This window comes from Homo sapiens, chromosome 3 (assembly GCF_000001405.40).
Source record: "Homo sapiens chromosome 3, GRCh38.p14 Primary Assembly".
Taxonomy (NCBI): Eukaryota; Metazoa; Chordata; class Mammalia; order Primates; family Hominidae; genus Homo; species Homo sapiens.
Window position 1 is genome coordinate 195,551,967 of NC_000003.12, and position 490,476 is coordinate 196,042,442.

Genomic DNA, 490,476 nt, shown 5'->3' on the forward strand with positions numbered 1-490,476 from the left:
TACCGGGTGTTACCCCTTTAGTTTTCGGGCTCACTGGGGAGCCCCAGGGGTGGTCACGAGATGGGGAACATTCTGGAGACTTAAAAAAGAGTGGCCGTGCACAGAGTAGAACTGCTGTGTGTTGGTACACATCCGCCTGTCACATCAGCCTGTCTGAGACCCCAGATACCTTCCCAGAATGTTGCCTGCACTCCTCACCTTAACAGAAGGCTGGGTTTTCTGTCCCAGGCAACTCACAAATAGTGGCCGGCAGTTCTGTGCCATGGAGCCCAGCGCTGGGCAGGAGTTAGGATTCTGCTTGACTCCCAAGACGGCTGCTGCTGTTATCATCATTTCCTCCATTCTGACCCATGGCCCAGGGTAAAAATTTCTTGAGGCTCATGTCAATGACATCCCCCTGTGTGTGCCTTCCAGTGGCTGCCATCTAGTAAGCTCTTGCTGATCTCTAAATGGCATCAAGAACTTTGGTCCATATTTTTTCTCATTTAAGAAATATTTCTTAAGCATTCACTGTGCCAGACAACTTGCTGTATGTCCAGAGATGTATAAAACATGATTCTTGTCCTTAAAGGTAAGCTAACCTTTTTTTTTTTTTTTTTGAGATGGAGTCTTGCTCTGTCGCCCACGCTGGAGTGCAATGGTGTAATCTCGGCTCACCACAAACTCTGCCTCCCAGGTTCCAGTGATTCTCCTGTCTCAGCCTCCTGAGTAGCTGGGATCACAGGCGCATGCCACCATGCCCAGCTCATTTTTGTATTTTTAGTAGAGACGGGGTTTCACCATGTTGGCCAGGCTGGTCTCAAACTCCTGACCTCAGGTGATCTGCCCGTCTTGGCCTCCCAAAGTGCTGGGATTACAGGCGTGAGCCACCGCACCCAGATGTAAGCTCATAGTTTAATAAGGAAATATAAAACAAAGAATGACCAGACTAGGTGGTAAATGCCTAAGTGGACACAGTGTTTACAAACATAGAAACATGGACACGTGGAAATGATGATGTACTGGTTTCCTGTGGCTTAAAACAACAGAAATGTATATTCTCCCACAGTTCTGGAGGCTAGACATCTGAAATCAAGGTGTCAGCAGGGCCATCCTCCCTCTGAGACTCCAGGTAGGATCTTTTCCTGCCTTCTCCTAGCTTCCAGTCCTGGTCAGCGATCCTCAGTGCTCCCTGCTCTCTGCTGCATCACTCCAGTCTCTGCTGTCGGCCTGTGTTCTCCCATGTGTTTCTGTCTTCATGTGGTATCTTCCTTTTCTTATGAGGATATTAGTCGTATTGTATTAGGGCCTACCCTAATGAGCTCATCTTAATTCAATATGCAAAGACCCTATTTCCAAATAAGGTCACATTCCCAGGTACTGGGAGTTAGGACCTCAACATATCTTTTTGGGGGACACAGTTCAACCCATAACAGTGGGATAGTCAGGAGAGCAGGGGAAGGACCAGAGAAGGCTGGCCAGACAGGCTCGGCGAGCTGGTAAACAGGAGTCAGCAGGGCAGGGAGAATGGTGTTGTGTTGTCTGGAATGATGTATATAAACAGACTGGGGCCCGAGAGGGTGACACCTTTGGAAACTGCAAGGTGTTCAGTCTGACAGGCATAAAGGATCTATGCTCGGTAGTGGCAAAAGATAATCCTACAAGTTAGCAGGAGCCAAGTCATGAATCTCATCGTCTCCCCACACGAACGTGCCTGCACTCCTTTACTCCCCTTTTCTGGCTGACAGTAATCAGTCATCTCAAACCCCTACTTCCCCCTCACTTCCCACACGCAGTTGATCCCTCAGATCACTTGATTCTGCCTCCTAAAAATCTCCTAAATCAGGCTGGGCATGGTGGCCCATGCCTGTAATCCCAGCACTTTGGGAGGCTGAGGTGGGTGGATCACCTGAGGTTAGGAGTTCGAGACCAGCCTGGCCAACATGGTGAAACCCCATCTCTACTAAAAATACAAAAATTAGGCTGGGCGTGGTGGCCCATGCCTGTACTCCCAGCACTTTGGGAGGCTGAGGTGGGTGGATCACCTGAGGTTAGGAGTTCGAGACCAGCCTGGCCTACATGGTGAAACCCCATCTCTACTAAAAATACAAAAATTAGGCTGGGCGTGGTGGCTCACGCCTGTAATCCTAGCACTTTGGGAGGCTGAGGCGGGTGGAGCATGAGGTCAAGAGATCGAGACCATCCTGGCCAACATGGTGAAACTCCATCCCTACTAAAAAAAAAATGCAAAAATTAGCTGGGTGTGGTGGTGCACACCTGTAGTCTCAGCTACTCTGGAGGCTGAGGCAGAAGAATCGCTTGAACCTGGGAGGCGGAGGTTGCAGTGAGCCGAGATCGCGCCACTGCACTCCAGCCTGGCAACAGAGCAAGACTCCATCTCATAAAACAAACAAACAAACAAACAAACAAAACCAACAACAAAATCAAAAGTTAGCTTGGCCTGGTGGTGGGTGCCTGTAATCCCAGCTACTCCAGAGGCTGAGGTAGGGAGGATCTCTTGAACCTGGCGGTGGAGGTTGCAGTGAGCCGAGATCACACCTCAGTACTCCAGCCTGGGCGACAAGAGCAAAACTAAACACCATCTCAAAAAATAATAATAATAGTTCTCTTTGCCATCATTTCTCTTCCCGTGGAGCCGCTGCCATGAAGGTTGACCTGTGCAGTTTCAGCAGGTACAAGATCTACCCCGGACACGGGAGGCGCCACGCCAGGACCGACGGGAGGGTTTTCCAGTTTCTTAATTCAAAATGCAAGTTGGCGTTCCTTTCCAAGAGGAATCCTCCGCAGATAAACTGGACTGTCCTCTACAGAAGGAAGCACAAAAAGGGGCAGTCGGAGTAAATTCAAAAGAAAAGAACCCACCGAGCAGTCAAATTCCAGAAGACCATTACGGTGTATCTCTTGCTGCTATAATGGCCAAGAGGAATCAGAAACCCGAAGTTAGAAAGGCTCAAAGAGAACAAGCTATCAGGGCTGCTAAGGAAGCAAAAAATGGCTAAGCAAGCATCTAAAAAGACTGCAAGGGCTGCTGCTACGGCACCTACAAAGGCAGCACCTGAGCAAAAGATTGTGAAGCCTGTGGAAGTTTCAGCTCCCCGAGTTGGTGGAAAACACTAAACTGGCAGATTAGATTTTTAAATAAAGATTGGATTATAACTCTAATAATAAGAAGAAAATAAAAATCTCCTAAATCTGCCTTCGCCTTTCTACTTCCACTTTCTAGTTCAGGCCCTCGTCATGACACAGTGGAGCACTGGCCATCTCACAGGTCCTCCTGCTGTCAGGCCCGTGCATCCCCTCTCCATTCCCCTCTGCTGCTAGAGCCATCACTCAGTGCTGCGGACGGTACCCCTCCCAGGGCAGGAGGTAGGTGGATCCCCATAGCGTCATGAATGACTCTGCTTTAGTCAGCTGCCTGGGCTTTACCAGCCCCTTCCTCATCAGATCCTGGCATTCTCTGTAGCCAACCTGAAGACAGAGCATTTGCTTTTAGAGAACTCCAGCCTCGATTTGTTCTTTAGTGACTTTTTTCCTACCGTGAATTAACAAGTTGGTATTTGGATTTCATTTTTAAGATGTAAGTTAAATTGTTTCCTAGAATTGAGTCCTTGAATCAATTCACCTTCAGATTGTAATCTGAGCTCCATGTCATGGTTTACAAAGCTGTCAGTGATCTGGCCTTTGGCCACCTGTTCTACTTCTCCTCTGCAGGGTCCCGGACCCTAGGTGCTACAGAATTGAGTTCCTACTTGGTGGCAGTCTTTCCTCTGCCTGGGATACCACCTCCTCCCCCTTCTATTTCTTTTCTTTCTTTCTTTTTTTTTTTGAGATGGAGTCTCGCTTTGTCGCTCAGGCTGGAGTGCAGTGGCGCGATCTTAGCTCACTGCAACCTCCACCTCCTGGGTTCCAGCGATTCTTCTGCCTCAGCCTCCCGAGTAGCTGGGATTATAGGTGCACACCACCATGCCCGGCTAATTTTTGTATTTTTAGTAGAGACGGGGTTTCACCATGTTGGCCAGGCTGGTCGCAAACTCCTGACCTCGTGATCTGCCCGCGTCAGCCTCCCGAAGTGCTGGGATTACAGGTATCAGTCACCGCGCCCGGCCTCCCCCTTCAATTTTTGACTACCTCCAGCTCGTTTATTCCAAACGCAGCTCAGGATTTGCTCTGGAATGAAGCCTTCTCCACCTCTTCAGGGCAGCATCAGGTGGCCCTCCTCTGTTCTCCCAGAATCCCTCATTCTACCCTCTATTACAGCCTCTCGTCTTATTTGATCTCCACATCTACATGGCTGGTTTTCTTGTTTATCTTTCCCTGTAGACTCTGAGCAACTCCAGCAGGCTCCAGGTCAGTTCTCCCCAACACACTGTACCTAAATCATTTCTCTTTTGGCACCTATTGGGAGTATCCTGTGCTTTTTTCTTTTCTTTTTGCCTGATTTTTGGCATTTTAATTTTGCTTTTTCTTGATAGAATTGCTAGATTTCTATAGACGTTAGCTGTGGACTCTAAGGCAGTCCTCTCCAAAGGCATAGTGTTTGTACTACGATGGATGCGGAGCCACGAAGACTGAGTTGGGGATGGAGCCATCAGCAGGCAGCTGGGGGCGCTGCTGTGGATGAGACGCTGAGCTGACACGTGGAGACTCTTAACGATGATCGTTTCTGGGTGGATCCCAGCTGTAAATGCTTGAGACAACTTGCTTGCAGTCACCTGTAATGTTTGGTACAAATCAGGATTTGTAATTTATAGGTTCTATAATTAATATTTCAGAATTCAATATATTATTTTGCGATTTTTGAGATCTTGATTAATAATAGCAGAATAGTAACAGCCCCAAGGGAACTAAACAACACCATCATTCATAAAATGTTGTGAATCTGTTACGAGCTAATTTGAAATACGGAGCCTAAGGTGTTTTTGGTAAAAAAAAAAAAAAAAAATTTTTTTTTTTTTCTTGAGACAGAGTCTCACTCTGTTGCCCAGGCTGGAGTGCAGGGATGCAATCATGGCTCATTGCAGCCTCAAGTCCCCAGGCTCGAGAGATCCTCTCACCTCAGCAGCCCCCTGAGTGCCTGGGACTATAGGCACACCACCACACCTGGCTCATTTTATTTTTTGCAGATACGGAGTCTCCTTATGTTGCCCAGGCTGGTCTCAAACTCCTGTCCTCAAGTGATTCAAAGTACTGGGATTACAGACGTGAGCCACCGCGCCTGGCCTTAAAAATATTTTTAAACTTCCTTAAAATGCCGAAAAGATAGGAACAATGAAATACTCAAAAGAGGATTGATTTTTAAGCCTGGCTCCACACCAATTTTTGGTAACTTCATTTCTCTGTACTAGAAGTGAGGAATACAAAGATGAATGAGACAGGGTTCCTGTCACCATCTAGTGGGAGAGACAGGCTGGCAAACCAACAGTTAATCAAGGAGGTAATTTAGGTAAATGATTTTGAGCTGACATATTGGATTTATCTTTGGAGGCAGTAATTCCAAGGACAAGAACTAACTGCCTTTCTGCCAGAGCGCACATGTGAGGGTCAGAGTTCTTAGGCATAAATCAAACAATGAGTTGAACCAGTCCTCAGAGGAGATAACTGCAAACATAGGTTTGCTTAGGTTACCAACCATTGTCCCGCAGGCAGAAATCCACCATACTATTTCTTGCTGGTATTGAATTTGGTGGCCGTGTATGCAATATTTTCTGGGATGTCCTACGAATTCTGTTTCTAGAGACTTGCTTTACTACCTGAATAGTTTCCTTTGAATTTTCTTTTATTATTCTAATTATTCTTCATTATAAGTTGCTTTGCTTTGTCCTTTTTTTTTTTTTTTCAGTTTTTTTGTTAAACATTATTGGTGTGGAAAATTGTCCCTTAGGAAGCCATCCATCATTTGCTTTTTATGATTTTCAAGGAGATGCTTTTCTATGAGATGGTAGTGGAAGTGGTTGCTACGATACTAGACATAGGGCCGGGTGCGGTGGCTCACGCCTGTAATCCCAGCACTTTGGGAGGTTGAGGCAGGTGGATCACAAGTTCAGGAGTTCGAGACCAGCCTCGCTGACATGGTGAAACCCCATCTCTACGAAAAATACAAAAATTGGCTGGGTGTGGTGGTGGGCACCTATAATCCCAGCTACTTGGGAGGCTGAGGCAGAAGAGTTGCTTGAACCCGGGAGGCAGAGGTTGCGGTGAGCTGAGATGGTGCCACTGCACTCCGGCCTGGGCGACAGAGCAAGACTCCATCTCAGGGAAAAAAAAAACAAAAAACCACAATACTAGACATAGTTAATGAATAATATTAGTTAACAAAGAGGTTTGAGAACTAGGAAAGATTCTCTAAGGTTATTCTTTGATAAATCACTCGTTTTCACAGAGTTACTGCTTACTGTGGGTAATTTGTTTGCTGTTGGTTGACAATGAACCTACTTAGGAGAAGATATGATCCTTCAGGACTTTTATTTGTTCGAAATGAAAAAATTATTTCTCCTTTCAATAACAGACAGTGGTGCTTTTCTGTTATAATTCAAAACAGGTTTCGGAACACATGTCATTTTCAGGGAGAAGGAAAGGATGAATGAATGAGCTGGAGTACACTTTCTAGAACATATAAAGGGGATATGGGAACTGGATGCAGGTAAATCTTTCATGCTTATTAAGAACATTTTAATGTTTCTCAGTTGATGTATGAAGTACTTGTATTCGGCATTTGCTTCTTCAATCACAAGGAGGCAGCATAGTCTCATGGGAGGAGGGGAAGTGAGTCTATTCAAAACACCTGTTCTTCCTGCTGCCTGTGCTGTTCTTGTCCAGAAGGCCCCCTGGAGCTGGGAGTGTCTCATGGAGTCATTCAGTTCCCTGCTTCCTGGTAGAGTTGCCCCTTAACCATATGAAACAATATCTCCCACATGCTAAAAATAGCCAGGGTCTGAGTCCAGGACTTTCATGTTGACGGTCTCATGTACCTGGTGGCCCTGGGAGCGGGATGTCCTCATCTCACTCATCTCTGTTACTGTGAGTCCTACCAAGCCTGGCCAAAGTTGCCTCCTTAATAATTAGTCCTTGAATAGAATCCCCTAGGTAGTGGTTATTGACTTGCAAAATATAACACTGACTTTATACCATGTTTTTTTGTCTCATGGGGACAAAAACACTTCTCTCATAGAATATGTTTTGTTTGTGGGGAAATGAACAAAATGAGGTAAAAAACCCCAATCATCCTATGAGTAAGTTATTTTTCTGATAGAAGAGAGGGTCCAAGTTCAAGTTATAAGTGTAACTAGCCACATAGTTTCACTTAAGTCATTTCATTTTGCTGGGCTTCAGTCTCCCCATTTGGAAAATGAATGAATGTGCCTATGATATTCCAGTGTAAGTTGTGGGAACATGCCAGATATAGCAAACTGGGAAGCAATTGTAGCCAGATATGTTGAGGCACATGAATATAAGACATTTTTATCTGGGTCCTGTTTTCCCTTCTGTGACTGATTCTTTCTGGGCCCTGGGACATTTATATTCAGCCTCTGCATTTGTACATTCATTTGTTCATTCACCCACTCATTTATTCAATAAATATTTATTGAGTACTTAAATATGTGCCAGGAACTGTTCTAGGTCTCAGGATATAAGAGGGTACCAAAAAAGCAGGATCTTTTTTTTTTTTTTCAGAGAGCCTACCTTCCAGTGGGAGAGATGGACCACAAATACATAAGCAAATACATATACAAAATCATTGCAGATTATGAAAAATGGTAAGAAAGAGATAAAAAGTGTGACCGGATGGAAGGTAACTGGGGCAATCACTTTTAGGCAGATGCCTCTGAGATGCCATCTGAGCTGAGACTTGACAGATGAAGTGCCAACAATCTCAGCCTCTAAGCCTGCCAAGCTTGAGATGTTATTTGTATTAGTAATTTGCAGGTGCAAATGACCCACCTAGACTGTTTCTAGTGCACAGTATGCTTTGTTGACAAAATGCCCTGAAGCAAAATGCCACAGATGTCAGCTTCAGTTTTGTGGATTTTCATAGCATCTTCCCGTAAGGTTGGTCATTGTCGTTCCCAACCACTCCCCGGTTTGGGGGAAAGGACACAGGGTGTCCTCTGACTCTGGTGCACACAGGGTGTCCTCTGACTCTGGTGCACACATGAGCTCTCACCAGTCCTGCTGGGACCAGGCTGCAGGCAAAGAACAAACACCTACTTAATGAACTGTGATGACAGAGGAGTGGCCATTTGCTTCCTCCAGTGCTGTCCATGCCAGCTCCTGAGCCCATTTGTCACTTCCTGGGGACACAGCTGACTCATAGAGCACTGGCAGTAATCTTGGCCTGGGAGAGGTGGGAAACAGAAGGCTTGGATAAAAGCAGGTGGAGCTGGTGGCTGCCTAGGTAATATGATGGGAATTTTTGTCCACTGACCTGTCCACAATTCTTGGAATTCTGCTAGAACTCAGTATCCAATCCACTTGGTTCTGAAAGGTTTTTTTTGATTTTTGACCTTCAGCTCGCTCACTAATGTGAATGTTTGGAGGAGGATACCACTGTTTAGAAACATAATTTAGCATATTAAAAAAGACTCACAAAAAATCTCAAAATGGCAAAATCAGGTTATAGGTGTTAGGCCCTGGATCTCATTTTATCCAGAATTGTTCCATCTCTGAAATGACAAATTCATACACTCTAGAGCATGACACATAGTCTTCTAACCTTCCCACTGAGTTACCCATATTACACTGCCCTTCAGCCTCCTGGAGACCTCTTTTTCTTTTTAAAAAAAACTTTTATTTTGGGTTCAGGGGTATGGAGATCTCTTTTTCTATGAAAGGATCACAGTCTGTATCTGCCTTAAGATATAGTCATAGACAACCGTTATTCAAAGTAAGGGGCCATAAGTTTGGACGCCATGGCTCATGCTTGTAATCCCAGCACTTTGGGAGGCCGAGGCAGGTGGATTGCTGGAGCCCAGGAGTTCAAGACCAGCCTGGGCAACATGGCGAAATACAGAAAACTTCAAAAATTAGCTGGGCATGGTGGCACACATCTATGGTCCCAGCTACTCAGAAGACCGAGGTGGGAGAATCACTTGACCCCAGGAGGCAGAAGATGCAGTGAGCTATGATCGCACCACTACACACCAGCCTGGGCAATAGAATGAGAACCCATCTCAAAAAAAAGGTAAAGGGCCATGATTGTATGTCTATTTGTGTGTGTATGATTTTATCACTTTATTTGACAATCAGTGGTTGGCTCTCACCCACATTGACTGTCTATAGATGTTTGAAAGTGGTCACAGGTACATAGTTAAACCAAAGTATAGAGTTTGTTTGCTGAACCTTCACCCTCATTATGTTTTCTGCACGATAAACATGGATGTGGTACGGCCCTTCCTTTCACCCAGACATTTGTTGAGCCTAGTATTAGTGCGTACATCTGGAGTCCCCATCTCCATCATGGCAGATTTCTGGATCTCTCTTGAGTGCCTGAGGGGTATTCTTCTTGAAGCCCACTCCATGGATGCACCTGTGAATGTTGATGGTGTATCCTCAGGTCACTGCCTCATTGATGGCAGAATGACCCCCCTTTTTCTGGCTACCCTTTTTGCAGGAGTCATTCTGCTGGGCCCAAGTGGGAAGCCATTATATCCTCTATTACCTACCTTTCAGTTTAAGAAAATATTACTGTGATAGGCTGAAAAATGCTCTTCCAAAGCTACCAGGTCCTCATCTCTGAAGCCTGGAAATGTTCAGTTTGGAAAAAATGTCATAGCAGATATGATTGAGTTAAGGCTTTTTTTTTTCCTTTGTGACAGAGTCTCACTCTGATGCCCAGGCTGGAGTGCAGTGGTGCAGTGATGCAGTGGCTCACTGCAACCTCCGCCTCCTGGGTTCAAGCAATTCTCCTGCCTCAGCCTCCTGAGTAGCTGGGATTACAGGCGCGTGCCACCAAGCCCAGCTAATTTTTGTATTTTTAGTAGAGATGGGGTTTCGCAATGTTGGCCAGGCTGGTCTCAAACTTCTGACCTCAAGTGATCCACCTGCCTCAGACTCCTAAAGTTCTGGGATTACAGGCGTGAGCCACCGCACACAGCCGAGTTAGACTTTTGAAGTAGGGAGATTATCCTGGATTATCCAGGTGGGCCCTAAATGTAATTACATGTATTCTTTTGGAGACAGGCAGAAGATTTCACACTTGACACACACACAAACACACACACACACACACACACACACACACACACAGGCCCTGTGAAGACAAGCAGATTTGAAGATTGGAGTGTTGTGGCCACAAACCAAGGAATGCCAGCAGCCACCAAAATACCAAAAGTTGGAAGAGGTAAGGAACAGATTCTCCCCTAGAGCCTTCACAGCCCTGCCCACACCTTCATTTCGGCCCAGTGATACTGATTTTGGACTTCTGGCCTCCAGAACTATGAGAGAATACATTTCAGGTGCTTTAAACCACTGAGTTTGTGGTCATTTGCTACAGCAGCCACAGAAACTAATGCAGTTACCCATGCAATGAAAGCCACTGGTGTTCCTCTACTGAAATGCCGCCCTCTCTCTCCACTCTCCGGAGGGAACCAGGACCTTGAATTTGGTGTTTATTATTTCCTGCATTTCATTTTACTTTATTGCATATTTATGTATTCTGAAATAATGTCGTTTTATATATTTCATACTGTATCCTGTATATTGCTTTTTGCCCAACGTATTTTATAGATTATATATGTTGATACATGTAGCTCTAATTTTCTCTGTAGCATAGTATTCCATGGTGTGTATGCGTACCTGCACATATGTGTGCATGCTACAATTTTTTTTTTTTGAGACAGAGTTTCCCTCTGTCGCCCAGGCTGGAGTGCAGTGGCGCCATCTTGGCTCACTGCAAACTCCACCTCCCAGATTCCAGTGATTCTCGTGCCTCAGCCTCCCAAGTAGCTGGGATTACAGGTGTGCGCCACCATGCCCAGCTAATTTTTGTATTTTTAGTAGAGACGGGGTTTCACCATGTTGGCCAGGCTGGTCTCAAACTCCTGGCCTCAAGTAAACTGCCCACCTCGGCCTCTCAAAGTGCTGGGATTATAGGCGTGAGCCACTGTACCCAGCCCACAATTTTTAAATCAGTTCTTCTGTTAATGAACATTTAGGTTGTTTTTGGTTTTTCTGTCTTTCAAACAGTGCTGCAGTGAACATTTCCGTATGTATCTTCTTGTGCTTATGTGCAGAAGTGTTTCTAGGATATTTACCAGAGAAGAGAATTACTAGGTCATCCTCAGCTTTACTAGTTTTTGCCAAATTGCTCTGCGAAAGAGCAGATGTGGGTTGGATTTTGGCAGCAGGACATTTCAACAAAAGGAGTGATGTGTACTAAAGGTACAGACAGGGGAGGCATGGGAAGTGGTCATTAGTTTTCTTTGAAAAAGCAGTGGTTCTCAGTCAAGTCAGGGAAGCAGGTTTGAATCACCCTGGAGAATGTTTTGCAACCTTTTGCCCTCTGTCTCCCCATCCTGGGATGTCTTCCCAAGGAACCAATATATTTCCCCCCCGGGTAATTGCGACATGCTTTGGTTGAAAACCAAAAATGGCTGCCTGAGAAGGAGCCACGGGAGAAGAGGCAGGCAAGTTGGGTGGCGAGGACTGAGATACCCAGCCAGGAGGATGCATGTCAATCAGGGGTCACAGAGAGTCTCTAAGCAGAAGCTGAGCACCTTCCCCTCTACAGATACCCAGAGGCAGCATTAGGGCTACAGCACCCGTAGACCAAGAGCTCTGGGGTAGAGTTTAACCACATGTATTACGCTCAGCTTTGATAGCTCTTTTCTCAAGTCTTCCAACCTTGTTCACTGAGAGAGTCACTTTATAATGCAATGAGCTGTTGTTCCTCCTGGATCTCTGGGTGTACTGAAGATGCTGAAGGTTGGCTTTTTAATATTTTAATTATAATTAGCATACTAGGAAAACTCCGGGGAATAAAATACAGTACTTTCTTGCATTTATAGACTATAATATGGAATATGAGTAAAATATACATATCCCCAAGGAACCAGATATACATCAAAATAATTAAGTGGGGGCATAGCTTGGGGGTAGAACATTTGACTGCAAAATAACATATACATTGGTAAGGTTTAGAAAGACACAAAACAATCTACAGGGTTGGTCTTATAAATAAGTCTGTGGCTTATTGTCCCTAAAAATGATATAAGACTCCCTCTTTGTCAGCAAAATCTCACCTTATTTGTCATATACAAAACTATAAGACTAAATGTTTGACCTAGAAGAGTTGTTAGAGAGATCTGGTGGAGTGAGTGGCTAATGAGTGGGGTCAGGGCTAGCGCTGGGCCCACTCTCAGTACCTCCCACCACACTGCTCCTTAGCATTATCCAATGATTAGTTCAGATCGCCTTATTCTGCTGGAAGTGTTAGGGAACTCTTGAGTCTATTTGAATGTTGTGTTTACTCGAAACATTGATTGTAGCATGAAAGTTGACCATATTTAACAAATATAAAAAATTGTAGTAGTTTCTCACTACCAAGGTGAAAATGATTGCTTTTGGGGTGGAAACCTGTTATAAAATAAAACAATGTTTAGACAACTACAAAAATAAAAACTTTCAGCCAAGCACAGTGGCTCACATCTGTAATCCCAGCACTTTGGGAGGCTGAGGCAGGTGGGTCACCTGAGGTCAGGAGTTCGAGATCAGCCTGGCCAACATGGTGAAACCCCGTCTCTACTAAAAATACAAAAATTAGCTGGGCATGGTAGCGCACGCCTGTAATCCCAGCTACTCCGGATGCTGAAGCAGGAGAATCGCTTGAACCCGGGAGGCGGAGGTTGCAGTGAGCCGAGATCACGCCGCTGCACTCCAGCCTGGGCTTAACAAGAGTGAAACTCCGTCTCAAAAAAATAAATAAATAAGTGAATAAAATAAATAAAAATAAAAATAAAAACTTTCTAAATTACTTGATATCTTTCTTAATGTCTCCTAGAAAAGTGTATAGAGAACCTTTTTGGTAGTAAATAAAGATCACTTTAATAGAGAAATTTTAAACTACAACACATCCTATATTCACAAACTAGTACATCTCAGCTGTTCCGTGGATGTGGTGGGATAGGATAATAGTCCAGAAAGGTCTCAAAGTCTGAGGTAGTTGCTGGAAGAAGAAGCCTATTTCTTTGGACACCTGACTTACGAGAGGGTCAGGCTGAACTAGAAGGAGGTTTTACGGTCTGAAGTTTTAGGGCCTCCACTGTAAGTAGCAGCCGCAAAACTATAAGAGGGGGAGAAATTACCCATAATTCCACCACGCTAACACATTAATTGCCTTCATTTCCTCTGTTCACTTTTAGTTCTTAATTTTATGCCATCATTTCATGAGGCTATAAATACAGCATAGTTAAAATGCAGCATTCTTTCACTCAACATTATATTGTGAACGCTTTTGTCTGAGGACTATTCTGGTTGCAAGGAAGATTTACTCAGTCAAGTTAAATTGTCTCAGAAAATAGTTGTGTGTACGTGCCTAATCTTAGAGAAACCAAGGACAGGCGCCTAAGCTGGCTAAGCTCCCCAGGAATTGGTGCTAGGGCAGGGAGAGCCAACAGCTACTGAAGCTGCTGTCGGGGGCCTTGGGTGGGCGGGGGGATCTCTGCTTACCCTGCGTTTCTGTTCCGCACACATCACTTCAGTAGTGCATGGCCGGTAGTGGCCACTACAAGCCACATGACCTTGCAGTACCAGAGCTTTCAATGATCCTCTTTCCAGACTGCTTAAAGTCAAACTCTTATTTGATTGTCTCAGTTTATCATTTCCATCCAGCGAGGCCATAGAAGTCAGAGGTTTCTGTTCAGCCTGTGGATTGGCTGTTGCTAGCTCAGGTGGACACATATTGGTCCAATCAGGGGTGGCTGGGGAGGTAGAGCCACATGCTTTAGATTCTAGCTCTGCAGGGCAGTGAGGCCGTGCGCTGGGACCCCCCTACCTCCCCCGGCAGTGAGTGTGGCTTCGTAGTTCTTACAACTACAAATGTTCATGAACACATGACATCACATCAAGTGGCTGTTTCATGATTTATGACCCTTCCTCTGCTGTTAGCTTTAGTTTATCGCCCCTTTCAGCTTGGGGACGGCTACAATAAAACTATGAACATTTTTGGGCATACTTCTTCCTTTTCATCTTCCAGATTATATAAAATAATCTTTAAATTCCATAGATTACATTCTCTGAGCACCTCCAGAACAGAAAACATAACCTTGCAATTTTTTCTTGTTGTCTAAAAAGGGTCTGTATTTGCTAGAGATTTCTACTGAAGTCGCTATGGGCAAAATAATAGGATGTGATACGTGGGATCTGCTTCAAAGCACTTTAGGAAAAAAGTTAGGGGGTGCTGAAAGCTGAAGCAAGATTGATGAAATCTCTAGCAAATACACTTTTTAAACAACAACAAAAAATTGCAAGGTTATGTTTTCTGTCCTGGAGGTGCTCAGAGAATGTAATCTCTCTGGAATTTAAGATGATTTTATATTTTATATATACTGCTGGAGCTGATGATGGGTGCGTGAGATTTATGATACACTTTGCCTCTGTTTTGTGGTTTATGTCCTACTTCCTTTCTCTTTCTCTCCCCTCTGGATTTTTTTGTTGTTAGTCCCCATGTTTCCTCTAGACATTTGGTACTCACATACTGCCCTGTGATTCCCCCAAATTTTTCTCAGGTTCGGTTACCCCTGACACCTGCCTCATAAATTCCTTTTCCTTCCTTACCAAAAACTCCAGTCCATTTGTCTATCTACCTATTCAGTAATTCATTCACATAAAAAAAAATGAACCTATGTGTTGGTCAAGACATGAAAAATGTTGCAAAATATAGTGACATTCATTGTTTTAGATGTTACTAGACAGCTATGAAGAGGAACGAAATCACAACTTATTTTGTAGCCTGAGATAAAAGCCAGCTCCCCAGAGCAACACTCAGGAATAACTGTCTTTCAGCAGAGGAGCCAAATGCCCTCTGGCGGGGGGCGGTGGGGCCAGTGTGTCAGAGTGTAGGGTGTGGCCGCAGGCAGAGCCCAGGAGAGGCCCTCCTCCCTCCATGCCCACCTCCTCCTCACTGCCTTTTTGCTAACGGCTTTCAGCCTTTTGGGATTTAGAATTGGAAGCTATATTCTGAGGTCGTATTTATTTAGTTAAATGAAAATTGTATATATTAAAATCCTTGGGATTTTTGTAATCATTAAAGCATCAAAGAGACTCGAGTGCTCCAGAAAATGAACATTTCATATTCATGCTAAGAAAGCAAAAATCTAATGAAATGGCTGAATTTTCTATTCATTTCCCAAAACATTAGTAAATTGTCAGTTATGTGAGCTAAGTTAAATTACAGGGCGATCATTCTGAGGTCTTTCTGGTTTTACAAGTCACAATGTTAAAAAACAAACTCAAGGAGGTTTTTTTTGTTTTTGAAATGGAGTCTCGCTCTGTCATCCATGCTGGAGTGCAGTGGCGCAATCTCGGCTCACTGCAACCTCCGCCTCCCGGGTTCAAGCGATTCTCCTGCCTCGGCCTTCTGAGTAGCTGGGACTAAAGGCGCCCGCCACCACACCTGGCTAAGTTTTGTATTTTTAGTTGAGACAGGGTTTCACCATGTTGGGCAGGCTGGTCTTGAACTCCTGACCTCAGGTGATCCACCCGCCTTGGCCTCCCAAAGTGCTGGTATTACAGGCATGAGCCACCGCGCCCGGCCACAAAGACGTTCTTGAGACCTGTTGGTCCTGGGAAATTGGAGTGCTCATAGGTGTAGCTGCACAACCCTACTGCCCACCTGTGTCTGGCAGGGGTTGGGACTTTCCTGGAGCTCCCTGGCACCCTCTGTGTGCCTCTGCCTTTGCATTCTTCACCTTGGATTATAACGGCATCTTTATTTGTTTCTCCCTCACTAGACTGTGAGCTTCTGTGGGAGGACAGGGATTCTGTATTTTTCAATGCCTGGAATGCGATTGGGCTTCCGTAAATATCAGTTGAATGAAAGACAACATATATATATGTATTTTTTTCCTTAAAAGAAACTCCCTATGTTCTTCCTCATAGATTCTCCTCTTCCTTACATAAACCCCTAGATGGGTTCATTCTTCAGCCTGGCTCTGAAGACCCGAGGAGAAAGTAAACACTTCAAAGAAACTGCCCCACAGGGACTCCGAACGCCCAAGTAATTCACCCTGAAAGCAGCATCTACTCCAGAACGGGGGCATCTGGATTCAGGTCACCCAGAATACGCCTTTGCCATCAGCTTCCCCCACTCCAGAAACAGGATTGTTACCTTTAAATGAGGACAATTCAGTGCTTGGTTTTTTTCAACATAACTGCTTAAGGATTTTTTTTTCTGTTTTTCTTTTTAGAGGCAGGGTCTTGCTCTGTTGCCCAGGCTGGAGTGCAGTGGTGCCATCATAGCTCACTGTACCCTCGAATTCTTGGGCTCAAGTCATCCTCCTGCCACCACCTCCTGAGTAGCTAGCACGGGTGTGCACCACCATACCCAGCTAATTTTAAAAACATTTTTGTAGAGATGAGGTCTTGCTATGTTGCCCAGACTGGTCTTGAACTCCCGGCCTCAGGTGATCCTCCTGCCTCAGCCTCCCAAAGTGCTGGGATTACAGGCATGAGGCACCACAACCAGCCTGTTTAAGGATTTCTAAGCATAAGCTTATAATGAAAAACCCACAATAATTAATCCAACTTGGAATCTACTGCGAGCACAGCAGGTCAGCAACAAGTTTATTTTGCAGCTAGCAAGGTAACAGGGTAGGGCATGGTTACATGTTCAGGTCAACTTCCTTTGTCGTGGTTGATTGGTTTGTCTTTATGGGGGGGGGGTAGGGGAAAGCGAAGCAGAAGTAACATGGAGTGGGTGCAGCCTCCCTGTAGAACCTGGTTACGAGAGCTTGGGGCAGTTCACCTGGTCTGTGACCGTCATTTTCTTGACATCAATGTTATTAGAAGTCAGGATATTTTTTAGAGAGTCCACTGTTTCTGGAGGGAGATTAGGGTTTCTTGCCAAGATCCAAGCAAAATCCACGTGAAAAAGTTGGATGATGCAGGTACAGGAATACACGAGGGCATAGTTCTCATAGTCGGTGGCCAGGATCCAGTACGGTGCCGATGGCATAACTGAGAACCAGAGAGAGGCAGCATTATTGGAGGGAGAGGGCAAGAGAAATCTCAGGACAACACAAGAAGGCTGGCCCAGACAACCACCCACCAAGCCCCCCACCTCTGATTTTGTTTATCAATCCAGAAACAGAAAGACCCTGGAAAGAAGTTTGGACGAAAGCCTAGACTGAGTGTTTCTGACTTACCCTTTCTAGCACTGTTGGTGCCCTGCCTGCCTGCCTGCCTCACTCACCCAGAGAGAGAGACAGAGAGAGAGAGAGAGACAGCGTTATAGTCATCACCCATCTGCACATTTCAGCTGCTCTGTGTATTCCCAGGTGGACTGAGAACTCTTAAGCCCAGAGTGATTTTGCAAAAATCTGTCTCCCACCTCTGCCAGCAGCGGCATCATGGCCCACCTGCACTCACCCAGGCTGGCACATTCTGCCTTCCTCTCGTGGTCCAGTTCCGAAGAATAAATTTACCCAGATACAATACAGAAAACTTCACATGTCTCTCCTTATTTGAAAACTTTGACAGTCTCCTATTGTTTATGGAAGAAACTTCAAGCCTTTTAATGTGGCATTCAAGGCCCTTCCTAACCTCATGCCCCTCTTCATGTACACTCCCAGGCTCTAGGCCTCTTTATTCAGGCCTTCTTCTTCTTCGTTTTTTTTTTTTTTTTTTTTTTTTTTTTTTGAGATGGAGTTTCACTCTTGTCGCCCAGGCTGGAGTGCAATGGCGCGATCTCAGCTCACTGCAACCTCCACCTCCTGGGTTCAAGCGATTCTCCTGCCTCAGCATCCTGAGTAGCTGGGATTACAGGCACACGCCACCATGCCCAGCTAATTTTTTGTATCTTTAGTAGAGACAGGGTTTCACCATGTCGGCCAGGCTGGTCTTGAACTCCTGACTTCGTGATATGCCTGTATTCAGGCCTTCTTCTATGTTCCAGTTCCCTTCACTTGGAAATCCTTTTCCATAATCTCCCATAATCCTACAAGGCCTAACGCAAACATCTAATCCTTGTTATGCATGTAATAGTTAGCTTTCACTCCAATCCCCGTCCCTGATCCCTATGGGAAAAATACTCAGTTGAGAGTTTGGAGACCTAGGTTTAGGTCCCAACTCTACTTCTAATGAGTTCAGTGATGGCCTGCGTCACTCAGCCCACCTGCACTTTAGCTCCCTTCTTGATAAAAATAACAAGAGAAACTGTGTATAAAGCCCTTTACAGTTTACAGAGCGTGTGTATCTGGTTTATTTTCACGACACTGGGCAGTTATTTCTGGCTTGTACATGTGAAGTTAGTTGTCCATATTCATAGTGTGAGAAGAACTGTTTTCTCCTCCCAGCATTCCTTTCTTGGTCTATAAAATTAGAACTTCCTCTCCTCCCCGCTCTAGGCACTTGACTGGTGTGGGGTGGAGGAGTGGCAGAGATGAGAAGTAGGAAGTGCAGGGAGTAACTTTTGTAGCTGATGACTTCAGTGTCTACCCTGCAGGTGGGAAAGGGGCTTTCAAGCACTCTTCGTGTTAGAAAGCCTCACAGTTCTGGGTTGAACTCTCTAGTGTATCTTCGTCGGAAATAAAACTAATATTTGGTGCTTTCTCTATTGCCTGTGTCCCTTCCTCAGTTAGCTCAGAACCCAGAGGCAAATGCCTGTCATTAGGTATCTCACAGGATCCCCAACAATGTGACTGGAAAGTGGCAGAAGCAGGATTCAAACTTGCCGTCACTCTTGTCATCTCTTGCTTCCTAGTTTCTGCGCCGTGCAGGTTGTTCTGCTAATATCTGCTAATGTTTCGGGCCCCAGTTTCCTTTGGGAAACAAGACTGGGTTGTGTCTTCTGCAGCCCACACCCGGTGTGCACCTACTTGTGTTTCACCTGTTGAAACGCTAGCTAGTTATAGTAAATTGCGGGGTCACGTGTCAGTATCCACACTGGGATGTGAGCTCCATAAGTACCAAGGCCAGCTCTGTCCGGCTCATCATGGCAACCCTAGTGCGTGACATGTAGTAAGTGTTTGACAGATAATTATGTGCTGAGTGATTATAGATGACACTCAGGTGTCTCAGGAATTCTCCAAGCCGGGGCGCTAGCCTTCAGTTTGCATATTTCCTGTCCCTGAATCCTCCTGGGAAAAGTGGATACTTACACCAGGAAAACTTAACTTCCAGCTTGGCAGGCTCTGTGAGGTTAACTGGGGTGGCTTCACCTTCGATTTGATTCACAGTTCCATCAGCTCTGCAGTGAGTTAAAAAAAGAAAAAATACAAAAAACGAAAAGAGAAAAGAAAAACAACTCATTGAAAGCCAATAAGCAACGAAAGGCAAGATTTGTGCCACTAAGGACCGTGGCAGCCAACACCGTGATTTCTGGTAAGAGAGGCTCTCAAAGGCAGGCTAGACCCTAGCTCCATGGCCTGGCCTTTCCCTTGTGACTGTCTCTGAGGCCAAGCAGGGGAAGAGAGCAGCGGGGTGATAAGAAGCCGCAATTGACAAGCTCCAGGATGGGACAGTATGTTAGGCCCTTGCACTTCAACACTATCTCTGACTATCTTCTATGGCCTGAAAGACCAATTCCTGCTCCCAGTCTCCAAAGAAAGGGAGAAAAGAGAATGGAAAAACAAACAAAACAACCCAACACACAAAGAAGATTCACTTTTTTTTTTTTTTGGAGATGGAGTCTTGCTCTGTCCCCCAGGCTGGAGTGCAGTGGTGCGATCTCGGCTTACTGCAACCTCTGCCTCCCCGGTTCAAGCAATTCTCCTCCCTCAGCCTCCCCAGGAGCTGAGATTACAGGCATGCACCACCACGCCTGGCTAATTTTTTGTATCTTTAGTAGAGACGGGGTTTCACCATGTTAGCCAGGCTGGTCTCAAACTCCTGACCTCAGGCAATCTACCTGCCTCAGCCTCCCAAAGTGCTGGGATTACAGGCGTGAGCCGCCGTGCCTGGCAGATTCACTTCTTTTTAAAACGAGAAGGGCCAAAGGTACAGATGAGGATGGACTTGATCACTGAAAATAATTCAAAACAAGGAGACATAAAAGCGTTCCCCTTCTTTGGGCCTCAGTGATATCATGTGACATCGCCTGTCCCATCAAGGGGCCTGAGTCCAGAGACTCCCTCTAGTTCAGCAAGCCTCTGAGTGAGTGTGGGGGATTTCAATGTAGGCCAAGTAAAAGGAGGCAGTGAAGAAACATTTACTTTATCTCAGTGATTCTCAGGTATGCCCAGATTTCAGAGACATTAAATGTGAAGAAATGCATATCTCACAATTGATGTCACCTGACAATTAGCAGTGTCATTCCTTTCTTAGTGGCATATAACGCAGTGGTGTGTCTTAAAAGCTGGGGGCTTAGATTGGATGCAATACTTTCACCTCTTTGAATGAGCCTGCTTTCTAGATGACTCCCAATGGCCCCATGAACTTGGGAGAAGGGGAAAGGTGTGGAGATGGAGGCACCAAAGGGAGGGTGCTAAGGCATCAGGGTGCTCTTCCTAGGAAGCCAACAGAGGAGAGGATGTCTGTTTATCAATCCTCAAGGCAGAGCAGGGAGGCCAACTGAAATTAGAGCAGTCGTATGTGTTAGAAAGTCAGTAGGTTGGCCGGGCGTGGTGGCTCACGCCTGTAATCCCAGCACTTTGGGAGGCCAAGGGGGGGCGGATCACAAGGTCAGGAGATCAAGACCAGCCTGGCCAACACAGTGAAACCCCGTCTCTACTAAAATACAATTAAAAAAAAAAAAGAAAGTCAGTAGGTTAATGCTATGGTTAGTGGTGACGGATGTCCTAGAAACAGGACAATGAGCAACAGGCCAGGGATTCTGGGAACTGTGCTCTGATGTTCCCAAGTACTTTCTCTGTTTATCACCATGTAAAGCTGGAGACCGTGCCCTCCTCTCTCATCTGGATCTCAGACAGCTGGGGAAGATGGTCTGTTTCTATCTGCATACGTTAACTTAGCAACAAACCAGTCTCCTCCCAGCAGATTCTGCCCTTTTCACCGTCAATTGCATTTTGCTCTAGAACGGTTTTCAGGACACCAGTCTCTGACCATGAAGTCACAACATGTTCATGGAAAAACTGCATTTGTATTTTCAAGAGTGGAAGGTGGGTAGGAAGGAGCTCTTCCTGGGGCTCTTTTTAAGTTTATAGTTGCTTTCCAAAGCGTAGCTTTTTGGATTAATTATTGTGTTAGAAGCCCTCAGTAATAGAAATGTACACTTCTAAAGGATATCCTGTTTACATAACCTAGAGTGTGAATGTTGTGTATGTGATTCTTGCTTAATAAGAAAAGGAGCTTTCTGATAGATTAAGCTGCCCAGAGATGGGATGAACTGTCCTGGAAGGCGATGAGCTCCCAGTTCCTGGAAGTGTTTGAACAAAGCTGGATGCTTCTGTCAGCAGATGGTGTCGAAGCGGCTTCTCTCCCAGACTGGAGGTCAGAAGAGATGGTCTTGATGTTCTTTGCTACCAGAGTATCTATTTTGCAGTGAGTGCAGGAACCCTGTCAGTTTGTGCCCCGCAGGTGGTCATGGAAATGCATAAGTGGATCCTAGTCCTTGCCATCCTTGCCTGCCAAACGCTTTCCTCTCAATTCCTGCTAGGAGCAGGCAGTCCCGATCCAGCAAGGTTCCCATCCTCCCTGACCCAGGCTGCCGGACACCCAGTCACTCTGCATCAGCACTCCGCAGGCCTGGCCCCGGACGCCCACAGCCACTCACCTCAACTCCTGGTTTAACACTTTGATCTTTCCGTTTTCCATTAGTGAGTAGTTGGCCTGGATGCAGCGTCCATTCTCAAAGGTTGTTGGGATCTTCTCAATTTCGTACCATCTTCCGAGATACTGCAGAGACAACAAGCAGAGCAAAACCCTGTGGTTCTCTGGGGACCTGCAACTTCTTCCCCATTGTCGTGCAGACGCAGAGCCCTGTCCTGGGGAAGCCAGACAAAATGGGCCTCATTGTTCCCAGTGGCAACTGGGCAAGAGATTGATTGCAATGAGAATCTGTGACTAGGATGGGATGTGCGGGCAGGGGGTGAATGCTGAGTAAAGGGCTCTTCTCAGGGCCCACTTCAGCCAAAATCGCTGTGACATTCTAGACTCTGTAAAAAAAGGGGATGATGGGAAATACCTTTCATCTGAAACAGTGCACAATTCTACAAGTCATCTTTGAATCCTGTGCAAAGTCAGATGTGTTCGCTGTGGGGAGCTAGGACTCCAGAGCGCACGGAACTTTCCTCATCTGACCCTGAGGAGGGATTTAGTCATCAAGGCTTTGGAGAGGTGGTGGGGATTTGAAAGGTCTGTATCATGCTTTCTCTAGGGGCCTGCGCTCAGTCCAGACTTCAGGTGTATACAGTTAGCTTTAAAGGAAGCTGCCACTGTGTGGGGAAGGTCGAGGGAACCAGGCCCTCCTAGGCTGCCTGGCACGCGTTGCAGGGAGACCATACCAGTTTACAACCTCTGCGGAGGGCAGTTTGGCAATATCTAGCAAAGCTAAAAATACATATTATACTCTTTGGCCCAGCAATTTCACTTCTGGGAATGCATCCTCCTGATATAAGAAATGATGTATGTGTAAAGTTATTCATTACAGTACCGTTTGTAATAATACAAGATAGGAAACAGCCTATGTGAGCATTAGTAGGGGGCTGGGTGAGTAAACGATGGCATATCCAGACAATGGAATTTTACTTCCTCTTTCAAAAGAGTGGTATGCAGTGATTTCTAATATTTAATGACAAAAGAGTCAGGTACAAAATAGTGTATCTATTAAGGCACCTTTTGTGTAAAAATGGAGAAAATGTTTATTACGTTGGTTTTCTGTTGCTGCTATAATAAATTAGCACAAGCTTCAAACAGCACAGATTTATTATCTTGCAGTTGTGTAAGTCAGAAGTCTGACAGGTCTCACTGGGCTGAACTCAAAGTGTTGGCTGTGTTTCCCTCTGGGAGCTCTAGGGGAGGATCAGTTTCCTTGCCTTTTCCAAGTTCTACAGGCCGCCTACATTCCTTGGCTTGAGGCTTCCTCTATTTTCAAAGCCAGCAAAAGGAAGTCAGATCCTTCTCACATTGCATCTCTCTGACTCTTATGCCATCATCAAACCTCTCTCTCTTATCACAGCTGGGAAAGATTCTCTGCTTTTAAGGATTTATGTGATTAGATTGAGTTCCCCTGGATAATCAAGGCTAATCTGGCCATCTCAAGGCTCATAACTTCGATCACATTTGCAAAAGCCCTTTTCCCATGCAAAGTAACATTCACAAGGTTAGGGCGTGGACACCTTTGGAAGCCACTCTTCTGCTTACCACAGTTATTAAGTATTTGCTTGTATATGTATATATTATCTGTAAAATTACATAATACATGGTTTTTACTAGTTGCTACTGGGGAGGGAAACTGAGGTACAGAGGTGGGAGGGAAACTTTATGTGGTGTATTCTTTTACACCTTTAGGATTTTGAACAATGTAAATATATTTATCTAGTTAAAATACTAATTAGAATTTTGTTTTTTTGAGATGGAGTCTCACTATGTCACCAGAGTGGAGTGCAGTAGTGCAATCTGGGCTCACTGCAACCTCTGCCTCCCGGGTGCAAGTGATTCTCCTGCTTCAGCCTCCCGAGTAGCTGGGATTACAGGCACGTGCCACCATGCCCGGCTAATTTTTGTATTTTTACTGGAGAAGGGGTTTCACCATGTTGGCCAGGATGGTCTCAATCTCCTGACCTAGTGATCCCCCTGCCTCGGCCTCCCAAAGTGCTGGGATTACAGGCGTGAGCCACCGCGCCTGGCCTATTCTAGAAATTTAAAAACAAAAAGAGATGCGCTCACCTTCAGAGTCAGAACTTGAAAAGAGAGGATGCTGCACACAGGTGAGTATTGCTTCAGCCACGGCTTTCCGCTCAAATGTATGCCACATTCATGACCATAAAGTTCTACTCACTTATTAAAGCACAGCTTTCAATTAAAGCCACTGAACTTAACATTCATTTAAAGTACCAAAGAATAAGGTTAGAGGTTAACTGGTTTCATAGACATTCTCGGAAGAAGCTCCATTTTCTATGGTGCATTCAAATCTGTTCTATTTCTGTTAAAGTGAGTTTAGTGCCCCATAGTAAAAACCAAGGAAGCATGATTTTTCAGAAAAGAGGAAACTCAGAGCTTCCTTATGATCTCATATTATTTTTGCAAAGGCTTCTTAATCTTTTCAGATCTCTGGTCAGTATTGAAAAATAATCCTAGAAAAGAAGAGGTAAAACTCTATCTGTTTGCAGATGACATATAAAATATCCTAAGAAATCTAAAACAGAGACAAAACCAAAAACTATTGGATCTAATGAGTTAAGCAAGGTTACAAGATACAAGATTAATATTCAAAAATCAAATATATTTCTCAGCCAGACGCAGTGGCTCATGCCTGTAATCCCAGGACTTTGGGAGGCCGAGGCGGGTGGATCACTTGAGGTCAGGAGTTCAAGACCAGCATAGCCAACATGGCGAGGCCCCATCTCTATAAAAAATTTAAAAATTAGCCGGGCATGGTGGCACGCAACTGTAATACCAGCTACTCGGGAGGCTGAGGCAGGATAATCTCTTGAACCTGGGAGGCAGAGGTTGCAGTGAGCTGAGATGGTGCCACTACACTCCAGCCTGGGTGACAGAGCAAGACTCTGTCACACACACACAAAAATATATACATATATAAACATATTTCTCTACTTGCAATGAACAATTTGCAGATGAAATTAAGAAAATTCCATTTAAAAGGCCGGGCACGGTGGCTTGCTCACACCTGTAATCCTAGCACTATGGGAGGCCGAGGCGGATGGATTGCCTGAGCTCAGGAGTTCGAGACCAGCCTGGGCAACATGGTGAAACCCCGTCTTTACTAAAATACAAAAAAACTTTGCTGGGTGTGGTGGCGTGTACCTGTAGTCCCAGCTACTTGGGAGGCTGAGGCAGGAGAATTGCTTGAACCCGGGAGGCGGAGGTTGCAGTGAGCCAAGATGGTGATGCTGCACTCCACCCTGGGTGACAAAGTGAGACTCCGTCTCAAAAAAAAAAAGAAAAGAAAAGAAAAAGAAGAAAATTCCATTTACAATAACATCAAAAGAATAAAATATTTGGGAATAAATTTAACCAAAGAAACATAAAACTTATACTCTGAAAACTACAAAGTATTGTTGAAAGAAATTAAAGATGACCTAATTCAATGGAAAGATACACTATGTTGACAAGTTAGAAGACTTAATATTGTTAAGATGGCAGTACTCCCCAAATTGATCTTCAGATTTAATGCAATCTGTATCAAATTCCAATTGGATTATTTGCAGAAATTGACACGCTGATCCTAAAATTCATATAAAAATGTAAGGGACACGGAATAACCAGAAGAACAAAGTTGGAGGACACATGTGTTCTTATTTCAAAGCTTACCTCAAGGCTTTGATTACTACAAAGCTATAGTAATCAACACTGTGTGGTACTGGCATAAGTATAGACATATAGATCAATAGAACTGAGAGTGCAAAAATAAACTCTCACATATACAGTCAATTGATTTCCTATAACGATTTCCTACAAGAATATTATTTGGCAATAAAAGGGGATATAGTATTGATACATGCTACAACGTGGATGAACCTTGAAAACGTTCAGTAAACCAGTCACAAAAGACCACATATAGTATGATTTCATTTTTATCAAATATGCAGAATAGGCAAATTCGGAGACAGAAAGTAGATTAGTGGTTGCCTGGGGCTGGAAGGGTTGGAGGGGAGATGGAGACTCCGTGAATGGGTATGAGGTTCCTTTTCGGAACAGTGAAATGTTCTAAATCGATGGTGGTGGTGATGGTTGCGTAACTCTGTGATGATACTAACAACAATGGAAAGTGAAAAGCTACTTTAAACAAGTGAATTACGTGCTATACAAATTATATCTCAATAAAGCTGCTATTTTTTAAATCCTGCTTTAATTCTCAAAGGACTTCTATAAATACAGATCAGTTATCATTTCCAAAGTGCTTTGGGATTTGTATCCAAAAGCGAAAGTATAACTCAGATTCCTTGGATGTTTTCTTTAAAGCCTCTCTGTGGTCTATCAGAGTTACCTGAATAAAGGGATCAGCCTGTAAGTGGAGCAAGTCAGTGTAGACGTTAGTGTACTCTATGGCCTCTTCCTACCACACCTGTATCTCCTGATCCCATGGATGGTGCTCCTTCTCCCACCCAGCGTCCCCTCAGAGGTCCCAACACTCATTCACCTTGAGGTGCGAGTGTATGATAACAACTTCGATGTTACTGTTGCCATTCTTAAAAGAGATCCAAACCTTCTCCTAAGGAGAGGAAGTCTTAAGGGTGAGATTCCAGGCTTGAGTAGCAACAGTGGGAGCCTGTGAGTCCTGTCCTCCAATAGCTGCCTCTTTCTGCCGCCCTCTTCCTTCCCCTCCCGCTAAACCCCAGGAAGAAAGACCATCTATGGAGGAGCTCGTTGTATTGATGACATTTTGGTGCAGATACCAAGAAAGCCCCCTGGAGAATTTTGGGCTTTCCTGAGCCCTGTTTGAGTGACCTTTGGGTGCCCTGCACTGCTGAGAAGCCTGGTTTTGAATCCTACTTGCATTTACCAGCTGCGTGAGCTGGGGAGGGAGATTCCGATGCTGCATCTGTAGAACAAGGATAATAGCTCTGTAGCAGCTACTATGGTTCCCTGGTCCTGTTCCCCTCAGCCCACCTCTGAGTTCACCGCAGCCACGGTAGGCAATTCCCAGACACTGCCAGCCTCCCACCTGAGACCCTGTGTCTCTCCTCTGCCAGGGGGCTCAGCTAGAGCCACGGATGCTCCCATGACCTGCTGGCAGCAGCTGTGGGACAATCGGAGGGGCATGCTCCACGTGTCCTCAGAGGGTGCCCAGTGTGACTGACCCTGACGGCCCAGGGCGACAGCTCAGGAACGCACCCTTTATTGCTTCTGTGCTGTCTCCGACTCACCTTCCCACCTGCTCTCGTGCGTCCCGGGATCATCCCAAACCTCTCTGCCTGCAGTCTTTATCTCAGCAGATGTCTGCTTTGGGGAAACCCCAAATAAGATAAATACTTGTCCCAAGGTGTGCAGTGGAAATTAAAGCAGCATAATTACATTGAACCTTGTAGAACGCTTATTCACAGCGGAGGCAGCAAAACAAACGGGAGGTTCGCCTTTTACCTTATTCACGTCAAAATTCTCCTGCACCGGAGGATTGGGGCACTTCCCAAGATGAAATGCTTGTCCCTCTGCCGCACCGAAGAGGCCAGCCAGTGCGGAAAGCAGCAGCAGCAGCATCACCATCTTGGGGCTGGGTGGCTGGAGAAGGGACCTGGAGCTGCGGGAACGCAAAGCAGCTGGGGTTGTCATTCTGAGCCTTCTAAGGCCACACAATCATGAAGTAAGAGTGCTGTGCCCATGGTCCCCTCTGTGGGCGGTCCCTCCTCTTCTCTCCCCAGCCCATGTGAACCCTCATCCTGCAGGGGAACACCTGCCTGTCCTTGTTGCTGTGAGGCCTTCCTCAGAGCCTCTGCACCTCCACGAGGGCGCTCTCTGCCTGGTATTCTGGTTTGTTGGATTGATTTTCACCCCTGTCCCACCTAATTATGCATCTCCCAGGATGGGCACTGTGTCTAGTTCTCCTCAGAATCACCCACGGACCTCAAAGTGTCGGCTCAGTAGATACTTGTCAAATGAACAGAAACAGCGTGGAGAGGGCTATGTAAAGTGGGGGATTAAAGCCTCCAAGTGAACCACGAAAGACACGAAACCAAACCAAATGTTGCCCAACACTTAGTGTCCTCTGAGATTCTTCAGGGAGATGCCTCTCTGACACCATCCCTCCCCCTGCCCTCGTCTTGCTGGCTGTTCTACCAGCCCAAGAGTGCGCTTGGAAACCTTAACAGGGAGCGGCCTGCTGGGGGCTCCAGGGTCACCCCAGCCAGGTTCAAATTGTGACTCTGCCCCATACTAAGTATAACTGTGTCCAATTTATGCCTTAGCTTCTTTGTCTAGTAAATGGGAATAATTATCATTCCTAGCTCATGAATTTTTGTGAGAATTAAATGAGATAATATACAGAGAGTACTTAGAGGAGTGTCTGATACAGAGTAAATGCTCAATAAATGCTAGTTATTGTTATTATCAAAAGCAGAAAGATGATGGTATTTCCCAGGTTTCTTCTTTCTTTTCTTTTCTTCTTTCTTTCTTCTTTTTTTTTTTTTGACATTCTGTTGAGGGTTTTTGTTTTGTTTTGTTTTGTTTTGAGATGGAGTCTCACTCTGTCACCCAGGCTGGAGTGCAGTGGCACAATCTCGGCTCACTGCAACCTCTGTCTCCCGGGTTCAAGTGATTCTCCTGCCTCAGACTCCTGAGTAGCTGGGATTACAGGTGTCCACCACAACTCCCGGCTAATTTTGGTATTTTTAGTAGAGACAGGGTTTCACCATGTTGGCCATGCTGGTCTCAAACTCCTGACCTCAGGGGATCCACCCGCCTTGGCCTCCCAAAGTGCTGGGATTACAGGCCTGAGCCACCGCACCCGGCCTGTTGAGGGTATTTTTCATAGATGAAGTTCATTAAATCAGAGAAGGACTGTCAGCTGATGTGTAACTGTGCAACAAGCATTTCAACCCCAAGAGTCCTTTGGCAGCAGAAGCTGGCTTTGAAGCGGGGCAGCAAGGCAGGGAGACAGAGGCTGCAGGACTGTGTGCAGGTTCTGGGCATTGGAAGCTCCCCTGTTTCCTTCACTGACTCGCTGTCAATTTGCTCCTTTCCTTGTGACTCCTTGCCTGTAGCTTGCACACGAGCTATTTCCAGCTCTCTGCATTTCTCCCTGTAATGATGATGACTGATGCAATGCAAGCAAAATGTTCTCAGATCTGAGCATTTCGAAGGATGTGTCATTACAGGAATAATTATAACTGCTTTATTGTGAGTCTCTAAACCTCTAAATACCCTTTAATAATCAATAGCTTTTTTTCCCCTGGAGGTTTTGTTGCCTGGTTTTCCAAAGAACAGTTATGTAAGGAGTGGCAGCTTGCCAGCTGGGGTTGCTGCAGGGGGAGATGGTTGCTGAGGCCCCTTTGAGCAAGTCTGCCACAGGGCCACTTTCCCTGGTCTCTGAGGTTCCGTTTCTCATCGGCTCCACCACTGTATAAACAAAACCTGTCTTTTAACCTTTTGGGGGATGATGAATTTATAGAAATGCAGCCTAAACCCACACAAATTTGCATCCATTTTAAAGAGATCTTGAATTCTACTTAGTAGGCCCAAGCTGAAAGCCTGGCCCAGAGGATCAAACCTCAAAGACTGGCCACACACTATGCACATTCCACAAGGTCCCCACACTGGATAGGACCTTAGAGGTCATCTTTCTAGCTCTACTTCCAAGGTGTACAGATGGGGAAGCTGGGGCCTGGAAGGGGCAGAGAGCTGGGACTCGAGCTCCATCTCCCCCTCTCCTGTCTGCAGCACCCCGAATCTGCTTCTTCTGTGCACCGCCATAGGGCCTTTCAATAACCCCCCACCTCTGTGACCTGATGAGTCTCACCACCACATGACACTGCAACAAAAGTCAGTTCTACATCTTACTCTGACAAAATGCTCTCTTGTGAGCTGAAACAGATTCTTTACCTCAGTAGGAGGATTTCAGAACAACCCCTTTGACTGACCCTCTTCCAAAGATGCCTCTTGGTTACATTAGTTTTATTCCTGTGGTTAAAACTCCTTGTGATGCCAGGTGCGGTGGCTCAAGCCTGTAATCCCATGGGAGGCCGAGGCAGGTGGAGCACCTGAGGTTGGGAGTTCAAGACCAGCCTGACCAACATGGAGAAACCCTATCTCTACTAAAAATAAAAAAATTAGCTGGGCATGGTGGTGCATGCCTGTAATCCCATGCTGCCTGTAATTACATGCATGCCTGTAATCGGGAGGCTGAGGCAGGAGAATTGCTTGAACCCGGGAGGTGGAGGTTGTGGTGAGCTGAGATTGCATCATTGCACTCCAGCCTGGGCAACAAGAGCAAAACTCCGTCTCAAAACAAGCAAACAAACAACAACAACAAAAAAACTCCTTGTGAGAGAAAGGGCGGACAGCATCCATTATAGTTTTCAATGTCCTTTCATTCTAATTTACTCATTACTTATTGAGCATGTTATTAATGTGTACTTAAGACTTTGGGTAACATATGGATTATATACGACATATATTTTTGCATCTTCTTCTGATATCAATAGGAAGATTGTTCTTATGAGGAGTTTAAATACTTTACAAAATAAGTATAATTTAAATATTATTTTTGGCCGGGCATGATGGCTAATGCCTGTAATCCCAACACTTTGGGAGGCCGAGGTGGGCAGATCACTTGAGGTTAGGAGTTTGAGACCAGCCTGGCCAACATGGCGAAACCCCGTCTCTACTAAAAATACAAAAAATTAGCCAGGTGTGGTGGCAAGTACCTGTAATCACAGCTACTCGGGAGGCTGATGCAGGATAATTGCTTGAACATGGGAGGCAGAGGTTGCAGTAAGCCAAGATCACACCATTGCACTCTAGCTTGGGCAACAGAGCAAAAACTCCATCTCAAAAAAACAAAACAAAAACAAACAAACAAAAAATACAAAAATTAGCTGGGCATGGTGGTGCAGTCCTGTAATCCCAGCTACTTGGGAGGCTGAGGCACAAGAATGGCTTGAACCTGGGAGGCGGAGGCTGTAGTGAGCCGAGATCGCGCCACTGCACTCCAGCCTGGGTGACAGAGTGAGACTCCGTCTCAAAAAAAAAAAAAAAGAAATATGATTTTTAACAGAATATGAGGTAATTAAAAAGCAATCCAACTAAGGTGACAGTGCATCCACCTTGGGCCTGGCACTAGCTGGAAATCACTGCTCCACTTGCATTAAGCTTACCCGTGGAGAAGCCCTGGTCCCAGGATTTTAAGGGTGCTATGCGCTCAGTCTCCACAGCACCTCCTCTGGAGGCGACCTCTGCTGACACTCTCTTCATACCAACGAGGTGAATTTGCCCGGGTTACTTCCTGGTAAACTACGAAGCCACAGTGTAAGCCTAGGCCTGGGGACAGGCTAGAATGTAAGCCTAGGTCTCCCACAAGCCCGCGCTCTTAGTGCCTGGGGACACAGCCCCTGACCTCAAAGATCTGCAGAACGTGAAGGACTAGATTTTGAAATTTCACCTCATAAAATAAAATAGGTTCCAATAAGTCATTAGGTCTCAAAGACTCATTTAGCCATTAAATATAACAAGACACGTATCTCCCAAACACAATATTTTATGCCATATTGTCAAATGCATTTTCTAGTCACACCATTAATTCCAGTTTCCAGATTATTTTACTGCGATGCACCGTTGGACAGCTTGCTGAGAATTCACCTAGGACGGTGTTTGTGCATGGAAACACCTCGTTGTCCAGTTTGGAGGGGTAAGCAAAAGACGCTGGGATGAGTTCACACTGGGTTTGGTTTTATCTTAGGCATGTTGCTAGTGTATCTGAACCTCAGCTTTATCACTGGAAAAATGGCTCTGATGATACCTACCTTGTACATTTGTTTGAGGAAAAATGAGAACAAGTCTAAAGCTACCGGCACAAGCTCTCAATCAGTGGTAGTTATATGTAGCTGAAATGGGGCAATGGAGAGTCTAGACTGTTTCTATTTTAGACATTATTATCATAAATGAAAAGCTTAAAACTACAGTACATACCTTTTCTTTCAAGATGAAGGCAGTTTCCAGATGCAGAATCAGCCGATTTGAGATGCCTGTCTTGGTGACTGGCCTCTCCCAAGCTATTTTATAAGCTTCTTCAGGTCTCTGATGTTTACTTTTCATGCATGCCACGCCCGCCGCCCCCATCCAGTCAGGAGGGTTGGCCTAAAAGCTTAGTCTGTATCGAAACACAAAGATGGGATGTTGTGTCCATCCTCCTCCCCCGATTTCCTTCACAGCTGCTCCCTGAAGAAGAAATGAGATATTGTTTTCGCGCGCGCGTGTGTGTGTGTGTGTGTGTGTGTGGGTATGTGTGCGAGAGAGAGAGAGAGTATGTGTGAGAGAAAGATAAAGTATATTTTCATCCAAAACATTTTTTTTTTTGCTATGTGGATTTTCTAATTTAATTTTTTTGGTCAGAATGCACTTTTAAGTTCCAGCAGGACGTGTTGCAACATGTTTTCAAACATCTGGTATTTATTTTTCATTTTTGTGTAAATGAAAAATCAACAAGCTCATTTCCTGAAGTGGAACATGGAGTTCCTGACTCCACTAATGGGAGTCAGGTAATGGCGCGAGGGTTATGAGTCAAAGCTGGCTTTCTCCAGGATCCTGGGCAGCCCCCTAACTTCTCTGAGCCACAGTCTCCTCGTTGTAAGTAGGGGCTGTCATTCTTTCTCCACCAGAGCCAGACGTGTAGGGGAGATACCAGTTCTCTAACAACTGGGGCTAAAAGTTGAGAATGCAGAAGACATCTTCTGTCGCTCTGTTCTCTGTCCCTTTTATGACCCTTGCAGCGAGAAGTTCAAGACAGTCTGTCACTGCTTGGGGGTGGGGGCCGGGGTGGTGGGGAGTGTGGACTTAAACCCAGGGGTGCTTTTGGTCCAGCCTTATCTCTCCTGGTGGAATGAACAACTTTGACTCTTGTGAGTGAGATTCTATGTCTTTGTGATAGGCAGGAGGTATGTTTAGAGACATTTAGATAAGGCAGTGCCTTCGTAGTAGACTTAGACTCCTAAATGAAATTCATTCTAAAATATGTAAGCAACAGAGATACATTTACAGCACTGAGTCTATAAACATGAAAACAACAACACAGATCCGTAACATCCCAAACGTTGTGAGCGCTTTCTTTAAGATGTTCTTTGCCTTTTCAGAAACATAAGAAATTCCTACTACCACCCAGGGCCTGCCTCTCGCTGACCTCCTGTGCTGCCCTCCCCTAAGAGCTCTGTGTAGCTCCCTTCCCCACTCCAGGTCCCTGATCAGATGACACTTTTCCCTAAAAAGCTTCCTGACCTTTCAAAAATAGCACTCTTGTCACTGTCCCTTTCCCTGCTTCATTATATCTTTACCTGAAATTCTCTCCTTTATTTATACATTATCCTGCTTAGTATGTTTTCCCCAGGAGGATAGGAGCTTGAGGCGTGCCAGGAGTTTGTCTCTTTGACTCTGTGTTGTGCCCCAGTGGCTAAGCACATACTAAGTGCTCAGTAAATACTTATAAATTAAATGGATGCTATCCAAAGAACTTAATGAGTTTCTAAGATATACAAAAGGCCCCAGAGGTAATATTCACGCGATTTTGATTTCAATTGTATTTCTGGAGAAGCACTAGCCTGTATGTTTCTGTCTTCTTCACCTGTATCACATTTGCCACCAAGAATTGCCTGTCATTGAAGAAATACACAGTTAGCCTCTTTTCAGCCTATTACAAAAAATTCTCTCTCCTCTAAGCAGTTGCACAGTTTTCCACAAAGCACTGTTGCCTAAGTTTCCAAATATGTATGTTGGAGTTGGAGATATCTATGTATTTTAGCCCTCAGCACTGAAGTCGGCAACCATGGAGCTGAAGGTCCAGGTCTAGGAGTCACAGCGGGAGAAAAGCCACACGATCTTCCTAGGTCTCAGTTCATTTTTTCTGTAAATATTGGTAAGTGATATATTCCTTAGGGAAATCCTCTCTTCACATGTTTCTGGAATGTATAGCCAGTAACAAATTCTTAAGCAGCATAAAACAAATCAGACCTATCTTCTAAGCAAGTGTTTATTTTTAAGTCCCAAAATAAATACACATTTGTTCAAAACAATTAAAATAGCACCAAAATGCAGGACTCAGGAAATGTAAGCACCTCATAATCCCACACCTCAGAGATAAGCATTATTTTGTTTGTAATTATTCCTCTAGATCTTTCTATACAGATCCCTATGTAATAATAACAATATTCAATGTTCTGAAACTTTTTTTTTTTTTTGAGACCGACCTTCACTCACTCTGTCACCCAGGCTGGAGTGCAGTGGTGCAATCTTGGTTCACTGCAACCTCAGCCTCCCTGGTTCAAGTGATTCTCCTGCCTCTGCCTCCCGAGTAGCTGGGATTACAGGCGCCCGCCACCACACCCAAGTGATTTTTGTATTTTTAGTAGAGACGGAGTTTCACCATGTTGGCCAGACTGGTCTCAAACTCCTGACCTCAGGTGATCCACCCGCCTCGGCCTCCCAAAGTGTTGGGATTACAGGCATGAGCCACCGCCACTGCGCCCAGCCAAGAAACTTGTTTTTTAATGTAACAATGTATCTATCTTTCTATATCAGTACACATAGATCTACCTCATTCTTTCACCTGCTGCAAAATCTTGCTTTTACCTGAGAGCACATTTCTTTTTTTCCTTTCTTTTTTTTTTTTTGAGACAGAATCTCGCTCTCGCCCAGGCTGGAGTGGTGCAGTGGCCGGATCTCGGCTCACTGCAAACTCTGCCTCCCAGGTTCATGCCATTCTCCTGCCTCAGCCTCCTGAGTAGCTGGGACTACGGGGGCCTGCCACCATGCCCGGCTAATTTTTTTTTTTTTTTAGTAGAGACGGGGTTTCACCGTGTTATCCAGGATGGTCTCGATCTCCTGACCTCGTGATCTGCCCGCCTCGGCCTCCCAAAGTGCTGGATTACAGGCGACAGCGCATTTCTTGAAGAGACAGTCTGTGGTCTGTGGTTTTTCCGGAAAGCAGTTCTTTGTTGGGTGATGATCTTTCATCATGGAGGTGATTGCCTCAGTGGTTTCACTCTCAGACCCGCAGGGAAGATGCAGTTATTTGAATGGACTCTTTGTGGCAAGAAATAGAGAACTATCTCATCTCCTAAAAAAACATGTTTCTGGATGAAGAATTCTTTATTTCTTAATAAGTGGTTCTTTCAACTACCAGAGTCATCCTGTATGCCTTTCTAAAGTGATTTTTCTTTTGTCAGTTAGAATAAAGGGGACGCACAAATGTACTTTTCGTGTGAAAATGCAGACTGAGAGGTTTCAGTAGTGCACCTTCACTCTTTAAGACTCGGCTCAAATGTCCCCCTCCCTGGGTCATCTTCTGGATTCCTAGCCCACCCCACGCAGCGTTCTCCCATCTGCTTTGTGTTTTCATGGCACATGTCACCCTGTCCTCACTCATTACACTATGCTTATGCCTCCATCTCCTTCTGGAGACGGTCAGATCCACCCAAGTAGGATTGTCTTTTTATCCCTGGCACCTTACATGATGCCTGACACGTAAGTGTTTACTAAATATTCCGTGAATGATGGAATGAATAATAGAATATGCTAGATTCTCAGTCCTTGCTGGGCTTGTTATAGACCTCATTATTCATTCAGAGGCCCTCTTTCCTCTCCCTCCTGTGCCCTGGTGGCCATTTCCCTTCTCACTGGGCTCTGGAACTAGTTGAAAGTTTAATGGTGCCAAGCATCTGGTCAACAGGAAGACAGCAATCAAACTGGTGAAAACAGCAGCTTGATATGGCATGCAGGGAAGAACACTGGACTGGGGGCAGGAGGCCTGGGTTCTGGTCCTAGCTCTGTTACTAATTTATTTATCCATTCATTCACGCATTCAACAACATATAGCAACACTACGTTGCTGTATGTATACACACACACACACACACACACACACACACACACACACACGGGGGTGCGGGGCACTGTTCTGAGTCCTGCAGATATAGTGGTAAAGAAGAAAGACAATGTCTCAGCCCTTGTGGGACTTACCTCCCAGAGGCGAGATAGACAGACAGACAGGAAAAATACCTAATTAGAGTGGGTTGAGGAGGGAGAGTACCTATTTTTCCTGTCTATCTGTGTGACTCTCCTCTGGGAGGTTAGAAAAGAGAATAGGATGACGTGATAGGAAGTGAAGGGTGCCCACTTCGGTCTGGTGGTCAGGAAGAGTCTCTTTGAATACTGACATTTCAGCTGAGATGTGAGTGATGAATGGGAACCAGTCATTCAAACACCAAAGGAAGAGTGTTCCAGGAAGAACTGCCAGTGCAGGGGTCCTAAGGTGGGAACAGACATTAAGTTTTTAAGAAATGGAGAGACCAGTTTGGCTGGAGCAGAGGTGAGGAGGAAGTGAGTGTGGAGAGGTAGACAGAAACCAGAATCTATCTTGCTTTGAGGACCTTGAATTTTATTTCAAGTACAGTAGGAGTCATGGGAAGGTTTTAGGCAAGAGCATGACATGGTTATTTGGGCTTGACTATCAAGAATGGAGAATAAAATGGTTACAGATGGATCAGCTGAGGAGCCCCTGTGGTCATTTGGGAAATAGTTTGATGGTGGTTTGGGCTAGAGTGATTAGCATACAGATGGAGAGAAGTGGGCAAATTTGGAATGTGCTTTGGAGATAAAGTGGACAAGACTTGCTGATGGGCCGCAGGTGGAAGATGAGGAAAGCCGGGAATCGAGACTGGCTCTTAGATGTAAAGGTTGAAAAATCAGGTGAACGCACCTGCCAGCTGCTACAGATGGGAAGCCTGGAGGGTGAGTCTGGGAGAAGAACTCAAGTTCTTTATGGATAAGCTATGTTTGAGTTGCCCCATCAGACATCTAAGTGAAAATGTTAAGAAAGCAATTAGATATTCAAGTGAAGTTTGGGGGAAAATCAGGGCTGGAGATAGAGATTGGGAAGTCATCAGAACATACATGGTCTTCAAAGCCATGAGACTGGATGGGAACACTAAGGGAGGACATTTAGAAATGGAAAAAAAGGATGCCCAGGACAGATCCCTGGTACCCTCTAACCTTCAGAGACTGAGCAGAGAAGAAGGAGCCAAGAAAAGAGGCAGGGGGAGCAGGGAGGGCAGAAGTCCAGTTGGAGTGGGTTGAGGAGGGAAAGAGGAGGCAGCAATGCTCTTTACCTGTGAAGGAAAGTAGAGAAATAGTAGTTGAACAGAGACCTGCAGGTTAAGGGAGATGCTTAGAGCATGCACAGAGGGACGATCTAGTAGAGGAAAAATCTGCAGGAGAGAGGGGAGGGATCCAGAGTGCAGGTGGAGGTGCTGGCTTTGGAGAGAAAGGAAGGTTCTGTGTCTGTAGAAACAAGAGGAAGGCAGAGAGTAAACACCCAGATGAAGGAGCTGTGTAGATCAGGAAGAAGCTGAGACAGGATTTTCTCTTTGTGTGACTGTGGTCAAGTCATGTACTTTGCTGAGATGTGTGGGAGAAATAGGTCTGCTCTGATGATGGTGGAGGGTCTTTTCTGAACACATCCACTTGGCTAACAACACCTGCCTTAGCACCTGCTTTATTTGTAAGGGACACAGTGTGGTATCGGGGGAACCCGCCCCCAATATTTCAATGCAGGTTCTTTCTATTTTCCATAAGTGTCAGCCAGCTGAGAAATAAAGAGAAAGAGTACAAAGAGAGGAATTTTACAGCTGGGCTGCTGGGGGTGACATCACATATCAGTAGGAACGTGATGCCCACCCGAGCCTCAAACCAGCAAGTTTTTTATTAAGGGTTTCAAAAGGGGAGGGGATGTAAAGCAGGGAGTAGGTACAAAGATCACATGCTTCAAAAGGCAAAAAGCAGAACTACTAATAAGGGTCTAACAAAGATCACATGCCTCTGAGGGAACAGGACAAAGGGCAAAAGCAGAACCACAGATAAGGGTCTATGTTCAGCAGTGCACATATTGTCTTGATAAACATCTTAAACAACAGAAAACAGGGTTCAAGAGCAGAGAACCAGTCTGACCACAAATTTACCAAGGCAGAGCTTTTCCCCACCCTAATAAGCCTGAGGGTACTGCAGGAGACCAGGGCATATCTCAGTCCTTATCTCAACCGCATAAGACAGACATTCCCATAGCGGCTGTTTATAGATCTCCCCCCAGGAATGCATTCCTTTCCCAGGGTATTAATATTAATATTCCTTGCTAGGAAAAGAATTCAGCGATATCTTTCTTACTTGCACGTCCATTTATAGGCTCTCTGCAAGACGAAAAATGTGGCTCTTTTTGCCCAACCCCGCAGGCAGTCAGACCTTATGGTTGTCTTCCCTTGTTCCCTAAAAATCACTGTTATTCTGTTCTTTTTCAAGGTGCACTGATTTCATATTTTTCAAACACACATGTTTTACAATCAATTTGTACAGTTAACACAATTATCACAGTGGTCCTGAGGTGACGTATATCCTCAGCTTATGAAGATAACAGGATTAAGAGATTAAAGTAAAGACAGGCATAAGAAATTAGAAAAGTATTATTTGGGAACTGATAAATGTCCATGAAATCTTCACAATTTATGTTCCTCTGCTGCAGCTCCAGCTGGTCCCTCCATTCAGGGTCCCTGACTTCCCACAACAGTGTGGAAGGTGCAACCCAGAGCTTATTAGAATAATGACTCCTAACCACAGAATGCAGAATGCAACACATCAGGTCCTGTGTAGGTGCTTTCTGTACCTTAGCTCTAATTGTTGCTACACCCTAAAAGGCAGGCATGACTACTATTCCCATTAGAGGGATAAAAACACAGAGAGGGCCAGGTGCAGTGGCTCACGCCTATAATCCCAGCACTTTGGGAGGCGGAGGCAGGTGGATCACTTGAGGTCAGGAGTTCCAGACCAGCCTGGCCAACATGATGAAACTCCGTCTCTACTAAAAATACAAAAATTAGCAGGGGGTGGTGGCGGGCGCCTGTAATCCCAGCTCCTCGGGAGGCTGAGGCAGGAGAATCACTTGAACCCGGGAGGCGGAGGTTGCAGTGAGCCGAGATGGTGCCACTGTACTCCAGCCTGAGTGACAGAGTGAGACTCCAGTTCAAAAAACAAACAAACAAACAGAGGGGAGGGGGAGATGGCCATGCAACTTTTCTGAAGCGATGAAGTGAGAATTTAAACCCTGACCAAACTCATGCTTTTATCCATTACATTCTCTTACCCCAGCAGGGAGAGAAAGGAGTGAAAGGGCTCAGCTGGGAGATGGGCCAGGGGTTAATGCTCTCAGGTTAAATACCTGCCAGTCTTCCCAGCAGAACAAGGGGGCACCAACTGCTCACTAATTCCTAACAAGAGTTGAGGGCCGAGACGTCGGTAGCAGGCTCAGAGGCCAGTGTTCCAGACTCCCTGACCCTGACCTCCTGAAAGCAGAGGAATTGACCCATCTACTCAGTCCACAATCCAACAGTGCTGCCCACCACGTTTAGGAGTTGGGCGTCTCAACCAGTCACCAGTGCCCTGGCCAAATCCTCCACCAATTTACTGTGACCCTAAGCTTTTCCAGATGTTTACCGAGAAATAATATTTGCCTGGTGTTGCAATCCTGGATAAAGCAAGGTCAGTTCTTATGAATACTCTGAGGGCCAGCAGGGTTTCCTCCACACCTTCCCACATGGATGAAATTCAGTTTTCAAAGCAGAGGCAGCAAGATTTCTGTTTTGTTTTTCTTAGTTTCCTGAAATATTAAATTAGTAAAAAACACAAAAGCACAGGTGCAGGAATAAGGAGATGGGGTTCCTGTCCAAGGCCTCTCACTTCTTCGCTGAGTGACCTTGGAGAGTTTCCTAAGTTTTCAGCAAGAGGTTTGGCTGTCAGGTGTTGATCATCTGAAATCCATGGATGTCCATAGGAAGTTGGGTAGAATTGTTTTTCAAGATAATTGAATTCCTTTGTGATCTCATGTCTTTTATTTTATGTATTTATGGATATTTTTTTGCCAAGCTGTCAAAGGGGCACACGGCACAGAAAGGGTTGAAATGCTGCCAGAAGATCTGTGGGGTCCCAGCTTGACTCAACATTCTGTCATTTCCATTAGTGTCCCTTCTGGGATTGGGATTCTCTTAACCAAGTCCATCTGGGTGTGGAGGAATTAAGGGAAGTTTCTCAATGCTGGGTCAGAGGGGTCAATAAACAAGAGGCAATGGAACCATCGCAAGTGGGCTGGGGCCCAGGCCCCTGGAGGGAGACACCCAGGCTCTTGGGCCTCACATGCTGTCATCATCTGGGTAGCAGGGCTGTCACATCCACACACTCATAAGTGGAGTTGGGGACCACTCCTGAGAGGCAGGAGCAGGCTGCAGCCTGAGATGTCTTGGAAGCCATGTGCTGCCTCGAGAGAGAAAGGAGAAGGAGGGAGGGAGAGGATGGGAGCAGGAGAGGAACTGTGACCTGGACCATCCTCCTGTCTCTCACGTCATTTCCACTCCTACAACACGGTTTCTGATCAAAAAGTGTGACGTTAGGATAAGTTCTGGTTCAGAGAGGTATCACTGAGTGATCAGCCAGTATCAGATGTGGACACTCATTGTGCTAGGCAGTTTATGTGTGTTTCTCTCTTGTACCAGTAGAAACCATGTAAGGTACGTATGATGATAGCCATCTTCTGGGGGAGATAACAGGCTCACAGAGGTCAACGAGCTTGCTCCACATGGCATAGTGAGTGGCCTAACCGAGATTCACACCTGGATCTGTCTGGCTCCAAAAGATGTGTTTCTTGGTTTGTTAGACACTGACAAAGCTCTTCTGCACGCACTGTCTGTGAATGGGAGCTACTGGCCAGCCTCTCAGCCCAGTGTCAGCAATCCCTCTCCCTCTTGGACTGAGCCATGTCCAAATGTGAAGAACAGGATTTCTATGTCTTCACTGAAGTCTGTAAGAAAATGACCATGTTTTATGTATGTATGTCTGTATGTATTCACGATCTACTTTGTCAAAAGTGGTATTGTACTGTGTCTAGAGTTTGTGTGTGGCCTGGAAGGCTTCTTTTAAGTTTTCTGGAATTAGTATTTACCAGTGGCTCCTCATCAGGGCTATGTAAAGAGTATTACCAGGTTTGAGAATCACAGCGCCCTCCATTAAGAATGGCAAGGGTTTTTCACGGGCTACATCTCTTAGAGGGGCAAGTGGGTGGGTACAAGGAAGAGGAGGTGACTAAGAACCACAGATTTCACTGCTTTCCAGATTTGGAGGGGGGCTAAGAAATACAGTGGACCCACTACGTATTCTAGAATAGAGCAGTGCACCCCTGGATCCCATAGACCTTGTCTAGGGACTGAGAGCCCATTTCCAGAATTATTGGTTGAGTGAGATATTAATAGTAATCTTTGTGCTTTTCTTTTCCACACTTGTGTTAGTGACCCCTCCTCAGACCAGTGGTCCTTTACTCTGGCTACAAATACTTAACATTAAATGATAAACTTAGGCACATGAACATTTTAAAGAGTTTACTTGAGCAGACAGTGATTCATGAATCGAACAATAACACAACAAGTGGTTCAGGGCTCCAGCAAAGGGGTGCAAGGGAAAATCTTTTATAAGGTGCTCATGGAAGCAAGACAAAGAAAATATTTGATTGGTTAATGTGCAAAGTCCCTCGTTAGAGGTTAGTTTGTGGTTCCTAATTGGTTAATCTTAAATTTTGTTTTCCTAGGTTAAAACCATTCCTTCTGAGTTGGGTTTCAGTTGGTTACATAGGAACTCAAGGCCCTGGAGCCATCTCAGCCTAGTGGCCTCTCAATTAATTCTCTTAACAGTACTGATTCTAGGGCCGGGCATGATGGCTTACATCTGTAATCCCAGCACTTTGGGAGGCCGAGGTGGGCGGATCACGAGGTCAGGAGTTCAAGACCAGCCTGGCCAATATAGTGAAACCCTGTCTCTACTAAAAATACAAAAATTAGCCAGGCATGGTGGCACATGCCTGTAATCCCAGTTACTTGGGAGGCTGAGGCAGGAGAATCTCTTGAACCCAGAATGCGGAGTTTGCAGTGAGCCGAGATTGCACCACTGCACTCCAGCCTGGCGACAGAGTGAGACTCTGTCACAAAAAAAAAAAAAAAAAATTAGCCAGGCATGGTGGTGCATGCCTGTAAACCCTGCTACTCGGGAGACTGGGGCAGGAGAATTGCTTGAACCCAGGAGGTGGAGGTTGCAGTGAGCGGAGATCACACCACTGCACTCCAGCCTGGGCGACAAAGCAAGACTCCATCTCAAAAAAAAAAAGAACTTACAGGCCGGGCGCGGTGGCTCACGCCTGTAATCCCAGCACTTTGGGAGGCCAAGGCAGGCGGATCACAAGGTCAGATGGAGACCATCCTGGCCAACATGGTGAAACCCCGTCTCTACTAAAAAATACAAAAATTAGCCAGGCTTGGTGGTGGGCGCCTGTAATCTCAGCTACTTGGGAGGCTGAGATAGGAGAATCACTTGGACCCGGGAGGTGGAGGTTGCAGTGAGCCGAGACTGCGCTATTGCACTCCAGCCTGGGTGACAGAGTAAGATGCCGTTGCCCCCCACCCCCAAAAAAAGAACCTACCGTATGGCATGAAGCACTGTGTGTTCATTTACTACTCCTTACAGCAACCCTGGGAAGAGGGTCGCCCTCTATTATGCCCATCTCTAATTCACTTCCTTCAGTACCCACATACTGTGAGTTTCCACATCCTGTCCATTCAGACTCCAATATTTCTACTCTGTCCCCTCTCTCCTGCCTCAGTGGCAATGCATGAGCTCAGGCTACCATCTAATTTGACATGAGGAGGTATGAGATCCACTAAGCTCACCACACATGTCACAGCCTTCAAGGGAGCCGCATTAGGACCTGGGTTTGGATTGAAGGGAATTTCTCTGTCGAGCCATAATTTTGAGACTGACTGAGATTCTCTGGATACTTCTTTCTGTGTCTCCCAACCCCAGGCCTAAATCTTTGACATGTTCTCAGAAAGTAATGTTTTATTAGTTTAACATTTACTGAGTACTTCCTGAGGACCAGGCATTTTTCTAGATACCCAGAAGATGTGGGGTACAAAATAATACCTTGTCCTTGTGGAGTTTGCTATTCTAGCTCCTTTTCCCTCTGAATAGTTGCTCCAGTCTCCTGCCTGTAGCCTCAGTAATGATCCCTCTTTCTCTGGGAGCAGGGGATTGCCAAGTAGTCTTTATACCAGAAGCTGGACATGGTCATTAACTAGACAAACTCCCCAAGAGTCAGGAATTCTGCATCCTGTCCTGACAGGGCCTGGGCAACTCTGTTCTGCCCATCCAGGGGCAGTAAGTGGTCTCTTATGTACCCCCCTCCTTTGGCCACCTCCACTCAAGAGAAGGGCAAGGTTAGGGACTCTTGGCGTCTTAGGTGCCCAGCTCAGCCATGCAGCATAGCACCCTGGGTACCTTGAGACCACAGAGGGACCCTGGTCTCCAGGACAAAAAGCCTATGGACTTAAGGTAGGACAGGGATCTTTCTGTTTTTGGTGTCATGAGAACTCAAGTAGACGTGACTTAGATTCATTTTGCCTTTAATGATCAAATGTCTGCTTCCCTGGTACATTCTGTTTCTTTGAACTGGGCTGCTTTGATATAGTTAGAAATAACAAAAATTTAGGAAATCAAACAAACTCAACTTTTAAAAGCAAAATATGTGACAGAAAGATTTGGCTCAGTGAATGTGCTTCAAATAGGAAAAGTTCGATCATAAATAGAAGGCTTACGATTTTAAGGGCCAAGAGGCTCATCTGAAGAATGGCTCCTGGGCCTTTCACAGCCCTAAGGAGTGAACACACACTTTGACATTTTTCTCCGTAATTTGGTCTGAGATGGTCATGTTGTCATAAATTCCAGGCTGAGAATTTCACTTTCTTGAAAGTTACCCTAACTCACTCAGAAGGACCCAGCTGATGAGTGGCCTGAAGATTTAGGTATCAACATAACCCACTCCCCAACACCCCCCCAGGCCTGTGTCTTCATTCTCCTATCCAAGGATCAGGGCTGTGGAAGTCCCCAGAGGCAGGTGCCTCCATGTGAGCGGAAGTGACTAGGTTTCCCAGAACCCTCTGCTGTAGGAGGGCTGTTTGGGAAGATGTCCATGGACTGCTTAGGGAATTATTACAAGTTCTGTTGCAGGGATGCGCTTGGGTGGGCTGGCTTCAGCTGAGGCTCTGAGGGACTTGGTTTGAAAAGGAGGAGAAGGAAAAGTAAAAAATAAACAAACCCAACCAAAAATTAAAAAAAAAAAACCACCCAAACAACGGTACAAAGGAAGCACTGTCCCTGTGAGCAGATGCAGATGGAGTGGTAGGGTCAGCCCAGCCCAGGTCACTGTCCCAGGCCCCCCAAAGCATTTGTGATGGGCTGGGAGGAAACACATCTCTGGTCCAGGGACAGCGTGGGACTAGGAAGAGGCCCAGGGGATAAATGACCACATTAGGACATCCTGCAGAACAGAGAGAGGGCCACAGGCTTTAGATTTGGAAATCGGAGGAGCAGAGGGTGCTTTCCACTTCTACTAATGGAACCCTGCCATGTAGACTGGCAAGTAGACTAATTCACGTGGCATAGTGAACATTCCAGCTGAAATTATATAGCTCAACTTCTGGCCGGGCGTGGTGGCTCACACCTGTAATCCCAGCACTTTGGAAGGCTGAGGCAGGCGGATCACGAGGTCAGGAGATTGAGACCATCCTGGCCAACATGGTGAAACTCCGTCTCTACTAAAATACAAAAAATTAGCCAGTCGTGGTGGCACATGCCTGAAGTCCCAGCTACTCAGGAGGCTGAGGCAGGGGAATCTCTTGAACCCCGGAGTCAGAGGTTGCAGTGAGCTGAGATCGTGCCACTGCACTCCAGCCTGGCAACACAGCAAGACTCCATCTCAAAAAAAAACAAAAAAATTTTACAGCTCAACTTCTAACTATATCAACCAACTGGACAACTGCCAAATCTCCCGGTCTCACTGGGATCCATGGACACAGCTGTAGGTTTCACTGTCAGGAGGCTGCCTGAGATCTGTGTCTACTTCTAACATATATGATCTCACTTGCACGTAGAGAGTTGGATAGACTACACGCTCTTTAAGGCCCTTTATGTTTCTAAGCATCTGTGATTTAATACAGATCCAGAGCTAAACACTATTAGGGACAAACCATGCTGTGAATGTCACTGGGTGGACAGCAGGGGAAGGAAGAACTCACAGACTAAACTCACCCTCTATGTTGCAAGACCCTACCCAGATCCTCTGAGACTCTTGGGAATGAGGCAGTTTGCAGGCTTCTCTTGACAATGTTATAACCAACTAAGATAGATCCTATTTTGTCTTATTTCACTTTTGGTATCTTGATAGGTCATTATTATCCACACCAAGAGACTGAATCTGTGAGAATCTCATAACAGTTCAGTTAAGGAATCCTCTTCAAGTCAGGGCTTATGGAAAGAGCACAGGTCTGTGAGCCAAGACATGAGGGTTCTAGGCCCAGCTTAAGTCATCAACTTGCCTCTGGCCTTGGCAATGCATCCCCTTTGCCAGGATCCAAGCTTTATCTCTTTCTCGCTACTTTCACATCCTGTAACTGTATTGCAGTACCAAGAACAGGAAAAGACAGGTCCCTAGCAAGGTCGAAGAAGAGATGGAGTCAGCATGGAAAGTTAGGGGAGGGTCATATTAGCCTGGGAACAATTCAAACCCTTGGACCCCTAATAACTCTGCTTGAATCTTTAAATGTTTGATGTCCACTGGCTGCTTTCCATCTTCCAAACCATCAGCTCTCACCAGGGCCTGAGGGCCTCCTGGAAGCACCAAGACTCACTGGGTCCCCATTTCTTTTCCGCATATGCACTCACCATTGGGAAGCAGAGCCAGAGAGACAGAGCATGGCATGAGGAAGGAGGCCACGTGCAGAGTGCAGTTGGGGAAGATGCTTCTATTTTGAAACTGCTGCAGGCCCCCAGCCTCAGTACCAGGGGAAGACCACACTCCTGGGTAAATAGCATCTGCTATTTTCCTTAGATGAAACTGCTTATCTGAAACAGGAAATGCAAAACACAGATTCTATTTTTCTGCACTATGTGTCTCTGATGGGAATAATAATAGTTGTGCAACCTAGAGTGTGATTATTAAACCTATCTTACGGTCACAAAGGAGCTGTAAGGAAGCCAAGAGGCACAGACCCCCGAGGGAGGATTTGGAGGTTTTACAAATTCCAAACGATTTTGCAGAGGAACTGGAGTAACCTACCACAGAGCAGAAGAGACGGACTCAAACTCCAAGTGCATCTGGTCTTCGTGGAGTTTGTCTTGAAACCAGAAGAATTTCCTCCGTGTGTTGTTCTCAGTCTTATCCATACAAGATTGTTCAACACTCAATCTAGAGGACATTTGTTGGATATAAATGTCTGTCTCCCTATAGCACAAAATAACTAGGACATTATTCCATGGAACATTCCATGCGTCCATAGAATAGTTTATTCCATGATCCAAATGGTCTGATTGATTCTTCCACCAAATTCCATAACTAATTACTCTCTGTGTGTGTGTGTGTGTGTGTGTGTGTGTGTGTGTGTGTGTGTGTGTTTGGGGGTGTGGTACTGATTAGCCAAGAGCTGAAGCCCTTGAGCTCCGGGAGAAAAGCACCCTTTTCTGAAAGCTTCTCATGGTGGGATCAGAGCCAGCCTTAGGATTTTAGTGACAGGTCTGAGACCAATATCAAGAGGGAAGAAAGAAGGGTCTGGATGATTTTGAAGCTATTTTTGTGGGAAAACGAGATGACTCTCTCATGCAGTACCAACCAGACCTGGAACTCAGGCACACACATACAGTGCTCCTATTATTCTTCCCTCAGAAGGAGGCTGGTCCTCTCTCCTCCACATGCTTCTAGTGCAGTGAGGGTCCATTCCTGACTCTCCCTCTGTCTCCACCCCTCACACCTCTCTCTGACACGGCCCTTGAGGCTCATTTCACCCATTTTTGCCTGGGTGAAAATAATGGAGGAGGGCAGTGATCCTGCCCCACACCTGACCCCCACCCATCAGCCCTTGCAGGGCTGAACAAGCTGAACTTGGGGATGAGATAAGAAAGAGTCCTGAGAAAAGAGGAGAAGCAGAGGAAGACCAGAGTTATAACTTGGGGACAAAAGTGACCTTGCCTCTTTTTTTTTTTTTAATTTTGTATTTTTATTTTATTTTATTTTATTTTTTTGCAAATAGTGGGATCATAATCTTTTTTGTTTGTTTGTTTGTTTGTTTGTTTTTTATTGATCATTCTTGGGTGTTTCTCGCAGAGGGGGATTTGGCAGGGTCATAGGACAATAATGGAGGGAAGGTCAGCAGATAAACAAGTGAACAAAGGTCTCTGGTTTTCCTAGACAGAGGACCCTGCGGCCTTCCGCAGTGTTTGTGTCCCTGGGTACTTGAGATTAGGGAGTGGTGATGACTCTTAACGAGCATGCTGCCTTCAAGCATCTGTTTAACAAAGCACATCTTGCACCGACCTTAATCCATTTAACCCTGAGTGGACACAGCACATGTTTCAGAGAGCACAGGGTTGGGGGCAAGGTCATAGATCAACAGCATCCCAAGGCAGAAGAATCTTTCTTAGTACAGAACAAAATGGAGTCTCCTATGTCTACCTCTTTCTACACAGACACAGCAACAGTCTGATTTCTCTATCTTTTCACCACATTTCCCCCTTTTCTATTCCACAAAACCGCCATCATCATCATGGCCTGTTCTCAGTGAGCTGTTAGGTACACCTCCCAGACGGGGTGGCGGCCTGGCAGAGGGGCTCCTCACTTCCCAGACAGGGCAGCCGGGCGGAGGCGCCCCCCACCTCCCTCCCGGACGGGGCGGCTGCCGGGCGGAGACGCTCCTCACTTCCCAGACGGGGCGGCTGCCGGGCGGAGGGGCTCCTCACTTCTCAGATGGGGCGGCTGGGCAGAGACGCTCCTCACCTCCCAGACGGGGTCGTGGCCGGGCAGAGGCGCTCCTCACATCCCAGATGGGGCGGCGGGGCAGAGGCGCTCCCCACATCTCAGACGATGGGCGGCCGGGAAGAGGCGCTCCTCACTTCCCAGACTGGGCAGCCGGGCAGAGGGGCTCCTCACATCCCAGACAATGGGCATCCAGGCAGAGACGCTCCTCACTTCCCAGACGGGGTGGCGGCCGGGCAGAGGCTGCAGTCTCGGCACTTTAGGAGGCCAAGGCAGGCGGCTGGGAGGTGGAGGTTGTAGCGAGCCGAGATCACGCCACTGCACTTCAGCCTGGGCAACATTGAGCACTGACTGAGCGAGACTCCATCTGCAATCCCGGCACCTCGGGAGGCCGAGGCTGGCAGATCACTCGTGGTTAGGAGCTGGAGTCCAGCCCGGCTAACACAGCGAAACCCCGTCTCCACCAAAAAAATACGAAAACCACTCAGGCGTGGCGGCGCGCGCCTGCAATCGCAGTCACTCGGCAAGCTGAGGCGGGAGAATCAGGCAGGGAGGTTGCAGTGAGCCGAGATGGCAGCAGTACAGTCCAGCTTCGGCTTGGCATTAGAGGGAGACCGTGGAAAGAGAGGGAGAGGGAGAGGGAGAGGGAGAGGGAGACCTTGGGGAGAGGGAGAGGAAGAGGGAGAGGGAGAGGAAGAGGGAGAGAGAGAGGGAGCGACCTTGCCTCTTGTTGATTCCACATTCCCTTCCTTTGGGAAGATTTACATTCTCTATTTTATAGTAATCTGCCCAGTCCATATGGTTGGATGAGACTGGCTGGCTTTATCCTCTACCACCACTGCAGGGGGCAGGTGCATTACCCAGCCTGGACCCTTAGAGCAATCCCTCAGGCAGGACCCTGCATCCAGAGTGGTCAATCTTCCCTCAGATGTTTGCTGAATCTTTCAGGGAATACTCTCTTTTTCTTCCTTCAGTCACTACCATGAAGGACCTTGTCCACCCAGAACTTCCAGGGACCACATTTCAGGTAAGAGCCTTTTTGAGAATAAAGCAAAACAGAGGAACCATGGATCTATCACGGAACCCTTGGATCCATCTGTCCCTCAGGCAGAACCACCAGTTACTAATACAGGTGCATAGAAAGGAGGAGATCAGCCTGAGCACGGTGGCTCACGCCTGTAATTCCAACACTTTGGGAGGCCGAGGCGGGTGGATCACCTGAGGTCAGGAGTTTGAGACCAGCCTGGCCAACATGGTGAAACCCTGTCTCTACTAAAAATGCAAAATTAGCTGGGTGTAGTGGTCCATGCCTGTAATCCCAGCTACTTGGGAGGCCGAGGCAGGAGAATCACTTGAACCCAGGAGGCGGAAGTTGCAGCAAGCTGAGATCCCACCACTGCACTCCAGCCTGGGTAACAGAGTGAGACTCTGTATCAAAAAAAACAAAACAAAACAAAACAAAAAAAAAAACTAGAAAGGAGGAGATCAGAGGTGAATGTCCTCATCTTCTGGTGATGCTGTGACCAAAACTCAAAAGGACACGATGGAGAACCAGGAAAACCAGTGCTGTAATTCATTCCAGGCCTAAAGGCCCAAGAACCAGGAGCTCTGATGTTGAAGGGCAGGGGAAGATGGGCATCCCAGCTCAAGAGGAGAGGCAGAATTCATCCTTCCTCCACCCTTTTGCTCCTTTGGGCCCTCCATGGATTGGGTGATGCCTGTCTACATTGGTAAGGGTGATTTTCTTTACTCAATCAAATGATTCAAATGCAAATCTTTTCCAGAAACACCCTCACAGACACGCCCAGAAATAAATTCTTAGCAGCAATCTGGGCATTTCCTAGCCCAAGTGTTACTGGAAAGGGGTCCCGATCCAGACCCCAAGAAAGGGCTCTTGGATCTCATGCAAGAAAGAATTCAAGGTGAATCCATAGAGTAAAGTAAAAGCAACCTTACTAAGAAAGTAAAGGCATAAAGAATGGCTATCCCATAGACAGAGTGGCCCCAAGGCCTGCTGGTTGGCTATTTTTATGATTATTTCTTGATTATATGCTAAACAAGGGGTGGATTATTCACGAGTTTTCTGGGAAAGGGGTGGGCAATTCCCAGAACTGAGGGTTTCTCTCCTTTTTAGACCATATAGGGTAACTTCCTGACATTGCCATGGCATTTGTAAACTGTCATGGTGCCTGTGGGAGTGTCTTTTAGCATGCTAATGCATTGTAATTAGCATACAATGAGCAGTGAGGATGACCAGAGGTCATATTTGTAGCCATCTTGGTTTTGTCGGCTTCTTTACCACAATCTGTTTTATCAGCAAGGTCTTTGTGACCTGTATCTGTGCTGACCTCCTATCTCATGATGTGACTTAGAATGCTTAACCTCCTGGGAATGCAGCCCAGTAGGTCTCAGCCTTGTTTTACTCAGCGCTTATTCTAGATGGAGTCGCTCTGGTTTAAACACCTCTGATACAAGTTCACACATAAAATTAATTATCATAGTGGTTATGGAAGATTGAGATCATTCTAGACTTTGGTGAACTAAATTTTATAAGTTTCCTCCAGCCCTAATTATTGGCAGAGGTGTAAAAAAGACTACTAATAAGGAGGGAAAATAATTAAGGAAAAGAAATGTTAGTTTTGTGAGATTGTACCTTTTTGGTTTGGCCTTGAATTTAGTGCTTCTTAAAAGAGTGTGGAAGAAAAGGAAAGACCCTTATCTGTATTGTGAAAGGAAAATAAATCTTGGGGCCCCAGAATCATGAAGCTAAAGGGAAAAGTCAAGCTGGGAACGGCTTAAGGCAAACCTGCCTCCCGTTCTATTCAAAGTCACCCCTCTGCTCACTGAGATAAATGCATATCTGATTGCCTCCTTTGGAGAGGCTCATCAGAAACTCAACAGAATGTAACCATTTGTCTCTCACCCACCTGTGACCTGGAAGCCCCCTCCCCACTTGAGTTGTCCCACCTTTCTGAATGGAACTGATGTGCATCTTACATATATTGACTGATGTCTCATGTCTCTCTCGAATGCATAAAACCAAGCTATGCCCTGACCACCTTGGGCATGTGTTGTCAGGACCTCCTGAGGCTGTGTTACGAGTGTGTGGCCTGTGGCCTCAACCTTTGCAAAATAAACTTTCTAAATTAACTGAGACCTGTCTCAGATATTTGGAGTTCACATTTTGGTAACCACAGAGGGATTCTGAGTGGAGGTGCTTCTGACCTTTGCCAAATCTCCAACTGGTGCTTGGTACCAGCTTGAGCTATCTTTATGGCTCAAATCAACAGGACAATTTGCTGAGGCCTGGAAGGACCCTCTCCAGAGAATTCCTGATTTCCCAAAATTCAGTCATGATCTAAAGTTTATTTTGCTGTACAAGTCCTTTTTTTTTTTTTTTTTTTGGAGTTTTACTTGCTTCCAACACAAGGAAGGTAAGTTTTTCCTGCTTCTATGAAGATGGAAGGCAGGTAACTCCTTTATGGAGTTTGAACTCGCTTCCAACAGGGAAAACAAATTTCAGATTTCTCCTGCTTCTAGGATGGAGAGCAGTCTTCAGCCTGAGTCCCATCCCTAGGTAAGTAACTGAATTGGGGTTTGTCTTGGCTAAAGTTAAGATTAACAACCAGCTGGTCTTAATTTCTCCTTACCATTAGAGCACTCAGTGATCATATAAGTTGTGCCATCATTTGTTTTGCTTAACTGGTTTTTCTGTTGTTGTTTTGTTTGTTTCTGTTTTTGTTGTTGTTTTGGTCTTTTCCCCATTGGGTTTGATCAACTCTATCTGACTTGGTCAAATCTGAAGGAAAGTTCCAAATTATGGGGAACAAGGCCTCTGAAGTGGCTAAATTCCCACAAGAAAAAAAAAAAAAAAGAAAGGCCAGGCACAGTGGTTCATGCCTGTAATCCCAGCACTTTGGGAGGCTAAGGTGGGCAGATCACGAGGTCAGGAGATGGAGACCATCCTGGCTAACATGGTGAAACCCCATCTCTACTAAAAATACGAAAAAAAATTAGCCAGGCGTGGTGGCAGGCACCTGTAGTCCTAGCTACTCAGGAGGCTGAGGCGGGAGAATGGCATGAACCTGGGAGGCTGAGCTTACAGTGAGCCGAGATCACGCCACTGCACTCCAGCCTGGGTGACAGAGCGAGACTCCATCTCAAAAAAAAAAAGAAAAAAGGTGGTGCGACGTGGGGAGAAAAATAGCCAGAAAAAGGAAAAAAACAAAAACCAAAAATAAAAACAGGAAAGATTTTTGACTACTCAAGGGGCTTTATTTACATAATGAAGCCCCTTTTTGCTAGCCAGGCCAAGCTGAAAGAGCAATGGCTGTTGCCCTGCACTGCAGTTCCATAGCAAAAGGTTCTACCTTCTTTTTCTCTATCACAACAGCCTGGGTTTGGTTCCTAAATCAAGCCCTTTCTGCTTTGGTACTTGTCACTTCTGAAAGAACAGCATTTTTTTTTTCTAGCTGAAATATGGTAATAGATTTTAAAAGATGTTTTAAAAGGAGCTCAATGGTTAAAAGTCAGCTTAATTAAAAGCCAGCATCCAAGATGTATGTGTGTTTGTGTGTGTGTGTGTGTTTATTTAAAAGGCCTTCATGTTGTTGTTGTTTTTTCTTTCTCCTAGGACCTTGTCTCTTTTTTTGAGCAAAAATGTTTTTCTTCTCAGTTGACTGAATTCTGTTTTCTTCATTTACTTCTCCTGTCTCTCCTTTCTCTTGCACACGCTACTGCATGACGGACCTAAAATAGTTTATAATAGCCTGGGGTTCCTTAAAGAAAATGGAGAAAGCACAAGACTCCCTTTGGGGCACAAACTTGTTTTTCCTTATGGAACCACAAGAGTGTAAACAGACAAGTTCATCTCAGCTCTTAAACTGCTTGCCTTTGTACTGTTACCTGATTTATTGACAAAAATAGTTACTGCAACATAGGCTGCTCTCGGGTTTTTAAGGAAGAGTGTAGTTTAGACACTATGAAATGTGTTTAGAAAAAGAGATGAAGTTTTGCACTTGTTACCCAGGCTGGAGCACAATGGCACGATCTCGGCTCACTGCAACCTCTGCCTCCTGGATTCAAGCAATTCTCCGGCCTCAGCCTCCCAAGTAGCTGGGATTACAGGTGCCCACCACCACACCCAGCTAATTTTTGTATATTTAGTAGAGATGTGGTTTCACCATGTTGACCAGGCTGGTCTTGAACTTCTGACCTCAGGTGATCTACCCTCCTCAGCCTCCCAAAGTGTTGGGATTACAGGCATGGGCCACCAGTCCTGGCCAAAAAAAATTTTTTTAAGTGCACTGTAAAAGTGTCATGTGGTCTAGCCTCATAATAATTCTGCCTTTTTGGAAACCCAGGGTTCAGTGTGTGCTCTGCCCAGGGCTCAGAGATCCAGTTAAAAGATAAGTAGTCCCTATCTAAATAAAATTGGTCTCCTCATACAATTCTATGATAGATTTGCATAATTTTATGTTTGATTTGGCATCCATCTTGAATATCCCTCCAGCAATACCAGGCTTTCTCTCTCTCTACTTTGAGAAGTAAATTTTGCTATCTGATTTTTCACCCAAGAGTTGTTTCCTTCAATTGCAAATTTAGGGCTAATTAGCTGAAATAGGTTATCAAGAGTTTGCAAGTCTATGATAGGAAAAAAGGTAGGTTTTAGGGATCTATAATATGTGCTTCTATTGGTATGCTTAATAAATCTATGTATTTATGTGTTGTGTACACAATGTTTCACTACTAAAAATATATAAAAGAGCTCTAATCAATTGGCTTAAAGAAAAATAAAAGCACTTAAACCAAGTATTTTATCAAAAAAAAGGAAAGACTAGTTAAATGCTTTTTCTAGTTTCTGTGACTTAAGTAAAATCTTTAATAAATAAGCTAGCTTTAAAAGTATTGGTAAAGTAATATTAAAAATGTCTTAAGAATTGCCAGCATACAGTTTTGTTTGCATTTATTGATCAAGCAATTTCAAACTTATCCCTGCCAAATGCTATAAGGTGTCAAAATTTGGCATAGGGGGTTACAAAACTATAAACCCAGCTCAAAACAGAATGATCTTTGCTTGTGTCACTTTTAAATAAGTAAGACATTGATATTGGTTTAATGAAGATAGCTACTTCTTGAATTATTTAGTAAAATTATGGTAACTTCTAATCTCATGGCTTTAGGCAGTCTTGTCCACAGGCAGTAAGGAAATTTGCTTTGGGAAAGGACAGTTATCAACTTTGTTTCAAAGTAAACTATAAACTAAGTTCCTCCAAAAGTCCCGGAATGAACAAGGACAGCTTGGAGGTTAGAAGCACGATGGAGTCAGTTAGAGCAAATCTTTTTTGTTGTCTTAGTTAGAATCTTGCAATGACGAGTTTTGTAACTTTAAATGATGACTATCACAGTTTTCATAAATAATCTAGGTAAATGATTAAAATAAAATAATTAGGTAAATGTCATGGGATAAATACCTATAGACAAACTTGTGATAATTTAGAATCTAAAGTTAAATTAAATAATAGATATTTCATTATTTGGGTTTTTCCAAAAAAAAAAATTGTAGGAAAACATTCTTTCTAAAAAAAATGGCCTTTGTAAAAAGGTGAACAATTTTTGTCTAATTCAAAGTTCATTTAAAGATTATGTATAAAACAAGATAAAAGGAACTGGGAAATAAGAGAGATGTAAAGAAAGTTATAGAAATAAGGAGGTATTTTTTTTGTAAGAAAGCTTAAAGAGAAATAATTTTATATGAGAAAGAATCTTGTATGGTAAATTTAGTCCTAGAATAAAATGACTGGTTGTTTCAGAAAGAAGGATGTTCAGGAAAAAACAGAAAGTCCAAGCATGTCATTAATGGTCTGTGTAAGTCACAGTAAGAGGATTTATTTAAAACAAACCAAAACTTTTTTTGAGACAGAGTCTCGCTCTGTCGCCCAGGCTGGAGTGCAGTGGCGCGATCTTGGCTCACTGCAAGCTCTGCCTCCCGGGTTCACGCCATTCTCCTGCCTCAGCCTCCTGAGTAGCTTGGACTATAGGTGCCCACCACCATGCCCGGCTAATTTTTTGTATTTTCTGTAGAGACGGGGTTTCACCGTGTGAGCCAGGATGGTCTCAATCTCCTAACCTCGTGATCCGCCCACCTTGGCCTCCCAAAGTGCTGGGATTACAGGCATGAGCCACTGTGCCTGGCCAACAAAACTTTTATATGATCGAGTTGTCTATAACTACAGAGAAATTACAATGTTATAGAGATTGGCTTTGATGTAAAAAATACACTTACACACTAAATAGTTGATTAGAGCAATAAAATTTTCTTAAGGGATTGATTTACTCTTAGTAAATTATAGGAGATTTTAATTTTTTTAAAACCAAAGTTCAACTTTTATTGCATCTTGCCGTTTTCAGTTTTCACTCCCCTTTGAAAAGGCATGAAATAGTAACGCTCTCCTTCAACTCATTTTCGGCTCATATAAGTTTTTTTTCCCTCAACTTCTTTCTGTTGTGGCCTGATGCTAACAATGTTTTCTTAAAAGTCTAAAGGAAATGTTTTCTTCCAACATAATATTCTGTGCACTGCAGAAGGTCTCTTCTTTTGTCTTTTGGTAACTGGCTTAACAGATTTTGTCTTTTATCAAAATAATCCCTATGCCATTATTGTTAAGTTTTGGTTTGCTTAGAAAATAACTGAGATTAAAACTTTTTTTTTAAATTAAGGTTATTACATCCATGTATCTTTTTATATGTGCTTTTAAAGTCCTTGTGATATAGAGTACAGGGCTTTGAGTCCTGGGTCTGAAAAGGACATGAAGTCCTGCTAACTCTTAAATACTGGCAGTAATTAAAGCCTCATCTTCAGGCTCAGTAAAAGAAGCCAATCAAAATAAACTGCATTTATTTGCATTTTATTTTGCAAACACAGGGCCAGAAATTAAAGCTGTTCAATTCCTCAAAGGCCAGGGACTATCAGAGAAGAGGTGTGTGTGAGATTGTAAGGGCCAATGTCGAGTGATAAAATAAGCTCAGTTTCTCTATAAATTAACCATTAATGTCAAAGGCACACTAAGGCAAGACCAGCATATGGGTGCCTGTGTCAGATTAACATTTTCTTGAAGCATTAACTGACTCCCAAATAAAGGCTATAAAGGTTATAAAAGGCCTATGGAAGTTACAGCTTATGGTCAAGATTAAAACTTTATAGATTGTTCATGAAATTTTGGAAGTCAAATTTGATTGGCTTCATGCTGTTTTTATTAGGGCTTATTGTTTGGAAAATTAAGTCTCCTCTCAAAGAATGAAGGTTTTCACCTTTTTTTGAAGTTCTTGAGTTATCACTCTGGTTAAATGAATGATTTATTTACAATAACCTGTGATCCTATTTTGTGATATCAAGTGTTTTAAACCTTTGATATTTGACAAACTTTCCAAAGTCAAATTATAAACTATGTCTTTTACTGACCTAGTTAATCCTGTAAGATATTAGATTCCTAGGGGGAAATGTGAAAGGAAAAGAAATCTTGGGGCCCCCAAAATCACTAAGCTAAACGGAAAAGTCAAGCTGGGAGTGGCTTAGGGCAAACCTGCCTCCCATTCTATGCAGTCATCCCTCCATTCACTGAGATAAATGCGTATCTAATTGCCTCCTTTGGAAAGGCTAATCAGAAACTCAAAAGAATGCAACCATTTGACTCTCACCTACCTGTGACCTGGAAGCTCCCTCTTTGCTTGAGTTGTCCTGCTTTTCTGGATGGAACCAATGTTCATCTTACATATATTGATTGATGTCTCATGTCTCCCTAAAATGTATAAAACCAAGCTGTGCCCTGACCACCTTGGGCACATGTCGTCAGGACCTCCTGAGGCTGTGCCACAGGCATGCAGCCTCAACCTTGGCAAAATAAACTTTCTAAATTAACTGAGACCAGTCTCAGATATTCAGCATTCACAGTATCCAAAAATCCAATCACATCTGAAACTGCCTTTGCAAAAATTATCACAGTGAGAAAAAAATGGCAGTGAAAGAGATCTGACCTGGCCAACCTCCCTCTTGCCTTTAGCCTTCAAGCTGCTTTTAATTATTCCTGGGTTTAAGCCAAGCTACATGTGGGAGTCATTTAGTTTATAGTTTAAATGATAGTAACCCTTCCCTCAAACTCAACCAGCCTTGTAACACTGAGAGACCACCAGGCTAGGAGGAGGAGATGAACCTAAATTCTGCTAAGGTGTAGACATAAACAACTGTGAGGCATTATTCCAGAAGCCACAAGATATGCAACTTCCTCAGTTACCCCTGCAGATAATGTTACTTTTGTAGAACCTAGGATTGGCCTTCTGAGATATCTTCTCAGGATTTTTTGCATGTCTGATGACCGATGGCTCCACCGGGACCAGCTAGTGGCTTCTGTTTCCCCACCCAGAAGCAACTCAGAGAAAGAGGACAGCTTTGACGCCCTATGATTTCATCTCTGACCCAATCAGCACTCCCCATACCCTAGCCCACTACCTACCAAATTACCTTTGAAAAATCCCTAACCTCCAAGACTTAGATGAGTTTGATTTGAGTAATAACTCTGCCTCCCACATGATGTGGCTGGCATCATATCAATTAACCTCTTTCTTTACCGCAATGCCATGGTCTCCATGAACTGATTTTTTTTGTGCAGTGGGCAGGAAGAACCCATGGGGCAGTTACACATCTTGAAAGAGAAGCTCTTCCTGTGAGGTACATCAACTGTGGTTAAGAATCTTACGTACTTATCATTTTTTGTTGTTGTGAGAACATTTAACATCTACTCTTTTCTTTTTCTTTTCTTTTTTCTTTTTTTTTGAGGTGGCGTCTTACTCTGTTGCCCAGGCTGGAGCGCAATGGCGTGATCTTGGCTCACCACTACTTGCTGGGTTCAAGTGATTCTCTTGCCTCAGCCTCCTGAGTAGCTGGGATTACAGGCATCTACCACTCTTTTAGCAATTTTATTTATTTATTTATATAATTTTTTAAAAAATATCTTTAACTTTTATTTTAGATTCAGGTGGTATATGTGCAGGCTTGCTATATGGGTATATTGCGTGATGCTGAGGTTTGTGGTATGAGTGATCCCATCAGCCAGACAGTGGGCATTGTACACAAGCAATATACATAATGGTGTGGTATGGTGGCACATACCTGTAATCCCAGCTACTTGGTAGGCTGAGGCAGGAGAATCATTTGAACCCAGGTGGCAGAGGTTGCAGTGCACTGAGATCATACCACTGCACTCCAGCCTGTGCAACAGAGTGAGACTCTGTCTCAAAAAAAAAAAAAAGAAGGTGGTTTTATAATCAGCTATAAAACTCTAAAAGGTGCTCTTGAATGCAGGTTTCTGCTAACTTTGGAGATTGTGACATTAGAATAGAGGAAAAACTTTCGGGACTCATGGAGAGCTGAAATGTTCATGAATATCAAGCAGAACAGGAATTAACTGCATGGACTGAAGTAATCTTTTTGACTTTTTGCTTAAAACGTTGTTGATCTTTTGTTTTGTTTTTTCAGAGTCAAGGAAACTTTTCTTTTGAGCTATTGACAGCTTTTAACAAGTTATTGTACTCCTATGAACAAAATTTGGAGCATATTCATTTCTCTCTACCTGATTTCTCCAGAATTTGGCAACTGTTTGTGAGTATCCTTATCACAATATAGTTATTTGCATAAGTGCAATAATAATCTGTCTTTATTTGTAACAGGACACAATTGGAGAAACTGGTTATTTTACCAGCACTTTGACTAGAATGATGTGCTTTCCTTTAAGGAATTAAACTTGTTTTATGGAGCCAGTAAAAGCCACATGCTCTGTCTACACAGTCGCTGAACAGGGTTCCTGCCCTGTGGTAAGTAAAGAATGTCACTTTCCGACAGGCCCAGGAGCCCCAAGTTTTACCTTGGACCCTCAAAAGGAGAGGAATTCATGCAACTCATAGGTATTTGATGGTACAAATCCATGGCAGGGCTCAGCTTTAAACAAGTCTTTTCTGAGATTCCTTCTATGGAACAAAGTTTCATCAAAGCCAATTTAAAAGCCTGTGTAAAAAAATAATTATTCTAGCTGCACTGTATACAAATAATCAGGCCAAGAATAATAAAGGAAATCAGTCCTACCATGATTTGTCTTTAGTAAAAATGAGAAACTGGAGAGAGAAAAACTATGTTTTAAGAACTATAGTACACCTGTTGTTAGATTCTAGTCTTGCCTAATGTTTTTCCATTTTTATTATTTTCTGCAGTTTGGACCAAATTCTAATTTTTCTTGGCTACAAGTCTTCAAAATAATGTTTTCCATTTTTTCCCTTTCTTTTTTCCCATTTTTCCTAATTTGGAGTTACTGAAAGCTAAGCTGTGCTTTTTGAAGCCCTGTGAACTGAAGCTAGACAACTTAAACTTCAGAAGAAAATAACAGCAGCCTATTTACATATATAAGCTACTTTCATACCTGCCTACTGACGTATGGACTTCAGAGTAATGTGGCCTATATCGATTTTCTAGGATCGTTATTTTGTTTGTTGTTTTTCTCCCTTCCTCCCCCTATTTTCTCTTCACAGGACATGAGGATTCTCAACCTGCTAATAATGAGCTACCTATCTAGGGTAGCTATTGGGACCTACCTATCTAGGAATAAACCATCCTAGCCATGAGAGACCCGATGAAACCTCAGACCAGAGACTCATTTTCTTCTAAAATGCTTTCTCCAAAAGATTTTTAAAAAGAAAAGGGGGAAATGTGAAAGGAAACTGTCTTGGGCCCCCCAAAATCATGAAGCTAAAGAGAAAAGTCAAGCTGGGAACGGCTTAGGGCAAACCTGTCTCCCGTTCTATTCAAAGTCACCCCTCTGCTTACTGAGATAGATGCATATCTAATTGCCTCCTTTGGAGAGGCTTATCAGAAACTCAAAAGAATGCAACCATTTGTCTCTCACCCACCTGTGACCTGGAAGCCCCCTCCCTGCTTGAGTTGTCCCACCTTACCAGACTGAACCAATGTTCGTCTTACATATGTTGATTGATGTCTCATGTCTCCCTCAAACGTGTAAAACCAAACTATGCTCTGACCACCTCGGCACATGTCACCAGGACCTTCTGAGGCTGTGTCATGGACGCGAGTCCTCAAACTTCGCAAAATAAACTCTCTAAATGAACTGAGACCTGTCTGAGATATTCGGGGTTCACAGTTTGCTGTCTCTCTTCACTAGGAGAGTTGTTCCGTGAAGGCCGGGATCTCTTTTACTGAGTGATGTATTCCAAGTGCCTGGAGCAATGTCTGGCATGTAGAAGGAATTCCGTACGTGCATTAAATTAATGAACTAGCCTCCTACGCTCATTCAAGGTGAGAGCTGAGTTTGGCTAAAATATGGCCCAGGAACTTTCTGCATAAGACTCTTATGGCCCCCAGGGCTAACAGTCATCTGCCCAGGCTTGTAAATTTCCCAAATACCGAGGAAAATGGTCCAAAATTCAGCAAACCCAGGGAAGCTCTCAGCCAGGCTTCCTTTCCAGGGATTCCTCACTTCCTCATCTGCAACAGGCTGGGGTGGACTCACTTGCTGCTGGAATGAGGAAGCCCCTATCCCTGCGGGGGCGGGGCTGGAGGAGGGCTGGGGTGGCTGAGAGGAGCTGCATTGGTGCTTAGTCTCTTCTCCATCTTCCCTTGGGCTAAGCCTCACAGTGGGTCGCAGCTACTAGATGGGGTCTAAGAGAATACAGTCCTTGCTGTGGCCCTGCCCTCCTCTCCCTACCTGACTCCTCCTGGGGGGAGTCCTTGTCTCATTTGATAAGCAAAGAGCTGGGGCTGAGTGGAGGATGGAAGGGGCTCAGCCTACAGATCAATGGTGTCCAAGATCCCCACCCCAAGTGCTGGGTTTTGTCCCCTATGGACCCCCCTCAGCCTCTTCTGGGGAGTCTTCCTCCTCCTATTCCCTCCCATTCCCTCCTTCTTCCCAGCAGCACAGCCCAGAGCAGAGTAAATTTCTGGAAGACAATGTCACGCCCAACGCAGAACCCCAGACCATGGGGCCAAAAGGACCCTGTAGATCATGTTGACGGAGGCCCAGAGAGGGCAGATAACTTGTATGTTCACACAGCTTCTTGGTCAGTGTTAAGAGTAAATTTCTGGAAGACAATGTCACACACCCAATGCAGAACCCCAGACCACAGGGCCAAAAGGACCTTGTAGATCATGTTGATGGAGGCCCAGAGAGGGCAGATAACTTGTACGTTCACACAGCTCCTGGGTCAGTGTTAAGGAGAGAGCTGGAAATGGAACCTGGACCTTCTGATTTTCTTTTCCTTTTCTTTTTTCAGACAGAGTCTTGCTCTGTTGCCCAGGCTGGAGTACAGTGGAGCAATCTTAGCTAACCGCAACCTTCACCTCCCAGGTTCAAGCAATTCTCCCACCTCAGCCTCCCGAGTAGCTGGGATTACAGGCGTGCACCACCACACCTGGCTAGTTTTTGTATTTTTAGTAGATATGGGGTTTTGCCATGTTGGTCAGGCTGGTGTCGAACTCCTGGCCTCAAGTGATCCCCCACTTTGGCCTCCCGAAGTGCTGGGATTACAGGCATGAGCCACCACACCTGGCTAGTTTTTGTATTTTTAGTAGAGATGGGGTTTCGCCATGTTGGTCAGGCTGGTGTCGAACTCCTGGCCTCAAGTGATCCACCCACTTTGGCCTCCCGAAGTGCTGGGGTTACAGGCGTGAGCCACTGCACCCGGCCTGGATTTAAAGTTCTTTCCAGCTCTGAGATGTTGTGATTCCCTGATGCGGATCCAGCAGGCTTTCTTCTACCCAAGAGCTGCCTTCATCAGCGCTCCTGCCCTGAAATTCCCAAGCTACCTTGTCTGGTCACTGGCCAGTGGCCATAACAGTTCACGTCCGTGGCACATGGAGGGAGTAAGATTCTTCTCTAGGGAGTTTGGAAATATATTTGGTAACTGCATGTCCCTTCTCATGGCTGAATCTCTAGCTTGGCTGAGTCATCACCCTCACGCGTCCTCTCTTCCTAGGCCTTGAGACCAGATGAGTGCACTCATCTTTTCCCTCTTCCCAGCTAGTCTCTTCTCCAGCCCCGTGCCTTCGGTCTGGCCAATGTTCCTGGCTTTGACTGGGATGCAGAATCACAGGATGATGAAGATGGAAGGATGTTAGCAATTAGAGTTGTCCCATACTGGGGAGCCGTCTCTTCTCCCCAACGCTTGAGGATCAGAATGGATGTCGGGGTTCTCGCTCATTTACTGAGCACCTAAGATGTATATATTTTTGATAAGCATCAGCTGTGTAGCAGGCACTGTGTAAGAGCTTTACTGTCGCATGTGATCCTCACGACAACAGCCCAGCGAGGTAGGTTTATCCATTTACAGAGCAGGAAGTGAAGGTTCAGCCTGGCTCTGAAATTTGCCCTTGGTGATAGAGCTAATCATGCCCAGGACCAGGAATGAAACCCAGGTCTGACTCAAAGCCCAAGCTCCAGGCACGGGAGGGGGTGATGGTGAAACGTGACCTCCTGTGGCCTTCCCAGCACAAGACTGAGGGGTCGATGAGGAAGTGATTTGGCTGGGCATGGTGGCTCACGCCTGTAATCCCAGCACTTTGGGAGGCCGAGGCAGGCAGATCACCTGAGGTCAGGAGTTCGAGACAAGCCTGGCCAACATGGTGACACCCCGTCTCTACAAAAAATACAAAAATTAGCCCGGCATGGTGGCACACGCCTGTAATCCCAGCTACTCGGGAGGCTGAGGCAGGAGAATTGCTTGATCCCAGGAGGAAGAGGTTTCAATGAGCCGAGATCTCACTACTGTACACTCCAGCCTGGGCAACAGAGAGAGACTCCATGTCAAAAAAAAAAGCTACTGATTCCACATCTTCAAATTAAATTTCAGTGGAGTGTTTACTGGGCAAGGAAGGCAGGGGGGTCATCTTGCTGACAGCCTCAGCCTGCACATTTGTGATCACTTGGCCACATCCTGGAAACTACTCAGTCACACACCTGGGCAGGAGGCTGCCCCTCCTCCCCGGTTTGAGGTAGCAGGAAAAGGTACCCGCGAGAGACAGCCAGCAGTTCTGTGGAGCAGCGGTGGCCGGCTAGGATGGGCTCTCTGGGGTCTGACTCTGCCCCTTTTCTTCTTCTGCTGGGAGGGTGGGGTCTCTAGGAGCTCTGCAGGTAAGGAGGCCTAGAAGGGCCTGGTGGGCCTCTCCCCTAGTAGGGCTCTGGGAGTGAATTTCAGTATGAGACACCCTTCATGGGCAAGGGCAGGCTCTCTCGGGTTGATTATAATGAACCACAGTGCTACCTGTGAAGTGCTATTATTGTTGATAAAGAGTGTGCAAATGACGGTGTGAGTGAGTGTAAGCGTGCATGGCGCTGCAGTACACACTAATCAACCATGACCATGAGTGTGAGTGTAAGCGTGCCTGGCGCTGCAGTACACACTAATCAACCATGACGCTGCCATCATAAGGGGTGGCTGAGAGTTTGTCTTTATGAACGTGGGACAGTAAGTGGGGCACGGAGCGGGGGTGCAGGGAGGTGCCAGCTGGTGATCATTGTGCAGAAAGCTGAAGAATGTGGCTTAACAAGATTCTGACTCCTCCCAGTTTATTACCTAGCATGGATTTCCTTCAAAATACAGATTTCGTGTGAAAAGTCCAACTGCCACAAACTGCTTGGGAAGGGTGGATGCTGACAGGCAGGGCTTTTGTGAAAGACGGGAATGAACCCTGACCTGTCGCTAATAGGAGTTGTGCCAAACTCATCACATACATTAAAAAATAGAAAAGGATTTATTATTTTTTTTTTTTAGAGCAGTTCTATGCTCGCTCTAAACCTCGAGTGGAGAGGCCGAGTGTGGTGGCTCACACCTGTAATCCCAGCATTTTGGGAGGCTGAGATGGGTGGATCACCTGAGGTCGGGAGTTCGAGACCAGCCTGACCAACATGGAGAAACCCCGTCTCTACTAAAAATACAAAATTAGCCGGGGTGGTAGCAGGTGCCTGTAATCCCAGCTACTCGGGAGGCTGAGGCAGGAGAATTGCTTGAACCTGGGAGGTGGAGTTTGCAGTGAGCTGAGATCGCACCGTGGCGCTCTGGCCTGGGCAACAGGAGTGAAACTATGTTTCAAAAAAAAAAAGCTGCAGTGGAGAGTCTGGAGTTCCCATCCCCACCACTCACAGCCTCCCCCATCATCAGCGTCCCCCACCAGAGTGGCACATTTGTTAGGACTGAGGAACCTACTTTGACGCATCATTATCATACATTGTATTTTTAATCCTCACAACGGCCCTGCAAGATCGGCCCTGTTCTTACCACCCCCCACCTCCACTGCTTTGAGGATGAGGCCACTGTGCTTCTGGGCATCCAGTAACAACTCCTCGGAGCCAGGATCTGACTCCTCACAGGCCTGAGCACTGCACCCCGTGGCCTCCTGCCTGTGCTCACCGTGGCCTGGTCTGCGCTGCACGTGTCCCGTTAGCTCCACCTTACAGGTGCGGAAATGCAGGCTTGGAGCTGAGAGACTTGGCCAGGGTCACAGGGCAGAGAGCAGATTCTCCAACTCAGGGTCCCAAGTCCACACGCTTTCCTCTCCACCAGATTTGAAGATTGTACCAGGAGAGCCGCAGTGTTCCAGAGCTACTGAGGGGCTGGGCCGGGATTTGCTGTATTCGAGAAGACCCCCTTGGACCCGAGAGGCTGTGGGCTTGGGGAGCATGAGGAGGTTTCACAGCAGAAAGGACACCCCGGGGCTCCTGGATAAGCCAGAAAATGTGCCAGGGGAAGTCGGGCTCCAAGGGCACCACTCTGGGCTTCCAGCTGTGTGGGCTGGACCAAGAAGGCTCAGAGAAATGATCTCAGGCTTGAAGTGGGGAGAAGAAACTGTATTATGAAGGCAGATGAACAGTTCCTGCAAAAGTGAGATTTGTGTGTGCAGCTGGGCCGCACCGGACCAGGGATGAGACTGGGTGCCCGGGACTCGCCTATACTGCCTGGGGGTGCAGCCCGCACTCCTCACTATAGTCAAATCGACTATGCGTGCTTTCCAGGGGCCTGGGAGAGGACTCCATGTGGAGGGATGCTTACCTTGTGGGCTTTGGAATATAAGCCCTTTCATCTTCTCCGCTGGTCCTCACCACGTTGGCAAGGCAGGTATTGTGACCCTGTTTTCTCAGGTGAGGACATGGAGGCTGAGAGGGGTCTAGAGACTGGCCTGGCTAGTAGGAGGCTGAGTCAGGATTTGAACCAGCAGATCATCTGACCCCGGAGCCAGTCGTGGGCAGCACAGCGGGAGCTGCAACCGAGGCTCTTGACTCCTGCCTCGTCATTCCCTGAGGTCCACAGGACAACCAGTTGGGGACCTGGGGCCCCATCCTGATGCCCTGGGGAGAGGTGCTAGGCCCCTTTTGGGTCTATGGGCTACTTTTGGGCCAGTGGAGCTGGGTAAAGACCATCTCAAACCCTGTGCCAGGGGAGGTCAGACTCCAAGAGCGCCACCTTTGGGCTTCCAGCTGTGTGGGCTGGACCAAGAAGGCTCAGAGAATTAGGGGGTTCGTATTTGATCCTTTTCCTTCCAAGACTGGGATTACCAGATAAAACACAGGGCATCCAGTTACATTTGAATTTCAGGTAACAATTTTTTTAAGTGTAAGTATGTAGCCAATATTGCATGAGAAATACTCATGCTAAAAAGTTATTCGTCGTTTATCTGAAATGCAAGTTCAAATTTAACCGAGTACCCTGTATTTTTATTTGCTAAATCTAGAAACCCTCTCCAAGAGGCTCCTTGGCCCACTCACAGGGAGAGCCCGATCTCCCTCTAGACAGGGGAGGCCCCCTTTCTCAGGCCAGAAAAGATCTTGTAGTAAACTACTCAAGAGGCTGAGGCAGGAGGATCGCTTGAGCCCAGGAATTCAAGACCTGCCTGGGCAACAGAGCAAGACCCTGTCTCTAGGGAAGATATCCTACCGTAGCCTCCCTCGGGGACTCCCATTCCTCCCACCTCAGGGCCAGTCAAGGGAACAGGCCTCTGCTCTGGGCAGAAGTGCCGGCAGCCGCTCTCTGAAAAGCTAGGTGTTGCCTCAGGGGCTCCCGGTGTCCTGTGGAAAATGCCTGGCCACGGTTTCCATGGTTCCCAGGCTCCAACCCTGCAGTTCTCGGCCCTCATTCAGGAGGGGCCTCGGCAGGGTGGGGGGTGCCGTCTTTCCCTTGCCGGAGCCCCAAGGACTCTGCCGGCTCCCTCGCTTTGGCAGCAGCACTGCCCACCCTGTCTCTGGAGGTTCCCCCGCCTCAATCCACCCAGCTACCCCGAAAGGCACAATCATAGGCCTTTCTCGTCTTTTAAGGGTTTTTACTTCCATGGGGAACTATGTGTTGGATGAGAAAAGTACCCGGGGAAGGCGACAGAGGTTCAGAAAGCTCTGCGAGTCCTGGACGCTGGTCTGCCTTCTTGGCTCACCCTGGAAGGTGGACGCTGGCCCCACACATCCCCTCTTAAAGACGCAGGCCGATAGCCAGCAGATCCTGGGGCTTGCTGGCCCCAAGTGAGTTGTCAGGGTTTCAGAGGACGCCAGTCATGGCAACCCCAGCTCCATGGCTGCCACACAGGCCTGGGCTTCCCAGGACTGCCTCCTTCTTGTTCGCTTATGTAGATGAAAAATGAGGTAACGGCACTCCCCTGCCCCACCCTCCTCCCAGAAGTGCCCAGGGTGTAAACGCAATAGCTTGTGTGAAGTCCACTGGAACCCAGGCTCACCAAGTCAGTCTTAACCAACACAGGCCCCAGCACCCGCAGAGCAGACACTGCGATGACAACGGACGACACAGAAGTGCCCGCTATGACTCTAGCACCGGGCCACGCCGCTCTGGAAACTCAAACGCTGAGCGCTGAGACCTCTTCTAGGGCCTCAACCCCAGCCGGCCCCATTCCAGAAGCAGAGACCAGGGGAGCCAAGAGAATTTCCCCTGCAAGAGAGACCAGGAGTTTCACAAAAACATCTCCCAACTTCATGGTGCTGATCGCCACCTCCGTGGAGACATCAGCCGCCAGTGGCAGCCCCGAGGGAGCTGGAATGACCACAGTTCAGACCATCACAGGCAGTGATCCCAGGGAAGCCATCTTTGACACCCTTTGCACCGATGACATCTCTGAAGAGGCAAAGACACTCACAATGGACATATTGACATTGGCTCACACCTCCACAGAAGCTAAGGGCCTGTCCTCAGAGAGCAGCGCCTCTTCCGACGGCCCCCATCCAGTCATCACCCCGTCACGGGCCTCAGAGAGCAGCGCCTCTTCCGACGGCCCCCATCCAGTCATCACCCCGTCACGGGCCTCAGAGAGCAGCGCCTCTTCCGACGGCCCCCATCCAGTCATCACCCCGTCACGGGCCTCAGAGAGCAGCGCCTCTTCCGACGGCCCCCATCCAGTCATCACCCCGTCACGGGCCTCAGAGAGCAGCGCCTCTTCCGACGGCCTCCATCCAGTCATCACCCCGTCACGGGCCTCAGAGAGCAGCGCCTCTTCCGACGGCCTCCATCCAGTCATCACCCCGTCACGGGCCTCAGAGAGCAGCGCCTCTTCCGACGGCCCCCATCCAGTCATCACCCCCTCATGGTCCCCGGGATCTGACGTCACTCTCCTCGCTGAAGCCCTGGTGACTGTCACAAACATCGAGGTTATTAATTGCAGCATCACAGAAATAGAAACAACGACTTCCAGCATCCCTGGGGCCTCAGACACAGATCTCATCCCCACGGAAGGGGTGAAGGCCTCGTCCACCTCCGATCCACCAGCTCTGCCTGACTCCACTAACACAAAACCACACATCACTGAGGTCACAGCCTCTGCCGAGACCCTGTCCACAGCCGGCACCACAGAGTCAGCTGCACCTGATGCCACGATTGGGACCCCACTCCCCACCAACAGCACCATAGAAAGAGAAGTGACAGCACCCGGGGCCACGACCCTCAGTGGAGCTCTGGCCACAGGGAATCCCCTGGAAGAAACCTCAGCCCTCTCTGTTGAGACACCAAGTTACGTCAAAGTCTCAGGAGCAGCTCCGGTCTCCATAGAGGCTGGGTCAGCAGTGGGCAAAACAACTTCCTTTGCTGGGAGCTCTGCTTCCTCCTACAGCCCCTTGGAAGCCGCCCTCAAGAACTTCACCCCTTCAGAGACACTGACCACGGACATCGCAACCAAGGGGCCCTTCCCCACCAGCAGGGCCCCTCTTCCTTCTGTCCCTCCGACTACAACCAACAGCAGCTGAAGGACGAACAGCATCTTAGCCAAGACCACAACCTCAGCGAAGACCACGATGAAGCCCCCAACAGCCACGCCCACCACTGCTCGGACGAGGCCGACCACAGACATGAGTGCAGGTAAGTGGCTCCTGCTGGTGATCTTCGGGGATTTGGGATGCGGAGTTTCCAGGACGTCTCCGCACTTGAGGAGTGGAGAGGAGGGAAGGATCTGGAGCCTACTCACAGCCTGCTCCTGCTGTTGCCTCTTCGTGATCTTCTAGTGGTTCTTGGCGAAATCAGGAAAAGGCAGATGGAGGGTTGTGTATGGAAAGGGGTGGGGATGGAAGTCCGGAGAAATGGTTTGCGGTCTTGGCTCTGCCTGTAACAACCCGAGTGACCTTGGGCAAGTCCCTGTCCCTCTCTGGGCCTCAGTTTCTCCACCTGTATTTGGAGAGGGTTGGAATGGGCACTGAAGTCCTGTCCAGCTCTGACCTTCTGTGAAGTGCACTGTTGAGCAGCTCTGGAAGCTTCTGTTCCAGCCATAGCCACACAGAGGAGCAGCAGGCAGGCATCAGGCCCAAACTGCTGCTCTCTGATGGGCTTGGACCCCATGAAAGTGGGGCCTGCTGGATGCATTTCCTGGGATTCTGTGGAAGCTGATCAGGTTGCTGGGGCAAGTGGAGGCAGGATAGAGGTGAAGGGCTGTGGGATGGAGAACCTCAGAAGACTCCATCTGGGGTCCGGGAAAGGACAGAGAGGGTATATGAGGGGTCGGGCCCTCCAGATCTAAGGGTGGGGTGGTGGCATGTTTCTTGAGTTGGTTCCTGGAAAGGGAGCTGAAATGGTTTAATCGCTCTTCCATGAAACGCAGGCGGTGAGGACAGCCACCAGACAGGTAAACACACTGTGCATTGATCCTTTTACGACTTTTGTGAAACTGATGGACAGGCAGGCAGGGAGGAGTCCTGGGAGAGAGTCTGGGGCACTCCATCTTGGGGTAACTCTTTTGCTCTCCTCCTTTAATTATAATTATTAAATAATTAAATAATAAATAATTAGAGAAGTGCACAGATACATATGCCCCTGGACGTTCAGATCAGCGTGGTGGATAATAGTAACGTTTCAGAAGTAGGGTCTGGTTAAATAAACTACTGCACATCTTTACCAAGGGATGGTGCTTCCTATGGAAAAAGTTTCCTAAGGAAAAAGGTTCCTGTGGAAAAAGGTTCCTGTGGAAAAAGGTTCCTATGGAAAATGCTTTCCTGAAGAGCACATGCTTTGAAGGTGGCCAGACTTGGGTGGAAACTGAAACTCTGCTAGTGACTAGATGTGTAATTCAGGGAACATTCCTTCACTCTTTCAGCTTCAGTTTCCTTATCTTTAAAAGGAAATGATCATAATAGCACTTATGCTGCTGTGAGATTTAAATGAGATAATGTGTCCACAGTACTCAGTACAGTGCCGGACACACAGTAAGCACTCAAACAATGGTAATGATTATTATAATGTATTTTAAAATATGACACTATATTCAAACATACCATTATAATATGTCAAATGGGAATGTGGACACAATATATGAGACAACCTGTTCACAACTGTTTAATGAGGAGGTTATCCAACATTAGGAATGATTTGATCCTTCAATAAAAAATCAATGTGTGAAGGTTCCTAGGCATGAAAGAAAGTTCAGAAGGATATGTACGAAATATTGTTGTCTCTCTGGGGATTGGGATTACAGGGATTTTTTCCTCTTTTCTTTTTGTTAAGTTTGTGTTTCCTAAAGTTTCTGCAATAAACGTACGATGCTTGTATAATAAAAATTATAGGTTTTCCTTAATTGCATAGTCAGGGCTTGCCTCCCTGCGCCTCCTACCCCAACTCCCCAACATACAGTAGTTCTGAGGGATTTCACCCCCTGCTCCGGGAGAGAGCGGGCTTAGCCTGGATTCTGGGAGAAGCTCTTGCTTGGTCCCAGACCCAAGTAAAACAGCAGTTCCTGTTGTGTTTGGGGTGTGGCCACTGCCCTGCCCTATACAGAAAATAGGATGCGTTGCGTTATTCCTTTGTTTCTCTGACAAGCTTGCCAACTTATTCCTGTTCCGGGAGAACCGGGGGCTGTCAGCACTGAAAGGGGGCTCAGAAATCCCATCTCATTTTCAGATGGGGGTGCTGAGGCCTGGCCTGGGGAAGGTGCTTGGAGGGTGTTGAGGCCTGGCCTGGGGAAGGTGCTTGGGGGTGTTGAGGCCTGGCCTGGGGAAGGTGCTTGGAGGGTGTTGAGGCCTGGCCTGGGGAAGGTGCTGGGGGGTGTTGAGGCCTGGCCTGGGGAAGGTGCTTGGAGGGTGTTGAGGCCTGGCCTGGGGAAGGTGCTTGGGGGTGTTGAGGCCTGGCCTGGGGAAGGTGCTTGGAGGGTGTTGAGGCCTGGCCTGGCCTGGGGAAGGTGCTTGGGGGCGTTGAGGCCTGGCCTGGACTGGGGAAGGTGCTTGGGGGCGTTGAGGCCTGGCCTGGCCTGGGGAAGGTGCTTGGGGGTGTTGAGGCCTGGCCTGGCCTGGGGAAGGTGCTGGGGGGTGTTGAGGCCTGGCCTGGCCTGGGGAAGGTGCTTGCACAGGGTGACATCATTTCAGGGAGTAGTTGCCTCTGTCCCTGGCCAGTCTCCAGTCTCCAGCTTCATATCCTCCCACTGGAGAGCAGAGACGATGGGGGTGTCCCTGTGTATGCTTAAGTGCAATGGCATTTTAAGAAAACTATTAGCAATTTTATGAAACTAAATTGCTGCTGTTTTATTAGCAGCCACAGTCAGCAAGGCCCTGGCTGGGTGCTTGCTCCGTGAAGCTGTATACGTGTGACTGCCTCAGCAGCGCTGGCTGCTCCTGCTCTTGAATCTAAAAAGCAGCTGGACAAAATGTTCACGTTTTCGCTCAAAACCAAACAAACAGAAAAACTCAATTAGCTTGTTTGTGTGGGCTGAAGCACCTCTGTTTGCCCGCCCCCCGCAGTGACCCCCATAGTGTCCCCGGAATGGACGGACTCACGGGCTGTCACATCGCGCACGTCTTCCCCGGAGAAGGGATGTGAATCTTGGTGGGGTGGGGGGCACTACCTGGCCCAGCACAGGGTGCAGGTGGGTGACCCGGGAGACTCTCCCCGCTCCAGACCTGTCATCATGTTGCCATCTGAGGCGGCACTCACAGGTTTGCGGGGCTGCACATCTTTGGGGGCCTCCACTCAGCCTGGCACAGTGTGTGCCCAGCAAGTAGACGACCGCATCCTCGCCAGCATACATGTGCTAGAAACTTCTGTCAGGAAACGCCGCTCTTCACAGCCAAGGGTGGAAACTACTGGATGCATTGCAGAGCTGACGCCCTCCCTCCGGCCTGGCTCCGAGCCATGCCTGGTGTGGTGGAGGGGTGGAGGCCACCCTCACCGGGCCCTGTGTGCTGCTCTGATGCCGCTGAGGGGGCCGGGGCCTGGGTGTGCCCTCAGCGCATCCACTGCAGAGGGGAGCCTGCGCCCACGTTTTGGCTCTGTGGGTAAAGGTGGCCACCCCCTGAGCTTGTAGAGGTGTGGGACACTTCCCGATGCTGCCTGCCATGATTTTACATGAAAAGCCAGGAAAAGGCACTGAGGAGCCACCTGACCCCACGGAATGCCATTTCCTGGGGTTGCTTGGCCAGAAGTCATTGACACAGCCCTGCCAGCCAGAAGCTGGGGCAGGGACGGGGTCCTGCCTTCTGGGACAGGTTCTGTGTGTGCGTGACCATGTCCCAGAGGTCTCTGCTCAGCCCTGGGGGCGGGTGGGGGTGGGGTTGGAGGGTGGATGGTGGGGGTGGGGCCAAGTTAGCCCGAGCGGTCTGTGAGGTGAGAAGGGCCGGGGTCTCTCCTCCTCTCCTCCGCACCCCACCCCGCCTTGCTCTGAATCTCTCCCTCTCTCTGTCTCTGTTGGTCTCTTTCCCTCTCTACTCCCCATTCTGGTGTCTTTGGAGCCCTGGGTAAGGTGTGTGCTGAGTCCGGTCTGGTTTGGGGTAGATGTTCTTTGATCTGTTACCACACCTGGAGGGAAAGCCCCTGGCCCGCCCCCCCTCCGTTCCTGCAGAGCCAGGCCCCCCAACCAGTCGGTGGGCAGGATGCCCACCAGTTGCCCCCATCTGGCCCAGGGGGACCTTTCCTCTGCTCTCCAGGGACCACTGCAGGTGGTGTGGCCCCTGAGGGGAGCATAAGGGTGCAGTGCCTGACTCAGGGGACACAGAAGCCCCGTCCATACGGCCTTTTACACAGCACAGCACCCAGCCCTCGGCAGCCCAGAGCAGGAACCAACAGGGTAGGTGCCCAGGGGCCCCAAAGGTCAGAGTTCCTCGCACAGCTGCCAGGGAGCACAGGGACCGCAGCACAGGGTCTTCTGCTCAGCACCGGGACCCCGCTCGCTGCAGCTAAAGAAACAGATACGTCCAAGGGCTCCACGGCCGGGGCCGGGCACCTGGAACAGGGTGGTCCTGGGGCGGCCACATCCACTCCTTCCAGGTGAGTTCCCGGTGACTCTCGGCCTGCAGTCGGCCTTGCTGAATTCTCTTAGGCCACCTGGCTGCCCCCTGCTACGCGTCCAGCTGTTGATCGCCCACTGACCTGTAGAAGACCTGGTCAGCCCCTCTGTCTTCCGTCACCCATGGAGGCGCCTGCAGGTGCTCCGCGCAGCCCGCCCGGCCCTGCACAGACCCGAGGCGGCACCAGGGGGCGCTGCCGGCCCGAGGACGCGGGCGCGGGGCGGAGGCTGCGGGGCAGGAGCCGCTGTGCGCGTTCAGGCAGCTGCCCGGGACCCCTGGCACCGACCGCAGCCCCCAGAGGCCCCCGGGGGGTTTCCGCCTGAGCCTAAACCGAAGACAGGGCATGTTTTCAGTCATCCCGACCCCACAGACTCAGCCCGTTAGTTCCCGCGCTGCCCGGCGCCCTAGTACCCAGAGCCGGTGGGGACTCCAGGCCACCAAAGGCAGGGGCGGGGCGGGCGGTTGAAGGAAGATTGGGACACGGAGAAGAGGGACAAGGCCTGGGGCCCGAGGGGTCAGGACGCTCTGCCAGCCTCACCACCCGCAACACCCAGGCACGGACGCACGCACACACTCCACACGTGTGAACACGCACGCATGGCTGCACACACGTGCACAGAGAGGCACAGCCCGCAGGAACACAGATGCACGCACACAGGCACAGGCACGCTCCCTCACTCACTCTCTCTCACACACCCCAGGTGCAGACACCCCCACCCAGAGGTTGCAGCTCGGATGGAGAAACAGGCTGGGTCACAAAAGCCCCGGGAGGCAGCCCCTGCTGTCTGGCGTCTTCTCTGGGGAAAGCTTTCCGGAGCCTGATGGAGGAAGACAGAGGAAAGAGACCTGTGTTCCCTGATGCACTGGCCAGCCGCTTCCCGGGGAGGAGGAGGCAGAAATACACAGTAACTGATTGTTGCCTTTGGTCTGTGAACTGTACTATGGAACACTGGAACTTACTCCTTCACCTGACTGCATGTTTGTGCCCCATAACCAGCCTCACTTTCTGTCTGCCTCTCACCCACACACCCTGCCTAGCCTCTGGGAACCACCAGCCAACTCTCTGCCTCTGTAAGAGCCACTCTTTCAGTGCCCACAAATGAGTGAGAACATGGTACATTTGTCTTTCTACCCCGGCTTACTTCCCTTAACATGACAGCCTTCAATTCCATCCATGTTGTTGTAAACGACATGATTTCATTCTTGTTTATGGCTGCGGAGTATTCCATTGCGTAAGATACCACGTGTTCTGTATCCATTCATCCATTGATAGGCACCCAGGTTGATTCCATTTGGCTTTTGAAAGTGTGTAGTTGGAGAATCCAATGTGCCCCCTCGGGTTTTCAAAATGTGGGCATCTTGAGTGCGGGAAAGGAAGTGCCTGCCGCTCCCCAGGGCACCCGGTGGCATCTGCAGAGGGGAGGCAGCCACAGCAGGCCTGCCGTGGTGACAGCAAATAGCCAGGCGGCCAGGGAGGCTCCTGCGGTGACAGCCCCGGGTCACAGGGTCAGAAGCAGCCCACCGGGGCCGGGGTGGCTTGCGTTAGTTTGGGAACATTTTAAGCCATTACCACTTTAAATACTGATTTTGCCTATTCTTTCTCTCCTTCCCAGAACTCCAGTTACTCACGTGTGGTGTCTTCTCATTGTGTCTGCTGTCTCTTCCCATCTCACTGGGGCAGTAGGGCTGCCATAAGCCAGCACCACAGACCAGGGGCTCCACAACCCTGGTGGCTGCAAGTTCAAGATCAACACAGGGACAGGGTTAGTCTAGTGAGGCCTCTCTTCCTGGCTTGTGGAGGGCCACCTGCTCCCTGTGTGCACAAGGCCTTTTCTCTGTGCACACGCATGTGCACGCGCACACACGTGCACACACATGCACACACGCGCACACACACGTGCACACACACGCACACATGCACACACACGCACGCAATCTGGTGTCTCTTCCTCTTCTCATAAGGACTCCAGTCCTATCGGATCAGGGCCCCACCCTGCTGGCTGCACTTCACCTTAATTACCTCCCTAATGTCTTCTCTCCAGACAGACTCTCCTTGGTGGGTGGGGCTTTGTGAGGGTTTGAATGTCCGTGTTCCCCGAAATTCATCTGTTGAAATCCTCACCCCCAAGGCGATGGTGTTAGGAGATGGGGCCTGTGGTAGGGACGGGGTCCTGAAGGTGGACCGCTGATCATGGGATCGGTGTCCTCATAAAAGAGGCCCCAGAGCGCCCCTCCCCCATCCCCCATGTGAGGACGCAGTGACACACCAGGGAAGCCGGTCCTCACCACACACGGAATCTGCCGGTACCTTGATCTGAGACTCCCCAGTCTTCAAAGCTGTGAGAAATGCATTGTTGTTTCTGAGCCCCCAGTCTATGGCATTTTGTTATGGCAGCCAGAACTAAGCCAGGCTTCCGCATGGGCATTCTGGGAGGACGCGGTTCAGTCCCTCACACTTGCTCTCTCTATTTTCCTCCTTATGCTTCTGTCCTTCATTCTGAGAATCTTCTTCTGACCTACTTTCTAGTTATTCATTATTGTTCAGTGATATCTAAACTGTTTTTAAACCCACTTACTGAGTTCTGAAACATCGCTTGTATTTTTTCCAGGCAATCATTTTTGTATTGCATTTACAAATAGGCATGGAAATAGAGACTGCAATGGGAAAATAGAGAACGCAATGAGAAAAGTTGGAGTTCTAGAAAGAAAGTGGAGGGAGAATAGGAAGAATACAATCAGCAAAGAAAAAAAAACAAATCTTTCCTTTTTGTGTAATTTTTATTTCTCCACTGAAGTTCTTGACCTTCTCTTTTTCTTCTCATGGACAATGTCTCCAGCGCTCTCTGCAGCCGGCGTCTGAGGGTGCTGCGTCTGCATTCTCGTGTAGACGTTTTCATTTGCTGGGTTTCTCACCGCTTATACTCACATTGCCATCTCTCCATGTGTGCCTGGCTCTTTCTTTCTTTGCCTGACATTCTGTTTGCAGTGTTTTGGAAGGAGAATCTGAGGCCAGAATGATGGCTCCTCCAGAGAGGGTGAGCCTGAGTGCCGGCAGCCTGGAGGGGCAGGGCGGTGGCTCTGGTGTCCTGCGGTTTGCGTGGGCTCTCTCTGCACTTACACTCACAAAAAGACAGTATCTCAGGCAGGAATTCTCGCAGGGTGCAGGCTTCTCTTTTGACAGTTTAATGTCACGCGTGGGTTCCTTTGTAAACATCAGATCAATAGCGGAGTTCCAAATTAAAACATTAGGATAAGAAGCCCATGTTGACTCATCCGTCCCTGGAATGGCCTAGAAGACGGGGCACTTGGTGTTCGGAGATGCGTCTGTCTCAGGCCGGCCTCCACGGGTCAGGTAGCCTAGGGTGGGAGGAGGAGGGCGGCGGGCAGCCCCACAGCCGAGATCCAGGAGAAAGGAAGAGCCACTCACTTTCTCTTCTTCACAAAGTCCTGGGAACGCAGGGAGGGGAGACGGGGTCTCGTTCTCAAAGGCAGCTTTGTAGCCAAACTGCTCCCTCCCGGCAGGAAGAGAATCCCCGCTCAGAAGAAAGGAGGACCACCCCCGATGACGGCAGGTGGCCCCAAGTGTTTGGATGCGGTGGGCCCCACTGGTTTGGGCCTAACCTCAAGCGGCTGCTAATGGTTCCATGACACTTTTCCCGCTAACACTTCACAGAGATGTCTGACTGATGTCCACTGCTCAGCTGCACCGCTGAGCTGGTGAGCATTCAGGCAGAGCACCCACCTCTACTTTTCTCACCCCGAAAATCAGAGACTGGTTCTCAGCTGGTGCAGCCACCGCCCCAGCGTGCCGGATGCAGGACTTTCCCTGCGAACACTGGACAGTCCCAGCAAAGCAGACGGTGGGTCGCTCTGTATCTCTGAAGAACAGCTGGGCCTGCGTGTGTCATTCTCAGGCATCTGGCGCAGGGCTTCTCCTCCAGGAAGGTGGCTGCTCAGCTCCGGGCACTGCCAGGGGCCACGGACCCCGCATCCTTTCCAGGCTGTTCCGCAGCATCTGCCCTCATACTCACAGCCACCGCTGCGTGTGTCCCAGGGATTCTCAGAATAGAATTCTGTGCCTCTCTCGCCTCTGGAAGTGACCGCGCTCTGTAGGAAAATATCACAGCACGCCGGCCTCGAAAGGCCACGACGTGGCCCTAAACTGTTCTAAGTATGTCAGTTACTTAGAACAATCAGAAAGGGGCAGAACAAGCTGGGGTGTGGAGTCAGGGGTCAGGGCACAGACAGCATCTCTTGTCTTGCAGAGAGAATGCTAGCAATTTGCAAGTTACTTGAAAAGGTTTGTGATTTTCCAACGCCCTGAGTAATTCTAGCCAAAATGCGTGACTCGCCTCACACTAGATGCTTGCTGTAATTGTGTCTCTGTATTAAACTGACCGTTCTTTGGAGCTTCAGAATGGACCAGGAGGAAAAGGTAAATACCAACCTCGCTACAACCTCAGAGGCATCAACGCCCTCCTGCTACAGACGCATCTGTTCTCGCCTGGCTCCTGCCGGCTGCCCTGGGAGAGGCCACAAAATGCCCTCCACGGAGACAAGGCCTGAGAACCTTCGGGACGCCCGCTGCCGCTCACTGTGTTGAAGAACTGCCCGTTCCGCACCCCGGGCCCTAGACACACGGCTCTGCAGAGGACGAGGAAGTGCCGTCAGGTGAGACTTCACCATGAAATATCTTCTGAGACACAACAATCTCCCTGAATTAAAACTACAGACTCTAATTTATAAAAACTGTGTGTTTCAAAAGCTCCAAGTGTTTACATTCTCCGATTCATCATTCCTTCTTCTAATTTATTTTAGGAAATAATGCAAAGTACTCACAAAAATTTATATAGAAAGATGTTCATTGCAGAATTCATTATAATAAAAACCTTTAAATGCTCTGAGTGCCCAGCGTCAGCATGGTGATAACATACATACGAGGGAATATTGTGCAGCTGCAGTTAGTTCTTATTACATTTCACAGGCATCTTAAATGCTTTGTGAACACCGGTGCATAGATTTTTTTGTTTGGTATAGATGGCAATGATTAGATGGGTGAAATAATAAAAAAAATGGACATATAATTTTAAAAATATTGAGTGACAGAAAAAAATGAAAAAATGTTAAAGAACTTTTTGGTTATGATATTATCACTAAAAGGCCGTGTCTCCTTGCTCCCTTCTTTGGGGACGGTTCTGGGCTTGCCTGGCCCGTGGGTGGGAATTGTGGTGCTCCAAGTGCCTTCAGCTGCTGCTGGGGTCCCAGGAGCCCAGCCTAGGTGTTCTTCCATCCTCACCACCCCATGGCCTCCATGGAGCCCCACGGCAGCCTCAGGAAGGAGGGCAGTATCGTCAGAACACAGTCCTCATGGACCCCCCAAGAGACCCTTGGGCAGAATGCCCCATCCCACCCAGGTCCAGCTTCACTCAGCACGTAAACAGGAACACGGCTGCAGGCAGGCTCCACGCACCCCGTCCCCAGGGAAGCCGCAGCCCTCGTCCCACGTATCCCGGGCAGGCATCTGTAACTGAGGGCTGCGTGGTCGGGTGAGCAGCGAGGCACATGCTGGCTGGGCGGGGAGGGGCGGCCCTGAGTGGTCGTCTTGCTCAGTGCTAGAGGGGCTCTGAGCCGAAGGTCTGAGGGTCCTGGAGCTGCCATGGCAGATCCCCACAGTCTCGGCAGCTCAAAACAACAGGGACTCATTCTCTCCCCGCTCAGCAGGGAGGGGTCTGAAATCGAGTCCATGGGCCGTGCTCCCTCCAGAGGCTCCAGGGGAGGACCCTGCCACCTCCACCAGCTTCTGTGGCTCCAGGCGTCCCTGGGCCGCGGCCACAATGCTGCACCTCTGCCTCGGTCTCCAGGCGACCTCCTCCTCTGTCTGCGTCTAACCTCCCTCTGCCTCTGTGTAAGGACACTTGCCGTGCATGTAGGGCCAACGAGTTAATCCAGAATGACCTCCTTATCTCAAGATCTTTAACTTAAACACAGCCACAAAGACCTGCCTCCTATTTGAAGAGAGGTTCTCTGCACAGTTCCAGGGTCAGGAGGTGAACACCAGGTGGCCCAGCCTCAGCCACCCCAGTGATGATGTGTGAGGTTTCAGAACAGCTGTGCTGCCCTGTTAGGAGCTATACACGCAGAAAGGCAACTCCGCCAGCGTCAGGGGTGCCGGATGCATGCAGGATCAGAAGGCGTCGGATTTCCCAGGGAAGCTGGGGAGCAAGGATCCTGCACCAAGGGAGGCAGGAGGCCGGAGACCAGCCCAGGCCCAGTCCAGGAGGAGCCTGGCCAGGAGTCCCACCAAAGCCACTGGAGCCTCCGTGACCCAGCCCTGGAGGGTCAGCACTGTCCCTCAAACGGATTCTTCACACACAGGTCTCTCTGTCTGTGGGGGCTGCAGGGCCAGTGCCTGAGGAGCCCGGACTTCACACAGGGGTCTCTCTGTCTGTGGGGGCTGCAGAGCCGGTGCCTGGGGAGCCCGGACTGCCGGAAACCTTTGCGGTGGGAGGCTGCAGATGGGACTTCTTGGCCTGTGTTTATGTGGAGCCCAGGCTGCGGGCACCACAGCCAGGCACAGGTCAGGGGTAAGTTGTGGGTGATGTAAGGACTAGAAGCGTAAGTAATGGCCTGACCCCCATGTCCTGGCTGTGCTGTGCGGTGGGAAAGACATGGGCTCCGGCGGCTGCTGGGGATGGCCTGGCTTGCACCTGCTGGGTCCCCCCCTGGCCACCAGCCTCACCCAAGGGCAGTTGGTGACTGCCTGCCTCACTCCTGCCAACCCTCAGGGGCCTAGGAGTCCTGCGTGGTGGGTCTAGGAACCATGCTGGAGGACAGGCCTGTGCCAGGGCCACCAGGATGTCTATGGCAGGAGCCGGTGCTGGCGAACCCCACACCTTGAGCCCCAGAGCCAGGATCCTCAGCCCAGGAAAGGGACCAGAGGCGGGAAAACCACACGGCAAAGGCTGTCCCGTGAGGTCACGGCTCCGTCACCGCTGCCCACACACGGAAGGCAGCCGCGGCTGGGTGAAGCCATCTTCACAGACATGCCGTCCTTGAGGCTCTCACACATGCACACAGACGCTCCGTCCTCTCCCACCCGCCCCCCCGCCACCCCGGGCAGGCCAGGAAGTCCCATCTGGGGCCTCCCACCCCGAGGGTTGCCGTCAGTCCGTGTGCCCAGGCATCGGGGCCTGAAGCCTCCACAGACAGCGAGACCTGTGTACGAAGCAGACTCTGTCCTAGGGACAGTGCTGACCCTACAAGGCTGGGTCACTGGAGGCTCCCCGGGTCCAGTGGCTTTGGTGGGACTCCTGGCCAGGCTCCTCCTGGGCCGGGCTGGTCTCCGGCCTCCTGCCTCCCTTGGTGGAGCACCCTTGCTCCCCAGCACCTCCCAGGTTCACACAGCTCCTCCCTGGGGCTGCGCACTGACCCAGGGGCAGGAGGTGGGCCATCCTCTCGGTGGACTGAAGACCTTGTCCGAAGGGAAAGCAGGGCCGGCCCAAGGCCTGGCTGGAAGAGTGGGTCTTGGTGGCAAAGGCGGCCCGTGGGGGCAGCCCACGCGAATGCTTCCCCGGCGCCCTGAGCCCCTGACCGCGGCTGAGCCTGCGGTACTCTGGCCCCTCTCGTGGAAAGATGACCTGGGTCTACCATGCTCAGTATCACCCAAAAATTCCTACAGAAGTCTCTCGGGACAAGAAAAGGCCTTCTTCCCTCCCTCCTCCTTTCCTCTTCCTTTCTTTCATCAGGGAACAGCTTCCGGCTGCCTGCACTGTTTGGGCGCCGTCATAAGGAGCCGTGACGGCCTTCACAGAGCTCCGGGGCTCACGGGTGTGGCTGACCTGCCACAAATGGGGCGACAGAGGAGAGGGAGGGTCGGGCACCGATGGCTCAGGAGGGAAGAGATCCCTTCTGTATGGGGAGACGGGGGCTTCCTGGAGGGCACTGGAGCGAGGGGCTCACCAGAGTGAGACATCCAAGGGATCTGGGGGACCGGCCATGGGACACTGCGGTCCCACGTGGCTCCTGGATGTGCTGTGTGTTTGCTGAGCTGGAGGGGACGGGGAGCCCATGTGTGGGAGAGGGAGAGGCCATGCACGCCCTGAGTCGGGCTTTACAAAAACCTTCTGGGGGCAGCAGGAGAGGAGCCACGCAGAGGCAGAGCCAGGGAGAGGCGGTGGGGTAGTGAGGGGGATGTCGGGGTGCACGGGTTAGGAGACCCCCGAGTCCTGGGACCTGCATGCTGATAGTCAAGGTTGCAGAGGCGGCTGCTGTGGTGACCACAGGGCAGGGAGAGGCAGTGGGGTAGTGAGGGAATGTCGGGGTGCACAGCACCAGACCCTCCCAGATCTTCTGATTCAGTCCTGGGGGGACCCTACCCCAGATCTTCCAATTCAGTCCTGGTTCGGCCTGAGAATTTGCATTTTTAACATGTCCAGGGACCACAGTTTGAAAACCTCCACGGCTGACATGTAATGGGATGACATGGTCCAATAAATGAAGGAAAAATAACAGGTGGCAACCTCAGGCAGCTTCATCCCAACCAGTAAGAAAGTAAATCCTTTTGTAAACTAAGAGGAAGTATTAATATGGGCGTTTGAGCAAACATTTAAGTGTTAGAACAAAGAATTAAAAACTAGCACAGGCACCCCTGAAGCATGATAGGATGGCAACAGAAGGGCTGATTTAGTTTCCAAGAAATAACTGACAGGCAGTGTTGTGCGTGTGTCTACTACTTAGGAACCCAAAACAAACCTTCAGACCGTTTTCATGAGTACTGAGACCAAGAAAACCACTGGGCAGTGGGTGGTCTGGAAATGTAAATGTTGATGGTACTCCAGTAATGAGTCATGGAACAATGTTTCATATTGAAAATGTTTTTGTAAATGTGGGTTTCAAGGTTTCAAAGTGAACCCGTATGTGTTAGGAGAAAGGACACACCAAAGAAGTAAAATAATTGGGTCAATATAAAAAGAAAGTAGAATACTGCCCAGAGAGAAGATGTGGATAATTCCTAACACGGATCAAAGGCACCAAAAAGGTGAGCTGTGAGTAAGATATTCAGACCTGCACCATCCCCTGCATTAGACACAGACAACATCTTGGTAGGCAACTGGGTGAAAATTCAGAGACAACCCTAGGAACTATGAGGATGAAAAAAGTTAGCATTCATGGAATGAGGCACTGACGAAACTGAAAAGCTGGAATAACCCCATGAAATAACGAGAATAATTGTAGTATTCTGAACCGGGGCACAGGACACAGGACTGGAGTGGAAGGCCGCATGAGACCACCCCGGGAAAGACCCAGGGATCACACTGGCCCAAAGGTGGGCACTTCCCAACTCCGGGATTTGTGATACAGGCACTCCAGGCTCCACCATAGAACTGTGTCCAGCACGAAGGCAGTGCTGTCTTGCGGGAGGCAGGGCTGCACCACCACAGGGGCGGGAAGGGGCCCGGCAGGGAGGCGCCCAGTGTTTCCAGCTGCACCGGTCGGGGACCGCGCTGATGCAGAGCGCGGGGGCGCAGGTTAAACCTAAAGGAGGGAAGCTTTTGGGGGCGGAACAGACAACGGAGAACGCTGCACACTGCCCTTCCCACGCGAATTGTGCTTTGCCTTTTTTTTTTTTTTTTTTTTTTTTGAGACGGAGTTTTGCTCTTGTTGCCCAGGCCTGGAGTGCAATGGCCTGATCTCGGCTCACTGCAACCTCCGCCTCCCGGGTTCAAGCAATTCTCCTGCCTCAGCGTCCCGAGTAGCTGGGATTACAGGCGTGCGCCACCACGCCCGGCTAATTTTGTATTTTTAGTAGATACTGGGTTTCTCCATATTGGCCAGGTTGGTCTCGAACTCCTGACTTCAGGTGATCCACCGGCCTCGGCCTCCCAAAGTGCTGGGATTACACGCGTCAGCCACCGCACCCGGCCTGCTTGCTTTTTTTTTTTTTTTTTTTGCAGAGTCTCGCTGTCCACCGGGCTGGAGCTGCAGTGATCTCGGCTCCCTGCGGCCTCGACCTCCCGGGCTCAGGCGATCCTCCCGCCTCAGCCCACGGAGTACATGGGACCACAGGAGCCCACCACGCCCGACTACTTGCTGTAATTTTTGTAGGGATGGGGTCTAGCCCCGCTGCCCAGGCTGGTCCGCACTGCTGGGCTCAAGAGCTCCGCCCGCCTCCGCCTCACAAAGCGCAGGGATCCCAGGTGTGAGCTACCGCGCCCCGCCCAGAGTTTCCGACTGTTAGCGTGAATCATATTCACGTCAAAACTTCTTTTTATACAAGAACTAAAAGGCAAACGAAATCCCTGCTCCATCACTGCCTGTCCCGGGTCGCGGCGCGGGACATTTCCTCCAAGCGCCTTCCCGGCCCCGCGCGCAGGTGGCCTGCGCCGGAGGATCCCGGACAACGCGCATTTCCTGCGCCCCCGGAAGCGGCGGTAACGCCTGGCCCTGCCCCCGGCAGAGGCGGAAGCACAGTCGCTCTGAGGTCGCCCGTGGCCGCAGGTGCCTCAGCCCAGCCGCGCGCCTTGGCCCTTGGCCGCCTACTCCTACCGCCCCGGCCTTGGGCGGCCCTGGGCCTGCTGCGGGCGCGGCGCTGCCCGACCAGAGCTTCCTGTGGAACGTCTTCCAGAGCTGCCACCTGGCACCGCCCCGGCACCTCCCGCCTCCCCCGCAGCTGCCCCGGACCCGTGTCCCGACCCCCGCGGCCAACCCCGTTCCCTGCCGGTTGCCCCGCGGCCTCCCCCGTCACCTGCCGGGTCCCCAGCGGCCTCCCCCGTCCCCTGCCCCGACCTCCGCCGTCTCCCCCGCCCCTGCCCGGACCCCCGCGGGCGCCCCCGAACCCTACCCCGACCGACGCGGCCGCCCCCATCCCCTGCCCCGACCCCCGCGGCCGCCCCCATCCCCTTCCGGGTCCCCCGCGGTCTCCCCCGTCCGCTGCCCGGTCTCCTGGGGCCGCCCCTGCCTCCTGCCCGGTCCCTGTCCTGTGCGTCGGGCGCTTCCCAAGGTGCAGAGGGCGCCACTGCAGACCCGAGGTCGCGGCCACCGGCTCCTGGGCCAGGCCCCGTTTCTCGCCTCGAGCCGTCGGGGGAGGGTCTCCAGGGTGCTTGTTTGGGGAAAGCGGAAACAGACTGTCTGGGCCGCTGTTAAAATGTCAGCAGCCAAGGAAGAAGCAGCGACCTGGCGTCTGCTCGGGCCAGGTGACCTTTATGGCGGCGCCTTCTGTCCCTGGTCGCTTTTCCACTGAATGAATGACCGAAACTGTAGTAACTCATGGCCAGGGAATGGCTTAGTTATCTGAGGGAATCTTGTCTTGTCTGTGAAAAAGGGAAACTGGTGCAAATGGGAATTCAGACAGGTCAGGAGGGGAAGGAAGGGAAGGATTGAGGTGGGAAAAGAGAGAGAAAGATGATTGTCCTCTTAGGGGAAGAACACACTTGGACGTGGCTCCTGGGGCACTTCCTTGATTCCGCTGTACTCCTCAGCGGGACCGGAGAGGCGGAGGTTCCAGGAGGGAGCCTTCCAGAGTCGGTGCAGGGTTGACAGGAGACGTTTGTTTTGCTTTTCCTGAACTTTCGATCGCCAGCTTGTTTGGTCTTCTTGATGTTATAGGGTTGATAGAGAGGAGTGGAGTGATATCGGACACCCAGCTTCAGCAAGCTCTCTCCAAGGGTGAGTGGGCCAGTGGGACCTGGGTCTCCGGACCAAGAAGCCGCGAGCCTGCCCTGCTCACAGTGGATAACTTTCTTTCTGAAGTTGATTTTCCAAGGACAAAGGAATCATTAGGACAAATTATTACTGCTTCATGGTGGAGATGCTTCTGGTTTATTTTGTGGCTACCGCTGTTACTGCTTGGAGTGCCTCACCGAGCCAGCTAACAACGGCGTGCGTGAGCGCAGGGAAAGGCTTCTTGAGAAATGAAAACTAGGTTGTAGGTTTAGGAGGGGAATAGGAAGGTTAGCTCTGTCCAGCCGAAAGCCTTTTGGTAAGTTGGGGGTCCTTGAATTTCCTGGGTGACTGCATCTTGGTGACTTCTCTGAATAGACCTTCGAGGGCACTGGGGGGTGATTGTTGGAGGGCTTGGGGAGCTCAGGCAGCACTTGTGTGGGAACGTGGCTGTTACAGGAACTGCAGAAACTGGGACTGGGTTCCTGGGGAAAGGATTGGGGGTGTTGGAGGCGCTGGCAGGGGAGTTATGGGGAGGCGTTCTTATCAGTGTGCGAATATTGGGCGTTCAGGCAGCGGGAAATCTGGGTCCTTGGCGTGTTGTGAGCTCCCTGGAGTTACGTTCTTGCCAGTTTCAGCTCAATTGATCCCCCTCCCCTGAGCTATCATTGGATACATTTTACTTCATTGAACACCTGACTGCTGCTTTTTCTGTAATCCCTCAGGGGCAGTCATCTTTTCTGATTCTGTGTATAGTTTGCCTTTCCAGATCCGTGCCATTTAAGCTAGAAAAGGGGTCAGTTTTGAGATGTTGTGAAAATGTTGAAAGGCTCCTCGTTATTAGTGGGAAGTATCTGATGTTGCCAGAGACTGAACTGGGGCGCGGGGAGCACTACGGCTGCTAGACACTGCCTCACTGCGCTGTGGGTGGTGGGGGGGGAGGTGCTGGATTCAGTCTTACTGCCTAATGATTTGTGAGGATTTGTGTTTTCAGAGTAACATGTTTACCTTATGTTATCAGTTCCTAATATGTGACGTATGGGCCACAGATGCTGGTGTATTATTTCACATGCATTTATATAGATTGTTTTCAGGGAATTCAGAAATTCTGTTATCTCTACACTAGTGATTGTGCTTTCTTGATTTTTCTCTTTTCATTATTCTTAAATCCTCCTTTTTTTATTTGCATCTCAGTTTATTTATACTCGGGAAGTGCAAGACATGGCGACTAGAAAGAGATGTCAAGAGAACCCGGAATCCAGTAGGCTACAATTTGGCAAATCTTAGCTTAAAACTTCCTAAATGTTGACCACAGTGGATGCAAATGGCTCTGTGCATCGTCTGTTCAATATGGTCAGGTGACCACCCAGGTTCACGTGGTTTGTCACCAGGGTGATACGAGCCACACGGAGTGCCCTCCTCAGAGGCCATGTCTCAGAGACGTTTATTTTGAGTGGTTTTCCAGCGAGTGATGCAAGATTTATGATCCATTTTAACAGCTGCTTTTTATGCATTTGCTCAAATTTTTAGATTTTAAGTTTAGTTTTAGGTTTTCTGTTAATTTGCTCAACTAGGAGTGGTGGTCAAATACTGGACCTCATTAGCATGGTAGCCTGCCCTCCTTGGCAGGCTCCACTGGAGTGCCTTGGGGCCTGCCTGGATTCCAGTCCTGGCTCTACCAGTTTTGTGTCCTCGCCGTTACTGGGAGGGAGTATTGAGGAAATGCATGCGAGGTGCCTCCGTGATTCCTGGCACGGAGCAAGTGCTCAGTAATTGTCAGCTGTGAGTATTAGTAGTAGCTAATACACTACTACTATTCTTGGCTAACAAGCCAGCTCAAAGCTTTGATGGTTTTCCATTACCTGATGATGGTGATGATGGTTTCCACTTCCTGAACACTCACACCCCTGGGCTAGGCACTTAACCCAAATCCAAGGTCAGCGTTATTGTTTGGAGGTGGGGGAGACACCTCCTGCTCTGACTCGTGTGTTTGGGTTCCCGTATTTTCACCAGAGGGTGTTAGTCCTGCCCCAGTTCAGCTGGTCCTCAAAGCGTATATAGCTCTTTAACCCTCAGCAAGTGTCAGTCAGAACATAATCTTGATTTCAGCTGCTACTAAATATCTACCAGGAGCCTGCTTGAGAGAGAGAATTGCCTGACAGGTGCTGAGTCCACCATTCCTGAGATACTTTGAAATCAGTGTCTGGCTTAACCCAAGCTGTGTATGGGGACCCTCTCACCGTGGTCCCAATGGAGTCGCTTTTGTTAGGCGCCCCCCTTTACCTTGGGCTCTGAGCTTCCTCTGCCTTTCATCTCTGCAGGATGAAGCCCCACTCGCCCTTCAGGATGCAAAGCCCTCCTCTATAAAGTGCATGCGGGGCCAGATGCAGTGGCTCACGTCTGACCTCCCAACACTTTGGGAGGCCGAGGCAGGGGGATCGTTTGAGACCAGCCTGGACAACATTGTGAGACCCTGTTCCTTGAATTGCCCTGGGAGATTTCCTCAGCTTGTACTGGAGGTGTGTGGCCCCATGAAGCCCATAGTCACCGTTCACCCTGAGAGACGCTGGCTTTGGGGCTGACACACCTGCTGCGGGGCAGCCCCAGGAGATGGCCACCCTGTTTCTCCTGGAGCTGGAGCTGCGCGTCTTCTCAGAAACTGTGGTGGCTGTCCTGTTTTGTTTGCATCTTATAAACCTTTACCTGATTACATTTTCCTCTTCAATTTAGCTGCTAGAAAACTTAAAGTCAGATTGGTGGCTCACCAGTAATGAGAGTTTAGAGTAGAGGTAAACTTTATGACATAGTCTTAGACTCTTCACTTTCTCCTCAGCCAACATGATTCACATTTACTTTATTTTGCTGTACTGTGAGTGTCTTTGTGTTTCCTGAATTCCTTCTGGAATAAGGCAGGTTGTTAGTAAGCACAGGTTTCTGGTCCATCTCATAGCCTCAGGCAGTGGGCGGTGCTGTCCGTGCTCCCTTTCTGGGTTACCTGTGGTAGCTCTGAAGTTGCAGGGCTGCGATTTGAAGCCTGATTTAGTACACCGTGTTTCTGTTGTGTTCTGTGGTGGTTTGCTCCTCACATGTGAGCATTCACCCTGTGGCCCTGTGTTTTTCCACCACACCTCTGCCTGGTGGCATCCTACTGGATGTCTCAGCTGAGCCACTCTGTTCTGAAGATGCCCTTGTCCTCCACCCCTTTGCTTTGGGCTCTGAGCTTCTTCTGCCTTTCATCTCTGTAGGATGAAGCCCCACCCGCCCTTCAGGATGCCAGCCTTGGCAACATTGTGAGACCCTGTTTCTACAAAAAGTAAACGTGTAGTGGTGCACGCCTGTAGTTCCAGCTACTTGGGAGGCTGAGATGGGAAGATCACTTGAGCCTGGGAGGTTGAGGCTGCATTGAGCTGAGATCAAGCCACGGCACTCCAGCCTGGGAGACAGAGCGAAACCCCATCTCAAAAAAACAAAGAAAGTGGATGCGCGCTGCTCCTGCCATTGGATCATCGCAGCATTTTTCTTTTCTCTGATATGCGCCTTTTTCCTCATCGTGGGGGCTCATGTTTTCGTACTTTTCTCTCGCTACTAGATTGTGAGCTGCGTGAAGGAAGGTTCATAGTCGTGTTGTATGTACAGGCACACAAAATTTGTGCTTGGATAGACACATATCAATCCGCTTCCTTCTCCTCTCTGAGTTTCTTTATTTAAAAAAAAAATTAGAGATGGAGTCTCACTGTCTTGCCCAGGCTGGTCTCAAACTCCTAGGCTCAAGCGATCCTCCCGCCTCTACTAATATGAATTATTAGCCTATACTAATATGAATTCCTATACTAATATGATTGAAATTAGTTTGACTTGTATAATAATTGTTCTCCCAGATTGGGCTTCTGTTTTGATAGTAGAACTAAATTATTAGGCTATTTCAAGAAATTAATATATTACTGGTAGAAAAACTGAAGCTACAAAATGGCCTGGTTTCTCACTTCAGTTAAATTTGTGCTTCTGAGTGCTTGTATTGTAGGTGAAACCGCACTGAGAAGGTATTTGTGGCCCGTATGCTGATTGATTGATGAGACTTCTTTGCACAGGAGAGCTGCTAAAAATTATTACGGTGAACAGGTATGAAGAAGACTGTTCTCTGCCCTTCTTTTTGCAATAAAATGTTACAAACTATCTTGAGATTGATCCCTTTTCGGGTGTTTGGGTTTTTTTTAACATTCACATATTTCTTGGAATTATAAGAAATTAACTTTGTGCTTCTGAAGTGGGTTTCCCTTAATATAACACTGATGTATTTGTAAGGGGCATTTTTAAAGTTGTACTTTAAAAAATAATAATTCTTACATTCGTTTGAAGGTTTTTTGTTTGTTTGTTTGTTTGTTTTTGAGATGAAGGCTTGCCCTGTCACCCAGGCTGGAGTGCAGTGGCATTGATCTTGGCTCACTGCAACCTCTGCATCTGGAGTTCAAGCAATTCTCCTGCCTCAGCCTCCTGAGTAGCTGGGACTACAGGCACCTGCCACCACGCCCAGCTAATTTTTTGTATTTTTAATAGAGATGGGGTTTCACCGTGTTAGCCAGGATGGTCTCAATCTCCTGACCTCATGATCCACCCACCTCGGCCTCCCAAAGTGCTGGGATTACAGGCGTGAGCCGGGGGCCAACATGGTGAAACTCTATCTCTACTAAAAATACAAAATTAGCCGGGAATGGTGGTGTGCGCCTGTAATCCCAGCTACTCGGGAGGCTGAGGCATGAGAATCACTTGAACCTGGGAGGCAGAGGTTGCAGTGAGCTGAGATAGCGCCACTACAGTCCAGCCTGGGGGACAGTGAGACTCCATCTCAAAAAAAAAAAACAAAAAAAGAATAGAATAACTCTTGTTTAGGTGTTACAAAATCCAGGCCAGACCAATCTAAACTTTAATCTCATACCCAGTTCCTAGATGAGTCCCTTCTCCAGCTCAGGTTCGGCCTAAGCCTCAGGGTTCCTTGCTTGGTGGGCACCACCTGCTCCCTTCCCCGCCTTTGTTCCTCTTTTTCCTCTGCTGGCTCCTCCGGGGTTGGGTGTGTTCAGAGGCAGAGACAGGCTAAAGGTCTTTGGCTTTTAGGTTCTGTTGATGGGTGAGTTCCAGATATAGCTTTCTCTTGTAGGATATTTCATTTATTTATCTATTAAAAATATTTATTTAGAACACACCATTCATGTGCCAGACCCTGTTCCAGGAACTGGGGAGAGGGTGATAAATGAGATCAACAAAAATACCTGCCCACATTAAGCTCCTGTTCTAGGGAAGACAAAAAAGAAAGAAAATACACGTGTCCTTAGTACATTAGAAGGTTCCAAGTACTGTAGAGAAAAATAAAGTAGGTTGGACTCGGTGGCTCATGCCTGTAATCCCAGCACTTTGCGAGGCTGAGGTGGGAGGATTACTTGAGCTCAGGAATTTGAGACCAGCCTGGGCAACATGGCAAATCCTGTCTCTACCAAAATAAAAAAAAAAAAATTAGCTGGATATGGTGGCGTGCACCTGTAGTCCCAGCCACTGGGGAGGCTGAGGAGGGAGAATTGCTTCAGCCCAGGAGGTGAAGGTTGCAGTAAGCTGAGATCGTGCCATTGCACTCCAGCCTGAGTGACAGAGCCAAACCCTGTCTCAAAAACAAGGAAAGAAAGAAAATGAAAAAAAGAAAGCAGAGATGGGGCAAGCAGGGGAGAGGGCTGGTGCTGGGGTCACAGCGGAGGGGCTGGGGATGCACGGGAGGGGCTGGGGATGTGAGCTTTCCTGAGTTCCCACAGTTCTCTGCCCCTCTCCTGTCTCATGGCACAAGGGCCTCCTGGGGCTTGCGGTGGTTTTGCGCCAAGCTAATATCTTGTTCTTCCCAACAGACGGAGGCCCATTGAGGCTTCTGTGTCCTCCACGGGGACCAGCATTGGGCTAAACCTGCAGACACCATTGCAAAGGGAATTCAGGCAAACCCGCTGGTGAAAAATGATTCCAGCGTGGGGACAGAGGCTGACATTTCTCGCGTGGGTGATTTAATGTTGGGCCTCAATTTTTCACTCCCCCCGTAAGAGTATGACATAGCCACAACCTTGCCAGGGCCCGAGGGAGGGTGGATGGACTTATCCGTCCCATAGGTGTTGCTCGTGGCTGGGTGACTTGCTTCTGCCAACGAGATTTTCACAGACACGGCACAAGCAGAAGCCTGGAATGTGTGGGCACTGCCAGGCCTGCCGTCTAAGGCTCTTGATTTTCCCCATGAGATGCACGTGCCCCAGGGAACGGCGGCTCTGGCTGTGGGATGAGAGGCGTGTGGAGCAGTCATGGTTCCCATCCTTAGCCTGGAGTCAAGGCCAGACTAGATCAGCCTAAGCCCAGCCACGCCACGGGTGCAGGAGTGAAGAGCAAATGCTAACTGTCCATGGAATTGACTTTCAAAGGGGCGTGTCATGTGCCTCATCCCAGCAACAGGGAAGGCATTTCTCTATCAGTCAGTTGGTAAATGATTATTGACAAACAATGTGCTGGGAAGGTGGAGTGATTTGAGTAGATTTGGCCTCTATTCTCATGGAGCTTCCTTTCTAGAGGGGAAGGCAGATGATGGATGGATAAATATAAATGATTCTAATAGGTTGGTGCAGCAGTCATTAAAAGTAATGGCGAAAAAAAAAACAAAAGAAACGGGGAGGAGCCGTTGCTGCCGTTCATTAATAGTAATGGCAAAACCCGCGATGACTTGTGCGCCAACCTAACCCAGTAACCACGGGTGTGCAAATGTGGCAATGGGCAAGTTCCGAGTGCTAGGAGAGCATCTAGCTTCCCGGAGTCAGGAGACGGGGGTTGGCAACCTAACCAAGGTTAAGTCCAAGTGAGGGGGGTGGGCAGGGAGCGATATTTCAGTGGAGACTCCAAGGATGAATGGTATTTAGAGAGTAAACCCCGATAGGGTGTTTGTCTGGCACAGAGAAGAGCCTGTGCAAAAGCTGGTGGGGTGAGAGGACACCGTGTATTCATCCACCTGAGGGGCGACCAGCAGGCTGGAGCTCAGTGGGTTGAGAGGAGGATGCAGAGCCCGGGAAAGGCACCCTAGGCAGAGGGCACAGAAGCGCAAAGGCCTGGAGTGAGGCCTGAGCCTGTGTGGTTTGAGGAACGGACAGAGGCCTGTCCGTCAGGAAGGGAACGGCACCGGGGAGAGACCTTAGGCCACAGCAGAGGGCAGGGCAGAGGGCAGGGCCGTGCTGGGCACTGTGGGCTGTGGATGGTGCTGGCATTTAAGAGGGGAGACCATAGACCAGGGCAGAGGGCAGGGCCGTGCTGGGCACTTCGGGCTGTGGATGGGAGCTGGCATTTATGCTCAGGTGATGGGAATGTGTTAAAAGATTTTAAGGAGGGGAGTAACAGTTGGGATTAATGTGTATTCTGGGAATCTCAACAAAGTAAATTCATAGTTTGAATTTTCATAAGACTTCTGCACAGGCAGAGAGAAATAAGATCATGTCTACAGCTGTGTGATGATTTTATTGAAAAACATTACTAAGTTTTTAAACGTGATTTCAAATGGTGTGTTTCTGTTTCACCTTGGACATAAGTAGATTGCAAGGCTAATGGAAAGTAGAAAAGTTAATTCATGAACATAAAAGAGATATCAATTTGAAAACAAAACGTTTATTCATTTACTTCCGCTGCAGATTTCTTGACTGCTGAATTTCATGAGAAGGGATTGTTCAGGGAGGGACATGGGGCTGAAGACCTGGAGAGGAGGTGGTGCTACCGCTGTTCAAATCTGAGGGTGGTGGAGATGGAGCCTTGGGGAGGAGCAGGTGCTGCCTTTTAAGTCTATGAGAGTCGTTGAGCTGGAGGTCCAGGGAGGAGCCAGTGCTCCCACTGATGTCTTAGGTTGTGGAGCTGAAGACAATGAAGGAGCCAGTGTGGCTGTTCTGTGAGACTCGTGGAGCTGGAGATCCAGGTGGGAGAGGTGTTTTAGCTCGGGGAAGAGCTGATGTTCTACCTTGAGGGTCGTGCAGCTGCAGACCCGGGGAGGAGCTGATGTTCTAGATTGAGGGTCGTGCAGCTGCAGACCCGGGGAGGAGCTGATGTTCTAGATTGAGGGTCGTGCAGCTGCAGACCCGGGGAGGAGCTGATGTTCTAGATTGAGGGTCGTGCAGCTGCAGACCCGGGGAGGAGCTGATGTTCTAGATTGAGGGTCGTGCAGCTGCAGACCCGGGGAGGAGCTGATGTTCTAGATTGAGGGTCGTGCAGCTGCAGACCCGGGGAGGAGCTGATGTTCTAGATTGAGGGTCGTGCAGCTGCAGACCCGGGGAGGAGCTGATGTTCTAGATTGAGGGTCGTGCAGCTGCAGACCCGGGGAGGAGCTGATGTTCTAGATTGAGGGTCGTGCAGCTGCAGACCCGGGGAGGAGCTGATGTTCTAGATTGAGGGTCGTGCAGCTGCAGACCCGGGGAGGAGCTGATGTTCTAGATAGAGGGTCATGCAGCTGAAGACTCGGGGAGGAGCTGATGTTGTAGTTTGAGGGTCATGCAGTTGAGGACTTTGGGAGGAGCTGATGTTGTTCGTGTTGAGGGTCTTTCAGCTGGGGACTCAGGGAGGAGCTGATAATCTTGATTAAGGGTCATGGAGCTGGAGACCCAGACAGGAGCTGATGTTCTAGTTAGTGGATCTTCCAGCTACAGAGTCAGAGAGGAGCTGATGTTCTAGATTGAGGGTCATGCAGCTGAATACTCGGGGAGGAGCTGATGTTGTAGTTTGAGGGTCATGCAGTTGAGGACTTCGGGAGGAGCTGATGTTGTTCACGTTGAGGGTCTTTCAGCTGGGGACTCAGAGAGGAGCTGATAATCTTGATTGAGGGTCATGGAGCTGGAAACCTAGACAGGAGTTGATGTTCTAGTTAGTGGATCTTCCAGCTGCAGACCCAGGGAGGAGCTGATGTTCTAGTTTGAGGGTCGTGCAGCTGAAGACCCGGGGAGGAGCTGATGTTCTAGATTGAGGGTCGTGGAGCTGCAGACGCGGAGAGGAGCTGATGTTCTAGTTTGAGGGTCGTGCAGCTGGAGACCTGGAGAGGAGCTGATGTTCTAGTTTGAGGTTCTTGCAGCTGCAGACCTGGAGAGGAGCTGATGTTCTAGATTGAGGGTCGTGCAGCTGCACACTTGGAGAGGAGCTGATGTTCTAGATTGAGGGTCTTGCAGCTGCAGACCTGGAGAGGAGCTGATGTTCTAGTTTGAGGATCTTGCAGCTGCAGACCCGGAGAGGAGCTGATGTTCTACTTTGAGGGTCGTGCAGCTGGAGACCTGGAGAGGAGCTGATGTTCTAGTTTGAGGGTCATGCAGGTGAAGACTCGGGGAGGAGCTGATGTTCTAGTTTGAAGGTCTTGCAGCTGCAGACCTGGAGAGGAGCTGATGTTCTAGTTTGAAGGTCTTGCAGCTGCAGACCTGGAGAGGAGCTGATGTTCTAGATTGAGGGTCGTGCAGCTGAAGACTCGGGGAGGAGCTGATGTTCTAGATTAAGGGTCATGCAGCTGAAGACTCAGGGAGGAGCTGAGGTTCTAGTTTGAGGGTCGTGCAGCTGAAGACTTGGGAGGAGCTGAGATTCTAGTTTGAGGGTCGTGCAGCAGAAGACTCAGGGAGGAGCTGATGTTCTAGATTGAGGGCCCTACAGCTGCAGACCTGAAGAGGTGCTGATGTTCGAGATTGAGGGTCGTGCAGCTGAATACTCGGAGAGGAGCTGATGTTATAGTTTGAGGGCCCTACAGCTGAAGACCCGGAGAGTATCTGATCTTCGAGATTGAGGGTCATGCAGCTGAAGACTCCGGGAGGAGCTGAGTTGCTAATTTGAGGGTCTTGCAGCTGCTGACTTGGGGAGGAGCTGATGTTCTAGTTTGAGGGCCCTACAGTTGGAAATCTGTACAGGAGCTGATGTTCTAGTTTGAGGGTCATGCAGGTGAAAAATCGGGGAGGAGCTGATATTCTAGTTTGAGGGCCCTGCAGCTAGAGATGCAGACAGGAGCTGATGTTGTAGTTTGAGGGTCGTACAGCTGAAGATTCAGGGAGGAGCTGCTCGTGTATTTTTAGGGTCATGCAGCTGCAGACCCGGAGAGGAGCTGATGTTAAAGATTGAGGGTCATGCAGCTGAAGACTCTGGGAGGAGCTGACGTTCTAATTTGAGGTCCCTACAGGTGGACACCGAGAGAGGAGCTTATGTTCTAGATTGAGGGTCATGCAGCAGAAGACTCGGGGAAGAGCTGAGGTTGTAGTTTGAGGGTCGTGCAGCTGGAGAACCAGACAGGAGCTGATGTTGTAGATTGAGCGTCGTGCAGCTGAAGACTCAGGGAGGAGCTGATGTTGTTCGTTTTGAGGGTGTTTCAGCTGGAGACTCAGGGAGGAGCTGACGTTCTAGATTGAGGGTCTTGCAGCTGCAGACCTGTAGAGGAACTGATGTTCTAGATTGAGGGTCACGCAGCTGAAGACTTGGGGAGAAGCTGATGTTCTAACTTGAGGGTCGTGCAGCTGAGGACTCGGGGAGGAGCTGATGTTGACAGCTGTGCAGCTGGAGATCCGGCGGGGAGCTGATGTTCCGGTTTGAGGGCCGGGGAGCTGATGTTCCAGTTTGATGGCCGTGCACCTGGAGACCCAGGGAGGAACATCAAACTGGAACATCTGCTCCCCGCAGTGCCTCCAGCTGCATGGCTCCCAAACTGGAACATCGGTTCCCACCCGGGTCTCCAGCTGCACGGCCCTCAAACTGCAACATCGGCTATCCCCGAGTCTCCAGCTGCACGGCCCTCAAACTGGAACATCAGCTTCTCCCCAAGTCTTTCAGCTGAATGGCCCTCAAACTGGAACTTCAGCTCCCCACCGGGTATCCAGCTGCATGGCCCTCAAACTGGAAGTTCAGCTCCCCACCGGGTCTCCAGCTGCACGGCCCTCAGACTGGAACATCAGCTCCCCACTGGGTCTCCAGCTGCACGGCCCTCAGACTGGAACATCAGCTCCCCACCGGGTCTCCAGCTTCACGGCCCTCAAACTGGAACTTCAGCTCCCCAACGGGTCTCCAGCTTCACGGCCCTCAAACTGGAACTTCAGCTCCCCACCGGGTATCCAGCTGCATGGCCCTCAAACCGGAAGTTCGGCTCCCCCGCGGGTCTCCAGCTGCACGGCCCTCAGACTGGAACATCAGCTCCCCGCCGGGTCTCCAGCTGCACGGCCCTCAAACTGGAATAGTTTGAACTCAGCGGGGAGCTGATGTTCCAGTTTGAGGGCTGTGCAGCTGGAGACCCGGCAGGGAGCTGATGTTCCGGTTGTAGGGCTGTGCAGCCGGAGACCCAGGGGGAAGCTGATGTTCCAGTTGTAGGGCCGTGCTACTGGAGACCCAGGGGTGGAGCTGATGTTCCAGTTTGAGGGCCATGCAGTTGATGACCCGGCGGGGAGCTGATGTTCAAGTTTGAGGTCTGTGCAGCTGGAGACCCGCGGGGGAGCTGATGTTCCAGTTTGATGGCCATGCAGCTGGAGGCTCTGATGGGAGCTGATGTTGCAATTTGAGGGCCATGCAGCTGGAGACCTGGCGGGGAGGTGATGTTCCAGTTTGAGGGCCATGCAGCTGGTGACCTGGCAGGGAGCTGATGTTCCAGTTTGAGGACCGTGCTCCTGGAGACCTAGCGGGGAGCTGATGTTCCAGTTTAAGGCCATGCAGCTGTATGCCCGGGGGGAACTGATGTTGCAGTTTGAGGGCCGTGCATCGGGAGACCCGGTGGGGAGCCAGTGTTGCAGGTTGAGGGCCGTGCAGCTGGAGACCCTGTGGGGAGCTGATGTTCTTGTTTGAGAGCCGTGCAGCTGGAGACCCTGTGGGGAGCTGATGTTCCTGTTTGAGAGCTGTGCAGCTGGAGATCTGGTGGGGAGCTGATGTTCCAGTATGAGGGCCGTGCGGCTGGAGACCTGGTGGGGAGCTGATGTTCCAGTTTGAGGGCCGTGCACCTGGAGACCCGGCAGGGAGCTGATGTTCCAGTTTGAGGGCTGTGCAGCTGGATACCGGGGGTGGAGCTGATGTTCCAGTTTGAGGGCCATGCATCTGGAGACCCAGTTGGTAGCCAGTGTTGCAGGTTGAGGGCTGTGGAGTTGGAGACCCGGGTTGGGGGGAGCTGATGTTCCAGGTTGAGGGCCATGCTGCTGGAGACCCAGCGGGGAGCTGATGTTGCAGTTTGAGGCGGTGCAGCTGGACATGCAGGGGGGAAGTGATGTTGCAATTTGAGGGCTGTGCAGCTGGAGACCCTGTGGGGAGCTGATGTTCCTGTTTGAGGGTCTCGGAGCTGATGTTCCAGTTTAAGGCCATGCAGCTGGAGACCCGGTGGGGAGCTGATGTTCCAGTTTGAGGGCCATGCATCTGGAGACCCGGTGGGGAGCTGATGTTGCAGGTTGAGGGCCATTCATCTGGAGACCCAGTGGGGAGCTGATGTTGCAGGTTGAGGGCTGTGCACCTGGAGCCCCGGGGTGGAGCTGATATTCCAGTTTGAGGGCCGTGCAGCTGGCAATCTGGTGGGGAGCTGATGTTCCAGTTTGAGGGCCATGCAGCTGGAGACCGGGCAGGGAGCTCATGTTCCAGTTTGCAGGCAGTGCAGCTGGAGACCCGGCGGGGAGCTGATGTTCCAGTTTGAGGTCCGTGCAGCTGGAGATCTGGTGGGGAGCTGATGTTCCAGTTTGAGGGCCCTGCAGCTGGAGACCCGTGGGGATCTGATGTTCCAGTTTGAGGGTGGTGCTGCTGGCGACCCAGGCGGGAGCTGATGTTCTAGTTTTAGGGCCCTACAGCTGGAGACCCGGGGAGGAGCTGACATTCCCTTTCGAGGGCTGTGCAGGTGGAGACCTGGGGAGGAACTGATGTTGTTCTAATTTGAGTGTGGTGCAGCTGGAGATCCAGGGATGAGATGGCCCTGCGGTTCAAATATGAGGGTCCCGGAGCTGGACTCTACGTGAGGAACCAATGCTGCCTCTGATGTCTTAGGTTGTGGAGCTGGAAACTCGCGGAGGAGCTGGTATTGGTGTTTCTAGTTGAGGGTCGTGGTATTTCCAGGGTTTCACAGAGGCCAGATTTTATTTCAGTTACTCAGAAGAGAAAGAAAATGTCTTCTGAAAGAGGTGAACTCAGTCATTACCAATAGAAAAAGTATCCACTGTATTTATCTCTTATACAAACAGAAAAATATAACATTTTCCCCCTTAGAATATATATATATATATATATATATATATATATATATATATATATATATATATAAAACTTAAGGTTCTATTGTATGTATCCGAACAATAAAATCTGGAAACCAGCATGAAACTCTATTATTCACATGTTAAAATGTTGAAACTATGACCAAAATATGAAAACTGCTGGAGCTATCAGAAAGACACAAGACAAAAAGCTTCTTGCATATGTATAAACTAAATGTGATAATCTCAAAAAACTGTTCAAAATTATAATTACTTTCCAGTTTAAAAACTTTAATCCTAAATTAAAAAAAAAAATCTATACACAAACCACTGATTTGCCCAGACCAAAGAAAGAAAGAAAGAAAGAAAAGAAAGAAAGAAAGAAAGAAAGAAAGAAAGAAAGAAAGAAAGAAAGAAAGAAAGAAAGAAAGAAAGAAAAAGAAATCAGCGGTAAGGTAAGCAGGACCCAGAGGAGCTGATATTCACAGTTCTTACATGGACAACTCTTTCAGGAATTATCCATAAAGTACTTTATTTTACAACCTGCTTTTCTTATAAAACTAAAGGTGCACTTTTTTACATAAAAGTTTTATACAGTGTTAAAACCAGAACTGTGTGTAAAATACTGCATGTAAATGTTTCTAAATAGTCTTGTTCCAGTGGTTCATCGGTGACTTCTGTGGCTTCGTCATCATTATCCATGGATGATTCTGAAAGAATCTCTCCAGTTTTACTGGAATTGGATCCTACTAATTCTTCTGTTTCACGGCAGTCAGAAGAACCACTACTTTCAGGGCCTTCGTTTTCACTACCTTCAGAATGTAGTAAATCTTTCTCAGCTTGAGACACATCAGATTCCTCCATTTCATTATTTTCCTCAGAAGTCTCTTCATTCACAGTTGAGGCATCATCAGATTCTTTTTCTTGGTTTTTTCTTTCTGGGACCATTTCTCTTGATGTCATAAAAGACTCTAAAAATAAGCAAATGTTGTTGTACTTAAATTTTATATTCAAAATACCTCCACAGTTAAGTTTCGTGAATTCTGATGTTCTGTAGTTCAAATCACATCCCCTGAAATTCAGCAGCAACTGCATACAGGTGGGAGAAAAGCCCAGCGTCGACATTACAAGGAGTTCCATGATGTACAATTCTTTCACAAAAACAATGAATGCAAGAATTTGAGGATCTCCTTACTCCTCCCTTTTACAGATGGTCTCTCAATCCCTTCTTCTTCCTCTTCATCTTCATCTTCTTCTGAACGCGCTGCCGGGTACCATGGCTTTTTTTGTCTTTATCATGAGATGAAGGTGATGCTTCTGTTTCTTCTACCATAACTGAAGAAATTTCGCTGCAAGTCGCTTGACTGGCTATTTCTCCGACTTCGCCTTTTTTGTCAAACCTGAGTCTTTTTACCTCATGCCCCTCAGCTTCCACAGCATCTTCATCTGGATGTTTATTTCTCAAAGGGCTCACTGAGGAAACTTCTGATTCAGATGTCGAAGAGTCACTGAGTTTTCTCTTCATTTTGCTGCAAATTTGCCTCTTTGCTGTCTGTGCTCTCAGGCCACCCATTTGTTGTCATGGGGGCTGACAGAGAAACCTTTGGTCGATTACGTGGCCTGGGTGTCCCAGGCCCATTTATATTAGACCTCTCAGTATAGCTTGGTGCATTTCCAGGAAACATCACACCATTCATTCGATTTAAACTATTGGAATTGTTTTTCTCTGAAGAAGGATAAACACAGCTAACAACCATCACGTTCTTTTCTACTCCTCTGAGAAATTTGTCTGTTCCTGTATAGTTTCTCCTCGGATCTGTTAACAATTCACATAATCGCTGAATAGTAAAAGGGATACGGTTAAATCCAGTGACAGTTTTTCAGTATTCTTCCCTTTGTTTCATCACAGGGAATATATTCGACATTAGGGTTGGGAGGACCTCTTGGCGCAGGAGCTGAAGTTCTGAAATCATCCATCACTTTCTCCAGTTTGAAAATAAAATAGCCTTTAAATTGGGACCACGGAATCTGTTTCTCCAGTCTTGGCTACATGACAAAAGGAACTGATCCAGGACAGGACAGACTTTCTTTTTTGCCTCTTCTCAAAATCTTCCAGCGCCTCCTGGAGCCTGTCGACGTCCATGGCTTCCCGGAGTCCCTCACAGCCTCCGCCTCCCTCCGCGGGTCTCTTGGGGACCGGAACGCCTCCCCCCACCCCCCGACGTCCTCCCACTCCCTCGCACACCCTCCAGCACGCAGGCCAAGTGGGGTGGGGGGGAACGAAGGGAGCCGGGGAAGCGTGTGAGAGAGTGAGACCGACAGAGTGAGCACCTCCCCAAGCCGCTACCACCAGCCCTCCAACATGGCGCCTGGCACATCACCCTAAAAAGTCATTTCTTGGAGAAGCGATGGATGACAGAGATTAATCTGAGAGTTACTATTAATGGAGAAACTTAGAACTTACCATTTTTCCTGTGAGGTTTCGGTGCTGATACTTCTATTCTGTGAGTTCTGGCAATTGTGTCCGTTCACCCAGCCTGGTGATGCAGCAGGTGTCACAGAAGGACCCTGTCCCAGCTGGTCCTGCTCCACTGCTAGGATGGTGTGGCCTCTGATCTGTGACCGTGTCTTGAGGGGAGACCAGGCCCTTGATCACAAGCGTATCCATGGTGAGGTTCCGTGGATGGAAGCTCATGGATGTTCCTTCCTGATGTTCATCTGCCACCATGCTATTGAATGCATCTTGTTTATAACTGTCTTCTAAATATTGAATAGAAATAAAGCGTTTTTACAGTATGGGTAAGGTATAAAGAATATTGACACATTGGACACAGAGGACCTCCACCAAGTTTAGGGAGTAGAATCTGAAGAGACATAGCTTTGGATGCTCCCTGGAGGCCCTGCCTGAGTCCCAGTCCCTTCCCTTCTCCTACGGAGGGAATCACTTCCTGCTTTAGTCTTTATTATTTGCACACTTTCCTTCATAGTATGTTTCTTTCACCGTGTGTGTACATCCCTAAAAGATATGCCATTTAGTTTTTGAACTTTCTGTTTTCTTTTTGAGGCAGGGTCTTGCTCTGTTGCCTCGGCTGTAGTTTTGAACTTTGACGTGAGGGAATTCTCCTGCGTGGCTGCTCCTGCACTGCATGGCTCTGAGCACCTGCTCTGTGTCTATTTTTGTCCTCCATTCTCTCCCTGAGACCCACCCACACTGACATGGCTCATTTTCATTGCTGCATGGTCTCCCGTCGTCTGAGGGGAGCATGGGAAATGTCTTCATCTTCCCGTGGATGAGTGTTTGGCCAGGTTGGGGCCCTTAGGACTGTGTTTTGTTGGGAACGTTCTTGGGCATTTCTTTTGTACACAAGCGCAAGTTTCTTCTGGTCAGTAGCTTTCAAATTTTAAAATTTCATCCCAGGTAAAAATGTAATTTTCCTCATAACCCACAACACACACACTTTCATATACAAGCATAGCAGAAATATACTTCACAAGCGTTAGCAGTGCCTGGTGTTCCTGCTTCTCTCCATTCTCCCCAACGCTGGCATGGATTGGGTTGTGGGATTTTTGCCCGTCTGGTGGTTGTCACGTGATATCTCCCCCTGTTAGGCTGAGCCCCTCTTCATGTTTTCATTAGCCATTCCTCCACATTTCCTCTTCTGTGGAGGGCCGGTTCAGCTCTTTTGCCCAGTTTCTGTTAAGTTGTTTGAATTTTTGCACTTTTCCTTTATTATTCCTATTACTATGTTTTTGAGACAATATCACTCTGCCACCCAGGCTGGAGTGCAGTGGCGCGATCTCAGCTCACTGCAACCTCCATCTTCTGGGTTCAAATGATTCTCCTGCCTCAGCCTCCCAAGTGGCTGGGATTACAGGCACGCACCACCACGCCCAACTAATTTTTATATGTTTACTACAGATGGGGTTTCACCATGTTGTCCAGGCTGGTCTGAAACTCCTGACCTCAGGTGATTCTCCCACCTCAGCCTCCCAAAGTGCTGGGATTATGTGGGTGGCAAGCCACCCAGGCACCGAGGCAAGAGACAGAGGACACGAGCTGTTCCAGTATAATAAAATATAAAACAAGAATAGTTATACCAGATATAGATCTTAGATATGATTATATATGAATATCATTAATCATTAGTTTGTAGCAATTACTTTTTATTCCAATATTATGATAATCCTTGCTCTATAATCGTAGCCTAGGAAAAACCAGGCCATACAGAGATAGGAGCTGAGGGGACATAGTGAGGTGTGACCAGAAGACAAGAGTGCGAGCCTTCTGTTATGCCCGGACCGGGCCACCAGAGGGCTCCTTGGTCTAGCGGTGATGCCAGCGTCTGGGAAGATGCCTGTTACCAGGCGGATAGCAAAAGGTGTCAAGGAACAACACCCGATACTTAGCAGACCGGGAAAGGGCGGGGAGGGGGGGGGGTCTCCCTTTCCCCGGGGGAGTTTAGAGAAGACTCTGCTCCTCCACCTCTTGTGGAGGGCCTGACATCAGTCAGGCTCGCCTGCAGTTATCCGGAGGCCTAACCGTCTCCCTGTGATGCTGTGCTTCAGTGGTCACGCTCCTAGTCCGCCTTCATGTTTCATCCTGTACACCTGGCTCTGCCTTCTAGATAGCAGTAGTAAATTAGTAAAAATACTAATAGTCCCTGATATGCGGAAATAATGGCATAAGCTGTCTTTCTCTCTGTCTCCTCTCCCTCTCTGCCTCGGCTGCCAGGCAGGGAAGGGCCCCCTGTCCAGTGGACACGTGACCCACGTGACCTTACCTATCATTGCAGGTGACTCACATTCTTTACCCTGCCCCTTCTGCCTTGTATCCAATAAATAACAGCGCAGCCAGACATTCGGGGCACTACCGTTCTCCGCGCATTGGTGGTAGTGGCCCCCCGGGCCCAGCTGCCCTTTCTCTTATCTCTTTGTCTTGTGTCTTTATTTCTACACTCTCTCGTCGCCGCACACAGGGAGAGACCCACCGACCCTGTGGGGCTGGTCCCTGCAGGGTTATAGGCATGAGCCACCATGCCCGGCCTGCTTTTTTCTTTTTCAAAAGGACTCTTTCTAGATTATACCTATTCATTCCGGTGACTATATGTGGGGCAAAGATGGGTTTGAATCCACCAGGATAAACGTGCCGGATCTCCTCTCTGATGGAAGAAGAGACAGGGATAGAAGGGTGCAGAGAATCAGAGCCAAGAGGAGGCCGAGTCAGGCGGGGGTTGCAGGCTGCTGTGAGGACTTGGCTGCTTCTCTGAGTCTGGTGGGATTAGCAGGGGATTTAAACAGAGGAACCGTGGGATCTCCCTTATGCATTTCTGCCATGGTTGGCTCAGCTGAACACACCTCTTGAGCAAGACTTGGTCTTGGACACCCAGAGGCCCTTGGTTGAGGGTTTACCTCCTGGCGTGGCCACTGACACATCCACGTTTGTCTCCCACACGGCTGGGCGGCCCCGAGACCTGCTGTGCGTGCCCTTCTCATTGGTGGCATTTCTCAAGTTTGTCCCCTCTCAAGTCTGCCCCATCCGGAAAACCAAACACCTCTCTCTCCTACATGGAAACCCCCGTCAGCACCTCCTCCTGACTCACAGGGCATCCCGTCAACATCACAGTCCCAACCTTCCCACATGGAGAAGCTCATGGGACCCCCGATGGACCAGGACAGTGCCAGCACTAAGACGTGCCCTGAAACTCACAGGAAGAGCGGACCAAGAAGCCGGGAACAGCACGGGGCACTGGGAGCTGCAAACGCCCACGATACTGTGAGAGACGGAGAAAGGTATGACAGGAGGAGCAGACCAAGAAGACGGGAACAGCACGGCGCACTGGGAGCTGCAAATGCCCACGATACCGTGAGAGATGGAGAAAGGTATGGCCATGGCGGTCACAAAATGTTCCTCAACATTTATTAAAGGCCTAAATGGAGAACATAACGCTATCAAACCCTTAGCTAAAAACACAGGGGAAAATTCGTATGGCCTGGGGTTAGGCGAAAAGTTCTTAGACATGACACCAAAAGCATGATTCATAAGATTGACAAATTAAATTTAGTCATAAATTTAAAATTATAATTCTATAAAGCAATATAAAAATCCAAAGAGAATGAAACATGAACTATGGTCTAGAAATAAACATTTGTGAATCACACGTCTCACAACCTACTGGCACGCAGGATATATGAAGAACCATCAAAACTTAACCATAAGAAAGTAAAAACCCCAGTATTAAAGAGAGGGCCAATATTGGAACGGAGGCCTCATCAAAGAAGGTATAAGGAGGGCATATTGCCCGAGAAAGAGGCTCAACATCATAGAGATGCTGGAGAAATGCCAGTCAGCAGTACCTCTGCAAATCCATTAAAATGGCTAAAAACAGACAAAACCCATGGGCCAACCCAGGTTCTAGTGATGATGCAGAGGAACTGGGACCCTCATAAGCTGCAGTGGGAATGGGAGGGGTCCCGCCATGCTGGAAAGTGGTCCTGGAGTTTCTTACGAAGTTAAGCACATCCTTACCATGTCATCCAGCAACCCCACTGCTGAAATGTCCCCCAAGGGAAAACTTAAACGTGCACACACAAACCTGCACACAAGTGTTTAGGCCTCATTCCTCATTGCCAATAACTGGAAGAAAACAAAATGTCCGTCGGCAGGAGCAGGAGAAGGCGTGAACTAACGCGGATGCTTCCACACAGGGGGCACCAACCAGCAGTGGAAAGATGCACCCAAATGCCCCAGGTCTCCCAGGCTACATGCCCGTTGAAGGAAGCTAGTTTCGGTGGGCACAGGCCAAAGGATGCCAACACATGACATCTTGGAGAAGACAGTGTACCGTGTCGGGGAGCAGGGCAGTGGTTTCGAGGGGCTACGGGTGGAGGGGCGAATGGAGGAGCTCTCTGGGGCGATGGCGTGAGCACCTGCACCTCACTGTGGGCTGCTGCGGCTGAGGGGCTGGTACGGCAAACACTGGCTTCAGTACATGCAGACTGAAGGAGGAAGGCTCCCACAACTCAGAGACAGAGGGTGTCGCCTCCATGAAACAAAAACATATTTTAAAAAAAAACCTCTTAAAATTAAGAAAAAAACCACAAAAAGTATTTCATAAGCGCATTGACTTTGAGTTGACACAATCTACCTGGGAGCATGGAACTGAAACCACAGGCTTGGCAATCCCGGAGGGAGAGGGTGGAGGGTTTAGACCTCAATTGAAGGGCTCAGTACCTGGCTATAGGAAATAACATTTAAAAAGCAGCAGGGTGGAAATAATTTCTGCTGATGAGGTTGCATCTCTCCAGATAGCCGGCAGAGTAAATTAAAGCAATATAGTCTTGCTCTGTTGCCCAGGCTGGAGTGAAGTGGCGCCATCTCCGCTCACTGTAAGCTCCGCGGGAGAATCTCTTGAACCCTGGAGGCAGAGGTTGCGGTGAGCCGAGATCCCGCCATTCCACTCCAGCCTGGGCAACAAGAGCGAAACTCCGTCTCAAACCAAACAAAATTAGGTAACTAACCCAGGACTAAAACAGCGTAACTTTAAAAAAATAAGTCTAGGAGGTATGATGTTCATTCCCTGCAAGCCAATAAAGGTCACGTCTGGGGCATACATCTAAAAAAATAATCCTAAAGAGAAAGTTATGGTCACAAATATGTTCTGTATGGTGTTATTAAGAGCAAAAATGGGAAACAACCCAAATATCAGTAAAATGGGACTGAACCCTTGCAAATTTACTAAAATAAAATTGTTAAACATGATGCACAAGACGAAGATTTTAATAAAGTGAAAAGACAGGAAACATACTTACTAATGATTATTGGTTTATTTTTCATGCCACTTCATTCCACAAAAAGATTTCAGATATCTTAGAAAAAGACACACTAGAAATATTAAAATACTATCTGAACCAGAAGCAGAATCAGGGTAAGCTAGCAGAAAGGCGTATGAGCCAAAGGGATCTACCCAGCTTTCAAAGCTGACCACGGCCGTGCGCAGTGGCTCTGTCTGTAATCTCCGCACTTGGGGAGGCCGAGGAGGTAGGATCGCTTGAGGCCACAAGTTCGAGACCAGCCTGGGCAACAGAGCAAGATCCCGCCTCTACCAAAAATTTAAAAATCAGCCGGAAGCCAGACACTAGGGACATGGCTGAGGATCGCTCCCGCCCCTCGGAGGCCAGAAACCGAGGGTCACTCCCGCTCTCTAGAGGCCGGAGGCCCCGGGCCGCTCCCGCCCACCTCCGCGGACGAGCGCCGCCCCTTCGACCCCATTCCCTGAGGTCTGGACGTTCAGGCCCTCTCGGTCTGGGAGATCCCGGAGAACCACCCACGGGGCTTTAAAAAATGTTGGTGCCCAACATCTCCCCGAAATAGGGCCCGCCCTATCTCGGTCGGGGAGCGCGGGACCTCCGTGGCCACCCAGCGCCACCGTCCGCGGGTCCGCTTTGCGCAGGCGCGGCGTCCCCGCCCATTAGACCCCTGCCCGGGCGTGTCGTGGTGCGCAGGCGCGATGTCCCCCACTAGCGCCCCGCCTTGACCCGGCCGTGGTGCGCAGGCGCAGTCTGCGCAGGGACTGGCGGGACTGCGCGGCGGCGACTACAGACGTGTCGGGGGTCCGGGGCCTGTCGCGGTTGCCAAGCGCTCGGCGCTTGGCGCTGGCGCTGGCCAAGGCGGTGAGTCCCTGCCGCGGACCGGGGCAGGGCAGGCGGGGGGCGAGGCGGCGGTAGGAGCGGGACGGTCCCCAGCGGGTCCGAGCGGAGCGGGCGCCGGGTGCCCGCGCCCCCTGCCCGGGGATCGGGAAGGGGCTGGGAGAGCCCTGGGCCGGTGCGAGGGGGAGCCGCGGAGTGTACTCGGGGGCCTGGGGAGCTCGGTCCTTAGCAGGTAGGCCGCGTCCCGGTGAAGGTCGCGACCCCGCGGGCTTGCTGGGCGTCCCCTCCGCCGCTTTGGTCCGGGCCTGGGGTCCGGCGACCTCGCGGGCTGAGGTAGCCCCTCGCCTCTGCCTGGCGGGTGGACTCGGGGAGGAGTCGTGTCTGCCCAAGGTCACCGGGGTGGAGTCCTGGCTGGGCCGGGCCTCTGCCGCCCTCTGTGAGGGTTGTCCTGCGGGGCCGCCCGCAGCCCGTGGGTGGGGCCGGCGGGGCGGGTGAAACCGCCTGGGTGGGTGCGAGGAGTGGCCGGGCTCGGCCGGGTGGGTGTCCGGTGGGAAGCGCGGCGCGCCCGAGCTTGGGCTTGCAGTTCCCCTTTCCAGAGAGCGCAAATCTGTGCATGTCCACTTCGGGATCTTGGAAGTTAAGGACCTGTACTTTGGGTCCCGTTTGGTGGCCCTTGTGCCACAAAAATGTGCCGGTGTTTAAAAGCAGCTGTGCCAGTTTTTAAAAATCAGACGGAGAGCTCAGGGCACTGACCGAGCGAGGACTCCAGGACCTGTGCTTGCCTGTGCGCTGAGTACCTCGAGGGCCGGGCTCGGCTTAGTCCAGGATGATGGTCAGGGTTATACTTCCCTGAGCCCTTGCTCTCTGAGTGTCTGAATGTGCCCTCTACGATTGCATCTTCAGAATCGGCCTTCTAGGATTTCATTTAATCAAGCGAAATTGGATAGGTTTAGTTGTTTGGTTCTTTTAAATGAACTTAGCCACCCACCTCTTAATTACAAAGTAATTTTAAATTGCAGAGTAAAAATCTCAATAGAGGAACCAAGGCATTCAGCAATATTGATTTGAATTATGCCTGTGATTGTGCAATTTTCTCCTTTTTGAAATAGTTATTGAAAATCTCTTTGAATTAAATGTGAGGATTAGTCATACAGCCATCCTGTCAACATCGGAAAGCGTGTAAACCGTTCTAGCGTGTTGCTGTGGTTGGTGCTGACTGAGCAGAGACCCCCGCCGCATCTTGGGCTCTTAGGAGCTGCTGGGAGGGCGTCCACAAGCAGGAGGTGAAGCCCATGGTCAGTGGGACTTTTTAGGGGCAATGGTAGCTTGTGGTTGGAGAGAAGCTAGATAGAGCCAGTGCCTTTGTCCCCAACCCAGATGGTGCCCAGTGTTCCTTCTGCAGACTAAGGCCCCAGGCACCTCAGACCAGATGGCAAGATAGCAAAATGGAACCAAAATTTAGTCTTGGGTTTTGTAAAAGTCTTTTTATCTTGATGAAGGTAGCTTTTCCTACAGAAAGTCGTGCGTTTTTGGGTTCTTCGTTGGCTGCTTTTGTGATTGTGTAGGCTGTACATGCAGATTCGTTTCTTGCTCATGATTTATAGGTGCATTTTATTCGATGAGGACCCCTTACTTTGCTAGATTTCGGATATGAATGTCTCTGCACTTGTTACTTTTCCCCCTCCACCTCCTGATTCAGTCATCTGAAATTCTGTATTGTTAAGCAAGGTCTAAGTATTCCTTTTAGTTATATGTTCCCCATGTTTTTTCTTAGAGGAAATGTTTGATAGTTTCTCCTAAAAAATTAATAATTGGCACAAAAGACTAGTTTTGTGTCAAAAGTAGTTTTGAGTTTTATCTAAAGACTGACATTGGCTTGAAGTTGGGCTTTCCAGATTCAAAAATCTGCCCCAGATGAGATTTAGATGCAGAGGGTTAGTGTCCTTTTCCCCAGGGGGATGGCGTGATGATTTGTTCAAGATTGTGTTATAGTAGCTGCCCCTTTTAAGGCAGCTGTGTGTGTGTGTGGTGGGGAGTGGGCAGTGTGTATTCCACATCAACATCCTAGAAAGAACGAATAAACATTTAGTGATCTCACTGTTTCTACTTACATTTGGTATAATGTACTGTTTTTATTGGTGCTATTACCTATGTTAATAGGGCACTTTACAAAATTTTCAAGAACGTTTTTATTAAAATTATTTCAAAGACTTCTTTCTTAAAATATGATTTTACCATGTAAAAAATTATACTAAGGTAGAAGAATATTCGTTCTTTCTCATTTTCTGAAAAAAGAAAAAACTAAATTAGCTTATGTCAATAAAAACAGACTAGAAATTGGAGAAATGAAGAATAATTTTTTATCCCACATAATAAGTAATTTGTGAATTGCAAGTATTTCTAAATACTTGAAGACATCCCTCACATCCCCTCTTCTGATTGCTGAGTGCATAATTTCCTAAAGCTTTTTTTTTTCTTTTGTTTTTTTGGAGACATTGTCTCGCTCTGTCGCCCAGGCCGGAGTACAGTGGCACAGTCTCGGCTCACTGCAACCTCTGCCTCCTGGGTTCAAGCGATTCTCCTGCCTCAGCTTCCCAAGTAGCTGGGATTACAGGTGCCCGCCACCACGACCAGCTAATTTTTAGTAGAGAGGGGGTTTTGCCATGTTGGCCAGACTGGTCTCGAACTCCTGACTTCAGGTGATCTGCCCACCTTGGCCTCCCAAAATGCTGGGATTACAGGCATGAGCCACCACGCCCAGCCCCTAAAACTATTCTTGATGATATTTCTGAGACTATTCAGTGGTCTTCTAAAATGCCGCCAGCAGAATGGAAAACGTATCCCCTAAATGGCTGGCCAACCTTAGCATATGGGACAGTGTGACCTCTCTCACACAGAGCCACTAAAAACTAAACACTAAAACCAGTTTTCTTGAGTAAAGGTTTCTAAGATGGAAAATTTAAGCAGTGAGATATGTCAAGTTGTAGACGTTGGCCAGGAAAAAGCCAGCATCAACCAGGCAGGGGAGAGTGTGCATCCGACATCCTCCTGTGTGATGAAGGGATGACACCTCTTCCCTCTGGGCTGTCAGCCTTTACTGTTCCAGGATACAGATCTCCTGATTCAGGTGTCCAGTGCCTTTTGAACTGACCGCAAGCCCTCCTGGACGATTGGAACTGTAATGTGGAAAGGGCTCTGATGGAGCCGGTTAAAATGCTTCATTATTTGCAAAATACCACATACAGTAATACGATCTGGATGTCTTTCCCCTCCTCCACTAAGTAGCATAAGTGAAGACTTCCCAGAGGAAGTGCGTCTTTTTCATCTCGTATCTGAGTCAGTGAGTATCCTTTTTGGAAACAAGCTTCATCCTGGTTTTCTAGAGTGCCAAGTCAGGGTGGAAAGGAGGACCTGGGGGCTCAGTCCTTCCTTGCCCCTTGGGCTGCCCTTCAGGGTTAAATAGAGGGTCCCAGCTGAGCTCTCTGGATGCACAGGAGCACCTGGGTACATAAGAAGGTGAACAGTTTTCAAGGGGAAGTTTGAATTACTATCCCCCACAGCATTTGTTCCTTCAGGACACTAACCCTCTGGATCTGTGTCTTCTGTGTCTCCAGTGGCCAACAGTGTTGCAAACAGGAACCCGAGGTGTTCACTTCACTGTTGAAGGAACGAGAGGGCATCTGCTAAAGTTTCAGATTCCGTAAGTTCATGCTTTTTGTTCCATTATAAATGATTTTTTTGGCTTGGGGGTAAGGATCTATACCAGTTTGTTTTCATATGAGTCATAGACATAAGGGAAAAATTTCTCATAGGTATCCAATGCATGCTGAAATTATTTTCAGTGTAATAATACTTAATTGCAAGTACCAATATAAACATAGATGTTAACATTTTTACTTGTATCTGTTATGTATCTATAAATTAGATTTAAATTTAGGTCAAGTAAAGCAATAAATTAAAATGAACAGTATCTGCTGTGATAGATGATAAAATCCTACTGAAAAGAGGACCGTGGGGCCCTTCCGGTGTGGGTTCCTTGGTATTGAGTGTGCCTGTTCTCTCTCTGTTGGAAAACTGAAACGTGCTGAGAAGTTCTTTTCTCATAAGCTCACAATAGCGACTGAATGCTCCTTGGTACCTTCTCAGGCATAAGCATAGGCACGGCCCTGAAGTAGAGTTGTGGTCCTCAGTCTGATCCCATGGAATAGACCCTCTACCATTCATAGAATCTGATTATCAGTCCCTTCTCCAGGTGCGAATGTGCCTACTTCTCCCTGCACTGTTCAGGGCTCAGCCCCAGGACAGGATGGAGGCCCTGTGTGCCCAGCAGTTGCTCCTTTTATCTTTGTCAAGCTCTTTCACTGGCACAAGAGTCTTCATGTTTGGCATAGTGGAACCTGTGCTTGACAGGTGAATTTTTCTTTTCCAGATTTCTGCTCAGTATCCAGTAGTGGATCATGAATTTGATGCAGTGGTGGTAGGCGCTGGAGGGGCAGGCTTTGCGAGCTGCATTTGGCCTTTCCGAGGCAGAGTTTGATACAGCATGTGTTACCAAGCTGTTTCCTACCAGGTCACACACTGTTGCAGCGCAGGTAAGAGAAAGGTGCCCCACTGTGCTCCCACTCCGTGCAGGTCCCGCGCAGCCTCGCACTTTCTACCTGGGCAGCCTCCTGCCTCCTCCCTGTGCTCCAGCCACTTGGCCTCTTGCTGTGCCTTACTCAGCTCACCCATTCAGGGGTCTCTCCCTGGAGCCTCTTCCCTGGGGACTTTGAAGGGCGGGAGCCTTGTTGTCACTCTTAATTCAGACTCCAGTCACACTTGGGTTTTCTCTGACCATCTACCCTCCCCACCCACCCCTGCCACCCCAACACCTTAAGAAAAGGAGATCATCTAAAGAGGAGGATTCAGAATTTAGGTTGGGGAAGAAAAGGGCAAGGGTTTCATTTGTCCCTGGTGCTGCTGTCTTCTGGGACTCTCTGAGGGGTAAGACGGTGGTGGGCACACACAGCCAAAGGAAGTAGGGGTACAGGGGAGTGCGACTCTGAGTATGGAGTTTATTACTTGGCAGGAAGCACTTCTAATCTTTAACACATGCCCGTAAATGCCGTTGGGAAGATTTGTTAATAAAATTATGCGGAGAGATTCATGGAGTACCTTTTCTGTGCCAGATACGTTAGGTAATAAGCATATTACAGGTAGCCTTTCACTCACTGCTCCAGTCAGCCCTTCCTGGAGTTCCCTCTGTCTCCACCACACAGATGAGGAGACTGAGGCTAAGGGATGGAATCACTGGGTGAGTCTGGGAGGGGTTGTGATCTGGAATCTGTCAGGCCTGGCTGCTCCTCTGCTGAGGTCAGCCCTCACTGGGAGTCACCATGTGAGTAGCTGGCTTTCTCTGAATCCCCCAGCGGGTGGATTTGGGCCTGGAAGACAAAGCTGGGGCTCCTGTTTGTGGCTTGTAAGGAGTGGTTGGTGTTTCCAGGTTGGAATCAATGCTGCTCTGGGGAACATGGAGGAGGACAACTGGAGGTGGCATTTCTATGACACCGTGAAGGGCTCCGACTGGCTGGGGGACCAGGATGCCATCCACTACGTGACGGAGCAGGCCCCCACTGCCATGGTCGAGGTGATGGGCGGGAGGCTCTGGGTGCTCTGGTGGTCTGTTTCCAGTACAAGAGTCCTGGAAAAAATGTAAGCAGTTGAGGCAGATGTGGCAGCCGAAAGAATGGTGATTAGCAAAGCTCACAAGAGAAGTCTTTGTCCATCATGAACTATGTATTACATGTAATAAGAAAAACTTCTCTTTGATGAAGTGTTGACATTTTCATAAAATAGGTTAATTTGGGTTTGCAGATTTGTATTAAAGTTGTTTAGTGTAGATTAGCTGTGAATATCTTGACTCCTTTAGGGTAATAAGGCTTTTGTTTGTTTTTATCTTTCACAGGTAGAAAATTATGGCATGCCGTTTAGCAGAACTGAAGATGGGAAGATTTATCAGCGTGCATTTGGCGGACACAGCCTCAAGTTTGGAAAGGGCAGGCAGGCCCATCGGTGCTGCTGTGTGGCTGATCGGACCGGCCACTCAATATTGCACACCTTATATGGGAGGGTAAGGCTGCCCCCCGTCCACCTGAGACAGGACACATAGTGCTGGGGCTTGTGGTGACAGCGGGGAATGGGTTAGCGTGCCCAGTGAGTCAGCCAGAGATTGCGTAAAAAGCAACAGAGAACAGCCGTGTGGGGCACATGCAGCGACTGTGGATGTGACAGGAGCAGGCGTGTGCCTTGAGAAGCTGCCCCTAAGGCAATGTGTGAGTTGTTGCCTCTATGTTGGGAAGTTGAATTGATAATCTTATATACCAGGTTTTCACTTGGGATATGTGACACTCAGCATGTAAGAACAGAGCAAGCAGGCCAGGCACAGTGGCCCACGTCTGTAATCCCAGCACTTTAGGAGGCCAAGGCAGGAGGATCACTTGAGACCAGAAGTTTGAGACCAGTCTGGAGAACATAGTGAGACCCTGTCTCTACAGAAAGTTTAAAAAGTAGCTGAGCATGGTGGTACATGCTTGTAATCCCAGTTACTCAGGAGGCTGAGGCAGGAGGATCACTTGAGACAGTGAGCCATGTTCATACCACTGCACTCCAGCCTGAGCAACAGGAGACCTGTCTCAAAAAAAGACAAAGAACAAGTATTTTAAGGCTCTTTTACCACCTCTGAGTTCCTGAATGGATTGGTTTGGTTTGTTTGTTTTGTTTTGCTTTGTTTTTGAGACGGAGTCTCACTCTCACCCAGGCTGGAGTGCAGTGGCGCGATCTCTGCTCACTGCAACCTCTGCCTCCCGGGTTCAAGCGATTCTCCTGCCTCAGCCTCCAGAGTAGCTGGGACTACAGGTGCACGCCGCCACGCCTTGCTGATGTTTTGTATTTTAGTAGAGACAGGGTTTCCCATGTTGCCCAGGCTGCTCCCGAACTCCTGAGCTCAGGCAGTCCACCTGCCTCGGCCTCCCAAAGTGCTGGGATTACAGGTGTGAGCCACCACACCCGGCCATGGATTGTTTTCATATTAACTGTTATCACTGGACAAAGACTTGAGGTGACAATAGTTACTGGGTAATCAGGGTCAACTTTGGCATGACCAAACAATATCCTGAACAGTATTGATTCAGAGTAATCCATGTTCTGAGCTTTGTTGTTTTCTGATGCATGGGGACGGATCAGTAATGTGCAGGTTGTTAGAACACCAGTGACTTCTCTGTGGCTGAGTGCATCGACAAGTGTGTGGTGGGAGGAGACGGCGGCTCCTTCCGGAGCAGGAGCTGTCATGTGGGGAGCTGGCCCAGGCTCACGAGAGCGACTTGCGCTGGCTGAGGGAACGGCAGGTCCAGGCGGGCAGCGCTGTCCGGCGCCTACCTTTCTGCGGTGCCGGAATCTGCTCGTCTGCAACCGTCCGCTTTGGTAGCTGCCAGCCACATGGGGCTGTTGCTAATGTGGCAGGTGTAGCTGAAGAGCTGAACGTTTTGACTTATTTTAATTAATTAAGTGGTTATGTGTTGCCAGTAGCTCCCATCTGGGCTGTGACCCCATGGTCTGCGGATCTCACTCTGGCACCAGACTCCGAGTGGAGCTGCATGCGGCCACCGGACAGTGTGGAGTGCCTCTTCGGGTTGTGTAGAAGTAGGAAATGTGTCACCAACATAGGAGCTGTTGCTGCTGCGTTCTCTAGCACACCTGCCTTGTTGGTACTGCTGGGCGTGGAATGCCTCTCGGGCTCTGACAGTGTCATTGACACTGTTGCTGATCTCCTTGGATTTACCTGGTCCATTTGGATCAAGTTCTTTCACCTATTCACATGAGCAGATATCACCTTAAAACCTTAAAGGTTGGCTTAACACTTCTTGCCCTTTTTTTTTCTTTCTTTTAGTCTCTGCGATATGATACCAGCTGTTTTGTGGAGTATTTTGCCTTGGATCTCCTGATGGAGAATGGGGAGTGCCGTGGTGTCTTCGCACTGTGCATACAGGACGGGTCCATCCATCGCATAAGAGCAAAGAATACTATTGTTGCCACAGGGTAGGAATCTAATTTCTACTTTATTTCCTTTGTAAAAATGAATAAATTTCATTTAGAGTCTCTTTATTTTAAGGAAAATAGAGGCATTGTAGAATAGCAGTTCAGACACAGGCCTTGATATAACCACGTGAGGGTGATGGCCTTTCCCAGCCATGGTTCCTCACCTGTAAAGGGTGAGGACAGCAGCACCTGCCTCGGGGTGAGAAAGCATGGCCCTCATTAGTCGGTAGTGGCTGCCGTCAGGTTCACAGCGTACCTCTCCCGATTTTAGATGAGGAAACTGTGGCCCGAAGAGTCACATGGGGTTTTCTGGCAAAATCCCTCTTGTTTTAGTGGGTTCTATGTTTATACTGATTCCTGGGATAGATAAGTCTGTCTTCTCCACATAATGAAAATAAAAAACTTTAATTTTATACAGTGGCAGTTACTTTAGCCACTTTAAAAGTTAAGAAGTGTCAGTACAGCCAAGAAAAAAAATCAGCAAAACTACAGGGTGGGAAAAAATATTTTCCAAACCATATATCTAATGATATCTTAGTATCTAAAATAGCAAAAAAAAATAAAAAATAAAAAAAAGCCCTACTAAAACCAACCTACTAAACCCTACTAAAAAACAACCCTACTAAAAATGGGCAAAGGACTTGAATAGATATTTTTCCAGAGAAGACATACAAATGGCCAGTTGATGTATGAAAAAATGCTCAACATCACCAAGCACCAGAGAAATGCAAATTAAAACCCCAATGAGTATCATCTCATCTCGCTCCAGTTAGAATGGCTGTTACCAAGAGGACAAAAGATAGTGAGTGTTGATGAGGATGTGGAGAAAAGGGAACCCTGTGTGCTGTTGGTGGGAATGTAAATTAGTACAACTATTGTGGAAAACTCTGGAGGTTCCTCAAAAGTCACAGGACTACCATGTGCTCCAGCAACCTCATTTCTGGGTGTATATCCAAAGGGCATGAAATCAGAAGCTCAAAGAGACACCTGGACCCCCATGTTCATTGCAGCGTTATTCACAATACCCGAGATATGGAAACAACCTAAAAATTTTTGGTGTTTAATGACAATGTGGTGTGTGTACACAACTGAATATTATTCAGCTATGAAAACGAAGGAAATCCTGTCATGTGTGACAACGTGGATGAACCCAAAGTCATTATGTTAAGTGAAACGACCCAGGCACAGAAAGACAGATACTGCATGTCACTCATATGTGGATCTAAAACTGTCACAACTCACAGAAACAGAATAGGACAGTGGTTGCCAGGGGCTGGGGGAATGCAGACTGTGGCGATGCTGATTAAAGGTGTAACTTCCCGTCACAAGGTGAAGTTCTGAAGGTCTGATAAACAGCATGGTGGCTAGAGTTAATGTTATAGAGCATGGTGGCCAGAGTTAACATTATACAGCATGGTGGCTACAGTTAAAATCATACAGTACGGTGGCTATCATTAATATAACTTGAAATTTGCGAAGAGAGTAGACCTTAGGTGTCTGTATCTCCAAAAAAAAGGATAATTGTATGAGGTGATAGATGTGTATTAAGTTGATTGTGTCATCAGTTCACAAAATAAATCATCACGCTGTACACCTTAAATATATACAGTATTGTTTTTTGTTTAATTCATCAATCATACCTCAGTAAATCTGGGGGAAAAAAACAAAATCCATAAAAATTTTAAAATTTTCATTATAAAAGTAGTATATGCTTACTGGGGAAACCTTTTGAACAGCACAAATCTAAAATACAAATAGGGCCAGACGCATAGTGGCTCATGCCTGTAATCCCAGCACTTTGGGAGGCCGAAGTGGGTGGATCACCTGAGGTCAGGAGTTCAAGACCAGCGTGGCCAACGTGGCGAAACCCAGTCTCTACTAAAAATACAAAAATCAATTGGATGTGGTGGTGCACACCTGTATTCCCAGGTACTTGGGAGGCTGAGGCAGAAGAATCACTTGAACTTGGGAGCCAGAGGTTGCCGTGAGCCGAGATTGTGCCACCGTACTCCAGCCTGGGCGACAAGAGTTAGACCCTATCTCAAAATAAATAAATAAATAAATAAAATATAAATGGAAGTCTCTTCTCTGATCCCAGGCTTCTATCCTACCTGCGCAGGGTAGCAGCACCACTGGCGTGGCCCCCAGTGATGTGTGTGGGGTGTGCGTGAGTAGGGGGTTGTGTGCACACAGCACTGAGAAGATGGTGCCCGGGGGCTGCCCTGTCCGTTCTGTGATCTCATTAGACAGGAGGTCCGGACGTGGGCCACTGTGTGCAGTCACTGCTCTCTGTTGTTTCCATAGGCTACGGGCGCACCTACTTGAGCTGCACGTCTGCCCACACCAGCACCAGCGACGGCACGGCCATGATCACCAGGGCAGGCCTTCCTTGCCAGGACCTCGAGTTTGTTCAGTTCCACCCCACAGGTAGGGCAGGACGCCTTGCCCGGAAGGCGTTCGGCTCGTGTGTCTTGTAAGCGTGTGGTGCCTACTCATTGCTCTTCCATAGTTTTATGTAATAACATGGTTTTGAAGATCAGCTTCCATAGCTCTCAGGTCCTAACTTCAATGTCATTTCCTTAAGGAGACTTTTCCCACACTCCCCTTCCCCTAAGGCAGTTTGGGCCACCATCTTATGCATTTCTCAAGAGCCCTAAACCCTGCCTTGGTGATACTTATGCCAGCAGTAAAGCAGGGATTGAGGCCGGGCATGGTGGCTCACACCTGTAATCCCAGCACTTTGGGAGGCCAAGGCAGGTGGATCACCTGAGGTCAGGAGTTCAAGACCAGCCTGCACAACATGGTGAAACCTCATCTCTACTAAACATAAAAAAATCAGCTGGGCATGGTGGCATGCACCTGTGATCCCAGCTACTTGGGAGGCTGAGGCGGGAGGAATGCTTGAACCTGGGAGGCAGAGGTTGCAGTGAGCCGAGATCGCACCACTGCGCTCCAGCCTGGGCAACAGAGTAAGACTTCGTCTCAAAAAAAAAAAAAAAAAAAGTAAAGCAGGAATTGTTCAGTGTCCCTCTTTGCAGTGAGGTTGTCAGCAACTCGGGCAGGCAGGTCTTCTCATTAACTGGGGTGCTCCACGCCCAGCACATGGTAGGGTCTCCATCGGGGTTTACTGAGTGAGCATTCTGAGAGCTGGGTGAATGCCGTGGAACCAAGAAGCAGCACAGGCAGATTTCAGCTTTGTAGGACAACACAGAGCTTCCGTGACAATGGGATGTAAAGTTAAGACACAGCCATGAGAGAACCCCATGTGACGTTGGGCGCTGGGCTCAGCCCACGTGACCACTGAGGGAGCTTGTCGTGGGGAAGATGAGCTCGTCTTGGGGACGTCTGACGGTTGAGGTTACGAATGTGCAATTTGGAGACATTAACTCAGAAATGACAGTTGAAGTCTTGAGTTTGGAGGAGGTTCTTCAAAATGAGTCAGAGACAGACACACACACGTCTGCCTCTTGTTTGAGGTGACTCGTCCTGGACTTTTCTGGGTTGCTTTTCTGACCTGTGGACGATGGAGACCCCTGAAGTGGTGCCAAAGAACCAGACCTGTGTCTTCTCTTTCTCTGTCAGTGTCAGCTTTCTGATCCCTGGAAGGGATGAAAATAAGAAATGGATTTGTTGTAGGTTTTTTTTTTAATTTGTTTAGAGATGGGGTCTTGCTCTGTTGCCCAGGCTGGAGTGCAGTGGAGCAATCTTGACTCACTGCAGCCTTTGTCTCCCAGGCTCAAACGATCCTTGCACCTCAGCCTCCCAAATAGCTGGGACTACAGGCATGTGTTACCATGCCCAGCTAATTTTTGAGGGTTTTTTTGTTTTTGGTAGAGACAGGGTGTCACCATTTTAAGCCCAGGCTGGTCTCAAACGCCAGGGCTTAGGCGATCCTCCTGCCTCGGCCCCTCAGGGTGCTGGCATTATAGCCATGAGCCACTGCACCCGGCCTGTTGTATTTTTTATTACTGTTTTTAATCAGCAAAATGTCAGTGAGCCCCTGAATTCCCTCTGTAATTTGCTTAGAGCTCCACTTCTCATGCTTTGTCTTCAATATGTGAGAAGTAACCACAGAAAAAAGAGCATGGAAACTTAGAAAATCAAAAGGCAGGTGAGATGCAAGAATCACATTCTTGTCTTGAAAGCAAGATTGCCCTTTTTGTATACTAATAAAAATTGTAGCTTTTGAAATACATTTAGTTTAGGGTTTTTGATCTCCTTTGTTAAAATTCGAGAGCTTGGCACGCCCTGTTTCTCATCGCACTGAGGAGTCACAGAGCCGCTGTTTGGGGCACAGACCGCCGGACTGCCCAGGTTTGGGTTTGAGCTCTGTCCTCAGCTGCATGACTGGATGTTACCAAGCGTTAATTTGCTTGTCACTGAGAAAGGGGGTCATACTACCCAGAGTTGTTGTAAGACTTAAATGAGTTTAATATGTGGAAAGCAGCTAGAACTGCCCATAGCAAGTGCAGTGTAAAGATGAACTAAAATAATCATTATTACTGTTCTTGCCACTGTTTGGGTAACTTAGATATGAATTCTCCAAGCTAGTATTCTTAACTAGTCACCACAGTATCATAGTGCAAAAGAATGTTCAAAAATTAAAACAAAATTTGAGGCATCCAACGTACACCGGGCTGTAATCAGAGTATTGGCCAGAGGTCTGTGGGCCGGCCTTTCTCCTCTCTGGGGACGCCACTCTGCCCCAGCCTCTGCTGCAGCTGTCAGCCTTGTCAGTGCTTTTTGTTATCCAGACTTTCTACTGTATCTTAACTGTTCTTTCTGTTCAGTTTTGCATATAATGCCTTCTGCATATCTTTTTTGTCTCTCCCCCAAAAAATATCTTGTAAAAAAAAGTAATGCATTTGAAATAGAGACCTAGCAATTGTTAGGTTATAAATGTGTGGTTTTTTGCAGGCACATATGGTGCTGGTTGTCTCATTACGGAAGGATGTCGTGGAGAGGGAGGCATTCTCATTAACAGTCAAGGCGAAAGGTTTATGGAGCGATACGCCCCCATCGCGAAGGACCTGGCGTCTAGAGATGTGGTGTCTCGGTGGATGACTCTGGAGATCCGCGAAGGAAGGTGCGTGTGGTTTACCACCAGCACTGTCTGAGCGGGCACACGGGCCGGGGTTGCTTCTGTGAGTTTCAGCACCGCTCGCCCTCACCTTCGTGTGCAGGCACATGTGCACAGCCACCTCTCTCAGCTGCCGGCAGGCGTCTGTTAGTCTGCGATATTTTCCTAAAGACCTACATTTTGAAAATTTTAGCCAGTTTCTTTCTCAAATCTGTGGAACAGAGTTTCTCTTAGTGTGTGTGAGTATGTGACGGAGTATGGGAGAGAGAGACACGCACCCAACCTGAAGTCGGCGTGTGAGCCTTGGGTGTGGTGTCTGATACCCACAGATGTTTTTCGGCAGCTTTCAAAGTGTGTGGGTCATTTGCCTTTCAGAAGAACAGTTTGCAGCTCTTTCATTGCCTGACCCTGTTCTTTAATGTGATAACACTTGCTAAATATCTGCTGGTATCTGGTGTGGCCTTTAGAGGTTTTACATTTTTATATTAAAAAAAAAAGAAGTCGGATGGTTTCTTGTAATATGGTGGCCCTCCGTATCCATCGGTTCCACATGTGTGGTTTCAACCAACTATGTACTGAAAATAAAATTGCATCCTTACAAACACGCAGACTTTTTTTTTTCCTTGTCATTGTTCGCTAAGCAACACAGTGTAGCAGCTATTTACCTAGCATTTACATTGTATTAGGTACTATGAGTAATCCTGGAGTTGCTGTACAACTTAAATGTAAAACTTGAAATGAGGATGATTTAAAATATGGAGGAGGATGTGCATAGGTTATATGCAAATACTCTGCCATTTTATATTAGGGACTTGAGCATCCACGGATTTTGGTGTCCGTGGGGGTCCTGGACCCAACCTGCCACGGATACGCAGGGACGACTATTTGGCATAGAGGCCTAATGCTTTTACCAAGGACAGCCGCTGCAGGCTGTGATCCCTGAGACGAGTGTGAGTTCAGTAAGGGCAGAGTTTTTGTTCTGGTTCTCAGCTGTGTCCCAGCACCTGGGATTGTCCCTGGCATACAGTAGATGCTTAGAAAAGATTTGATGAGAGGGTGGCCGTACATGAGGGGAAATTTTCCTCAGTATCAAAACATGTTGAAACTCACACGCTTCCAAGATGACGTATTCTCAGGTCTGCTGCCGTTGCCATTCTCTGCCTTATGTGATGGTGTTCTGTCTTACCAGAGGCTGTGGCCCTGAGAAAGATCACGTCTACCTGCAGCTGCACCACCTACCTCCAGAGCAGCTGGCCATGCCCTTGCCCGGCATTTCAGAGACAGCCATGATCTTCGCTGGTGTGGACGTCACGAAGGAGCCGATCCCTGTCCTCCCCACCGTGCATTATAACATGGACGGCATTCCCACCAGCTACGAGGGGCAGGTGATGGTGCTGGCTTCTCTCCCACAGCTGGAAAGAAGGCTGGGACAATGGGGCCCATCTCGCAGTTGTCTCTTTAGATCTTAGAGGAAGAGACAGATGTTTCCTTCCAGAAAGTACTGTATTGTTTGCTAAATTGCACTTGAAATTTCTATCACTGGAGGATGGAAGGAGGCTTAATAATTTATTCCTCCTTAGTAAACTGTCATAGATACATCATTTGCAGCTTTTCCCATTTTATAATTACTTTCCTATATGATCTTGTGTTATTTCTAATGAGCTTATACATCAAGGGATCTTTATAATTCCTATTTCTAATGATCTTGTACATCGAAGGATCTTTATAATTCATACCTGTGAGTGGTTTGCGGTTCACACAGAGCTTGTCAGTCACTTAGCCTCCTTGTTGGGCGAGGTGGGTGGAAGCTGTTACTTTCCCCGCATAGATGAAGAGGTGAACAGGGGGTAGAAGAGTCTGGAACATCAGTCTCCCCTGCTGATGTTCCTCCACCTGCCGTGCTCCTGGGTCTGAGCTGGAGCACAGGTGGTGAGGGCCTCGGGAACATGGGACACGGGGGACAGTCGCAGATGCTGACATTGGAGGCCCTCTGACCTGCTTGTAACAGCAGGTGCTCAGGGGCAGAGGGGAAACTGGGGTATACATTCGGAAGTTTCCTTCTGAAGAAGAGTAGCTATGGTCCTTACTTCCTTCTTAGATATGGTCTTTACTTCCCTCTCTTTGTTTCTTGGAGATGGAGACTCGCTCTGTCGCTTAGGCTGGAGTGCAATGGCGCGATCTCGGCTCACTGCAACCTCCGCCTCCCAGGTTCAAGCGATTCTTCTGCCTCAGCCTCCCGAGTAGCTGGGATTACAGGCACCTGCCATCATGCCTGGCTAATTTTTATATTTTTAGTTGAGACGGGGTTTCACCATGTTAGCCAGACAGGTCTCGAACCCCTGAACTCAGGTGATCCACCCGCCTCAGCCTCCCAAAGTGCTGGGATTACAAGCGTGAGCCACTGCATGCCCGACCTACTTCCCTCTCTTTCTCTGACCTGCAGCACAGACACCCTGTTGAGGGAGGTGGGCTTGTGGAGGAATGGGCATCTTGACATTTCACCTGAAATCTTCCTTTCCACAGGTCCTGAGGCACGGGAATGGCCAGGATCAGATTGTGCCCAGCCTGTACGCCTGTGGGGAGGCCGCCTGTGCCTCTGCACATGGTGTCAACCGCCTCGGGGCAAACTCGCTGTTGGACCTGGTTGTCTGGTCAGGCATGTGCCCTGAGCATCGCAGAGTCGTGCAGGCCTGGTAAGTGTTTTCTTCAGGACCCAGACTATTTGAGAAGGCGCAGGAGGTTAGTCTTTTTTCTTTTTTTTTGAGACAGGGTCAGCCCAGGCTGGAGTGCAGTGGCACAGTCATAGCAGCCTCAACCTCCCGAGCTCAAGCAGTCCTCAACACCTCAACCTTCAGAGTCCCAAGTAGCTGGGACTACAGATGTGCACCACCACACCTGGCTAATTTAAAAAAATTTTTTTTGGTAGAGACAGGGTCTCACAATATTGCCCAGGCTGGTCTTGAACTCCTAGACTCAAACAGTCTTCTGCCTCAGCTTTCCAAAGTATTGGGATTACAGGCATGAGCCACTGCACCCAGCCAGGTTACAAAGCCTTGATTTCTTACTGGAAATTTGCGTAGTGAGCATATAGAGGTAGTCTGGGTTTTTTCCCCTAGAAGTGATTAAACTGAGAAATCCAGAGATTATATGGTGGTAATGTTGAGACTAGATAGAGGCTGGTTGGGGATCTTAACAGTTAAGGTGACATTTTTGGGGTTACATTTTTTTTTTTTAAATTATTTTGCAGTCATTATTTTCTGTTTAGAAAAAGCACTATTAGGAAGCTGTTATTTTTAGGGGAAGTTCATTACGTATTACTTGCCTGATAAAAATCACTTATTTGCAATGAAATATTTAAAATAGTTGGCATGAATGAATATGTAACTTCTTGGTACTTAGAAAAATAATTTAGGCCATTCTAAAAGTACAACTAACCTCTATTAGAGGAGAAGGGCTGACTTAGAGTGAACAGGATTCCCACCCTCTACGGACAGATTCGATTTCACTTGCTGGTTTTCTTTTCAGGATAGCGTCAAATAATGTGCAGGAAAAGGAATACCGTGTGTGGGAGTGTGAGTCTTATGTGCACGAAGAACAGGACAGTTAGCATCGTTCCCACCTCCAGAGATCCTCACGGTGGTCATGCAGCCTCGTGTGCTCAGAACAGTGTGAGGTGGATGAGGCACTGGTGGATGTTTGCGTGGCAAGGATGGTGGGACCCCAGGCCCACGTTCTTCCCGTTAGCTTTCTCTGGTGTTAACTGTTTAGCATCATTTCTGCTGTTTTTATAGAACAGGCGCTTTTTGCTTTTTGTATGGACTCAAGTGAAATAAAAACTAGCACCGCCGTACCTTATAAACATGACCCTTTTCTATCTGTAGTTAGAAAGGTACAGGCAGTATTAAAAGGGTAGCTACTTCAGACACTGTGTCTCTGTGGATCTGACGACAGCTCAGGAGGCCAGCACATGCAGAGCCGGCGTCTCATCCCCAGCCGTTGCTGATCATCGGCGAAGGCGGAGTTCAGGTGCCTCGCTCCTGACGCCACAGGTTGTGCTTGTCTCACTCCATAGCCCTGCACTTTGTCGCAGTGAGGTCTGATACCACTTCTCTCAGAGCAGTGTAGAAATTTTGAGCTTCTCTTTCTTTGAAAATGCAGAAAAGAACATTTTGTGAGAATACCCTATACTTGACATCTGAGAAACCGCTCACACATGCAGCATCTCACGCAGAATGCTGTGGAGTCGGACTCAAAAGGCTGCACGCCTGTGGTCCTGTTGATAGGACATTCTGGACAAGGCACATCTAGGGAAGAAAAGGGATTGGTGGTTGCCAGAGGCTGTTTCCTGATTGTGCTGAGGCTTACAGACACAGCTCTGTGTGTGTCAAAGTTTGAAAAACCTACATTAAAAATGATGAGTTTATTTTACTGTATCTTTACGCTTTAATTTTTAAAAATGAAAAGGAAAGAAAAAATGCTTGTAGCATCCCTACTTCTCCCCCAACCCCCGACCCCCCCAAAAATATATATATGTGTATTTTTAGACATAGTCTCCCTCTGTCACCCAGGCTTGAGTGCAGTGGTACGATCAGGTGCACGCCACCACATCTGGCTAATTTTTAAAAATGTATTCTAGGGACAGGGTCTCCCTGTGTTGCCCAGGGTGGTCTTGAACTCCTGACCTCAAGTGATCCTCCTGTCTCAGCCTCCCAAAGTGGTTACATGCATCTATCCATGTGTTAAAATCGGTAGAACTGAGGCCGGGTGCAGTGGCTCACACCTATAATCCCACCACTTTGGGAGGCCAAGGCAGGCCGATTGCTTGAGCTCAGGAGTTCGAGACCAGCTTGGGCAAGGTGGTGAAACCCCGTCTCTACCAGAAATACAAAAATTAGCTGGGCATGGTGGCTCACACTTGGGTAGTCCCAGCTACTTGGGAGGCTGAGGTGGGAGGATTGTTGGAGCCTAGAAGGCGGAGGTTGCTGTGAGCCGAGATCACACCACTGCACTCCAGCCTGGGCAACAGAGGGAGGAGACACTGTCTCAAAAAAAAAAAAGAAAAAAGAAACTGTAGAACTGTCCACCGAAAGAAAAAAGTCAATTTTAATGGATGATCAATTTTTAAAGCGTTATAAACAAAAGGAAAAGAGACACCAGCAAGCCTAGAAGCATTTGAGCAGACCGTCAAGAGACCCACAGCCTGGTCCCGAGGAGAGGCGGTAGGCGGGACAGGGCCTGTTTGACTCCTGCATTTCATACCTCCTATCTCCTGCATGTGTTACCTATTGAAGAAAAAATACATATAATTTTATAAAAAAAAAAAACCTTTAAAACTTTTTTCAAGACATCTTGGAAACACAAGAGTTGCAAATCTTGGCCGTGCGCAGCAGCTCACACATGTGATCCCAGCACTTTGGGAGGCTGAGGCAGGTGGCTCACCTGAGGTCAGGAGTTCGAGACCAGCCTGGCCAACATGGTGAAACCCCATCTCTACTGAAAATACAAAAATTAGCCAGGTATGGTTGCAAACTCCTGTAGTCCCATCTACTCCAGAGTCTGAGGCAGGAGGATTGCTTGAACCAGGAGGTGGAGGTTGCAGTGAGCCGAGATGGTGCCACTGCACTCCAGCCTGGGCTACAGAGCAAAATTCCATCTCAAAAAAAAAAAAAAAAAATTGCAAATCTTGAAGTATAGGTGAGAGCACACAACAGTCCAAATCAGCAGGTGACTTGCAAGCACACAGCAGCCACCTTCCTCCCCCTAATGTGAAGGACAGTGGGGCGGCCGGCCCCTTGGGACCACCATCTGGAAGGTGTCATTTTTTCCCGTTAGTGGAGTGACATTTATATACACTTAATGTATATAAATCTGTATACATTTAATTTTTTTTTTTTGTAAGACAGGGTCTCGCTCTGTTGCCCAGGCTGGAGTGCAGTGGCGCGATCTCGGCTCACTGCAACCTCCACCTTTCGGGTTAAAGCAGTTCTCATGCCAGATAATTTTTGTGTTTTTAGTAGAAATGAGGTTTTGCCACGTTGGCCAGGCTGCTCTTGAACTCCTGACCTCAAGTGCTTCACCTACCTCAGCCTCCTAAAGTGCTGGGATTACAGGCGTGAGCCACTGCACCTGGCCTACATTTTAATTTTTTAATTTTAGAGATGATTTCTAGTTTATTCACTCTAAGATCACTTAATGGATATCTACTGTGTGCCAACAGTTTTGCCTTTTATGTCTGTTCTTTAAAATTGGCCCCAACTCAACAGATGGCCTCAGATGTAGGGTGGGTTGGCAGTGTGTTAGCTCAGGAGACTTACACCGTTTCCAGGCTCCTTGAGCGGCTATGCTACATTTTTGTGTGTAGTACTAAATCCATTTGTTTTTTTAAAACGGTTTTCAAAAGTTAAATTCTAGCTCTTTTTGTTGTTGTTTTAGGAGATAAAGTCCCTCCAATTAAACCAAATGCTGGGGAAGAATCTGTCACGAATCTTGACAAATTGAGATTTGCTGATGGAAGAAGCATAAGAACATCGGAACTGCGACTCAGCATGCAGAAGGTAAGAGCCTGGACTCGCTCTGGAGTGAGCAGGCTGGCTGCATACCTGGCCCTGCACTGGTTTTGTTTTTTTAAAAACAGATCTAGGGGGATGCAGGTGCAGCTTTGTGTGGATGTACTGGGAGGTGGTGGAGTCTGGGCTTTTCATGTACCTGTCACCCAAGTCGTGTGTGTTGTACTCAGCAGGTAATTGCTCATCCCCACCCCTCCCGCTTTTTGGAGCCCACAGTCTGTTAGTCCACTCCGTGTGTCCATGTGTACTCACCGTTCAGCTCCCACTTCCAAGGGAGAATGTGTGACACTTGACCTTCTGACTCACTTAGGATAGTGACCTCCCATTCCATCCGTCTGGCTGCAGAAGACATGATTGCATTCTTTTTTTATGGCCAAGTAGTATTTCATGGTATATATGTACCACATTTTCTTTATCCGGTCGTCCGTTGATGGGCACTTAGGTTGATTCCATGACTTTGCTATTGTGACTAGTGCTGCAATAAACATACGAGGCTGCACCAGTATGTGGAGGTAAACAGCAGTAGGACATACTCCTCACTGTATCAAGAATATGAAAGAGACCAGAAGTGCACTTCTTCTCCACATAGAAGGTCAGCAGGCCAGGGCAGAATTAGTGACTGCTTAGCATCCAGGACAGCCTTCTGTGGTTCACTCGTGTGTGCTTGGGCATGACCTCCGTGCCCTGACCGTCGCTGGCTGTCATGGATGAGTCACAGTGTGGAGGAGAGGGAGCCGCAGGACTGCCGGAGAAGCTCCGTCCCCAGCAGGGCAGCTTTCTCTTAGAGGTTTCCTGGAGTTCAACACAACACTGGTGCTTACATCTCAGGCCCAGATATTGATCATGTCATCATGCCTGGCTTCCAGCAGCTCGGAAACGTCTTTAAGCTAGACCTGTTGCTGCCCCTAAATATACTCAGCAGAGAGGGAGAGTGGGCGGCAGGTGGACAGTGATCTGTGCGGCCTGTGCTGCTGGGAGTCGGTCCAGTAGGACCGTCTGTGATGATGGAAATGTTGAGTGTTTGCCGTCCAGTATGGCAGCCATTAGCCATGGGGCCGTGGAGAACCTGATATATAGTCAGTCTAAGAAACTCAATTCCTCTAATAACAAGGATTCTTGTCCATGAATGAGATCTCTTGTCTGCTATTTGCAAGAATTTCTGCGTATTTTCTAGAAAGAAGTCCACTGCTTTAGTCCTATTCTGAAAGGCATTTGGTGTTAGACACAAGAGAACAGGTTCCCTGCTGACAATTTTCAGAGGCCCGTGCCCTTCGGTCTTCAGGTGAGGCTGGGCTTGAGGGAGGTTTTGTGGAACGGTGAGAAGAACAGCGTGACTAAGGCACAGAAGGCTGAGTGATGCCCTGCAGTGCTTTTGTAGGGTTGGAGGCCAGCTGGGAAAGAAGGAACCCTTGCGTTAGAGAATGGGAACATGCCTTAGGATATAGAAATGGCAAATCTGAGATAGTTTGAAGTGAGAATACTAGAAGTGTTCCCACCAAACAAGGTGTGTCTTGGTGCCTGCTGTATCCCAGGCTCCGTGAGGTGCCGGAGTCAGCACTGAACAAACAGAGCTTCCTATGCTTGCGGAAATGCATTTCGTTGGGGGAAGGGATTTTTCTGCTGACTCTGGCTATTAATAGTAACAATCAAAAAAAGAAATGAGGTAAATTGATAGAAACAGGCCCCCAAATGTGGCCATAAACTGGCCCCAAAACTGGCCATAAACAAAATCTCTGCAGCATGTGACGTGCTCGTGATGGCCAGGACGACCACGCAGGAAGGTTATGGGTTTACCGTAATGAGGGCAAGGAACACCTGGCCCACCCAGAGTGGAAAACCTCTTAAGACCTTCTTAAACCACAAACAATAGCATGAGCGCTCTGTGCCTTAAGGACATGCTCCTGCTGCAGATAACTAGCCAGACCCATCCCTTTATTTCCTGTAAGGAATACTTTCAGTAAGTCTTATCACTGGCTTGCTGTCAATAAATACGTGGGTAAATCTCTGTTTGAGGCTTTTGGCTCTGAAGGCTGTGAGACCCCTGATTTCCCACTCCACACTCTATATTTCTGTGTGTGTGTCTTTACTTCCTCTAGTGCCACTGGGTTAGGGTTTCCATGACCCAGCTGGTCTTGGCAGTAAATATTGAAAAGGAATAGATACAGTTGCCATTATTTACAGATATAATTTCCAAAAAATTTCCAGAGAATAAACGGAAAAACTAACAGAAACAAAACAAGAATGTAGTAAGGTATGTGTATAAGAGATTTGTATGTAAAAATCAGTAGCTTTGCAATGTGCCAGCAGTAATCTGCTCAGACATCAGTAAATATCTCATTCGCATTTCAAACAAAAAATTTAAAATGCCTTGAAATAATGTAACCAGAAATACGAAAAGATGATATGAAAACGTCGCTGCTAAAGGACATGAAAGAATGTAATACTAGATTCTGAGATGCAATTTTTTTCATTTGTTCTTCCTGAAAAACCATTAGGTTGATGTGCATTACAGTGTTACGATTATGTATGAGTCTAAGGAAAATCAGATGAAATGTCCAAATTGAACCACGAAGGTGCATTGGTAGAGGAAGAGACAATTAGGGTCAGTGGAGCAAAGCACAGTTAGAGGGAGAAGCAAGGAGGAGGAGGGATCACGGAGGTGGTGCCTGTGTGTCCCACAGGAAGCAAAAGCTGATGCCCAGTTCCCAGCATACCTAAGTAAACTTCAGGTCCACTCCTAGCACGTTTCTCGTGATAGTAAAACTATGAAGGAACTCAGTGTACAAGGAGCTTCTACAAAATAGGCAGAAGACAGTAGCCAGATGGGCCAAGGGCCCCAGCCACCCACGCCCCTCCCTCTCCTTGAAGACCTTCGGTTCCAACCCCACCATCAGCAGGGCTCTGCTCAGTTCCTCCTTGTGTGTATCACCACAGGGCTGCTGGCTCGTGTCACGTTCACCACCAGACCCCACATCAGGAGTCCCGCCAGGGGTGTGGGGAGGCAGTGCTGCCTGGTTGGCCGTGGAGCCGTATGGAACGTGGTGCCTCACAGGCAGTCTGCTTGGCGTCCTGGACCCTGGCTGTATCCCGCTGGAAAGGATGTGTGTGGGTCTAAGATATGTATATAATAGAAACATTTATTCAGAAGCTTTAGTCAAGACTTCATTTTTAAGTTCAGAGTAATAAACTCATAGTCTAAATTTCCTAATTTTTCTGTTTAATTTACATAAATAAAATGAAATGCAAAACAACAGGTCTAAAAGTTAAGCAGTTCTTGGTATGGCTGCTTCTATGAATTAAAAGTTTACAAATAATATTTTGTGCCACAGTCAACGCAAAATCATGCTGCCGTGTTCCGTGTGGGAAGCTTGTTGCAAGAAGGTTGTGGGAAAATCAGCAAGCTCTATGGAGACCTGAAGCATCTGAAGACGTTTGACCGGGGTGAGCAGACAGTGGGCTCTGTGCACACTGTTGGGCCCTGCCTTCTGCAGGGTGGGCTGGTGTCTGTCCCGTCAGTGCTGACTTAGTTCCATGCTTGCTGTCTGGATGGGTGCTGGCCCCCAGCTGTAAAGCCACAACCAGTGACTCCATGGACTAGCAGGCCCAGGCTGACAGCTCGGAGGGCCCGTGTGACTGGGTCCCACCTGCCCCTGATGGAACTTTTTGTGTCCCCAGGAATGGTCTGGAACACGGACCTGGTGGAGACCCTGGAGCTGCAGAACCTGATGCTATGTGCGCTGCAGACCGTCAATGGAGCAGAGGCGGGGAAGGAGTCACGGGGCGCGCACGCCGGGGAAGACTACAAGGTGCGCCTTCTCGCCACGCCCACCTGCACCTGCCTTTTCCTCCCGCCTGGTGGGACTCAGCCCCACCCCTGCATTTTCTCTGCATTTTATGTCGTTTCCCCAAAAGTATATCCAAAAAATGCCTTTTTCCCTCTGGTAACTTTGATCCCTGGGTTCTCGCCATTTTCTGGATCACTGTGACCTGTTCCTTGCTTTGGGTCGGCATCCACTGATGCCAGCAGTGGCATCTCCAAGCCAATGTGCTTTGCTGTTAGAAGGCCAAGGTTAGAAGTGCAGCCAGCGTGGCATGACCAGGAAATAAATGCCAGTTTATTAAATAACGAGTAAGCCACCGTTTCAAGCCTGCCCTATGGAGGAAATGCCAGTTTATTAAATAACGAGTAAGCCACCGTTTCAAGCCTGCCCTGTGGAGGAAATGCCAGTTTATTAAATAACGAGTAAGCCACCGTTTCAAGCCTGCCCTGTGGAGGAAATGCCAGTTTATTAAATAACGAGTAAGCCACCGTTTCAAGCCTGCCCTGTGGAGGAAATGCCAGTTTATTAAATAACAAGTAAGTCACCGTTTCAGACCTGCCTTGTGGAGGAAATGCCAGTTTACTAAATAACGAGTAAGCCACTGTTTCCAACCTGTCCTGTGGTTTGGAAAAGGTATTATAGAGCCTGTCCTGTGGTTTGATTACGGAGACTGCCCTGTGGTCACTTGTTCTTCAGATGAACTGATTTTTGTGCAGAGCACACGTGTTGGATTCTGCCTGGTAAGAGTTTTTCACATATGATAGCAAAAAACGACGGAAAGGGAAGCTTGGGGTGCAAATGCAAGTTCAGGATAAACCACATCGGCAAAAGGACAAAGGCTCCACAAGGCAGGCGCACAGGCTGGTTCAGGGCCATGTGTGGGCGGCTGGTGGCAGCCTTTCCAGTCAGCTGAACACAGTGAATGGGAAAATCATTTTTATTCACCATGAAATTTTACTGATTTACCCTCCACTAGAATATGCTGATGGCTGTGATCACTGCTCAGAATTTGCTCGTCTCCTCATACATATTAAGAGTCTTTCCTGCAAAGTATATGAATCCGTGTTTGCCAGAATACAGAATAATAATAAATTTATTATTTTTAATTTTTTGAGATGGAGTCTCATTGTCCCCCAGGCTGGAGTGCAGCGGCGCGATCTCAGCTCACTGCAACCTCTGCCTCCCAGGTTCAAGTGATTCTCCTGCCTCAGCCTCCCAAGCAGCTGGGGTTACAGGCGCATGCCACCGTGCCCGGCTAATTTTGTATTTTCAGTAAAGACGGGGTTTCACCATGTTGGCCAGGCTAGTCTCGAACTCCCGACCTCAAGTGAACCACCCACCTTGGCCTTCCAAAGTGCTAGGATTACAGGCATGAGCCACTGTGCCTGGCCAGGAGCATAAATTTAGTTGGTGACAACGAGTTTTAATTAGAATAGAAGCCAGGTGCAGTGGCTCCCACCTGTAATCCCAGCATTTGGGAGGCTGAGGCAGGCAGATCACTTGAGCCCCGGAGTTCTAGACCAGCCTGGGCAACATGGCGAAACCTGTCTCTACAAAAATTAAAAAATTAGCCAGGCGTGGTGGTACACACCTGAGGTACCAGCTGCTCAGGAGGCTGAGGCAGGATGATTGATTGAGCCCGGGAAGTCAAGGCTCTGGCGAGCTGTGATCACACCATTGCGCTCCAGCCCAGGTGACATAGCGAGACCCTGTCTCAAAAGAGAAAAAAAGTGTTTTTAATAAAAACAGGCTGAAAGAAAAGATGGAGGTAGTCTCCCAGCGCTTGGAGCAAAAAGACAAAGTATTTGATAAACTCTTAGGTACATAAAGGATGTCTAAGGGAACATGCGGACATGGATTACTCTGGACTCACTGCTGGCTGCACATCGCTGGCCAGCCATGTGGCCTCTGTGGGTTCTGAACGTGTTGATGGTGCCAACCTCCTGGGCTGAAGTGGAAATGGAATGGGTTCTAGGGCATCTGTCTCTTAGATCATTTTAATGTTTGCTGTGTTTTTTCTGTATTGCTCTGTTAGAGTAATGAGAAATGTGATGGTGTTTCTGGCCTCAGGTGCAGATTGATGAGTATGATCACTCCAAGCCCATCCAGGGGCAACAGAAGAAGCCCTTTGAGGTGCACTGGAGGAAGCACACCCTGTCCTATGTGGACGTCGGCACTGGGAAGGTCAGTGTGGAGCTCGTTCTCACCACAGCCCAGCACCCACACGGCCCCGCCCAGGTCTGCGGGCTGGCCTTGCTGATGGTGAACGCGGAGGAGCAGGCCAGATTTAAATCAACTCCCGACAGATTTGAGGCACCGCTGAAAAAGGCACTCTGACAGCAGTCGGGCTTCGGGCTGGAAACAGAATCCAGTGCCTGCAGGTGGTTCAGAGGAGCCTTAAGGAAGGGTTGCTCTGTGGTGTGGGCCAGATGGAAGTCACTGGGCAGGAGCAAGTGTCCAAGGCCTGGTGGCAGGGGAGGAGATGATGATTGTGGACCTAGCGAGAAAGTCAGCATCTGTGTGGTGGGGACAGAGCCACTACCAGAAACCAGTCCCGAGCCAAGGGAGCCCAGAAGAGACCCCTCCCCTCTCTTCCCATGGGCTGGGCCAACTGGAAGCATCTGCAGGGGAGCAGAGGGGATGTGGTGCAGCCCTTAGCATCCCCTGGGCACTGAGCAAGCAGAGAAGGGCAGAAATGGAGGCAGGGTTGGGGTAAGCAGCGTCCTGGGAACAGCCAGCCGAGGGTGTGGTAGGGGGGTTGCAGCTTGTTCCACACAAGCACAGCGTCTTGGGAACAGCCAGCCGAGGGTGTGGTAGGGGGTTGCAGCTTGTTCCACACAAGCACAGTTCACCTGTGTGGCATTTCCACTGGGCATTGAGATTCAGAAATCATGAAGATAGAAAGCTTTTACCCTTAAGCTTTTCATAACTTGTAAGGGAGAGTCGTATAATCACTTAGCTGTGTCTGTGGAAGTTACCTTTGGACTCTCACTATCATCTAGTGTGTCTGTGATTCAGGCAGTGGGTCATTTTCAGAATTTATCATGAAGGCCATTTCCTGATAGTATAGAGAGGTCACACTTCACTCGCTTAGCACAAGTCTATTTTTAATGTTTCCGGGTTCAGGTTTTTTGTTTTGTTTTTGTTGTTCTGAGATAGAGTCTCATCTCTTTTGCCCAGGCTGAAATGTGGTGGCTCGATCTCATCTCACTGCAGCCTCAACCTCCCCTCGGCTCAGGTGATCCTCCCACCTCAGCCTCCCGGGCACATGCCACCATGCCTGGCTAATTTTTGTATGTTTTGTAGAGACGGGGTTTTGCCACGTTGCCCAGGCTAGTCTTGAGCTCCTGAGCTCAAGTGATCCACCTGTCTTGGCCTCCCCAACAGGCATGAACCAACACGCCCAGCCAGTTTCAGTGATTTTTGAAGAAATACATACTCATTTTAGAAAGTACAAAGAGATTGAAATAAGAGCTCACTAACCAGAGATGACCCATTATGGTTTAAATTTCTTTGTATATGTGCCTACCTTTTCCTGTGTGTGCATATTTAATACACGGCTTGAGTATTCCTTCTCTGAAATCCTTGGGACCAGAAGTGTTTTGGATTTCAGGCTTGTTCAGACTTTGGAATATTTGCATTACACTTACTGTCTGAGCATCCTTAATCGGAAGATCTGACTCCATAGCACATTTCTTTTGAATGTCATGCTGGTGCTCAGAAAGTTTCAGATTTGGGAGAATTTCAGATGTTTGGATTAGGGATGTTCTACCTATATAAATATTTACTTTGAAGTAGAAAAACTGGAAGTAGATAGTTTAAACATGAAGTGTCTTGGTATAGACAAGGGTTCTCCCACTTTTCATGATGGGAGCATTTTTGTAAAGCAAAGCACTGAGAATCTGGTACAGTGTCATTTTCGTTGCTCTGTTCCACTCTACCGATCTGCCGTCATTTACAGTCCCCTGTTGCGCATGTAGATCATTTTTGAATTTGTTATTGGAAAATACTGCAGCAAATACCTTAAAGTTCACATGCCGTAAATCTACTTTTATAGTTAAAATTTTTCAAAAGGAACACAAGAGATGGCTTTTTGTACATTTTTGTGCTTAACTTACCACTGACTTCTTTTCAAGGTCACTGTGGAATATAGACCCATAATTGACAAAACTTTGAACGAGGCTGACTGTGCCACTGTCCCCCCAGCCATTCACTCCTACTGATGAGACAAGATGTGGTGATGACAGAATCAGCTTTTGTAATTATGTATAATAGCTCATGCATGTGTCAATGTCATAACTGTCTTTATACGCTTCTGCACTCTGGGGAAGAAGGAGTACATTGAAGGGGGATTGGCACCCAGTGGCCGGGGAGCGTGGCACTTACCTTTGTCCCTTGCTTCATTCTTGTGACAAGATAAAACTGGGCACAGCTGTTAAATAAAATATAAATGAACAAACTTTCTTTTATTTCCAAATCCATTTAAAATATTTTCCTGTTATGACTTGTCATATTTGTTGACCTAAAAATCAAATGTAATTATCTTTGTATTCTGTTACATCAAAATCCAGATATTTTGTTGCAGTTTCTTTTTTTTTTTTTTTTTTTTGAGACAGGGTTGGTGCAGTCTCAGCTCACTGCAGCCTCAAACTCCTGGGCAGCTCAGGTGATCTTCCCGACTCAGCCTTCTAAGTAGCTGGGGCTACAGGTGTGCACCACCACGCCCAGCTCATTTATTTTGTAATTGTAGGGACAGGGTCTCACTTTGTTGCCTAGGCTGGTCTCAAACTGCTGGGCTTAAGTGATCGTTCCTCCTTGGCCTCCCGAAGTGCTGGAATTATAGGTGTGAACCACCATGTCTGGCCTTGTAGTTTATTTCTAAGTTCAAATTAATGTTGGTGCTTTTCCTCCTTTTTTCTTAGCAGATGGTTTGCTAGGTGAGTGTGTCCTCGATTCTTTAAATCAGGGGTCCCCAATCCCCAGGCCACAGATTGTTCCAGTCCATGGCCTGTTAGGAACCAGGCCACACAGTAGGAGGTGAGCAGCCAGCCAGTGAGCATTACTGTGTGAGCTCCGCCCCCTGCCAGAGCATTACTGTGTGAGCTCCACCCCCTGCCAGAGCATTACTGTGTGAGCTCCGCCCCCTGCCAGAGCATTACTGTGTGAGCTCCGCCCCCTGTCAGAGCATTACTGTGTGAGCTCCGCCCCCTGCCAGAGATTACTGTGTGAGCTCCGCCCCCTGGCAGAGCATTACTGTGTGAGCTCCGCCCCCTGGCAGAGCATTACTGTGTGAGCTCCGCCCCCTGCCAGAGATTACTGTGTGAGCTCCGCCCCCTGTCAGAGCATTACTGTGTGAGCTCCGCCCCCTGCCAGAGTATTACTGTGTGAGCTCTGCCCCGTCAGAGCATTGCTGTGTGAGCTCCGCCCCCTGCCAGAGTATTACTGTGTGAGCTCCACCCCCTGTCAGCATTACTGTGTGAGCTCCACCCCCGTCGGCATTACTGTGTGAGCTCCGCCCCCTGCCAGAGCATTACTGTGTGAGCTCTGCCCCCTGTCAGAGCATTGCTGTGTGAGCTCCGCCCCCTGCCAGAGTATTACTGTGTGAGCTCCACCCCCTGTCAGCATTACTGTGTGAGCTCCACCCCCGTCAGCATTACTGTGTGAGCTCCGCCCCCTGCCAGAGCATTACTGTGTGAGCTCCGCCCCCTGCCAGAGCATTACTGTGAGCTCTGCCCCCTGTCATCATTACTGTGTGAGCTCCGCCCCCTGTCATCATTACTGTGTGAGCTCCGCCCCCTGCCAGAGCATTACTGTGTGAGCTCCGCCCCCTGCCAGAGCATTACTGTGTGAGCTCCGCCCGCTGTCATCATTACTGTGTGAGCTCCGCCCCCTGTCATTACTGTGTGAGCTCCGCCCCCTGTCATATCATTACTGTGTGAGCTCCGCCCCCTGTCATATCATTATTGTGAGCTCCGCCCCTGTCATATCATTGCTGTGTGAGCTCCGCCTCCTGTCAGATCAGTGGTGGCATTAGATTCTCATAGGAGTGGAATCCTGTTGTGAACTGCGCATGAGAAGGATCTAGGTTATGCCCCGCTTATGAGAATCTAATACTGATGATCTGAGATGGAACCGTTTCATCTCCAAACCATCCCCACACTTGTCAGTGGAAAAAGTGTCTTCCGTGAAACCAGTCCCTGGTGCCAAAAAGGTTAGGGACTGCCGGTTTAAATAACCAAATGCTAAAAGAACTGGCATAGAAGTAAATGGGCTGCTGCTTTATTTTTAGGCTGTTCTTTTTAGAGAGCAATGACAGTTATTTCCAAGTTTGTCATTAGAAAATAATATTAGGTTGGAGCAAAAGTAATTGCAGTATTTGCCATTGCTTTCAATGGTAAAAGGCACAATTACTTTTGCAGCAACTTAATATTATAAATTTGTTCTTAAAGTGTATTTTTGATAAGAAAGCCGTTTTGTTTTTCCTTCTGTTAATTTTTTGTTTTTTTCTTGGTCGAGACAGAGTCTTGCCATGCTGCCCAGGCTGGAGTGCAGTGGTGTGATCTCGGCTCACTGCAGCCTCCACCTCCTGGGCTCCAGCAGTCCTCCCACCTCAGCCTCCCTAAGAGCTGAGACTACAGGTGTGAGCCACCATGCCTGGCTAATTTTTAGAGACAGGGTTTCACCCTCTTGCCCAGGCTGGTCCCAAACTCCTGGGCTCAAGCAGTCCTCCTGCCTCAGCCTCCCAGAGTATTGGGATTATAGGTGTGAGCCACTGCCAGAAAAACGTTTCCTAAGACAAGGCAGGTCTTACATTATATTTAAATTTTTTTTAATGATGTCTTTTTTGGCAGTGCACAGCCAGAGGACAACACATCACACACAAGAAACAGTTGTGCTCATGTGATGGGGGCCTCAGCACTAGGAAGGAGTGGACTGTTGGCGCACGCAGCAGCTTGAATAAATCTGAAAGTCACTACGCTGCGTAAGAGAAGCCAAATAAAGCGCATGCTGTGTACAGAGGGTGTCGAGAATGCCTCCTACGTGACGGAAAGCAGATCCGTGGTTCCCTGCAGACTGGCAGGAGCAGATTCCAAAGGCACAGGAAGAAGCTTGCAGGTAGAATGTGTTCATTACCTTCTGCGCATTATACCACAAAAAAGCTGGGAATAAAAATGCTAACCAAAAAAAAAGGTGAAAGTAGATAAAATTTCTCAACTGTGTGATGGGTAAACGTGCAGGTTTGCTGTCATGCTTTGTTTATGAAGCTGTGGGGTACAAGGACTCTCATACGTCACTGTGGAATGCAGAACGTTGCAGCCTCATGGAAGAGGATTTGGCAGCATCTAACAAAACGACATGGCATTTGCCCTTAGACTCAGCAATTCTAGAATCTGCCTCAAAAAAAACTCTGGCAAAGAAATGAAAGGACTTTATCCACAGAGTTCTTTTCACAGCCTGAATGTGTTTGCCACAAAGTTCTTCACTGTGGCATTTGTAAAACTGGAAACAATCAAAATGTCCATCAGTAAGGGATTAGGAACATTAATTCGTGCAGTGGGGAACTCCGTACCAGAAGGAGGAATGAGGAACGCCTATTGATAAGGGGCAGAGTACATATAATATAATGCAAATATATATTTGCTTTTTCTTAAAACAGTACAAAGATAAAAATCTAAAGTGGTTGCTGTGGAGGACAGGGGTCAGTGGTGGAAGTGAGACCGAAATAGACTCTGAAGTAATATCTGGACTTTGAAATTGTAAGTGTTTTACATATTACCAAACTAAGTTTTTAAGATAGTCCCTAAAATTGAAAGAATGGTATCTGAAATGAATGAATCTAAATTCCTTGGATTGCATTCTACAGGCGCCAACCCTGAGACAAAAATTTGGAAGGTGGCCCTGAGCAGCAGCTGAAGGGAAGTGGGAGGTGAGACAGGAAAGAGGCGGCAGCATGGGGCGTCCGGGAGCCGGGTCTCATGTGGACAGCTGGGCCCGTGTTCACTGTGGGAGCTGGTGCGTTCCTTCACCAGCCCACGCTGCACAGGTTCAGGATGGTCAATTCCGGGCACCCCTGGCCTGCTCCAGGACATGCTGCTGCCACCAGAGAAAGCCCCTAGGCAGCGTCCCGGGTGCTGGTGGTGTCAGAATCGAGTTTGAGTCTGAGGAGTGACCTGGGGCTGGCTGGGCTAGGCAGCATCACGGGGTTCTGCAGCCCAACTGCACATCAGGCTGGTGACAGTCACGCAGCCTATTACTTCATGTGTCATCAGAGGATCGCTAGAACACAGCACTTCAAGTGTGCAGATTTAGTGAGCCATAGTCTAAAGACAAATAGAGCCACTGAATCCTAAATTTCAATCAATCATCTCCGTTACTCGTCTTATAGGTATTAATCCTTTGAAATTATGTGGGGTGGGAGTTAAAGCAAATAACTAATTATGTTAATGCTAAAACTAAGATTTTTCTGGCAAGGGAAAATCCTCCCAAGTCCCAGCACTTTGGGAGGCCGAGGTGGGCAGATGACCTGAGGTCAGGAGTTTGAGACCAGCCTGGCCAACATGGTGAAACGCCATCTCTACTAAAATTGAAAAATTAGCTGGGCATGGTGGCAGGTGCCTGTAATCCCAGCTATTGGGGAGGCTGAAGCAGGAGAATCGCTTGAAACAGGAGGCAGAGATTGCAGTGAGCCGAGATTGTGCCACTGCACTCCAGCCTGGGCAACAGGAACAAAACTCTATCTCAAAAAATAAAACAAGATTTTTCTGAGAAAAAGGTGTAAAACCGTATACTAAATTTGAAATAGAAATATAAGCGTGAACTCATTTGTTGTTCTTTTACCGTAGACACATTTTCTACCTCTGCCCCAGTAGCAGTAGACACATCAAGCACCTAGAAAGTGGTCTCTAATACATGAAAACCATGAATTCATAGTGGTGGTTTCAAAGCCAAAACCAAACAAACACATGTAATTGGTCACTCTTGGAGGTACCTAGGGCACTAACTCCTAACACTGGGAATGGACACTTGAAGGAAGATCAGTAATTATCCTGTCTTTTCTCTACAAATTGCAATTCAGGGAAACCTTGTTGATTAGGGAAAGTTCTTTACATAAGAATTCCTGCAAGTAAGTGAGTAAAGAATGACAGTTTAAGAATTGTCCCAGCCTGGCCAACATAGTGAAACCCCATCTCTAAAAATACAAAAAATTAGCCAGGCATGATGATGGGTGCCTGTAATCCCAGCTACTCAGGAGGCTGAGGCAGGAGAGTTGCTTGAACCTGGGAGACGGAGGTTGCAGTGAGCCGAGAGTGCGCCACTGCACTCCAGCCTGGGCAACAAGAGTGAGACTCTGTCTCAAAAAAAAAAAAAAAGAATTGTCAAATTGCTACCCCTAATGCCATGGTTCTCTAACCTGTGTAACAGGATCAGCTGGAGGGACGCTACCCCAGACCTTCCAATTCAGTCCTGGGGGGACCCTAGTCCAGACCTTCCGATTCGGTCCTGGGGGGGCCCTAGTCCAGACCTTCCAATTCAGTCCTGGGGGGACCCCACCCCAGACCTTCCGATTCAGTCCTGGGGAGACCCTACCCCAGATCTTCTGATTCAGTCCTGGGGGGACCCTCGTCCAGACCTTCCGATTCAGTCCTGGGGGGACCCCACCCCAGACCTTCCGATTCAGTCCTGGGGTACCCCACCCCAGACCTTCCGTTTTCAGTCCTGGAGGGACCCTACCCCAGATCTTCCGATTCAGTCCTGGTTCGGTCTGAGAATTTGCATTTCTAACATGTCCAGGGAACACAGTTTGAAAACCTCCACGGCTAACATGTAATGGGATGACATGGTCCAATAAATGAAGGAAAAATAACAGGTGGCAACCTCAGGCAGCTTCATCCCAACCAGTAAGAAAGTAAATCCTTTTGTAAACTAAGAGGAAGTATTAATATGGGCGTTTGAGCAAACATTTAAGTGTTAGGACAAAGAATTAAAAACTAGCACAGGCACCCCTGAAGCATGATAGGATGGCAACAGAAGGGCTGATTTAGTTTCCAAGAAATAACTGACAGGCAGTGTTGTGCGTGTGTCTACTACTTAGGAACCCAAAACAAACCTTCAGACCGTTTTCATGAGTACTGAGACCAAGAAAACCACTGGGCAGTGGGTGGTCTGGAAATGTAAATGTTGATGGTACTCCAGTAATGAGTCATGGAACAATGTTTCATATTGAAAATGTTTTTGTAAATGTGGGTTTCAGGGTTTCAAAGTGAACCCATATGTGTTAGGAGAAAGGACACACCAAAGAAGTAAAATAATTGGGTCAATATAAAAAGTAGAATATTGCCCAGAGAGAAGATGTGGATAATTCCTAATACGGATCAAAGGCACCAAAAAGGTGAGCTGTGAGTAAGATATTCAGACCTGCACCATCCCAAGCAGTAGCCACAGTGGCAAGTAGCCTCCTCACTGGACAGTGCAGCTACGGAATGATGCCATCACCGGAAAGTTCCATCAGCCAGCACCGATGCAGACCTTTGCAACTGCCCCTCACGCTGGACAGCACCTGTTTGATAGATTGTCCACTACGCAGTGAAAAGCCTGGGTGAAAAGCGGTATTTGGTAGAAGAGCAAAAAGGGGAAAAAAATTAAAAGTAGTAGGTCATTGTCCGCCAAACTGAATTCTGGCAGAAGAATGTTGGAAGCAAGATGGGAGCCACAGGAGAAAGTATCCTTGTCCCAAGACAGGAGGGGGTGCCAGGCATGGTTGGCTCTGTGCCTGGAATTCTATGGCCGGAATCTGGAAAAAGGAAAAGTGACTGGAAAAGGAAAGATTCTGTGTGCTTATGTCAAGATGCAGCCGTCCGTGATCCTGAGAAAATAAGTGAACAAAGTGGCTTTGGAGGGACGCTGTTGGATACACAAACAGATACAATGTGCACTTGCTATGCTTGTTCACACAAAGGACAGGATGGTCATCTGTTCATTGAACAACTACCTGTCGAGGGCCTATATGTGCCAAAGACATCAGATGAACAAGAGGGTGCACTGTGGAAAGCCTCAGGAACACAAGCGCCCAGAAACATTTAGAAAAATTCTAAGGAAAACAGAAAAGGCATTTTCAGATTAGCTCATAGAAATGAGACCAAAGGAAAGACTGGCCCAGTATTTGGATACATTATGTGATAAACCTTAACACAGGGAGGAAAGTGTTATCTTTCAATTAATTTCTCAACTTCTGGAGACCTTAGAACAGACCTGGCTAGGAGGAAATTGAATCCGAGGCAGGTGAGGACATAGTGGTGCCTCGATGCTTCCAGTGATTGCGTCAGCAGAACCAGGGGTGGGAGATGATCTCTCTTTTTGTTGGCAGATGGTGGTGTCTGCTGTAGCTTTGTCCCCTGGTGACGGGACTCAGGCAGTAACCCCCATCATTGGCAATACCCCCACCTCTGAGAATGTGGAGAGGACTTGTGAAGACAATGTTGTCCCAAGCAGCACAGCCCAGGTGCTGACAGGATTCAGAGTTAGAGCTTTCTTAGAGGTCAGGGTTGCGGAAGAGGCAGGGACTGCAGCTGCATAGTTTGTATATGTATCAGGCTAGTATCTTTTGTTCTAGACTCATCCATTTGTACATTCATATGAGTATGCATGCATGGTGTTTTTTCTTTTTCTTTTTCTTTTTTTTTTTTTTTTTGAGATGGAGTCTTGCTGTGTCACCCAGGCTGGAGTGCAGTGGCATAATCTTGCTTGACTGCAAGCTCCGCATTCCGGGTTCAAGAGATTCTCCTGCCTCAGCCTTCCGAGTAGCTGGGATTACAGGTGCCTGCCACCACACTTGGCTAATTTTTGTATTTTTAGTAGAGATGGGGGTTTCACCATGTTGGCCAGGCTGGTGTCGAACTCCTGACCTCAGTGATCCACCTGCCTTGGCCTCCCAAAGTGCTGGGATTACAGGCATTAGCCACTGCGCCCAGCCGTATGTCTCCATCTTTTTATTTCTTGCAATGTGTTGTTAAAGAAGTCAGGTGGTATGTGTACACAAGTAACGTATACTTGTTGAATATTTCTTATTTATCATACCCTGTCTCGTTCCAAAAGGATTTTACATGACTTATAATTTTAATATAATCCGGGGGAGATGGGCAGATTCAGCTCTGGGAGGCCAGCAGAATGGCTTTTAGGTCCTCCTTGGATTCAGAAAATACTTCTTGAAAGATATTTGAGGTAAATCTTACAGGATTAGAGGTTAGCCAGATGAAAAGAAATCAAGAGAGGAGAGAGGAGCCCCCACAAAGGACTGACCCAGGGCAATAACGGGGAAAGAACTTGGAGGTACAGAGGCAGACCTTGGTGTTTCCCAGGGTGTGGGACGTTGGGGGTAGTAAGGCTGGAGTGGGTAGAGGAAAGGGCTAGGGTGACACCACGGGGTATTAGGTGGAACTGAGGGAAACAGAAATAGGAGCAGAGAAAAGGGAATGAGAACGGGAAAGAGGGAGGTGGGAAATAGAAGAGGGAGTTTCCAAACAGCAACAACAACAGAAACAAGTGTTTTGGGTTGTGGAGCGTTTGCCCTGCAGAGAGCTGGGTCTGCCCTTGTCCCTTTTGGGGATTATGAATCAGTGCGTGGAGCCGCGCGGCCACATCCACCATTCACTTGCACTTGAGTGACAGCCAAGCTACAGTCATGAATACGTTTCTTTCTTTTTACAGAAGAACAGTAAATTGACTTTATTCCTTATAAAGGTGATACTGGAGAATGTGACATAGATTTGCTGGCACATGGGTTTCCTATGAGCAAACCCCAGAATTGGACACACGTATCTGGTGCTGCATTGGAATCATCCCAAAAAACCAAGGCTTGCATTGCATATCTATCTGCTGTCTGCTGAAGGAGCCCTGTCTGTGTGCCCAAGGAAGTGACATCCTTGCCAAGGGCTGTCCCTGTCGCAGGAGATGAAGGAGCCCTGTCTATGTGCTCAAGGACAGTGGCTTCCTTGCCAAGGGCTGTCCCTGTTGCAGGAGATGAAGGAGCCCTGTCTATGTGCTCAAGGACAGTGGCTTCCTTGCCAAGGGCTGTCCCTGTTGCAGGAGATGAAGGAGCCCTGTCTATGTGCTCAAGGGCAGTGGCTTCCTTGCCAAGGGCTGTCCCTGTTGCAGGAGATGAAGGAGCCCTGTCTATGTGCTCAAGGACAGTGGCTTCCTTGCCAAGGGCTGTATCTGTTGCAGGAGATGAAGGAGCCCTGTGTGCCTGAGGACAGTGGCTTCCTTGCCAAGGGCTGTCCCTGTAGCAGGGGAAAGCCTTTCAGGACCCTTTCTTAGAGAAATAGGTCTCAAAGTGAATGAATATACCTCCTCACATACTCACCAAGCAGCCTGCAGAGGATACAGCTTTCCATGTGGCTCAGGGAACAGTTGATATCAACAGTCTCTCAATTCCTTTATTATTATTATTATTATACTTTAAGTTCTGGGATACATGTGCAGAACGTGCAGCGTTGTTACATAGGTATATATGTGCCATGGTGGTTTGCTGCACCCATCAACCTGTCATCTACATTGGGTATTTCTCCTAATGCTATCCCTCCCCTTGCCCCCAACCTCCCAACAGGCACCGGTGTGTGATGTTCCCCTCCCTGTGTCCATATGTTCTCATTGTTCAACTTCCACTTATGAGTGAGAACATGCAGTGTTTGGTTTTCTGTTCCTGTGTTAGTTTGCTGAGAATGATGGTTTCCAGTGTCATCCATGATCCTGCAAAGGACATGAACTCATCCTTTTTTATGGCTGCATAGTATTCCATGGTGTCTATGTGCCACATTTTCTTTAACCAGTCTGTCATTGATGGGCATTTGGGTTGGTTCCAAGTCTTTGCTATTGTGAATAGTGCCGCAATAAACATACATGTGCTCGGGGCTGGGCGCGGTGGCTCAAACCTGTAATCCCAGCACTTTGGGAGGCTGAGGCGGGTGGATCACGAGGTCAGGAGATCAAGACCATTCTGGCCAACATGGTGAAACCCCTTCTCTAGTAAAATGCAAAAAATTAGCTGGGCGTGGTGGTGTGTGCCTGTAGTTCCAGCTACTCAGGAGGCTGAGGCAAGAGAATCGCTTGAACCCGGGAGGTGGAGGTTGCAGTGAGCCGAGACCGTGCCACTGCACTCCAGCCTGGCAACAGAGCAAGACTCCGTCTCAAAAATAATAAATAAACATACGTGTGCATGTGTCTTTACAGTAGAATGATTTATAATCCTTTGGGTATATACCCAGTAATGGGATGGCTGGGTCAAATGGTATTTCTAGTTCTAGATCCTTGAGGAATCGCCACACTGTCTTCCACAATGGTTGAACTAATTTGCACTCCCACCAACAGTGTAAAACTATTCCTATTTCTCTACATCCTCTCCAGCATCTGTTGTTTCCTGACTTTTTAATGATCACCATTCTAACTGGTGTGAGATGATATCTCATTGTGGTTTTGATTTGCATTTCTCTAATGATCAGTGACGATGAGTTTTTTTCATGTTTGTTGGCTGCATAAATGTCTTGAGAAGTGTCTGTTCATATCCTTTGCACACTTTCTGATGGGGTTGTTTGTTCTTGTAAATTTACTTAAGTTCCTTGTAAATTCTGGATATTAGCCCTTTGTCGGATGGATAGATTGCAAAAATTTTCTTCCATTCTGTAGGTTGCCTGTTCACTCTGCCTGGTCATATGCAGAAAACCGAAACTAGACCCCTTGCTGACACTTATACAAAAATTAACTCAAGATGCATTAAAGATTTAAACGTGAGACCTAAAACCAGAAAAATCCTAGAAGAAAACCTAGGCAACACCATTGAGGACGTAAGCATGGGCAAAGACTTCATGACTAAAACACCAAAAGAAATGGCAACAAAAGCCAAAATTGACAAAAGGTATCTAATGAAACTAGAGAGCTTCTGCACAGCATGACTGTATTTCAGTGCACGTTTACCACCGAGCTCTTAACGCTCCACCACTGTCCTGTGTCATTAGGATCCCAGCTCTGCAGCCATTCCTCTAGTTGGGCCTGGGTCGGCTCTGGGATGCCGCGGGGGGGCCGGTCGGCGGCGGAGGGGCCAGTGGGGACCCGGGGCAGGGGCGGAGACCCCTCCCACTGCACATCCCACTGCCTGGGTATCTGGCCCCCAACCGGCCTGCCCGCTGCTCCCACCTCCCATGGTGGGTCGGGGGCTGAGGGCTGGGGACTGGGGCAGGGTACCCCAAATATCTCTCGGTGGCGATCGCTCAGTCCGTGCAGTCCATCCAGCTCCTGCATTGTCCGTCCTACCAATAACCTCTCACTTGCAATTCTCAGCCCCTTCCTGCATTGTCTCCCTGTGAGACCTACTAGAACCCCCGCCTTTCACACTGCTGACCTGCTGGGGGAAAATGCACAGAGGCAGAGACGAGGCCACGCGGGAGTCCTGATCTCTAACCCCAGCCGGTCTCAGGCCTTGCCGAGGCAACGCTGCTTCCCCAGACACTCTCCCTTTCCCATTCTTTTTTTTTTTTTTTTTTGAGTTGGAGTCTCGCTTTGCCACCCAGTCTGGAGTGCAGCGGCGCGATCTCAGCTCACTGCACCCTCCACCTCCTGGGTTCAAGCGATTCTCCTGCCTCAGCCTCCCAAGTAGCTGGGATTACAGGCACACACCACCATGCCTGGCTAATTTTTGTATTTTTAGTAGAGATGGGGTTACACCATGTTGGCCAGGCTGGTCTCAAATGCCCGACTTCAGGTGATCCACCCGCCTCGAGCTCCCAAAGTGCTGGGATTACAGGCGTGAGCCATCGCGCCTGCCTTTACTTTCCCATTCTTAACGCCTCCCGTTTCAGACCTGTCCCCTTTTCCCCGCATTTCTGACTGTCACGGCACATCACAACCAGCAGACAGGGCTTCCCCTATTTCACAGGAGAAATAGAAGCCATCAGATGGGACCTCCTTCAAAGTCCTGCCACCAAACCTCAGCATGTACCTGGACCCACATGTATCCTCTTTTCCTTTGGGATTGAATTAGAGAGGTGCCGCTCGAAACCCGCTCCTGGGTGGGAGTCTTGGCTCTATCAGTTATGCCTCTATTCTGTATGTTTAACCTCGCCCTCGTAGGGGCATAAAACAGCATTTAAACAGGATCAAGCTTTCCATTTTAAAACTCCATACACTCCCTTAATTTCATCTCCTCCTCCACCTACTGCCCCATGTCTCTCCCTCTTCCTGGCTAAACGTCTCAAAAAAGTGGATACACTTTCTGTCAACTCCTAAACACTCCTCACGCTCATTTGGCCTCTGCTCCTCCCTTCCTCCTCCCACTTCATTGGAACTACTTCTGCCAAAGAGGATCCCTGAGTCAGCCTGACTGGTAACCCCAATGGACTCTACTCAATATGCAACATCCTTCACTTCTTAGCAGAGTTTGAAACAGCCTGACTCTCCTCTTCTGGCAACATTCTTTTCCTTGGTTTGGGGACGCTGTACTGTTCTGGTTTTGCCCCTCCCTCCGAGCATTCCTTGTGTTTGTCCTGGCCCATTTTCTCCTCTCATTCTACATCCTCTCCCCGGGGATTTTAGCTTCTCTCACGGCTCAGGTTACCATCTCCATAGTGATGACTATCAAATTCTGTACCTCATTTCCAGAGGCTCCTGACAGACTTGCTTGGTCAATATACTACTGGACATATTCATGAGACTGTCTCACACAGGCATCTCGAACCCAGTGTGTCCCACAATTCTCTTCCTATCCATGCCTGTTCCTCTTCCACTGCCTCATATGTCGGTGACTGTCCACCTTCTCTCTCTCTCCCCCTCTCCGTTTGGCTCATAGGAAAAGTGTCACCAAGGGCTGTAAGTGCAGATTTCTAATTATCCCCTAAATTTGAACATTTTTCCTCTCGAAAGTGTATGGCCATTACCCTATTACAGATCAACATCTTCAATCACTGGAATGATGGCAATAATCTAATTGGGTTCATTTTATCCTCTATCTAACAATGACAACTCATTGCCTACACAGCAGGTAGAAGGAGTTTGTTTTCAGAATTGCCCTCTGACCTATTTAAGACGCTCAGATATTCCCTGAGGCTCCTTGGCCTGGCCACAAAGGCCCTACACATTCTGGCTGCTTCCTCCTTTCCAGCATCCTCTCTCACGTCTCCTCTCCTCAGTTCCACCCTCAGGAGGCACCAGAATTCCTCACTTCTTTGACTACAAGGCACCGTCTTACTCCCAAGACCAGTGAATCCGAAGGTGGACCACCAGCTGAGGGACTAGATTCCAGACTGAATAGAACAACTTTCCCTGTCTCTCCACATAAAGTGTGTTTGTTTTTCCTCTTACAGGTTTCCTTAATGACAACAAAAAAGGGAGTAATCCTACCCACTGTAAGAGTCATGACTCTTGATTGCAGCTGACAGAAACTCATGACAGCCTGCTTTAGATGAAGGGGGAGAGAAGGACTGGAAGAATCTTGGAGTTGGGAATGTCACACGTAATTGAAGGAAGAACAAGAAAACTATAGTAAAGAACCCTGGGGTGGTGATGTAGTCATGGGCCAAGTGTCCTGGAACCCTGGGGTGGTGATGTAGTTGTGGGCCAAGTGTCCTGGAACCCTGGGGTGGTGATGTAGTCATGGGCCAAGTGTCCTGGAACCCTGGGGTGGTGATGTAGTTGTGGGCCAAGTGTCCTGGGTTTTGGGTGGAGAAAGAGTCCCCTAGATAAGTTATTAGGTGGGTGCAAAGGTAATTGCAGTTTTTCCCATTATTTTAATTGCGAAAACAGCAATTACCTTTGCACCAACCTGATGGAGTCCCCCTTGCCATGCTTCTCTCTGTGAAAAACCCCAAGCCGAAGTCAGCATAACATCCACAGGACTCTATGTTTGCAAAAGCCAGCTTAGCTATATTACATGTATAAGCACATTTTTTCAATAAGTCAGCCTTAGCTTACTGTAACTTTTTAACTTTATAAACTTAGTATTTTAACTTTTTAAACTTTTTTGTTGAAAACTAAGACACAAAAACACATGTTAGCCTAGATCCACACAGGGTCAGGGTCATCAGTATCACTGTCTTCCACCTCCACATTTTGTCTCTCTGGAAGGTCTTCAGGGGCAATAACACACATGGAGCTGTCATCGCCTGTGGTAACAATGCCTTCTACAGTACTTCCCAAAGGGCCTGCTAGTTCACTTAATTCTTTTATAGAGAGAAGGAGTACACTCTAAAACACTGATCAATAGTATATTATAGTAAATACATAAACCAGGAACACATTTATTATCATTATCACGTATTGTGTATTGTACAGAATGGTGTGTGCTGTGCTATCCAGGAACACATTTATTATCATTATCAAGTATTGTGTACTGTACAGAATGGTGTGCGCTGTGCTTTTATGCAAGTGGCAGCACAGTAGCTTTACACGAGCATCACTAGACACATGAGTAGCATTGCACTCGGCAACAGGAATTTTTTCAGGCCCATTATTATAATCTTATGGGACCGCATCCTATATGCAGTTTGTCATTGACCAAAATGTCCTTATGCGATGCATGACTATATTTGCAAAGGACTAGTATCTAGAATACATTTAAAAGTCTTAAAATAGTAACAAAACAAAGAATGCAATTAGAACATGAGCAAAAGATACAAAGCAACATTTCACTGGAGAAGATATACAGATTGCAAATAAGCACATGAAAAGATGTTTGATACCATTAGGGAAACGCTTCTTTAAACCAGGAGATATCACCACGTGTTAGAATCAACAAAATAAGGCCAGGCATGGTGGCTCACACCTGTAATCCCAACACTTTGGGAGGCTGGGGCAGGCAGATCACATGAGATCAGGAATTCAAGACCAACCTGGCCAACATGGCAAAACCCTGTCTCTGCTGAAAACACAAAAATTAGCCAGGTGTGGTGGCACACGCCTGTAGTCCTAGCACCTTGGGAGGCTGAGGCAAGATAATTGCTTAAACCCAGGAGACGGAGGTTGCAGTAAGCTGAGATCATGCCACTGCGCTCCAGCCTGGGCGACAGAGCAAGATTATGTCTCAAAAAAAAAAAAAAAAAAAAGAATCACCAAAATAAAAAATAGTAACAATACTATTGTCAAGGATGCAAAGGAACTGTACCACTCAATCACTGCTGTGAGAATTTAAAGTGGTGCAGCCACTCTGGGAAACAGCTTGGCTGTTTTTTTTTATGACTGAATGTGCAACTACTATATGATGCAGTAATTTCATTTTTGCACATTTATCCCGGAGAAATGAAAACATATATTCACACAAAACCTGTATATGAATGCTAATAAAAGTCAATTGGCCAGGTGTGGTGGCTCATGCCTGTAATCCCAGCACTTTGGGAGGCTGAGGCAGTGGATCACCTGAGGTCAGGAGTTTGAGACCAGCCTGGCCAACGTGGTGAAAACTCGTCTCTACTAAAAATACAGCAATTAGCTGGGTGTAATAGTAGCCACCTGTAATCCCAGCTACTGGGGAGGCTGAAGCAGAAGAACCTCTTGAACCCGGGAGGCAGAGGTTGCAGTGAGCTGAGATCGTACCACTGCACTCCAGCCTGGGCGATAGAGTGAGACTCTGTCTCAAAAAATAAAATAAAATAAATAAAAAGATTAGATAATCTGCAAAGTTCCTGTGAGCGCTGTCATTTTGTCACTCTGGTTTTTCAGATTCTTCCCCTGGAGGCTGGAGTTTCCAGGATGTCAAAATTACCTCTGCTTGGGTGAGCTATTTCAAGCAGCTGGGATACCTGTGTCACTCCTGCTGTCTGCCAGTGACTGCCCAGGTGTCTGCTGGTTCCTCCCCAGGAGTAGGGAGGAACCAGGTGGGCTGGCTGGGATGGGTGGATATTTAAAGACCAGGCCTTGGACGCTGCAGCACTTCTATCTCTGCTTGATGCCTGCTGCCACGTGGCTGGTCCTCCTCCTCCTGCTGTGGCTGAGCCTTGGGGTGAAGACAGGTGAGGAGCTAGGCTGGCATCTGTGCTACAGGTCAAAGAGACCCCAATCTCTGCTCTCTCATTCATTCAATCAATTAATCTGTTTTGTCTCTGGCATGACCCACCTCCTGTGACCCAGCATTCATTAATTCATTAATCAAATAATTCATGTATTCAGACACTTATTAAGTACCGACTATATGGTTGATGTGGCTTCTTTGTGTATCCAGTTTTATATCTGGATAAGATGTCTTTGGATGATCAGCTTGGGAGGGTCTAGTATCCAGAGGATGCTCCCTCGGATAGAGGCAGCGTGGGCACTGTGGGTGGCTGGGGTGGACGGGACAGGAGGGAAGGTAGGTGTGATAAACCCAGATCCAGATTAACAGGCAGACTCACTGGGCAATTTCCAGGCACCAGTCTACTGGGTTTATTCAAACATCCCTGGAAATACAACAGGGTGAATACAGTTGCATTTACTAGAACTTCTCTCTCTCTCTCCTCTCTCTCTCTTTTTAATTTTTTTTTTTCCAGACAGAGTCTGCTCTGTCCCCCGCCAGGCTGGAGTGCAGTGGTACGATCTCGGCTCACTGCAACCTCCACCTTCTGGGTTCAAGCCATTCTCCTGCCTCAGCCTCCCGAGTAGCTGGGATTATAGGCATGCACCACCATGCCTGGCTAATTTTTGGCATTTTAAATAGAGACAGGGTTTCGCCATGTTAGCCAGGCTAGTCTTGAACTTCTGACTTCAGGTGATCTGCCCACCTCCGCCTCCCAAAGTGTTGGGATTACAGGTGTGAGCCACCGTGCCTGGCCCTAGAACTTCTCTTGGGAGAAAACTAGATGTCATTGGTAGGAACACAGTCAGCTGTTGCTTAATGATGGAGACACATTCTGAGAAATGCATCATCAGATGATTTCTTTGTTGTATGAATATCATAGAGTTCACACAACAATGAAATCGAGAGTTTACATAAACCTAGATGGTTTATATATATATTTATTTACATGTTTGTTTTCCACATGGAAAGCCACATGTCCCAGCACATGTCCCATTACTGAACATCAGTCATTTCCCCTGCTTGATCCTCAAGGCCAATATCGAGCACCATATATCGGGTTTCTGCATATGCCCTATTATAATCTTATGGGGCCACCGTCATATATATGGTCCATCATCGGTCTAAACATCGTGATGTGGCACAAGGCTGTACTTCTTGGCTGGGTGCGGTGGCTCACGCCTGTAATCCCAGCACTTTGAGAGGCCGAGACGGGTGGATCACTTGAGGTCAGGAGTTCAAGACCAGCCTGGGTAACATGGTGAAATACCATCGCTATTAAAATACAAAAATTAGCCAGGTGTGGTGGTGGGTGCCTGTAATCCCAGCTACTTGGGAGGCTGAGGCAGGAGAATCACTTGAACCTGGGAGACAGAGGTTGCAGTGACCCGAGATTGCGCCACTGCGCTCTAGCCTGGGTGACAGAGGGAGACTCCATCTCAGGAAAAAAAAAAAAAAAAAACCCAAAGCTATTTATTGTGGAAAAATTCAAACACATGCAAAAGTAAAGAGAATAGGATGATGAACCCAAGGTACCAGTTGGCCACCTTCAATATTATCAACATTATGCTCAAGCTCTTATCCCCCATATTTAAAAAATATAACCACAATACCTTATCAGAGCCAAAACAAATATGGTCGCACACCTGTAATCCCAACACTTTGAGAGACTGAGGCGGGCAGATCGCCTGAGGCCAGAAGTTCAAGACCAGCCTGGCCAACATGGTGAAACCCCTGTGTCTACTAAAAATACAAAAATTAGCTAGGCATGGTGGCGGGTACCTGTAATCCCAGCTACTCGGGAGGCTGAGGCAGGAGAATCACTTGAACCAGGGAGGTGGAGGTTGCAGTGAGCCGAGATTGCGCCACTGCACTCCAGCCTGGGCAACAGAGCAAGACTCTGTCTTTAAAAAAAAAATTAATTAATTAATTAATTTAAAAAACTACTTACTATCGTTTAATACCTATCAGTGTTCATATTTCCCCCACTTGTCAAAAATATCTTGTTATTCAGCAGCAAAGCAGAAGAGAAAAAGAAAAAATAAGATCAGATGTGGTGGCTGATGCCTGTAGTCCCAGCACTTTGGGAGGCCAAGGTGGGAGGATCACTGGAGCTCAGGAGTTTGAGACCAGCCTGGGTACAATAGCGAGACTCAGTCTCTACAAAAAAAAAATTTGTTTAAAAATTAGCAAGGTGTGTTGATGTTCACCTATAGTCCCAGCTATTCAGAAGGCTGAAGTGAGAAAATTGCTTGAGCCCCAGAAGTTGCGGCTGCAGCGAGCTGTGACCATACCACTGCATTCCAGTCTGCTGCACCGAGTGAGACCATGTCTCAAAAAAAAAAAAAAAAAAAAAAAAAAAAGAAAGAAAGAAAAATGCCTTTTTACAGCTGGTTTATTCAAGTCAAGATCCAAAAAAGATACGCACACATGTTTAACTAGCATATTTCTTAAATGTCTTTAAATCTATACCTAGATCAGTGCCATTTTTTCATGTCATTTAGCTGTTGAACGAACCAGGTACTGTGTCCTGCGGCATATCCTACCTTCTGGGTTTGACTGATTGAATCTTTGTGGATGTCCCTCTGCCTCTGTCTTTCCTGAACTCTGGTAGTTGAGATCAGGACTGGAGATTTCTTAGGCAGGAAGAATCCATAGGTGGGTACTTCCTATCGCACCTCGAAGGAGACACAAAGTGTCCAGCTGTCCCACTTTTACTGGTGTTAAACTTCATCCACCAGATAGTGCACCCATTATAAAATTCTGTCCACTAATGATTTGTGCTGAGATCCACTTCTCATTAGGGGCTGCCAAGTAGTGCTTTTCTATCATTCTTTCTGCACTTGTTAGCCGAAGGTTCTCTGTCGTGAAGATATTTCCCTTGTCAACTATTTGGCTTGGATGGAAAGGCTGGATCAATGTTTGATTCTTTATTTTTCATCTTCATAATAATGAGCTAGCTCCTCGGCACCCCGGGGGAAGTTGTCTTCAAATGCTGCCTTGAAGCATAGAATATTTAATTCTAATGGATATGGGAGGGAAGGGCCTTCCAAGCCGAGGGAAGAGCTTGAGCAAAGGCTCAGAGGCAGGAGAATGCAGGGTGTTTAGAGAACAGCAGAGCTCCGTAGCACGTGCAACAAGAGGCTTTTTGAGTGAGGACCCTGAGCACGATATGGTGGGAAAGCAGGGGAGAGGTCAGGATTGCTGGTTTGACTCCCAGCCATGGGCAAAAGGTTCTCCCCTTGTCTATACAATGAGGACATCTCTCTAGATCAGTGGCTTTCCAACGTTTCTGGCCCCAGTTCACTTTAATAAATACATTTTATACTCTGACCCAGTAAGTGCATCTGTGTGTATAAAAACCAACAGAAATTTCAAAAAGAACTCAGTTGACTTTTACATACAATGTATGTGGGTCTATTCTATTCTATTTCATTCAGTGTCATCCTGTTGAAATAAATGTTGGTTATGACCACTGAATTGAACTCAGTCTCACAGATTGTCGGCAACCTTAGTCTGGGTGGCTCCTGGGGCTCTATTTCCACTCCAGCCCTTTCTGGTTGATCCCTGGTCTTGGTGACAACCTGACGCAGCACCAGGCTCTGGAGAAGAGGGACAACATGAGAAGAGAAGCTGATCACTTGCAGGAGGCTCCTGAGCTGAACATGAGGCAAAAGCCAGGCCAAACTCAGAGGCTGTGGCCCCAGCCAGGCCACCCTCACCTTCAGAGTCTTGACCCCCCAGACCACACTACCGGACACCTGCTGGCCCTGTTTCCACAACAGACTGGCTCAGCCACACCCAGGCCCACAGGGCTCAGAGGCCTGCTCCCTGTTGATCGTGTCAACTTTGAAAGGCCTTCAAGTTTATCCCTAAACAAAGCCCTCCAGTTTAGCCCTAAAGAGCCAGGTGTTAACCTAACAGGAAGCAATTTGGAAGGTCAAAGTCAAGTAGACGGAGAAGAGTGTTGAGAGTCCTGGGGTGACAACACCTGGGTCCCCTGCTCACCTGAGCCACAGACTCGCCAGGTAACTGGGCCAGCGTCCCTCCTGCCCACGCCTTGCTTGCCGCACTCTTAAAGAAGATGCATCCCCTTCTCTTGGAGGGAATGACAATGACCAGATCACAACTGAGCTGAGCAATTTGGGGAAATTTGGGCAGGGGGTAGAGTTGGCAGAACTGGTTTGTAAACAGGGCTCTGGAAGACCTTCCTCTAACTGTGGGGAGTGGGGGAGGGGTTTCTCTCCCTCTTAGGCACTCTCTTCTCTGCTGTTTTCTCTATTTCTCTCTTCGCTGTCACTCCCATTACCGTCCTCATCTTATCTCCCCCTTTTCTCTCCTTCTCTCTCTCTCTGTTTAATAACAGCTTTATTGAGAGATAATTTACAGGATGTGAGATTTACCCTTTTGTACAATTCACCATGTGTACATTTCAGTGTTGTTCAGTGTATTCACAGGGTTGCAGAACCATCACTGCTGTCTTATTTTATTTTTTTGGCACTTTTTGGTAGAGACAGGGTTTTGCCACGTTGGCCAGGCTAGTCTCAAACTCCTGACCTCAAATGATCTGCCCGCCTCGGCCTCCCAAAGTGCTGGGATTACAGGTGTGAGCCACTGCGCCTGGCCACCTCTGTCTAATTTCAGAACATGTTTGTTATGCCCCAAATAAACTCTGACCCATCAGCAGTCACTGCCTGGTCCACACATCTCACCAGCCCCTGGCAACCACTAATATACTTTCTGTCTTGATGGATTTGTCTATTCTAAACATTTCATATAAATGGAATCATACAATACACGGCCTTTTGTGAGTGGCTTCTTTCACTTAGCATGTTTTCAAGTTTCATTGTTGTTGTGGCATGCATCTGTACTTCATTCCTTTTTATGGCTGAGTAATATCCCATTATATGGATATACCAGATTTAGTTTTAGCCATTCATCAGTTGAAGGGCATTTGAATTGTTTCTACTATTTGGCTATTATGAATAACACTGCTATGAATATTCATTGATAGGTTTTTGTGTGAACATGTGTTTTTAATTCTCCTAACTACAGGCTCAGAAGTAGGGTTTCTGGGTCATATGGCAACTCTATGTTTACATTCTGAGAAACTGTCAAATTGTTTTTCTTTTTTTTCTTTTTTTTTTTTATTCTTTTCTGCTGCCACCTCATCTCCCCAAATTGATTTTCAAAGTGGCTGCACCATTTTGCAATTCCACCAGCAGTGTATGAGGGTTCCAATTTCTCCACACCCTCAGCAACACTTCAACACTTGCTTTTTTTTTTTTTTTTTTTGAGATGGGGTCTCGCTCTGTCGCCAGGCTGGAGTGCAGTGGCGTGATCTCAGCTCACTGCGACCTCTGCCTCCTGGGTTCAAGAGATTCTCGTGCCTCAGCCTCCTGAGTAGCTGGGACTACAGGTGCATGCCACCACACCCAGCTAATTTTTGTATTTTTAGTAGAGACGGGTTTCACTATGCTGGCCAGGATGGTCTCAAACTCCTGAACTCGTCATCCACCCATCTCAGTGTTCCCAAGTGCCGTGATTACAGGTGTGAGCCACCCCACCCAGCCAACACTTGCTGTTTTATTTTTTATCTTAGCCGTCCTACTGGATGTGGGGTGGTATCTCATTGTGGTTTGGATTTGCATTTCCTTATGATTAATGATGTTGAGTATCTTTCATGCTCACTGGCCACTTGTGTATCTTCTTTGGAGAAATGTCTATTTAAATCCTTTGTCCAGTTTTAAATTTGATTGACTTATTTTTATTTATTTATTTATTTTGGAGGCAGAGTCTTGCTCTGTTGCCCAGGCTGGAGTGCAGTTGTGCAATCTTGGCTCACTGCAACCTCCACCTCCTGGGTTCAAGCAATTCTCCTGCCTCAGCCTCCTGAGTAGCTGGGACTATAGGTGCATGCTACCAAGCCCAGCTAATTTTTGTGTTTTTAGTAGAGACGGGTTTCACCATGTTGGCCAGGCTGGTGTTGAACTCCTGGCCTCAAGTGATCTGCCTGCCTTGGTCTCCCAAAGTGCTGGGATTACAGGCATGAGCCACCGCACCCAGCCAGTTTCAGCTCTTACATTTAGGTCTATGGTCCATTTTGAGTTAATATTTGTATATGGTTTGAGGTAGGAGTCCAAATGCATTCTTTTGCATGTGCTTATCCAGTTGTCTAAGCACCATTTGTTAAATCTATCTTTTCTTTTCCTTTTTTTTTTTTTTTTTTTTTTTTTGAGACAGGGTCTTGCTCTGTCACCCAGGCTGAAGTGCGCTGGTGTGATCATGGCTCACTTCAGCTTCCTGCGTCTGGGCTCAAGTGATCTCCTGTCTCAGCCTCCTGGGTAGCTGGGACTACAGGCGTGCACCACCATACCTGGCTAATTTTAATCTTTTTTTTTTTTTTTAATGTTCCTTTTTCTCCAGGCAGCTGCTCCCAACCCCAGAACCTTTGCTGTCTTGGGACGGATCACCGCTGCAAGAGGGGAAGTTGCTACTGTGATGAATTCTGCCATGTGGCACCAGACTGCCACCCAGACCACAGTGTCCTCTGCAACCCTGGTAACTCACATACAGGCCCGATTCCACCTACAGCAAAGCTGGATGCGATGGCTGGCAGAGGCAAACCCTTTGCCTGCACTTCAGGCCAAAGCCGGGATGTGGCCTAGATGGTTCCTAAGGTCCCTGACAATCCTGAGATCTTGCATCTTGTCTATTTCAGGTCAAAGGTGCCTACATGCTCCTTCTAGCTTTGTTTCCCTGATGTTCCTTGCCACCTGCTACTCCTCTCTGAGCTACTTTTCCAGGTTCCACAGGGAGAGGTTCAGCTGTCCGTGGTAGACATGAGGGTAGAGAATGAGGTGGTTGGGTTCCACTTACCTTTCTATCATCTTGCAGTATGGATGTCTCTTGACTGGTACCGTGTAGACTTTTGAGGGCACACAGGAGTCTGCAGAGAGATACTGGGGACATTGAGCAGCAGCAGTGGGGTTGGGAGGCAGAAATGAGGACAGGAACATTTACCTTGTGTTTCTCTCAGCTTCTCAGATGACCAAGATGGTGCTGCAGATGGTGCTGAGGATGGAGAACCCACCAAGCCCCGCTAGGAGCCACCTAGACTGGATGCAGAGCATGGTGAGCTCCCTGCAGGTTCTCTGAGAAGGGGTGGATGGCAGCCTGCTCCTTGCCTTTGTGCCCTCCAGGCCCCAAAGTCAGGGAACCAAAAGAAGAAAGGGGCCGTAGCTAGGGCAGAGCTCCACTGCAATGATTGTTTTAGGGGTAGGAGCCAGGATTGCCGTCTGTGGACACTGAAATTTGAATCTCATATACTTTTGTGACAAAACATTCTTCCTCTTTTGTTCTTCTCCTACCATCTAAAAATGTAGAAAACATTCTTAGCCTATGAGTTGCACAAAAACAGGCAGTGGCCAGATTTGGCCCATAGACCATAGTTTGCTGACTTCTGCCCTAAATCATCCTCCATTTCTTTCCTTCTGTGTCCTTGTTACTGACAAAGCCACTTTCCCTAAAATGGGGTCTTTCCCTGTTTGGTGCCATGAAGCCAATATGCAAAACCGAAAGTGAGCCTCAAGCAGTGCAGGCTTTATTTGGTGGCCATGGAATTGAGAAGTGAGAGCTTGGCTCACAAATCAACTTTTCTGCTCGTGAGACCCAGGAAGTCACAGATACAGGGCATCTTTAGTGAAGGGGCTGAGCATTAAAAGCAAGGGGAGGAGTGGCCAGGTGCAATGGCTCACTCCCATAAACCCAGAACTTTGGGAGGCCAAAATGAGAGGATTGCTGAGACCAGGAGTTCGAGACCATCCTGGTCAACATAGTGATACACCCCCATCTCTACAAAAATAAAAATGAAAAAAGCAAGGGGAGGAATCATGTGTTTTCTGGGTCTGGGTGGAGAAATTTTCAAAACCAGAGTGCCACCTTCCTATTTGTTTTTTTATGTTATTTTTTCCCATCATTGTCATGTTGGTTGTTGACTGTTACGGTGTTAGTGGGACTGTCATTTAACATGGAAATTAGATTATAATGAAGTTAGAGGTCAAATGAGCTGCCATCTTGGATTCCATCAGTCTTAGCTGGTTTGATCACCAGGGAGAAGTTTGGACCTCAGGCATCCTGCTTCCTAAAGATAAACAGTGTTAAGGCAGGGTAGATATTCACGGAGGTCATGTGGGTATTGCACTGGATGACATCTTGGCTTCAGCCCTGATCTGTTCAGAGCCCTCAGCACGGTACTGGAGGAGAGGCCTTGGGCCGCATCGTGGCATATTGTGGCTTTGGGGAGAAAGAAAAGCAGATAGTGCAATGGAAAGAGCGTGGACTTGAGAGTCAGACTTGACTTCAACTCCTAGCTCTACCACTTACCACCTAGGTGACCTCAAGCCACTTTCTCAGCCTTTCTGAGACTCTGTATCCTCATGTGTATCCTAGAGTTTGTCTGATAGGGCTATAGTGAGAATTAATTGAATTAAGTATAGTGAGAATTAAGCCAGGTCTGGAGAGGCCTGGCTACTGGTGAGTGAGGTAACTGAGATCAGGTATGGAGAGGACTGGCTCCTGGTGAGTGAGTTAATTGAGATGAGGTATGGAGGGACCTGTCTCCTGGTGACTGAGTTAATTGAGATGAGGTGTGGAGGGACCTGGCTCCTGGTGAGTGAGTTAATTGAGATCCATTAGGGAGGGACCTGGCTCCTGGCGAGTGAGTTAATTGACACCCGGTATGGAGGGACCTGGCTCCTGGCGAGTGATTTAATTGAGACCCGGTGTGGAGGGACTTGGCTCCTGGTGAGTGAGTGAATTGAGATGAGGTATGGAGGGACCTGTCTCCTGGTGAGTGAGTTAATTGAGATGAGGTGTGGAGGGACCTGTCTCCTGGTGAGTGAGTTAATTGAGATGAGGTGTGGAGGGACCCGGCTCCTGGTGAGTGAGTTAATTGAGACTCGGTGTGGAGGGACTTGGCTCCTGGTGAGTGAGTGAATTGAGATGAGGTATGGAGGGACCTGGCTCCTGGTGAGTGAGTGAATTGAGATGAGGTGTGGAGGGACCTGTCTCCTGGTGAGTGAGTTAATTGAGATGAGGTATGGAGGGACCTGTCTCCTGGTGAGTGAGTTAATTGAGATCAGGTATGGAGGGACTTGGCTCCTGGTGAGTGAGTTAATTGAGACTCTGTGTGGAGGGACCTGGCTCCTGGTGAGTGAGTTAATTGAGATGAGGTATGGAGGGACCTGGCTCCTGGTGAGTGAGTTAATTGAGATCAGGTATGGAGGGACCTGGCTCCTGGTGAGTGAGTTAATTGAGATGAGGTGTGGAGGGACCTGGCTCCTGGTGAGTGAGTTAATTGAGATGAGGTATGGAGGGACCTGGCTCCTGGTGAGTGAGTTAATTGAGATCAGGTATGGAGGGACCTGGCTCCTGGTGAGTGAGTTAATTGAGATGAGGTATGGAGGGACCTGGCTCCTGGTGAGTGAGTGAATTGAGATCAGGTATGGAGGGACTTGGCTCCTGGTGAGTGAGTTAATTGAGACTCTGTGTGGAGGGACCTGGCTCCTGGTGAGTGAGTTAATTGAGATGAGGTATGGAGGGACCTGGCTGCTGGTGAGTGAGGTATGGAGGGACCTGGCTCCTGGTGAGTGAGTTAATTGAGGTCAGGTATGGAGGGACCTGGCTCCTGGTGAGTGAGTTAATTGAGATCAGTTATGGAGGGACCTGGCTCCTGGTGAGTGAGTTAATTGAGATGAGGTATGGAGGGACCTGGCTCCTGGTGAGTCTCCTGGAGGCAGCTGCTATCTGGGAACACAGGCACAGGTGGGAACAGACCTTCACTTCCTGCTCACTTAGGTTCAGTGAGTTCTCCAAACCAGCCTCCCAGGAATGCCATTCAACATGGCTGTGAGGAGAATAAAGAAGAGAGCCTGACTCCTCTCCTGAGGCCCCTTCCCCACCCTGAGCCAGCAGGATCCACGGAGCAGAGGTCATCTGTCCCCAGCTTGGCCCACTGAGGCCAGCATGGCTGGGCCCAGGATGCTTGTCTCTCAGCTCCCATCCTGTGTACTTCCACATTGGTTTAACCAGAGGAAAACCGAAATCTACAATTGTCATAAACACATTTAAATGTGCGTAGAATCAGCCATACAAATTGTGAAACATACATTTGGCTCATGGTATTATTCACTGTTTTGTGGTGGTTACAGTGACTATAGCAAACATTTCTTGAAAGTAGAAAATAAGAACCCAGCACCCCTTGAGCTAAGTAATGTGCCCTCTGTCCTCAATATTCCTTCCTGGGCTCCACATTACTGCCCTTAAGTCTGGAAATATTCTGGTCTGAGCCCCGTAGTCCAGGCCTCATGTTCAGGCTTTCTGTCCCCAGTGATGAGAGGAGAGACGGCAGACCTGTCTCCGGTGAGCTCAGATGGGCCTCCCGGAGTCTCCTGGGGTGCACAGGATTTCAAAGATCCAGGAGGCGCTGCCAGGGGCTGTGAGGTCTGATGAACCTCTCACCTTCCCTCCCACACCTGCCCTTTTCCTGTTTCTGTGGATGCTTTTGCTGTCCTTGGCTTCCTGGACTCCAGACCTCAGGGTCATCTTTTGCTTCTCTCTGCAAGGTGCCAAGTCTCTCTAGGTTTTTGTTTGTTTGTTTTGTTATTGAGACGGAGTCTCACTCTATTGCCCAGGCTGGAGTGCAGTGGTGCGATCTCAGCTCACTGCAACTTCCGACTCCCTGGTTCAAGCAAATTCTCCTGCCTCAGCCTCTGGAGTAGCTGGGATTACAGGCGCCCGCCACCACGCCTGGCTATTTTTTTTTTTTTCTAGTAGAGATAGGGTTTCACCATGTTGGCCAGGCTGGTCTCGATCTCCTGACCTCATGATCCACCCGCCTTGGCCTCCCAAAGTGCTGGGATTACAGGAGTGAGCCACTGTGCCCGGCCGTCTCTCTAGTTTTACTTTGCAATGTCGTTCATATCCATCCCCTTTCTAGTGCCACTGCTGAAGTCCTAAGTCACTGCCTCCTAACTGGTCCTCCTGCCCTAACTCCTCCCTGACCAGTCCTCCAGCCCTAAGTCTCCTCCCTGACCTGTCCTCCTGCCCTAACTCCTCCCTGACCGGTCCTCCTGCCCTAACTCCTCCCTGACCGGTCCTCCTGCCCTAACTCCTCCCTGACCGATCCTCCTGCCCTAACTCCTCCCTGACCTGTCCTACTGCCCTAACTCCTCCCTGACCGGTCCTCCTGCCCTAACTCCTCCCTGACCAGTCCTCCTGCCCTAAGTCTCCTCCCTGACCGGTCCTCCTGCCCTAAGTCTCCTCCCTGACCTGTCCTCCTGCCCTAACTCCTCCCTGACCAGTCCTCCTGCCCTAACTCCTCCCTGACCGGTCCTCCAGCCCTAACTCCTCCCTGACCAGTCCTCCTGCCCTAAGTCTCCTCCCTGACCGGTCCTCCTGCCCTAACTCCTCCCTGACCGGTCCTCCTGCCCTAACTCCTCCCTGACCGGTCCTCCAGCCCTAACTCCTCCCTGACCGGTCCTCCTGCCCTAACTCCTCCCTGACCGGTCCTCCAGCCCTAACTCCTCCCTGACCAGTCCTCCTCCCCTAACTCCTCCCTGACCCGTCCTCCTGCCCTAACTCCTCCCTGACCTGTCCTCCAGCCCTAACTCCTCCCTGACCAGTCCTCCAGCCCTAACTCCTCCCTGACCGGTCCTACTGCCCTAACTCCTCCCTGACCGGTCCTCCTGCCCTAACTCCTCCCTGACCAGTCCTCCTGCCCTAAGTCTCCTCCCTGACCGGTCCTCCTGCCCTAAGTCTCCTCCCTGACCTGTCCTCCTGCCCTAACTCCTCCCTGACCAGTCCTCCTGCCCTAACTCCTCCCTGACCGGTCCTCCTGCCCTAACTCCTCCCTGACGAATCCCCCTGCCCTAAGTCTCCTCCCTGACCGGTCCTCCTGCCCTAACTCCTCCCTGACCGGTCCTCCTGCCCTAACTCCTCCCTGACCAGTCCTCCTGCCCTAAGTCTCCTCCCTGACCGGTCCTCCTGCCCTAACTCCTCCCTGACCGGTCCTCCTGCCCTAACTCCTCCCTGACCAATCCCCCTGCCCTAACTCCTCCCTGACCAATCCCCCTGCCCTAACTCCTCCCTGACCGGTCCTCCTCCCCTAACTCCTCCCTGACCTGTCCTCCTGCCCTAACTCCTCCCTGACCGGTCCTCCAGCCCTAACTCCTCCCTGACCCGTCCTCCAGCCCTAACTCCTCCCTGACCTGTCCTCCTGCCCTAAGTCTCCTCCCTGACCAGTCCTCCTGCCCTAAGTCTCCTCCCTGACCGGTCCTCCTGCCCTAAGTCTCCTCCCTGACCGGTCCTCCTGCCCTAAGTCTCCTCCCTGACCAGTCCTCCTGCCCTAACTCCTCCCTGACCGGTCCTCCAGCCCTAACTCCTCCCTGACCGGTCCTCCTGCCCTAAGTCTCCTCCCTGACCCGTCCTCCAGCCCTAACTCCTCCCTGACCGGTCCTCCTGCCCTAAGTCTCCTCCCTGACCGGTCCTCCTGCCCTAAGTCTCCTCCCTGACCGGTCCTCCTGCCCTAAGTCTCCTCCCTGACCAGTACTCCTGCCCTAAGTCTCCTCCCTGACCGGTCCTCCTGCCCTAAGTCTCCTCCCTGACTGGTCCTCCTGCCCTAAGTCTCCTCCCTGACTGGTCCTCCTGCCCTAACTCCTCCCTGACTGGCCTCCATCCAAGCAGAGCTTGAGTATTGCTGGTTCCCTGCTCAAACCCACCACTGGTTGCTGGTTCCCTGCTCAAACCCACCACTGGCACTGGCTTCCCATCACATACAGAATAAAGGCTAAATGTCTGTGCTTGGCACAGAAAGTCATCAACAGGCCCCAGAGCACGTTTCTGGTGTTATCTTCTGCTAATGCCCTGCCCTCACTCCTATGCTGCAGCTGAATGGAACGAGCCATTATCCCCTCAGGAACGCTGGCTTCTCAGTAAACGATTATAGCCCAGAAGCTCTGTCATCACAGAACCTAGCTATTGGCTAATGGGTCAGCTTTGGCTTCATTTCTCTGAATAATTTATTTCAAAACATAATCCCAAGGAACAAGGTTAGGAAAAGGGGAGGGTGACAGGGACAGAGGGAGAGCCTATGCAAAGACGTGTTATCCAGTTGGCCCCTGCTGTGGCTGGCTGGTTGCTCAATCCTGTAAGATCTTCTAAGAAGCTTTATGAGATGTAGTGAGAACCACCTGTCCTGGGGATGAGTCTGTCTGTCGGCTTCCATTCCTCATGGGTTATGAGTTGCTCCACAGGATTCTGGATGTATACAGATGCTCTTCATCTTAGGAAGGGGTTACGTCCCAATAAACACGTGGTAAGTCAAAAATACTGTAAGTCAGAAACACATTTAATACCCTGATAAGCCCATCATAAAGTCAAACAATTTTAAATCCAATCATTGTAAGCCAGGACCATCTGTATACCCAAGACATACACAAGGATGTTCATAGCAGCTTTATTCAAAATAGTGAAAAACAAAACAATCCAAATGCACAGCAATAGGAAAACAGACAAATAAATTGTGGTATATTTATACAGTGGAATACTATGCAACAACAAAAAAGGATGAAGCATAATACTACACACAGCGTGAGTGAGTCTCACAGACACAGTGTTAACAGAGAGAATCCAGACACAAAAGAGCCTATCTATGCATGATTCCATTTATATGAAGTTCAAAGACATGCAGAGCTAATCTATGGTGATAGAGATAAGAATGGTGGTTACACTGAAATGGGAGGATCGCTCAAACCCGGGAGGCGGAGGCTGCAGTGAACCATGATGGAGCTGCACTCCAGCTTTGGAGACAGAGCGAGACCCTGTCTCTAAAAAAAAAAAAAAAATGATTGTTCCATTCTGTGGTGGCAAGTGGGGGCTTGACTGGAAGGGAACACAAGGGCACCTGTTGAGGTGCTGAGCACGTTCTGTATCTTGACCTGAGTGTCGGATACATCCTGGGGATACATACGTACATAAAAATTCATCAGGGTATACGCTACTTAAGCTGGGCGTAGTTTACAGTATGTAGGTTACAACATAAAAAAGAAGTGAATGAACCAAAGAATACTGGGCTCCCTGGCGTTTCCTCTTCTGCAACCCAAGGAAATAAGCCTCGGTGTGGAGAGGGCCTGTCCTCAGGGCCTGGCAGATGTAGGCGATTCTTACCACGTCTCCTTCGGTAAGCCCACCTGGCAAGTTCTCATCCACATAATCTGTGCATGCTCAACATTTGAAACCAGTGGGGACCCATTCGGACCCCAAGAGTTGGTATTAGAGATCATTTTAAAGTGAAAACTGGCCAGGCACGATGGCTTACACCTGTAATCCCAGCACTTTGGGAGGCTGAGGTGGGCGGATCACATGAGGTCAGGAGTTCGAGACCAACTTGGCCAACATGGTGAAACCCTGTTGACTCAGGATGACTCAGATTAGAGCAGGTGACTGGGGGTGACTCAGGATGGAGCAGGTGATAGAGGCTAGGAGGGGGTTGTTTACTGAAACTAGGGGCAAGGAGATGAAGAAAACGAGGAAGTTAAACTTTAAAATGAAGAGCTGAACATACTGATACATTGATTCTTTGGAGAGGATCTCAGAACTCATTGTACTTAACAATTTACAGGCTAAAACCTTTGAAGAAGAATTTATTATATCCTACAAACCTGGGAGGCAGAGGTTGCAGTGAGCCAAGATTGGGCCATCGCACTCCAGCCTGGGCAATAAGAATGAAACTCTGTCTCAAAAAAAACAAAAGTTGGCCAGGGCTGGGCGTGGTGGCTCACACCTGTAATCCCAGCACTTTGGGAGGCTAAAGCAGGTGGATCACCTGAGGTCAGAAGTACGAGACCATCGTGGCTAATATGGTGAAACCCCATCTCTACTCAAAATACGAAAAAAGAAAAAAAAAATTAGCCAAGCACGGTGGTGCACGCCTGTTATCCCAGCTGCTTAGGAAGCTGAGGCAGGAGAATTGCCTGATCCCAGAGGCAGAGGTTGCAGTGAACTGGGATTGTGCCACTGCACTCCAGCCTAGGCGACAGAGCAAGATTCTGTCTCAAAAATAAATACATAAATAAAGTTTTAGAGCAGGAATGAAAGGAAGTAAAGTACACTTGGAAGAGCTGTGTTGGCAACTGGAGAGATCCGAGTGCCTCATCTGACCCTTGACTTGGGATTAATACATTGGCATGAGATGTGAGCAGTGACTCAAAGTTGCTCAGAAAAAAATCTTCCCCCGCTATTTAGTACTGCAGCTGGCACCTGCCCTCCCCACGCACTGCAGCTGGCACCTGCCCTCCCCACACCAGTATTTGGTACTGCAGCTGGCACCTGCCCTCCCCTCTGCTATTTAGTACTGCAGCTGGCACCTGCCCTCCACACAGCAGTATTTAGTACTGCAGCTGGCACCTGCCCTCCCCACACCAGTATTTAGTACTGCAGCTGGCACCTGCCCTCCCCACACCAGTATTTAGTACTGCAGCTGGCACCTGCCCTCCCCACGTCAGTGTTCAGGATTCTTTCTCTCTGTTTTTCTTTTTTTTCCATAGTTTTCACCTTTCTATAATTCACTTATTTGTTATGTTTATTGTTTTGTGAAAGGAAAATAAATCTTGGGCCCCCAAAATCACTAAGCTAAAGGGGAAAGTCAAGCCGGGAATGGCTTAGGGCCGACCTGCCCCCCATTCTATTCAAAATCACCCCCTGCTCACTGAGATAGATGCATATCTGATTGCCTTCTTTGGAAAGGCCCATCAGAAACTCAAAAGAATGCGACCTTTGTCTCTCACCCACCTGTGACCTGGAAGCTTTCTCCTGGCTGCGAGTTGTCCCACATTTGCTTGGCGTTGCCCGGCCTTTTCCAGACTGAACCAATGTTCATCTTACATGTGTTGATTGATGTCTCATGTCTCCCTAAAACGTATGACCACCTTGGCACATGTCGTCAGGACATCCTGAGGCTGTGTCACGGGTGTGCATCTTCAACCTTGGAACAATAAACTTTCTAAATTAACTGAGACCTGTCTCAGATTTGGGGGGTTCACATTTTGGTAACCATGGAGGGATTCTGAGTTGAGGTACCCCTGACCTTTGACAGATCTATTGGTGCTTGGTAGCACCATGAGCTAACCTTATGGCTCAAACCAACAGGACAATTTGCTGAGGTCTGGGAGCACCCCCTCCATAGAGTCCCTGATCTCTCAAAACTTGGTCGTGATCTAAAGTTTATTTGATGTACAACTCCCCCTCTCCTTCTTTTGGAGTTTTATTTGCTTCCAAGAAGGAAGGCAAGATTTCCTGGGTCCGTGATGATGGAAGGCTGACAACTCTTTTATGGAGTTTGAGCTTGCTCCCAGCAGGGAAGACAAGTTCGAGTTTTTTTCCTGCTTCAAGGATGGTAGAGAGCAGTCTTCAGCCTGAGACCCATCCCTAGGTAAGTAGCTGAACTGAGGTTTTGTCTTGGCTGAAGGTTAACAACCAGCTGGTCTGAATTTCTTCTTCCCATTAGAGCAGTCTGTGGTCATATCATTTGACTTTTGTTGTTGTTGTTTTTTCTGGTCTTTCTCTCATCAGATTTGACCAACTCTACCTGACTTGGTCAAATCCAAGTGAGAATTCCAAATTATGGGTAACAAAGCCTCTCTAATTTGGCTAAAATTCCTTGCAGCTGCAAAAGAGGAAAAAACTAAACGAAAACAACAAATCACGTGCTTGGTTTCTGTGTTTGCTTTCTGTCTTAAAAAACAAACAAACAAAAACAACAAATGCTCTTTCACTTACTTTTCTTCCTCCCTATACCTCCTCCTGCCTTTGCCATCTGCGGGACCAAAAAAATCTAGAGAAGGCTTCCAATGACTCGAGCCCCTTTAAAGGATCCGGAACAAAGGGGCCACTCACCCCTTCCAGGGTGCTCTGTTTTCTTTGTGGAGTTTCAAGAGTGATGGGCGGATTCTTCTTAGGTCTAAAGCTCTGCTGTCTTCCTGTACGGCATGACCTGACCTCTTTGGCTTTGGGGGAACCAGAGATGACCCTGCACTGTGAGAGGATTTGACCTTGGCGTGTGTAATGGCAGACGAGAACTACAAAGAAGGGGTGGCTGAGCACAGTTTACAGGGAATGGTCTTGGCTGTTTTTTTGTTTTTTTTTTTTTCTCTTCTAGGAAGCTGTGATTTAAGGATCCTAATTCTAGTTCAGAGATGCATCCTAAAGGGTCTTCTCTATTGCTTTTTCTCCCAAAATGAATCTCAGTTTGGGTTGTCTATGTATTTGCATGAGGAACTGAACTGTTGTTGTCATAGGTAAATGAGAGATTGAGTTTTCTCAGCTCCAAAGAGAAAGGGCGTTTGCTCCTCCCAGCCGAGTACTCCATAGGGTTCATGGCGCCTCTACTTGCCAGAGTTTATGTAAAGTGGAAGTAATATGGTCTTTCTGCACATTTACATTAAAAAAAAAGGAGCCCTGAGGTTGACCTGCAAACTGTAGAGTTCCTGAGTCCTCTTTTTTCTCTAGTTTCTTCTCTGCCTGCTTTAAATTTGCTGTTATTTTTCTATTAAGATAAAAAACACTGTTTGGATCAGATAGTTTTTCTGTTTGTAAACTGGTGAATTTGTATTTATTTCATGGCTAAATTTCTTTTTTTCTTTTCTTTCTCTTTTTTTTTTTTCTTTTTTTTTTTTTGAGGCAGAGTTTCACTCTTGTTGCCCAGGCTGGAGTGCAATGGCGTGATCTTGGGTCACCACAGTCTCCTCTTCCCTGGTTCAAGTGATTCTCTTGCCTCAGCCTCCCGAGTAGCTGGGATTACAGGCATGCACCACCATGCCTGGCTAATTTTTTGTATTTTTAGTAGAGATGGGGTTTCTCCATGTTCGTCAGGCTGGTCTCCAACTCCTGACCTCAGGTGATCTGCCCGCCTCGGCCTCCCAAGGTGCTGGGATTACAGGCGTGAGTCACCGCGCCCAGCTTTCATGGCTAAATTTCTGAAGTAAAAGCTATAGGATCTTTGTGTGTGTGTATATATTTAAAAGGCCTTTATAATTTCTATAATTTTATGTTTAATTGGCAATTAAATCTGTTTTAATTTCCCTCCAGCACACCAGACTTTTTCTCTCCATACGTTATGATGTAAATTTTGCTATTCGATTTTCACCTCAGTTTCCTTAAAATGCAAATTCAAGGCTATTTAGCTGACAACCGCTTAGAGTAGTAAAACAGGTTATCAAGAATTCGAAGGTGTGGCTGGGCACGGTGGCTCACGTCTGTAATCCTAGCATTTGGGAGGCTGAGCCGCAAAGATCTCTTGAGGTCAGGAGTTCAAAACCATCTTGGCCAACATGTTGAAACCCCGTCTCTACTAAAAATACAAAAAAAATTAGCCAGATGTGGTGGCAGGTGCCTATAATCCCAGCTACTCAGGAAGCTGAGGCAGGAGAATCACTTGAAGCCAGGAGGCAGAGTTTGCAGTGAGTCGAGATCAAGCCATTGCACTCCAGCCTGGGCAACAGAGTGAGACTCTGTCTCAAAAAAAAAAAAAAAAAAAGTAAAAAAGAATTTGAAGGTGTAAGAAAAAAGCTCTTTATGAATCTATAAGATGAACTTCTTTCAGCATACCTAATACATCTGTGTATTTATGTGTTGTTGTGTACACAGTGTTTTGCTACTGAAAATATATAAAAGAGCTCTAATTAATTGGCTTAAGAAAATAAAAGCACTTGGCTGGGTGCAGTGGCTCATGCCTGTACTCCCAGCACTTTGGGAGGCTGAGGTAGGTAGATCACCTGAGGTCAGGAGTTTGAGACTAGCCTGGCCAACATGGTGAAACCCCATCTCTACTAAAAATACAAAAATTAGCCCGACGTGGTGGTGCGCGCCTATAATCCCAGCTACTCCAGAGGCTGAGGCAGGAGAATTGTTGGATCCCGGGAGGAAGAGGTTTCATTGAGCTGAGATCTCATTACTGTACACTCCAGCCTGGGTGACAGAGCAAGACTCCATCTCAAAAAAAAAAAAAGAAGCTAGTGATTCCATATCTTCAAATCAAATTTCAGTGGAGTGTTTACCGGGCAAGGAAGGCAGGGGGGTCAGCTTGCTGACAGCCTCAACCTGCCAGCCCTCAGCCTGCACATTTGTGATCACCTGGTCACACACCTGGGCAGGAGGCTGCCCCTCCTCCCTGGTTTGAGGAAGCAGGAAAAGGTACCCGCGAGAGACAGCCAGCAGTTCTGTGGAGCAGCGGTGGCCGGCTAGGATGGGCTGTCTCTGGGGTCTGGCTCTGCCCCTTTTCTTCTTCTGCTGGGAGGTTGGGGTCTCTGGGAGCTCTGCAGGTAAGGAGGCCTAGAAGGGCCTGGTGGGCCTCTCCCCTAGTAGGGCTCTGGGAGTGAATTTCAGTATGAGCCACCCTTCATGGGCAAGGGCAGGCTCTCTCGGGTTGATTATAATGAACCACAGTGCTACTTGTGAAGTGCTATTATTGTTGATAAAGAGTGTGCAAATGACAGTGTGAGTGTAAGCGTGCATGGCGCTGCAGTACACACTAATCAACCATGACGATGTGTGTGAGTGTAAGCGTGCCTGGCGCTGCAGTACACGCTAATCAACCATGACGCTGCCATCGTAAGGGATGGCTGAGAGTTTGTCTTTATGAACGTGGGACAGTAAGTGGGGCACGGAGCGGGGGTGCAGGGAGGTGCCAGCTGGTGATCATTGTGCAGAAAGCTGAAGAATGTGGCTTAACAAGATTCTGACTCCTCCCAGTTTATTACCTAGCATGGATTTCCTTCAAAATACAGATTTCGTGTGAAAAGTCCAACTGCCACAAACTGCTTGGGAAGGGTGGATGCTGACAGGCAGGGCTTTTGTGAAAGACGGGAATGAACCCTGACCTGTCGCTAATAGGAGTTGTGCCAAACTCATCACATACATTAAAAAATAGAAAAGGATTTATTTTTTTTTTAGTTCTATGCTCCCTCTAAACCTCGAGTGGAGAGGCCGGGCGTGGTGGCTCACACCTGTAATCCCAGCATTTTGGGAGGCTGAGGTGGGTGGATCACCTGAGGTCAGGAGTTCGAGACCAGCCTGACCAACATGGAGAAACCCCGTCTCTACTAAAAATACAAAATTAGCCGGGGGTGGTAGCAGGTGCCTGTAATCCCAGCTACTCGGGAGGCTGAGGCAGGAGAATTGCTTGAACCTGGGAGGTGGAGTTTGCAGTGAGCTGAGATCGCACCCTTGCGCTCTGGCCTGGGCAACAAAAGTGAAACTATGTTTCAAAAAAAAAAAAGCTGCAGTGGAGAGTCTGGAGTTCCCATCCCCACCACTCACAGCCTCCCCCATCATCAGCGTCCCCCACCAGAGTGGCACATTTGATAGGACTGAGGAACCTACTTTGATGCATCATTATCATACATTGTATTTTTAATCCTCACAACGGCCCTGCAAGATCGGCCCTGTTTTTACCACCCCCCACCTCCACTGCTTTAAGGGTGAGGCCACTGTGCTTCTGGGCATCCAGTAACAACTCCTCGGAGCCAGAATCTGACTCCTCACAGGCCTGAGCACTGCACCCCGTGGCCTCCTGCCTGTGCTCACCGTGGCCTGGTCTGCGCTGCACGTGTCCCGTTAGCTCCACCTTACAGGTGCGGAAATGCAGGCTTGGAGCTGAGAGACTTGGCCAGGGTCACAGGGCAGAGAGCAGATTCTCCAACTCAGGGTCCCAAGTCCACACGCTTTCCTCTCCACCAGATTTGAAGATTGTACCAGGAGAGCCGCAGTGTTCCAGAGCTACTGAGGGGCTGGGCTGGGATTTGCTGTATTCGAGAAGACCCCCTTGGACCCGAGAGGCTGTGGGCTTGGGGAGCATGAGGAGGTTTCACAGCAGAAAGGACACCCCGGGGCTCCTGGATAAGCCAGAAAATGTGCCAGGGGAAGTCGGGCTCCAAGGGCACCACTCTGGGCTTCCAGCTGTGTGGGCTGGACCAAGAAGGCTCAAAGAAATGATCTCAGGCTTGAAGTGGGGAGAAGAAACTGTATTATGAAGGCAGACGAACAGTTCCTGCAAAAGTGAGATTTGTGTGTGCAGCTGGGCCGCACTGGACCAGGGATGAGAGTGGGTGCCCGGGACTCGCCTATACTGCCTGGGGGTGCAGCCCGCACTCCTCACTATAGTCAGATCAACTATGCGTGCTTTCCAGTGGCCTGGGAGAGGACTCCATAGGGAGGGATGCTTACCTTGTGGGCTTTGGAATATAAGCCCTTTCACCTTCTCCGCTGGTCCTCATCACGTTGGCAAGGCAGGTATTGTGACCCTGTTTTCTCAGGTGAGGACATGGAGGCTGGGAGGGGTCTAGAGACTGGCCTGGCTAGTAGGAGGCTGAGTCAGGATTTGAACCAGCAGATCATCTGACCCCGGAGCCAGTCGTGGGCGGCACAGCGGGAGCTGCAACCGAGGCTCTTGACTCCTGCGTCGTCATTCCCTGAGGTCCACAGGACAACCAGTTGGGGACCTGGGGCCCCATCCTGATGCCCTGGGGAGAGGTGCTAGGCCCCTTTTGGGTCTATGGGCTACTTTTGGGCCAGTGGAGCTGGGTAAAGACCATCTCAAACCCTGTGCCAGGGGAGGTCAGACTCCAAGAGCGCCACCTTTGGGCTTCCAGCTGTGTAGGCTGGACCAAGAAGGCTCAGAGAATTAGGGGGTTCGTATTTGATCCTTTTCCTTCCAAGACTGGGATTACCAGATAAAACACAGGGCATCCAGTTACATTTGAATTTCAGGTAACAATTTTTTTTAAGTGTAAGTATGTAGCCAATATTGCATGAGAAATACTCATGCTAAAAAGTTATTCGTCGTTTATCTGAAATGCAAGTTCAAATTTAACCGAGTACCCTGTATTTTTATTTGCTAAATCTAGAAACCCTCTCCAAGAGGCTCCTTGGCCCACTCACAGGGAGAGCCCGATCTCCCTCTAGACAGGGGAGGCCCCCTTTCTCAGGCCAGAAAAGATCTTGTAGTAAACTACTCAAGAGGCTGAGGCAGGAGGATCGCTTGAGCCCAGGAATTCAAGACCTGCCTGGGCAACAGAGCAAGACCCTGTCTCTAGGGAAGATATCCTACCGTAGCCTCCCTCGGGGACTCCCATTCCTCCCACCTCAGGGCCAGTCAAGGGAACAGGCCTCTGCTCTGGGCAGAAGTGCTGGCAGCCGCTCTCTGAAAAGCTAGGTGTTGCCTCAGGGTCTCCCGGTGTCCTGTGGAAAATGCCTGGCCACGGTTTCCATGGTTCCCAGGCTCCAACCCTGCAGTTCTCAGCCCTCATTCAGGAGGGGCCTCGGCAGGGTGGGGGGTGCCGTCTTTCCCTTGCTGGAGCCCCAAGGACTCTGCCGGCTCCCTCGCTTTGGCAGCAGCACTGCCCACCCTGTCTCTGGAGGTTCCCCCGCCTCAATCCACCCAGCTACCCCGAAAGGCACAATCATAGGCCTTTCTCGTCTTTTAAGGGTTTTTACTTCCATGGGGAACTATGTGTTGGATGAGAAAAGTATCCGGGGAAGGGGACAGAGGTTCAGAAAGCTCTGCGAGTCCTGGACGCTGGTCTGCCTTCTTGGCTCACCCTGGAAGGTGGACGCTGGCCCCACACATCCCCTCTTAAAGACGCAGGCCGATAGCCAGCAGATCCTGGGGCTTGCTGGCCCCAAGTGAGTTGTCAGGGTTTCAGAGGACACCAGTCATGGCAACCCCAGCTCCATGGCTGCCACACAGGCCTGGGCTTCCCAGGACTGCCTCCTTCTTGTTCGCTTATGTAGATGAAAAATGAGGTAACGGCACTCCCCTGCCCCACCCTCCTCCCAGAAGTGCCCAGGGTGTAAACGCAATAGCTTGTGTGAAGTCCACTGGAACCCAGGCTCACCAAGTCAGTCTTAACCAACACAGGCCCCAGCACCCGCAGAGCAGACACTGCGATGACAACGGACGACACAGAAGTGCCCGCTATGACTCTAGCACCGGGCCACGCCGCTCTGGAAACTCAAACGCTGAGCGCTGAGACCTCTTCTAGGGCCTCAACCCCAGCCGGCCCCATTCCAGAAGCAGAGACCAGGGGAGCCAAGAGAATTTCCCCTGCAAGAGAGACCAGGAGTTTCACAAAAACATCTCCCAACTTCATGGTGCTGATCGCCACCTCCGTGGAGACATCAGCCGCCAGTGGCAGCCCCGAGGGAGCTGGAATGACCACAGTTCAGACCATCACAGGCAGTGATCCCAGGGAAGCCATCTTTGACACCCTTTGCACCGATGACAGCTCTGAAGAGGCAAAGACACTCACAATGGACATATTGACATTGGCTCACACCTCCACAGAAGCTAAGGGCCTGTCCTCAGAGAGCAGCGCCTCTTCCGACAGCCCCCATCCAGTCATCACCCCGTCACGGGCCTCAGAGAGCAGCGCCTCTTCCGACGGCCCCCATCCAGTCATCACCCCGTCACGGGCCTCAGAGAGCAGCGCCTCTTCCGACGGCCCCCATCCAGTCATCACCCCGTCACGGGCCTCAGAGAGCAGCGCCTCTTCCGACGGCCCCCATCCAGTCATCACCCCGTCACGGGCCTCAGAGAGCAGCGCCTCTTCCGACGGCCCCCATCCAGTCATCACCCCGTCACGGGCCTCAGAGAGCAGCGCCTCTTCCGACGGCCCCCATCCAGTCATCACCCCGTCACGGGCCTCAGAGAGCAGCGCCTCTTCCGACGGCCCCCATCCAGTCATCACCCCGTCACGGGCCTCAGAGAGCAGCGCCTCTTCCGACGGCCCCCATCCAGTCATCACCCCGTCACGGGCCTCAGAGAGCAGCGCCTCTTCCGACGGCCCCCATCCAGTCATCACCCCGTCACGGGCCTCAGAGAGCAGCGCCTCTTCCGACGGCCTCCATCCAGTCATCACCCCGTCACGGGCCTCAGAGAGCAGCGCCTCTTCCGACGGCCCCCATCCAGTCATCACCCCGTCACGGGCCTCAGAGAGCAGCGCCTCTTCCGACGGCCCCCATCCAGTCATCACCCCCTCATGGTCCCCGGGATCTGACGTCACTCTCCTCGCTGAAGCCCTGGTGACTGTCACAAACATCGAGGTTATTAATTGCAGCATCACAGAAATAGAAACAACGACTTCCAGCATCCCTGGGGCCTCAGACACAGATCTCATCCCCACGGAAGGGGTGAAGGCCTCGTCCACCTCCGATCCACCAGCTCTGCCTGACTCCACTGAAGCAAAACCACACATCACTGAGGTCACAGCCTCTGCCGAGACCCTGTCCACAGCCGGCACCACAGAGTCAGCTGCACCTGATGCCACGGTTGGGACCCCACTCCCCACTAACAGCGCCACAGAAAGAGAAGTGACAGCACCCGGGGCCACGACCCTCAGTGGAGCTCTGGTCACAGTTAGCAGGAATCCCCTTGAAGAAACCTCAGCCCTCTCTGTTGAGACACCAAGTTACGTCAAAGTCTCAGGAGCAGCTCCGGTCTCCATAGAGGCTGGGTCAGCAGTGGGCAAAACAACTTCCTTTGCTGGGAGCTCTGCTTCCTCCTACAGCCCCTCGGAAGCCGCCCTCAAGAACTTCACCCCTTCAGAGACACCGACCATGGACATCGCAACCAAGGGGCCCTTCCCCACCAGCAGGGACCCTCTTCCTTCTGTCCCTCCGACTACAACCAACAGCAGCCGAGGGACGAACAGCACCTTAGCCAAGATCACAACCTCAGCGAAGACCACGATGAAGCCCCCAACAGCCACGCCCACGACTGCCCGGACGAGGCCGACCACAGACGTGAGTGCAGGTAAGTGGCTCCTGCTGGTGATCTTCGGGGATTTGGGATGCGGAGTTTCCAGGACGTCTCCGCACTTGAGGAGTGGAGAGGAGGGAAGGATCTGGAGCCTACTCAGAGCCTGCTCCTGATGTTGCCTCTTCGTGATCTTCTAGTGGTTCTTGGCGAAATCAGGAAAAGGCAGATGGAGGGTTGTGTATGGAAAGGGGTGGGGATGGAAGTCCGGAGAAATGGTTTGCGGTCTCGGCTCTGCCTGTAACAACCCGAGTGACCTTGGGCAAGTCCCTGTCCCTCTCTGGGCCTCAGTTTCTCCACCTGTATTTGGAGAGGGTTGGAATGGGCACTGAAGTCCTGTCCAGCTCTGACCTTCTGTGAAGTGCACTGTTGAGCAGCTCTGGAAGCTTCTATTCCAGCCATAGCCACACAGAGGAGCAGCAGGCAGGCATCAGGCCCAAGCTGCTGCTCTCTGACAGGCTGGGACCCCATGAAAGTGGGGCCTGCTGGATGCATTTCCTGGGATTTATGCCATAGATAGTGACTTAAAATAAATTAATACAGGCCTGGAGCGGTGGCTTATGCCTGTAATCCCAGCACTTTGGGAGGCAGAGGCCGGCGGATCACCTGAGGTCAGGAGTTCGAGACCAGGCTGACCAACATGGTGAAACCCCATCTCTACTAAAAATATGAAAATTAGCTGGGCGCAGTGGTGGGCGCCTGTAATCCCAGCTACTTGGGAGACTGAGGCAGGAGAATCACTTGAACCCGGGAGGTGGAGGTTACAGTGAGCTGAGACGGAGTGAAACTCCGTCTCAAAAAAAAAAGGTAAGATAAAATAAGCAAATACAGCGAAGGCTTGGGAGTTTAAAGCTACATCTCTGAGGCAACAGGGACTTCTCAGGGGAGAAGTTCATTGTCAGAGGCTGCTTGGTCAGTCCAGCTTCTGGTCAGCCTGTAGCCTCCACCTCCACTTCCTGTCACTCTGCCCTTGGGCCTCATCTCTGTGTATCCGCAGCTTGTTACCACCTTTCTGGGGGAGGTGGGAATACAAATATTAATCACAACCACTCAATACATAAAGATATTATTGAATATCTTTCATGTTATAGGCAGGGGTGATATAAACATGTTTCACACCCAGTAAGCACTGGCCCCAGCAGAACGTTCTCTCCGGTGCCAGGCAGTGTGCCACCAGCTTTGCATATGTTATCTGATGCCAGGCAGTGTGCCACCGGCTTTGTATATGTTATCTGATGCCAGGCAGTGTGCCACCGGCTTTGCATATGTTATCTGATGCCAGGCAGTGTACCACCAGCTTTGCATATGTTATCTGATGCCAGGCAGTGTACCACCGGCTTTGCATATGTTATCTGATGCCAGGCAGTGTGCCACCAGCTTTGCATATGTTATGATGCCAGGCAGTGTGCCACCAGCTTTGCATATGTTATCTCCTCTATTTAACCTTCAAAACAGCCTTAGGAGGTGGGTAACACGACCCCATCTGACAGGGTTAAAGATGGTAGCTAAACTGCTCTGGAAAGTGAAGGGGTGGCCTGCCCCTCCACACCTGTGGGTATTTCTAGTCGGGTGGGATGAGAGACTGAGAAAAGAAATAAGGCACAGAGACAAAGTATAGAGAAACAACAGTGGGCCCAGGGGACCGTCGCTCAGCATACCAAGGACCTGCACCGGCACCAGTCTCTGAGTTTTCTCAGTTTTTATTGATTATTATTTTCATTATTTTAGCAAAAAGGAATGTAGTAGGAGAGCAGGGTGATAATAAGGAGAAGGTCAGCAAGAAACATGTGAGCAAAAGAATCTGTGTCATAATTAAGTTCAAGGGAAGATACTATGCCTGGATGTGCACGTAGGCCAGATTTATGTTTCTCTCCACCCAAACATCTCAGCAGAGTAAAGAATAATAAAGCAGCATTGCTGCAAACATGTCTCACCTCCCGCCACAGGGTGGTTTTTCTCCTGTCTCAGAATTGAACAAATGTACAATCGGGTTTTATACTGAGACATTCAGTTCCCAGGGGCAGGCAGGAGACAGTGGCCTTCCTCTATCTCAACTGCAAGAGGAGATCCTCTTTTACTAATCCACCTCAGCACAGACCCTTTACGGGTGTCAGCCTGGGGGACGGTCAGGTCTTTGTCATCCCACAAGGCCATATTTCAGACTATACATGGGGAGAAAGCTTGGACAATAACCTGCTTTCAAGGGCAGAGGTCCCTGCGGCTTTCCACAGTGCATTGTGCCCCTGGTTTATTGAGACTAGAGAATGGCGATGACTTCTACCAAGTATACTGCTTGTAAACATTTTGTTAACAAGGCACGTCCTGCACAGCCCTAGATCCCTTAAACCTTGATTTTATACAACACATGTTTTTATGAGCTCAAGGTTGGGGCAAAGTTACAAATTAACAACATCTCAGCAAAGCTTGTTTAAAGTACAGGTCTTTTTCAAAATGGAGTCTCATGTCTTTCCTTTCTACAGAGACACAGTGACAGTCTGATCGCTCCTTCTTTTCCCTGGAAAGAAAAATACTTTATTATTTGTTGATTAGATAAGACATTCATATGATTTGAAATGGAAAGGTACGAAAAGGTTCACCATAAAATGCCTTTCTCCCCTGGCTGTGCCCCCACCCAGTTCTCTCCACACATGTAACCCGTGAGATTGTCTCTTGTGTGTAATTTTCTGCACATGAAATGTACATACGGAAGCAAATATATGTGACTATTTCATCCTCCTCTTTTTTTTTTTTTTTTTTTTTGAGACAGTTTCGCTCTTGTTGCCCAGGTTGGAGTGTAGTGCTGCGATCTCAGATCACCACAACCTCCGCCTCCCAGGTTCAGGCGATTCTCCTGCCTCAGCCTCCTGAGTAGCTGGGATTACAGGCACGCACCACCATGCCCGGCTCATTTTGTGTTTTTAGTAAAGACGGGATTTCTCCATGTTGGTCAGGCTGGTCTCAAACTCCCGATCTCAGGTGATCCACCTGCCTCTGCCTCCCAAAGTGCTGGGATGACAGGTGTGAGCCACTGCGCCCAGCCCTGATTTTCATCTTACTGTTCTCCATTTGCAGGTGAAAATGGAGGTTTCCTCCTCCTGCGGCTGAGTGTGGCTTCCCCGGAAGACCTCACTGACCCCAGAGTGGCAGAAAGGCTGATGCAGCAGGTGAGTGGGCACTTTCCGGGCCAGGGGAGTAGAGGAAGGGGCGAGGTTCGCAGGGGCTGCAGGGAAGACCCGCAGGACACAGAAGAGCAGCTACCGCGCTTGGAAGGGAGTCTCGTTTCTTACGGAGAATTGGGAGCTGAATCTGAGGATCTCTGCCTGGCTTTGCTTCTGCCTGCCTTCTCCGAGTTCTTCATTTCCTTCTCTGCAATGTAAACATGTGACTCCTAGAGCCCCCAGTTTCTTCTGGTCCTTGGAAGCTTGGCCTTCTGGCCTCTGAGGCAAAGGTCAGTGATACTGATGGGAGGGTAGGTCGGACTCTTGGTTGCAAGTGGCAGAAACCCAAGTCAGGGCAGTTTATGCAAAAAAAAAAAAAAAAAAAAAAAGGCAAGGTCTGAGAAACCTACAAGTGTCTCTTCAGCTTCAGTACGGCTGGATCCAGCAGCTCCAGCGCCATCACAGGGACTTTCTCTTTCTTTCCCTGTCTTAGCTTTACTCCCTTCATTCTTCAGAGTCTTTCTTCATGTGTATGAAAAGGCAGCCTTGTTAGCCATAGATTCACAAGGGACTTCCATCTCCCCACATTTTCTTTTCTTTTTTCTTTTTCTTTCTTTCTTTTTGTTTTTTGAGACGAAGTCTCGCTCTGTCGCCCAGGCTGGAGTGCAGTGGTGCGATCTCAGCTCACTGCAAGCTCCGCCTCCTGGGTTCACGCCATTCTCCTGCCTCAGCCTCCCAAGTAGCTGGGACTACAGGCGCCCGCCACCACGCCCAACTAATTTTTATGTTTTTTTTTTTAGTAGAGACGGGGTTTCACCGTGTTAGCCAGAATAGTCTCAATCTCCTGACCTCGTGATCCACCCGTCTTGGCCTCCCAAAGTGCTGGGATTACAGACATGAGCCACCGCACCCGGCCCCCTCTCCCCAAATTTTCATGTCATCTGGGGAAGTGCAGGTCTCCATGGCCTGCAAGGGTCACCATGACTGACAACCCAGTCAGGATCCCATAGAGGAAGGATGAGCCCCAAGAAAATAGGGAGGCTAGGCAGAAAAAACCGCAGAGATGTATACTCTAGATGAGGACCATGATTGGGATGTATTTGTACAAGTTGGGAAAATTCTCCTAAAACCCACTGGATAGAACTTCCAATGGTAAAGTTCCGGGGTCAGGGTTTTGAGGATGGGGATGGTGTGGCTTGTTGGAGGTTAGACTGGGTCAGCTCAGTGCAGATGTCACGGGCCTGGCCTCACTGAGGGGTGGGTTGTTCTCCTAATGTGTGGTACAAAGTAGCAGATGGGGCATGATGGGAAGTGTCTAAGCTCTGCTCACAGATGTAACCGTGAAAACAGGCCCAGTGCACAGTCTAATGTGGATTGCCTCTTTGACAGTGCCCTTGCTAATACCTGAAGCTTGCATTCAGCACCTCTCACAGTCAATGGGACAGTGCCCTTGCTAATACCTGAAGCTTGCATTCAGCACCTCTCACAGTCAATGGGTGCCACACTGCTGAAAAGTGGCTCAGGCTTCCTGTCATCCCTTGCAAGGGTAAACCTGGCAGAGATGCTGGCTGGGGGTCTTATGCCAGGTGTAGAGTTCATAGCCAGGCTGGACAGGTGGAATGATTGCCCTTAGCAGAGGGAAGCAAGATATGTCCGTGGAGAGTGGGATCCTTTGTTGCAGGCGAAAGAAAACCTCTGTCTGTCGTAAGTAAAAGGGGGATTTGTTGGCAGCGTCCCAGAGTGCATAGAATCAAAGCAATGCCAGGACAGCAGGCTTGGAAAATAGGCAGGAGGGCCCCCAGGAGCTCTGAGGTCCAGACAGTGGGATCAGGCTGGCTGGGACACTGTCCCTCTTGCTGGTCAGTCACTATTGGATGCTGCCACAGCCAAGGGGCATCACGTGGCCTGCACACACATTCACATAGGTTCTCGCTGCCTTTTTGTCTCACTGGACTTTTTGCTCCAGAGCCAAAGTCCTGAGTAGGAACATTTGATAGGCTGAGCTTAGCCCTTGTACTCCCATGAGCCCACAGCCAGGTGCCAGGGGACGGGAAGAAGGGATGTCTGTGTCCTTGGAGTTCTCTTAGCAGCAGTGAGGCCAATCGTGACTCCCACTGTGAGGAGTTCCCTAAACATGGCACGGGGGCTCGACACCCGATGGCCAAATAAGTGACAAATGCCCCCGGCATGTGATAATCAAAGTAGCGAGTGTGAATCCTTGTGGGAGAGGGAAGCCAATTGCTTTTGTTTTGTTTTGTTTTGTTTTGTTTTGTTTTGTTTTGTTTTCTGAGACTGAGTCTCACTCTGTCATCCAAGCTGGAGTGCAGTGGTGCGATCTTGGCTCACCACAACCTCCGCCTCCCAGGTTCAAGCCATTCTCCTGCCTCAACCTTCTGAGTAGCTGGGATTACAGGCCCGCACCACCATACCTGGCTAATTTTTGTATTTTTAGTAGAGATGGAGTTTCAGGTTTCAGCATCTTGGCCAGGCTAGTCTTGAACTCTTGACCTCATGATCCACCCACCTCAGCCTCCCAAAGTGCTGGGATTACAGGCGTTGAGTCATTGCGTCCGGCTGGGAAGCCAGTTTTCTTTTTCTTTTTCTTTTTCTTTCTCTTTTTCTTTTCTTTTCTTTTATTTTTCTTGAGACAGATTCTCGCTCTGTCGTCCAGGCTGGAGTGCAATGGCACGATCTCGGCTCACTGCAACCTCCACCTCCCGGATTCAAGCAATTCTCCTGCCTCAACCTCCCTAGTAGCTGGGATTACAGGTGCACACTACCACTCCTGGCTAATTTTTGTATTTTTAGTAGAGATGGGGTTTCTCCATGTTGGTCAGGCTGGTCTCGAACTCCTGACCTCAGGTGACCCACCTGCCTCTGCTTCCCAAAGCACTGGGATTATTGGCGTGAGCCACCGCACCCGGCCGGGAAGCCAGTTTTGAATCTCAGGTCTAAGCCCCCAAACCAGAAATGATTTCAGGAATCGGAAAGAAACCGCGAGATCAGGAGCAGGTCAAGCAGCTGAGGCGCAGGCACCAGGCCACATGGGGTTGGGCATCAGTTCTCGTCCGGGGACAGCCCAACAGTTTGGGCTCGGGGATTAGACAATGAGCTTAGGAACCAGCTAGATCTGGGTGTGAATTCTAGTTCCCAACTGTGTGATCTTGGATAAGTTATTCTATGCGACTTTCATCCCTTATAAAATGAGGATCCTAACACCTGCTTTATAAGGTTGCTGTGAGGTTTAGATGACATAATGTGTGTGAGGCACCAGCCTGTGTCCAGCATGTAGGAGGCCCAGGAAGGGTTGCCGTCCTCCGCATGCACTCTGCCCCAGTGTCCCTTCCTGTCCTCTGCCTCTGGCGAGCTCATGGGCCAGATGGGCTGAAAGGACAGCTGGCTCTTTTGCTCTCCAGCTCCACCGGGAACTCCACGCCCACGCGCCTCACTTCCAGGTCTCCTTACTGCGTGTCAGGAGAGGCTAACGGACATCAGCTGCAGCCAGGCATGTCCCGTATGCCAAAAGAGGGTGCTGCCCCTAGCCTGGGCCCCCACCGACAGACTGCAGCTGCGTTACTGTGCTGAGAGGTACCCAGAAGGTTCCCATGAAGGGCAGCATGTCCAAGCCCCTGACCCCAGATGTGGCAACAGGACCCTCGCTCACATCCACCGGAGTGTATGTGTGGGGAGGGGCTTCACCTGTTCCCAGAGGTGTCCTTGGACTCACCTTGGCACATGTTCTGTGTTTCAGTAAAGAGAGACCTGATCACCCATCTGTGTGCTTCCATCCTGCATTAAAATTCACTCAGTGTGGCCCAGAGGCTGTCTATTGATCTGCATGCTTTCGCCATTTTTATAGTACAGGGATTGTGTATAGTCTCACTGCTACCTCCTCCTTCTACTCCCCCAGGTCTTGGTTTGGACTTTGATGATAGCATTTACTGAGACGGGCCTGGAGCCTGTCGAACAGCCCGCTGCAGCAGGGCAGGGACCACCTTTGTTCATCTCAGTATCCCCTGAACTAGCAGAGTGTCTGGCCTGCAGTGGGATCGCAGAGAATGTGGAATTGACCTAAATTTAAATTTCAAGTTCTGGACACAAGCCTCAATTATTCCTCTTATATGTTATAACTTACATGCTATTATTTTTTTAAAAAATTAATATGGTTTACTTTTTATTATAAAAGTAAAACTTGGCCAGGCTCAGTGGCTCACGCCTGTAATCCCAGCACTTTGGGAGGCCGAGGCCGGTGGATCACGAGGTCAGGAGTTTGAGACTAGCCTGGCCAACATGGTGAAACCCCGTCTCTACTAAAAACACGAAAATTAGCTGGGTGTGGTGGCAGGTGCCTGTAATCCCAGCTACCCAGGAGGCTGAGACGGGAGAATCACTTGAACCCGGGAGGCAGAGGTTGCAGTGACCCAAGATCCTACCACTGCACCCCAGCCTGGGCAAAAGGGCAAGACTCTGTCTCATAAATAAATAAATTTAAAATAAAAGTAAAACTTGTTTATGATTTCAAAATTTTGAAATATTCCAAAGACCAAGCAAAGTAAGAAGTGGGAAGAGGAGAAAGAAAAACTTTTCTATAATCCCACCTCTTAGATACAACGATTTATTTTTTAAAATTGAGACAGGGTCTCACTCTCACCCAAACTGCAGTGCAGTGGTGCGACCATGGCTCACTGCAGCCTCCACCTCCCAGCTCCAGTGATCCTCCCACCTCAGCCTCCTGAGGAGCTGGGACCACAGCTGGCTAATTTTTGTACTTTGTTTTGTAAAAAAGGGGCTTTACCATGTTGAGCAGGTTGGTCTCGATCTTCTGAGCTCAAGCAGTCCTCCTGCCTCAGACTCGCAAAGTGCTGGGATTACAGACATGAGCCACTGTGCCCAGCCTTATATACAGCTATTATTATTAATGTATACTGTGTATTCATTTCAATTCTTAATCTCTCCACTTGGATGTTGATGAAATACATACCTCACATTCAACATTTCTTTCTTTTTTTTTTTCTTTTTGAGATGGAAAGGAGCCTGGCTCTGTCACCCAGGCTGGAGTGCAGTGGCGTGATCTCAGCTCACTGCAAGCTCCACCTCTTGGGTTCACGTGATTCTCCTGCCTCAGCCTCCTGAGTATCTGGGACTACAGGTGCCACCACCATGCTCGGCTAATTTTTTGAATTTTTAGTAGAGACGGAGTTTCACCGTGTCAGCCAGCCTGGTCTCAAACTCCTGACCTCAAGTGATCCACCCACCTCGGCCTCCCAAAGTGCTGGGATTCCAGTTAATGAGCACTGCTCCTGGCCTCCACATTTCTAAAATCGAAGTTCTGATCTTTTCCTCTGGACCTGCCCCACCTGCATCTTCCCCATCTCAGTTAACGTCAGTTGCATCCTTCAGGTGCTCAGGCCGAAATCCTCGGCACCGTCTTTATTCCCCTCTCACATTTTGCACCAGGAAATTCTGCTGGCTCTAAGGCCATCAAACTGTGCCCAGAATGTGGCCCCTCCTCAGCATCTCCAGTGCTACCACCGAGATGGTCCACGATGCCATCATCTCTCACCTGCACTACTACAGGTCTCCCTGTTTCCAGCTCAGCCCCCACCCCAGTCTAGTCCCAGTGTGTCAGCCAGGGCTGTCTTTTTACAACATAAGGCAGACCACACCACTTCTTTGCTCCAATCCTCCCATTTCACTCAGAAGAAAAGCTCCGACAACAGCTGCAAAGCCGTGCACGACCTGCGCCCCTCCCCTGCCTCCTTAATTTGCTGACTGCACCGCAGCCACACGGACGTCTTTCTTGTCCCTTGAATGCGCTGGGCCTGCTCTTGCCTTGGGACCTTTCTGTGCATTGCTTAGTCTGCTCAGAAGCCTTCTCCTCTACATATCCACTTGTCTAAACCCTCTACCTCCACCTTCATGCCCCTTCTCAGCGAGGTCTACCATGACCATGCTGCCTACAAATTCAGTCTCCCCTTCTGTACTTTGACGTACTTTATAGTGCTGATCACAATTGAACGTCATACATATTTTGTTTTCTTTATTATCTGAGTCCTCCAACTAGAATGAAAGATTTTGCCCATTATGGTTTCCCTAGTGCCAAGAACAGTACCTGGCACATACCAGGGGCTCAGTAAACATTTGTTAGATGAATGAAGGAAACAAGGAGACAATGTTGATGCTGCTGTGAGCAAGGGGAGTCTGAACGTTTGACAGATCCCTTCCATTTCTGGAGTGGGGCAGAATGAGTTTCATAAAGTAGCTCGGACAAAAATAATTCGCTCATCTTGGCATATATGTTGGGCAGCTGCCGCAGAAGAGAGACTGAGCTATGTGCCGTGGAGGATTCAAATCTGTCTCTTCTCCCAGGGATTGAAGTTAGACACGTACAGCAATAATAAGTTGAAAGAACTTATTTACACCGCATATAGCAACAACAGGATGCCCTTAATATATAGAGAACTCTTACAGCGCAAGAAAATAAAAAGGCAAACATACCAGTAGAAAAATGGGTAAATGGCAACAGGTAATTCACAAAAGAAGAAATACAAATGTCCTCTCCTCCCGCCACCACCCCCCATGAAAAAGAACGTGTGACTTCAGTAGCAAAAACAGGTCCATTAATACAGTGAGATATTGCTTATTGTATGTCTGTACTGATCTATACTGGGTGCTGGGCAAACGGGCATTCTTAAACACTCCTAGTAGGGAAGAAATTGGTACAACCTTTCCGGAGGACAATTTAACTGATTTATTTAAAGCCCGAAAAATGTACATACCTTTAACTCAGCAGTTTCGTTACTGATTTATCTTAAGGAAGTAATTTAGAATCTGTGCCTAACTGTTTACAATAACTCATAGATGAAAAAGGCAAAACAAAACACAAGTAACCTCAAATCTCCCCATGTAACAGTTTGCTTAAACACTATAGCGTTATTTTACGCAAGCTACAGAAGCATTGTTGAAACATATATTTATTAGGACAGAAAAAAATTCATGAAATGTTATTTTATCTTCTTTTTTCTTAAAATGGAACTTAAAAAAAATTTTTTTAACTCCAACCTACCTTTTACACCATCTGCAGAGCTTTCCTCTCCCAAATCAAAGCTACTCCTGTTCCTACCTCCAGGATGGAATCCCCACCTTCGTATGCAAGGGTCTTCATGATATGGCCTCAGCCAACTATCTTAGCTCCAGGTCACGGCCCCATCTTCCATATCCTATGCTGCTTGCACAGGAAGCAGCTCGCTAACCCCAGGCACACCTGCTTTCATCTGGAGCGTCTGCCCATCATGATTCCTCCCCCTGGTCCCTTCACCTGGAAAACTCCTATTCATTCCTCAAAGCCCAGTTCAGATGGCACCTCTCCATGACTTCATCAGATTCCCTACAGAGGTGCTGATTTTCTGGTCTCTTGTGTTTCTGTTGTAACACTTAACATGCTGTATTATAATGTGCTTATTTTATTTACAAGTTTGTTACATTGTACGTGCTCGAGGACAAGCAGCCGGTAGTATTCACCTCTGTCATCACAGAAGCTGGCGTGGAGCCCTCCACATGAGGGCACTGATGTGTTTGCTGAGTGACTGGGACAATGGTGGGCCACGTGAGCCCCGAAACTTTCAGTGGGCTCTGAAAGTTAAGAAAAGGGCATTCAGTACTGAAATCACACAAAACGTAAATTTAATGATATAATTGTTCCGAAGCTGCTCTATAATTTGGCATGAATGGAGAGCAGTTTACAAAAATGACAACACCACTGTTATATAAACCCAATTCTTAAATAGGTTTTCTTCTCTTGCTTTGTATTTCCTCAAGTGGGTGATACTTAATACAGTGGCTCATGTAATCTTAATTACTACATATGAGGACACGGACATGTACATATGATGCTGATTACTGTTATTTTTGGAAGTAAAAAAATTGTAAAATTTGACTAGCTTAAAAAATCTGTAAAATATGGGATACACAAATTAGAGACTGGGTGCGGTGGCTCATGCCTGTAATCCCAGCACTTTGAGAGGCCGAGGCAGGCGGATCACTTGAGGCCAGGAGTTTGAGACCAACCCAGGCAACATGGTGAAATCCTGTCTCTACTAAAAATACACAAATTAGCTGGGCATAGTGGCAGGTGCCTGTAATCCCAACTACTCAAAAGGGTGAGGCAGGAGAATCACTTGAACCTGGGAGGCGGAGGTTGCAGTGAGCTGAGATTGCGTCACTGCACTCCAGCCTGGTGACAGAGCGAGACCGTGTCTCAAAACGTCAACAAGAACAACACAAATTAGAAGCATTTGGGAACTAAAATGTATCATTATGATTGCATGTGGGTGGGTTGGGGGGGGACAATAAAGAGGAAGAGAGACTGTGTGTGTGTGTGTGTGTGTGTGTGCACGCCTGTATTACTGGAGATGACCAAAGTTAGCAGGAGTAATGTTACCAAGCTAACAGGAGCCAGAAGTCCCTGGAGAAAACTCTCCAGCTATTTAAGATTCTAAAGTGTGTGTATATGAGGTAAAAATGCCACGTTTTATAAAGACAAATTTAAGCATGGACCTAAACAAGATGGCCTGTCTAAAGTCACCTGTGACTTGGTGTGAGCTCTGAGACGGCGAAACTCCACAGCAATGATGAAGACAACGTGAGGTGGAACTTCTCTGACCAGAGACCTCATCTGAAGCTTCTGCCACAGCCAGTCCTGCCTTCATCCCTTGAGAGGGGGATTGGCCACCAAAGTATGCAAAGCATTTGAATGGAAACGAATTCCGTGGGTGCGCCCCACACTTTAATAGTGGCCATCATATCACTTTCTGGTGCCAGTAAATGCGTAAAGGGGTGCATCATGCCAGTGACCTATCACTCATCATCCCAGTCATTAAGCCACTTACTTCAGGCCTGTGGGGAGTTTCTGGAAGGCTCCTTTGAAGCAGGGAAGAATGGGCAAGGGAGTCTGTGTCTTTGGCCAAGCTTTGCCCCAGATAGCTCCTTTTGCCACTCTCGAGCCCACTGAAGGTGTCCCAGCTGCTGCCACCAGCAGGGGTCGGGGGTCTGCACCCTTCTCTCTTCCAAGCAAACTCACACCTGGCACCCTGGGGAAGGGTCAGTCAGTTATTTTATTCCAGGGGCCAAAGCGACAGAATCCAGACCACTTGTAGCCAGGGAATGAGCTGACGAAAATGGATGGTTGTGTCCTTGTCCTTCTGACTGTCCCACTCGTGAAGGGGCAGCTCCCTGTCCAGCTAGAGAAGGGTGTCCCCAGGTGCCCTCTCCTTTCTTGGGACGCCTCCTCCTCCCGTGCTGTCAGGGCCTCAGCGGCTTTGACTGGGCTCACCAAGAAAACACAGAACAGCCACTTAAATGAGAACCTCGGATAAACGGTGAACACTTAAAAATATACAAGAATGTTCCAAATAGTTCATGGGATATCTTTAAACTAAAACAATTATTTGTGGTTAATCTGAAATTTAAGCTGGGCTGCTTGTATTTTCATTTGCTAAATTGGACAGCCCTACTTTCATTATTATTATTATTATTATTATTGAGACCCAGTCTCACTCTGTCACCCAGGCTGGAGTGCAGTGGTGCCATCTCGGCTCACTGCAAGCTCCGCCTCCTGGTTTCAAGGGATTCTCCTGTCTCAGCCTCCCAAGTAGCTGGGATTACAGGTGTGCGCCACCACGCCCAGCTAATTTGTTATATTTTTGGTAGAAACAGGGTTTCACCATGTTGGTCAGGCTGGTCTTGAACTCCTGACCTCAGGTGACTTGCCTGCCTCGGCCTCCCAAAGTGCTGGGATTACAGGTGTGAGCCACCACACCTGGCCCAGACAGCCCTACTTTTAATGCATCCTCTCCCACGAGGGTCCCTGGCTCCTCTCTTCCGTCCAATCTGCGGGTCTCCTTCAGGGGTAGCAAGCTCCCAGCCTTCTCCCAGGTATTGGGCCTCTCCTCTGCCTCGGGAGGAGCTGTCCATCAAACACAGGCTCTGTCCTCCCGCTCCCTCCATTGCTTAGTGTGTGAAGGTGGACAGGGGAGGAGGGACCTTGGGTTTGGGGCGGTTCTGCTCCCCACTCGCTGCTTTGCTTTTGCTCTTTCTGGTTTCCTTTCTCCGCAGTTGATGACACAGGGCACCCACAGCGCTCACGTGCCTTCCATGGTGGGGGTGAATCCTTTGCCAATAGTGCCTGGTGGGTTTCAGGTAAGTTGTAACTTTTGGACCTTCTGCTGTCTCTGACTTTGAGTCACATGACAAGGTCCTCATGGAATTGGGATTCTGGCAGCCAGGTGAGGGCGGTCTCACCAGCTCCTTCATGCCTGCAGGCCTCCCCCTTCCTCACAACTGATGGATGGTTGGCTCCCTAGCCGCCCCGTTAGTGCCATGTGTGCTTAATTCTTTTAAAAATTTAAATATATTAATTTTAAAATCATCTTTTAAATAATAAAATTTGCTTTTTAGAGCAGTTTTGGGTTTACAGCAAAATTTTCCTGAGTGGAAAATACAGAAAGTTCCCATATGCCCCCTGCCACACACACATATACCTACGCCCAGCCTCCCCCACCACCAACGCCCTGCACCAGGTGGCACGTGTGACAGTCGATGCGTCCACGTCAACATATCCTCATCAAAGTCCAGAGTTGACAGCACATTTTTGGCGTTGGATATTCTCCATTCTCTATTCAACAACGTATCGGCTGGCCCGGCGCAGTGGCTCATGCCTGTAATCTCAGCACTTTGGGAGGTGGAGGCGGGTGGATCTCTTTGAGATCAGGAGTTCGAGACCAGCCTGGCCAACACGGCGAAAACCCATCTCTACTAAAAATACAAAAATTAGCCGGGTGTGGTGGCGCATGCCTGTAGTCTTAGCTACATGGAAGGCTGAGGCAGGAGAATCGCTTGAACCCGGGAGGTGGAGGTTGCAGTGAGCAGAGATCGCACCACTGCACTCCATTCTGGGCGACAGAGTGAGACTCAATCTCAAAAAATAACATAAATGTTTCTGCCATTGTAGCATCATACAGAAAAATAAGTAGTTTCAGTGCCCTAAAAATCCTCTGTGCTTCACTTATTCATCCCCAACCCCTGGCAACCACTGATCTTTTCACTGTCTCCATAGTTTTACCTTTTCCAGAATGTCATATAATTGCAACCGTAAGGTAAATAGCCTTTTCAGATTGTCTTCTTTCACATAGTATATGCATTTAAGTTTTCTGTATGTATTTTCATGGCTGTGTAATTCATTTCATTTTAGCACTGAATAATATTCCATCGTCTGAATGCACCATAGGTTATTTACCCGTTCACCTGCTGAAGGACATCTTGGTTGCTTCCAAGTTTTGGCAATTATGAATAAAGCTGCTATAAATTATGAATAAAGCTGCTATAAACCTCCATGTGCAGGTTTTCGTGTGGACAAAAACGTTTTCTGTCCCTTTGGGTAAATATCAAGGAGTGTGATTGCTGGACTGCATAGTAAGAGTATGGTTTAGTTTGGTAAGAAAGTGCCAAATTGCGGGCGCCTGTGGTCCCAGCTGCTGAGGAGGCTGAGGCAGGAGAATCGCGTGAACCCGGGAGGCGGAGCTTGCAGTGAGCCGAGATCGTGCCACTGCACTCCAGCCTGGGCGACAGAGCCAGACTCCATCTCCAAAAAAAAAAAAAAAAAAGAAACTGCCAAATTGTCTTCCAAAGTGGTTGTACCATGTTGCCTTCCCACCAGCAATGAAGGAGGGTTCCTGTTGCTCCACATCCTGAACAGCATTTGAAGTTTTCAGTGCTGTGGATTTTGATCATTCTTTTTTTCTTTTTCTTTTGAGACGGGGTCTCACTCCATTGCTCAGGCTGGAGTGAAGGCTGGATCGCGGCTCACTGCAGCCTCAACCTCCTGGGCTCAAGCAATCCTGCCATCTCAGCCTCCAGAGTAGCTGGGACCACAGTCACATGCTACCGTGCCCATATAATTTTTTAATTTTTTGTAGAGATGGGATCTTGCTTTGTTGCCCAGGCTGGTCTCAAACTCCTGGGCTCCAGTGATCCTCCTGCTTCAGCCTCCCAAAGTGCTGGGAGTACAGGTGTGAGCCACAGTGCCTGGTGACTGTGGTCATTCTAACAGGTGTGTATTGAGTACAGTTGTGAGCCACGATGCCTGGCGATTGTGGTCATTCTAACGGGTGTGCATGGGTTTCGCGTTGTTTGCGGTTCCCTAATGACATACGATGTTGAACATCTTTGTAGATGCTTATGTGCCATGTGAATGTCTTCTTTGGTGATATGTATGTTCAGTTTTTTTACCCATTTAAAAAACTGGGTTGTTCATTTTCTTATTGTTGAGTTGTAAGAGTTATTTGTATATTTAATTAATTAATTAATATTTTTTGAGACAGAGTCTCACTCTGTTGCCCAGGCTGGAGTGCAGTGGCGCGATCTCAGTTCACTGCAATCTCCGCCTCCTGGGTTCAAGTGATTATCCTGCCTCAGCCTCCCGAGTAGCTGGGATTACTACTACTGGTAGTAGTAATGGCGCCCGCCACCACACCCAGCTAATTTTTGTATTTTTAGTAGAGACAGGGTTTCACCATGTTGGCCAGGCTGGTCTCCAACGCCTGACCTCAATTGATCCGCTTACCTCAGCCTCCCAAAGTGCTGGGATTTCAGGTCTGAGCCAGTGCACCCGGCTCTTTGTATATTTTAGATAAAAGTCTTTAATCAGATGGGACTTTTGCAAATATTTTCATTCTCTTGCCATTGCCTTTCACAGAGAAGAAGTTTTTAATGTTAATGAAGTTCAGCTCATCAATTATTTCCTTCATGGATCATGCCCTTGCTATTGTATCTAAAATGTCATCACCATACTCAAGGTCATTTAGATTTTCTCCTATATTATCTTCTGGGAGTCTTACAGTTTTGCATTTTATTGAGGTTTATGATTCATTTTGAGTTTTTATGAAAGGTATAAGGTCTGTGTCTAGATTTTTTTTTTTTTTTTTTTTTTTTTTTTTTTTTTTTTGCTTGTGGATGTCCGGTTGTCCCAGCGTCATTTATTGAAAACACTATCTCTGCTCCATTGTGTGGCCTCTGCTGCTTTGTCAAAGATCAGTTGACACATTTATACAGGTCTATTAGAAATATTACTTTTAATATTCTGGGCTCTCTATTCTGTTCCATTGATCTATTTGTCTATTCTTTTGCCAGTATCATGCTGCTTTCATGACTATAGCTTTAGAGTAAGCCTTGAAGTCAGGTGGTATCAGTCCTCTGACCATTCTCCATCAATATTGATTTGGCTATTTTGGATCTTTTGCCTCTCCACATAAACTTTAGAGCCAGTTTATCCATATCTACAAATAACTTCCTGGGATTTTGATTAAGATTGTGTCATTATGTAGAATCTGTAGATCAAGTTGGCTATCTTGATCTGCTGCTATCTTGATAATATTGAGAACTGCTATCTTAATAATATTGAGTCTTCTGGCCTGTTGTGCTGGCGCACACCTATAATCCCAGCACTTTGGGATGCCGAGGAGGGTGGATCACCTGAGGTCAGGAGTTTGAGATCAGCCTGGCCAAAATGCCGAAACCCTATCTCTACTAAAAATACAAAAAAAAATTAGCCAGGCGTGGTGGTGTGTGCCTGTAATCCCAGCTACTCATGAGGCTGAGGCAAGAGAATTGCTTGAACCCGGGAGGCTGAGGTTGCAGTGAGCTGAGATGGTGCCACTGCACTCCAGCCTGGGTGACAGAGGGAGACTCCATCTCAAAAAAAAAAAAAAAAAAGAGTCTTCCTGTTCATAAACATAGAATGTCATCCCATTTATGAAGTTCTTTGATATCTTTCATCAGAGTTTTATAGTTTTTCTCATATAGATCTTGTACATATTTTGTTACATTTACACCTCAGTATTTCATTTTGGGGGATGCTAATGTAAATGGTCATATGTATTTAATTTTATTATTCATTTTTCTTTTTTTGTTTCCTGTCTTGCTCAAATATTTTTAATTCTAAATTCCAATTGTTCTTTGCTGGCACACACGAAAGCTGTTGACGTTAGGACACTAACCTTATATCATGAAACTTGTCTGAAATTGCTTCTTTGTTCTGGGGTTTTTTCCTTTTGTCAACTCTTAGATTTTTTTACATAGATGATTGTGTCATCTGTGAACAAAGCAGTTTTGTTTCTTCCTTTTTATTCTGTATACCTTTTATTTCCCTTTTGTGTCTAGTTGCATTGGCCAAGACCTCCAGCAGGATGTTGAGAATCGATGGTGAGAGGGGACGTTCTTGCCTTGTTACTAATCTTAGGGGAAAGCATCTAATTTCTCACCGTTAAGGATGATGTTAGCTGTAGGTTTTTGTAGATATTCTTTTATTTATTTATTTATTTATTTATTTTTTGAGACAGAGTCTCACTCTGTCACCCAGGCTGGAGTGCAGTGGTGTGATCTCGGCTCACTGCAATCTCCGCCTCCTGGGTTCACACCATTCTCCTGCCTCAGCCTCCCAAGCAGCTGGGACTACAGGCGCCCACCACCACGCCCAGCTAATTTTTTGTGTTTTTAGTAGAGATGGGGTTTCACCGTGTTAGCCAGGATGGTCTCGATCTCCTGAACTCGTGATCCGCCTGCCTCGGCCTCCCAAAGTGCTGGGATTACAGACGTGAGCCACCATGCCTGGCCGATCATGTGATTTTTCTTCTCTAGCCTGTTGATGTAACGGATTGCATTAGCTGATTTTTGAATATTGAACCAGTCTTGCATACCTGGGATAAATCTCTGTTGGTCATGGCCTATAATTCTTTTTACATATTGTTGAACTGTATTTGCTAATATTTTGTTGGTAATTTTTGCATCTATGTGAGATATATTGGTCTATAGTCGTCTTGTAATGTCTTTGTCCCGTTTTGGCATTAGGGTGACAGTGACAAATGACTTAGGAAGTATTCCTCCTGCTTCTATCTTCTGGAAAAGATTGCAGAAAATAGGTATTATTTCCCCTTAAATATCTGCTAAAATTCACCAGCGAACTCATCTGTGCTGTGTGCTTGCTTCTTGATAAATGAATGCTGTGACTGCAGTTTTGTATGGAGACTTCATTACATTCCACTTTGGGGCATATGAGGGTAAAGCTACAGCTTTGTATGTAGGAGAGTGGCTTCACCTATTGGGAGAAGTCATTCTCCATGTAAGTTTGGAGTCTGCTCAGATCAAAGACTGTGAAGGTTAATATTGAGTGTCAACTTGATTGGACTGAAGGATGCAACGTATTGTTCCTGGGTGTCTCTCTGTGAGGGTGTTGGCAATGGAGACTAATATTTGAATCAGTGGACTGGGAGAGGCAGGCTCACTCTCAGTCTGGGTGGACACAATCTAATCAGCTGCCAGCATAGCCAGAATAAAGCAGGCAGAGGAATGTGGAAGGATTACACTGGCTAAGTCTTCCAGCCTTCATCTTTCTCCCGTGCTGGATGCTTCCTGCCCTCAAACATCGGACTTCCAGTTCTTCAGCTTTTGGACTCTTGGACTTACACTGGTGGTTTGTCAGGGGCTCTTGGGCCTTCTGCCACAGACTTAAGGTTACACTGTCGGCTTCCCTACTTTTGAGATCTTGGGATTCAGACTAGCTTCCCTGCTTCTCAGCTTGCAGACAGCCTATTGTGGACCTCACTTTGTGATCGTGTGAGTCGATACTCCTTCATAAACTCCCCTTTATATATACATCTATCCTATTAGTCCTGACCCTCTAGGGAACCCTAATACAAAGATTATATATATATTCTTTATATATATATATATATATATATTTTTTTTTTTTTTTTTTTTTTGAGACAGAGTCTTGCTCTGTTGCCCAGGCTGGAGTGCAGTGGCACAATCTCAGCTCACTGCAACCTCCGCCTCCTGGGTTCAAGAGATTCTCCTGCCTCAGCCTCCTGAGTAGCTGGGATTATAGGCGTGTGCCACCATGCCCAGCGAATTTTTGTATTTTAGTAGAGACAGGGTTTCACTATGTTGGCCAGGCTGGTCTCAAACTCCTGGCCTCAAGTGATCTGCCCGCCTTGGCCTCCCAAAATGTTGGGATTACAGGCGTGAGCCACCGTGCCCAACCAAAGATATTCCTTTGGGAGCTTCCTTCAACAGCACTTACCCACCCGCAAGAATGAGCTTGAACACCTGCTTTGCACCATGTGACCTCCTTTCTGACCCCATGACTACATTTTATTGGACCAGGCATAAACAACTGATGTAAATTGGACCAGTCAGATTCTCTCTTCAGGGATTTGGGATTTAGAACTAAGAGGCAGCTACCTAGTTTCTGCATAAAGTTGGAATTGAGATTTTCTAGACACAGGAATTGTGGACCAATTGTGTTGGAGTTATTACACCAGATAGGTGTAAAAGTCCCGCCTGCTGAGAGGATTCTGTGGAAGCTGATCAGGTTGCTGGGGCAAGTGGAGGCAGGGTAGAGGTGAAGGGCTGTGGGATGGAGAACCTCAGAAGACTCCATCTGGGGTCCGGGAAAGGACAGAGAGGGTATATGAGGGGTCGGGCCCTCCAGATCTAAGGGTGGGGTGGTGGCATGTTTCTTGAGTTGGTTCCTGGAAAGGGAGCTGAAATGGTTTAATCGCTCTTCCATGAAACGCAGGCGGTGGGGACAGCCACCAGACAGGTAAACACACTGTGCATTGATCCTTTTACGACTTTTGTGAAACTGATGGACAGGCAGGCAGGGAGGGGTCCTGGGAGAGAGTCTGGGGCACTCCATCTTGGGGTATCTCTTTCGCTCTCCTCCTTAGCGGGCGAAGCTTTGGCCTGTGCTGGGGTGGGGGAAGAAGAAGGTGATGTGGAGCATGAAGCAAGGTTGGGGTGGAGCAACTGAGGGTTTCCAGCATGGGTAACCGGGCTGATTAGGACTGGATCCAGCTGCCCCTAATGCTCCACTGCTGCCCAGCACTTAACCTCCACACTCTGTGCCCTCTGATGGTTGGGAGAAGTCTGTGTCCAGCCCTTCGGCCACCAGAAGAAAATCAAGAATGGAATTCCTGGTTTTGGAGACACAAAAAGTCAGAGAGACTTTATTTAAATAGAGTTAATTTGAAGTAAACCAGAGAGTTTTGTGTGCAGAAGCATTTTGCTTAACTTAGGGCCATCACCACATTATGAACTCGTGTGTGTGTGTGTGTGTGTGCACGCGCGCGTGCACAGGCTAGTGTCCTTCTGTGGGTGTGTCTGCGTGAGGACCCATCCATGCATGTTTGATCTTTATGGCCTCCCCCTGTGCACCTGCGCCTATGGATAAGGTATAGTCTTGTCTTGATTCCCAGTATTCATTCTCCTTGAAGAATCCTGACAGCCTTCAGTCACCTTCCCTTTTCCAGTCTCCCAAAAGCAATGGCGCCTTAAATGTGCGGTAAGGATGAGGTGAGTCTTGAGGTAGCCTAGGCCACAGCTGCCCCTTCAAGGCAAGGCCTCAGCTGAGTTCAGGAAATAGGAGAACCTGGCCCCGGAGCAACCCCAGAAGCGCAGGACCACGAACGTCCCGACCCCCAGCAGCAAGAGGCCGCCCAGGGCCCCAAAGAAGATGCCGAAGAACGCGTCGAGTTTCATGCTCAGGTGCTCACAGTGCTCGCCCCAGGCCGTGTAGATGGAGAAGGACACACAGCTGGTGACCAAGAGAGACAGACAGGCGGTCAGAGGCGGGAGCTCAGCCTCCCAGCCCCTCCTCTTCTGCTGGGGAAGAAGAGGTTCTGTAGGAGAGGCTGGGCTCGCCCCACTCTCCGGAGAGACTGAGTCAGCCCTGAGGCCGTGCTGAAGTGAGACCACTGGGCAAAGGAGGCAGGTGTGGGCTTTAAAAACATGGGCCTGGGCCGGCGCGGGGGCTCACGCCTGTAATCCCAGCACATTGAGAGGCTGAGGCGGGCGCATCACTTGAGGTCAGGGGTTCGAGACCAGACTGGCCAACACGGTGAAACCCCATCTCTACTAAAAATACAAAATTAGCCAGGCGTGGTGGTGCGCACCTGTAATCCCAGCTACTCAGGAGGCTGAGGCAGAATCGCTTGAACCTGGGAGGTGGAGGTTGCAGTGAGCCGAGATTGCAACACTGCACTCCAGCCTGGGGGACAGAGCAAGACTCCGTCTCAAAAAACAAAAACAAAAACCTGGTGTGAATTCAGCTGCACGTGCAGTCAGCTGCACCTGGGCGGCAGGGATGCCGGCCACAGGTGGGCATGCGCAGTCACACCCCCGCCCCAGCCCGGCCCCGCCCCGCCCCGCCCACCCGGAGAGCCGGGCCCCGCCCCACCCGCGCTCCGCCCGCCCCCTCCTTCGGCGGGATCTGGAACTGCAGCTGGCGGAGGGCCCGGAGCCCAGGTCTGCGTGGGGCCGCGGCTTCCTGCGCTGTTAACCAGCGGAGCCCCGGGGACTGCTGATGAGGGCAGGGGCAAAGGCGCCTCGCTTGACTGAGGGGCAGGACTGGCCTAGACACAGGACTGCAGGTTCTTTTCCCACAAGGAGACAGCAGGGAAGCAGCAGCCAGATCAGGTGGGAGGGTTTGACTTTGGGCCCTGGCGCGGTGGCTCACGCCTGTAATCTCAGCACTTTGGGAGGCCAAGGTGGACGGATCACCTGAGGTCAGGAGTTCGAGACCAGCCTGACCAACATGGCGAAACCCCGTCTCTACTAAAAATGCAAAAATCAGCTGGGCGTGGTGGTGCATGCCTGTAGTCCCAACTACTCGGGAGGCTGAGGCAGGAGAATCGCTTGAACGCGGGAGAAGGACGTTGCAGTGAGCCGAGAACGCACCACTGCACTCCAGCCTGGGCGACAAATGACACTCCATCTCAAAACATAAAAATATAAAAAATGTTTGGCTTTGGAAACCATGCCCTGCTGCTTAACCTACTGCGTCCTGGGGCAGGTTCCTTGTCATCTCTAAGCTGCAGTTTTCTCATCTTCGAAATAGTTCTAAGCCCCCCTATGGCTCTTTTGGGTTTCAGAGTTTGTAATATAGCGCCTTTATTCTCCACACAGAGCAGGCACTCACAACTCTCCTTTTCCACTGTCCTCTCTTCCCTGGTCTCTGATCTCTCGAGCCATCCTAATTCCTGGACCCCTTGCAGTGTCTTGCCCAGCTTGGGTTCCCCAGCACTGTCCTCCACCTCCTGGCCACAGCCCTATGCACCTGCAGCGGGGCCCACTGGGCAGGTGCTGGCACTGGCCTCCATGGTCACAGTAGCCCCTACTGCACGGGGACACGCAGGTGAAGCCGCTCTGGGGGCTGTAGACCAGGTCGTAGCCCTTGTAGCCATCGCATCTGAAGTAAGCCTTCAGCGTGCTCACGTTCACTGTCGGGAAGGACACAGATTAACACAGAAAGCAACCGATGAACACTAAATCAGTACCTTTTCAGCCACGAATTCCTTTTCGGGTGTTTATCCTGAGAAATAATTGGAGAAGTGCACAGATACATATGCCCCTGGACGTTCAGATCAGCATGGTGGATAATAGTAACGTTTCAGAAGTAGGGTCTGGTTAAATAAACTACTGCACATCCTTACCAAGGGATGGTGCTTCCTATGGAAAAAGTTTCCTAGGGAAAAAGGTTCCTAGGGAAAAAGGTTCCTGTGGAAAAAGGTTCCTATGGAAAATGCTTTCCTGAAGAGCACATGCTTTGAAGGTGGCCAGACTTGGGTGGAAACTGAAACTCTGCTAGTGACTAGATGTGTAATTCAGGGAACATTCCTTCACTCTTTCAGCTTCAGTTTCCTTATCTTTAAAAGGAAATGATCATAATAGCACTTATGCTGCTGTGAGATTTAAATGAGATAATGTGTCCACAGTACTCAGTACAGTGCCGGACACACAGTAAGCACTCAAACAATGGTAATGATTATTATAATGTATTTTAAAATATGACACTATATTCAAACATACCATCATAATATGTCAAATGGGAATGTGGACAGAATATATGAGACAACCTGTTCACAACTGTTTAATGAGGAGGTTTTCCAACATTAGGAATGATTTGATCCTTCAGTAAAAAATGGATGTCTGAAGGTTCCTAGGCATAAAAGAAAGTTCAGAAGGATATGTAGGAAATACTGTTGTCTCTCTGGGGATTGGGATTACAGGGTTTTTTTCCTCTTTTCTTTTTGTTAAGTTTGTGTTTCCTAAAGTTTCTGCAATAAACATACGATGCTTGTATAATAAAAATTATAGGTTTTCCTTAATTGCATAGTCAGGGCTTGCCTCCCTGCGCCTCCTACCCCAACTCCCCAACATACAGTAGTTCTGAGGGATTTCACCCCCTGCTCCGGGAGAGAGCGGGCTTAGCCTGGATTCTGGGAGAAGCTCTTGCTTGGTCCCAGACCCAAGTAAAACAGCAGTTCCTGTTGTGTTTGGGGCGGCCCCTGCCCTGTTCTCTGCCCTATACAGAAAATAGGACGTGTTATTCCTTTGTTTCTCTGACAAGCTTGCCAACTTATTCCTGTTCCAGGAAAACCGGGGGCTGTCAGCACTGAAAGGGGGCTCAGAAATCCCATCTCATTTTCAGATGGGGGTGCTGAGGCCTGGCCTGGGGAAGGTGCTTGGGGAGTGTTGAGGCCTGGCCTCGGGGAGGTGCTGGGGGGTGTTGAGGCCTGGCCTGGGGAAGGTGCTGGGGGGTGTTGAGGCCTGGCCTGGCCTGGGGAAGGTGCTGGGGGGTGTTGAGGCCTGGCCTGGCCTGGGGAAGGTGCTTGCACAGGGTGACACCATTTCAGGGAGTAGTTGCCTCTGTCCCTGGCCAGTCTCCAGTCTCCAGCTTCATATCCTCCCGCTGGAGAGCAGAGACGATGGGGGTGTCCCTGTGTATGCTTAAGTGCAATGGCATTTTAAGAAAACTATTAGCAATTTTATGAAACTAAATTGCTGCTGTTTTATTAGCAGCCACAGTCAGCAAGGCCCTGGCTGGGTGCTTGCTCCGTGAAGCTGTATACGTGTGACTGCCTCAGCAGTGCTGGCTGCTCCTGCTCTCGAATCTAAAAAGCAGCTGGACAAAATGTTCACGTTTTCGCTCAAAACCAAACAAACAGAAAAACTCAATTAGCTTGTTTGTGTGGGCTGAAGCACCTCTGTTTGCCCGCCCCCCGCAGTGACCCCCATAGTGTCCCCGGAATGGACGGACTCACGGGCTGTCACATCGCGCACGTCTTCCCCGGAGATGGGCTGGAAGACCACGTCGTTCCTGGGCTCCTCACTCCTCCGTGGAACGTGGTATAAGAACGCCTCCACCACCGCGGCCAGCAGCTGGTTGTTCAGGAAGTCAATGACCGGGCCCCGAGGGCGGTACTGGAACTCCGAGATGACCATCCAGTGTTGGATGGGGCTTCCCGAGGCCGGTGCTGCAGAATCGCTGTGTGGGAGGGCAACGGTGAGGGGGGGTGGGGGGCTGGGGGTGGGGGATGAGGAAGAGATCTGGGGGCTTAGGGGGACACAGTCCCACTTACATTCGTTCCACTTGGCTGTTGCGGAGAAAGGCCCGCATGTCCAGGGTCCCCAGTCTGTATGCCACCTAGGTTAGAGGATGGCAGATGGGGGTGGGGGTGAGGCCCCATCCGGGGGGGAGACGCCCTCCCACCTTGATGGGTGTATTCATCCCTGTTTCCTCCTGGAACGGGAGCCCCAGGACCCCAGCACCTTCCTCACCTGTCTCTGCACCCTTGCACTCTAGCCTAGCTCAGTGAGTGTCATGGGTCCTTGCTTAATAATGTTTGTTGAGAGTGAAGGGTTTTCCATTCTGTCCCCCCCTCAGCCTCATATGACGAGCAGAGAATCTGACATGAATGGCCCCTACCTTGCCTCTGACACATGACTCATGACCTCCTCCCCAGTATATTGAACATGGGTTGTTTAGACCTAGGAGATGGTCGGGGCTGGGGGTGTCAAGGTGACTTAGGTGGAGTCTAAACTCAAAGAGTGCATTGTCTGGCGCAGGTGACAAATGTCAACAGATTTTACCGTGTGGAGTGTGGAGTGGGGAGTGCTAGGCTTGCAGTAGTGATAATAGCAGTCATCATGTTTGAATACTTGTGTGTCAGGCACTGGACTAAATGCTTGACACGCGTTATCATTTAAACGGTGATACGGCCTGTTGACTCAGGTGCTATGATTGTCCCTGTGTTTACAGATGACCTGTTATATGATGTGTCTAGTTAGCACACCTGCTCTAGTGAGGGGCAGAGCAGGGATTCTGATTCTGGGTGTGCAGGATTCTACAGCCCCAACCACTCAGCAGTTGTGCCACTTTGCCTGTGACTGAGGTATGGCATGGCAGCCAAGAAGAGGGAGCCGCCCGTTCCCTCTGGGAAGTCAGGGAAGACTCCCGGGAGGTGAAATGTCCTTTAGTTTCTTTCAGATCATAACCAAGATGCTTAGAGGTCTCGGCTGGGGTGACTTGGCACCCTGGCCTCTGCTTATGATGAGTCGAGGTTTCTGTCTTGGGCCTTCCTCACTTCCTAATGCCCTGCACCTCCCATGGGGCAAGAGGCTCCGGCCTCCTCTGGCAGTTGAATCCAGATGGATGACAAGATGAAGGCCGCACAGCGATGGTTCCGCCCTGGCCTGAACCCGCCAAGCGCCCCCTCCCACCCAGAGCGCGGCCTGCAGCACTGACCGAGGCGTTGACTTCTGCCATGGAGGCATTTTCCTCTTCACTGAGCAAGAGCTGGATGACTCTTAAGGGAAGTTCTGGAGATGGGAGAAGCAAATGTATCATCACCCCACGGTTTACCCAGACTTACCCAAAAAGTCTGTCGGGCCAGCCCAAGTTGACTGCTCCATTCCAGTGACAGAAGGTCACTGAAGAAACCGGGAGAAGTGGCCCTCACCCTACATTCCACAGTGACAGAAGGTCGCTGAAGAAACCGGGAGAAGTGGCCCTCACCCTACATTCCACAGTGACAGAAGGTCGCTGAGCAAACCGGGAGAAGTGGCCCTCACCCTACATTCCACAGTGACAGAAGGTTGCTGAAGAAACCGGGAGAAGTGGCCCTCACGCTAGGGCTCACTCCACTATGCTCCGGGCCTCCCCAGCGCTCATCTCACTGAGCCAGCTGTGAGGTCTCTGCCTCCGTCCTTCCTCCATAGGCCACACAGGCCCGTGGTCCTTGCCGTGACAGCTTGCCTCGCCAGCTCCCATAGCCCGCACCTTACACCATCCCAGAGAAATCTGGAGCTCTGTCCTGTGACCCCAGAGCTTCCTCATCTTCCCCAAAGGTGGGCGGAGTGCGGGGGTGAGAGGGTGGGGCCCAGGAAGAGTGCGGGGGTGAGAGGGCGGGGTCTCTGGCGGTACCTAGGTTGACAGTTGGACTGAAGTTGTTCCCAGCCAGGAAGCAGCGGCTGTCAGTGAAGGCTGGGGGGCAGGTGCACATGGGCTGACAGCCCAGAGTCTGGGAGATGTAGCAGTGGCCTTGATTGTAGCAGTAATTCACAGGGCAGGACTGGTTCTGACACAGGAAAGAGCTCCCCAGAGCTGCAGAGTGAGTAGGGAGGTCAGCAGCAGCGCGCAGGGCAGCAGAGGGACGGCCCAGCCCGTGGAAACCCGCTCCGGGACAGGCTTGCTTTCCCCCAGTGTTCCACTTCGGGCCACTCGGAACCCCAAACCATCCTTCCCCCCTTTTCCAGGCGTTTCTCTGCAGGGCAACCCCTTTCCCCGGCCAGACAGGTATTCTTCCACTTTTGTGGAGGGACTGGAGTGTTTCTCAGACCCTCTGCTTCAGAAAGGACCCCGAAGGCTGGCAGAGGAGGGGCCCCCAGCTGGCTTTCCTCACGCCCTCCCCTCTCACGTCCATCTCCTTTTCTGCCTTTATAAAAGCTGCGGTTCTACCCACTCTGGCCTCGGCTCTGAAGGCACAGTGATCTGTAGATTTTATTTGGGTGCCTTAGGGGGCTTGGTAAAGGCCTCGCTGTGATCTCCCTCATCAGACTCTGGTGACTCAGAGCGGGAGGAACAGATGGCTGGGAGGACTCAAAGGGAAAATCAGGCACCTTTGCTGCCGGATCCCCACGCCAGCCCCTCCAAACGTCCTGACTCGTGAGATGCAGAGATCCTGAGCCTCGTGTCTCTGAAGATCCCCAGGGATCCCGAGGACCCAGCTTGCCCGGTTCTCTGGCGGCTGCTGAAGTCTCCTCCCCAAACCATCTTCAGTCTTTCGCCCGGGGCTCCCCCCATCAATGCCTCAGGGATGCCCAGCCCCGTCCCCTCCCCTATGCCTGTACAACCTCTTCTCCTTCAGCCCCACACCATCCACCACCCCCTTTCCAGGCCTGCCTAGATTTCCCATACCTGCCTAGATGATTTCCCACACCTGCCTAGATTTCCCACACCTGCCTAGATTGAGCATTCTAAAGATCTGCTGGAAAAAGGAGAGAAATGGTTTGCCTTTGGCTGTCTACACCCTTGAGCTATCAGCTGCTCCCAGAAGCGCCTGCTCCAGGCCCTGTTCCCGGCTCACCCGCACAGTGCCGCCCATCCCCAGTCAGGTTTGGAGGGCAGGCCTCGCAGCCCTTCCCAGGAACGCAGTGGACACTCGGGAAGCACGGCTCCTCACAGGCATCCTCGGAGCCCTCGCAGTAGCGGCCGAAGGTGCCCCCGTCACACTTGCAGCCAGCCACCTGGAGGAGGGTTGCCGATCACGGGCGGCCAGGAGACCAAACTGGGAAGGGCTTCTGGGTGTTTCTGACTGACCCCTTTGGCCTGAGAACCCGTGGACCCTGAGTCATGTCTCAGCCCCACCAGCACCTGCTGAGCACCTTCTTGACCAGGCCGTGGGGCGGCAAGGCCCTGCCTAAAGCCACACGGTAGTCCTGCCCAGCTGGCCTCCCTGGGTCATTGTTTACCCTGACCCCCTGCCTGGCCCTGCACCAGGATCTCAGCCTCTTCCCTCTCACACTCTAGCTCTTTGCCTGAAATCCTTTCTAGAGTAAGATGGGGGATGCATGAATGATTGAAGCATGAATGAATGAATGAATGTATCCATGTATAGATGTATGTATCCATGTATGTATGTATCCATGTATGTATGTGTGTATCCATGCATGTATGCATGTATGTATCCATGTGTGTATCCATGTGTGTATGTATCATGTATGTATCCATGTAGATATGTATCAATGTATGTATCCATGTATGTATCCATGTATGTATGTGTGTGTCATGCATGTATGCATGTATCCATGTATGTATCCATATGTGTGTATCCATGTGTGTATGTATCCATGTGTGTATGTATCCATGTATGTCCTATTGCTTGAAAACTGGATTCCTTATTTATTTTGAGACAGGGTCCCACTCGGTTGCCCAGGCTGGAGTGCAATGTCTTGATCTTGGCTCACTGCAAACTCCACCTCCCAGGTTCAAGCCATCCTCCCACCTCAGCCTCCCGAGGAGCTGGGGCTACAGGCATGCACCACCACGCCCACTAATTTTTGTATTTTTCTTCTGCTTTTTTTTTTAATGAGACAGTCTCGTTCTGTTTCCCACGCTGCAGTGCAGTGTCTCGATCTCGGCTCACTGCAATGTCCCCCTCCCAAGTTAAAGCAATTCTTGTGCCTCAGCCTCCCAAATACTTGAGATTACAGGCATATGCCACCACGCCCAGCTAATTTTTTGATTTTTAGTAGAGACAGGGTCTTGCCATATTGCCCAGGCTGGTCTCAAAGTCCTGAGCTCAAGCAATCCGCCTGCCTCAGGCTCCTATGTGGCCTGCAAACTGGATTTCATATAAGCTGAAATTGACCTCCCTTGCTGACTCCCAAACCAAGAAGACAGAGCCTCCCTGCTGAGCACTGTGAGAAAACACAGCAGCCAGTACAGCAGCTCAGCAAAGGCTGCGGCGCCGAGACCTCACCAAGCTCCCTGCGCTCCCCTTTCTAACTCCCTTACTGAAGCGACTCGGGGAATCTCCCTAAAATGGAATCCTCTAACACTTGCTACTCCCAAGAGTGGATATTTGGGGATCTGTGGAATAGTATATTGATTTCAATCTCTTTTTCCCATTGTGTATTTTATGCTTTTCTACCCCCTACCCCACCAACCGTCCCTACCTCTATCCCTTTCGAGTACCCATTCTCTGCTCATGCTTCAGAAGGATGTGTGTGTGTGTCTGTGTGTGCGTGTGCATGCGTGTGTGTGTAAGTGGTGAAGGAGGTAGTTTTGTGTTGCCAGATAAACACTTTCCTTTCTGGCTCTTCCTTTACAACCAAAAATAAAAATAAAAAAGCAGATAGGACAAGAGTCGTGGAATTAGGCCAAGTATCTTGGCTAGAAACATGGAGAAGTAGTTTCTCCAAACTGGAAAAGATGTTTCTTTTAGCTGGAAGGAGATAGTAAAAGAGAAAGCAAAGGGGCTTGGAGGTGTCAAGATAGAGGGACCCGCAGCTCTCTTCCCAGCACCGTGATGATGACATCCTAGGGAGAAATGACTGTGGGGTGCTTCTAGGCAGACAGGACTGTAAGCGGCCTCAGAAAAGGTGTCCTGTGTCTGAGCAAGGCACAGAAGCAGCAGAGCCTCTCCCTGGGTCTGAAGGGGAAGTGGGGCGGAGCTGTGATGGAAACCTGTGTGGACTCACGCCCAGGGACCCACAACCACCTTCCACCCCACACCGCAGGGCCCTCTGCTGGGCTTCGCCGCAGAGCTGTGGGGCGCTGTGAGAAAGACGGAGGTGGAAGTTTCCTGCCAACCTGGCAGAAGGGGAGGTGGGAGATAAAAATCCAGTTGAACTATAAGCAATAAAGTAAGGTTCTTTCCTCTTTCCTTCCTTCCTTCCTTTTTCTTTCTTTCGTCCTTCTTTTTCTCCAATATAGTTTCTTTCTTTCTTTCTTTTTCTCCTTTCCCTTTCTTTCCTTTCCTTTCTTTCCTTTCCTTTCTTTCCCTCCTTCTTTCTTTCTTTTCTTTTCTTTTCTTTTCTTTTCTTTCTTTTTGACATAGAGTCTCACTCTGTTGCCCAGGCTGGAGTACAATGGCGCAATCTTGGCTCACTGTAACCTCCACCTCCCGGGTGCAAGCGATTTTCCTGCCGCAGCCTCCCGAGTAGCTGGGACTACAGGCGCCTGCCACCACGCCCAGCTAATTTTTGTATTTTTAGTAGAGATGGGGTTTCACCATGTTGGTCAGGATGGTCTCGATCTCCTGACCTTGTGATCCGCTTGCCTCAGCCTCCAAAAGTGCTGAGATTAAAGGCGTGAGCCACTGCACCCGGCCAGAAAGTTCTCTTTCTTCCCATGTGAGTTTGTGGCCTGAGACTGGAATCTGCTCTACTCACCTACCACTGCTCCACCCATCTCCCAACACAGACACACCCAGGACAGGCAGAATCACAGCATCCATTCCACTCCCATTTCCTCTCCCCTCGGCACAGAAACTCCTCCCCCACCTCCCAACACTCACCTCCAGGGAGGAGTTGCCCACCCTGCTGGTCTGATTGTACAAACACTGGCTCTCTGCATTGCAATGGCAGACCACAGTCCTGGGCTGGAGTGCAGATGCCAAGCCAATCTTGGCACTTCTTGCTAGAATCTCCAGAGTGAATGGCTCCAGCGACTTGGGTGTCCACAGCAACGTCCCATTCTCTGCCCCGGGGAAGATGAGAATGTTGAGAGCTGGGAGACTCCTCGGCTCTGTGGTCTGATTGCTGATACGGGGCTTCCCCCACCCCTCTCAGGCCACCCTCCCCCTCCCCAGACAAATCTCATTGGTCATTTCCTTTGAGCAAGGCTGGTATCGGGGGTGATCCTGGTCACGCTCCCAGCTGGAAGGACGTGGCACCAGTCCAACATACTGATTGTAGCGGGGAACGCCACAGAGGGGAAAGCAGTTTCCTCCTGAAGAAACCCCAAAGGGCAGCCCTGGCTGGGCTCACACCAGGATGGGACATCCTGGGGGATGGAGGATCAAGGCCAGGATCCTCCAGACACCTCCCCAGGCTGCGCTGCCGGCCAAACTGGCTTCACTCTCACGGCAGCCCCATCCTTTGCCCTGATTTCTCACCCACCCCCCACTTCCTGGACCTTTCCCAGACACCCCCTTCAGACACCAGACTGTAGTGAAACACTACTACATATCTTCAGATCAAACTGATATTTTTCAAGAAAATAGGAAAGTCTCCTTAAAACAGCAGATTGAAAGGAAGTGACAGAGAATAGACGAACGTAATTTCCAGACCATCGTCCTTCAGGGGTGGGGCCCGTGGAGAAGAAAACCTCTCAGTGCCATTGTCTCGCACCTGGGAGGACGCACATGGGGCAAAAGGGATGCAGGCAAAGCAGTCCCTTCTGAGACACAGAGAGAAAGAACATCAGGCAGAGAGGCAAAGAGAACGCAAAATATGCCCCCCGGGGCTTTGGTTTAGCCAAGAACAGTCACCCTCAGAATTAGTGCTGGCAACAGACAGAAAGTGGCATCCCTTTGATGCCCTTGGACCCTTTGAATTAGTGCTGGCAACAGACGAAAGCAGCGTCCCTTGTGCTTGGAGCCTTTGGCCCTGATCATGGATGTAGGGCTCGGGGTCTCTAACACCTTTACGGAGAGGGAGCGATGGCACTCTACTGGGTCCTAGCCCAGGAAACCAGACAAGGAGAGACACGGCTAGGTAAACATGGTTGCCAGACAAAAAGAGCAAGAAAGGTACCAAACGAAAGTATTTTTCATATTTCTTTAAATCTTGTCCTACATTAGAGCCTTCCTTTAATAGATATAAAAATGTTGTAAATTGGTCATTTTAAATGTTGCACTTGATTATTCTAATAATTTGGTGAATGCATAATGACTAAAGATGACTATATATGATCAGATTGAGATTAAATGATCTTCAAATCTTTTTTTTGAGACAGAGTCTCGCTCTGTCACCAGGCTGGAGTGCAGTGACGCGATCTCAGCTCACTGCAACATCTGCCTCCTGGGTTCAAGCGATTCTCCTGCCTCAGTCTCCTGAGTAGCTGGGATTACAGGCATGCACCACCATGCCTGGCTTTTTTTTTTTTTTTTGTATTTTTAGTACAGACGGGGTTTCACCATGTTGGCCAGACTGGTCTCGAACTCCTGACCTCAGATGATCCGCCCACCTCGGCCTCCCAAAGCGCTGGGATGACAGGCATGAGCCACCGCGCCCAGCCTTGAATCAGTTCTATGTGCCCAGAGTCACTCTAGCTATCTGGCCAAACCGCCGTAAGCCCGTCACTACTACTTACTGGGGGGCACCTATTTGAGTTATAGATATCGCTCCTCGGAAATGCCGGTCCTGGATATTCAAATGAAAGAGTGACAGCAAGTGTTGCTGGGTGTAGCAATGCAGAATTTCCCAAATTTGACTCTGACCTCATCCCCTACCCACCTCCCCACTCTCCCCAGCCAGCCAAATAGTCCTACCAAAGAGCTCCAAGTCGGTGCAGCTGTCTCTGAGCGTGAAGTTGGCATCCTCAGCATTGCTGGTGTACTGAATCAGCGTGGTCTGCCCCTTGTAGGCTTCAATCACACGACCACCATTGATGGAGGGCGGGTACTGATCTGAAACACAAAGAGGGAATGGGGGTTCCGAGGCAGGACAGTCTCCTGCTTTATCAGCCTCCTCTCTTTCTCAACTCTAATATGTGTGAGGCATTCCCAGGACTGTGACCCACCTCTGGAAGAAGGAATTATTCTGTGTACCTGCTCTCGACTGACGCACAGCAGGCTGGGACTGTACTGCCCACCTAGCCAAATCTTTAGCCTCTTTCTCTCCCCCCACCTCCTCAAAAAGAGCTCCTTTCAGATTCTTTCCTGAACACAGTGCTATGCTGGGTATGACAAAAAGTGAATTAGAGAGCAGATTTGTTTGGACCATTACAAAGGGTTGTACCCTTAGACCAAAGGGTTGTACCTTTGGCAAAGGGCTGAAAACCTGAAGGGTGCTGGGTGTCTCATGTCTGTAATCCCAGCACTTTGGGAGGCCGAGGCCGGTGGATAACCTGAGGTCAGGAGTTCGCGACCAGCCTGACCAACATGGTGAAACCCTGTCTCTACTAAAAATACAAAATTAGTCAGGCATGGTGGCGGGTGCCTGTAATCTCAGCTATTCAGGAGGCTGAAACAGAAGAATCGCTTGAACCCGGGAAGCAGAGGTTGCGACGAGCCGAGATCACGTCACTGCACTCCAGCCTGGGCAACAAGAGCGAAACTCCGTCAACACACACACACACACGCACAAAACCTGGAGGGTCACATCTAAAGGGACATTGCATTTGTCCAGAAATAGAGAGGGAGTGAAACCTCTTCACGGGTCTGTTTCTCGGAGCCCTGCCATTTCCATTTCATAGTTGCTTCACACATTCATTCAGTCAGTCATTTAACAAACATTTATTGAGCTAAGTGGCTGGCACTGTTCTGGGTGGTGAGGATACAGTCATGAATGAATAATTAAAAAGATACCTGTGAAAATTATAAAATATGTTGAGTAATTATAAATGCTAAGGAGAAAAAAATAAAGCAGGGAAGGCAAACATGAAGTGTGGGTGAATGTGACATTTTAGACAGGGCGGCCAAGAGAGGCCTCACCAAGGAGGGGACATTGGAATGAAGACGTAAAGAAGGTGAGGGGCAAGCGTGTGGCTGTCCAGGGAAGGAAGGGTATTCCAGGCAAGAGAACAGCACGTGTGAAGCCTGGGAGCTGAGCGCACCTAGCGTGTTTGAAGAACACAGAGGAGCCTGCGGGGCTGGAGTGCAGGGAGCTGGGAAGGGGTCCAGCGCTAGGATGGAGTGGAGGGGGCTGGGAAGGCATCCAGCGCTAGGATGGATGGAGGGGGCTGGGAAGGGGTCCAGCGCTAGGATGGAGTGGAGGGGGCTGGGAAGGCGTCCAGCGCTAGTATGGAGTGAAGGGGGCTGGGAAGGCATCCAGCGCTAGGATGGACGGAGGGGGCTGGGAAGGCGTCCAGCACTAGGAGAAGAGCTCTGAGAAGCTGAACTGGGCCGAAGGCCACTGCAAGGATGGAGAGAGCCAGGGAAGTCTCTGAAGGGTTTGAGCAGAGGAATGCCAGGAGTGGAAGAATCTGCTCAGTGAATGCAGATGCACAGGGAAAAGCAGGGTCAGGCAAGGGCAGCTCCTCATCTGCTCCCGACTCTGAAAAGGCCTCCCCAGGCCTCGGGCCACTTACTGAGGGTGGCGTTCGCCTGCTCGTAGTTTTTACTGACTTCCCTCGTGTGAAGTCCGATGCTTGCGTTGCGCAGGGCCAGGGTGTCATAGATGCATGAGCTATCTCCGTCACAGTTGGAGATCAAATGTTCAGCCCAGGAGCTGTTTTTTTGCAGTTGTGAGTAGAAAACAGGGGTGAAGTTGGAAGGCAGCTGGTCATTCCTCTTGCCAAGGAGGCCTGTCCCGTTGATCTGCCCTGTAACACACAGAGCGCGGTGGTACCAGGCATGGCACTCAGCCTTATTCCATCTGTGTCCACCTCTACCCCTCACTTTAGATGGCTTGGAGCGGGGCGGTGGGAGTGCAGGGCCAGAGCGGTTTCCAGCTTCTGAGTCTAGAAACACCTGCTGCAGTGAGAGAGGACACTCCACGTCCCCCATTCTCTCCTCCAGGTAGAGAGAGGCAGGTGGGCTGGTGGTGGTGGGGACAGCCCTGGGGGGGCACAGATTCCTCAGACCTTAGGGAGGATGGAGGTCTGCTTCCTACAGGGCCGAGGGGGACGACATAAACATACCGGCTCCCCTCACCTGCCCCTCTGCCCCAGGACCCTGCCCAGACTCACAGGTCATTCCAAAGTGGAAAAGCATCTCCTCAGGGCTCCCTGGGGGAATGGTGGAGCCATTGGGCATCCTGAAGTCGTCCTCTGGATTGTTATTCCAGACCCCTGAGGGACAGAGTGGGAGGTTGGCCACCCTGGGCACGCGGCTGTCCCCTTCCTGGGGAGCATCCGGCGGACGCAGTGGGGAGAGGCCAGGGCCTGGCAGCCTCTGCTCTTGCACCTGCTGTCAGGCCTCCAGGGGAGCCGGGAGGACGGGCCCTCACACCCTGCCCGTCTGCCTTCGGGAGGGGCGGGAGGAAACGCGGGCAGCGGTGGAGGAGGGCGGGAGGATGTGGGAGGCAAGAGGAAAGGGAGAAAGGATGGCTGTGCCCCCCGCCTCCCCGCAGCCCCCCCTGATGCTCCCTTAGAGCGGGCGGAGGACAGGAAGGGAGCCTCGGGGGAGGCTGGAGAAGCCCCTCGGCTCCCGGCCCGCTCTGTGCCCCAAGGGTTCTGCTCCAAGGAGGCGGAGAAAGGGAGGCCGAGCAGGGCTGCCCGGGCCGCCGGCGTGGGGGTCCGAGCTCCGGCTGGCTCCGCGGAGCCTCAGAGGCAGGTCCGAGCCGCCCTCACCCAGGAGCCCCTCCGTGCGGTTCTGGTACTCGGGCGGGAGGCTGGCGGAGGCGTGGAGGATGTTGGAGAGCGCGATCACCGAGACGGTGGCCCAGCCGTCGAAGCTGGCCGAGACCTCAGAGCCGTTGCGGCTCAGGAGGACTCCGGTGGCGTTGAACGTCTCCTGGCCTGGAGCATCGGGAGGCAGCGGAGAGGAAGCCAGGTCGGCACCACGGCCCGCACCAAACCCGCGCCCTGCCGGGCCCGCACCACCCCCACCCCGCCCCTGGGGCTGAAGCCGGGAGGGGTCTGCACTGGAGGCGGAGAAGAGGCCGGCGAGCTGCACGCCCCGCTCGGGGGTAGAGGCTGCGCTCTCTTGGCCCTGCACCGCCACGCACCGGGCCCTGCACCGCCACGCACCGGGCCCGGCACCACAACGCACTCGGCCCTGCACCGCCACGCACCGGGCCCTGCACCGCAACGCACCCGGCCCTGCACCGCAACGCACCGGGCCCTGCACCGCCACGCACCCGGCCCTGCACCGCCACGCACCCGGCCCTGCACCGCCACGCACCGGGCCCTGCACCGCCACGCACCGGGCCCTGCACCACAACGCACCCGGCCCTGCACCGCAAAGCACTCGGCGCGGCACCGCCACGCGCCCGGCCCTGCACCACAACGCACCCGGCCCTGCACCGCCACGCGCCCGGCCCTGCACCGCAACGCGGCTTCCCGCCCACCTCGCTGCTCCCGGTGCGGGGAGGGGGCGGCCGGCGCTCCCCAACCTACCTCCGCCGTCTTCATGGTCAGGCTGAAATGTCACAGTCTGGTTATCCAGCAGGACACGGATTGCGTCGTGAGGCTCAAGGAGCCATTGGACCTGGAAGGAGATGGGAGGGGGCCTGAGCCCGACCCGCAGGTGGAGCCGACGCCCAGGAAAGCAGCTGGGAGAGCCCCTGGGGCTGGAAGCTGCGCCCTGGGCCGGGAGGAAGGCGCTGGAGGCCGCGGCCTGAGGTGATGCCAGCCGCCGTCTACCGTGTGCTCGGCAGGGCCAGGCATGGTTTTCGGATTATGCCCTTTAGCTCTTACAACAGCCCGTGAGGCAGGTAATGTCATCCCCATTCTTACTAGGAGAAAACCAAATTAAGTAGTTTCTTCGAAGCCAAGCAGCTGGGAAACCGTGGGGCCAGAGCCCTAATCCACCATCCCCAGGATTTACTCCGGGACAGCTGCGTGGATGGGCTGTGTCCTCCCTCCCTCCTGCCCGGCTTCCCCTCCTTCGCTCTCTTCCTTCTCCTCGGCCTCAGTATGTGGCTGAAGGTCCCTGTGGGTGGAATGCAGGGAGGTTCCCGGCACCCCTCACTCACCGTGACGGGGCCCAGGCTGCTGGAGCGGTACTGAGCCGCAAAGGCGATGAAGTTGGTGGCCTGGGCTGAGCCAGTCTGGGCGGTGCGGCCCTGAAGCAGGAAGGAGGAGTTCCCGTCTTGGGCCCCGACCAGCAGGAAGTCCCCCAGCCCATTGAAGGTGTAACTGACACCATCCAAGGTGGTGATGTGGGGGTCCCCGAACATCCAGGCTGGAAGGAAAAAAGAGATGCTGCCTCAGCATGACAAATCATGTGTAGGGCTGAGGTTCCTCACTGCAGTCAGGTGCGGCACTTGTCCAGGAGGACTCAGGGTGAGGTTCCTCACTGCAGTCGACTGGGGCACTTGTCCGGGCGGACTCAGCTGGGGAGATGTTCACAGAGCACAGAATCCTCCCCTCAAGCCTCCTTGCATTTTCGTGCCCCGCTATTCTCACTCCTTCCCCAACTCAGGTACAAAGCCCCTCCACTGACCATCCACCCATCACTGGCGTCATCTCCATCTTCCCTTGTGGCCACAGCTCTGCCCCTACTCCTTATCCAGATGCCACCTCCCGGAAGCCCAGAAGCTCCCCCTCCCCAGAGGCTCTTCCTGGGCCTGGGCCCTGTCGCTCACCGGGCTGTGGGGGCCTGTATGTAGCACAGCCCACGTGGGGCCGCCTCTGCTGGTACAGGGCACAGAGGTAGGGCTTGTCATTCCAGCGGCAGCACCAGCTCTGTGGCTCCAGTTCCTGGGCTGCGGAGAACAGCAGTGAGTCGGGGAGGTTGAGGACCTGGAGAAGCTTGGCAGGGCAGGGTGGTGTTGGTTGAGAGCTTGGCAGGGCAGGGCGGTGTTGGTGGAGAGCTTGGCAGGGCAGGGCGGTGTTGGTGGAGAGCTTGGCAGGGCAGGGCGGTGTTGGTGGAGAGCTTGGTAGGGCAGGGCGGTGTTGGTGGCAAGAGCATGGCTTTGGAATCCAGCATGGCCCTTCTCATGACCTTGGGCAGTGAATAGGGTGCTGTCTCTTTTGCAGGCATTGGGGCCACTGTGCAGCAGGGCGCATGGTAGGAGCTAAGCAAATTTCCTGTCTTGAGGGTGGAGAGCCAAGTACTGCTGCTCTCAACGTGCTGGGAGTGGGGAGGGCACGGCTGACGGTCTGGGAACTGTGGAAACTGCCATGGGACGGGGGAGAGAACGGGAGGACACAGACCACGTGACCCCACACCCCTGCGCTCTCCAGCTCCCTTGGAGCGTCTCTGTGGGAGCTGACTCTCAGTCTTCCCCCAAACATCCTGCTCATCTGGGTCTACAGGGACGGGGTCAGCCTAGGCGCTCTCTTCTTGCCTGGAGAAATGGCCCCACTCTGGCCTGGGGATGTGGAGCCAGGTATAGAGATGAGGAAAGAGGCTCTCAGCTCATACATCCCCGAATGTCCGCTGGTGGGGATGTTGGAAGCTTCCTAACGTTACCCGATCAGGAAGTGGAGGCCCAGAGAGGGGAAGGGTCTGGGAAGGAATGAGGACGAGAGGCTTCATGCTGAGGGTCCCCTACTTGGCCGGGAAGGTGGGGTTGAGATCACGGACTCACGCACCCAACTGCCAAGGACGCTGCACGTGCCAGCCTTCACGAAACTCTCCCCAGGGCCCGTAGCTGCAGCACACGCCTCCTCGCCAAGAGGTGAAGCTGCACAGCTGCCTACTGCCGAGGCCCCAGCGACCTGAAACAAGTCCAGTCCCACTCAGGCCCAGGCTGGGGCTGCCAGGGGCGGGGTGGGAACAAGCAGGGGCTGTTTCTGGGGAGAGGCTGAGGGCGTGAGCAGAGAGGGTGGTGGGTGGGCTTGTGGGGGGCGGGAAGGAGGTGTCACCTATGCTGACGGGTTGGAATCGTAAGTCCCGTCGTCCCTGCTGCCAGGAACAAGGGCAGGAGACCTGGTTCCAGCCCCAGCTGGGCCACCGAGGCTGGCTCTTCAGCCACTGCAGGCACTCGAGACGGTAGTTGGGCCTTTCTTCCCGGTGTAGCCTGTAGAACTGCAGCCCTTGGAGGCCTGAGGTCGGGGATGGGGGGGAAAGGGCTTATCCAGGGCTGGGGCTGCAGGCCCTGTCTCAGCTTTAGGGTCAACCAAAACTCACAAATGCACCCCCTCCTGCCACTTCTCACCTCTTTGGACCCAAGTCAGATGGGCAACAATTCCTCCCCCAAAGCCCCTCGCTTGACTTAGCGTCTGCTTCTGACGACCAAACGTGGTTGCCACAGAACAAATAGAACTGGATTTACACTTCACAGTTCACGTGGCTGGTTTCTAAGGCTAAAATGTCCTTCAACCTATCACATTTTGGAAACTATTATTTCTTTCCCATTGGGGCCTCTGGACTGAGTCATGGAGAAGGCGCCATTGTTTGCCTCTTGACGCTTGTCTTTCTACCCGCATGAAAGCTCTTTGAGAGAAAACACAGTTGGTCTTTTTCCTTTGTTTCTGGCTGTTAGCACGGTGTCCAGCACACGGCAGGTGCCCAGTAAATGATGACAATGAACGTGAGACCCCCGGGCCTCTTCTTGGTGGATTCTCTCTTTTTGAGATGGAGTCTCACTCTGTCACCCAGGCTGGAGTGCAGTGGCGCGATCTCGGCTCGCTGCAACCTCCACCTCCCAGGTTCAAACAATTCTCCTGCCTCAACCTATTGAGTAGCTGGAATTACAGGTGTGCACCACAACGTCTGGCTAATTTTTGTATTTTTAGTAGAGACAGAATTTCACCATGTTGGCCAGGCTGGTCTCGAACTCCTGATCTCAAGTGATCCGCCCACCTCAGCCTCCCAAAATGCTGGGATTACAGGTGTGAGCCATGGCGCCCAGCCGGTAGATTTTCTTAAAGGATCTCACCTGGGTTCTCATTCCTGCTCTGGACAGGACACTTGGAGTATTGTCTGAACTGCCCATTCAAATCCCACCTCCCACAAGACCCTGTCCTCACTTCCAGGATCTGGGCCCCCCGAGAGCCCTCTTGGGCTGGTTCATCTGAGGGAGGAGATGTAGCCCCCTCTGAGACTGTGCTGTGTCCAGGGGTGCAGGAGGTGCCAGCTGCTCCCTGGGTGGTGCCACATCCCACCTAGACCTGTAGGAGGTTGAACTGTGTGGGGGAGGCCCTTCAGGATGGCCGTGATGTTAGGGAGGTGCCCTCTAGGACTGCGATGGTGTATGGGCTGGAGGACACGCGAGGGCTTGAGACCAGCTCAGGTGTGATAAGGTGGCACTTTTACCTGAGTTGGAATTCAGGAATCTATCAGGGCGATACCTCTCCCACACTGGCTGGGACATCAGTGGGCTGTTTTCGAAATAGCCATCTCCACTGCAGGAAAGGAGAGACTCTCAGGCCTCTGCCGTGCACAGGCTCTTGCCTCGCGGTTGCAAGGCGTCCATTCATCCCGCTAGCCGGTCAGCAGCTGGTCAACCAGCTAGGCGGGCAGTGGGTCAGTGGGTCAGCCAGCCCCCATCGTCAAGCCCCAGCACTGAGCAGGAGAGGGGACAAGATGGCTGGGCAGAGGTAGGAGGCTCTAACCGATTCCACATCTGATCGCTAGCTGCAAGAAACTGGCAGGTCCGCTTGGTCATGAGACAGGGGCGTGAAAACAACAGAGTTCAGGCCTCATTTCTGTTTGTTTCCCTTCAACAAGCAGAGGGTTTGGAGCGGGACAGACTCTAGGGACAGTGTATTGTGATGGTTAAGACCCAGTTTCTGGAGTTAGGCAGTGATGGATTCAACTGCTGATCCCCCCACTTACTAGCTTGGTGACCACAGACAAGTTACTGACCCTCTCTGATTCTTAGTTTTCACATCTGTATAAAAGGGATTACAGTGGCATCTACCTCACTGTATTGTGAGGATTAAATGCAGTAACATCTGCAAATCCCTCAGAACTGAGTGAGGCCTTGATACAACAGATGCTGCCACTGCTGCTACCACCACCACCACCATCGCCAGCACTACCACCACCACCACCATCATCGTCACCACCAACACTACCATCACCATCACCATCACCACCACCACCACCAACACTACCACCACCATCACCATCACCACCACCATCACCATCACCACCACCATCACCATCACCACCACCATCGCCACCACCATCATCACCATCACCATTACCATTGCCACCACCATCACCACCACCATCACCACCACCACCATCATCACCATTGCCACCACCATCACCACCATCACCACCACCATCGCCACCACCACCACCACCACCATCACCATCACCACCATCACTGGCCACCCCCCAAAAAATACCACCATCGGCCACCACCACCATCACCACCACCATCACCATCGCCACCACCACCATCACCACCACCACCACCATCACCACCATCATTGCCACCACCATCATCACCACCATCACCACCACCACCACCATCACCACCACCACCATCGCCACCATCACCCCCAACACCACCACCATCACCACCATCACCACCACCATCACCACCATCACCATCGCCACTGCCACCTCCACCGCCACTACCACCACCACCACCACCACCACCACCACTATCGCCATCACCGTCCCCAGGTGTGGGGTCCGAGCATGGCCCGGGAAGGAGGAAAGCCTGGAGCAGCCGCCTGCAGCCCCACCCTGGGTGCCTGCTGCAGAGTGGGGACTCTTGGGCTTTTCCTCCTCCCTGACACAAGCAGGATGATGCACCCCTGCGTGACACCTTCCTTGGGTGTACCTGGACCGTGTGAAATTCCTAGAGTTGGGTAATTCCCCTCCTTTCTCCTTCATAGCACACCAAGAAACTAGTGAAAGCAGTGTAATCAAAGGGGTAACCTGAACACACTCAATGTAAGAGAAGACATTTGCAGCAATTATCAAGAACAAAAGACATGTGGCCTTCGTACTGATTGCCACACCCCAGCATATGGGAACAGAGATGGCGCACTGCTACATCGGAGACAGCCTCCCACACACGGGAATCCACATTTCAACCGCCCACAGCCCCGTGCCTCCTCTCTCCCTTCACCACCGGCTCCATATAAGCTTTTGGGTGCCCCCTGGATAAGTGGGTAATTCTCAGGAAGTCAGGAAGGCAGATTCTAGCCTCAGATGTCTGGGTTCAAATCTCCATGTTGCCACTTCCCAGCTCTGGGACTTTAGGCAAATTGCTAGTCTATTTGTATCTCAGTTTCCTGATCTGTAGAATGGGGATGATAAATAGTATCTGCCTCGTGGGGTGGCTGTGATCATGACATGCAGTAATGTACACGAAGTGTTAGTGTCATCAGTCTTGGCTGTTATTATCACGATATTTGAGAAGGTAAGAGAGGCCAGCTAATGTCAGTGGAAATCAGGGAAGCCAAAGCTCTGGGAATGATTACAACTCACGGGGACTGGGATGGGAAAGGGCATGGCGGACAAATGGGTGATCTTGTCGTGGGAAGCAGCCAGATGCCTGGCCCCAGCGGGAGCTGGAGTCAGCGTGAGTCAGAAGCACCAGCCAGGAGGGTTCCCGCCTTGCCCCAGGATGGGAGTGTGTGTGCAGCGAAAGCCGACTCTACACCCCTCCCTGCCAACTGCTCAGTGCTGACAGCCCCTCCCATCCTACCTAGAGAAGCCCATGAGCACCGGGTTGCCTGAGCGCTGGGCCACGTCCCACTGCATCCCACCGCTCTGGTAGAGAAACAGGGCATAGGACCTGCTCCCGTCCGTGGAGAGGATGGCTTGGTAGGTGTTGCTCTGGGGGTGGGTGGAAGAAAACACAGGGATGCCCGTGAGAGATCCGGGGTCTCCTCTCTTATGTCCCCCCGCCCGTCCCACAGCCCTGCTCTGACACGCACAGCACCTGTTCCTGGTCTGCCCACAGCAAAGACATGGGCCCAAAATGCTGGCAAGTTTTGGGTCAGTGAGGGCAGCTTTCACCCTGGGTGCGAACGCACTTACCACGGTGGATTTGCCTTTTGGTGACTTTCTTCCAGGAGGGGAGATAAAGGGTTCTGGGTTACAATTCAGTTAGATGAGTGTTTGTTAGAGAAAGCTACCAGAACCTGAGATCAGCCAAGATACCAGAGAGCTAGAGAGGAGGCTTCATTAGCTCCCGCGCGGATATTTAAGGACATTGCCCAAATTGTCTCCTCCATCTAAACAGCATGGATGACACTGGGGTTCACTGAAGGCGCACACGTTGTCCACAGTAGGTGACCAGTGAACTTTTGTCGAGTGAATGAAGAAATGAGTGACTTTAGACCAGGCATAAGGAAGAACTTGGTGACTACAAGAGCGGGGTCCTCGGAGGGAGGACAGAGGAGATGGTGTGGCGCACCCTGTGCCCGTTGGATGAGCCTGTGCTTCAGAGCCAGAGGCTGGAGTCAGAAGAAGCTCCACTCAGGCCTGGCTTTGCCATTTGCCAGTGGCGTGACTCTGAACGAGTTACTTAACCTCTCTAACCATTGTCTTCCTCATCTGTAAAATGGGGAGCATAATACCAGACTGAGCCACGTGAAATTGTGAATAGCCAGACATTTTTGACTTACAAAAATGCCACTTGCTATGTTTCAGCCTAATAATACCCGGTTTGCTGGGCTGCTGTGAGGTCAAGTAGGCAAAGGGCCGAGACAGGCCGGGCCCACGGTGAGTGCTCAGCCAACAGTGGTGGCAGTGGGGGGGTGGCGGTGGGGGGGCTTGCTATAATTAGCAATCTTTCCTAGAGCCAGAGAGGATTTTGGAAGAGTGGCCCCTGCCTAGGATTCTAGGATGTCTGACTCCCAGATAGCTCCTGGGAGCTGCCCAGGGGTCTACTCACCCCGAGGGTCCACTGGGCAGGATAGGCGTGGGCATTGACCCACGTGACCTTTAGGGCCCACCTGGCCTTGTAGCCCCCGTTGTTTGTCATCTTTCTAATCCAAGACTCGGCCTGCTGGACTAGCAGGCTGTGTTCACCATAGAACGTCTCGTATTCCTAGGAAAGGAGGGCAGATGAAAACAAGCCAACGAGGGTCCCACTCCTACACATGGGCCCCCCACTTTCTGCCTGAGGACCCTGCCCACTTCAGCCCACCCAATGGCCTGCCCTCCCCTGTCCCAGGCCTGCATTTTTGCCGTGAGCTTTTCTGAGGTGAAGTTCAATTCAAACTTGGGCTGCAGGAAGGCCTGCAGTGTGCAGAATGCAGGGTCGTGGCCCAGACGTCCAAGACCTCTGGACTTGAACTCAAGCATCTTAGCTCAAACTGGCCCAGAGAGCAGAGCCACTCGGGCCCACTTTTACCTCCCCATGCCTAATCTGCAGCTTCTTGAGAACAGGCGTGAGTCTCTTCCTCTTGGAGCCTCCACACTGCCCTGTCCGTGGCAGGGGCACGGTCCACACTTCCTGCAGTAGCTTTCATCACATTTCCTCTGATTGGAGTTATTCACCCAGTCCAGGAGCACAGGACGGGCCCTCTTGACTCACTCTTGTTAGGATAGACCCCCTACAGCCTGATTTTACAATCAAAGGCTGAATTGTCAGCCCCCATCCCCCGTCACCTGTAGGTCTTCTCGTGGCCGGGTTGGGGTATTCCTGGTCAGTCTCGCGGCCGGGTTGGGGTATTCCTGGTCAGTCTCGTGGTTGGGTTGGGGTATTCCTGGTCAGTCTCGTGGTTGGGTTGGGGTATTCCTGGTCAGTCTCGTGGCCGGGTTGGGGTATTCCTGGTCAGTCTCGTGGCCGGGTTGGGGTATTCCTGGTCAGTCTCGCGGCCGGGTTGGGGTATTCCTGGTCAGTCTCGTGGTTGGGTTGGGGTATTCCTGGTCAGTCTCGTGGTTGGGTTGGTGTATTCCTGGTCAGTCTCGTGGTTGGGTTGGGGTATTCCTGGTCAGTCTCGTGGTTGGGTTGGGGTATTCCTGGTCAGTCTCGTGGTTGGGTTGGGGTATTCCTGGTCAGTCTCGTGGTTGGGTTGGGGTATTCCTGGTCAGTCTCGTGGTTGGGTTGGGGTATTCCTGGTCAGTCTCGCGGCCGGGTTGGGGTATTCCTGGTCAGTCTCGTGGTTGGGTTGGGGTATTCCTGGTCAGTCTCGTGGTTGGGTTGGGGTACTCCTGAGTCAGCTTAATGTCCCTTGACTGCTTCCTCCCACACCCATATTTAAGCCTCAGTCCCCTGCTGCAGGGGCTGTCACAGCAGCAACTCTGGCAAAGCCTTCCACACAGCTCTTTGTCTCCCCTGCCAGCTGCTGGGGGATCCTGACTGCCAGGCTTTGAAAGGCTCACCTGATAAAATGTGGTCCCCCGACCAGTGGAGAAGTCAGCATCGTCCCAGAACGGAGCCACCAGGGCCACAGGGTCCCGGCCTGTGAAGCCTGTTGGGAGTGGGTTGGGGTAGGAGAAAATCTGGTAGTCTGACTCTGGGAAGATGATCTGGCCATTGTCTGTGAACTGAGCACATGGGTTTTGTGGTCAGCATTCAGGGAGGGAAGTGGGGAGGAAAGTCCCAGCCTTGGTCCAGCTCCTCAAAAGCGTGACCCCCAAGGGTAGAGCTTTAGAGATGCTAACAACCCCTGGAAGTCACCTCCTGTGTCCTGTTTTGGGGAGAGCCCTTTCCATATATTCTCACAGAATGCTCCGCCCTCAGGCCATCCCTTGCGTCCTCGGGTGGTAGGCTTGGTCCTGTTTCACTGCAGATCCCTGGCTGTGGACCAGCCCCTCACAGGCACACCCCTCTTGGCCAGTCCCCTGGGCCCCATCCTGAAGTTTGCGACACATTAGGTGGGGCTCAGGGAGTGGAACCCTCTCTCCATCGCTCAGGGGGTGGAGCCCTCCCTCCATCGCTCAGTGGGTGGAGCCCTCCCTCCGTCGCTCAGGGGTGTAGACACCCTCTCTCCATCGCTCAGGGGTGCAGACACCCCATCTCCATCACTTAGGGGGTGGAACCCTCTATCTATTGCTCAGCAGGTGTAGACACCCTCTCTCCATCGCTCAGGGGTGTAGACACCCTCCCTTCATCGCTCAGGGGTGTAGACACCCTCCCTTCATCGCTCAGGGGTGTAGACACCCTCCCTCCATCGCTCAGGGGTGTAGACACCCTCTCTCCATCGCTCAGGGGTGTAGACACCCTCCCTTCATCGCTCAGGGGTGTAGACACCCTCCCTTCATCGCTCAGGGGTGTAGACACCCTCTCTCCACCGCTCAGGGGTGTAGACACCCTCTCTCCATCGCTCAGGGGTGCAGACACCCCATCTCCATCACTTAGGGGGTGGAAACCTCTCTCTATCACTCAGCAGGTGTGGACACCCTCTCTCCATCCCTCAGGGGTGTAGACACCCTCCCTTCATCGCTCAGGGGTGTAGACATCCTCTCTCCATCGCTCAGGGGTGTAGACACCCCCTCTCCATCGCTCAGGGGTGTAGACACCCCCTCTCCATCGCTCAGGGGTGTAGACACCCTCTCTCCATCGCTCAGGGGTATAGACACCCTCCCTTCATCGCTCAGGGGTGCTCAGGGCTATAGACACCCTCCCTTCATCGCTCAGGGGTGTAGACACCCTCTCTCCATCGCTCAGGGGTGTAGATACCCTCTCTCCATCGCTCAGGGGTGTAGACACCCTCTCTCCATCGCTCAGGGGTGTGGACACCCTCTCTCCATCGCTCAGGGGTGTAGACACCCTCCCTTCATCGCTCAGGGGTGTGGACACCCTCTCTATCGTTCGGGGTGTAGACATCCTCTCTCCATCGCTCAGGGGTGTAGACACCCCCTCTCCATCGCTCAGGGGTGTAGACACCCTCTCTCCATCGCTCAGGGGTGCAGACACCCCATCTCCATCACTTAGGGGGTGGAAACCTCTCTCTATCACTCAGCAGGTGTAGATACCCTCTCTCCATCGCTCAGGGGTGCAGACACCCCATCTCCATCACTTAGGGGGTGGAAACCTCTCTCTATCGCTCAGCAGGTGTAGGCACCCCCCTCCATCGCTCAGGGGTGTAGACACCCTCTCTCCATCACTCAGGGGTGCAGACACCCCATCTCCATCACTTAGGGGGTGGAAACCTCTCTCTCACTCAGCAGGTGTGGACACCCTCTCTCCATCGCTCAGCAGGTGTGGACACCCTCTCTCTATCACTCAGCAGGTGTGGACACCCTCTCTCCATCGCTCAGCAGGTGTGGACACCCTCTCTCTATCGCTCAGCAGGTGTGGACACCCTCTCGCCATCGCTCAGCAGGTGTGGACACCCTCTCTCTATCGCTCAGCAGGTGTGGACACCCTCTCGCCATCGCTCAGCAGGTGTGGACACCCTCTCGCCATCGCTCAGCAGGTGTGGACACCCTCTCGCCATCGCTCAGCAGGTGTGGACACCCTCTCTCTATCGCTCAGCAGGTGTGGACACCCTCTCCATCGCTCAGTCGCCCTCTCATGCTGTGTTCGGACTCAGCCTCCTCCCTCAGGGCCACAGGAGCCAGGACTGTCCCTCCAACTCTGCTCCAGGAGGCAGGGACCAGGGGGCCAGAGACAAATCCCAGAAGGTGGAAACGGCAGGAACAGTCCAGTTTCCCAAGTGTAGCTTTTTACTCCTGAGAAGGCCCCGCAGAAGCAGCGGTGGGCCCAGCAGGTGGGCAGCCCTCGCCTGGCACCCTGTGTTCCTCAGGCAGAGGCCTGACATTAAGGAGGCTGTGGGGATGGACGAGGGGCCCAGCCAAGGCTGCTTCCATTCCCGCTTCCTCTGGGTTCCGTCTCGAAGCAGGAGAGAGAAGTGGGCCCTGGGAGTTCAGGCTGCGCGGGCCGCAGCCCGGACTCACGTAGAGGGAATCACGGAGAGAGGAGCCAAGGGGGAAGCCAGTCGCCGGCTTGAAGAGTGGGGAGGTGAAGTCCACGGTCCTCCTGACGAACTCCAGGTCCCCGGCGCCTGCCCCATAGGGGAAGAGGGAAACTCCTGGGCCAGGACAGAGAAGAGCAGGAAGTCCAAGTGGGCCTGGGCCTTCTTTAGGGCTGAAAGGGATCCCAGAGCGCTCCCTGCAGGCTGCCCACACCTGTCCTGTGTTCCCCGAGGGCCCCAGAGGCAGCCATCTAGGGTGCTTCTCGCTCCCTCTCCACCCACATTAAATGCATGTGGTCATTTTACTCCCTAAACTGCGCCTCTCATCCTTCCCCAGCTTGGAGAAAAACAGGTCCTGCTGTCAGAATACCAGCAAACGATTCTCAATCTCTTAGTCTCAATCCTTTTCAGGGTTAAAAGACAAAAGTCTATGCTGGGTGCGGTGGCTCACGCCTGTAATCCCAGCACTTTGGGAGGCTGAGGCGGGAGGATCACGAGGTCAGGAGTTCGAGACCAGCCTGACCAACATGGAGAAGCCCTGTCTCTACTTAAAATACAAAAATTAGCCGGGTGTGGTGGCGCATGCCTGTAATCCCAGCCACTCGGGAGGCTGAGGCAGGAGAATTGCTTGAACCCGGGAGGCTGAGGTTCCAGTGAGCTGAGATCGCGCCACTGCACTCCAGCCTGGGCAACAAGAGCGAAAACTCCATCTCAAAAAAAAAAAAAAAAATAGACAAAAGTCCAGCGCAATGAAGATGAGTAACTGCAAAGCCCTTTTCAGGGAATGAGACTTGTTTCCTAAGACGGCCTTTCTCCAGATAAACTTGAAGACTCCTCCAATTTAACCTAGGACTCCCTAGAGGCCCTCGGGCTCCAGTTTGAGAAACCTTGTCCCAAATATTTCTCGCAGCTGCCGACTCCTTGGCGCCCTCCCCTGGTCCTGCTTGGAAACCCGCAGGCTCTCCTGGCCTCCTCACTGCCTGCAAATCGGACCGCTCCAGGCACCACTTGTTAAATGCCATTTGTACAATGCAAAACTGAGTCCTCCCTGGCTCCCGTTGCCTACAGGATTCCCCGCATGCCGGCCGCACTTTTTGCTACCCTTCTTCTCATTTTCAGCCACCCCAAATGCTTCGGGGATCCACCCCCATGCAGCACCGGGACGACTTTCTGCAGCCATACCTACCACACTCGTACCTTCCACACCCATACCTTCCACACCCATACCTTCCACACCCATACCTTCCACACCCATACCTTCCACACCCATACCTTCCACAGTCATACCTTCCACACCCATACCTTCCACAGCCATACCTTCCACACCCATACCTTCCACACCCATACCTTCCACAGTCATACCTTCCACACCCATACCTTCCACACCCATACCTTCCACACCCATACCTTCCACACCCATACCTTCCACAGTCATACCTTCCACACCCATACCTTCCACAGTCATACCTTCCACACCCATACCTTCCACACCGATACCTTCCACACCCATACCTTCCACACCCATACCTTCCACATCCATACCTTCCACACCCTTACCTTCCACACCCATACCTTCCACACCCATACCTTCCACACCCTTACCTTCCACACCCATACCTTCCACGGCCATACCTTCCACGGTCATACCTTCCACACCCATACCTTCCACGGCCATACCTTCCACACCCATACCTTCCACACCCATACCTTCCACACCCATACCTTCCACACCCATACCTTCCACAGTCATACCTTCCACACCCATACCTTCCACACCCATACCTTCCACATCCATACCTTCCACAGTCATACCTTCCACACCCATACCTTCCACATCCATACCTTCCACGGCCATAACTTCCACACCCATACCTTCCACACCCTTACCTTCCACACCCATACCTTCCACACCCATACCTTCCACACCCTTACCTTCCACACCCATACCTTCCACAGCCATACCTTCCACACCCATACCTTCCACAGTCATACCTTCCACACCCATACCTTCCACACCCATACCTTCCACATCCATACCTTCCACACCCATACCTTCCACACCCATACCTTCCACACCCATACCTTCCACACCCATACCTTCCACACCCATACCTTCCACACCCATACCTTCCACAGTCATACCTTCCACACCCATACCTTCCACACCCATACCTTCCACAGCCATACCTTCCACACCCATACCTTCCACACCCATACCTTCCACACCCATACCTTCCACACCCATACCTTCCGCACCCATACCTTCCGCACCCATACCTTCCACACCCATACCTTCCGCATCCATACCTTCCACACCCATACCTTCCACACCCATACCTTCCGCACCCATACCTTCCACACCCATACCTTCCGCACCCATACCTTCCACACCCATACCTTCCACACCCATACCTTCCACACCCATACCTTCCACACCCATACCTTCCACAGTCATACCTTCCACACCCATACCTTCCACACCCATACCTTCCACACCCTTACCTTCCACACCCATACCTTCCACAGTCATACCTTCCACACCCATACCTTCCACACCCATACCTTCCACACCCATACCTTCCACACCCATACCTTCCACACCCATACCTTCCACACCCATACCTTCCACGGCCATACCTTCCACAGTCATACCTTCCACACCCATACCTTCCACACCCATACCTTCCACACCCATACCTTCCACACCCTTACCTTCCACACCCATACCTTCCACAGTCATACCTTCCACACCCATACCTTCCACAGTCATACCTTCCACACCCATACCTTCCACACCCATACCTTCCACATCCATACCTTCCACACCCATACCTTCCACACCCATACCTTCCACACCCATACCTTCCACACCCATACCTTCCACAGTCATACCTTCCACACCCATACCTTCCACAGTCATACCTTCCACACCCATACCTTCCACACCCATACCTTCCACATCCATACCTTCCACACCCATACCTTCCACACCCATACCTTCCACACCCATACCTTCCACAGTCATACCTTCCACACCCATACCTTCCACAGTCATACCTTCCACACCCATACCTTCCACACCCATACCTTCCACATCCATACCTTCCACACCCATACCTTCCACACCCATACCTTCCACACCCATACCTTCCACACCCTTACCTTCCACACCCATACCTTCCACACCCATACCTTCCACACCCATACCTTCCACACCCTTACCTTCCACACCCATACCTTCCACACCCATACCTTCCACACCCATACCTTCCACACCCATACCTTCCACACCCTTACCTTCCACACCCATACCTTCCACAGTCATACCTTCCACACCCATACCTTCCACAGTCATACCTTCCACACCCATACCTTCCACACCCATACCTTCCACACCCATACCTTCCACACCCATACCTTCCACACCCATACCTTCCACACCCATACCTTCCACAGTCATACCTTCCACACCCATACCTTCCACACCCATACCTTCCACATCCATACCTTCCACACCCATACCTTCCACACCCATACCTTCCACACCCATACCTTCCACACCCTTACCTTCCACACCCATACCTTCCACACCCATACCTTCCACACCCATACCTTCCACACCCATACCTTCCACACCCATACCTTCCACATCCATACCTTCCACACCCATACCTTCCACACCCATACCTTCCACACCCATACCTTCCACAGCCATACCTTCCACACCCATACCTTCCACACCCATACCTTCCACACCTTTGTTCCAGCTGTTCCCGCCCTCCTCCCTGCCTGGGGTGCTCCTCCATCCCCGGCTCTGCATTCCTTAGGGCCTTCCATTGTGTGCACTTAGACCCTGGGATGAGTCCTCTAACCGCCGCTACCGGACCGTCCATCTATCCCTTGCTGAATGGCACTGGGGTCATTTCTCTGTCTCCAGCTCCTGGCCCAGTGCCATGCACAAAGCCAGCCCTCAGGAGCGACTCCGATGCTGTGTCCCTGTCCTCGGTAAGGCCCTCCCCACCCGAGAGAGCGGAGACTGTGGGAAGTAGGCTGAGAGGGAGCCTTCAGTTACATCACCCCTCAAAAGGCACAGGCCTCACCTGTATGGCCTCACCTCTCTCAGGCAGGATGGGGATGGGGGCAGCTGTGGAGCGGGTGTGCATGGCAGTGCTGGGAATGGTGGAAATGATGGTCTGGGAGGTTGTGGGGGGTGGTGATGTGGCTGTGCGTCTCCCACCGTCTGTCTTCAGTGACGGTGTTGTCATTCCTGGACACGTGAAAAGACAAGGCGGGGTGTTTCTTACAGTAACAAAACAGGAGAGTCAAAGAGATTCAAAGAAATCAGGAGCTGGAAGAGGGAGCTGGAAACTCCTTGTCTCTCCCCTGCTCATATCCAAACTACTCTCGACATCAGTGCTTTTCGATTGCGGCACAAAGGAGGGTGAGCCTGTCACCCACCACACCCATCACCTCCTCCCCTGTGGGACCTGACACGGCCCCACCAGGTAATGCGAATGCACCAGTGTTCTCAGGTACTCCTTAGGCTGAATTCCGCCAAGGGGCCCACTGGGAGACATAAAGGCGAGGCAGTTGGCAGCTACCTGGTGTTTCCATCTTCAGAGGGGAGTCCGAGGATACTGTGGAAGCTGAGGTAGCACTGCTGACAGCAAGAGGGGTGGCGTGACCTGTGGATACTGAGGAAAGGCTGGTGACAGGAAGAGGGGTGGCGTGACCTGTGGATGCTGAGGAAGTGTCGGTGACAGGAAGAGGGGTGGCGTGACCTGTGGATGCTGAGGAAGTGTCGGTGACAGGAAGAGGGGTGGTGTCACCTGTGGATGCTGAGGAAGTGCTGGTGACAGGAAGAGGGGTGCCGTGACCTGTGGACACTGAGGAAGCGTCGGTGACAGGAAGAGAGGTGGTGTGACCTGAGGATGCTGAGGAAGGGATGGTGACAGGAAGAGGCGTGGTGTCACCTGTGGATACTGAGGAAAGGCTGGTGACAGGAAGAGGGGTGGCCTGACCTGTGGATGCAGAGGAAGTGTCGGTGACAGGAAGAGGCGTGGTGTCACCTGTGGATACTGAGGAAAGGCTGGTGAGAGGAAGAGGGGTGGCGTGACCGGTGGATGCTGAGGAAGCATCGGTGACAGGAAGAGTGCTGGTGTCACCTCTGGATGCTGAGGAAGGGCTGGTGACATGAAGAGGGGTGGCGTGACCTGTGGATAATGAGGAAGCATTGGTGACAGGAAGAGGGGTGGTGTCACCTGTGGATGCTGAGGAAGTGCTGGTGACAGGAACAGGGGTGGCGTGACCTGTGGATGCTGAGGAAGGGCTGGTGACAGGAAGAGGGGTGGCGTGACCTGTAGATACTGAGGAAGTGCTGGTGACAGGAAGAGGGGTGGCGTGACCTGTGGATACTGAGGAAGTGTCGGTGACAGGAAGGGGGGTGGCGTGACCTGTGGATGCTGAGGAACGGCTGGTGACAGGAAGAGAGGTGGCGTGACCTGTGGATACTGAGGAAGTGTCGGTGACAGGAAGAGGGGTGGTGTCACCTGTGGATGCTGAGGAAGTGCTGGTGACAGGAAGAGGGGTGGCATGTCCTGTGGATGCCGAGGAAACGTCGGTGACAGGAAGACGGGTGGTGTCATCTGTGGAAGCTGAGGAAGTGTCGGTGACAGGAAGAGGGGTGGCGTGACGTGTGGATGCTGAGGAAGTGTCGGTGACAGGAAGAGGGGTGGTGTCACCTGTGGAAGCTGAGGAAAGGCCGGTAACAGGAAGAGGGGTGGCGTGACCTGTGGATGCTGAGGAAGGGCTAGTGACAGGAAGAGGCATGGTGTCACCTGTGGATACTGAGGAAGGGATGGTGACAGGAAGAGGGGTGGCGTGACCTGTGGATGCTGAGGAAGCGTCGGTGACAGGAAGAGGGGTGGTGTCACCTGTGGATACTGAGGAAAGGCTGGTGACAGGAAGAGGGGTGGCCTGACCTGTGGATGCTGAGGAAGTGTCGGTGACAGGAAGAGGGGTGGTGTCACCTGTGGATGCTGAGGAAGCGTCGGTGACAGGAAGAGGCGTGGCGTGACCTGTGGACACTGAGGAAGCGTCGGTGACAAGAAGAGGGGTGGCGTGACCTGTGGATGCTGAGGAAGTGCTGGTGACAGGAAGAGGGGTGACGTGACCTGTGGATGCTGAGGAAGGGCTGGTGACATGAAGAGGGGTGACGTGACCTGTAGATACTGAGGAAGTGCTGGTGACAGGAAGAGGGGTGGTGTGACCTGAGGATGATGAGGAAGGGATGGTGACAGGAAGAGGGGTGGCCTGACCTGTGGATGCTGAGGAAGTGTCCGTGACAGGAAGACGGGTGGTGTCACCTGTGGATGCTGAGGAAGTGTCGGTGACAGGAAGAGGGGTGGCGTGACCTGTGGATACTGAGGAAGCGTCGGTGACAAGAAGAGGGGTGGTGTCACCTGTGGATACTGAGGAAAGGCTGGTGACAGGAAGAGGGGTGGCCTGACCTGTGGATGCTGAGGAAGTGTCCGTGACAGGAAGACGGGTGGTGTCACCTGTGGATGCTGAGGAAGTGTCGGTGACAGGAAGAGGGGTGGCGTGACCTGTGGATACTGAGGAAGCGTCGGTGACAAGAAGAGGGGTGGTGTCACCTGTGGATACTGAGGAAAGGCTGGTGACAGGAAGAGGGGTGGCCTGACCTGTGGATGCCGAGGAAGCGTCGGTGACAGGAAGAGGGGTGGTGTCACCTGTGGATACTGAGGAAAGGCTGGTGACAGGAAGAGGCGTGGCGTGACCGGTGGATACTGAGGAAGTGTCGGTGACAGGAAGAGGGGTGGCGTGACCGGTGGATGCTGAGGAAGCGCCGGTGACAGGAAGAGTGCTGGTGTCACCTGTGGATGCTGAGGAAGGGATGGTGACATGAAGAGGGGTGGTGTGACCTGTAGATGCTGAGGAAGGGCTGGTGACAGGAAGAGGGGTGGTGTCACCTGTGGATGCTGAGGAAGTGTCGGTGACAGGAAGAGGGGTGGTGTGACCTGTAGATGCTGAGGAAGTGCTGGTGACAGGAACAGGGGTGGCGTGACCGGTGGATGCTGAGGAAGTGCTGGTGACAGGAAGAGGGGTGGCGTGACCTGTGGATGCTGAGGAAGGGCTAGTGACAGGAAGAGGCATGGTGTCACCTGTGGATACTGAGGAAGTGTTGGTGACAGGAAGAGGGGTGGCCTGACCTGTGGATGCCGAGGAAATGTCGGTGACAGGAAGACGGGTGGTGTCACCTGTGGAAGCTGAGGAAAGGCCGGTGACAGGAAGAGGGGTGGCGTGACCTGTGGATACTGAGGAAGTGTCGGTGACAGGCACAGGGGTGGTGTCACCTGTGGATGCTGAGGAAGGGCTGGTGACATGAAGAGGGGTGGCGTGACCTGTGGATGCTGAGGAAGCGTCGGTGACAAGAAGAGGAGTGGCGTGACCTGTGGATACTGAGGAAGTCTCGGTGACAAGAAGAGGGGTGGTGTCACCTGTGGATGATGAGGAAGTGTCGGTGACAGGAAGAGAGGTGGTGTCACCTGTGTATGCTGAGGAAGTGTCGGTGACAGGAAGAGAGGTGGTGTCACCTGTGGATGCTGAGGAAGTGTCGGTGACAGGAAGAGAGGTGGCATGACCGGTGGATGCTGAGGAAGGGCTAGTGACAGGAAGAGGCGTGGTGTCACCTGTGGATACTGAGGAAAGGCTGGTGACAGGAAGAGGGGTGGCCTGACCTGTGGATGCTGAGGAAGCGTCGGTGACAAGAAGAGGAGTGGCGTGACCTGTGGATGCTGAGGAAGGGCTAGTGACAGGAAGAGGCGTGGTGTCACCTGTGGATACTGAGGAAAGGCTGGTGACAGGAAGAGGGGTGGCCTGACCTGTGGATGCTGAGGAAGTGTCGGTGACAGGAAGAGGGGTGGTGTCACCTGTGGATGCTGAGGAAGTGCTGGTGACAGGAAGAGCGGTGGCCTGACCTGTGGATGCTGAGGAAGTGTCGGTGACAGGAAGAGGGGTGGTGTGACCTGTGGATGCTGAGGAAGGGCTAGTGACAGGAAGAGGCGTGGTGTCACCTGTGGATACTGAGGAAAGGCTGGTGACAGGAAGAGGGGTGGCGTGACCTGTGGATGCTGAGGAAGTGTCGGTGACAGGAAGCGGGGTGGCGTGACCGGTGGATGCTGAGGAAGGGCTGGTGACATGAAGAGGGTTGGCGTGACCTGTGGATGCTGAGGAAGTGTCGGTGACAGGAAGCGGGGTGGCGTGACCGGTGGATGCTGAGGAAGGGCTGGTGACATGAAGAGGGGTGGCGTGACCTGTGGATATTGAGGAAGTGTCGGTGACAGGAAGAGAGGTGGCGTGACCTATGGATGCTGAGGAAGTGTCGGTGACAGGAAGAAGGGTGGCGTGACCTGTGGATGCTGAGGAAGTGTCGGTGTCAGGAAGAGGGGTGGCGTGACCTGTGGATGCTGAGGAAGTGTCGGTGACAGGAAGAGAGGTGGCGTGACCTGTGGATGCTGAGGAAGTGTCGGTGACAGGAAGAGGGGTGGTGTCACCTGTGGATACTGAGGAAAGGCTGGTGACAGGAAGAGGGGTGGCCTGACCTGTGGATGCTGAGGAAGTGTCGGTGACAGGAAGAGGCGTGGTGTCACCTGTGGATACTGAGGAAAGGCTGGTGAGAGGAAGAGGGGTAGCGTGACCTGTGGACACTGAGGAAGCGTCGGTGACAGGAAGAGGGGTGGCATGACCTGTGGACACTGAGGAAGCGTCGGTGACAGGAAGAGAGGTGGCGTGACCTGTGGACACTGAGGAAGCGTCGGTGACAGGAAGAGGGGTGGTGTGACCTGAGGATGCTGAGGAAGGGATGGTGACAGGAAGAGAGGTGGCATGACCTGTGAACACTGAGGAAGCGTCGGTGACAGGAAGAGAGGTGGCGTGACCTGTGGACACTGACGAAGCGTCGGTGACAGGAAGAGGGGTGGTGTGACCTGTGGATGCTGAGGAAGGGCTGGTGACATGAAGAGGGGTGGCGTGACCTGTGGATACTGAGGAAGTGTTGGTGACAGGAAGAGGGGTGGCGTGACCTGTGGATGCTGAGGAAGTGTCGGTGACAGGAAGAGGGGTGGTGTCACCTGTGGATACTGAGGAAGTCTCGGTGACAAGAAGAGGGGTGGTGTCACCTGTGGATGATGAGGAAGTGTCGGTGACAGGAAGAGAGGTGGTGTCACCTGTGTATGCTGAGGAAGTGTCGGTGACAGGAAGAGAGGTGGTGTCACCTGTGGATGCTGAGGAAGTGTCGGTGACAGGAAGAGAGGTGGCATGACCGGTGGATGCTGAGGAAGGGCTAGTGACAGGAAGAGGCGTGGTGTCACCTGTGGATACTGAGGAAAGGCTGGTGACAGGAAGAGGGGTGGCCTGACCTGTGGATGCTGAGGAAGCGTCGGTGACAAGAAGAGGAGTGGCGTGACCTGTGGATGCTGAGGAAGGGCTAGTGACAGGAAGAGGCGTGGTGTCACCTGTGGATACTGAGGAAAGGCTGGTGACAGGAAGAGGGGTGGCCTGACCTGTGGATGCTGAGTAAGTGTCGGTGACAGGAAGAGGGGTGGTGTCACCTGTGGATGCTGAGGAAGTGCTGGTGACAGGAAGAGGGGTGGCGTGACCTGTGGATGCTGCGGAAGTGTCGGTGACAGGAAGAGAGGTGGCGTGACCTGTGGATGCTGAGGAAGGGCTGGTGACATGAAGAGAGGTGGCGTGACGTGTGGATAATGAGGAAGCATTGGTGACAGGAAGAGGGGTGGTGTCACCTGTGGATGCTGAGGGAGTGTCGGTGACAGGTAGAGGGGTGGTGTGACCTGTAGATGCTGAGGAAGGGCTGGTGACAGGAAGACGGGTGGTGTCACCTGTGGATACTGACGAAGCGTCGGTGACAAGAAGAGGGGTGGTGTGACCTGTGGATACTGAGGAAGTGTCGGTGCCAGGAAGAGGGGTGGTGTCACCTGTGGATGCTGAGGAAGTGCTGGTGACAGGAAGAGGGGTGGCATGACCTGTGGATGCCGAGGAAACGTTGGTGACAGGAAGACGGGTGGTGTCACCTGTGGAAGCTGAGGAAAGGCCGGTGACAGGAAGATGGGTGGCGTGACCTGTGGATGCTGAGGAAGTGTCGGTGACAGGAAGAGGGGTGGTGTCACCTGTGGATGCTGAGGAAGCGTCGGTGACAGGAAGAGGGGTGGTGTGACCTGAGGATGCTGAGGAAGAGCTGGTGACAGGAAGAGGGGTGGTGTCACCTGTGGATACTGAGGAAGCGTCGGTGACATGAAGAGGGGTGGCGTGACCTGTGGATGCTGAGGAAGGGCTAGTGACAGGAAGAGGCGTGGTGTCACCTGTGGATGCTGAGGAAAGGCTGGTGACAGGAAGAGGGGTGGCGTGACCTGTGGATGCTGAGGAAGCGTCGGTGACATGAAGAGGGGTGGCGTGACCTGTGGATGCTGAGGAAGGGCTAGTGACAGGAAGAGGAGTGGTGTCACCTGTGGATACTGAGGAAAGGCTGGTGACAGGAAGAGAGGTGGCGTGACCTGTGGACACTGAGGAAGCGTCGGTGACAGGAAGAGGGGTGGTGTCACCTGTGGATGCTGAGGAAAGGCTGGTGACAGGAAGAGGGGTGGCCTGTCCTGTGGATGCTGAGGAAGTGTCGGTGACAAGAAGAGGGATGGCGTGACCTGTGGATGCTGAGGAAGGGCTGGTGACAGGAAGAGGGGTGGCCTGACCTGTGGATGCTGAGGAAGTGTCGGTGACAGGAAGAGGGGTGGCGTGACCTGTGGATGCTGAGGAAGTGTCGGTGACAGGAAGAGAGGTGGCGTGACCTGTGGATGCTGAGGAAGTGTCGGTGACAGGAAGAGAGGTGGCGTGACCTGTGGATACTGAGGAAGTTTCGGTGACAGGAAGAGGGGTGGTGTCACCTGTGGATGTTGAGGAAGGGCTGGTGACAGGAAGAGGGGTGGTGTCCCCTGTGGATAATGAGGAAGCATCGGTGTCATGAAGAGCGGTGGCGTGACCTGTGGATACTGAGGAAGCGTCGGTGACAAGAAGAGAGGTGGCGTGACCTGTGGATATTGAGGAAGCGTCGGTGACAAGAAGAGGGGTGGCGTGACCTGTGGATGCTGAGGAAGGGTTAGTGACAGGAAGAGGCGTGGTGTCACCTGTGGATACTGAGGAAAGGCTGGTGACAGGAAGAGGGGTGTCCTGACCTGTGGATGCTGAGGAAGTATCGGTGACAGGAAGCGGCGTGGTGTCACCAGTGGATGCTGAGGAAAGGCTGGTGACAGGAAGAGGGGTGGCCTGTCCTGTAGATACTGAGGAAGTGTCGGTGACCGGAAGAGGGGTGGCATGACCTGTGGACACTGAGGAAGCGTCGGTGACAGGAAGAGGGGTGGCGTGACCTGTGGACACTGAGGAAGCGTCGGTGACAGGAAGAGAGGTGGCGTGACCTGTGGGTACTGAGGAAGCGTCGGTGACAGGAAGAGGGGTGGTGTGACCTGAGGATGCTGAGGAAGGGCTAGTGACAGGAAGAGGCGTGGTGTCACCTGTGGATGCTGAGGAAAGGCTGGTGACAGGAAGAGAGGTGGCGTGACCTGTGGATACTGAGGAAGCGTCGGTGACATGAAGAGGGGTGGTGTCACCTGTGGATGCTGAGTTAGTGTCGGTGACAGGAAGAGGGGTGGTGTCACCTGTGGATACTGAGGAAGCGTCGGTGACAAGAAGAGAGGTGGCGTGACCTGTGGACACTGAGGAAGCGTCGGTGACAGGAAGAGAGGTGGTGTGACCTGAAGATGCTGAGGAAGGGATGGTGACAGGAAGAGAGGTGGTGTCACCTGTGGATGCTGAGGAAGCGTCGGTGACAGGAAGAGGGGTGGTGTCACCTGTGGATGCTGAGGAAGGGCTGGTGACAGGAAGAGGGATGGCCTGACCTGTGGATGCCGAGGAAACGTCGGTGACAGGAAGACGGGTGGTGTCATCTGTGGAAGCTGAAGAAAGGCCGGTGACAGGAAGTGGGGTGGCGTGAGCTGTGGATACTGAGGAAGTGTCGGTGACAGGAAGAGGGGTGGCCTGACCTGTGGATGCTGAGGAAGCGTCAGTGACAAGAAGAGGGCTGGCGTGACCTGTGGATGCTGAGGAAGGGCTAGTGACAGGAAGAGGCGTGGTGTCACCTGTGGATACTGAGGAAAGGCTGGTGACAGGAAGAGGGGTGGCCTGACCTGTGGATGCCGAGGAAACGTCGGTGACAGGAAGACGGGTGGTGTCATCTGTGGTAGCTGAGGAAAGGCCGGTGACAGGAAGAGGGGTGGCGTGACCGGTGGATGCTGAGGAAGTGCTGGTGACAGGAAGAGGGGTGGCGTGACCTGTGGATGCTGAGGAAGGGCTGGTGACATGAAGAGGGGTGGCGTGACCTGTGGATAATGAGGAAGCATTGGTGACAGGAAGAGGGGTGGTGTCACCTGTGGATGCTGAGGAAGTGTCGGTGACAGGAAGAGGGGTGGTGTGACCTGTAGATGCTGAGGAAGGGCTGGTGACAGGAAGAGGGGTGGTGTCACCTTTGGATGCTGAGGAAGTGTCGGTGACAGGAAGAGGGGTGGTGTGACCTGTAGATGCTGAGGAAGGGCTGGTGACAGGAAGAGGGGTGGTGTGACCTGTGGATACTGAGGAAGCGTCGGTGACAGGAAGAGGGGTGGTGTCACCTGTGGATGCTGAGGAAGGGCTAGTGACAGGAAGAGGCATGGTGTCACCTGTGGATGCTGAGGAAAGGCTGGTGACAGGAAGAGGGGTGGCGTGACCTGTGGATGCTGAGGAAGGGCTGGTGACATGAAGAGGAGTGACGTGACCTGTGGATGCTGAGGAAGTGCTAGTGACAGGAAGAGGCGTGGTGTCACCTGTGGATACTGAGGAAGTGTCGGTGACAAGAAGAGAGGTGGCCTGACCTGTGGATGCTGAGGAAGTGTCGGTGACAGGAAGAGGGGTGGTGTGACCTGTGGATGCTGCGGAAGGGATGGTTACAGGAAGAGAGGTGGCGTGATCTGTGGACACTGAGGAAGCGTCGGTGACAGGAAGAGGGGTGGCGTGTCCTGTGGATGCTGAGGAAGTGTCGGTGACAAGAAGAGGGGTGGCGTGACCTGTGGATGCTGAGGAAGGGCTAGTGACAGGAAGAGGCGTGGTGTCACCTGTGGATACTGAGGAAAGGCTGGTGACAGGAAGAGGGGTGGCCTGACCTGTGGATGCTGAGGAAGCATCAGTGACATGAAGAGGGGTGGTGTGACCTGTGGATACTGAGGAAGCGTCGGTGACAGGAAGAGGGGTGGTGTCACCTGTGGATGCTGAGGAAGGGCTAGTGACAGGAAGAGGCATGGTGTCACCTGTGGATGCTGAGGAAAGGCTGGTGACAGGAAGAGGGGTGGCGTGACCTGTGGATGCTGAGGAAGGGCTGGTGACATGAAGAGGAGTGACGTGACCTGTGGATGCTGAGGAAGTGCTAGTGACAGGAAGAGGCGTGGTGTCACCTGTGGATACTGAGGAAGTGTCGGTGACAAGAAGAGAGGTGGCCTGACCTGTGGATGCTGAGGAAGTGTCGGTGACAGGAAGAGGGGTGGTGTGACCTGTGGATGCTGCGGAAGGGATGGTTACAGGAAGAGAGGTGGCGTGATCTGTGGACACTGAGGAAGCGTCGGTGACAGGAAGAGGGGTGGCGTGTCCTGTGGATGCTGAGGAAGTGTCGGTGACAAGAAGAGGGGTGGCGTGACCTGTGGATGCTGAGGAAGGGCTAGTGACAGGAAGAGGCGTGGTGTCACCTGTGGATACTGAGGAAAGGCTGGTGACAGGAAGAGGGGTGGCCTGACCTGTGGATGCTGAGGAAGCATCAGTGACATGAAGAGGGGTGGTGTGACCTGTGGATACTGAGGAAGTGTCGGTGACAGGAAGAGAGGTGGCGTGACCTGTGGATGCTGAGGAAGTGTCGGTGACAGGAAGAGGGGTGGTGTGACCTGTGGATACTGAGGAAGTGTCGGTGACAGGAAGAGAGGTGGCGTGACCTGTGGATGCTGAGGAAGTGTCAGTGACAGGAAGAGGGGTGGTGTCACCTGTGGATGCTGAGGAAAGGCTGGTGACAGGAAGAGGGGTGACGTGACCTGTGGATGCTGAGGAAGTGTCAGTGACAGGAAGAGGGGTGCTGTCACCTGTGGATGCTGAGGAAAAGCTGGTGACAGGAAGAGGGGTGACGTGACCTGTGGATTCTGAGGAAGTGTCGGTGACAGGAAGAGGGGTGGTGTGACCTGTGGATACTGAGGAAGGGCTGGTGACAGGAAGAGGGGTGGCGTGACCTGTGGATACTGAGGAAGCATCGGTGACATGAAGAGGGGTGGTGTGACCTGTGGATGCCGAGGAAGCGTAGGTGACAGGAAGAGGGGTGGCGTTGCTGATGAGGGCCGTGGTGAAGGTTTTACCAGACCCTGAAGGTGACAGAGTGTGGGTCTCGGTTTGTGGAGATGTAAGCCCAGTGGATGTGATCGATGGAGGTGTGGGTGGGACTGTTGAGAAGGTGTCGGTTGCCTGGGACGCCAGGCTGATAGTGTCAGACCCTCTGCTGGTTCTTGTCCTCTGAGTCTGGGCCATCCGGGAAATGGCGGCTGTCTCCTGAGGAGAGGCACTGGGAGAAGTTGGGCTTGACTGTCCTGTCGGTCTCCCTGCAGTGGAGGCCTCAGAGAGGGTGGGATGAAAGGTGCCGGGGACGATCGAAGACGCCATTCCTGTGCTTACTGGGATGGCACCATGACTGGCTGAGGCGGACAGCAATTCGGTTGTTGACTGGGTTGTGTGACTGTCCCTGGAGGGGTTTGATGAAAACCTTGTCGTCTCTCCTGAGGTGGATATTCCTTCGCTTCCTGAAGGTGTTGTGCCACTCGCCCCGGATGAGGAAGGGGTAGCTGTGCCCGCTGAGGTGGTTCGTGACCCTGAGGAGGCCGGTTCGCTGGTCTGTGTTTGTCCAGAGGCCTCTGTGCTCTCAGCCTGGTGGGTATGGGTCATGGCTGCTGCTGTGTCAGGTGAGGTGCTGGCAGAGGCTGATGTCCATTGTCCTTCTGGGCCCCCTGGTGTTGACACTACAGAGTTGGCCAGAGTAAGGGCACCTGTTTTGGAAAGTGACGTGCCTCCTGAGGGCCCCAGGGTGGCATCATGGCTGCTGGGTGCTGCCTGCAGTGCTGTGGTCGGGGCCTGGGTTGTGTGACCATCCCCGGTGGGAGCTGGGGCAAAGGTTGTTGCTGCACTTATGGTGGGTGCGTCCTGAGGAACAATTTCTGAGGGCGAGTGCCCACTGGCTGTGAAGGAAGAACCTGGGGTGGTGACTGTCTTGGTGTCAGTCATGGGGGAGACGGACCTCGTGGTTTGTGATTCTTGTGTGGTCTGCGGGGCTTGAGTGTGACCCCTTTGGGAAACAGCTGGTGATTCCTGAGGAGAGGTGCTTGTGGAATGTATTGTTGAATGATTTGTTGATGGTGCCGTTGTAATTTGTTGGGATGTGTGTCTATCCAGCATAGGTGAAGAAGATGGGGATGTGGCCGTTTTTATCATCTGAGTCACACTGTAGCTTGGGCTGCTGAGAAGAGCCTCTCCAGTGGTCCCCGTTTCTTGTGTCCATTGTGTCTGGGCGCCTGCCCCTGTTGTTTTTGGGAGAGTTGTGCTGTGGGAGGAGTATGTGGTGGGCTCTCCTGGTTCCCCTATTGCTGAGACCTTAGAGGGGACCCTTGGAATAGTGCCAGCTGTCCCTGTAGATGGATTTCCTGTGACAAGCCTAGTGGCAGCACCTGTTGATGTTGAGGGCAGTTCTGTTTGTGACCAAGTTGTGTGGCCTTTGCTGGAGAATGAGGAAGGCCATGTTGTTGTTTCATGTAGAGTAAATATTTCTTGAGACACACCTGGAGAGAATGAGCTCCTCTCATGAGGCCGTCCTGTGGTCTCTGCACCTTCACTCTGCTGGGTGTGGAAAGCTGTGGATATTTTTGGAGGTAGAGAACTGGGGGAGAGTGCTGTTGACAGAGTGTCTGACCACCATATGGTTGAAACTTTGGAAGTGATTGCAGAAATGGTTCCACTTACAGATAGTGATGTCTCCTCTGTGTTTCCAAGAGTAGAGTCTCTGGAGGTTGGCATTCTGAACACCTTTGATGTTACCAGGAATGTATTGCTGACACTGGAAGGGGATGAGGTGGTTGTTTCACCAGAAGGGAATGTCTCCTGAGAAACTGTTCCACTTGGGTTGAATCCACTTGGTGAGGATAAAACAGTTGATGTTGTAACCGGTGTGAGGGTGTTGAGGGTGTTGATTTGAGATACTCTGGTGGTCTCCACGCTCTGAGTCTGGTGGTTCTTAGAAAAAGCTGTTGTGTCCTGAGTAGAAGTCCTTGAGAAAGTTGCTGGTGATTGTCCTTCTGGATCAAATGTTACTAAGGCTGCTGAGGTGACTGGCATAAGACTTCCAGTAACAGGTACTGATGATGTCTCCCCTGGGTTTCCAAGAGTGGAGCCTGTGGAGGTTGTCACTGTTATCTTCTCTGATGTCATCATGGATGTGTTTGTGACACTACAGAGGGATGAGGTAGCTGTTTCACCTGAAGGAGATGTCTTCTGAGAAACAGTCCCTGTCACATTGTGTACACTTGGAGAGAAAGAAGGAGTTGAAGTGGTTCTGTGTGTTAGGGTGCTGGTTTGAGATTCCCTGGTGGTCTGCGTGCTCCGAGTCCAGTGGTTCTGAGAAGAAGCTGATGTGTCTTGGATAGAGGTCCTCCAGGAAGTTGTTCGTGATTGTCCTTCCTGTCCAGCTGTTATTGAGACTGCTGAGGTCACTGGGGTAGAACTTTCAGTTCCTGCTGTTGATGTCTCTTCTGTGTTTCCAAGAGTGGAGTCTGTGGAGGTTGTCATTGTTATAGTCTTTGATGTCATCATGAGTGTGTTGGTGACACTGGAGGGAAATGATGTGGTCATTTCATCTGGAGGAGCTGTCTCCATCACATTGTGTACACTTGGGGAAGAAAAAAGAGTTGATGTCATCATCTGCGTGAGGGTGTCGGTTTGAGCTTTGCTGGTGGTCTCCGTGCTCTTAGTCTGGTGGTTCTGAGATGAAGCTGATATGTCCTGATTAGAGGTCCTTGAAGAAGCTGCAGTTGATTGTCCCTCTAGTGTCGCTGTTGTTGAGCCTGTTGAGGTGACTGGGGCAGCAGTTTTACTTCCAGTTATTAATGTGTCCTCTGTGGTTCCTGGAGTGAACCAAAATAGGCAAGCAGAGAGCTAAATCATGAATGAACTCCTATTCACAATTGCTACAAATAGAATAAAATACCTAGGAATACAGCTAACAAAGGATGTGAAAACTACCATTCTTCACAGAATGAGAACAAACTACTTTAAAATTCATATGGAATCAAAAAAGAACCCAAATAGCCAAGACAATCCTAAGCAAAAAGAACAAAGTGGGAGGCTACCTGACTTCAAACTATACTACAAGGCTACAGTAACCAAAACAGCATGGTACTGGTACCAAAACTGACATATAAACCAATGGAACAGAATAGATACCTTGGAAATAAGACCACACATCTACAACCATCTGATCTTTGACAAACCTGACAAAAGCAGGCAATGGGGAAAGGATTCTCTATTCAATAAATGGTGCTGGGAAAACTGGTTAGCCATATGCAGAAAACTGAAACTGGACCCCTTCCTTACACCTTATACAAAAATTAACTCAAGGCAGGTTAAAGACTTACATGTAAAACCCCAAACCATGAAAACCCTAGAAGAAAACCTAGGCAATACCATTCAGGACATAGACATAGGCAAAGATTTTATGATGAAATCTCCAAAAGCACTTGCAACAAAAGCTAAAATTGACAAATGGGATCTAATTAAACTAAAGAGCTCTGCACAGCAAAAGAAACTATCATCAGAGCAAACAGGCAACCTACAAAATGAGAAAATTTTTGCAATCTAACCATCTGACAGAGGTCTAATATCCAGAATTTACAAGGAACTTAAATTTACAAGAAAAAAATAAACAACCCCATCAAAAAGCAGGCAAAGGATATGAACAGACACTTATCAAAAGAAGACATTTATGCCACCAACAAACATATGAAAAAAGGCTCATCATCATGGATCATTAGAGAAATGCAAATCAAAACTACAAAGGGATATCATCTCACACCACTCAGAATGGCAATTATTAAAAAGTCAAGAAACAGCAGATGCTGGCAAGGCTGTGGTGAAATAGGAACGCTTTTACACTGTTGGTGGGAGTGTAAATCAGTTCAACCATTGTGGAAGACAGTGTGGCGATTCCTCAAGGATCTAGAACCAGAAATACCATTTGACCCAGCAATCCCATTACTGGGTATATGCCCAAAGGAATATAAATCATTCTGTTATAAAGATACATGCACACGTATGTTTACTGCAGCACTATTTACAATAGTAAAGACATGAAACCAACCCAAATGTCCATCAGTGATAGACTGGATAAAGAAAATGTGGTACATATGCAGCACGGAATACTATGCAGCCATGAAAAAGGAATGGGATCACGTCCTTTGCAGGTACATGGATGAAGCTGAAAGCCATCATCCTCAACAAACTAACAGGGGAACAGAAAACCAAACACTGCATGTTTTCACTCATAAGTTGGAGTTGAACAATGAGAACACATGGACACAGAGAGGGGAACAACACACACTGGCGCCTGTCAGGGACGGGACAAGGGGAGGAAGAGCGTCAGGATAAATAGCTAATACATGCAGGTGATGGGTTGATAGGTGCAGTAAACCACCATGGCACATATATACCTGTGTAACAAACCTGCACGTTCTGCACATGTATCCTGAAACTTAAAGTAAAAATGAAAAGAAATAAAAAGAAAAAATGAAAAATTAATATATCACAACTGTACATATTTGGGGGATAAAAAAATAATAAGAGATGGGGCCGGGCATGGTAGCCCCACCTGCAATCCCAGCACTTTGGGAGGCTGAGATGGGTGGATCACTTGAGGTCAGGAGTGCGAGACCAGCCTGGGCAATATGGCAAAACCCCGTCTCTACTAGAAAAAAAAATACAGAAATAGCTGGGCGTGGTGGTGGGTGCCTGTAATCCCAGTTACTCAAAAGGCTGAGGCAGGAGAATTGCTTGAACCCAGGAGGTGGAGGTTGCAGTGAGCAGACATCATGCCACTTCACTGCAGCCTGGGCGACAGAGCAAGATTCTGTCTCAAAAAAAAAATAAATAAATAAAATAAAAAAGGAGAGAGAGATGGGGGTGCAGGATTCCCACAGAGGAAGGCCCCTGATAAGCACTGCTTCAAATCGCCTAGAAAAAGCACAGTTGCAGGAATATAGCCAATGGTCTTCTCCAGCTCCCGCCTGTCTTCCTTGTGAGGAGGAAGGTGAGGTTAGACTAGAATGGTGAATTAACTGTGTTAAACTCCATGGGAAGAGGCAAACAGTACCCCTGCTATAAGCCGGGTTAACTCTCTCAACTTGAATTATAGCATTATCTTTCTTAAAAATAAATTAAATTTCTACTTTTCTTTTTCGTTGTTAACATCTGTGCCAATCTGGTAAAAAACCCAAGGGGTAAATGCATATACTCTTGCCCTGGTCACAGACTACCAAGAAGCTAATATTATTGACCATAACCACTTTTTAAAAAAAAATTATTTCCCAGGCAGAGGCCAGGCATGGTGGCTCATGTCTGTAATCCCAGCATTTTGGGAGGCCAAGGTGGGAGGATCACTCGAGGCCAGGAGTTTGAGACCAGCCTGGGCAAGATAGCGAGACCCTGTGTCTTAAAAAATAAAAATAATAATAATAATAATAAAAATAGATATTAAATAAATAAAGAAAAATATTTCCCAGGCAGAATGTTTAAATATTGGCTTTTTTTGTTTAAAATATTTCACAGCACCTGCACTAGCCACATACCATCTTCGTGAATATTACCTTAGCCTCTGAGTCTCTGAACCAAGAAGAAACCAAGAAAACTTGCCTTTTTTTTTCTCTTAGAAACTGACTCTTTTGGGTTTTCATTAGTTCCCTAGCTGTTCTCAAACTTCTTTCTTTTTTCTTTTTAAACATATATATATAGAGAGAGAGAGAGAGAGAAGAAAGAGAGAGAGAGAGAAAGAAAGAGAGAGAGAGAAAGAGAGACAGGGTCTTCTGTCACCCAGGCTGAAGTTCAGCGGTGTAATTGGCCTTCTGAGTAGCTGGGACTACAGGCACACACAACCATGCCTGGGTAATTTTTTTATTTCTGTAGAGGTGGAATCTTGCTATGTTGCCTAGGCTGGTGTCGAACTCCCGGCCTCAAGCGATCCTCCTGCTTCAGACTCTCAAAGTACTGGGATTAAAGGTGTGAGCCACCGCTCCCACCCTTTTTTTCAACCTCAGTGCTCCTAGATAGTTGGCAAGATGATACTCAGAGAGACAAAGTCTCAGGGAAGAATTCAGCTTCAAGTCCACTTTCTGGAATTGACTGTAATTCGCCACCTTCTCTTCTTCAGACAGTAACTTAGACTCTCAAGTGAGTGATAATGGTTATGAACCAGCTCTAATTGTTAAAAAAGTGACTCACGTGCAAGCTTCTGCACTTCATTAATAGTAACTGCTTACTGGTGACACACTTGTAAACCGACGTGGACAAAGGCACGGGCTGAACCGCAGAGCCCTCTGGGAGGTCCCTGGGCCCCTGGCTTAATCCAAAATGACTCCACTTCAACTTTAAACGGAAACTTCCTTTAGTTGGAATTAGGTTGAGATTTGTTGATAGGACTCTAAACTCGATGCCTGCTTTCTCCTAGAGAAAATTTGCAAAACTTGGTTTCTCCAAATAAGGTTTAAATTTAAAAACATTCTCTATGCAGTTATTTTTAACCTTATTTCATTTCCCTGATAACATAATTAAGAGCATTTGTCTATCATCAGGCTTTGAGTAGACAGGAGCTATCTAGGGGCCAAACTTTCTGAATGTGTAAATTCTTGGCAATTAACATCTTTTCAGAGCCTGCATCACCTCTGCTAAAATCAGTGTCAGCAGCAGAAGTTTCATGACAGCACCGTCCTTTTTTTTAAAGTAAAGATTTTTGTAGTTCTTTATAAAAGTGGCACAGCTCCATTTCAGCAATATGGAAGAAGAGATAAGCCTCTAATAGCAAAACCAGCCAATGCCAGATAAATACAGGTTATAAATGTAATAAATGTTTTCTAATGCAGAGGTGAGATGAGAAGAAAGAAAGGGAAACACTCAGGAGTGAAGAAGTTAACAACTAAGATGGTGAGTCAATGCCCTTGGAAATGTGCTGACTGAAAGGCTGAAAAAGGAAAGGAAGCAAGACCCTCGGTCACGACACTGAACTGAGTTTCCCTGCAAAAAGCTGGAACCGCCAGCAAAAAAGGTAGACTAGAAAGACCAGGAAGAAAAAAGAAAAAGGAAGCAGAATGAAGGATATAGTAACAGACCAGAACTCACTATAGAAACAATTAAAAATGGAATAAATGAAGCCAAAGATTAGTTCTTTGAAAATAAAACAAATACCTGGCAAGAGAAAGAAAGTGGGGGAGGGGGGTGGGAGGAGGGAGAGAGAGAGACAGAAAAGACACAGATATCAAGATTATTAGAAACAAAAAAGGGTACATAACTTCAGAAAAAAAATTTAAGAGACAGTGCTCTGATGAATTTATACCAAAAAGTATGAAAACTTAGATAAATTGGATATACTGTCCTTAAAAATATAATTTATCAAAAATGAATTAAGAAAAAAACCTGGCTAAAAACTATTTTATTTTATTTATTTAATTTTATTTATTTATTTTTTTGAAACAGAGTCTTGCTTTGTTGCCCAGGCTGGAGTGCAATGGCATGATCTCAGCTCACTGCAACCTCTGCCTCCCAGGTTCAAGATTCTCCTGCTTCAGCCTCCCAAGTAGCTGGGATTACAGGCGCATGCCACCACGCCCGGCTAATTTTTGTATTTTTAGTAGAGACTGGGTTTCACCATGTCGTCCTGGCTGGTCTCAAACTCCTGACCTCAGGTGATCTACCCACCTCGGCATCCCAAAGTGCTGGGATTACAGGCATGAGCCACCTCGCCCGGCCACTATAAACTATTTTAAATTGAATCAGCAGTTTAAAAAATATAATCTAGGCCGGGTGCGGTGGCTCACGCCTGTAATCCTAACACGTTGGGAGGGTGAGGCAGGCGGATCATGAGGTCAGGAGATTGAGACCATCCTGGCTAACACGGTGAAAAAAAAATTAGCTGGGCATGGTGGCAGGCGCCTGTAGTCCCAGCTACTCTGGAGGCTGAGGCAGGAGAACGGCGTGAACCTGGGAGGCAGAGGTTGCAGTGAGCGGAGATCATGCCATTGCACTCCAGCCTGGGTGACAAGGTGAGACTCCGTCTCAAAAAAAAATATGTATATATAATCTATCCACCCCACAAAAAAATGCAGGCTAAGATGAGTTTACAGGCAAATCAGACATTCAAGGAACAGGTAATTTCAATTCTATACAAACATATTCAGAGTTTGGAACAGGAGGAAATGATCTACTAATAATTTTATAAGGTTGGAAACCAAAGATAGGATAAGAAAGACAAACTATAGATTAATAAGTCCCAGTAATAATACATGGAAGCATCGTAAATAAAATATTAGCAAGCCAAAGTGCATCATGGCCGGGCGCGGCGGCTCACGCCTGTAACCCCAACACTTTGGCAGGCCGAGGCAGGCGGATCACTTGAGGCCGGGAGTTCCAGACCAGCCTGGCCAACCTAGAGAAACCCCGTCTCTGGTAAAAATACAAAAAATTTGTATTTTTTTGGATTACAGGTGTGTGCTGGGCTTGGTGGCACACACCTGTAATCCCAGCTACTCAGGAGGCTGAGGCACGAGAATTGCTTGAACCCAGGAGGCAGAGATTGCAGTGAGCCGAGATTGTGCCACTGCACTCCAGCCTGGTGACAGAGCAGGACTCTATCTTAAATAAATAAATAAATAAATAAATATTTTAAAAGTACATCATGATCAAGCTGAGTTTAAATCAGAAATGCAAGATAAAGACAATGCTTTCTTAATGTAAATCACCATATAAACAGAACGGAGGGGAGACACAATCACCACAGCAGATACAGGAAAGTTATTTGATAAAAGTCAACACTTACTCCTGTTAAAACTCCTAGCAAACTAAAAAGAGACGTTAACTCTTTTAACCTGATAAACAATGTCAATTATAACCCCGTGTAAACATTATACTTAAAACAATAGAAACGTTTCTGTAAAATCAGGAATAAAAACAAGATGCCAACAATCACTGCTTCTAATCAACATTAGGTTGAAGGTTTTAGCTGGTGAAATAAGACGAGAAAATTAAACAAAAAGTATGAGAGTACAGAAATGTGATTTTGGGTATGGAAGGGATGAAACAAGCCTATGGTTATTTGCAGATAACATAATTGTTTACATAGAAACTTCCCAAACATATACATTATTAGCAAAGTTCTATATCCATAATCAAAATTTTAAAAATAATTGCATTCCAGCTGGGTGTGGTGATTCATGCCTGAATCCCAGTGCTTTGAGAGGCTGAGGCAGGAGGAACACTTGAGGCCAGGAGTTCAAGACCAGCCTGGGTAACATAGCAAGATCCTGTCTCTACAGAAATAAAAAATAAAAAAATAAAAAATTAGCTGGGCATAGTAGCACACACATATAGTTCCAGCTACTCAGAAGTTGAGGGGGGAGGATCACTTGAGCCCAAGAGTTCGAGGCTGCAGTGAGCTATGATCACCCCACTGTACTCCAGCCTGCATGACAGAGGGAGACTCTGTCTCAAAAAGAGATTTAAAAACAAAATAAAACTGCATTCCTATATATCAGTGAAAGAGAAAATATTTTTAAGACTATAGTGTTTATGATGGTGACCAAAAAAAGTACATAAAAATAAATCTAACAAAAGATGTGCTTAATCTTTATGGACAAAATTGTACAACTGCATTGAAATATGCCAAAGAAAACACACATACTGGTTACGTGCATTTGGGAACATTTATAGTTGAAAGATCAAAACCCATAATCTTGCTACCAGACAATGCTTCCTTCCAGGATGTTTTTATGCTTTAAAAAATATATAGTTTAGGCCAGGCGTGGTGGCTCACACCTGTAATCCCAGCGCTTTGTGAGGCTGAGGTGGGCGGATCATGAGGTCAGGAGATCGAGACCATCCTGGCTAACAGGGTGAACCCCCGTCTCTACTAAAAATACAAAAAAATTAGCCGGGCGTGGTGGCGGGCGCCTGTAGTCCCAGCTACTCGGGAGGCTGAGGCAGGAGAATGGCGTGAACCCGGGAGGCGGAGCTTGCAGTGAGCCGAGATTGCACCACTGCACTCCTGCCTGGGTGACAGAGTGAGACTCCGTCTCAAAAAAAAAATTAAAAATTAAAAAATATATATGTATAGTTTAACTTATTCAGTATACATAATTTTGTATCCTGCCTTTTTAGCCATACCTGATATGAGCATTTCTTCAAGATACTAGCTTCGTAAACATAGCCTGAGAAGACGCACATCTTTTATGTCTTGGATGGCAGTTCCTTGCTTCCCCCTTTTGGAGTCCTACAAGAGCTGGCTCAGGGGGACTGGGAGAGCTCAGCTCCATAGTAAAATCTAGGGTGCTGTATAAAAACTCCCCCTGCTGAGCTCTGGTGGCCTCCTTCCTAACAAAGCCACTCCCCCAACTGGAAGCGTTGTTACCCTTCCCATTTTCTGTTAAACAGGAGCAGGTCTCTCTCCTGTACCACATCCTGCTGTGTGTCCACCATACCCACCTCTCTGTGCAATGAGAGCTCGGGGGTCATGTGGACTCCACTGCTCCCTGCTCGCAATTTCTCCTTAATACATCTTACTTTATGCCCGTTCTGTGTGTTGCTAGTATGTATGTGTGACACTGTGTGTGTGTGTGTGTGTGTGTGTGTGTGTGACACTGTGTGTGTGTGTCCCTGCCCTTATGGAACATTGGACATAGCCTTTAAACATTTTTTTTTCCAGATGGAGTTTCACTCTTGTTGCCCAGGCTGGAGTGCAACGGCACGATTTCGGCCCACTGCAACCTCCACCTCCGTGATTCTCCTGCTTCAGCCTCCCAAGTAGCTGGGATTACAGGCATGTGCCACCATGCCAGGCTAATTTTTTGTATTTTTAGTGGAGACTGGGTTTCACCATGTTGGCCAGGCTGGTCTCAAACTCTTGACCTCAGGTGATCCACTCACCTCAGCCTCCCAAAGTGCTGGGATTACAGGCGTGAGCCACCGCGCCCGGCCTAAACACTAAATAATAAGCCATCATAGAGAAAGCTCATATTGTTAACTTACTGTTGGACAATTAGGATATTTCCAATGTATTGCTTATTTTAAATAAAGCCCTGATGACTATCTTCGTGTCTAATGTTTTGTTTACATTATTTCAGCTCATCTCCTTAACATAAATTTCTATCAGTGGAATTGCTGGTTTATGCCGTTATAAAATTTTTCATGTTATTAATACAGACTGCCAAATTTCTTTGCAGAAAGCTTATGCCAATTTACAGACCTGTTGGCAGTGTGCAAGAGTGTGCCTGTTTCCCCATATCCCTAGCCTGTGAACAAAGGGGCATGATCCAGGACAGGCCCCATCCCTCACCTGCTGCTCTTTGCTTCACAGCATCGACTGAAAATCGGCCAGGTGCGGTGCCTCACACCTGTAATCCCAGCACTTTGGGAGGTCGAAGCGGGTGGATCATTTGAGGTCAGGAGTTCAAGACCAGCCTGGCCAACATGATGAAACCCCATCTCTACTAAAAATACAAAAATTACCCAGGCATGGTGGCGTGCACCTGTAATCCCAGCTACTCAGGAGGCTGAGGCAGGAGAATCTCTCAAACCTGGGAGGTGGAGGTTGCAGTGAGCCGAGATCGCGCCACTGCACTCCAGCCTGGGCGACAGAGCGGGACTCCATCTCAAAAAAAAAAAAAATTCTTGCTAAACAGGGCTGTGTCCTGGTAGTCCTCCTTTTAAATCTTTATTTAGAGAACTTGCTCATCTTGAGCCAAGTTGATTAGAGTTTCCTGCTGCCGCAAATAGGAGGGCAAGTGAGTCACTGCATGTGGAGGACATAGTTTTATTGTCTAGGGGAGAAGGCGCTGTCAAAATCTCTCAATCTGTTGGGCTTGTGAGGAGGAAGAGATTAGCATTCGTTACGACAAAACTACAGTTATTGCATTTGTCTTTCACCATCATTTAAACAATACCTCTGAAGCCACTCCTGCAATAGATTGATTATTCAGCTGTTTAGGAAAACAATTTGCAGATAACTCAATCTACTAAGCTTGAGTAGGTTATTTGTAGGTAAGAAATCCTGTGTTCAAGTATGACCTATCTTTACAAAGAAGAAAAAGAAAGAAATCCTAGTGGATGGAGAGACTATGGAGAATGATTTTTGGTAAGAAAATGGTTCTCAGCTGGGCATGGTAGCTCATGCCTAAAATCCCAGCACGGACAGGCAGAGGCGGGAGGATTCCTTGAGGCCAGGAGTTTGAGACCAGCCTGGGCAATAGCTCAAGACCCCTTCTCTGAAAAAAAAAAAAAAAAAAAAAGTGGTTCTCAAAAGGCAGAGGGTGCATCAGCATTTTAACACATGTCCAGAGTGATTCTGATGCAGGTGGTCCGTGGACCCCACGTTCAGAAACACTTCCCTTAAAATAAAATGATAGTATCCACTCTTAACAATGTTTGTAAGCCAAAACCATCTCGCTGAAGTTGTCAGGCAGAGAAATTTGAAGCCTTGATCAAGTTTTATTCTAAAAAATACTCATAGCCTTGTTCTTGCTGCTCAAGTGTTGGCCAGAATGAACTGACCTTGGCTCTCACCAGGATGCAAGTCAGGCCCTTCAGGTTCCGTCAGATTGTCAGACAACTGAAACTTGTTCTCACTCTGGCCAAACGCATAAACTTGGGGAGCAGAGAGCTGGGAGATTTGCGCCTAAAGAGTTGATATTGGAGAGAAACAGGTCTCTCCTCTCTCTTCTCTCCCCGTGACCCTCCATTTTCTACTTCACTGAAAGAACCAAAGCCGTGCCCTTCATCTCCTTCAATGCCCAGAGCCTTCTCCGCACCCTCCCCGGGGCCCCGGGGCTCCCTCCTGCCCGGATGGCTCACTGCTCTGCCTCTGTGTCTCCGACGTTCTTTCTGCCTTTCTCCTTCTCTCCTGCCTGTGAGCATGTTCAGGTGTCTGTTGGCCTAAAACAAGTCTGTCATCCGTCTGTGTCCTCCTCGTCCCTCCAGCAGCATGAAAGCCGGGCTTCCCCTGCCGCCTCTTCTTTACCACGCACTGCTCGCTCTGCCCCCACCTCACTCACTTCGCTCAAGCCGTTTTCCTCAGAGCTACCAGAATCTCCTTCCCAACAGCAAAAACGATTTTCTCCAGTCCTCACGCGTCTCATCAGTTCGGCCCCATCCATTCATTCATTCATGAATCTGACAGATGTGTATTGCGCCCCCCCCTCCACGTGCTCTCCCTGGCCGGCGGCCCCGTGCCACCACCCAGCCTCACCCTCATTGAAGCTGACGGGTCCTGCTCCACCGTCCACGCTCCCGGGCCCTCCACTCCACTCCCCTTGCCACCTCTCTCCCCCGCTCCACGCCCAGATGACATGTCTCCAGCCCTTTCCCTCTCCTGCTGCCCCTCCCTCTCTGGCCACCCTGCGTCTACTCTCACGCCTTACAAATCTGTACTTCTCCCTGACTTCCCACCCATATGCTGGCCTCACCCTCCCAGGGATTTCCTGCCTAGCTCATGCAATGCAACAGGTCCAGGTCAATCTTTCCTTGCAAGCTTTCTTCCTTCCTTCTGTTCATGCTAACAACAGTCCCCCAGACATCCAGCCCAGAAAGCTGTGGGTCCTCTGGATTTCTTTCTCTTCCTTGTCCCCTGTGTCCTAGTCAGTACTCGTTGATCTTCCTCCCAAGTGTTCACCCCATCGCGTCCTCTTGTTTGCTTTGCCACATCCTCCCCGTCGCTTTGACTACTGCGGCAGCCTCCTCACTGCCCCTGCTGACTCGGGTTCCGCACCCCTGCTCTCAGCCTCCACCGCACCCCTGTGGGTTGATCCTCAGCTCTGAGGGCCAGGAGGGAGGGTTGCTGCTGCTGTCTCCTTAGCTCGAATTGCTTTGGAAAATGGCCTGCCCTGCCTGCCCTGGAAGGTGTCTGGTAGGTCCTGGGGTCACAGACTGGTGACTGGCATTGGTCCTGGGTGTCTGCGTAGGTCCCGGGGGCGTGGGTCTAGTGGTCAGAGACTGGTGACTGGCATTGCCATTGTGACACGGATGTCAGAAACCAGAATCCTCAGAGGGAGGCCACTGGGCAAGAATGACCTTCGTCTGGTTGTGACTGAGGAAAGATACTTCCAGCGCGTCTGTGTGCGTGGCAGGGTGGCTTCTGTAATAAGAAATGGCCACGCCAAGGGATTTCTCGTTTCTGCGGGAGACATTGTTCAGTTTTGTAGCCGGCAGCTTAAATTCAAAATGCATTTTAAACATGTTTTCCCCTTTCTCTTGGGTTTCCAAATACAACCTTGAGGCAGCTGCAAAGGCCGTTTTCCTCAGCCTAAAAATAGACTTCACGCCCCTCCCTTTTCTCACGATCTGTACACACTCCCTCCCTCTTCTCACCGTCTGTACACACTCCCTCCCTTTTCTTGTCATCTGTATACACTCCCTCCCTTTTCTTACTGTCTGTATATACTCCCTTCCATTTCTCTGCGTGCGAGGATCGAATTATATGTCTTCCTAAAAGTTGCAGGGGCTAAAACCTTGAGAGAGACAAACCACATCTGAAAATCCAGCTGCAAAATCCCAGAAATTACTTCAAGACAGCTCTTGTTAAAATAATGTCAGCCAGAGGTCCGGACGGACTGGGACCCAGAAGAGCCACCAGAACAAGACATGCGGACACAGGACTCAGCCCGATTCTTGCGTGCCTTCCTTATCAAGGCTTTCCCCTCTGAAAATTAAAGCAGCTACTTTAAGTAGAAATCTGGCTGCTTCCCCTTTACTAGTTTTGGTTAATAAATTCACGTTCTTCCTACCAGACCTTATGAATTAAACTATCCGTTTAATATAATATAAACTCTCTGCAAGCAGCGAGAGCCTCCGCATCTGCGCTGGGTCGAGTGACTGAGGGTCAGCTGACTTGTGATGAACACACCAGGGAGGTGGGGCTTCTTTTTACTTCTCTCGTAGGCACGTTATGACTCTATGAATAATACAAATGTTCACAGCTCATGTTCATGTGGTGCTTTATAGCTTATCTTGTTAATAGCGGCCCCATTTCACAGGCGGGGAAATCGAGATTCAGCGGCCCCATTTCACAGGCAGGGAAATTGAGATTTGAAGAGACCGAGTGATATTATATGCCTTGGAAGTAGCAGGGCCGGGGGCTCGGGGTAAGAGCCATTGCTCGGAAGCTGCGAGCTGCTCAGCTCTGGGACTGCCACCGAGTGGATGGAGAGCTGAGGCAAAGATGGAGAAATGGTCACTGACCTGCCCCAAGTTCTTGGACTGCCACATGCAGAGGGCTCTGAGCCTGAGGCCGAGCCAGGCACATTCTCGGGGTGGACGCTGTGACACTGGGGTGTTTTTGCAATGTTCCTGGTGTCTCTTTTCTGGGATGATGTTAGAGTGAGTGTGAAGGCTGTTGACACCTTAAGGTGACAAGATCACTGTGAGAAGACACACGTGTGTCATTGAGTAAAACGGATAGTTTTTAAGACATTCTCTCAGAGGAAGAGTCTCCATCCAGGGACGAGGAGGGCACTGGCGTTGGCACTGAGGTAGAGACGTTCCCCACATCTGAGTCCTTGAAGGCTCTGTCAAGCCTCTGCCATCACGTCAGCCAGAGATCTCCCATCAAGGTAGTTCTTTTCTCTCCTTGAACCACGTCAGGTGGGAGACGGCCCACAGCTGCCTCACGTCTGTTAGGGCTCCAGGATGTGAAGGCCGAGTGGCAGTAGGCATCGTTTTCCCCAGATGGCCCCTCTGGTGACTCCACAGGTGTGCCGAGGTGACAGGTGTGCTGTTGGCTCGGGAGAAGGAGTGGCAGCAGTATGAGTGACGCTGGCAGAAGACAGATTCCAAGAAGGGTGAAGCCACTCCCTGAAGACACACAAAGCCTGCGGCTTTCTAAGTGCTGTGGGTTGAGGCTTATTCCTAGCATCTGGTCTGTTTGTCTTGGGTTTTTCCTGGAACTGGAGGTGAGGAACCCGTAAGCCGTATCGCCACAGTGTTTCACTTTCCTGGAGGGGAATTACTTCCTGACGGGTGGGGCCCCTTGCCAGGCTGCCTCGGGCAGGGCAGTGTAAGCCCAAGGGAAGTGCCCAACGGTAAGGATGGCCTTGAGGAGAACATTCAGCCCCACACAGGCAGCAGGCGGCCCGGAAGGCGCGCAGACGCTGAACCGCTGGCCCCACCGCCTTTGGCAGGGAGCTAATGCTATTTGTGTATCAGCCCAGAATCAACTGTGACCAGGGTTGTGTCCACTGGGTACTTCCCTAGAATTCAAGATGAGGAAAGACACTAACTCAAGATACCCTTGGAATAACAGACCTCTTGTGATCTCCAGCGCCTGAAACGAGACTTGGCATACAGCAGTGACTTCGTACACATCTGTGGAATACATCCCAGGCCCTGTGGCCTTTGTTGCCTTCAGCCGAGGCTGGAGAGAGGGTGACGTTGCCTGTTTCTTTATCTTTATCTTTTTTTTTTTTGAGATGGAGTCTCGCTCTGTCGCCCAGGCAGGAGTGCAGTGGTGCGATCTCAGCTCACTGTAACCTCCACCTCCCAGGTTCAAGTCCCTTCACAGTGGACTCCAAGGCGAGAACTTTACCCGTTCTTTCCAACGATCCCCGCCGAAGTCACACCCCAACCCATGGATCCCACCACCGGTCATTTGACCTCATTTCTGTCAGCATCTGGTGTGGCAGCACCCAGCCACTCTGGTGATCGCCACAGAAGCTCCAGCACCAAACCAAGAAGCACCAAAATCCGGCTGTGAGCACAGCACGCCGGCCAGCTCAACTCTCTTTTCCCCAACGCCTCCTTCTCGGAGGTGCCATCTCCAGTCTCCACCATCTTGGTGTTGCCACCCATCTCTCCTGGCTCCCACTGGGGCAGGCACATCCTCCTAGCCTAGCGCTGTCCTCAGGAGCCTGGCTGCCTCTCCACAGTGGTTAGCCTCGGGCTGTCCTGGTGTGGTGGTGTGTGCCTGTGATCCCAGTTGGAATCAAGTGCTTCTCCTGCCTCAGCCTCCTGAGTAGCTGGGATTACAGGTGCCCACCACCATCTCCTGCTAATTTTTGTATTTTTAGTAGAGACGGGGTTTTGCCATGTTGGCCAGTCTGGTCTCAAACTCCTGACCTCAAGTGATCTGCCCGCTTCAGCTTCCCAGAGTGCTGGGATGACAGCCATGAGTCACTGTGCCTGGCCTTGTCTGTCATTTCAATTACTCAAAATCCATAATCTGGGCCGGGCGCAGTGGCTCACACTGGTAATCCCAGCACTTTGGGAGGCCAAGGTAAGCAGATCACTTGAGGTCAGGAGTTCGAGACTAGCCTGACCAACATGGCAAAACCCCATTTCTACTAAAAATACAAAAATCAGCAGAGCATGGTGGCATGTGCCTGTGATCCCAGCTACTCGGGGGGCTGAGGCACGAGAATCCCTTGAACCCTGGAGGCAGAGGTTGCAGTGAGCCGAGATAACGCCACAGCACTTCAGCCTGGGTGACACAGTGAGACTCTGTCTCAAAAATATAAATAAATAAAATAACATAAAATTCATAATCTATTCCACAGCTTGCAAAGCCCTGCGCGATCTAACACCTGCCTTCTCTTTCAAGTCCTCCAAGGGGCCAAGCTCTTTCCTGCCTCTCCATGAGCTCCGCCTCTGCCTGCTCAGGCCTGGCACCTTCTCCACCTGGCTGTCCTCAGCCTCAGGCCTCAGCTCCCCGCAGAACGGTTCCTCACAGGGCCCTTCCTGACTTGTCAGTCAGATGCACCTCCCCTACTCTCTGGCCATTCGAAATGCAGCTCTCAGCACACCCTGTACTTTTCCACACTGCATTTACCACATGTGCAGTTGAGAACATTTCCGTAATTATTTGATGTCTGTCTGCACCAAGATTTTAGTGCCAAGAGACTGGGCCACGTCTGTTTCACTCTTCACTGTGTGCATCCAGTGCTGTGTCCTAGAACAATGTCAGGAACTTAAGGCAGGCGTTTCCTAAATGGTGGTTTAATTAACAAATGAATGAATGAATGGCTGTCTCAGCAGGGTGTGTGAATGCTTCTGTTCTTCCCTCCGTCGGTGGGCTGGGCTGGTTTGGAGATTGCCGAAAGGCTGTGTGCTGCAGTGAGTCAGGAGACCTGGGTTCTAGTCCCAGCTGCCTCACTTATGGGTTCTATGATCTTAAACAAGTCACTTAACTTAGAGAGCTTTGAAAAGCAGGAACTGTGACGCATTCATCTTCCTGTCCAGAGCAGCTGGCATGAGTAGAAATTCTGCAAGTGAATGAACAACTCCAAAGTCTAGGCTGTTTCTTATTCCAAATTCCCCCAAAATCCACTGGCCACTGGACTTTTGGAACCTAAACTGCAACCTGGGCGGGGCGGCATCTCTACAGAGAGTCGATGTCTGTCCTCTGTGGTCCCTAAACACATACACGGGGAGTGGAGCTGCGGGCAACCCAGGCCAGTGCCCTTCCTCCAAGCAGGGCCGCCATTGCAAGGCCTCACGTGCAACACAAATGCCCAGTTCCTGAGACTTCTTCAGAGTCTCCAGGAAAAGGGTGAAAAGGCATTTAAACCTCTATGAAGTAGGGCCAGGCACAGTAGCTCACGCCTATAATCCCAGCACTTTGGGAGCCGAGGCGAGCGGATCACCTGAGGTCAGGAGTTCGAGACCAGCCTGGCCAACATGGTGAAACCCCATCTCTACTAAAAATACAAACATTAGCCGCTGTGGTGTTGGGCGTCTATAATCCCAGCTACTCGGGAGGCTGAGGCAGGAGAATCTCTTGAACCCGGGAGGCAGAGGCTGCACTGAGCTGAGACCACGCCACTGCACTGCAGCCTGGGGGACAGAGAGAAACTCTGTCTCAAAAAACAAACAAACAAACCCAAAAAACCAACAACAACAGCAACAATAAAAAAACCGTCTATGAAGAAATCGTCGATGAGGTGCCAACAGACTCAGTTATTTTGACTCAATTTCTCAGAACATGCTGGGGCGGGAACTCAGCCTAGCAGTAAGAAAGACGTATATTTAAGGTAAAAGGCTGAAACTAGGGGGAGAGAGAGCCTATAAGGTCTCTGTCCTGGCCTTCAGAGAAGTGGCTCTGTGAGCTACACGATGTGCATATTTTAAGCACTTAACAGCACCGTGAAATCAGAGAAAAGACACAGAGTAGCAAAACCACCCGTTGAGCGTACAAAAGGCCAACCACTTCTTGTCCTCTCATTGCCTCTTGTCCTTAGCAATGAAGACACAAATCACTTGCGTGTCAAGCACTGCCAGGCCAGCCTCTGCCAGGCCAGCCTCTGCCTCCACGGCTGAGCCCAGAAACCAAGGGCGTGGCGGGACTCACAGGCAGGGAGCGGTGAGGCAGAGCTGTCCGCTGGAGCGAGCCCCTGCTCTAGGGCCATGGCCCTCGGGGTCCGTTCATGCAGCAAGCCACATTCTGAATACACCAAGCCAGCCCTTGCAAACCCACAGGAAGCACGGGGTGGCTTTTTAGAGGCACGAGGATCCTTAGATGAAGGGATATGACCCTGGGCCGACACAAGTGCCATTCCGGGTTCAATCACCCTCCTTCCCCCGTCTTCCCAGGCCTCTTTCTCAAACACGTCTTTATGGCTTTTCTTTTTTTTTTAGACAGAGTCTTGCTCTGTCACCCAAGCTAGAGTGCTGCCATTTCGGCTCCCTGCAACCTCTGCCTCCCAGGTTCAAGCCATTCTCCTACCTCAGCCTCCCGAGTAGCTGGAATTACAGGCGCTCGCCACCACGCCCGGCAAAATTTTTTATTTTTAGTGGAGACAGGGTTGGCCAAGCTGGTCTTGAACTCCTGACCTCAGGTGATCCACCCGCCTGGGCCTCCAAAAGTGCTGGGATTACAGCGTGAGCCACCGCGCCCGGCCCTTTATGCCTTTTCTACTTTACACCAGATGCTGTCTCGTTTCATCCTCATGACAACCCTACGTAGTAGCCCCTTCCCCCTGGGCTCAGTTTGCCGATGAAGAGCCTAAGACTCCAGAGCCAAAAGGCGTTGCCTGTGTTCCCTGGGCTGCCAAGGGCGTCGCTGATGCTGGACCTCTGAGTTTCAGCCCCTGCTCTTCCCTGTGCACCTTGCTGGTCGTTGGCCAAAATTTGGCTGATGTTCCTGGCAGGACCTCTTGTCCAGGGATCCTTTCCTTTTGAGTGTCCTGGAGCACAGTGGGGTTTCCCAGAGGGGCAGAGGGGTCTGTGGAGAGTTTTGGTGTCCTCGGTGGCAAGTTGAGGTGGCCTGTCCCAGACTGACAGATAGACCGGGGGTTCTCCGAGGAGGGGCCCATAAAGACCCTTCCCCGTGGAGTGCGCTGTGGCCGGCGTCCCCTCCCCTGCCTGCCCTGCACTTGCTCCAGCCTGTCACCTCCCTGGGGTCACTGATAGTGCTGGAGACCAAGGCCTATTTCGACCCAGTTGCCTTTCCCTGTGGCATGGAACCAGGACGGCCAGGCTTCCTTCTGAGTCATTCCTGCCTGGGGCGACCAGTAGACACCAAATTTCCATCTGTCCTTGTCTAGCCCACCTCTGTCTGCTGTGCCTTATCCTTTAACCCTTGAGAGCCAGGGCTGTTCCTTAAGGAAACCCTCATTGCGGCAGCTCCTTTGTGGAAACCCTGTGTTTTTCCTCTGGCCTGGGCTTCAGTGTGACCCAGCCTGGGTGAGGGTCCTGCCGGCAAGTGTGCAAACAGACCCTAGACTCAAGTATAGGCAGGTCATCTGTAAACCCCTTCAGGGAGCCAAAAGGAACGGGGCTGGCTGGCTGCCAGTCCTCCAGCAGCTGCCCTGTGGGGGTGGGGGCTGCCCACCCGCCCTTGGTGACTGCTTTTCCTGCCAAGGCCCTGGTCATGCCCGGTCAGATGTGTGGGTGCCATCTCCCAGCCACGACCATCTCCTCTCCTGGCCCAGCTCCACTTGGTCCCCTTAGCGACGCAAAGGACTCAGCGCTCCACGACATGCCTAGCTTCTTCGGGTCGTCATGGAGACGCCCTTGCACACCAACAGTCCTTCACTCCTTCTCCGGGTCACGCCCCCGTGCTTTTCCACGCCCACCCCAGGTCTTGCCCCTCTGCGCTCCTCTCCACAGACCCCACTTCCTGGCTCCACATGGAGCTGAGTGTCCAGCTGGTACCCAGCACATTTGGGCTCAGCTTTAAATCACAGATTTGGAAACTCAAGAACTTGGGCGTCAGGAGGTCCAACCGTTCACCACTGCTTTTTACACAGGGGACCGGGGCCCTGGGGAGACACGGGGCAGGGCCTGGTCACAGGGGCCAGAACAGTTCACGGCAAAGACTTGGCCCTGGGGCTCCTAAATCCAAGCTGCCTCCCCGGCGCCCCAAGCCCCAGCCTCGCTCTGGGAGTCATGATTCCCGTGGAGACTCCTTCAACCACATCTGCAGGGCAGGGCCGTGTGGCGGCTCCTTCCGGCCTCCACGTCCTCACGGTGGGATGAGCACTGGAGCGGGGTTGTGTGGCCAGGGTGGGGTGGGGGTGCTGGAGGGTGGGGAGGTGTAGGGAGGTGGTGGCAGTTTCCTTTGCCCTCAGCCTAGTCCTGAAACATCCCGAGGTGGAAGGGTCCGCTTCACCAGCATGGCTTCTCTTGCAGCCTTTAAACGGCACTCGCCTTCTGACTCACTCCCAGGAAGCTCCTCAAATATGCGCCCAAGAAATATTTTCCCTCGGCGACTGTTCTTAGCCTGCTGAGAGGCAGGGCAGGAGCTGAGACTCTAACCCCAGCTTGAACTCTGGACCCCAGACTCTCCCCCAAAGACTCAGACACCCAGAAACACAGAATAAAACTTGGTCCTGAAGCCAGAGGGACAGCCTGGAAAGTGTGGGGAAGAGGACGGGGGCCCCCGAGGGAACATCTCCCACAGGCCTGGCATCCCTCCCCTCCCAGCTCTGTACACGGAGGAGCCCAAGGCCAATGCCGGGGCTACGAGCCCCAGGCAAGGCCGTGACCCAAATGGAGGCTTTTAAACCCGAGCTCAGAGGTAAGAAGCCCACGGCCAGCACCTCCCGGCCCTCTGCGCCCTGGCCGCCTCCTCCGCACCACCCTCCCGGCCGGCCTGCCCCTCTCCTCCTTGTCGCTTCCCTTGCTTGCTGCTGTCTCCCGATCTTCTCCTCTCTCCATTCCCAGGGTCCTCAGTTTGTCTGCGTCTCACCTGTCTCGTCCTCTCACCCTGCAGCTTTACATGAGTTTTCTTCCGTCTCCATCACCCAGCTTTCCTGGCATCCCCTCTACCCCCAGCTCTGTACACAAGGGTGTACATCTTTCTCCTTGACTCTGTTCCTCTTGCTCTGGCTCTGCCTGTCTTTCTCTCTGCGAGTAAGCCTGGGCTCTCACCATGGATCCTTCCAGACATCGCCGGGCTGCTCTCTGGCCCTCTGTTCTCTTTTCTCTCTCTTTCGAGCATTCTCCCTCTGTCTTTCCCCTCAGATCTTGTCCCGTATCTGCCAGTTCATGCCTCCTCTTCCCCACTTTTCTCCTCTTCTTATTTTTTATTTTATTTTATATTTATTTATTTATTTATTTATTTATTTATTTATTTATTTATTTTGAGACAGAGTCTCGCTCTCTCTCCCAGGCTGGAGTGCAGTGGCGCGATCTTGGCTCACTGCAACCTCCACCTCCCAGGTTCAAGTGATTCTCCTGCCTCAGACTCCTGAGTAGCTGGAATTACAGGTGGGGCCCACCACGACCGGCTAATTTTTGTATATTTAGTAGAGACGGGGTTTCACCATGTCGGCCAGGCTGGTCTCGAACTCCTGACCTCAGGTGATCTCCTGCCTTGGCCTCCGAAAGTGCTGGGATTACAGGCATGAGCCACCGCGCACGGCCTCCACTCTTCTTTCTCTCTCCCTCTTCTCTTCCTCTTCTTTCCCTCTCTGGGTCTCTCTCCACCTTCCCCCCATGTTGTCCCATTCATCTCTTTCTCCTTTCCCTCTCCCTCTTTTTCTCTCCCTTCTCTTCCTCTTCGCTGTCTCCCTTTCCCCTATTCTCTCTCTCTCTCTCTCTGTCTCCCCGGACCTCTTTCTCTGACAGCTCCCACCTCCCCCAAGTGCTCCCCGCAGCCAGCCTCATCTGCTGTCTCCATCACTTACCTGGGACCACATGCGGAAGGAGGCAGAGACACAGGCAGCTCAGGGACACCCAGGGGACCCTCCTCCAGCGTGCCCCCTTCATGGCTGCGGCAAAAGTCCCCCTGGCTCCCTGGGGAAGCTCCACGGCCCAGCAGCTGCAGTGTGAGGAGCAGACGTGAGCCCGTCCCCTCAGGCGGCTGGCCCGAACCAAGTGCGTTTCTCCGAAGGGGCCAGGGAACCTGGGAAGAGGACAAAAGAGGGCGGGGCCCCACGCTAATCACCCTTTTCTCTCCTCAGCCCCACCCCACTACCCCACCAGGAAAGAAAACACCGATACACCCGTTGCTCTGCTTCTCATCAGCCTGAGCTGAGTGGCGGGAGGGATGGGAGGAGACATGGGGGAATGGGAACAGGTCACACTGGAAATGGGTGGGCCACCCTCCTAGCCGGGTTCCTGGGTCCTCTCCTCCCTCCCCAGGGGCTGCCCCTGTCCCACCAGAGCTTTGGGCTGCTGGGAAGAATGGGGAAGAAAGGGCCCCAGAGGGAGCGACCTTGGGGCTGTATGAATGGGGGAAAGAGAGTGAGACTTAAGCAGACCCCAAGGAATTGGGAAGCGGGGAACCATGTGGGTGAGGGGCAGGAACAGAAATGCACTGTATGCCGTCTTTTGGAAAGGGGTGGTGTGCTTGGAATATCTGCTCAGTGCAGGCGCGTGGCAGACCCCAGACGCGTGGCAGACCCCAGACGCGTGGCAGACCCCAGACGCGTGGCAGAACCTCAGTGCAGATGCGTGGCAGACCCCAGACGCACGGCAGATCCCAGACACATGGCAGACCCCAGACCCATGGCAGACTCCAGACGCGTGGCAGACCCCAGACGCGTGGCAGACTCCAGACGCATGGCAGAACCTCAGTGCAGACTCGTGGCAGAACCTCAGTGCAGACGCATGGCAGACCCCAGATGCGTGGCAGACCCTCACCAGATGGTGGACTTCTTCTTTCCAGGGCAGGGAGCTGGAGCCAGGGTGCAGGGAGCCAGGGACAGTCTGGGAGACTGGCCTGAGGGAGCTGGCATGGGCAGTGGGTTGAAGGCAGAACCTCGGTAGGAGGAAGCGACTGTAACCTGTGAGGAGGTGGAGCTGCTCCTGGAGACCTGGGGGCTCTGCTCACCCCAGTTCCACCTCTTGGAACTCACAGGCACAAGCGAGGAGGGAAAGGGACCCCAAGTAGGGTTGTAAAGACGAAGAGGGCAGTTGGTGTAGCTCTCTGCAAAGGAAAACGGGGATACCTCCGCTCCCCTCTTTGCCACAGTGTGAATCTCTGCTTCTGATTCCTCAAGACTTGATTCCCGAATGTGGGGTGTCTGTGGGGTGACTCGTCCCAGAGCAGGGACCTTCGATGCTCAGACACTGTGGGGCCCAGGACAAGGACTCAGGGTTTCTGCATTCCCAAGCAGAGCCAGCCTTGTCCAGCAAGGAGTAGGCAACCGACGCTGTGGCGCTGTCTCCGAGGGTCACGGAGGCCCTGTGACCACTTGCTTCTAGAAGCTGAAAGTCTGTTCATGGCCCCAGGCCAAAGCCTGGGCCACGCCATAATAATGCGGATACCGTGGGGAAGTGGCGTGGTCCCCCAACAGTCCCTCCAGCTCTGGGTGGACGAGCTGACCCTGTTCTTTCCTGGAGGTAAGAAAATCATAAAGGTAAAGAGTCATGTGGAGCATCCTGTGGGCGCCTGGACGGGGCAGCAGGAGGGACCTACTGCAGGGAATTCGCAGACACCAAGGCCCAGCTTGGCCTTCGTGATCATTTTGCACTTTTTTTTTTTTTTGAGATGGAGTCTTGCTCTGTCGCCCAGGCTGGAGTGCAGTGGCACCATCTCAGCTCACTGCAAGCTCCGCCTCCCGGGTTCACGCCATTCCCCTGCCTCAGCCTCCCTAGTAGCTGGGACTACAGGCACCTGCCACCACGCCCGGCTAATTTTTTTTGTATTTTTAGTAGGGACGAGGTTTCACCATGTTGGCCAGGTTGGTCTCGAACCCCTGAACTCAGATGATCCGCCCGCCTTGGCCTCCCAAAGTGCTGGGATTACAGGCGTGAGCCACTGCACCCGGCCCGTGGTCATTTTTCTGTCAGCTCTTGCTCGTGGGTCCCCCCATTACCTTTCCACAGGTTTTGTTTGGTGACGCTTTCAGGACAACAGTTTTCCATCTCTAGAGGAGAAAGGAGCATCCAGGTGAGACCAAACTAAGCGCTGGACATCTTGTTGACCGAACACAGGTAGCTGACCTCTTTCCCATGCCAGGAAGGCCAGAGGCACACAGCGCTCTCCGGAAGCTGCTGTGACGGCCGAGACTCCAGGAGGGCGTTACAAACCTGGGCTTGATCCCAGCTCTGCCACCGCGTCACCACAAAGTCACAGCCTCTTCGAGCTGTTTTCCTCGTTCACCTGTAAAATGGGGATAACACCTATCTGAAAGGTTGTAGGGTGGGAGTGAGCCTGTAGATGCTGAGGGGCTGCGGGAGTATTAGGACACCTGTTGTGAGGACACCTGTTGTTACGACACCTGTTGTGAGGACACCTGTTGTGGAGGACACCTGTGGAGGAACGTGGCTCCTCCTTCCATCCGGGCATCATCCCTGGAGGGAGACACAAACGAGGGCCAGCCAGGATACAGGAGGAGTCCGGAAGTGAATTTCCAGGCCCAGGTCTTTCCTGCGTCCCCTTTGAGTCTTATAGGATCCTGATTAGGAGCGTGAGATCCTGGAGAACTGGGCGTGCGCACTCCTGTTCACCTCTTCCCTGCCCACGCCCGTTTCCCTTCTGCTTTCCAGCTCCCCTCAATATGCCCATTTTCCAGAGTTAGGATGTGTCTGGGTCTCTGTGATAAATGGCTCTGTCTTCATCTGGGTTGGGTCACGGGACACCCATTTGTCCTTCCTTCTCTCCTCCCAAGGCATCCGATGGGGACAGAATGGGGTGAATGAGAGGGGACAAAATGAGTGGCTTCTCTAGTTCCTTGTGGCCGAAAAACCTCCTAGGCCCGCATACTGCTGGGTCTGCATAGGGGCAGGAGTCTGAAGTCAGGTGTAAGTTAATATTCCACGGGAGGCAGGAAGAGCTTAGTGTGGATGTGGGGTGTAAGTAAATTGGAGCAAGGATAAGATCATGAGATTCTCCCAGACTTGGCTTGAAGAGACAGCTGGGTTTGAGGCAGCAAAGCCAGGATCTCCAAGAGAGATTCCCCTTCTAAGCTACCCAAGTAGGAGTCCCTAGTTTTTTGGGTCCCCTAAAATTGCTTACCTTTATATCATTTATGCCTCGTGCTGTGAATAAAGTTCAATCTTGTCAGACTTAGGACAACTAGGCTGATCTCGAGCAGGAAGCTGGATGTTTATTAAGTCTGATTTACCTACTCAGTCTGGACTAAAAAGGTGTGTGGATTCCCTAGTCAGTGACCCAGCATGAAGCCGGTCACTAGAGTGCCAGGCCCTGAGCCTGTCCCCATGGCCCTGTGAAGTACAAAGCGCTGCCCTACCTCTCAAGTGAGCACGCTGAGGCTCCAGGAGCTTCATCATCCCCGAGTCACCGGCCAGGTCGGGCCATCTAGGGAAACTGGAGAGTGTTAACTCCGCAGTTACAGCCTTCTGGGCCACACACTGTCCCAAAGCTGGAATTTGAGCTCTGTTCTGCCTGGCTCCAAAGCAAAAGAAGGGCAATCACCTGGGCTGACCGCCCACGACATCCTTCGCTCCGGGTCCTTTCCCGGTGGCAGGTGGAGACGGCCTTTTGGAGGGGCCTCGCTGTCCAGCTGCAAGGATAGTGGTTAGTGGACAGCTCCCAGCTGCTGGCCCCTGCAGGGTGGGCCTTGCTTTTATGCTGAGCTCATGCTCTTCTCCAGGTGACCCTGTGGCCGATGACTAAGCAAAGTGGCATCACAGTGACCTCACCATTTCCACCCCACAAGACTCCGCCAACAGGCAGTCTGCCCCTCAGAGCGCCCCATGGGCAGGAGCTTTGTGGCTGTGTCAGCTGTGCCACATCCTCCTGCCCAGCCCGGCCTCCTTCTTCTTACACAGGTGCCACATCCTCCTGCCCAGCCCGGCCTCCTTCTCCTTACGCAGGTGCCACATCCTCCTGCCCAGCCCGGCCTCCTTCTCCTTACGCAGGTGCCACATCCTCCTGCCCAGCCCGGCCTCCTTCTCCTTACGCAGGTGCCACATCCTCCTGCCCAGCCCGGCCTCCTTCTCCTTACGCAGGTGCCACATCCTCCTGCCCAGCCCGGCCTCCTTCTCCCTACGCAGGTGCCACATCCTCCTGCCCAGCCCGGCCTCCTTCTCCTTACGCAGGTGCCACATCCTCCTGCCCAGCCCGGCCTCCTTCTCCTTACGCAGGTGCCACATCCTCCTGCCCAGCCCGGCCTCCTTCTCCTTACGCAGGTGCCACATCCTCCTGCCCAGCCCGGCCTCCTTCTCCTTACGCAGGTGCCACATCCTCCTGCCCAGCCCGGCCTCCTTCTCCTTACGCAGGTGCCACATCCTCCTGCCCAGCCCGGCCTCCTTCTCCTTACACAGGTGCCACATCCTCCTGCCCAGCCCGGCCTCCTTTTCCTTACACAGGTGCCACATCCTCCTGCTCAGCCCGGCCTCCGCCCTTCTCCTTACGCAGATGCCACATCCTCCTGCCCGGCCCGGCCTCCTTCTCCTTACCAGGTGCCACATCCTCCGCCCAGCCTGGCCTCCGCCCTTCTCCTTACCAGGTGCCACATCCTCCTGCTCAGCCTGGCCTCCGCCCTTCTCCTTACAAGGTGCCACATCCTCCTGCTCAGCCTGGCCTCCGCCGTTCTCCTTACCAGGTGCCACATCCTCCTGCCCAGCCTGGCCTCCGCCCTTCTCCTTACGAGGTGCCACATCCTCCTGCCCAGCCTGGCCTCCGCCCTTCTCCTTACGAGGTGCCACATCCTCCTGCCCAGCCTGGCCTCCGCCCTTCTCCTTACCAGGTGCCACATCCTCCTGCTCAGCCTGGCCTCCGCCCTTCTCCTTACCAGGTGCCACATCCTCCTGCCCGGCCCGGCCTCCTTCTCCTTACGCAGGTGCCACATCCTCCTGCCCGGCCTCCTTCTCCTTACCAGGTGCCACATCCTCCTGCCCAGCCCGGCCTCCTTCTCCTTACCAGGTGCCACATCCTCCTGCCCAGCCCGGCCTCCTTCTCCTTACGCAGGTGCCACATCCTCCTGCCCGGCCCGGCCTCCTTCTCCTTACACAGATGCCACATCCTCCTGCCCGGCCCGGCCTCCTTCTCCTTACCAGGTGCCACATCCTTCTGCCCGGCCCGGCCTCCTTCTCCTTACCGGGTGCCACATCCTCCTGCCCGGCCTCCTTCTCCTTACCAGGTGCCACATCCTCCTGCCCGGCCCGGCCTCCTTCTCCTTATGCAGGTGCCACATCCTCCTGCCCGGCCTCCTTCTCCTTACCAGGTACCACATCCTCCTGCCCAGCCCGGCCTCCTTCTCCTTACCAGGTGCCACATCCTCCTGCCCAGCCCGGCCTCCTTCTCCTTACGCAGGTGCCACATCCTCCTGCCCGGCCTGGCCTCCTTCTCCTTACACAGATGCCACTTCCTCCTGCCCGGCCCGGCCTCCTTCTCCTTACAAGGTGCCACATCCTCCTGCCCAGCCCGGCCTCCTTCTCCTTACCAGGTGCCACATCCTCCTGCCCGGCCCAGCCTCCTTCTTCTTACCAGGTGCCACATCCTCCTGCCCGGCCCGGCCTCGTTCTCCTTACACAGGTGCCACATCCTCCTGCCCGGCCCGGCCTCCTTCTCCTTACCAGGTGCCACATCCTCCTGCCCAGCCCGGCCTCCTTCTCCTTAAGCAGGTGCCACTCCCCTATAGCCTTCACATTCCTTCCACCAACTCAGCATTTGCTTCTGGGAGGACCCGACCCGAGACACTCACGTAAAAGAGGATGCCCACGTACAGATGTGGCAGCAGGCCCTCCGAGCTGGGATTCAGACCCAGGTCAGCACGACTCCAAAATCTTTCCTCCTCTGCAGCTCCTTATTCCATGGTTCAGCAGGGAGGCGGGCGGGCTGGAGGCCCCGGCACCTGCTGTATGTGGTCTCTATCCGAGGCCATGGTGAAAGCAGGGAGGTGGGTGGGCTGGGGGCCCAGCACCTGCTGTATGTGGCCTCTATCTGAGGCCATGGCGAAAGCAGGGGCCCTGGTACTAGGGTCACACAAAGGCCACTGTCATTCTCTTGGGATTCGGTTTCTCCTTTCCCTAAAAGTGCCAAGCATTCTCACGCCAATTAGCTCATTTCCTGTCTCATCTCACCTCTGTGGTGGAGCAGGGCATGATTTTTACGCATGCAACGTCTTCTTACGGGCATCCCTGTGAAGCAGGGCCACCCCGGGGCACAGGAGGGCCTGGAGGTCCAGGGATCTAAACTCATTCCATTCACCCAGCCTTAAGGAGAAGAAAACCGAGGCCAGGAAGTCAGCAAGAACATGAAGTCGGTGACCCAGCATCCAGGTCCCCGGATTTGCCACCTGTGTCCTTTTGTGGGGCTTCCCTTTGTAAAGCTTGAAAGAATAAGAGGATCTTAACATAATTTTAAAACTGGAAGAGACCCTGGTGACCATGTCATCCGAAGCCCTCATTCTACCGTGGAGGAGGTGTGGGCCCAGAGAGAAGGGAGGTCCTTGTTGGCGCAGCCGGTGAGCGGCAGGGTGTGTCCCGGAGCCCGGGTTTCCAGCGCCCTCTCTGTCTTGCTGCCGAGCGTCCACGTCTGTTCGGTTGTCTTTGCACACTCCTGGCTCCCAGTTAGACCGCTGCTCCCAGGCGGAACGTCTGCCACAGGGGACACGTACATGCGGCCACCATGGGGACTGAATGAGGGTGGGCCCACAAAGCTCTCCAACGCGGGGTTCTGACAGAAAGCCCAACCCGGGCCGAAAGCCATCTTTTAAAATGAAGTTTACTGGGTTTCTTTTTTCATTATAAAGTAATGCACACTGTCCACAGAGATATGAAAATATTTAAAAGTAGAGAGAAGAAAAACATCATCAATGTTTCACCACCCAGGAACAACCCTATTAACGCGTTGAGAGATTTCTGGCTTGTTTCTCATACATAGCTCATATCCATAGTTTAAATCTATCATATCCTAGATATAGTTTGATCTCCTCTTTACCACCTAACTTTATTTATTTATTTATTTATTCATTTTTATTATTTATTTATTTATTTTGAGACAGAGTCTCGCTCTGTCACCCAGGCTGGAGTGCAGTGGTGCGATCTTGGCTCACTGCAACCTCCGCCTCCTGGGTTCACGCCATTCTCCTGCCTCAGCCTCCCGAGTAGCTGGGATTATAGGCTCGTGCCCCCATGCCTGGCTAATTTTTGTATTTTCAGTAGAGACGGGGTTTCACCATGTTGGTCAGGCTGGTCCCAAACTCCTGACCTTGTGATCCGCCCGCCTCAGCCTCCCAAAGTGCTGGGATTACAGGCGTGAGCCACTGCGCCGGGCCATGACCTAGCTTTAAACCTAAAAGTCTCCCCAATTATTATAAAACTCCATTCACACATTTCTGAAGGCCACGTGATACTGCATTGGCTGCCACCATAACTGAACTAACTTGGACACTGGGTTATTCACGGCGTCCCTGTTACAGGTAATGCCCGGATCAGAGGCTTTGTACCCAAAGTGCCTTCTGTGTTCAGGATCATTTCCTGAACCTGGAAGCAGAGCTGGTGTGTTCTGATCGGCGGCTCTGACCCTCCTTCTACAGTCAGAAGTCCATAAACATGAGCTTGCTCTGTCCAGGATGTCGGCACTTTTTTGGACACTTGTGATCAATTAACCCTTTTAATGTTGATGGTCTAATGGCGGAAGCAGAGCTGACAATGGGGCCGGGCGCTGTGGCTCACGCCTGTAATCCCAGCACTTTGGGAGGCCGAGGCGGGCAGATCACCTGAGGTCGGGAGTTCAAGACCAGCCTGACAAACATGGAGAAACCCCATCTCTACTAAAAATACAAACTTAGTAGAAATGTTGGTGGTGTGCACCTGTAGTCCCAGCTACCTGGGAGGCTGAGGGAGGAGAATCACTTGAACCTGGGAGGCGGAGGTTGCAGTGAGCTGAGATCACACCACTGCACTCCAGCCTGGGCAACAAGAGCGAAACTCCGTCTTGAAATAATAAAATAAAATAAATAGAATAATTACTCCGGAAGCCTAAAAATGATGGGTGGATTAAAGACTCTGCAGGTGGGTGGGGAAAAGGTGGAGAACCCCTTCCCATCCCAGCTCTTTCCTGGGTGAGCTCCCAGCTATGATCCAGGACCAACTGCCAGGCTTCTCATTTTGATACTGGACACTATGCTTAGCCCAGCGACTGTCCTGAAGAAAGTGATCCAGACAAAATTTGAACAGAGAAAGAAGGCAGTGAGATTAGCCCATCAGGCTGGAAAGTGAGACTTGTTCCTTGTTCCCCTTGCTCCCTGGGGAGAGGAGGCACCAGCTGAAGCTGGCCAGGGGACAGAAGAGGGGTCTGGTGAGCTCTGCTCCCCGGTGTGCAGGGGAGGCAGAATGCAGGCAGAGGAGCAGCCTGACAATGCGACGGACACATTACCACGTGGCCCTATGTGCCCTCACGGGGTCACGAGCTAGTGGAATCTAAACATGGAGAGAGGATCATTTAGCAACAGGGTCTGTGGCCCTGGGCATGACTGTGTGCCAGGCAACAGACAAGCCTCAGTGAGGGCCATCCAGGAAGGCCTCTGCCTTAGTGCTCACAAACTCGGTGGCTTCAAACAAACAGGAATTTATTCTTTCACAGTTTGGAACCCAGAAGTCCAAAATCAAGGCGTGGGCAGAACCACACTCCCTCCGGAGGTTCTGGGGTGGAGCCCTCCTGGCCTCTCTCCTGGTTTCCAGGGGTGGCTGGCCATTCTCCGCATTCCCGGGCTGGCAGCCGTGTCCCTCCAGCCTCTGCCTCCATCGTGTTGTGTGGCCATCTTCTCCCCTGTGCGTGTGTCTCTGTTTCCTCTTCTCATAAGGACACCAGTCACTGGATTAGGCTCTGCCTCAATTCGGCATGACCTCAGTTTAACTTAACTAATAACCTCTGCAAAGACCCTATTTCCAAATAAGGTCACATTCTGAGTGACATGAATTTTGGGGGACACGTACTCACCCCAGTACAACCTCCTTGAAGAAAATTTGGGGCAGGGTAGGTGTATGGGTCATGACAATAGATGATTCTTGCCGAATGATGACCTATTTGGGAAGACCAGCAGGTGTGCCCACATCACCCTGGGCTGGCTCTGGAAATCCCCCAAATCTCGGCTCTTGTCACCACTGAGTCAGGAGCCAGGCGGCATGACCAAGGGACCAGCTTGACTATTCCTCGATCTAACTTCTTGGATCATGAGGCCAGGCAGATGGCAGCCCCAGGAGCCCTCAGCTGTAGCTCATCAGGCCCGTGCTGAGACCACCCCCTCCCCTGCCCAGGAGGGCAGAAAAGCAGGGCCCAGGCAGCAGTGGCCACACCTGCCTCAGTGGTTTCAGCCCTGCTCTCTCAAAGGTTGACCTGCTATTGACTGGAAGGTATCACATTCCCTTGTTTCCTTCTGTAACCAGAGAAGAAGGTAAGGGGTAAGGGTGGGAGAGGGGAGAGAGACAGGACAGTATATCTAAAAATAAACGTACCCCACCTCAACCTCAAGCATTGCACAGAAAGGTGTGTCCGCCTGCTCTTCACCCGCCTGTGACCCCCGCATTCCCTCCAGGTGAGCAGGAGCCCGACCTAGACACTCTCTTTAGCCTACACATGCCAGACTCTCCCTTTAGAGGAAAAAGGGACTTCTCACCAAGCCACACCCCTTGAAACTGCTTCCTCGGGTGCACCTGGAGTGTTCTCACTCCTCGGCCCCAGTTCCCACTCACACTTCCTGGAGCTGGAGGAGGGGGCAAGAGGGTGATGCGTCATAAGCCTGCATGGACATTGTCACTGAAATGAAAGCTCAGCTTCCAGGGTCCGGAGACGGCTTTGGCCCCAAGGTGCCAGGGACAGCATAAGCTGCCGGGACCTGGCGAGGCCCAGGGGGCGAGCCTTCGGGCAACATCTAGCCTGGCACTCCTGGTTTCGTGCTGGAGGAGCAGGGTGAGAGAGGGGCTACTGTTGAGCTGTAGGAGGCAGAGTGGGTGCTGGGGGAAAGAGCAGGAGCTTTGGAGTCACTGTGGGCAAGCCACTTCCTAGCTGAGCCTCAGTCTCCATGTCTGCACAGTGGGGAGAGTAGACGTAATTCCTATTAGCTTAGTACGTCGTAGATTCTCAGCAAATGTTAGCGTCCCCACGCCACCGCCCCCCAGATGTGGGCATGGAAAGAGAAACAAACTATTTGGAAGGAGAGTCTGGGGTTGTTCTGGGTGGAGGGCCAGGTCATAGACATGATGTGGTGGCAATGCCTGATTCTGGCTGAGGGAATCATTCTGGAATGGTGAGGGGGTGGATCTGGCCACAGGGCTCAGGAGACTATTGTCGTCTCAGGGGTCCTCACAAAGTGGCTGGGCCAGGTGAGCTGGTGTTTCTTATATGCGGGTAAAGGTGTTGCTCGTATGCAGGTAAAGGTGTTTCTCGTATGCGGGTAAAGGTGTTTCTCGTATGCGGGTAAAGGTGTTTCTCGTATGCGGGTAAAGGTGTTTCTCGTATGCGGGTAAAGTGTTTCTCATGCAGGTAAAGGTGTTTCTCATATGTGGGTAAAGGTGTTTCTGATATGCAGGTGAAGGTGTTTCTCATATGCGGGTAAAGGTGATTCTCACATGCGGGTAAAAGGTGTTTCATGCAGCAGTTGGCAAGTTGGTAACTTCTTCAAGCCCTGTGATTTCGAGATGGGGAGAGAAGTCTGTGAGAATGCAGTTTTGAGAAGCAGAAGCAATGAGGTCGCATCAGCCTACTGCCGAGCATAACACACAAGGGCAAAGAAGACGGGGGTCTGGGATTGGAGGGCTTCTTAAAATTCTGACACTAGACCAACTTTCCAAGTTGTTAAAGCCTGCAGACCCCAGATGTAATCTGTCAGTGTGAGAGGAGTTAAATGTCAGCTCCAATATCTACATTATAATAATTGATACATATTACCTAATAATCAATATATTGTGATGTTATATCATAGCATTTATTACATACAACACAGTTACTATTATATTAGCTTCATCTACATGTGAGATCTGCTTTTTAAAAAACTTACTTTATTTTTTATAGAGATAGGGTCTTACTTTGTTGCCCAGGCTGGTCTTTTTTTTTTTTTTTTTTTTTTTTGAGACAGAGTCTCACTCTGTTGCCCAGGCTGGAGTGCATGATCTCTCTGCCTCCCGGATTCAAGCGATTCTCCTGCCTCACCCTCCTGAGTAGCTGGGATTACAGGCGTGCGCCACCACGCCCAGGTAATTTTTGTATTTTTAGTAGAAACGGGGTTTCACCATGCTGGCCAGGCTGGTCTCAAGCCCCTGACCTCAAGTGATCCACCCGCCTCGGCCTCCCAAAATGCTGGGATTACAGGCATGAGCCACCACGCCTGGCCAAGATTCACTTAAAAAAAAAAAACTGCTTTAAAAACATTCATAAGCCGTTATTGCCTGGAGAGTCTTTGAATGTGTCACACCCTTTAACACGCAGGAGCAGCCAATCCCCAAAGCCCTGGTCACGTGATGACAATTAGGCCACCTACCCTCCGTTATTCTGGCCCCTCTGCCAAGAGGCAGGCCCTCACCCAACTGACCCTACCAGCGCAGGGGCCTGAGTGCGGCTCTCCAAAGAAACTTGATGTTGGCATTCAGCCACAAGCCCGGCTCTCAGAGGAACCTGGTGTGGGAAAGACGCCCCACCTCCAGCCCCTGTGCCGTCAGAGTCAAGATCACTGTACTTTGCATAAAGTATTAGGAAAAAACCCAAATTCTTGCTCTTTGATTAGAGCCTCTCCTTCTTTCCCCACCAGCCCTCTGCAGAAGCAAGAGGCAAAACTAAAACTCAGGTGTTTTTATCCGTGAGTCTGTGTTTCTGTGTAAGTGATCTATGCATTTAAAAACCAATAACTTACTTTATCCTTCTCAGGACCTGAAGTATGGTCTTTCATCAGATGCCTACAGAGGGTAGGAAGGCCAGGAAGAGGTGGGGAGGGCAGGAGGGGAGCGCTGAACAAATGTAGAGGTTGGATCCAGGCGTGCGGATCAGACCTTGAACTAAGGAGCCATGGAGAGCACAGAGCCCCCAGGGACACGGGAAGACGGTTGTCCTGGGTAGATGGCAGCTCCAGAAGCCCCCAGCTGTGCCTCATCAGGCCCATGCTGAGACTACGGTCTCCTCTGCCCAGGAGGGCCACAGACAAGTGGAGAAAGCAGAAAAGCAGGGCCTGGGTGGCGCTGGCCTCACCTGCCTCCATGAGGCGGACAGGAGCCTCGCAGCCGTGGACGCAGCCCAGGCCAAGCCATGCAGGGAGTAGTAACAAGAATAAATGAAGCCGTGAAGCCAGGGCCCCTTTGGCGCTTGTGCAACCGCCAACCTGCGTAGTTCTGTGAGCACTGGGACACGTGTTGGTGCTGACTCATCAAAATCCCGGGACTGTGTGGTTTTGGACACTGCTGGAGTCCAGGTGCCCTGTGTGGTTTTGGGCACTGCTGGAGTCCAGGTGCCCTGTGTGGTTTTGGGCACTGCTGGAGTCCAGGTGCCCTGTGTGGTTTTGGGCACTGCTGGAGTCCAGGTGCCCTGTGTGGTTTTGGGCACTGCTGGAGTCCAGGTGCCCTGTGTGGTTTTGGGCACTGCTGGAGTCCAGGTGCCCTGTGTGGTTTTGGGCACTGCTGGAGTCCAGGTGCCCTGTGTGGTTTTGGGCACTGCTGGAGTCCAGGTGCCCTGTGTGGTTTTGGGCACTGCTGGAGTCCAGGTGCCCTGTGTGGTTTTGGGCACTGCTGGAGTCCAGGTGCCCTGTGTGGTTTTGGGCACTGCTGGAGTCCAGGTGCCCTGTGTGGTTTTGGGCACTGCTGGAGTCCAGGTGCCCTGTGTGGTTTTGGGCACTGCTGGAGTCCAGGTGCCCTGTGTGGTTTTGGGCACTGCTGGAGTCCAGGTGCCCTGTGTGGTTTTGGACACTGCTGGAGTCCAGGTGCCCTGTGTGGTTTTGGGCACTGCTGGAGTCCAGGTGCCCTGTGTGGTTTTGGGCACTGCTGGAGTCCAAGTGCCGCTGGGGCTGCCTCGGGGAGGAGGAAAGTTTCCAGAAGAGCTTACGGAAGAGCCTGCGGCTTGGGAGCAGCATCCCCCAGCTCGCGTGCTGGGTGGGAAGTGCCGAGGGGCTGTGCAGAGGGCTCTCGTGTTTGGGGATTTTCTCGGGACGGCTGTTTTCTACTTGAAATGGGGGTCCTGGAGTTCATGGGGAATGAGAGAGGTGAGCGGGAGCCAGAACGGGAAAGTCCTTGTCCGGGGGCTTCCGCAGGAGCCCCCTTGGCCCCTGGCCAGACACTTCCAGCTTCCCTCTGGCCCCAGAGATTCCCCTCGGGGTCAGGCCCTGCCTACCTGCCTCGGCCTCGCGGTCGCCTTCCTGCCCCTCAGGAAGCCCTGCCAAGGTCCCCTGAAGGCCCGCATGCTTGCCCGGAGGAGGCCGCTCCTCATGTTGCCCCAGGGACTGCCCCCAAGGCTTCCTTCTTCAGGGAAGAGGCGGCTCTTGGCCAGGGAGTTGTTGGGGCTGTTTCCAACCCAGGCAAACCTTCGCTTCCTCTCCTGCCCTCCTGCCCCGGGTTTTTCCCCAGACAGACCTACGGGTGCCAGTGCCAGTACGGGTGCCAGTGCCCCAGCCTCGCCTCCCCTGCAGCTCCCTCCTGGGCCAGGCCGAACACCATCGTTTCACAGTCCACTTACTGAGCTGAGAAGACCTCCTCGTATGAAGATCTGGGAAGGCCTGAGCTTTCACCGGCCTGCAAGCTCACGGGCGAGCCTGCCATGGTTGAAGGACGCTGGCAGAAGACCAGAGACCCTGGCCCAGGGCAGAGGACTCTGTCACTCACGGCACGGCACGTTGCTCAGTGTGAACGAGCTTCCTCTTCACTCCCGTTTCCTTTGCTCCCCAAACCCCACGGGGGCTACGCAGAGGCCCAGGTGGATTCTGTGGCACAGCTGGGTTTGCCTCACCGCCGGGGATCCCCGTGCTTAGGAAACGCCGGACTGTCATGAGGGGCTGCGAAGCAAACCTGCCCAACCTTTCCCGGGGGTGGACGTCGTCTTTGTTACACTGGACAGCGAGCAAATCTCGCTTCTGCCCCAGAGGGAGACGCTGTCCCTGCGCGCCGAGACTTTCACTATATACACGTCCTTGACGAGAGTCCAGAGCAAAAGGCCGTCGGCGCATCTGCTCCTGAGACTTGCAGAAACGTGGGGAACCAGTGAAAAATTGTCTCCGACATCCGAGACCCAGAGGAAGCCCAGGCCAACGGGCGCAGGGTGCTGGCTTTTCCGCTGCCTTAGGTTTCACCGCGGGTGCCGTCTAGCCCCGTCCCCCACGTCTCCGTGGCCAGCACAGGGCCCGAAATGAGACCGCTCATAAATAACTGAAAAAATCACACTTACCTCAGATTGTACCCTACTATGTCAATCATGTTGGAACAAATTAGCGTTTCTGAAACAAGAGTTATGGCAGAAGTGACTGCGATGTTCCGATGTTTCTAGGTGTTGGCACGGATACTGTTCGGTCCCAACCCCAGGAGGTAGTTACTGGGAGCCATTCTGAGGAGGGAGTGCTGAGGACTCCCCTCAACAAGGGGCTGTGGCCAAGGAAAGGGGCCCTGAGAGACCTCACACAGAGCCCCCCAGTCGCATACGGCACGGCTGAACTCTCCTGGCTTCCCAGAGAATCCAGAAGGAAAGGGCGGCCTCCCGCAGCCCCCGCCAGCCAGCTCAGGGGCAGACGGCCTAGTGGGGCCCTTGCCCAGCCACCCGCCTATCTATTGGCTAAAAAAATGTAAAAACAAAAATCACTCTTCCCATACTACTCTTTTTCTCCTTCCCTCTTTTTAAAATCCTGTTTTTGCTTTTGTTCATTGACAGCAGCCTAAAAAGTGTTCTTCCTCATATATGGGAGTTAATTCTTTTTGTTTTTTTGAGACGGAGTCTCACTCTTGTCACTGAGGCTGGAGTGCAGTGGTGTGATCTCAGCTCACTGCAACCTCCACCTCCCAGGTTCAAGCGATTCTCCTGCCTCAGCCTCCTGAGTAGCTGGGATTACAGGCGTGTGCCACCACCCCCAGCTAATTTTTTGTATTTTTTGTAGAGACGGGGTTTCACCACGTTGGCCAGGATGGTCTTGAACTCCTGATCTCAAGGCTCACTGCAACTTCTGCCTCCCGGGTTCAAGGGATTCTCCTGCCTCAGCCTTCTGAGTAGCTGGGAGTACAGGCCTGTGCCACCACGCCAGGCCAATTTTTGTATTTTCAGTAGAGACGGGGTTTCACCATGTTGGCCAGGATGGTCTCAATCTCTTGACCTCATGATCCTCCCACCTCGGCCTCCCAAAATGCTGGGATTACAGCGTGAGTCACTGTGCCCAGCCTAATTTTTGTATTTCTGGTAGAGATGGGGTTTCACCGTCTGGTCTGGTCTGAAACTCCTGACCTCAAGTGATCCACCGGCATTGGCCTCCCACAATGCTGGGATTACAGGCGTGAGCCACCGTGCCCGGCCTGACGCGGTGAAAGTCTGAAGATTCTACATCTACTCCTTCAAATTTACTTCTAGGAATTCACTCAAAGGGAATAGCCAGCCAAGTATACAAAAATGTTTGCGCATGGCAGCACTTGGAAACTACCTGCTGGCTTACGACTGGAGTTTGGTGATTATAATGCATTAGTGCAATGGAATACAAAATATTCTTTAAAATGATCTTGTGGAAGGCCAGGAGTGGCAGCTCATGCCTGTAATCCCAGTATTTTGGGAGCCAAGGCAGGTGGATGAATTGAGCCCAGGAGTTTGAGACCAGCCTGGCCAACACGGTAAAACCCTGTCCCTACTAAAAATACAAAAATTAGCCGGGCTTGGTGGATGTGCCTGTAGTCCCAGCTGCTTGAGAGGCTGAGGTGGGAGGATCTCTGGAGCCCCAGGGGCAGAGGTTGCAGTGAGTGGGGATAGCACTGCTGCACTCCAGCCTGGACGACAGAGCGCAATCCTGTCTCAAATAATAATAATAATAATAAACAGTAAATAAATAAACAAAATTTAAAGCTGATCTTGTGGAAGAATACAATTGACCATTGAACAATTCGTGGGTTAAAGGGCAGCAACCCCCGTGCAGCTGAAAATCCATAGATAACCTTTGACTCCCCAAAAACTTAACTACTAATAGTCTACTGTTGACCAGAAACCTTGCTGATGACATAAACAGTTAATTAACACATACTTGGTCTATGTATTATATCCTGTATTATTACAGTAAAGTAAGCTAGAGAGGAGGAACTGTTGTTAGGAAAATTATAAGAAAGAGAGAATATATTTATTATTCATTATGTGGAAGTGGATCATCACGAAGGTCTTCATTCTCGCCGACTTCACACTGAGCCAACTGAGGAGGAGGAGGAGGGTCAGGGGTTGGTCCTGCTGTCTCAGGAATGGCAGAGGTGGAAGAAAATCTGTGTGTAAGTGACCTGCCCCGTTCAAACCCACGTTGTTCAAAGATCTACTGTATATAGCAATCGGGTGACAGGTAATAAAACAGTGTGAAGTGACACGTTTATCAAATGGCTTATGCAGTATGATCCCAACTTTTTTAAAAAGCTACATAACATGAAAAAAAGCCCAGAATGAAATGTACTAAAGTGTAACATTGGCATTCTCTGAGTGCTAGGATTAGGGGTAACTTTCATTTTGTTCATTTTGCTTGTCGATCTTTTCAACACGAAGTATTATTTTATAATACAAAAATCTTGTGGGTTTTTAAAATGAAGCTGTATCTTCCAAATTGAGTTTTTCTCCGGTTAGTGTTAACAGAAGCCTGACTTGCTTGAGAAGACGGCCGCTGCTGGTAAAGGGACAAGAGGAATCCAGGGAGGAAGGAGGCAGGAAGGAGCGGGGCCTGCAGAGAACGCCAGGCCGAAAGGACCCCCAGGGCCAGCCGGCTTGAAGCCTTCCCTGGACTTGTGCCAGGCACCGGGCACTGCAAAAAGCTGTGTGTCTGCATGTGTAGAGAACTGCGTTACGAATCTTTTTCCTTTGTTGAGACAGTGTCTTGCTCTGTTGGCCAGGCTGGAATGCAGTGGTGCGATCACAGGTCACTCAACCACCGGGCTCAAGTGATCCTCCCACCTCAGCCTCCTGAGTAGCTGGGACCACAGGTATGTGCCATCATGCCCAACTAATTAAAAAAATTTTTTTGTGTAGAGACAGAGTCTTACTAGGTTACCCAGGCTGGTCTTGGGCTCCTGACCGCAAGCAATCCACCCGCCTCGGCCTCCCAAAGTGCTGGGATTACAGGCATGAGCCACCGTGTCCCAGGCAGAAATGTATTTTTATGTGAGTTGTAGTTAAAAAAAAAGTTGTGCAATATGACTCTATAGTAGCCCCTGCCAAGCCCTACAGTAGCCCACACCAAGCCTTACTGTAGCCCCTGCCAAGCCCTGCCCAGCCCTGGCTGCGCCCTTCTCGTAATAGGGAACTTGAGAACTCCCGATCTTTATGATGTTTCTTGACAATACAAACTGTTAGGCATTTTTATTATTATTATATTTAACAAGCGTTGGTTCCTCATCGTGCCCAGCCAGCTCCCCGCACCCCCTCTCTGGGGCAGCAGCTTAGATGTTGGAAGGCAGCCACCGTGTCACCCCCAAGTCCAGGCTTGCCTCCCCATCCCATCCCCAGCTCCTTAACCACCCTCCAGCACGAAGTTTTGAGCCACTTCCTTTTCTAAGGACACCCTCCCCACATCCAGGCCGCCTGGTCCATTCAAATATGATCCCCATCCTAGGACCAAGGCACTAAGCCAGGCCATGTTGCTCATTTATTAACCCATAGGTTCATTTGAAGATCATTAAGCAAGCACTGGCCGTGTTCTTGGCACTGCGCTGGGTGTAGGGGAGTCACCCAAAGGACAAAAAAGGCCCAGCCCCCTGCCTTGAGGAGCCCCCCATTGGGTGGGGTGAGGCAAGTTGGCCCAGGTCATCTTTGTCACAACGAAGCTGTGCTCCCCATGAGGGCTGGCTGGGGTCCGACGGGACTGATACTCATTCTGGCCGTGAGCCGAGAGAAGCCAGCCAGCCTCAACTGCACGGCCACGACCTGCCGCCCGCCCTCCAGCTCCTCTGGGCCGGCTCCCAGTCAGGGCATGTTTCTCCAGCAGGCAGCCTGGGAAGGTGTAGACCTCTGACCCCCGGCTGGGCCCCGTCCAGGCTTCAAGGACTCCTGAGGGCCAGCGGCCGGAATGACCACTTGAGAGAATGGACTTGCTACTAACTGTTGAACTCTGTCAGCGCCTTTCACACCGGTGGCTGATAAGAGATTAATTTCTTATCTTCTGATAAGAGATTACTTCTTATAAGTAATCTTATACTTCTGATAAGAGATTAATTTCCAAAATACATAAGGAATGCAAACAACTCTATAGCAAGAAGACAAGTAATTCAATTTTAAAATGTGTAAAGGACTTGAACGGACATTTTTCAGAAGAAGACATACAAAGGCCAACAGGTGTATGAAAAAATGCTCCATATCACTAACCCTCAGGGAAATGCAAATTAAAACCACAATGAGACATCACCTCACTCCTGTTAGAATGGTTTTCACAAAAAGACGAAAGATAGTAAGTGTTGGGGAGGATGTGGGGAAAAGGGAACCCTTGTATACAGCCGGGAACGTGAATTAGTACCAGCCATTATGGCAAAGTTTGAAGGTTCCTCAAAAAATTAAAAATAGAACTACCATAGGATCCAGCAATTCCACTGCATGGTGGATATCCAAAGTATATAAAAGCAGTGGCCGGCTGGGTGCAGTGGTCGGCTGGGTGCAGTGGCCGGCTGGGTGCAGTGGCCGGCTGGGTGCAGTGGTCGGCTGGGTGCAGTGGCCGGCTGGGTGCAGTGGTCGGCTGGGTGCAGTGGCCGGCTGGGTGCAGTGGCTCACACCTGGAATCCCAGCCCTTTGGGAGGACAACACAGGAAGATTGCTTGAGCCCAGGAGTTTGAGACCAGCCTAGGCAACATAGCGAGACCCTGTCTCTACAAAAAATTTTAAAAATTAGCCAGGTGTGGTAGTTCATGCCTGTGGTCCCAGCTACTCGGGAGGCTGAGGTGGGAGGATCACTTGAGCCCAGGAGTTCGAGGCGGCAGTGAGCTATGATCACACCATTGCATTTCTGCGTAGGTGACAGACAAGATTCTGTCTAAAAATAAAATAAAACAGGCCAGGCACGGTGGCTCACACCTGTAATCCCAGCAGTTTGGGAGGCCGAGGCGGGCGGATCATGAGGTCGGCAGATCAAGACCGTCCTGGCTAACACAGTGAAACCCCGTCTCTACTAAAACTACAAAAAATTAGCCAGGCGTGGTTGCGGGTGCCTGTGGTCCCAGCTACTTGGGAGGCTGAGGCAGGAGAATGGTGTGAACCCGGGAGGCGGAGCTTGCAGTGAGCCGAGATCGCGCCTCTGCACTCCAACCTGGGCAACAGAGCAAGACTCTGTCTCAAAACAAACAAACAAACAACAACAACAAAAACCACATTGATTTGTTCAGCAGCGATAGAAAAATAATAAACTAAAATCAGTATGTCAAAGAGATGTCTGCACTCCAGTGTTCACTGCAGTAATATTCACAATAGCCAAGATATGGAATCAACCTGTCTATCAACGAATAAATGGATAAAGAAAACATGGTATAGATATATGATGGAATACTACGTACCTTTTAAAAAAGGAAATTCTGTTCTGTGACAACATGGATAACTCTGGCCAACATTATGTGAAAAGGAATAAGCCACCCATAGAAGATAAATAATGCATGTTCTCAGTTATATGCGGAATGTTAAAAAGTCACACTCAGCAGGAACAGAGTCAAAAGGTGGTCACTGGAAGCTGAAGATGGAGGGATTGGGGAGACGTTGGTCAGAGGACACAAAACTTCAGTTAAACTGGAAGGATACGTTCGAAACTTATCCTTCGAAACTACTGCACACCATGGTGACGATGGTGAACGTATCATGCACTCGAAGATGGCTGACAGGGTAGATTCAAAGTGTTCTCGTTCGAGGCCGGGCGCGGTGGCTCACAACTATAATCCCAGCACTTTGGGAGGCCGAGGCGGGCGGATCACGAGGTCAGGAGATCGAGACCATCCCTGGCTAACACGGTGAAACCCCGTCTCTACTAAAAATACAAAAAATTAGCCGGGCGTGGTGGCGGGCGCCTGTAGTCCCAGCTACTCGGGAGGTTGAGGCAGGAGAATGGCGTGAACCCGGGAGGCGGAGCTTGCAGTGAGCCGAGATGGCACCACTGCACTCCAGCCTGGGCGACAGAGCGAGACTCCGTCTCAAAAAAAAAAAAAAAAGTGTTCTCGTTTGAAACATCCTTCGAAACTACTGCACGCCATGGTGACTGTGGTGAATGTATCATGCACTTGAAAATGGCTGACGGGGCAGATTCAAAGTGTTCTCGCCACACACAATCACACATTTGTAAGGTAACGCTGCGTTCACTAGCTTGATGTAGTCATTTTACAATGTATACATCTATCAAAACACCATGCTGGCCGGCGTGGTGGCTCACGCCTGTAATCCCAACACTTTGGGAGGTGGAGGTGGGAGGACTGCTTGAAGCCAAGAGTTCAAGACCAGCCTGGGTAACATAGTGAGGCCCCGTGTCTACCACACACACACACACACACAAAGTTAAAAAAATTTGAGAAAACCCACCATGCTGTACACAGAAATACAGATCATCTCTGTCAATTAAAAATAATTTTTAAAAAATTACAGCAGGTAAATATATATACAAGTAATCTCTACTCATTGAATATTTATTTATTTATTTATATTTGTGACAGAGTCTCGCTCCGTCACCCAGGCTGGAGTGCAATGGCACAATCTCGGCTCACTGCAACCTTCGCCTCCCAGGTTCAAGCGATTCTCCTGCCTCAGCCTCCCGAGTAGCTGGGATTACAGGCATGCGCCACCACAAGTGGCTAATTTTGTATTTTTGGTAGAGACAGGGTTTCTCCATGTTGGTCAGGCTGGTCTTGAACTCCTGACCTCAGGTGATCTACCTGCTTCGGCCTCCCAAAGTGCTGGGATTGCAGATGTCAGCCACTGTGCCTGGCCTGAATCTTTAAAAAGTAGATGTTAACACCCTGTTTTACAAATGAGAAAATTAAACTGAAAGGTTCATTTTTTGTTGAAACAATGTCTATTAAGTGCCTATCTGTGCCAGGGGTGAAGCTAGAAGCAGAGATAAAGGCAGTGGGGAGGAAGGCTGGTGTCTCTGCTCTCATCAGCCTGGTCTGGAAGCAGATAATAAACACAAAGGCCAGCAAATAATTATAACTGCCATAAGCATTATGAAGGGAAAGCAGAGACACTCTAGGGACATACAGCAGGGTACCGACTTTAGCTGGCAGTGAGAGGCTGGCAGAGGGATGCCTGACCAGGGGCCAGTGGAGGAGGGTGAGGTTAGCCAGGCAGAGGCTGGCACCACTGCTGTGGGCCGAGGATGGCCTGTGCTAAGGCCCTGAGGTAGAGAGACACTTTGCCCATCCTAGGATCTGAAAGAAGTCCAGGGGGATTGGAGCAGAGGGAGCGGGATGAGTGAGGTGGGCTTACACAGCGGGGGATTAGGGCAGAGGGAGCGGGATGACTGAGCTGGGCTTACACAGCGGGGGATTGGGGCAGAGGGAGTGGGATGAGTGAGCTGGGCTTACACAGAGGGGGATTGGAGCAGAGGGAGCAGGATGAGTGAGGTGGGCTTACACAGGGGGAGATTGGAGCAGAGGGAGCGGGATGAGTGTGGTGGGCTTACACGGGGGGGATTGGGGCAGAGGGAGTGGGATGACTGAGCTGGGCTTACACAGCGGGGGATTGGGCAGAGGGAGTGGGATGAGTGAGCTGGGCTTACACGGGGGGATTGGGGCAGCAGGAGTGGGATGAGTGAGCTGGGCTTACACGGGGGGATTGGGGCAGAGGGAGCGGGATGAGTGAGGTGGGCTTACACAGCGGGGCAGGAGGCAGGTTCTTTGGGTTTCCGAGCTCTGTGAGCATCAGAATGTCCTGAGGAAGCTGATTTCAGTGCAGGCTCTGGGGCCGGCCATGCCCTCCCTGGAGCCTCAGTCTGTGAGTCTTCCCTGGGACCTGTTTCCCCAAGTGGTGCCGAGGCAAATGGCCGGATGACGACATTTCAAGGGTGTTATTGGCCATCTGAAGGATCTGGGACTTTCCCTTTTTTTTTTTTTTTTTTTGAGACGGAGTCTTGCTCTGTGGCCTAGGCTGGAATGCAGTGGTGCGATCTCAGCTCACTGCAGCCTCCACCTCCTGGGTTCAAGCAATTCTCTGTCTCAGCCTTCCGAATAGCTGGGATTACAGGCACATGCCACCACACCCAGCTAATTTTTTGTGTTTTTAGTAGAGACAGGGTTTCGCCATGTTGGCCAGGCTGGTCTTGAACTCCTGACCTCATGATCCACCTGCCTCGACCTCCCAAAGTGCTGGGATTACAGGTGTGAGCCACCTCACCCGGCTGAATCTGGGACTTTTTCTAAGAAAGCAGAAGCCATTGCGACCAAAACCATTCAGCAGACAGGATTTGAACCCAGCTCGGTCTGATTCCAAAACCAGAAGGACACCATGTCTTCCTTAAAGGAAGAAGGCACATCAGACCATCTGTCAAGTGGGTCCACTGAGGGTCAGAGGAAGAGCCTCCAGATGAGGGAACGGTGTCAGCAAAGCCAGAGCCCACATGGGACGAGGCGGCCCCAGAGCCGATGGCCTGAGCAGAGCCAGTCGTGTGTGTTATGGGTTTTCGCCTTAGCAGAGGCCTCACAGGCTCCCTCCCCACGTGTGTCTGCATCCGAATCTCATTTTCGCTTTGCAATACCACTGTGAGAAGAGCCTGCTGGGAGGTTCTTCCCCTTTCCCAGATGGATACACTGAGGCTCATGCAGGTGACACCATTTACCCGATGACCTATGTAAAGTCAGAAAATGTGCCGGGGGTGCTGGGGCCCCGGGAGGAGGTTGAGCTGGACTCGCCACTGGGCAGCCAAGGAGGCTGGGTGGTCCTGGCACACACAGAGGTCATGGGGCAGCATGGCCCCTGCTGTCGTCGACCACTTGGAGACTGGAGGACTTGGCCTTTGGATTTGGATAGAGGAGCCCTCTGTCATGGGTGCTGTTCAGTTCGGGGAGGTCACGGAGGTCCCCAAATGGGGATGGTCTCACTGCCGTGCCGCCTTTGCTGGCTCCTCCCCACCCTGCGACTCAGTTTCCTCGTCTGTGAAATGAGGTTGAGCTAGTTGGTCACTACCCAGTTCAGCTCTGACACTGTCGGACTCTGAGTCTGCCTGGGTGGGTCTCTGATTCCGCATGGGTGGGTCTCTGATTCCGCATGGGTGGGTCTCTGATTCCAGAGGATGCTGGCACAATGAGAGTTTTGGGGCTGGGACCGAGGTGATCGGGTGCCAAGAGGAACAAGGAAGTAAGGGGATGTTTCAAATACAGTTTCATTCCGGGTTGCTCTGAGAACTGAGTGGGGAACAGGCCCTGACGGCATCCAGGGACAGGGCCAGGACGTGTGGGGGTTAGGGGGGTGCAGGGAGTGGCAGGCCTGTCCCAGCTCCGTCTACTAGCAGAAGAATGGGCAGCCGTGAGCTCAGGTGCGCCAGGCAGGGGAAATGGAATCGGCCGTCATGGATGTCCTGGCAGAAGTGGAGGCCGAGGAGGTCCTCTAGAAAGGGGTCTCACCCTTCTCCACAGGCCCACAAGGAGCCTCTTTCTCCTTTCACACCCAGGACGGGCCAGCAGGACCAGAGCAGTGGCCATTGAAAGTAACGTCCAAACAGGAAGATAAGGCCCAGGAGGCTCTGAGTCCCGGGTTCCCAGAGCTTTCCTGCCGCCACCCAGAAGCCCAGCAGGGCCCTCACTGGCAGCTGGCCCTTCCTCCCCAAGAGCCAGAGCTCAGACGGAGGCTCTCCCAGGGATGGCCTCCACCAGGGCTGCAGCAGAGCCTCGGCCATCTCTCAGCCCTCCCGGACAGGGAACCCCCTCCTCCCGGTTGGTTCTCCTGGGGTGAGCTTGCATGGCAGCCTGCTTCCTCCCACCTCCTGTTCCCTACACCGTCCCCACCACCGCCCTCCCGCATCAGGCCCCTGTCCTGCCTGCCCGTGCCTGATCGCCTGTACCCCGATCCATCGCTCTTCTTCTCCTCACTTCTCTCCTCCCTCGTGCACCTCTGGCCCCTGCCCATTGCTGAGATGGTTGACCCCTTTGGCCCTCAGCAAATTTAACATTCAGGAAAGGTCCACATTTCATAAATCCCTGTAATTCTAGGGTTGGGAGATGCTCCATCGAAGGTCACTTTGGCCCATCCCGGCAGCCCAGGATTGAGGTCTCCACCTTGCCCCAGACACAGCCAGCCCCTCAGAAACCAATGCCTACCAGCCAGACCCACGGGAGGACAACCGATGTACAAACCAGAAGGCCGGTGTATTAATTTAAAATGGAAAGCAGAACTCCCAAGCTGGCTGAATGCTTCATTTGCAGGTTGATTTATTCTCCCCTGTGTGGGTCTGTCAGTCTTCCATGGAGGCTGATGGAGGCTGTCCCTTTGCAAGGATTGTGTCTGGTGACGGGGCTGCCCCTTCACAGCTTCTGGATAGCTGAAGACTCAAATTGGAAAGCTTGACGAGCCTAGAAACAGGATTAGGGGAGAGGAGGGTGTGAGACTGCATTTCCCAAAACAGAGCATTCTTGCATGAACAGCTTTCCAAAAAAAGAAAAAAAAAAAAGACACCGTGGATAATGAAGCTTGCAGAAGGCTGCGCTCACCCGCTTCTGGAAATTCGCACTGTGCATCGGCCTCATCAAAGCTCTGAAACAAACACCACCTTACAGGAAGTTTTCCAAACTGACCTGACCACGAAGTGTTTTCCCTCACCCTCCCTAATACTGTCCGACGGGCAAGGCCAGGCTACTGCCAGGAATGATTTCCCAGGCCTCTCTGAGGTGGGGAGGTGGGGAGCTGGGTCCCCGTGTCCAAGGCCCCTGCCCTCCCACCAGGCTTTTTCCTGGGAGCAGCCTCCCAGGATGCCCCCTTCTTGTTCTCCTTTGACCGGCTTTTCAGGTACATCCTTTCTCGATCCATGTCACTGATGCTGCCTAGGCACTGAGGGCCTGCTCCACCCTGATGTCAGCCGGGGAGGCCTTTCTGTGCAACAGAAATACCACACCAGCAACACAGGGACAAAAGGAACAGGTTACAGGGATTAAACACAAAAACATAAACTGTGGGTGCCCTGAACTAATAAAGGAGCAGATGTCCTCAAGGGATTTAGACACAGAGGCATGGACCTGGGCTGAGTTTTGGGGTGAGGTGTGGGGAAACCAGAATTGCTCCAGTTTATAGAGTGGCCAAGATCTGCAGGGTCAGGGATGATCTGGGAGGGAGGGGTGAGGAGAGCCTTGGAAAGGAAGACAAAGCCAGATCTAGCAAATAAAAATAGAGAATATCCAGTTAAATGTTACTTTCATATAAACAGTAGATGATTTTTTTAAGTATTATAATCACATACAAGATTTGGGAACCCTTATACTAAAGAAGATTTGTCATTTATGTGAAATTCAATGTGGCTGAAGATCCTGTATTTTATCCGGTAATCCATGCAGTAGCAGGAGGGGGAGGCTCCGTTGGGGGGCAGCAGGGTTGCGGGTTGGGGGAGAGACTGCCTGCCTCTTGGCGACAGGCAGCAGCTGGCCATGCAGCATGGCCAGTGGCCTGGAGATCACAGTCAGAGCTCTCCAGCAGGCGGGTGCCTCACGGAGATGGGGCATGGGGGCAGAAATCAAAGAGAAACGCCACATCTCACACTGGGATTGACGCAGGGACAGAGGACGAAGCAGAAATGCCTTGTGGGATGTGCAGCCCAAGAAGCCACAGGCAGGACATGGGAGCCGGAGGCGGCACGAGAGCGTCACCCGCACCAAAGGATTCTCGGGGTCTCGGGACTTGGGAGCCGGAGGCGGCACGAGAGCGTCACCCGCATCAAAAGATTCTCGGGGTCTCGGGACTTGGGAGCCGGAGGCGGCACGAGAGCGTCACCCGCATCAAAAGATTCTCGGGGTCTCGGGACTTGGGAGCCGGAGGTGGCACAAGAGCGTCACCCCCACCGAAGGATTCTTGGGGTCTTGGGAGAACCTTGTACTTGACGAGGGAGGCGGAACGGGCTTGATCCATTCTTATGTCTAGGCCCCATGGAAAGAATGACTCCAGTTGGCATTTGTGTTGTATGTTTGTATACACACACACACACACACACACACGTACATATGGATCTGTGTGTGATCTGGTCCATTGGTCTATGTTGGTTTTACGAGTCTAACTCTCGGAATCCTAGTGATACCTTATTGTTATCCTTGTTACCATCATAAAAGGGACCTCAGGGTCCAGTGATGTAGTGTGTAGTTATGTATACTGCTTTAGAAACATGAAGAAACTCAGGTCTGGGCCAGGCACAGTGGCTCACACCTGTAATCCCAGCACTTTGGGAGGCTGAAGCGGGCAGACCGCCTGAGGTCAGGAGTTTGAGACCAGCCTGGCCAACATGGTGAAACCTCGTCTCTACTAAAAATACAAAAATTAGCTGGGTGTGGTGGCACATGCCTGTAATCCCAGCTACTCGGGAGGCTGAGGCAAGAGAATCACTTGAATCCAGGAGACGGAGGTTGCAGTGAGACGAGATCACCACTGCCCTCCAGCCTGGGTGACAGAGTAAGACTCTGTCTCAAAAAATAATAAGTAAAAATAAAAATAATAAATAAATAAAAATAAACTGAGGTCTGGAGGCGTGAAATGGCTTGTCCAGAGCCACACAGCAGAGCCGAAACAAGAACCCCTGCAGTGACCACAGCTGTTTCTGCCGTTCTAACTTCTCTCTCCACATTCAAATGAGTTAACATCTGTGTGTGTTTCCCCGTCTGTAAAATGGGAACCACAGGAGTCTCTCACAGGGTGGCTGCAGGATTAACTCAAACTGTACGTGATTAGAAGGTGTGTCCCACAGGTGGGTGTTCAGTAAGAGCTGGTTGTTTTGACTATTATGTTTACACCTGTGTTTTTTCAGTCTGAAAAGCTGAAGGCATGACAGGATTAGAAGTGAATGAAAAGATGTATTGAGAGAACACCCATGAAAGGAGGAGGGTCTGTCAGTCATCTGCTGCTGCCTAACAAATGACTCCAAAACTGAGTGGCTTCAAACAACAAACGAGTATTTCACGCAGCAGCACACTGCTCCCCTCCCCATGCTCCCTAAGTGGGCCGAGGAAGCTGTTCTTTATTTCTGTTTCTTGATTTCAACAGATGCAGAAAAAGAGGAGCTGTTCTTTGAAAGACAGCATGGGTGGTGCAGAGGATTTGGGGCTCAGGGAGAAGTGAGACCAAGGAAGTCACAAACAAGTAATTTTCTTTTCCATCAGCTCATGTTTGCTAAGCTGCAGCCTGTCTCTGTCGTGCCGGTGTCCCCAGCGGGAGCCGGCCCTGGAGGGAGGCAGGTATTGAGGAAGGCGTCACGCAGCAGGTGGCCCCTCCGCGGAGTTTTTCAAGATGGTAGAAATTAGGCAGGCCAAGAAAGGAAAGGGGTCTCTGGCAGACGGAGATGAAGCAAACATCCAGCTGTCTCCCTCCTCCCCTCGCCCTTCAGCGGGAGAGATCTGGTCCTCCAAGCGGCCCCGGCCAGCCCTGGGTGGACTGTTAGTTCATCACTGCAGTTGGTTGGCTGGACGCTGAAGTTCCAGGAAGGTTTCTGGGCCTGACCCTGGCTCCCTGCCTTGTCGGGTTCCCATCTGGAGGGCATGAGCAGGAGTGACGCTGGCCAATCAATCAGATCTTCAGATGCGAGTGGATATTGAAGGCTGGTAGGACCGGAATAGGTGGAGGAGGAGCCCAGTGGTGGACGAAAGGGCCAGGACACACTGTCCTCTCCCCTGCCCTCATCTGCCCTCCCTGTCAGGAGCTGCTTCCCCTGTCTGCTCCCCTCCTCCTGGGGAGGAGCTGGGGCCCAGAGCCCACACACTGTATGCAGGATTGCAGGACTGAGGCTGAGTGCAGGACTGCCGGCATGAGGCAGGGGTGGAAATGTCCAAAATACCTGCAGCTGGGAGACACATGCACGCGCTTTCTCCATTCTTCCCATTCTTACTTTAAAAAAAAGCAATATACAAATGTTTTTTAAAATCTGACATTAGAAAATCACATATATTAATTATATTTAATTTATAATTAAATGTATATATTTTTATATATTTAATTTATAATTAAATGTATATATTTTTATATATTTAATTTATAATTAAATGTATATATTTTTATATATTTAATTTATAATTAAATGTATATATTTAATTTATAATTAAATGTATATATTTTTATATATTTAATTTATAATTAAATGTATATATTTATATATACACTTAATTTATAATTAAATTTATATTTAATTTATAATTAAATTACATATATTAGGGCTAGGTGCAGTGGCTCACGCCCATAATTCCAGCACTTTGGGAGGCTGAGGTGGGTGGATCACTTGAGGTCAGGAGTTCAAGACCAGCCTGGCCAACATGGCGAAACCCCGTCTCTGCCAAAAAATACAAAAATTAGCTGGACATGGTGGCACGTGCCTGTAATCCTAGCTACTCCAGAGGCTGAGGCAGAAGAATTGCTTGAACCTGGGAGGCGGAGGTTGCAGTGAACCAAGATCACACCACTGCACTTCAGCCTGGGTGACAGAGCAAGACTCCATCTCAAAAAAAAATAGGCCGGGCACGGTGGCTCAAGCCTGTAATCCCAGCACTTTGGGAGGCCAAGGTGGGCGGATCCCCTGAGGTCAGGAGTTCGAGACCAGCCTGGCCAACATGGTGAAACCCCATCTGTACTAAAAATACAAAAATTAGCCAGGCGTGGTGTCAGGCGCCTGTAATCCCAGCTACTCAGGAGGCCGAGGCAGGAGAATCGCTTGAACCTGGGAGGCAGAGGTTGCAGTGAGCCGAGATTGAGCCATCGCACTCCAGCCTGGGGGACAAGAGCGAGACTTCATCTCAAAAAAAAAAAAAAAAAAAAGAAAAAGAAAAAGAAAGAAAGAAAGAAATAATAAAATAAAATCACATATATTAGAAAATCACATATAACCCTCCTTCTCCATAGTTAAACTTAATAATTTTTTGCTCCTAATTTTCTCATCTACATATATATTTTAATATAGCTGAAACCACACTGTAGATACAACTTTTTAGTCTGTTGTTTTACTTACTATATTAAGCATGTTTAATATTACTATGTATCTATAATTTTAAGGGAAGAGCTTCATCAAGTAGTTATACCATAATTTAACAAACTTTTCCCTTATTATTATTATTTTTTAGACAGCTCTTGTTGCCCAGGCTGGAATGCAATGGCGCAATCTCGGCTCACTGCAACCTCCAGCTCCTGGGTTCAAGCGATTCTCCTGCCTCAGCCTCCAGAGTAGCTGGGATTACAGGCATGCGCCATCACGCCCAGCTAATTTTGTACTTTTTTTGGTAGAGACGGGGGTTTCTCCATGTTGGTCAGGCTGGTCTCGAACTCCCAACCTCAGGTGATCCGCCCGCCTCAGCCTCTCAAAGTGCTAGGATTACAGGTGTGGGCCACCGCACCCAGCCAACTTTTCCCTTATTGTTGAATATTTAGATAGATTGTTTTTGCTTGGTTTGCTGGTTTCACTACTCTAAATATTTGCCATGGAAACTATGCCTACAGCTTTTCCCTCTCTTTTAGTATTTCCTTAGGATAGATTCCCAGAAGTAGTATTACTGCATCAATGTGTAGAAATCCTTGGTGGCTCTTAACACACATTACCAAATTACTTTTCAAAAATTTGCACCTCAATTGGGCACAGTGACTCACACCTGTAATCCTAGCCCTTTGGGAGGCAGAGGTGGGCAGATTGCTTGAGCCCAGGTGTTCGAGACCAGCCTGGGGCAACATGGTGAAACCCCGTCTCTACAAAAAAATTAGCCGGACATCGTGGCAAGTGCCTGTAGTCCCAGCTACTCAGGAGGCTGAGGTGGGAGGATGGCTTGAGCCCTGGAGGTGGAGGTTGTAGTGAGCCATGATGGCACCACTGCACTCCAGCCTGGGTGACAGAGTGAGACCCTGTCTCAAAAAAAAAAAAAAAAAAATTGCACCTAGAAATGTATGAAAGTGCCACTTTCACCAAATCTTTGCAAGCACTGGGAAGTATTTTTAAAAATCATTTTATAGTTCAGTAGTTTAAAAATCATTCCATGGGGCCAGGCATGGTGGCTCATGCCTATAATCTCAGCACTTCGGGAGGCCGAGGTGGGCGGATCACTTGAGGTCAGGAGTTCAAGACCAACTTGGCCAACATGGTGAAACCCCGTCTCTACTAAAAATACAAAAATCAGCCGGGCGTGGTGGCGGGCGCCTGTAATCCCAACTACTCAGGAGACTGAGGCAGGAGAATCGCTTGAACCCAGGAGGCAAAGGTTGCAGGGAGCCGAGATCAAGCCATCGCACTCCAGCTTGGGTGGCAAGAGCAAGACTCTGTCTAAAAAAAAAAGAATCATGCCATGTATTTTAATGTATTTTTTTTTACCACTTTTGAGAGTTAAATAGCTATTTTTCCTGTGCGTGTGTGTGTGTGTTCTCATAGTGAATTGTCTAAACAAGTCCATCCAGTTAGGATCTTAGTATTTTTCTTATCAATCTAGGTGAGTGTTTTCATTAAATACTGATACTGATAGGGACACTTTTGTCAGATTTGTTGCAAATATTTTCCTTTCCCTATAATTTGTTCCTTTTCTTTTTTTTTTTTTTTTTTAATGAAGTCTCGCTCTGTCCCCCAGGCTGCAGTGCAGTGACATGATCTCTGCTCACTGCAACCTCACCTCCCTGGTTCAAGCGATTTTCCTGCCTCAGCCCCCCAAGCAGCTGGGACTACAGACGCCTGCCACCACGCCCAGCTAATTTTTTGTATTTTTAGTAGGGACGGGGTTTCATCATGTTGGGCAGGCTGGTCTCGAACTCCTGACCTCAGGTCATCCGCCTGCCTCGGCCTCTCAAAGTGCTGGGATTACAGGCGTGAGCCACCGCACTCGGCCTGTTGTTTTTCTTTATCCTCTCCTTTTAAAATGTTAAAAAAACAGACTGGGCATGGTGGCTCACACCTGCAATCCCAGCACTTTGGGAGGCCGAGGTGGGCAGATCACGAGGTCAAGAGATCAAGACCAGCCTGGCCAACATGGCAAAACCCCGTCTCTACTAAAAATACAAAAAATTATCTGGGCATGGTGGTGGGCGCCTGTAGTCCCAGCTACTCGGGAGGCTGAGGCAGGGAGGCAGAGGTTACAGTGAGCTGAGATCGTGCCACTGCACTCCAGCCTGGCGACAGAGTAAGACTCCGTCTCAAACAAACAAACAAACTAGTGGGTTTGGAGGCTGACCTGGGAAGACTGCTTGAGCCCAGGAGTTGAAGGTTACAGTGAGCCAAGATCGCGGCACTGCACTCCAGCCTGGGGAACAGAGTCAGACCCTGTCCCAAAAATACACAGCTGGTGGGAAACAGGCGTCTGCGCACGGAGTCCCTGGCAAGCTCTTCCACGTGCCCGGCGTCACCGGGCTGCACCCGAGCAGGGTGGTCTGCCTAGCACGGGAGGGGGTCACGATGCCAATCAATCAATAAATAAAAAATCATTTTATAGTTCAGTAGTTTAAAAATCATTCCATGGGGCCGGGCGTGGTGGCTCTTGCCTGTAATCCCAGCACTCTGGAAGGCCGAGAGGGGTGGATCACAAGGTCAGGAGCTGGAGACCAGCCTGACCAACATGGTGAAACCCCGTCTTTACTAAAAATACAAAATTAGCCAGGCGTGGTGGTGGGCACCTGTCATCCCAGCTACTCGGGAGGCTGAGGCAGGTGGATGGCTTAGAACCCAGGAGGTGGAGGTTGGAGTGAGCTGATATCGCGCCACTGCACTCCAGCCTAGGCAACCAAGCAAGACTGTCTCCAAAAAAAAGTATTAAAAATAAAGCTAGATTTAATGAAGATCTGAAGGATGCTTTGCTTCATCAATTTCAGAAAGAAATAGAAGACCTGAAAAAGAAGCTCACAGAAGGGGAAGAAATATCAGGCTGTGATGTCAGTGGGTCGGACGGAGATGACAATGAAGAGGGTAAGATTGGAGAAGATGAAGAGAAAAGGAAAAAAGGGGGAAATAAAGTCTTCCCAGAGAGGACGGTTGAAACGCCGGCGACAGCGGATGCGGAGAGAAAGGCACTTGAAACAAAGCTTGACGTGGAAGAAGAAACAAGGCTGCAGCTAAATTCGAGAAACAGGAAAAAAGATCTTAAAACCCAACAAGAGCATCAGTCTTTGCCAGAAAAGTTCTCTGCCCTGGAGAAGAAGGTAATTGTTGGTGGCGTTGATTTGTTGGCCAAAGCCGAGGAACGAGAGAAACTTCTTGAAGAATCTCATACAGAGCTGGAAGAAAGGAGGAAAAGAGCAGAGCAACTTTGCAGAGAACTTGAGGGAAAAAGGTAAGAAGGCTTGGAAACTGAAGGAAAATAGACCAGTTTGCAAGAGGAACCACAGGGAAAGACCGAGATCTTAAAGAAAGTTTGGGCCGGGCGCAGCGGCTCACACCTGTAATCCCAGCACTGTGGGAGGCCGAGGTAGGAGGATCTCGAGGTCAAGAGCTCGAGACCAGCCTGGCCAACATCGTGAAACCCCGTCTCTACTAAAAAAGGAGGCTTGGTAGAGTTACTGGTTTATAGTGTGTTCTTTAAGAATCCTTATGTTGCCTATACCAATAGTTAGGGTGTTAAAATGTAATCGTATTCTCTGTTTGTGTTTAGATTATTATAAAGTAGAAATGTAATAAGGCGAGGAGGTTGCATCACACACTTGCCCCATGAATGGAATCCATTCCATATGCTATTTCATTCACTTTCTGGAGAAAGGGGAATTTTTTTGCAGCAAAAATTTCAGGTGACTTTGTGGTAGGGGGCGGTGCTACTTCATCTGTAACATATTTTTAAAACCATGATTATGCTTTGGGTTTTTTGTTTTTTTTTTCTTTTTGCTTTGCTTCTGTTTCTTTTTAGTCTGTTTTTAATATCCTTCCCCTTCACTTTAATCTCAAGGAAAGTCCTCTTTCCTGCAGGGCTGTGAATTAAAGAATGGGCAGAGTTTACGTTTAAGTAAGCCAGTGTCTGCTCAATTTCCTAATGTACACATTTGTTTTCTTTTTAATTATTCCTTGTTCTTAAAAATACTAGGAGAGGCCGGGCACAGTGGCTCATGCCTGTAATCCCAGCACTTTGGGGGGCCGAGGTAGGTGGATCACCTGAGGTCAGGAGTTCAAGACCAGCCTGAACAACATGGTGAAACCCCGTCTCTACTACAATTACGAAATTAGCCGGGCGTGGTGGTGCATGCCTGTAATCCCAGCTACTTGGGAGGCTGAGGCAGGAGAATTGCTTGAACCCGGAAGGCAGAGGTTGTGGTGAGCCGAGATCGTGCCATTACACTCCAGCCTGGGCAACAAGAGTGAAACTCCGTCTCAACAAAAACAAAAACAAAAATCCTAGAAGAATAGAAGAAAACATAGATCTTTTTCTTTCTTTCTCATTCTTTCGTTCTTTCTTTCTTCTCTCTCCTTCCTCCCTCCCTCACTCTTTTTCTTTCTTTCTTTCTCTTTCTTTCTTTCTTTCCTTTCTTTCTCCATCCTTCCTCCCTTCCTCCCTCTTTCTCGCTTGCTCTCTCTCTTTCTCTCTTTATCTCTTTCTTTCTTTCTTGTTCTCACTTTGTCACCCAGGCTAGAGTGCAGTGGTGCAATCCCCACTCACTGCAGCTTCAACCTCCTGAGGTTCAAGCGATCCCCCTGCCTCAGTCCCCCAAGTCTGAGACTACAGGCATGCACCACCTCTTCAGGCCAATTTTTGTATTTTTTGTAGAGATGCATTTTTACCATGTTGCCCAGGCTGGGAAAACATAGATTTTCTAGTGCCCTTAAACTTATGATGTAATCTAACTCATTTAAATAATTAATAACTTCAGCAGTATTACTGCAATACTGTATACTGGCCAAAATTACAAAGTGAAGAGTAAGTCAGCTGCATCAATTTCAAAAGGCATGCTTTCATTGTACTTTATGTATAAATTGTATCTGTTCAAGTTGTATATATTGATATTGTTGTATATATGCAGCATGGTTAAATAAGAATAACAATTTTTTACCTAAAAAAAAAAAATAAATGGAAATAGCAGTAATCCTGGACCAGAGGAGAGCACTGGATCTCAACCTAGAATGGAGGCCCTCCTACAGACACCCTGGCCTGTGAGGGAGCAGGGCCCAGGGTAGGGGACCCAGGAGGTCTGGCCGTGCAGATCGATTATGGAAGCTGTGAACAGTGGAGAAGAGTTATGCTTTGTTATTTTGTTTTGCTTTGGCAAATGTAACTAGGACAAAAATTGTCCTTCTTTCCCTAGGCAGCTATGGGAAATTCTGGCTTTGCCTATGTTACTAACCACTCCTCAGGAAACGAGAAAAGTGATCAGACTCTTCCGAGGAGGTCAGTCTCTGGAGTTGGCTAACCTTTCAGTTTAGCTCTTCAAGACCCACGGGCTTCCTGCAAACCTTGGCGGTGGCCTCCAGTGGAATATGAAGTGACCAGCAAAGTCCCATGCGGGGGGCTGGTGCATGTTTTCGAAGGAGGAATCGTATCAGAAGCTGAAGGCAGCTCACATCACAACTTGTTTGCAGGGATTTTGTCGCATCTTTCAGTAAAATTAGCAAAAGTGTGACAGCAGTTATAGAGATGTCTGCTGAGGCTGGAAAAATAGCCAGTGGGTGACTCTGCCTCCCCAGTGAGGCTGTGGGACGAGACCTCCCAGGCTAGGCTGCAACTAAACGGCAGAACCGAATGACAGAGAGTGGCAAAAAAATCATTAAGCAGTTTTAGATCAAAACATCTTCCCACTGGGCAAGTATATAATTTTCCCCACCAAGATCACCAAGATCAGACAAGGGGGCCGGGTGCGGTGGCTCATGAGTACTTACCGTGTACCTGTTACTTGCCAGGCTGTGGGTACAGGAGATAAACCTGGTCTCTGCCCTCATGGAGCTTCCTGTCTAGTGGGAAATCTTTCCCCAGCTGTCTGGTGTCCACTCCCTCTGCCTGCCCACTTCTGACCCTTGCCCTCTTCCTCCCCCGCCCTGGGCCTCGCTCCTCTCTTGGCACCTATGGGCAGAGAAAGAGGTTGCCCAGGTTATCAGCCACACCCCTTTGGGCTCCGTTTCCATTTCGGAGTGTGGCCTGGTCTCTGCTCTCCCCAGGGAGGTTTTGTGCATTAGTCACTCGGCTTGCGGAACATGGGTCAGCAGAGATGATGGGGTCACCAGGAGGACAAGGCTGCAGAGCAAGGACTTGCCCCAGAGTCTCACCGCCTCTGGGCCCCTCTGGAATGACCACGGCCAAGCCTGTCCTGGGGAGAAAAGAAGGCACAGGCCGGTGATGGGTCTAGCTGGGGCTGGCGCTAGGTGCGGGGCCCCACCGGTGACATGCCTGATCTGTCCACACGCCCGGAGGAGGGCAGTCCCGGCTGTCCTGGGCTGGCCTGCGCTGCCCCCTTCCCTCCTTTCCAGCCTGTCACAAACCCTGGCACTTCCTGCTTGGTGCCTCGGTTCAGGCCTGGGTCTTGCTCCCTGGGACCAAGGAGGGGCTTCCTCCCTGATCACCCCCGCCCCGGACACCACACCTTCGGTTCACCCTGTGCCCACCTCTGCAGACTCCCAGGAGCAGCCCTGCACAGCGCCTCCCCCACCTCCAAGCCGGACCAGGCCACACCCTCCCCAGTGCTTCTCCTGCTCATCCATGGACAACGCTACAGGCCACCGAGTTGGCCCCCACACCCTTCCTGGGGGTGGGGGTATCTTTATGAAAATGGAGGGGAAATAGAGATGCTCTCAGCATAACAGTGCACCAGAGTCGTGAGGCCACCAATGATGGCAAAAGAAAGGTGCGCTGGTTTTGTGGCTGTGCCTTTCCGAGGGCCATTTTCTTTCACCCTCTCCCCTCCTCCATGGCTCCTAAAGTCTTCTCGTCTGCTCCAGGAAGAGGAAGATTGGACGGAGCCAAGGTCCTGGGTGGATAGAAGGGCCTCCAGGACCCCCTGGATGTGGAGGAGGGAGGGAAAAGCTAGGGTAGAGCAGAAAGAATCCCCAGTGTCCCCATCCTGGGCGAAGGCGGCTCTGAACATGTAAATATTTGATGGATTTACAAGAAAGATTTCCTTCTGGAATAGACTGTATCTTTACACTCTTTCAGATAACATGGGAATAGTTGAAGAGTCCTAATGTTACAAGGAAGGGGTCTCGATCTAGATCCCAAGAGAGGGTTCTTGGATCTTGTGCAAGAAATAATTCAGGGTGTGTCTGTAAAGTGAAAGCAAGTTTATTTTTTTGTTTGTTTGTTTTTATTTCGAGACAGAGTCGCTCTGTCACCCAGGCTGGAGTGCAGTGGCATGATCTCGGTTCACTGCAACCTCCGGCTCCCAGGTTCAAGCCATTCACCTGCCTCAGCCTCCCGAGTAGCTGGGATTACAGGCGCCCGCACCACGCCTGGCTAATTTTTGTATTTTTAGTAGAGACAGGGTTTCACCATGTTGGCCAGGCTGGTCTCGAACTCTTGACCTCATGATCCACCACCCGCCCCAGCCCCTGGCCTCTCAAAGTGCTGGGATGACAGGCGTGAGCCACCATGCCCGGCCCGAAAGCAAGTTTATTAAGAAAGTAGAGGAATAAAAGAACAGCTGCACCACAGATGGAGGCCTGAGGGCTGCTTTGCCCATTTTTATGGCTCTCTCTTGCTGATATGCTAAACAAGGGGTGGATTATCCATGCCTCCCCTTGCTAGACCATGTAGGGGAACTTCCTGATGTTGCCATGGCATTTGTAAACTGTCATGGTGCTGGTGGGCGTGTAGCCATGAGGACGCCCAGAGGTCACTCTCATGGCCATCTTGGTTTTGGTGGGATTGAGCCGGTTTCTTTACTGCACCCTGTTTTATCAGCAAGGTCTTTATGACCTGTATCTTGTGCCAACCTCCTATCTCATCCTGTGACTTAGAATGCCTTCACCATCTGGGAATGCAGCCCAGTAGGTTTCGGCCTCATGTTACCCAGCTCCCATTCAAGATGCAGTCGCTCTGGTTCACACGCCTCTGACACGAATAACAACAGCTAAGGATGATCGAGTCTCTACCGCATGCCAAGCACTTAGCATTGTGACCACTCTTTGTGGCAAATTCTTTTGATGTCTATGATACGGAAGAGAAAACCAAGGCTCGAGAAGGGTGAGAAAGTTGTTCGCGATCCTACACCCAGGCGGGAGTGGGGTATGCCCAGGCGGTCTTGACGAAAGCCCACGTTCCTAGCCATGACACTGGTGAGGTGGCCACGAAGAGGAAGGGACCTCCCATCACTCCGAGGCCCAGCTGCAGCCCTTGGAAGGCTGCACACCTGAGCGTGGTGTGCGCTGAGGCCGGGCCTCCCGGGGCAGCCCCAGGCAGCGGCTGGCTGCGGCAGGGGTGGGAGGGCAGGGGTAGGAAGGCACACGGCGGGTCTGGGGCGCTCCCTCCCTCGTTCCTTCACGCAGGTGCAGACTTGCATGGCCGTCTGAAGGCTCTCCCAGCTCCTCTGGCTGCCTCCTTATTTTCTCTCACACAGTCACCTCCCCTAATAGAACCCTGGGGAGTTTAATCCCCATCTCACGACTGCTTCCCGGAGGAGCCGGACGCACACTTGGCTGTGGATTTGTTCTCCAGCCACGCTCAGCTCCAGCCGGGACCGACGCGCTGAAGCCGCAGGGCCGGGTGCCGCCGGCAGGGGGCGCGCGCAGACAGGGAGGCCCCACCCCGGCCCGCGGAGGACGCGCTCCCCTCCCAGCGCAGCCCCGGCCTCAGCGCCTCGGTCCGCTCCGCCTGCACCTGCCAAGCCCGGCGTGCTGCAAAGCCTCGCTCAAGCTCACGTTAATTCCAAGTGAAGCTCAGGGGCTCTCAGTCCTGGGTGCTCATGACAACTCCGTGGAGAGCTTTTTAAAACTTATGGGCCACCGCCTGGCTCGGTGGCTCACGCCTGTAATCCTAGCACTTTGGGAGGCTGAGGCAGGTGGATCACCTGAGGTCAGGAGTTCGAGACCCGCCTGGCCAACATGGCAAAACCCCCGTCTCTACTAAAAATACGAAAAGTAGCCAGGTGTGGTGGCAGGCACCTGTAATCCCAGCTACTGGGGAGGCTGAGGCAGGAGAATCACTTGAACTTGGGAGGCGCAGGTTGCAGTGGAGCTGAGATCGTGCCATTTCACTCAGCCTGGGCAACAAAGCAAGACTCCGTCTCAAAAATAAAAATAAAAAATAGGCCAGCCACGGTGGCACATACCTGTAATCCCAGCACTTTGGGAGGCCGAAATGGGCGGATCACGAGGTCAGGAGTTCGAGACCAGCCTGGCCAACATAGTGAAACTACTCTATTAAAAAATGCAAAAAATTAGCCGGGTGTGGTGGCAGGCGCCTGTAATCCTAGCTACTCAGGAGGCTGAGGCAGGAGAATCACTTGAACCGCGGGAGACAGAGGTTGCAGTGAGCTGAGATTGCACCATTGCACTCCAGTCCGAGCAATAGTGCGAGATTCCATCTAGAAAATATAAATAAATAAAAATAAAAATAAATAAATAAATAAATAAACCTGGCCACGGCCTAGGGACCGTGCAACTCTTGATCACCTACAAACACCTGGAAAGCACACGTTGTGGCAAACATGGGCTTTGGTGACAGGAAGACCTGGGTCCAGATCTTGCTTGCTACCTGCTTACTAGCTGTGTGACCCTGGACAAACTGCTGAACTTCTCTGAACTTGGTTTTCTTAGCTAAAGAGAGAGAATATAAGACTTCTTATGCTTGTCAGGAGGATTCGTGTAATACCATGTCAAGTTCCAAGCACAGGGTTCTCTCTGGTGGACCAGTCGTTCTCAGCGAGGACAGTGATGACCCCTAGTGGACAGTGTGGGAAGTTCTGGGAGTGTTTCAACGAGGACAGTGATGTCCCCTAGTGGACAGTGTGGGAAGCTCTGGGGGTGTTTTCAGTTGTCACCGAGCCAAGGGCTACCGGCGCGAAGGGCCCGGCCTCCTGCAATGCGTGGGGCAGTGATGCGCCATGAGGAAATGTCACGGATCCTACGTGACAAAATAGTCTTGCGAACAATTTTAAGACAAACTGAATTTTCCGGGAATGCAACTACTGTGTAAGTTGAGAAAGTTTCATAACGTGTTTTGTTCGGCACTTTACCAACAGTTGTTCACCGACGTGGAAATCTTATCACTGGCGGCACCTGCCGCGTGTGGTATCTGAGTGGCCGTGACTCGTGCGTCCGCCCTCGTGTGTCACACAGTCACTTAGGCACAAGCATCTGACCCTTGTAACATCTTAGAGAAACGCTTCTCACGCGCCAGTGCACACAAATGCCTGCGGAACTTGTCAAAGTGCAGTCTCCTGTCCAGTTGGTCTGAGGGGGGACCTGAGAAACTCATGCTATGAGGTCCTAGTGTAGTCACGCCTAAGTGTGTGTGCAGAGAACACATTTATTATAAACTACGCTTCTCTTATCTCTCCTTTTTTTTTCTTTTTTTTGAGTCTTGCTCTGCCACCCAGGCTGGAGTGCAATGGAGTGATCTCGGTTCACTGCAACCTCTGCCTCCCAGGTTCAAGTGATTCTCCAGCCTCCCAAGTAGCTGGGATTACAGGCATGCGCCATCATGCTGGGCTAATTTTTGTATTTTTAGTAGAGACGAGGTTTCACCATGTCAGCCAGACTGGTCTCAAACGCCTGACCTCAAGTGATGTGCCCGCCTCAGCCTCCCAAAGTGCTGGGATTACAGGCGTGAGCCACGACACCCAGCCTCTTATCTCTTGTACAACACTTAGGGCATCATCTTGGGTCGAGTTCCCCAGGAAACACTCTGAGAGGGAGATTTGTGTGCCTGTGAGGGGCAGATAATACAGGATCGGGCAGAGGGAGAAGTGGAGCTGTGATATAGTCATAGCAGAGGATGCAGCTGGTCCCTCAGGGCTTAGGCCTGGGGTGGCCTTCAGAGATGTCCCAAATTGATGCCGGAGTGGAGACTCGACCGGTCACTGGATGTGTGCTTCCCCTCCCCCCAGGGACAAAAATGTGGCTCTCTTGGGCCTCAGCTGTGAGCTGTGAGCAGCCGACACTCCTGCAGCTGGAGGAAGGGTCTTGGTCCTGGATGACTGGTGTGGGTGGCAAACCCCAAATCTGCGATCAACAGTACGCTGATGTTTAAACATGGTATGTGGACAGATTACATTACCTTTGGAATTTAATTTCAGTATAGTAAGGCAAACCCCGAATCTGTGACTGACAGTAGGCTGATGTTTAAACACGGTATGTGGACAGATTATATTACCTTTGGAATTTCATTTCAGTAAAGTAAAGGTGTTGCAAAATATTTGTCCTAGAAAGGGAACACTGAGTTTCGTAGGTTTACAGCCTCTGTACAGGGTAAATGGCAGAGGCTCCTATTACCAGAAATGATAGTTCACCAAGCTCAGCAAATACCTACTGAGTGCCTACCATGTGCCAGGCGCTGTTTTAGGCACTTGGAGATACATCGATGAACAAAGCAATGAAGGCCTGTCCTCACTGGAGCTTACATTCCAGCAGGTGACAAGGGGTTACAGGCTGTGATCACAGTTTTCAGTTTCAGGCCCACATCTGCCCTCTGGATGACCCACAAGGCATCCCATAGTTGGCATCAGTCAATGGGTACCTAGTTTACAGCAAACCCACCACAACAGCTGGACAGGCACAGAGAACTCTTCTCTCTGACCAGAGGATCTGTGCTTCCAAAAGTATGGAGGAAATTCCCATTGGCTTTTTTTTCTCGTTCCATCTTCTCTTTGTTTGGCCGCAGAGGCAGCTGCAGTCTCAGGAAGTGTGTGGTGAAGCAGGGAAGCTAAAGCCCAGGCCTTCAAGCCAAAGAGCCAGAAAGGGTGGGGGAATAAGGGTGGGGTGGGGTGGCCCCAAAGCCAGAAAGTGTCACAGAGACTGAAGAGAAGGAGGTGCTCAGGGCAGGAATCCCATAAAGCTGGATCCAAGCTCCTGGGCCCATCCCTCGACGGCACAGGCATGGACCGTAAATATCCCTCGACGGCGCAGGCGCGGGCCGTAAGTATCCCTCGACGGCGCAGGCGCGGACCGTAAATTGCACACCGAAGGCCCTGAGAACTGAACCGTGGGTAGATTATCACCCCGGTCCCAGACTGGCCACTGGTTTGTGCACGTGTGGGGCAGATCCCAACCACAAAATACAGAGACTTGAAAACTGACATTGGAGCTGCCCTCGCTGGAACTTGGGGTCTCAGCCTAAGTCAACTACCTGCTAAAACCAACCTGCTGACAAACAAAAATAACATTCTCTGCAGGCTTTAAACAAGACCCAGAATCTCATAACTTCATCTTCACAGAGTCTAAGATACAATCCAAAACTACTCAACGTACAAAGAACCACAGAACTCTCACATCTCACAAGGAGAAAGACAAGCAACTGAGGCCAATCCCAAGATGAGGCAGGTGTTGGAATATCACAGACGTTAAGCAGCTGTTATAACCATGCTCCAAGGAGTAAGAACAAACACTACTGAAGTGAACAAAAAGATACATCATCTTGGCAGATACATGAAATATTAAAAAGAAATATGAAAATTTTAGAACTGAAAAATACAACAACCCAAATAGAAAATTCGCCTGAGAGGCACAAGATGAGAATGGGCCACAGGCCATGGACCTCCACAGGCAGCCCCGAGGCCTCCTCGGGTTTGGAGGACGTGGGTGGAGGGCACTGAGACCAGCACCAAAACAAGTGGCTTTGGTCCCAGAACCCTTGATGCTGCTGCCACTCAGGCCACCCATGTCCAAATCTGCCCAGTCCTGCCTGGCTCACAGTCTGGCTGTGCCTGCCTCCCCTCACCTCCACCCCTGCCCCACAACCATTACGCATTTCCTCAACTGCCTCCTCTATGAGCCCCTCCCACCCAGATGCAAGCTCCCACCGGGAGGGGACTGGTGGTTTCTCTCTTACTGTCATCACGACGCTCTGCATACAGCAAGAGGCACAAGAGGAGGTCTGGCAAAAGGAGGACGCACCTCCAACTTGGTCTGCAGGGAAGAAGCAAAAGTGAACAGGAAATAAGGTCTCGCAGCTGGAAGTTCTGACGCTTTGAATTCCTCACAATTTCTCAACCCCATTTCAAGACGAGGAAACTGATGCCATTGAGAGATTAAAAGGCTAGAATGGGCGGGCGCGGCGGCTCACGCCTGGAATCCCAGCACTTTGGGAGGCCGAGGCGGGTGGGTCACTTGAGGTCAGGAGTTTAAGAACAGCCTGGCCAACATGGAGAAACCCCGTCTCTACTAAAAATACAAAATTAGCCGGGCGTGGTGGCATATCCCTGTAATCCCAGCTACTTGGGAGGCTGAGGCAGGAGAATCGCCTGAACCCGGGAGGCAGAGGTTGCCGTGAGCTGAGATCGTGCCATTGCACTCCAGCCTGGGCAACAAGAGTGAAACTCCATCTCAAAAAATAAAATAAAATAAAATAAAAGGCTAGAATGAAGTTGCACACAAGTAGCAGAGCTGGGGCCCAACCCAGGGCCTTTAGCAAGGGAAGATGACAGAGCAAAGAAAAGAGGCACAGACAGCAGAGGCAGCTCTGGGAAGGGCCAAAGCATCAGCCTCCGCCGTCGGCCTTCTCCTTCCTGGGACAGAACGCCAGAGCTGGGAGGGGCCCGATCTCCTCCTTTACGGTCTGTGAAACTCAGGCCCAGGGAAAACAGGGGCCTGCCTAAGGTCACACAACCAGTGGCAGAAATACCTGCTTTCCTGAACTGTCTATATTTAAGTAAAACTAAGTACAATAAGGCTTTTAGAAGCTTCATCAGGATTTCATTTTTACCAAAATATGTACAGTGTAAGAAGAAAGTTCTTGAGCCAGGTGCAGTGGTGCATGCCTGTAGATCCAGTTACTCAAGAATAGCAACACCCTATCAGAAAGATAGGGAGGGAGGGAGGAAGGGAGGGAGGGAGGGAGGGAGGAAGGGAGGGAGGGAGGGAGGAGTGTAGAGGTGTGCTTAACAAATCTTTTGCTCAAATAGCATAATGGGCCCAGGCGCAGTGGTTCACACCTGCAATCCCAGCACTTTGGGAGGCTGAGACCGGTGGATCACTTGAGGTCAGGAGTTCGAGACCAGCCTGGCCAACATAGTGAAACCCTGTCTCTACTAAAAATACAAAAATTAGCCAGGCGTGGTGGCACATGCCTGTAATCCCACCTATTCAGGAGGCTGAGGCAGGAGAATCACTTGAACCCAGGAGGCAGAGGCTGCAGTGGGCCGAGATCGCACCACTGCACTCCAGTCTGGGCAAGAGAGTAAGATTCTGTATCAAAAAAAAAAAATAGCATAATGGCCAACTGTGATTTTTTCAAGGAATGCACCAGAGTAAATGCTAAGCACTGAGAGGGGATGATTCAATAGTAATAGACTTAGCACAGTTAGGTTTCTTTGGCAATAAGAATAATAGAAGAAAAATGGGAACTATCTCTATAACCAGCCAAACGGGAATGACAGAGTATTTTGGCACATGTGCTCAATATTTACAAATCTATAATAAAGTGAGCACGTTAAAAAACATACACACAACAGGAGAGAAGCCCCAAGCTGTGCAACAGTGATTGGATTCAAGAGCCAGGATGAGCTGAAGGTTCCGTTGTTCTCTTTTGCATGACACTTAGGGCAGCATCTTGGGTGGAGTCCCCGGGAAACACTCTGAGAGGGAGGTTATCCAGAAGCTCTATAATGAGAATGTTCTTTTGGCAAACAAGGTAAACATTTTATTTGGGGGGAAAAAGCCATTCTTTTATTTTGGCACAGGGCTGACAGTTGGAATGACAGCTTGTGTGATGTCAGGCCCTCCATACCTGCTCACCTGTTCCTGCTTTGCTCATCACTGCCCTCTGGCTCCCAGCACAGTGCCAGGTACACAATAGAAAGTAGAAAACATGTGTTGATGAATGGATTAATAACATACTTAGACATAAGATATTATTTGAAATTTTAAAACTTCTATGAGGGGGCAGAATTTTATTTTTCTTTTTTCCTTTTTCGACCTCAGAAGCTTCCAGAAAAAAAAAATCGTTTTAATTAAAAAGAAAAATGCCTGGGTGCGGTCGTTCACGGCTGTTATCCTAGCACTTTGGGAGGCCGAGGCAGGTGGATTGCTTGAGCCCAGGAGTTCCAGACCAGACTGAGCAACATGGTGAAACCCTGTCTCTACAAAAAATTAGCCGGGCGTGGTGGCGCCTGCCTGTAGTCCCAGCTACTTGGGAGGCTGAGGTGGGAGAATCACCTGAGCCTGAGAGGCAAAGGTTGCACTGAGCCCAGACTGCGCCACTGCACTCCAGCCTGGGCAACCGAGCAAGACCCTATCTCAAAAACAACAACAAAACTTCTAGTACAGAAAGGAATTAGAATTATTCTAAATGGGAAGTATGTAACTGAGACAAAGAAAAATAAATGCACATTAGACAGAGGAAGCTGTTAGCTTTCTTGCCTGCAGACTAGGCTGTGGTTAAACAGCATCGTTATCAGACAAGACAGAGTGCTAGTAACCCCGGACTTCGGCAGCCGAACCACTCCCCCAAACACAGTGCTGCCTGGGCCTCTGAAAGAAGCTCAAGCCTGTAGCGCCGCCACCTCCGACCCGGGTTAGGCCCGACACGGCTTTTCCTCTGATCAATTCTCCTCACTCCCAAGGCCATGAGGAGCCCTGAGGTTCCAAGGGAGAGAGGGTGAGCGGGGTGGGCGGCTGGCAGGCCAAGAAGGGAAGGGAGTAGCGGGGCTCCCTGCAGGCTGAGTCCTTCCAGAGCCACCCTGGCTCAGGGATGGTCACTGCTCCAGGGCCCTCTCTGATACTGGCAGGGGAGGACATGGGACTGGGGACCCAGTGATTTGCCATCACAGACAGTATGTCTTCCATTTAAACAATTACTGCATTTTGGCCGGGCGTGGTGTCTCAAGCCTGGAATCCCGGCACTCTGGGAGGCCGCGGCAGGACGATTGCTTGAGCTCGAGAGTTCAAGACCAACCTGGGCAACATAGTGAGACCTCATCTCTAAAAATAAAATAAATAAAAATGAAATAAAATAATAAAATAAAATAAAAATCCTCTGGGCATGGTGGCTCATGCCTGTAATCCCAGCACTTTGGGAGGCCTAGGCGGATGGGTCACCTGAGGTCAGGAATTCGTGAGACCAGCCTGGCCACCAGAGTGAAACCCCATCTCTACTAAAAATACAAAAATTAGCCGGGCATGGTGGCAGGCGCCTGTAGTCCCAGCTACTCGGAGGCTGAGGCAGGAGGATCGCTTGAACCCGGGAAGCAGAGGTTCTGGTGGGCCGAGATCGCACCATTGCACTCCAGCCTGAGTGACAGAGTGAGACTCCATCTCTCTCTCTATATATATATGTATATATATATGTATGTATATATATGTATATATATATTTTATATAAACATACATATAAAAATTTTACATAAATATTTTAAAATATATGTCCAGAACATAAGTCCTTTCTTTAAAAACATATATGGCCAGACACGGTGGCTCACGCCGGTAATCCCAGCACTCTGGGAGGCTGAGATAGGTGGATCACCTGAGGTCAGGAGTTCAGGACAAGCCTGGTCAACACGGTGAAGCCCCATCTCTACTAAAAATACAAAAAAGTCAGCTGGGCGTGGTGGTGTGTGCCTGTAATTCCAGCTACTTGGGAAGGCTGAGGCAGGGGAATCGCTTGCACCTGGGAGGTGGAGGTTGCAGTGAGCCGAGATCGGGCCACTGCATGCCAGTCTGGGTGACAGAGTAAAACTCTGTCTCAAAAAAAAAAAAAAAAAAAAAAAAAAAAAATATATATATATATATATATAGAGAGAGAGAGAGAGAGAGAGAGAGAGTACATTTTCTTTCATAAAAAAACTCAAAACTTATGTTTTATTTTAATAAGAGAGCCAAATATTTCTGGAAAACCTTTTAGCACTATTTATTAAAACAATTTGTTACAGCTGGGTGCGGTGGCTGACGCCTGTAATCTCAACACTTTGGGGAGGCCGAGGTGGGTGGATCACTTGAGCACAGGAGTTCGAGACCAGCCTGGGCATCATAGTGAGATCTCATCTCTACAGAAAAAAGAAAAAAAAGAACAAAACTATGTGGGTATAGTGGCGCCTGCCTGTAGTTCTCACAGCTTGGGAGGCTGAGGTGGGAGGATCCCTTGGGCCTGGAGGATCAAGGTACGGTGAGCCGAGCTGAGCTGGAGCCACTGCACTCCAGCCTGGGAGACAGAGGGACACCTTGTCTCTAAATAAATGAACAGTTACAAGATAAAAAACATTAACAAAATGTGTTAACTGGAGTTTATCCACAGAATAAAAACTAGGTAGTGTTTAAATATTCTTTGAGAAGATGAATTTAAAGATACAGAAAACTGGCCAGGCACAGTGGCTCATGCCTATAATCCCCGCACTTTGGGAGGCTGAGGCGGGAGGATTGTTTGAGTCCAGAAATTCGAGACCAGCCTGGGCAACATAGTGAGACCTCGTCTCTACTAAAAATAAAAAAATAAAAAAATTAGCCAGGTGTGGTGGGGCACGCCGGTCACCCCAGCTGCTTGGGAGGCTTAAGTGGGACGATCGCTTGAGTCCAGGAATTCCAGGCCACCCTGAACCATGATCATGCCACGGCACTCATCCTGGGTGACAGAGAGTGACCTTGATTCAAACAAAAAACCAAATAAAATAAAGATAAAAATAAACCTTAAGGAAACCCTGCATGCTGGATGACCTTATTTTATAAAACCGTAATACACATATATGTGCACAAAAAAAAGTGGAATATATCAAAATTTTAAGTGGCTTTCTGGGTCTTTAATTTTCTCACTGCGCTCTTCTGAATGGTCCAAGTCAACAAAGAGCATGTATAACAATCATAAAAACATTTTTTTTTAATACAGTGGAACTGAGGCTTCCCAAATGGAGTGACGTGATGCGAGGACTTCTGCTGGAGAGTGACTGCCCGCTCTCCCAGCCCTCAGCTTCCCTCCAGCTAGCCCAGAGCCGCAGGTTTCTGGCCCAGGTGCAGGCGTGGTGTTTTTCAGAGCCCTCCACCCGTCTCCTTTCCTGACCTTAGATACTGGCTGGTCCCCGTTTGGCTCCAGATGGCGGGCGACCCAGTTCCTTCCCCTCCCAGCTTCCCTGGGCTGACTCCCTTTAAGCACCCATGGGCTTGAGCCAGCAGATTTGGAATTAATTGATTTATTGGGCAATGAATACACAATCTCATCCCTCCCACTCTGAAATTTAGCCAGAGGGCCTGCAATGCCACATTTTGCCAACAGGTGGTGCTGCCTAACACGAAAGCTCTCTGGCCCCGGGTCCTCAAGATGGACTTCGGGGATCATTAAAATAGCAGTCATTGGTGAGGGGCATCCTGACAGGGCACGGGGGACACAGTTACCGCCTAACACCACCACCACCACTACGCAACAACAGCCATTTCAGTACCAAGAACTCAGGAAGACACATCCAAATAAAGACCGTCCTTGAAACGGAATCTCTTTCATTTTAAGAAAAGCTCGGTCCTGCAGTTCTTATCATTTCACCTCAGGTGGCTGAAAACTTAACTCTAGACCGGCAGCGGCCCTGGACTGGCCTTCAAGAACCCTTGCTCTCGACAAAGACTCCAGCAGTTGGAGGTTCCTCCAACCTCCAAATGCAGTTTCTGTACAAATGAACTTGCTTCCAATTAAGGAAACCTTTTGTCCGCAGGGAGAGACGCACTAGGCCTTTCCTCCTTTTGTGGCTGCAGTGGAGCCGCCAGCCGCTTTCAAGCAGCCCCATCCTGAGCACCCAGATGCAACCCCACTACCCCTCTGGCTATTCCTGATGTCTTCCTTTGTCTACAAAGTCAAAAGAACTCAGCATTCCACACCAGCAGCCTCATGATCCAGGCCTGCCTCACGCGCCAGGATCACGAGAGCCGCCTCTAACCCACCCCCAAAACAACAAAAGGATGCGCTCTGGCCTTGCCAACTTCAGTGCCTGGGACAAGCCGGCTCGTGCCCGCCGCCTCGGCTGCAGGGCCCTCCACCTGCAGCGCTTTCGTCCCTACCTGGCGTTCACCGTTCTCACCCATCACATCAGCACAACGTGACCTTGTGGGGAGCCACCTCCTCTGCTCCCAAGACACCTGGTGCGTAACGATTACAGAGCACCCGTCCTGCCGTGATGCTGTCACAGTCCCCCAAAGGCTGTGGACCCATCTGGGGCACGGACTGTTTCTACTTGGCTTGTGTTTCCTCATCAGGGCTCCACACACAAAAAGCACCCGACACCTCCCCACTGAGTTGATTCTCCCTGTTGTTGATTCTGCCTGTTGTTGATTCTGCCTGTTGTTGATTCTCCCTGTTGTCGATTCTCCCTGTTGTTGATTCTCCGTTGTTGATTCTCCCTGTTGTTGATTCTGCCTGTTGTTGATTCTGCCTGTTGGCAAACACACCTGGGTCAGCGTTTCAACTTCCCAACTTAAGATCTTTTCAGTAAACCCAGGAGATGCTGGAAAAGCTGGCAGGCCGATTAGAAGCAAGAAAAACATAGCAGGAAACCCAGGGTTTAGGGAACTGTGTGTCTGGCAGGAAAAGTACACTGGGTTCCCTGCTCCCCTGAGAAACCTCGAGCTGCTTTGACATCCTCTGCCCCCTGCAAAAATCTTTCTGGATGTGTTGGCTCTGAAACAGATTTTTAAATGCTTGTAAAGCATACACACATCTGGATTGCTTACAAAAAATTGATGTGTTTTTTAAAATGAAGTAAAAACACCTATGATCTATAAATAGGATAATTGTGAGCAAAAGAATAAACTTTCTGAAACAGAAGGAAAATGAGAAAAGTAAAACACAATTCTATGCGCAGAGTGTGGTCAGTGTATAATGTGAGCTATTGATTAATAGAAACAGGCAGGAACACGGGGAAATAACATTTATAATAACTACTGTTTGGTGGGAACTGACTGTGGCCCATACTCTAAGCAAAATGTTTCACCTTCACAACCTCAGTCAGTCCTCACAACCCTTCTATAAGGCAGGAATTACTCCATCAGTTTACAGACTCAGAAAGGTGAAATAACATTTCTAAGACGAAACAGAGCTAGGAATGAAATCCAGGTCTAACAGCAATGCTCAACACTCACTTAATATGAACTTGTTCTGGCTGGATGCGGTGGCTCACGCCTGTAATCCCAGCACTTTGGGAGGCCGAGGCGGGCGGATCATGAGGTCAGGAGTTCAAGACCAGGCTGACCAGTATGGTGAAACCCCATCTCTACTAAAAATCCAAAAATTAAAAATCCAAAAATTAGTCGGGTGTGGTGGTGTGCGCCTGTGGTCCCAGCTACTCAGGTGGCGGAGGCAGGAGAATCACTTGAACCCAGGAGGCAGAGGTTGCAGTGAGCCGAGATTGCACCACTGCACTCTAGCCTGGGCAACAGAGCAAGATGCCGTCTCAAAAAAAAAAAAAAAAAAAAAAACTTGTTCCCTTTTGTGATATATTTGACTAGGTATTTTAAATCACAGTTAAAATAATAGAATTCCTGCCTTTGCAAACGGCATATGCAAAGCTCCCAGGCCTCAGAACTTCTGAGCCTCGGGGCCTACCCACGAAGGCCAGCCTACAGCCAGACACACACGTGGCCCAGACTCACCCTGAATGGCCTCTGTTTTGTTTTCAATAAACCCGAGTCATTAAGCTTACTTTCTTATGATTTACCTCTTTTCCTAAAGTTCACATGATCATATGTGAAGCTCAAAGAGCTAGTTTCCTTGATTGATCCAGTAATTTCCTGGAAAGCAGTAAGAAACCGATGAATAATCTAACATTTTGTAATGGGCCAAGGATATTAATAGGCAACTCATTAAAAAGGAAATACAAATGGCTCAACTTATTTTTGAGTTTATTCGTAAGAGAAATGCATATTAAAACTATAGAAACACTATTTTCTACCAGTCAGTCTGCCAAAGATCAGAAAACTCCTTAACACATGGAAAGCTCCCTTGCACAGGTGGTGTGACAACTGAGAATGTCCCTCCGCTGAGAGCAGGTTCAGCACCACCCACCGCCATGGCACACGCCCTTTGACCTAGCAGTCCCACTGCTGGGAACTCATCTTCAGATTGACGTGCGAGTGAAAAACAGCCCACATACACAATTTACTGAGGCAATGGTTGTAATTGCGAAGGACTGGATGCAACTAAAATTGCCCTTCATCAAAAGGAACCCAGTTAAGTAGGTTATGGTACACCCGTGCATCCACGCAACCCGAAAGAATGGGGAAGCCCAGCCGGGCGCGGTGGCTCATGCCTATAATCCTAGCACTTCGGGAGGCTGAGGCAGGCGGATCACCTGAGGTCAAGAGTTTGAGACCAGCCTGGCCAACATGGAGAAACCCCATCTCTACTAAAAATACAAAAATTGGCTGGGTGTGGTGGCACGTGCCTGTAATCCCAGCTACTCAGAGGCTGAGGCAGGAGAATTGCTTGAACCTGGGAGGCAGAGGTTGCAGTGAGCAGAGATCGCACCACTGTACTCCAGCCTGGGCAACAAGAGCAAAACTGTCTCAAAAAAAAAAAAAAAAAAAAGAATGGGGAAGCACGTTCAGTATTGCTATGGAATTCTTCAAAATATTATTAAGTAAAAACAAAAACAAGCACTACACAAGAAACTGGTGATACAGGCGTCTCTGCACTGGGGAAGTGGACGGCCGCGGTGGGTGATACCCAGTCATTTCACTGTACACTCCTCAGTGCCTTTTCAATTTTGAACCGTATGAACATGAGTTATTCAGAAAAGCAATTAAAATACCTAACATATTGAAGGGTTCCTTGTTGCTAACATTTCTGGCTTGGTTCTATTTAACTGGGTTGCTGTACTCTCTCCTGCAGTATATATCCTGCCTTACAGAAGTCCACGCGGCAAGTGAAATCCAGGCAGTGTGAAAGTCACTGACCAGACCGGCGGGGACTCTGGCCCCGCTGCCGGCCGTGTAAGGGAAGAGGCCTCCCGGTGTCCAGGCCTGCGCGCCCTCCCGCTGCCTCCAGGTGGTGCTACAAGGCCTGCTGCCCGGAGCAGATGCTGGTGGCCTGGGGAGCCTCGCTTGGGGCCTGGAGCTTGCTGACTAACAGGCAAAGAAACAGGCAGGCACAAGTAAGTAACATAAAATAGAAACTAACTTTATTTCTCTGGAAGAAGCAGGTACTGAATGCCGGAGCAGCAACTTCGCCAACAGGCTGGTGGGAAAACATGGAACCGCGTGGGGGAATTGGGTGGAAGAGGAAGCACTGATGTCCCTCCAGGGCGGCTGCCCCTTGGTCTCCTTCCAGCCCTGGGGCCTTGGGCCCTGGTCCCCGCCAGAGAATGGTCTGGCACCCTTTCTCCGCTTCCTGAGCCACCTCAGGCTATTTCCAGGCACAAGATCCTGAGGCCAGCCAAGTCCCATTCAAGTCCATGGTAAGGCCACAAGTCACATTCTGCCCGACACCCCAGCTGCTGCCAGGGGCCCCCTGGAAGAAGGCCCAGTCCTAGGAGGTCCCACCGGGTGCCGGTCCGCCTCTCCCTGTGGCCAACACATCCCGCCTGCCCAGGTCCAGCCTGGTTTCCTCCCAGTCTGTCACCCAGGGCAGGGCCTGGGGGTACTACTCCACCCACAGGCCCCGCCCAGGACCAGGGCCAGAGGCAGGTCATACCCAGAGCCTGCTGGGGCAGCCCTCAAGCCTGTCTTCACCCGGCCCCTTCCACATCTTGGCAGGGGCACCGGGACTGAACCAAAGTGTGCAGGGACAGCGCTGGTGCAGGAGGGATGGGCAGGGCAGGGCTCCCAGCCTCCCGCAGCCTTGGCCTTGCTCCATCCCCGGGAGCAGCAGGAGCAGCGGGTCCTCCAGGACTGGATGGGGGCATCTCCCCACTCCTGGTGGACGGACAGGCTCAGGTGATTCCTTCAGGCAGGCCCTCTGGCTCTCCAGACGCATCTCAGCGCCTAGAGAATGGGAAACCACCAGCACAGTTAAACAGTTTACAGAAGGTTCAGCGGGGCAGGCACCGGGGGTCACACTGGTGCCAGGCAACACCACTGGAAGCTGGCAGTCCCCGGCAAGGACTGTAAAATTTATCATCCTGGATGTCTTTTCTCTGTACTTTAATAAACTATGAGTAAACTAACAGAAGAGCACTCCTGCGTATTAGAGAATCCGAAGACGACAGGTGGGATAGAGCCCAAAGCCTATGTGGATGCAAATCAGTAAGAACCACCCGAGACAGCGACAGACAGGTGACACGGAGTGCCTGCATCCCAGCTGCAAATCAGTAAGAACCACCCCAGACAGCGACAGACAGGTGACACGGAGTGCCTGCATCCTAGATGCAAATCAGTAAGAACCACCCGAGACAGTGACAGACAGGTGACACGGAGTGCCTGCATCCCAGATGCAAATCAGTAAGAACCACCTGAGACAGTGACAGACAGGTGACAGCGAGTGCCTGCGTCCCAGATGCAAATCAGTAAGAACCACCCGAGACAGTGACAGACAGGTGACAGCGAGTGCCTGCGTCCCAGGTGCAAATCAGTAAGAACCACCCGAGACAGTGACAGACAGGTGACACGGAGTGCCTGCGTCCCAGGTGCAAATCAGTAAGAAACACCCGAGACAGTGACAGACAGGTGACAGCAAGTGCCTGCGTCCCGGGTGCAAATCAGTAAGAACCACCCGAGACAGCGACAGACAGGTGACACGGAGTGCCTGCATCCCAGATGCAAATCAGTAAGAACCACCCGAGACAGCGACAGACAGGTGACAGCGAGTGCCTGCGTCCCGGGTGCAAATCAGTAAGAACCACCCGAGACAGTGACAGACAGGTGACACGGAGTGCCTGCGTCCCAGGTGCAAATCAGTAAGAACCACCCGAGACAGTGACAGACAGGTGACAGCGAGTGCCTGCGTCCCAGATGCAAATCAGTAAGAACCACCCGAGACAGTGACAGACAGGTGACAGCGAGTGCCTGCGTCCCAGATGCAAATCAGTAAGAACCACCCGAGACAGTGACAGACAGGTGACAGCGAGTGCCTGCGTCCCAGGTGCAAATCAGTAAGAACCACCCGAGACAGTGACAGACAGGTGACAGCGAGTGCCTGCGTCCCGGGTGCAAATCAGTAAGAACCACCCGAGACAGTGACAGACAGGTGACACAGAGTGCCTGCGTCCCGGGTGCAAATCAGTTAAGAATGACCCGAGACAGGATGGGACAGACAGGTGACACCGAGTGCCTGCATCCCAGGTGCAAATCAGTAAGAACCACCCGAGACTGGGACAGACAAGTGACACGGAGTGCCTGCATCCCAGGTGCAAATCAGTAAGAACCACCCGAGACAGTGACAGACAGGTGACAGCGAATGCCTGCGTCCCAGGTGCAAATCAGTAAGAACCACCCGAGACAATGACAGACAGGTGACACAGAGTGCCTGCGTCCCAGGTGCAAATCAGTTAAGAACGACCCGAGACAGTATGGGACAGACAGGTGACAGGGAGTGCCTGCATCCCAGCTGCAAATCAGTAAGAACCACCCGAGACAGTATGGGACAGACAGGTGACACGGAGTGCCTGCATCCTGGCGCCAGGCGTGCTGGGCGCAATAAGACAGACATGTCCCCCATCCATCGCGCCAGTCCCTTCCACGGGGTGAGCACTATTATCTACACGCTTTATATGTGGAGAAACTCCGCACCGTGCACAGGGCCACGCTGCTGGGACAAGGGCAGCAGGTATCTCCAGGGCCTGGCCCGTGTCAGCCCCTCCTCCCGCCAGTGCCTCCTGCCATGGTGCTGGCTCCAGCCATGTGACCTCAGTTCACTTCTTTTTGACTTGACAGCGCTCTCATATATATATTTACATAATATATAAAGTGTGTTTATATATGTATATATTTTAAATGTCTATATATTTTGTTAAACTATAATATAAACCTTTTACAGGAAAGACAATATATTTTCTTTTTAGAGAAAATTTTTTTTTTTGGAGACAGTCTCCCTCTGTCGCCCAGGATGGAGTGCAGTGGTGCAATCTCAGCTCACAGCAACCTCCGCCTCCCAGGTTGAAGCGATTCTCCTGCCTCAGCCTCCCCAGCAGGTGGGATTACAGGTGCCCACCACCATACCCGGTTAATTTTTGTATTTTTAGTAGAGACCTGGTCTCGCCATGTTGGCCAGGCTGGTCTCGAACTCCTGACCTCAGGTGATCCTCCCTCCTTGGCCTCCCACAGTGCTGGGGATTACAGCCATGAGCCACGGTGCCCAGCCAACACTGAAATTTTAAATGTTACTTTAAACAGAAATATGGAAACACAGAGGTGAGAAAGAGGTGTGCAAATCATGGGGTCCTAAAAAGTGCCATTCCTGGAGCCGCTCAGGGTCACTGCAGGTGCTAGGGAAGCAAGCCTCCTTCAACCAGAGAGGCTCCAATTCCCTCTTGTACTCATTTGAAAACCAAGTGGCTAAAATGTCCAAATAAACACATTTAGGAAAAACGATTTGCTGGGCCCTGTGAGCGCCTCCCTCCCGCAGCTGGAGAGCTGTGTCTCCCTGGCCGGGAGCGGCCTGCGAGGTGTTGGGCTTCCTCCCAGTGTGGCAGGCTCTGGGACAGCCCTCCTGGGGCACGGAGCGGGGCAGACTGTGGGGCTCACTCACTTGTGGTGGGCAGGGCCCCAGGAGCCCAGAAGGTGGCAGCCGGCCTGCTCCAGGTTCCAGTCGAACATCTCCAGCACTTTGTGGCACTCCCCTCTGGGCCGCAGACCCAGCCCGAAGAGCTGCTCCACCTGGGGGTAAGGGTGGCGCCATGGACACGCGGGCCCAGGGCACCGACTAGGGTGGGGAAGAGGGGAGTCGGAGCCAGGGGGCGTGGGGCTGGGGGCAGCAGAACCAGGCTTCAGGGTCCCTGAGAGCCAGAGTGAGCAGGAGGTGGCGGTACCTTCAGATACTGGGCAGCCCTCTGCACGCTCCAGCCGTGGCACTGCAGGGCCGCCTGGCACTCCTCTGTGGTCACCCCATGCACCATGGCCTGCAGCTGGGCACACCCACCCCTGTCAGCACCACTAGGGCCCACTGCTCCAGGCCCCTTGGGCCCTGCCCCGCTTCGCCCACAGCCAGGCTGGGTGCTCACCATCTGGATCTTGTCTGCTGGCCGGCCCGCCTCTGGCCCATCGCCAGGGCAGCCCCTCTGTGGCAGCCGAGCAGTGGCCCTCGGGGGTGGTGGCCGGGCCCCTGGGTTGCTGTTGTTGGTGGAGAAGTTGGCCTTGGGGTCCAAGGCAGCCTGGGGCATCGGCCGCACGGTGGCCGTGGGGGCGGCGGGGGCTGGGGTGCTGGGTGGGGGCAGCAGCAGAGGCACAGGCAGGGGGGTAGGCTCCTCGGGGCTCTGGGCCTCACGCAGGAAGCGCTGGTAGCGCTCCAGGTAGGATGGTCGCTCGGGCAGCAAGTAATAGTGGGTGCTGCTGACCTTCTTGCCATCCCGGACGATGGGCAGGATGCAGGGACCAGCCCGCGGGCCAGGGGCCTGGATCACCTGGGGGGTGGCGTACTTGGGGTCTGAGGCAAAGCTCTGGGTGGTGGGCATGGTCTTCCCAGGTGAGCTTGAGAGCCGGGGTGGCAGCGGGGAGCTGCCAGGTGGTACCAGGGGGCTGGGTGTCCTCGAGCCTTGAGGGGACAGGGGCTCCCGCGGAGGCACCCGGGGAGGGGAAGCAGGTCCAGGCCACTGGCTGGTCTCCTCCTCGCCCGGGGGGGCTGGAGACAGCTGGACGTGTGGGCGCGTGGGCCGAGGGGGGATGGGTACCCGAGGAGGCACCTGGGGCTTGTCGTCACCCCCCGGGCTGGGAGAGGGGGCCGGGGAGCCGGCCGGAGCCTGCAGTTGCCTCATGCACTCCTGCTGTAGCGCCTGGAAGATCTCTGCGGTCTGTGCGGAGCTGGGCGGCTTGCCCCCACCCTGGGGCGGGAGGAACAGGTTGTCCTCCAGGGGAGGGGGCGGCCGCGCCTGCTCAGGCACAAAGGCGTAGTTGGTCTGGCCCTGGCTGGGCCCGGCAGGGACCCCCGCGCCCACGAGGGTGCTGTTGATGGAGCAGATCTCAAAGTCATCCTCATCCTGGGCCACGTCGTCATAGGCGGGCGGGGGGGGCAGCGGGCGTGCGTCCCAGTCCACCACAGGCGTGGGGTGCAGGGGCCGGGGCAGTGCCCGCGTGGGGCTCTGAGGCGGGGTCTCGTCCAGCAGGGAGCAGGCGTCCATGGCCAGCTGCGCCAGGGAGGGCGCGCAGGGCCGTAGGGCCGGGACCACGGGCTCCTCACCGAAGTCGATGAGCGTGACCTCAGCCCCGCTGCCTCGGCTGGCCTTGGTGCCCGGCACCCGCGCCGAGGGCTTCGCCAGCCACAGCCCTCGGGGCAGGCCTGGCTTCCGCAGGCCCAGCCTCTTGAAGTCGCTGGACAAGGGGTCTTGGTCCTCGCTCACAGGGTCATAGGTTGGTTCTGTGATGGAAAGGGAGAGCCCAACAGGAAGGCAGTCAGGCAGGGTCTGGGACACGAGGGGAGGTGGCACGTGGGAGAGAAAGCCAAGTGTCCCCCAGCAACCCTCCACTCCCAACTCCCCCCGAGGTCTGAGGTCAGCCACCGGCGGCCAGGTTCTCAGCGCACCTCCGACCACTCCATCAGGAGGGCGGAACCTGCTCTGCCCGGCAGCCCCATGTGGGCCGGTGAGCCCCGCCTCGCTCCGTCTAAGCTGCAGCAAGCAACACTGGCTCCTGCCTGACGCTGCCTCCACCAGCACAAGACCCCGGCGGCCCTGCTCCTGCGCCCTGGCGAGTTAGTGAGCCCTCATCCCCGCCCCTGTCACGGCACACCATTAGTGCAGGCACGGAGCCGCCTCCTGCCATCAGGGGCTATAAGGACTATCCTTGGAGAGGACAGTACTCCTGACCAACGGCCACAAAGCCCAGACAGCGCCTGCAGGTCTGGGAGGCAGCGAGGCCAAGGCAGAAGCCAGGGCCACACTCGTGCTCCAGAAGCTCAGACAGGTCTGGGAGGGAGTGAGGCCGAGGCGGAAGCCAGGGCCACACTCGTGAGCAGAAGCCCAGGCTCCGGGGGGCGGGCTCGAGGGGGGGCAGGCATGCTAGGCCAGGGCAGCCGCGGAAGCTCACAGCACACACCCACCCACCTCCCCTCCGGCCCAGCCGCCCAGGCTCTGTACCTTCCAGGAGAGGAGTGAGAGAGAGGGGGCGGGGGCGGGGGCCAAGGCATCGGAAGCAGCCCCACTTACTCTGAGTGAAGAAGGCAGGCTGAGGTGGGCGAGGTGGAGGCTCCCCTGCAAGAAAGGCCATGCGGACAGGGGGAGAGAGACGGAGCAGGACAGAGGACAAAGGAGGGAGACGGCCGGACGAGAGGGCAGAGTGTAGAGAGACGAAGGGAGAGAAGTGAATGGGGGCGAGTGAATGTACAAGCCCCCAGCAAACGGGAGGCCGCAGGCGGCAGGATGAGGAACACGGCGGTCCAGTATGATAGGCAGAGGACCGGGAGATGGAGGAGGCCCCAGGCAGAGCCGGAGCCGTGGGGTGGTTTTGGCTTGGGACAGGAGAGCAGGATTAGGGGGAAGTGAGGAAAGCCAGGATCTGAGCTCGGCCGTGGAAGGAGGGAGGAGGGACGCCGGGGCGGACGGGCCTGCTGCAGACCCAGCCCGAGGAGGCCCACCTCGGCGGATACAGCTGCCTGTCTTCCACCCCACGCCCAGCCGGAGCCAGGGACACAGCTGTCCCGCCTGCTGCCCTGACCCCACTGTCCCCAAAAACAGAACAGCAGCCTTAGGGTGGCCTGTGAAGACAGTGCCCCTTCCTGAGTAGCCGATGAGTTAGGGACACCAGGGAGCAGAGGGGCTCTTACTTTTCACCCCTCCTAGATGCTGGGGGGGCCGGGAGGTGCTCAGTTCCACGCTCAGGAGGTCGGGGGGGTCCATGGGGTTTCCCAGATACAGTCTGTGGGGGAGAGAGCTGGGTCAAGAGAGCAGGGGAAGCGTGTGGAGGGGTGGCAGAATCTCATCAGAGCCCCTTCGTCCTGGAGGAAACCGGGTGTAGTCTTGGGTCTGAAGCACAGGCCTCCCGCCTCCCAGTCCACAGAACCTGACCGCACGTCTCAGCTGGGGGGTGTCCTGGAGAGAAGGCAGAGAAAGGACACCTGACCCCAGGATGGAAAGCCTAGGACCTCAGGGACTCCAACTACACCCTACAAGGGCAGAGGTGGTCCTCCACAACCCCCCAGGCCCCCAGCCCACACCAGGCAGCGGCCAGAGGGCAGACACTCCTGTCCCGCAGGCCACGATGGAGGGCCTAAGAACGGGGCATCCCAGCTATGGTGCCCAGCCAGGGTGGGCAGGAGGCACCCTTCTGCCACATGGCCAGGAGGTGCGGGAGAGGCTGGGCCACCTGTCCTGCTCCGGATCCACCCTCCGTCCCTGCACCAACTGTCAGTATCTGAGACTTAGTCACTGGGGCTGATTAAAGCCTGGAGGAATGGGGCTGGGCTGGCCACAGCATGCCAGGAGTGGGGCAGAGGGCACCAGCCTCTCCTGGAGGTGTCTGCAGTCTTTCACCCCAACTCTCAGGCCCTTGCTGGGTTCTTTTTAGGCAAAACACATGGGCTGAGCCCTGTGAGCTTGGGGTTCCAGTGTGTGTGGGCCCGCTGTGTGGGTTCTGGTGTGTGGGGGCCCGCTGTGTGGGTTCTGGTGTGGGGGGACTCGCTGTGTGGGGTTCTGGTGTGTGGGGGCCCGCTGTGTGGGTTCTGGTGTGTGGGGGCCCGCTGTGTGGGGTTCTGGTGTGTGGGGCCCGGTGGGTGAAGGCCCCTGCTTTCCACGCCTCTCAGGGCAGACCAGAGTATCAGAAGTCAGCAGGAGAAGGGCTGCAGAGGCCAGGGGCCTGGAATCCCCCTGCGGCCAGCAGAGAGGCTTGGAGGCCTGGCGCAAGAAGCTTCGGGGGGTGGGGGGTGGCATCCCGGAAGTGACTGATTCTGCGTGTCCTTCCCAGATGCCCCTCGGTGGCCTTATCCTCTTACATAGGAGACAGGGCCTCTCCCAGGTATGGAGTGAGCTCCGTAGAGTACTGTGTGGTGGGGAGGCGGAGCTGCCACCTAACGTTCCCTCTGCAGTCCCCAAGGTCCCCAGTCCCACTCTGGTTCTGGAAAGCAGGCTCACTCCCATGTGGACCTGCATACATCCCCAGGGCCTGAGCCAGCAGGTTCACGTCTCCAGGACTCTGGCACCACCAGCAGGAGAAGGAAAACCACTGCTCGTGTGCAGGGGTCACAGGGTCACAGGGTCACAGGGGGCCACAGGGGGGTCATGGGAGAAGCTCTCCTCCTCAGCAGCTCCCACCGGGTTCCTCCCAAGTTCATTTTCCTAAGGCCCGAGTACCAAGAGGGGTTACAGCTGTGGCTCCGGGGACCTTTCCACCAAACAGGAGTCCATCCTCAGAAGCTCCTGACCCTACTTTCATCTACAGTGAGTGGGAAAGCTTCTCTCAGGACCCCTGCATCTGAGCAGCAAGTGCTAATTCAGAGTGCATTTACAGCCTTCCCCTTATTGGGGGGGTGAACCTGTTTCACAGATGAAGTGTCTCAGAGTTAGGAGATCGGCCCCCCAAAGCTTGAAAATGGCAGGGACAGCATTCCCCTGGAGAACGCTCCCCGGAGAACCCTCCCCTGGAGAACCCTCCCCTGGAGAACATTCCCCTGGAGAACCCTCCCCTGGAGAACCCTCCCCTGGAGAACCCTCCCCTGGAGAACATTCCCCTGGAGAACCCTCCCCTGGAGAACCCTCCCCTGGAGAACACTCCCCTGGAGAACATTCCCCTGGAGAACCCCCACCAGGCTGGGCTTCCTAGGGTTCCACAGCTTCCCGAGAGTAAGGCCAGGGTGAGGAGGGGAGAGTGGCGGGTCGGGGGCTGAAGCCCGGGCGAAAGGGTGAAGAGCAGATTCCGCCCACGCGTGCCGTGCTGAGGGCCCTGGAGTCCCGAGCGGGGCCAGGTCAGCATCCATCCCCGCCCAGTACTCACTCGTCAATCCTGTCCGGGAAGCCCCAGCAGTGGCGGGGGTCACTGTCGCCATGCCCTGTGTGGATGAAGCTGTTCTGCAGGGGCTGGCTGATGTCCTGGGCCGACAGGCCGGCCACGGAGGTCACCACGTTGCGAGGGAAGGGCCCCACACACAGCGTCCGTGTGTTCTGGCCACGCCACCAGTAGTTCTCGGCCCTGCGCGACAGAGATGGCACGGTGAACGCCAGGCGTGGCGGGGCAGCCCCGGCACTGGGACCCTCCTCACACCCTGGCCACTGTGGCAGAAGGGGGATGGAGCTCAGGCCTCAGGACCAGGCTGTGTGCCACCGGCCCTCCTCCCCAACAGCCCCCGTGACCCACCATGCCCCGTACAGGCCTGTTTGCACACGGCCTTACCCACAACTCTCTAGGTGGGTCAGGCAGCTTTCCCTATGGTTTGCAAATAAGGAGGCACGCTGGAAGCTGCTGCAGCAGGCAACATGACCTGTCCACGGTTACCAGAAAGATCCCAGCAGACCTGGGACCCAACGCCAGCTTTCAGGTCTGTGGGGCCAGCGCCCCGCCCACACCTCCTCCTCACCCCTCAGTTCCCTGGCAAGGCCGGGGCCCCAGTCCTCTTCTGGCCACTTGATTTCACTCCTCGGCTGGGTTCCAGGAGTTCTGAGAGGTGCGGGGGTGCCGGGGGACACCTAGGGCCTTGCACTAGGCTGGGGGCCAGGCCTCCAGCTACAACCTGCCTCCCGAATGCAGACGCGGGAGAGTCTAGGAGCACTCGGGCAACTCAGTCCCTCCCTCCACCGCTTCACCTGCTTCCGGAGCTTTCCACCACCTCCCGGAAGGCCTGCGGGAGCCTCCCCGTCTCCTCAGGAGGGGCTCTACCTGTGTCCAAAAGGGAACTCAGCTCTCCCACAGTGACCAGACAGTAGGGCTGCCAGTCCCCCTCTGACCTCAGACACGAAACCTCTGCTGATGTGGCCTAAGCCGGGGCCTGGGCAGGGGCAGGGGCAGGGGCAGGGGCAGGCAGGCCAGGAAGCACAGGGCTCCCGCAAGACACTCCTGACTCCCGAAGGCTCTCACAGGTTGTGAGGCTCCCGCGTCTGCTGCTGGACTTGTCATACGTGATGCCGTGAGCAGAGTCTGGGCAGGCGGGGGCGGTGAGAGCCCCGTGGGCAGTGTCTGGGCAGGCGGGGGCGGTGAGAGCCCCGTGGGCAGTGTCTGGGCAGGCGGGGGCGGTGACAGCCCCGTGGGCAGAGTCTGGGCACGCGGGGGCGGTGACAGCCCAGAGCTGCTAGGGTGGACACGTGTGGCACCACACTGCACGCCCTCCCCACCAACCCCCACTTCTCCTGTCCCAGGGCCAAAGCGTGAAGAAGGGCTCCTCTGAAACCCAGCCAGGCCGGGGAGAGAGGACGGAGGAGGTGGCGACGCCTGGGCACCCAGACCCACAGCCTTGTAAGGTGACGAGGCCTGGCTGGAGCGGGGTGACTCCGGAACAGCCCATCCCAGAGACCAAAGTCAAACCCGAGAGCACCACGGTCGGCGGGGAGGCGGGGGGCGCGGGGCGCGGGGAGACGGGGCTGTGCTCCCCCTGCCCAGCCTCCTCATACACAGGGCCACTGGCCTGGCCCCACCACACACAGCCACCCTGTGATTCCCACCCTGCCTGCAGGGAGGGAAGGAAGGAGAGAGGACAGTACCCCGAGACGAGACGAGTCCCATCTGAAAAATAGCAGGGCCACTCGAAGGAGCAGAGCCCCGGCTCCCCAGCACGCACACAGCCTCCCACGGCGGCCCGTAGAGGAGGAACCCCGGCACCGGCTGGGCTGCGGCTCTCCCGCTACACCCACGGGCTCCCCGGTGGCTGCCGCGGGCCAGACGCCGGACTCTGCTCTCCACACCTCTTCAGAGGCGCTCAGTAACTGGGTGAGAATGCCGCTGAGGCCGAGACCTTGCTCAGAGCAGCGTGACTCGTGCCCAAGGCAGGTCACTCCGTCTGGCCTCTCCCTTCCGCCAACACTGCCCAGCTCCAGGCACAGAAGCCTCCTTTGGGACCCACTTCTGAGAGGGAAAGGAGACATCAAGCCCACCTCCCTTAGTGCAGGTATGGCCGAGGCAAGAGCCCCCATGGCTGCTGGGAGTCCTGACACCACTCGAGAAAACATGCTTGCTCCTGGGGGAAGGAGAGTAAGAGTGCGGAGGACGTGTGCAAGAAGCTCCCCTCGGGATGGCGCCCACGCACACTCCGAGGCACAAGAAACTCCCCCTCGGGATGGCGCCCACGCACGCTCCGAGGCACAAGAAGCTCCCCCTCGGGATGGCGCCCACGCACACTCCGAGGCACAAGAAGCTCCCCTCGGGATGGCGCCCACGCACACTCCGAGGCACAAGAAGCTCCCCTCGGGATGGCGCCCACGCACGCTCCGAGGCACAAGAAACTCTCCCTCGGGATGGCGCCCACGCACGCTCCGAGGCACAGGAAGCTCCCCTCGGGATGGCGCCCACGCACGCTCCGAGGCACAGGAAGCTCCCCTCGGGATGGCGCCCACGCACACTCCGAGGCACAAGAAGCTCCCCTCGGGATGGCGCCCACGCACGCTCCGAGGCACAAGAAACTCCCCCTCGGGATGGCGCCCACGCACGCTCCGAGGCACAAGAAGCTCCCCTCGGGATGGCGCCCACGCACACTCCGAGGCACAAGAAGCTCCCCTCGGGATGGCGCCCACGCACGCTCCGAGGCACAAGAAACTCCCCCTCGGGATGGCGCCCACGCACGCTCGGAGGCACAGGAAGCTCCCCCTCGGGATGGCGCCCACGCACACTCCGAGGCACAAGAAGCTCCCCTCGGGATGGCGCCCACGCACACTCCGAGGCACAAGAAGCTCCCCTCGGGATGGCGCCCACGCACGCTCCGAGGCACAAGAAACTCCCCCTCGGGATGGCGCCCACGCACGCTCCGAGGCACAGGAAGCTCCCCTCGGGATGGCGCCCACGCACGCTCCGAGGCACACGAAGCTCCCCTCGGGATGGCGCCCACGCACGCTCCGAGGCACAAGAAACTCCCCCTCGGGATGGCGCCCACGCACGCTCCGAGGCACAAGAAACTCCCCCTCGGGATGGCGCCCACGCACGCTCCGAGGCACAAGAAGCTCCCCCTCGGGATGGCGCCCACGCACGCTCGGAGGCACAGGAAGCTCCCCCTCGGGATGGCGCCCACGCACACTCCAAGGCAGCTTCATCCCAAGGCTCCAGTGGGACTTCCAAGAGGACCGTGTCACTTCTCGCAGCCCACACGCACCCGTGTGAGGCTCAGTGTGGCCGAGGCACCAGCAGTCCAGAGGGGACTGAGGCCAGCCCTTCCTTCCAGGCCCGCCCTGTCCGCGCCCTCTCTCTCCCGCCATGAACAGGCCGGAGTCCCCGTGGCCATGGGAGGGCCAGGGCTGCTACCCGGCCGTGACTGAAGCAGGGGCGGATGAGGACTTCCTGGGGGAGCAGGAAAAGGGCCCAACACCTCCGCATGAACCTTCTACCTCCTGCTGCCCCCGGGCCTCTGGTCAACATCTCTGGGGTAGACAAGATGGAAAACAGAGGCCGGTGCTGAGAACTGCCTAAGGCTGCCCCAGCTCTGGAAATCTCAGCACCACGTTCCCGTCCGGGCCGAAGGTAGTCCAGAAATGGCTCAACTAATGCCGGACATTCTGTTCAAAACGCCCGCCCGCTCTTCTCCCTAGGGGTCCCAGGCGCCCAGGCCTGGAGGGATAACCCGGATGCCTGGCTCCCACCCACCACAGGAAGCCGAGGCTCCAGGGCCAGACCAGGCCAAGGACCCGCAATGGATTCCAACACCCGCTCTGTATGCGGAACAAAAGTGCTGCCAGCCACCCCTTCCTCCAAACGAGCCCCTGGGAAAGACCAGTCATCATTTGTGTCTCCAAATCTAGACACAGCACGAAACATCTAGGTGTCTCCCCTCTGCCCACAGCCTGGTACCCTGAGAAGGACTGAGCCTAGACTCAGTCAGAGCTGCGGCAGGTGGCCTCCCAGACTCCGCACCAGGAAACAAATACTGGACACAGCTTCGCAAGTGGGAAGCCACGGCGAAGAGAAGGCCAGGCTAGGAGGGAACTCCAAACACAGACCCACAGATGCACACCCAGGCCCAAAGACTCACACAGAGCCATCCGCCTGGAGACATGGAGACGGAGGCAGCCAAACAAACATGGAGATATTCAGGGACTGAAGAAACAAGGGGGCAGAGTCAAGCTCTGCCACCACCGACACCCAGGCCCGCTCCCAAGCCTCACCGGCTGTTGTGGCCTCCTGCCCCTCACCTCCCACCTCCTGAGCAGCTCCAGGCACGGAGGGCAGGTGCTGTGGTTCCAAGCCAGGGCTGGTGGCCCAGGGGGAAGGAGCCCCCAGAGCCCCACCAGCAGCAGCCACAGGGAACCAGCGGCTGGGGCCAACGGGGGCCTTCGACGGAAGGGCGGGGCGGGGCACACCCACAACCCTCCCAGGAGCAGCCGCTCCCGGCCCCTCCCACTGCCCGCCTTGCCCGGGCGGTGACCTAAAACACCAGCTCCAGAGACACACGCCCCAAACACAGGCCACTCTGAGTCACCCCTGGGGACACTGGCAGGCACACAGGCTCCTGCTGAGAGCAAGGGAAGCAGGTGGTAAAGATCTGGGGCTCCGGCAGCAGCACAAGAGGGGCCAGGCCCACGGCTTTCCAGCTCGTGGAGGTGGACACGGTCATGAGGCTGGACTTCGGGCTGGAGGCCCTGCCAGGTACTTCCAGGGGACCCCCCCACCCTTAATCTTCCTATTTCCAGAATGCTCCCCGGAGCGCCACGCTTGCAATCCCATCCCTGGCCCCTCAGCTCCAAACCTGCAGACTGTTTGCCTCCTGTCCCCAGGCCTCTCTTTCTAGAACCTTCTGCATTCTTCCCCAGCATAACACCCCTAACCACAGGCCCTGCAGTCTCAGTATGTCATTCCTATTCCCAGACCCTGGGCCCAAGGGTGAGGGAGCCGGGCCTGGGAAGGCTCGGGGTGTCGGGGCCACAGCGGTGCAGGTCACACTCCACACAGCCCCCCAGGTCTCCTCCACCCACCCCCAAGAGGCACAGGATTGCACCGAAGGCCGCAGACTCCAAAAGCTGCAGTGCAGGTGGAAGAGGCTCCCTGGGAAGCAGCCCTAGCCCCATCCTTGCCTGGCCTGAGTCAGGAGCTGCGAGCACAGGGGATTTCCTCCACTTCACTCTTCTTCCTGGTCCTCAATACTGCCCCTGCCTCAAAGGTACCTGAAACCTGCCCTGCCCCAGCCAGTTGCTCAGACACCCTGGGGATCAGCCAGCACAAGGCAGGGCCAGCAGTGGTGGGGCCTCAGGGCAGGCGCTAGAACTGCGGGGGCTCAGGTGGAAGACAGGGACTCCCGAGAGGCTGTGGGAGGAGGGTTAGGTATAGAGAGGGTCCTCCCAAGGGGAGATGGGAAGAGAGGACCAGAGGCTGGAGGCAGGCCTGGGAGGGGGTGGTGGGCTCAGCAGGAAGGATGGAAAGCTGCAAGAGGGCAGGCTGGGCTGCTTCAGCTACTGAAACGCACCCAGGTGGATGGCTGAGTCCCTGTGCCAGGAAGAAGCAGGGAGAGAAGCGGGGAGGAGCAGAGGAGGAAGCACGGGAGTCCAGAACTCTGCTGCCACCGAGGCCAGGCCACTCCCTACCCCTCCATAAAGGCAGCCTGGCCCAACCACACAGCCAGGGCTGCAGCCCAGTGGGAAAGGGTGGTGGAGGGAAGCTGGGCAGGGAAAGGCACTAGGAAGACGGAGGCAGGCCTGTCCTCCCCTCACACTGCAGGGTTCAGGCCCAACCGCCAGCCTGTATGTGGCCAAGGGAATCTTGGAGGCCAAACAGATCTGTCCACAGGTCCCTCCGACCTGTGCCCTTCAAGCGATCCCAGGGCGGGGCCCAGCCCTGCACTCCCTACCTTCCCTCGATGACGGTGATGACATCATTCATCTGGATGTGCAGCTTGTCCGGTTCCTCAAAGTCCTGAAGGGCCCGCATGTCTGTGGGCTGGGCCTGGAGGAAGAGGAAGGTCGTGGCCAACTCTGGGACTGACGCCTGGGTAGCCCCTCAGCTTGAACACCCCAGCTCTCCTGGGCTGACCTGTCCCTCACCTCCAGCAGGAAGTCCCGCAGGGCCACAAACGTGGGTCTGTCCTCTGGCTTGTGAGCCCAGCACTGGACCATGACGTTGTAGATGTCCTGGGGACAGTCCTCGGGCCGGGGCAGCCGCTCCCCCTCCTTGTCGATCTTATGCAGGATCTGAAGGTGAGGAGGTGCAGAGTTTGACGACAAACAGAGCGCCCAGCCCTTCACTTCCCGCCTTCCCTCCAGCCCATCCACAGCTGCAGCGGCTGCTGCCATGCCTGGCCTCCAAAGAAGGGATCTGCCTGCCTGGGAGGGGCCCTCTCCAGAGCCCCAGTCCCTTCTTCCCAGGTCTGGAGCCTCGGAACAAGTGGATGTGGCAAGGGCTAGAGAAGGAGGGCAGGCCCCAGCTTTTCCCTCCCCGTCTCTTTGCTGGGCTCTCCCTGAGGCCATACAGATACGGGGCGTGAGAGGAGACACGGGGCGTGGTGGGAGGCACGGGAAGTGGGGGGAGGCACGGGGCGTGGGAGGAGGGAGTCCATTGGTGAGAGGCAGTTCCAGCAGGGCCAGGCTGCAAGCAGGGAATGGAATTCACCCCACCAGCCCTATGGGGGCCCGTCTCCCAGCCCTCACCTGACTGCCGTTGAGGCCGATCCAGGGCTCCTGGCCGTAGGTGAACATTTCCCACAGTGTCACCCCGAACATCCAGGTGTCGCTGGCATGGGAGAAGGTGCGTGTCTTCAGGCTCTCGGGGGCACACCTGGCAGAGGCAGGGGTCAAAGAGAAGCCCTCTCAAACACCCTACCTGCGTCCGCCCCAGGGACTTAAAACACTCATGCAGCAAACACTTGTTGTGACCCCCTGTGCCAGGTTCAACAGTGGGTCTCAGGGGCGCCGTGTGAAGCGGGCAGGACCCCTTGACGACACGATGCAGGGACTTGGGGAAATCGTCTAAGCCCAGGCCTCTTATTCACTTGCAGCCTGGTGGGGGAAGAGGAAAGGAAGTTTCCCAGCCAGAGAAGCATGGAAAGGAAGGAGGTCAGAGGCTCTGGGATGGGGCAGGGAGAGAAGATCACAGGCTGTTTTCTGACTGTGGTGGGAGAATGACAATTCCCAGATTTGGGGCGGGATCCTCGGATTTGGGTCCTTTGGCAGGAAGCAGTGGGTGGGAAATTCGGGTAGGGCCTGGGGAAGAACCAAAATGGGTAGAAACAGTCATACTGGCTTCACCCAAATACACCCATTCGTTCTGGGCACCCCCGGTTGAGGGGGAAGTGCCACTGCAGTGAGGTCAGAAAGGACATCCCGGCGTGGACTGAGGTGCAGAGAGGAGGGTGGTGCCCAGACAGGGAAGCAGAGCGAGCCCTGCCCCTCAAAGGGGATGGGGCCGGGAAAGTCACTCGAGATCGCTAAGGTTCATTATCCTCCTTGGTGAAATGAGAACAATAACCCGCCCACTTCATCGTGCTGTTTAAAGGCAACTATATTCATACCTTACCATGCAAACCAGGATGCCTGAATACAAAAGAGGCTGCTCTAAATTACTCCAGGACAACGGGCATAATTTAAGACCTCTGCTCGCCCTGGGTGTAAAGCCAGCTGCTCGTTAAGATGACCATGCGTCCTGGATCATAAGGGTTGCCCACAGCCACCGCTTGGGAAAGCAGAACTGGAACAACCCTTCCCGCCTCAAAGCAGGCAGATCACAGACCTCTGGGTGCCTCTGGCACCAGAGAACCACAATGGTCTCAGCAGAGGATAAGCCCACACAGGGGCCAGGGCAGGGCCAAGTACCACCCCTAGTGCACAGGTAAGCAGCCCTGGCCCATCTACAAGGCCTGCTGTGGCCTGGGCCTGTCTACCACTAGCTCTCCCTAGAACATGCTTACCAACGAGTCTTTCCCTGGCGAACTTCCCTGATGTTTTAGGAAACCTTTGAATACCTCCCCACAGAAATGCCCCTTGGAGAGGACACAGCATCTATCCCTGTAACACCCCCCCAGCAATGCCCCTTGAAGAGGACACAGCATATATCCCTGTATCACCTAACTCAGCAGTGACCCTCGGAGAGGACACAGCATCTATCCCTGTAACACCCCCCCCCCCAGCAATGCCCCTTGGAGAGGACACAGCATCTAACCCTGTAACACCCGCCCCCCAGCAATGCCCCTCGGAGAGGACACAGCATCTATCCCTGTAACACCCCCCCAGCAATGCCCCTTGAAGAGGACACAGCATATATCCCTGTATCACCTAACTCAGCAATGACCCTCGGAGAGGACACAGCATCTATCCCTGTAACACCCCCCCAGCAATGCCCCTTGGAGAGGACACAGCATCTATCCCTGTAACACCCCCCCCAGCAATGCCCCTTGGAGAGGACACAGCATCTATCCCTGTAACACCCCCCCCAGCAATGCCCCTTGGAGAGGACACAGCATCTAACCCTGTAACACCCGCCCCCCAGCAATGCCCCTTGGAGAGGACACAGCATCTATCCCTGTAACACCCCCCCAGCAATGCCCCTTGGAGAGGACACAGCGTCTATCCCTGTAACACCCGCCCCCAGCGATGCCCCTTGGAGAGGACACAGTGTCTATCCCTCTAACACCACCCGCCAGCAATGCCCCTTGAAGAGGACACAGGATCTGTCCCTCTAACACCCCCCCAGCAGTGCCCCTTGGAGAGGACACAGCATCTATCCCTGTAACACCCCCCCAGCAGTGCCCCTTGGAGAGGACACAGCATCTATCCCTGTAACACCCCCCCAGCAATGCCCCTTGGAGAGGACACAGCGTCTATCCCTGTAACACCCGCCCCCAGCGATGCCCCTTGGAGAGGACACAGTGTCTATCCCTCTAACACCACCCGCCAGCAATGCCCCTTGAAGAGGACACAGGATCTGTCCCTCTAACACCCCCCCAGCAGTGCCCCTTGGAGAGGACACAGCATCTATCCCTGTAACACCCCCCCAGCAGTGCCCCTTGGAGAGGACACAGCATCTATCCCTGTAACACCCGCCCCCAGCGATGCCCCTTGGAGAGGACACAGGATCTGTCCCTCTAACACCCCCCCCAGCAACGCCCCTTGGAGAGGACACGGCATCTATCCCTGTAACACCCCCCCCAGCAATGCCCCTTGAAGAGGACACAGCATCTATCCCTGTAACACCCCCCCAGCGATGCCCCTTGAAGAGGACACAGCATCTATCCTTGTAACACCCCCCCCCCAGCAACGCCCTTTGGAGAGGACACAGCATTTATCCCTATAACACCCCCCCGCCAGCAATGCCCCTTGGAGAGGACACAGGATCTATCCCTGAAACACGACCCCCAACAATGCCCCTTGGAGAGGACACAGCATCTATCCCCGTATCACCCCACCCAGCAAAGCCCCTTGGAGAGTCCCACAGCATGTATCCCTGTGATTTCCAGCACCCAGACCCTGGCACGTGGGCCCTCAAGAATTCCTAGATGGATGGTGAGCGAATGGGTGCAAAGGAGGGCACCCCAGGCTTAGAACAGACAAGGGCAGGCCCAAGCAAAACCAGGGGCTGTGGTGGGTCCAGAAAGCCCCAGAAGCTTTGAGGCCTGGGTCTGCAGGGACTCTGTGAGCTGGCAGCACCTGCCCCTCACCAGGCGAAGGGCACCTTGCGATGTTCCTGCATGACGTAATGGTCGTCATTCTGAGGTAGTGCTCGCATCAGCCCAAAGTCCCCGATCTTGACCAGGTCGCGGGTAGCCAACAGCAGATTGCGGGCAGCCAGGTCACGGTGAATAAAGCGCTTGGACTCCAGGTAGCCCATGCCCTCAGCCACCTGCACAGCGTAGCGGCTCAGAGTCCCCAGGAGGAAGTGGCCCTGGTGCTTACGTAGCCGGTCCAACAACGATCCCAGAGGTGCCAGCTCTGTCACCTGAGGCCACGGAGGAGGCAGGAGGAATGAGCTGGAGGACCCTGCCCCTTCTCAGCAGCCCACGCTGGGCCCCCAGTCCCCTTCCTGAAGGCTTTCCAGAGCCAGGCTGCACGCACCTTCCTGGCCTGCTGTCTGGGGACCTCTAGGAGTCCTGCAGTTTCTCAGGCCTCTCCCTCGAGGCAATTTGGGAAACTGATGCCTAGAGAGAAGGAGCCCAAAGAGGCAGTGGCTAGAAATTCCAAAACTCAGCTGGACGTGGTGGCTCACGCCTGTAATCCCAGCACTTTGGGAGGCCGAGGTGGGTGGATCATTTGAGGTCAGGAGTTTGAGACCAGCCTGGCCAACATGGTGAAACCCCGTCTCTACTAAAAATACAAAAATTAGCCAGGCATGGTAGCGCACGGCTGTAATCCCAGCTACTTGGAAGCCTGAGGCAGGAATATCGCGTGAACCCAGGAGGCCGAGGTTGCAGTGAGCCTAGATCATGCCATTGCACTCCAGCCTGGGCGACAAAGTGAGACTCCATCTCAAAATAAATAGATAAATAAAACATAAATTCCCCAAATTAAACTCAGTGGCCAGCCCCTCCCATGGGAGTAACTCTCTTGACACTGAGCACCAGCAAAATCCAGAGACAGACCCGGACTGGACCGCAGCAGACACAGCCCGTACCAGGCTGGGCCCCTGTGGACCCCTTTACTCCATCAGGTTGGGGGACCAAAGTAGGATCTAGGGCGCCTCTGACCTTAGGATGGAGAGAGGAACCGAACCACACATATGGGACCGGAGCCCTCTCCCTGCCCGCCCCCTCCCGCCCGCAGTACTCACCATCTTCATGGGCGGCGTGAGCACCACCCCGTAGAGGCGGATGAGGTTTCGGTGGTCGAGCGAGTGCATGGCATTGACCTCCCGGATGAAGTCGTCCATGGCTTCTGGCTGGCTCAGGACATCGGGCTTCAGGCACTTCACAGCCACACTCACCTGCCCAGAGCGGGATTTGCAAGGACTCAGGACTTGCCAGGTCCCAGACACGCGGAGCCAACCTGCTCCACCCTCCAACTCGGCTCAACGATCCCTGCCTGTGAGCTCCTCATCTGGGTGGGTAAGCATGTCACCAGTGCCTGGGCTTACGTGCTCTGCGTGAGGCCTGGCTGGAGAAGGGCAGACGGCTGGCCCTCAGGAGCCATCGTCGGCCACACCTCCCCTTCCTGGGGGAATGCCGGGCTTAAATACCAACCAAAAAGTAAGAGATAACCAGTATGATGAGAGAATATTCAAATGTTATAAAATGGAATTTTTTTTTTTGAGACAGTCTCGCTCTTGTCGCCCAGGCTGGAATGCAGTGACGTGATCTCAGCTCACTGCAACCTCTGCCTCCCGGGTTCAAGTGATTCTCCTGCCTCAGCCTCCTGAGTAGCTGGGATTACAGGCAGGTGCCACCACGCCTGGCTAATTTTGTATTTTTAGTAGAGATGGGGTTTCTCCATATTGCTCAGGCTGGTCATAAAATGGAATATTAAAAGGTGTTTTGCTGTAGAAGGAAAATGCTGTAAATGTAATGCCAAAAACAAAGCTGTGGAGCTGGAAGTCTGCACAGCGGCTTCCCCGGGAGAAGGATGCACTGAGTGACAGCGGCTTCCCCGGGAGAAGGACGCACTGAGTGGACGGAGAATGAGGAGCCCTCTGAGGTGCTGGGAATGCACCGCACGTGATCTGAGCAGTAAGGACACGGCTGCTGCACAGGAAACAGTCACACCAGAACTGTATGCTGTGGTGACACGTTATCCCTGAGGGGAAAATGTTAAATGCAACGCCGAGAAGAAAGAACAAGATTTTAAAAGCTGTATCCAGAATTTGTATCTTAACTAAATCCAACAAAATACCTAAAGTGGGAGGAAGAGGCTCGGCTTCCTCTGAGTGGTGGGATTACAGGCGATTTTTTTTTTCTTGTTTTTCAAATACTTTCCAAACTTTTATAATAAATTATTTTTATAGTTGAAATAATAAATGTGCTTAGTTAAACCTGAGCATGGGCTGGACGTGGTGGCTCACACCTGTAATCCAAGCACTTTGGGAGGCTAAAGTGGGCAGATCATCTGAGGTCAGGAGTTCGAGACCAGCCTGGCCAACATGGTGAAACCCCGTCTCTACTAAAAATACAAAAATTAACTGAGTGTGGTGGTGCATGCCTGTAATCCCAGCTACTCAGGAGGCTGAGGCAGGAGGATTGCTTGAACCCGGAAAGTGGAGGTTGCAGGAAGCCGAGATCGTGCCTACTGCACTCCAGCCTGGGCGACAGAGCGAGACTCCATCTCAAAAATAAATAAATAAATAAAACCCCAAAAATCCTGAGCACGGACTCTGGGATGAGCCACACTGTGACGCATCCCCAGTCCCATCCACACCCTGGTTGGGGGCAGAAGAGCCACTACCAGCCCCGGGTCCCATGCCTCTGCTGCGCTGGCAGGACACAGAGAGCTCACCGTCTTCCCTGAGGGCGCGTCCCACTCGCCCCTGCGCACCACGCCAAAGGAACCATCACCCAGCTTCTCCAGGAGGCGCAGGTCCTTCTCCCCAATGAGGCAGGTGAGGCTCTGCAGGGGCCCCTCCCCTGCTGGGCCCCCAGGGGCGGGCGAGGTCTTCCGGAAGGTGCTCTGAGAGTGATGAGGTGGGAACTCAGCCTCCAGTCGCTTTCCACTGAACACCTGTTTGAAGGCAGCCGGGGGCCAGATGGAATCCAACACCCCAGGGTCAGTCACTCAGTCCCACCCCGCTGGGTCCACCTGGTGATCCCCGGCTTCGGCTTCCAGATAGGTCCTGGTTTTGCCAAACTGTCAGTGGGGCAGCCTGGCTGGAGGCCCACACTCCGTCCAGGGCACACCCCCAAACATGAACCCAAAGCCTGATGCTGGCCTCAAGGAGGGTGCCAGAAAGAGACCGACAGGCATGCAGCCTGTGGCTGAGCGGCCCCACACCCAGCTGTGTGGAGAGGGAGGGCACCGCCCAGCCAAGGTCGGAGTCTCCTCCCAGTCCTGCCCCACCCTCCCTTCCTGCACCCGCCACCCCGCAGACTCCAGCCCTAACCCGCATCGATGGAGCCGCAGGGGCCCTCCACAGACACCTCCTTGTCCATTTTTAGCCCTGGCCCCTTCTCTGGCCTGACCATTTGGTGCTGTCTGTCTCCACCCTCACCAGGGAGTCGGCTGCCCTTCATCCTGCCCAGGGGAGAGGATAATTTTAGTCTGAGGTTGAACCGTGAGTGTGTGTGTGGTTCAGATGAAGCTAGTCCTTGCTGGGAAGGGGCCTGGGAAGACAGCTGGGTCTCTGGAGGGGCGCCTAGAGCTGAGGGCTGAGACGGAAGGAAAAGTGGAGGAGACTCGGAGGCCAGGGTGGACAGGGAGGAGCCGAAGGTCAAGGGACAGAAGAAAGGAGGCCATGAGGGTCAAAGCTGGCCACGTCGGTCTGACTCGGCCTCCACTGAGGCACCCACAGCCTTGGCTCCAGATTGCAGATTCTTGCCAGCTTGGGTCTCACGCCCCCAGAGCTGGTGGATCCTTATCCGTCTGGGCTAGGGTGCCTCAAATCTGAGGGCCTCTTCTGGCCTCTGCCCTGTGCTTCCTCCCAGTAACTAGAATTCCTTATGTTTGCAAGCAATGTTCAGGTTACAAGACCCTCTACAGCCATTATCTCCGGTGCCTCCTGCAGCCCCGGGAGGTGAGCTGGGCAGTGGGGACCGGTATCATTTCACTGAAGACACAACAAAAATCTGGAGGCCACTGACCGCCCAGGGACCTATCAGGAGCCAGTGGCAGATCCAAGACCCCTAAATCTCAGCAAACCACGCTGCTCTCTTCTCCTGCCTCCACCATCCCGACACTACTCATCCTTCCCTAAAACCCGGGCAAAGGACCAGGACAGTGTTTCCAGGAAAAGCCAAAGGATCCCAAGAGACAGCCCCTTTGCCGGATTGCAGCCAGGAAAATCTCTGCTGCCCAATCCCACTGCAGCTGTTCGGCCCTGCCCACCCCCCAACCCAGCCCTGAAGCCAGAAGTGGGGAGGAAAGACCACGGCTGGCTCACTTCCTCTCTCATTGTCTTCCAGACAATGGGCAAAGTTCCACTGAGTCAGACCAGGGACTCACTACACCACAGACCCAAATTAGGACAAGGTGTGGGGAGAGGTGGGGACAGGCTGTGGGGAAGGAAGCTGTCAGCAGGGACAGATGACCAGAGAAACCCAGAGATTAGAGAGGGTCAGGGAGGAGGGAAGCCAAGCAAAGACGTTCTGGGTCCAGACAGGTCCACCACCCCACGCTGGACACTGGCCCCAACGCTCAGACACAGCAGGGCTAAGTTAAGGCACACTTGTCAATGAGGTCCTGTTCCAGGCGTGCCGAGAGGGGCTGTGAAGGCCTCACCGCACACAGGCTGCTCACGTGTCCGTATCTGGCGGAGACAGACACTTAGCCCAGCAGCTCTACAAGTGCCCTGCCCGATAAGACCCTGGACGAGGGGGTCCTGTACAAAGTGCCGGCAGAACGGCGAGATTCGACCTGCCGGGGAGCTGGGGAAGGTTCCCAGGACCAGAAGCGGAGGGGGGCGTTCGAGGCTGCCCCCCTCCCACCTCCTCACCCACCTCCTCACCCACCTTACTCATCCACGACTTGCGTTTGCACAAGGCCTTCCTCCTCTTCACAGCCTCCCACAGCCGCCGCTGGCCTGCAGGGAGAGCGGGGAACCGCGTGCTGTGAAGGCCGCCGTAGCCCGAGAGAGGCTGCTGCCTGTGGTCCCCTTGGGGGTGAGCCTGTCACTAGACACCGCCCACCCGATGATAGCAATGAAATCAACCCCAACTAACCCGGAGCCTCAACTGACCGACGGTCTCTGCACTCCACTTCCTGGCACTGGCTCTCAAACTGGGTGAAGGTGTTTAACCAAAAACTTGAAGCGATGGGCTTCTCCCAGTTCTCAGGAAAAATCAAGGTAATGAACAGAATTTTCTCAATGTTGAGGTTTTTTTCCCTCCGTAAAATTTTTTTATGCTACTGGCATCAGACACCAACTATCCAGGCCTAAAGTAGCATAAATCAATGTCTAACTTAGCACATTACTACCTATTTAGCTATTTTAACTAAGTCAGTGTCTAACTTGACACGTTATTACCTATTTAGCTATTTTAACTAAGTCAGTGTCTAACTTGACACATTATTACCTATTTAGCTATTTTAACTAAGTCAGTGTCTAACTTGACACATTATTACCTATTTAGCTATTTTAACTTGAAAGCCCTAATACGTTTCTAATGTTCTATGAAGAACATCATGACTTTTAGATGCTACAACCCCCACTTTTAGGAAAAATATGAAGATAAGGGTTGAACTCAAATCAGAGCAAACCTGTGTGTATGTGCGTGTGTGTGCACACGCGTGTGCGCACGTGTGTGCGTCTGCGCGCGTGTGTGTACATGTGTGTATGCCGTGCGTGTGCATGCGGGTGTGCGCACACACGTGTGTGTGTGTGTGCGTGTCTGTGTGCGCAGGCGTGTGAGCGCGTGCGTACGCACGTGCATGCGTGTGTGCACGTGCATGCGTGCGTGCACGTGTGTGCGCATGTGCGTGTGTGCCTGCGTGTGTGTGTGTGTGTGTGTATGCCTGTGCGTGTGCATGCGTGTGTGCGTGTGAGAGAGCAAGAAAGAGAGCGTGAGCACGAATCAGCAAACCATCTGAGAGTTAGCGTTCTCCCTACAGATCTCTGCACATGGACCCCCCGGTAGTCAGAATGATGAGAACAGACTCAATTCGATGCTTATGAAGGAGGGGCAATGGAGGACATACACTCTACGTGAGAACAATCACAACGGGGCATGGAGTGACTCCTGTGTAGCCAGCTTTAGGGAAGGCCTCACTCTCCTCAAACTCCAATTCACCTTTATAACTGCCAACTGTTCTCATCACACATCAGCACCTACTGATGTCCCTCCTGCTCCCTCAGGGCTCTGGGACAGAGTTCTCAGCTGCCACCCGTGCACCGAGTGGTCCTGAGGACAGAGGACGGAAAGGGTCAGGGGCAAGACAAGCCAGGCCAACATCCCACCTACCAGGCCGACCCATGCCGATCTTCTCCAGGTCCTCATTCTTGACGTACTCAAAGTGGGACAGGCGGGTGACGTTGAGGTCATCTCGGAGCCGCAGGAAGTACTGTTGCAGCTGCACCTCGGACAGCAGCTCCAGCAGCCAGCCTGTGCCCTCCTCTGGCTGCATTCTGCCGCCTCCCAGCCTCTGTGGGGGGAGGAGTGGCTCAGGGACAAGGGTTGTGGGGGGACAACAGGGGCCTGCCCGAGTGACCTGGGCTCACCTTCATCCCACTACACGGCCACCCGGAAGGGCTCACACCACCTTCTGACTCCCGAGGGAAGCTACCGAGAACCGCCTGGACCCACGTCCCCTATTCCTGCCAGCCACAGGGCACAATTAGGGCGGCGGAGATACAGCCCTGGCCCTGGAGTCAGGAGTCAGGGTCTTGCTCCCGAAATGTGATCTGTGACTGAGTGACCCAAGATCAACCTGTGCTCACATTCCTGCTCTAAGTTTCTAGGGGTCGAAAGTCCTTGAAAATCTTTTAAAAACTAACAGTGGTCTCTCCGGGAACACCGACGTGTTCTTACTCCTAATATTTGATAAAAATCTCTAGGGTGCAATGTGCCCCGAGACCCATCTATGGGCTCCTTAGATGTGACGGAGAAAACTCTCAGGGTCAGATGAGCTCTAAGCTAAGTTCCTCCCAGCGCCTGACCACCCCAGCCTCTCCTAACAATCCAAAGACCACTCCACGGGCCACCACTCAAGTGCCTACAGGGCCACAGCAAGCGGAAGACAGGAGGGAGGGGTGGGGCCTGCGGTGGGCTCGCAGACACCCCTGTCAACAGGGAGCTCAGATCCCATCAATGGTTGTCAGAAGAAACTGTGGCCCAGTGTTGTCAAAGCTTTCCATTTTTTCAAGAAATAAATCCCAATTTACATGTGAAATCTCACCATTAAAGTTTGGAAAAGGTAATATATGCACGTGGTAAAATATTCAGAAGGCACACTGAGCCACGAATCTCATTCCCTCCCCAGCTGCACAGCCACCCGGCTCCCCAGGAGTTGCCAGTGATGTCTTCTGCGGACGCTTCAGACTCTGTTGTCCCTACACGAATATTCACGCATTAACCATACCATTCTGTTCCCTGATTTCACTTAATATTCGTCTTTCTCCTGACTTTTTAACAATGCTGAATAGTTCAGATCTGAAAAGCATGCACACGCACACACAGCGTGCTGGCCAAAGCACACTGCAGGCCGCAATCAGCCAGTGGTACCGGAGAGTGACCTCTGACCTACACTATCCTGGGCCCAGATAAAGAAGCTGGTGGCACCTTCAAAGCTAAGCAAGCGGACCCACCGCACAGCAAACCCATCCCTGTCTGCGTAAGGTGTGTCAGAGCTGAGGGCGTGGCCAGGCTAGCCCCGGACCCATGCTCAATCCCCAAAGAGGAACAGGCGAGAGAAAAAAGGCCAGCTGCCCGGCTGGGGACCAAGCCATCCCCCTCCCCCACTCAGCGGTGGCCTCCTCCCCAGCTCCCATCACAGTGAGCAGCACTGAGAAGCAGGCACACACAGCCTGGGCCCAGCGTGAGCCTCCTGCCCCCACAGTTCCCAGTGGCCCTGCCAACACAGTGCCAGTTCCGACTTTTTCAGGCAGCTCAGGGAAGTACAAAGAGTAACAAAGGGGAATGAGAAACTCTCAGTTCAAATCCTGGCTCTTCCACCTCGGCGACCGGGCCAGGCAGCTGGGCCAGCCGGGTGGTTTCCAAACTTAAAGCTGTAACCCTTTACTGGAATGGTTCTCATGAGGCTGCACAGCCCCCTATGGGACAGTTCTGGTTGCCACAACATTTGGGGGGGCCTTAGTGACATTCAGTGGGTGGTTGGGGGACAAGAGCGTGAGCTAGCCTGCAATGCGTAGGACATTCTCGCACTGTCCCAAATCCCACACAACTCAATTCATGAAGGTGTTTATGATCATGCAAACCTAGAATATGATCCCACTTTATATATAAATAAGAAAGTACTTTTATAGTTTTTTGGTTTTTTTTTTTTTTTTTTTTGAGACAGAGTGAGACTCCCAGGCTGGAGTACAATGGTATGATCTTGGCTCATTGCAAACTCAGCCTCCCGGGTTCAGGCAATTCTCCCGCCTCAGCCTCCCAAGAAGCTGGGATCACAGGCGCCCGGCTAATTTTTGTATTTTTAGTGGAGACAGGGTTCCTCCATGTTGGCCAGGCTGGTCTCGAACTCCTGAGCTCAAGTGATCCACCTGCCCTGGCCTCCCAAAGTGCTGGGGAGCCACTGCTCCTGGCCTTACAGTTTTAATATAAAATAAATTTTCCTGGAATGAAACTACTGTGTAAACTTAAGGGAAAATGGACTTTGCTTTATTCAGAACATAGCAGAAGTCCACTATTTGCAAAAATGTCAGTGAAGGCAACCCCCTCTCATTATTTCAAAACTCCCCTCTCGGTCAGCACTTGCAGATGCTGCCTTCACGGTGTTTCCACCTGAGGTCTCAAGATCTGACTCCTCACTACATTGTCTAGGTTACTAACGTATTAGGATACATAAAATATTATTACCTTCCTCTTATGTCTCTTTATATTAGAGTTCCCACTGTGTTGCTTGTTTCACTGTACACAGGTTAACATGTTAATATAACAGGTTATATATTTCTATTAACTTTATTTAAGACAAGTAACAATAAAAATAACATCTAGGCCAAGCACAGTGGCTCACAGCTGTAATCCCAGCACTTAGGCTGAGGTGGGCGGATCACCTGAGTTCGAGACCAGCCTGACCAACATGGAGAAACCCCATCTCTACTGAAAATAGAAAATTAGCCGGGCCTGGTGGCACATGCCTGTAATCTCAGCTACTCAGGAGGCTGAGGCAGGAGAATCACTTGAACCCGGGAGGCGGAGGCTGTGGTGAGCCAAGATCGTGCCATTGCACTCCAGCCTGGGCAACAAGAGCAAAACTCCATCTCAAAATAAAATAAAATCTAACACTTCAACTGCACTTACTATATGCGAGGAACAGTTCTAAGTATTAAGCTGTATTCATTTATCCTCAACAAAATCATCTGTTTACAAAACAAGAGGCGTGGGGTTTAAGAGGACCAGGCGTCGTGGCTTTCCGGAAGCAAGCCCAGAGGCACACTAGGAGTCACGGGCCTAGGCAGCGTCTCCTCTCCACCCGGCCACGGCCACCGCTGCCCTGTCCCTGGAGCAAAGTGACCCCCCCCCTCCAGGGCTCAGCCTCAGGATGGAGGCTCCTAGTCTCCCGCAGGGAGAGCAGTCTCCAGGGCTCCTCTTCTTTTTCCCACCACCAACTCCCAAGGATCCAGGCCCCCTCCTCTAGGCTCCTGAAAACAGCTCAAAGCCATGCCCGGGGTGGTCAGGGCTGGGGGAGACCCAGAGGCCCCTCCCCTGAAGCTCTTCAGAAAGCACAGCCCGGCCTGTTCCCTCTCCCTGAAACACCAGCTAATGCACCTCTGTTCAGCTGTGCACTCCATGCTCCCTGACCCAGCAACAGCGCAGCTCTGCACAGGGGATGCATGTGGGAGGACGGGAAGGAACTCCGGGATGCTGGTGAGGCAAGCGGTCAGGGTCTCAGTCCAGGGTGACTCCGCAGGGGTCCGCCTCCCCTCTAAGTCCCCCTCCAGCCCAAGGTTCTTTGTGCAGCACAGGGCATGGCTGCAGCTCCTCCAGAGTTCAAACACTCTCCAATTCTGCATGGTCCTGGCCCCCGCACCTCATGGAGTCTGCACACCTGTGTCCGTCACTACTCTGTGGCCGGCGTGCAAACACACAGGCCAAGAAGAAGGAATGCAGCAGCCGCAGGAGAGGCCACTTGGCCCGGACTCCCCGTCAAGCCCTCACTGGCGGGGTCCCTCAGCCGCTCCCAGTCTTGCTTTCTGCCTCTCAGTCAAGTGCTGGTGCTGAGGAGCCCAACCAGTCCCCAGCAGTCCAGCCCCTGCCCCCCACTCACTGTGTACAGGCGTCGCCGCAGTCTGGCCAGGAGAGGGAAGGAGAGCTCCAGGCCAGGGAACCGACGTGCTGCCGGCATCTCCACGCAGCGGGACCCCCCCGAGCAGTCACTGGGGATCCAGTGGCCTCGGCTCCGGAGCTTCGCACTCTGCCCAGGAGCCCCCCAAATCCCACACCAGGGGTGGGAAATGAGGAAGAACGGGGTGGGCCCCTCCGCTCTGCTGCAAGCCCCGCTGGGTTTCCACAGCTGGCCGGTCTGGCAGGGAGCAGAGCTTTCCTCACGCTGGCTGCAGCCGGGATCCTCTGTCCTGTTTCTGTCTTCTCTCCAGGGCAGTGGTCACAGTCCAGCCCTACTCCCCGGCTTCCCCACCCAACTGCCCGCCCGGCCGCCCTCCCTCTTGCCTGCCTCTCTCTCTCCCTCTCTCCCTCCCTCCCCAGCTGAGCAGCTCTGACACTGGCTGAAAAAGGACCTTTCTGAATCACTGCCAAGAGGGCGGCAGGAATGGGGGGGACTCTTCCTCCCAGCCACCCGCGCTGGCCCCCCTGCCTCCCCATACACAAAGCTCCTGTCTCTGGCTTCTACCCCAGCCCTCACAGTTGCAGACAACTCCTGGGACTTTAGGGTGGCGGCTATGTGACTCAAACAGCACGTATGAAGCAGGGCTGTGGACTCCCTCATGGACCTGTGTGGGGACGTGGGGACTAACACACAGCCTGAGTGGGAGGCTTGGACCCCAGAGGCTCCGCTGGGCCCTGCGATGACTCCTCAGAGACCCTCCCCCACCCCCGAGTCCCAGCCTTGGCTGGGTGTCTCCTGGCTCAGACCCTGATGTGGCCCTGTTACCCTGGTGCCCGACGGAAATAGGCGGCCGGCAGCCTGCCAGAGTGGGGCAGTCCAGCCAAGAGCAAGGGTAGGGTGGGGTGAGGATCCTCACCCCCTCCCCTGGGGTGGCCCTGTCTGCTGCCCAAACACCCAGGGTGCCTCCTACTCAGACCAGGTGGCCAAGTTCCCAAACCCGCTCAAAACAAACAAATATGCCCTGAGACTCCTGCTGGGACGCCCCCACCCCAAAGCTGTAGGATGTCTCCTGTATAACCCCTGACACAGACCACGGCCTCAGATTAAGGGGCCTAGAGACACTCCATCAAGCCCCCGTGGGGCCCTCATGTTTCTAGAACTGACAAATGATCTCTCTGGCCCTCCTCAAAGGGTGCCAGCTGCTCTTACACCCCCCTCGCTACGGCCCCCAGACACACCTGACAGCTGCAGGAAGCCCTCTCCAGCTCCCCAGGCACCCCCCTCCCTGCTGAGCCATGCCTAGGGAGCCCCTGTTTCTTGCACACTGCTCTCTTGTCCCTGTCCAGCTGGCCACCAGCTCAGGGAGCCTCAGCTGGCTGGAGGGGTGGGCAGCTGGGGAGCAGGGCTTTGGGGACTCAGCATCCCAGGCTCCCTTCCCAGGGCCTCTCCCAGCACTTGACCTCCCTGATGATGCCAAAAGGGACAGCCATTTCCTGGTCTAACTCCAGGAGGTGGGGAGAAGGACACCCCCAACTTCAGTCCCTCTTCCTCATCCCCCTGCCATCCAGCCCACAAAGCTTGTGGAGATGGCAGGTGTGGATGGAGTGGGGGCTGAGGTCAGGTGGACAAGATCAGGCCTGCGTTACACTGGAGCTGACTTTTCCCCAAACCTTGGCTGACTGTGCCCTTGCATCAGAGAAGCCTACAGCCTTACCCTGGCACCAAGCACACCTGGAAGGAGACCCAGGGACCGGGGGCCGGGGAACAATTTAAGCAGGGTTATTCCCTCTATTTCAAAATGGGTCTGCTGGATCAGAATGGCCAGATTAAAAACTCTAGCGTCCCCAGAAATATGTGTCTCAAAGTCACCAGAACCCCATGCCTGACCTTGGATGTCCAGTAAGAACAAGACCTGTAACTGGCCCAGTAATCCAGCTGCGGGAAGAAGCAAAGTATGTGTGGGTCAGCGCCAGGCCGGCTCCTGGAACCCCCACCCCCTTTTTTTTTTTGAGAGTCTTGCTCTATCGCCCAGGCTTGAGTGCAGTGGCGCGATCCCGGGTTCAAGTGATTCTCCTGCCTCAGCCTCCCGAGTAGCTGGGATTACAGGCCCCCGCCACCGTGCCCAGCTATTTTTTTTTTTTCCGCCATGTTGGCCAGGCTGGTCCCGAATTCCTGACCTCAGCGTCCTCGTCTCAGGTGATCTGCCCGCCTCGGCCTCCCAAAGTGCTGAGATGACAGGCGTGAGCCACCGCGCCCGGCCCGGCCCGGCCCCCTTTCTCCTCGCCCAGGAAAACAGCCCGACCTTAAGCCCCAACGCTCCTACCGAGTCCCCCTTTCTCCTGTCAGCTACTGCCCTCTGCCGGTCGGGAGAGGAAGTGCGTTCTCTCCAAGGGGAAGGGAAGCTACCCCATCCATCAACACCGTGACCATATTTTCAAAAGCAAACAAGGACATCTGGCTTGATATTCATATTCAGAAGCCTAGTAAACGGGAATGCCCAGGACATACAGACTCAGTTCTCCTAAAAGACTGAACCCCAATCCTAGCAGTACTTCCTGGACTCCCTTGGGGCATGGAAGAAAGCCCAACGGGCAGCTTTTTGGGGTCCCAGGGGATCCATGCACACACAGGCAGATGCCAGCATCACTAAGTCACCACCGCCACACCCACATAAACACACCGCTCTCTGTCCCCTGGCCCAGGAGCAGACACTCTCACTCCTGAGGCCGCCGCAGGGGGCAGGGCTGAGCCCGGCTCACAGCAGACGAAGGGGTCTGGGGCCCAGGTATCTGGCTATCCCCTAGCCTTCCCCATTACCTGCGGTCCCTCCTCGCCCCCAGCCAGGCGCTGGTAAGCAGATCTCTCCCCCATGGAGCCCCAAATCCCAGCGGCTGCGGTCAGGGAGAGAAGCAGCGCCCGCAGCCCCCGCCCCGCAGCGGCACCGGCAGCGTCACTGCCCTGCGTCCTGGGGGGCCGGGCCTCGAGCATCCTCCAGAAGTGCAGGGCCGCTACTGCGTCTCAGCCCCCATAGCCTCATCCGCCATCGGCCGGCGGCCGGGTGGTCGCGCCCCTCCTCCTGCCGGCCTGCGGCCATTCCCTCCTGCAGCCCGTCCCAGCTCCGTTCCTCCTCTCCGGGGCGCGGCTCCCACCCTCTCCCAGTGAGCCAGCTGTGCCAGCCCCGGGCTGACCCCCACCGAGAGCCGGGGCTCTGCCTTCGCCGGCCGCGGAACCGGGCTCCACTCAGCCCTCAGCCCGCCTCCAGGGCCCCAGAGCCACCAACTGGGGCCTTGGGGATTCACGAGTCCCCCGTATTCACGGTAAGGGGCCATCCGAGAAGCCCACAGCAGAGGGGCCTCCGTCCGACTCCATCTGAGACCCCCTCCTCCGAGGCATCCCGGGGCTGCAGCCCACCCCGCCCCCAGCCTGCCCCGGCGGCCACTCTGCTCCCAGAACGCCGGGCGCCCACCTGCCCCGCAGCTCGGCCCTGCGCTCAGCCGGCTCCGCGCCGCCTCCCAGCGCCCGCCTCCCGCGCAGGCCACGCCCCCGCCCCGAGGCCCCCGCGGCCGGTTCCCCGCGCGCCACTCCCGCAACGCCGCACGCGCTGTGCGCTGGGCACGCACTGACCTCCTTGACTTCAGAGCGGTGACACGAGGGCCCGGACTCCTGCTCAAAAGCCGCCCAACACAGGCCCACGCGGGGGTGCCGCGCCCAGCACTGGCGCGAGGCCATCGCCGGCACAGGAAGTCCCAGGGCAGAGGCTCTTCCTCTCCCCCGGGGCCCCAAGGCACCGCTTCTCATTCTGGTGGCATCTGAAGCAGCCACTGACTCTTTAGTACCAGGTATTTAGGGCTGAGCTCAGGGCACCTTCCCTGGGTTGGGGCAGAGGAGAGACAGATGCTGTGACCTCTCCTCCCCACGCAGCGTCAAGGCTGAGCCAGACCCTGGAAGGTCACTAGGTGAGGCTCCCTCTACGGCCCACTCTCCTCACACAGCCCCTTCCACACCCCAAGCACACCAGGGTAGGTGGATGACTGCCGGCGAGGCCCCCGAACGCCTGCTTCTATGCTGTACAGAAGCTCCTCGGCATCTTACTGCAGCTAAAGGCACATACTAGTCTTGGGAGTAGCTGCAAAGCCGGGAGACTGTAGAAGGCAAGGCAGAAAATACCAGGCCCCTCCCTTCTTGCCCTGGCTGGATAAAGGATCTGATCCAAACCAGTGCCCTTTCCTGCTTTCTCCCTGCCTCACCTCCCCCTGTAAATCTCTGGCGTCCTAGTACCATCCTATCGTAAGACATCCACAGGATCTAAACTACCTCTAGGAGTTCGAGAATCCACCCCACGTGTACACCCCCTCTGCTCTTCACTTGTCTCTTTATATCTCCACTCTGCAGAGCTAAAGGAAACAAGAGGCTGGAAACCAGCCCAGCTCTGCTGTCCATTCCCCTCTCCAGCCTCTCCAACTGCATGCGAAGTGACAAATCCACACCAAGGCGCAGACATGACAGGCAATTTCCGGCCAAGAGGATTTTTCCAAAACAATCTACCGTATTCTCAGGAATATATGCCAACCCTACCTCCCAGCCCGCCCTCTCCCACCTCCACCTACCTCTTCTCCAAGCCCTGAAGGAAAAAAGAACATACTGATGAGGAGAGGGGGGCTTACAGCTCCTCCCCCAGCCAGAGGATTATCTTGCTTCCACATGTCAGCCCCACCAAGTTTAGTCAGCCTTAACTCACCCCTCTGTGCGCAGAGCCCAGGCTTCTGGAGCAAGGCCAGGCTGGGTGCCCTCAGAACCTCATCCCAGAGGAACCTGCACCAGGCAACCCTGCACCTTCAGGTCGGCTGGGCCTGACATCACACTGGTCTGGGGAGGAGGCTGGCCAGGGCCCAAGAAAGAAAAGGGAGTGATTCAGACACACGCCATGACTGTCCATAGTCTCTCCATCTCCAGGACACGGGGGCCCACTCCCTCCCAGGGGGGCCTGGCAGCTGAGGTCCTGAGGGCAGGCAAGGCTGTGTCTGCTGGCAGTGCTAGGCCCATGGTCCAGCCCTGAAGCCTCTTCACCCCACATGTTTTTTGTTTGTTTGTTTGAGATAGGATCTCACTGTGCCCTAGACTGGAGTGCAGTGGTGCGATCTTGGCTCACTGCAACCTCTGCCTCGCAGGCTCAAGCAATCCTCCTGCCTCCATCTCCTGAGTAGCTGGGATTACAGGCGTGCACTATCACACCCAGCTAATTTTTGTATTTTTTGTAGAGATGAGGTTTCGTCATGTTGCCCAGGTTGGTCTCAAACTCCTGGGCTCAAGCATTCTACCAGCCTTGCTCTCTCAAAGTGCTGGGATTACAGGCATGAGCCACTGCGCCTGCCCACCCCCTCACCCCCCCACCCCCCCCCCACCCCCCGCCCCCAGCTTCTTAACTGTTGGTATTTCCTAAGACTTTTGAACTCATGTTTCCTTCTATTCTCCACTGATGCTGTGCTCCCTGGGGTCACCTATGCCTCCAGGGACTCCTATTACCACCTTGTGCTATCTCCATTCCTGAATTCCTGTGGCTCCAGACCCGCATTTCCAGACATTTACAGGGCAGCTCCACCAGGAGGCTGCACAGGTACCACACATTGCATATCCAAACTGGGCTCAGCATCACCCCTTAAACTCTGCTTCTGCGCTCCTGTATCCCGCTGAAAACATCACAAGCCAACACTAGCCACCCGAGGTAGAAACCACACCCCACCACGGACCCCCAACCAAGACTCCTCCTCCGTCCTCCACCTTCTCCACCAGACACACCGGTCGGGCTGCTTCAACCGCCTCAGACTTCCTCCCAACGGTGACAATGAGATCAGGAGTCAGGCAGATGGGGGCTGAAATCCTGACTCCATCACGCTCCAGCTGGGCAACTTTTGAGCAAACAACCTCTAAGCCTCAATTTCCTCATCTGTAAAGAGGGGAAAAATGGAATCCCCATCATAAAACTGTCATGAAGAGTCCACCACGGCACCTGGCTGCCTGCTGTTACTATGGGCCCTTCCCTCAGTCCTCGAGGGCCCAATCCTGGCTGGCACGCACGCCCTCTGGGCTGCACTCCTCACCTAGTTCCCCACCTCTCTCTCTTAGCATTCCCTTCAAATGTCTCTATGTCCCAGCCAAGCCAAGTGTTTGCCCTTCCCTAGACATACTCTGGGGTTCTTCTTGTTTTTTGTTTTTAAGAGACTGGGTCTTGCTCTGTTGCCCAGGCTGGAGTGCAGTGGTGTGACCATGGCTCATTTTAATTTTGAACTCCTGGGCTCAAGTGACCCTCCCACCTCAGCCTCCTGAGTAGCTGGGATGACAAGCACCAGCCACCATGTCCGGATGCCCTTTAATTTTAATGTCTGCGGCTGGGCCCGGTGGCTCACGTCTGTAATCCCAGCACTTTGGGAGGCCAAGGCAGGCGGATCACCTGAGGTCAGGAGTTCGAGACCAGCCTGGCCAATATGGTGAAACCCCATCTCTACTAAAAAATATAAAAATTAGCCGGGCGTGGTGGCGGGCACCTGCAGTCCCAGCTACTCGGGAGGCTGAGGCAGGAGAATGGCGTGAACCCGGGAGGCGGAGGTTGCAGTGAGCCAAGATCGTACCACTGCACTCCAGCCTGGGCGACAGAGAGACTCCGTCTCAATAAATAAATAATAAAAAAATAATTTTAATGTCTGAGCTATTTTTTGTCTGTGACACTTCTACTGTGTCTACATGATAAACTCCCACACACTCCTCAAGATCCAAGTCAAATGCCATCTCTTCTGTAAATTCCCATTTCCTAGCCACAAATGGTTATCTCTGCTGTTTTGTTGGAGGGATGCTTGAAAACATGAGTAGTAAAACTACACAATAATACATGTGAAAAATAGCCAAAATAATTTTTTTTTTTTGAGATGGAGTCTTGCTCTGTTGCCAGGCTGGAGTGCCATGGCGCGATCTCGGCTGACTGCAACCTCTGCCTCCCGGGTTTAAGCGATTCTCCTGCCTCAGCCTCCCAAGTAGCTGAGATTACAAGTGTGCGCCACCACGCCCAGCTAATTTTTATATTTTTAGTAGAGTTGAGACGGGGTTTCACCCTGTTGGCCAGGATGGTCTCGATCTCCTGACCTCATGATCCGCCCACCTCAGCCGCCCACAGGGCTGAGATTATAGGCGTGAGCCACTGCGCCCGGCCAAGAATTTTAAAAAGTTTAAATTATCCATCACGTTCCTATCCTTAAAGGGTCACTATTCCTGTAACTCTTTGTATCAGCACATAATTGTGCTGAAGGAGCGGTCTGTATACCTCTGCTGTGGTCTGTACATCGTAAGGGAACCATCTGTCCACATCTGTCGCCCTGAAGGGAGAACCTGGCAGGGGCCCTGGGTGTGTCTGCTGAGAAGGACTCAGTCTTTGTGAGGAACACTGGAGAACGGTGGCTGCTTCTTCCCCCGTGAGCTGCTGCCAGGTTGCTTTCCCAGTGGGTGCCAGGAACAAGCCTGGTTGCCCTCTCCCAGCCCCGGCTTTGCCTCCCCCCATGATTTCTAATCCAGAGACGCCAGCACCTTTCTGGGAAGAGGGGCTGTCCATGTCATCACAACCACTCCGACCCCAGACCCACTAAGCAACTCAGTCCCCCAAAGCCATCTCAGAACCAGAACAACTCAGCCAGTCCCTCAGGCAGAGGGAGAGCCTGACATTGGTCTTAAGGAAGGTGCCTTCTCATCGGACTGCGAAGGGGTGCTGGGGCGCGGGCTGCCACACAGGGTGATGGGAAGGGGGCCTGGGTCTGTCAGGATCCCAGCTCACCGAGAGAGAGGAGGGGAACAGGCAGGTGCCAGGGTGGGAGGGCAGAGCACAGAGGCAGAGGCAGACACACCAGGCAGGGCCCTGCTATGCCTCGTCCCCTCCAACTCCAGTGGAGAAGGGAATGTCACTTGAGAGAGGAGGGGTGAGGATCTGACTAAACAGCGTGACCCAGTCCACACTGAACCTGAGGCTGACTGGACTTGGTGGGGCTGACACGTGGAGACAAGAGCATCCATCTGTATCAAGTCTTGAAAGTACTGTGAAACCGTTTCATGCTCCGCCAGCTGAAGACCGGAGTGTCAACGCCGACACAAAGAGACAGTACACTGAGGGCCCTAATGTGCTCCTGGACCATCGCTCCCCAACACAGACACCAGCAGCAGTGGGTGGCAGAGGACACATTGCTGCAGCTGTCTGGGTCTCACTCCCATGCACGCCACACATGCCCAGGTGCCGAGGCCAGGACACGAGTGCCGCAGAGAGCTGCCTCTCGTTGCCTGTCCTGCCCATGCACTGTCACGGCACGGGGGCCCAGAGGGAAGGATGTGGTCTAGCTCCCAGCAGCTAGCCACTCCCAGAGAGAGCTCTTCCAGGGCTGGGCAGAGGCTGCCCGGCTCGTCATCCTGCCTGCTGCCAGCTCAGGCCATACCCCACCCCCAAGCCCTACGCAAGAGTCCAGAGCTGAAGGGGCCTATTGTTGGCCCTGGAGGTGGAGTGTGGAAAGAAGGAGTGGAGAGGAGATGCCAGAGCTGGGAAGTGAACATTCAGTCTACAAGATACACTGCTCATTCCCTCAGGACCATGTCTACACCAAGACCCAGGAGCTGGGAACATGTCACCTAGAGCAGGCCGCAGGGCCCAGGAGAGCCTGGGAGCCAGAGAAATGTCCGGTGCTTCAAGACATACACCTTAAATCCCACTGGACCCTGCTCACCATCTGACCTTGAAGAGCCCGGGACCCTCAAAGGGGAAGGGGCGTGCCTGGTCCAAGGTACCAGGAAGCTGTCATCGGGAATGGAGGCTCATGGAGGCTCAGGATCTGGGGGAGGGCAAATGTTAGCGGAAGGGTGACTCTCTTCTGGCCACAGGGTAGGGGGAGAGCCCTGCCAAGGTCAGGGTACCAGAGAAGAGGCCCTGCTTCATTGGCAGACACAGTGTACAGGGGACAGAGAGAAACAGAGGAGTCCAATGTTGGCAGACACAGTATACAGGGGACAGAGGGAAACAGAAGAGTCCAATGTTGTTACATCCAGCTGGGGGGCCCAGGAGGTACAGCTGCTGAGGAGGAAGAGAGGGACCAGGAAAACCTCCCTCCCCTCTCACCTTCCTTAGACACCCACCATGCACCCCACATGCCCACCCGATGCTGGTTTCTGGGAGAATATGAAGGGGCAGAAGTCATAGCCTGGGTCCTCAGGAAGACACTATGCGCCAGCTCTTCACTGAGAGTGTACCTTCACTGGCTGACCAAAAACCTGCCTTACTACCCCAGATTATCCCCACTTTACAAATATGGAAACCAGCTCTGGAGAGGTGGCCAAGAGCACCCAGAGAGTAAAAGGTAAAGCCAGCATTCAGCCCATTCACGACTGTACTGCTTGGCACAAGGATGCGGGCCCATGGAGGTCCCCGCGGAAGTCTTATGACCCACATTGGACTCGCTGAGTGGATACCATGTCATTCACTGACGCTGAGTGAATGCATGGATTCTGTGAGGAAGTCTGAAGAAGGGACAGGGGTTCCAGGAAAAAACAGTAGATTCCACACAGTGTCACTCCTTCCTGAAACCTCACCAGAACAACAATTAAAAAAGGATGTTCTGAATGCCATAGGCCCCTAGGGAGGGGGAGAATGGTAGAGGAAAAACCACCACAGAACTTTGGAAGCTGGAAAGCAGATGGGCTGGTGGCAGTTGAGAGCTGACCCAAGAAAATCACAAATCCCAGCGTGAGAGACACTTGACTGACCGCCTGCAATCCTCAAAAGCCCAGGAACTGGCAGCCCCGGAAACCTCTGGAAGAAGAGGTGAGTGTCAGAAGGGCAATGCTAAAATACAGGGGATTACTGAAAAGTTATTTAAGAGACAGTAAGGGCCGGGCGCGGGGGCTCACGCCTGTAATCCCAGCACTGTGGGAGGCCGAGGTGGGCGAATCACTTGAGGTCAGGAGTTCATGACCAGCCTGGCCAACATGGTGAAACCCCATCTCTACTAAAAATACAAAAGTTAGCCAGGCGTGGTGGCATGTGCCTGTAACCCCAGCTACTCAGGAGGCTGAGGCAGGACAATTGCTTGAACCCAGGAGGCAGAAGTTGCAGTGAGCCGAGATTGCACCACTGCACTCCAGCCTGGGCAACAGAGCAAGACTCCGTCTCAAAAAAAAAAAACAAAAAAAAACAAACATAAAAAAAAAAAAAAACACCTCTCAGCAAAGTAGGAATAAAAGAGAGCTTTTTGCAACCTGGTAAAGGTCAGATATGAAAAACCTATAGCTAATACCACTTTTTTTTGTTTTGTTTTGTCTTGTGAGACAGTTTTGCTCTGTCACCCAGACTGGAGTGCAGTGGCGCAATCTCGGCTCGCTGCAACCTCCACCTCCTGGGTTCAAGCGATTCTTGTGCCTCGGCCTCCCAAGTAGCTGGAATTACATGAGCATACCATCACACCCGGCTAATTTTTGTATTCTGGGTAGAGACAAGGTTTCACCATGTTGCCCAGGCTGGTCTTGAACTCGTGACCTCAGGTGATCCACCCACCTCGGCCTCCCAAAGTACTGGGATTACAGGCGTGAGCCACCGCACCCGGCCAGCTAACACCACTTTTTTTTTTTCTTTTGTGACAGAGTCGGAATGCAGTGGCGCCATCTCGGCTTACTGCAACCTCCACCTCCCAGGTTCAAGCAATTCTCCCACCTCAGCCTCCCAAGTAGCTGGGACTACAGGCATGTGCCACCACACCCAGCTAATTTTTTGTATTTTTAGTGGAGGCGGGGTTTCACCATGTTAGCCAGGATGGTCTCAATCTCCTGACCTCGTGATCTGCACATCTCGGCCTCCCAAAGTATTGGGATTACAGGCGTGAGCCACCGCGCCCGGCCAGCTAACACCACTCTTAATGGTGAGAGACTAAATGCATCCCCTGGAAGATCAGAAACAAGGTATCTACCCTTCTATTCAACATTATATTAGATGAGGCTGGGCTTGGTGGCCCACCCCCATAATCCCAGGACTTTGGCAGGCCGAGGCGGGCAGGTCACCTGAGGTCAGGAGTTTGAGACCAGCCTGGCCAACATAGTGAAACCCCATCTCTACTAAGGATACAAAAATTAGCCGGGTGTGGTGGTGGGTGCCTGTAATCCCAGCTGCTCAGGAGGCTGAGGCAGGAGAATCGCTTGAACCCAGGAGGCAGAGGTTGCAGTGTGCCAAGATTGTGCCACTGCACTCCAGCCTGGGCGACAAGCATGAAACTCCATCTCAAAAAAACAATAACATTATACCAGAGGATCCAGCCAGGGCAATCAGGCAAGAAAAAGAAGCAACAGGCATAAAGATCAGAAAGGAGGAAGTAAAACTTTATTAGCAGATGACACGGCGCCCTATGTAGAAAATCCAAAGGAAGTTACAAAAAAGCTTGCTAGAATAAGTCAATTTAGCAAGACTGCAGGATTCAAGCTCAAAATACAAAATCAATGGTATTTACATATACTAGCAACAAACAACTGGAAAGTAAAGTTTAAACAACGGTACCATCTCATAACAGCATTACTGACAACAGCCAAAAGGTGAAAGCCGCTTGAGGCCAGGAGTTGGAAACCAGCCTGGGCAACATGCCAAACTCCCGTCTCTACAGAAAATTCCAAAAAAAAATTAGCCAGGCATGGTGGTACACACCTGTAGTCCCAGCTACCCAGGAGGCTGAGGTGGGACGATCACCTGAGCCCAGGAAGTCGAGGTTGCAGTGAGCCATGATCACACCACTGCTCTCCGGCCTGGGAGACAGAGTGAGTGAGACCTTGTCTTTAAAAAAAAAAAAAAAAAAGGTGAAAGCAATCCAAGTAAATGGATAAACAAAAAGTGGTATATTCATACAATAGAATATTATTTACCCTTTAAAAAGAAGAAAATTCTGACATATGCTGCAATGTAAATGAACCTTGAATACGCTAGGCCGAGGTGAAATAAGCCAGGCACAAAAGCACAAACACTGTAAAATTCTACTTCTATGAGGCACCTACAGGAGCCAAATTCATAGAGTCAGAAGGTAAAATGGTGGTTCTCAGGGGCTGAGAGAGGAGGGAATGGGAAGTTACTGTTTAATAGGTGCGGTTTCAGTTTCACAAGATGAGAAAAGTCCTGGAGATGGATGCTGGTGACGGCTGTGCAACAGTATGAATGTATTTACCACCACTGCAGATGGTTACAATGGCAGTATATTATGTATATTTTACCACAATTAAAAGTTTTTAAAAATAAAAAACCAATACTACCAGGAAAAACCAGTATCATTTACAATAGCATAAAAATAGGTACTATTTAAGGATATGTTCAATAAAAGATGGAAAAGACTGATATACCAAAAACTACAAAACACTGCTGAGAGATAGTAAACAAAACCTAGACAAATACAGAGATATACACTGTTCATGGTCAGAAGGCTCAATACTGCTAACCGATCAATTCTCCCCAAATTGATCATAATCCCAATCAAAATCCCAGCAGGCTTTTTTGTAGAAATTGACTAACTAATTCTAAAATGTATATGGAAGTGCAAAGAACCCAGAATAGCTAAAGCAATTTTGAAAAGACAAAACCAAGTTTGAGATCTTACCCTGATTTCAAGACTTACTATAGTTTATAAACCCACAGTAATCAAGATAGTGTGATACTGGGATAAAGACAGACAAATAGATCAATGGAACAAAACAGAATCCAGAATTAGACACACACAAACAATTGATTTTTTTCTTTTTCTTTTTGAGATGGAGTCTCACACTGTCGCCCGGGCTGGAATGCAGTGGCGCAATCTTGGCTCACTGCAACCTCCGCCTCCCGGGTTCATGCGATTCTCCTGACTCAGCCTCCTGAGTAGCTGGGATTACAGGTGCCCGCCACCACGCCTGGCTAATTTTTTGTATTTTTAGTAGAGACAGGGTTCCACTACGTTCACCAGCTTGGCCTTGAACTCCTGACCTCATGATCCGCCCGCCTCAGCCTCCCAAAGCACTGGGATTAGAGGAGTGAGCCACCGTGCCCAGCCAGCAATTGATTTTTGACAAAGATTCAAAGGCAATTCAGTGGAGAGATACATCTTTTTAATAAATGGTGCTACTAGATCAATTAGATCTCTACATGCAAAAAACTGGACATTGATTCATACCTTGCACCACGTAACAAAAATTAACCCCAAACGAATCCTAGATCTCAATGTAAAGCCCAAAACTATAAAATGTCTACAAGAAAATACAGGGGAAAACTGTTGGGACTTTGGGTCAGGCAAAGATTTCTTGGACATGACACCAAAAATGCAATCCACAAAGTAACAAATTAGTAAATTAATCAAAATTTACAACTTCTCTTCAAAAACACAGCATTTTGCACTACTGATCATGAGAATTTTTTAGAAGACATTGTTAAGAGGATCAAAATACAAAGCCACAAGCTGGAAAAAAGATTTGTAAATCACATACCTGATAAAAGGCTTATATCCAGAATATATCAAGAACTCTTCAGAACTCAACACGAAAAACCCTACACAATTAAAAATGGGCAAACGATCTGAACAGACACAGCACCAAAGACATACGTATGGCAAATGAGCACATGAGAAGATGCCCGACAACATGAGTCATTAAGGAAATACAAATTAAAATTGTAATGAGATACCACTACAGACATGAGAGTGTCTAAAATTAGAGACTGACCACATCGAGATGTGGACATATCAAAGACATGGACAAACCAGAACTCTCATACACAGTGGATGAGTATATAAAATGTACAACCACTTTGGAAAACAGTCTGGCAGTTTCTTAAAGGTTAAATGTGTACCTACCACATGACCCAGCCATTCCGGTCCTAGGGATTTACCTAAGATAAATAAAAGTGTACATCCACACAAAGACTAACAAACACGTTCACAGCAGCTTTCTCTGAAAACCCATCAACAGGTCAATGGATAAACAGACTTTGGCACACGTGTACAATGACTGTTGATACGCGCAACCACCTGGACAAACTCCAAAATACTTCTGTTGAATGAAAGACGCGATTCCGTTTACAGTAAATGCTGCAAACTCAGACACAGTGACAGAAAGTAGACCAGCCTGTTACCTGGGGTAGGGGATGGCAGAGGAGCGGGGGATGGAGGGGTTCCACAAGAAAACTTCTGGGGACAGGGGAATAAGGGGGATGTTCACTATCTTGAAGGTGGGGGTGGTTTCACGGGTATATACACAGGCCACAACTTATTAAATTGTGTGTTTTAAATATGCTCAGTTTACCATATGTCATTATATCTCAATAAAACTGTTATTTAAAACAAACAAAAAGAAACACTGCATCTTCTAGACGAAGCACAAGGTGGGGGCTAATCCCGGGCTCAGGGGCCAGAGGGAACAGTCTGACCCTTCCTCCCTAACATCTGCCGGGGCTCCGGGGAGGTGGGCACCAGGCTCCAAAGGGCCTGAGGTTTCTTTACTCACGACACTGCAGGGGAAGTCCTGGCCCACCGCAGACACCAAGAAACTGAAACCTAAAGACATTATGTTGCCCAAGGAAGTTACACAGCTTGTAAGCGATATAACCAGATCAAAAGCAATCTGTGTGATGCCAAGGCCTTTCTCCCATTCATCTACCACAAGTTCAAAAACGCCGACCTGAAATAAGTAGGTGAAGATTGTGTGTATGTGTTTAAAACAGACCGTTCTCTCCACTGAAGCCAGACAGTGAGAGCCACTCTGGCCATTCCAGAAGCGTCAGGCACCGTGGGCACAGCAGCTGAACTTCCGGTGCATGAGTGTTTGGGTGGCAGCGCGACAGGCATGGGATGAAGCTGACAGGCGGGTTTGAGTTTGTCTGAGGAGCGGGCTAACCGGCTCCTCCAGCAGCTGCTACCTCCAGCACCACTCCCTCTGCCCCCAGAGGAGAGCACCCAGTCTGGTTCGGGACAGGGGTCTGGGTCCATCTGACTCACAGCCACACCTCGGGCTGGGGCAGAGGAGGGTCCTCTAGCTAAGGCCCTGGGCAAGCAGCAACCCTGCACCCATCCCCACCCAGGGGCAGGGGAAGCAAGCACCTGACAGTGCCAGGTAAGAGGCGAACAGCTCTAGGAGAGTAAGGCCCACAAGCAGCCCGCCAAGCCCCCTGGGGGCACGAGGCGGAATGAGTAGGTCTGGCACTCAGGCCACGAGGGAGTCAACAAGCCAAATACAGCCCCCACCCTTGGCCCCTACAAGCCCTACCTCTAGACTGGGCTGGGAGCTCCTGTCCTGACAGGTGCAGAGCCCATGATACCACAGCGGCCCATCTGCAAACCTCCCCAGGGTGGGGCCACAGAGGCAGCCCAGAGCCCTGGGGTGCAAGTGCACCCTCCTCTCCCGCCCCTCTAACGCTGGGTCGTCCCACCCAGAGACGAGAGGGCTCACCAGTTGCTCTCCCTCCTTCCGCCCACTAATCATCCTTGGCTCTGGGCCCTCAGGGTAAATCAGCTGTGACAGGACGGCGTGGCAGAAGCGGGCCAGGCTCGTGCCGTACCCAAGCCACTAGCTGTCACACTCATCTCAGCTCACGTGACCAACAGGGTTACAAGATAAGGTTCTGTTAATCCCACGCTGCCCTCTTCCCTTCTGTGGGACGTGTTTTGAGGACTTGTGTGTTGACTGCACCATGCAGAGCATATAGCATGGAGGCACCCCTACTGCCATCGGGGGGCAGGTGGAGGGGGGACCGTCCTGCAGCTCCTCCCTGGGGCTACCCCTCTCTTCCCTCTGCACAGACCTGGCAGCCACCCAGACGTCCCGCCTGCTGCCTAGACTCTAAGAAGATGCCCTATCACTCCAATTACCATACACAGTACTGGCGGGGGAGAGGTCCTGCCTTGCCGCTGAAAACTGCACTGCTTCCTCCCTCCAGGGATGAAAGGCCAAAAGAACGAGGGCAGTGTGGAGTCTACGCTCTCGCCAGGGACCTGCAGCCTCTCACTTCCAAGCACACCAACTCCAGCTAACAGGACTGGGCTTCCTTACCTGCCGCCTTCCGCTGCCTCCCCGCAGACACAGCTTCAGCGACGCCCAGGCTGAGACGGCAGAAGAGGTTCCCGCCGGCCGCGGCCTGCCCTCAGGCAGTGGCTCCCAGAGCTCAGCGGTTCCCCGCACTCTTCTGCGCCCGACTCCCCATGCCCCTACATCCTGCGTCCCCTTCAGCCCCGGAGGTACCGTGGGGCCCGGGCCTGCCAGTCACCACCTCCTCCTCCGCCGGCGCCTCCGGGTCCTGAGCCCCTCGCCGGGTCCCTCTCCCTCCTGGGGCTCCTTCCCGTTCAGGTAGGTTTCCTGGACAGCCCGCACCACCTGTCCCTCCTGCACCCCGGGCAGCCAATTCGCCTCTTGCACCCCCAGGCGCCCCTCCCCCGCAGGCCCCCGGGGCCCCACCGGCCGGGCCCTCCCCACCAGCTCGGGGCGGCTTCGGGGCGCCGGGGCCGCTCCCAGGACCACCGCCTCCCGCCCGACGCTCTCCCACTGCCGCTCCCCCAGTTCGCCGGAACTTTCCGGCCCCTCCCTGCGCTCGCGGGGGCCTTCCCCGGACTCGGACGCCGGTTCGGGCTGCTGCAGCAGCCTCCGCGGGCTCCCCTCCCCGCGCTCCTGCACCCCGGCCCGGGCCTCGCCGCGCTCCTGCACTGCGGGGCTGCCTCCGCCCTTCTCCTGGTGCTGCCCGCGGGGCCCCAGCCCCTCCTCCTGCGCCACAGGCCAGCCCGCCGAGCCCGTCCACCACGGCGGGCGCCCCCAGCCCGCGCCGTCCGGCGGCCCCCACACCACCCCCCGGCTGGGCTCGTGGCCGCGGCCGCCGCGCTCCTGCAGCCCCGGGCCCACCCCGCCCTCCTCCTGCACCGCCGGGCCCACCCCGCCCCGCTCCTCCACGCCGAGCTTCAGCCCGCGGAGCTGCTGCGGGCCCCAGCTGAGAACCCCTACGCGCTGCGGCTGCTGCTCCGGCAGCGCAGGGCTCAGCCCGCCGCGCTCCTCCTGCGCGACCCGCCGGGGGCCCCCGACCGGCTCGGCCCAGCGCACTCGCTTGCCCCCCAGAGGCCGCGCGCTCCCACCCCTCCAGATGGTGCTGCCCTCGGCGCCCGCTCACACCGCCCGCCCGCCCCGGCCCTCCCCTCCCGCCCCGGGCCGCCCCCGAGTCCCGCGCCCGCCTCCCCGCCCTCGCCTCCGGGCGTCAACGTCGGCCCGCCGGGCGCCCGCCCCGCGCCGGCCCCCGCAGGTGAGCGCCCGCCCGCCGTCCCTCCTGCCGAGCGCCCCGAGCCCGCCTGCGCCTGCGCCTGCGCCGCCCCGGGGTGGGGGGTGGGGGGGAGTCGGCCCGCCCTCTTAAAGGGCCCGGCCTCATCGCTCCTCCCCCGGCTCCTCCCCCAGCCTCCGGGGCCCTACCCCGCTCTCCCCGACTCCCCCGGGCCCGGCCTGCGCCTTCCTGCGGTGCCGAGGAGCGGTGGCGCCCTGGGTGAAGAAGTCCCGCCGAGTCGAGGGGCGCAATGGAGGAGCGCCGGAACAGGTCTCTCATTCCGAGTAGCTACCGTTGCACTGTGCGAGTGTAAAAGTCACTTCCACCCGGTCTCAGTTGTTCCAACCTCAGTTGAAGTGAGGAGGTTGGACTGGAAGGTTTCTGGGGTCACTCCAGTGAGGCTGGGGTTCTAGTCCCAATCTCACCGTGGCACCCCAAAGGCCCAGAAACCCGGACCATCACCTCTCTTTCCCCGGGGCCAACGGAGCACTCCTGAAGGAGGGAGGGTTTGTCTCAGGCCTGACGATTCCTGATGAGGACTTGGGCAGAAACAGCCCCAGGCAAGCGGACCTTCATTCCTGCACTTGAGCCGTCTCCTCCCTGCCCCCACCCCAGAAGGAGAAAACCCAGCGCTCGGATTCCCAGCGGCGGGGCAGCCTGCAGGCCCTGTTCCCAGCCCACAGACCCATGTCCCAGCCCAAACGGAGGCAGCCCTGGGCAGCGGGCGCGTGGAGCCCAAGGGCTCAGGGCCACTCAGCCCTTGTTACTGTCCCTCATCTAGAAAATGGATGTAATAACAAAACAGTTCACGGTAGGTGGCAAGATCAGACACATCGGAAACTGTGTAGGGCTGGCTCTTTCTGCGCTCACACTGTCCAGCAATGGGCCCCAGGGACTTGGCCAGAGCGCAGTAGGGCAATGAGAAAGGGGTGGCTTCTGGAAACCTACACGAGGCCCAGTCTGGGTGGATTTGGGTGGCGGTCCCTTGCCTGCGAGGTGGGCAGGGCAACTTTCTACTAAATTATCTAACACTGCCAGTAATGGCAGCCCTTCCCCAGGGAGCCAGGAGGCTGGGCCAGGACCACCCCCCTGTCGCCTGGCTTCAGGAAAGAAAGTGGGGAAGACAACAGATTTGGGAGAAGGAAACTGAGGAGGTTTTCTCCCAGTCTCCCTCACGCTGCCTCAGTCATGGCCATTGCTAAGACTCACAGAGCCCAACTGTGCAAGGCCCTGCACTTCGCATTCTTCTCATCCAACCCCATGACAACCCAAGGAGACACATAATATCCCCATTTTACACGTGGCAGAACTGAGGTTCTACATGGCCAAGTGACTTGTTCAGTGCCATACAGCTGGTAGTAGTGAAGCCAGGATTCAAATCCAGCTTTCCGACTCTAAAGTCTAAGGCACAGACCGAGTGTGGTGACTCATGCCTGTAATCACAGCACTTTGGAGGCTGAGGAGGGCAAATCATTTGAGCTCCCAAGTTCAGGACCAGCCTGGGCAACACGGCAAAACCCTGTCTCTACAAAAAAAATAGAAAAATTAGCAGAGCATGGTGGCACGCACCTGTAATCCCAGCTACTCGGGAGGCCGAGGGGGGAGGATCGCTTGAGCCTGGGAGGTGGAGGTTGCACTGAGTAGAGACCACACCACTGCACTCCTGCCTGGGCAATAGAGCCAGACCTTGCCTCAAAAAAAAAAAAAATCTGAGGCACAAAAAAGCAACGCCAAATCCAGGGGCCCTGCTTCAGGAAGCATCAGGACTAACTAGATTTTATTGGTCAATAGATGCAAACAACTGATTTAGAGCAAACTTCCCCTCCAGTAAATCAAGCTCCAAATCAAACAAAGCTAGAGGTCAAAGCGCCTCCACGCTGGTTGGTCCTGCTCCTAGGGCAGCACAGCCCCCCATTTCCCCAGCCCCCCATCTCTCCAGTTTCCCTCAAGAAGCCAGAGCCATGCCCCATATGCACCTCTAGTGTAGGATTATCTGGAGCTTTAGGTTCAAAGGAAAGAGTGAGGTCTCCTGCTCCCTTCCTCCCTCCCACCCTGTTCCTCACCAACTCCTGGACGGTCCCTGCCATGCGGTTGAGAACTGGGGCTATGCTGGGATGTGTCCGTGACACTGATCATGGTGGCCAGAGAGACACCGAGGGAGACTGCTCTGCCACTAGGGAGCTGACATGAGGAAGGAGCCCCAGACTAAAAACATAAGTCTCAGGAGATTTGGGAGGTGGCCACAGGGATAACCCCAACCCTCTAATTAACGTGCCTGAGCCAGTCTCCTCCTACATCTGGAACTTTAGGAGAGCTGCCCACAGCAGAATGACTCGGCAAGGAGAAGGGCTTGTCGGGTCTAGCTGGGAGTGGAGGTGGGCCAGGCTGCCAGAGGGAGGCTTTGGGTGGTGCCCTTAAGAGTCTCCTTCATGAGCTGTTTTGCACTGTGAGGTAAGCAAGAGGGCAAGGAAGGCCATTGCTGGGGAATGGGCCGCCTGGCTCACACCTGCAGGCAGCTGCTAAGCCAAGAGTGGGTGGGTGCTGCTGAGGGATTGGGCTTCTAGTTTGTTTGTTTTTATTTTTTTATTTTTTTGAGATGGAGTTTCGTGCTTGTTGCCCAGGCTGGAGTGCAGTGGTGCAATCTCGGCTCACCGCAACCTCTGCCTCCCGGGTTCAAGCGATTCTCCGGCCTCAGCCTCCCTAATAGTTGGGATTACAGGCACCCGCCACCACGCCCAGCTAATTTTTTGTATTTTTAGTAGAGACGGGGTTTCGTCCTGTTACCCAGGCTGGTTTTGAACTCCTGGCCTCAAGCAATCCACTCATCTCGGCCTCCCAAAGTGCCAGGATTATAGGCCTGAGCCACTGCGTACAGCTTGTTTTTAAATAAAGCAGTTTTTAAAACTACTGTTGCAACCTTTTAGAGGGAGGTAAACTGAATATGGTGGATTTTGAATGACTATTTTTTTGTTTTATGAAAGAGGATAATAATAGAATAGAAAATATGAGAATGTTTGGCCGGGTGCGGTGGCTCACACCTGTAATCCCAGCAGTTTGGGAGGCCGAGGCAGGTGGATCACCTGAGGTCAGGAGTTCGAGACCAGCCTGACCAACATGACGAAACCCCGTCTCTACTAAAAATACAAAATTAGCCGGGCATGATGGTGCACGCCTGTAATCTCAGCTACTTGGGAGGCTGAGACAGGACAATCGCTTGAACCTGGGAGGCGGAGGTTGCAGGGAGCTGAGATCACGCCACTGCATTCCAGACTGGGCGACAGAGCAAGACTCTGTCTCTCTCAAAAAAAAAAAAAGAAAGAAAGAAAGAAAGAAAGAAAATATCACAATGTAATTTTTGAACTTTTTATTGACGTACAGCATACCTCCAGAGAAGTGCTGAAAGCTTGCATTCTTACAGGTAATACACCCAGCACCCAGATCAAGAAATGGAACATAACCAGCACCCCAGAACCCTACCCTAAAAATGTAATTTAAAAAAAAAGATTTTAATAAATATCTTTTAGCGTGCCCTTTATATACATGGTTTACTTTTAACTTTCTGATCCCCTTGCCCTCCTCCTAGAATAGAAACCTCCCAACAACCGGGGCTTCTAGACACAGGCAGCTAGAATGAGGCCTGGCGCAAAGCAGGTGCCAAAACTACCTGCTGAATGAATGGGAGTGCAGAGTGCACCCCAGGTAGTGAAGGCATTGTTTCTGTGGTGTACTTGCTTCCTCGTTGTAAAGTCCGTTTCTTTCTGTAGGTCACAGTCAAAACACGGAGAGCCATGGCTACAACTTGAGCAAGTCAAACACGCTGTGATTCAGGCCAGGGAGATGAGCGTGGGTAAAGAACACTGTACGAACTAGCTCAGGGCTTCTGGAACTGTGTGCGGCTGAATCACCGGGGCATCTTGGTGAACTGTAAATTCTGATTCAGCAAACTGGGAGGAGGGCGCTGAGATCCAGCATTTCCATCAAGCTTCCCATGGACCACACTCTGACTATCAGGGCCTTCGATGCAGACAGTCTCGATACAGCTGCACACAAGAATCACACAGAAAGTTTTAAAAATGCCAATGCCAGGCCAGGCACAGTGGCTCACGCTTGTAATCCCAGCACTTCGGGAGGCCGAGGCAGGCAGATCACAAGGTCAGGAGTTCGAGACCAGCCTGGCCAACACAGTGAAACCCCGTCTCTACTAAAAATACAAAAATTAGCTGGGCGTGGTGGCAGGCACCTGTAATCCCAGCTACTCGGGAGGCCAAGGCAAGAGAATCACTTGAACCTGGGAGGCGGAGCTTGCAGTGAGCCAAGATCGCTCCATTGCACTCCAGCCTGGATGACAGAGCGAGACTCCATCTCAAAAAAAAAAAAAAAAGTGCTGATGCCCAAGCACCACCCTAGAACACTTAAATTGGAATCTCTTGGATGGGGGTTGGCATCTTCATTGTATTGTTTTTGTTTTTTGGTAGAGACAGGGTCTCAAGATGTTGCCCAGGCTGGTCTCGAACTCCTGGGCTCAAGCTATTCTCCTGCCTCAGCCTTCTCAAAGTGCTGGGATTACAGGCATGAGCCCCCGCGCCCAGCCTGAGCATCTTAGTTTTTTTGTTTGTTTGTCTCTGTCACCCAGGCTGGAGTACAGTGGTGCGATCTTGGCTCACTGCAACCTCTGTCTCCCGGGTTCAAGCAATTCTCCTGTCTCAGCCTACCGAGTAGCTGGGATTACAGGCACGCACCATCACATCACACCCGGCTAATTTTTATATTTTGAATAGAGACAGGGTTTCACCATGTTGGTCAGGCTGGTCTTGATCTCCTGACCTCAGGTGATCCACCCGCCCTGGCCTCCCAAAGTGCTGGGATTACAGGTGTGAGCCACTGCTCCCAGCCAGCATCTTAGTTTTTAAAAGCTCCTTAAGTGATTCCAACCAGCTACCAGACATGGGAGGTGCTTGGCTGAAGGCAAACTCTGGCGGGGAGGAGGAGCCAGTCTGTTCCCAAGCACACCCTCACTGCCTAGAAGGAGGCCTGGGCTAAGGCCCACGGAAGGGAGGGCTGGGATCAGGACGATCTGACTTGACAAAGGGCCACCATTTCTGAGTCAGGAGGGGATCACTTGCCTCCTGGCGGAGGTGAAGAGACGGATTTCTGAAGGAATTCTTAGGCATGGTGTGTATCTGCTAACCCCGGCCACATCCTCCCAGGACCGAGAACAGACTGTGCCTTCACCCTATTGCCCAAGTCAGAGGTCCCTGGAGCTGCCAAGGGGGCTGTGCTCACATGCCCCCGAGCAATTCAGTTTTCAAAACCTTACTAGGCCGTTGGGAGGAGGCACTGCCAGCTGCTCCCACACACCTGCCCCCTCTGCCCAATCACAGCAAGAGCCAAATGAGCCGAGAGATGACAAACCCTGAGGTCATCATGGGCTCTTCTGAAACAGAGCCTCATGGAGCCCTGCGCTCTGGTGCCCCCTGGTGGACACCTAGAGTTGTGGTTGGTAACCAACAAATGGACCAGTGAGTTCAGTTACTCCTGATTGGTTGGTGTTCGGGCACAGTCATGCCAGATGTGGCCCCATACACAGAATCAAGGAATTTCTAGTGCGGCGCAGTGGCTCACAGTTGGAATCCCAGCACTTGGGAGGCAGAAGCAGCAGGATCAGTTGAGTGTAGGAGTTCAAGGCTGCAATGAGCTATGATCTGCACTCCAGCCTGGGTGACAGAGGGACACCCTGTCTCTAAAAAAATTAATTTTTTTGAGACAGTGTCTCGTTCTGTCACCCACGCTGGAGTGCAGTGGCATGATCTCGGCTCACTGCAACCTCTGACTCTTGGGTTCAAGCGATTCTCCTGCCTCAGCCTCCCCAGTAGCTGGGATTACAGGCATGCGCCACCACGCCCGGCTAATTTTTGTATTTTAGTAGAGACGGGGTTCCACCATGTTGGCCAGGCTGGTCTTGAATTCCTAAGCTCAAGTGATCCTCCCGCCTCGGCCTCCCAAAGTGCTGGGATTACAGGCGTGAGCCACTGCGCCGGGCCAAAAAGAAATTAATTTTTAAAAAAGAGGCTAGGCATGGTGGTTTACACCTATAATCCCAGTATTTTGGGAGGCCCAGGTGGGAGGCTGCTTGAGGCCAGGAGCTAGAGACCAGCTTGGGCAACATGGCAAGACTCCCTACCTACAAAAAATTTAAAAATTAGTCAGTCGTGGTGGTGTGCACCTGTCATCTCAGCTACTCAGGAGGCTGAGGTGGGAGGATTGTTTGAGGCCAGCAGTTCGAGGCTGCAGTGGGGGGTACCATCACACCACTGCACTCCAGCCCTGGGCAACAGAGAGAGGCGTTGTCTCAGAAATAAATAAATTAAATAAACAAACTTCCAGTGGAGGAGTCAAGACCAATCATATGAAGGACGGGCTCCTTTGATTCTTCACCTACTCCTTTAACTCCCTGAAATCTGGCCTCCCCTGGAGCCCACCATACTAAGTGTGGGAAATGTTGCAGTCAAGGCTTGTCTTTAAATGGTGAGGTACTGTGTCACTCTTGCACCTTTCTTCTGCTCTCTCCTTTGCTCAAATCCAATTTGCAGTGCAGACACTGCACAGTCTTTAGCTAACTGTTCTTCCTCCTTCTGCTAAAATAGTGAGCCTCCCAGGCAAGCCCATACCTGCTCCGTTCTTGGCTACCCTCTCCAGCTTGGTAAGATCGTTTCCACCCACTGCCACTCCCCGACTCCCCTCCCACAGCTGAGCCAGCGAGGCCCCCAGGTACCAAGCTCCCTGCATCTGCGGCTGCCTGCCTGCGCACTGATGTTGAGTGGACACCCAGACTTGCTCCATCTTAGGAGGTAGCAACAGAACCCAAACTCTCAGTTCCAGCTCTCCTTCCCTTCTCCCCTGGCTCTCTCATTTGTCCAGAAAGCAGATTCAGGTTCTTGGCAGCCCCCTTTACCCATCTCCTCCTTCAGCACCTAATACACCTACTTCAGCCCCAGATACCTCAGGGCTCCACCCTTCTGCCTCCTCTCTCGACTCACTTCCTCTCAGCTACCACTTTATTCCACATAGAAAGAACCTGTGTCCAAGTCCTAGCTTCCCCACGTTCATTTTTCAAACAGTGATCAAGTACCTTTGGGATGCCAGACCCCTAACCATGAGGTGACTTCCATGTGAGTGGGATCAGATCCTTCCATTAGCCTCTGCACGTAAGACATGAACCCTCACCGGGAGACTGTAAGAATTACACAAGATAATGCGATGCTATTCACACCCTTGAATGGCATGATTACAGCAAACATTGTGTAGATGACCTTGCCGACTTCAGTCCCTGTACCTCCTGGTTAATTCCCTGTTAATCTTCCTAAAACATCGATTTCATCATGTCTCTCCCTTACTCAAGAACTCCACATTGCTCCCCAGTTCCACGCAGCATCGCTCCCCGGTTCCACTCAGCATTCCTCCCCGGTTCCACGCAGCATCGCTCAGTGCCCCACAGGTGTGAGTGTTCTACAAATCACAGCAGCCCTTAGGGGATGATTCACCACAGTAGCAGAGTTGGAAGTTGGGTCTAGAAGGGCCAAAAAGCCAAAACACACAAAAAGCCACAGCGAAGATAGGTCTGTGGGTTAAAACTCAAGGAAATTCCATGCCTAGAAGACAAGGCAGTCAGTATGTCAGAAATCAGGGAAGCAGGTGAAGACACAGATACAAGTCACCCTCAGCAAGGATGCCAATCTGTAACTTCTGCAGAGACGGGCTTGTCCATAGAAAAAAGGGACGTTCCTGGAACATTTGCTGTAGTTATCCAAGACACCTCACTATCAGCAGACCCAAAGAAGGTGACCGGGTGGTTAGGCCCAGAGGAACACTCGCAGGGGAACGCAGGGCACCTACGAGGTGAGTACAGCTTCTACGGTCTCACCAACAGCACTTCTTTGTTACTGGGATGCAGAGGAAACGATTATAAAAGAATAAATTTAGACCGGGTGTAGTAGCTCACGCCTGTAATCCCAGCACTTTGGGAGGCTGAGATGGGCAGATCACCTGAGGTCAGGAGTTTGAGACCCACCTGGCCAACATGGTGAAACCTCATCTCTACTAAAAATACAAAAATCAGCTGGATGTGGTGGCGGGCGCCTGTAGTCCCAGCTACTCAGGAGGCTGAGGCTTGAGAATCACTTGAACCCTGGAGGCAGAGGTTGCAGTGAGCCGAGTTTGCGCCATTGCACTCCAGCCTGGGCAACAGAGCGAGACTCCATCTCAAAAATAAATAATTAAATAAATAAATAAATAAAAATTTGAAGGGTAGAATTGAATCTGGGTGTGAAGTTTGAAGGAGGGAATGTACATTCTCAATGGGAGAGGGATTTTATGTTACAGCTGAAAAGGCCTTAGAGAACATCAAGTCTAACACTCACTTAGCAGTGAGGACACAGGCTCTGAGAGGTAGAGTGAGTGACCCACAAACAGCAATTGAAGGATAGAGCAGGTGACCCATGGACTTACAGCAATTGAAGGGTAGAGCGGGTGACCCACGGACTCACAGCAATTAAAGGACAGAGCAGGTGACCCACGGACTCACAGCAATTAAAGGATAGAGCAGGTGACCCACAGACACACAGCAACTGAAGAGTAGAGCGGGTGACCCACGAACACACAGCAACTGAAGAGTAGAGCGGGTGACCCACGGACACACAGCAACTGAAGGGTAGAGCGGGTGACCCACGGACACGCAGAAATTGAAGGGTAGAGCGGGTGACCCACGGACACGCAGCAATTGAAGGGTAGTGACTGCAATTGGATTAGAATCTCCATGACCAAGATAGAAATCCAGGGCGCCTACTCTACTCTACTCTCTCTCTCACCCGACTCCTGAACCCTCTAATACACACATAAATACCATGCTGAAGCTGCGCTGCAACAAACCCAGACGCGAGAAAAGTATGTTAGTGAATCTTGGGAATTTACATATGGGGATTGTATATGGCCCTGTCTTGATTTGCCTGGTTATAGGTGATGAAAAAGTACTTTGGCCAGGCACAGTGGCTCACGCCTGTAATCTCAACATTCTGGGAAGCTTCAAGGCAAGAGGATTGCTTGAGGCCAGGAGTTGAAGACCAGTCTGGTCGACACCCCATCTCTACAAAAATAAAAGAAAAAATTAGCTGGGTGTGGTGGCACGCGCCTGTAGTCCCAGCTACTCGGGAGGCTGAAGCGGGAAGATTGCTTGAGCCCAGGAGTTTGAGGTTACAGTGAGCTATGATGCTGCCACTGCACCCCGGCCTGGGCAACACAAGCAAGACCCCTACTCAAGAAATAAAAGAAGCCGGGCGCGGTGGCTCACTCCTGTAATCCCAGGACTATCGGAGGCCGACACAGGAGGATCACTTGAGCTCAGGAGTTTGAGACCAGCCTGGCCAACATGGTGAAACCCTGTCTCTACTAAAAATACAAAAATTAGCTGGGTGTGGTGGCAGGTGCCTATAATCCCAGCTACTCAGGAGGCTGAGGCAGGAGAATCGCTTGAACCTGGGAGGTGGAGGTGGCAATGAGCCGAGATCGTGTCACTGCACTCCAGCCTGGGTTACAGAGCGACACTTCATCTCAAAAAAAAAAAAGTTAAAACAGAGCCATTACTTCAAAAATTATTTTTGATGTAGGATTATGTATCCAGCCAAACTGTTAATAAAATGTGATTGAATAAAGGCCTAAAAAATATACAAGATCAGCTGGACACGGTGGCTCACACCTGTAATCCTAGCACTTTGGGAGGCTGAGGTGGGTGGATCACTTGAGGTGGGAAGTTCAAGACCAGCCTGACCAATATGGTGAAACACGGTCTCTACTAAAAATACAAAAATTAGCCAGGCATGGTGGCAGGTGCCTATAGCCCCAGCTACTCAGGAGGCTAAGACAGGAGAATTGCTTGAACCCAGGAGGCGGAGGTTGTAGTGAGCCGAGATTTCGCCAGTGCTTTCCAGCCTGGGTGACAGAGCAAGACTCCGTCAAAAAAAAAAGAAAAAGAAAAAGAAAAAAGAGCTAAAGCCACATTTCCTGTTGCAGAAAATCAACAGATAATATCTAAAACTGGAAACATTTTAAGTTATTTAGAAATAAAGAGATAAACGCCAAAAGAAACTGCTAAAAGAGTTGAAAACCATGGCTTCTAAGGACTGGGGAAAGTCAGAGCTATCCTTTATTATAAACCTTGAAGACTATTTGAGTTTTTAAAACTATGCATAAGTATTTTATTGATAAAAATCAAAATTAATTAGAAAAACAAATCTTTTTAGCTTGAAATAACTGGCATTAACATTAAGGAAACAGTGGTCAGCCGCGGTGGCTCACGCCTGTAATCCCAGCACTTTGGGAGGCCGAGACGGATGGATCACTTGACCTCAGGAGTTTGAGACCAGCCTCGCCAACATGTTGAAACCCCATTTCTACCAAAAATACAAAAGTTAGCCAGGCGAGGTGGTGCATGCCTGTAATCCCAGCTACTCGGGAAGCTGAGGCAGGAGAATCGCTTGAGCCCAGGAGGTGGAGGTTGCAGTGAGCCAAGATTGTGCTACTGCACTCCAGCCTGGGTGACAGAGTGAGACCTTGTCTCAAAAAATAAAAAATAATGCTGCTTTCTGCCTGCATACTGAGTCCTTCTCATTTAAAAACCAGTTATGTATAACTATGAATATATGACACTCTTTTTACATGTTCTATCATGCAAATGGATTTTTAATTTGGCATGTTGAGATCTATCGTTGCTGAAACATAGTTCATTTTAACCTCCAGAGATACACGATTGCATGAATATACAATTTTTCTCAATCCTCATTCAGGGACATTTTGAGTGTTTCCAATTTTTTGCTGTTACAAACACTTCTGTGATGAACATCTTGTATACACGTCCCCTTGTGAGAACACGGATGGACCTCTCTTCCAGTTTAACTAGGCTGCAGGCATAATGTGCACTTTCAGATACCGTCTGCAACGCCAAACTCTTTTTCCAAAATGCGTATATCAGTTTTCACTGTCACCATCAGCGTTTATGAGTTTGTGGGAGATTCTTACCTTCTTTTTCTTACATTGATTAAATTTATTATGATGATTTTTTTGGAAACGGAGTCTCACTATGTTGCCCAGTCTGGAGTGCAGTGGCTATTCACAGATGCGATCCCACTACAGTGAGTTTTGCCCTGCTCCATTTCTGACCTGGGCCACTTCACCCACTTTAGGCAACCTGGTGGTCTCCCCATCCTGAGAGGTCACCATATTGATGCCGAACTTAGTGCAGACACCCAATCAAAGTAGGGCACAGCTGCCCAGAGCTCCTGGGCTCAAGCCACCCTCCTCCTCAGCCTCCCAAGTAGCTGGGATTACAGGCGTGCACCACCGCACCTGGCAAGATTCTCAGCTTCTTTGAGACCGAGATTGGTGTTTTTCCTTCAGAGCTATTAAAGGCGGCTGTGCTTCCTGTTTTATAGACACTTTTCCTGCAGCCTGAGGCCATTAAATTGGCACTGAGAGTCTGATGCCATCCTTGGGCCTGGTCCTCACTGGTGCAGGGTTTTTCCCAGAGTTTATGCCACCCGGTAAGAGATGGGGTGGTAGGAATCCACACCCATGGGGTGATACCCTCGGGCCTCTAAGCCTCCCGCGTGCACTGACAGACAGCATTTCTGACATTCAGCTCTATTGTTCCCTATTCCTGTTTCTCGTTAGTTTCCTAGAAGGCAGAAAAGGTTGCCCTTCTCCAATAGGAACGCTCAGCGTTTTGATGACTCATCATTTTGCCTTTCATGGGCGTAACGGCACAACCTCTTTGCTACACTGCATTGGTCTCCAGAATTTTCTGTTCCTTTCCTTGAAGGCCACTCTGGAAAGCTTCCAGCATCAAGTTGGACCTGCTCCTGTGATTGGTTCTGATGCTGCTCCCCTGCCGGGCGCCACCCACCTCCTCATCCCGGTCAATTTCCCGAGTTGGAAGGGAGCTCGCCTTTCAGCCCTCCACCTTACTGGAAGCATTCTGCATATTAATTATGTGCCCAGACACTTAACAAATCCTTCCTTCTACAAAGTGTATGCAAAACGCCGCATCCACACCCAGAAGCACTTGCCACACATAACAGAGGAGCACTTCCGTCACCCAGGAACACGGCTCTGATCAAGGAATTCAAGAACCCAACAGAAAAATACAGAACAGAAACTACTGCGATAAAGCTCTAATACCTTGATTGGAGTGACAGTTACTCTTACATTTTTCAAAATTCATAAAGTTTACATTTAAGATCTGTTGCGGGGCGAGGGGGCGAAGCGGGGGAGAGCATCGGGACAAATAGCTAAGGCATGCAGGGCTTAACACCTAGGAGACGGGCGGATGGGTGCAGCAAACCGCCATGGCACATGTTTGCCTGTGTAACAAAACCTGCGTGTTCTGCACATGTATCCCAGAACTTTAAAAAAAAAAAAACTGTTCATTTTGTTGTATGTAAAATATACTTTAATTTTTTTCTTAATGCAGTAGGGTAAAAGTAGGCAGTCCTAGTAGTGGCCATAGTATAAAATGATGAATAACTGTCAATTTCCTTCCTTCCAGGTGTAGGAAGGTACATAAAATCAAAGATACAGGACAATCCTAGGCATTGGAGGAATAGCAAGTAAAAACCTAATGCTAAATGACGAGTTAATGGGTGCAGCACACCAACATGGCACATGTATACATATGTAACAAACCTGCACGTTGTGCACGTGTACCCTAATACTTAAAGTATAATAATAAAAAAAGAGATAAACTTCATGATACATAAAGCATATCTCAATAAAGCTGTTGAAAAAAAGGTAAAAAAGAGCAAGTAAAAATAATAGTTATAATTTGAAAATGTTATATATATCAGGCATTATAATAATGCTTTTTACCTGCATTATTTCAATTAATCCTTGAAACAGTTTTTTGAAGTAGATACTTCTCATTCAATACATATTGACTTTCTTCTATGCGCTCAGTATTGGGCTGGCTGGAAATCCAGGAGTGAGCAAGTCAGATATGGTAGCTGCTGCTTTTTTAAAAAAAGTTTTGAGATGGAGTCTCGCTCTGTCGCCCAGGCTGGAGTGCACTGGTGCGACCTTGGCTCGCTGCAACCTCCCCAAGTTCAAGCAATTCCCCTCCCTCAGCCTCCTGAGTAGCTGAGACTACAGGCGCATCACCACACCCGGCTAATTTTTGTATTTTTTTTTAGTAGAGACGGAGTTTCACCATGTTGGCCAGGTTGGTCTCGAACTCCCAGCCTCAAGTGATCCACTTGCCTCAGCCTCCCAAAGTGCTGGGATTACAGGTGTGAGCCACCATGCCTGGCCTATAGGAGCTGTTTCTAGGAAGCTTAAATTGTTTATTTTATAAAAGAAGAAACTGGCTGGGTGTAGTGGTTCATGCCTGTAATCCTAACACTTCGGGAGGCCAAGGCGGAGGATTGCTTGAGTTCAGAAGTTTGAGACTAGTTAGCCTGGGAGACATAGTGAGACCACGTCTCTATAAAAAAGAAAATTAGCCAGGTGTGGAGGTGCATTCCTGTAGTCCTAGCTCTCAGGAGGCTGAGGTAGGAGGATTGCTTGAGCCTGGGAGGTGGAGGCTGCAGTGAGTTGTGATCGTGCCACTGCACTCCTCCTGGGTGACAGAGTGAGACCCTGTCTCAAAAAAGACAGAAGAAACCATGAGAACCTAAGTAAGTTGCCCAAGGACACACCACGAGTTGATGGCAAAGTCTTTTTTTTTTATTTTGACAGAATCTCACTCTGTCACTCAGGCTGGAGTGTAGTGGCGCCATCTCAGCTCACTGCAACCTCTGCCTCCCAGGTTCAAACGATTCTCCTGACTCAGCCTCCCGAGTAGCTGGGACTATAGGCATGTGCCACCACAACCGATTAATTTTTTTTGGTTTTTATAGTAGAGATGGGGTTTCACCATGTTGGCCAGGCTGGTCTTGAACTCCTGGCCTCAAGGGATCTGCCTGCCTCAGCCTCCCAAAGTGCTGGGATTACAGGCGTGAGCCACCGCGCCTGTCTGCAAAGTCATTATTTTTTGAACCAACCTCCTTATAACTTCAAATACTTTACTCTTAACCACTGTACTAAAGCAGTGGTATTTAAATATCCAATATTCCACCTGCTCCTTCACGTTGTCCAGCTCCCTTGCAGTCAGACAGGGCCACGGGACTAGTTCTGGCCAATGAATCGTGAGACATGACATGTGTCACTTATTTGGCTGAGGCAATAAAGAGCTCTGGGTGATTCTCCAATCTCTTTTTCTCTCATGATGATGGAGAGTGCTGCATATTCTAGATGCTGCTGTCACAAAATGTGGGAAGTTCAGTCATCAATGACCCCGCTTAACAATGTGGACAAGAACTCCTGCCAGCTCTGAGAGGAGGAGGTAGCGTGAATGAAAAACAAGCTTCTGTTCTGTTTGGCCACACGGTGCATTGATGAGCCTGGGGAAGAAACGGAAATCTATTCATACTTTGCTGATGGGAGTATAAGTTGGTCCAACATCTTTGGGGGTCAACCTAAAAGTTACCTAACAAAATTCTAAATGCATAAGCCATTTGATCTAAGAAATTCTATTTCTAGGTATTTGTCCTATGGAAAAACCCCCTACTTGTGCACAAAGATAGATAAATAGATAGAAACATACACACGCACACACACAAATCATAGGTACTCTGTTAAACATAACATGCAGTAGCAAAATAGTTCAACCTACTTAGACGTTCTTTAAAAGGGGAATGATTTGTAAAAAGATACCGCATATCTATGGAATGTCTAATATCCAGTATTTTTAAAGAATAGATTTATTCGTCTAGATATGAATCAGTCAAGATCTGTAATTAAGTGAACAAAGCAAGATGCTATGGTGTATATGTACACTTTTAATTTTACTATTTTATTGAGGTATAATTGATGTGCACTGCACTACACAATTTAAAATAGATAACTTGATGGATTCGAGAGGGGTGCACACTGTGACACCATCCCATCCCCACTATCACATGTCCATCACCTACAAAAGTTTCTTTGTGCATCTTGGGCATCTCTCCCTTCCACCACTGCTCACATCCTCCAGTGCCACTACCTGTCACCAGGCAACCAGCGATTTTCTGTCACTATCAATTAATTTGCATTTTCAAGAATTTTATATAAATGGAACCAATAGTTCATTTTCATAGCTAAGTAGTAGTCTATTGTATAGCTATAATACATTCTGATAGCTATCTGGGTTGTTTCCACTTTTTAAAATATATATATTTAGAGGGTACAAGTGTAGGCTTCTTACGTGCACACATTCCATAGTGGTGACATCTGGGCTGTAGTGCTCCCATCACCTGAATAATGAACATTTTACCCAAAAGGTGGTTTTCCAGCCCTCACCAGCCTCCCACCCTCTCATCTTTTGGGGTCTCCAGAGTCTGTCACTCCATCTGTATGACCATATGTACCCACTGTTTAGCTCTCACTTATAAGTGAGAACATGCAGTATTGCACTCCCTCCCTCCCACCCTCCCACCCTCCTGCCCTTCCTCTCTTCCTCCTCCTCATCTTCTTCTTTCTTCTTCCTCTTCTCTCTCTCTTTCTTCTTTTCTTTGACTGAGTCTCACTCTGTCACCCAGGGTGGAGTGCAGTGGTGCAATCTCGGCTCACTGCAACCTCCGCCTCCCTGCAACCTCTGCCTCCCGGATTCAAGCGATCCTCTCGCCTCAGCTTCCTGAGTAGCTGAGATTACAGGTGCACACCACCACACCCGGATCATTTTTTTATTTTTTGTAGGGACGGGGTTTTGCCATGTTGGCCAGGCTGGTCTTGAACTCCTGACCTTAAGTGACCTGCCCGCCTCATGACTTTCTGTTTCTAAATTAGTTCATTGTTCCCACTTTTGAGCTATTGCAAATAAAGCTTCCATGAACCTCTGAGCACAAGCGTTTGTGTGGATGCAAGTTTTTGCTTCTCACGGATAGCCCTAGACATAGCATAGCTGGTCACATATTGGGTATTTATTTAACTTTTAAGGAAACTACCAAATTGTATTCTAAAGTAGTAGCAACAGTTTATATTCCCATCAGTAGCATGCAAAATTCCAGTGGCTCAACATCCTCACTAATACTTAGTATAGTCTGTCTCTTAAATTCTGGCCCTTTTAACGAGCACATAGCGGCATCTCGCTGTGGCTTCACTTGCATCTCCCTGACCACTAACGACGTTGAACGTCTTCCATGCACTTAGTGCCCATTTGTGCAGCTTTTAAGTCTTTATTCAAATATTTTAAAAATTTAAAAAATTTTGCTTGTCTTATTATTGAGTTATAAGAGATCTTTACCTATTCTGGATCTACATTATTAGATATATGATTTGCAAATATTTTCTTCCCATCTGTGGTTTGCCTTTTCATTTTTTAAATAGTACCTTTTGAAAAGCAAGTTTTTCATTTTGATGAAGTCTAACCTTTTCTTTCTTTCTTTTTTTTTTTTTTTTTCTGAGACAGAGTCTCGCTCTGCCGCCCAGGCTGGAGTGCAGTGGTGTGATCTCGGTTCACTGCAACCTCCGCCTCCTGGGTTCACGCCATTCTCCTGCCTCAGCCTCCTCAGTAGATGGGACTACAGACGCCTGCCACCACGCCCAGCTAATTTTTTGTATTTTTAGTGGAGACGGGGTTTTGCAGTGTTAGCCAGGATGGTCTCGATCTCCTGACCTCATGATCCGCCCACCTCAGCCTCCCAAAGTGCTGGGATTACAGGTGTGAGCCACCGCACCCGGCCGAAGTCTAACCTTTTCTTTTTTTTTGTATTCTACCTAAGAAAGTTTTGCCTACCCTAAAGATTTTCTCCTATGTGTTTTTAATGGAAATTTCATAATTTTAGATTTTACATGTAGGTCTATGCCTTTTTTTTTTTTTTTTTTTTTTTGAGACGGAGTCTCGCTCTGTCGCCCAGGCTGGAGTGCAGTGGCGCGATCTCGGCTCACTGCAAGCTCCGCCTCCCAGGTTCACGCCATTCTCCTGCCTCAGCCTCCCGAGTAGCTGGGACTACAGGCGCCCGCTACCACGCCCGGCTAATTTTTTGTATTTTTAGTAGAGACGGGGTTTCACCGTGTTAGCCAGGATGGTCTCGATCTCCTGACCTCGTGATCCGCCCGCCTCGGCCTCCCAAAGTGCTGGGATTACAGGCGTGAGCCACCGCGCCCGGCCAGGTCTATGCCTTTTTGAGTTAGTTTTTGTGGATGGTATGGGGTAAGGGTCAATGTTTACTTTTTTGCCCCTATAGATATCCAGTTGATCCAGCACCATTTGTTACAAAAACTTATCTTTCCCCATTGAATTGCCATGGCACATTTGTCAAAAATCGATTGGCCATATATGAATGGGTTTGTACCTGGACTCTGTTATGTCAATCTATATATCTATTTTTTTATTTTTATTTTTATTTTTGAGATGGAGTCTTGCTCTTTCGCCCAGGCTTGAGGGCAGCGGTGTGACCTCGGTTCACTGCAACCTCCACCTCCCAGGGTCAAGTGATTCTCCTGTCTCAGCCTTCCGAATAGCTGGGACTACAGGTGCGAGCCACCACGCCCAGCTAATTTTTGTATTTTGTTTTGTATTTTTGTTTTACCATGTTGGCCAGACTGGTCTTGAACTCCTGACCTCAGGTGATCCACCCGTCTTGGCCTCCGGAAGTGCTGGGATTACAGGCGTGAGCCACCGCACCCAGCCTATACATCTATTTGTTTGCCTGTACCAAACTGTCTTGGTTCCTGATGTAGGGGTGGGTTGCCCCTACACACCTGTGGGTGTTTCTCGTAAGGTGGGACGAGAGATTTGGAAAAGAAAAAGACACAGAGACAAAGTGTAGAGAAAGAAATAAGGGGACCCGGGGAACCAGCGTTCAGCATATGGAGGATCCCGCCAGCCTCTGAGTTCCCTTAGTATTTATTGATCATCCGTGGGTGTTTCTCAAAGAGGGGGATGTGTCAGGGTCACAAGACAATTGTGGGGAGAGGGTCAGCAGACAAACACGTGAACAAAGGTCTTGGCATCATAGACAATGTAAAGGATTAAGTGCTGTGCTTTTGGATATGCATACACATAAACATCTCAGTGCTTTACAAAGCAGTATTGCTGCCCGCAGGTCCCACCTCCAGCCCTAAGGCGGTTTTTCCCTATCTCAGTAGATGGAGCATACAATCGGGTTTTATACCGAGACATTCCATTGCCCAGGGACAGGCAGGAGACAGATGCCTTCCTCTTGTCTCAACTGCAAGAGGCATTCCTTCCTCTTTTACTAATCCTCCTCAGCACAGACCCTTTACGGGTGTCGGGCTGGGGGACGGTCAGGTCTTTCCCTTCCCACGAGGCCATATTTCAGACTATCACATGGGGAGAAACCTTGGACAATACCTGGCTTTCCTAGGCAGAGGTCCCTGCGGCCTTCCGCAGTTTTTGTGTCCCTGGGTACTTGAGATTAGGGAGTGGTGATGACTCTTAAGGAGCATGCTGCCTTCAAGCATCTGTTTAACAAAGCACATCTTGCACCGCCCTTAATCCATTCAACTCTGAGTTGACACAGCACATGTTTCAGAGAGCACGGGGTTGGGGGTAAGGTCATAGATTAACAGAATCTCAAGGCAGAAGAATTTTTCTTAGTACATAACAAAATGGAGTCTCCTATGTCTACTTCTTTCTACACAGACACAGTAACAATCTGATCTCTCTTGCTTTTCCCCACACCTGAGAGTTTATAAGCTTTGAAATCAGGTAGGGTAATACCTCTAGCTTTGTTCTTCTTCTTTCCTTCCTTCTCCTTCTTCTGCTCCTACTTCTCCATCTCCTTCTCCAGGCACCAGATACCGCAACATCAGATTAATGAGTGGAATGGACAGAACAAGCTCCTATTCTATTTTCTTGCTCTAGACGCCCATTTAATATATTGTCCTCAGATAGAGGACATATCAAATACTAAACTAATAATATAGACTACACTTAATCTTTGCCGAAAGGCTGAGAAAGAATTGTTCTTCTTTAAAAAAGAAAAAAAAAAAAAAAAAAAACACAACTGTTTCTGGCCGGGCACGGTGGCTCACACCTGTAATCTCAGCACTTTGGGAGGTTCAGGCGGGCAGATCACTTGAGGCCAGGAGTTCAAGGCCAGCCTAGCCAATGTGGCAAAACCCCGTCTCTACTAAACATACAAAAATTACCTGAGTGTGGTGTCAGACGCCCGTAATTCCAGCTACTTGGGAGGCTGAGGCAGGAGAATCATTTGAACCTGGGAGGCGGAGGTTCCTGTGAGCTGAGATTATGTCACTGCACTCCAGCCTGGGCAACAGAGAAAGACTCCATCTCAAAAATAAATAAATAAACAAACAATACAAAATAAAATAAAATAAAAAATTGTAACCAAGCGCAGTGGCTCATGCCTTTAATCCCAGCACTTTGGGAGGCTGAGGTGGGTGGATCACCTGATGTCAGGAGTTCAAGAACAGCCTGGCCAACATGGCAAAACCCTGTTTCTACTAACAATACAAAAATTAGCCAGGCGTGGTGGCAGGCACCTGTTATCCCAGCTACTGGGGAGGCTGAGGTGGGAGAATCCCTTGAACCCAGGAGGCACAGGTTGCAGTGAGCTGGGATCACGCCACTGCACTCCAGCCTGGGCGACAAAGCAAGACTCCATCTCAAAAAATAAAAGCTTCTCTAGGCCCTCCATATTTCCATATAACTCTTAGTATCACGTTGTCAATTTATGTAAAAAAGCCTTGAATTTTGTATGGAGTTGTGTTAACTCTATAGATCAATTTGGGAAAATTTGACATCTTAACAATTGCTATTGATTGAATGTCTTTGCCCGCCTCCCAGATTTACATGTTGAAACCTGATACCCAGTGTGGTGGTATTTGGACAAGGGGACTTTGGGAGATGATAAGGCCATGAGGATAGATCCCACATAAATGGGATTCGTGTCCTTACAACAGAGACCTTAGAGAGCTGCCTCCCTCCCTCTGCCATGTGAGGACACAATAAGAAGACAGCTGTCTATGAACAGGAAAGCCAGTCCTCACCAGATACCAAATCTGCTGCCTCAATCTTACACTTACCAGCCTCCAGAACATGAGAAATAAATGTTTGCTGTTTAAGCCACCTATATTGCTGTAGCAGCCCAAACAGATTAAGACAATCATACTGAATCTTCCAATTCATGAGATATATTTTTGCCAATTCAGAAATGTGGTATATTAATTGAAATCTTTAATTTCTCTCAGCAACATTTTGTAGTTTTCAGCATTAAAAATTTTAACATCTTTTGTTAAGTTTTTTCCTAAGCATTCCATGTTCTTTAGCACTATTGTAAATTAATTTTTAATAATTATTTGATGCCGTTACATAATACAAATGATTTTATTTATTTATTTTTTTGTAGAGACAGGGCTTTGCCACATTGTTCAGGCTGGTCTTAAACTTGTGAGCTCAGGCATTCTTCCTGCCTCTGTCTCCCAAAGTTCTGGGATTACAGGCATGAGCCACGGCTCCCAACCAAGAATACAAATCATTTTAATATAGCAATCTTGTATCCCGTGACCCTGACAAATTCATTTATTCATTCTAGAAGTTTTTGTAAATTTCTTGGGCTATTATACAGGAGCAATCATAAACTTTGCAAATAAAGATAACTGTACTTATTTCTTTTTTAAAAAAATTTTACTTTAAGTTCTGGGACACATGTGCAGAGCGTGCAGGTGTGTTACATAGGTAGACACGTGCCATGGTGGTTTGCTGCACCTACCAACCCATCATCGAGGTTTTAAGCCCTGCATGCATGAGGTATTTGTCCTAATGCTCTCCTTCCCCTTGCCCCCAACCCCCGACAGGCCCCAGTGTGTGATGTTCCCCTCCTTGTGTCCATATTGTTCAACTCCCACTTAGGAGTGAGAACACGCAGTGTTTGGTTTTCTGCTCCTGTGTTAGTTTGCTGAGAATGATGGGTTCCAGCTTCACCCATGTCCCTGCAAAGGACATGAACCCATTCTTTTTCATGGCTGCGTTTAATTAATTAATTAATTAATTATTGAGACAGAGTCTCCCTTTGTCACCCAGGCTGGAGTGCAGTGGCACAATCTTGGCTCACTGCAACCTCTGCCTCCTGTGTTCCAGTGATTCTGCTGCCTCAGCCTCCTGAGTAGCTGGGATTACAGGTGCCCACCACCAAGCCTGGCTAATTTTTGTAATTTTAGTAGAGACGGGGTTTCACCGTGTTGGCCGGGCTAGTCTCAAACTCCTGACTTCAATGATCCCCCCGCCTTGGCCTCCCAAAGTGCTGGGATTACAGGCGTGAGCCACGGCACCTGGTCCAATTCTAACTGTTTCTGATCATTATAGCTTTTCTTTCTTTTTCTAATCTTATCACATTGGCTAGGGCTTTCCCAACAATGTTGAAAAGGTGGTGAGAGGAAAGTGGAGCAAGATGCTCAAGTAGGGCCCTCCAGCAATCACCCCCCACCCCACCCAACCCCCGGCCCCACCCACCCCCACCCCACCCCTGCCCAGGACCACTAAACCGAAAACTCTCAAGTTGAGAAAAAACCTGCATAAGAACCGAAAATCAGATGAACAACTGCAGTATCTGGTTTTCATATCATCTCAAGAAAAGCACTGAAGAGGACAGGAAAGACGATCTTGAAATGCTAACATCACCCATCTCCTACCCCATGGCAGCAGTCCCACGGCATGGAGAGAGAATCCGTGAGCTGGGGGAGGTAGAGCACAGTGATGATGGGACTTTGCACGGCACGGAGAGAGAATCCGTGTGCTGGGGGAGGCAGAGCACAGTGATGATGGGACTTTGCATGGCAGGGAGAGAGAATCCGTGTGCTGGGGGAGGTAGAGCACAGTGATGATGGGACTTTGCATGGCAGGGAGAGAGAATCCGTGTGCTGGGGGAGGTAGAGCACAGTGATGATGGGACTTTGCACGGCAGGGAGAGAGAATCCGTGAGCTGGGAGAGGCAGAGCACAGTGATGATAGGACTTTGCATTGCCACTCGGTGCTGCCCAGTCACAGTGGAAAACAACACAGGGCAGCACTCACAGACACAGCATTTAAACCAGCCCTAGCAAAGACAAATCCTCAATCTCAGTGGTGTGAACCTGAATTCTAGCAAGCCACGCACTGCTGGCTAAAGAGCTCTGGGATCCTAAATAAACTTGAAAGGCAGCCTAGGCCACAGGGACTGCAATTCCTGGAAATACCCTGGAGCCAGTGGACTTGGGGTGCACATGACCTAGTGAGACACCAGCGGGGGCAGCCCAGGGAGTGCTTGTGTCAACCCTCACCCACCCCCAGGCTGCGCAGCTCACAGCACTGGGAGAGACTCCCTCCTTCTACTGGATGAGAGGAGGGAGGAGGATAAAGAGGACTTTGTCTTGCCACTTGGGTACCAGCTCAGCCACAGTAAAATAACTCACCAAGCAGAGTCCTGAAGCTCCCCTGTTCTAGGCCCCAGCTACTGGACAACATTTCTAGGCACATACTGGGCCAAAAGGAAACCTGCTGCCTGGAAGGAAAGGGTCTGTCCTGGCAGCCTTCTTCACCTCCCGACTAAATAGCCCTTGGGCCTTAAATAAATATCAGCAGTAGCCAGGCAGGCAGCACTCACCACAGGCCTTGGGGGAGACTCAGAGCCTTACTGGCTTTAAGTGTGACCCAGCACATCTCCAGCTGTGATGGCCACAGAAAGAGGCTCCTTCTCCTTGAGAAAAAGGGAGAGAAGAGTAAAGAGGACTTTGTCTTGCACTGGAGGTACCAGCTCAGCCATAGTAAATAAAGCAGCAAGCAGATTCCTGAAGTCCCAGATTCCCAGCCTTAGTTCCTGGATGGCATTTCTGCACCTGCTCTGGGCTGGAAGGGAATCTGCCGCCCTGAAAAGAAAGACACAAGCCTGGCTGCATTTGCCACCTGCTGACTAAAGAGCCCCTGGGGCTTGAAGAAACATCAGCGGTCACCAAGCAGTTCTTGCCACGGGCCTGGGGTGGTAGCGGCCATGGGGAGAAGACTCCTGCTTGGGGAAAGGAGAGGGAAGAGTGAAAACGACGCTGTGTTTAACTCGGGGGTCAGCACACCCACAGTAAAATCAAGCACCAAGTAGATTCCAAAAATTCCCAATTCTGGGCCCTAGCTCCCGGAAAGCATTTCGAGATTCACCCTGATTTCTAGACCCACCCTGGGCCAGAAGGGAACCTGCCACCCTGAAAGGAACAAGACAAGCCTGGCTGCATTCACCTCCTGCTCACCAAAGAGTACTTGGGCCCTAAACATCAGTGGGAGTGAAGCCATAGTTGCCGCAGGCTGTGGGAGAGACCCAGCGCTGGGCTGGCTTCAGGTCTGACCCAGCATGGTCCTGAGGAGAGAGGTCATTTCTCTTACTGTCTCCTGTCTCTGAAGAGAAGGAGGAAGTAAAAGCTGAAAAACAACAGGAATGAAGTCAGTGGCAAGACCAGCCGGCGCACTGATGACCAGGCCTGAGGTTAAAGATTAACCCCCGACTCTAACCAGATGTGCTCTCTATAGATCTCAATCTATCACAACCCTTTCATGTGGACCCCTTAGAGTTGTAAGCCCTTAAAAGGGCCAGGAACTCTTTCTTCTAGGAGCTTCGTTCTTGAGATGCAAGTCTGCCGACGCTCCCGGCCGAATAAAGCCTCTTCCTTCTTTAACCCGGTGTCTGAGGGGTTTTGTCTGTAGCTCATCCTGCTACAGTCCCAGTGCTGGTGGCCACAGGAGTGCTTGTGTCGCCCCTCCCCTAACTCCAGACAGCTCAGCATGGAGAGAAAGACTCCATTTGTTTGGGGTAAAGTGAAGGAAAAGAACAAGAGGCTCTGCCTGGTAATCCAGGGAATTCTCCCAGATCTTACTTAAGACCACCAAGGTGGTCCCTCTATGAGTCTGCAAGAGTCATAGTGTTACTGGGCTTGAGGTGCCTCTAATGCAGATGTGACTGCAGTGACAAAAGACTTAGGTCACAACCCTCAGTTCCCTTTGAATACCGGGAAAGCTTTCTCAAGAAGGACGGGAGGCCGGGTGCGGTGGCTCATGCCTGTAATCCCAGCACTTTGGGAGGCTGAGGTGGGTGGATCACCTGAAGTCGGGAGTTCGAGACCAGCCTGACCAACATGGAGAAACCCCATCTCTACTAAAAATACAAAATAAGCCAGGTGTGGTGGTGCATGCCTGTAATCCCAGCTACTCAGGAGGCTGAGGCAGGAGAACCACTTGAACCCGGGAGGTGGAGGTTGCAGTGAGCTGAGATTGCACCACTGCACTCCAGCCTGGGCAACAAGAGTGGAACTCCGTCAAAAAAGAATAAGAATAAGGAGGAGGAGGAAGAAAGAGGAAGGAGAAGGAGAAGGAGAAGAAGAAGAAGAAGAAGAAGAAGAAGAGGAAAAAGAGAAGAAGAAGAAGCAGCTCAGACTTGGTGGCTCATGCCTATAATTCCAGCACTTTGGGAAGCCGAGGAGGGAGGATCACTTGAATCCATGAGATCAAGACCAGCCTGAGCAGCACACTGAGACCCTGTGTCTACAAAAAATACAAAAATCAGCTGGACATGGTGGCATGTGCCTGTAGTCCCAGCTACGCGGGAGGCTGAGGTGAGAGGATCGCTTGAGCCCAGGAGGCTGAGGCTGCAATGAGCCATCATCATGCCATTGCACTCCAGCCTGAGTGGCAGAGTGGGACTCTGTCTCAGAAAAAAGAAACAAACAAAGACAGATGGGTACACACAAGCACAGACTGTGGAGATTACAATAAATAACTAATTCTTTAATGCCCAGGCATTGACCAACATCCACAAGCATCAAGAGCATCCAGGAAAACATGACCTCACAAGATGAACTAAAGAAGGCAGGAGTGACCAATCTCAGAGTGATGGACATGTGAACTTTCAGAGAAAACGCTCAAAATGGCTGTTTAGAGGAAGCTCAGGGAAACTCAAGACAACACAGAGAAGGAATTCAGAATCGTATCAAATATATTTCACAAAGAGATTGAAATAATTTTTTAAAACCGAGCAGAAATTCTCGACCTGAAAAATATCATTGACATACTGAAGAATGCATGAGATCTCTTACCAGCAGAACAGATCAAGCAGAAGAAAGAATTAGTGAGGTTGAAGACAGGCTATTTGAAAACACACAGTCAGAGAAGACAAAAGAAAAAAGAATAAAAAACTATAAAGCAAGAAATAAAATAAAAACAATGAAGCACACCTACAAGATCTAGAAAATAGCCTCAAAAGAACAAATCTAAGCATTAGAGGAGGTAGAGAGAGAGATCAGCATAGAAAATCTGTTCAAAGAGATAGTAACAGCTTCCCAAACCTAGAGAACTATATCAATATTCAAATGCAAGAAGATTGTAGAACACCAAGTAGATTTAAACCAAAGGTATTTAATAATCAAACTCCCAAAAGTCAAGGATGAAGAAAAAATTCTGAAGGCAGAAGGAGAAAAGAAACAAATAACATATAAGGAGCTCCCGTATATCTTGGAGCAGACTTTTCAGTGGAAACATTATAAGCCAGGAGAGAGGGGCATGGCATATTTAAAGAACTGAAGGAAAAAAAACTTTCATCCCAGAATAGTATATCCAGGGAAAATATTCTGAGGTCAGGAGTTTCAGACCAGCCTGGCCAACATGGTGAAAACCCATCACTAGTAAAAATACAAAAATTAGTCGGGTGTGGTGGCACCCATCTGTAATCCCAGCTACTCAGGAGGCTGAGGCAGGAGAATCACTTGACCCAGAAGGTGGAGGTTGCAGTGAGCTGAGATCACGCCACTGCACTCCAGCCTGGGTGACAGAGTGAGACTCTGTCTCAAAAACATAATAATAGGAATAATAAAGGAAAAGTGCAAAAATTCAAACAACTTAACAGAAACTGGGCAAAAGAGCTGAACCGGCCCTCCACAGAAGAGGAAATGTGGAGGAACGGCTAATGAAAACATGAAGAGGGGCTCAGCCTAACGGGGGAGATATCACGTGACACTCACCAGACGGGCAAAAATCTCACAACCCAATCCATGCCAGCGTTGGGGAGAATGGTGAGAAGCAGGAACACCAGGCACTGCTAACGCTTGTGAAGTATATTTCTGCTATGCTTGTATATGAAAGAGTGTGTGTTGTGGGTTATGAGGAAAATTACATTTCTTACCTGGGATGAAATTTTAAAACTTGAAAGCTACTGACCAGAAGAAACTTGCGCTTGTGTACAAAAGAAATGCCCAAGAACGTTCCCAACAAAACACAGTCCTAAGGGCCCCAACCTGGCCAAACACTCATCCACGGGAAGATGAAGACATTTCCCATGCTCCCCTCAGACGACGGGAGACCATGCAGCAATGAAAATGAGCCATGTCAGTGTGGGTGGGTCTCAGGGAGAGAATGGAGGACAAAAATAGACACAGAGCAGGTGCTCAGAGCCATGCAGTGTAGGAGCAGCCATGCAGGAGAATTCCCTCACGTCAAAGTTCAAAACTACAGCCGAGGCAACAGAGCAAGACCCTGCCTCAGAAAGAAAACAGAAAGTTCAAAAACTAAATGGCTTATTTTTTAGGGATGTACACACACGGTGAAAGAAATGTACTATGAAGGAAAGTGTGCAAATAATAAAGACTAAAGCAAGAAGTGATTCCCTCCGTAGGAGAAGGGAAGGGACTGGGACTCAGGCAGGGCCTCCAGGGAGCATCCAAAGTTATGTCTCTTCAGATTCTACTCCCTAAACTTGGTGGAGGTCCTCTGTGTCCAATGTGTCAATATTCTTTATACCTTACCCATACTGTAAAAACGCTTTATTTCTATTCAATATTTAGAAGACAGTTATAAACAGGATGCATTCAATAGCAAGGTGGCAGATGAACATCAGGAAGGAACATCCATGAGCTTCCATCCACGGAACCTCACCATGGATACGCTTGTGATCAAGGGCCTGGTCTCCCCTCAAGACACGGTCACAGATCAGAGGGCACACCATCCTAGCAGTGGAGCAGGACCAGCTGGGACAGGGTCCTTCTGTGACACCTGCTGCATCACCAGGCTGGGTGAACGGACACAATTGCCAGAACTCACAGAATAGAAGTATCAGCACCGAAACCTCACAGGAAAAATGGTAAGTTCTAAGTTTCTCCATTAATAGTAACTCTCAGATTAATCTCTGTCATCCATCGCTTCTCCAAGAAATGACTTTTTAGGGTGATGTGCCAGGCGCCATGTTGGAGGGCTGGTGGTAGCGGCTTGGGGAGGTGCTCACTCTGTCGGTCTCACTCTCTCACACGCTTCCCCGGCTCCCTTCGTTCCCCCCCACCCCACTTGGCCTGCGTGCTGGAGGGTGTGCGAGGGAGTGGGAGGACGTCGGGGGGTGGGGGGAGGCGTTCCGGTCCCCAAGAGACCCGCGGAGGGAGGCGGAGGCTGTGAGGGACTCCGGGAAGCCATGGACGTCGACAGGCTCCAGGAGGCGCTGGAAGATTTTGAGAAGAGGCAAAAAAGAAAGTCTGTCCTGTCCTGGATCAGTTCCTTTTGTCATGTAGCCAAGACTGGAGAAACAGATTCAGTGGTCCCAATTTAAAGGCTATTTTATTTTCAAACTGGAGAAAGTGATGGATGATTTCAGAACTTCAGCTCCTGCGCCAAGAGGTCCTCCCAACCCTAAAGTCGAATATATTCCCTTTGATGAAACAAAGGGAAGAATACTGAAAACTGTCACTGGATTTAACCGTATCCCTTTTACTATTCAGCGATTATGTGAATTGTTAACAGATCCAAGGAGAAACTATACAGGAACAGACAAATTTCTCAGAGGAGTAGAAAAGAACGTGATGGTTGTTAGCTGTGTTTATCCTTCTTCAGAGAAAAACAATTCCAATAGTTTAAATCGAATGAATGGTGTGATGTTTCCTGGAAATGCACCAAGCTATACTGAGAGGTCTAATATAAATGGGCCTGGGACACCCAGGCCACGTAATCGACCAAAGGTTTCTCTGTCAGCCCCATGACAACAAATGGGTGGCCTGAGAGCACAGACAGCAAAGAGGCAAATTTGCAGCAAAATGAAGAGAAAACTCACAGTGACTCTTCGACATCTGAATCAGAAGTTTCCTCAGTGAGCCCTTTGAGAAATAAACATCCAGATGAAGATGCTGTGGAAGCTGAGGGGTATGAGGTAAAAAGACTCAGGTTTGACAAAAAGGCGAAGTCGGAGAAACAGCCAGTCAAGAGACTTGCAGCGAAATTTCTTCAGTTATGGTAGAAGAAACAGAAGCATCACCTTCATCTCATGATAAAGACAAAGAAAGCTGTGGTACCCGGCAGCGTGTTCAGAAGAGGATGAAGAAGATGAAGAGGAAGAAGAAGGGACTGAGAGACCATCTGTAAAAGGGAGGAGTAAGGAGATCCTCAAATTCTTGCATTCATTGTTTTCGTGAAAGAACTGTACGTCATGGAACTCCTTGTAATGCCGACGCTGGGCTTTTCTCCCACCTGTATGCAGTTGCTGCTGAATTTCAGGGGATGTGATTTGAACTACAGAGCATCAGAATTCATGAAACTTAACTGTGGAGGTATTTTGAAAACAAAATTTAAGTACAACAACATTTGCTTAGTTTTAGAGTCTTTTATGACATCAAGAGAAATGATCCCAGAAAGAAATAAACAAGAAAAAGAATCTGATGATGCCTCAACTGTGAATGAAGAGACTTCTGAGGAAAATAATGAAATGGAGGAATCTGATGTGTCTCAAGCTGAGAAAGATTTACTACATTCTGAAGGTAGTGAAAACGAAGGCCCTGAAAGTAGTGGTTCTTCTGACTGCCGTGAAACAGAAGAATTAGTAGGATCCAATTCCAGTAAAACTGGAGAGATTCTTTCAGAATCATCCATGGAAAATGATGACGAAGCCACAGAAGTCACCGATGAACCACTGGAACAAGACTATTTAGAAACATATACATGCAGTATTTTACACACAGTTCTGGTTTTAACACTGTGTAAAACTTTTATGTAAAAACGTGCACCTTTAGTTTTACAAGAAAAGCAGGTTGTAAAATAAAGTACTTTATGGATAATTCCTGAAAGAGTTGTCCATGTAAGAACTGTGAATATCAGCTCCTCTGGGTCCTGCTTACCTTACCGCTGATTTCTCTTTCTTTCTTTCTTTCTTTTTTTGGTCTGGGCAAATCAGTGGTTTGTATATAGAAGTTTTTTTTTTAATTTAGGACTGAAGTCTTTAAACTGGAAAGTAATTATAATTTTGAACAGTTTTTTGAGATTATCACATTTAGTTTATACATATGCAAGAAGCTTTTTGTCTTGTGTCTTTCTGATAGCTCTAGCAGTTTTCATATTTTGGTCATAGTTTCAACATTTTAACATGTGAATAATAGAGTTTCATGCTGGTTTCCAGATTGTATTGTTCGGCTACATACAATAGAACCTTAAGTTTTATATATATGTATATATTATTCTAAGGGGGAAAATGTTATATTTTTCTGTTGGTATAAGAGATAAATACAGTGGATACTTTTTCTATTGGTAATGATTGAATTCACCTCTTTCAGAAGACATTTTCTTTCTCTTCTGAGTAACTGAAATAAAATCTGGCCTTTGTGAAACCCTGGAAATACCACAACCCTCAACTAGAAACACCAATACCAGCTCCTCCGCGAGTTTCCAGCTCCACAACCTAAGACATCAGAGGCAGCATTGGTTCCTCACGTAGAGTCCAGCTCCGGGACCCTCATATTTGAACCGCAGGGCCATCTCATCCCTGGATCTCCAGCTGCACCACACTCAAATTAGAACAACATCAGTTCCTCCCCAGGTCTCCACCTGCACAGCCCTCGAAAGGGAACATCAGCTCCTCCCCGGGTCTCCAGCTGTAGGTCCCTAAAACTAGAACATCAGCTCCCGCCTGGGTCGCCAGCAGCACCACCCTCAAACTGGAACATCAGATCCCCATGGGTCTCCAGCTGCAGGGCCCTCAAACTGGAACATCAGCTCCCCCACCAGATCTCCAGCTGCACGGACCTCAAACTGGAACATCAGCTCCCCGCCGGGTCTCCAGGTGCACTGCCTGCAAACTGGAACATGAGCTCCCTGCCGGGTCCCCAGCTGCATGGCCCTCAAACTGGAACATCAGCTCCCCACCAGATCGCCAGCTGCACGACCCTCAAACTGGAATATCAGCTCCACCCCGGGGCTCCAGGTGCACAGCCCTCAACTTGCAACATCAGCTCCCCACCGGGTCTCCAGCTGCACGGCTCTCAAACAGGAACATCTGCTCCCCACAGGGTCTCCAGCTGCACGGCTCTCAAACAGGAACATCAGCTCCCCACAGGGTCTCCAGCTGCACGGTCCTCAACCTGCAACACTGGCTCCCCACCAGGTCTCCAGATGCACGGCCCTCAAACTGCAACATCAGTTCCCCCCGGGTCTCCAGCTACACCGCGTCAACCTGGAACATCAGCTCCCCGCCGGGTCTCCAGCTCCACGGCCCTCAAACTGCAACACTGGCTCCTCACCGGGTCTCCAGATGCACGGCCCTCAAACTGGAACATCAACTCCCCACCGGGTATACAGCTGCATGGCCTTAAACTGGAACATTAGCTCCCCGCCCAGGTCTCCAGATGCACGGCCCTCAAACTGGAACATCAGTTCCCCGCCAGGTCTCCAGCTGCACGGCCCTCAAACTGGAACATCAGCTTCCCGCCGGGTCTCCAGGTGCACGGCCCTCAAACTGCAACATCAGCTCCCTGCTGGGTATCCAGCTGCACAGCCCTCAAACTGGAACATCAGCTCCCCGCCAGGTCTCCAGGTGCACGGCCCTCAAATTGGAACATCAGCTCCCCGCTAGGTCTCCAGGAGCACGGGCCTCAAACTGGAACATCAGCTCCCTGCCAGGTCACCAGCTGCATGGCCCTCAAACTGGAACATCACCTCCCCGCCAGGTCTCCAGCTGCATGGCCCTCAAATTGCAACATCAGCTCCCATCAGAGTCTCCAGCTGCATGGCCATCAAACTGGAACATCAGCTCCCCCGCGGGTCTCCAGCTGCACAGACCTCAAACTTGGACATCAGCTCCCCGCCGGGTCATCAACTGCACGGCCCTCAAACTGGAACATCAGCTCCACCCTTGGGTCTCCAGCAGCACGGCCCTACAACTGGACCATCAGCTTCCCCCCGGGTCTCCAGCTGCACAGCCCTACAACCGGAACATCAGCTCCCTGCCGGGTCTCCAGCTGCACAGCCCTCAAACTGGAACATCAGATCCCCACTGGGTTCAAACTATTCCAGTTTGAGGGCCGTGCAGCTGGAGACCCGGCGGGGAGCTGATGTTCCAGTCTGAGGGCCGTGCAGCTGGAGACCTGGTGGGGAGCTGAAGTTCCAGTCTGAGGGCCATGCAGCTGGATACCCGGTGGGGAGCTGAAGTTCCAGTTTGAGGGCCGTGAAGCTGGAGACCCGGTGGGGAGCTGAAGTTCCAGTTTGAGGGCCGTGCAGCTGGAGACCCGGCGGGGAGCTGATGTTCCAGTCTGAGGGCCGTGCCGCTGGATACCCGGTGGGGAGCTGAAGTTCCAGTCTGAGGGCCGTGCAGCTGGATACCCGGTGGGGAGCTGAAGTTCCAGTTTGAGGGCCGTGAAGCTGGAGACCCGGTGGGGAGCTGAAGTTCCAGTTTGAGGGCCGTGAAGCTGGAGACCCGGTGGGGAGCTGATGTTCCAGTTTGAGGGCCGCGCAGCTGGAGACTCGGGGGTAGCCGATGTTGCAGTTTGAGGGCCGTGCAGCTGGAGACCCGGGTGGGAACCAATGTTCCAGTTTGGGAGCCATGCAGCTGGAGGCACTGCGGGGAGCAGATGTTCCAGTTTGATGTTCCTCCCTGGGTCTCCAGGTGCACGGCCATCAAACTGGAACATCAGCTCCCCGGCCCTCAAACCAGAACATCAGCTCCCCGCCGGATCTCCACCTGCACAGCCGTCAACATCAGCTCCTCCCCGAGTCCTCAGCTGCACGACCCTCAAGTTAGAACATCAGCTTCTCCCCAAGTCTTCAGCTGCGTGACCCTCAATCTAGAACATCAGTTCCTCTCCGGGTCTGCAGCTGCAAGACCCTCAATCTAGAACGTCAGCTCCTCCCTGAGTCTCCAGCTGAAAGACCCTCAAAACAAACAACATCAGCTCCTCCCCGAGTCTTCAGCTGCACGACGCTCAATCTACAACATCAGCTCCTGTCTGGTTCTCCAGCTGCACGACCCTCAAACTACAACCTCAGCTCTTCCCCGAGTCTTCTGCTGTATGACCCTCATCTAGAACATAAGCTCCTCTCTGGGTGTCCACCTGTAGGGAACTCAAATTAGAACGTCAGCTCCTCCCAGAGTCTTCAGCTGCATGACCCTCAATCTTTAACATCAGCTCCTCTCCGGGTCTGCAGCTCCATGACCCTAAAAATACATCAGCAGCTCCTCCCTGAATCTTCAGCTGTACGACCCTCAAACTACAACATCAGCTCCTGTCTGCATCTCTAGCTGCACGGCCCTCAAACTAGAATATCAGCTCCTCCCCGAGTCTTCACCTGCACGACCCTCAAACTAGAACATCAGCTCCTGTACAGATTTCCAACTGTAGGGCCCTCAAACTAGAACATCAGCTCCTCCCCAAGTCAGCAGCTGCAAGACCCTCAAATTACCACCTTAGCTCCTCCTGGAGTCTTCAGCTGCACGACCCTCAATCTCGAAGATCAGATACTCTCCGGGTCTTCAGCTGTAGGGCCCTCAAACTATAACATCAGCTCCTCTCTGAGTATTCAGCTGCACGACCCTCAATCTCGAACATCAACTCCTCTTCAGGTGTGCAGCTGTAGGGCCCTCAATCTAGAACATCAGCTCCTCCCTGAGCCTTCTGCTGCATGACCCTCAAACTAGAATCTCAGCTCCTCCCGAGTCTTCAGCTGCATGACCCTCAAACTAGAACCTCAGCTCCTCCCTGAGTCTTCAGCTGCATGACCCTTAATCTAGAACATCAGCTCCTCCCCGAGTCTTCAGCTGCATGACCCTCAATCTAGAACATCAGCTCCTCTCCAGGTTTGCAGCTGCAAGACCCTCAAACTAGAACATCAGCTCCTCTCCAGGTCTGCAGCTGCAAGACCCTCAAACTAGAACATCAGTTCTCCTACAGTTCTGCAGCTGCAAGACCCTCCATGTAGAACATCAGCTCCTCACCGAGTCTTCACCTGCATGACCCTCAAACTAGAACATCAGCTCCTCTCCACGTCTCCAGCTGCATGACCCTCAAAGTAGAACATCAGCTCCTCTCCGGCTCTGCAGCTCCAAGATCCTCAAACTAGAACATCAGCTCCTCTCCAGGTCTGCAGCTGCAAGACCATCAATCTAGAACATCAGCTCCTCTCCAAGTGTGCAGCTGCACGAGTCTCAATCTAGAACATTGGCTCCTCTCCAGGTGTACAGCTGCACGACTCTCAATCTAGAACATCAGCTCCTCTCCAGGTCTGCAGCTACAAGAACCTCAAACTAGAACATCAGCTCCTCTCCAGGTCTCCAGCTGCATGACCCTCAAACTAGAACATCAGCTCCTCTCCGGGTCTGCAGCTCCACGACCCTCAATCTAGAACATCAGCTCCTCCCCGGGTCTTCAGCTGCACGACCCTCAAACTAGAACATCAGCTCCTCCCTGGGTCTGCAGCTGGAAGATCCACTAACTAGAACATCAAATCCTGTCTGGGTCTCCAGCTCCATGACCCTCAATCAAGATTATCAGCTCCTCCCTGAGTCCCCAGCTGAAAGACCCTCAACGCGAACAACATCAGCTCCTCCTGAAGTCCTCAACTGCATGACCCTCAAACTACAACATCAGCTCCTCCCCGAGTCTTCAGCTGCATGACCCTCTATCTAGAACATCAGCTCCTCTCCAGGTCTGCAGCTGCAAGAACCTAAAATTAGAACATCAGCTCCTCTCTGGGTCTGCAGCTGGAAGATCCACTAGCTAGAACATCAGCTCCTGTCCGGGTCTCCAGCTCCGTGAACCTCAATCAAGATTGTCAGCTCCTCCCTGAGTCTCCAGCTGAAAGACCCTCAACGCGAACAACATCAGCTCCTCCCGAAGTCCTCAACTGCATGACCCTCCAACTACAACATCAGCTCCACCCCGAGTCTTCAGCTGCAGGACCCTCAATCTAGAACATCAGCTCCTCTACAGGTCTGCAGCTGCACGACCCTCAATCTAGAACATCAGCTCCTCTACAGGTCTGCAGTTGCAAGACCCTCAAATGAGAACATCAGCTCCTCTCCGGATCTGCAGCTGCTAGACACTCAAACTAGAACATCAACTTCTGTCCAGGTCTCCAGTTCCGTGACCCTAAATCTAGAACATCAGCTCCTCCCTGAGTCTCCAACTGAAAGACCCTCAATGCGAACAACTAAAGCTCCTCCCCAAGTCTTCAGCTGCACGACCCTCAATCTAGAACATCAGCTCCTCTACAGGTCTGCAGCTGCAAGATCCTCAAACTAGAACATCAGCTCCTCCCCGAGTCTTCAGCTGCATGACCCTCAATCTAGAACATCAGCTCCTCTCCGGGTCTGCAGCTGCAAGAACCTAAAACTAGAACATTACCTTCTCTCCAGGGCTCCAGTTCTATGACCCTAATTCTAGAACATCAGCTCCTCCCTGAGTCTCCAACTGAAAGACCCTCAACGCGAACAACATCAGCTCCTCCCCAAGTCTTCAGCTGCAAGACCCTCAAACTAGAACATCAGCTCCTCTACAGGTCTTCAGCTGCACGACCCTCAAACTAGAACATCAGCTCCTCCCCGGGTCTGCAGGTGCAAGACCCTCAATCTAGAACATCAGCTCCTCTCCGGGTCTGCAGCTGGGAGACCCTCAATCTAGAACATCAGCTCCTCTCCGGGTCTGCAGCTGCATGACCCTCAATCTAGAACATCAGCTCCTCTCCAGGTCTGCACCTGGGAGACCCTCAAACTAGAACATCAGCTCCTCCCCGGGTCTGCAGGTGCACGAACCTCAATCTAGAACATCAGCTCCTCTCCGGGTCTGCAGCTGCATGACACTCAATCTAGAACATCAGCTCCTCCCCGAGTCTGCAGGTGCACGACCCTCAATCTAGAACATCAGCTCCTCTCCGGGTCTGCAGCTGCATGACCCTCAATCTAGAACATCAGCACCTCTCCGGGTCTGCAGCTGCATGACCCTCAATCTAGAACATCAGCTCCTCTCCGGGTCTGCAGCTGCATGACCCTCAATCTAGAACATCAGCTCCTCTCCAGGTCTGCAGCTGGGAGACCCTCAAACTAGAACATCAGCTCCTCCCCGGGTCTGCAGGTGCACGACCCTCAATCTAGAACATCAGCTCCTCTCCAGGTCTGCAGCTGCACGACCCTCAATCTAGAACATCAGCTCCTCTCCAGGTCTGCAGCTGCATGACACTCAAACTACAACATCAGCTCCTCTCCGGGTCTGCAGCTGCATGACACTCAAACTAGAACATCAGCTCCTCCCCGGATCTGCAGCTGCAGGACCCTCAAGGTAGAATATCAGCTCTTCCCCGAGCTAAAACACCTCTCCCACCTGGATCTCCAGCTCCACGAGTCTCACAGAACAGCCACACTGGCTCCTTCATTGTCTTCAGCTCCACAACCTAAGACATCAGTGGGAGCACCGGCTCCTCCCTGGACCTCCAGCTCAACGAATCTCATAGACTTAAAAGGCAGCACCTGCTCCTCCCCAAGGCTCCATCTCCACCACCCTCAGATTTGAACAGCGGTAGCACCACCTCCTCTCCAGGTCTTCAGCCCCACGTCCCTCCCTGAACAATCCCTTCTCATGAAATTCAGCAGTCAAGAAATCTGCAGCGGAAGTAAATGAATAAATGTTTTGTTTTCAAATCGATACCTCTTTTATGTTCATGAGTTAACTTTTCTACTTTCCATTAGCCTTGCAATCTACTTATGTCCAATGTGAAACAGAAACACACCATTTGAAATCACGTTTAAAAACTTAGTAGTTTTTCAATAAAATCATCACACAGCTGTAGACACGATCTTATTTCTCTCTGCCTGTGCAGAAGTCTTATGAAAATTCAAACTATGAATTTACTTTGTTGAGATTCCCAGAATACACATTAATCCCAACTGTTACTCCCCTCCTTAAAATCTTTTAACACATTCCCATCACCTGAGCATAAATGCCAGCTCCCATCCACAGCCCAAAGTGCCCAGCACGGCCCTGCCCTCTGCCCTGGTCTATGGTCTCCCCTCTTAAATGCCAGCACCATCCACAGCCCACAGTGCCCAGCACGGCCCTGCCCTCTGCCCTGCCCTCTGCTGTGGCCTAAGGTCTCTCCCCTGTGCCATTCCCTTCCTGACGGACAGGCCTCTGTCCGTTCCTCAAACCACACAGGCTCAGGCCTGACTCCAGGCCTTTGCACTTCTGTGCCCTCTGCCTAGGGTGCCTTTCCCGGGCTCTGCATCCTCCTCTCAACCCGCTGAGCTCCAGCCTGCTGGTCGCCCCTCAGGTGGATGAACACACGGTGTCCTCTCGCCCCACCAGCTTTTGCACAGGCTCTTCTCTGTGCCAGACACACACCCTCTCTATCGGGGTTTACTCTCTAAATACCATTCATCCTTGGAGTCTCCACTGAAATATCGCTCCCTGCCCACCCCCCTCACTTGGACTTAACCTTGGTTAGGTTGCCAACCCCCGTCTCCTGACTCCGGGAAGCTAGATGCTCTCCTAGCACTCGGAACTTGCCCATCGCCACATTTGCACACCCCTGGTTACTGGGTTAGGTTGGCGCACAAGTCATCGCGGGTTTTGCCATTACTATTAATGAACGGCAGCAATGGCTCCTCCCCGTTTCTTTTTTTTTTTTTTTTTTGCCATTACTTTTAATGACTGCTGCACCAACCTATTAGAATCATTTATATTTATCCATCCATCATGTGTCTTCCCCTCTAGAAAGGAAGCTCCATGAGAATAGAGGCCAAATCTACTCAAATCACTCCACCTTCCCAGCACATTGTTTGTCAATAATCATTTACCAACTGACTGATAGAGAAATGCCTTCCCTGTTGCTGGGATGAGGCACATGACACGCCCCTTTGAAAGTCAATTCCATGGACAGTTAGCATTTGCTCTTCACTACTGCACCTGTGGCATGGCTGGGCTTAGGCTGATCTAGTCTGGCCTTGACTCCAGGCTAAGGATGGGAACCATGCCTGCTCCACACGCCTCTCATCCCACAGCCAGAGCCGCCGTTCCCTGGAGCACGCACATCTCGTGGGGAAAATCAAGAGCCTTAGAGGGCAGGCCTGGCAGTGCCCACAGATTCCAGGCTTCTGCTTGTACCGTGTCTGTGAAAATCTCATTGGCAGAAGCAAGTCACCCAGCCACGAGCAACACCTATGGGATGGATAAGTCCATCCACCCTCCCTCGGGCCCTGGCAAGGTTGTGGCTATGTCATACTCTTACGGGGGGAGTGAAAAATTGATGCGCAACATTAAATCACCCAGGCAAGAAATGTCAGCCTCTGTCCTCGCGCTGGAATCATTCTTCACCACCGGGTTTGCCTGAATTCCCTTTGCAATGGTGTCTGCAGGTTTAGCCCAATGCTGGTCCCCGTGGAGGACAGAGAAGCCTCAATGGGCCTCCGTCTGTTGGGAAGAACAAGATATTAGCTTGGCGCAAAACCACCGCAAGCCCCAGGGGGCCCTTGCGCCATGAGACAGGAGAGGGGCAGAGAACTGTGGGAGCTCAGGAAAGCTCACATCCCCAGCCCCTCCCGTGCATCCCCAGCCCCTCCACTGTGACCCCAGCACCAACCCTCTCCCCTGCTTGCCCCATCTCTGCTTTCTTTTTTTCATTTTCTTTCTTTCCTTGTTTTTGAGACAGGGTCTGGCTGTGTCACTCAGGCTGGAGTGCAATGGCACGATCTCAGCTTACTGCAACCTTCACCTCCTGGGCTGAAGCAATTCTCCCTCCTCAGCCTCCCCAGTGGCTGGGACTACAGGTGCACGCCACCATACCCAGCTAATTTTTTTTTTTTTTGGTAGAGACAGGATTTGCCATGTTGCCCAGGCTGGTCTCAAATTCCTGAGCTCAAGTAATCCTCCCACCTCAGCCTCGCAAAGTGCTGGGATTACAGGCATGAGCCACCGAGTCCAACCTACTTTATTTTTCTCTACAGTACTTGGAACCTTCTAATGTACTAAGGACACGTGTATTTTCTTTCTTTTTTGTCTTCCCTAGAACAGGAGCTTAATGTGGGCAGGTATTTTTGTTGATCTCATTTATCACCCTCTCCCCAGTTCCTGGAACAGGGTCTGGCACATGAATGGTGTGTTCTAAATAAATATTTTTAATAGATAAAAAAATGAAATATCCTACAAGAGAAAGCTATATCTGGAACTCACCCATCAACAGAACCTAAAGGACAAAGACCTTTAGCCTGTCTCTGCCTCTGAACACACCCAACCCCGGAGGAGCCAGCAGAGGAAAAAGAGGACAAAGGCGGGGAAGGGAGCAGGTGGTGCCCACCAAGTAAGGAACCCTGAGGCTTAGGCGGAACCTGAGCTGGAGAAGGGACTCATCTAGGAACTGGGTATGAGATTAAAGTTTAGATTGGTCTGGCCTGGATTTTGTAACACCTAAACAAGAGTTATTCTATTCTTTTTTTGTGTTTTTTTTTTTGAGATGGAGTCTCACTGTCCCCCAGGCTGGAGTGCAGTGGCGCTATCTCAGCTCACTGCAACCTCTGCCTCCCAGGTTCAAGTGATTCTCACGCCTCAGCCTCCCGAGTAGCTGGGATTACAGGCGCACAACACCATTCCCGGCTAATTTTGTATTTTTAGTAGAGATAGAGTTTCACCATGTTGGCCCCCTGGCTCACGCCTGTAATCCCAGCACTTTGGGAGGCCGAGGTGGGCGGATCATGAGGTCAGGAGATTGAGACCATCCTGGCTAACACAGTGAAACCCCATCTCTATTAAAAATACAAAAAATTAGCTGGGCGTGGTGGCAGGTGCCTGTAGTGCCAGCTACTCAGGAGGCTGAGGCAGGAGAATCGCTTGAACTCCAGATGCAGAGGTTGCAGTGAGCCAAGATCAATGCCATTGCACTCCAGCCTGGGTGACAGGGCGAGCCTCCATCTCAAAAACAAACAAACAAACAAACAAAAAACCTTCAAACGAATCTAAGAATTATTATTTTTTAAAGTACAACTTTAAAAATGCCCCTTACAAATACAACAGTGTTATATTAAGGCAAACCCACTTCAGAAGCACAAAGTTAATTTCTTATAATTCCAATAAATATGTGAATGTTAAAAAAACCCAAACACCCGAAAAGGGATCAAACTCAAGATAGTTTGTAACATTTTATTGCAAAAAGAAGGGCAGAGAACAGTCTTCTTCATACCTGTTCACCACAGTAATTTTTAGCGGCTCTCCTGTGCAAAGAAGTCTCATCAATGAACCAGCGTACGGGCCACAAATACCTTCTCAGTGCGGTTTCACCTACAATACAAGCACTCAGAAGCACAAATTTAACTGAAGTGAGAAACCAGGCCATTTTGTAGCTTCAGTTTTTCTACCAGTAATATATTAATTTCTTGAAATAGCCTAATAATTTAGTTCTACTATCAAAACAGAAGCCCAATCTGGGAGAACAATTATTATACAAGTCAAACTAATTTCAATCATATTAGTATAGGAATTCATATTAGTATAGGCTAATAATTCATATTAGTAGAGGCGGGAGGATCGCTTGAGCCTAGGAGTTTGAGACCAGCCTGGGCAAGACAGTGAGACTCCATCTCTAATTCTTTTTTTTAAATAAAGAAATTCAGAGAGGAGAAGGAAGCGGACTGATATGTGTCTATCCAAGGACAAATTTTGTGTGCCTGTACATACAACACAACTATGAACCTTCCTTCACGCAGCTCACAATCTAGTAGCGAGAAGAAACTACGAAAACATGAGCCCCCACGGTGAGGAAAAAGGCGCATATCAGAGAAAAGAAAAATGCTGCGATGATCCAATGGCAGGAGCAGCGCGCATCCACTTTCTTTGTTTTTTTGAGATGGGGTTTCGCTCTGTCTCCCAGGCTGGAGTGCCGTGGCTTGATCTCAGCTCAATGCAGCCTCAACCTCCCAGGCTGAAGTGATCTTCCCATCTCAGCCTCCCAAGTAGCTGGAACTACAGGCGTGCACCACTACACGTTTACTTTTTGTAGAAACAGGGTCTCACAATGTTGCCAAGGCTGGCATCCTGAAGGGCGGGTGGGGCTTCATCCTACAGAGATGAAAGGCAGAAGCTCAGAGCCCAAAGCAAAGGGGTGGAGGACAAGGGCATCTTCAGAACAGAGTGGCTCGGCTGAGACATCCAGTAGGATGCCACCAGGCAGAGGTGTGGTGGAAAAACACAGGGCCACAGGGTGAATGGTCACATGTCAGGAGCAAACCACCACAGAACATGACAGAAACACGGTGTACTAAATCAGGCTTCAAATCGCAGCCCTGCAACTTCAGAGCTACCACAGGTAACCCAGAAAGGGAGCATGGACAGCACCACCCACTGCCTGAGGCTATGAGATGGACCAGAAACCTGTGCTTACTACCAGCCTGCCTTATTCCAGAAGGAATTCAGGAAACACAAAGACACTCACAGTACAGCAAAATAAAGTAAATGTGAATCATGTTGGCTGAGGAGAAACGGAAGAGTCTAAGACTATGTCATAAAGTTTACCTCTACTCTAAACTCTCATTACTGGCGAGCCACCAATCTGACTTTAAGTTCTCTAGCAGCTAAACTGAAGAGGAAAATGTAATCAGGTAAAGGTTTATAAGATGCAAACAAAACAGGACAGCCACCACAGTTGCTGAGAACACGCGCAGCTCCAGCTCCAGGAGAAACAGGGTGGCCATCTCCTGGGGCTGCCCCGCAGCAGGTGTGTCAGCCCCAAAGCCAGCGTCTCTCAGGGTAAACGGTGACTACGGGCTTCATGGGGCCACATGCCTCCAACACAAGCTGAGGAAATCTCCCAGGGCAATTCAAGGAACAGGGTCTCACAATGTTGCCCAGGCTGGTCTCAAACGATCCCCCTGCCTCGGCCTCCCAAGGTGTTGGGAGGTCAGACGTGAGCCACTGCATCTGGCCCCGCATGCACTTTATAGAGGAGGGCTTTGCATCCTGTACGGCGGGTGGGGCTTCATCCTGCAGAGATGAAAGGCAGAGGAAGCTCAGAGCCCAAGGTAAAGGGGGGCGCCTAACAAAAGCGACTCCATTGGGACCACGGTGAGAGGGTCCCCATACACAGCTTGGGTTAAGCCAGACACTGATTTCAAAGTATCTCAGGAATGGTGGACTCAGCACCTGTCAGGCAATTCTCTCTCTCAAGCAGGCTCCTGGTAGATATTTAGTAGCAGCTGAAATCAAGATTATGTTCTGACTGACACTTGCTGAGGGTTAAAGAGCTATATACGCTTTGAGGACCAGCTGAACTTGGGCAGGACTAACACCCTCTGGTGAAAATACGGGAACCCAAACACACGAGTCAGAGCAGGAGGTGTCTCCCCCACCCCCAAACAATAACGCTGACCTTGGATTTGGGTTAAGTGCCTAGCCCAGGGGTGTGAGTGTTCAGGAAGTGGAAACCATCATCACCATCATCAGGTAATGGAAAACCATCAAAGCTTTGAGCTGGCTTGTTAGCCAAGAATAGTAGTAGTGTATTAGCTACTACTAATACTCACAGCTGACAATTACTGAGCACTTGCTCCGTGCCAGGAATCACGGGAAGCACCTCACATGCATTTCCTCAATTCTCCCTCCCAGTAATGGCGAGGACACAAAACTGGTAGAGCCAGGACTGGAATCCAGGCAGGCCCCAAAGCACTCCAGTGGAGCCTGCCAAGGTGTGCAGGCTACCATGCTAATGAGGTCCAGTATTTGACCACCACTCCTAGTTGAGCAAGTTTAACAGAAAACCTAAAACTAAACTTAAAATCTAAAAATTTGAGCAAATGCATAAAAAGCAGGCTCTTAAAATGGATCATAAATCTTGCATCACTTGCTGGAAAACCACTCAAAATACACATCTCTGAGACATGGCCTCTGAGGAGGGCACTCCATGTGGCTCGTATCACCCTGGTGACAAACCACGTGAACCTGGGTGGTCACCTGACCATATTGAACAGACGATGCACAGAGCCATTTGCATCCACTGTGGTCAACATTTAGGAAGTTTTAAGCTAAGATTTGCCAAATTGTAGCCTACTGGATTCCGGTTCTCTTGACATCTCTTTCTAGTAGCCATGTCTTGCACTTCCCGAGTATAAACGAACTGAGATGCAAATAAAAAAAAGGAGGATTTAAGAATAATGAAAAGAGAAAAATCAAGAAAGCACAATCACTAGTGTAGAGATAACAGAATTTCTGAATTCCCTGAAAACAATCTATATAAATGCATGTGAAATAATACACCAGCATCTGTGGCCCATACGTCACATATTAGGAACTGATAACATAAGGTAAACATGTTACTCTGAAAACACAAATCCTCACAAATCATTAGGCAGTAAGACTGAATCCAGCACCTCCCCCACCCACAGCGCAGTGAGGCAGTGTCTAGCAGCCGTAGTGCTCCCCGCGCCCCAGTTCAGTCTCTGGCAACATCAGATACTTCCCACTAATAACGAGGAGCCTTTCAACATTTTCACATCTCAAAACTGACCCCTTTTCTAGCTTAAATGGCACGGATCTGGAAAGGCAAACTATACTCAGAATCAGAAAAGATGACTGCCCCTGAGGGATTACAGAAAAAGCAGCAGTCAGGTGTTCAATGAAGTAAAATGTATCCAATGATAGCTCAGGGGAGGGGGATCAATTGAGCTGAAACTGGCAAGAACGTAACTCCAGGGAGCTCACAACACGCAAGGACCCGGATTTCCCGCTGCCTGAACGCCCACTATTCGCACACTGATAAGAACGCCTCCCCATAACTCCCCTGCCAGCGCCTCCAACACCCCCAATCCTTTCCCCAGGAACCCAGTCCCAGTTTCTGCAGTTCCTGTAACAGCCACGTTCCCACACAAGTGCTGCCTGAGCTCCCCAAGCCCTCCAACAATCACCCCCCAGTGCCCTCGAAGGTCTATTCAGAGAAGTCACCAAGATGCAGTCACCCAGGAAATTCAAGGACCCCCAACTTACCAAAAGGCTTTCGGCTGGACAGAGCTAACCTTCCTATTCCCCTCCTAAACCTACAACCTAGTTTTCATTTCTCAAGAAGCCTTTCCCTGTGCTCACGCACGCCGTTGTTAGCTGGCTCGGTGAGGCACTCCAAGCAGTAACAGCGGTAGCCACAGAATAAACCAGAAGCATCTCCACCATGAAGCAGTAATAATAATTTGCCCTAATGATTCCTTTGTCCTTGGAAAATCAACTTCAGAAAGAAAGTTATCCACTGTGAGCAGGGCAGGCTCGCGGCTTCTTGGTCCGGAGACCCAGGTCCCACTGGCCCACTCACCCTTGGAGAGAGCTTGCCGAAGCTGGGTGTCCGATATCACTCCACTCCTCTCTATCAACCCTATAACATCAAGAAGACCAAACAAGCTGGCGATCGAAAGTTCAGGAAAAGCAAAACAAACGTCTCCTGTCAACCCTGCACCGACTCTGGAAGGCTCCCTCCTGGAACCTCCGCCTCTCCGGTCCCGCTGACGAGTACAGCGGAATCAAGGAAGTGCCCCAGGAGCCACGTCCAAGTGTGTTCTTCCCCTAAGAGGCCAATCATCTTTCTCTCTCTTTTCCCACCTCAATCCTTCCCTTCCTTCCCCTCCTGACCTGTCTGAATTCCCATTTGCACCAGTTTCCCTTTTTCACAGACAAGACAAGATTCCCTCAGATAACTAAGCCATTCCCTGGCCATGAGTTACTACAGTTTCGGTCATTCATTCAGTGGAAAAGCGACCAGGGACAGAAGGCGCCGCCATAAAGGTCACCTGGCCCGAGCAGACGCCAGGTCGCTGCTTCTTCCTTGGCTGCTGACATTTTAACAGCGGCCCAGACAGTCTGTTTCCGCTTTCCCCAAACAAGCACCCTGGAGACCCTCCCCCGACGGCTCGAGGCGAGAAACGGGGCCTGGCCCAGGAGCCGGTGGCCGCGACCTCGGGTATGCAGTGGCGCCCTCTGCACCTTGGGAAGCGCCCGACGCACAGGACAGGGACCGGGCAGGAGGCAGGGGCGGCCCCAGGAGACCGGGCAGCGGACGGGGGAGACCGCGGGGGACCCGGAAGGGGATGGGGGCGGCCGCGGGGGTCGGGGCAGGGGATGGGGGCGGCCGCGTCGGTCGGGGTAGGGTTCGGGGGCGCCCGCGGGGGTCCGGGCAGGGGCGGTGGAGACGGCGGAGGTCGGGGCAGGGGACGGGGGAGGCCGCTGGGGACCCGGCAGGTGACGGGGGAGGCCGCGGGGCAACCGGCAGGGAACGGGGTTGGCCGCGGGGGTCGGGACACGGGTCCGGGGCAGCTGCGGGGGAGGCGGGAGGTGCCGGGGCGGTGCCAGGTGGCAGCTCTGGAAGACGTTCCACAGGAAGCTCTGGTCGGGCAGCGCCGCGCCCGCAGCAGGCCCAGGGCCGCCCAAGGCCGGGGCGGTAGGAGTAGGCGGCCAAGGGCCAAGGCGCGCGGCTGGGCTGAGGCGCGTGCGGCGACTGGCGACCTCAGAGCGACACCACTTCCGCCTCTGCCGGGGCAGGGCCAGGCGTTACCGCCGCTTCCGGGGGCGCAGGAAATGCGCGTTGTCCGAGATCCTCCGGCGCAGGCCACCTGCGCGCGGGGCCGGGAAGGCGCTTGGAGGAAATGTCCCGCGCCGCGACCCGGGACAGGCAGTGATGGAGCAGGGATTTCGTTTGCCTTTTAGTTCTTGTATAAAAAGAAGTTTTGACGTGAATGTGATTCACGCTAACAGTCGGAAACTCTGGGCGGGGCGCGGTAGCTCACACCTGGGATCCCTGCGCTTTGGGGGGCGGAGGCGGGCGGAGCTCTTGAGCCCAGCAGTGCGGACCAGCCTGGGCAGCGGGGCTAGACCCCATCCCTACAAAAATTACAGCAAGTAGTCGGGCGTGGTGGGCTCCTGTGGTCCCATGTACTCCGTGGGCTGAGGCGGGAGGATCGCCTGAGCCCGGGAGGTCGAGGCCGCAGGGAGCCGAGATCACTGCAGCTCCAGCCCGGTGGACAGCGAGACTCTGCAAAAAAAAAAAAAAAAAAAAAAAAAAGCAAGCAGGCCGGGTGCGGTGGCTGACGCGTGTAATCCCAGCACTTTGGGAGGCCGAGGCCGGTGGATCACCTGAAGTCAGGAGTTCGAGACCAACCTGGCCAATATGGAGAAACCCAGTATCTACTAAAAATACAAAATTAGCCGGGCGTGGTGGCGCACGCCTGTAATCCCAGCTACTCGGGACGCTGAGGCAGGAGAATTGCTTGAACCCGGGAGGCGGAGGTTGCGGTGAGCCGAGATCAGGCCATTGCACTCCAGGCCTGGGCAACAAGAGCAAAACTCCGTCTCAAAAAAAAAAAAAAGGGCAAAACACAATTCGGGTGGGAAGGGCAGTGTGCAGCGTTCTCCGTTGTCTGTTCTGCCCCGAAAAGCTTCCCCCCTTTAGGTTTAACCTGCGCCCCCGCGCTCTGCATCAGCGCCGCCCCCGACCCCGTGCAGTTGGAAACACTGGGCGCCTCCCTGCCGGGCCCCTTCCCGCCCCTGTGGTGGTGCAGCCCTGCCTCCCGCAAGACAGCACTGCCTTCGTGCTGGACACAGTTCTACCGTGGAGCCTGGAGTGCCTGTAGCACAAATCCCCAGAATTGGGAAGTGCCCAGCTTTGGGCCACTGTGATCCCTGGGTCTTTCCTGTGCGCGTAGTCTCATGCCGCCTTCCACCCTAGTCCTGTGTCCTGTGCCCCGGTTCAGGATACTACAATTATTCTCATTATTTCATGGGGTTATTCCAGCTTTTCAGGTTCTTCAGTGCCTCATTCCATGAATGCTAACTTTTTTCATCCTCATAGTTCCTAGGGTTGTCTCTGAATTTTCACCCAGTTGCCTACCAAGATGTTGTCTGTGTCTACTGCAGGGGACGGTGCAGGTCTGAATATCTTACAGCTCACCTTTTTGGTGCCTTTGATCCGTGTTAGAAATTATCCACATCTTCTCTCTGGGCAATATTCTACTTTTTATATTGACCCAATTATTTTACTTCTTTGGTGTGTCTTTTCTCCTAACACATATGGGTTCACTTTGAAACCTTGAAACCCACATTTACAAAAACATTTTCAATATGAAGCATTGTTCCATGACTCTTTACTGGAGTACCATCAACATTTACATTTCCAGACCACCCACTGCCCAGTGGTTTTCTTGGTCTCAGTACTCATGAAAACGGTCTGAAGGTTTGTTTTGGGTTCCTAAGTAGTAGACACACGCACAACATTGCCTGTCAGTTATTTCTTGGAAACTAAATCAGCCCTTCTGTTGCCATCCTATCATGCTTCAGGGGTGCCTGTGCTAGTTTTTAATTATTTGTCCTAACACTTAAATGTTTGCTCAAACGCCCATATTAATACTTCCTCTGAGTTTACAAAAGGATTTACTTTCTTACTGGTTGGGATGAAGCTGCCTGAGGTTGCCACCTGTTATTTTTCCTTCATTTATTGGACCATGTCATCCCATTACATGTCAGCCGTGGAGGTTTTCAAACTGTGGTCCCTGGACATGTTAGAAATGCAAATTCTCAGGCCGAACCAGGACTGAATAGGAAGATCTGGGGTAGGGTCCCTCCAGGACTGAATCGGAAGATCTGGGGTGGGGTCCCCCAGGACTGAATCAGAATATCATGGGTGGGGTCCCCCCCAGGACTGAATCAGAAGATCGGGGATGGGGTCCCCTCCAGGACTGAATCGGAAGGTATGGGGTGGGGTCCCCCCAGGACTGAATCGGAAGATCTGGGGTGGGGTTCCCCCAGGACTGAATTGCAAGATCATGGGTGGGGTCCCCCAGCACTGAATCAGGAAATCTGGGGTAGGGTCCCCCCAGGACTGAATCGGAAGGTCATGGGTGGGGACCCTCAGGACTGAATCAGAAGATCTGGGGTAGCGTCCCCCCAGGACTGAATCGGAAGATCTGGGGTGGGGTCCCCCCAGGACTCAATTGCAAGATCATGGGTGGGGTCCCCCAGGACTGAATCAGGAAATCTGGGGTAGGGTCCCCCCAGGACTGAATCGGAAGGTCATGGGTGGGGACCCTCAGGACTGAATCGGAAGATCTGGGGTAGCATCCCCCCAGGACTGAATCGGAAGATCTGGGGTAGGGTCCCCCCAGGACTGAATCGGAAGATCTGGGGTAGGGTCCCCCCAGGACTGAATCGGAAGATCTGGGGTAGCGTCCACCCAGGACTGAATAGAAAGATCTGGGGTGGGGTCCCCCAGGACTGAATCGGAAGATCTGGGGTAGGGTCCCTACAGGACAAAATCGGAAGATCTGGGGTAGGGTCCCCCCAGGACTGAATCGGAAGATCTGGGGTGGGGTCCCCCAGGACTGAATCAGATCACGGGTGGGGTCCCGCCAGGACTGAATCGGAAGATCTAGGGTAGGGTCCCCCCAGGACTGAATCGGAAGGTCTGGGGTAGGGTCCCTCCAGGTGATCCTGTTACACAGGTTAGAGAACCACGGCATTAGGGGTGGGAATTTGACAATTCTTTTTTTTTTTTTTTTTTTTTTGAGACAGAGTCTCGCTCTTGTTGCCCAGGCTACAGTGCAGTGGCGCACTCTTGGCTCACTGCAACCTCCATCTCCCAGGTTCAAGCAACTCTCCTGCCTCAGCCTCTCGAGTAACTGGGATTACAGGCACCCACCATCATGCCTGGTTAATTTTTTGTATTTTTAGAGATGGGGTTTCACTATGTTGGTCAGGCTGAGACAATTCTTAAACTGTCATTCTTTACTCACTTATTTGCAGGAATTCTTATGTAAAGAACTTTCCCTAATCAACAAGGTTTCCCTGAATTGCAATTTGTAGAGAAAAGACAGGATAATTGCTGATCTTCCTTCAAGTGTCCATTCCCAGTGTTAGGAGTTAGTGCCCTAGGTACCTCCAAGAGTGACCAATTACATGTGTTTGGTTGGTTTTGGCTTTGAAACCACCACTATGAATTCATGGTTTTCATGTATTAGAGACCACTTTCTAGGTGCTTGATGTGTCTACTGCTACTGGGGCAGAGGTAGAAAATGTGTATACGGTAAAAGAACAACAAATGAGTTCACGCTTATATTTCTATTTCAAATTTAGTATACGGTTTTACACCTTTTTCTCAGAAAAATCTTGTTTTATTTTTTGAGATAGAGTTTTGTTCCTGTTGCCCAGGCTGGAGTGCAGTGGCACAATCTCGGCTCACTGCAATCTCTGCCTCCTGTTTCAAGCGATTCTCCTGCTTCAGCCTCCCCAACAGCTGGGATTACAGGCACCTGCCACCATGCCCAGCTAATTTTTCAATTTTAGTAGAGATGGCGTTTCACCATGTTGGCCAGGCTGGTCTCAAACTCCTGACCTCAGGTCATCTGCCCACCTCGGCCTCCCAAAGTGCTGGGACTTGGGAGGATTTTCCCTTGCCAGAAAAATCTTAGTTTTAGCATTAACATAATTAGTTATTAGCTTTAACTCCCACCCCACATAATTTCAAAGGATTAATACCAATAAGACGAGTAATGGAGATGATTGATTGAAATTTAGGATTCAGTGGCTCTATTTGTCTTTAGACTATGGCTCACTAAATCTGCACACTTGAAGTGCTGTGTTCTAGCGATCCTCTGATGACACATGAGGTAATAGGCTGCGTGACTGTCACCAGCCTGATGTGCAGTTGGGCTGCAGAACCCCGTGATGCTGCCTAGCCCAGCCAGCCCCAGGTCACTCCTCAGACTCAAACTCGATTCTGACACCACCAGCACCTGGGACGCTGCCTAGGGGCTTTCTCTGGTGGCAGGAGCACGTCCTGGAGCAGGCCAGGGGTGCCCGGAATTGACCATCCTAAACCTGTGGAGTGTGGGCTGGTGAAGGAACACACCAGCTCCCACAGTGAGCACGGGCCCAGCTGCCCACATGGGACCCAGCTCCCGGACGCCGCATGCCACCGCCTCTTTCCTGTCTCACCTCCCACTTCCCTTCAGCTGCTGCTCAGGGCCACCTTCCAAATTTTGGTCTCACGGTTGGAGCCTGTAGAATGCAATCCAAGGAATTTAGATTCATTCATTTCAGATACCATTCTTTCAATTTTAGGGACTATCTTAAAAACTTAGTTTGGTAATATGTAAAACACTTAACAATTTCAAAGTCCAGATATTACTTCAGAGTCTATTTCGGTCTCACTTCCACCACTGACCCCTATCCTCCACAGCAACCACTTTAGACTTTTATCTTTGTACTGTTTTAAGAAAAAGCAATATATATTTGCATCATATGATATGTACTCTGCCCCTTATCAATAGGCGTTCCTCATTCCTCCTTCTGGTACGGAGTTCCCCACTGCACGAATTAATGTTCCCAATCCCCTACTGATGGACATTTTGATTGTTTCCAGTTTTACAAATGCCACAGTGAAGAACTTTGTGGCAAACACATTCAGGCTGTGAAAAGAACTCTGTGGGTAAAGTCCTTTCATTTCTTTGCCAGAGTTTTTTTTGAGGCAGATTCTAGAATTGCTGAGTCTAAGGGCAAATGCCATGTCATTTTGTTAGATGCTGCCAAATCCTCTTCCATGAGGCTGCAACGTTCTGCATTCCACAGTGACTATGAGAGTCCTTGTACCCCACAGCTTCATAAACAAAGCATGACAGCAAACCTGCACGTTTACCCATCACACAGTTGAGAAATTTTATCTACTTTCACCTTTTTTTTTGGTTAGCATTTTTATTCCCAGCTTTTTTGTGGTATAATGCGCAGAAGGTAATGAACACATTCTACCTGCAAGCTTCTTCCTGTGCCTTTGGAATCTGCTCCTGCCAGTCTGCAGGGAACCACGGATCTGCTTTCCGTCACGTAGGAGGCATTCTCGACACCCTCTGTACACAGCATGCGCTTTATTTGGCTTCTCTTACGCAGCGTAGTGACTTTCAGATTTATTCAAGCTGCTGCGTGCGCCAACAGTCCACTCCTTCCTAGTGCTGAGGCCCCCATCACATGAGCACAACTGTTTCTTGTGTGTGATGTGTTGTTCTCTGGCTGTGCACTGCCAAAAAAGACATCATTAAAAAAAATTTAAATATAATGTAAGACCTGCCTTGTCTTAGGAAACGTTTTTCTGGCAGTGGCTCACACCTATAATCCCAATACTCTGGGAGGCTGAGGCAGGAGGACTGCTTGAGCCCAGGAGTTTGGGACCAGCCTGGGCAAGAGGGTGAAACCCTGTCTCTAAAAATTAGCCAGGCATGGTGGCTCACACCTGTAGTCTCAGCTCTTAGGGAGGTTGAGGTGGGAGGACTGCTGGAGCCCAGGAGGTGGAGGCTGCAGTGAGCCGAGATCACACCACTGCACTCCAGCCTGGGCAGCATGGCAAAACTCTGTCTCTACCAAGAAAAAAACAAAAAATTAACAGAAGGAAAAACAAAAGGGCTTTCTTATCAAAAATACACTTTAAGGAACAAATTTATCATATTAAGTTGGTGCAAAAGTAATCGTGGCTTTTACCATTGAAAGCAATAGCAAAAACCGCAATTACTTTTGCACCAACCTAATATTATTTTCTAATGACAAACTTGGAAATAACTGTCATTGTTCTCTAAAAAGAACAGCCTAAAAATAAAGCAGCAGCCCATTTACTTCTATGCCAGTTCTTTTAGCATTTGGTTATTTAAACCGGCAGTCCCTAACCTTTTTGGCACCAGGGACTGGTTTCACGGAAGACACTTTTTCCACTGACAAGTGTGGGGATGGTTTGGAGACGAAACGGTTCCATCTCAGATCATCAGTATTAGATTCTCATAAGCGGGGCATAACCTAGATCCTTCGCATGCGCAGTTCACGACAGGATTCCACTCCTATGAGAATCTAATGCCACCACTGATCTGACAGGAGGCGAGGCTCACACAGCAATGATATGACAGGGGGCGGAGCTCACACAGCAATGATATGACAGGGGGCGGAGCTCACACAGTAATGATATGACAGGGGGCGGAGCTCACACAGTAATGATATGACGGGGGCGGAGCTCACACAGTAATGCTCTGGCAGGGGGCAGAGCTCACAGTAATGCTCTGACGGGGGCGGAGCTCACACAGTAATGATGACGGGGGCGGAGCTCACACAGTATTGATGACAGGGGGCAGAGCTCACAGTAATGCTCTGGCAGGGGGGCGGAGCTCACACAGTAATGCTCTGGCAGGGGGCGGAGCTCACAGTAATGCTCTGACGGGGGCGGAGCTCACACAGTAATGATGATGGGGGCGGAGCTCACACAGTAATGATGACAGGGGGCAGAGCTCACAGTAATGCTCTGGCAGGGGGCGGAGCTCACAGTAATGCTCTGGCAGGGGGCGGAGCTCAGTAATGATCTGATGGGGGCAGGGCTCACACAGTAATGCTGACAATGGGTGGAGCTCACACAGTAATGCTCTGGCAGGGGGCGGAGCTCACAGTAATGCTCTGGCAGGGGGCGGAGCTCACACAGTAATGCTCCGGCCGGGGGAGGAGCTCACACAGTAATGATATGACAGGGGGCGGAGCTCACACAGTAATGATATGACAGGGGGTGGAGCTCACACAGTAATGATATGACGGGGCGGAGCTCACATAGTAATGATCACAGGGGGCGGAGCTCACACAGTAATGCTCTGCCAGGGGGCGGAGCTCACACAGTAATGCTCTGGCAGGGGACGGAGCTCACACAGTAATACTCTGGCAGGGGACGGAGCTCACACAGTAATGCTCTGGCAGGGGGCGGAGCTCAGTAATGTTCTGGCAGGGGGCGGAGCTCACACAGTAATGCTCTGACAGGGGGCGGAGCTCACACAGTAATGCTCTGACAGGGGGCGGAGCTCACAGTAATGCTCTGACAGGGGGCGGAGCTCACACAGTAATGCTCTGACAGGGGGCGGAGCTCACACAGTAATGCTCTGACAGGGGGCGGAGCTCACACAGTAATGCTCTGGCAGGGGGTGGAGCTCACAGTAATGCTCTGGCAGGGGGCGGAGCGCACACAGTAATGCTCTGACAGGGGGCGGAGCTCACACAGTAATGCTCTGACGGGGCGGAGCTCACACAGTAATGCTCTGGCAGGGGGTGCAGCTCACAGTAATGCTCTGGCAGGGGGCGGAGCTCACACAGTAATGCTCTGACATGGGGTGGAGCTCACACAGTAATCTCTGGCAGGGGGTGGAGCTCACAGTAATGCTCTGACAGGGGGCGGAGCTCACACAGTAATGCTCTGACGGGGCGGAGCTCACACAGTAATGCTCTGGCAGGGGGCGGAGCTCACACAGTAATGCTCTGGCAGGGGGCGGAGCTCACACAGTAATGCTCTGGCAGGGGGCGGAGCTCACAGTAATGCTCTGGCAGGGGGCGGAGCTCACACAGTAATGCTCTGGCAGGGGGCGGAGCTCACAGTAATGCTCTGGCAGGGGGCCGAGCTCACACAGTAATGCTCACTGGCTGGCTGCTCACCTCCTACTGTGTGGCCTGGTTCCTAACAGGCCATGGACTGGTAACGATCTGTGGCCTGGGGACTGGGGACCCTGATTTAAAGAATCGAGGACACACTCACCTAGCAAACCATCTGCCAAGAAAAAGGAGGAAAAGCACCAACATTAATTTGAACTTAGAAATAAACTACAATAAGGCCAGACATGGTGGTTCACACCTATAATTCCAGCACTTCGGGAGGCCAAGGAGGAACGATCACTTGAGCCCAGCAGTTTGAGACCAGCCTAGGCAACACAGTGAGACCCTGTCCCTACAATTACAAAATAAATGAGCTGGGCGTGGTGGTGCACACCTGTAGCCCCAACTGCTCAGAAGGCTGAGTCGGGAAGATCACCTGAGCTGCCCAGGAGTTTGAGGCTGCAGTGAGCTGAGACTGCACCACTGCACTGATCCTGTCTCAAAAAAAAAAAAAAAAAAGAAACTACAACAAAATATCTGGATTTTGATGTAACAGAATACAAAGATAATTACATTTGATTTTTAGGTCAACAAATATGACTAAAGTCACAACAGTAAAATATTTTAAATGGATTTGGAAATAAAAGAAAGTTTGTTCATTTATATTTTATTTAAGAGCTGTGCCCAGTTTTATCTTGTCACAAGAATGAAGCAAGGGACAAAGTGCCACGCTCCCCGGCCACTGGGTGCCAATCCCCCTTCAATGTACTCCTTCTTCCCCAGAGTGCAGAAGCGTATAAAGACAGTTATGACATTGACACATGCATGAGCTATTATACATAATTACAAAAGCTGATTCTGTCATCACCGCATCTTGTCTCATCAGTAGGAGTGAATGGCTGGGGGGACAGTGGCACAGTCAGCCTCATTCAAAGTTTTGTCGATTATGGGTCTATATTCCACAGTGACCTTGAAAAGAAGTCAGTGGTAAGTTAAGCACAAAAATGTACAAAAAGCCATCTCTTGTGTTCCTTTTGAAAAATTTTAACTATAAAAGTAGATTTACGGCATGTAAACTTTAAGGTATTTGCTGCAGTATTTTCCAATAACAAATTCAAAAATGATCTACATGCGCAACAGGGGACTGTAAATGACGGCAGATCGGTAGAGTGGAACAGAGCAACGAAAATGACACTGTACCAGATTCTCAGTGCTTTGCTTTACAAAAATGCTCCCATCATGAAAAGTGGGAGAACCCTTGTCTATACCAAGACACTTCATGTTTAAACTATCTACTTCCAGTTTTTCTACTTCAAAGTAAATATTTATATAGGTAGAACATCCCTAATCCAAACATCTGAAATTCTCCCAAATCTGAAACTTTCTGAGCACCAGCATGACATTCAAAAGAAATGTGCTATGGAGTCAGATCTTCCCATTAGGGATGCTCAGACAGTAAGTGTAATGCAAATATTCCAAAGTCTGAACAAGCCTGAAATCCAAAACACTTCTGGTCCCAACGATTTCAGAGAAGGAATACTCAAGCCGTGTATTAAATATGCACACACAGGAAAAGGTAGGCACATATACAAAGAAATTTAAACCATAATGGGTCATCTCTGGTTAGTGAGCTCTTATTTCAATCTCTTTGTACTTTCTAAAATGAGTACGTATTTCTTGAAAAATCACTGAAACTGGCTGGGCGTGTTGGTTCATGCCTGTTGGGGAGGCCAAGACAGGTGGATCACTTGAGCTCAGGAGCTCAAGACTAGCCTGGGCAACGTGGCAAAACCCCGTCTCTACAAAACATACAAAAATTAGCCAGGCATGGTGGCATGTGCCCGGGAGGCTGAGGTGGGAGGATCACCTGAGCCGAGGGGAGGTTGAGGCTGCAGTGAGACGAGATCGAGCCACCACATTTCAGCCTGGGCAAAAGAGATGAGACTCTATCTCAGAACAACAAAAACAAAACAAAAAACCTGAACCCGGAAACATTAAAAATAGACTTGTGCTAAGCAAGTGTGACCTCTCTATACTATCAGGAAATGGCCTTCATGATAAATTCTGAAAATGACCTACTGCCTGAATCACAGACACACTAGATGATAGTGAGAGTCCAAAGGTAACTTCCACAGACACAGCTAAGTGATTATACGACTCTCCCTTACAAGTTATGAAAAGCTTAAGGGTAAAAGCTTTCTATCTTCATGATTTCTGAATCTCAATGCCCAGCGGAAATGCCACACGGGTGAACTGTGCTTGTGTGGAACAAGCTGCAACCCCCCTACCACACCCTCGGCTGGCTGTTCCCAAGACGCTGTGCTTGTGTGGAACAAGCTGCAACCCCCTACCACATCCTCGGCTGGCTGTTCCCAGGACGCTGTGCTTGTGTGGAACAAGCTGCAACCCCCCTACCACACCCTCGGCTAGCTGTTCCCAGGACGCTGCTCACCCCAACCCCGCCTCCATTTCTGCCCTTCTCTGCTTGCTCAGTGCCCAGGGGATGCTAAGGGCTGCACCTCATCCCCTCTGCTCCCCTGCAGATGCTTCCAGTTGGCCCAGCCCATGGGAGGAGAGGGGAGGGATCTCTTCTGGGCTCCCTTGGCTCGGGACTGGTTTCTGGTAGTGGCTGTGTCCCCACTACACAGATGCTTTCTCGCTAGGTCCATAATCATCATCTCTTCCCCTGCCACCAGGCCTTGGACACTTGCTCCTGCCCAGTGACGTCCATCTGGCCCACACCACAGAGCAACCCTTCCTTAAGGCTCCTCTGAACCACCTGCAGGCACTGGATTCTGTTTCCAGCCCGAAGCCCAACTGCTGTCAGAGTGCCTTTTTCAGCGGTGCCTCAAATCTGTCGGGAGGTGATTTAAATCTGGCCTGCTCCTCTGCGTTCACCATCAGCAAGGCCAGCCCGCAGACCTGGGCGGGGCCGTGTGGGTGCTGGGCTGTGGTGAGAACGAGCTCCACACTGACCTTCCCAGTGCTGACGTCCACATAGGACAGGGTGTGCTTCCTCCAGTGCTCCTCAAAGGGCTTCTTCTGTTGCCCCTGGATGGGCTTGGAGTGATCGTACTCATCAATCCGCACCTGAGCCCAGAAACACCATCACATTTCTCATTACTCTAACAGAGCAATACAGAAAAAACACAGCAAACGTTAAAATGATCTAAGAGACAGATGCCCTAGAACCCATTCCATTTCCACTTCAGCCCAGGAGGTTGGCACCATCAACACGTTCAGAACGCACAGAGGCCACATGGCTGGCCAGCAATGTGCAGCCAGCAGTGAGTCCAGAGTAATCCATGTCCGCATGTTCCCTTAGACATCCTTTATGTACCTAAGAGTTTATCAAATACTTTGTCTTTTTGCTCCAAGCGCTGGGAGACTACCTCAATCCTTTCTTTCAGCCTGTTTTTATTAAAAACACTTTTTTTTTCTTTTGAGACAGGGTCTCGCTATGTCACCTGGGCTGGAGCGTAATGGTGTGATCACAGCTCGCCAGAGCCTTGACTTCCCGGGCTCAATCAATCATCCTGCCTCAGCCTCCTGAGCAGCTGGTACCTCAGGTGTGTACCACCACGCCTGGCTAATTTTTTAATTTTTGTAGAGACAGGTTTCGCCATGTTGCCCAGGCTGGTCTAGAACTCCGGGGCTCAAGTGATCTGCCTGCCTCAGCCTCCCAAATGCTGGGATTACAGGTGGGAGCCACTGCATCTGGCTTCTATTCTAATTAAAACTCGTTGTCACCAACTAAATTTATGCTCCTGGACAGGCACAGTGGCTCATGCCTGTAATCCTAGCACTTTGGAAGGCCAAGGTGGGTGGTTCACTTGAGGTCGGGAGTTCGAGACCAGCCCGGCCAACATGGTGAAACCCCATCTCCACTGAAAATACAAAATTAGCCAGGCACGGTGGCATGCGCCTGTAACCCCAGCTGCTTGGGAGGCTGAGGCAGGAGAATCACTTGAACCTGGGAGGCAGAGGTTGCAGTGAGCTGAGATCGCAACACTGCACTCTAGCCTGGGGGACAGTCAGACTCCATCTCAAAAAATTAAAAATCATAAATTTATTATTATTCTGTATTCTGGCAAACACGGATTCATATACTTTGCAGGAAAGACTCTTAATATGTATGAGGAGACGAGCAAATTCTGAGCAGTGATCACAGCCATCAGCATATTCTAGTGGAGGGTAAATCAGTAAAATTTCATGGTGAATAAAAATGATTTTCCCATTCACTGTGTTCAGCTGACTGGAAAGGCTGCCACCAGCCGCCCACACATGGCCCTGAACCAGCCTGTGCGCCTGCCTTGTGGAGCCTTTGTCCTTTTGCTGATGTGGTTTATGCTGAACTTGCATTTGCACCCCAAGCTTCCCTTTCCGTCGTTTTTTGCTATCATATGTGAAAAACTCTTACCAGGCAGAATCCAACACGTGTGCTCTGCACAAAAATCAGTTCATCTGAAGAACAAGTGACCACAGGGCAGGCTCCGTAATCAAACCACAGGACAGGCTCTATAATACCTTTTCCAAACCACAGGACAGGTTGGAAACAGTGGCTTACTCGTTATTTAGTAAACTGGCATTTCCTCCACAGGGCAGGTCTGAAACGGTGACTTACTTGTTATTTAATAAACTGGCATTTCCTCCACAGGGCAGGCTTGAAATGGTGGCTTACTCGTTATTTAATAAACTGGCATTTCCTCCACAGGGCAGGCTTGAAACGGTGGCTTACTCGTTATTTAATAAACTGGCATTTATTTCCTGGTCATGCCACGCTGGCTGCACTTCTAACCTTGGCCTTCTAACAGCAAAGCACATTGGCTTGGAGATGCCACTGCTGGCATCAGTGGATGCCGACCCAAAGCAAGGAACAGGTCACAGTGATCCAGAAAATGGCGAGAACCCAGGGATCAAAGTTACCAGAGGGAAAAAGGCATTTTTTGGATATACTTTTGGGGAAACGACATAAAATGCAGAGAAAATGCAGGGGTGGGGCTGAGTCCCACCAGGCGGGAGGAAAAGGCAGGTGCAGGTGGGCGTGGCGAGAAGGCGCACCTTGTAGTCTTCCCCGGCGTGCGCGCCCCGTGACTCCTTCCCCGCCTCTGCTCCATTGACGGTCTGCAGCGCACATAGCATCAGGTTCTGCAGCTCCAGGGTCTCCACCAGGTCCGTGTTCCAGACCATTCCTGGGGACACAAAAAGTTCCATCAGGGGCAGGTGGGACCCAGTCACACGGGCCCTCCGAGCTGTCAGCCTGGGCCTGCTAGTCCATGGAGTCACTGGTTGTGGCTTTACAGCTGGGGGCCAGCACCCATCCAGACAGCAAGCATGGAACTAAGTCAGCACTGACGGGACAGACACCAGCCCACCCTGCAGAAGGCAGGGCCCAACAGTGTGCACAGAGCCCACTGTCTGCTCACCCCGGTCAAACGTCTTCAGATGCTTCAGGTCTCCATAGAGCTTGCTGATTTTCCCACAACCTTCTTGCAACAAGCTTCCCACACGGAACACGGCAGCATGATTTTGCGTTGACTGTGGCACAAAATATTATTTGTAAACTTTTAATTCATAGAAGCAGCCATACCAAGAACTGCTTAACTTTTAGACCTGTTGTTTTGCATTTCATTTTATTTATGTAAATTAAACAGAAAAATTAGGAAATTTAGACTATGAGTTTATTACTCTGAACTTAAAAATGAAGTCTTGACTAAAGCTTCTGAATAAATGTTTCTATTATATACATATCTTAGACCCACACACATCCTTTCCAGCGGGATACAGCCAGGATCCAGGACGCCAAGCAGACTGCCTGTGAGGCACCATGTTCCATACGGCTCCACGGCCAACCAGGCAGCGCTGCCTCCCCACACCCCTGGCGGGACTCCTGATGTGGGGTCTGGTGGTGAACGTGACACGAGCCAGCAGCCCTGTGGTGATACACACAAGGAGGAACTGAGCAGAGCCCTGCTGATGGTGGGGTTGGAACCGAAGGTCTTCAAGGAGAGGGAGGGGCGTGGGTGGCTGGGGCCCTTGGCCCATCTGGCTACTGTCTTCTGCCTATTTTGTAGAAGCTCCTTGTACACTGAGTTCCTTCATAGTTTTACTATCACGAGAAACGTGCTGGGAGTGGACCTGAAGTTTACTTAGGTATGCTGGGAACTGGGCATCAGCTTTTGCTTCCTGTGGGACACACAGGCACCACCTCCGTGATCCCTCCTCCTCCTTGCTTCTCCCTCTAACTGTGCTTTGCTCCACTGACCCTAATTGTCTCTTCCTCTACCAATGCACCTTCATGGTTCAATTTGGACATTTCATCTGATTTTCCTTAGACTCATACATAATCGTAACACTGTAATGCACATCAACCTAACGGTTTTTCAGGAAGAACAAATGAAAAAAATTGCATCTCAGAATCTAGTATTACATTCTTTCATGTCCTTCAGCAGCGACGTTTTCGTATCATCTTTTCGTATTTCTGGTTACATTATTTCAAGGCATTTTAAATTTTTTGTTTGAAATGCGAATGAGATATTTACTGATGTCTGAGCAGATTACTGCTGGCACATTGCAAAGCTACTGATTTTTACATACAAATCTCTTATCCACATACCTTACTACATTCTTGTTTTGTTTCTGTTAGTTTTTCCATTTATTCTCTGGAAATTTTTTGGAAATTATATCTGTAAATAATGGAAACTGTATCTATTCCTTTTCAATATTTACTGCCAAGACCAGCTGGGTCATGGAAACCCTAACCCAGTGGCACTAGAGGAAGTAAAGACACACACACAGAAATATAGAGTGTGGAGTGGGAAATCAGGGGTCTCACAGCCTTCAGAGCCAAAAGCCTCAAACAGAGATTTACCCATGTATTTATTGACAGCAAGCCAGTGATAAGACTTACTGAAAGTATTCCTTACAGGAAATAAAGGGATGGGTCTGGCTAGTTATCTGCAGCAGGAGCATGTCCTTAAGGCACAGAGCGCTCATGCTATTGTTTGTGGTTTAAGAACGTCTTAAGAGGTTTTCCGCTCTGGGTGGGCTAGGTGTTCCTTGCCCTCATTACGGTAAACCCATAACCTTCCAGCGTGGGCGTCCTGGCCATCACGAGCATGTCACATGCTGCAGAGATTTTGTTTATGGCCAGTTTATGGCCACATTTGGGGGCCTGTTTCTAACAATTTACCTCATTTCTTTTTTTGATTGTTACTATTAATAGCCAGAGTCAGCAGAAAAATCCCTTCCCCCAACGAAATGCATTTCCGCAAGCATAGGAAGCTCTGTTTGTTCAGTGCTGACTCCGGCACCTCACGGAGCCTGGGATACAGCAGGCACCAAGACACACCTTGTTTGGTGGGAACACTTCTAGTATTCTCACTTCAAACTATCTCAGATTTGCCATTTCTATATCCTAAGGCATGTTCCCATTCTCTAACGCAAGGGTTCCTTCTTTCCCAGCTGGCCTCCAACCCTACAAAAGCACTGCAGGGCATCACTCAGCCTTCTGTGCCTTAGTCACGCTGTTCTTCTCACCGTTCCACAAAGCCTCCCTCAAGCCCAGCCTCACCTGAAGACCGAAGGGCACGGGCCTCTGAAAATGTCAGCAGGGAACCTGTTCTCTTGTGTCTAACACCAAATGCCTTTCAGAATAGGACTAAAGCAGTGGACTTCTTCCTAGAAAATACGCAGCAATTCTTGCAAATAGTAGACAAGAGATTCTCATTCATGGACAAGAATCCTTGTTATTAGAGGAATTCAGTTTCTTAGACTGACTATATATCAGGTTCTCCACGGCCCCATGGCTAATGGCTGCCATACTGGACGGCAGTCAACATTTCCATCATCACAGACGGTCCTACTGGACCGACTCCCAGCAGCACAGGCCACACAGATCACTGTCCACCGGCCGCCCACTCTCCCTCTCTGCTGAGTATATTTAGGGGCAGCAACAGGTCCAGCTTAAAGACGTTTCCGAGCTGCTGGAAGCCAGGCATGAAGACATGATCAATATCTGGGCCTGAGATGTAAGCACCAGTCTTGTGTTGAACTCCAGGAAACCTCTAAGAGAAAGCTGCCCTGCTGGGGACGGAGCTTCTCCGGTGGTCCTGCGGCTCCCTCTCCTCCACGCTGTGACTCATCCATGACAGCCAGCGACGGTCAGGGCACGGCGGTCATGCCCAAGCACACACAAGTGAACCACAGAAGGCTGTCCTGGATGCTAAGCAGTCACTAATTCTGCCCTGGCCTGCTGACCTTCTATGTGGAGAAGAAGTGCACTTCTGGTCTCTTTCATATTCTTGATACAGTGAGGAGTATGTCCTACTGCTGTTTACCTCCAGATACTGGTGCAGCCTCGTATGTTTATTGCAGCACTAGTCACAATAGCAAAGTCATGGAATCAACCTAAGTGCCCATCAACGGACGACCAGATAAAGAAAATGTGGTACATATATACCATGAAATACTACTTGGCCATAAAAAAAGAATGCAATCATGTCTTCCGCAGCCAGACGGATGGAACGGGAGGTCACTATCCTAAGTGAAGTGACTCAGAAGGTCAAGTGTCACACATTCTCCCTTGGAAGTGGGAGCTGAACAGTGAGTACACATGGACACACGGAGTGGACTAACAGAGACTGGGGGCTCCAAAAAGCGGGAGGGGTGGGGATGAGCAATTACCTGCTGAGTACAACACACACGACTTGGGTGACGGGTACATGAAAAGCCCAGACTCCACCACCTCCCAGTACATCCACACAAAGCTGCACCTGCATCCCCCTAGATCTGTTTTTAAAAAAACAAAACCAGTGCAGGGCCAGGTATGCAGCCAGCCTGCTCACTCCAGAGCGAGTCCAGGCTCTTACCTTCTGCATGCTGAGTCGCAGTTCCGATGTTCTTATGCTTCTTCCATCAGCAAATCTCAATTTGTCAACATTCGTGACAGATTCTTCCCCAGCATTTGGTTTAATTGGAGGGACTTTATCTCCTAAAACAACAACAAAAAGAGCTAGAATTTAACTTTTGAAAACCGTTTTAAAAAAACAAATGGATTTAGTACGACACACAAAAATGTAGCATAGCCGCTCAAGGAGCCTGGAAACTGTGTAAGTCTCCTGAGCTAACACACTGCCAACCCACCCTACATCTGAGGCCATCTGTTGAGTTGGGGCCAATTTTAAAGAACAGACATAAAAGGCAAAACTGTTGGCACACAGTAGATATCCATTAAGTGATCTTAGAGTGAATAAACTAGAAATCATCTCTAAAATTAAAAAATTAAAATGTAGGCCGGGTGCAGTGGCTCACGCCTGTAATCCCAGCACTTTAGGAGGCTGAGGTAGGTGAAGCACTTGAAATCAGGAGTTCAAGAGCAGCCTGGCCAACGTGGCAAAACCTCATTTCTACTAAAAACACAAAAATTATCTGGCATGAGAACTGCTTCAACCCGAAAGATGGAGGTTGCAGTGAGCCGAGATCGCGCCACTGCACTCCAGCCTGGGCAACAGAGCGAGACCCTGTCTTACAAAAAAAAAAAAATTAAATGTATACAGATTTATATACATTAAGTGTATATAAATGTCACTCCACTAACGGGAAAAAATGACACCTTCCAGATGGTGGTCCCAAGGGGCCGGCCGCCCCACTGTCCTTCACATTAGGGGGAGGAAGGTGGCTGCTGTGTGCTTGCAAGTCACCTGCTGATTTGGACTATTGTGTGCTCTCATCTATACTTCAAGATTTGCAATTTTTTTTTTTTTTGAGATGGAATTTTGCTCTGTAGCCCAGGCTGGAGTGCGGTGGCACCATCTCGGCTCACTGCAACCTCCACCTCCTGGTTCAAGCAATCCTCCTGCCTCAGACTCTGGAGTAGATGGGACTACAGGAGTTTGCAACCATACCCGGCTAATTTTTGTATTTTCAGTAGCGATAGGGTTTCACCATGTTGGCCAGGCTGGTCTCGAACTCCTGACCTCAGGTGAGCCACCTGCCTCAGCCTCCCAAAGTGCTGGGATCACATGTGTGAGCTGCTGCACAAGGCCAAGATTTGCAACTCTTGTGTTTCCAAGATGTCTTGAAAAAAGTTTTAAAGGTTTTTTTTTTTTTATAAAATTATATATATTTTTTCTTCAATAAGTAACACATGCAGGAGATAGGAGGTATGAAATGCAGGAGTCCAACAGGCCCTGTCCCGCCTACCGCCTCTCCTCGGGACCAGGCTGTGGGTCTCTTGACGGTCTGCTCAAATGCTTCTAGGCTTGCTGGTGTCTCTTTTCCTTTTGTTTATAACGCTTTAAAAATTGATCATCCATTAAAATTGACTTTTTTCTTTCGGTGGACAGTTCTACAGTTTCTTTTTTCTTTTTTTTTTCTTTTTTTGAGACAGTGTCTCCTCCCTCTGTTGCCCAGGCTGGAGTGCAGTGGTGCGATCTCGGCTCACAGCAACCTCCGCCTTCTAGGCTCCAACAATCCTCCCACCTCAGCCTCCCAAGTAGCTGGGACTACCCAAGTGTGAGCCACCATGCCCAGCTAATTTTTGTATTTTTGGTAGAGACGGGGTTTCACCACCTTGCCCAAGCTGGTCTCGAACTCCTGAGCTCAAGCAATCGGCCTGCCTTGGCCTCCCAAAGTGGTGGGATTATAGGTGTGAGCCACTGCACCCGGCCTCAGTTCTACCGATTTTAACACATGGATAGATGCATGTAACCACTTTGGGAGGCTGAGACAGGAGGATCACTTGAGGTCAGGAGTTCAAGACCACCCTGGGCAACACAGGGAGACCCTGTCCCTAGAATACATTTTTAAAAATTAGCCAGATGTGGTGGCGTGCACCTGATCGTACCACTGCACTCAAGCCTGGGTGACAGAGGGAGACTATGTCTAAAAATACACATATATATATTTTTTGGGGGGGTCGGGGGTTGGGGGAGAAGTAGGGATGCTACAAGCATTTTTTCTTTCCTTTTCATTTTTAAAAATTAAAGCGTAAAGATACAGTAAAATAAACTCATCATTTTTAATGCAGGTTTTTCAAACTTTGACACACACAGAGCTGTGTCTGTAAGCCTCAGCACAATCAGGAAACAGCCTCTGGCAACCACCAATCCCTTTTCTTCCCTAGATGTGCCTTGTCCAGAATGTCCTATCAATAGGACCACAGGCGTGCAGCCTTTTGAGTCCGACTCCACAGCATTCTGCGTGAGATGCTGCATGTGTGAGCGGTTTCTCAGATGTCAAGTATAGGGTATTCTCACAAAATGTTCTTTTCTGCATTTTCAAAGAAAGAGAAGCTCAAAATTTCTACACTGCTCTGAGAGAAGTGGTATCAGACCTCACTGCGACAAAGTGCAGGGCTATGGAGTGAGACAAGCACAACCTGTGGCGTCAGGAACGAGGCACCTGAACCCCGCCTTCGCCGATGATCAGCAACGGCTGGGGATGAGACGCCGGCTCTGCATGTGCTGGCCTCCTGAGCTGTCGTCAGATCCACAGAGACACAGTGTCTGAAGTAGCTACCCTTTTAATACTGCCTGTACCTTTCTAACTACAGATAGAAAAGGGCGCACGTTTATAAGGTACGGCGGTGCTAGTTTTTATTTCACTTGAGTCCATACAAAAAGCAAAAAGCGCCTGTTCTATAAAAACAGCAGAAATGATGCTAAACAGTTAACACCAGAGAAAGCTAACGGGAAGAACATGGGCCTGGGGTCCCACCATCCTTGCCACGCAAACATCCACCAGTGCCTCATCCACCTCACACTGTTCTGAGCACACGAGGCTGCATAACAACCGTGAGGATCTCTGGAGGTGGGAACGATGCTAACTGTCCTGTTCTTCGCGCCCTAAGAACAGGGCACTAAGACCCTGTCTCAAAAAAAAAGAAAAAAGACTAACCTCCTGCGCCTTCTCAAATAGTCTGGGTCCTGAAGAAAACACTTACCAGGCCTGCACGACTCTGCGATGCTCAGGGCACATGCCTGACCAGACAACCAGGTCCAATAGCGAGTTTGCCCCGAGGCGGTTGACACCATGTGCAGAGGCACAGGCGGCCTCCCCACAGGCGTACAGGCCGGGCACAATCTGATCCTGGCCATTCCCGTGCCTCAGGACCTGTGGAAAGGAAGATTTCAGGTGAAATGTCAAGATGCCCATTCCTCCACAAGCCCACCTCCCTCAACAGGGTGTCTGTGCTGCAGGTCAGAGAAAGAGAGGGAAGTAGGTCGGGCATGCAGTGGCTCACGCTTGTAATCCCAGCACTTTGGGAGGCTGAGGCGGGTGGATCACCTGAGTTCAGGGGTTCGAGAACTGTCTGGCTAACATGGTGAAACCCCGTCTCAACTAAAAATACAAAAATTAGCCAGGCATGATGGCGGGTGCCTGTAATCCCAGCTACTCGGGAGGCTGAGGCAGAAGAATCGCTTGAACCTGGGAGGCGGAGGTTGCAGTGAGGCGAGATCGCGCCATTGCACTCCAGCCTAAGTGACAGAGCGAGTCTCCATCTCCAAGAAACAAAGAGACGGAAGTAAAGACCGTATCTAAGAAGGAAGTAAGGACCATAGCTACTCTTCTTCAGAGGGAAACTTCCGAATGTATACCCCAGTTTCCCCTCTGCCCCTGAGCACCTGCTGTTACAAGCAGGTCAGAGGACCTCCAATGTCAGCATCTGCGACTGTCCCCCGTGTCCCATGTTCCCGAGGCCCTCACCACCTGTGCTCCAGCTCAGACCCAGGAGCACGGCAGGTGGAGGAACATCAGCAGGGGAGACTGATGTTCCAGACTCTTCTACCCCCTGTTCACCTCTTCATCTATGCGGGGAAAGTAACAGCTTCCACCCACCTCGCCCAACAAGGAGGCTAAGTGACTGACAAGCTCTGTGTGAACCGCAAACCACTCAAAGGTATGAATTATAAAGATCCCTCGATGTACAAGATCATTAGAAATAGCAATTATAAAGATCCCTTGATGTATAAGCTCATTAGAAATAACACAAGATCATATAGGAAAGTAATTATAAAATGGGAAAAGCTGCAAATGATGTATCTATGACAGTTTACTTAGGAGGAATAAATTATTAAGCCTCCTTCCATCCTCCACTGATAGAAATTTCAAGTGCAATTTAGAAAACAATACAGTACTTTCTTTAAGGAAACATCTGTCTCTTCCTCTAAGATCTAAAGAGACAACTGCAAGATGGGCCCCGTTGTCCCAGCCTTCTTTCCAGCTGTGGGAGAGAAGCCAGCACCATCACCTGCCCCTCGTAGCTGGTGGGAATGCCGTCCATGTTATAATGCACGGTGGGGAGGACAGGGATCGGCTCCTTCGTGACGTCCACACCAGCGAAGATCATGGCTGTCTCTGAAATGCCGGGCAAGGGCATGGCCAGCTGCTCTGGAGGTAGGTGGTGCAGCTGCAGGTAGACGTGATCTTTCTCAGGGCCACAGCCTCTGGTAAGACAGAACACCATCACATAAGGCAGAGAATGGCAACGGCAGCAGACCTGAGAATACGTCATCTTGGAAGCGTGTGAGTTGCAACATGTTTTGATACTGAGGAAAATTTCCCCTCATGTACGGCCACCCTCCCATCAAATCTTTTCTAAGCATCTACTGTGTGCCAGGGACAATCCTAGGTGCTGGGACACAGCTGAGAACCAGAACAAATACTCTGCCCTTACTGAACTCACACTCGTCTCAGGGATCACAGCCTGCAGCGGCTGTCCTTGGTAAAAGCATTAGGCCTCTATGCCAAATAGTCGTCCCTGCGTATCCGTGGCAGGTTGGGTCCAGGACCCCCACGGACACCAAAATCCGTGGATGCTCAAGTCCCTAATATAAAATGGCAGAGTATTTGCATATAACCTATGCACATCCTCCTCCATATTTTAAATCATCCTCATTTCAAGTTTTACATTTAAGTTGTACAGCAACTCCAGGATTACTCATAGTACCTAATACAATGTAAATGCAGGTAAATAGCTGCTACACTGTGTTGCTTAGCGAACAATGACAAGGAAAAAAAAAAGTCTGCGTGTTTGTAAGGATGCAATTTTATTTTCAGTACATAGTTGGTTGAAACCACACATGTGGAACCGATGGATACGGAGGGCCACCATATTCCAAAAAACCATCCGACTTCTTTTTTTTTTAATATAAAAATGTAAAACCTCTAAAGGCCACACCAGATACCAGCAGATATTTAGCAAGTGTTATCACATTAAAGAACAGGGTCAGGCAATGAAAGAGCTGCAAACTGTTCTTCTGAAAGGCAAATGACCCACACACTTTGAAAGCTGTCGAAAAACATCTGTGGGTATCAGACACCACACCCAAGGCTCACACGCCGACTTCAGGTTGGGTGCGTGTCTCTCTCTTCCATACTCCGTCACATACTCACACACACTAAGAGAAACTCTGTTCCACAGATTTGAGAAAGAAACTGGCTAAAATTTTCAAAATGTAGGTCTTTAGGAAAATATCGCAGACTAACAGATGCCTGCCGGCAGCTGAGAGAGGTGGCTGTGCACATGTGCCTGCACACGAAGGTGAGGGCGAGTGGTGCTGAAACTCACAGAAGCAACCCCGGCCCGTGTGCCCGCTCAGACAGTGCTGGTGGTAAACCACACGCACCTTCCTTCGCGGATCTCCAGAGTCATCCACCGAGACACCACATCTCTAGACGCCAGGTCCTTCGCGATGGGGGCGTATCGCTCCATAAACCTTTCGCCTTGACTGTTAATGAGAATGCCTCCCTCTCCACGACATCCTTCCGTAATGAGACAACCAGCACCATATGTGCCTGCAAAAAACCACACATTTATAACCTAACAATTGCTGGGTCTCTATTTCAAATGCATTACTTTTTTTTACAAGATATTTTTTGGGGGAGAGACAAAAAAGATATGCAGAAGGCATTATATGCAAAACTGAACAGAAAGAACAGTTAAGATACAGTAGAAAGTCTGGATAACAAAAAGCACTGACAAGGCTGACAGCTGCAGCAGAGGCTGGGGCAGAGTGGCGTCCCCAGAGAGGAGAAAGGCCGGCCCACAGACCTCTGGCCAATACTCTGATTACAGCCCGGTGTACGTTGGATGCCTCAAATTTTGTTTTAATTTTTGAACATTCTTTTGCGCTACGATACTGTGGTGACTAGTTAAGAATACTAGCTTGGAGAATTCATATCTAAGTTACCCAAACAGTGGCAAGGACAGTAATAATGATTATTTTAGTTCATCTTTACACTGCACTTGCTATGGGCAGTTCTAGCTGCTTTCCACATATTAAACTCATTTAAGTCTTACAACAACTCTGGGTAGTACGACCCCCTTTCTCAGTGACAAGCAAATTAACGCTTGGTAACATCCAGTCATGCAGCTGAGGACAGAGCTCAAACCCAAACCTGGGCAGTCCGGCGGTCTGTGCCCCAAACAGCGGCTCTGTGACTCCTCAGTGCGATGAGAAACAGGGCGTGCCAAGCTCTCGAATTTTAACAAAGGAGATCAAAAACCCTAAACTAAATGTATTTCAAAAGCTACAATTTTTATTAGTATACAAAAAGGGCAATCTTGCTTTCAAAACAAGAATGTGATTCTTGCATCTCACCTGCCTTTTGATTTTCTAAGTTTCCATGCTCTCTTTTCTGTGGTTACTTCTCACATATTGAAGACAAAGCATGAGAAGTGGAGCTCTAAGCAAATTACAGAGGGAATTCAGGGGCTCACTGACATTTTACTGATTAAAAACAGTAATAAAAAATACAACAGGCCGGGTGCAGTGGCTCATGGCTATAATGCCAGCACCCTGAGGGGCCGAGGCAGGAGGATCGCCTAAGCCCTGGCGTTTGAGACCAGCCTGGGCTTAAAATGGTGACACCCTGTCTCTACCAAAAACAAAAAAACCCTCAAAAATTAGCTGGGCATGCTAACACATGCCTGTAGTCCCAGCTATTTGGGAGGCTGAGGTGGAAGGATCGTTTGAGCCTGGGAGACAAAGGCTGCAGTGAGTCGAGATTGCTCCACTGCACTCCAGCCTGGGCAACAGAGCAAGACCCCATCTCTAAACAAATTAAAAAAAAAAACCTACAACAAATCCATTTCTTATTTTCATCCCTTCCAGGGATCAGAAAGCTGACACTGACAGAGAAAGAAAAGACACAGGTCTGGTTCTTTGGCACCACTTCAGGGGTCTCCATCGTCCACAGGTCAGAAAAGCAACCCAGAAAAGTCCAGGACGAGTCACCTCAAACAAGAGGCAGACGTGTGTGTGTCTGTCTCTGACTCATTTTGAAGAACCTCCTCCAAACTCAAGACTTCAACTGTCATTTCTGAGTTAATGTCTCCAAATTGCACATTCGTAACCTCAACCGTCAGACGTCCCCAAGACAAGCTCATCTTCCCCACGACAAGCTCCCTCAGTGGTCACGGGGGCTGAGCCCAGCGCCCAACGTCACATGGGGTTCTCTCATGGCTGTGTCTTAACTTTACATCCCATTGTCACGGAAGCTCTGTGTTGTCCTACAAAGCTGAAATCTGCCTGTGCTGCTTCTTGGTTCCACAGCATTCACCCAGCTCTCAGAATGCTCACTCAGTAAACCCCGATGGAGACCCTACCATGTGCTGGGCGTGGAGCACCCCAGTTAATGAGAAGACCTGCCTGCCCGAATTGCTGACGACCTCACTGCAAAGAGGGACACTGAACAATTCCTGCTTTACTTTTTTTTTTTTTTTTTTTTCAGACGAAGTCTTACTCTGTTGCCCAGGCTGGAGCGCAGTGGTGCGATCTCGGCTCACTGCAACCTCTGCCTCCCAGGTTCAAGCATTCCTCCCGCCTCAGCCTCCCAAGTAGCTGGGATCACAGGTGCATGCCACCATGCCCAGCTGATTTTTTTATGTTTAGTAGAGATGAGGTTTCACCATGTTGCGCAGGCTGGTCTTGAACTCCTGACCTCAGGTGATCCACCTGCCTTGGCCTCCCAAAGTGCTGGGATTACAGGCGTGAGCCACCATGCCCGGCCTCAATCCCTGCTTTACTGCTGGCATAAGTATCACCAAGGCAGGGTTTAGGGCTCTTGAGAAATGCATAAGATGGTGGCCCAAACTGCCTTAGAGGAAGGGGAGTGTGGGAAAAGTCTCCTTAAGGAAATGACATTGAAGTTAGGACCTGAGAGCTAAGGAAGCTGATCTTCAAAACCATGTTATTACATAAAACTATGGAAGAGCAATGAGTAGGCACCACACGCTTACAAGACACACGAGCCGAACGCTTTCCGGGCAAGGCGTCCTGCCCTACCTGTGGGGTGGAACTGAACAAACTCGAGGTCCTGGCAAGGAAGGCCTGCCCTGGTGATCATGGCCGTGCCGTCGCTGGTGCTGGTGTGGGCAGACGTGCAGCTCAAGTAGTTGCGCCAGTAGCCTATGGAAACAACAGAGAGCAGTGACTGCACACAGTGGCCCACGTCCGGACCTCCTGTCTAATGAGATCACAGAACGGACAGGGCAGCCCCCGGGCACCATCTTCTCAGTGCTGTGTGCACACAACCCCCAACTCACGCACACCCCACACACATCACTGGGGGCCATGCCAGTGGTGCTGCTACCCTGCGCAGGTAGGATAGAAGCCTGGGATCAGAGAAGAGACTTCCATTTATATTTTATTTATTTATTTTGAGATAGGGTCTAACTCTTGTCGCCCAGGCTGGAGTACGGTGGCACAATCTCGGCTCACGGCAACCTCAGGCTCCCAAGTTCAAGTGATTCTTCTGCCTCAGCCTCCCAAGTACCTGGGATTACAGGTGTGCACCACCACATCCAATTGATTTTTGTATTTTTAGTAGAGACTGGGTTTCGCCATGTTGGCCACGCTGGTCTCGAACTCCTGACCTCAGGTGATCCACCCACTTCGGCCTCCCAAAGTGCTGGGATTACAGGCATGAGCCACTATGCGTCTGGCCCTGTTTGTATTTTAGATTTGTGCTGTTCAAAAGGTTTCCCCAGTAAGCATATACTACTTTTATAATGAAAATTTTAAAATTTTTATGGATTTTGTTTTTTTCCCCCAGATTTACTGAGGTATGATTGATGAATTAAACAAAAAACAATACTGTATATATTTAAGGTGTACAACGTGATGATTTATTTTGTGAACTGATGACACAATCAACTTAATACACATCTATCACCTCATACAATTATCCTTTTTTTTTGGAGATACAGACACCTAAGGTCTACTCTCTTCGCAAATTTCAAGTTATATTAATGATAGCCACCGTACTGTATGATTTTAACTGTAGCCACCATGCTGTATAATGTTAACTCTGGCCACCATGCTCTATAACATTAACTCTAGCCACCATGCTGTTTATCAGACCTTCAGAACTTCACCTTGTGACGGGAAGTTACACCTTTAATCAGCATCGCCACAGTCTGCATTCCCCCAGCCCCTGGCAACCACTGTCCTACTCTGTTTCTGTGAGTTGTGACAGTTTTAGATCCACATATGAGTGACATGCAGTATCTGTCTTTCTGTGCCTGGGTCGTTTCACTTAACATAATGACTTTGGGTTCATCCACGTTGTCACACATGACAGGATTTCCTTCGTTTTCATAGCTGAATAATATTCAGTTGTGTACACACACCACATTGTCATTAAACACCAAAAATTTTTAGGTTGTTTCCATATCTCGGGTATTGTGAATAACGCTGCAATGAACATGGGGGTCCAGGTGTCTCTTTGAGCTTCTGATTTCATGCCCTTTGGATATACACCCAGAAATGAGGTTGCTGGAGCACATGGTAGTCCTGTGACTTTTGAGGAACCTCCAGAGTTTTCCACAATAGTTGTACTAATTTACATTCCCACCAACAGCACACAGGGTTCCCTTTTCTCCACATCCTCACCAACACTATCTTTTGTCCTCTTGGTAACAGCCACTCTAACTGGAGCGAGATGAGATGATACTCATTGGGGTTTTAATTTGCATTTCTCTGGTGCTTGGTGATGTTGAGCATTTTTTCATACATCAACTGGCCATTTGTATGTCTTCTCTGGAAAAATATCTATTCAAGTCCTTTGCCCATTTTTAGTAGGGTTGTTTTTTAGTAGGGTTTAGTAGGTTGGTTTTAGTAGGGCTTTTTTTTATTTTTTATTTTTTTTGCTATTTTAGATACTAAGATATCATTAGATATATGGTTTGGAAAATATTTTTTTCCCAACCTGTAGTTTTGCTGATTTTTTTTCTTGGCTGTACTGACACTTCTTAACTTTTAAAGTGGCTAAAGTAACTGCCACTGTATAAAATTAAAGTTTTTTATTTTCATTATGTGGAGAAGACAGACTTATCTATCCCAGGAATCAGTATAAACATAGAACCCACTAAAACAAGAGGGATTTTGCCAGAAAACCCCATGTGACTCTTCGGGCCACAGTTTCCTCATCTAAAATCGGGAGAGGTACGCTGTGAACCTGACGGCAGCCACTACCGACTACTGAGGGCCATGCTTTCTCACCCCCTGAGGCAGGTGCTGCTGTCCTCACCCTTTACAGGTGAGGAACCACGGCTGGGAAAGGCCATCACCCTCACACGGTTATATCAAGGCCTGTGTCTGAACTGCTATTCTACAATGCCTCTATTTTCCTTAAAATAAAGACACTCTAAATGGAATTTATTCATTTTTACAAAGGAAATAAAGTAGAAATTAGATTCCTACCCTGTGGCAACAATAGTATTCTTTGCTCTTATGCGATGGATGGACCCGTCCTGTATGCACAGTGCGAAGACACCACGGCACTCCCCATTCTCCATCAGGAGATCCAAGGCAAAATACTCCACAAAACAGCTGGTATCATATCGCAGAGACTAAAAGAAAGAAAAAAAAAGGGCAAGAAGTGTTAAGCCAACCTTTAAGGTTTTAAGGTGGTATCTGCTCATGTGAATAGGTGAAAGAACTTGATCCAAATGGACCAGGTAAATCCAAGGAGATCAGCAAGAGTGTCAATGACACTGTCAGAGCCCGAGAGGCATTCCACGCCCAGCAGTACCAACAAGGCAGGTGTGCTAGAGAACGCAGCAGCAACAGCTCCTATGTTGGTGACACATTTCCTACTTCTACACAACCCGAAGAGGCACTCCACACTGTCCAGTGGCAGCATGCAGCTCCACTCGGAGTCTGGTGCCAGAGTGAGGTCCGCAGACCATGGGGTCACAGCCCAGATGGGAGCTACTGGCAACACATAACCACTTAATTAATTAAAATAAGTCAAAACATTCAGCTCTTCAGCTACACCTGCCACATTAGCAACAGCCCCATGTGGCTGGCAGCTACCAAAGCGGACGGTCGCAGACAAGCAGATTCCGGCACCGCAGAAAGGGAGGCGCCAGACAGCGCTGCCCGCCTGGACCTGCCGTTCCCTCAGCCAGCGCAAGTTGCTCTCATGAGCCTGGGCCAGCTCCCCACATGACAGCTCCTGCTCCGGACGGAGCCGCCGTCTCCTCCCACCACACACTTGTCGATGCACTCAGCCACAGAGAAGTCACTGGTGTTCTAACAACCTGCACATTACTGATCCGTCCCCACGCATCAGAAAACAACAAAGCTCAGAACATGGATTACTCTGAATCAATACTGTTCAGGATATTATTTGGTCATGCCAAAGTTGACCCTGATTACCCAGTCACTATTGTCACCTCAAGTCTTTGTCCAGTGATAACAGTTAATATTAAAACAATCCATGGCCGGGTGTGGTAGCTCACGCCTGTAATCCCAGCACTTTGGGAGGCCGAGGTGGGTGGACTGCCTGAGCTCAGGAGTTCGGGAGCAGCCTGGGCAACATGGGAAACCCTGTCTCTACTAAAATACAAAAAATCAGCAAGGCGTGGCGGCGTGCACCTGTAGTCCCAGCTACTCTGGAGGCTGAGGCAGGAGAATCGCTTGAACCCGGGAGGCAGAGGTTGCAGTGAGCAGAGATCGCGCCACTGCACTCCAGCCTGGGTGAGAGTGAGACTCCGTCTCAAAAACAAAGCAAAACAAAACAAACAAACCAAACCAATCCATTCAGGAACTCAGAGGTGGTAAAAGAGCCTTAAAATACTTCTTCTTTGTCTTTTTTTGAGACAGGTCTCCTGTTGCTCAGGCTGGAGTGCAGTGGTATGAACATGGCTCACTGTCTCAAGTGATCCTCCTGCCTCAGCCTCCTGAGTAACTGGGATTACAAGCATGTACCACCATGCTCAGCTACTTTTTAAACTTTCTGTAGAGACAGGGTCTCGCTATGTTCTCCAGACTGGTCTCAAGTGATCCTCCTGCCTTGGCCTCCTAAAGTGCTGGGATTACAGACGTGGGCCACTGTGCCTGGCCTGCTTGCTCTGTTCTTACATGCTGAGTGTCACATATCCCAAGTGAAAACCTGGTATATAAGATTATCAATTCAACTTCCCAACATAGAGGCAACAACTCACACATTGCCTTAGGGGCAGCTTCTCAAGGCACACGCCTGCTCCTGTCACATCCACAGTCGCTGCATGTGCCCCACACCGCTGTTCTCTGTTGCTTTTTACGCAATCTCTGGCTGACTCACTGGGCACGCTAACCCATTCCCCGCTGTCACCACAAGCCCCAGCACTACGTGTCCTGTCTCAGGTGGACGGGGGGCGGCCTTACCCTCCCGTATAAGGTGTGCAATATTGAGTGGCCGGTCCGATCAGCCACACAGCAGCACCCATGGGCCTGCCCGCCCTTTCCAAACTTGAGGCTGTGTCCGCCAAATGCACGCTGATAAATCTTCCCATCTTCAGTTCTGCTAAACGGCATGCCATAATTTTCTACCTGTGAAAGATAAAAACAAACAAAAGCCTTATTAACCTAAAGGAGTCAAGATATTCACAGCTAATCTACACTAAACAACTTTAATACAAATCTGCAAACCCAAATTAACCTATTTTATGAAAATGTCAACACTTCATCAAAGAGAAGTTTTTCTTATTACATGTAATACATAGTTCATGACGGACAAAGACTTCTCTGTGAGCTTTGCTAATCACCATTCTTTCGGCTGCCACATCTGCCTCAACTGCTTACATTTTTTCCAGGACTCTTGTACTAGAAACAGACCACCAGAGCACCCAGAGCCTCCCGCCCATCACCGCGACCATGGCAGTGGGGGCCTGCTCCGTCACGTAGTGGATGGCATCCTGGTCCCCCAGCCAGTCGGAGCCCTTCACGGTGTCATAGAAATGCCACCTCCAGTTGTCCTCCTCCATGTTCCCCAGAGCAGCATTGATTCCAACCTGGAAACACCAACCACTCCTTACAAGCCACAAACAGGAACCCCAGCTTTGTCTTCCAGGCCCAAATCCACCCGCTGGGGGATTCAGAGAAAGCCAACTACTCACGCGGTGACTCCCAGTGAGGGCTGACCTCAGCAGAGGAGCAGCCAGGCCTGACAGATTCCAGATCACAACCCCTCCCAGACTCACCCAGTGATTCCATCCCTTAGCCTCAGTCTCCTCATCTGTGTGGTGGAGACAGAGGGAACTCCAGGAAGGGCTGACTGGAGCAGTGAGTGAAAGGCTACCTGTAATATGCTTATTACCTAACGTATCTGGCACAGAAAAGGTACTCCATGAATCTCTCCGCATAATTTTATTAACAAATCTTCCCAACGGCATTTACGGGCATGTGTTAAAGATCAGAAGTGCTTCCTGCCAAGTAATAAACTCCATACTCAGAGTCGCACTCCCCTGTACCCCTACTTCCTTTGGCTGTGTGTGCCCACCACCGTCTTACCCCTCAGAGAGTCCCAGAAGACAGCAGCACAGGGACAAATGAAACCCTTGCCCTTTTCTTCCCCAACCTAAATTCTGAATCCTCCTCTTTAGATGATCTCCTTTTCTTAAGGTGTTGGGGTGGCAGGGGTGGGTGGGGAGGGTAGATGGTCAGAGAAAACCCAAGTGTGACTGGAGTCTGAATTAAGAGTGACAACAAGGCTCCCGCCCTTCAAAGTCCCCAGGGAAGAGGCTCCAGGGAGAGACCCCTGAATGGGTGAGCTGAGTAAGGCACAGCAAGAGGCCAAGTGGCTGGAGCACGGGGAGGAGGCAGGAGGCTGCCCAGGTAGAAAGTGCGAGGCTGCGCGGGACCTGCACGGAGTGGGAGCACAGTGGGGCACCTTTCTCTTACCTGCGCTGCAACAGTGTGTGACCTGGTAGGAAACAGCTTGGTAACACATGCTGTATCAAACTCTGCCTCGGAAAGGCCAAATGCAGCTCGCAAAGCCGGCCCCTCCAGCGCCTACCACCACTGCATCAAATTCATGATCCACTACTGGATACTGAGCAGAAATCTGGAAAAGAAAAATTCACCTGTCAATCACAGGTTCCACTATGCCAAACATGAAGACTCTTGTGCCAGTGAAAGAGCTTGACAAAGATAAAAGGAGCAACTGCTGGGCACACAGGGCCTCCATCCTGTCCTGGGGCTGAGCCCTGAACAGTGCGGGGAGAAGTAGGCACATTCGCACCTGGAGAAGGGACTGATAATCAGATTCTATGAATGGTAGAGGGTCTATTCCATGGGATCAGACTGAGGACCACAACTCTACTTCAGGGCCGTGCCTATGCTTATGCCTGAGAAGGTGCCAAGGAGCATTCAGTCGCTATTGTGAGCTTATGAGAAAAGAACTTCTCAGCACGTTTCAGTTTTCCAACAGAGAGAGAACAGGCACACTCAATACCAAGGAACCCACACCGGAAGGGCCCCACGGTCCTCTTTTCAGTAGGATTTTATCATCTATCACAGCAGATACTGTTCATTTTAATTTATTGCTTTACTTGACCTAAATTTAAATCTAATTTATAGATACATAACAGATACAAGTAAAAATGTTAACATCTATGTTTATATTTGTACTTGCAATTAAGTATTATTACACTGAAAATAATTTCAGCATGCATTGGATACCTATGAGAAATTTTTCCCTTATGTCTATGACTCATATGAAAACAAACTGGTATAGATCCTTACCCCCAAGCCAAAAAAATCATTTATAATGGAACAAAAAGCATGAACTTACGGAATCTGAAACTTTAGCAGATGCCCTCTCGTTCCTTCAACAGTGAAGTGAACACCTCGGGTTCCTGTTTGCAACACTGTTGGCCACTGGAGACACAGAAGACACAGATCCAGAGGGTTAGTGTCCTGAAGGAACAAATGCTGTGGGGGATAGTAATTCAAACTTCCCCTTGCAAACTGTTCACCTTCTTATGTACCCAGGTGCTCCTGTGCATCCAGAGAGCTCAGCTGGGACCCTCTACTTAACCCTGAAGGGCAGCCCAAGGGGCAAGGAAGGACTGAGCCCCCAGGTCCTCCTTTCCACCCTGGCTTGGCACTCTAGAAAACCAGGATGAAGCTTGTTTCCAAAAAGGATACTCACTGACTCAGATACGAGATGAAAAAGACGCACTTCCTCTGGGAAGTCTTCACTTATGCTACTTAGTGGAGGAGGGGAAAGACATCCAGATCGTATTACTGTATGTGGTATTTTGCAAATAATGAAGCATTTTAACCGGCTCCATCAGAGCCCTTTCCACATTACAGTTCCAATCGTCCAGGAGGGCTTGCGGTCAGTTCAAAAGGCACTGGACACCTGAATCAGGAGATCTGTATCCTGCAACAGTAAAGGCTGACAGCCCAGAGGGAAGAGGTGTCATCCCTTCATCACACAGGAGGATGTCGGATGCACACTCTCCCCTGCCTGGTTGCTGCTGGCTTTTTCCTGGCCAACGTCTACAACTTGACATATCTCGCTGCTTAAATTTTCCATCTTAGAAACCTTTACTCAAGAAAACTGGTTTTAGTGTTTAGTTTTTAGTGGCTCTGTGTGAGAGAGGTCACACTGTCCCATATGCTAAGGTTGGCCAGCCATTTAGGGGATACGTTTTCCATTCTGCTGGCGGCATTTTAGAAGACCACTGAATAGTCTCAGAAATATCATCAAGAATAGTTTTAGGGGCTGGGCGCGGTGGCTCATGCCTGTAATCCCAGCATTTTGGGAGGCCAAGGTGGGCAGATCACCTGAAGTCAGGAGTTCGAGACCAGTCTGGCCAACATGGCAAAACCCCCTCTCTACTAAAAATTAGCTGGTCGTGGTGGCGGGCACCTGTAATCCCAGCTACTTGGGAAGCTGAGGCAGGAGAATCGCTTGAACCCAGGAGGCAGAGGTTGCAGTGAGCCGAGACTGTGCCACTGTACTCCGGCCTGGGCGACAGAGCGAGACAATGTCTCCAAAAAACAAAAGAAAAAAAAAAGCTTTAGGAAATTATGCACTCAGCAATCAGAAGAGGGGATGTGAGGGATGTCTTCAAGTATTTAGAAATACTTGCAATTCACAAATTACTTATTATGTGGGATAAAAAATTATTCTTCATTTCTCCAATTTCTAGTCTGTTTTTATTGACATAAGCTAATTTAGTTTTTTCTTTTTTCAGAAAATGAGAAAGAACGAATATTCTTCTACCTTAGTATAATTTTTTACATGGTAAAATCATATTTTAAGAAAGAAGTCTTTGAAATAATTTTAATAAAAACGTTCTTGAAAATTTTGTAAAGTGCCCCATTAACATAGGTAATAGCACCAATAAAAACAGTACATTATACCAAATGTAAGTAGAAACAGTGAGATCACTAAATGTTTATTCGTTCTTTCTAGGATGTTGATGTGGAATACACACTGCCCACCCCCCACCACACACACACAGCTGGCTTAAAAGGGGCAGCTACTATAACACAATCTTGAACAAATCATCACGCCATCCCCCTGGGGAAAAGGACACTAACCCTCTGCATCTAAATCTCATCTGGGGCAGATATTTGAATCTGGAAAGCCCAACTTCAAGTCAATGTCAGTCTTTAGATAAAACTCAAAACTACTTTTGACACAAAACTAGTCTTTTGTGCCAATTATTAATTTTTTAGGAGAAACTATCAAACATTTCCTCTAAGAAAAAAAATGGGGAACATATAACTAAAAGGAATACTTAGACCTTGCTTAACAATACAGAATTTCAGATGACTGAATCAGGAGGTGGAGGGGGAAAAGTAACAAGTGCAGAGACATTCATATCCGAAATCTAGCAAAGTAAGGGGTCCTCATCGAATAAAATGCACCTATAAATCATGAGCAAGAAACGAATCTGCATGTACAACCTACACAATCACAAAAGCAGCCAACGAAGAACCCAAAAACGCACGACTTTCTGTAGGAAAAGCTACCTTCATCAAGATAAAAAGACTTTTACAAAACCCAAGACTAAATTTTGGTTCCATTTTGCTATCTTGCCATCTGGTCTGAGGTGCCTGGGGCCTTAGTCTGCAGAAGGAACACTGGGCACCATCTGGGTTGGGGACAAAGGCACTGGCTCTATCTAGCTTCTCTCCAACCACAAGCTACCAGTGCCCCTAAAAAGTCCCACTGACCATGGGCTTCACCTCCTGCTTGTGGACGCCCTCCCAGCAGCTCCTAAGAGCCCAAGATGCGGCGGGGGTCTCTGCTTGGTCAGCACCAACCACAGCAACACGCTAGAACGGTTTACACGCTTTCCGATGTTGACAGGATGGCTGTATGACTAATCCTCACATTTAATTCAAAGAGATTTTCAATAACTATTTCAAAAAGGAGAAAATTGCACAATCACAGGCATAATTCAAATCACTATTGCTGAATGCCTTGGTTCCTATTGAGATTTTTACTCTGCAATTTAAAATTACTTTGTAATTAAGAGGTGGGTGGCTAAGTTCATTTAAAAGAACCAAACAACTAAACCTATCCAATTTCGCTTGATTAAATAAAATCCTAGAAGGCCGATTCTGAAGATGCAATCGTAGAGGGCACACTCAGACACTCAGAGAGCAAGGGCTCAGGGAAGTATAACCCTGACCATCATCCTGGACTAAGCCGAGCCCGGCCCTCGAGGTACTCAGCGCACAGGCAAGCACAGGTCCTGGAGTCCTCGCTCGGTCAGTGCCCTGAGCTCTCCGTCTGATTTTTAAAAACTGGCACAGCTGCTTTTAAACACCGGCACATTTTTGTGGCACAAGGGCCACCAAACGGGACCCAAAGTACAGGTCCTTAACTTCCAAGATCCCGAAGTGGACATGCACAGATTTGCGCTCTCTGGAAAGGGGAACTGCAAGCCCAAGCTCGGGCGCGCCGCGCTTCCCACCGGACACCCACCCGGCCGAGCCCGGCCACTCCTCGCACCCACCCGGGCGGTTTCACCCGCCCCGCCGGCCCCACCCACGGGCTGCGGGCGGCCCCGCAGGACAACCCTCACAGACGGCGGCAGAGGCCCGGCCCAGCCAGGACTCCACCCCGGTGACCCTGGGCAGACACGACTCCTCCCCGAGTCCACCCGCCAGGCAGAGGCGAGGGGCTACCTCAGCCCGCGAGGTCGCCGGACCCCAGGCCCGGACCAAAGCGGCGGAGGGGACGCCCAGCAAGCCCGCGGGGTCGCGACCTTCACCGGGACGCGGCCTACCTGCTAAGGACCGAGCTCCCCAGGCCCCCGAGTACACTCCGCGGCTCCCCCTCGCACCGGCCCAGGGCTCTCCCAGCCCCTTCCCGATCCCCGGGCAGGGGGCGCGGGGACCCGGCGCCCGCTCCGCTCGGACCCGCTGGGGACCGTCCCGCTCCTACCGCCGCCTCGCCCCCCGCCTGCCCTGCCCCGGTCCGCGGCAGGGACTCACCGCCTTGGCCAGCGCCAGCGCCAGGCGCCGAGCGCTTGGCAACCGCGACAGGCCCCGGACCCCCGACACGTCTGTAGTCGCCGCCGCGCAGTCCCGCCAGTCCCTGCGCAGACTGCGCCTGCGCACCACGGCCGGGTCAAGGCGGGGCGCTAGTGGGGGACATTGCGCCTGCGCACCACGCGACGCCCGGGCCGGGGTCTAATGGGCGGGGACGCCGCGCCTGCGCAAAGCGGACCCGCGGACCGTGGCGCTGGGTGGCCACGGAGGTCCCGCGCTCCCCGACCGAGATAGGGCGGGCCCTATTTCGGGGAGATGTTGGGCACCAACTTTTTTTAAAGCCCCGTGGGTGGTTCTCCGGGATCTCCCAGACCGAGAGGGCCTGAACGTCCAGACCTCAGGGAATGGGGTCGAAGGGGCGGCGCTCGTCCGCGGAGGTGGGCGGGAGCGGCCCGGGGCCTCCGGCCTCTAGGGAGCGGGAGTGACCCTCGGTTTCTGGCCTCCGAGGGGCGGGAGCGATCCTCAGCCATGTCCCTAGCCTCTGGCTTCCGGCTGATTTTTAAATTTTTGGTAGAGGCGGGAATCTTGCTCTGTTGCCCAGGCTGGTCTCGAACTTGTGGCCTCAAGCGATCCTCCCTCCTCGGTCTCCCGAAGTGCGGGGATTACAGACAGAGCCACTGCGCACGGCCGTGGTCAGCTTTGAAAGCTGGGTAGATCCCTTTGGCTCATACGCCTTTCTGCTAGCTTACCCTGATTCTGCTTCTGGTTCAGATAGTATTTTAATATTTCTAGTGTGTCTTTTTGTAAGATACCTGAAATCTTTTTGTGGAATGAAGTGGCATGAAAAATAAACCAATAATCATTAGTAATTATGTTTCCTGCCTTTTCACTTTATTAAAATCTTCGTCTTGTGCATCATGTTTAACAATTTTGAGTTATTTTAGTAAATTTGCAAGGGTTCGGTCCCATTTTATTGATATTTGGGTTGTTTCCTATTTTTGCTCTTAATAACACCGTACAGAACATATTTGTGACCATAACTTTCTCTTTAGGATTATTTTTTTTAGATGTATGCCCCAGACGTGGCCTTTATTGGCTTGCAGGGAATGAACATCATACCTCCTAGACTTATTTTTTTAAAGTTATGCTGTTTTAGTCCTGGGTTAGTTACCTAATTTTGTTTGGTTTGAGACGGAGTTTCGCTCTTGTTGCCCAGGCTGGAGTGGAATGGCGGGATCTCGGCTCACCGCAACGTCTGCCTCCAGGGTTCAAGAGATTCTCCCGCGGAGCTTACAGTGAGCGGAGATGGCGCCACTTCACTCCAGCCTGGGCAACAGAGCAAGACTATATTGCTTTAATTTACTCTGCCGGCTATCTGGAGAGATGCAACCTCATCAGCAGAAATTATTTCCACCTGCTGCTTTTTAAATGTTATTTCCTATAGCCAGGTACTGAGCCCTTCAATTGAGGTCTAAACCCTCCACCCTCTCCCTCCGGGATTGCCAAGCCTGTGGTTTCAGTTCCATGCTCCCAGGTAGATTATGTCAACTCAAAGTCAATGCGCTTATGAAATACTTTTTGTGGTTTTTTTCTTAATTTTAAGAGGTTTTTTTTTTAAATATGTTTTTGTTTCATGGAGGCGACACCCTCTGTCTCTGAGTTGTGGGAGCCTTCCTCCTTCAGTCTGCATGTACTGAAGCCACTGTTTGCCGTACAGCCCCTCAGCCGCAGCAGCCCACAGTGAGGTGCAGGTGCTCACGCCATCGCCCCAGAGAGCTCCTCCATTCGCCCCTCCACCCGTAGCCCCTCGAAACCACTGCCCTGCTCCCCGACACGGTACACTGTCTTCTCCAAGATGTCATGTGTTGGCATCCTTCGGCCTGTGGCCACCGAAACTAGCTTCCTTCACCGGGCATGTAGCCTGGGAGACCTGGGGCATTTGGGTGCATCTTTCCACTGCTGGTTGGTGTCCCCTATGTGGAAGCATCCGCGTTGGTTCACGCCTTCTCCTGCTCCTGCCGATGGACATTTTGTTTTCTTCCAGTTATTGGCAATGAGGAATGAGGCCTAAACACTTGTGTGCAGGTTTGTGTGTGCACGTTTAAGTTTTCCCTTGGGGGACATTTCAGCAGTGGGGTTGCTGGATGACATGGTAAGGATGTGCTTAACTTCTTAAGAAACTCCCGGACCACTTTCCAGCATGGCGGGACCCCTCCCATTCCCACTGCAGCTTATGAGGGTCCCAGTTCCTCTGCATCATCACTAGAACCTGGGTTGGCCCATGGGTTTTGTCTGTTTTTAGCCATTTTAATGGATTTGCAGAGGTACTGCTGACTGGCATTTCTCCAGCATCTCTATGATGTTGAGCCTCTTTCTCGGGCAATATGCCCTCCTTATACCTTCTTTCATGAGGCCTCCATTCCAATATTGGCCCTCTCTTTAATACTGGGGTTTTTACTTTCTTATGGTTAAGTTTTGATGGTTCTTCATATATCCTGCGTGCCAGTAGGTTGTGAGACGTGTGATTCACAAATGTTTATTTCTAGACCATAGTTTGTGTTTCATTCTCTTTGGATTTTTATATTGCTTTATAGAATTATAATTTTAAATTTATGACTACATTTAATTTGTCAATCTTATGAATCATGCTTTTGGTGTCATGTCTAAGAACTTTTCGCCTAACCCCAGGCCATACGAATTTTCCCCTGTGTTTTTACCTAAGGGTTTGATAGCGTTAGGTTCTCCATTTAGGCCTTTAATAAATGTTGTGTAACATTTTGTGACCGCCATGGCCATACCTTTCTCCATCTCTCACGGTATCGTGGGCATTTGCAGCTCCCAGTGCGCCGTGCTGTTCCCGTCTTCTTGGTCTGCTCCTCCTGTCATACCTTTCTCCGTCTCTCACAGTATCGTGGGCGTTTGCAGCTCCCAGTGCCCCGTGCTGTTCCTGGCTTCTTGGTCCGCTCTTCCTGTGAGTTCCAGGGCACGTCTTAGTGCTGGCACTGTCCTGGTCCATCGGGGGTCCCATGAGCTTCTCCATGTGGGAAGGTTGGGACTGTGATGTTGACGGGATGCCCTGTGAGTCAGGAGGAGGTGCTGACGGGGGTTTCCATGTAGGAGAGAGAGGTGTTTGGTATTCCGGATGGGGCAGACTTGAGAGGGGACAAACTTGAGAAATGCCACCAATGAGAAGTGCAGGCACAGCAGGTCTCGGGGCTGCCCAGCCGTGTGGGAGCCAAACGTGGATGTGTCAGTGGCCACACCAGGAGGTAAACCCTCAACCAAGGGCCTCTGGGTGTCCAAGACCAAGTCTTGCTCAAGAGGTGTGTTCAGCTGAGCCAACCATGGCAGAAATGCATAAGGGAGATCCCACGGTTCCTCTGTTTAAATCCCCTGCTAATCCCACCAGACTCAGAGAAGCAGCCAAGTCCTCACAGCAGCCTGCAACCCCCGCCTGACTCGGCCTCCTCTTGGCTCTGATTCTCTGTACCCTTCTATCCCTGTCTCTTCTTCCATCAGAGAGGAGATCCGGCACGTTTATCCTGGTGGATTCAAACCCATCTTTGCCCCATATATAGTCACCGGAATGAATAGGTATAATCTAGAAAGAGTCCTTTTGAAAAAGAAAAAAGCAGGCCGGGCATGGTGGCTCATGCCTATAACCCTGCAGGGACCAGCCCCACAGGGTCGGTGGGTCTCTCCCTGTGTGCGGCGATGAGAGAGTGTAGAAATAAAGACACAAGACAAAGAGATAAGAGAAAGGGCAGCTGGGCCCGGGGGACCACTACCACCAATGCACGGAGAACAGTAGTGCCCCGAATGTCTGGCTGCGCTGTTATTTATTGGATACAAGGCAGAAGGGGCAGGGTAAAGAATGTGAGTCACCTCCAATGATAGGTAAGGTCACGTGGGTCACGTGTCCACTGGACAGGGGGCCCTTCCCTGCCTGGCAGCCGAGGCAGAGAGGGAGAGGAGACAGAGAGAAAGACAGCTTATGCCATTATTTCCGCATATCAGGGACTATTAGTATTTTTACTAATTTACTACTGCTATCTAGAAGGCAGAGCCAGGTGTACAGGATGAAACATGAAGGCGGACTAGGAGCGTGACCACTGAAGCACAGCATCACAGGGAGACGGTTAGGCCTCCGGATAACTGCAGGCGAGCCTGCCTGATGTCAGGCCCTCCACAAGAGGAGGAGGAGCAGAGTCTTCTCTAAACTCCCCTGGGGAAAGGGAGACCGCCCCCCCCTTCTTTCCCGGTCTGCTAAGTATCGGGTGTTGTTCCTTGACACCTTTTGCTACCGCTGGACCACGATCCACCTGGTAACGGGCGTCTTCACAGACGCTGGCATCACCGCTAGACCAAGGAGCCCTCTGGTGGCCCGGTCCGGGCATAACAGAAGGTTCGCACTCTTGTCTTCTGGTCACACCTCACTATGTCCCCTCAGCTCCTATCTCTGTATGGCCTGGTTTTTCCTAGGCTACGATTATAGAGCAAGGATTATCATAATATTGGAATAAAAAGTAATTGCTACAAACTAATGATTAATGATATTCATATATAATCATATCTAAGATCTATATCTGGTATAACTATTCTTGTTTTATATTTTATTATACTGGAACAGCTCGTGTCCTCTGTCTCTTGCCTCGGTGCCTGGGTGGCTTGCCACCCACATAATCCCAGCACTTTGGGAGGCTGAGGTGGGAGAATCACCTGAGGTCAGAAGTTTCAGACCAGCCTGGACAACATGGTGAAACCCCATCTGTAGTAAACATATAAAAATTAGCTGGGCGTGGTGGTGCGTGCCTGTAATCCCAGCCACTTGGGAGGCTGAGGCAGGAGAATCATTTGAACCCAGAAGATGGAGGTTGCAGTGAGCTGAGATCGCGCCACTGCACTCCAGCCTGGGTGGCAGAGTGATATTCTGTCTCAAAAACATAGTAATAGGAATAATAAAGGAAAAGTGCAAAAATTCAAACAACTTAACAGAAACTGGGCAAAAGAGCTGAACCGGCCCTCCACAGAAGAGGAAATGTGGAGGAATGGCTAATGAAAACATGAAGAGGGGCTCAGCCTAACAGGGGGAGATATCATGTGACACCCACCAGACGGGCAAAAATCCCACCACCCAATCCATGCAGGTGTTGGGGAGAATGGAGAGAAGCAGGAACACCAGGCACTGCTAAGAACGCTTGTGAAGTATATTTCTGCTATGCTTGTATATGAAAGAGTGTGTGTTGTGGGTTATGAGGAAAATTACATTTCTTACCTGGGATGAAATTTTAAAACTTGAAAGCTACTGACCAGAAGAAACTTGCACTTGTGTACAAAAGAAACGCCCAAGAACGTTCCCAACAAAACACAGTCCTAAGGGCCCCAACCTGGCCAAACCCTCATCCACGGGAAGATGAAGACATTTCCCATGCTCCCCTCAGACGACGGGAGACCATGCAGCAATGAAAATGAGCCATGTCAGTGTGGGTGGGTCTCAGGGAGAGAATGGAGGACAAAAATAGACACAGAGCAGGTGCTCAGAGCCATGCAGTGCAGGAGCAGCCACGCAGGAGAATTCCCTCACGTCAAAGTTCAAAACTACAGCCGAGGCAACAGAGCAAGACCCTGCCTCAAAAAGAAAACAGAAAGTTCAAAAACTAAATGGCTTATTTTTTAGGGATGTACACACACGGTGAAAGAAATGTACTATGAAGGAAAGTGTGCAAATAATAAAGACTAAGGCAAGAAGTGATTCCCTCCGTAGGAGAAGGGAAGGGACTGGGACTCAGGCAGGGCCTCCAGGGAGCATCCAAAGCTATGTCTCTTCAGATTCTCCTCCCTAAACTTGGTGGAGGTCCTCTGTGTCCAATGTGTCAATATTCTTTATACCTTACCCATACTGTACAAATGCTTTATTTCTATTCAATATTTAGAAGACAGTTATAAACAGGATGCATTCAATAGCAAGGTGGCAGATGAACATCAGGAAGGAACATCCATGAGCTTCCATCCACGGAACCTCACCATGGATACGCTTGTGATCAAGGGCCTGGTCTCCCCTCAAGACACGGTCACAGATCAGAGGCCACACCATCCTAGCAGTGGAGCAGGACCAGCTGGGACAGGGTCCTTCTGTGACACCTGCTGCATCACCAGGCTGGGTGAACGGACACAATTGCCAGAACTCACAGAATAGAAGTATCAGCACCGAAACCTCACAGGAAAAATGGTAAGTTCTAAGTTTCTCCATTAATAGTAACTCTCAGATTAATCTCTGTCATCCATCGCTTCTCCAAGAAATGACTTTTTAGGGTGACGTGCCAGGCGCCATGTTGGAGGGCTGGTGGTAGCGGCTTGGGGAGGTGCTCACTCTGTCGGTCTCACTCTCTCACACGCTTCCCCTGGCTCCCTTCGTTCCCCCCCACCCCACTTGGCCTGCGTGCTGGAGGGTGTGCGAGGGAGTGGGAGGACGTCGGGGGGTGGGGGGAGGCGTTCCGGTCCCCAAGAGACCCGCGGAGGGAGGCGGAGGCTGTGAGGGACTCCGGGAAGCCATGGACGTCGACAGGCTCCAGGAGGCACTGGAAGATTTTGAGAAGAGGCGAAAAAGAAAGTCTGTCCTGTCCTGGATCAGCTCCTTTGTCATGTAGCCAAGACTGGAGAAACAGATTCCGTGGTCCCAATTTAAAGGCTATTTTATTTTCAAACTGGAGAAAGTGATGGATGATTTCAGAACTTCAGCTCCTGTGCCAAGAGGTCCTCCCAACCCTAATGTCGAATATATTCCCTTTGATGCAACAAAGGGAAGAATACTGAAAACTGTCACTGGATTTAACCGTATCCCTTTTACTATTCAGCGACTATTGAATTGTTAACAGATCCAAGGAGAAACTATACAGGAACAGACAAATTTCTCAGAGGAGTAGAAAAGAACGTGATGGTTGTTAGCTGTGTTTATCCTTCTTCAGAGAAAAACAATTCCAATAGTTTAAATCGAATGAATGGTGTGATGTTTCCTGGAAATGCACCAAGCTATACTGAGAGGTCTAATATAAATGGGCCTGGGACACCCAGGCCACGTAATCGACCAAAGGTTTCTCTGTCAGCCCCCATGACAACAAATGGGTGGCCTGATAGCACAGACAGCAAAGAGGCAAATTTGCAGCAAAATGAAGAGAAAACTCACAGTGACTCTTCGACATCTGAATCAGAAGTTTCCTCAGTGAGCCCTTTGAGAAATAAACATCCAGATGAAGATGCTGTGGAAGCTGAGGGGCATGAGGTAAAAAGACTCAGGTTTGACAAAAAGGCGAAGTCGGAGAAATAGCCAGTCAAGCGACTTGCAGCGAAATTTCTTCAGTTGTGGTAGAAGAAACAGAAGCATCACCTTCATCCCATGATAAAGACAAAGAAAGCCGTGGTACCCGGCAGCGCGTTCAGAAGAGGATGAAGAAGATGAAGAGGAAGAAGAAGGGATTGAGAGACCATCTGTAAAAGGGAGGAGTAAGGAGATCCTCAAATTCTTGCATTCATTGTTTTCGTGAAAGAACTGTACATCATGGAACTCCTTGTAATGCCGACGCTGGGCTTTTCTCCCACCTGTATGCAGTTGCTGCTGAATTTCAGGGGATGTGATTTGAACTACAGAACATCAGAATTCATGAAACTTAACTGTGGAGGTATTTTGAAAATAAAATTTAAGTACAACAACATTTGCTTAGTTTTAGAGTCTTTTATGACATCAAGAGAAATGATCCCAGAAAGAAATAAACAAGAAAAAGAATCTGATGATGCCTCAACTGTGAATGAAGAGACTTCTGAGGAAAATAATGAAATGGAGGAATCTGATGTGTCTCAAGCTGAGAAAGATTTACTACATTCTGAAGGTAGTGAAAACGAAGGCCCTGAAAGTAGTGGTTCTTCTGACTGCCGTGAAACAGAAGAATTAGTAGGATCCAATTCCAGTAAAACTGGAGAGATTCTTTCAGAATCATCCATGGAAAATGATGACGAAGCCACAGAAGTCACCGATGAACCAATGGAACAAGACTATTTAGAAACATTTACATGCAGTATTTTACACACAGTTCTGGTTTTAACACCGTATAAAACTTTTATGTTAAAACGCGCACCTTTAGTTTTACAAGAAAAGCAGGTTGTAAAATAAAGTACTTTATGGATAATTCCTGAAAGAGTTGTCCATGTAAGAACTGTGAATATCAGCTCCTCTGGGTCCTGCTTACGTTACCACTGATTTCTTTCTTTCTTTCTTTCTTTCTTTCTTTTTTTGGTCTGGGCAAATCAGTGGTTTGTATATAGATTTTTTTTAAAAATTTAGGATTAAAGTTTTTAAACTGGAAAGTAATTATAATTTTGAACAGTTTTTTGAGATTATCACATTTAGTTTATACATATGCAAGAAGCTTTTTGTCTTGTGTCTTTCTGATAGCTCTAGCAGTTTTCATATTTTGGTCATAGTTTCAACATTTTAACATGTGAATAATAGGGTTTCATGCTGGTTTCCAGATTGTATTGTTCGGCTACATACAATGGAACCTTAAGTTGTGTATATATATATATATTATTCTAAGGGGGAAAATGTTATATTTTTCTGTTTGTATAAGAGATGAATACAGTGGATACTTTTTCTATTGGTAATGACTGAGTTCACCTCTTTCAGAAGACATTTTCTTTCTCTTCTGAGTAACTGAAATAAAATCTGGCCTTTGTGAAACCCTGGAAATACCACGACCCTCAACTAGAAACACCAATACCAGCTCCTCCGTGAGTTCCCAGCTCCACAACCTAAGACATCAGAGGCAGCATTGGTTCCTCACGTAGATTCCAGCTCCGGGACCCCCATATTTGAACCGCAAGACCATCTCATCCCTGGATCTCCAGCTGCACCACACTCAAATTAGAACAACATCAGCTCCTCCCCAGGTCTCCACCTGCACAGCCCTCAAACGGGAACGTCAGCTCCTCCCCGGGTCTCCAGCTGCAGGGCCCTAAAACTAGAACATCAGCTCCCGCCTGGGTCGCTAGCTGCACCACCCTCAAACTGGAACATCAGATCCCCATGGGTCTCCAGCTGCAGGGCCCTCAAACTGGAACATCAGCTCCCCACCAGATCTCCAGCTGCATGGACCTCAAACTGGAACATCAGCAACCCGCCGGGTCTCCAGCTGCACTGCCTGCAAACTGGAACATGAGCTCCCTGCCGGGTCTCCAGCTGCTTGGCCCTCAAACTGGAGCATCAGCTCCCCACCAGATCTCCAGGTGCATGGCCCTCAAACTGGAATATCAGTTCCACCCTGGGGCTCCAGGTGCACAGCCCTCAACCTGCAACATCAGCTCTCCACTGGGACTCCAGATGCACGGCCCTCAAACTGGAACATCAGCTCCCTGCCGGGTCTCCAGATGCACGGCCTGCAAACTGGAACATCAGCTCCCGTCAGGTCTCCAGCTGCACGGCCCTCAAACTGGAATATCAGCTCCACCCCGGGGCTCCAGGTGCACAGCCCTCAAACTGCAACATCAGCTCTCAGCCAGGTACCCAGCTGCATGGCCCTCAAACTGCAACATCAGTTCCCCCCCGGGTCTCCAGCTTCACGGCCCTCAAACTGGAACATCAGCTCCCCAACCAGGTCTCCAGCTCCACGGCCCTCAACCTGCAACATCAGCTCCCCACCAGATCTCCAGATGCACGGCCCTCAAACTGGAACATCGGCTCCCCACAGGGTCTCCAGCTGCATGGACTTAAACTGGAACATCAGCTCCCAGGCCCTCAAACAGGAACATCAGCTCCCAGGCCCTCAAACAGGAACATCAGCTCCCCACAGGGTCTCCAGCTGCATGGCCCTCAAATTGCAACATCAGTTCCCCGCTGGGTCTCCAGCTGCACCGCTTCAAACTGCAACATCAGTTCCCCCCTGGGTCTCCAGCTGCACCACTTCAAACTGCAACATCAGCTCCCCGCTGGGTCTCCAGCAGCATGGCCCTCAACCTGGAACATCAGCTCCCCCGAACCCGGGTCTCCAGCTCCACAGCCCTCAACCTGGAACATCAGCTCCCCCCAACCCGGGTCTCCAGCTCCACGGCCCTCAAACTGGAACATCAGCTCCCTGCCGGGTATCCAGTTGCACGGCCCTCAAACTGGAACATCAGCTCCCCACCAGGTCTCCAGCTGCACGGCCCTCACACTGGAACATCAGCTCCCCACCAGATCTCCAGCTGCACGGCTCTCAAACAGGAACATCAGCTCCCCACAGGGTCTCCAGCTGCACGGCCCTCAAACTGCAACATCGGTTCCCCCCTGGGTCTCCAGCTACACCGCGTCAACCTGGAACTTCAGCTCCCCCCCGGGTCTCCAGCTCCATGGCCCTCAACCTGCAACACTGGCTCCCCACCGGGTCTCCAGATGCACAGCCCTCAAACTGGAACATCAACTCCCCACCGGGTATACAGCTGCATGGCCTTAAACTGGAACATCAGCTCCCTGCCCAGGTCTCCACATGCACAGCCCTCAAACTGGAACATCAGCTCCCCGCCAGGTCTCCAGGAGCACGGACCTCAAACTGGAACATCAGCTCCCTGCCAGGTCACCAGCTGCATGGCCCTCAAACTGGGACATCACCTCCCCACGAGGTCTCCAGCTGCATGGCCCTCAAATTGCAACATCAGCTCCCATCAGAGTCTCCAGCTGCATGGCCATCAAACTGGAACATCAGCTCCCCGGCCCTCAAACCGGAACATCAGCTCCCCGCCGGATCTCCAGCTGCACAGCCGTCAACATCAGCTCCTCCCCGAGTCCTCAGCTGCACGACCCTCAAGTTAGAACATCAGCTTCTCCCCAAGTCTTCAGCTGCGTGACCCTCAATCTAGAACATCAGTTCTTCTCTGGGTCTGCAGCTGCAAGACCCTGAAACTACATCAGCTTCTCTCCAGTTCTGCAGCTGCAAGACCCTCAAACTACAACATCAGCTTCCCTCCAGGTCTCCAGTTCCATGACCCTAAATCTAGAACATCAGCTCCTTCCTGAGTCTCCAACTGAAAGACCCTCAAAGCGAACAACATCAGTTCCTCCCCGAGTCTTCAGCTGCACGACACTCAATCTACAACATCAGCTCCTGTCTGGTTCTCCAGCTGCACGACCCTCAAACTACAACCTCAGCTCTTCCCCGAGTCTTCTGCTGCATGACCCTCAATCTAGAACATAAGCTCCTCTCTGGGTGTCCACCTGTAGGGACCTCAAATTAGAACGTCAGCTCCTCCCAGAGTCTTCAGCTGCATGACCCTCAATCTTTAACATCAGCTCCTCTCCAGGTCTGCAGCTCCATGACCCTAAAAATACATGAGCAGCTCCTCCCTGAATCTTCAGCTGTACGACCCTCAAACTACAACATCAGCTCCTGTCTGCACCTCCAGCTGCAGAGCCCTCAAACTAGAATATCAGCTCCTCCCCGAGTCTTCAGCTGCACGACCCTCAAACTAGAACATCAGCTCCTGTACAGATTTCCAACTGTAGGGCCCTCAAACTAGAACATCAGCTCCTCCCCGAGTCGGCAGCTGCAAGACCCTCAAATTACCAACTCAGCTCCTCCCGGAGTCTTCAGCTGCATGACCCTCAATCTCGAACATCAGATACTCTCTGGGTCTGCAGCTGTAGGGCCCTCAATCTAGAACATCAGCTCCTCCCGAGTCTTCAGCTGCATGACTCTCAAACTAGAACCTCAGCTCCTCCCCGAGTCTTCAGCTGCACGACCCTTAATCTAGAACCTCAGCTCCTCCCGAGTCTTCAGCTGCACGACCCTCAATCTAGAACATCAGCTCCTCTCCAGGTTTGCAGAAGACCCTCAAACTAGAACATCAGCTTCTCCCTGAGTCTTCACCTGCATGACCCTCAATCTAGAACATCAGCTCCTCTGCAGGTTTGCAGCTGCAAGACCCTCAAACTACAACATCAGCTCCTCTCCAGGTCTGCAGCTGCAAGACCCTCAAACTGGAACATCAGCTCCTCTCCAGGTCTGCAGCTGCAAGACCCTCAAACTAGAACATCAGCTCCTCCCTGAGTCTTCACCTGCATGACCCTCAATCTAGAACATCAGCTCCTCTCCAGGTCTGCAGCTGCAAGACCTTCAAACTAGAACATCAGCTCCTCTCCAGGTCTGCAGCTGCAAGACCCTCAAACTAGAACATCAGCTCCTGCCCGAGTCTTCAGCAGCATGACCCTCAATCTAGAACATCAGCTCCTCTCTGGATCTGCAGCTGCAAGACCCTGAAACTAGAACATCATCTTCTCTCCAGGTCTCCAGTTCCGTGACTCTAAATCTAGAACATCAGCTCCTCCCTGAGTCTCCAACTGAAAGACCCTCAACGCGAAAAACATCATCTCCTCCCCAAGTCTGCAGCTGCAAGACCCTCAAACTAGAACATCAGCTCCTCCCCAGGTCTGCAGCTGCACGACCCTCAATCTAGAACATCAGCTCCACCCCAGGTCTTCAGCTGCACGACCCTCAAACTAGAACATCAGCTCCTCCCTGGGTCTGCAGCTGGAAGATCCACTAACTAGAACATCAACTCCTGTCTGGGTCTCCAGCTCCATGACCCTCAATCAAGATTATCAGCTCCTCCCTGAATCACCAGCTGAAAGACCCTCAATGTGAACAACATCAGCTCCTCCCCGAGTCCTCAACTGCACCACCCTCAAACTACAACACCAGCTCCTCCCCGAGTCTTCAGCTGCAGGACCCTCAATCTAGAACATCAGCTCCTCCCCGAGTCTTCAGCTGCACGACCCTCAATCTAGAACATCAGCTCCTCTCCGCGTCTGCAGCTAGAAGATCCACTAACTAGAACATTAGCTCCTGTCCAGGTCTCCAGCTCCATGACCCTCAATCAAGATTATCAGCTCCTCCCTGAGTCTCTAGCTGAAAGGCTCTCAATGCAAACAACATTAGCTCCTCCCCAAGTCCTCAACAGTGCGACCCTCAAACTAGACCATCAGCTCCTCCCCGAGTCTTCAGCTGCACGACCCTCAATCTAGAACATCAGCTCCTCTCCAGGTCTGCAGCTGCAAGAACCTAAAAGTAGAACATCACCTACTCCCTGGGTCTGCAGCTGGAAGATCCACTAACTAGAACATCAGCTCCTGTCCGGGTCTCCAGCTCCATGACCCTCAATCAAGATTATCAGCTCCTCCCTGAATCTCCACCTGAAAGACCCTCAACGAGAACAACATCAGCTCCTCCCTGAGTCCTCAACTGCATGACCCTCAAACTACAATATGAGCTCCTCGCCGAGTCTTCAGCTGCACGACCCTCAATCTAGAACATCAGCTCCTCTCCGTGTCTGCAGCTAGAAGATCCACTAACTAGCACATTAGCTCCTGTCCGGGTCTCCAGCTCCATGACCCACAGTCAAGATTATCAGCTCCTCCCTGAGTCTCCAGCTGAAAGACTCTCAACGCAAACAACATTAGCTCCTCCCCGAGTCTTCAACAGCGCGACCCTCAAACTACAACTTCAGCTCCTCCCCGAGTTCAGCTGCACGACCCTCAATCTAGAACATCAGCTCCTCTCCGCGTCTGCAGCTGCAAGAACCTAAGAGTAGAACATCAGCTCCTCCCCGAGTCTCCACCTGAAAGACCCTCAATGAGAACAACATCAGCTCCTCCCCGAGTCCTCCACTGCATGACCCTAAAACTACAACATCAGCTCCTCGCCGAGTCTTCAGCTACATGACCCTCAATCTAGAACATCAGCTCCTCTCCAGGTCTGCAGCTGCAAGAACATAAAAGTAGAACATCATCTCCTCCCTGGGTCTGCAACTGGAAGATCCACTAACTAGAATATCAGCTCCTGTCCGGGACTCCAGCTCCATGACCCTCAGTCAAGATTATCAGCTCCTCCCTGAGTCTCCACCTGAAAGACCCTCAATGCGAACAACATCAGCTCCTCCCTGAGTCTTCAGCTGCACGACCCTCAATCTAGAACATCAGCTCCTCCCTGAGTCTTCAGCTGCAACAATCTAAAACTAGAACATGAGCTCCTCCCTGAGTCTCCAGCTGAAAGACCCTCAACGTGAACATCAGCTCCTCCCCGAGTCCTCAACAGCGCGACCCTCAAACTACAACATCAGCTCCTCCCCGAGTCTTCAGCTGCATGACCCTCAATCTAGAACATCAGCTCCTCTCCGGGTCTGCAGCTGCAAGAACCTAAAACTAGAACATCAGCTCCTCCCTGGGTCTGCAGCTGGAAGATCCACTAACTAGAACATCAGCTCCTGTCCGGGTCTCCAGCTCCATGACCCTCATTCAAGATTATCAGCTCCTCCAAGTCTCCAGTGAAAGACCCTCAACGCGAACAACATCAGCTCCACCCCGAGTCCTCAACTGCACGACCCTCAAACTACAACATCAGCTCCTCCCCGAGTCTTCAGCTGCATGACCCTCAATCTAGAACATCAGCTCCTCTCCGGATCTGCAGCTGCAAGACCCTCAAACTAGAACATCAGCTCCTCTCCGGGTCTGCAGCTGCAGGGCCCTGAAGGTAGAGCATCAGCTGCTCCCCGAGCTAGAACACCTGTCCCACCTGGATCTCCAGCTCCACGACCCTCACAGAAGAACAGCCACACTGGCTCCTTCATTGTCTTCAGCTCCACAACCTAAGACATCAGTGGCAGCACCGGCTCCTCCCTGGACGTCCAGCTCAACGACTCTCATAGACTTAAAAGGCAGCACCTGCTCCTCCCCAAGGCTCCAACTCCACCACCCTCGGATTTGAACAGCGGTAGCACCACCTCCTCTCCAGGTCTTCAGCCCCACGTCCCTCCCTGAACAATCCCTTCTTGTGAAATTCAGCAGTCAAGAAATCTGCAGCGAAAGTAAATGAATAAATGTTTTGTTTTCAAGTCTATGTCTCTTTTATGTTCAGGCAAGTCAGTTAACTATTCTACTTTCCATTAATCTTGCAATCTACTTATGTCCAATGTGAGATAGAAACACACCATTTGAAAACACGTTTAAAAACTTAGTAATTTTTAAAGTATGATCACACAGCTGTAGATACGATCTTATTTCTCTCTGCCTGTGCAGAAGTCTTATGAAAATTCAAACTGAATTTACCATGTTGAGATTCCCAGAATACACATTAATCCCAAATGTTACTCCCCTCCTTAAAATCTTTTAACATATTCCCATCACCCGAGCATAAATGCCAGCTCCCATCCACAGCCCAAAGTGCCCAGCACGGCCCTGCCCTCTGCCCTCGCCTATGGTCTCCTCTCTGGTGCCCGGCCCGGCCCTCTCCACCCCTCTGCCCTGGCCTATGTTCTCCCCTCTTAAATGCCAGCTCCCATCCACAGCCCAAAGTGCCCAGCACGGCCCTGCCCTCTGCCCTGGCCTATGGTCTCCCCTCTTAAATGCCAGCACCATCCACAGCCCACAGTGCCCAGCACGGCCCTGCCCTCTGCCCTGCCCTCTGCTCTGGCCTAAGGTCTCTCCCCTGTGCCGTTCCCTTCCTGACGGACAGGCCTCTGTCCGTTCCTCAAACCACACAGGCTCAGGCCTGACTCCAGGCCTTTGCACTTCTGTACCCTCTGCCTAGGGTGCCTTTCCCGGGCTCTGCATCCTCCTCTCAACCCGCTGAGCTCCAGCCTGCTGGTCGCCCCTCAGGTGGATGAACACACGGTGTCCTCTCGCCCCACCAGCTTTTGCACAGGCTCTTCTCTGTGCCAGACACACACCCTCTCTATCGGGGTTTACTCTCTAAATACCATTCATCCTTGGAGTCTCCACTGAAATATCGCTCCCTGCCCACCCCCCTCACTTGGACTTAACCTTGGTTAGGTTGCCAACCCCCGTCTCCTGACTCCGGGAAGCTAGATGCTCTCCTAGCACTCGGAACTTGCCCATCGCCACATTTGCACACCCGTGGTTACTGGGTTAGGTTGGGGCACAAGTCATCGCGGGTTTTGCCATTACTATTCATGAACTGCAGCACCGGCTCCTCCCCGTTTCTTTTGTGTTTTTTTGTCATTACTTTTAATGACTGCTGCACCAACCTGTTAGAATCATTTATATTTATCCATCCATCATCTGCCTTCCCCTCTAGAAAGGAAGCTCCATGAGAATAGAGGCCAAATCTACTCAAATCACTCCACCTTCCCAGCACATTGTTTGTCAATAATCATTTACAAACTGACTGATAGAGAAATGCCTTCCCTGTTGCTGGGATGAGGCACATGACATGCCCCTTTGAAAGTCAATTCCATGGACAGTTAGCATTTGCTCTTCACTCCTGCACCCATGGCGTGGCTGGGCTTAGGCTGATCTAGTCTGGCCTTGACTCCAGGCTAAGGATGGGAACCATGCCTGCTCCACACGCCTCTCATCCCACAGCCAGAGCCGCCGTTCCCTGGGGCACGTGCATCTCGTGGGGAAAATCAAGAGCCTTAGAGGGCAGGCCTGGCAGTGCCCACACATTCCAGGCTTCTGTTTGTGCCGTGTCTGTGAAAATCTCGTTGGCAGAAGCAAGTCACCCAGCCACGAGCAACACCTATGGGATGGATAAGTCCATCCACCCTCCCTCAGGCCCTGGCAAGGTTGTGGCTATGTCATACTCTTACGGGGGGAGTGAAAAATTGAGGCCCAACATTAAATCACCCAGGCAAGAAATGTCAGCCTCTGTCCCCACGCTGGAATCATTTTTCACCAGCGGGTTTGCCTGAATTCCCTTTGCAATGGTGTCTGCAGGTTTAGGCCAATGCTGGTCCCCGTGGAGGACACAGAAGCCTCAATGGGCCTCCGTCTGTTGGGAAGAACAAGATACCAGCTTGGTGCAAAACCACCGCAAGCCCCAGGGGGCCCTTGCGCCATGAAACAGGAGAGGGGCAGAGAACTGTGGGAGCTCAGGAAAGCTTGCGTCCCCAGCCCCTCCCCTGCGTCCCCAGCCCCCTCCCCAGCATGCCCCCATCTCTGCTTCCTTTCTTTCTTTCCTTCTCTTTCTTTCTTTCCTTCTCTCTTTCTTTCTCCCTTTCTTTCTCTCTTTCTTTCTTTCTTTTTCTTTTCCTTCCTTCCTTCCTTCCTTCCTTCCTTCCTTCCTTCCTTCTTTCTCTTTCTTTTTCAGGGTCGGGCTCTGTCATCCAGGCTGGAATGCAATGGCGTGATCTCGGCTTACTGCAACCTTCACCTCCTGGGCTCAATCAATCCCCCTTCCTCAGCCTCCCCAGTGGCTGGGACTACAGGTGCACGTCACCACACCCAGCTAATTTTTTTTTTTTAGAGACAGGATTTTGCTATGTTGCCCAGGCTGGTCTCGAACTCCTGAGCTCGAGCAATCCTCCCACCTCAGCCTCTCAAAGTGTTGGAATTACAGGCGTGAGCCACTGAGTCCAGCCTGCTTTATTTTTCTTTACAGTACTTGGAACCTTCTTTTTTTTTTTTTTTTTTTTTTGAGACGGAGTCTCACTCTGTCTCCCAAGCTGGAGTGCAGTGGCGCGATCTCGGCTCACTGCAACCTCTGCCTCCCTGGTTCAAGCAATTCTCCTGCCTTAGCCTCCCGAGTACCTGGGACTACAGGCATGTGCCACCACCTCCAGCTGCACCTTGATCTCAGAGACTTCTGGCCTCCAGAACCATGAGACAATAGGTTTCTGTTGTTGAAGCCCCAGTCTCTGGAACGCTGTTAAGTAGCCCCAGGAAGCTGGCACAGAACCCGGCCGGCCCTCCTGGGCGAGCTGCTTTCTGCCAGGCTCTGGGGGTGGCGGGTGGCCTTTCAGTGATCTCCTCCAGCACTTGACCCTGTTCTGACTTGTATTTTGGGAGTGTCTTTTGTCTTCCTAATGTTGATAGCCTCACACACGTGGCATTGTACTGGCACCCGAGAACCAGCACTCATGTATGTAGCACTTTCAGAAATTAGTTATATTTATGCATGGTCATGGTCATACTCATAAATCTAATTGGACTTCTTTTTTAAGAAAGTGAAACAAAGCCTGAATTCTCCATTGTCGTGTCGGCCTCAGTTCCCGGAGCTGTCCTGTAAGTTCCTTGAAAACAGGTGCACCCAACCTGTACGTGGGACCTCTCAACAGCTGCCTCATAGCCTGGGCCCTGGACAGCTCTGAAGTCAGAGGAGTGGGGCTTCAGTAGGTTGCGCTGGGGTTAAATCCTGGCCATTACCCACAAGGAAAGACCAATGCAGCAGAACCGTCCCTGAAGCAGCGAAACGTGGTCAGGAGCCGTCCGTCAGTGAGAGCCATCCCTTTGGAAGTTCTTCACAGGACGATACGTCTTAGAATTTTTAACACATAGTGATGTGCCACGAGGTGGCTTTCCCGCCTCATTCCTACTGACATACGTTTATATTCAAAGTAGAAACAGAAATCGTCTTCTACATAACAAAGTCCTGAAAATCGTCACAGCTCTTAAGCCACGTGGTTCCTCAGCACCACCTGAGCTGACCCGTCCCAGCTCGTGATCACACAGACAAAGACATAACTGTAGAAGCGTCGGTATTTCATATGTATCAAATTTCATTTTTAAAAGACATTTTTAGGGGACAGAAATGTTATAGAACAACTTTTAACGTTCCACAAAAGTATAAATAGTAGAAAAGGAAACTAGTGCGTGTGAACTAGGACTCCATGAAAAGTACCCAGTAGTTGAAGCTCCACGACTCCATGGACAGAAGTTTGCATAAATATTTAAGCGATGTTAGTTCCTGAACATATAAGCAAGCCGTGGCAGGTCTGTGGCCAGAGCCCTCTGGAGTCCTTGCTGGGAAGGCGCAGCTCAGGGGGCTCCTGTTACTGGTTGAGGAGGGGAGACATGCCACTCACCTCTCCCAGGGAGCCCCCGGCCACGGACTCTGGCAAGAACAATGGGGCAGAACATAAGGAGCAGTGGCCAGGCAGCAGGTGCACCTGCGTCCCCTCCCGCATCCCCCCTGCATCCCCTGCCCGCATCGAGGCAGCAGGGTCCACAAGCTCTCAGGGGCCACGTGCAGGACACTCCAGGAAGGACCACACAGCCTGAGCTGGGGGCCACAGAGAGAGGACTTAAGGGGAAGGGCAGACACCCCACCCCTCCCCACACCCTGCCCCCTGCCCTCTGCCCCCTGCCCCCGGCAATCACCTGGGTCTGTGGCAGCAGCTGTGGGGACAATGGCAGAGGGCAGGACCCAGCCCCGTGGGGGAACTTCCTCTCCATGTGGGGCTCCAGCAGGATGGGGCCAGACCCACTGCTTCTTTCTCCCACGTCTTCCCAGCCCTTGGCCCAGGCCTGCCACAGCCATGGGAGTGCACAGCTCAGCAGGTAACTAAATCCCCGGCTTTCTAGCTAGAGAATGAAAATGAGGGTTCCCAGGGAGAAAGGACATTTTAGGGAGATTCGGGAGAGGGAGAGTCTTGGTAAGTGGCGTGTGGCCTCCTGGGCTGCCCTGAGCTGTTCACATGTGGATTTGAGCTCATGGGCAGACCTCAGCCTAGACCCTGGCGGTGCACACACTGGGCACATGCAAACAGCATTGAAGGCTTTGAGAAAGGAACTGGCTGGGGAAACCCAGACCACAAAATGTTAGTTGAAACTTACAGCCTGAATTTAATCGGGTTAATGCTCACTAAAACAAACCAATACAAAATCAACATTCTTCATTGGAGTGAAATAAGATGCAGAGTCTCCTAACGTAATATTCATGGTGTCCAGAATGCAATTCAACCTTACTAGGATATGAAGAACCAGGAAAATGGCAACTCACGCAGGAACCAGCCAGCCCATGCCCGTACCAAGATGACTGAGATGTTGTGATCCGCTGGCAAAAAACATGAAAATAGCTGTGATAAAACCACTGCAGCCCTAGTCACAAACACTCTTGAAACAAATGAGAAAGGAGAAAATCTCAGGAAGGAACTAGAAGATGTAAATATAAACCAAATGGACATCTTAGAATGGAGGGGCAATAAGTTCTTTTTGAAAAAAACCTCACTGGATGGGATTATAGAAGACAGTAAAGAAATATCAGAATGGAACAAAGAGTCTGTGGATTTGAATATAGGTTAATGGAAATTATCCAATCTTAACAACAGAGAAAAACATGAGAAAGGAATGTTTTAAATGAGAATATCTTCTCGTGGAGACTCAGTGCGCAGACCTAGCTTGTAACTCTCCTGCCACTGGAGGGGCAGGTGAAGGAGACCTACATGAAGATGGATTCACAAATTCCAACTAGCAAATATGGGTTCCAGGCAAAGTGTGAAAAGTTAACTATGTACATTTTATTTCCTAGACAGTGATGCACTGTGTAAAATTAAATCACCCCAAATATAATGATAGAGATAGAATGAAAATCAAAAGGCAAAAAGTGAAGCAAACACCATGCAAACCCTCATCGAAGACAGTGGGATAAGCCACGTTAGTATCAGGCAAAGTAGGCTTTGAAGCAAACAAAATCACCAGGGATAAAGAGAAGAAAAAAATAATGACAAAAGGGTCAAGAAAACAACAATCCTAAATGTGAATTCACCAAATGCCAGAACTCTAAAATACTTGAAACAAAAATTTAAAAACCCAAAAAGAGAAATAGACGAAGTCCACAGTGAGGTGGTAACACTGCTCTATTAATAAAGATTATACTAAAAAGATAGAAAGTTCTCAATAATGTAGGTTTCGACTTTTTAAAAGGTAGAAAAAGGAAACCAAAATGAATCAAAACCAAGCAGGAGGAGGGAAATAATAAAGGTAAGATCAAAAAACAACAAAATTATTTTAAAATACAATAGAAAAATGAATGACACCAAACCTAATTCTTTGATTAAATTTGAATAAAATTGGTGAACTTCTAACAATACCATTGAATAAAAAAGGAAAGGAGGGAGACACAGTTTACCAACATTGAAAAAGAAAAATGGGTCATCATTATAGACACTGCAGACACTAAGGGATAAACAGGGAATAATATGACAACTCCATACACATGAACTCAACACTCAGGTAAAATGGACGGATTCTTCAGAAAACACAAACTCACCCCATGTGAAAGCAATACCCTCAGAGGGTTATTTGTATTCCCAAACCTTTTAACAAAGAAATCTCCAGGCCCATTTTTTTGGCTAAGAAATTCTAATAAATATTTCACAAAGAAATGCCATCAGTTCTACATAATGTCTTCAAAAAACAGAAGAGGAGGACTCCCCAAATTATTTAATGAGGGCAAGTCATCAGGATACCAAATGCAGACAAAGAGCATTCAAATAAAGAAAGCTACAGATCAATACTCTTCATGAATATAGACATAACAGTCCTCATTAAAATGTTACCAAATTAAATCTGGCAATAAACAAAAAGAGTAAAGAATACCATGCTAGAGTCCAAGTGGTGCTATTTACTCCAGGAATACAAGGGTGGTTTGATAGCTTAAAAAGTAAAATCAACTAATGCAATACATCATATTAACAGTTTAAAGAATAAAAATGACATGATAATATCAATTGATGCCAAAAGGCAGTTGACAAAGCAATATCAATTTATGATAAAAACTCAGCCACAAAGATAAGAGGAGAACTTCTCCAACCTGAACAGGGCATCAGCAGAAGGTCTATGGCTGGCATCACACTCAACAGTGAGGGACTCATGCTTTCTCAGTGAGATCAGGCAGAAGATAGGAATGCCCAGATTTTCTAATCCTATTGGACATCACACTTAAAATCCCAGTCAGTACAAGGCAAGAAAAAGAAATAAAATGCATATTGATTGGAGAGAAAACAGCAGTGTCCTTAGTTGTAGATGACATGATTTTACACACAGAAAATCCCAAGAAACACAAAAACAAAATAAATAAATAACTCTCAGAAATAATGAATGAATTTAGCAAAGTAGAATTTATGATCAACAAATCATATTTCTACATTTACATAGAAAGCCAATCATATTTTTCCATAATAGCAATGTATAATTGGAGACTCAATTTTTTAAAAAATGCCTTTGTATAACAGGTCCAAACAATGAAACATTTAGGTATGAATCTTTCCAAACATGTACAGGATCTCCAAGTTACTACAAAAGACCTATGAAGACAATTTTTGCATATATGTATGTATGTATAAATAAATGGAGAAACAACATGTTCATAGATTGAAAGACCCAACATGGTAAATACATCAGCTCTCCCCAAATTGATCTGTAGTTTAATGCAATTCCAATTAAAATCCCACAAAAATGTTTAAACCGAGCTGATTCTAAACTTTATATGGAAAGGCAAAAGACAGAGAATATGCAACTTGATACTGAAGAAGAACAAAGTTGGAGAAAACATAAAATTAAAACTACTTTATTTTAAGACTTACTATAAATCTGCAGTCATCAAGACGGTGGCATTTGCAGAGTAGCAAACGTATAGATCCTTGAAACAGAATACAGTGTCCAGAACACAAACATGCCAAATATGCAAAAGGAGTCATGGAGGGAAGGAGTCTTTCCAACAAACGGTTATGAATCATGTTGACGGGCATGTGCAAATATCTGCAATCTAAACCTCACATCTTATGAATACTTAACTGAAATTAATCACAGATCTAAAATGAAAACTACAAAAGTGTAAACATTTTAGAAGAAAACATAAGGAGAACTCTTCATGACCTATTATTAGGCAAAGAGTTTACTATAATCAGGTTAAAAAATTGATGTACTCCACAAAATGTTTAAAATTAAACTTTGTACTAAACGATATCTCAATTCAATTGCACCCTGGTAAAAAGCCAAGTCTACCTGGACATCTCAGAATCCTCTGCACCAATGTGGAAGGATGCTGGCTTCCCACACCTGCTGTAGTCAGTTACCAGAAACCCAGGGGCTTAAAGCAATCGAAGTTTCTTCTCTCACAGCTCTGGAGGCATGAAGTCCAAAACCAAGGTATGGGCAGGGCCTGCTCCAGTCAAGGCCTCTCAGGTCTGTGGGGTGTGGCGGGCGGAGGAGGCACCTCTGGGACGGTTGCCACATCAGTCACAGCAGAAGCACCCGTGCTTCCCCCAGCATCTTGAAGAAAGCTGAGGAGGAGCAGTCAGCAGCTGTGCCCTGTCTGTTTTAGCAGGAGCCTGAATAAAGGCACAGGTGGCTGCAGCTGCGTCCAATGCCACCAAATGGGGCCTTTGTGAGCCATGGACATACCGAAGGACCTCAGCATCTTCAAAGCCCTCAGACGTGGCAGAAAACCAGTTGGGAGGAATATTTGCTCCCGCACCGACGCGCAAACAGCCTGACGTGTGTGAATACAGAGACCGGGGGGTTCCTTCCGAAGGCTGTTTAAATTCCCATCGTGTTTTCAATGGGCATTCATTTAGCAGTCTTGGCTTTATGAATCATAAAAATAAATGCTCTGTTTGTTTTTGTCCCTCAAACGCACTCAGTTAACCTGCTCCTGTCCCCAGAAGGCGATTAACAAACACTTAAACTGCTGGTCAGCTTGGTCATTACTCCAACCCTGCATGACGATGGAACCATCAACACAACTTACTTTGATATTTTTTCCTCCCCAAGCACCAGCTCAGAGGAGGCCAGCAGGCCCGGGCCCCAGGAGCTTCACCTCCTCCTGATGCGATGTGTGACTCTGGGACCCCCTCACACTCCTGGCCCTGCAGCCCCTTCCCCTGCATGCCCCCTCCTGTGAGAGTCTCAGTGACTGTCCAAGAGCACACCTGGCCTTGTCTCTCCATGACCTTCTCCTGGGCTCAGACCAACACAAGGAGAGCCAGGATGGAGAGTTCAGGCCTCAGCTTCCCCTCAGTGTGGCCCCAGGGCCTCGGGTGGTGATTGCCCAAGCCTCCTCAAGTGTGGTGGGCGGGTATTGCTGCTGGTGTTGAGGTGGGGGGGGTGTTGGAGTGGATGGGTGTTGATGGGTGTTGTGGTGGGGGAGTGTTGACTTGAGTGTTGTGGTGGGCAGGTGTTGTGGTGGGCGGGTGTGGACTCAGGTGTTGTGGTGGGCAGGTGTTGTGGTGGGCGGGTGTGGACTCAGGTGTTGTGGTGGGCGGGTGTTGTGGTGGGCGGGTGTGGACTCAGGTATTCTGGTGGGTGGGTGTTGACTTGGGTGTTGTGGTGGGCGGGTGTTGTGGTGGGCAGGTGTGCACTCAGGTGTTGTGGAGGGCGGGTATTGCCACGGGTTTGTCACCTCTTCCTGTCCCAGGAAAGTGCTGGTTCCCAAGAGCACTCCCAGGTAATGGGTTGAGGTTTTCCACTATGGGCCCCAGCACCAGTTCTGGGCCCCAGGAAATTCTCTGTGGACGCTGTGCTCTTACCCCGTGCATGGACATTGAGCTATTGGTAGGTCTTTACAAACAATCCTGGGTCCACTATTCTGAGAGGAGCTGAACTCCTGTGTGAGACACCACATCGGAAACACCAGGGCCAAAAGCACAGATGGAGTCTTCCTTTGCTTCCCCAAAGGAAGAATGCACAGGAGCCTGGCACTCCTGGACCTGAGGAAACCCTGAAATGTTGGCATCTGCAGATCCTCTCCAAAAAGAGGTCACCAGTCTCCTAACTGCAAGTCTGACCCCAGCATTCTGGGAGCCAAGAGGGAGAAAGAGTCTGTGGATCTCCCTGCTCAGTAAATTGGCTTTCACTAAATCCTCTCTGTGCATAAGCAGCATTACCCAGTGTCCTGGAGCTTAGAAAAGTCCTGTTTCAATGTCTGAAGAAAATAAATTGTTTCTTTTTCCAAAGTCAGGGAGGAGTATTTGACTGCCAGTGTGGACTGAGGGGTCTTGGGATCACACTCTTCCCAATCAGCTTTGAACCGACCCTCTGTGTCTGCCTCACCATCTCCTCTGCTTATCTAGACACTTGGGAACCCTAACACAAGCCCTTCTAGGAGTCTGTGGTGTGGCTCAGCTGCCTCTGTAGGCATGTCTCTTCCCAATGTGCTTTGAACCGACCTTTCTGTGTCTGCCTCACCATCTCCTCTCCTTACCTAGACACTTGAGAACCCTAACACAAATCCTTCTAGGAGTCTGTGGTGTGGCTCAGCTGCCTCTGTAGGCATCTCTTGGGGTTAAACATTTTCCACTCTGCTAAGGCAGTGCCATCTATTCTTCTGCTTCATCTTCAGAAGACACTGAGCCCTTCCCCACCCTCCCTTCCCCACCCCCCACACCAAGTCCGTGGCACCCTTGAGGCCACAGGGTTGCTGCCATAAGATTTTTGTACTGAGTGTTCTCTCTCCAAGCAACTGTGAGAGATTTCTATGGGCAAGGCCTCCGGGTTCCTGTTAAATCAAATTGTAGTTGAGTGTTGGGTGCTATTCAAGAAGCATCCACCTTTCTCCTTCCTAACAGAGCCCTGAGTTATTCAGTCACATGGTTTGAAACATGGGGTGAGTGCTGGTTGACTTAACCTAACCAGCACCGTCTCACCCTGTGTCACAGTTACTGGTTCCAAGGTGGGTGCATAACTGAGGCTCATGCTAGGTGCCACACAGCACTCCCTTGGTCCCCCTAATGGACTTGGGGATGGGCAAGGGCCTGCGTTGTTCCAATTAGAGTCAAATACACATTGTGCTAAGAGTGTGCTTGTTCATGCTCCCTCTCTGATGAAGAATGCAGCCTCAGAAATTGTTCCTGGAGATTTTGCCACACTCAGAATGATTCTGACTTCACTGAAGGCAGAGCAGAAAATTGGGAAGAGACTGAGTCCTGGGTAGCATCCATGAGCTTCTGTGCTCAGATTCACCCTGAAGCCTGGCCTGCTTCTGAACTACCCACCTGAGTCAATAAATTGCCTTCCCATTAAAGTCAAATTGAGCTGGATTTTTAGTTACTTGCACCTGCAGGTGTTCTGTGAAGCTGGTACTGTGAGTTTGTATCTGAGAATATTTACAGTTTCTCTCATGGTTGAGTCAATCATTTCAAGGATGCTTTGAGGGTAAAAAGAATGATCAATTGTGAAGCAGTGAATTGTGCTGCCAGGCACAATTCATTGGGCAATAGAAAGCCTCATTTCCTGGGCAGTAGAAAGTTTCATTGTACATTAGTTACATATCTTGTTTCTGTCTCAACCTCCTATTTTTTCATATGCAAAGGAGGTAAGGAAGTCCACATAAGTCCAGCAGCTAATATGCCTCTCAGGCATGATCCAAAACAGAATTGAATTATGCAAGCCTTGTTAAAATTCATTGTCGTCATTCATATTTCTGAATATTTAAATTAGAAATTCTGAAAAAGTAGTTTGTTTCAGAGGTAGTTTGTGTGTATGTAGGTATTTTTTCAGGATCAAAAGTTTATTTTTTATTGTCTGATTGAGTTTAATTTACATATAATAAAATTTAGTAATTTTAAGTGTACAAATGAATGCATTTTGACAAATATATATAGTCATGTACACAACACTACCATTGAAATACATTTCATTACCCCGAAAATTCCCTTGCATGCTGCTGTAGTCAGTGCCCCCTCCACCACAGCTCCTGGCAGTTGCTTTCTTTCACTCTGGTTTTGTCTGAGAATTTGATACAGGCCACGTGTGGTGACTCATGGCTGTAATCCTAGCACTAGACTGAGAAGGGAGGATCACTTGAACAAGGAGTTTGGGTAACATAGCAAAACCCTGTCTCAAAAAAAAATACACACACACAAAAACTTAGCCAGGTGTGGTGGCACACACCTGTGGTCCCAGCTACTCAGGAGGCTGAAGAATCACCTGAGCCTGGGAGGTCAAGGCTGCAGTGATCTGTGATCACATCACTGCACTCCGGACAGAGTGAGATGTTGTCAAAAAAAAAAAGAAAGAAAGAAAGAAAGAAAGAAAGAAAGAAAGAAAGAAAGAAAGAAAGAAAGAAAGAAAGAAAGAAAGAAAAGCATTTGATATAAATGGAATCATACAGTAAATTATCTTATACCTGGTTTCTTTCATATATTTTAATGCCTTTGAGCTATGTCCATGTGGTTTCCAGTGTGTATGTCATTCTTCTTACGTTGGGCAGTAACCACTGCAGGAATATATTACAGCTTGTTTATCTATTCTGCAGTGATAGACTATTTTAAAAATATTTGGCTATTAAGAAGAAAGTTGTTAAGAATACTTATATTCAGGCCTTTGTGTAAACAGATTTTCACTTCTCTTGGTTGAAAACATAGGAGGAATTATTATTTTTTAAGTCATGGATTTTTAAATGATTGTCAGTTACTTTAAAAAATGTAAATTCTTAAATTAAAAAGTTTAGGATGTCTGACAACCCTGACAAAAGCAAGCAATGGGAAAAGGATTCCATATTTAATAAATGGTGTTGGGAAACCTGGCTAGCCACATGCAGAAAACTGAAACTGGACCCCTTCCCTACACCTTACACAAAAATTAACTCAAGATGGATTACAGACTTAAATGTTAGACCTAAAACCATAAAAACCCTAGAAGAAAACCTAGGCAATACCATTCAGGACATAGGCATGGGCAAGGACTTCACAACTAAAACACCAAAAGCAATGGCAACAAAAGCCAAAATTGACAAATGGGATCTAATTAAACTAAAGAGCTTCTGCACAGCAAAAGAAACTACCATCAGAGTGAACAGGCAACCTACAGAATGGGAGAAAATTTTTGCAATCTATCCATCTGACAAAGGGCTAATATCCAGAATCTACAATGAACTTAAACAAATTTACAAGAAAAAAACAACCCCATCAAAAAGTGGGCAAAGGACATGAACAGACACTTCTCAGAAGAAGACATTTATGTGGCTGAAAAATACATGAACAAAAGCTCATCATCACTGGTCACTAGAGAAATGCAAATCAAACCCTCAGTGAGATACCATCTCACACCAGTTAGAATGACAATCATTAAAAAGTCAGGAAACAACAGATGCTGGAGAGGATGTGGAGACATAGGAACGATTTTACACTGTTGGTGGGAGTGTAAATCAGTTCAACCATTGTGGAAGACAGTGTGGCGATTCCTCAAGGATCTAGAACCAGAAATACCATTTGACCCAGCCATCCCATTACTGGGTATATACCCAAAGGATTATAAATCATTCTACTATAAAGACACACGCACACGTATGTTTATTGCAGCACTAGTCACAATAGCAAAGAATTGCAACCAACCCAAATGCCCATCAGTGATAGACTAGATAAAGAAATGTGGCACATATAAACCACGGAATACTATGCAGCCATAAAAAAGGATGAGTTCATGTCCTTTGCAGGGACATGGATGAAAATGGAAACCATCATTCTCAGCAAACTAACACAGGAACAGAAAACCAAACACCACACGTTCTCACTCATAAGTGGGAATTGAACAATGAGAATGTATGGACACAGGGAGGAGAACATCACACACTGGGACCTGTCAGGGCGGGTGGGGGCCTAGGAGAGGGATAGCATTAGGAGAAACACCTAATGTAGATGATGCGTTGATGGGTGCAGCAAACTACCATGGCACGTGTATACCTGTGTAACAAACCTGCACGTTCTGCTCATGTATCAGAACTTAAAGTACAAAAAAAATATAAAAGTCACAGGATGTTTGTGATAGTATCTATTACACTGATGTTAACATCACATGGTTGACTATGTGGAGACTCCAAGTGAAATTTCTTGCAGTTGTCAGTGCCAGGAAAATCTGTATTTCTGGATAAAACTCAAAGAGTTTAGAAAAACATTCAAGTTTCATAGTCTAGAGGTCTAACACTGGAATCTTTTCCAAATTTAAGGTTTAATGATTTTCTTAAATCTAAAAATAGTAGGTTGCAGATGTATTTAAACAGTGTGCCTAGGTAGTATGTTTATATATTAGGATTAAAATGCTCTTCTAAAGTTTACTAATTCTAACACAGCCTTTATTGTTTCATGGAGACATATCTTTCCGATTCCCAGGTTAATTTAAACAATTAATTCAAAGCAACTATTGACTTAGTTCTACATTGGGATACCTATTTATGCATTTGAAGCCTTAGATATGTATTTCAAATTAGAAACGTGTACTGGTCATGGAAAGTTGTGACTGAGAGTCTCAGGTAAGTTTTGTTTCCATGTGAACACACTGCTTCCAATTAATGTTATGCCCAGAGCAGACAATTAATAAACACCCTTTGAAGTGAATGAGTGATTAACTGCAAATATTACAATACATCTTCTTAGTGGGCATGATAATTGGACATATTTAGTCCTTGCTGTGACCTAAGAAAGGAATTGTTTTCATTAAATGTTTAATGTTTCACCCTGTTCATACAGCTGGAGTTACTGATTCAGTTTGATGTGAATTCAGTCTTATAAAAAACCCATCATTATAACCTGCACTTATGCTTCCTACAGTATCGGAACTTCCAACTTGTAGGCAAAATAGATATGCTTCATATTCTTAAAAACCACAAGAAATCTCCCTTTATTCAGAATAAACATAGAATTAGATATTCTATTAAACTGAACAATAGGACTCACTGGGAGTGACCACATACACTATACCACGCATTGCCCGAGTGTCTGAAAAGGTCACTGGACCATTTCGCTCCATGCTGTGCCACGGGCCAACCACGAGGGCTGTCAGTGACTCACTGCGTGGGCCACCCAGGGCATGTGGTGCTGAGGCTGTCGAAGAGCAAGACGAGGCTGTATTTAAACTCAGGCCTCTGCTAAGTGTCAGAACTTGGGCAAGATGCCATACACTTTAGAGCCAGTTTCCTTTTCTATGACTGGGTTATAACACTCACCCTGTCAGGTTCTCGTGTGCGTTGACAAGGCCGGCATGTGACACACCAGGGGCAGAGCTGGACGGGAACCTTCTTCCTCAGACATCAGGGTCCTCATGAGCATCAACAAAATAAGGAGAGCTGTGTCAGGACTGCAGCAGGGACTCAGCAACAATCAGTCTCTTTCTCTTGTTTCATCCAAATCATACATTTAAAAAAATAGGTGGGGTTATCATTGATGTTTATATTGATTACTGGGATCAGACAAATACACCTTTCCTTGTCATGCTGTTTTCTCTTCCCAGATGGTTTGAAGAGCTTCATTTTGGACTTGATACTCCTGGAATGCACATGAGAAACAGTAGCCAATGATTTGCACATTTCACAGCAGTGTAGCTCTTCATTCACAAACTCAGATAGAAAAAAAAAACAAAAAAACTTCTTGTATTTTCTAATGAGTTCAGTCTTGACCCTGAGCCATCTCCCCTCCAGAATGGCAGGACACTCCACTCCACCATTGTTGTGGGGCCACAATTTCACTAATCAAGGGCTCCTTGGCTTCTGAAAAATGGGAGATGCACCTCTAATAACCAGTCTAGATTGTCACTGCTCACTTCCTTATTTTCCAATTCCACAGGGGCCCCCAAAGCCCAGAAGATCTCATTTCCAGGCGTCTTATAGACCATGGGAACCTGGTAACACTGGGAACCCCGGGGCCAGCACCCACCTCATGTTCACCCTGTTTCCATCACCTTCTAGGCATTGCTACAGAGCAGTGTTGGGACCCACTGGAGATCTGACTGCTCCCAGCCTGGAAAACTGCCTTCTCTCTCTCCACTGAGCTCATGATATTTCTGCTTTCCGCCCCACAGAAATCCTTGAATGAAGCACAAAAGGGACTGGTAGTTACCTGGTGTGAAGCAGAGCTGAGCCTATGGGAGGAAGCAATATTGCAATGGACTCTGTCATTGATGTCACTAGTGCACAAATCTGTTACCACTATGGTCAAATTTTTATATTCACTTTAAGATTATAACTCATTCTGCTCATTGTATTCAATGCAACATCTACCCCAAAAGATACTCAGGCTTTAATTTATGCTTTTCTGTTTACAAATGAGAATTCATCAGCAAATTGAGGTAGCAAGTAGATATTTAGATATTTTTTAAATTGAAGGCAAAACAGAAGACACATACACATACATCAGTGAAACAGAACAGAGAACCCAGAAACAGAATGAAATGCAGCCAACTGATTTCTGACAAAGGAGCAAAAGCAATTCAATGGAGAAAGGAGAGTCTTTTTAACAAATGGTTCTGGAACAAGTGGGCATCCACATGCAAAAAAAAAAAGAATATGTAACAGACCTTATACTTTTTACAAAAGTTAATGCAAAGTAGATATTAGACCAATATATGAAATGTAAAATTTTCAAACTTCTAGAAGATAACATAAGGAAAAAAAATCTAGATAACTTTGGATTTGGTGTTTTTTTTTTCAGATACAACACCAAAAGCATGATCCACAAAGAAAAAAATTGGGAAGTTTAATTTCATTAACATGAAAAACTTTTGTTTTCAAAAGATACTGTTAAGAGAATAAAAAGATAAATCACAGACTGCGAGAAAATATTTGCAAAATATATCTAAGGATTCATATCTGAAATACACAAAGAACTCTTAAAACTCAACAATGAGAAAACAAACAAAACTGGGCAAAAGCTGAACAAATCTGCAGATGGAAACTAAGTATATGAAAAGATGCTGTGTATAATATGTTATTAGGAATTGCCAATTAAGACGCAATAAGATACCACTACACACCTGTTAGAATGGCCACAATCCACAAGAATGAAAGCACCAAATGCTGGTGAGGATGTGGAGCAATGAGAACTCTCATTCATTGCTGTGGGAATGCAAAATGGCACAGCCACTTTGGAAGACAGTTTGGCAGTTTTTACAAAGCTCACATAGTCTTGTCATAAGATTTAACAATTGTGCTCCTCATTATTTACCCAATGGAGTTGAAGAGTTATATCCACACACAAACTTGCACACAAATGTTTATAGAAATGTGGGCAGCAAGCCACCCAGGTGCCGATGTAAGAGACCGAGGGCACGAGCTGTTCCAGTGTAATAAAATATGTAAAATAACAAGAGTTATACTAGATCTAGATCATAGACATGATTATCTACGAATATCATTCATCATTAGTTTGTAGCAATTACTCTTTATTCCAATATTATAATAACCCTCGCTCTATAATCATAACCCAGGAAAAGCCAGGCCATACAGAGATAGGAGCTGAGGGGACATAGTGAGGAGTGACCAGAAGACAAGGGTGCGAGCCTTCTGTTATGGCCGGACCGGGCCACCAGAGGGCTCCTTGGTCTAGCGGTAACGCCAGTGCCTGGGAAGACGCCCGTTGCCAAGCGGACTGTGGTCTAGTGGTAGCGTCAGTGTCAAGGAAAAACACCCGCTACCTAGCAGACCGGGAAAGGGAGTCTCCCTTTCCCCGGGGGAGTTTAGAGAAGACTCTACTCCTCCACCTTTTGTGGAGGGCCTGACATGAGTCAGGCCCGCCTGCAGTTATCCGGAGGCCTAACCGTCTCCCTGTGATGCTGTGCCTCAGTGGTCACGCTCCTGGTCCGCTCTCATGTTCCACTCTGCACACCTGGCTCTGCCTTCTAGATAGCAGTAGCAAATTAGTGAAAGTATTAAAGTCTTTGATCTTTCTGAAAAGAGCATAGAAAAAATAATGGCATAAGCTGTCCTCTCTGTCTCTCTGACTCGGCTGCCAAACAGGGAAGGGCCCCCTGTCTGGTGGACACGTGACTCCGTGACCTTATCAATCAGTTGGATGACTCACAGTCTTTACCCTGCCCCTTTTGCTTTGTATCCAATAAATAACAGCGCAGCCTGGCATTCGGGGCCACTACTGGTCTCTGCGTCTTGGTGGTAGTGGTCCCCCGGTCCCAGCTGTCTTTTCTTTTATCTCTTTGTCTTGTGTCTCTTTTTCTACAATCTCTCATCTCTGCACATGGGGAGAAAAAACCCACAAACCCTGTAGGGCTGGCACCTACATAGAAGCTTTATTCAGAATTACCAGAAACGAGGTGACCAACATGTCCTTCAGTAGGTGAATTGAGAAATAAATTCTGGTACCTACAGACAATGGAATATCATTCAGTGAGAAAAGAAATGAGCTATCAAGTCATGAAAAGGCATACAGGGACCCAAAATGCACATTACTAAGTGAAAGAAGCCAAAAAGGCTACATACTGTATGATTCCAATTATGTGACATTTTGGAAAAGGAAAAACTACATAGAGAGTAAAATATCTATGTAATTACGTGACATTTTGGAAAAGGGAAAATTACATAGATAGTAAAATAATCAGTGGTCGACAGGGGTTGGGGAGAGGAAAGGATGGATGGGCAGAGAGCCCCGGATGTTTAGGGCAGTGAGATCACTGTGTGCGATTTCACCACAACAGTGGACCCACGACAGTGTGCAGATGCCAACACCCACTGAACGCAGACCACAAAAAGGTATTAATTACATAAACTATGAACTTTCATAATGAAGTAAATCACGTTTTAAAAAAGTAGACAGTTTTTTTTCAGTTATTGTCTACTTTCTGAAATGGAGATGGCGGAGTGCTTCCATGGTTGTGAGGATAAAAATAGCTTAGAGAATGTAATAACTAAAATAGGTGTGTAAACATTGTTAAACTATTTTATCCTCATTAAATATATTTGTAACTTTTTACAACTGAGCGAGTAGTGCAAACACATTAACATAATTCTCCTGTAGCTCCACTCAGAAGTCAGGACTGCAGGGCTTCAGTGCAGGGCCACACAGCTCCACACGCACCTGCCAAACGCAACAGCCTCTTTCAGCGTCATTAAAATATTTCAACAGGAGGACTGAGTTTAGACTCAACCTGTGTTTTCTCCCCTGGAAAACGAAGGTTTCATGAAGCAAGGAAGGTCTTTACTGTCCTCATCCGAAACGCTGAGGCATCTGTGATGTCTGCTGTAAGTGCCACCAGGCTCTCCGCTGAAATCTCGCAACGGGAAAATAGAGACCGTAGATTCTGCTTTTAGAAAGGGGAGAATCAGAAGTAATGTGGAAATGCCATGTCCTCGTTCATAAACATCTTCTTTTACAAATTCCACAAGTTTAGTTACTTTGGGATTAATATGGGCTTATCTTAAAGTGCGTTTATTAACTTAGCGTGAGTTGTTCAAATGCATTCTGGATCCTGAGCCGACATCCAGCAATGCTGAGTGTGCGCCTGTGTGAGTCACCAGCCCTGATGAGCCTCAGGTTATTGTGTTCGTAAAATGAAGGGGCTTAGGCTTGCTGCGATTTTTTAAAAACCATTTTTAACAGTAAAAATTTTTTTCTTGCTACATAAAAATGTACAAGAAAAACTCAGACATTACCAATGATAAATTATAATTTTATTAATATAAATATTTTTGTGAGCTCAATTTATATGACTTAGTTATTATAAAAGAAATAAGCAATATGAGGTGGCCATTACCATCCTGTCCCGTTTTATTTTGTTCATATGCTATTGATAAATCTTGATGTATACAGAAAAGTAGTTTCAAAGAATAATAATTTTTAAAAAGGACTTGTAATTTCAAGAGACTTTTAAAAAAATCTGCAATTGCTTTTTAAAGGTTCTAAAACAGTTGTCTATGCCTTAAAGCTAAATAACTACAAAGAGCTCACTCTTCTCACATTCTGTATTATAAATATGTAAGTCAGAGAAACAACAGACAAAATCATAAAAACACATGCATGAACAAATGGGCCTTGGTTTACATTTAATTGGATCTTGCAATACACATGGGTTATAGTAGTATTTCTGTGTGTAATTTTACATGAGTGGATTGCTATCAAAATAAAAATTGTCTACAATCTCTTTTCAGTGGTAAATTTGCACAAATGGTAAACATACACATAGAGATAGTGGGAGAAATTTATTTCGTGGCTTGCAAGAAGACAGGTTAAGTTGGGACATTTAATTGTTTCATTAATGCTACATTTTAAATGCACTTGTATGGGCATGGTATTTTAATGTATTATTATGACTTTTAAATGCTCAATGTTACAGATGGAATATTAGAGCAAGTACTAACTTATATCTTCTTTGTGTGTGCTTTGGAGGCATCAGGAAATAAAGCAGCCCTTTTCCCTTTTCCCAGAAGCTGTGCTTCTGCAGATTAGATCTCTCTGTAACACACACACACCCATGCACGCATGAGCGCACACACACGCGCACACACACGAGCACACGCACGCGCAGGCACACACATGCACACACACGCACACGCACACACACGTGCACACATACACCCAATATAGCCTTTAGGGTTAAAAGGAGGAAAAGAGAATTTGCCTGGATAACTCTTACCCAGGTATTTTCTGGGGAGATCTAGAATAATCTAAGGGGGTAAGCTGGACTAGCCAATGGGAAATCAAAACGAAGATACTGGAGAGATGTTCCCAGAAAAGGAGCATTCCTAATGGGCTTGGCCCTAGTCACATGCAATTCCCCAGATGTGGTTGGTGTGGCCAAGGTTCCAGCATTTGTCAGCTGCTTTCTTGCCACTTCTTGTGCTGTGAGGAGTATCCCCTCCCCAATGCCAGAGGCAGTCGTCCTCTAACCCCCTTCAGAGTAAAGGGCCAGCAATTGGCAGTCACAGGAAAAGTAGTGAGACAGGAAGGTGCGGAGCATGAAGTCCCACCATACCGGCCTCCAGTGTCTGGCACAGAATATGACGAGGAACCTCCGTGAATTGGAATCTTCCACATCTTGATATATGGGAGTTTCTGCTAGATATAATTTGACTTAAAAAAGAAAGAAATATGACCTTCTTCACCTAAATATTGTAGAAGAGGTAATGATTGCAACCTGGATGTTTTACATTCTGAGATGCTATTAAACCAATATTCATCACAAATGTATTGATAATTTTTTAGAAGAACAGAAGAGATCCCATCATATTAAATGAAGTGTATCAATTATAAGATGCATGCTAACTCCAGAAAAAGCAAAGCATGAAAAAAATCTGTCTTAGAATGGAAAAATACAGTAGTTAAACTATTTTTAACTGGAATTTAAATGCAACATTTTAGGATATGAAGCTGTCAACTCATTTTGAAAACTGCTGGCTCAGATGACCTCAGCGATAGGAAACCTCTAAAAGATCATGAATCTAATCAGGTAATTTTCTGTGCCTTTGCCTGAGAGTCTAGCTGAAAGTGGTGCAGTTTTTACAGAAGAGGAATAACGTGTCCCGAACTGGGAACCCTTCACCGGCCACCACTCCAGGCGGCGCTTCACTGTGGAGTTTTGGTCGCCAGAGGGCTCCAGGGGACTGCTGGGGAAGGCCAGGACATGGAAGAGGGCCTAGAGCCAGGGTTACCCGGGAGGGGGTGGACCCATTTTGCCAAGCACCTGAGGACCATACCGTACAGGATCCTCTCAAAACCACCCGCACACTAGGTGGGAATAAAGGATAAGAGAAATTAATGTGTGCTTAGCATGTGAGAGCTGACATTCAGAGTCAGCCTGAGCAAAGAGATTCATACGGAAGGACGAAGCGCATGTTGTGAGACAAAGAACACCCAATTATAAGATAGAAAACCTTGGTTCTGGGAAATTCCTGAACCTGTTTGCCCATCCATGAAAGAGTAAGAGTGATACTACCTTCTCCACCTTATTCTTGTAACAGAACTGCCCGTTTCTTTCGTGCCCACAGCTAAGTGTTTAATAGGAACAATGTGACAAATATAAGGTCATTGCTCTTACACAAAAGGTTCAAGAAAACTGAGAAAGATCTAAAAATTCCCAAAGGAATGATTTTTCAAAGTACAACATCTTAATTTACATAGAGAGAAATAATACATTTTGTCTCAAATAAAGATTTGGCCACATCCTAAGTATAGCATTGAAGAGCAGTTAAGCTATTTCTTCAAAGAAAATATATCAAAATTAAACCTGTACTTTTTGAGTGTGAATTCTAACACACAAACCTGGTGCAATATATTTAAAACAAAGCAGAGATTAATTAATTAATTAATGATTCCCCATCACCATTTTCAGAAAACCCAGTAACTTAGTGCCTTAAGATGTTCAAATCATCCCAAAAACTTGAGTTACTAAATATTTTCAAAACCCTTTCTCAAGCTTTGCTATTCTAGCTTTAGTTGGAAGAAGAAGCTTCCAAGTTAAAGATGGTAGACGAAATACTGACCCAGTTGTGTCCTTTCCCTCCTGAGAAACCATGGTGGCTATCCACGATGGAGAGAGAGCAGCGGAGACAAAAAGTGATTTGATGGCCTCGCATCCGTGAGAAGGAGCATCATCTGTGGACCTTCCTGGGGGTGAGGGGCAGAGAAGTGAGGCAGGCATCAGAAAACAGGAGGGTCGATTAAAATCTGTACATTGACAGTCAACCCTCATTATCCTCCCTCACCGATGCCAGCACCCCACCCCTCGGGTAACCAGTGAGTAGAACACCAACAACCAACAAGCAAGCAGCTGCCTTCCAGAGAGGAGAGGAGAAGGTTTTCTCCAGAGGAAGGAAACCATCCAGACCAAAGGCATCACTTACTAACATGCGGAAACCCCATCGACTCCCCGAAGCAAAACCTCTAGACGAGCCTTTCACTAATGATAACACACTCATTCTCCTTCACGTGTTACTATTAAATGTGAACAGTGAAGAATCACCACCTAGACGAGCCTTTCACTAATGATAACACACTCATTCTCCTTCATGTGTTACTATTAAATGTGAACAGTGAAGAATCACCACCTAGACGAGCCTTTCACTAATGATAACACAGACTCATTCTCCTTCTTCACGTGTCACTATTAAATGTGAACAGTGAAGAATCACCATCTAGACGAGCCTTTCACTAATGATAACACAGACTCATTCTCCTTCTTCACGTGTCACTATTAAATGTGAACAGTGAAGAATCACCATCTAGACGAGCCTTTCACTAATGATAACACAGACTCATTCTCCTTCATGTGTTACTATTAAATGTGAACAGTGAAGAATCACCACCTAGACGAGCCTTTCACTAATGATAACACAGACTCATTCTCCTTCATGTGTTACTATTAAATGTGAACAATGAAGAATCACCATCTAGACAAGCCTTTCACTAATGATAACACAGACTCATTCTCCTTCTTCACGTGTCACTATTAAATGTGAACAGTGAAGAATCACCATCTAGACGAGCCTTTCACTAATGATAACACAGACTCATTCTCCTTCTTCACGTGTCACTATTAAATGTGAACAATGAAGAATCACCAGACATTGAAGGGAAACCCATCTCAATGGGAAAAAAGACCAAGGTAAACCAGCAGGCGGAATGATTGTTGAGAACCTAACATCATAGCAAAATAAGAAATAAGAGTTTTATATTATCATTCACTTAGTGGCACTGTCTGAGGTTTCACTATACAAATATATTGCTTTGATATGTGTGTGTATATATACATACATATATATATATATATATATATATATATTTTTTTTTTTTTCTGAGTCTCGCTTTGTTGCCCAGACTGGAGTACAGTGGTGTAATCTTGGTTCACTGCAACCAAGGTCTCCCGGGTTCAAGCGATTCTCCTGCCAATTTTCATCTTTTAAGTGGAGACAGGGTTTTGCCATGTTGGCCAGGCTGGTCTCAAACTTCTGACCTCAGGTGATCTGCCCGCCTTGACCTCCCAAAGTGCTGGGATTATAGGCATGATAGAGTTTTAACTATTAGAAGAAACCAGAGGAAGCTACCATTGGAATAGATGAAACATCAGCAATACATTAAAATATCAGCAATTTCACATGTTCGAGATTACTTTTAAAAAATAAAAAGAGAACAGAATTGATTTAGTTTCTAGGCCAGCAACCAAGGAAAAAGCAAGGAATGGAAGATTTTATAATCGCATAACAATAGCAAGATCTTACATTTCTATTGAGCTTTAAAGATTACAGGCCAGGCACGGTGGCTCACGCCTGTAATCCCAGCACTTTGGGAGGCTGAGGTGGGCGGATCACAAGGTCAGGAGTTCAAGACCAGCGACCAGCCTGGTCAATATGGTGAAACCCTGTCTCTACTAAAAATACAAAAATTAGCTGGGCGTGGTGGCGGGTGCCTGTAGTCCCAGCTAGTCGGGGGGCTGAGGTGGGAGAATCGCTTGAACCCAGGAGGCAGAGGTTGCAGTGAGCTGAGATTGTGCCATTGCACTCCAGCCTGGGTGACAGAGCAAGACTCTGTCTCCTAAATAAATACATAAATAAAAATACAAAAATTAGCAGGGCGGGGTGGCACACGCCTCTAATCCCAGCTACTCGGGAGGCCGAGACATGAGAATCTCTTGAACCTAGGAGGCAGAGGTTGCAGTGAGCCAAGATTGTACCACTGCACTCCATCCTGGGCAACAGATTGAGACGCTGTCTCAAAAAAAAAAAAAAGAAAGAAAGAAAGTAGAAAAACTTCAAATAAACCACCTAACAATGCATCTTAAAGAACTAGAAGAGCGAGCCAGGCGCGGTGGCTCATGCCTGTAATCCCAGCACTTTGGGAGGCTGAGACGGGTGGATTGCTTGAGGTCAGGAGTTCAAGACCAGCCTGGCCAACATATTGAAACCCTGTCTCTACCAAAAATACAAAAAATTAGCTGGGTGTGGTGCCAGGCACCTGTAATCCCAGCTACTCAGGAGGCTGAGGCAGGAGAATTGCTCGAACCCAGGAGGCAGAGGTTGCAGTGAGCGGAGATGGCACCACTGCACTCCAGCCTGGGTGACAGAGTGAGAATCAGTCTCAAAAAAAAAAAAAAAAGAAAAGAAAAGAAAGAACGAGAAAAGCAAGAGCAAGTCAAACCCAAAATCAGAAGAAAACAAATAATAAAGATCAGAGCAGAAATAAATGAAATTGAAATAAAAAAAAATCAAAAAAACAAAAAAGTTTGTTTTTTGAAAAGATAAACAAAATTGACAAACCTTTAGCCAGACTAAGAAAAAAAGAAAAAAGACTCAAATAGATAAAATCAGAAATGTAAAAGGAGGCATTACAACGGATACTGCAGAGATTCAAAGGCTCACTAGAGACTTCTATGAAAACTATATGTTGCTAATAAATTGGAAAACCTAGAAGTGGATAAATTCCTAGACATATTCAACCTACTGTGATTGAACCACGAAGAAATCCAAAACCTGAACAGACCAATAACTAATAATGAAATCAAAGCCATAATCAAAAGTCTCCCAGTAAAGAAAAGCCCAGGACCTGAAGGCTTCACTGCTGAATTTTACCAAATATTTAAATAACTAATACCAATCCTGTTCAAACTATTCCAAAAAATAGAGGAGGAGGGGATACTTCCAAACTCATCCTACAAGGTTAATATTACCTTGATACCAAACCAGACAAAGGCACATTTTAAAAAAGAACAAAAGAAAAAAAACTTCAGGCCAATATCTTTGATGAACATTTATGCAAAAATCCACAACAAAATACTAGCAAACCTAATTCAGCAACATATTAATAATATCATTCATCACGACCAAGTGGGATTGATACCAGGGATGCAAGGTAGGTTCCACATATGCAAATCAATCAATGTGATACATCATATCAACAGAATGAAGGACAGAAATCATATGATGATTTTAATTGATGCCGAAAAAGTATTTGATAAAGTTCAACATCCCTTCATGATAAAAACCCTCAAAAAACTGTGTATAGGAGGAACATACCACAACACAATAAAAGCCATACACAACAGACCCACAGCTAGTCTCATACTGAAGAGGAAAAACTGAAAGTCTTTCCTCTAAGCTCTGGAACACCACAAGGATGCCCACTTTGACCACTGCTATTCAACATAGTGCTGGAAGTCCTAGCCAGAGCAATCAAACAAGACAAAGAAATAAAGACATGCAAATTGGAAAGAAGGAAGTCAAACTATCTTATTTCCAGATTATATGATCTTTTATTCGTAAAAACCTAAAGATTCCACCAAAAAACTGTTAGAACTGATAAACAAATTCAGTAAAGTTGCAGGATCAACAACTGCAACTTTGTTGATCAATGCCAATCAACAAAATCAACATACAAAAATCAGTAGCATTTCTATATGCCAACAGAGCAAGCTGAAAAAGAAATAAAGAAATTAATCCCACTTAACAATAACTACAAATAAAATAAAATACCTAGAAATAAACTTAACCAAAGATGTGAAAGATTTCTGCAATGAAAACTGTAAAACATTGATACAAGAAATCAAAGAGGACACACACAAAATGGAAAGATATTCCATATTCATGGATTGGAAGAATCAATATTGTTAAAATTTCCATATTACCCAAAGCAATCTACAGATTCACTATCAAAATAACAATGACATCCTTCACAGAAATAGAAAAAATAATCCTAAAATTCATATGGAACCACAAATGACACAGAATAACCAAACTCATCCTGAGCAAAAAGAACAAAACTAAAGGAATCACATTACCTGACTTTAAATTATATTACAAAGCTATAGTAAAGAAAACATCATGGTACCCACATAAAACAGATACATAGATTAATGGAACAGAATAGAGAACCCAAAAATAAAGCCATACATCTACAGTGAACTCATTTTTAACAAAGGTGCCAAGAACATACATTGGGGAAACGGCAAGTCTTAATAACTGGTGCTGGGAAAACTGGATATCCATGTAAAGAAGAATGAAACTAGACCCCTGTCTCTTGCCATATATGAAAATCAAATCAAAATGTATTAAGTTAAATCTAAGACCTGAAACTGGAAGACTACTAAAAAACAAAACAAAACAAAACAAAAACACTGGGGAAGTTCTCCAGGACGTTGGTCTGGGCACAGATTTCTGTATTATTATTATTATTACTGAGACAGAGTCTTGCTCTCTCACCCAGGCTGAAGTGCAGTGGTGTGATCTCAGCTAACTGCAACCTCCACCTCCCAAGTTAAAGTGATTCTCCTGCCTCAGCCTCCTGAGTAGTTGGGATTACAGGCACCCGCCACCACACCTGGCTAATTTTTGTATTTTTAGTAGAGATGGGGTTTCACCATGTTGGCCAGGCTGGTCTCAGTCTACTGGCCTCAAGTGATCTGCCCACCTTGGCCTCCCAAAGTGCTGGGGTTACAGATAGGGCACAGATTTATTGAGTAATACCCCACAAACACAGGCAAACAAAGCAAAAATGACCAAATGGACTCACATTAAGTTAAAAAGTTTCTGTACAGCAGAAAACAATCAACAAAATGCACATAAAACCCACAGAATGGGAGAAAATATTTGCAAACGATCCATCTATCAAGGGATTAATAGTCAGAATACACAAGGAGCTTAAACAACTCAACATGAAAAATCTAATTATCTGATATTAATATGGGCAAAAGATCTGAATAGACTTTTCTCAGAAGAAGACCTTCAGATGGCAAACAGGTTATGTAAAGGTGCTCAACATCATTGATCATCAGAGGAATTAAAATTAAAACTACAGTGAGAGATTATCTCGCCCCAGTTAAAATGTCTTTTGTGCAAAAGACAAGCAATAACAAATGCTGGCAAAGACATAGAGAAAGGGGAACCCTCATACACTGTTGGTGGGAATGTAAGTTAGTACAACCTCTATGGAGAAGAGTATTGAGTTGCCTCAAAAAACTAAAAATAGAACTACCATATGATTCAGTAGTCATCTGCATATACCCAAAAGAAAGGAAATACCAAAAAGAAAAGAAATCAGTATATCGAAGAGATATCACTATGCCCATGTTTATTGTAGCACTATTCACAATAGCTGAGATTTAGAATCAATCTAAGTGTCCCTCAACAAATGAATAACGAAAATGTGGTGCATATACACAATGGAGCACTATTAGGGCATAAAAAAGTGGCCAGGCACAGTGGCTCATGCCTGTAATCCCAGCACTAGGGAGGCTGAGGCAGGTGGATCACCTGAGGTCAGGAGTTCAAGACCAGCCTGGCCAACATGGTGAAACCCCGTCTCTACTAAAAATACAAAAATTAGCCGGGCATGGTGGTGTGCTCCTGTAATCCCAAGCTATTCAGGAGGCTGAGGTAGGAGAATTGCTTGAACCCGGAAGGCAGAGGTTGCAGTGAGCCGGGATCATGCCACTGCACTCCAGCCTGGGCAACAAGAGTGAGACTCCATCTCAAAAATAAATAAATAAATAAATAAAATAAAATGAGATCCAGTCATTTGCAACAATATGGATGAAACTGAAGGACATTATATTGAGTGAAATAAGTGAGACACAAGAAGACAAACTTCACATATGCTGTCACTTATCTGTGGGAGCTAAAAATTAAAACAATTGAACCCATGGAGATAGAGAGCAGAATCACAGTTACCAAAGGCTGGGAAGAACAGTGGGGGAAGCGGGGAAGAGAATGGGTAAAAAATATAATTAGATGAATAAGATCTAGTATTTGATAGCACAGTAGGGTGACTATAGTCAACAATAATTTATTATACATTAAAAAAACTAAAAGATTATAACTGGAATGGTTATAACACAAAGAAATGAAAAATTATTGAGGTGATAAATTTTTTAAAAAGTGGTGGGGCTGGAGCCGTGGCTCATGCTTGTAGTCCCTGCACTTTGGGAGGCTGAGGCAGGAGGATCGCTTGAGTTCAAGAGCTGGAGACCAGCCTGGGCAACATGGCGAGACCTCGTCTCTCTCCACAAAAAAATTAAAAAATTAGCCAGGCATGATGGCACGTGCCTGTAGTTCCAACTACTCAGAAGGCTGAGGTGGGAGGACTGCTTGAGCCCAGGAGGTTGAAGTTACAGTGATTGTGCCACTGCACTCCAGCCTGGGGGACAGAGGGAGACACCAGTCTCAAACAAAACAAAACAAACAAACAAACAAAAAATGTAGTAAAAATGGCCATTGTTTCCTTGTTCTTGATTTTATAGATGAACAATTCAGTTTTTTATCATAAATTTTGGATGCTAGCTGTAAGTTTTATTAGGTGCCATTTTATTAGTTTGAGAAAGCTTCCTATTATCCCTAGTTTTATAATGAAACGGTGTAAATCTGCACAAGATGCTATTTCTGCATCTATGGCATGATCATGCATTTTCTCCTTTATTCTGTCAATATGGTGAATTACCCTGATTGATTTTTCATGACTTTATTGATATATAATTTACATACAATAAAAATCATCCTTTAAGGCGGGGCACGGTGCCTCATGCCTGTAATTTCAGCACTTTGGAAGGCCAAGATGGGCGGATCGCTTGAGCCCAGGAATTGGAGACCAGCCTGGCAACATGGCGAAACCCTGTCTCTACAAAAAAATACAAAAATTAGCCAGACACGGTGGCATGCACCTCTAATCCCAGCTACTTGGGATGCTGAGGCAGGAGGATCGCTTCAGCCTGGGTGATGAAGGCTGCCGTGAATGGTGATTGCACTACTGCACTCCAGCCTGGGCAACAGAGTGAGATCTTGTCTCGAAAAAAAATTGTTAAAGACATTAAATTAAAAATATTTAAACAAAGGCTGGGTGCAGTGGCTCACGCCTGTAATCCCAGCACTTTGGGAGGCCAAGGCGGGCAGATCACAAGGTCAGGAGTTCAAGACCAGCCTGGCCAACATAGTGAAAACCCGTCTCTACTAAAAATACAAAAATTAGCCGGGCGTGGTGGCACGTGCCTGTAGTCCCAGCTACTCGGGAGGCTGAGGCAGGAGAATCGCTTGAACCTGGAGGCGGAGCTTGCAGTGAGCCGAGATCGTGCCACTGCACACCAGCCTGGGAGACAGAGCGAGACTTCTTCTCAAAAAAAATAAATAAATAAAAAATTAAACAAAGTAATGGTTGGTTGGATGCAGAAAATAGTTTAAAACATTTTTTAAATTAAAAAAATCACTCTTAAAAAGTGAATTCACTCTTTAAAAGTGTACAATTCGGTGGTTTTTAAGACATGCACAGAGCTGTATAACCAGCACCCCTACCTAATTTTAGAACATTCTGTCACTGCAAAAAGAAACCCCATACCCATTAGCTGTCACTCCCCGCTTCCTCCTCATCCAGCCCATGGCAATCATTCATCTACTTTCTGTCTGCGTAGATGTGCCTGTTCCGGGCATTTCACAGAAATCAAATCATACCTATGTGGTCTTTGGTGAAGGGCCTCTTTCACTCAGCATAGTGGGTTCAAAGTACACCCGTGTTGTAGTACTTTATTCCTATTTTTTAGAATGTTTTATTGTGGTAAAACACACATAACATAAAATACACTATTTTAGCCACTTTTAAGTATACAACTCAGTGGCACTAAGTACATTCACAATGTTGTGTAACTCACCACTATTTCCAGAGCTTTCTCTTCATCCTAAACAGAAACTCTGTGCCCATCAAGCAGTAACTTCCCGTTTCCTCTGTACCCCAGCCCCTGGCAACCTCTATTTTACTTTCCATCCCTGTGAATCTGCCTAATCTGGGTACCTCATATAACTGGAATCATACAGTATTTGTCCTTTTATGTCTGACTTATTTCACTTAACATAACGTTTTCAAGGTTCTAAAATACAAAAGGTTCCAAAAATACAAAAATTAGCCGGGCGTGGTGGCGGGCGCCTGTAGTCCCAGCTACTTGGGAGGCTGAGGCAGGAGAACGGCGTGAACCCGGGAGGCGGAGCTTGCAGTGAGCCGAGATGGCACCACTGCACTGCAGTCTGGGCGACAGAGCGAGACGCCGTCTCAAGGAAAAAAAAAAAAAGGAAGGGCAAAAACCGCCATTACTTTTCCGCCAACCCAAATCGTTGGGTGACTCAGCGCATGCGCATTCCTCTGCGGGGCCACATCTCAAGCCACAGGCTTCCCAGAGCCTATAGGAGAGATCCCACATTAATTTAATTTAATTATTTATTTATTTACTTACTTTTTTAAAAAAATTTATTTGAGACAGAGTCTCTTTCTGTCGCCCAGGCTGGAGTGCATTGGCTCAATCAAGGCTCACTGCAGCCTCGACTTCCGCGGACTTAGGTGATTTTCCCACCTCAGTCTCCCGAGTAGCTGGGACTACAGGCGCACGTAACCCCCAACCCGGATAATTTTTGTATTTTTTGGTACAGACGGGGTTTCGCTATGTTAGCCAGGCTGTTCTCGAACTCCTGGCCTCAGGTGATCCGCCTGCTTCAGCCTTCCAAAGTGCTGGGATTACAGGCCTGAGCCACCATGCGGGGCCTGAATTTCAAATTAGGTTTTTCTATTTCTGCAAAAAACACCCCTGGGATTTTGAAAGGGATTTTGCATTAACTCTGTAGATAGGCTGGGCAGTATTGTCATCTTAACAACTACGCCTCCCAATCCCCAACATGGAATATCCTTCCATTTATTTATGTCTTCTTTAATTCTTTTGGCAATGTTTTATAGTTTTCAATACATAAGTTTAAGTCTTGTGCCTCCTTCGTTAAATTTATTCCTGTGTATTTTTAATTCTTTTTGATGCTTTTTTTTTTTTTTTTTTTTTGAGACAGAATCTCACTCTGTCACCCAGCCTGGAGTGCAGTGCAGTGCAGTGGCACAATCTCACTGCAACCTCCGCCTCCCAGGTTCAAAAGATTCTCCTGCCTCAGCCTCCCAAGTAGCTGGGATTACAGCTGCGTGCCACCACACCCGACTGATTTTTGTATTTTTAGTAGAGACGGGGTTTCACCATGTTGGCCAGGCTGGTCTCGAACTCTTGACCTCAGGTGATCCACCCACCTTGGCCTCCCAAAGTGCTGGGATTACAGGCGTTGAGCCACTGCACCCAGCCAGAATTGTTTTCTTAATATCCTCTCGGAATGTTCATTGCTAGTGGATAACAATGCAGCTGATTTTCGTGTGTTGATTTTGTATCTTGCCATGTCTCTGAATTCTGGAGTGAGATGTAACCATTTTATTGTGGATTCTTTAGAATTTGCTACATGTAAGAGCGTGTCTTCTGTGAACAGAGGTGATTTTACTTCTTCCTTTCCAGTTCAGATGCGATTTATTTTTGGCCGAGTTGCTGTGACTACAACGGCTACTACTGTGTTGAATAGAAGTCCTTATCTTCTTTCTGATGTTTGGGGTAAAGTTTTAAGAAATTCACCATTGTATATGATATTAGCTGTGGGTTTTTCAGATATAACCTTTATTATTTTGAAGGAATTCCCTTCCATTCCTAGTTTATTGACTGCTTTATCATGAAAGTGTGTTGGACTTTGTCAAATACTTTTTCTGTATCAATTGAGATGATCATTTGGGGTTTTCCCCTTCATTCTATTAATGTGGTGCATCACCTTGGTTGATTTTCCTATGTTGAACCATCCTTGCATTTACAGACTAAACCTCACTTAGTCATGGTATATAATTATTTTGATAAGCTGCTAAATTTGGTTTGCTAGTATTAAACATTTTGCATCAATATTCATAATGGCGGACGGGCACAGTGGCTCACGCCTGTAATCCCAGCACTTTGGGATTCCGAGGTGGGTGGGTCACGAGGTCAGGAGTTCGAGACCAGCCTGGCTAACACGGTGAAACCCCATCTCTACTAAAAATACAAAAATTAGCTGGGTATGGTGGTGCGCGCCTGTAATCCCAGCTACTGGGGAGGGTGAGGCAGGAGAATCGCTTGAACCCGGCAGAGGGAGGTTGCAGTGAGCCGAGATCGTGCCACTGCACTCCAGCCTGGGCGACAGAGCGAGACTGTCTCAAAAAAAAAAAAAAAAAAAAAAGAAGAAGAATTCACCAGTGAAACCATCTGGTGAAGAAAAGGCCAGGTCTTACTGATTCAACCTTAGTAGTTCAGAGTCTATTCAGATGTTCTACTGCTTTATGAGTCATTTCTGGTATATCGTGTATTTCTAGGAATATGTGCATCTAATCTAGGTTATCCAATTTGTTGTATACAACTGTTTATGCTATTCTTTTATAAACCTTTTACTTTCTGTTAAATTGGTAATAATGTCTCCAATTTCATTTCTGATTGTAGTAAACTGAATCTTCTCTCTTTTTTTCTGAATCCACCTGGTTAAAAGTTTGTCAATTTTGTTGATGTTTTCAAAGAAAAACTTTGGTTTCATTGATTTTCTCTGTTTTTCTATTCTCTACTTCATTTATCTCAGCTCTGGTTCTTTATGATTTCCTTTCTTCTAGCTTTCAGTTTAATTTGCTCTTCTCTTTCTAGTTCTTTGAGGTGTACAGTTAGGTTGTCAATTTCAGATCTTTCTTCTCTTTTTAATATAATTATTATTTGTCAATTATGCCTCATAAGAAGAAAAGAATTCTGAGTAAAAAATAAAATAATACAGAATTTGTCAGCTACATAAAAAATAAAACACAGCCATATTTTATTTACAAAAGAAACATTTTAAGTATGTAGACATACATAGTCTAAAACTGAAAGGATGAAAATAGATCATGCAAATATTAACCAAGGGAAAAATTATATGGCTATATTAATATTGGACAAAGTAGATCTAAAGTAGAATTACAAGATATAAAGATACGCATTTCAAAGTAATAAAAAGATCAATTCCATAGGCAGCTCATAAATTTGTAAATATCTAAAAGCATGAATTTCAGTTATGTAAAGCTTACAGAACTATAAACTGTGGTTTATAGCTTATAACTATAGAAGTAATATACAAGTCCGGTGGGGCACAGTGGCTCACGCCTGAAATCCCAGCACTTTGGGAGGCCGAGATGGGTGGATCACGAGGTCAACAGATCAAGACCATCCTGGCCAACATGGTGAAACCCCGTGTCTACTAAAAAATACAAAAATTAGCTGGGTGTGGTGATGTGTGTCTGTGGTCCCAGATACTCGGGAAGTTGAGACAGGAGAATCACTTGAACCCAGGAGGCAGAGGTTGCAGTGAGCTGAGATCACGCCACTGCACTCCAGCCTGGTGACAGAGTGAGACTCCATCTCAAAAAAAAAAAAAAAAAATTAGTAGAAGAAGAAGTAATAATACAAGTCTGCAATCGTAGGGGACACTAATCCACTGTTTGCAGTATTTTTCTTTCATGTATAGATTTACAACTATAAATTTCCCTCTTAATGCTGTTTTTGTTGCATCTCATAAGTTTTGGTAGGTATATTTTCTTCTTCATTTATTTATCTTAAGGTATTATCTAATTTCTCTTGTGATTCTTTGTTAGCTCATTTGTATTTAAGAGTGTTAATTTCCGGCCGGGTGCAGTAGTTCATGCCTGTAATCCCAACGCTTTGGGCGGTCGAGGTGGGCAGATCACAAGGTCAGGAGTTCAAGATCAGCCTGGCCAACATGGTGAAACCGTCTCTACTAAAAATACAAAAATTAGCTGGGCATGGTGGCACACGTCTGTAATCCCAGCTACTCAGGAGGCTGAGGCAGGAGAATCGCTTGAACCTGGGAGGCAGAGGTTGCAGTCAGCCGAGATCGTGCCATTGCACTCCAGCCTGGGCAACAGAGCAAGACTCCATCTCAAAAAAAAAAAAAAAAGTGTTAATTTCCATATATGTGTGAATTTTCAAGTTTTCATTGTTATTCATTTCTAGTTTCATTCCATTGTGATTGGAAAAAATGCTTTGTCTGATTTCAGTCTGTTGAAATGTATTAAAACTTGTTTTTGGCCAGGTGCCAAAACAAGTTTGTGTCAAATCTTTTATCACTATATAATGCCCTTTTTTGTATTTTGTAATCATTTTAAAGTCTATTTTATTGATAATAATACAACCACTCAGCTCTCTTTTAATTACTATTTGGTAAAATACCTTTTTTCATCATTTTACTTCCAACATTATGTCCTTACATCTAGAGTGAATCTCTTGTTGACAACGTATAGATGGATCTTGTTTTTTTTTTTTAAATCCAATCTGCCAATCCCAGCCTTTTCATAGGAGAGTTTAATTCAGTTACATTTAATATTAGTGATAAAACTATATTTTCTTTTGCCATTTATGCATTTGTTTTTGTATGTCTTACATTTTAAAAATTCCTCAATACCTTCATTACTGCCTTTTTGTATTTTTTTAAGTGTACTTTTTAAACTCCTGTCATCATTCCATTTCTGTACATTTTTAAATTATTAACGGTTAACATGGGGGCTACAATTCACATCTTAAATGTATAACAACCTAGTTTTGTTTTGTTTTGTTTTGTTTTGTTTTGTTTTGTTTTGTTTTGAGACAGGGTCTCACTCTGTCGCCCAGGCTGGAGTGCAGTAGAGCAATCTCGGCTCACCGCAGCCTCCACCTCCTGGGTTCAAGTGATTCTCCTGCCTCAGCCTCCCAAGTAGCTGGGATTACAGGCATCCACCACCACACCCAGCTAATTTTTGTATTTTTAGTAAAGACAGCGTTTCACCGTGTTGGGCAGGCTGGCCTCTAATACTGGCCTCAAGTGATCCACCTGCCTCGGCCACCCAAAGTGCTGGGATTACAGGCATGAGCCACCACGCCCAGCCTTAAATTTGTAACAACCTAGTTTGAATAATACCAGCTTAGATCCAATAGTATATACTATGCTCCTATAAATCTGTCTTTCCCTCTTTATATGTTATTGTCACAGATTACTTCTTTATACATTGTGTACTGATTAACATAGATTTGTAATTATTGTTTTGTGCATTTGCCTATTATATAAGAAAAAGAGAAAAGCCACAAGGAATGCCGAAAGTACAATAATACTGGCTTTTATATTTATCCACATAGTTCCCTTTACCACTGCTCTGTCTTTTGGTCTCATGGCTTGAGTCGCTGTCCAGTGTCCTTTCATTTCAGCCTTATACCACTTAGCGTTTCTTGCAGATCGGTTATACTGGTAATGAGCTCCCTGAGCTGTTGTTCATCTGGAAATGTCTTTATTTTCTCCTTCATTGTTGAAGAACAGCTTTGGCAGATATAGAATTCTTGGTTGCCAGTTTTTTTCTTTCAGAACTTCATGTCATCCCCATTGCCTCTGGCCTCCATGGTTTCCGAAGAGAAGCAGCTGGTAATCTTACCCAGGCCCTCTTGAATGCGGCTGGTAATCATCTTACCAAGGCTCCTCTTCTATGTGATGTGATGTGTCAGTTCTCTTTTGCTGCTTTCAAAATTCTCCTATTCTTCCTTTGGGTTTTGATAACTTGATTATATGTCTCAGTGTGCATTTATTTGAGTATATCCTACCTGAAGTTCACTGAGCTTCTTAGATGTGTGTATTCATGGTTTTCCTCAGATTTGGAAAGTTTTAACCATCATTTCTTCAAATGTTTTTTCTTCCCGTTTATCTCTGCCTTCTTCTGGGACTTTTATAATTTACATGTTGGCATGTTTAATGGTATCCCACAGGGACCTCAGGCTCTGTTGTTTATTTTTCTTCATTCTTTTTCCACTCTGCTCTTCAGATTGGATAGTTCGTTGTTTTAGAGACAGAGTCTCACCCTGTTGCCCAGGCTAGAGGACAGTGGTGTGATCATAGCTCACTCTAATCCCCAACTCCTGGCTCAAGCAATCCTCCCACCTCCACATTCCAAGTAGCTGGGACTATAGTACCTGCCACCACACCTGGCTAATTTAAAAGAAGAATTTTTTTTTTTTTTTTTACAGATGGGATCTTGCCATCTTGCCCAGGTCTCAATTGATCCTCCTGCCCCAACCTCCCAAAGAACAGAGATTACAGGTGTAAACCACTGCACCTGCCAGACTGGGGAGTTCTAATTTTCTTATATTACAGTTTACTGATCCTTTCTTCTGCCTGCTCAAATGTGAACCCCTAGATTGATTTTCTTTTCTTTTTTTTTTTTTTTGAGACAGAGTCTCATTCGTCACTCAGGCTGGAGTGCAGTGGCACAAACATGGCTCACTGTAGCCTTGACTTGACAGGCTCAAGCGATTCTCCCACCTCCTCAGCCCCCTGAGTAGCTGAGACTATAAGTACGTGCCACCACACCCAGCTAATTTTTGTGTTTTTTGTAGAGCTGGGGTATTGCCGTGTTGCCCAGGCTGGTCTCAAATTCCTGAGCTGAAGTGATCCACATGCCTCAGCCTCCCAAAGTGCTGAGATTATAGGCATGAGCCACCATGCCCCACTCTATAGCAACTTTTTTATTTCAGTTATTTTATTTTTCAGCTCCAGATTTTCTATTTGGTTGCTTGTAATAATTTCTATCTCTTTATTGATATTCTCATTGGTTCATGTATAGTTTTCTTGATTTCCTTTATTTTTTTTCCATAGTTTCCTTTAGCTCATTGACATATTTAACACAGTTGATTTAACATCTTGGACGAATAATTCCAGTGTCTGGGCTTCCTCAGGGGCTAATTTCTGTCAAATTGGTTTCTCCCCCTCTCCGTGTGTAGGCTACACATTCTTGTTTCTCTGTTTTGTAATTTCCTCATTGAGAACTGGAAATATTTGAACACTGTGTTGCAGTAACTCTGGAGATCTAATTCTCTCAGTCCTCAGGGGTTGCAGAACCTTGTTTATTGAGTGTTGGAGCCATCCATTGTGACTTTTCCGAACTATTTTTTGCGA

The 490,476-nt window shown here is 49.9% G+C and overlaps 5 protein-coding genes, 8 long non-coding RNA genes, 2 other non-coding genes and 13 pseudogenes across 116 annotated transcripts, besides 76 other annotated features; 15 read left to right on the forward strand and 13 right to left on the reverse strand.

Moving 5' to 3' along the window:
• Window positions 1,826–2,077, forward strand: RN7SL73P (RNA, 7SL, cytoplasmic 73, pseudogene; annotated as a pseudogene).
• On the forward strand, window positions 2,604–3,161 carry RPL24P6 (RPL24 pseudogene 6; annotated as a pseudogene).
• RPL31P64 (ribosomal protein L31 pseudogene 64) lies at window positions 9,249–9,614 on the reverse strand (annotated as a pseudogene).
• On the reverse strand, window positions 16,739–31,974 carry APOD (apolipoprotein D). Its single transcript, NM_001647.4, has 5 exons — window positions 31,912–31,974; window positions 27,373–27,529; window positions 21,884–22,005; window positions 19,311–19,399; window positions 16,739–17,169 (listed from the first exon to the last, which is right to left on the reverse strand). The coding sequence occupies exons 2-5, from the start codon at window positions 27,493–27,495 to the stop codon at window positions 16,934–16,936; spliced, it is 570 nt and encodes a 189-aa protein (NP_001638.1). The 5' UTR covers window positions 27,496–27,529; window positions 31,912–31,974; the 3' UTR covers window positions 16,739–16,933.
• Window positions 31,425–31,594: an enhancer, noted in NCBI's record as "experimental_67527 CRE fragment used in MPRA reporter constructs". NCBI's record gives its function as "activates a minimal promoter by MPRAs in K562 erythroleukemia cells, with activity observed for the introgressed 3:195310347 variant allele {active_cell/tissue: K562}" and the evidence as "EXISTENCE:reporter gene assay evidence [ECO:0000049][PMID:34662402]".
• Window positions 44,810–44,979: an enhancer, noted in NCBI's record as "experimental_67528 CRE fragment used in MPRA reporter constructs". NCBI's record gives its function as "activates a minimal promoter by MPRAs in K562 erythroleukemia cells, with activity observed for both the introgressed and non-introgressed 3:195323732 or rs7653544 variant alleles {active_cell/tissue: K562}" and the evidence as "EXISTENCE:reporter gene assay evidence [ECO:0000049][PMID:34662402]".
• Window position 44,895: a transcriptional cis regulatory region, noted in NCBI's record as "Neanderthal adaptively introgressed variant 3:195323732 (GRCh37/hg19 assembly coordinates) or rs7653544 in the experimental_67528 CRE". NCBI's record gives its function as "modulates activity of the experimental_67528 enhancer by MPRAs in K562 erythroleukemia cells {active_cell/tissue: K562}" and the evidence as "EXISTENCE:reporter gene assay evidence [ECO:0000049][PMID:34662402]".
• Window positions 48,765–48,934: an enhancer, noted in NCBI's record as "experimental_67532 CRE fragment used in MPRA reporter constructs". NCBI's record gives its function as "activates a minimal promoter by MPRAs in K562 erythroleukemia cells, with activity observed for the non-introgressed 3:195327687 variant allele {active_cell/tissue: K562}" and the evidence as "EXISTENCE:reporter gene assay evidence [ECO:0000049][PMID:34662402]".
• On the forward strand, window positions 66,659–68,271 carry MUC20P1 (mucin 20, cell surface associated pseudogene 1; annotated as a pseudogene).
• Window positions 66,935–67,089: a silencer, noted in NCBI's record as "fragment chr3:195345772-195345926 (GRCh37/hg19 assembly coordinates)". NCBI's record gives its function as "represses an EF-1alpha promoter that drives an FKBP-Casp9 reporter gene in an ReSE screen in K562 erythroleukemia cells {active_cell/tissue: K562}" and the evidence as "EXISTENCE:reporter gene assay evidence [ECO:0000049][PMID:32094911]".
• Window positions 72,009–73,005: an enhancer, noted in NCBI's record as "H3K27ac-H3K4me1 hESC enhancer chr3:195350846-195351842 (GRCh37/hg19 assembly coordinates)". NCBI's record gives its function as "activates a minimal SCP1, AML or CMV promoter by ChIP-STARR-seq in naive H9 embryonic stem cells {active_cell/tissue: H9 hESC(naive)}" and the evidence as "EXISTENCE:reporter gene assay evidence [ECO:0000049][PMID:30033119]".
• Window positions 75,611–76,235: an enhancer, noted in NCBI's record as "H3K4me1 hESC enhancer chr3:195354448-195355072 (GRCh37/hg19 assembly coordinates)". NCBI's record gives its function as "activates a minimal SCP1, AML or CMV promoter by ChIP-STARR-seq in naive and primed H9 embryonic stem cells {active_cell/tissue: H9 hESC(naive and primed)}" and the evidence as "EXISTENCE:reporter gene assay evidence [ECO:0000049][PMID:30033119]".
• Window positions 76,236–76,858: an enhancer, noted in NCBI's record as "H3K4me1 hESC enhancer chr3:195355073-195355695 (GRCh37/hg19 assembly coordinates)". NCBI's record gives its function as "activates a minimal SCP1, AML or CMV promoter by ChIP-STARR-seq in naive H9 embryonic stem cells {active_cell/tissue: H9 hESC(naive)}" and the evidence as "EXISTENCE:reporter gene assay evidence [ECO:0000049][PMID:30033119]".
• Window positions 80,796–81,295: an enhancer, noted in NCBI's record as "H3K4me1 hESC enhancer chr3:195359633-195360132 (GRCh37/hg19 assembly coordinates)". NCBI's record gives its function as "activates a minimal SCP1, AML or CMV promoter by ChIP-STARR-seq in naive H9 embryonic stem cells {active_cell/tissue: H9 hESC(naive)}" and the evidence as "EXISTENCE:reporter gene assay evidence [ECO:0000049][PMID:30033119]".
• LOC105374297 (uncharacterized) lies at window positions 94,669–100,193 on the reverse strand. Of its 2 annotated transcripts, none has more exons than NR_136186.1 (3): window positions 99,994–100,193; window positions 97,205–97,427; window positions 94,669–94,771 (listed from the first exon to the last, which is right to left on the reverse strand). It is a non-coding gene; the product is annotated as an uncharacterized LOC105374297 (long non-coding RNA). The 2 variants fall into 2 exon arrangements; NR_136185.1 differs by having other exon boundaries at window positions 94,730–94,818; window positions 97,111–97,451.
• Window positions 94,679–95,179: an enhancer, noted in NCBI's record as "H3K4me1 hESC enhancer chr3:195373516-195374016 (GRCh37/hg19 assembly coordinates)". NCBI's record gives its function as "activates a minimal SCP1, AML or CMV promoter by ChIP-STARR-seq in naive H9 embryonic stem cells {active_cell/tissue: H9 hESC(naive)}" and the evidence as "EXISTENCE:reporter gene assay evidence [ECO:0000049][PMID:30033119]".
• Window positions 99,559–99,899, reverse strand: LOC100288016 (serine/threonine-protein phosphatase 4 regulatory subunit 2-like; annotated as a pseudogene).
• Window positions 100,194–106,072: 5,879 nt separating the features above from the next.
• Window positions 106,073–136,905, forward strand: SDHAP2 (SDHA pseudogene 2; annotated as a pseudogene). The gene is made up of 15 exons (NR_003265.3): window positions 106,073–106,199; window positions 109,790–109,875; window positions 110,605–110,767; window positions 111,658–111,801; window positions 112,120–112,284; window positions 114,100–114,248; window positions 116,553–116,675; window positions 119,166–119,334; window positions 120,518–120,713; window positions 121,852–122,021; window positions 125,761–125,882; window positions 129,224–129,335; window positions 129,570–129,700; window positions 131,786–131,899; window positions 136,567–136,905. The product of NR_003265.3 is annotated as an SDHA pseudogene 2 (transcript).
• Window positions 129,592–130,091: an enhancer, noted in NCBI's record as "H3K4me1 hESC enhancer chr3:195408429-195408928 (GRCh37/hg19 assembly coordinates)". NCBI's record gives its function as "activates a minimal SCP1, AML or CMV promoter by ChIP-STARR-seq in primed H9 embryonic stem cells {active_cell/tissue: H9 hESC(primed)}" and the evidence as "EXISTENCE:reporter gene assay evidence [ECO:0000049][PMID:30033119]".
• Window positions 131,414–132,135: an enhancer, noted in NCBI's record as "H3K27ac-H3K4me1 hESC enhancer chr3:195410251-195410972 (GRCh37/hg19 assembly coordinates)". NCBI's record gives its function as "activates a minimal SCP1, AML or CMV promoter by ChIP-STARR-seq in naive H9 embryonic stem cells {active_cell/tissue: H9 hESC(naive)}" and the evidence as "EXISTENCE:reporter gene assay evidence [ECO:0000049][PMID:30033119]".
• Window positions 132,136–132,855: an enhancer, noted in NCBI's record as "H3K27ac-H3K4me1 hESC enhancer chr3:195410973-195411692 (GRCh37/hg19 assembly coordinates)". NCBI's record gives its function as "activates a minimal SCP1, AML or CMV promoter by ChIP-STARR-seq in naive H9 embryonic stem cells {active_cell/tissue: H9 hESC(naive)}" and the evidence as "EXISTENCE:reporter gene assay evidence [ECO:0000049][PMID:30033119]".
• MIR570HG (MIR570 host gene) lies at window positions 136,532–159,909 on the forward strand. Its single transcript, NR_122105.1, has 5 exons — window positions 136,532–136,831; window positions 137,373–137,472; window positions 156,168–156,302; window positions 156,781–156,875; window positions 159,600–159,909. It is a non-coding gene; the product is annotated as an MIR570 host gene (long non-coding RNA).
• LOC124909477 (uncharacterized) lies at window positions 144,579–147,104 on the forward strand. The gene is made up of 2 exons (XR_007096227.1): window positions 144,579–144,623; window positions 147,064–147,104. It is a non-coding gene; the product is annotated as an uncharacterized LOC124909477 (long non-coding RNA).
• MIR570 (microRNA 570) lies at window positions 147,435–147,531 on the forward strand. The gene has a single exon (NR_030296.1). It is a non-coding gene; the product is annotated as a microRNA 570 (primary transcript).
• Window positions 149,642–159,739, forward strand: SMBD1P (somatomedin B domain containing 1, pseudogene; annotated as a pseudogene).
• Window positions 153,086–153,657: an enhancer, noted in NCBI's record as "NANOG-H3K4me1 hESC enhancer chr3:195431923-195432494 (GRCh37/hg19 assembly coordinates)". NCBI's record gives its function as "activates a minimal SCP1, AML or CMV promoter by ChIP-STARR-seq in naive H9 embryonic stem cells {active_cell/tissue: H9 hESC(naive)}" and the evidence as "EXISTENCE:reporter gene assay evidence [ECO:0000049][PMID:30033119]".
• Window positions 158,470–159,141: an enhancer, noted in NCBI's record as "H3K27ac hESC enhancer chr3:195437307-195437978 (GRCh37/hg19 assembly coordinates)". NCBI's record gives its function as "activates a minimal SCP1, AML or CMV promoter by ChIP-STARR-seq in naive H9 embryonic stem cells {active_cell/tissue: H9 hESC(naive)}" and the evidence as "EXISTENCE:reporter gene assay evidence [ECO:0000049][PMID:30033119]".
• Window positions 159,142–159,812: an enhancer, noted in NCBI's record as "H3K27ac hESC enhancer chr3:195437979-195438649 (GRCh37/hg19 assembly coordinates)". NCBI's record gives its function as "activates a minimal SCP1, AML or CMV promoter by ChIP-STARR-seq in naive H9 embryonic stem cells {active_cell/tissue: H9 hESC(naive)}" and the evidence as "EXISTENCE:reporter gene assay evidence [ECO:0000049][PMID:30033119]".
• MUC20 (mucin 20, cell surface associated) lies at window positions 169,012–181,585 on the forward strand. The gene is made up of 4 exons (NM_001282506.2): window positions 169,012–169,117; window positions 172,714–174,606; window positions 177,682–177,773; window positions 181,184–181,585. Exons 1-4 carry the CDS (start codon window positions 169,042–169,044, stop codon window positions 181,250–181,252), a joined length of 2,130 nt encoding a protein of 709 aa, NP_001269435.1. The 5' UTR covers window positions 169,012–169,041; the 3' UTR covers window positions 181,253–181,585.
• Window positions 174,272–174,773: an enhancer, noted in NCBI's record as "H3K27ac hESC enhancer chr3:195453109-195453610 (GRCh37/hg19 assembly coordinates)". NCBI's record gives its function as "activates a minimal SCP1, AML or CMV promoter by ChIP-STARR-seq in naive H9 embryonic stem cells {active_cell/tissue: H9 hESC(naive)}" and the evidence as "EXISTENCE:reporter gene assay evidence [ECO:0000049][PMID:30033119]".
• Window positions 183,154–183,654: an enhancer, noted in NCBI's record as "H3K27ac hESC enhancer chr3:195461991-195462491 (GRCh37/hg19 assembly coordinates)". NCBI's record gives its function as "activates a minimal SCP1, AML or CMV promoter by ChIP-STARR-seq in primed H9 embryonic stem cells {active_cell/tissue: H9 hESC(primed)}" and the evidence as "EXISTENCE:reporter gene assay evidence [ECO:0000049][PMID:30033119]".
• Window positions 187,340–188,148: an enhancer, noted in NCBI's record as "H3K27ac hESC enhancer chr3:195466177-195466985 (GRCh37/hg19 assembly coordinates)". NCBI's record gives its function as "activates a minimal SCP1, AML or CMV promoter by ChIP-STARR-seq in primed H9 embryonic stem cells {active_cell/tissue: H9 hESC(primed)}" and the evidence as "EXISTENCE:reporter gene assay evidence [ECO:0000049][PMID:30033119]".
• MUC4 (mucin 4, cell surface associated) lies at window positions 194,805–259,963 on the reverse strand. Of its 3 annotated transcripts, NM_018406.7 has the most exons (25): window positions 259,770–259,963; window positions 226,824–239,531; window positions 226,337–226,489; window positions 222,206–222,339; window positions 219,686–219,850; window positions 218,250–218,405; window positions 217,056–217,186; window positions 214,697–214,785; window positions 213,304–213,483; window positions 213,031–213,156; window positions 212,079–212,198; window positions 211,467–211,675; window positions 210,889–210,979; window positions 210,121–210,288; window positions 209,518–209,619; window positions 208,918–209,151; window positions 207,158–207,295; window positions 205,181–205,362; window positions 202,247–202,406; window positions 201,085–201,264; window positions 200,407–200,480; window positions 199,241–199,305; window positions 198,923–199,146; window positions 196,936–197,098; window positions 194,805–195,414 (listed from the first exon to the last, which is right to left on the reverse strand). In NM_018406.7, exons 1-25 carry the CDS (start codon window positions 259,849–259,851, stop codon window positions 195,210–195,212), a joined length of 16,239 nt encoding a protein of 5,412 aa, NP_060876.5. In that variant the 5' UTR covers window positions 259,852–259,963; the 3' UTR covers window positions 194,805–195,209. The 3 variants fall into 3 exon arrangements, with proteins under 3 accessions (NP_060876.5, NP_004523.3, NP_612154.2); NM_004532.6 differs by lacking the exon at window positions 226,824–239,531; NM_138297.5 differs by lacking the exons at window positions 226,337–226,489; window positions 226,824–239,531.
• Window positions 195,576–195,742: a silencer, noted in NCBI's record as "fragment chr3:195474413-195474579 (GRCh37/hg19 assembly coordinates)". NCBI's record gives its function as "represses an EF-1alpha promoter that drives an FKBP-Casp9 reporter gene in an ReSE screen in HepG2 liver carcinoma cells {active_cell/tissue: HepG2}" and the evidence as "EXISTENCE:reporter gene assay evidence [ECO:0000049][PMID:32094911]".
• Window positions 210,184–210,685: an enhancer, noted in NCBI's record as "H3K4me1 hESC enhancer chr3:195489021-195489522 (GRCh37/hg19 assembly coordinates)". NCBI's record gives its function as "activates a minimal SCP1, AML or CMV promoter by ChIP-STARR-seq in naive H9 embryonic stem cells {active_cell/tissue: H9 hESC(naive)}" and the evidence as "EXISTENCE:reporter gene assay evidence [ECO:0000049][PMID:30033119]".
• Window positions 216,598–217,099: an enhancer, noted in NCBI's record as "H3K4me1 hESC enhancer chr3:195495435-195495936 (GRCh37/hg19 assembly coordinates)". NCBI's record gives its function as "activates a minimal SCP1, AML or CMV promoter by ChIP-STARR-seq in primed H9 embryonic stem cells {active_cell/tissue: H9 hESC(primed)}" and the evidence as "EXISTENCE:reporter gene assay evidence [ECO:0000049][PMID:30033119]".
• Window positions 226,375–227,574: an enhancer, noted in NCBI's record as "BRD4-independent group 4 enhancer chr3:195505212-195506411 (GRCh37/hg19 assembly coordinates)". NCBI's record gives its function as "activates an origin of replication core promoter dependent on BRD2, P300/CBP, MED14 and CDK7 cofactors, and independent of BRD4, by STARR-seq in HCT116 cells {active_cell/tissue: HCT116}" and the evidence as "EXISTENCE:reporter gene assay evidence [ECO:0000049][PMID:35650434]".
• Window positions 229,326–229,825: an enhancer, noted in NCBI's record as "H3K27ac hESC enhancer chr3:195508163-195508662 (GRCh37/hg19 assembly coordinates)". NCBI's record gives its function as "activates a minimal SCP1, AML or CMV promoter by ChIP-STARR-seq in naive H9 embryonic stem cells {active_cell/tissue: H9 hESC(naive)}" and the evidence as "EXISTENCE:reporter gene assay evidence [ECO:0000049][PMID:30033119]".
• Window positions 254,192–254,486: a silencer, noted in NCBI's record as "tiled region #430; K562 Repressive DNase unmatched - State 8:EnhW". NCBI's record gives its function as "represses a minimal TATA promoter and a strong SV40 promoter by Sharpr-MPRA in K562 cells {active_cell/tissue: K562}" and the evidence as "EXISTENCE:reporter gene assay evidence [ECO:0000049][PMID:27701403]".
• Window positions 254,192–254,839: a biological region, named in NCBI's record as "Sharpr-MPRA regulatory region 430".
• Window positions 254,276–254,839: an enhancer, noted in NCBI's record as "OCT4-NANOG-H3K27ac-H3K4me1 hESC enhancer chr3:195533113-195533676 (GRCh37/hg19 assembly coordinates)". NCBI's record gives its function as "activates a minimal SCP1, AML or CMV promoter by ChIP-STARR-seq in naive and primed H9 embryonic stem cells {active_cell/tissue: H9 hESC(naive and primed)}" and the evidence as "EXISTENCE:reporter gene assay evidence [ECO:0000049][PMID:30033119]".
• Window positions 254,840–255,403: an enhancer, noted in NCBI's record as "OCT4-NANOG-H3K27ac-H3K4me1 hESC enhancer chr3:195533677-195534240 (GRCh37/hg19 assembly coordinates)". NCBI's record gives its function as "activates a minimal SCP1, AML or CMV promoter by ChIP-STARR-seq in primed H9 embryonic stem cells {active_cell/tissue: H9 hESC(primed)}" and the evidence as "EXISTENCE:reporter gene assay evidence [ECO:0000049][PMID:30033119]".
• Window positions 257,096–257,659: an enhancer, noted in NCBI's record as "H3K27ac-H3K4me1 hESC enhancer chr3:195535933-195536496 (GRCh37/hg19 assembly coordinates)". NCBI's record gives its function as "activates a minimal SCP1, AML or CMV promoter by ChIP-STARR-seq in naive H9 embryonic stem cells {active_cell/tissue: H9 hESC(naive)}" and the evidence as "EXISTENCE:reporter gene assay evidence [ECO:0000049][PMID:30033119]".
• Window positions 257,660–258,223: an enhancer, noted in NCBI's record as "H3K27ac-H3K4me1 hESC enhancer chr3:195536497-195537060 (GRCh37/hg19 assembly coordinates)". NCBI's record gives its function as "activates a minimal SCP1, AML or CMV promoter by ChIP-STARR-seq in naive H9 embryonic stem cells {active_cell/tissue: H9 hESC(naive)}" and the evidence as "EXISTENCE:reporter gene assay evidence [ECO:0000049][PMID:30033119]".
• Window positions 263,739–266,810, forward strand: LOC124905352 (vegetative cell wall protein gp1-like). Its single transcript, XM_047449429.1, has 3 exons — window positions 263,739–265,575; window positions 265,664–265,763; window positions 266,211–266,810. The coding sequence occupies exons 1-3, from the start codon at window positions 263,749–263,751 to the stop codon at window positions 266,330–266,332; spliced, it is 2,049 nt and encodes a 682-aa protein (XP_047305385.1). The 5' UTR covers window positions 263,739–263,748; the 3' UTR covers window positions 266,333–266,810.
• Window positions 264,464–265,269: an enhancer, noted in NCBI's record as "H3K27ac-H3K4me1 hESC enhancer chr3:195543301-195544106 (GRCh37/hg19 assembly coordinates)". NCBI's record gives its function as "activates a minimal SCP1, AML or CMV promoter by ChIP-STARR-seq in primed H9 embryonic stem cells {active_cell/tissue: H9 hESC(primed)}" and the evidence as "EXISTENCE:reporter gene assay evidence [ECO:0000049][PMID:30033119]".
• Window positions 268,698–269,897: an enhancer, noted in NCBI's record as "P300/CBP strongly-dependent group 1 enhancer chr3:195547535-195548734 (GRCh37/hg19 assembly coordinates)". NCBI's record gives its function as "activates an origin of replication core promoter dependent on BRD2, BRD4, P300/CBP, MED14 and CDK7 cofactors, with strong dependence on P300/CBP, by STARR-seq in HCT116 cells {active_cell/tissue: HCT116}" and the evidence as "EXISTENCE:reporter gene assay evidence [ECO:0000049][PMID:35650434]".
• Window positions 271,693–272,380: an enhancer, noted in NCBI's record as "OCT4-H3K4me1 hESC enhancer chr3:195550530-195551217 (GRCh37/hg19 assembly coordinates)". NCBI's record gives its function as "activates a minimal SCP1, AML or CMV promoter by ChIP-STARR-seq in naive H9 embryonic stem cells {active_cell/tissue: H9 hESC(naive)}" and the evidence as "EXISTENCE:reporter gene assay evidence [ECO:0000049][PMID:30033119]".
• Window positions 273,273–273,442: an enhancer, noted in NCBI's record as "experimental_67540 CRE fragment used in MPRA reporter constructs". NCBI's record gives its function as "activates a minimal promoter by MPRAs in K562 erythroleukemia cells, with activity observed for both the introgressed and non-introgressed 3:195552195 variant alleles {active_cell/tissue: K562}" and the evidence as "EXISTENCE:reporter gene assay evidence [ECO:0000049][PMID:34662402]".
• Window positions 273,273–273,463: a biological region, named in NCBI's record as "Neanderthal introgressed variant-containing enhancers experimental_67540 and experimental_67545".
• Window positions 273,294–273,463: an enhancer, noted in NCBI's record as "experimental_67545 CRE fragment used in MPRA reporter constructs". NCBI's record gives its function as "activates a minimal promoter by MPRAs in K562 erythroleukemia cells, with activity observed for both the introgressed and non-introgressed 3:195552216 variant alleles {active_cell/tissue: K562}" and the evidence as "EXISTENCE:reporter gene assay evidence [ECO:0000049][PMID:34662402]".
• Window positions 274,262–274,431: an enhancer, noted in NCBI's record as "experimental_67549 CRE fragment used in MPRA reporter constructs". NCBI's record gives its function as "activates a minimal promoter by MPRAs in K562 erythroleukemia cells, with activity observed for both the introgressed and non-introgressed 3:195553184 variant alleles {active_cell/tissue: K562}" and the evidence as "EXISTENCE:reporter gene assay evidence [ECO:0000049][PMID:34662402]".
• Window positions 274,262–274,506: a biological region, named in NCBI's record as "Neanderthal introgressed variant-containing enhancers experimental_67549, experimental_67550 and experimental_67551".
• Window positions 274,277–274,436: an enhancer, noted in NCBI's record as "experimental_67550 CRE fragment used in MPRA reporter constructs". NCBI's record gives its function as "activates a minimal promoter by MPRAs in K562 erythroleukemia cells, with activity observed for the non-introgressed 3:195553199 variant allele {active_cell/tissue: K562}" and the evidence as "EXISTENCE:reporter gene assay evidence [ECO:0000049][PMID:34662402]".
• Window positions 274,337–274,506: an enhancer, noted in NCBI's record as "experimental_67551 CRE fragment used in MPRA reporter constructs". NCBI's record gives its function as "activates a minimal promoter by MPRAs in K562 erythroleukemia cells, with activity observed for the non-introgressed 3:195553259 variant allele {active_cell/tissue: K562}" and the evidence as "EXISTENCE:reporter gene assay evidence [ECO:0000049][PMID:34662402]".
• Window positions 282,038–282,238: a silencer, noted in NCBI's record as "peak4987 fragment used in MPRA reporter construct". NCBI's record gives its function as "represses an SCP1 promoter by STARR-seq MPRAs in K562 erythroleukemia cells {active_cell/tissue: K562}" and the evidence as "EXISTENCE:reporter gene assay evidence [ECO:0000049][PMID:32103011]".
• LINC01983 (long intergenic non-protein coding RNA 1983) lies at window positions 284,489–308,438 on the reverse strand. 2 transcript variants are annotated; one of them, NR_134939.1, is made up of 2 exons: window positions 308,307–308,438; window positions 284,489–284,649 (listed from the first exon to the last, which is right to left on the reverse strand). It is a non-coding gene; the product is annotated as a long intergenic non-protein coding RNA 1983 (long non-coding RNA). The 2 variants fall into 2 exon arrangements; NR_134940.1 differs by lacking the exon at window positions 308,307–308,438 and adding an exon at window positions 302,167–302,262.
• LOC107984010 (uncharacterized) lies at window positions 287,226–295,144 on the reverse strand. Its single transcript, XR_924880.3, has 2 exons — window positions 295,071–295,144; window positions 287,226–288,151 (listed from the first exon to the last, which is right to left on the reverse strand). It is a non-coding gene; the product is annotated as an uncharacterized LOC107984010 (long non-coding RNA).
• Window positions 292,022–292,630, forward strand: KIF3AP1 (kinesin family member 3A pseudogene 1; annotated as a pseudogene).
• Window positions 298,857–299,357: an enhancer, noted in NCBI's record as "H3K4me1 hESC enhancer chr3:195577694-195578194 (GRCh37/hg19 assembly coordinates)". NCBI's record gives its function as "activates a minimal SCP1, AML or CMV promoter by ChIP-STARR-seq in naive H9 embryonic stem cells {active_cell/tissue: H9 hESC(naive)}" and the evidence as "EXISTENCE:reporter gene assay evidence [ECO:0000049][PMID:30033119]".
• Window positions 307,825–308,349: an enhancer, noted in NCBI's record as "H3K27ac-H3K4me1 hESC enhancer chr3:195586662-195587186 (GRCh37/hg19 assembly coordinates)". NCBI's record gives its function as "activates a minimal SCP1, AML or CMV promoter by ChIP-STARR-seq in naive H9 embryonic stem cells {active_cell/tissue: H9 hESC(naive)}" and the evidence as "EXISTENCE:reporter gene assay evidence [ECO:0000049][PMID:30033119]".
• Window positions 308,350–308,872: an enhancer, noted in NCBI's record as "H3K27ac-H3K4me1 hESC enhancer chr3:195587187-195587709 (GRCh37/hg19 assembly coordinates)". NCBI's record gives its function as "activates a minimal SCP1, AML or CMV promoter by ChIP-STARR-seq in naive H9 embryonic stem cells {active_cell/tissue: H9 hESC(naive)}" and the evidence as "EXISTENCE:reporter gene assay evidence [ECO:0000049][PMID:30033119]".
• TNK2 (tyrosine kinase non receptor 2) lies at window positions 311,398–356,585 on the reverse strand. 73 transcript variants are annotated; one of them, XM_047447142.1, is made up of 21 exons: window positions 356,519–356,585; window positions 346,259–346,406; window positions 345,201–345,340; window positions 344,087–344,331; window positions 342,350–342,397; window positions 340,445–340,699; window positions 336,460–336,640; window positions 335,011–335,081; window positions 332,846–333,067; window positions 331,191–331,343; window positions 330,085–330,362; window positions 327,083–327,209; window positions 326,480–326,626; window positions 326,287–326,381; window positions 320,310–320,504; window positions 318,148–318,239; window positions 317,531–317,575; window positions 315,395–316,743; window positions 315,203–315,298; window positions 314,923–315,050; window positions 311,398–312,221 (listed from the first exon to the last, which is right to left on the reverse strand). In XM_047447142.1, the coding sequence occupies exons 4-21, from the start codon at window positions 344,258–344,260 to the stop codon at window positions 312,215–312,217; spliced, it is 3,663 nt and encodes a 1,220-aa protein (XP_047303098.1). In that variant the 5' UTR covers window positions 344,261–344,331; window positions 345,201–345,340; window positions 346,259–346,406; window positions 356,519–356,585; the 3' UTR covers window positions 311,398–312,214. The 73 variants fall into 73 exon arrangements, 58 of the variants coding, with proteins under 58 accessions (XP_047303098.1, XP_047303099.1, XP_047303097.1 ...); XM_047447143.1 differs by lacking the exon at window positions 346,259–346,406; XM_047447141.1 differs by lacking the exon at window positions 356,519–356,585 and having other exon boundaries at window positions 346,259–348,796.
• Window positions 325,562–326,116: an enhancer, noted in NCBI's record as "H3K4me1 hESC enhancer chr3:195604399-195604953 (GRCh37/hg19 assembly coordinates)". NCBI's record gives its function as "activates a minimal SCP1, AML or CMV promoter by ChIP-STARR-seq in primed H9 embryonic stem cells {active_cell/tissue: H9 hESC(primed)}" and the evidence as "EXISTENCE:reporter gene assay evidence [ECO:0000049][PMID:30033119]".
• On the reverse strand, window positions 330,363–330,429 carry MIR6829 (microRNA 6829). The gene has a single exon (NR_106887.1). It is a non-coding gene; the product is annotated as a microRNA 6829 (primary transcript).
• Window positions 331,320–331,820: an enhancer, noted in NCBI's record as "H3K4me1 hESC enhancer chr3:195610157-195610657 (GRCh37/hg19 assembly coordinates)". NCBI's record gives its function as "activates a minimal SCP1, AML or CMV promoter by ChIP-STARR-seq in naive H9 embryonic stem cells {active_cell/tissue: H9 hESC(naive)}" and the evidence as "EXISTENCE:reporter gene assay evidence [ECO:0000049][PMID:30033119]".
• Window positions 334,664–335,427: an enhancer, noted in NCBI's record as "H3K27ac-H3K4me1 hESC enhancer chr3:195613501-195614264 (GRCh37/hg19 assembly coordinates)". NCBI's record gives its function as "activates a minimal SCP1, AML or CMV promoter by ChIP-STARR-seq in primed H9 embryonic stem cells {active_cell/tissue: H9 hESC(primed)}" and the evidence as "EXISTENCE:reporter gene assay evidence [ECO:0000049][PMID:30033119]".
• Window positions 336,194–336,957: an enhancer, noted in NCBI's record as "H3K27ac-H3K4me1 hESC enhancer chr3:195615031-195615794 (GRCh37/hg19 assembly coordinates)". NCBI's record gives its function as "activates a minimal SCP1, AML or CMV promoter by ChIP-STARR-seq in naive H9 embryonic stem cells {active_cell/tissue: H9 hESC(naive)}" and the evidence as "EXISTENCE:reporter gene assay evidence [ECO:0000049][PMID:30033119]".
• Window positions 343,589–343,648: a silencer, noted in NCBI's record as "silent region_15041". NCBI's record gives its function as "represses an Ori minimal core promoter by ATAC-STARR-seq in GM12878 lymphoblastoid cells {active_cell/tissue: GM12878}" and the evidence as "EXISTENCE:reporter gene assay evidence [ECO:0000049][PMID:35858748]".
• Window positions 343,859–344,138: a silencer, noted in NCBI's record as "silent region_15042". NCBI's record gives its function as "represses an Ori minimal core promoter by ATAC-STARR-seq in GM12878 lymphoblastoid cells {active_cell/tissue: GM12878}" and the evidence as "EXISTENCE:reporter gene assay evidence [ECO:0000049][PMID:35858748]".
• Window positions 344,279–344,498: an enhancer, noted in NCBI's record as "active region_21059". NCBI's record gives its function as "activates an Ori minimal core promoter by ATAC-STARR-seq in GM12878 lymphoblastoid cells {active_cell/tissue: GM12878}" and the evidence as "EXISTENCE:reporter gene assay evidence [ECO:0000049][PMID:35858748]".
• Window positions 345,136–345,935: an enhancer, noted in NCBI's record as "H3K27ac-H3K4me1 hESC enhancer chr3:195623973-195624772 (GRCh37/hg19 assembly coordinates)". NCBI's record gives its function as "activates a minimal SCP1, AML or CMV promoter by ChIP-STARR-seq in naive H9 embryonic stem cells {active_cell/tissue: H9 hESC(naive)}" and the evidence as "EXISTENCE:reporter gene assay evidence [ECO:0000049][PMID:30033119]".
• Window positions 346,765–347,445: an enhancer, noted in NCBI's record as "H3K4me1 hESC enhancer chr3:195625602-195626282 (GRCh37/hg19 assembly coordinates)". NCBI's record gives its function as "activates a minimal SCP1, AML or CMV promoter by ChIP-STARR-seq in naive H9 embryonic stem cells {active_cell/tissue: H9 hESC(naive)}" and the evidence as "EXISTENCE:reporter gene assay evidence [ECO:0000049][PMID:30033119]".
• Window positions 348,939–349,098: an enhancer, noted in NCBI's record as "active region_21060". NCBI's record gives its function as "activates an Ori minimal core promoter by ATAC-STARR-seq in GM12878 lymphoblastoid cells {active_cell/tissue: GM12878}" and the evidence as "EXISTENCE:reporter gene assay evidence [ECO:0000049][PMID:35858748]".
• Window positions 354,799–354,848: an enhancer, noted in NCBI's record as "active region_21061". NCBI's record gives its function as "activates an Ori minimal core promoter by ATAC-STARR-seq in GM12878 lymphoblastoid cells {active_cell/tissue: GM12878}" and the evidence as "EXISTENCE:reporter gene assay evidence [ECO:0000049][PMID:35858748]".
• Window positions 354,899–355,128: an enhancer, noted in NCBI's record as "active region_21062". NCBI's record gives its function as "activates an Ori minimal core promoter by ATAC-STARR-seq in GM12878 lymphoblastoid cells {active_cell/tissue: GM12878}" and the evidence as "EXISTENCE:reporter gene assay evidence [ECO:0000049][PMID:35858748]".
• On the forward strand, window positions 356,110–361,298 carry TNK2-AS1 (TNK2 antisense RNA 1). The gene is made up of 2 exons (NR_145450.1): window positions 356,110–356,812; window positions 357,899–361,298. It is a non-coding gene; the product is annotated as a TNK2 antisense RNA 1 (long non-coding RNA).
• Window positions 356,799–357,048: a silencer, noted in NCBI's record as "silent region_15043". NCBI's record gives its function as "represses an Ori minimal core promoter by ATAC-STARR-seq in GM12878 lymphoblastoid cells {active_cell/tissue: GM12878}" and the evidence as "EXISTENCE:reporter gene assay evidence [ECO:0000049][PMID:35858748]".
• Window positions 357,099–357,288: a silencer, noted in NCBI's record as "silent region_15044". NCBI's record gives its function as "represses an Ori minimal core promoter by ATAC-STARR-seq in GM12878 lymphoblastoid cells {active_cell/tissue: GM12878}" and the evidence as "EXISTENCE:reporter gene assay evidence [ECO:0000049][PMID:35858748]".
• Window positions 357,339–357,988: a silencer, noted in NCBI's record as "silent region_15045". NCBI's record gives its function as "represses an Ori minimal core promoter by ATAC-STARR-seq in GM12878 lymphoblastoid cells {active_cell/tissue: GM12878}" and the evidence as "EXISTENCE:reporter gene assay evidence [ECO:0000049][PMID:35858748]".
• Window positions 358,119–358,168: an enhancer, noted in NCBI's record as "active region_21063". NCBI's record gives its function as "activates an Ori minimal core promoter by ATAC-STARR-seq in GM12878 lymphoblastoid cells {active_cell/tissue: GM12878}" and the evidence as "EXISTENCE:reporter gene assay evidence [ECO:0000049][PMID:35858748]".
• LOC124906253 (keratinocyte proline-rich protein-like) lies at window positions 361,114–402,560 on the reverse strand. 15 transcript variants are annotated; one of them, NR_197445.1, is made up of 6 exons: window positions 401,855–402,560; window positions 401,383–401,442; window positions 398,928–399,071; window positions 398,106–398,150; window positions 397,276–397,373; window positions 361,114–361,804 (listed from the first exon to the last, which is right to left on the reverse strand). It is a non-coding gene; the product is annotated as a keratinocyte proline-rich protein-like (long non-coding RNA). The 15 variants fall into 15 exon arrangements; NR_197447.1 differs by lacking the exons at window positions 361,114–361,804; window positions 398,106–398,150; window positions 398,928–399,071 and adding exons at window positions 371,507–372,244; window positions 376,998–377,115; window positions 395,369–395,513 and having other exon boundaries at window positions 397,276–397,648; window positions 399,355–402,560; NR_197456.1 differs by lacking the exons at window positions 361,114–361,804; window positions 398,928–399,071; window positions 401,383–401,442 and adding exons at window positions 384,624–386,772; window positions 395,369–395,513.
• Window positions 362,828–363,440: an enhancer, noted in NCBI's record as "H3K27ac-H3K4me1 hESC enhancer chr3:195641665-195642277 (GRCh37/hg19 assembly coordinates)". NCBI's record gives its function as "activates a minimal SCP1, AML or CMV promoter by ChIP-STARR-seq in naive H9 embryonic stem cells {active_cell/tissue: H9 hESC(naive)}" and the evidence as "EXISTENCE:reporter gene assay evidence [ECO:0000049][PMID:30033119]".
• Window positions 363,042–363,091: a silencer, noted in NCBI's record as "silent region_15046". NCBI's record gives its function as "represses an Ori minimal core promoter by ATAC-STARR-seq in GM12878 lymphoblastoid cells {active_cell/tissue: GM12878}" and the evidence as "EXISTENCE:reporter gene assay evidence [ECO:0000049][PMID:35858748]".
• Window positions 373,947–374,915: an enhancer, noted in NCBI's record as "H3K27ac-H3K4me1 hESC enhancer chr3:195652784-195653752 (GRCh37/hg19 assembly coordinates)". NCBI's record gives its function as "activates a minimal SCP1, AML or CMV promoter by ChIP-STARR-seq in primed H9 embryonic stem cells {active_cell/tissue: H9 hESC(primed)}" and the evidence as "EXISTENCE:reporter gene assay evidence [ECO:0000049][PMID:30033119]".
• Window positions 374,916–375,884: an enhancer, noted in NCBI's record as "OCT4-NANOG-H3K27ac-H3K4me1 hESC enhancer chr3:195653753-195654721 (GRCh37/hg19 assembly coordinates)". NCBI's record gives its function as "activates a minimal SCP1, AML or CMV promoter by ChIP-STARR-seq in primed H9 embryonic stem cells {active_cell/tissue: H9 hESC(primed)}" and the evidence as "EXISTENCE:reporter gene assay evidence [ECO:0000049][PMID:30033119]".
• Window positions 375,885–376,853: an enhancer, noted in NCBI's record as "OCT4-NANOG-H3K27ac-H3K4me1 hESC enhancer chr3:195654722-195655690 (GRCh37/hg19 assembly coordinates)". NCBI's record gives its function as "activates a minimal SCP1, AML or CMV promoter by ChIP-STARR-seq in primed H9 embryonic stem cells {active_cell/tissue: H9 hESC(primed)}" and the evidence as "EXISTENCE:reporter gene assay evidence [ECO:0000049][PMID:30033119]".
• On the reverse strand, window positions 376,623–376,809 carry RNU2-11P (RNA, U2 small nuclear 11, pseudogene; annotated as a pseudogene).
• Window positions 384,781–393,502, forward strand: LOC124906254 (mucin-5AC-like; annotated as a pseudogene). The gene is made up of 5 exons (XR_007096250.1): window positions 384,781–384,955; window positions 387,399–388,427; window positions 388,859–389,023; window positions 389,723–389,829; window positions 393,441–393,502. The product of XR_007096250.1 is annotated as a mucin-5AC-like, transcript variant X1 (transcript).
• Window positions 385,050–385,390, forward strand: LOC100133326 (serine/threonine-protein phosphatase 4 regulatory subunit 2-like; annotated as a pseudogene).
• Window positions 387,960–388,630: an enhancer, noted in NCBI's record as "H3K4me1 hESC enhancer chr3:195666797-195667467 (GRCh37/hg19 assembly coordinates)". NCBI's record gives its function as "activates a minimal SCP1, AML or CMV promoter by ChIP-STARR-seq in primed H9 embryonic stem cells {active_cell/tissue: H9 hESC(primed)}" and the evidence as "EXISTENCE:reporter gene assay evidence [ECO:0000049][PMID:30033119]".
• Window positions 388,631–389,300: an enhancer, noted in NCBI's record as "H3K4me1 hESC enhancer chr3:195667468-195668137 (GRCh37/hg19 assembly coordinates)". NCBI's record gives its function as "activates a minimal SCP1, AML or CMV promoter by ChIP-STARR-seq in primed H9 embryonic stem cells {active_cell/tissue: H9 hESC(primed)}" and the evidence as "EXISTENCE:reporter gene assay evidence [ECO:0000049][PMID:30033119]".
• Window positions 402,361–402,500: a silencer, noted in NCBI's record as "silent region_15047". NCBI's record gives its function as "represses an Ori minimal core promoter by ATAC-STARR-seq in GM12878 lymphoblastoid cells {active_cell/tissue: GM12878}" and the evidence as "EXISTENCE:reporter gene assay evidence [ECO:0000049][PMID:35858748]".
• Window positions 403,454–404,105: an enhancer, noted in NCBI's record as "H3K4me1 hESC enhancer chr3:195682291-195682942 (GRCh37/hg19 assembly coordinates)". NCBI's record gives its function as "activates a minimal SCP1, AML or CMV promoter by ChIP-STARR-seq in primed H9 embryonic stem cells {active_cell/tissue: H9 hESC(primed)}" and the evidence as "EXISTENCE:reporter gene assay evidence [ECO:0000049][PMID:30033119]".
• Window positions 407,955–438,313, reverse strand: SDHAP1 (SDHA pseudogene 1; annotated as a pseudogene). The gene is made up of 17 exons (NR_003264.2): window positions 438,224–438,313; window positions 434,553–434,638; window positions 433,661–433,823; window positions 432,526–432,771; window positions 432,146–432,310; window positions 430,196–430,344; window positions 427,778–427,900; window positions 425,117–425,285; window positions 423,739–423,934; window positions 422,431–422,600; window positions 419,357–419,478; window positions 416,253–416,419; window positions 415,913–416,024; window positions 415,548–415,678; window positions 413,463–413,576; window positions 411,334–411,455; window positions 407,955–408,120 (listed from the first exon to the last, which is right to left on the reverse strand). The product of NR_003264.2 is annotated as an SDHA pseudogene 1 (transcript).
• Window positions 409,297–409,346: an enhancer, noted in NCBI's record as "active region_21064". NCBI's record gives its function as "activates an Ori minimal core promoter by ATAC-STARR-seq in GM12878 lymphoblastoid cells {active_cell/tissue: GM12878}" and the evidence as "EXISTENCE:reporter gene assay evidence [ECO:0000049][PMID:35858748]".
• Window positions 409,647–409,696: a silencer, noted in NCBI's record as "silent region_15048". NCBI's record gives its function as "represses an Ori minimal core promoter by ATAC-STARR-seq in GM12878 lymphoblastoid cells {active_cell/tissue: GM12878}" and the evidence as "EXISTENCE:reporter gene assay evidence [ECO:0000049][PMID:35858748]".
• Window positions 415,265–415,765: an enhancer, noted in NCBI's record as "H3K4me1 hESC enhancer chr3:195694102-195694602 (GRCh37/hg19 assembly coordinates)". NCBI's record gives its function as "activates a minimal SCP1, AML or CMV promoter by ChIP-STARR-seq in primed H9 embryonic stem cells {active_cell/tissue: H9 hESC(primed)}" and the evidence as "EXISTENCE:reporter gene assay evidence [ECO:0000049][PMID:30033119]".
• Window positions 415,766–416,266: an enhancer, noted in NCBI's record as "H3K4me1 hESC enhancer chr3:195694603-195695103 (GRCh37/hg19 assembly coordinates)". NCBI's record gives its function as "activates a minimal SCP1, AML or CMV promoter by ChIP-STARR-seq in naive H9 embryonic stem cells {active_cell/tissue: H9 hESC(naive)}" and the evidence as "EXISTENCE:reporter gene assay evidence [ECO:0000049][PMID:30033119]".
• Window positions 419,855–420,087: a silencer, noted in NCBI's record as "fragment chr3:195698692-195698924 (GRCh37/hg19 assembly coordinates)". NCBI's record gives its function as "represses an EF-1alpha promoter that drives an FKBP-Casp9 reporter gene in an ReSE screen in HepG2 liver carcinoma cells {active_cell/tissue: HepG2}" and the evidence as "EXISTENCE:reporter gene assay evidence [ECO:0000049][PMID:32094911]".
• Window positions 437,729–437,888: a silencer, noted in NCBI's record as "silent region_15049". NCBI's record gives its function as "represses an Ori minimal core promoter by ATAC-STARR-seq in GM12878 lymphoblastoid cells {active_cell/tissue: GM12878}" and the evidence as "EXISTENCE:reporter gene assay evidence [ECO:0000049][PMID:35858748]".
• Window positions 438,226–438,525: a silencer, noted in NCBI's record as "silent region_15050". NCBI's record gives its function as "represses an Ori minimal core promoter by ATAC-STARR-seq in GM12878 lymphoblastoid cells {active_cell/tissue: GM12878}" and the evidence as "EXISTENCE:reporter gene assay evidence [ECO:0000049][PMID:35858748]".
• On the forward strand, window positions 444,544–444,884 carry LOC100131360 (serine/threonine-protein phosphatase 4 regulatory subunit 2-like; annotated as a pseudogene).
• LOC124909478 (uncharacterized) lies at window positions 466,728–483,487 on the reverse strand. 9 transcript variants are annotated; one of them, XR_007096234.1, is made up of 5 exons: window positions 483,309–483,487; window positions 475,171–475,294; window positions 471,840–471,992; window positions 468,620–468,769; window positions 467,562–468,232 (listed from the first exon to the last, which is right to left on the reverse strand). It is a non-coding gene; the product is annotated as an uncharacterized LOC124909478 (long non-coding RNA). The 9 variants fall into 9 exon arrangements; XR_007096230.1 differs by lacking the exon at window positions 483,309–483,487 and having other exon boundaries at window positions 475,171–476,284; XR_007096232.1 differs by lacking the exon at window positions 483,309–483,487 and having other exon boundaries at window positions 471,840–471,995; window positions 475,171–476,284.
• Between the last annotated feature and the right edge of the window lie 6,989 nt (window positions 483,488–490,476).

What these genes read in the sequence shown, in the direction of transcription:
- APOD (NM_001647.4), bottom strand. Translation starts at nt 27,495, where the DNA reads ATGGTGATGCTGCTGCTGCTGCTTTCCGCACTGGCTGGCCTCTTCGGT. An exon ending in AGAATTTTGACGTGAATAAG is followed by an intron (nt 22,006 to 27,372) that starts GTAAAAGGCGAA and finishes TTGTCTCTGCAG; the next exon opens with TATCTCGGAAGATGGTACGA. An exon ending in GTGTTAAACCAGGAGTTGAG is followed by an intron (nt 19,400 to 21,883) that starts GTGAGTGGCTGT and finishes AACTCACTGCAG; the next exon opens with AGCTGATGGAACTGTGAATC.
- MUC4 (NM_018406.7), bottom strand. Translation starts at nt 259,851, where the DNA reads ATGAAGGGGGCACGCTGGAGGAGGGTCCCCTGGGTGTCCCTGAGCTGC. An exon ending in CTGCCCAGTGGACCCTCGGG is followed by an intron (nt 217,187 to 218,249) that starts GTGAGTAGACCC and finishes ACCCACCCCCAG; the next exon opens with AGCAACACCTACCAAGCCAT. An exon ending in TGACCATGAAGACGGCGGAG is followed by an intron (nt 210,289 to 210,888) that starts GTAGGTTGGGGA and finishes CCGATGCTCCAG; the next exon opens with GCCAGGAGACGTTCAACGCC.
- LOC124905352 (XM_047449429.1), top strand. Translation starts at nt 263,749, where the DNA reads ATGGGCAGGAGCTTTGTGGCTGTGTCAGCTGTGCCACATCCTCCTGCC. An exon ending in GGCCTCCTTCTCCTTACCAG is followed by an intron (nt 265,576 to 265,663) that starts GTGCCACATCCT and finishes CCACCAACTCAG; the next exon opens with CATTTGCTTCTGGGAGGACC. An exon ending in GAGCTGGGATTCAGACCCAG is followed by an intron (nt 265,764 to 266,210) that starts GTCAGCACGACT and finishes CCATTCACCCAG; the next exon opens with CCTTAAGGAGAAGAAAACCG.
- TNK2 (XM_047447143.1), bottom strand. Translation starts at nt 344,260, where the DNA reads ATGAGAAGCGGTGCCTTGGGGCCCCGGGGGAGAGGAAGAGCCTCTGCC. An exon ending in ACCGCTCTGAAGTCAAGGAG is followed by an intron (nt 342,398 to 344,086) that starts GTCAGTGCGTGC and finishes TTCTTCCCGCAG; the next exon opens with CTGGATTACTGGGCCAGTTA. An exon ending in TGCGGCGACGCCTGTACACA is followed by an intron (nt 336,641 to 340,444) that starts GTGAGTGGGGGG and finishes CTCCCCCCACAG; the next exon opens with AGGCTGGGAGGCGGCAGAAT.
- MUC20 (NM_001282506.2), top strand. Translation starts at nt 169,042, where the DNA reads ATGGGCTGTCTCTGGGGTCTGGCTCTGCCCCTTTTCTTCTTCTGCTGG. An exon ending in GGTCTCTGGGAGCTCTGCAG is followed by an intron (nt 169,118 to 172,713) that starts GTAAGGAGGCCT and finishes TAACCAACACAG; the next exon opens with GCCCCAGCACCCGCAGAGCA. An exon ending in CAGAAAGGCTGATGCAGCAG is followed by an intron (nt 177,774 to 181,183) that starts GTGAGTGGGCAC and finishes TTTGCTCTCCAG; the next exon opens with CTCCACCGGGAACTCCACGC.